We start from the raw sequence: 576,716 nt of genomic DNA on the forward strand, positions 1-576,716 counted from the left end.
CAATTTGTAATATGGTCTGGCAGGCCCCCTAAGGATTAAACGTAAAGTTATCATATGGTCCAGCAATTCCACTCCTAGGTATATACTCAAGAGAACGGAGCACACAGATCTACACAAACATTTTGCGTGGATGTTCACAGCAGCATTTCTCAGAATAGTTCAAAGGTGGGAACAACCCATACATCTATGAGTGGATGAAAGGATAACAAAGTATGGTCTATCCATACAATAGAGTGTCATGTGGTCATAAAAAGGAATGAAGTGATCCTGGAGTCCTGGGATCAAGTTCCACTTTGGTCTCCCTGCGTGGATCCTGCTTCTCTCTCTGCCTATGTCTCTGCCTCTCTCTGTGTGTCTCTCATGAATAAATAAATAAAATCTTAAAAAAAAAGGAATGAGTACTAACACATCCTACCCCGATGAACCTTGAAACACTACCCTAAGTGAAAGAAGCCATTTGCCAAACACCACATATTTTGTGATTCTATTTACATGAAATGAACAGATTAAGCAAACATATAGAGGTAGAAAGTAGATTAGTGGTTGCCTAGAGCTGGGGGTATTGGGGGAAATGGGAGTGACTGCTAATGCATACAAGTTTGTTATATTTTGTGGTGATAAAACTTTAAAAGAGGGACGCCTGGGTGGCTCAGTGGTTGAGCATCTGCTTTTGGCCCAGGGCGTGATCCTGGAGTCCTGGGATGGATTCCCACATTGGGCTCCCTGCATGGAGCCTGCTTCTCCCTCTGCCTGTGTCTCTGCCTCTCTCTCTGTGTCTCTCATGAATAAATAAATAAAATCGTTAAAAATAAAATAAAATAAAACTTAAAAAAATGGAATATGGTGATGGTTGTACCACAGTGAGTGCACATAAAAGCCACTAAATTATATATTTAAATGGGGAGACTGTATGATCTGCATGTAAACTCTATCTCAATAAAGTGTGACAAAAAGACAAAAAAGAATATGCTAGAGACCAAACGTGGTCCACATTTTCCCAATTATTTACTTGTGGGTCCTTCCCAGAAGACATTTGCCAGCTCCGGTTCGAGTCCTACGCCTCTTAGCTTGCATTGAAGGAGGCTGTGACCCGGAGAGGGCAGAGTGTGATGACCTGCCCACGCTCCCCAGCTTCTAGAGCCCACCTCTCATTCTCTATGCCACCCCTGGTTAACACAAAAGAACTCCAAAGGGAACAGTCCATTCCCTTGGATATTCAGAGTTGAAACCCCAAAGCCCTGTTGCTAAGGGTTTCCCAATCTGAAGTAACTGTCTTGGTTAGCCTTAAGGAAGTGAGAAACTTTCTTTTCCCATCAGATGTTCCCAGTGGGGCCTAGCTCTGTGCTACTTGGGGTTTAACAGCACCATTGATTTGTTTTGCCAAAGCCTATACTTCTAATACCCGGCAGTACTGACAAATCGCTTTGGTAGAAGAAACCCCTAGAAAGTGTGCTAAATAAGTCTGTGTAGCCTTTATCATAAAACATTTAGAGTAAATTTTAATCACAGATTTGGAGCAGAGGCTGAAAGGTGCACATGAGCCTCTTGCCATGAAAATAGCCCTGCTGTAATGCTTCCCTTTGCTCTAGGGAATGCTTGTGAGCAGTCCCTTCGTGCCTGCTCCTCTGTTTCTAGTCTTGCATTAAGCGCTTTTGGGGTTGTGCTCCCCCGAATTAAACTGTGATCTCTTTCGGGGGGGGGGGGCGGGAGTATGTACTTCAGTCTATACCACGTGTGATAACATACTGAGGATGTAGCTGTCCTAACCAGGAGTACACCCTTCACAGCACACTTTTTTATTTTTATTTTATTTTTTAAAAAGAATTTATTTATTCATGAGAGACACAGAGAGAGAGAGAGGCAGAGACACAGGCAGAGGGAGAAGCAGGCTCCACGCAGAGAGCCTGACGCGGGACTCGATCCCGGGACTCCAGGATCACGCCCTGGGCCAAGGGCAGGCGCCAAACTGCTGAGCCACCCAGGGATTTCCCAACAGCACACTTTTTTTTAAAAAAAGATTTTTTTTCATTTATTTGAGAGAGAGAGAGAGAGAGAGAGAGAGAGCACAAGTGGGTGGAGGGGCAGAGGGACAAGCAGACTCTCCGGTGAGCAGGGAGCCCGATGATGATGATAATGGTGATGGTGGTGATGGTGCGTGGCTCTTGGGACTGAAGGCTGGGGCAGCCCCTGGGGCCCTGGAGTGTTGGAAGGGCACTCCCATAGCCACTCCCATAGCCATAAGGTGACCCCAGGTCAAAACAGGAAATGTGCTCTTGATGCTCTTTCTAGCTTTGGGGTCAATCCGGCCTAAGGGGATGCTGGCTATGTGGCCTCCTCCTCCTTTACCCTTTCCCCTTTTCCTCATGAGGTTTCCAGTGGAAAATGAGGCAAATGGCACTTGGGCTAATTTTCGTAGATTTTGTTTCTCAGTTTTTGTTTTTGAGGTAAAGGAGATTGCGGACTCAGATCCACTTCTTCGCAGCTGAGGCAGCTGGGAGAGAAGGCAGGTCCGGGTGGAGGTAAGGCCAAATGCCAGGACTCCTGGGATGTGGCTGGGCACCTGGCGCAACGTTGGAGATTAGGGCACGTGGAGCGGGAGCCACCTCAAACCGCAGTATAACGCCCCAGACACCACACTTGAAATGGTCATCTCCCAGCTTTTGGTCCCATTTTCCAGCCCATTTCTGGAGACAGTTGAGCTATTTGTTTGGAGATTCTTCAGTGAAGTTGATGAGCCGCTCTCTTTCCAGGAGTGCTGGAAAATGCCAAGAAACTTCATGGATCATTTCGCTGCTCCCTATTCTCTCTCGGGTCATTTTTGGCTTTCGTCCCAGGCCTCCTCTGGTAGCCAACTCCCTCATTCCAGCAATCATTTCTTTGCAGGAGTTTGCTTCTAACCTTTCAGCGTGTGTCCCAAATATTTAGTGATGGACTCAATCCAGTAGGATGATTTTTTTTCTCTTAACTCATTTAGATTACTTAGGAGACATGAACGCTGTAAGCTGAATAAACACTACAGTCGTCTCGCTAGGTCCCTCCTGGCTGGAAGCTCCGTGATGTGGCAGTTCCCAGGGTCCCTTCCGTTCTCTCTCTCACCTTTCTTGCTGCCCCAAGGACACATGGGATTTAACCATCCAGCCCCACAGGCGGGGGGGGGGGCTTCCTTGTGGTGAGCCAGCCAACGATGCCCCTTGAGCAATCAAACCATTTTGTTTCCTTCAGGTTTATTCTGGGGTGGGACACCTGCCATTGATGATCTGACCCTGTCGCCTGGCTTAGCTGTCCAGGGTTGGAAAGGGCTGGTTTCCCTCTGGAGCGTAGCAGGGCTGAGGGCTGGCACAGGCTAAAGCTGCATCCGGCTCCTTGGCACTGTTTACTACTTGCTATTTTGAGACTTTCCTCCCATGGAAATGTCGCATGGCCCCAGTGCTAGAAAGAAGTGTGAGAAGAGATCCGTGCGAGGGAAACATTTTGAATGTGTTGACACGGTATGTTTATCTTCTAAGTCTCTCTTGGTTGGTGTCTGCCCATGCAAACAGGGGAGAAGTGGAGGTCCCTGGAGATGACATTACCAGACTCTTTCAGGGCCACAGAAAAAGAAAGAAAGAAAAATAACAGAAGGAGGGAGGGAAGGAAGGAAGAGAAAAAAGAAAACTACTTGGTCCCCCTTTCCTTTTTTTAAAACAATTTTATTTTATTTTTAAGATTTATTTATTCATTCATGAGAGACAGAGAGAGGCAGAGACACAGGCAGGGGGAGAAGCAGGCTCCATGCAGGGAGCCTGATGTGAGTGAGACTCAACCCTGGGACCCTGGGATCACGTCCTGAGCCAAAGGCAGATGCTCAACCACTGAGCCATCCAGGCGCCCCGATGATTTTATTTTTTATTTACTCATTTTTTATTTTTTTTACTTATTTTTTAAAAAAGATTTTATTTATTTATTCATGAGACACACACACACACACACACACAGAGGCAGAGACATAGGCAGAGGGAGAAGCTGGCTCCATGCAGGGAGCCTGATGTGGGACTCAATCCCAGGACGGGGATCATGCCCTGAGCCAAAGGCAGACACTTAACCACTGAGCCACCCAGGCGTCCTGATTTTTTTTAAAGTAGCCTCAGTACCCAGCATGGGGCTTGAACTCACAACCTCAACATAAAGAGCAGCCCGCTCTACTGACTGAGCCAGCTGGGCGCCCCATGGTCCCCTTTACAGTCCAAGAGAACATGCGTCTTTTGCCTAAATTAGATGTGGAACCTCTGTCCCTCTCCTCGGCACTTGGTCTGTGTGTGTGGAAACAGCCCCAGCGGAGCCCCGTCTGCCTAGTGGTTATGACCGTCAAAGCTCCTTTTGACTCAGGAATCACATCCTGTCTCTGAAAGATACACAGTTTATTCACACGGCCCTGCCTGCTGTCAGAGGGGAAAGCCACATCCAGGATTTGCTGACCCAAGACCCACTCCAGCCAGCACTGGAGACAGGATGGGGAGCCATGGGCGGCAAATCACCCAGGGTGCCCATGCAACCCCCAGGAAAAATAAAAAGCACAGGAAGAGCAGGAAGAAGACATTTAGTCTAACTCTCCCATCTTCGGAGGCTCTTGCTCATCCCCAACGCTTCCTGGCTTCTCCCTGAGTGGCCCTAGGTGTCTCCCTGCAGCCTGCGTTGTTCCCACGTGGGATCCGCTGCCCTGCCTCCCATAAGCTATCCCATATGGTGCCCCCTCTGTTCTCACGGTGCTGGGTTTTACAACTTCCCATGGACTTGGAATGTCTTTTTCTTTTTCTTTTTTCTTTTTTTTTTCTCAATGGGCTCTTTGGGGATTTGCACCTCCTGCTAATACACAAATGATGCTCTTAGTTGCATCATGTCCATTCCTAATTTTGCAAACCCTTGGCCAGGGACTCTCCCCTGGAAGGACAGCCAGAGGAGGGCAGGAAGGAATCTACACAGAGTCTGGCTCCCCAGGCCAAGCTCTCAGAAGGAGTCCAAATTCCGAGACTTTGATTCTGATGTGTCAGAGCAACACAGAAATGCCCCACCACAGCTAAGAATGTTCAGGACCCACCTGGTAGTCTGGTCTTGCAGGAGCGAGGCCCAGCCTGTCTTCTGGAACGGAAGAGAGTCAGGAGAAAGCACGTGGCTCGAAGAAAGGAACCACAGAAGCTTCCAAAGGTTGATGTTCAAATGGAGTTTCCGTGGCAGGCCTTACCCTCCTTCTTTAGAACAGGGAACCCCGGGCTTGGCTCTCCGCTGCCATGCGTTGGATGCTCGCACCTCACACAACTTCAATCTTGCTTTTCCATTAAGCCAGTGTTAAAAATATGGAGAGCCTTGGGTTGCCTGAGTGGCTCAGTGGTTGAGCATCTGCCTTTGGCTCAGGTCGTGATCCTGGGGCCCTGGGATCAAGTCCTGCATCGGGCTCCTCTTGGGGAGCCTGCTTCTCCCTCTGCCTGTGTCTCTGCTTCTCTCTGTGACTCTAATGAATAAATAAAAAAATATATGGAGAGCCTCACCATTGCATTCCCATCCATGCCGGACTAATGTACCCTGGTAGAAAGCAGTGGTTTTACTGCACTATTAGAATCACCTGGGGAGCTGTTAAACCCTACTCAGGTCCAGCTCCCGCCCCCACAGGACCTGGCTTTGATTGGCCCTGGGGGGGGGGGCTGAGGGTTGTGAGGTGTTAGAGCTCCCTAGGTGATTCTAATGTGTAGCCAAAGTTAAGGACCACTAATGTAAATGAAAAAAACATGGCCTTTGAGTTGGTCAGGATTAGGTTCCAGTCCTGGTTCTTCCCCTTGAGAACAGTGGACTCTCTTGAGCCTCACTTTCCTTATCTGTAAACCAGAGATAATAATCTCACCTCTACACAGGGAATGAGGTAATATATGCAAAGCACTTAACAATGCCTGGCACACAAGAGTCACTTAATAAATGCCACTCTTCCCAACGTACACATGCTATCTGGTAAACCATTAAGTGTCAGCGGTTGGTAGAAATGGTCCCTGTTTAATTTTCTTCCAGATCGAAATACAGTGGGTAGAAAAAAAGCCAATGTGGAAGAACATTTAGCTCAAGGCCCCACATTTAGCCCTGGGCCTTGCAGCCCAGAAGAATCTAATGGCATCTTCACTTGGTGACCAGAACTTGGATTGTGGGGCACAAAGTACTGTGCAGTTTACAAAGATTCAGTTGTACAAAAACCAGATGAGGGAGACACAGTTGGACAGCTATGAAAAAGACCTGGCACGGTGGGGGGGGGCTGGGGACAGTGAGCTAACCACATGTTACATAAGGGCAAAGGGTACCACGTGACTGCTAAAACAGCCAACGCAATCTGATGACACCCAGAGGAAGGAGCCAAGTAGCCCATTGTGCCCCTGCACTGGCCAGGCAGTCCCCTTCAGAGGGTGGTGCCTGCCTCTGGGCATCATTATCAGAGGGACTTTGATGAGTCCAGGGGAGGCAGATGGGGATGGTGAGTGGAGAACAGTTGAAGGATCCAGGGCTTGTGAGAGGTGGCATTGATGGGCATTAAGTCTTTTTCGAGTAGAAGGATTTGGCTTCTTGTGTGTTGAACCAGAGGGCAGAACTGAAACCAGTGGGTGATAATCACCAGCGCTTTCAGCTTATCACTGGGTGCCAGGTCCAAGGAGATCACTTTGGCAATTCTAGAAGACTATGATTCTAGAAGGATGCTACTTTTTAAAAATTCCCCTTTCATGTGAACAACCCATGACCTAGTGGAAGCTCTGTCACAGAACCAGTGATGGATCCTGGACAAGTCACTTCATCTCTCTCTCTGAGATTTAGCAAAATGATGTTGGGTCGGGACGCCTGGGTGGCTCAGTGGTTGACAGTCTGACTTTGGCTCAGATCGTGATCCTGGGGTCCTGGTATGGAGTCCTGCATTGGGCTGCCTCTCTCTCTGTCTCTCATGAAGAAAGAAATAAAATTTTTAAAAAAAATGACGTTGGGTCCACTGATATCAAAGGACTCTCACAGCAAACATTTCTTGAGCATCCGTTATGTGCTAATCACTATACTTGGCTTTGCCACCTAGGACATTGCAGTCCTTATTCACAGCACTTACTCTTGGTCACATTCACTTTGGTGTCCCCAGGTCATACCACTCTAAGCTCCGGTGCTGGGATCGAACTGAAAGAAGACTCCATAGGGTTTTTATAGCAGGACAATGGGCGAGTGAGGAACCTTGCCTATATGGTTGGATAAAGTTGGTGATAATTAAATCCAGATTTACTCCCAAGAAAGATAAGTACCACTTAGATGAGGACTTTTTAAGAAACATCAATATAAGCAGCTTTTCGATATAAGATTTGTGGATCAAAAGCATTTTCTACACATGTGTATGGGTATATATGTAGGCATATGGCAGGCTTCAGGAACCTCTGGTTCTGTGCCTAATTACATCCAGCCCTGGGAAAGTTCAGTCAAAAGTTTGCGAATCTGTGGGAGGGAGACAGGTTAGACTGGGCTTCCTAGTGAATTGCCAAGTACTTTGGGGCAACCGCAAAATACTTTCTGGAATAATCAGGCTTGAGGGGCCCTCGTGGTAAGACAAACCTGAAGTTGGCCTGGATGTCTCTCTTGCTCTGGATCGGCAGAGCGGAGAGGCCAACCCAGAGGGAGCGCAGGGTCAGCTCGTGGTCGGGGGCACTTAAGCCATCCTGCCTCCGAACCATCGCTGGGAACCTCTGCTGCTTTCTGAGGTCCCCCTCCGCGCTGGGAGCTGGCAGCTCCGAGGGGAACAGATACATAGCCCAGGCTTTAGCTTTCTCCTTCCAGCTGAGGGAATCCAGGCACGGGCCACTGCGGTTGGCCACTGTGTCCCTGTGCCTTGGTTGACCCAGGCAAGCTCCTGCCAGGCACCTCATCGCTCTGTGGTACCTGTGGGCCCGAGCCTTCCCGCTCTGACTACACCGTGGCTCTTGGTTGCCCGGACTCAGTCTGGTGGGATCTGGGGCTTCTGCTTTCCTCCCTAAATACAGGTTCATCATGTAACTTCGTGCCTGAATAAACGATGTCAGGGCTTTCCACAAAAGTCTGCAATGTAGGCTGCCTGTGCTCTGATGGACTTGCTCCTGACCTCGGAATCTGGAGCCTCAGCTTGAGTCTCAGATTGAGACTTCCAGCCTCAGCTGAAGCATTAACCAGCAGCGGGTCTTTGGCCAAATCACTTCCCTTCTCTGGGCCTCAGTTTCCCCCTCTATAAAATTAAAGAGTTGGCCTGGGATGCCTGGGTAGCTCAGTGGTTGAGCATCTGCCTTCGGCTCATGTCATGCTCCCAGGGTTCTGGGATCGAGTCCCGAACTGGGCTCTCTGCAGGGAGCCTGCTTCTCTCTCTGCCTATGTCTCTGCTTCTCGATGTGCCTCTTATGAATAAATAAATAAAATCTTTAAAAAAAAATAAAGGGTCGGCCTGGCTAAGAACTTGATCTTCTCCATCTCATTTTCTTTCCCTGGTTATATCTATCTCTTGTTTCTGTGTTACCTGTCTACCTTTCTATCTGCCAGTTTCTTTTTCTCAGTAGCCTGCTGCCAACCCCTGCCTCCCTTCCCCCTTTTATCTTTTGCTTTTTTTAAAGTCATTTGTATGCCCAGCATGGGACTCAAACTCATGACCCCACAATCAAGAGTCACATCCTCCACTGACTGAGCCAGTCAGCCCCCTACCTTTATCTTTTTTCAACCATTTTATTTATCTATCATCTATCTATCTATCATCTATCTATCTATCATCTATCATCTATTTTTAAAGATTTCATTTATTTTTTTATGAGAGACACAGAGAGAGACAGAACCACAGGCAGAGGGAGAAGCAGGCTCCATGCAGGGAGCCTGATGTGGGACTTGATCCTGGGTCTCCAGGATCACACCCTGGGCTGAAGGCAGCGCTAAACCACTGAGCCACCTGGGCTGCCCTTTCAACCATTTTAAAAAAGATTTCCATTTATTTATTTTATTTGGGAGAGAGAGAAAGCAAGAGCAAGGGGAGGGGCAGGTGGAGAGGGAGAGAGAGAATCTCAAGCAAACTCCCAGCTGAGTGCAGAGCCTGACATAGGGCTCGATCTCATGACCTAAGCTGACACCAAGAGTCAGACACTTGACCGACTGAGCCACTTAGGTGCCCCATTTTTCCAATCATTTTCTTTTTTTAAAAGATTTTTTAAAAAATATTTTATTTATCTATTCATGAGAGACACAGAGAAAGAGGCAGAGACATAGGTAGAGGGAGAAGCAGGCTCCCTGCATGGAGCCTGATGTGGGACTCCGTCCCAGGACCCGGAGATCATAACCTGAGACAAAGGCAGACACTCAACTACTGAGCAACCCAGGCACCCCTCCAATCATTTTCTATCTTATTTTTCCCTCCCAGCTGTCTTCCTTTCTGCACCCCTATTCTCACTCTTTTCTAGGCACCAGAAGAACAAAGCATATCTATAAAATAGAACATGTGTATTATCAAGCATTATGGTCCACTTTCTTAATTACCTGTTCTGGGTTGCTTGACGGTAGAAACAGGGCCTCAACACCTTCCTCTTCTCCTTAAGAAGTGGCCACTGCAAACAGAGCTCGCTTTTGATGACTGTGGGTGACCTACAATTGACATTTGTTTTGTGGGTCAGTGGCCACCATGGAGGAGAGGTTCACTGCCCTTGGCTGTGGCATCTGACCCACTTGGTTAGCCCAGGCTGTCAGCAGGGCATTACTAAAAATAGCTGGCCTGGGTGGGGGCATCTTATGTGTAGCTCGAGACTTGAGTCTGCCAGTTGAGGAGGGAACGCCTCACTGGCTATATAAAGCCCCGACCTTAAACACATTTCAGCCTTCAGTTTTCTCCAGGACAGGACTCCTTCTGCAATGACCAAAGTACCAGACTGCCCTGAATCACTGAAATTGGAACGGAAGTGCACTTGGACTTGATGAAAGAAATCAACTCTCAGATGTTTTTAAAAAGATGTTCATCAGTCTGAGACATAAGTGGTTGTACTTAGAGCAGGGAGCACGTCCTGGCTAAGCACCAAGTCCTGGGTGGCTCCAGGCTGGAGACCTGCCTTCTGAGGCCCCTCCACATGTCTAGTCACTTCCTTGCTGGTCTCCCCTGCTTTTTCCACAGAGAGTTTAAAGGTCAACCTTCACCCATCTAGTTGAAACTATTGCAATTCTAGATTTAATGGGGTGGGAATTAATGAAGCTTGACCCTGTACATTTGGATTTCTTTTTTTTAAGATTTCATTTATTTATTCATGAGAGACACAGAGAGAGAAGCAGCGATAGAGGCAGAGGGAGAAGCAGGCTCCCTGTGGGGAGCCCGATGAGGGATTTGATCCCAGGACTCTGGGATCACGCCCTGAGCCAAAGGCAGATGCTCAACCACTGAGCCATCTGGCGCTCCAGTACACTTGCAACTTGAATTGCAACCTGATTACTCCTACATACACCCTTTTTTCTCTTTCTGTTCCCTACCCTTTGAGGTTTGCTGCAGCAGGGCGTTCCTTCTACCCTAAAGGAATTGTGTATTCTCTTTTTTTTTATTTGAGAGAGAGAGAGAGAGTGGGAGAAATCATGAGCAGGAGAAGGGGCAGAGGGAGAAGCAGACTCTCTGCTGAGCAGGGAGCCTGACACAGGGTTGGATCCCAGGACCCTTGAGATCATGACCTGAGCTGAAATCGAGAGTTGGTTACTTAATCGACTGAGCCACCCATGCGTCCTGGAACTGTGCACTCTTGCATTTATTGTACTCAATAAAGCTCACCAGCTCTTTCCACTCTAGTGTCTGCTACATCTACAAATGTCACCTTAGCATCCGCTGAAAATGTATTAGCTCCTCAGTCACATGACCTCAGAATACAGTCAGCAGTGGAGTCTACCGAGGGGAGCACGAGTAACTCCAGTTTCCCAATCTGATAGGACCTTGTGATGTATAAACTCATCACATGTACACTGAAGATTCGTGCAGCTCTTAGGTGCAAATTTTACCTCAAAGAAAGAAAAACAAATGCATCGTACACTCTAGTTAATTATGTGAATGCTAAGCATTCAGGAGTACGGTGTACTTACGTCTGCAGCTCATTTTGAAATAAACTCCCAAAATAAGACTGATTGATGGCTGGATTGAGGGATGGGCAAATGGATACAATGTAATATAAAGCAAATACAGCAAAATGTTAACTGAAAATAAAGCTGCCACTTGGGTGGGTTAAAGCCTCATACCCATGGCACTTCTCCATGTTACCAGTCCTTTCAGGCACTGAGCGATGAGTTCCCCAAACCAAGTGAGAAGACATTAGGTCCTCGTGAGGCCTCCTCAGACAGCTGGCAGAGTACCTCTTTGCTTCCCAGAGTCTGAGAAAGCCAGACTTTGTCAAAGCCAGTGGTCCAGTGCATTGGACATAAGTTGAGAGACTCGGGCAAAGCCAGCTACTCTTTCTAGTCTTCTCCTGACCCAATTGCCGAAAGTGCATCGGAGGTCTGGCTCCTCTGGAACTCACTCCCTGCCACCTGCCTGACCTCAGGACACCAATGGCTAGGAGCGAAATTACCTGCTATTCCCCAGATCCTATTTTGTCATGCTTTTCCAGAAACATGGTTTAGGATAGCCTTGATCTGATTGTGCCAGAACTGATCCCAACACGACACTGATGACACAGTGGCAGTTACCTCTGTTTCTTAATGCCCTCTTCTCTCAGTTGTGCCCTTTTCCTCGACTCTATTCTGGGTCCTGTTCCAAAGGCTCTGAGATCCTTAATAGCTACAGTCACTTGACATTCATCCCTCATCTCAGTGACTGCTGTTCAAGTAGTCAACAAACAGGTTTTGGGCACCTACTGTATGCCAGGCAGTAAAGAAGGTGCTAGAGGAGAAGGAGAAATGCTGACATGGATAAGCATCAACATGCTTGCACCCTTGAGTTGCACTCAACCTAGTAGTAGTTCTATGCAAAGTGTGCATCAGAATAAGACTGCACTAGCCACCCTCCCAGACTTACCTCTCACCCCTCCCAAGGCTTCCACTACCACCAAGATGGCTTCTTTTGAATCTGCATCACCATCTTGCAAGTGTCTTCTGAGACCCCTAGTGTTTCCAACTGCCTTCTCAATGTCTTCTGGATGTTCCACAGGTGGCCCAGACACAACCAAACTCAGAATTTTCTTTCTGAAGCTCGCTCCTTCTGTGTCCTCTAGCTCAGATCACAATCTCTTTTGAGACACACGTTCACATTTCACCTCTTCACTGTACCTTTCCCTGACTCCTGCAGATAGGTTTATTGACTGCCTCCTAGGTGTTTCCATTGCTTTTATATAAACCTCTATCCATAGCATATACCACGCTGTCTGGTCATTTTTTCTTAACATGCTCCCCCCTCTGCCTGGTATTATGAGCTCCTTCAGGGCAGGACCTGTATATTTTATCGTTATCATACTCTCATGCCTAATATTGCATGGTTTGTAATAGGAGCTGAGTGTGTGCGAGCCGAACTAAGTGGAATTGAGTGACTAACTCCATCCAGGGAAGTTCAATAAAGCTTCGCAGAGGAGATTATATTTATACTGGATCTTGAAGAATATGTATTTGTCAGTTGTGGGAGTGGGACACGAAGGGAACAGGGAGACAGAACAAGAATATGAGCATAGGGCAGAGGGCAATGAAGAATACATGTTCTTGGCATGGCAGGGAGTTTAGTGCAGGTGAAGGAACAATAAACGAATCTGGAAGAATCAGTATGGGCCCAATCACAAACGATCTTTAAAACTTGCCTATGAGTTTACTTGTTTATTTATTTTTAAAAAAATTTTATTTTTAAGTTGTCTCTACCCCCAATATGGGGCTCAAACTCACAACCCCGAGATCAAGAGTCCCATGCTCTGCTGACTGAGCCAGCCAGGTGCCCTAATACTTGCCTATGAGTTTAGATGTTTATTTAATTTTATATTTTAAGAAAGATTTTATTTATTTATTCATGAGAGACACACATAGAGAGGCAGAGACATAGGCAGAGGGAGAAGCAGGCTCCCTGGGGGGAACCCGATGCAGGACTCAATCCCAGAAATCTGAGATCATGCTCTGAGGCAAAGGCAGATGGTCAACCACTAAGCCACCCAGGCATTCCAAGTTTAGGTCTTTAGCCTATATGTGTAGTCAAAGGAGAACCATTGAAGAGTTTTGTTTTCTTTCTTTCTTTTTTTTTTAAATGGGCACAACATGAAGCTGTGCTTTTGGAAGTTTACCCTGCTGTCAGTGTAGAGAATAGATTTCGCAGCTAGGGGAGAATGGAGGCAGGGAGACCAATTAGGAGACTCTCCTCCTAGTCTAGGTGAGAGATAATGAAGTCATGGACAAGGGAAGAGGCAGTAGGCATGAAGAGAAGTGAAATTGAAACCAGAAATAGAGTTCCCCCCACGTCTCATACCTAACCTAGGAAGCAAATTTCATACGGGTCAACTACTCAGTCGAATTGAAAATATTTTATGAGCATGCTCTATTCAAGTAGTTTATTACCTAGAGTGCTAGGCCAGAAAACAATTCAGTGTTCCAAGACTTTGTTTAGCATATTTGGAAACATCCATAAAGTAGAATATGTAGGCTGTTGTTACTGATTAGAAATTTGGAATGAGGAGCCAAAGAAGACTCCAGGGTGTTGGGGCCGTGTGACTGAGCAGAAGAGGAGTAGGTTTGGAATGGTGGGAGAAGGATGAGTGCTGTCTGGGCATGTTGAGTATGTGAGGTGCTGTGAGACACCCAAGTGGAGACATTGGGGAGGCAGCTGGATATATGGGCGGGGAGCCCAGGAAAGGGATCTGGGCTGAAGACGAAGATCCAGGAGTTGCCAACTTGGAGACGGAGGTGAAACCATGGAGCAGATGAGATCACCCAAAGACAGTGTGTGAAGTGAAAACAAACAAAGCACTTCGGTTAGAACCCTAGGGAAGATCAAATCTGAGGGGTGGGCAGACAAAACAGAAGGAACCCATGAAGGAGTCTAAGAAGAAGAGGACTAAGAAGCAGGGGGGAGGAGGAGCAAGACAGCCCAAGGAGAAACACCACAAAACAAGAGAGAAGACACACGAAGACATCTGTATCTCCAAAAAGGATACAAATGGCCAACATGCACATGGAAAGATGCTTGACATCATGAGTCATTAGAGAAATGCAAATTAAAACCACAATGAGGTACCCCTTCACACCCACTAGGATGGCTACAATTTAAAAAAAAAGAAAACTAAAGGGGAGCCTGGCTGGCTCAGTTGGTAGAGCATTCGACTCTTGATCTTGGGGTTTGAGCCCCATGTTGGGGAGGTTGATGGTACTTAAAATTAAAAAAAAAAACTTTATAAAAAAAAAGGAAAATAACAAGTCTTGGCAAAGGTGTGGAGAAATTGGAACCCTCATATGTTGCCAGTAGGATGTTAAATTGCCCAGCCACTATGGCAAACAGTTTGGTAGTTCCACAATAAATTAAACATAGAATCACCATATAATCTACCAATTCTTCTCCTAGATATATACTCATATTCATTCTTCATACTGAAGAAACACTTACATTCAAATGTTCATAGCAGCAGTGTTCACAATCACCAAAAGATGGAAACAAGCCAGATGCCCATCAACTGATGAATGGTTGGGCAAAATCTTAAACCCATACAATGGGCTATTATTTAGCCATAACAAGGAATGAAATACTGTTCCATGCCACTACATGGGTGAACTCTGAAAACATTATGGCTAACTTAAATAAGTCAGATGCCAAAGACCACATGTAATAATTCCATGTACATGAAATATCCAGTATAGGCAAAATTATAGAGACAAGAAGCAGATTATTATGTTGGCTAAGTGAGGGAGGCAGAGCCCAACGAGGAGGGACTACTAATAGGTAGGTGGCTTCTTTTCAGGTCTATGAAAACGTTCTGGAATTAGATAATGGTGATTGTTGCACAATATGGTCAATATACTAAAACCACTGAAGAGTTTAAATATTATGACATATGAATGGTACCTGTTATAAATAAAGCTGTTAACTGAAAAAAAGAATGGTGCCTTGATTGTATTGTGTGAGTAGGTGGATGGTGGTGTCATTCACCAGGACGGAATAGATGGTGGGGCAGTTGCAAGTAAATGTATTCATTTAACAGGTCAAGTTTGAGGTGCCTCTTAGACCTAAGTGGAGGAAAAAAGAAAGAAGTCTAAGTTCTCTCTTCTGAGGTGCCAGGAAGAATCTGGTGGGGACCCTGACTGCTTAGCATGGGTGGGAGAAGAATGGGTTAGGGTGGTGTTTGCCTGGAGCAGCTGGAGTCCCAGGTGGTGGTTAGGATGGATGTGAGGTTATGAAGTAGGGGGCCTTGGCATGAGTCCTCTTGGATCCAGGTCCATTTTTACATGAGGTCTACATACATACTTGGTCCTCTGGTCACTCTAGGGGCATTCCCAACAGTCTCTGGCTCTTGAGAAGGGTCGGGATAGGTCAGATGGGGAGGGCTGGGACAAGGATGTTTTGGTTTTCTTGTTGCCCACCACCAGTAAGTGATGGCATTCCCCAGTCATGGCTGTGGAGTCTTCCTTAACACAAGCACCATTATGCGTCTTGGGTGATTGTCCTTCCTTAGCACAGCAGACATATATATCTTCCTTCTGTGTAACCCAGACTCGAGTCTCTGTCTATAATGGCCAGATGCATATGTAGCACCAGCTACCACACAGTCAAGGTTTTGAATAGTGTCCCCCATAACCTTTTATGGAAGGACAGTGATGGTGGCCTATCTCAACAGGGCCTGCGACCTCAGCAAGAGCACCCCTCTGGATTGTGGATGTCTAGTTCCCAATCACAGGGCTAAGGCAAATAGAAAAGGAACACCTTGCACGTTGGTTGGTGTTAGAACCTGAATTGGGTGAGACCAGTAAAGCACCTGGTGTAACACAGCTCAGTCAAGGGGATTCAGGGGCCTCCAGAACAGCAACATCTGCACTGAACCTGGCAGAGGGAGAGTAAGGTCTGAATCAGGGTAAGAGACAGGAATTCAGAAAGGTGGGGACCTTTTTGGAACCAGAGTGATGACAGGATAAAGTGGCAGGAGAAGCTAGATCTGGGCTGGAGACAGTGGCACAGGGCCCACAGCTCACTGGTGCTGGGTGCTGGCAAAGCGGAGCAAGATCTGGTTGGTATGCTTAAAAGTTCACAGCCAAACACAGAGTTTACTTAAAAAAATAAGTAAATAAATAAAGGGACACCTGGCTGGCTCTTAATTCTGGGATCGTGGCTTAGTTGGGGGGTAGTGATGACTTAAAACAAAGTTCCCAATCAGGTGTAGGCCCAGAGCAACTTCCGTGGGAGATTGAAAAGCACAAGGGCTTGTTAAGCCTGGGTGCCTTTGGACATCCAGGTGGAGATGGGCAGAGGAGGTGCTTAGAGAGAAAGGGACCAGAGCTAGAAATAGAATGTGGGCAAGCCCTGGCATGGAGCTGGTCACAGGCACCATGGGAGAGGATGAGCTCACCAGGGAGAGGGCACAGAGAAGATAAAGAGCCCAGGTCTGAACTGTGGGAGGCTTCCATACTTTAGGGCTGGCCAAGAAAAGGGAGCAAGAGGAGTGGCCAGAGCAGCAAGAGGAGGGAGGGAGGTGTAGTCAGCAGTGACAAAGTGGTCTAGGGGGTCTAGGATGAGTGAAAAGAGGTTTTTTCATGGGCAAAATGGGAAATTGTCTGTGCTCTTGATTCAGAGGGCAGGCGGGAGTCAGTGGAGGGAAGCCAGCTTTCCTGCCTGCCCACCTGCCTTCCTTCCTTCTTTCCTTCCTTCCTTTTCTCTTTTTCTTTCCTTCCCTCCAAGACAGATATTTGTTGTTCTTTATTTTTTGTAATCTTTTTATTATGAAATAAAACTCAGATACAGAACAACACAGAAAACAAACGCATGGCTCAGTGAGTTACTACAATACGAGTGCTCCTGTAACCACCACCCAGGACCCAGAATGGGACTCTGCCAGCCACCCCAGCAGTCCTTACGTCCCATCTCCATCACAGCTCCTCCCGACCCGCAAATGCAACCCCTGGAATCATCCTTCCTACAGAGGCAGAGTCTCCACTTCCCCGAGCACTAACTTCCTGCCGGGGTGTCTTTGCACCATGTACTATTCTCCCCATTTTACAGATGCAGATATTGAACTTCAGACAAGAGTGGACACACATCCAAGATCACAGGGGTGGAAGCCGGGACTGTAACCCCGGGATACCTAACTTCCAATCCTGTGCTTTCTTCCTCCACCCCTACCAGGTGCTGCCCATCCCAGGTGAGCGCTAAATATTGTCCTGTGCCCGAGGCTGCCCGGCTTCGTGAGGTTAGCAGTTGGCCCAGAACTAAATCCAGCCGCCACACGGGTGGAGGTGGCGAGAAGCAGGAAAGCTGGAGCATCCGATCCTCACTAGCACAGAGGCTCTCTGATGTTGATTCCTGCCCTGGGGTCTGAGGGAAGCTTTGCTGAATCCTTTAGAGAGAGGGAAAGCAACTTGTCACACGCAGGCACGTGCATGCGGGCACGCACACACACACACACACAGGCGCGCGCCCTCCCCCCCACAGTGGGGCAGGGAGGGGGGGTGGTGGTGGATCATCCACACATTCGTAACTGTCTTTATTTGCTCCTCGTCACCTGATGCTAACATCCTTCCATTACCCAATGGGAAAATAAACAGTGAATGGCCACACCAGTTAAACTGTTTAATTACGTAGGTTGGGAAGAATGACATTTGTGTACATTCCCCAAAGACATGGATTAAAGAAATGACCTTTCCCTTGGTGCGAAACTAATTTGTTGTGTATCAGAGCTCTGATTGCTTCGGTTGGGCCAGGCATTTTGTTGCTCCACTGTTTATGTCTAAGACTGCAGATGGGGCTTAACAAAGCCCCATCTTAGGCTGGTCTGATTTGTATATTAGCGTTTTCTAAAACATCCCCATCTCCCCATCTGAAATATATTTCCAAAGACGTGTGTCTTTCTGTAGCCAGTCCCCGGACTTTGTGGATTTGTTCAAATGTAAATGCATCTGCAAACATCAAAGGAATAAGAAAAATGACCTTTACTGTGAGTCACGGAGAGACACACACAAAAATGCCCATAGATCCACAACTATTCGAAAGACGGAAGAATATCATTTATGGGGCCGGTGCTCTTTTTATAATTAAAACACATCTGGAACCAGAAAAAGAAATCACAGAACTAAATGTCAGGTGTCACATTGTGAGAGCTTTATTAATGACTAATTAGTAAACTTCATTAATTCTTAATTAACTTCATTATAATGTTTCTCCCGGGTAGTATTAAGGCTCCGTCAGTTAAACCATGGCCAGATTGAGATTGTACTCTTCTTCGGTGTCATCTGGAAATGTATTGCCGGATACTTCCATAGGAGTTGAAATGCTTGAAGCATTTAAAAAATGCATGTACCAACTCAACTTCTCTCTATTTATTTAAGCTCCGGGGAACTTTGGGCTGAGGCTGCTTTCTTGAGTGCAGAAAAATCAGTTAAAGTTGGTTATGTTCACGAGGGAAAAAAAAAATCTATTGCCAAGGTGCACACCCTTGAATTTTAAAGGAAACATGGTGTTACAGGCTGCCCAGTCTCCAAGTTCCAAGAGGAGAGCTCATGGTCATTGAACATAATGTGCCTCTGAAGCCTCAGTGGGTCCCCTGGCCGCCACCGAAGACACGAACGCTGAGATCTTCAGTGCTCTGCTTGGGGGGCTGGAGTTTGGAGTTTTTGTGGGTGGGGGGTAAAGGGCAAAAACCACCCAATAAAATGTATCACATGCGACATTTATTATTTATTTATTTATTTATTTTTACATGCGGCATTTAAAGAGAGAAAAGCTCTGATAGATTTGGAAGAGGCTGTAGCAGTGGATTTCTAGTGAAATAAGATCAGCTGTTTATTTTCAAAAGGATCCGACTCTGAACAAATACGCTCTATTTGATTAACGGCAACTTTCTTAGACAACAAAAATCACTAGCTATGTAAACATGCCAGGAGCTGTTCATCTGCTTCTACCAGGAACCCCCTTACCTCAGCTTAGGGGAATGCCAGTAAGTTGTTACCAAAAAATTCTGCTGGCTTCGTAGGCTCTGCTCGCTTGCTGCCCCCCCCCCATGTGAGCCCCCTTTACCCACCCATCTCCCCAGGACACAGCAATGGCCCATGGTGGCCCCTCTTTTTAAAAAAAAAAAAGATTTTTTAAAATTTATTTATTCATGACACTGAGAGAGAGAGACAGAGAGAGACACAGAGAGAGACAGGCAGAGGGAGAAGCAGGCTCCATGCAGGGAGCCTGAGGTGGGACCCGATCCCGGGGCTCCACCATGGTGGCCCCTCTTGCCATGTCTAGTCAGGAGCTGGACGGATCCAGGCCTCGTCCTATTTCTTCTCTTCACCCTCAAAACCCTGACGTCCCCTTTTGGACGATGACTTCAGAGCAAATCCATTGACCTGCAACGAGTTCCTTGGGAGAGTCTCGAAACTCGACCTTCTGGATACTCTTCTCCAGGGTTGAGCTGGAGCGGCACAGAGTAGTTTTGTTTTCCCACACATTCCTGGCCAAGTCCATTTTCTCTCTGAGGACTGCTTCAGCTTCATTATTTTTGGCTGGCTACAGAAAACACAAATCCACCTTTTCGTTATATTGGCTCCCAGCTGCTCCGCTGCATTTATATTTTCCACGATAAACCAGCACCATTGGTACCGTGAATTTGGTAGCTATAAAAACACACAAGGAAGGTGCAAATTTGGTCATGTTTTATTCAAATAGGTCTGCTCCAAGGCTCCCTTTTCTCATCTCTGAGGCCGGGCTGGCATTTTTCGGAGTTACAAATTGTTCAGACACAGAACTCTGCTTTGAGCATTGGTGACTTAATGGACAGCATCCATTACTCGAGAGAGCCAAAGACCAGGAAGAAATGTTCCCCCTAATATTTGAAGATTGTGGACTTCTGACAGTATGATGAATATGAAAAGCATTGGAGATTGTTAAACAGAGTTTCATGTTGAAATAAAAAACTCACACAGTTTGATAGACTCACGTGACAGTTTTTCCCCTTGGTTCTACAGGGCATGATAACCAAGCCTAAATGATCCATAGTTCATGGAAATGGCAGTGACTAGTCAGATTTCTATACTATCATCATAAGTATTCTGGGAAGAAAATTCTGGAAGGGGAGGGGAAGGAGAGTTTGTTGTCTTTAGCCATTTCCTCTGGAGGAGGCCAGTTGTTGCTGTGATGACATCCTACACCAGCCTTCTAGCAGAAGAACTGAATCTGGAGATGCCCCTGTCAGGTCGAGGGCTTGTGGCATTTTGAACCAAGTGATCCCAGGACCCTGGGGTCATTTGCAATCCAAGGGGACCAGTAGCCCATCAATAGGAACTTCTGGAATGCCCGCCAGGGGGGTGAGACTGTCCAGTGCACAGATCCTGCTGGGTTAGTCGTCTGGAGATCCTCCAAGGGGACTCAAAAGAGCTTTTTGTTCCACTCACTGTTTGCTTTTCTTTTCCTCTTTCTAGCTAGGTTGAACATGAGATCTGGAAAAATCCTTTTCCATTGTTTTGCTCCATCCTGACCTCCCAGGGTTGCATGATACAAGGAGGTAGATTAGGCTGAGAGTGACAACTTAAGCAGCAGTCCCCAACCTTGGCTGTGCATGGGGATCACCTGGGACACATTGAAAACACACTGCTATCTGGGTGTCATCCCCAGAGATTCTGATCTAATCAGTCTAGGTTGCAACTTGTGTGTTGGGATTTTTTTTAAAAAAGATTTTGTTTATTCATGAGAGACACACAGAGAGGCAGAGAGAGAAGCAGGCTCCATGTGAGGAGCCTGATGTGGGACTCAATCACGGGACTCCAGGATCACATCCTGAGCCAAAGGCAGATGCTCAACCACTGAGCCACTCAGGTGTCCCTGTGTTGGGAATCTTTAAAAGCTCCCTCAGATGCTACCAGGATGCAACCAAGGCCAGGAGGGAAAGTTTGCATTTAAAAAGTAAATGTGGGTGGGGGATCCCTGGGTGGCTCAGTGGTTTAGCTCCTGCCTTCGGCCCAAGGCATGATCCTGGAGATCTGGGATCAAGTCCTATGTCGGGCTCCCTGCATGGAGCCTGCTTCTCCCTCTGCCTATGTCTCTGTGTGTCTCATGAATAAATAGATAAAATCTTAAAAAAAAAGTAAATGTAGACAAACTACTTTTGGGTTATTACTTTCTGAACCACCTGCCAGGAAGACTTTGGAAGCATCAGAAGAAGGTCCCCATCAGGTGATGCCTGCCTATGAGTCTGCTCGGAGAATTCAGTCCTGTCACAAAGCACTTTGCCACTCTTGTGTTTCCGGTAGGTTCTAAATTTGTGTGACTTGGGAACCCTGGGTGGCTCAGCGGGTTTAGCGCCGCCTTCAGCCCAGGGCCTGATCCTAGAGACCCGGGATTGAGTCCCACATCAGGCTTCTGCATGGAGCCTGCTTCTCCCTCTGCTTGTGTCTCTGCCTCTCTCTCTCTCTGTCTCTCATGAATAAATAAATAAAAAATCTTTAAAAAAAATTGTGTGACTTGAGATAAAGTAATCCATTTTCTTAATGGCGTTCCATAAGGTTCCTGGACCCTTAAATCTCACCCTAAAGAACCAAGGCCTTTGTTGGCTCTGTTGGTCTCTTGTCTTTGGTATGTCCCTAGGGGTCGAGTGAGGTCCCTAACCCGGAAGGAGTCCTGCTTGACGTTCAGATGCATCTCTCCTCTATCAGTTTCCTGTGGCTGCTGCAACAAATTACTATAAACTTGGTGCCTTAAAAACCACAGAAATTTCTCCTTTCACAGTTCTGGAGTCCGGAAGTCCCAAATCTGTGTCACTTGTCCAAAACCACAGTGCTGTCAGGGCTGTGCTACCCTGGAGTCTCTCAGGAAGAGCCCTTTCTTAGCCTCTTTCAGCTTCTGGCAGCAGCCAGGGTTCCTTGGCTTGCATCCACAGCCCTCCAATCTCTGCCCCTGTAGCAGGTCACATTGCCTCCTCCTCTGCTGTGGCCTGTTAAATCTCACTGAACTCCCTCTTTTAAGGACACTTGTAATTGCATTTAGAGGCCATCCTGATAATCTGGGATAATCTCCTTATTTCAAAAACCTTCATTTAATCACACCTGTAAAGTCCATATTTACATATGAGGAAATATCCACAGGTCTGGCAATTAGGATGTCATAATCTTTCAAGGGGCCTGATTTCAGCCTGCCTTACCTCCAAAGAGCAAGAACGGGTGTTGTTGAGAGGGTGAGCTGGTGCTGTCAGAGGAGCAAATTCCAAAGAGGTTGTTAAAACCTGGGTAAGGAGATAGGGTACCCAGCTGGATGGAAGTCTGAGGGCTAGAGAGCCTGAAGACCAACAAGTTTTGTCTAGACGATTCTGCAAAGAGTTGGGAGATGGGGATTATACGGTTTGTAGGGGGGGGGGGGAAGCAATGCCTATGACTAGGTTGGTGCCTGTTTCCAGCACATGCTTTCATAGGCCTCAGAGGAGGGCCCTGAGAAGAATCAGCCTCTTTGGAGCAGGCCTGGTATCCATGGCCCCTGGCCCTGAGCATGTCCAGGCTTCTTCTTCTATTTTTTTTTTTTAATGTCCAGGCTTCTAGTGCAGCCTCTCGAAGACCAGTCAATGGCAGTGAGGTAGGAAAGACTTGGGTCATGATGATTTAGAGGCCTGTTGGACCCCAACCCTTTAGTTTTTACTGGAAGGTTTCTCTCTTTGTAGCAAAGAAGATGGAATCGGTATCAAACATTCTGTGGATGAGCTCCTGGGTGGCTCAGTTGGTTGAGTAGTGTGTGCCTTCAGCTCAGGTCATGGTGCTGGGGTCCTGGGATCGAGCCCCACATCGGGCTCCCTGCTCAGTGAGGAGTCTGCTTCTCCCTCTCCCTCTCTCCTTCCCCCAGTGCATACTCTCTCAAATAAATAAAATATTTAAAAAAACCCACACATTCTGTGGAAACATTTTATACTTTTTGACTTTATTATGCTTCTAGTGACCCTATAAAGCACTGGGGAATATTGGCCCAAAAAGGATTTTTCTTTAATCTTGGCTCTCTCTTGTAGCCATGAGTGTATGTTTTTAAAGGCCAGATATTAATATCACCTTTAATTTATTATCACTTCCAAACCACCAGAAAGATAAGGCAGCACCTATTCCATGAAATCACAAAATTCATGGCAACATCCAAGGCAAAAACCTAACAGTTCAAAGAGCTACTGGTCCATGTTCCTGGCTCTGGCCTCCTCTCAGAAGAGAGGGAAGACTGAGTGCTTCAGAATGCCAGCTTTTCAGTGCTCCAGGTGGGGCTTTGTCGGAGACATTCAACCAAGGTCTTTTATTTTGAAAACTTGGAGTCATAGACACCACTTGCCATACACGCAGCTGGCAGCTCACCCATGGATTTACCCACCCGCCCAATTTCCCTGGGCAGAGCACGAGGAAGAGGAAGGCCCACTTTGGGAAGGAAGAGTCTCTTCCATATTTGGCAGTTGCACTTGCAGACCAGGAGCTGGGGCCTGTAGAGGCTGTTCCCTGCGGTCTGATTTCCCACAAGGCTGATGCCACGGGGCATCCACAAAACCAGTAAACCCTGCATTCACTGAACCACACAGGTTCGGGTCCATGGCAGAGAGATGCAGACAACGTGAAAGTTAGAAGAGACAGAGATTACCCAGTTCAAACCTGCAAACTGATGGCCCGTCAGGCAGAATCAACCATGCACATGACTGGTTTGCCCCAGAGATCATTTTAAAACTTGGGATTGGTTGCCCAATGTTTAAAATCCATAGGTTTGGGCAGCCTGGGTAGCTCAGCGGTTTAGTGCCGCCTTCAGCCCAGGGTGTGATCCTGGAGACCCGCATTGGGCTCCCTACATGGAGCCTGCTTCTCCCTCTGCCTGTGTCTCTGTCTCTCTCTCTCTCTCTCTCTGTGTGTGTGTGTGTCTCTCATGAATAAATAAATGAAATCTTTGAAAAAAAATCCATAGGTTTTACTTCTTGTCAAAAATCAGGATCTGGCCACTGCAGGTCCTCTTTTGATAACAGCGAGCTGGGGCCGGTACCCATCTTTCCCCTTAGGTGAGGCACATTGTCTCCCATTCATAATAGCCATTCCCGAGCCCAGCCTCCTTCATGCATTTACATGACATGCCAAACCCCAGTGGACGTTTGAGTTTGCAAGCGCTGCCATGGTTTAAACCACCCACTACCACGACATGGGGCTGAGACTTGTACAGTACCAGGGATACTGACTGAGGCAACCTGTCCTTATGGGTGATGCCTATTTCCTAGGAGTGCGGCAGAGTGTAAAGAATGTGAACTTGGGGATCCCTGGGTGGCGCAGCGGTTTGGCGCCTGCCTTTGGCCCAGGGCGCGATCCTGGAGACCCAGGATCGAGTCCCACGTCGGGCTCCCAGTGCATGGAGCCTGCTTCTCCCTCTGCCTGTGTCTCTGCCTCTCTCTCTCTCTGTGACTATCATAAATAAATAAAAATTAAAAAAAAAGAATGTGAACTTGGAGATGGAGAGCTTCTGTTTAAAACCTGGCTCCACCACTTAGCCTCATGTGGCTTTTTTTTTTTAAAAGATTTTATTTATTTATTTGACAGAGAGGGAGCAGAAGCAAGGGGAGCAGCAGGCAGAGGGAGGGGGAAGCAGGCTCCCCACCAAGAAGGAAACCTGATGCGGGACTCCATCCCAGGACCCCGGGATCATGACCCAAGCCAAAGGCAGACACTTAACCGACTGAGTCACCCAGGAGCGCCTCATTGTATGGCTTTGACCCAACAAATTCCCCCGTGTGTAAAATGAGCAAAACCAGAGCACATATGACATGAGATGAGAGAGGTGACAACATGTGGCATGGGCACTTAGCAGGTGCTCATAACTCTAATTGTCTTCACCCATCCCTCTCTCCACTGTACCGAGCAGCCTCTCCAGATGGCCCTGACAAAGAATGGAGGCCTTGCACTATCACCAAGGATGCCTCAACAGCCATGAGAGCTTTTATTATTATAGCTTTTTATTTATTTTTTTTTAATTTATTTACGATAGTCATACAGAGAGAGAGAGAGGCAGAGACACAGGCAGAGGGAGAAGCAGGCTCCATGCACCGGGAGCCTGACGTGGGATTCGATCCCGGATCTCCAGGATCGCGCCCTGGGCCAAGGGCAGGCGCCAAACCGCTGCGCCACCCAGGGATCCCTATTATAGCTTTATTGAGGTATATTTTACATACCATAAATTTTACCCATTTCAAGTGTACAGTAACAAAACTTTTAACACATTCAGTGCTGTGCAATCATTGCCACTGTCTAATTTTATAAAATTTTGGGGGCACCTGGGTGGCTCAGCCAGTTGAGTGTCTGACTCTTGGTTTCAGCTCAGGTCATGATCCTGGGGTTCTGGGATCAAGCCCCACATCAGGACTCCATACTCAGCGGGGAGTCTGCTAGGGGATTCTCTCTCCCTCTTCCTCTGTCCCTTCTTCTGTGCTCTCTCTCTCTCTCTCTAAAATAGTAAATAAATCTTTAAAATTTTCAACATCCCCAAAGGAAAACTACACCCATCAGCCGTCACTCCCCATTCCCCCCTCCCACCCCCTAGTCTCAGGTAAACACTAATTTGCTTTCAGGCTCTACTGATTATCCTTGTCCTGGGCATTTCATTAAAATGGGAATCATATAATCCATGGCCTTTTGTGACTGGTTTCTTTTACTTCACATCATGTTCTCAAGGTCTCATCCAAGTTAGAGTATGTATCAGTACTTTTATGGCTGAATAACATTCCATCACATGCTACACGACTTTGGTTACCCATTTATCTGTTGCCATTTACCCAGTGATGGGCCTTTGGGCTGTTCCCACCTTTTGGGTATTGTGAATGATGTTGCAGTGAACATGGGTGAACAAGTACCTGTTTGAGTCCCTCGTTTTAATTATATATATATATATATAATATATCGTTTTAATTATATATATATAATATATACACAGGAGTGGAATTGTTGAGTTATAGATTACCTCTCTGTTTAACATTTTGAGGAAAGGCCAGACTGTTTTCTAAAACAGCTGCACAACTCTCTGCTCCCATCAGCAATGCAAAGGAGTTTTCATTTCTTCACATACTTTCCACCTCTTGTTATTCTTTTTTTTAAAAGATTTTATTTATTTATTCATAGAGACACAGCTAGAGAGAGAGGCAGAGACACAGGCAGAGGGAGAAGCAGGCACCCTGCAGGGAGCCCGACTGGGACTCGATTCCAGGTCTCCAGGATCACGCCCTGGGCTGCAGGCAGCGCTAAACCGCTGTGCCGCCGGGGCTGCCCTCTTGTTATTCTTTTAAAAAAAATTATAGTCATCCCAGTAGGTGTGAAGCGGTATCTCAGTGCAGTTTTGATATGCGCTTCCCTAAGGGTTCATGGTGGCGTTGAGCATCTTTTAAAGCACTCATTGGCCTTTGTCTATCTTTGGAGAAATGTCTATTAGATCCTTTGCCCAATTTTTAAATTGTGTTGCCTTTTTATTGAGTTGTAAATATTCTTCATATATTTCAGATATATATCTGATACATATGGATTGAAAATATATTTTCCCATTCTGTAGGTTGCCTTTTCATTTTCTTGGTGGTGTCCTTTGAAACACAAACATTTAAATTTGATGCTATCCAATATTTTTACTTTTCCTTTTTTTTTGCATGTACTTTTAGTGTTGTATCTAAGTAACCATTGCCAAAGCCAATGTCATAAAGATTCACCCTCATGTTTTCTTCTACGAATTTTATAGTTTTAGCTCTCACATTTAAGTCCTTGATCCATTTTGGGTTTATTTTTGTATATGGTATGAGGTAGGGGTTCAACTTCATTTTTTTGCATGTGAACATTCAGTTTTGCCGGCACCATTTGTTGAAGAGACTATTCTTTCCCCCATTGAATGGTCTTGGCACCCTTGTCAAAAATCAACTAACCATTGGGACGTCTGAGTGGCTCTGTTGGTTAAGCATCCAACTCTTGGTTTTGGCTCTTGATTTCGGCATTGTAGAATCAAACCCTGCATCAGGCTCTATGCTCAGTGGGGAGTCTGCTTGAGATTCTCTTTTTCTTCTGCTTTTCTCCCTGCTCATGTTCACACACACACACTCTCTCTCTCTAAAATAAATAAATAAAAATTTTTAAAAAATCAACTGACTATAGATAGGTTCATTCTGGACTCTCAATTTTATCCCATTGATCTATATGTCAATCTAATTCCAGTATCATACTCTCTTGATAACTGTTGCTTTGTAGTATATTTTGAAATGGGAAGTGTCATTGCCAACTTTGTTCTTCTTTTTCAATATTGTTACAGCAATTATGTATCCTTTGCATTTCCATATGAATTTTAAGATCAGGTTGTCAATTTCTGCCCAAAAAACCTAGCTAGGGGCAGCCCCAGTGGCGCAGCGGTTTAGCGCCGCCTGCAGCCTGGGGTGTGATCTTGGAGACCCAGGATCGAGTCCCATATCGGGCTCCCTGCATGGAGCCTGCTTCTCCCTCTGCCTGTGTCTCTGCCTCTCTCTTCGCTCTCTCTGAATGAATAAATAAATAAATCTTTAAAAAAAAAAAAAAAACCTAGCTAGGATTTTGATAGGAATTGTGTTGGGTCTGTACTTTTGATCTTTACTCCCTTGTGCTTTTTCAATAGCAACAGGCCCTGCTAGCCTCCCTATCAGGTAGCAGGTACTATGATAGCCAGAGTTTGTTGAAGCCAAAGTTTGCTCATTACTTGAATTTCATATTAGACCCAAGATGCATTGCTCACTACAGAGGCCATGGGCCACCTGTGGCTACTGAACACTTGAAATGTTGCTAGTCCAAATTGAGATGTGCTGTATATTGAAAGACATGACTGATTTCAAAGATTTATTTTTTAAAAGATTTAATTTATTTATTCATGAAAGATGCACAGAAAGAGGCAGAGACATAGGCAGAGGGAGAAGCAGACTCCCCACAGGGAGCCCGATGTGGGACTCAATCTCAGGACCCCAGGATCATGACCTGAGCCAAAGGTAGATGCTTAACCACTGAGGCACCCAGGTGCCCTGATTTCAAAGATTTAAAACAAAAATTGAAAATATTTCAGGGACCGCCTGGGTGGCTCAGTGGTTGAACATTTGCCTTTGGCCCAGGGTGTGATCCTGAGGTTCCAGGATCGAGTCCTGCATTGGGCTCCCTTCATGGAGCCTGCTTCTCCCTCTGCCTATGTCTCTGCCTCTCTCTCTGTGTGTCTCTCATGAATAAATAAATAAAATTTAAAAATTATTTCATAAATAATACTAATATTGATTACACATTGAAATGATAATATTTTAGATATGTTAGTTCAAATAAAATATGCTATTGAAATTATTTTCACCTGTTTATTTCTACTGTTTTAATGTGGCTACTGGAAAATTTTAAATAGCTGTGTGTTTGTATTATATTTCTATTGGTCATTACTGGTCTAGGGATTTTTAAAAAGTTTTTATTTATTTAAGTAATCTCCACACCCAAGGAGGGGCTTGAACTCACAATCCTCAGATCAGGAGTCACATGCTCCTTTAAATGATCCAGCCAGGTGCTCCTGGTCTAGGGATTGTTAATATGGAGTTAGTGTAGCAGAACCATGGAGTGAGGTTTAGGATTTCATGGAATCCCCTGAACATCTGTGCAAAATCTTGTGTGCATGGATGTGCATTAGTTATTTGTTGCTGTGTAACAAATGATCCCCAAATTTAGCACCTAAAAAACCCAAATATCACAAGCTCTATGTGTTAGGAATCCAGGTGTGGCTTAGTTGGTGCTGTGTTCATCTGAGAGCTTTCTAAACATGGATCTGCTTCTACTCATGTCACTGTTGGCAGGTCTCAGTTCTTTGCTAGCTATTGACCAGAGACCTTAGTTGTTTGTCATGTGACTCTCTCCGCAGTGCAGCTTACAAGGTGGCAGCTGGCTTCCTCAGAGTGAGTGAGCAAAAGAGCAAGAGACTGAATAAGCAAGATGGAGGCCATGGTCTTTTATTGTTATTGTGGAAAAATATAGATAAAGAAGCCATAGTCTTTTTGTAACCTTATCCCCTCATTTTTGCTGCAATGAAACAAGTCACTAAGTCTAGCTTATACTCAAGGGGAAAGGATTACTTAAGGATGTGAATACCAAGAAAATATTGGGAGTCGTCATAGAGGTTGCCTATCACAGTGTATCTGTGTGGTTTTTTTTTTTTCTGGAAAGATCAAAGCTTTTATATAATTCTCAAAAAAATCTCAGGCCACCCTTCAATTTCTCCCCTCCTATTCCCAAGAAGGTTTAAGAATTAGTTTGGAGGGAACTAAAATGGAGGTTTTGACTAAGGAAGAGATTTTCTTCCAAAATTTCTGGGCTCAATGCAAGATCTAACGACTCTGTCATATTTTTTAAAATGTAAGGAGAGGGAACACATAAGATAAAAATTCAATGTACACTGAAGTGAAATGATCACAAGGTTTGTTTTCTCACAATTTATATAGTTTTCCCCCAGGCCCATTAGAGTCTCTGAGCTACTAATGTTCTGTGTTCCCACCGATGGTATTCATGTCTCAGGAAAGATAAATGGTTCCATGGTTTTCTGTGACAGTAGAGTTGAGATGCAAATATAGGTCTCTCTAGTCCAGATGGTCCTCTTCTCTAGAGGAGCTCAGTTTCTCCCCATAATCTCTCAGTCAGGGTTCTCTATACTCAAAGAGACACTAGGGTGGAATGGTGCACTGAAGCCTAGCTTGAGCCAAGTCCTTGGGGTGCCACCACTTAGCATTGCTGGAGTTATGGTTCCAATCTTATTAGCTCCTACTGTAGGGAGGGTATTAGTTTCTCCTCACTTATGCCTTCTTGCCTTTGTCAACGTCTCCCCTAGGTTTTAAAATCAAGTGTGTGAACCTCTCCTAAAGCTGAGGTTTCCAGAGAAGGGTCTTAGCCAAACCTCAGTGATGGGGGTGGATAAAAGGGAATGCCCAGCCTCTTTTTTTCTGCCAGCAAGTAAAGTGAAAGCATTAAATTGGGCCAGATATTCTATTATTCTTGGAAAATTGTTTCTGGAACCAGCACTTGAATTCTTTCTCCCTATAATGAAGGACAGAGCAGACATGTGAGAAGCAGGTCTCCAGATATGTGCATTACTAAGTTCCCAGGGGCAGAGGCAAGAGCCTGTACTTGAGTCATTGTAGAAGAAAGAGACCATGCCATTTAAGTAAATGTGTTTTCTTTCCCTTGGCCCTTGAAATGAATCTCCATCTGTTTCTCTAAGGAAAATTCATGTCTTTTAGGACTCCTAGGAAATGCTTATTCCAATAGGTTCCCTGTTGACTGCTCTAGTACTTGTCTTCCAGTCTCCAGGCAATTTAAAGATTCTGCAAGGTAATTATTGGTCTGATTTTTGTCACCAGCACTGGTGACAGGAGAGGGTAGAGATAAGAAACCAGGGACTCTGATATGGAGAGAGTTCCAAATTCTGGCCTGGCAGATGCTGTCTTGTTTCTGATCCTGCACATGGGCTAGAACCAGGTGAACCTTGGACTGAGAGCCAAGAGGCCCTAGGCTCTAGAATCATCCCAATGTCCCTCATTTACCCTGGGACCTTACTTTCTCCATCTATTGGCTGAGGGGACAGGGCTAGTTGACTTCAAGGGCCTGTTTGCTCTGCCCCTGGATGATTTCCACCTCTTTCTGGATGCAGCATGCAGAATAGCACATGCCAAGAGTGAGGAAACCCACCCTCTGGGCCTTGGGCTAGCAGCAGCAGGAAGTTCTGCCAGTGCCCTGTGTGAGTGAGAGGCATAAACCCAGCTACTCCCAGACCCTGGCCAGCCTTACTGGATCCCAGGTCCTGGCAACCCCCCATCCAATACCTTTACCATCCAAAGCAGCCACCCTGATGAACAATAGACAAGCTGTGTGGGGGCTCAGGCAGGAAATCCACACTCCCTGAGAGCTCAGACGGGGCCATCAAATTCATTTCCCTTTGAAAATCAGCACCTTGGAGTAAGTATGCCCTTAATCATCTAACCGATCCTTTTTTTCCACCCTCTCTCCCAAATCTCAGTTGTTATAAGAATGTTCAGTGGGTTTGGAATTATTACAAATAAAAAAATGCCAGAAGATTTTTGGATAAGAAACACTAAGCTCTGCAGCTTCCGGAGAACTCAGAGAGGAAGAATGTGGACAGCACTGGAAACCAGTCCTGGCCGGCTGCCTGCTCAGAAGCTTCCAGTTGCATCTGGACTCCTGAGAACATTACGGATGGCACCTCTGAGGATCTCAGCAACTGAAGAAGTTGGGCTTAGCTGCTCTGACATGCCATTTAGATCTGAGGGCCAAAAAGTAAGGTGGGACCCTCGGAAGATCTAGGGGCTGAGCCACATCTGCTTGCTGGCTCCATCCCACCTGGGAATCCAGACTTCTAGAAGGGCCTGGGCCAGATCGTGTGAGAAGGCCTGTGACTCACTGTGTTTCAAAGCACAGACCAGGCTGAAAGGTGTTTTCTCAAGCAATAGGAGCAAGGCCTGTGGCTTATAGACTAGGAAGGGGAGACGTGCATCAACACAGCCAAGCCCAAACACAAGGAGAAAGGAACCACCGAGAAGCTTCCCTGTGCAAGCTTTAGGCTCCTGCTGGCAAGGGGGTGTCGGATGTGGGTATGTGAGCGGGTGGACTTCCTGCCTCACTGCTGGGAAAAGTCACTCTGTAACTCAAGCTCTCGATAGGATTAATTGGGTGGACAGGCCTGGCAGGGCCTTGGAGAACATGAGTACCTTTTTCCTTAGGTCTGTGGCCAGCTCAAAGCACAGGCTTCAGCTGTTCTGGTCAACTCTTGGGAAGTCTAAGCTTCCCTCACAGTTTGGCTATATATAACCTGATCTTTAGACACTCCTCATTCCGTTCCCCAGCTCCTGCTGGGCTGTAACCAATACTCATCTTTATAACAGGCACTCTCAGAAACCTAGTCTATGACTAACAGTTGATTGGTGACATCAGTTGGATTTGGCTATCTCGTGGGGGTGGCTGTAATGGGTGGGATCCCGTTGGGCCTCACCTGCCCTAGCAAAGGGATGAAACAAAAGTGACCATTAAGAGAGGTGTTGGAAGACAACTGAAAATGAATCATGATGCAAAAGATGGGGGGACTGGATTCCTATCACATTGATAAGACTTTAAAAAGGCTATTCCAGAAGAAGTAAGTGATGAGACAAGACAGATTAATAACCATTTTTTCCCCAGTGGTCATGTGGGCTATTGGTGTTGGCCGACAATTATCAATGATGCTCCCTTCCAAGGAACATTGATTCTTGGCTTCCAGTGGTCAACTCTTAGTATCCATCTCCATCTGGTTCTTCAAGTTGACCTCCCAGCTTCAAGTGTGAAATGCTTGGAAGAGCGTGACAAGAAAGGAGTTTGGAAGTCTTCAGCCTTTTTTTGTGATGTCTCTGAGAGATTCTTCTGATGTGAGGACCATTGCCCATTTGAGGCTGAGGAGACTCCTCACCAGACAGAGTCTTGTGTCATGTCAGGTGGTGCTGGATAGGTACAAAGGTCCCAGAGAGCTGAGGCTTCCTGCTCTGCAGGAGAAGCTTTCATCATATCGAAAATTTGATATTTGTTCTTTCAAATCCTCTAGTGGATGTATCTAACCATTGCAAATGCTGTCCTGTCCATCCCCTCATGCGAGCCTCAGGACAAGTCCAAGCAGGCAGTACAGGACTTAAGAACATAATATATAATGGTTTCTCCCAGTTTTATTGAGATACAAGTGACCTATAGCATTATATAAGTTTCAAATGCATACCATGATGATGTAATACACGTATAGATTGTCAAATGATTATCATGAGAAGTTTATTAACATCCATCATGTCATATGGCTACAAACATTTTTTTCCTTGTGATGAGACTCTAATGTTCTTTTCTTTTTTTTTTAAAGATTTATGTATTTATTTTAGAGAGAGCATACATGCAAGTGGGGGAAGGGGCAGAGGGAGAGGGGGAGAGAGAGAATCCTCAAGCAGGCCCCACACTCAGCACAAAGTCTGACATGGGGCTTGATCCCAGGACCTGGGGAGCATGACCTGAGCCAAAGGCAGATGCATAACCGAATGAACCACCCAGTCACCCTTGTCATGTTCTTATTGCTACTTTGACTGATCTGATGATGGGCAGTGAGAAGATACTGACTACAACTTCCACATTTTTCTAAGGTTTTCTCAGAACTCATGTGAGGGGTCCATGCGGGAGAACCATAGATTTTCTGTGGTCAGGGGGCCATAGGTCTAAATGTGTGTCTGAAATCACAGGAACTGGGACCATTGACACTAGAAAGAACAATTTTGATGACGAGAAACTACCAAAGTTTATCAGGATTTCAAGAACTGAGAGAATGAGAACCTACCGATAGAAAGAAGACTTTGTGTGGATCCCTGGGTGGCTCAGCGGTTTGGCGCCGGACTTTGGCCCAGGGCATGTTCCTGGAGTCCCGGGATCGAGTCCCACGTCGGGCTCCCTGCGTGGAGCCTGCTTCTCCCTCTGCCTGTGTCTCTGCCTCTCTCTCTCTATGTCTATCATGAATAAATAAATAAAATCTTTAAAAAAAGAAAAAAAAAGAAAGAAGACTTTGTGGTGGTCAATTTGGGACAGATCCCAGTTTGTTAGGAGCTGCAGCAGCAGAACTCCCCGCGGCGGCTAGCCCAAGGCCCAGAGGGGGTTTTCCCCAAACCTGTGTTATATTCATGATAATACAAGGACAACTTTTAACGAGGGGCTTTGGGGCTGAAAAAGTTGTAATGTGGCAAACTCTTTAGAATCCAACAGATTTGGCAAAAAAAAAAAAAGTGCCCTTTGCTTTCTGTATGTATTCATACACAGTTTACTAATATTCCCAGAATTAAAATCTGGCCAGATATGCTGAATAAAACATCTTGGGAAAGCACTGACTGTTTATTTCATGGTTTAGGACTCTGATCCCTCTGAATACGGAGTTAGGACATTTGCTTAGAGGTTTAGACAGTCCGGGGCTGTTACAAACAGCTCTATTCCTGCTCTTGTTCCTAGACAACACTTTGTTCCTGTTGTGTCTTTGCAACTGTAGCCGTATACAAGGTCTAGAAAATTGTGAGAGAATAAAACTCTCCGGTTGGTAAAATGGCAGCAAACAGTATGATACCAGTCTAAAGGAAACAAGACTAGGGTTACTAATGAGCGCTTTAGCGGCATAGGTCAAACCTGAGAATTCTGGACAGATTTCACATTTGAGTGGTGCTTGGTGGCCATCGACATTCTTGCCACGAATTTCAGTGGTATGGCCTTGTGTAAGGGGTGGACTTGGTGCTGTGTGGGATTCCGGACTGAATGATATTCTTTTTAAGTGAACATGGGGCTTGAACTCATGACCCTGAGATCAAGACCTGAGCTGAGATCAAGAGTTGGGTGTTTGACCAAATGAGTCACCCAGGTGCTCCATGAAGACACATTCTTATTTGGAATTCCATGTGCTCCAGAAGCTTCTCCTATCACAGAGGTGGTGTCAGGGAGGCTATGTGGGAAGGGTGAAACTTTTTTAGATTTACCAGAAGGGTGAAACAGCGTTACCATCTATTGACAATGAAGTGGACGTAATCATCCATGTGAATTGTAAAACATAAGTTGGGCTTCTATTCTGCAACAGGAAAAAAATTCAAATCCATTTGCATAAAGAGGGCAGAGGAAACCCACCTCTATTAAATCCAAGTAATCTGTGCCCTCTCCTCCTCCGTGTATGTTGTCTTGCTCTGCGTACCTTTGTGTATTTGGGGTAAAGTTTCCAAATCCTCAATTGTGGAAGCTCATCAGTTTGTGGTCTCTCTGACCCCTGCAGAGAGAGACTTTTCCTCTCTGGTGAGACAGCATTTATTTAGTGCCTTCGCTAAGACAAAACTGTGGGCAGGAAATTCATCTCAGGTACAAAATGAAGATTACCACGGGACTGGAAGTATTTTCAGAGACAGAACATGTCCTCCCTGCCTCATTAGCAAATTCGGTCCGTTCTGTGGCCATTTTCCTGAACATTCTGGCTTGGGGGCTGACTGAGGAGAGCTGCCCCCTCTGCCCCCCCCCCCCCAGAGAACAGCACAAAGGGGGTTACCTCATTCCACTGTGGGAGTTTTATCTGCTCCTGGAAGGTTCAGTGTAGGCCTATGTCTAGACTGATTACAAAAGCACCAACAAAACAAAATAAATACCTAACATCTTACAGAAAAGGCACGAAACCAAACAGTATGAGTGCGAAGAACAATGCCTCTGTTGTGACAAGGAGTCTTCATGAGGATGATGGAATTCCCGCACCCCAGGTTCCAATTTGTAAGGGCAACATTAAACGTCTTGAAGCAGGCCCTGGCTTGAACGCATTCATTTGGAAAGGCAATGTGTTTTGTTAGATAAGAGATTTTTTTTTTTAACCGCCACGAGAATCAAAATGAAGATTAGCACAATGCAGTCTGTCCATATGTGCACAGATTTCGGAAAACAGCCTTGACTCTAGCTCACCGATGTAACCATCTGTGAGTTCTGCTTTTTCAAGGGGATGCCGTATATATAAGGTGATGGAGAGGACTCTGAGTTTGTCCTGACTTGGCACCTACCCTGCTGTGTAACCTTATGCATGTCTCTTAGCCTCTCTGGGCCTCAGTTGCTACATCTGTAAAATGAAGGCATTGGAGTATTGCAGTGAGTTCAAGACTTCAGTTATATATAAATATAATGATTTCATTGCCTAATGGTGCTGGAAACTGGGGATTGTTTCATCCCGAAAGAAAGCTATAATTATCATCTGTCTGAAAGAGCTCTTAAATATGCTGTCTTGAACTGAAGCTCCAGTTAAGTGACTGTCACTTGGGAATTGCCTCCAAAATGCTAAATCGAGACATAACTAGGTGGTAAATGTGCCACATAATTGAAGGCCTCTTTGCTTGGCCAATAGTTCCAGGTAGCCTGAGGTACAACACTTGGCTCGTTTGTTTATTTTCTCAACATGTATGAGTGCCTACTAGATGTTAGGCCCTGGAGAGATGTTTCTCCTGGAATCCTGTGCCTTCTTCCTTCCTCCATCTTCCTGTCCCTCTCTTCCTTCGTTGACTTTGGTTTTGTTTGTGCATCAGGTACAAAGGGTTGAGTTACAGATAGTGCTCAGTTCGTGGTATATGGTCAGAGTTGGTCCAGACAAGCCCCCTCTTTGTTTGACTCATTCATTATTCCTTTGTATGCCCAAAGCCCACACCTGCGCAAAGGCAATCATTTTAATGGAGTCAGTGTATATGCCTCAGTGTGCATGTGTTTTTGCCAAATGTGTGTCTGCCATGAATATATTTTAATTCCTTTCTTTTTTCTTTTTAAAAAGATTTTATTTATTTATTCATTCATGAGAGACACATAGAGAGAGGCAGAGACACAGGGAGAGAAGCGAGCTCCCTGTGGGGAGCCTGATGTGGGACACGATCCCTGAACTCCAGGCTCAGGCCCTGAGCCAAAAGCAGAGCTTAACCACTGAGCCATCCAGGCATCCCTATCTTAATTCCTTTCAATGGTGAGATGCTATCTAGTCCATTCGGTTTCTTGCTTTTTTTTTTTTTCTCATACTATGATGTTAAGAAGTATCCACACTACTGGGTGTATGTATTGTCCATTGCTTCTAACCACTGCGTAACACCCCATGAACCCTCCACATTATGCCTCTCCCCTCTCTGAGACAGGCACCCTGGTGTCCTGCATGGGCCAACAACGAATAGCTGTGGGTGTGGTCCTCTATGGACTCATGTCATGCTGCTCTGTCTGAGACACTCTTCCCCCTTTGTAATCTGGACAATTTTGAAACTTCCTTCAAGTCATCTTCTCTGCTTCCTTCAAAGACTGGACAGTTTATATCCTTTTATATCCTTTTTAAAAAGATTTTATTTATGTATTCATGAGAGACACAGAGAGAGAGGCAGAGACACAGGCAGAGGGAGAAGCAGGCTCCATGCAGGGAGCCTGATGCGGGACTTGATGCCAGGATCCCAGGATTATGCCCTGGGCCGAAGGCAGATGCTCAACCACTGAGCCACTCAGGGATCCCCTAGACAGTTTATGTCCTCTCTTCTACACTTTTCTCAAGGGTTATACCCCTGACCTACTGACTTCTGCTCTCCCATGCATCACATACACTTATAGTGTTTATTTATTTATTCATGAGAGACACAGAGAGAGAGGCAGAGAGGTACCCCTTATTATAGTCCTTATAGTGTACAGTGATTTCCTTTTTTAAAGCTTTTTAAAAATAAATGTTTTTAGGGACCCCTGGGTGGCTCAGCAGTTGAGCATCTGCCTTTGGCTCAGGGTGTGACCCTGGGGTCCTGGGATCAAGTCCTGCATCAGGCTCCTGACAGGGAGCCTGCTTCTACCTCTGCCTATGTCTCTGCCTCTCTCTCTGTATCTCTCATGAATAAATAAATAAAATCTTTTAAAAAATTAAAACTTGTATTTATTTATTTGAGTGAGAGAGCAAAAGGGGAGGGGGGCACAGAGAGAGGGAGAAGCAGACTCCTTGCTGAGCAAAGAGCCTGATGCAGGGCTCAATCCCAGGACCCTGAGATCATGACCTGAGCCGAACGCAGATGCTTAGCTGCCTGGGCCAGTCAGGAGCCCCAAGATTTTATTTTTAAAGTATTCTCTATACCTAATGTGGGGGTCAAACTCACAGCCCCCAGATCAAGAGTCACATGCTTCACCAACCGAGCCAGCCAGGTGCCCCCTATACCATGATTTCTTGTCTATCTCCTTCAATAGATATGAATGAAACTCACATGCTACAGGGTCTGGCACAAAGATTTGCTCAATAAATGCTTATATAAGGAATACTGGATTCATCAAACACTTATTAAACACCAATTGTATGCTAGCGTCGTATTCTATTTTCAATGTGAATCATTTCAAGTCAACATCTTTATTTCTAAATCTATAAAGGTGAATGAAAAGCAATGGGCTTGCAGCAGCCCGGGTGGCTCAGCGGTTTAGCGCCTGCCTTCAGCCCAGGGTCTGATCCTGGAGACCCGGGATCGAGTCCCACGTCGGGCTCCCTGCATGGAGCCTGCTTCTCCCTCTGCCTATGTCTCTGCCTCTCTCTGTGTCTCTCATGAATAAATAAATAAATCTTTAAAGAAAAGCAATGGGCTTATTTTGTTGGTTCACTTAGCAGACCTGTATCCAGACCAGTGCTATGTCCTTCCAAGAGGTACAGTGTCTTCAAATTTTCTAGAACTTTTCTTTAGAGAAAAAACCCTCCCTAGCCCATAGCACATCCTTTGGAATCTTCTCAGGGAGGTCTTTGTTTCCTGAAGGCAGATTTGATTTTTTGGAAACAGCTAAAAGCCACTTGGCAGCAAATCTCATGAATGAGGTGGGTGATGAAGCTGAAGAACATTATTTTTGGTTCCAGACAAGGTGTGACTATAAAGAAATGAGGCTAATTTTTGTATATGATACATAAACTGGCTCGAGAGCAATTTCAAAAGAAGACTTTCAAACATGTTGTGGCCTTGGCAAGAAAAAATTTCTCCACCCTAGTACACACACACACATACACTACACAAACACACACACTCTGTCTCTCTGTCTCTCTGTCTCTCTGTCTCTCTCTCTCTCTCTCTCTCTCTCTCACACACACACACACACGGTGTACTGTCTGCCCCAAAAAGAGACAAGTAAAATCAAAAGCCCTTGGAATTCAGTTCTAAAAAATCAGCTACGCAAATATGGGATAGAAGAGACCTGGCTTGGCAGCCATTCTTGCAAAAACATCTAGGGGTCTTGCAAAAACATCAACCTATCATTCATGCAGCATGTATGGTGGCTTCGAAGCAAGCGTCCAAGTTCTAGGACTGCTCGGGTGGAGGGCTTGGGCTTCTGTGGAAACATAAGCACTCAGGCTCCGTGCCGCTCCGGCTCCAGTGGCACCGCGGGCTCAGCTACGAGCAGCCAGCATACGAGGACCCCTGACTCGCTGGAGCAAGGAGCAGGGCTGAAAGGGCTGAAAGGGCTGTTTAGAACAAGAAAACAGATCCAGAAGAGGCAAGCGACTGTGCTTGAAAACTATTGTTGAAGAACACCTGTGTGCACAGTGCTGTTAGCTTTATCCCCTGTTGGCCATTCTGGATGAGCCAGGACCTGGAGCTGAAAATTCTAGGAAGGCAGAGTTAGCCTTAACCTAATATGGACTGATTCATATTTTTTAATTTAGATTTTTATTTACTCATGAGAGACACACAGAGAGAGATAGAGACACAGGCAGAGGGAGAAGCAGGCTCCCCATGGGGAGCCCAATGTGGGACTCAATCCCAGGACCCCAGGTTCGTGACCTGAGCCAAAGGCAGATGCATAACTGCTGAGCCACCCAGGTGCCTCTGGACTGATTCATATTACAGAATTATATGTTGGGTATGATCTCATGTGTGTGAATATACACAGAAAAAGAAAGCCTAGAAGGATAGAAATACAATATTTAATGGTAAATATCTTGGGGGATGGAATTATGGCATAAATGTCATGTTTACAACTTTATATGATGCTCTCTTAGAATTTTTATTACCCAGGATGCCTGGGTGGCTCAGTGGTTGAGCATCTGACTTCAGCTCAGGGCGTGATCCTGGGATCCAGGATTGAGTCCCACATCAGGCTTCTTGGAAGGAGCCTGTTTCTCCCTCTGTGTCTTTGCCTCTGTCTCTCTCTCTCATGAATAAATTAATAAAATCTTTAAAAAAAGAATTTTTAGGGATCCCTGGGTGGCGCAGCGGTTTAGCGCCTGCCTTTGGCCCAGGGCGCAATCCTGGAGACCCGGGATCAAATCCCACGTTGGGCTCCCGGTGCATGAAGCCTGCTTTTCCCTCTGCCTATGTCTCTGCCTCTCTCTCTGTGTGTGTGACTATCATAAATAAAAAAATTTTAAAAAAAGAATTTTTATTACCTATATGTATTTCTTTTGAATAGAATAAATCTGCTAAGAATTAAAGGTGTCCAGCAACCAAATAGGCTGCTCTGTAACCCAATGAGAGCCCTGCCTCAGGCAGTTATCAAAGATCACGAGATGAGCCAGCAGGTCTTTACCAGAGTTGATCTGATGAAGTTCACACGTGCATTCAATGAGGAGGAGTCCTGGAAGCTTCCAACAAGATGGGACAACTTCCCAGTTGTCAGGCCTATTCTAAGGACAAAATAGCCTTCTAACCATAATTCCCATGTAGGAAGTTGAAATCAAAGGATAGAATAAACAGTTCAAAAATGAAAAGCCACCAACTAGCTGTGAAACTGGATTCTGAAGTAGAGGAATTAAAAATATAGAAGGGCAGGGAAAGGCATGGATGGAAAGGAGAAAGAGACAGGAATCTCAGTAAAATGAAATGTCAATAAAAGATGGCAGAGTCGGGGCACCTGGGTGGCTCAGTGGTTGAGCATCTGCCTTCGGCTCAGGGTGTGATCCCGGGGTCCTGGGATCCAGTTCCAAATTGGGCTCCCCATGGGGAGCCTGCTTCTCCCTCTGCCTGTGTCTCTGCCTGTCTATGTCCCTCATGAATAAATAAATATAATCTTTTTTTAAAAAAAGATGGCAGAGTATCCATGGCTTGTATGTGGGTATGGTTATCCACTTAAATCCCAACCATTTAGCTGAAGCCCGCAGGCCATAGATATCCCAGAAGAGCTGTCTTCTGCCCCACCACTCAGCCTTGATGGACCCAAGCTGGGACACAGTGTACCAACACAGCAGACACACTGGCTGACTCGAGCCATGTTCTGGGCACTGAAGTGTGTCAAATATGACTTCAGGCTGGAGAAGTCCTGAGAAGCATACAGGAGCCGCACATTCATGACCCCAGTGCCAGGCAAGACAATGATGCTACAAAATTGGAGTAACAAAGAAGCTAGGCATCCTGTTCTGACTCTTCCCTTTATTTTTAAGATTTTTAAAATTTATTTGACAGAGAGAGAGAGAGCACAAGCAGGGGAGCAGTGGGCAGATGTAGAAGGAGAAGCAGGCCCCCTGCGGATGTGGGGCTTGATCCCAAGACAGACACTTAAACAACTGAGCCACCCAGGCATCCCTGATTCTCCACTTTATAAGAGGGAGCTTGCTTGAGATTCTCTCTCTCCCTCTCCTTCTGCCCCTCCCCGTTCCCTCTCGAAAAATAAAATATAAAATAAAATAACAAAATAAAATAATGTAAAAAAAAACAAAATAAAATAATGTAAGATAAAATGATAATAATATTTATTATTTTTTTCCAAAGAAATCCATGCAAAGGGAAAGAGACAAAATCTAAAAAATAAAAAGTAAAAGCTGATAATTAATCCCTTTCGCCTCCTGGAGAGGAAGAACAGACTTTAGAATAGTCCTGTCCTGCCTGCAGGCATAAAACCTGGTCTCGGAACCACAAATTATTTTTGCCACATTAAATAAAAACCTTCCTGCAGAATGACAGGGACGATTATGAGGTGAGAAGCCAGCTCTAGCTCCTTTTTCCTGGCCTGGTGCTGTTGTAATACCACCCTCCGGGGCCCAGGAGCAAACCTTTCCAGTATTTATGTTTCCTGAATCCAAGAACAAAGATTCGTACAAATCCCATTCAAACACAGAAATAATGATGGTTTGAAAAACAAAGATAATTCCCTCTCCAGTCTTTGCAAGCGCTACAAATCACTGAAATCGTATTAACAAATGAGACTGATAGTAGTCTTCAATGAAAGCAAGGGAAGGAAGGACATGCTAAACCAAACGTTTCCAATTTGTGCTTGTGAAAACTTCTGCAAAGGATGAAAATAAATATTGGAGACCTGTGGTCCGCAGGAGACCCTGACGGAAGTATGTTGGTGACAGCAGGAGGCAGGAATGATAACTTGTGAGAAATTGCACCTCCTGCATCCCGTGGCCATCGGGCAGAAACTGGAGATCCTGGCTGGGACCACCTTCTAGAATCAAAGGGGATTCTCTGGTCCCTTCCTGACCTTTGTTCATGTTCCTTCACTGTGGCTCACCCTTTCTTTCTCATACTCATTCAGCCTCCCCTGTTCCTGTCCTCAGGTGGGAGTCGAGTTCCTGCTCATTAGAATCAGTAATATTCCTGATGGAAAAAAAAAATCATGTTTCTGTGGCCCTGACCTGGCACATGAGCAATAACGTGAGGCATTGTAACAACAACAGGTTGGTTATTCCTGGGGTTATTTGGCAGCACAGTAACCAAATATCAGCACTGATGCCATTATTGTTGTGATGTTGCATGTGTAAAAACCAGATTTAAGTGAGAATACTGGCCTACAATTGAGAAAGAGTTGGTACTGAGTGTCGGTGCCAAATCTTCCGCTCCGGGGGAACAGGGATCAAATCTGTCTTGTTTTCTACTGCCTCCAGCATCTGGTACAGTACCGGAGCACAACAGGTACACAAAGTCTTGGAAACAAGTATCCAAGAAGCCCACCTGCAGCCCAGAGTGAACACAGGGGCTTTCTACAGATCATGGCTTTCCTGATGCCCGCCTTTGCAGCCTGACCCAAGGCAACCACTGGCCCTGCCGTGTGGCAGTACCTGGAGAAGGGTGACAGGTGACAAGCCTGAGACAGTAGCAGAGAAGCTTGGGGAGTTTTTCTTCGCACAATTACTATTTCTCGGGCCCATGTCTCTGGGCTGGCCGTGGTGGGGAGGAAGGTTGGTCCAAAGGTAATTGCATGATGGTCCATGACCCACACGGAGGCTTTCTCTTTGGGCAAAGTGTTTGCGGCCAAGGGAAATTCGTAAGGAGAGATAGGGGAACTTCCTGAGATACCTTTGGTTCATAGGCAAGAATACTGTAACTCAAGATTTCTACTTGGAGATTCTGCATTGGGAGAGTGTTGAGAGGGGTGGCTTTGACTGGGGTTGGGGCCAGGATTGATACCCCACCAATGGGCGGGCAGGTAGATAGGGTTGAAGGACCTCATTGACGCCTGATGGGATTTTTCCCATACTGACCAGGAAGCTAGGTGAGGGGGAAGAAAAGCACTGCATGGTCACCATAAACGAGGGCTTACAAAAAAGACCCAGTGCACTTTTATTTGAATATTTATTATTTTTTTTCCAAAGAAATCCATGCAAAGGGAAAGAGACAAAGAGAGAGGGAAAGAGAAAGAGACATGGTAACCATGTTCTAGCAACCAAACATAGGAAAATAATTTGGCACAACTTGAGTTTTTTTTTTTCTTTGCAAAAAGACAATCTACACTACCACTATTTACCTTCCTCAAAGACACCATTGATTTTCGAAAACATAACACACGGTTAGTCTTCTACTTAATGGCTGGAGGAGGTATTCAAGATAAAAAAATAGAAAAAAATAAGAAGGTGGCTCCTTTACAGAGGAAGGCCACAGGGTGCTGATGGGCAGCACGGCGGCTGCGCGCTGGGAAGTCAGTGCGCCAGGAAGAAAAAGCACGCCACGGAGACTGCCAAGCTGGTAAGGGCCTTCAGGGGTGAATGGCCGTTCCCGAGGTTGTGAGAGGCTGCTATCTCATTGTCCTTCTGGTTCACGTGCTGCTTGCTTCCAGGAGCATCATCCACATCCAGATCATAAGCCAGTTCTGCCAAAAGAAAAGGAGACTTTGAAATTCACGAGTACCAACAGCATCAGCGTCCACCCGTCGTGGCTCCTGCACTGGTCTGGACCTCTGGGACGCCCCAGGGTTCTTTGAAAGGCAGGCCACTAGGAGATGAGAAGGAGCCAGGGCTGTAGGGGCGGGGGGTCCCACCAGTGGAAGGAGATGGCCAGAGGAGCTCCTTCCCGAGGTCACACCCACAGGGAGAGCTGGCTGTTCCCTCATCCCCTTTGGCTCCACCCACACCCAGGGTGCAGGTGGGGAGCTCTGCAACATCCCCCCCCCCAAGGTGGTGCTTGAAGGTCACTTTCACCAGATCTCGCTGGTATTAAAATGTAAGGTGCTGGGTGGGTGACTCTGTGTGTGCTTCTGTCTGTATGTGAGTCAGTGGGGTGGGCGATGCTGTAGGGGGTACCCCCAGTGTGCTATTCCTCCAGATTTTCTCCTGGAGACGTCGCTTGAATCAGAGTTGAGGGTAGGATAGTTTGCCATTGAAAGTTGTTTTATTTTTCCCAAATATTTCTTCTACGATCTATGTCATCTTTTCATCCCCCACCCTGCCCTTACACACACACACACACACACACACACACACACACACCCCAACATCGATCAAATGCATAGGATTTAAACTGATCCCAAGCCAAAACCAAGGAGAGGCTGTGCGGGGTGAGGGCTTTCCTTCATTGATCACCCACCATTTATGAGATACGGTTATGATTCTGAAAAGAAATTGGGGTGTTGGCGCTGCCCTTGAACATCTCTCAGAAGGCAAATCTGAGTAGATAGCAATTTGTCAGGAAATTCAAGACGGTCAGCCCTGGCATGGAGGTCAGCCTCCTTCAGCTTTGTTTTTCCAGATTTAGAACTTGGATCGACTCCCTTGGCTTTTCTAGAATCAGTCGCCAATGTTTCTATTTCAATAGCTTGGGAAGGTGATGTGATGTGAGTGCCCTCACCAGCCAACTGTCCTGCGGCCAGTGGAGCCGGAAAGATCCCTTGGAGACACTGAGATACAAAGCAACAGGCATAGAGGAATGACTGGGATTCTATAGAGGGAAGGAAGGAAGGGGAAGGAAGGGCTCCTCTTACAAGGGATGAAACACTCAGTAAGTCACAGGAAGAAAGTGTGAGGACCCAGCTGGCCAGGCTGCACACAGAGCAGGGCCCAGGACCAGGGCTACTCCAAGGCTGGCAATGCTTAGAGCAGGCAGCAAGGTCAAGGTGATCAAAACCAGGGGGATCACACAGATTGCAATGCTCCTTTTCCAAACAGGCTGCTGTAGTTTCTACTGCCCTCAGCAATGATGAGAGAACCAAAGTTACTGGGCCCTCACTGGAAAGATTGTAGGAAGCATAAGATGATATATCAAGGTTTCTTTATTTTTATTTTTTTAAATATTTTATTTATTTGTTCATGAGAGACACAGAGACACAGAGAGAGGCAGAGACACAGGTAGAGGGAGAAGCAGGCTCCATGCACGGAGCCCGACGTGGGACTCGATCCCTGGTCTCCAGGACCACACCCTGGGCCGAAGGCAGACGCTAAACCACTGAGCCACCCAGGCTGCCCTCAAGGTTTCTTTAAATAATTGCACATTTTCTATGTCTTAGTTTACTAATAACATTTCTTAATGCATGACAGCTCATACCCTTTGCCTTTGTATCTGATGGGGATTAAGGTTTTTCCTCTTCATTTGAAGATATATTTTACTGAATCCTTTGTCATATTAAATACAAATAACGTTTCTATTTTGTGATTAACTATAATTAGTTTTCATTGCTGTACAAAGAAATCATGTTTTCACTTTTTAAAAAAGATTTTATTTATTTATTCATGAGACACACAGAGAGAGAGGCAGAGACACAGGCAGAGGGAGAAGCAGGCTCCACGCAGGAAGCCTGATGTGGGACTCGATCCCAGGACTCCAGGGTCATCCCCTGAGCTGAATGCAGATGCCTAACCGCTGAGCCACCGAGGTGTCCAATTTCTTCACTTTTAATATCTATGAATCTGACTACATTTTGTTTTTCTAAAGCTGAGAAATTTTTTCTCCCAGAGTGCCAAGAAGAATTCAAATCAAATTTTTCCAGAGAACCCTCTTACCCAGGGAAAAGCGACTTGGCCAAATATAATTTGGATTTCCTCTCCCCTAAAAATAAATACATGCAAAGCAAATAAAAAGAAGACAAGAACAAACAGCAGCGGTCTATTTGGAAGTCAGACCTCTTTCTCTGAAAGGTGAACTATGCAGAGGACACAAGAGAAGGCCGAGGTCAGCACAGGCGCAGGTCACGATCGGATTTCACCCAAGTTGAGAACACATATGGCTCTAGCTGTTGAAACCCCAGCCTTGAGTCTCAAGGCAACTTCTCCACTTAAATGCACAGGAGTATTTTTAGGATTGACCTGAATGAGTGAACTCTTAGCTTTGCTTTCAGATTCCTTTTCCGGATATTCCCCTTGCCCAACCTCAAGATGAAACAATATCTATTCATGTTACCACTCAGCCCCTGTGCTATTTATCTTGCTCCTCAAATAATCCGCAAACACTGGACAGTTTCATGTACTAGAGCAGTTGTCATAAATTTAGCAGATACTAAGCCCAGAAGTTTCAAATCTTTTTTGCCACCAAAGACCTCTTTTGTTATTTCTGTCTCTTGGACCCTATGTTTGGAAACTATAAGAACGTCAAGTTACTGAGTCCTCATTGTGGGCCAGGCACTGTGCTAAGCTCTTTATATACATTATCTCATTTAATTTAACCTTCTTAATAATGTTGCAAGGTAGGCATTACAATTCCCATTTTACTGATGAGGAAGCTCTAACCCAGGTTCCTTTTTGGCACATATTTGCACAGCTGGTAAGTGACAGAGGAGCTGTTTGAATGCATGTCTGACTCTGAACTTCGCTTGAAGCTCTACTGTCTCTTGAACAACTTTGTCTATCAAATACACTGTAGTGATTGAGTAGTGATGGACTTTTTTCTTGAAAGACAAAACCCCACCTTGATCAGTAAAATACATACTGCCAAAGAAACTCAAGAGCATGAGAAAACACTTTCAGTGTTTCCACATGAAAGTGATCACATACTTGACTGAGTAGCCTTATTAAGCTTTGTGAAAGTCTGAAAAGAGCTCCGAGTTTGGGGACCAAGAATGGAAACTATGTCCTTTCCATTTCCTGGAAGAAATAAGCAATGATGGCCAAGGCTATTAGATACCCCAAACACAAAGCTGGTCCGAGTTTTCTACCTGCAAAGGGCCCCCAGAAATACTCAGAATAATACCTTCCTGTGCTCTCAAAGCCGGGACCAACGGTTTCCTGAGGCTCCTCCACTTAAGAGCAGCAACCCTATGGCTGGGCTTCTTTGGCGTACATTGATGGGAATCCCAGCAAAGACACACTCTGGGCCTGGGCCACCATCATGGAGATTAGAGACAAAGGGGACAGCTTAGCCTGACAATGAAGCATTATGAGATACACAGGACATAGGGTTTTGGTCAAAGATAAATGTGGATATTCCTGGACAGGGTAAATACAACCCAGTTGAATTCAACAAATTAATGGTAGCCTACAATGTCCCAAGCATTGAGCTGGAAGGCTGGAGAAAGACTTAGTGCCTGTCTTCAGGAATCCCACACTCTGGCAAGGAAAACAGACCAATAGATACTCGGCAGAACGGAGTAAGGCTCAGATAAAGGCATGAGCCAAACACCATGGGGAGAGAAAAATTCCAAACAGAAGGCTCTGGGAAGACTTCTCTGAACAACTGGGATATAATCTACACCATGGGGGGGACCATCGCAGAGCTGAATGAGATGGTCATTCATTTCAGTTAGAGTGTTCAGCTTGAGCAAAATCATCAATATCAGAGGGCATGATCAGTAGGAGCAAGTAGCCTCTATGATGGCAGGGGACATAGGGTATACACTGTTGTTGTTGTTGTGTGTGTGTGTGTGTGTAGTTGCATGGTGGGTGGTAAAAGGTAAGGCAGGAAGGACAAGTTAAGGCCAAGTCATGGTGCATTGGGAATGCTAAGACTTTATTGTGTGGGCAACAGGGAGCCATTGGAGGTTTTAAAGTAAGAAACTCACACAATCTGACTGGTGTTTTTTAGAGAGATCATTGTTAACAGTTTGGAGGACAGCCCTAAGTGGGAGAGACTTATCAGACATCTTGTCTTAGAAAAAAACAAGAAGCCTGTGGGAACAGTATCTGGGGATCAGCCAGTAACAAATATAAATTTTTTAAAAAAACCTACAAAGGAGCTAAATGTACACCAAACCAAAACCTTCTCATTTTGCTACAAACCAGATCTATTATGGGAATCACCCTAAACCATTCTCTTCTAAATCATTCATATTTTTATGTTTATCAGTGATTTTCCAGAATGTATCTCTGCTGTATTAGGTATATACTGTAAAATACACATAAATTGTTTCTGCCTTGCAGTTGTTAGTGAGAGCCTTCTAGACCAGCAAAGAGATTTTCTTTCTTCTTAAAAATATTTTTATTTACTTATTCATGAGAGACACACAGAGAGAGGCAGAGACATAGGCAGAGGAAGAAACAGGCTCCTCACAGGGAGCCCGATGTGGCACTTGATCCCAGGACCTCGGGATCACACCTTGAGTAGAAGGCAGAAACTCAACCACTGAGCCACTCAGGCATCCCAGCAAGGAGATTTTCTTTTCTTTTCTTTTCTTTTTTTTTAGCAAGGAGATTTTCATGTGAAATCCAAAAATCAGTTTCTATTTGTAATCAGTTTGCCTATACCCAGAGGGTAGACACAACAATCTGTACTAATTATACACTCAGTTCTGACTCTCATTTTCCCTCCTTAGTGCTGCAGATCAGATACTCTCTCTTTTTTACTATTTATTTTTTTCACATAAGAATACTCATTTTTTATTTTAAAGATTTTATTTATTTATTTATTTATTTATTTATTTATTTATTTGAGAGAGAGAGAGAGAGAAAGAGCATGAACAGGGAGAGGGGCAGAGGGAGAAGGAGAAGCAGCTCCCCCCCAGCAGGGAGCCTGATGTGGGGCTGGATCCTAGGACTCTGGGATCATGACCTGAGCCAAAGGCAGATGCTTAACTGACTGAGCTACCCAGGTGCTCTTAGAACACTTAAGATTGGGGCATTTTTATTTTATGTACAATGAGTTGGCATTAAGGTAGGTATCTTGGAAGGATATCAAGGAGTTTACTTAATTCAACTTAATGAAGCCCATTTCCTTTGCATACACACACTGGTGACGCATATTGAGGCTGCATTTCTGGATCAGATCATGCCAGTTTGAGCAGGCATGGCACAAATAAGAACCCTGGCTGAATTTCCCCAGGTGGCTCTACCAGAGCAGCTGGTGGCCCATCTTGCTCTCTCGGATGCTGAGGCAAAAAAGGCTATTTTTTTTAAAAATTATGTAAACTCTACACCCACCAAGGGGCTCAAACTCACAACCCAGAGATCAAGATTCCATGGTCCATGACTGAGCTGGCTGGGCACTCCTAGATAATCCCTTTATTTTTTTATTTTTTTAAAATTTATTTATGATAGTCACACACACACACACAGAGAGAGAGAGAGAGAGAGAGAGAGAGAGAGAGGCAGAGACATAGGCAGAGGGAGAAGCAGGCTCCATGCACCGGGAGCCCGACGTGGGATTTGATCCCAGGTCTCCAGGATCGCGCCCTGGGCCAAAGGCAGGCGCTAAACCGCTGCGCCACCCAGGGATCCCCTAGATAATCCCTTTAAAATAATCATCAGTCATCAAGATCTGCACTTTGTGTTGAAGTTTTTCTGAGTTGGGCAAAGTACTCTGTGGGGAACCCTCCAGCCTTAGTTATTCAGAGTCACTCAGTGGAGTTCCCAGGGAAGGCTGTCCCACACTGAGAGTCTGGACCCCTGGGCTCCAGGCCCAGCTCAGCCACTGTCGGACTATTTCACCTTGGGCAAGTCATTTCCCTCTACTCTGGACATCTGTCTCTCCATCTGCCCATATCTGGGCATTGGACTGGATGAACCCTATGTGTCCTTCTAGTTTTATTTCTCTGAGATTCCCAGGCTCTCGGGGCCTAGTGAGGGAAAGTCTGCTATGAGCCATAATCTTCCCTCTACTCACAGTAGCCAAGGGCCTGTCCCCAGCAGAACCTCCATAAGCAAGTAGGGGCAATCAGCTGCTTCTCCTGGGCTGTGAATTCTTCTGGTGATGGTCATCAGCCACCAAGTTCTGAATCCCCTTTCTTCTTGAGCTGATCTAGTCCAGGATAAGAGATGCTAGCAACAAATAAATCTGTGCTGGACTGTTCTGATTGCCTTTAAATCTGGGCATGATATCTTGCACTGAAGCCGGGCACACAAAGCTTTGGGAAAGAAGTTACTGGATTCAGGGTGCGTCAAGCAGGCAGGTATGGACAACCAGAGAAGATGTGTCAGTCAGTGAGACAGGCCTGTGGGCCTTTCCAAAGCCACTGGGGTCTTTGGCACATAATAGGATGCAGATGTTTGCCCTCTGATGGCATGGGCATCCAGGGAAGCAGTGCGCTGCAATAGGGGCCTTGCCCACTCCAGCAGGCAGAGCTCCCGGGACAGCCTGAAAGGAGAGCTGGTATCAAAATGCCAGGGGAGAGAATGCTGCTGTTGAGCCAAGCACGGGGGTTTCTTCCTTGCTAAGCCTGCTCCAGCAGATGGCTTCAATCCGGCCCTAATATAGCAACCGAGCAATACCGCTATCTCTGTGTTTTGCGTTTGCTGTGTACAGTTGGCTCCCAAGACATGAATATGTGAAACCTTCAGTACATTGCTTGGCAGACCCCAGAGGCTGAAAGTGGGGAAATCTCTGGAGGAATCATGTGCATTGCACCACTGCTCACTCTGCTGCCCGTTCCCACAGACGCCCGGGGCGCTGCCGTTCACTTCGGAATCCCAAACAGATCTGGGTTGCCTTGCCTGCCCCGTCCACAACACCCTCCTCCTGCCACATCAACCTCCACTCCTTTGTGAACTTTCAGGTGTGAAATGACTACTTGGACTTGAAAGCAGAAGAAAGGGGCTTTCGCTAATGACCCTGGGGTCTCTGGGAGTCTATATTTTCTTCTTCATAGATCAGATGAGGGGAAGCTGGCACACTTGGGGCCTCTGGTTTCTAATTGGTCTGGTGGGACTCCTTTTAGAATGGGGCCATTTCACATTGTGCCTTCTTGACAAACAAGTGAGCTGCCAACTTTGCAGACTGTAAATTCTGGGAACTACCCAATGGCCTCTCCCAGAAGACGGCTGGGCAATGAGATGCCCACTTCATTTCTTATAACCAAGTTCAGCCACAAACACCCTCTGGGTTGTTGAAAAGCTATGGTGGATTTCCCCATTAGGTGAGGTGTGGCCTCTCCTTATAGGTCCTCTGTTTTCAGGTTGGAGTATGTGTCTCTTCAGGTTATCCTGCAGTGGGTACATAAGGCCATGGTATGCTTTTTTTCCCTAAAGATCTAGGGGAGAAAGCACAGCATTTTATACTAAAACATCCAAGGCTGATGATGGGGTAGAAATGCACTATTTGTAAACTCATTTAAGACTTGATAAAATATTTCACATTTACTAGGACTTTCAGATTCTGTCTCAGATCCTCAGGAGCAGGTGTTCACTCTCACTCCTTACTGACGTACAGGGTACTTCGGTAGGAAGGTCTTAAAAGCATTGGTAGGATCCTTGGGTCATCTGAGCTTGGTATACTACTCAAAGGTGGACACTCTGACTCACATGCTCCTAGTTACTGACTTAAGGGATGCTTTTCTATGACGACTTCCTTGTTGAGAGGAGAACATCACAAGAACTGCCCTTACCAGGGACTCAGACTGCTTAGTTTACTAATACAAAATGGTGTGGCGCCTGGGTGGCTTGATCAGTCAAATGTCTGACTTCAGCTCAGATCATGATCTTGGGTTGGTGGGATTGAGCCCTGCAGTGAGTCTGTTTCTTCCTCTCCCTCTGTCCCTCCCCCTCCTTGTGTGCACACATACTTTCTCTCTCTCTGAAATAAATAAATCTGTTTTTTAAAAAAGAAAACTAATACAAAATGGTTTCCAGGGGATTCGATCATGACTAATGCTTCACTGCTACATTCAGCCATTTAGAAAGGAACAAGCAAAAATATCACTCGATTCCTTTGGAAATTAAATCATTTTACTATAGAATCTTATTGTAACATGGGCCACTACTATACTTATTTAGGTACATCATGAGTCAAGTCATGTTCCCAGAAACAGAACAACTGTGTCCTAGAAACCCTGACAGCACGAGAGGGTGGTGTGGGCGCTGGCCCTCCTCCACCAGCCCCAGAATTATCACCACCTTCCACACAAGTGTCTCGACTACTACTCTCATGTCTACAGATCCTTCTCACCCAAGGCTGCTTGACAGCTCCATAGGAATCACACCTCATCATAGCCTTCACTTCCCACAGGAGAAATTACCTCATCCCGTGGGACAGAGAGAAGATTGAGATGAGAACAGGCTTAGAGAAGACGAGGAAAGAGAACATGGTAGAGAGGGGAGGGCTAGCATGGTCCAGTGTCTATGGAGAGGTCAGGCAAAGTAAGGAAGTGAGAAGCAGCTATTGAAAGGGTCAACCAGATGGTTATAGGAGATTGTTGAGAGAGGTTCAGTAGGGCAGTTGGGTGAAAAAACAGACAGTATTGAGTTGAGGAGAAAGCAGGAACTGATATGGGTTTATTGAGTCCTGATCAGCCTTTGGAGAAGCTTGAGAGTGAGTGAAATGAAGCACTGTCACCCTGACTATTCCCCACAATGCCTAATAAGTATGTACAACCTCGCCTCCTCAGTGTGCCAACTCAGGATGGCCTTTGGAAATGCTGTTTTCTTGTTATTCTTGATACACTGACAACCTGTACTAGACCCTCAGATACTTGTATACCAATGTTGATAGCAGATTATTCACAATGGCCAAAGGATTGAAGCAACCCAAGTGTTCACCAATGGATGAATGGAAAAACAAAATGTGGTACATTTATGTAATGGGATATTATTCAGCCATAGAAAGGAACATGATACTGATGCATGCCACAGTTTGTATAAAACTTGAAAACATGATGCTGAGTGAAAGAAGCGAGACACAAAATACCACATAGTATATGACTCCATTATATGAAATACACAGAATAGGCAAATTGTGGAAATCGTGGTCATAGTTGCATAACATTTTGAATGTAATTAACATCACCAAATTGTACACTTAATGGTTTATTTTTTAAAGATTTTATTTATTCATTCATGAGAGACACAGAGAGAGTCAGAGACATAGGCAGAGGGAGAAGCAGGCTTCCTGTGGGGAGCCTGATGTGGAACTCGATCTCAGGACCCCGGGATCATGACCTGAACCGAAAGCAGATGCTCAACCACTGAGCCACCCAGGTGCCCCCACTTAATGGTTTAGATGGCAGGTTTTACATAATATATATTTTAGGACAATGAAAAAAAAACTACAGAATCCAAAAGATAATGGAATCTGGGGCACATTCCAGTTCCAAAAGGGTCTGTACTCTACTCTAGACTTTGCAGAGGGGTGTGTGAGCATACCCCATACCAAAGTATCCACCCCCAAATGGCACTCCTTCAGTACTTTTCAAGTCAAGTTGTCCAAAGGAATTAAAATGAATGGATATTTAGACACTACCCTATAATGGCAGATGTGGGTCCTCAATGGGGAATGGCAGAAGAGGGCATTTTTAAAAGAATTTATTTATTCATGAAGGACACATAGAGAAAGAGGCAGAGACACAGGTAGGGGGAGAAGCAGGCTCCATGCAGGGAGCCCGACGTGGAACTCGATCCCGGCTCTCCAGGATCATGCCCTGGGCTGAAGGTGACGCTAAACCACTGAGCCACCCAGGGATCCCCTAGAGGGCAGTTTTTGTTAAGGATTTTCTTTGGAGGCTAAATATTTTAAGAGAAATGTTTATACAGTCTCAGGAAACAACACTTATTTTTGTGGCTCACAGATATGATGCTAAATTGAAACCACAGTTAAAAAAAATCAATTGAAGGATACACTCTGTCTTCATTACTTTAATAGAAATTTAATGGTTTAGATCCACAGAGCTCTATTTATAATATAAATTTCAGGCATGATGCCACTACAGAGGGGTGCATCACAGGGCTTCAAGGATATAGAAGGAAAACACAAAAGGTCACTTATCGTAGCCAAACCCAATTGCTGGAGAGGTGTCAGCAAAGTGAGGGAGGCGCCTTCTAGTCCTTTAGAGCCCCGGCTCCAAGATGCTCAGTGAAAAGCACTGCGATGGCATTTGGGGCAAGGTTTTAGATACATTGGATGGGAAAACCCAAAGTTTGGTCATCTTCCATTTTTTAAAAATATTTTATTTATTTGATAGAGACTAAGCGCACAAGTAGGGGGAGGCAGAGGGAGAGGGAAAAAGCAGGCCCCCTATGGAGCAGAGAGCCAGATGTGGGCCTCAATCCCAGGACCCCAGGATCATGACCTGAGCTGAAGACAGGTGCTTAACTGATTGAGCCTCCCAGGAAGCTCAGTCATCTTCAATTTCTAAGAAACTATGGTGAACCTTACCAACAAACACACCTGATAATTAAAATGTTTGCAATGTCCTGGCAATGCCCACAGCAAAGAAAATTATTAGTAGTACAATAGTCAGTAGGTCAAAATGGCTCAACTCCCTGAAAACACTCGGCCAGGCCATGAGAACACTGCAGGCCAGGAATCAACAGCAGGCAGGTGTCCTCATAAATGAAAGATGAAAAAATCCTCCTTAAGTTGCTCCATCTGAATTTCTTCCTTAAGAACTCTTCAGTTGTGAAATGCGTCTGTCATCATCAATGGGATTTGGGGACTTGAGATTACTTTCCCTTCAATTTATTTGGAAGAACACACTGTCATCCTGGCTCTATCTTCCTACCTTCCCATCTTTGGATCTGGAATGTCAGGAAGTCCCCATGTTCTCACGTTCACCCAGGCACTTGTGACCATCTTTCTCACTTTCCTTCAGCTCCACTCCCTTTCCCAACACCCTGTAGTCCTCAGCATCCCAGCTCAATGAGATACCCACTCCTCTCCAGGAAGCAGGACTGTCCTATTCTGTGGCAGCAGAAACAAGATCACACTGTCTTCCTAAATCATAGGTTGAATCACATCTGTCTCTTCCTCAAAATCCTTTGATGGTTCCCTACTGGTTGTGGAATCAAGTCCTATTTCCTTAGCAGAGCATTCAGGAGCTTCTCCTCATATTGTCTTGCTTTCTAGTTTCCACCGCTCATACATTTCTCCAAGTATCAAATACTGTAGTCATACCATTCCGTTCATTATTGGCTGGAGAAGGCAAGTTCTTTGAAGTTCCCATGTCTTCTTCCATGCTGTTCCCTCAGCCTGGGATGGTCTGTCTCTCTCTCTCTGGTCTCAACTTCCATGATACCTCTTCCAGGAAGCCTTCCCATCTCATCCCAGCCCCATTTTTTTTTTAAAAAGATTTTATTTATTTATTCATGAGACACACACACACACACACACACACAGAGAGAAAGAGAGAGAGAGAGAGGCAGAGACATAGGCAGAGGGAGAAACAGGCTCCACGCAGGAAGCCTGATGTGGGACTCGATCCCGGGACTCCAGAATCATGCCCCGGGCTAAAGGCAGGCACCAAACCGCTGAGCCACCTAGGGATCCTTGCCAGCCTAAATTAATGACTTACCTCTCTGGCTCTTCATTGGATTGTACTTCTAGTATAGCATTCATTAATACTAATCAAAACCACAATGAGATACCTCCTCACACCAGTGAGAATGGGGAACATTAACAAGGCAGGAAACAACAAATGTTGGAGAGGATATGGAGAAAGGGGAACCCTCTTGCACTGTTGGTGGGAATGTGAACTGGTGCAGCCACTCTGGAAAACTGTGTGGAGGTTCCTCAAAGAGTTAAAAATAGACCTGCCCTACGACCCAGCAATTGCACTGCTGGGGATTTACCCCAAAGATACAGATGCAGTGAAATGCAGGGACACCTGCACCCCGATGCTTATAGCAGCAATGTCCACAATAGCCAAACTGTGGAAGGAGCCTCGGTGTCCTTCGAAAGATGAATGGATAAAGAAGATGTGGTCTGTGTATACAATGGAATATTCCTCAGCCATTAGAAACGACAAATACCCACCATTTGCTTCAATGTGGATGGAACTGGAGGGTATTATGCTGAGTGAAATAAGTCAATCGGAGGAAGGACAAACATTATATGGTCTCATTCATTTGGGGAATGTAAAAAATAGTGAAAGGGATTTTGGGGAAAGGAGAGAAAATTAGTGAAAACATCAGAGAGGGTGACAAAACATGAGAGACTCCTAATTCTGGGAAATGAACTAGGGGTAGTGGATGGGGAGGTGGGCAGGGAGATGGGGTGACTGGGTGATGGGCACTGAGGGGGAACTTGATGGGATGAGCACTGGGTGTTATACTATATGTTGGCAAATTGAACTCTAATAAAAAAATCTGAATTTGCTAAAAAAAAATAGTATAGCATTCATTTCAATCTGTCTCATAGGAGAGTTAGTATTCTCACGTTCCTGTCCTCAGCTAACTATAAGCTCCATCCACGTGAGAAATGAGTTCTATTCCTCTCTGGGGCTGCCACACAGTACCTGGCTAGCACGGACGCTTACAAACATGCTTGTTGACTGACTGAACAAACACATCCTCCTCAGTCTACCGAGAGTGTACAGCTGCAGGGCTTCTTCCTTAGCAGATACCCTTCCTGAAGAGTCTCTCCTCACGACCCAATGGTTTCCCTGGGAGCAAGAGTCCCAGTAAGCTATGATGAAGACAAGACAGAGGCAGGGCCAGCGCCTGGGTGGCCCTGGAAGCAAATGGCAGGGCCTGATCCCTGCCCTTTAAACTCGAGGCCCTTAAAAAAAAAATAAAAAAATAAAATAAACTCGAGGCCCTTCTGACAACAGCCAGTTCTCATCAGCCCCAGCATCGGGTCCCTGTGCTCAGGGTGGATGGCATCTACAAAGATTATTTTCTCACTCCCTTTTGCTGCCTGGAACTTGATGCCTTGCTATGTAAGCAGCTGACACATGCATGGCATTCCACGGGCCATGCCGGGCAGGAAAACAGGTTTTCTGGTGAGCAGCTTCCATTTATTTCTTATTCGGAAACTTCGCGAATGGGTTCCCATACCTTTGACCCGTGCTTCTGGCCTTCAATCCACCCTCCCCGGGTCATGCCCTGCCCTTTACTTCACCACCAGCTCCCAGCCCCAAGCCCCTGGGGCTGCTGGTGATTGAGATTTGGGCACCTGGCCGTGCGACATCAAAATACAGCTTAATGAAGTCCCTTGCCCAGGTGCAATAGGACAAAGCCATGGGCCTTTAGTTCCCATTCTGACACTGGTCAGCACCAGCTCCCCTTGGGTCGGGTGGCTGCCAGGAAAATGCAGTTATGAGCCGGCATGCGAATAAATACAATGCCTTAACCTAAAAGTTCTGTGTTTTCATTCTTTTCCCCTTTCCACTTCTCTATTCACTCCTTTTTTCTCTTGCCGTTGCTCTTTAAACTCATTTCCTATATCCAATTATCCTCCCCTCTGCTGTCTAGGTCCGCGCTCTACTAAGCATTCTCTCCTGTCTCCACTGTGATGTTTTCCATATCCATAGGCAAGGGGCAAGGCTGGAATCCTCTGATGGATTTTGAATCTAAGGATGCTTTTCCATCTCTTCCCACTTTGATTTGAACCTCTCACCAGGGTTCTATTTGTTTTAAAAGTGGTTCTAGCAGTCCCTTCCTCAATCTTCCATTCTCATACAGATTGCCACTCTGCATCATTTCCCCGGGTCCTGCCTGATTCTGCCCTCAGCCCTGCACCCGGTCATCTCCCCTCTGTAATTTCCCTTCTCTTTCGATCTCAGATTATTCTCATTCCATAGCCATGCCATTTTATTTTTATTTGACTTTAAGTCATCCCTACACCCAATGTGGGGCTCGAACTCATGACCCCAAGATCAAGAGTCACAGGCTCCACCAGCTGAGCCAGCTGGGCACCTTGCCAAGCCAGTTTAGTTACTGCTATTTTGTGGCCTTGTCTTTCTCTTAAGGGGAAAACTATTTGGACTTAAATAAAGAACTTTCTAATAATTAGTGCAATCTGAAAATTGCACAGGCTACTCTTAAACAGTGAGCTCTACATATGGAGGTGGTCCCAGAGACTTCAGACAGCCATTTGGTGTAGATACTGGTAAAGGGGGTCAAACATAGAATGAGAGTGAAGGTAAATAGCATCTGATGACCCTTCCAACCCTAAGATTCTAGGTTTTCATTTAGGTCCTTAGAGGTCTCATGGCAGGGATAAAGGGTGAAGGGACAGGGTTAAAGTGACCTTTGCATTCCTCCCTTTAACACAGATACTATGTGGAGAGGAATCTAAAGAGACTGCTTTGGAGGCTCTCTCAAAGAAAGGGATGGTGTCTTTTGGAGACCACGACTTGCTTAGAGAGGAAGGCTTTAAGTTTGCCAAGGAAGGGCGGCCTGGGTGGCTCAGCGGTTTAGCGCACCTGCCTTTGGCCCAGGTCGTGATCCTGGAGACCCGGGATTGAGTCCCATGTCGGGCTCCCTGCATGGGGCCTGCTTCTCTCTCTGCTTGTGTCTCTACCTCTTTCTCTGCATCTCTCTGTGTTTCTCATGGATAAATAAATAAAATCTTAAAAAAAAAAGTTTGCCAAGGAATTATCAACCAACGCATCATTTTAAGGGATTAACTACTGACCTGCCTAAAATGGGGAAAGAGAACCACACTGTCTGTCCAGCCTATGAGCGTAGGGCCTAAGTCTCAGAAATGATGCAACTATTTATTAGGCAGCATGAAATATGCATATAAGAGGACACTGCCTACACAGAAGATGGAGCAATGAATTCAGGAATTGTTTACTTTGAATTTTCCCCCTACCAATATTCAACAATTAGCAGTGATTTGCAGGTGGTAGCCATCTTGCTCAACACAGCCACACAATCCACACAAGCCACTCAAGATCCATATGAAGAAAAAAAGAGGCATCAGATGGAGGAAATCCATTTGGGGAACATGATTAGAACATGAGTTGGAAGGCCCCAAGTGGAAGGCAACTGAGGAAAAAAAGCTGGATGATCCTCATACAAATAGCTCTGTGGGCATTAGAACAAAGTAGGCAAGTCCAGAGGGAGGCCAGGAAAGGTACATGGATGCCAAGTGATCCCACAGCTATAAAGATGTAGAAAGGAAAAGGGAAAAGTCTACTACAAAGAGTGGCATTCAGATCACTAAGGAGAAGTAGAAAAAGCAGCAGGAAGATATTAAAGCAAAATAAAAAGAAGATGCCACTAGCAAGAAATGAGTACTTTAATTAAATAGAGTCAAGGGCAGCCCCGGTTCCTTATAATGAAGAAGGGGCAGGAATTTTCGGTATTGTCTTTACCTATCTACGGAATACATCAAAGGTGCCCACTAAACAAGACAAATGCACCGCATTATTGGCCAAATGACACGAAGAAGGAAAGTGTCTGAGAAGGACTTGGTGTCATGCTATAAGCATAGCAGTGGCATCTTCAGGATGGGGATTAAGGAAGGCCCTTGACCCCATGAGCACAAGCGGACGGTGTTGAATCACTCAACTGGACACCTGAAGCTCCTCTTACACTGGCTGTTCACTACACTGGAAGTAAAATAAAGACTTAAAAAAAAGAGGAGAAAATAGGTGATGGCATGTCCAAGCAAACGGGCCTTGCATGGCCAATAGAGAAACCATGTTTAAACACATCAAAATGCAACCACCACTACCAACAAAAGATGGAAACTGGGGCCTTAGAGCCTGGCACCCTAACCTTCTGGAAACCTCTGCTGAAAAAATAATGGAAATAAACCCAGCAGCTCCTTTGCCATTATCCGAAGGAAAACAGAGACGAAGGTGGTAATCTTCGTTGCTTGGTGAAAAGCAAATCAAACACTAAGTAGTTTCTGCTATGGCAAGACGGTGGGAGAGAATCAGGATGTGGCATCCGTAATCTCCTGTGATTCCTGTCATTTTATTTCATGGGGGCTTTCCCAGCCAATGAGGAAGAAGAGATTAGACGGGGAAAGTTCCCCTGGAGTCACAGCCTGCCCCAAACTAAATTCAGATGCATTGTTTTCGTTTTTGTTACATTTTTACCTTTTCAACAGCTTTATTGAGGTATGATTTAAATACCATACAGCACCCATTTCAAGTAAATTTCCAGGATACAGTTCAGTGATTTTCAGTGAATGTAAGGAGGTATGCAACCATCATCATAATTCAATTTCTGAGCATTTTCATCAGCCCAATACCCAATAAGATCCTTCACGTAAACCCTCAAGGTCTAAATCTTCAATGGAATCTTTTTCCTTTGAGCTCTCTTGGAGCATCCCATACTGCTGGCCACTCTCCGTTTTGAAGTTTGGCCTCCCTGTATTTTCTGACACTACTCCCTGAAGTCCCTCCTGTACCTCTGGAACCATTCTCAGATTTCTCTGAGAATCCCTGAAGCTGTTTTTCTTTACAGATGGATGTGTTCTCATCTCTTCCTTGGCCCTCCACTCTTCTCACTTTGAGTCTTCTTGAATGTTCTCTTCAGTGCCCCTGGTTTTAGCTATCATTGAGGATTCCCAAATCTCTCTTGCTCAGACATCTCCCTGGAGATCTAACTGCTCCCTGGCCATTTCTACCTGGATGGCTCTCAGGCAACTCAGATCCAACAAGCCACAAACAATGCAGCATTTCTAGTCCTTTAAGTGCCGCCCCCCATCCTGTCCACCCCCTTCCCATCCCCTGACCCCTTCCCCGCCTGGTTTGGTGATTGCTTCTTACTGGCCATCCAGTTGCCCAAGCACTTGCAGGACTCCCTAGATTCCTCCTCCTTTTTCTCCCTCTGTGTCTAATTAATGATCACATCCGGTAAAGTCTGGGTCCTTACTATTTTGTGAATTCCTCTCCTTTCCATTGGGACTGCTTAGATTATGCTCTCATTACCTCTCACCTGGACTAGCAGCCTCCCTGTTTTGTCCTCATGCAAACTATCCTCCGCACAGTTGATAGGGTCCTTTTATTTTGTTAATTTTTAAACTACTCAACACATGAATGCATTCTTGAAGCTAAAGGTTCAAACAACACCTGAGTATATACAGCAACAAAGAAAGCCTCCTCTTTCCACTTTTCCCCCTTCCACAACTCCCCAGGGGTAATTACTGGTAAATAAAGAAAATACTGGTACTTTTCGATGCATATGCATATGCTACAATCTCTCCAAAATCTCTGTATATTAATACATGTAGAACGGTCCAATTCTTTTAATCACTGCAAGAATTTCATAGTATGAATATCACCATTAGCTATTTCCCCACCGAGAGCACTGCTTTGCTCCTTACTCTTTCCTGGCCCAAACAAGGCTGCAGTGAACATCCTCCAACACACACTTTTGGATACATGGCGTATTTCTCCAAGGTTTATTCCTAGGATAAAACTGGCCTGTAAGAATGGAGGTTGCCTGGGAGCTAGCTTGTAGGGCAGTAGGACAGAAGAAGGTGAGGAATACTGGCTGGAGAAGATTTGAGAGAAAGGAGATGAATGTATTTTTTTTGTTGTTGTTAAAAAGATGACGTAGAGGTTCTCAAGACATAGGATGGTATTAGGAAATCTTTAGGGAAAAATCATCTTAGAATGTTATCACCTTAATGAAATAGCTATTTTAAAAAACCAATTCATTTAAAACAAACTATGCCTTTCTAAGCTATGCCAAGTCTGGCTGTGCACACGTGTCATAAAGATAAGCTGGCAGTCCAGTGGCCCACTGCTGAATGTGAATTGGCAATAGAGCATACTCATGAAAGCCAGTATTACACTAAACCACAGACCTTGGATTATGGGGCAAATCCTAGCACATAAACTTCACTATGGTCCTTGGTTGTACCCATTTTACTGTTGTTTTTCATTTTTATTTTCACAATTTTAGGGGGTGGTGGTGGTGAGAAAATTTCTCAGAGCAGAGAATCCTAATCAGTAAGGGCTGGAAAACAAGTCTTTTGAGGGAGTGCTAAAGTTAATGTCTAGTGACATTTGATTCACTTCCAAAAGTGGTCCCAAGATCCAGTTGGCCAAGAACTGTCAGTGTCGGCAATAAGCTCATTGCTCAGCCGGCAGGTCCACAACCACGTTGGCAACAAAGCAACAACGCAAAGGGGAAATTGAGCAAACTGTAATTAGGTATGCAATTTGTGAGAAAGCAATTTGTGAATGGGATTAGCACGATTAAAGATGCATTCTCCTTTGTCAAATATTAGTCGGAAAGTCTATCCACTGGAAAAAAGACAGTCTCTTCAATAAATGGTGCTGGGAAAATTGGACATCCACATGCAGAAGAATGAAACTAGAGCATTCTCTTACACCATACACAAAGATAAACTTAAAATAGATGAAGATCTAAATGTGAGACAAGATTCCATCAAAATCCTAGAGGAGAACACAGGCAACACCCTTTTTGAACTTGGCCACAGTAACTTCTTGCAAGATACATCCACGAAGGCAAGAGAAACAAAAGCAAAAATGAATTATTGGGACTTCATCAAGATAAAAAGCTTCTGCACAGCAAAAGAAACAATCAATAAAACTAAAAGACAACCTACAGAATGGGAGAAGATATTTGCAAATGACCTATCAGATAAAGGGCTAGTATCCAAGATCTATAAAGAACTTATAGGGAAGCCGGAGTGGCTCAGTGGTTTAGTACCGCCTTCAGCCCGGGGTGTGGTCCTGGAGACCTGGGATCCAGTCCCACATCAGGCTCCCTGCATGGAGCCTGCTTCTCCCTCAGCCTGTGTCTCTGCCTCTCTCTCCTTCTGTGTCTCTCATGAATAAATAAAAAATATTTTTTAAAAAAAGAACTTATTAAACTCAACAGCAAAGAAAAAAACAATCCAATCATGAAATGGGCAAAAGACATGAACAGAAATCTCACAGAGGAAGACATAGACATGGCCAACAAGCACATGAGAAAATGCTCCGCATCACTGGCCATCAGGGAAATACAAATCAAAACCACAATGAGGGTGATCCCTGGGTGGCTCAGAGGTTTGGCACCTGCCTTTGGCCCAGGGCACGGTCCTGGAGTCCCAGGATCCAGTCCCCCGTCGGGCTCCTACATGGAGCCTGCTTCTCCCTCTGCCTGTGTCTCTGCTTCTCTATCTCTCTATGTCTATCATGAATAAATAAATAACATCTTAAAAAAAACACAATGAGATACCACCTCACACCAGTGAGAATGGGGAAAATTAACAAGGCAGGAAACAACAAATGTTTGAGAGGATGTGGAGAAAGGGGAACCCTCTTGCACTGTTGGTAGGAATGTGAACTTGTGCAGCCACTCTGGAAAACTGTGTGGAGGTTCCTCAAAGAGTTAAAAATAGACCTGCCCTACAACCCAGCAATTGCACTGCTGGGGATTTACCCCAAAGATACAGATGCAATGAAATGCCGGGACACCTGTACCCCAATGTTTGTAGCAGCAATGTCCATAGTAGCCAAACTGTGGAAGGAGTCTTGGTGTCCACTGAAAGATGAATGGATAAAGAGGATGTGGTTTATGTATACAATGGAATATTACTCAGCCATTAGAAACGATGAATACCCACCATTTGCTTCGACATGGATGGACCTGGAGGGTATTATGCTTAGTGAAATAAGTCAATCGGAGAAGGACAAACATTATATGTTCTCATTCATTTGGGGAATATAAATAATAGTGAAAGGGAATATAAGGGAAGGGAGAAGAAATGTGTGGGAAATATCAGAAAGGGAGATAGAACATAAAGACTCCTAACTCTGGGAAAGGAACTAGGGGTGGTGGAAGGGGAGGAGGGCGGGGGGTGGGGGTGAGTGGGTAACGGGCACTGAGGGGGGCACTTGACGGGATGAGCACTGGGTGTTATTCTGTATGTTGGTAAATTGAACACCAATAAAAAATAAATTTATTAAAAAAGTAAATAAATAAATAAAATAAAATAAAATCTTAAAAAAATAAAAATAAAAAACCTATTATGTTACATGAAAATCAATATTTGGTTTATGCAATAAAATTTATGATTCTAAAATATTAGAAAAAGGGCTGACTTACGGTATGAACTTTATTTTTTCTCAAAGGCAATTATTTACCTTGTTTGTGTTTTTTACAAACATGGATTTTTTTCCTTATCTTCATTAGTATTACCTGTATTGCCCAATTTAGTTCAATATTGAATTTTTGTATTGTTTCTTATTCATTTCTTCAAGATATTAAATTCAATAAATTATTTTTAAAAAGAGGCATTCTCCTTAAATAGACATTGTTTTCTTCAATTGATTTGTTCTGATCAGGTCTCCCTGCATCCTGCAGAAATTTCATTGTCTGTTCCATTTCTCTGCTGAGAGATGAGAGGAAGTACATAGAGTTGCTCTGGTCACTAGGATTTTCTCCCAAATGGAAGAAGTATAAACAGAGGTGCCATTAGAGACAGATTACAGCTTGGGTCACCTCGGGGGGAGAAATCTGAAGCCCCCTTTTTGACTAACAACAAGGTAAATTAATCCTTGAATCTTTCTCCTTAGCAGTGGGCCTGAGCCCAGGTTTAGGAGGCCCCCTTTCAACGTGATTTTTGTTGGTTTCACCTTTGTGGAAAGGAAGGGTTCAAACGGATCCAATTCTGGCTCCTCATCTTTGTAACCACTCCCTGAGTCCTTCTAAGACAGTTTGGTTTATTTATTTATTTATGTTTTAAGATTTTATTTATTTAATAGAGAGAGAGAGAAAGAGCACAAGTGGGGAGGCAGAGGCAGAGGGAGACAGAGAAGCAGACTCCCCACTGAGCAAGGAGCCGAATGCATTGGGGGCTCCAGATCAGGACCTGAGCTGAAGGCAGGTGCTTAACCTTCTGAGCCCCCCAGGCACCCCTAAAACAGTTTGGTTTAAATGTGTTTTCATGAATAACCCCTTGAAGCATATGTGTGGCCACAGTGGCCACAGTGGCCGCCACAGGGGAATGGGAGGGTTTGTGTTAAGTCTGCTTGGGTCAATGTCAGGCATTAATGAAACGCTTGGGGAGTGCTACTAAATTTAATTGGTGTACTGGGCACCAGACAGGCCCGCGGAGACAGGAGAAGACGCGGAGCCTGCCCTCTAAGAGCTCTCTGTGCTGTTGGGAGGATGGAATGGTTGTAGAAAAAACCTTGTATCCAGGATGCCTGGGTGGCTCAGCTGGTGAAGCGTCTGCCTTTGGCTCAGGTCATGGTCCCTGGGTTCTGGGATTGAGCCCCATGTCGGGGCTCCCTGCTCAGCGGGGAGCCTGCTTCTCCCTCCCTCTGCCTCCGCCTCCCCACTCATGCTCTCTCTCTCTAATAAATAAAATCTTAAAAAAAAAAAACCCTGGTATCCAAGTTAGAAGGGGATGAGCGAGGAGCACCCCAGGAGAGGCATAAACCAAGCACTATGGCAACTTGGAGCGAGGGGGAGAGCGTGTTGAAGGTCATGAGAGGGGGGCCCTTGGGGAGGCCTGATCCACAGCCCTTTGCTGCTCAGCCTGTAAGTGGAGAACACTGTTATCACTACTAGGGTCCTACCGCTTCTCAAGCGAACGAAGATGTATAATGTGACTTTCACATCTTCACGCGCTCAAAAGCATGGCATGTTTGCTGTCCTAGACCTTTCTCTGAAGAAATGTTGCCATGGAACCCAAGTAGATCTCTCATGCTTTCGCACTACCTCTTTATGTCCACCCTTCCACGCTCCAGCCATCTGTCTGTGTCTCCTGCCTTTATTGTTTGGGGACCCGAAGTATTCAGGAAAGGATCCTGAGCTTTGGTCCTTGTCTCTGGCTGGCAGGGAGTCCAAGTCAGTCACCTGGGGCCTGAGGGGCAGAGGGCATTGGGTGCGGGCCATGCCCCCTTACCTGCAGGGTCACTGTCGCGGTGCTGGGGTGACTGCCAGCATCCGCCTAGCTGGTGTTTGGTGCATCTGAGTACAGACGTGGCGAGGTGCAGCTGCTCTTCAAATGAAATCCTAAATCCTTTCAAACACTCGGCAATCTTTCTCCTTTCTCAGCTTGCGAGGCTCTGAAGGTTTCCCTCTGTACATATTTCCAGCAGGATGTGAGATGCCGGTTAGTCAGGTGAGATTTAGGAGAATGTCTTTTAAATGTGGACTCCTTTAAAACGGAGTTCCTTTTCCTCGGGGGTTTTTGCCATTAACTAGCTGTCAGTTTATTTGCACATTTTATGAATGGCAGGGTGAATGTATTCCCACTTAAAAAAAGACAGACAGACTTTGATGGGTTACTTGGTCAGTCCCAAGAATTGAAATGAACACAGTCAAGAGCCAGACAGAGATAGTCAAAGAGGTCAGATGCCATGAGATAAGAAAGTGACAAATCCTATGTTTCGGATTCTCATTCCTGCTTAAAGAAAGATATAAGAATTTACTTTGACAATGTCGGACAGGTCTGACTGAGGAAGAAAAGACACATACTCCTTCCCAAAGAGTTTTTGACTGAGGGACACTACGGTGCTAGCCATGATCACTTTTCAACTCCCCCACCCTTCCATCGCCTATTTTAAAATCCACTCACCTTGGGTGAGAAACATGTCCAGTCCTGGTACTGTAGTTATGGGAAGGTTTCATCTAGTAGCTTGGTAAACAGAGGCTATCAGCTTGAATTACTGAAATTAGCAAGGCTAATGCCATGTCACTATTCAAAACTGTGCCAATTTGGAATTTCTTAATGGCCTCAGGAGAGGGAGTCTTTCTACATCCTACAATCTCTCTCCATTCTTACCTAAATTCCTTCTCATAGATGTTATGAATGGCCTGTTTTGTAGCCAACACAAACTTTGTCCAGTAAAATAATGTAAGGAACTCAGAATGAAAAGAGATTAGCCGTTCCTGGCTCCTGTGATTTTAAGGCAGAAATAACTTTGGCTTCTACTGATTCATAGACAAAGCTTGAAATGCAAAGCATGCTCAACTCTAGATTCAGCATGAAAAGGACCTTAAAATATGCCCAAGTGCAAGTAATGGACTTATTAAAGGGAAGAAAAGAGCTACTTTCACACACTCCCAAGCTCTTTCGTTTTGTTATATCAGTAATCTTGCTTAAGAATTTCATTCTATTTACATTTCTTCTCCCTTGAAATATCCTCGGGACTCATATGGCATCAAATATTGAAGCTTGTAAGACATTAATTTCTTTATGTTAATTAAGGGGAAGGAATGCAAAGTGGACCAGGGCTAGAACTCGGAGCCCCTCCGACGATTTCAATAGGAATTAAAAATCAGTTCTGTGGTTTTAATTGAACACCTAATCATTTATCATCACAGACATTTGAGCAAGCCAAGTTCAAGTATCTTCTTTGGACTATTTTTGGCAGTGTTCCAGAACAAGTGCATTTCCCATTAGGGAGTTCAGTTTATATTTGATGACAGGATTCATATGGCATCAAACACTGAAGCCTGTTAAGACCTTAGTGTGGAAGGCTTTCAAGCCACAGTTCAGACAGCACAGAGCTCTAAAATATACACAGGCACATACACACCAAGGCTTTCTGTTTCAACTTTAAGAGAACTCAAAAAGAATGAAAATCATGCCTGAGAAACTTTGAGGCATCTTGGGATATTTATGGGAAATCAAACAGGCAAAGGAGTCATGAGAACCTTTCCAAGCAGCATTTAAGTGAGGAGGCAGCCTGGTTCAGTTCCCCCGCAGAGGTAGTAGGTTCTGGTCTCGATTATCCCAAGATCAAGAATAAATTCACTCATAGTGAACATAGTAAAGTAGGACTTAGATGGAATTTGCATGGGCAGGTCTGTTTTGATTAGACACCAGTTTGTTTTCACCAGATTAGTTAGAACCCCAGAAACACTGTGGGGATGTTAGGATTCTGAAAAAGCAGCGTGAGCCACTTAGTGTCTTAGGTTCCTAACTCTCTACCTCCCACCTCCATCACCTGCCAGCTATGTGACCACAGCCCTTTAAATCTGAGCTTTTGTTTGCTAATCTGCAAAATGGGTACAATACTACAGCCCTTAGGGCTGTAGTAGGAATTGAGAGATACTGCACATATCCCCATGGGGGAGAAGGGAGACCGAGGAGAGGGAAATGGTCAGGAAGAGGCAGAGAATAGAAGGACAACTGAAGTCTGTCTGTCTCTGTCTCTGAAGAGGAGTGGGGAAGAATTCTGTAAGGCTGAGTTTGGGTGTATTTAAACTTTATTTAGGAACCAATAAATGAAGCTGGGCTATGAGATTCCAAAACCCTTGGTGGGGGGTGGAGGAGGTAAGCTGGTGATCCAATGCTATAAACACAAGACAAAAGAGCTGTTTTGTTGAATTCAACTTTCTTTTTCAGAAAGTCAGTCCAACTGATTTGCGTCCAGATGGACCAAGTTTCAATATGCACAGTTGCTTGTACTTAGCATGAAAGACATTAAAAGCATTCTTGCGGGCAGCCCGGGTGGCTCAGGGGTTTGGTGCCGCCTTAGGCCCCAGGGCGTGATCCTGGAGACCCAGATAGAGTCCCTCATCGGGCTCCCTGCATGGAGCCTACTTCTCCCTCTGCCTGTGTCTCTGCCTCTCTCTCTCTCTCTCTCTCTCTCTCTCTGTGTGTGTGTGTGTGTCTCTCATGAATGAATAAATTTTAAAAAATCTTAAAAAAAAACATTCTTGCAGGGGTGCCTGGATGGCACAGTCGGTTGAGCATCCGACTCTTGGTTTTGGCTCAGGTTGTGATCTCGGGGTTGTGAGGTTGAGCCCCATGTTAGGCTCTGCAGTGTGGAGTCTGCTTGAGTTTCTCTCTCTCCTTCCCTCTGCTCCTTTCCTCCATGCTTCCTCGCTCTGTCTCTCTCTGGAATAAATAAATAAATCTTTAAAAAAAAAGTCTTGCAAATTCTGCTCAAATTAGAAAATAAAGAGCCAGTTAAAAGTCATAATTAAAACCAGAGATATGAAATTTTTAAAAAAGATTTTATTTATTTATTCATGAGAGACACAGAGTGAGAGGCCGAGACACAGGCAGAGGGAGAAGCAGGCTCCTCGAGGGGAGCCCAATGTGGGACTTGATCCTGGGACTCCAGGACCATGCCCTGAGCCAAAGGCAGACACTCAACCACTGAACCACCCAGGTGTCCCTCAATCTTATGACCCCAAGATCAAGAGTCACATGCTCTACTGGCTGAGCCAGCCTGGTACCCCAAATTGAAATATTTTCTTTTTAATTTTTTTTTTTAATTTATGATAGTCACAGAGGGGGGGGGCAGAGACACAGGCAGAGGAAGAAGCAGGCTCCATGCACCGGAAGCCCGATGTGGGATTCGATCCCGGGTCTCCAGGATCACGCCCTGGGCCAAAGGCAGGCGCCAAACCGCTGTGCCACCCAGGGATCCCGAAATATTTTCTTATATAAAGTTCCAGCAAGTATTTTCAAATGCCATATCCTACATTTTCAGATATAAATCAAGTTTATATAGTCTTTATAGCTTCATTACTGATAAAAAATGACAACCAGCACATTAGGCATTTTTGAAATAAAGTTCGAATGCTTGCGTTTTCCTTTTGAGGTGGTTTGGTCTACTTGGCTCTTCATTTTCATTTTCTTTTTTTTAAAGATTTATTTATTTACTTATTCATGAGAGACACAGAAAGAGAGTCAGAGACATAGGCAGAGGGAGAAGCAGGTTCCCTACAGAGAGCCCAATGTGGAACTCGACCCTAGGATCCAGGATCACACCCTGAGCCAAAGGTAGACACTCAACCACTGAGCCACCCAGGTATCCCAGCTCTTCATTTTCTGACAGTGTCCCTAAATTTGATTCCTCCATAGCCAGGACCCAGGTCCAGGCATTGGTGAGTCTTTTATTTAGCCATACTCAACTCAACTTCTTATTTCCACTGTGCATACCCAGACTATTTCTAAAGATGAGGTGCTCCTCTGCCCTCTGTCGGAGGCAGGGGTAGGACTCTGGCCAACCATTCCCCACTGCCAGGCTGCTTCTAGAAGTACTCTGGAGAAGAGCGTGCTGGAGAGGTTAGATCAACTCCAAACTATGAATGTATAGCTTTAGTAGAGAAGTTAAGGAGATGAGAGGGATTGCAGCATCAGGTCCAGGATTTGGGCCCACCCAACAATGACCTGCCATGGTTAGTTTGGTTTGGGTCCTTTTATCAACCTTGAACTCTGCTATCTGCTCATCAGCTTCTTTTTTTTTTTTTTTAAAGATTTTATTTATTTATTCATGAGAGACACACAGAGAGAGAAAGAGAGAGAGAGAGAGAGAGAGAGAGAGAGAGAGAGAGAGAGAGAGAGAGACACAGGGAGAAGCAGCCTCCATGCAGGGAGCCCGACGTGGGACTCGATCCCCGGTCTCCAGGATCACGTCCTGGACCGTAGGCAGGCGCTCAACCACTGAGCCATCCAGGGATCCCCTGCTCATCAGCTTCTTAGGAGAGATGGGTCCACAGAAGTGACCGGGATCTGTACGCACCAAGAAATTTGATAGCCTCATTCGCATTAATGCTTCTACCTGGGATGAGATTGAGAAGACAAATATATCTTTACTCCCCTCTTCATCTTACGTGCCCTGTAGTCCTTCCTTTTTTTTTTTTTTTTCCGGAGTCCTTCCTTATCCTTTGAAGCAATTTGTTGACTTCATGCTACCTCCTAGCTGATCAGGGTAAACTTCCTGGGCTGGCACTGCCCAATCAGTACCCACTTCAGTATCTCAACATGTCTCTCTCGGTCATCAAAGAGTAACAGTCTCAAGCCCCATTTCTGCAGAGCCCTGTGTTTTGTTTAAGTGGCAATAGATGGTCAGGAGCAAATCAGAGAATCTCATCCCTTTCTGGTGATTCATACCATGCACACTCTGGGAGTATAAAGTAGACCTGAGAGGGAAGTAGTGTGTTTAGTGGTAAAAGTCCTAGACGGGGAGATGGAAAACATAGCTGTCAATACTGGCTCTGCTACATTATCGACTCTGATTTTGGTCAAGTTACCTAACTTCTCTGAGCCCTAGTTCAGAGTTATATGCCTCATAAATTTAAGCATTCCATGAAAAGGTGGACAGGGATGGGAGAGTCCCAGTCTCCCTAGGCCCTCAAGGTGCAAAAGGCCTTTCGAAATCATAGGTACTTAATTATGCATGTCAGTGGTCTCAAGCTACAGGGAACTTTAACTCTGGTATCAATTTTAAACTTTCTAAAGCAACAATTTACAGGTTCTTTTTTCTCTCAATGCTTTGTTTCACAAATCCAGTACAAATATGCTAGTAACACAAACCACAAGAAGAATGGAGGATGAACAATCAATAAAACCACTATGAAAATATCAGGCAGATGCTCTTCTTTCAACTGGTTCAAAGTTGCTAAGTCTTCATGCTGGTGTCTCCTTTTTAAACAAATATGTTGCTGCAGATGGTTTATATCCTTTCCATTAAACTGTGGGATTTCACATGTATGGGAGGTGCTAGGCAAAGATGCAGAAACTGTCACATCTTTAATACCCCAGGATAGTATAGTCAGGCTTGCCAACACCTACTGCCCCATGTTTTTCCCAGCTAGACCCCATTTTCTGCTCCAGACTCCCCACAGTAGCCTCGTAGGGAACAAATAAAAACATACCTTGGGAGTTGTCACATCTCTGCTCTAAAGTCCCCAGGGCCTCACGGCTGTTCATAGGATTAAATCCAAACTCTTTGATTCCTTTGTATCTTTCTTCCCCCTAAAGAGTGGGGGCTGCCACATCTAGCCTCCTGATCCTCATAGTGTCTAGCACGGTGCTAGGCACAAAGGAGGGGCTCAGTAAAAATCTGTGAGTTGAGCTGAAATACCTGGCTGAACTGAATTCCCTCTCTGAGCACCTTCTCTTCATGCCTTGTGCCTTTCCAAGTTAGTGGAGATGAGGAAAGCTTCCTGAGCCACCAGTAAGGTCTTGGCACTCACTCAATTAACCAGGGAGGAACTTGGGAAGCTTTGAAGGTCACTACTACCACTAGTTAAATGGCCCATCCCCAAGAGACTTGTAACTCTGGCTCTCTGAACAGACTTATGCTTTGTGGTAGAGCTGAGCCATGAAATGATTTGAAGTAAGAAGGAAAAAGAATTCCTGAGAGTTTCAGGAAGACAGTGACCTGAATGCAAATCCAAGCTCTACCCCTTCCCAACAGGAAGACATTGGGAAAGTCACTTTACTTCTCTTAGCCCTGGTTTTGTCATCTCTGAAGTGGGCATAATTACCTGCCCCTTAAGGCTGCTGAGGGCATTAAATGACAGCATTGATGTAAAGTCCCCCACATGAGACCTGGTATCAGTGATGTCTCAGTAAATACCTGTTGATCAAAATTGGAAGAGTGACTGTGTACTTTTTCCAAAAAAGCAGGCCCAGAACTGGACTAAGCCATAAAGCTTCCTTTTAACCACAATTGAGCTTTACATGTAGAGCTTACCAGACTCCATCCTAACTACCCCCTACCACCCAAAGTGTGCACTGTTGGCTGGCCCAGTAGATTCTTCTGAAGGCTACCAATTTTTTGGATGATACTATGTCTTCTAGAAAGAGGGATGGGCCATTTGTTTAGAGTGCCGATGCCGGAAGAGGGAGTGATGGATTTAGGTGTATAGCTCACGAACTGTCACCTACTTCCAGACTCCAACAGAATGGCTCCTCCTAAGGAGAGGACACATGAGCCCTGACCTATACACAGGCACTTCTGTTAACAGCACGTGGCACGAGGGCTTGTTTTGGCTTTTCAATTTTTAATGATGATGATAATAATAATAAACTCCCAACATGGTGGTGATATAGAAGTTATACATGTACTGGTACCACCACTTGTCTCCCCGTCCTTCTAAAATCTTCAGCTATGCCACAACTAACCTAAGAAACCTACTAAGACCACATGGCATATCAAATTAAACGTAACATATGTGTATGGCTGCAGGTGCCCCATGCAAGTAGAATATTCACCAACCGGCTTATGTTGGTGAAGGTGAGCACAGTCTAGGCCAAAACATGGTCTCAGTTCTCTGCCTCTTACAGAGTGGGCCGTATCTCCTCAATTTCACCTCCCCCCTTACAATCAGACACACAGAGCCCAAGGAGGCAATACCACTGTACCCTGTGATTTAGCTCAATTCTGGCATCTAGGCCAGAAAAAGAGATTTGTTCAAGCCAATGAATGAGTAACAAAAACAAAAACCTTACAGTATGACCAGATGCCAGTTGCTCCCAAGTAGAGACAGGTAAGATAGAATAAAATTTAAAAGGGAATCTTTCCCTTTTACTTCCTTTCCAACTTCAGTGACTCCTGAGCAGGAATTGTCTTTGAGTCAGAAAGGCAGAGGAAGGTCAATGAGTATTTACCCAACATTTCTCCTACACTGATGTCAACAGAAACTGTAAGAAAAGCATTCTTGTCAGGCAAGTACGTTCCATTTGGTCAAATACTTTGTGAATGTCTATTGTGCATCAGGCCATGGATGGAACGCTGAATTTCCCAGGCAAACCCTGTCTCTCCTGTTCCAGTGTGATCATGAGAAGAGGATGGGTATGTCACCATGGCACAGTGTTGCATATCCAGTCTGTCTCACCCACCAGACCTTTCCCATGGCTCCAAGAAAAGAGAAATGACATATACTAAATACTACGAACACTTAAAAATTGTGGTCAAATGTCTGGGTGTGGTCAAATCACAACACACCGGGACAGCATCTTGCAATTCTGAGAACACAGTGAAGAGTTGAGCATTTTGCCACGGGAAGGACCAAACTCACATTTGCCTTGGCAGTCAGACCAGTGGTCCATAGCAGAGCCCTTCCAGTTAGTTGCTTTTCTTATAGTTGAGTTCCCTGACTTATGTTTGGATTGATCCTTGCCTTTGTCTCCTGAAAATGTGGTCAAAGGTATTGACCAGTGTCCCTGGCACTGGAGATTCTTTCCGCTTTCCCCTAGGAGGATTTAAGGAAATAATGAAATGCAGCTTAATTGAAAGTCTGCTTAGAATTCAACACACTCCAAGTATCTGCCAAAAAGGGATTGCAGAGAGGCCCAAATCCAACAAATGAAAACTAGGACCCTTTTATAACACGTTTTCCTCTTGACTTTACGGGGCACTTGGGAAAAAACCAAAGCATTTCCTATTCATTTACACATAAAACAATTCATGATCTTTTGAATGTACACAAAACTTTATGGAATCTTTCAAAGAGATTGTGAGAGAAGAGGAAGTCATACTGGCCAATGATAAACAAACTACCAAACCAGTTGAAATTGGTTCAAAGTGTAAGAATGCAAAACTCTGAATGAATTCAGTCCTTAGGCAAAGGATGAGCTCCAAGCCCTACACAGAAGAACAAATGCTCAGACAATAACCAGAAGGCTAAAATGAGACACTCAGTATCCCATTTTCATTGCTCAGCCTGATCCCCAACTTAGGAAGATAGAAAGCTGCTATAGTCCACAAAGGGCAGCTCCCTTTTATAGCCTAACAAGGAAGCCACTGGAAGGCAAGTGACAGACATAACGGATCACCTCCCAGATGGCTGGAAAGCCTGTCCTCCCTCTCTGCCACATTCCCATCACTAAATGGGTGCCTATTCACTGCACAAACATTCAAAGTACCCACTCTGAGCCAGGCACAACACTCAGTGCCGAGAGTACAAAGTTGAACAAGACGTGGTCCCTGCCCTTGAGGATAGCTACAATTGACAGAGCATCTACTGTGTGGGTTCTTAGATACACAGTATCATTTAATCTTTCTAAGAATCCTTTTTTTAAATTAAAGATTATTGGGCAGCCCTGGTGGCGCAGCGGTTTGGCGCCGCCTGCAACCTGGGGTGTGATCCTGGAGACCAGGGATCGAGTCCCACATCGTGCTCCCTGCGTGGAGCCTGCTTCTCCCTCTGTGTCTCTGCCACTCTCTCTGTGCCTATGAATAAATAAAATCTTTTAAATAAATAAATAAAATAGGATCTATTTATTTATTTATTTATTTATTTATTTAAGAGAGAGAGCATGCCAGTGAGAAAGAGTATGAGCAGGGGTGTGGGGGGGGGAAGGGGAGGGGGAGAAGGAGAAGCAGACCCTCTGCTGAGCAGGGAACTCAACTTGGAGCTCAATCCCCGGACCTGAACAGAAGGTAGCCACTGAGCCACTCAGGTACCCCAATAATCCTTCTAAGAATCTTATGAGCCAGGTAATATTATGTACACTTTATAAATAGAGGACCTGAAATTCAGAGAATATTCTTATCCAAAGCTACAAAATTCATAAGTGGCTATGTATGGTCTTATCTACTGTCACGCTGCCTCACTCAGGTGAGAAACAAAGTTTTGAGGAGGGAGTGATCACTTTCACATTGGGTGGGGGTGTTTTAAGACCATGGAAAACTCTCAGGCTCCCTGCTCAGCGGGAAGTCTGCTTTTCCCTCTGCCCCTCTACCCTTCTCATGCTCTCTTTCTTTCTCAAATAAATACATTAAAAAAAAAAAGATCATGGAAGACTTCATAGAGGAAGAAGCATTTAAATTGGGGCTGGAAAGCATGAGTAGGTTTGGATATATGGAGGCTAAGGGGAAGGAGTAAGTGGAAGGAGAGACCTAAGTATTCCAGATAGAGAAGAAAAATGGCATATATATGAGCATGGAGGCATGAAATATGGAAAACACTTAAGAAACAATTTGGCTGGACTGTGTGAGAAGCAAGGGATGAGACTGAAAAGACTGAGTGGGTGAAATTGCAAAAGGCATGAAAAAATGATTAACAGATGAAGAAATGAATGAACAAGCTAAAGCAGCTGTTAGGTACAGATGAGTTTTTAACCTTGGAACCACAATCCTTTCAAAGCTGCCATGTCTCTGCTTTTTTTCCCATCTCCAGACAATAAGGAAGATTTCAGAGCCAAGAATGAGATGCTGGTGTGTGTGTGTGTGTGTACGTGTGTGTGTGTGTGTGTGTGTGTGTGTGTGTGTCTGATATTCGGAAACCATGATCCCAGTAGTTCCTGGAAGCTGGGGACAAGAGCTGCCTTTCCATATAGGACAGTCCATGGCCATGCACCTTGTTCATCATCATCACATCACCATTGATGGGAGCTTTAATTGAACTAAAGATATAACTTTAATTACAATAGCCTTGAAACACCATTCCATAAATTCTTCTCCAACCAGAAAAGTTTTATTTTTCTGAGCAAAACAATCATTTGGGAATTAAATGTTGTATTTCAAATCACTCTGTGCTGGATGGATGTTGGTATCCATTTTATGGTTAAATGTGAGACACATGTGGCCATAAACACCTATCCATGTAGTATCCCTAAAGATATAGACAGTAAGCTCTTAAAAGCCATCTCCATATTGCATAATAAGTATTAGCAGATGGAAGTTATTTCTAGATTACATAAATTTTTGTTATGCTAGATACATCATTTGTACAAAAAAGAGAACATATTAAAACAGAGGTATTAATGAATATAATATGAAATGGGCACATCTGCGAATGACTCAGAATGAGTCGAACAAAACAATTCTCTTAAAGGCATCCATTCTCCAAACTGCCAGGAGAATTAGGCCCCATTGAGTTTTGGATTCCATCTTTTCTCAGCATGAGATAGATTCCTTGCCTTTACTAGTTTGATTTACTGAAAGATAATTAGATGTACAGTCTAGGTCCGAGAGCCTGGTCTTTGGCCCCATGACCAAATGTCTAAAGTGATTCACCATTCTATGTTGGTCCTTGGCCATCTTTATATTGTTGTAGCCAGTGTACCCAATTTTATTACTTAGAGACAGGATATTCCATGGCTGGATTTTAAGAGCATTCATATAAGAACTGAAAAAAAAATCTCATAAGAAATGGTTCTCCTGTGTTTCAATCTTAAACTTACCTACTGTGAAAGTCTGTGATTTTATTATTGCATAGCTTTATAAACTTATACATATGTGTATGGCATAAGCACGAGAATTAGAATCATGAAAAGAGATCACATTTTTTTTTCTTTTTGTCTTGAAACCCACATCCTGGTTGATCATAATATTTTTATTTCTTTGATGTTTATTTGCATAACCTTATAAATCTACAAGTGAGAATGGTTTCACTGACAAAAGGCAATATTGAACACCATTTAACATAGGAAATTAGTTCCAGAACTTATATTTTGAAGAATAGCCAGCTTTAAAAAAAATGACATATATGGTACCAATGGACAATTTAAGCATCATACTTGACTTCATCCAGCTACTCATACTCATTTACTCTATGCATTTTACTCTATGCATTTAGATTGGCTACTTTTTTCAGGTATTCTGATAGCTATTTTTTATAGCTGATCTGATTTGATCATCAAGGAGGCTTAAAACTGAGTAAAGTGTAGGTCTCATACTTACTGAGTCCCTATGGTTTCAGTAACAGGCTAACAAACCACCATGTTCAGATATTCAAAATTCCCTTTCTTTGGTCCTGGCTGACATCAGTAGCCTCAGCCTGGAAGGGATGGCTGAAGGCCAGAAAGCTAGAGACTATTTCGGATAGACCACAAAATGAAAAATCTCCTTGTAGATAATTAAGTGCTGCCTCTACAGTTCTTTTTTTTTTTGCCACTATAATTTTTTAAAGATTTTTTTTATTCATGAGAGACACACAGAGAGAGGCAGAGATATAGACAGAGGGAGAAGCAGGCTCCACGTGGAAAGCCTGATGCAGAACTCGATCCCAGGACCTTTGGTTCATGACCTGAGCCAAAGACAGATGCTCAGCTACTGAGCCACCCAGGTACCCTGGCTCTTAGTTCTAAAAGGCAGAAGAATTGAAGTGGAAAGAAGACTGCCTGTAGGTATGTTTTCAATCCTAAAATCAAACGGTAATTGTGAATCACATGCCCTCTTCAGAAGGACATGAAAGAAGGATCATTGACTGAATCTTGTTCTAAACCATGAACTTGGAATGCCTTGGTGGCTCAGAGGTTGAGCATCTGTCTTTTGCTCAGGGCATGATCCTGGAGTCCCGGGATCAAGTCCCACATCAGGCTCCCCATGAAGAGCCTGACTCTTCTTCCTCTGCCTATGTCTCTGCCTCTCTCTGTCTCTCATGAATAAATTAATAAAATGTTTAAAAAAACCATGAAGTTGAAGCTAAGAAGATACTTTACATCTTCATAACAGCCCTGCAGATAAAATGGACCAGTTCACAGCAGAATATACAATCTTTTTAAGTGTATATGGGACATTCTCCAGTATAGACTATATACTAGGCTGTAAACTAAACTTCGGTAAATTTAAAAGGAAGGAATCCCGGCAGCCCGGGTGGCTTAGCGGTTTAGCGCCGCCTTCAGCCCAGTGTGTGATCCTGGAGACCCAGGATCGAGTCCCATGTCGGGCTCCCTCTGCCTGTGTTTCTGCCTCTCTCTCTCTCTGTCTCTCATGAATAAATAAATAAAATCTTAAAAAATAAAAAGGATGGAATCCATGCAAAGTATGTTTGCCAATCACAATGGAGTGAAATTAGACATCAATAGCAGAAAGTTATTTGGGAAATTCACCAATATGTTGAAATTACACAACACATTCCTAACAAATCTGGATCAAAAAAGAAATCACAAGGAAAATTAGAAAATACTTTGAGATAAATGAGTATGAAGATACAACATGCTGAAACTTATGATATTCAGGGAAAGTAGTGCCTAAAAGGAAATTTATGGCCATAATCACCTACATTAAATAAGAAAAACGGTTTCAAATCAATAACCCAGTTTTCTACTTTAAGACCTAGGAAAAGGAGGAGTAAATTAAACACAAAGTAACCCGAGGGAAGGAAACAATAAAGATTAGAGGTAAAATTAATGAAACAGAGAACAGAAAAATAACAGAGAAAATCAACAAAACCAAAAGTTGGTTCTTTGAAAAGATAAAAAACACTGACCACCATTTAGCCAGACTGAACAAGGGAAACAGAGAAGATTCAAATTACTAAAATCAGGAATAAAGAAAGGACATAACAACTGACCTTACAGAAGTAATTTTTTTTAAAAGATTACAAAGGGGGCAGCCCTGGTGGCTCAGCGGTTTAGCGCCGCCTTCAGCCCAGGGCCTGATCCTGGAGACCCAGGATTGAGTCCTGTGTTGGGCTCCCTGCGTGGAGCCTGCTTCTCCCTCTGCCTGTGTCTCTGCCTCTCTCCCTGTCTCTCATGAATAAATAAATAAAATCTTTAAAAATAAATAAATAAAAATAAAATATTACAAAGGGAATATTAGGAACAATCATAAATCAACAAAGTAGATGACCTAGATGAAATGGACAAATTCCTAGAAATATACAAACTATCAAAACTGACTTAAGAAATAGAAAATTTGAATAGACAAAGCCCAGGTCCAGATGGCTTCATTCTACCAAATGATGAAATAAGAATTAACAGCAATACTTCACAACTCTTTCAAAAATGAGATGAGGAGGAAACACTTCCAACTTATTCTAAGAGACCTGCATTACCATGGTACCAAAGCTAGGCAAAGATATCACAAAACAAAAAACCACTACAGACCAATATCCTTTATAAATACTAATGTAAAAGTTAGCAACAAAATAGAAGCAAAACAAATCCAGCAACATGTATAATGGACTATACACCATGACTAAGTGGAATTTACCCCAAGAATGCAAGATTGGTTTACCATAAAAAATACAGACAATATAAAATCCCTGTTAAAAGAATAAAGAAAAACCCCATATGATTATTTCAATACATATAGAAAAAACATTTGACAAGATTCAACATTATTTCATGATAAAAACACTTAATGATCTAGAAATAGAGGGGAACTTCCTCAAACTGATAAACCCACAACAAACCCAGAGCAAACATTATACTTAAAGTGAATGCATGAAAGCTTTCCCTATAAGATCAGAAAAAAAGAAGGATGCCAGCTATTGCTTCTTCTATTCAACATTGAGCTAGAGGTTATAGCCCGTGTAATCAGGCCAGAAAAATAAAAGGCATCCAGGTTGAAAAGGAAGACGTGAAATTGTCTTTATTTATAGATGACATAATCCAGTGTGTATAAAATTATGAGGCAATCATTAAAAAACTATTAGAATGGGCAGTCTGGGTGGCTCAGCCGTTTAGCGTCACCTTCAGCCCAGGGCGTGATCCTGGGGACCCGGAATCAGGTCCCATGTCAGGCTCTCTGTGTGGAGCCTGCTTCTCCCTCTGCCTGTGTCTCTGTCTCTCTCTCTTTCTGGTCTCTCATGAATAAATAAATAAAATCTTAAAAAAAACTATTAAAGCTGTGATGCCTGGGTGGCTCAGTGGTTGAGCATCTGCCTTTGGCTCAGGTCATGATCCCAGGGTCCTGGGATCGAGTCCCACATCAGGCTCCCCACAGGGAGCCTGTTTCTCCCTCTGCCTATCTCTCTGCCTCTCTCTGTGTGTCCCTTATGAATAAATAAATAAATCTTGGGATCCCTGGGTGGCGCAGCGGTTTGGCGCTTGCCTTTGGCCCAGGGCGCGATCCTGGAGACCCGGGGTCGAGTCCCACGTCGGGCTCCCGGTGCATGGAGCCTGCTTCTCCCTCTGCCTGTGTCTCTGCCTCTCTCTCTCTCTCACTGTGTGACTATCATAAATAAATAAAAATTAAAAAAAATTAAAAAAATAAATCTTTAAAAAACACTATTAGAACTAATAAATGAGTTTGACAAGGAAGCAGAAATTAAAAAATCAATTGTATCTCTATACAAAAGCTTACAAAGCACAATCTGAAAATAATTCCATCTATAATATTATCAAAAAGAATCAAATACATGAAAATAAATTTAGTACTAGAATTATAAAACCTATACTTTGAATACTATAAAACACTGTGGAAAGAAATTAAAGAAGACCTAAATAAATGGAAACTTACCCTACTGGACTGGAAGATTTAATATTGTTAAGATGTCAACAACCCCAAATTGAACTACAATTTGCAGGAAATGACAACCTGATCTTAAAATTCATGTGGAAATTCAAAAGTCCCATAATAGTTAAAGCAGTCTTGAAGAAGGAGAACAGAGTTGAAGGCCTCACACTTCCCCATTTAAAAACCTAGTACATACCTACACTAATCAAGACCGTGTGGAAATGGCATAAGTATATGCAAATAGAATAGAATCATGAGTCTAGAAATAAAATCTCACATTTGTAATCAATTGGTTTTTGACAGAGTACAAAGACCATTCAATAGAGAAAAAATAATCCTTTCAACAAATGGTGCTGGCATAACTGGGGAATGCAGAGAAATGAATTTGGACCCCTACCTTAACCATATGCAAAAATTAACTAAAATGGATCAAAGATGTAAATATCAGAACCAAAACTATAAACTCCTAGAATAAGACATAGATGTAAAACTTCCTGACGTTGGATTAGGCAATGATTTCTTAGATATGACACCAAAAAGTACAAATAACAAAAGAAAAATAAATTGGACATTATGAAAATTAAAAACTTTTGTGCTTCAAAGAATACCATCAAAAAAGTGAAAACATAACTCATGAATGGGAGAATACACTTGCAAGTTATATATCTTATAAAGGTATTGTACCTAGAATATAAAAAACACTTTAACAGTGAAAAGAAAAAGAACTAAAAATGGCAAAGGAACCAAACAGATAGTTCTCCAAACAAATATACCAATGGCCAATAAACACATGAAAAGATGTTCAACATCATTAGTTATCAGGGAAATGCAAATCCAAACCACAAGATAGACACCATGTCATACCCACTAGGTCGCTATAGTCAAAATAGGTAATGACAAATGTTTTTTTTAAGATTTTACTTATTCATTTATGAGAGACACAGAGAGAGGTAGAGACATAAGCAGAGGGAGAAGCAGGTTCCCTGTGAGGAGCCTGATGTGGGCCTCGATCCTAGGACCCCAGGACCACAACCTGAGCCAAAGGCAGATGCTCAGCCCGTGAGCCACCCAGGCACCCCAGGTAATGACAAATGTTGAAGAGGTTGTGGATGTAGACAAACTAGAATACTCACTGCTGGTAATAATGTAAAATAGTGTAGCCACTTTGTAAAAAAGTCTGGCAGTTCTCAAAATATTGAATAGAGTTATGTCGGGATGCAGCAGTGCCATTCCTACCTACATCCAGGAGCAAGGAAAACATGTCCACACAAAATCTTAATCATAGCAGTATTATTTACAATAGTCGAAAGGTGGGAACGATCCAAATTTCTATCAATTGATGAATGGCTAAGTCAAGTGTGATCTGTTCATACAATGGAATATTATTTGGCAATGAGAAGAAATGAACTAATGATATAAGCTTCGATGTGAATGAATCTTGAAAATGTTAAACTAAGTGAGGGAAGCCAGTCATAAAGGACCACATATAATTCCACTTATATGAAATTTCAAGAATAGGTAAATCCACAAAGACAGAAAGCATATTAGTGCTTACCTAGAGTTAGGGGGCGGTCAGGGGTAGGGACACATGGCTAAGGAATATGGGTTTCTTTTAAAAGTGTAGACATGGGGCAGCCCAGGTGGCTCAGCGGTTTGGCACCATCTTCAGGCCAGGGTGTGATCCTGGAGTCCCGGGATCGAGTCCCACATTGGGCTCCCTGCTTCTCCCTCTGCCTGTGTCTCTGCCTCTCGCTCTCCCTGTGTCCCTCATGAATAAATAAATAAAATCTTAAAAAAAAATAAAAGTGTAGACATGTTTCTGTAATTGACTGTGGTATAGTTGCACAATTCTGTGAATACACTAAAACCCACAGAAATCTACACTTAAAATGGTTGAAATGTATAGTTATGTGAATTATATATATTTTGAAAAGATTTTGTTTATTTGAAAGAGATCAAAAAAAAAAGAGATAGCAAGCCAGTGAGCACAAGTGGGGGGAGGGACAAAGGGAGAAGCAGGCTCTCTGCTGAGCGGTGAGCCCGATGTGGGGCTTGATCCCAAGATACTGGGATCATGACCTGAGCACAAGGCAGACGCTTAACTGACTGAACCACCCAGGTGCCTGTGAATTATATTTTAATAAAGCTGTTACTAAATGAAAGGACCAGTTCATCAGCTCATATTTAAAATGAGGTTCCAGGGGCACCTGGCTGGCTCAGTCACAAGAGCGTGCAACTCTTGATCTTGGGGTCACGAGACTGAGCCCCGTGTTGAGTGTAGAGATTACTAAAACAATAAATTTATCAATTAAAATAAATAAAATGAGATTCCATAGAGACCTGTATTGATAAAACATTCTTTACACAGAGGAAATTATCAATTCTCACTGGCCACATTATATGAACCAAAGATAACCGCTGGTGCAAGTTGGTTAGACCTGTTGGTCATTTCTTACTGGATTTTTCTGTGAACAAATTTATACTTTTTAAGCTAAGGTTGTAGATTTTTTAAAACCGACCTCTTCTTTATGGAACGTCTCCAATCTTTGGCTTGCCAGCAAAGCTGACTATGAGTTTTGTATGTCTTGGTCTAAGGAAAGAGGAGTAAATACTAGAACAGATCTGTTTTATGTTTTTACAAAAGTCCAGGATAATCAAATTAATTTAGTCATATCACCCCACGCACTCCGTTTGCCTTCTTATCTTTACCTTCTCTGTGGGGAGAATGAGAGTAATGAGGCTCCAGGGTTGGCCAGCAGAGCATAGCATGGTTGGAACGACCAGTTTTAGGCCCTTAGTGCTGAATGCTGGTCATTACCCTTTTGTTGACCTCAGCACTGGCTAGAGCAGAGTCTGTGGGTCTCTGTGGGCTGCTGAATGAAAGGCTTCCATGGCACAGATAAGGCTTTCTTCCATGAGATAGAAAGAGAGGTGGCATAGCAGAGGCTACTATTGATAGTTTTGTGGCTTTTGGAGCCAAAAAGGCATGAGTTTGACTCAGCTCAACCACTTATTAGTTGTGTGACCTTGAGGCATTTACTTAATCTCTCTGAACTTCATTTTCCCCATCTGTAAAATGGGGGTTATGGTATCACAAACCTTTCCTAGGGTGCTGTAGAGATAAATGTGGTAATACTTAGGCCAATATTAGCATGGAGAGATGTTCTGTTTCTGACTACTACTATTATTGTTGTTACTATTGCTGCCAGAATAAGATTCACTCCCACATTCATTGGGAATCTCTGTAACATGCAATTCTCGAGCATACCAAAGACCTACAAGAAGCCAGGCTCACTCACAAGCACACAATTTAAAATTTAGAGTTGGTCTTCAGGGATAATGAATAATTCTAAATGTATTATTTTAGCTGGGGCACTGGGACCAAGAAGAGAGCATGGGCCCTTTACCCTGGCTGCCTGCTCAGTCTCCCAGAACCAAGATTATGCAGGTTTCCAAAGCTACCTTCAGGATAAGCTGTCCAAACCAACTGCCGCCCCAGCAAATGATAGACTAGGATGTACTTAGGCCAGATGGTCATGGAGCGCAAGAATGCACTGCGGATCAATAATTATAGCTCTCAAGTGGAGCAGAGGAGTGAATTACTTGAACACCATGTGCTCTTCAGCCCCTCCTTTTTGGGCTCAGGCTGAGGCACCCAGAGGAATTATGATTCATGAGAAAGATATGGGGAATCTATATGTACACACAGAGAGGGAGGAAAGGGGTGCCTGGCTGGCTCAATTGGTACAGCGTGTGACTCTTGATTTCAGGGTCATGAGTTTGAGCCCCATGTTGGGCAAAGAGCTTACATTAAAACATAAAAGGATTGGAGAGGGAGGGAGGGAGGGAGGGAGGGAGGGAGGGAGAAAGAGAAAATTATCCCGGTATTTCAACTTAACTGGGTTGAGCACTGTTATTTTAGCCCTTCTGCATGCCACTTCACCCCCAAAAGGCTGGAGAGGCTCTAATCTATCATTGCTGAGGTTATTCTAATTCTGAGCATCAAATCCATGGGAAAAGTTAAAGGTCACCAACAAATGTTTGTCAGCTATATGTGTTGGCCCATTGAACAAGGCGATCGTGGAAGTGCGCTTTGTTATCAGAAAGATCTGGGCTCCGATTCTAGCTCTGACTATCTGTTGACCTTGGGCAAGTTACATAACCCTCTGAGCCTCAGTTTTCTCTTCTATAAGAGCTGACATTAAAGCTGACCTTGTAGGATTATAAGAAGGGTTTAATCAGATGATGAATTTGAAACCTATTTGTAAATCACAATCAGCTAGTTGGTGGTGGTGATGGTTGCTGTATACAGAATAGTGGATATAAGTGTTCAGGGAAAGAAAGAGAGTCATGGAAGGCTGAGGTCATCAAGAATGACCTTTGTAGAGGAGGTGGGTCTTGAAGTATTGGGAGGCATTAGGGCTGGAGAACAGAGGACACTGCCGGCAGATGTAATGGTCTGAGCAAAAGTAAAGAGGTGGTAATGAGACTGACATGTTCAGGCAAAAGATGCACATTTATAGCTCATTTATAGCTATGAAAATTTCCAGAGGACACTGTGGGATCATTAGCAAATCCATGGTCTCATGGTCTGAGTTCAGGGTTAATAGGCAGCATGGCCTGGGGGGCCTGAAATCCCAGGCAGCATAGTCCTTACTGTGACTTGACTCCAATGCTGAGCTGCATGCACAGGCTGCAGGGCATGGACATTTGTGACTTCCTGGCTAAGGTGTCTAACTCCTGGGAGTGCCTGCCACTGTGACCCTGACATGGCCCAGAGAGCAAGAGAGAAGATGTAAAGCTAACAAGAAAATAAGAACTCATCCTTTAGCCACTGAAATAGCATGTTCCTTAAAGCAACTGGATTCCTGATTGAAACACTCCAACGGGGGATGAGGAAGTGCTTTGGAAAGTACAAAGTGATTAAATTAAGCAAATCTATACATTCACAGACACACACAGACACACACACATAATTAGCATAATTATCAAAATAAGAAAAGGTTCATCGCTGGAAAAGAACAGCACAATGTGACGTATTCTCTTAAAATTCAATACTCCTCTAACCTTGCCCTTTTAATTTTACAAATGCTGGATGTGTTTTATGTTTGAAAATTCATTTGGAAACCATTGAGGTCATCATTTGGATAGGCTTGTTTTAATTCATATTCCCCCTGATGTTTGCCCTTGTGAGAACAGACATGGTGAAGGCAGGATGGATTTATACACATTGTGGTGGGCCTTTTCCAAGAATAATAAATCCTTTGGTTTCCAAAACATTTAAGATGAACTGATATACCCTACATGGGGACCTGGTTGGCTCTATCCATATTCATCCAAATGACTCAGTGATGTTTTCAGCTTTCCTTGCCCTCATGTTGTCTCTCAGTGCCCTTGATTTTGTTAGCTTTTCAATATTTTATGCCTCTCTGTGCAGTTTATTTATCTGCAAAACAGAAATAATAATGGTACCTACCTCACAGTGTTGTTGGGAGGATAACATTAATTGCTCCATGTCAAATGCTTAAAACAGTGCCTGGTACAGAGTAAGCACTCAAAAAGTGAGCCATTATTATCCTGCTAAACCTATCACGCTCTCTCTCTGAATGGCATTCTGGCATCTGCCCATTTGCCCAAGGTGGAAACACCAACCTTGCCCTTGACTACTCTTACTTCCTCATCCTGCCACATCTGAATGATCAGGCTGTTGATTCTTCTTTTTAAGATTTGTTTGTTTGTTTATTTATTTATTTATGAGACACACACAGAGAGAGAGAATCAGAGATGTAGGCAGAGGGAGAAGCAGGCTCCCTACAGAGAGCCTGATGTGGGACTTGATCCCAGAATCTGGGATCACGCCCTGAGCTGAAGGCAGATGCTTAACCACTGAACCAGCCAGGCATCCCTGTTGATTCTTCTTAAAGATTTCTTCCTCATGAAGATTTCCAAAATGCAATTCTGACCAAGTAATAATTCTCCCATAACTTGTACTCTCTCATACTCCCAACTTACACACACACACACACACACACACACACACACACACACACACACACAACAGAGTAGCCAACCAGAGTGCCACCTTCCACGTCTTGTCAGCATTCCCTGCAGTGTTATGTTGAGAAGAATTACGAGGTCACATCTGGGCCCTGTGCAGTGGGGTGCCATGATTGATGATCAATGTCTGCCATAGGAGGAGTGGTGGCTGGGGAGGCCGATGAGCCATATGTTGTCAATTTATAGACCCTGCCACAGGATCAAGGCCAGGCTCTTTAACAAGGCATAGAAGGCTCTCATAATCTGACCCCTCACCAATCTTCCAGCCTTACCTCTTGTCCCTGTCTGCTCTGGCCACACCGAACTGCATACTGTTCCCAGAACCCTCATGTTCTTTCTCACCTCCACGTCTTATCACATACTATCCTCTTAGTATGCAATGCTCCCCTCTTTCCACCTGACTCCTACACACTGTTTAAGACTCAGCTTACTTTCTCACCACCCCAGTCTGGGTGCGAAGCTTTTGCTTTGTCCTTCCACAGCTCCTGGTGCACGTTGCAATCAGTGTTTAACCACATCACATTATAATTATCTGGTTAGGTGTCTGTCGTCCCTGCCTCCCTTCACTGCTCCCCAACCAGCCCAGGAACGTCCATGGGCAGGTGCTGTGCTTGTTCATTTTTGTATGGCCAGAGTCACACAACCAAAACTTACCAAGCACCAGTCATGTGTCAGTTCTGGGAACTGCCTGACTTCAAACTGATAAATGCTAGAATGGGTATTAACACAGCAGTCTCTTTGGGGCAAGACTTCACTGAGGAGGAAGCTATATCTGAACGAAGTTTTAAAGGTACAGAAAGGGAAACAATTACAGGCTAATGGACCAGTGTGTGGAGCATTAACAACAGCCACCAGTTATTGGAACCCACTAATGGTGTAGGCCGTGGGCTGAGTGCTTTATGGATACTACGAAGACAAAGACTTATAAAGGCCCAGGTAAGCTTAAAGAGCAGAGTGGAAAGTTCAGGAACAGTGAGAATTTCAAGGTTGTTGGAACACAGGATGGGGCAAGGGTTAGTGGGAGCCAAGGTTAAAGAAATGAATTGGGGCTAGATTGAGAAAGGCTGGGCTGACAGATCTGGCTTCATTACCCCTCATTCATGCTCGGAATCCAGGGAGAGCCAGGAGAATGCCCGTCAGATTGCAAGATGGCTAGTAGTCAGTGGGAAGGCTACCACCTCTCTTTGAAGGCAAGCAGACTAATTTTCATTCCTTAAGCCAAACTTGGTTCTAAATGCCTGTGGGGTGCTAAAAATACTGGTTGAGGCTAAAGTATGACTTGTGTAATCAGGGTCAGGGAGTCCTAGAACAGAAATGCACATGATTTCCACGGATGCTGTCTAAATCATTACCACTGACCCAAACAAATCCATCCGTCCTGCTCTACCGTTCCACATGAAGTGGCGTGTGGGGAGAAGGAAAGCTAGAAAAAAAAAACTAAATGGAGAGAAAAATTCATGGTTCCACGCTCCAAACAGCCTAAGTCAGAAAGATATTAGTGCAGAAAGGTGCAATTTCTGGATGCTGAAATGAGGAAGAACTCATGGGCCCGCAGACACAAAGTCCCCAAGTTCCTTGTCATTACTGACTTAGCCTTTCAGGGCTGTGTGTCATAGACCGGTTCAGAACCCTACAGAAGCAGAGCGTGGACACTCCTAAGTGCCACTGCATACTTGTATAGAAAATCTCTGGGGTGTCTGGGGGACTCGGTTGAGCGTTTGCCTTCAGCTCAGGTCATGATCCCGGGGTCTTGGGATTGAGCCCCAGGTCAGGTTCCTTGCTTAGGCGGGATTCTGCTTCTCCCTCTGCCTCTGCCCCTTCCCCAACTTGTGTACTCACTCTCTCAAATAAATAAATAAAATCTAAAAAAAGAAAAAGAAAGAAAGAAAACCTCTGATTCCCTGATCGAACCACATTTTGGGAGAACCTCATTCCTTGGACCTCTAGCAATTGGTGCTATATGTGAGTATGAGTAATATGTTGCCTCCCCACACAAACAAGAAAGAAATGTTGAAAAGGAGAGTGGGGGTGTGTTCCAAATTTAGCTTTCCTTCCAACCTCTGCCCATATGGTCGGTGGTTAAAAAAGTGATTACCAAGCCAACAAAATGTAACCTGATATTAGGAGTTCCAGTCTAACTCTGAGAAACCAGGGTTAATACCAGCATGTGGTATTCATTGGTCATAATGCTGCCTGATATGGGGAGACTGGACGCTGAAAGCAGTCCTCACCCCAGGGCTCCACAACCTGGCCTACAAGACTCCCATCTTGTGCAATGGGACTGATGAGATTTCCAGGGGTTAAGTAGAGAGATTTCAGTGAGAGCCCATCAACCTCAACAGGGAATGAGGGGTTTTGAGAAAAAAGTTTATGGATCTGGTTAACAGCTTCCAAATTAGGAAGTCAGAGTAACTGAAAATGAGGGGCTCTTGTATTTTCTAGCATAACTTAGGAAGAGAGAAACTTTCCCTCACTCGTAGGTGGACAAAGCTATCGAATTAAGCCTAGATAAGGATGATGAAGGAAGGAAAACAAATCTTCCAAAGTACCCCTGCAAGCTATACTGGTAAATGTTTCACAAATGGCTCTAAAAGAAAAGCATGCATGTCAGATCAATTTTTGATGGAATGTAGGATGTGGAACACACAATGTCCAAATAATAAAAAATAGACAATACTCATTATAAATTCTGTATAGCTAATTGATTCTCACAGAATCCTTCCATCAATTTTTGCCAGGCTCTTATATCAGTAGCCCAACCAGGGTGGTGACTGACAGGTAAGTGTAGTTCCTACAAGAACACTGGCTGATACAGATTTACATTAAGGAACAAAAATGAATCAACAAAGATATATGTCAGAATCTCATTCCTCCATCAATGATGGCAGTGACTTCTCTGCTAGATTGGATAACAGTTTTTGAATACTGAAGAATGGACTCTCAATGTTTTGTGTCCCTCACAATGTAATGGCTATGGAACAAACACGATTTCAAGTTTAATCCACACTGCTAAAGTCTTCCTATCACTTCCTTAAGTCTAGAGTCTAGACAGTCAAAACAATAAATCAAGCCCTGATTTATAGTTTTTGCTGCTTTCTGTGGAGTAAATATTTCCAACACAGTCAATATTAAGCTACTGATGTGATGCATCCGGAGACATAGCAGCACACCACTGCCCTCACCCCCCATTTCAACTACTGCTTTTGGGTCTGTTCCACCATTGGCTCCAACAGGAAGGGGAGACAAGGCAGAGACACAGACAGCAGGCTACTCCTCCCTTCTCAGAGTGGGGTCTGCTGCTCTCCTATTTTTTTTTGCCAATCTGTGAGGAGACAAGCACAGAAATTGAAAGTAAGCTTAGTGATATTTTTTTTAAAAATTATTTATTTATTTATTCATGAGAGACACAGAGAGAGAGTCAGAGACATAGGCAGAGGGAGAATCAGGCTCCCTGCAGGAAACCTGATGTGGGACTCAATCCCAGGATCCTAGGATCACGACCTGAGCCAAAGGCAGACGCTCAACCACTGAGTCACCCAGGTGCCCCAGCACTTAATGATTTTTATAGCAATTTGACAGAGAGATTTTTTAGGTTCATTGAGTCTCCTAATTAAAAACTGTGGCTTATATTCTGTAGGCCTTTTTGTGATTTCTTTTTTGTAGTAGTTCAATTTTATTACATTTTACAAAACTATCGGTCCATGACAGGTTCAGGAGGAACAAATCTCCCCACCCCCGCCACCTCCCAGTCCTTCAGTCCAGATAACTTAAGATATACTGGTCTATTCTGTGAAGCCAGGGTCAGAAGGGACAGAGTGGTGTGGGAGAAGGGCATCGCCCAGACAACCTTGGTATTGACCATCCCACCATTCAGGCTAACCATTCAGAGCTGAAGGAGGGGCTGTAGCCCCGTTTGCTTTTCTAACAAGGGGGCAGGAAGGCTATAAGCCTGTAAATAATTGGGGAGAAATGAGAATTGGGGTTCTAGAGCCTGTGAATGACAGATAGGATGTTGAAAGGAGCTACTTCCTGGAAAAATCTCTGTCATTACTAAGGATCCATTTGTGTAGGAAAATAATTGCAGAAAATCATAATTGGTGATGTGTGCTCAAATACGACCAGAGAGTAACTTCTCCATTTCTCTTTCCTCCCCCCAGCCAAAAAATTGCCTCACTGGTTTGTTCTACCATCTTGGTTCTCTTTTGCTCTATGTGCGTGATTGAATCATCATAAACCACAGCATCTCAGAGCCATTCAGGACCATGGAAATCAAGAGCCCTGCTCACTATCTGACATCCTACTCCACCCTCACCCAGCCAATCTTTCTGATAGATGGTTATGTAATCTCTAGTCAAATATCTCCAAAGTCAGAAAGCTGATTGTTCCCTAGAGCAATCCATGCCACTGAGAAATAGCTTGAAGGGTTAGAAAGTTCCCCTTTTGTCAGTGAAAACATATCTCCTGGTACATGCCATGTATTGGTTCCAGAACTACCTTCATCTTCTACACGCAAGACCTCAAAATATTAGATGACAACATTCACACTCCCTAATTCTTTTCTTGCATAGACTAAACATCACTACTTCTCACTATCTTTCCACTAACCCTGTTTGCAGATTCTTCACCATCCTGCTCACTCTCCTCAAGAGGTACTCTAGGCTCCATGATGTGTCACACAGCATGTCCTGTCCACTTCACAGGAGCCCCTACTCCTGTATTGACTGGAGCTGGGATCACCTGTATCTTTGCTCACAATTTCAGCTGCTAGAAGTCAAAGGCTACTTTGAGGAAGCTAATTAAAGAAGCAGTGAGGTTAAAACCTACCAAATATTAGGCAAAAGGAAGCAAATGCTGAAAAGTAAACATAGCATATGGATAAACGAAATATTTATTGAACACCTACTAAGTAACAATGACAAGGCAAGGCGGGGGAGGGTTACAGGGGTTGGTGACCAAGAGCTGATTAGGTGTATACATACAATGAAAAAGACTTGCTTTCTACCCTCCATGGAGCTCATTGTTAGTCCAGGACAGTACTTTGTTCTGAAACCCATCCCGAAGTTGCTAATGAAATTGCTCCCCACTCTGGCATAGACTCTTCTCCGACACCAGAATTTATAGAATAGCCTCTATTGATTTTTATTTATCTGGTAATTATATTATGGCTTAAGATCACCAAATGAGCTACAAATTAAGAGATTCTGTCTGCAGTGGTCTCCCATTGTCACCTTAAAGGCTTACTTACCCTCACCCATACCCATTAGGATTGTTTAGAAAAAAATCAAAGGGAAGTTTTTTTTTAAAAAATTCCGTAAGGGGATCCCTGGGTGGCGCAGCGGTTTGGCGCCTGCCTTTGGCCCGGGGCGCGATCCTGGAGACCCGGGATCGAATCCCACGTCAGGCTCCCGGTGCATGGAGCCTGCTTCTCCCTCTGCCTGTGTCTCTGCCTCTCTCTCTCTCTCTCTCTCTCTCTCTCTCTCTCTCTCTCATAAATTAATAAAAAAAATTAAAAAAAAAGATTCTCTCTCAAAAATTCCGTAAGTATATTTAGAAATGTTAAGAACCATAAGTGCCATGGATCATCATTACTGGATCATTAAACATTCCATAGCCAGGTATGTACGTAGGCAGATACTATAACAAGCTTTCCTTTCAAAAAAACTAACCAGGGGATCCCTGGGTGGCGCAGCGGTTTGGCGCCTGCCTTTGGCCCAGGGCGCGATCCTGGAGACCCGGGATCGAATCCCACGTCGGGCTCCCGGTGCATGGAGCCTGCTTCTCCCTCTGCCTGTGTCTCTGCCTCTCTCTCTCTCTCTGTGTAACTATTAAAAAAAAAAAGAATTAAAAAAAAAAAACTAACCAAACAGGAAAAAAGGAAAACAACCAAATAAAAACTTGCCAGTAACTTCATTCCTACTGAAGCAAACTGGAAATCTCCTTGCACCTGACCCAGGCAACTAAGGGGGAGAAAAAGATAGTTGGCTACACCTTTTTGCCATATTAACCAAAGTTCAAGGACAGCACGGTCTGAATTGGATACAGAGACCTGAGGATGTGTGTGCATGTGTGTGTGGATGTGTGTGCATGTGTATGCATAGTTTCAGGGGTTTCATGGAAGGTCAGCAATCGCAAAGCATCTGGTGGCTTTGAGTCCCTCCTCCTGTCAGGAGAGGACGTCAGGCTGGTTTCCTAACTCATCTCTATGTGTGGCCACTGGGACTGGTGGCACCTGACACCTTTGGTCTCTGTCTTGCTCTGCAGGGTCATGATCCCTTGTTATACTGGGCTCCTCTGATGTGACTCATGCAAGAGATCATTGCACAAGTTTCATTAAATGTCACATCTTTCTCTCTTTCTGAGATGGTATTTCTCCTTGAAGGGGAACACTTCCCAGTCGATGGTGTACACCTCTGCTTTTCCAGATCCCTTGTGGATGTTATATTCCAGGAAAGGTTTCAGCTCAGCTAGAGGCTTTGGGCTTGCCACCTTCCTGCTGGTTCTTCTTTCAATTTTCTACCAACTGAGTGTTGTATCTCTCCTTCCCATTCCCTTCTATCACACTAGATTACCACAATTTGGGTGAGGCTGTCACTAAGTTGGCCAACATGGCTTCATCCAGAGAAAATCAATCTCACCATTTAGGCAGATTCATATATTCAACAGTTTCCTTTTAATTTGAAACTGATCATGAGCTGTAATATAATGGCCACAGATTGTTTGCACTCCCCTCTAACATTCCCCTAATTTTTAGAGTTTCGTGGAATGTCCACCAGCAAGTGTAACTATCATAGAGTTACCCTTGATGAAAGCCTCACAGTCCAATAGCTCAGGCAGGAAAGTATCACAGGGCAGTAGGCCTAGAAAAGTGAACCCCTGAATATCTCACAAATAACACACTCCTTAAAGCATCTCAAGTTATGGTAACTTTATGGAAAGTTTTTAACCTTCTCTTACTCTCATCTATCACCAGCTTACCTGTATTCATTCCCTAGGCGATGTTAAAGCATGCAGAAGGGGCTTTTCTGGGTACACTTATTGAACTGGGCATATAATATCACTCACTGTTACAGCTCACATCAAAATCCATCTCTGTGAGCCATGAAAACTGCACAAAGCTCTGAGCTGAGATGGGATTGGCTGTCTTGTCAATGTATTAGTAAGAACCACCTTGTCTGTATCCGTGTGAAGAGTGCTATGATACTAAGCTTTGCTTCCTTCAGCTTCCATATGGCATTTGTTCTTGAAAAGATCAAGGCATGAGGGATCCCTGGGTGGTGCAGCGGTTTGGCGCCTGCCTTTGGCCCGGGGCGCGATCCTGGAGACCCGGGATCGAGTCCGATGTCGGGCTCCCGGTGCATGGAGCCTGCTTCTCTCTCTCTCTCTGTGACTATCATAAATAAATAAATTTAAAAAAATTAAAAAAAAAAGATCAAGGCATGAAAGCAGATTTCTTAGAGCTAAGAGCAAGATAGAATGGGGAAGAAAAATCACAGGCCCTTTCTTGACCTTCCCCAACTCATCCACCCTTGCTCTCACTGTCCCACTAACACCAAAGAAAACAAAACATAACTAGCTGTGATTCTTTCAAGATGTAGGTGACTACCACTGTTGTGACTGTGGTTACTTGCACCACTCAGCAGACATATTTGTCATTGTTGAAATGCCTTCTCACTGGTCTGGAAACAAGTTAATGAGTAACTGAAAAGGCCATCTTGGGGATGGAGAAGGAGCATATTATAATGAAAATAGTTGGCCAGAACATTGGGGACTTAATTTCTAATTTTAGCTACAGGCTTTTGGCAACTATAACTTATAACCCAATGGTACTAAACAGTATTAACAATATTACCCTAAATGAGAAACTGCTTTACAGTTTATAAAGTACTTTTATATCCTTTATCACCTGTGTTTCATTCAACTTTTGAAGTTGGCAAGTCTGGAAATTTTTAAAAATGATGTATTTATTTATTTGAGAGAGAGAAAGCAAGAGGGTGTATGAGTTGGGGGAGGGGCAGAGGGCGAGAGAGAATCTCAAGCAGACTCCCCGCTGAGTGCAGAGCCCAATGTGGGGCTCAATCTCAGGACCTGAGATCATGACCTGAGCCAAAATCAAGAGTTGAATATTCAACAGATGGAGCCACTCAGGGGCCCCTGCAGGTCAGGAAATATTTTATCATTTTTTCAGAGGAGGAAACTGAGTCTCAGAGGAGCTGAGTGACTCTGTCCAAGGCCACAAGACTGTGTGTTTGACTCTGTAGATGAAATGCTCTTCCTTCCTTGAATGTCTCAAGTGTCAGCAGCCTGAAGTAGAAAGGTATCGTGTTCATCCATCACACGGGCTCCACCTCACAGTGAACAGCATGAGGTCCTCTTAACTGGGGTCACATGTTTGAGGGACTGACATCACAAGAAAGAAGGTAGGAGGGAGTCACTACAAGATGCTGCTTGGGAACTCCAGGAGCAGGTTACTTAGAGAGAAGCAAAGGGTGCAGAGGAAGTAAGATTGTCAAACTATAGAATACATTTTGGGAAAACTGCCATAATTTACTCCTAGACTTATGACCAGTATGGTGGTATAAATAGATATATTACTGTGTCCATATGTATTTTGATCTCTGAACAGGACTCAACAATTTTCCCATTAAAAAAAAAACCCAAGACATGTTATTCCTCTACAAACTTTCTACTGATGCTTAGGTCTGCAATGTGATTTGTTCTAAAACGTTCTAATCTTGCAGATGTCACCCGTGAGAAAAGGCCCATTATAAAGTTCCTCCGTTTTTTTTTTTATTTATGATAGTCATACACAGAGAGAGAGAGAGAGAGAGAGGGAGGCAGAGACACAGGCAGAGGGATAAGCAGGCTCCATGCACCGGGAGCCCGACGTGGGACTCGATCCCGGGTCTCCAGGATCACACCCTGGGCCAAAGGCAGGCGCCAAACCGCTGCACCACCCAGGGATCCCCTCCTCCGTTGGTTTTATCCTTCTCACCAAACCAACCCATTAAAGAATTTCATCAGACAATGTGGCTACCGGCCCACGTTATGAAGGTCTGACTCGACAACTCAAAAGAGCTAAGCCGTCCAAGTGTCCTTCCCCTTCCGTATGTGTGCAGGCTTGCAAAGGTCAGAATATAAGGTTACACTTGAGGCACTAAGAAAATGAATGAAGATCACCGGCCTAAAAAAAACATGTTCTAAATAATTTTTTTTAGTTGTTCTTTTGCCTCCAGATGGTAAAGGAACAGTGAGGAGGAAATATTGAGTGTGGAGACCCATGGGGCCCACAGCTGTGAGTCCTGATGCCCCCCTCCAGCACTGCTGGGGCAGAGCAGACAGCTGCTTCTCCTCCTGACACCTGGACTCGACTGCGCAGGATGGCAAGAGGGACCTGCCCTGGCCCAACTTCACCTCACCCCTGACTCCCAGCCAGCCAGGGATCCAGTGGCAGCTTTTCTCTTTGTGGTCCCCATACTGACAGAGTGAAACTGAAAGTTTCTTGAGGGTGAAGAGTACCACAAGAAACATCTGTTTAAATGGGGAAGAAACACCCATTTGGTTTTAATATTGGTACAAATTGGGGATCCCTGGGTGGCTCAGCGGTTTGGCGCCTGCCTTTGGCCCAGGGCGCAATCCTGGAGTCCTGGGATCGAGTCCCACATCAGGCTCCCGGCAAGGAGCCTGCTTCTCCCTCCTCCTGTGTCTCTGCCTCTCTCTCTCTCTCTCTCTCTCTCTCTCTCTCTCTCTCTCTGTCTATCGTAAATAAATAAATAAATCTTTAAAAAAAATATTGGTTCAAGTTGTAAGCCCAATATGTGCTTCATGAAGCTACCTCCTCAGCTCGCCACCAACCAGCTGGAGCCACTGTCCTCCCATGTGGCAACCAGCAATGTGTTTATCTTCTACAGCCTGTTCCCACTTTCTTCATCCAAGGAACTAGGCTTCCACAGCATCTGTGATCACTTCCCCTTGTCTTTGACACAGCTTGAGTTAATATTGTCTTCTTCCTTTTTTTTTCTTTTTGGATTTTATTTATTTATTTATGAGAGACACAGAGAGAGAGAGGCAGAGACACAGAGGGAGAAGCAGGCTCCCCATGGGGAGCCCGATGCAGGACTTGATCCTAGGACCTCGGGATCATGACCTGAGCCGAAGGCAGATGCTCAGCCCCTGAGCCACCCAGATGCCCCATATTTTATTTTTCTGACTTGCAGTGATAGAGACCTTAGGCTCACCAGATTATTCAGGCTATACCCACAGAATAGTGCAAGCTAGAGCAAGAACAAGTCCAGGGAGGCGGGGGTGAGGGAGTGGTAACAGGTATCTCTGAGATGGGTGTTTCTTACTGGGTTGCTTTGTGAGCCTGTTTCAATTGTGTTTCCAAGAGCAGGTGTGTGTGCGTGCATGTGTGCGTGTGCGGGCATGCACCTATATGAGTACAGGCACATGTGTGCGTGGTTTTCTATGTGGGTGAGAGTCAGGACTTGGCGGAGAGGGGCAGATGCTTAAGATGCTTAGTCATCATGTCTTGGCTAGGGACACCTGGCCAGAGCTTGCAAAGCTTCTCAGGAATCAGCCACAGCCAAAGCGCCGGGAGTAGCCAGGTTCCCAAACAGCGTACAATAAGAGCTTTGACAAGGCGGGTAACTGGGAACGATGCTGATGGCAGCCGGGCAACGAGACGGTCCATTTATTGCACCAGCTCCACCGCGGATGGTCTGTCTTTGGGAGGGAGTCTGAACACGGTGTTCAGTGCAAAAGCATTTTCTAACTCATGGGCTAAATTCTATCTTTGCAGAAAATATGTGCCGAGCTAGGGATGCTGAGAAAGCCAAAGAGCTTCAGAGGGTTGGGATTAATAATAGCAGTCCCCCAATTGTCATAAATATCTGTAGAACTCAACAGGTTGTAAAGCACTTTTACACTCATTGTCACCTTTGTTTTCCACCACTCATTGAGGTTGGGAAGGATATGTATCCCCCACATTACAGCTGAAGAAACTGAGGCTCAGAGCACTACATAACCTGCTAAAGGTCTCACTGTGAGTAAATGTGCTAGAATGGAACCCAAGTGTCTTAATCTATCCTATGGGTGACCGGGCCTCATGCCTCTTTTGTACTTTCTGCAACACTTGGCTCATTGTGGGCCAGCTTAGTGGCTTCTTAGATGCTTCAAGTTTGAAACCTAAATGCCATAAGTGCTCAGTTGGAAGGCGGTAAGGGTTGCAAACACATCACCTAGAGATCTTGTTAACCTGACCTATGATTCAGTAGGTCTCGAGGTGGGCCCTGAGAGTCTGTATTTCTAGCAACTCCCAGATGATACAGACATTACTGGTCCACGGGTCCCACCTGGAGTAGCAAGAGGTACTGAGGATACTGCTGAATGTTGGTTACCTGGTCTTAAACTAATACAACAAGCTAATTCTAAGCTACATCTGCAGGCTCTTTGAACTTCCAGAGGTCAGCAGTAGCAGTAACAGACCAGTTGTTGTACTAGTAGGTAGCATTTTTTGAGTGCTTACCAGGTGCTAGGCACCTTGCCAAATGCTTTGAATGGATGATTTCACTATTATTATGATGATGTTATTGAACTGCCACAATCTTATGTAACAGAGAAAAACAAAGGGAAACCTACAAGGTCAGAAGAAAACTCTAAAGATGATGTCCCCCAGACTCCAATAAGCACCCTGTCAGGGACTAAAGCCAAATCAATGAACATGATTACAGATTGCCAGCACTAGAATGGCCCATGAGGATTGGGCATTCTCTTGGTTTTGCAAATGGAGACACTGACTTTCCAAAGGAGGAAGGGGCTTGCCCTAGGACACATGGGAGTTAGAAGCAAAGTCAGGAATAGAGGTGTCCTGCAAGAAGTGAGCCAGGGCAGCCAGCCAGTAGGACCACTCATTGGTTATGGTGTAAAAGGTCTGTTCTGGGACAAGAGGGAGATAAAAGAGGGTCTGAACCTCCTCTGAGCCTGGTGGTTTTTTTTGTTTTTTTGTTTTTTATTTTTTATTCCCAAGTTGTGTTTTGGAGGAAAAAATGTGGAAGTTCTAAGTGAGATGGCAGTAAACGCACATGGTGTTCCAAGTCTGGTTGACTAAGTGGATGTTGATGAATCACTGGGACCAGATGGCATCTACCCAGATTTGGGGTAAAATTGTGTAACAGCTGACCAAAGTATATAGCCTGCCGTTCCAAAGAGCTATTGTGCCGCGAGCCTGGCAGATTGCCAACAAGTCTCCTCTCCATGAGAAGCATTTCAAAGGAGACTGAAGGAGCTCCAGGCCAGTAGGATCACTGAACATGTTACACAAGTGTAACCTATTGGGAGTAAGGCATCATTTTTCCTGTAAATTAAATTACCCACCATTTGTGTAGGTGTTTTACAGTTTACAAAGCACTTAGGGTTAATCATGCCTAACTAATTGACCAGAATTCTTTGAGAGGCTAAATGTGCTAGTGGACAAAGGGAAACCAGTGAATATAATCTATTTAGGTTTTGAAAAGGCCCTTGACAGGGTCCCCTACCAAACACTGCTGAAAAAAGTTAAGTCACCATGGCATCGTGGAGTGGTGTTTTGCAATGGACCAGGAAGTGGCTTATAGGCAGAAAAGTGAGAGGAGGGCTAGGCAGGGACAGTTTTGGAGAAGTATGAAAAGTGGTGTGTCCCAAGGATTAATGCTGGAGCAAGTTAATATTTTGGTGAATCATCTGGGCAACCTTTAGATGACTGGAAGCTTTTCTGGATAGCGAAGAGCAGAACAGATTTCAGCCTTTTTACAAAAGTCTAGATGAGCAGAGAAGGAAGAATCAGAGTAGAGTTATTCAAAGAGTAGTCTCTGAAATCTCACTGTGTGGTTCTGAATCCTGACTCTACCCTTAGTGACTGCACAACCTTAAGCAAATTACCTTTTCCAGCATTAGTTTTCTCATCTGTAATGTGGGAATAGTAACAACCCCTTGTTCACAGTGAAAATGATATGAGACAATGCAAGCAAAGTTCCAGCACAGCACTCGTAGTATTGGTTAATGTCCAGTGAACATTGGCTTATATTATTTTTACTGATTATAAGCTGCCAGCCTCTGAGTGATCACATTATGCCCTAGGAATGGAACTTGGGAGCCACGGTAGACTATTTCTTGAAAGCATTGGCAAAATTTGTGGTAGTAATTCAGAGAGGATGGGGATGCGTGTGAAAGATTTCATTCCAGGAAACTAACAATTATGGAGCACTGAATATGTGCTAGTACCAGGCTAGATGCTTTACAAACTTTCCCCCTTAATGTAATCCTGCAATAGTCCTGTGAAGTTGGGATATTGATCCCCATTTGATGGACAAGGGAGTGAAGACTCAGGAGGAAGAGAGCCAGAATGCAAATGCAAGTTTGCTCTACCCCCAAAGCTATTTTGTTCACTTTATCACACTTAAAATGCAAATTTAACATTTTGATTCCAGGACAGTTAACATACAGTGGAGGGATGGGTGTAATTTAGGAAAGGACAGAAGAGTGGGATCTAATATGGAAATAAATGCGGGCAATGGTATGAAGATAGAAACAAGGGCAGTATGTTTATGCTTCCTTTTAAAGTTACCCCATTGTCAGTTTTCATAAGACTCCCAAGATTGCATTGCTTTTCATAACTGAGAAGAACCAAGGAAATATCTAATGGGAAACAGGGCCACCTGATTTGGTCTGACTGTTTAAGACAATAAAAAATAAAAACAGGAAGTTACCCTTTTAATCTACTTAGGTCCGGAGATGGGAGGAAAAGAGGGGTACCTGAAAACTTTTTTTTTCTAGAGTATAGTATTTCTTTGCAAAGTTGATGGCATTGTAGGTTGTGGGGACTTTCAGAAAGTTACAGAGAGCAGAGTCAACTGGTGTTGAATCCACAAGCATAGCTATTTTGGCTTGGATGCCAGCTGGCTCACACACACACCTGCAAGGAAGCGGAGCTGGTTCCTCACTTTCATCGTGCCATCCCCAGAGCCCCCGATGCACTCGTCTTCATCGTCGCCACAGTCGCCACTTTCAAGCCCCTCCTCATCAAGGTTTTTATCCAGAACTCTACCTTTGGGCACAGACATGGTTCTCAGGAGCTGAAAGAAAGGACCAGAAATGTAGCAGTATGTTAAGATTTCTCAGGGAGGTCTGAAACTGTCTTACAAACAGGAGGCATTGAAAACTGCTGAATGAACTGCATAGAAGCTTTTAAAAACCATTTTCAAATGTAGATAAGTGTAAACTGCTTATATTCTTTTTTAAAAAATTTATTTATTTGAGAGAAAGCTGGGGGGAGGGGCAGAGGGAGAGAGAGGAGGAAGAGTCCCAAGCAGATTCTGCGCTGAGCATAGAGCCAGATGGGCATCGATCTCATGACCCTGAGATCACTACCTGGCTGAAATCAAGAATTGGTCACTTAACTGACTGAGCCACCCAGGTGCCCCATATTCTTTTTTAAAAAAATATTTATTTGTTTGTTTGTTTATTTATTTTAGCAGGGAAGGGCAGAGGGAGTGGGAAAGGGAGAGAACCTCAAACAGACTCTGTGCTAAGCCCAGAGCCCAAAGTGGGGCTGGATCCCATGACACTGAGATCACTATGACCTGAGCTGCAACTAGCCAACTGAGCCACCCAGGTGCCCCAGCTGCTTATATTCTTTAGAATTTTATACTTCTAGAACATTCCATAGCATCTGACATGATTCCCTACTCCTTCATGCTACTCCCACCACCCAGTAGCTAGTGTCTACTGCATTAGACCTTCTATACCATGTTTTTTAAGTTCCTTAAAGCCTCCATGGTAGGAGAACTCACTGATGAGAAGCTTAAGATGTGACAAAGCATATTTATAGGCTGGGAGGACACCAAGATCAGGAAAGAGCCCTACAGAAGCCTCCTACAATTATATTTCCATTATATTACAACAAATGCTTCCCACCAGATGAAGAGATTACCAATGGCATTTTACACACATTTTATTCTATTTTATTAAAGATTTATTTATTTATTCATGAGGGACACAGAGAGAGGCAGAGGGAGAAGCAGACTCCTCTCAGGGAGCCCGATGTGGGACTCGATCCTGGATCCCAGGATCACACCCTGAGCGGAAGGCAGATGCTCAACCGCTGAGCCACCCAGGCGTCCCAAGCTGCCCAGGCATCCCTACACACATTTTAAATTTATTTATTTATTTATCTATTTATTTATTTATTTATGATAGTCACAGCGAGAGAGAGAGAGAGAGAGAGAGAGAGAGAGAGAGAGGCAGAGACATAGGCAGAGGGAGAAGCAGGCTCCATGCACCGGGAGCCCGATGTGGGATTCGATCCCGGGCCTCCAGGATCGCGCCCTGGGCCAAAGGCAGGCGCCAAACCGCTGCGCCACCCAGGGATCCCCCTACACACATTTTAAATACACACTTACAATTAATTGCCAATGTACCACGCCTTGGTCACTAGAAAAACTTTATTTTTATTTATTTTTTTTTAAATATTTTTTTTAAATTTTTATTTATTTATGATAGTCACACAGAATGAGAGAGAGAGAGGCAGAGACACAGGCAGAAGGAGAAGTAGGCTCCATGCACCGGGAGCCCGACGTGGGATTCGATCCCGGGTCTCCAGGATCGCGCCCTGGGCCAAAGACAGGCGCTAAACCGCTGCGCCACCCAGGGATCCCTCAACTCCTTTTTAAAGATTTTATTTATTTATTCATGAGAGACACAGACAGAGGGGCAGAGATACAGGCAGAGGGAGAAGCAGACTCTCTGTGGGGAGCCTGATGCGGAACTCAATCCCAGGACTCCAGGATCACAACCTAAGCCAAAGGTAGATGCTCAACCACTGAGCCACCCTGTGCCCTAGTCAATGCCTTTATAATTTGATGGTGACTCTCACCTCCTCCAATTTCTCCACTGACCCGGAAGCCCAACCCACAGCACAAATCATCTCTGAGGGCGGCTCTTAGGCCCCATTTTACTTTTCCTTGCATCTCTCACCAAGGCTGTATTCCAGGGTCCTCTATTCCTGCCCCACCACTCATTTTCAGTCCTAAAAGTCAGGCCCACCTCATACTTATACAAATATTGGCCAAAAAAGATGCTGGATCTACCAAAAGTGAGATTTTGGTGATTGCACGAGAGGTATCCAGAAAAAATGCATATACAGACATATCCTGGTTTCTGTGGTTTCTATTATCCATGTTCATTGTCACTGCAAAGTATACTTTTATGTTATCCACTTGTGATTTAACTCCTACATCAAGATCTACTTGGAACAAGCTAGATAAAGAGAAATGGGACTATGGGTTTTTTTTTTTTTTTTGAGCAAAGAAAGGAAAGTCCAACAACCTCTAATGGTGTGGGAGAAGCCAAGCCACCTACCGTCTCCTACTCTAGCACCATCTCTATCCTCCTGCTCTAATGCATCCCTTCTCTGACCCTCCCTATCCCAACTTATCCTACACATCTAAATGTACAATATAGATGCATAGGCTAGGATAAGCTAGCCTAATGATTCTCAAATTTTTGGTCTCAGGGCCCCTTTACACTCATATTCAAAATCCAAGAGAACTTCTGTTTATACAAGAAGTTGTTTATATCTATTGACATTTACCATCTTAGAAATTATAACTGAGAAATATAAAAAATACTTAATAACTTGTTTACACTTAACCATAATAAAGCCATGATGTGTTAACATAAATAACATTTTCTAATGAAAAAGAAATATATTTTCCACTGATATAAAATAGTTAGAAGGAAGGGTGGCATTGTTATACATTTTTGCAAATCTCATTAAAGTCCAGGTTAATATGGTAGCTGGATCATCATATATGCTTCTCCATCCAATCTGTTGTTATATGTTGTTTTGATTTAAATATTTGTACAGAATCTAGTGTCTCACAGATATGTAGTAGGAAAAGAGGGAAGTATCTTAGATAGCCTTTTCAGATAACTGTGGATATTTTTTGGTGACACTTCATAAAAACTCAGTAAGTGGGGAAAGTTAGTTGCAATGTCGAATATGATACCACATGAATAACTTTTCATGTTCTGTTACATTAAAACTCATTGGTGTGCTCTGAACTTTGAATGGACATTTTAGCCATTTTATATCATCATGCATGGTCATCCAAAAATACTGGTTCACTGAGCTATACAGGTCTTCTGAATGTCAATGTCTTTCATTATATGATACATTAAAAAATCACATCCATTCATTATATCACCTCCAACCTAATTAGAAAATGTCTAAGTGTTGGGAAGCTCGCAAGCTCATGGTGGCAGATACAAGTGTTTCAAAATTTTTCTCTTTAAAGTTTAAATTTTGGGATCCCTGGGTGGCGCAGCGGTTTGGCGCCTGCCTTTGGCCCAGGGCACGATCCTGGAGACCCGGGATCGAATCCCACGTCGGGCTCCCGGTGCATGGAGCCTGCTTCTCCCTCTGCCTGTGTCTCTGCCTCTCTCCCTCTCTCTCTCTGTGACTATCATAAATAAATAAAAATTTAAAAAAAATTAAAAAAAAGAAAGTTTAAATTTTAGGGCAGCCCCGGTGGCGCAGCGGTTCAGCGCCGCCTGCAGCCCGGGGTTTGATCCTGGGGACCCTGGATCAAGTCCCACATCAGGCTCCCTGCATGGAGCCTGCTTCTCCCTCTGCCTGTGCCTCTGCCTCTCTCTCTCTCTCTCTCTCTCTCTCTGTCTCTATGAATAAATAAATAAAATCATTTTAAAAAAAGAAAGTTTAAATTTTATCACTGGCAACAAATACTATCAGTTTTTCTTTTTTTTTTTGTTTTTTTTTTTTCAGTTTTTCCTTTAACTGATGGGCTCTCTTTATTCCTCTCAAAGAAAATGTCTAGCAAATACTTGAGTCTGAATAACCATAGTTTGTCAGTCATTATTTCAAATAAAAATGGCATTGCATGAAAATGAGGCCAGTTTAGCTCATAGCTTAAATAATCTTACAAGTGCTTTTCCTTGAGATGTATGTCTACACGGTTTCCAGCAGAAATACTGTAAGTGTACTTCACATTTCATTACACAGAATATTTTTTTAAGATTTATTTATTTATTTTAGATATAGAGGGAGAGAGAGCCCAAGTTGGGGGGGGGTTGAGGGAGAGGGAGAGAGAATCTCAGGAAGACTTCATGCATAGCATGGAGCCCTATGCAAGGCTTGATCCCAGAACTCTGAGATCATGACCTGAGCCAAAACCAAGAGACAGACACTTAACTGATGATGCCATCCAGGCGCCCCATACACACAGAATAGTTTTTAAAAGGATGCTCAGGAGTTATAGTTTAATAAACTAATCATTTTTACTGTTTTGGCCATAACTTTTTAAAAAAGTAATCTCTACACCCAACGTGGGGCTCAAACTCACGACCTCAAGATTAAGACTTGCATTCTCTACTGCCTGAGCCAGCCAGGAACCCAGCCATGATAATTCTTTTTTTTTTTAATAATTCTTTTTTTTAATGGCCAGTCACGATATTCTTAAGTGAAACTTTTATTCTCTTGCAACTATATGGCAGTGAAGAATACAATGACTGCTGGTACAGTTTGCAGTCACTGCTTTGATTCATACTGTGTTGCTGACAGTCGTACTCACCATTGCTTTTGCACCACTGGTGCAAATATCAACACAGTGAAAAAGGCAAACCAACACCCTGGTACTGTTGTGCAAGTAATTTTGACCTTGTGGGTCATTAGGTTTCATGGATTCCCAGGGTCCATACACCATTCTTCGAACACTGCTAATCTAGGCTATAATATCACTTCAGTTTGACCAAATATAATTTTCCATTATTTTGTATGAGAAAACTGCTATTGACATAAGCATTTTTAGGTTAATTTTCAAAAGTACATCCTTCATATATGTCATGATTACCTGAATAAGAACTGTTCACATAAGGGGAGCTGGCGGTTAGATATAGACAACTTACTATTTCTCAAGCATGTCTCCTATCTGTTCCTGTCATTAGTCTCATCAGCAAATATTAATTGAGCACCCAGTATGAGTTGTTTTCATTGCTGTCTACTGAAAGCACTCCATCCTTTCAAGCCAAGTTTAAATGCTGCTTCCTTAATAAAGCCTTCCTGGCTCTCACAGATGGTCATATGGTTCTCCTTTCCCTTCTTCCACCAGCACTTCCTTCATCTGTACCTCCTAAATAGCACTTTATAGATGCAACCTGGTATTATTTACGTGTACATGTGACTTTGCTCTACCACTAGACTGTGAGCTGTCCAGGGGCTGAGTCTTATTTATCTTTGAACCTCATTGCATTTAAGGTAGTGTCTGGCACACGGCAGATACTTAGTAAATGTGCTATTGAGTGGAAGCAAAATATAGTGGCATGGTATCTTTAATTCTTTCCTTTTTTTAAAAAAAAGATTTTATTTATTTATTCATGAGAGATACACAGAGAGAGGAAGAGACATAGGCAGAGGGAGAAGCAGGCTCCCTGCAGGGAGCCCAATGCAGGGCTCAATCCCAGGATCCTGGGATCACGACCTGAGACAAAGGCAGATGCTCAACCACTGAGCCACCCAGGTGCCCCTATTTAATTCTTATAAAGCTACTTCCACAGCCTCATTAAAATGAGAAAGCCAAAGCACAGATTAACTATAGAAGAACCTGTGAATGAATAGCCAAACCCTTTTGGACAACTGTGACTAAGATCTATGGTTAATCTCTGAGAGACCATTTTCCAAACTCCAGTACGATGCCCCAGTATTCCCTGGTTGTTCAATTTTTTAAAATACAATTAAAAAAAACCTTTAAAATTTTGCCAATGAGATTACTTCTTTAGTTTTAAATGGCTCCCATTTTGGAGACAGTTTCAACATTGAAGGATTATAGTGTATGTTGGAACCATTTTACACTGACATCTGCTGATGAGCCTAACCCACCCACACACCTTGACAATACAAGTCCAAACCCAGAAAACTATTGTTAAGGCAAAAGTCCTAAAGAAGAGTCTGAAGCTCCAGAGTGTTGAAGGAAGGGTCATGTGTTAGAGATGAGGAACTGCCAGTGAGAACTGTGGATTGAGTACAGCTTGGAATTTGGCACAGAAATCCAATTGGCTAATTGCAATTCACAATGTTGACCTCCTTGTTCCTTCTCTCACACTTTACAGTGTCTTCCACACTGAACACTCACTTTATAAAAAGAAAGTTATGAGAACCTTGCACACAAATCAGTTAACTTTAGGTGCCTGAGACTTTTGATTAATTGTTTGCCATTTCAAAGGACACTATTCTCAATTAGCAATGATCGTTCCTTGGATAAACCACATTGGGTATGATACTGCCACTGTGCAAAGGTAAAAGGACACTATTATGTTAGCTTTTTATTTTTTTAAAAAAAATTGTATTTATTTGATATATATATAGAGAGAGAAAGAGAGAGAATGAGAACAAGTGGTGGTGGTGGGGTTAGAGGGAGATGGAGAAGCAGACTCCCCACTGAGCAGAGAGCCTGATGCAGGACCTGATCATGACCTGAGCCAAAGACAGACACTTAACTGACTGAGCCCCCCATGCATCCCTCTGTTAGCTTTTTAAAAGCCAGGGCTCCGAATAATGATTATCAATGTAAACTTATCTTCTTGAAACACAGGTCTGATTATTTTATTTTACTCCACTGCTCCCATAATCATTTCATAAGCCTGACATTTCTGCTACTCATTGCTTGGCAGGCCTTAGCAGGGGGAAGCATACAGGCATTTTTCATAGCCAGCTTTTTTTTTTTTTTACAGCTCCTACCCTCCTTGTAACTCGAGTTGAGCCACATAAGACCATCACATTTGCTTAAATATACGAGCAATTTTGATTTTATGATCTACTATTTGAATTATGTAAGTATCAATATAACATAGAAAGGTGAAAGGAAAGAGAAATAAGGAAAGATTCCCAATTCCCAAACCCTAATAAACAACATTTGTGTTTTCAAAGGTAAGGCTTCTTTGTAATGCCTTTCTTTTTACATAGGTGAATTTGGATTTTAGAATCAGACTGACTTGGGTTAGAATCCTGGTTTTTCCCCTTCGTTGGCTTTTCTCCCCACTTACTAACTTCACTGCTTATTATCCCTAAACCTCAGTGTCTTCATCTGTAAAATGCGGGGAATTATGCCCACCTCACAGAATTGTTGTGATGCTTTAAACTTGATAAAACATGTACAAGGTGCCTGTAAGGAATCTGCTGAAATTCACTTAACTATGCTCCAATACTTAATATTGACACCACTTCTCGTTCTTTTGTTCTTATAAATAAAGATGTAGCATGAGGAGCATTCACATTACTCTTTCCATATTCTGGATTATTTCCTTAGTTTCCCATTAGTAGGATTATCAGGTCAAAGGGAATATACATTTTTTAGGGGTGCCTGCCTAGCTCAGTGGGTAGAACAGGCAACTCTTGATGTCATGGTCATGAGTTTAAGACCTGTGTTGGGAGTAGAGATTACTTTAAAAAATTAAATATTTTCTCTCATCCCATAGGCTGCCTCTAAGCTTTGTTGATTGTTTCCTTCATTGTGCAGAAGCTTTTTATTTTGAGAATATTATGCTGGGTGAAATGGGTCGGCTAGAGAAAGACAAATACTATATGATTTCAGTCATGTGTAGAATTTAAAAAACAAAACAAACAAGCAAAGGGAAAAAGGAGAGAGGGGGAGGCAAACCAAGAAACAGACACTTAACTATGGAGAACAGACTGTTATCAGAGGGGATGTGGTTGGGGGTCTGGGTTAAATAGGTGATGGGGATTAAGCAGGGCACTTGTGATGAGCACCAGGTGTGGTATGGAAGTATTGAATCACTATATTGTACACCTGAAACTAATATTATACTGTACATCAACTGACTGGAATGTAAATAAAAACTTTAAAAAAAGTAAAAAAAGTAAACATTAAGAAAATGAGTACATACATTTTTATGCACCATGGGAGTGAGTCTTCAATGTCTGTAAGAATCACCTAGGATGCTTGTTAAAAACTCAGGCTCCCGGGCCCCATCCAAGGAGCTGCTTATCTAGTAGGCCTGAGGTAGAGCACAGATCTGCATTTTTAACTAGATCTGTCCCCCACCATCTTGCCATGAGTGAATCACAGTTCACACATTAAGAGAGGCTGCTCCAAGTGTCCCTCCACTTCCCAGAAACCCTCTGAAATCACATTTGTTAGAGTCACCTCAGCCTCATGTGTGTCCGAGTCCTTAATACGTGCTCTTCAAACCATTTTTCTTTAAAAAGTAAATTCAATCTGATGATTTCCTTTTTGCTTAAGTATGGACATCGTGACCTTTTGTCTTTGGAGTTAATGAAAATACCCTTGTGTAAAGGTGAGTGACTGTTTGATTAGAAAGTGGAATATTTAAAGTTAGCTTTAGAACAGGTACCCAGGGCTGTGTGATAAGAGGAACCAAAAAGCTTGGAATAATTAGTTAAGAAAATTAGAACCACAGTGTAGAGAGAGAGAAAAAAAATGGCTTCCTAGAATATAGTAATTTCGTGTTCTTAAAAACCATAACCAGGATAACAATGAACACCGTGGCATGGGATGATATGATTTGGCCAAAGTTCTTTTCGTGCCTGGTTGGCAGGAGAACTAAGATCAAAGAACATACTTGTTGTTCTTAGGGGGATCAAATATGCTGAAATTAGACCAGTGAAAGCAGCAACTCTTGATCTGTCTATATGGTATAAATAACATGCCTCTTGAAATTATCTTGATTACAAAGATATGAACCTTATCAGCCACACATTGTGTTAGGGCTTAACATATGTTCTCTCACAGAATCCTCGAATCCTCACTGCCAATTTGTGTAACAAGGAAGATTGCCATCCCTATCTTCCATGTCAAGGGAGGACACTGAGGCTCAGAGAGAGGACATGGCTTGACTGAGTCACTGGTCAAGTGACTGGTCGAGTAGGTGATGGAGGCCTCATTAAAAAGAAGGGCTTCTGGGGTGCCAAGCTGGCTCAGCCAGGGGAGTGTGCAACACAGTCTCGGGGCTGTGAGTCTGAGCCCCACATTGTGTCATAGAGATTACTTTAAAAACAAACACACACACAAATAAAAATTTTAAATAAATAAAAACAAAGGCTTCTGCTTCCAAGCCCAGAGCTCTTTAAGAAAAACATGCTGTGCTAAGGAAAGACATCAGCTAAGGGGTCCTTCATTTCACATGTTTGTCATCTCCACTACCTTTACCTGAGATGGTTTCCAGTTCAATCCCACCTTCTCAGATGCTATAGCCACAAACAAGAACTTGATGGGAGAGCCCTTTGGTATTGGGTGGGAGACCTGGGGAGAGGAGCAATAATGGCATGGGATGCCTCCCACTTGTTTTTCCCAGCCTTGCCATCTACTGTGCCTTAAATAACCAAACCATCTCATCATAAACAGGTTTGTTTTGAAAAGCTTCAGACAGCTGGTTAGAATAGAATGAAAAATTCCATTACTGTTGTAACATGGTAAGAGTTTTCTTGACTTTAAGCTCTTTAGCTTTTTAAAAATAAAGGATAAGAAACAAAATAGAGAACTGCAACTATGGGGCTTGGTACATAGTTTGAGGCTTTAGCTGGACTTGTCTCCTTGGGCCACTTACATACCTCTCTCTGGGCGGTTTTTCAATATCTGGAATCCAGGTTACATTTTAAAGCTATTAAGCTGGGCTTACAAAACTGTTTTTGAACTATTTGGATGCTCAGCTTTATACAACCTGCAAGGAACGCTTTGGGGGCCCGGGTTTCCATGTCTACAGCAATGTAAACACATGCTTTACTGTTTGCATTTGAGTAGCATAAGCTAATGGGAAACAAATGCAGTGATCTCAATGAATCCCAGCTTTTCTGGAATGCCATTATTATTTATACGTTGTGCACATCCACAAGACTTAGGGCACGTGACCCCTGCTTTGCGTGCACACTTTCTTTGAACAAATGCACCAAACCACAGCCACAACTAATTGGAAACAATTGCAACTCCACACATTTGAGATGAAGCCAGAACCCAAACATGGAGGGCTAGAATTAATGGCTATATCTGCATTTCACACATTGGAGAGGCAATAAAGTATAGCAGTTAAAGCGTGTGAGCTTTGGAATCTGACCAGCATGGATTTGAATCTCTACTCGGCCTACTTACTAGCTGTGTTACTTTGGGCAAGTTATTTAATCTCTCAGAGCTTCTGTTTCCTTACCTGTCAAACAGAGGATAATGCTACTCGCTCACCTTTCATAGTCTTGGGTAACCTTCTGTCATAGAACTTGCAACAATTTGTAAGTATTAATTCCCCTGTTGCACCTCCAGTACTCTAACAGAAGGGATAATGGTCTGTTTTGATCACCACTGTGTATAGAGCACAGTGTCTGGTACCAAGCGGATGCTTGATAAATATTCATTAAATAGATGAGTGAACAAATAAATAGATGACTGTGTGTGAGGTGTTTCGCACATTGCTTGGCAAGGTAACAAGTTCTCGAACATGTTAACTCTGCTGCTCAAGATAATGATGATCTTGAAGAGGAAGCAGAGGAGGAGGGGAAGGAGCAGCAGTAGCATCCACAGAAGCAGACATGAACAACTTATTAAAAATGCCTTGGAAGGCAAAACAAGTAACACTCCATGGCCAGACACAGAGGTACCAGAAAGAAGGCTGGGGGGAAGTTTTTTAAGAGTCTGAGGAAACCCTTCTATATGAGCACTGCATGCTACATGATTGTGCCACAAATGAGGAAACCCATCTGGAGGTTCCCTGTAAGATAAGGGTCTGTGCATGAAGGGTGCATGCAGAGATGTTAGCGATGAAGAGCAAGGGGACCTGTTAGAAGCTGTGCTTCCATATGGAATCAGTAAGAAGGCCACCCACACCCAGCTATGCTCTTGTCTGGGCACTCCTTCCACGTCTGCCTCTTACAGCACACCCTTTCTCTACCACTTCCAGCTCCCCCAATTTTTACTTTATGTTTGTTAACGTGGCAGTGAAACTTGTGCAAATAAGTCCTCCCAATTAAATAAATGTCTAGCTAGTAGAACAAATCAGGATGTGAAAGAAGCAAACTTGAGATAGAACAAAAACCATTTTGGTGGGGCTCCCTCTCCATGGTAGAAATAAATGGTTCTCTGCAAGTTTTAGGAAGGTGTCCACAGCTTTAAAATAAAAAATTTAGGATAAAAAAATTTAGGATAATATTACCAATACCTTAGACCTGTAGAGAGTTTTTTTTTTCCCCAAGAGGAAGTATAGCATGGTAGTTAAAAGCTCATAATTTAGATGCAGAAAACTTGGATTTAAATGCAGACTCTCTCATTTACTAGCTTTGTTGCTATAAACAAGTTGTTCTTTAACTCCTCAAAGCCTTATGTTCCTCATCTATAAAGTGGGTGTAATAATACCTGTACCCATCTCCCACAGTGCATTGCTGTGGGGATTAAATGAGGTAATCCATGTGAAGCCTTCAGCTAAGCATCTAGCACACAGTAAGTGTTCACACAGTGGGTATATATTGAACCTATATATTTCTAAAATCTGAATCTCTAAAGGGGATGAATTCTGAGTTATTGGTATTAGTTGACATTCAGGTACAGCCTGGGTAGAGTGCGTTCGTGGAACACTGTAGGCCCTCAAAAACTCTTAATGTGTCATTGCAATCAGCATTTTATTATTTTTCTAATTAAAAGGACTTCCATATCTGTTTTCTCAGTTGATCCATCCAGGACCCCCTGAGGCAGCAAGGCAAGTATTATTAGCTTCATTTTACAAATCAAGGAATTGTTGTGGAGAGAGATGTGAAACAAGGTAGCCATTCTTAGCATGACAGCTGTTTAAGGATAGCTGCTGTGAGGTTCCCAGGGTTTGGAGTGGGGTCAGAGATGAGAGCTTCTGTACTCCATCATTAACTGGGAAGGGGCATAGTCCTGGGACTCAGTGCCTGAGGGATGGTAGGTACTCAGGAAATGCTTGGTAACTGAAAGAATAAATAAGCCAATGGGTTAAAAGAATAAATAAGCAATTGACTCCCCAACTTAGGATCTCTCCCAATCTCCATCTCTGCAACCCTGGTCTGATCTGCCATTACTATTGCTCTGGTGCAGAAATAGCTGGTTCCTGCCAGGGTCCCTTGGGTACCTTGAGGCTAGACAGATGTACAGATAGACACACTGACTGACTACCAGCATTCACTTTACGAGGGCAACCTTGAAAAGCAGGTCCCACAGTCTGCTCCAGTCGAGGGAGCCTCCTCTTCTGATAGAGCGAGGTGAAGTCAGGGGTGCCCAGCTAGCTCAGTCATGAAACAGAGGATTCTTCATCACAGGGTCATGAATTTGAGCCCCACAGTGGGCATGGAGCCTACTTTTTAAAAAGTGGGGTGAAGTCAAAGAGGAAGGCAGAAAATTGATCTTCTAAGGCAAATGAACCAACTAACCCAAAGGGATGTGGCCAACCAAAGCACTAAAGTGGCCAGATGGGGTTCCCGAGGCCACCCAGTGAGCCTCTTCCAATCCTGGGTGGATATTCTGTTTGCTAGATTTGTCAGCTGATGTTCTTCCTTTAAGATCTCTGGCCTTAAGAAACTGAATTTCAGTTTAAGGGGCCCAAAGTCCCACAAACAACAGTTCCAGTTATAAGGCTGGAGCCAAGGCTGGCCTACCCTGGAGAAGGGGGCCAGCTCAGGCAGCCCTGCCAGTTGTGGCAGCAGAATGCAGATGTAGTAGGGTGTCCCTGCAGGCCACCAAGCCTACCTTGCCTCTGAAAGCATCTGACTGTGGTGACTGCCACTGTTGAAGAAGAATGACTTGTCTTAATGTCAGTTTTAAAATCACTGTGAAAAGCCACAAGGACAAAAGAGAACTGTGTCTGTAAGGAAAACTTACTTGGAAGACATCTGTGAACCCCCACAGCACTGCCTGGTTTCCAGAGGAACTGCCTCAGCCAGATGAGGGCCATGACAGAGGGCAAGGGGCCCAGAGTAAGGCTGTACCAAGATATTACGTATTTCCTCAGGGAACTGAGGTTACAGAGGCATGGTCAGAGCTTTTACTATTGTCCTAGTGTATGAATCTGATTCATTCAAAATAGACCTCTTGTGGTTATACTTTGGGGAAATGAAAATTCTTGCCTCTAAAAATAACCTCTGTGTATGAACCACAGTTAGCCATGTCATCAGGCACGGTGCTTGAAGAATCAACCTCAATGATGGGAGAATGATAGTTCACTATTCTTCTGAGAGGCCTCTGGCCCACCGAGGATCACTGAGGTACCTCTAGTTGTCCTGTCAAAGCTTTCTTCCTTTAAAGATGAGGTGTAGATCAGGATTCAAAAATAGATTTTCCATGAAAATGATTTGCCTACACCAATATACTATTTGAAAAATAGGAGTTTTAAAAGAGGTTTCAGATAATGAAGGCTAACTTGTATCATTCTGAAGTATAATAGATGAACTGGTACATCTGGTATAAATAAATTAGCTGGGACTTGATGAACAACTAGATTCTCAGTTTCTCATTATTATTTCCTCGGAGGTCAGAGAGCTTCAAACCTTTTCTTTTCCAAGTTTGAGGCTACAGAATCTTAAGAGGGAAATGGATGCCCACAGGAAACATGGGTAAAATTATAATATTCATATTTATTTTTATTATTTTTTTAAAGATTTTATTTATTTATTCATGAGAGACCCAGAGAGAAAGAGAGGCAGAGACACAGGCAGAGGGAGAAGCAGGCTCCATGCAGGGAGCCCGACGTGGGAATCCATCCCAGGTCTCCAGGATCACGCCCTGGGCTGAAGGCAGGCGCTAATAAACTGCTGAGCCACCCGGACTGCTCAATATTCATATTTAATTGCATACTTTGAAAGGTTGAAATGGAAGAAGAAGAATGGTGCTCTTGTATACTTTATAGCCTTACTTCTTGAGTGAAAATTAATTTAAGAAATGCTTGGGTAAGTGTCACCTGGGTGGCTCAGTGGTTGAGCATCTGACTTTGGCTCAGGTCATGAACCCAGGGTCCTGGGATTGAGTCCTGCATCAGGCTCCCCATGGAGAGCCTACTTCTCCCTCTGCGTATGCCTCTGCCTCTCTCTCTCTCTCTGTGTCTTTCTTAAATAAATAAATAAAATCTTTAAAAAAGGAGAAATATTTATGCAATATGAAGAGAAAATCTTAAAAAAAAAAAAAAGAAAAGAAAAGAGGGCAGCCCGGGTGGCTCAGCAGTTTAGCGCCACCTTCAACCCAGGCCTGATCCTGGAGACCTGGGATCGAGTCCCATATCAGGCTCCCTGCATAGAGCCTGCTTCTCCCTCTGCCTGTGTCTCTGCCTCTCTGCCCCTCTCTCTCTCGTCTCTTATGAATAAATAAAATCTTAAAAAAAAAGAAAAGAAAAAAATGCTTGGGGGGGTCCCTCGGTGGCTCAGTTGGTTAATTAAGCATTTGCCTTTGGCTCAGGTCATGATCTCAGGGTCTGCTTCTCCCTCTCCCTCTGCCTCCTCCCCACTACTCATGCTTTCTCTCTGTCTCTCTCAAATAAATAATAAATAAAATCTTTAAAAATAAAAAGAAATGCTTGGGTAATTCTTTCAAATATGAAAATATGGGATGTGTTCGAAAACAGTGCTTCATTGGGTAAACACAGCAGTAGAGATGCCAGAACATGGGGGTGGGGGTGGGGTGCCTGGGTGGCTCAGTCGGTTAAGTGTCTGCCTGCAGCTCAGGTCATGATCCCTGGGTCCTGAGATTAAGCCCCATGCAGGGTTCCCTGCATCTCCCTCTGCCTGTAGTTCACCCTGTTTGCATACTCTTTCTCTCAAATAAATAAATAAAATCTTAAAAAAAATAAAGATGCTAGATGCTAGAACAATTGGCTCTTTCTAGATCCACCACGTATAGGTTTTGTAACACTTTGGTTACATAAGATGAGTAAAGCATTGAAATTTATGAGGGCCATCGACAACCCTAGTTCCACACTGCAGCTACCAAATGATTAAGTACTTCCTTATCGTGGTGTAGTTTTCCTTTTTGTACCTCGAGTAGTTTGAATGGAGTGGTCAATCAGTGGATGAAGAAATGTGAAAATGGCAATAGTAAAAGAATTTAAGCCCTATCTTTTGATAATCATTTAGAATTCAGTTTGTTTAATTATTTTTTTAGAGAGAGAGAGAGAGAAGCATGGGCAAGAGGGGCAGAGAGAGGGAGAGAGAATTGTAAGCTGGCTTCATGTCTAGCACAGACACAGGGCTCCATTTCATGACTCTGAGACCACAACCTGAGCTGATATCAAGAATTAGATATCCCCAACCAACTGAGACACCCAGGTACCCCTAGGATATGGCTTTAAAGGAAATCACTGAACGTTGTAGTTCAACTCAAGCTTGGCCATTAATACTTTGAATATATTCACAACCTTGTTGGAATCCCATAGTTGGTGAAATACTCCTTTAATTTTTAAAGGTTTTATTTATTTATTCCTGAGAGACACAGAGAGGCAGAGACATAGGCAGAGGGAGAAGCGGACTCCCTGTGGGACTCCAGGATCATGCCCAGAGCCAAAGGCAAATGCTCAACCACTGAGCCACCTAGGTGTCCCAGTGAGATGCTCTTTTAAGAAAAATCACGGTCATTTTACATTTACTTATTATTGATATTTGTGATTCCAACATCAGTAGTTAAAGATCATTCTCCCAAAGTGAGCTAAGGCTATTCTATATTCAGAAATTCTAGTTACAGAATTTTCGCTGGGTTGATTATATACACTTACAAAATAATTTCTACTTAGCATTTGGCTAAACTACCCTTCAAATCCATCCTTTATCCCAAGTAAAGCACTCACTAATTCAGTGAGTCTGTATACTTGCCATTTAGTAGCATATCTTAATTTCATTTCTCTGAAAAAAAAAAAGCACAAGAGTTGGAGTCTAGCAAAGATAGTTGTTTCCATTCCCATCTGAGTCTCTCTCATCATTGTTTCTTCTTGAATTCCAAACCCCATCAAGTATTTCTCCTACTGGCTCTGTCCAGGAATGCATTCCTCAGGCCTCTTGTTTTTCCTAAGAAGCTTATTAGAATTTAACCACAAGGTCTGGAAAGAGTATCACAGAACCGAGTCCAGCTAATTTGTACTCAGTGTTGGGTAGGGCTTGATCTTGTGCTATTTTGGCAAGGTGTATGTTGGTAAGGATTATGGAAAATTATTTTCTCTGTTGGTTCTCCTTGGTACATGGGGTACATACATTCTGCTTGCTCCTAGGACTGAAGTGCTTGGCTGGCTGTCTTACCTGGACTCTTTCCCTTTCCCACAAAACTATTGGGTGATGATAGTAGTGACAGAGTTGTAGAAATAGGAGACTATACGTATGGGAGAGAAAATGGACAGCTTATAACAGACTGTTGCCAATATACATTTATGGTTCCATATTTCTTTGTTTCTTTTCACTGAGCTCAGTAGGTAAGAACATCTTGACTGGTTAGCATGGGCTTCTCCATTATCCTCTAGGATTCCTTTTAATCATAGTTGGGTAATATTTTGTTACATCAACAATTGTTTCTCTCTCCTACAATGTCTAACCTCTTTTTATAGACTAGGTAATAGGCATACATTCTGAATGTCATGGTGCTTCAACATACTTCTGGATACAGCCATGGTAATTTTCATCTTTGAAGAGATCAACTTGTATGTCCTAGCTAGATACAACAAGGAAGGAGATGGTTGGGCTGCAGAGAACTTACCTCCTACAGAATGGTGTCCTGTATGATAAATGGAGGTATTAGATGTATTGAGGACCTAGAAGTGCTCACCATTATATTCAGCATATTACTAAGGGATTTAGGTCATATACTTGGAATGGTGAGTTAGAAAGGGCCTGAGAGAGGATATACTCCAATGGCCCCATTTTACAAATGAACACAGCAAGCCCACGGAGGCAGTAGTTGGTAGAACTTTTCAACCACATCAGTGCTGCAAGTAACACTAGCTTTCTGTCTAATCCTTGGGGATATCATAGGAGAATCAGTTGGGGCAGGTACAATAAGAAAGAGGCAAAAGGACTTGAGAGTTGCAAAATGCCTTTAGGTCCAGGAAGGGGGCAATGCAGTTCTCCCTGGGTCCTTAGCCAGACCCAGTCAAATCACAGGCTAGGAAGAGGACAACATGGTCCCTGGGTCCCTGGGAGCATGTGGCAGCCAACTTCTAGGCTGGCATGGATAAGTGGTAGTAATAGAACATGGAGCTTGCCTTCAAGAAATATATAGTCCATGGGGCAGCCTGGGTGGCTCAGCAGTTTAGCGCTGCCTTTGGCCCAGGGCCTGATCCTGGAGACCCGGGATCGAGTCCCGCATGGGGCTCCCTGCATGGAGCATGCTTCTCCCTCTGCCTCTCTCTGTCTTTAATGAATAAATAAATAAAAATCTTAAAAAAGGAAAAAAATAGTCCATAAAGGTTCCTTTCTAGAAGGTGTGGGAAAGTAGGGAATAATACCTTCCAAAGTCCTCATCTCATCCAGTTAAAAAAATTTTTTTAGAGTGAGCATGTGTGTGCAAGCAAGGGGTGGGAAGTGGCAAAGGGAGAGAGATTGAGACTATTAAGCAGGCTCCATGCCCAGTGTGGAACCTGATGTGGGGCTCGATCTCATGACCCTGAGATCCTGACCTGAGGCAAAGTCAACAGCCGGACACTTAACTGACTGAGCCACCCAGACACCCCATTTTCATCTACTCTTGATTAAGTGGATAAGTCAACCTACCAAACTATAGGTATTTCCTTTTCTCCCATTCATCTCTTCCTGTCTATTCACAAGTAATTCCAGTTGAAAACATCTCAGAGAAACTTAATCATACTGAAATCCTTGTATTTGCATTCAATTAAACATAATTCCATTTTGTTTCCTATTCTTTTATACACATTTAAACATTTGATTGATTTTGTTAAATCAAATGGTGGATTCCTAAGTTATGGTGGCTTTCAACTAAATCAAAACTTCAAATATGTTGCTGTCCCAAAGATTAAATTTGGTGGGCTGGTTATAATTTATACATCTTTAAATAGCAACCATATTTAAGGACTATCCTGACATTTCAGATGGTGGACATCTTGTGTTTTCATGTTTCCAGAAAGAGTCAAGAACATATACAGTGTAACCATTGGTAAAGTTGTATGTAATGATTCCACAAGCTTGAAGTAAATTCCAGCATTACCATCTGTGAGTTGACAGTGCAGAGACCTTCTGCTGTAAATGCACCACCCACAATACCAGGGACTAAGTGCCCAACAAATTCACAAACTTAGGTACTCACGTTTATGCAGATACCTTTATTAATGGAAAGCAAATATATAACTGTCTTAATAAGTAATATAAAAACTGGAAGGCTACAGGGGTGTGCAGGGGGCTGCTGTTACTGCTAACCAGTCCTCCTTTACAAAACATGTTCCTGCTCTACCCTATCCCAGCTTGACTTCTGTTTCTTATTCTAGGTATACCAGCCAGAAATGAGACCTGCTTCCTCCCATCAACTCAACTGGGAAAGTAGTTCCTTCACATTTGTCATTAAGCCAATATCTTCTTTATATAGGCCAAACCTGTACACTTAGAAACATTACTTGCTTTTAGAGAAGCATTCTTTTTCACTGTATTGCTTTGTGAAATTGTGCTTTCCTGCTGTATATTAAATAATTATCCAAGTCTATTATTTCTCACACTTCTGTGTTGAAAGTCAGAGACAATGAGATCCATGAAAGCAGTGAGAAATGTAACTCATCATGTACAAGTAATGCTCAATAAGATTAACAGCCAATTTCCCAACAGAAACCAAGAAGCCCAGAAGGCTGTGGGATAACACACTCAAAACACTGAAAGAAAAAACTGTCAATGAAGAATTCTATATCTGGCAAAAGTGTCCTTCCAAAAATGAAGGAGAAATTAAGACATTCCCAGATAAACAAAAGCTGAGAGAGCTTGTCACTCTTAGATATGCCCTTCAAGAAATGCTAAAAGGAGTCCTTTAGGCTGAAATGAAACAACACTAGACAATAACCCAAAGTCACAGGGAAAAAAATAAAGAACATCAGTAAAGATAACTCCATAAATATTATTATGTTTTGTTCAGCAAATACTTTCTCCTATTGGTTTTATTTTATTTTATTTTTTAAAATATTTTATTTATTTATTCATGAGAAACACAGAGAGAGAGAGAGAGGTGAAGACAGGCAGAGGGAGAGCAGGCTCAATGCCGGGAGCCCGACACAGGACTCGATCCCGGGACTCCAGGATGGCGCTCTGGGCCAAAGGCAGGTGCTAAACCACTGAGCCACCATGGATCCCCCTCCTATTGGTTTTAAAGGACAACTGCATAAAGCAATAATTATAAATATGTGTGGATGAACTTATAACGTATAAGATGTAAACTGTATGACAATAACATCACATAGGGGAAAGAAAACAAAGTTACGTAGTATTGATGTTTTATATACTAATGAAATTAAATTGGTATTAATCCAAACTAGATTGCTATAAATTAAGATGTTAATTATAACTCAGAGGGCAACCACTAAGAAAATTACTTTAAAAACATAAAAAAATGAAAAGGGAATTAAATGATAAACTAGAAATACCTATATAACAGAAGTAGGTAGTAATGGAGGAATAGAGGGAAAAAAGAAACACAGACATATAGAAAACAAATAGCAAAACGACAGATGTAAATCCTATCATATCAGTAATGACATTAAGTGTAAATGGATTAAATTCCCCAATCTAAGGGCAGAGATCTAATTATATGCTGCCTATAAGAGCTACACTTTACATTCAAAGACAAAAATAGGTTCAAAGTAAAAAGATGGAAAATATATACCATGCAAACAGTAGCTGAAAATGAGCTAGAGTGGCTATACTAATATCAGACAAAATATAGTTTAAGACAATTGTTACTATAGACAAATAAGACCATTTAAAAAATGATTAAGGGTCAATACACCAATAATTTACAATTATAAATGTATATGTATCTAACAACAAAGCTTGAAAACACATGAAGCAAGATGGATAGAATTGAAAGGAAAAACATGCAATTTATAAACAATAACTGGAGACTTCAATACCCCAATTTCAATAATAGAACAACTAGACAGAAGATCAACAGGAAATAAAAGACTGGTACTGGGGAAACTGGATATGCAAATGAAAAATAATCATTTTGGATCCCTACCTCATACCATATACAAAAATCAACTCAAAGTGGACCAAAGGCCAAAATTAAGAGCTAAAAACTATAACACTCCCAGAAGAAAATATAGGAGTAAATCTTTGTGAACCTGAGTGAAGCAAAAACATAAGTGACAAAAGAAAAAAAATGGATAAATTGGTAGTTCTTCAATAAATTAAATTACTATATATAACTTAATAAAGTTACATATATAATATACATATACAGATAAAATTACATATATTATGTGTAGATATAAACATAAAATTACCATATGACCCTGCAATTCCATTACTAGGTATAGACCAAAAAGAATTGAAACCAAGGACTCTATACTTGTTCACCAATGTTTATAGCAACATTATTCACAATAGCCAAAAGGTAGAAACAACCCAAATGCCCGTCAATAGATGAATGGGTAAACAGAATATGGTATATACCCACACAATGGGCTATTATTCAGCCATAAAAAGAAATGAATTGTTGATGTCTACTACACCATGGACCTGGAAAACATTACACAAAGCTAGTCACAAAGGACCACATTTTATATGACACCATTGATATAAAATTTTCATAATAGAGAAATCCAGGGCCTCTTGGGTGGCACAGTCAGTTAAGTGCCCGACTCTTGGTTTCGGCTCAGGTCATGGTCTCAAGGTTATGGGGTTGAGCCCCACGTGGGGCTCTCTTTCCCGCTCCCTCCACCCTTCCACCCCTGCCCTTAGGCACCCACTCTCTCTCTAAAATAAATAAATCTTAAAAGAAAAGAAAAGAACAGACAAATCAATGGAAACAATGTAGATCTCTGGTTGCCAGGGGCTTGGGGGAAGGGGGATGGGGGAGTTGACTGCTAATGGGTATGGGTTTCTTTTTGAGGTGATGAAAATGTTCTGGAAATAGACAGTGGTGATGGTCGCATGATTTGCTCAATATACTAATAACCACTAAATTATACATGTTAATATGGTGAGTTTTATGGTATGTGTGTTTTATCTCAATAAAAAGAAGTTAAAAAAGAGAACCAACCAATCGGGAAGAATTTGCAACCTCTAATTAATTAATTAATTAATTGATCGATTAATGAGAGACACACAGAGAGAGAGAAGCTGAGACACAGGCAGAGGGAGAAGCAGGCTCCATGCAGGGAGCCCAATGCGGGACTCGATCCCGGGACTCCAGGATCACACCCTGGGCTGAAGGCAGGCGCTAACCACTGAGCCATCCAGGGATCCCCATCAACCTCAAATTTAGAACTAAACTTCCCATTGTTGGCATTAAAGTGGTCACTGAAAAATTCTACTCTTTATAGACATGACTTGTCCACTCATGTGTAAAGATATTTTCTTAAGATGATCTAAAGGGAGAACCTTTGTTTTTCTATTTTAACTTGCCTAAAAACTATTATACCAGCATATTAAATATCCTACTACACCAAAGTCTCAGTGGTCTTAATCTTCCAGAAAACCCTCTCATGGATTTGCCTCCAGTACTCATTCAGATGATGAGAAAGTGAGTCATGTAAGGAAAAATAATGTAGCTAGCTCTGAAATAACAAGAATCTGTAGAGTTTCAGCACATGAAGAAGTACTGGCAAAAAAGGAGTTCAGTAAATAGTTCTCATTTGGCTAAATTCTTGACGTAGAAAATCAAAATGATCCCTAAGCCATGAATAATATATTGGAAGGTTAAGGTTTCCTGGGGGAGTTAAAATCACTCCTACTGTTAATAGGAATAGGGGCTGTGTCAATGACTCTCTGGATACTGAGTGGGAAACTTGGCATATGAAGTGGCTATATTTCCGAAATTTCCATATTTCCAGCTTCATTTAACAAAAGAAATATTACTATCCAATGCTTTTGGAACACAGCCACACCCTTTCCTTTAAACAGGTTATGCTTGTTCTGTCTGATAAGTACAAATTCAACACGGGCCTACTTGTAAACAGGGTTAGGTGGGGTACCTGGGTGGCTCAGTGCTTGAGCATCTGCCTTTAGTTCAGGTTATGATCCCAGGGTCCTAGGATCGAGTTCTCTGCCTATGTCTCTGACTCTCTCTCTGTGTTTCTCATGAATAAATAAAATATTTAAAAAAAATAAACGTGGTTAGATGATTCACAGGTTTATGTGTTCCAATCCACAGGTATCTTAGGACACTACGTGTAATATTTTGGAGCTTATTTAAAAAAAAACAGAATAAAGGCAAATTCCAAACAGATCCCAAATATATAAAGAAGACAAATGATTCTGTGGGCAATCTATGGGAAAATGCAGAATGCCTCTGTGGGCCCTGAGTAAACATGATGCCCTGGAGTACAATGCTTACTGCAAGAACTGCAGTTACCAAGTTAGTAATTCTCTTTATGAAAGAGCCTGCTCTCCTAGGCTTCCTCTTTGCATCGTTGCACCTTTTTGACACTAGTCGATCCATCCAGGAGCCTGGAGTCTAGGACAGAAGGAAAATATAGCTAAACCAGTTTGACTTTTAGTGTTCATGGTTTAGGCATTTTAACAATCTTTAAATCCACCCTTATTTTTGTTATTGTCATTGCTGTTTATAATCTTGCCATTGAGAGGCTGTTGTATAGATAATGTTCAGCTATCCTAAAATAACTAAACTCTACCTATCTCAATATCTGCAACAGTTGATGGCTTCTCCCGAGCGACTGGTGAAAGGAACATGTTCCTATTCTAACTATTCTAATGTACTAAGAACCCCTGAGGATAACTATGAGATAAACTGGAGGGCTGACATCAGAACTGTCACCCTAATTGGTTAATTGGTGGTGGCTTTAAAACTGGTTAATGGCGTATGGCCTTAAATACACAAACACCAATATGCTAATTAGCAAGTAAAAGTGAACATTGCCCTCTTTTTTCTTAAACAACATAGTTATACCTCTGTTACTAGCCAACCTTTCCTAGCAAGTCAACTATTTCCTGCTTTTAATTTAGCTACATGGTCTATGTGCCACTTGCAAACAGGATATCTCATACAGAGTTTCTATAAAGCCAGATAATTCACAATAATAATTCCCTTCAGAACTGAAATAAATCTGCTATGGGCATCCACACAAATCAAAGCCACCAAGTAATTCCAGTGGATATATGTGACCTAATTGCTATATGTTTACACATAAAACAAAATGTCACATTATAGTTGACTGTACATTCTTATATGCTGTGAACACTGATTTATTTCAGGTCTTATGTTTCATGCTTAGCCTACAAATTGTATTACCTAAGAGAAATTGTATTCTGGCATTTCAAATAAAACCCCTGTTATTCATTCATCTAATAAATTATAAACAAATCTGACCTGGAGTCAGAGCTATATTGGGCCCCCACAGATCTGTATTTTGGAAAGAACACTAGAGAAGCAGTCAAGTGTTCTCAGCTCTGCCACTCTGGTCTTGGGGGAAATCTCTGTTCCTCTTTGGGCCTTGATATCCCCACATTTCCAAGCAGGGAGTTGGGCTGCATGAGTTTGAAGTCTTTCCTAGCTCTGACAGGTCCATGATTTTTTGAGATTGCTAAGGAGAGGAAAGGGGAAATTATTTTGGAATGATTCTTTGTGCAAGTTGAGTTATTTGGTTTTTTTTTTTTTGATGGCAGTGTAAGGAAACCTGATCCTAATTTCAGCTTCAGCACAGTAAGGAATAATTGCTAATCAAATGTTAATAAAATGCTTACAGGCTTTAGGTCTGGAAAAGTCATTTTAAACACTTAGAAAAACAATCGGGAATGTCAGCTGTTTTTTCACCTGCTCCTAGAGGAAATTCTTGGCTTTTAACCATGACATCCTCCTTCAACTCAACTATAATACATTTAAATCTACTGGCAACCTCTCGTGTTGAATTACATGTGAAGATATTCAACCCAGAGAATTATCTTTCCCTTGACCTGAATTCTGTCCATCCAAAGTTTCTAGCACTGCATTCAAGTTCCTGATTGGAAATGCCTGCTATCTGTACTGGAATGACGAGATGCCTTAATGAAATCATGAAACTTTATAATCAGATACTGAAGATTATTCCTTCTAAGAACAGTTTCTAAATTTGAGGGACTCCTCTCTCAGTCGTCAAAATGGGGGGCTGGCCTTGCAAGTAGGCAGAATAGTTGGCTGTTGACAAGCAGAGATCTAAGAGGTGCTGGGTGGCTCTGTGCCCCCAACTCTTTTACATCTTAGGAACTTTCAGGGCTTGCCATTCTGTATCTAGTAACACATTCCTTTGGGATAAACACTGATCACCCCTAGTATCTGCTTGAAATAAAATCTCTAGTGGAGAGGTAAGATGGTAAATCACCAAAGGCTTTATAGTAATATTTCCTAAGGTATATTTCTTAATACACTTCCCCAGTTCCATAAAACTTTGGAAAAAGAGATCCATGGTCACATTAAGTTGGGAAAACACATTATGTTACTCTCTTCTTGGACAGTCATAATGTACATTAGCATATTAAAGGTTCTGAGAAGTCCTGCTGTAAACAAACTAATTTTGTTTAATCCACGGCTTCCTGACTTGAGCATATGGAATGCTTTTGAAAGAAGTATTAAAACTGTGGTAAAATACACATAACATAAAAATTTACCATCTTAACCATTTTTAAATGAATAGTTCAACAGTGTTATACATATAAACACTGTTGTGCAACCAATCTCCAGAACATTTTCATCTTGCAGAACTGAAACTCTGTCCCCATTAAACAAATTCCCCATTCCTGCTCCCCTCAGCCCTGGCAACCACTCTACTTTCTCTTCTATGAATTTGGCTATTCTAGGTATCTCATGTAAGTAGAATCATACAGTATTTGCCCTTTTGTGACTGGCTTATTTCAATTAGCAGAATGTCAGGAAGGTTTAGCCATGTTGTAGCAAGTGACAAGATTTCATTCTAGGCTGAATAATATTCCATTGCGTATATAGACCACATTTTGTTTATCCACTCATCCACTGATGAACACATGGGCTGCTTCCACCTTTTGGCTATTATAAATAAATGGGTGTACAAATGTCTCTTTGAGATTCTGCATTCAATGCTTTTGGATCTGTACCCAGAAATGGCATTGCTGTATCATATGTTCATTTTATTTTTAATTTTTTGAAAAACCACCGCAGTGTTTTCCACAGTGGTTGCACCATTTTATATACCTGCCAACAGTGCACAAGGATTCCAATTTCTCCATATTCATGCCAACATTTGTTATTTTCTGTGGATTTTTTAATAGTAGCCATACAAATAGGTGTTATCTATTATGGTTTTGATTTTCATTTCCCTGATAATCAGTGATTTTAAGTATCTTTTCATATACTTGTTGGAGGAATTCTTTAAAAAAAATCACACCAGGGATGCCTGAGTGGCTCAGTGGTTGAGTGTCTGCCTTCAGCTCAGGGTGTGATCCCGAAGTCCTGGGATCGAATTCCACATCAGGCTCCCTGCAAGGAGCCTGCTTCTCCTTCGGCCTATGTCTCTGCCTTTCTCTCTGTGTCTCTCGTGAATAAATAAATAAAATCTTTTTAAAAAATCACACCAATAATCTGATACTAATGGTGTACTTACTATATGTTGGTTAATTGAATTAAAAAATTACACCAGTGAAAAATTCTGAGGAACATACTGCCAGGGCAAATGAGTGATAATGATTGCTTTTTAGGATAGAGGAGTTTTAATTGGTTTCTTTAGAGAACAGTTAACACTGATTATTTTAAAAGCAATACAATATATAGTAAGCACATGTCCAATCAATGGTTATTTCTGGGTAGTAAGATTTGGACTGGATTAACTTATTTTTGTTTATCTGTTATTTCTAAATATCTACAATGAAGCTGTACTACATAATTTTAGAAGTTTAATATACTGATGCTAAACAGTTAGAGCTCCAGCACTGTGCTAGTTGCTTTGGCCACAGCACTTGGCTTCCCATGATCATTTCCTTCTCACAATTCTTATTGTTCTTGTGCTCAATTTAGCAGTTTCTTAGGTTCTGCCTTATATTATTTTCTAATTGTTCTCTATGTGTAACTATTTAACTGCTTTGTTACTTGTGAGCTCTTCAGGGGAAGGGACTGTGTTTTATATTTCTCTTGCATGCCCCAGTAATAATAACCATATTTTCCAACCCCAACCAAGGCATATCATCTAACAAAGGATGTGTATGTGTGTGTGTGTGTGTGTGTATGTGTGTAGGCATGCTGTATCTGAGTATGTGAGGTAGTTTGGGAATCTTTGTGTGGATATTACAATACTGAAAATTGGGTGCATTTGCATTGATTCATGAGTCTAAATAGACAAAATGTTTAAAAAACATGCCCTTGACTAACACAGAACTGTTACCCACCACCCTATACAATGAAACAGTCTTAAAACCTTGGGGGCCACTCAATATAATAAATTTAAAAATAATTTCTCCAGTAACAAATACATCAGTATTCTCATTTCTCCATTCAATATTGTGTTACAATATTTTGATCCTGCAAGTCAGCATTTTGTCAACTGAACATTGTTTGGTTGGTTCTATATAAACTGATTTGCTCCTAAAATAATCTCCAATCAGACTATGCCATCTCATCTATTAGATTTCCTTCTCTCAACAGATGTTCTGAGTCCTCATTGTTTCTAGATTACAATCAGGCTGTCCATAATACAGAGACCCAGACATCTGGGCCAAGGGTAAATGGGCAAAACCATTCAATCAGGTAATGGAGGAAATGCTTCCGGAAAGTTTGTCCAGCAGCCATTCCCACGTGTGATATCCTGAAGGTGCTGTGCTGGTCTGGGCTTTGCTGGAGTTCTGACACACAAAACCAAAGTGGACCTTGAAGTATGGCTGCCTGTTATAGTGGAAAGAGTAGAGGATTGGGAGCCAGAGCTGGGGTCAAAACTCAGCTCTATTTGGCGGAGGCCCTATACCCCAGTTCTCCCAGTCTCTCAAGCGTCCCTGAATAGGTTCATGTTGACCCTCTGTGAAATCAACCTGGATGCTATGCAACTCCCGCGGTTCTTTTGTCTTTAGGCGGTTTCTTTCCTTTTGCCTTTTAAAAAATACCTGTAATTGCTAATCAGGGCTCTTTTCCTCCTCGGAGGCGGAGAGCCCCTTTGCGCAAACGTTCAATAAACCCTCTTGCTAATTGCAAAAAAAAACAAAAAACAAAAACAAAAACAAAAAACAAAAAACAAACAAACAAAAAAAAACTCAGCTCTACCAGTTAACCAACTGATTACACTTGTACATGTCATTTCCCAGTCAGGGTCTGCCCTATGAAAAGCAGATAATTAAAAGTAGTACCTCCTGGGGCACCTGGGTGGCTCAGGGTTTGAGCATCTGCTTTTGGCTCAGATTGTGATCCCGGCGGCATCCTGGGATCAAGTCCTGCATCAGGTTCCCCGCAGGGAGCCTGCTTCTCCCTCTGCCTATATCTCTGCCTTTCTCTGTGTGTCTCTCATGAATAAATAAAATCTTTAAAAAATAAATAAAAGTAGTACCTCCTAGAGCCGCTGTGAAGAGTCCATGAGATGATATACACATGATAGCACTTTGTAACATCCCAGGAAAAGCAATTTAAGGTAATTGACCTTTGCCCTGGAGCACAGAAACTCTAGTTCCACTAAGATTATCCATGTTCTCAGAGATTCTGCTTAGGCCAGGAAATTACTATAGGCTACCTCAGTCATTTATTTATTCAAATCAAAGCAAATAACACCCCCCCCACCATGAAACAACTGCAAAAAGAAACAAAAGCTAATTAACATGTAGAAGGGAGGAGTGTGAAAATTTCCTAGCATAGTCACATTCTTTCTACTTCCCTTTTACTATTTACACTATAAAATATCCACGTAAACTGATTTGAATAGGCACTTCACCAAAGAAGATATCCAAGTGGCTAAGATGCACGTGAACAAATGCTCACCCTTGTGACTCACCAGAGATGGTGAGACACCACTACATACCCACTAGAAAGTCTATACTCAAAGAATGACATCAAGTGTTGAATAGGATGTGGATAAACTAGGACCCTCACACATTACCAGTGGGAATATAAAAATGGTACAACCACTTTGGAAAACAGTAAGTTCTCAAAAAGCTCAACATACATATATCATGTGACTCAACCATTATATTCCTAAGTATCTATCCAAAAGAAATGAAAAATATGTCTACATAAGGACTTGCATGTGAAAATGCATAGCAGCATTGTTCATAGTAGTCCAAATCTAGAAACAGTCCAAATATCCATCACCTGGTAAATGGATAAACAAAATGTGGTCATCCAGACATTGATATGCTACTTGGCAATAAAGAGCAATGAAGTCCTGCTCCATGCCACTACATACATGAACTTCAACAACATTATGCTAAGTGAAAGAAGACAGACACAAGAGACCATCTTGTATAGTTCCATTGGTATGAAATATTCAGAAGAGGAAAAATCTGTAGGGACAGGAAGTAGTTAAGTGTTTGCCTGGGGCTGGGGATGGGAAGTGGCTGCAAACAGGCATGGTGGACCTTGTTGGGGTGATGAAAATGTTCCAAATTAGGTTGAGGTATTGATTGCACAATTGTATAAATTTACTAAAAACTCTTGGGATCGTAGGTATGTTTATAATGGGTGAATATTATGACTTGTAAGTTATATCTCAATAAAATTTAGGTTAAATATATCTTTGCAGAAAGGGAGAAATTATGTTAGTCAATGTGACAAGGGAGGAACTCAAGCTAGGATGAGCATGCCTGACCTTAAAGTGAAAACCCAAGAGGAAGCTAGTTATCTTAAAGTCAGCAATATTTTGCCCAACTCCTTCCTTAGCCTACCTAGTTTTCAGCCACCATAATCGTGCCATTGGTCAGGAGACACATTAACTCCATGAAAGTTCAAGGTGACACTTTTTTTAAATTTTTTTTATTTTTTATTTATTTATGATAGTCACAGAGAGAGAGAAAGAGAGAGAGAGGCAGAGACATAGGCAGAGGGAGAAGCAGGCTCCATGCACCGGGAGCCCGATGTGGGATTCGATCCCGGGTCTCCAGGATCGCGCCCTGGGCCAAAGGCAGGCGCCAAACCGCTGCGCCATCCAGGGATCCCTCAAGGTGACACTTTTTAAAACTCAGTCACGACTCTTGTGCTATCTCTTTCTATCTCCGTGTCTCTCACTTTTCTCCACATAAGCTTTATTTTGCCTTGTCCCCTAGGAAATGTGTTTCAGCATATACTCCTTTCTTCTACAGTACGCATAAGCTCTTTTCTCTACCTCTCACCTAATTCCATGGTCATGACTGCTGTAGCTAATATTTAAAAGCAATAAATTCATATTGGAACAGACAGAGCCCATCAGATGTGTAAACTACTTTGTAGAACTGGTCATTTCCAACTTGGAAATGGATGTAAACTACTACTGTTTATCCAATAACACAGGAGTGAACAGAAAATGAAAATGCTCCAGCGAGGCAGTACTTATTTGAGCTATTCTGTGAGGCCTAGAGGCCTCTGGGACAGGGCCAAAGGCCCAATAAGCCAAACAGAATCTTTGACACTGTAGCGACAACTTAGAGCATGTCTATTTTAGAAAGGTTTCTATTTTCTTGAAGATTTTATTTATTTGAGAGAGAGTAAGCGAGAGAGAGAGAGAGAGAGAGAGTGAGAGAGAGCGCACAAATTGGGCGGAGAGGCAGAGGGAGAGAGAGAGAAGCATAATTTCTGCTGAGTAGGCAGCCTGATGCAGGACTCGATCCCAGGTCTCTGGGATCATGACCCAAGCCACAGGCAGACATTTAACTGACTAAGCCACCTAGGCACCCAGGTTTCTATTTTTTTTTTAAACAGTTAAGTTTAAAGTTCTGGTCCTAACCTAGAGGTGTCAGAAAAGACTGGGCTTTCCAGAATCCCTCTACATTTTAGTAACTCAATGTTTAAAATGTACCTAGGAGGTATGCCAGATCCATGCTTCTTCCATCAAACCATAACCAACACCCTCATTGAGCTATGGTATGTGCAAAGGGTAAAGAATTTGAAGTCAGAAGACCTGGATTCCCATCTCTTTTTTCCTCCACTCACTAGAAGTGAGACCGTGGATCTCCAAACATCACTAAAATCCTTAGTTCCCTATGCTGTAAAATTGGAATAATAGACTGGCCTCACAGGGCTATGAGAATTAAATGTGTTTGTGTACATAAAGAGCTCTTCACAAACTGTGGAGACCCCCCAAAATGGAAGCTATCAACTTGCTGGAAAATCCCACAATTCCTTAGATGTTATTCTGAACCCACAGGGCACCCCCAAAATGACTTTCAAAAAACATTCTATTTTCATTTCCCTATTGATAAGGGGTCTTGTTGAACCCTGGCCTATCTGGCCTTGCATCTGGTCACTGCCAACTCTGCCATCCGCATTAACAGTTATTCTGAACAGCATTTGGAACTGTTTCTTCCACTTCCACTTCCTGGCTCACAAAAGAAAAAAATGCTGTTGAGCCAACATTTCTATAGCACCACTCTTCCCAAAGGGTTTCCCCATGCATTCCCCACTGGGCGAAACGCAAGTGCTATTTAATAGCACAGAGTGACACTATCCAACAGCCTGAGACAGGATGTGAGAGGCAAGACTGGACGCAGCTGAGAGGAGGAGGGAAGCCAGTGTCAACAGATGCAATTACCAGATGTGAATTTGGGCCACAGAGGTCAGGGCAGACACCCCTTTAAGAAATACTATGGGATCTTCAATGCCCAAAAGTCATTGCAACCTTGGCATCACATCTTACTCAAGATGGACTTGCCTGAAGCCCTGACCCTTTGCTATTCCCTGTTTTGAGGAAGGGGAGGTGACTTGCATGCTCTCACTAACAGATCTCCCCCTCACTATTCAGAAGGTAGGCTCTCCATAAAATCCACTTCAGAATGAGAACTTGGCATGCTTTGGGGTGATTTGAAGGGATGATGGCTGGGTAACTATACTTAGGGTGGTGAAAGCACTGAATAATGTGTAGACTTGTCCAATCACCACGTTGTACACCTGAAACAAACATCACATTGTAGGTCAATGCCCCTCTAATAATGAAAGTTGTAAAAATAAATAAATAAAGGGGTCGTGGCTGGAGTGGATGTGGACAAAAGCCCCAATTTCACACTCCTTCTTCATGTGGCTGCTTTTCTTCCCCCTGACCACGGTGAGAAGGGCAATTGTACTGCAGTCCCACACAAACTTGGAATGTGCCGATTGTCCTTATTTTGTTCTCACTTTGATACTTATTTCCTTTCCAATACAAGACAGGTGCACTGGTCCTTGTGGTATAGGGGAATGGAAATGAACTGGGAAGAGGGCTTTAAAAGGCAGCAGATGCTTTAACCAACCAGATCCAAAGGGAGAATAAGGAAGTTCACTCTTTGTAAACCACGCTGTCCCCAGGGCTTCTCCCCAGGGCTTCTCCACAAGGCTTCTCCACAAGGCCAGCCATGGGGATTACATAATGGTGTCCAGAAAGGAACCCTATTGGGGGCAACATTAATTCACCTGAGGATTGTCTTCCAAGCCTATGGAATTCTTAGAGGTAAAATAATAAAGATGTATAAGTGCTTGGCATTCAAAATGAGTCATTACTAAATTATTTTAATTAAATCTATTTTTAGTACTGTTGGAGGTGTCAAATATCTATGTGTTCATACATGATGAAAAGGGGTTTTATCCCCCAGGGAGTCTATATGTGGGTCAGGTAAACTTCCTCTTCTCACACCTTTACAAAAACCAAGGGAGAACTTGGCCTGCTTGCTTATTCCAGTTTGTACTCTGAGGTGTTACTTTCAAAATGCAAACAGGTCCTTTATTCATGATAAAGTAGGAGGAAAAAAGCCAATCACCCGGAATTTATGATCAGTTAATTTTCTCATTCTCTAACCTAAAAATGAATTGCTTGTTCCTTTGCTTGACAACTTTTTCTCCTCTGTCCCCTTTCTTCCCAACCACTAGTGTTGATGAATAAAGTCTTTTTGTGGTTTGTGGCAGTGTTTGTCTAGGAAGGGTATGACATTTGAATGCAGAGGGAGAAGCATACCAAGGCTCCAGGTTGACCTCAAAAACCAATCACCAATAATATATCATGTGCTTTCTGCATCTACTCTTTAGCTCATGCCCATGCATCTTGTATCATACAATACATAGGTGGTTCTGTTTTTCCAGAACAGATATATTTATTTATTTTGATTGGTATCTTTTTAGTTTATTAGAGAGAGTGAGAACGTGAGCATGTAGAGTGGGGCAGGGGCAGAGGGAGGGGGGAGGAGGAGAGAGAGAGAGAGACTCTTAAGCAGGCTCCACAGCCAGTGCAGAGTCCACTGAGGGCCTCTTTTTTTTTTTAAAGATTTTATTTAGGGGATCCCTGGGTGGCTCAATAGTTTAGCACCTGCCTTTGGCACAGGGCATGGTCCCGGAGTCCTGGGATCGAGTCCCATGTTGGGCTCTCTACATGGAGCCTGCTTCTCCCTCTGCCTATATCTCTGCCTCCCTCTCTCTCTGTGTGTGTCTTTCATGAATAAGTAAATAAAATCTCTAAAAAAATAAAAGATTTTATTTATTTATTCATGAGAGACACACAGAGAGAGGCAGCAACATAGGCAGAGAGAGAAGCAGGCTCCCCAAGAGGAGCCTGATGTGGGATTAGATTCTGGATCCTGGGATCACACAGTGAGCTGAAGGCAGATGCTCAACTGCTGAGCCGCCCAGGCATCCCTCGCTGCAGGGCTCTATCTCACAACCCTGAGATCATAACCTGAACTGAAATCAAGAGTTGGATGCTTAACCAACTGAGCCACCCAGGTGCCCCCTTCCAGTGTAGATGTAAATGAATGCCTTGCCTCATAATTTAATTGTGGACCCCCAAAGAGCAGAGGCTGGGCTCTAATATTGTTCCCAAAAGACCTGATTCCAAGGTCTTTTAATACTGATACTGTTCTGAATTTTTAAAAAATATTTTTATTTATTTATTCATGAGAGAGAAAGAGAGGCAGAGACACAGGCAGAGGGAGAAGCAGGGTCCCTGAGGGAAGCCTGATGTGGAACTCGATCCCGGGTCTCCAGGATTAGGCCCTGGGCTGAAGGCTAGACACTTAACCACTTAGCCACCTAGGTATCCCTACTGTTCTGAATTTCTAACAAATTCTCTTGTCTAGACTTTTCTCTTGGGCTCCTAACTCAAATTCATAACCATCCATGGTATACCACCCTGACTCCCACAGTTCTCTGCACACAACTTCACTAATCTTCTCCAAATCTACCTTGCAGTTTCACCCTCCACCCTCACTATGCTTTTCCCACACTGTTCTCTTAACCTTGAGCAATCTCTTCTGTTAAAATTCTGTTTATCCTCCAGAAATCATCTCACATGTCATTTCATTCACAAATTCTTCCCCAATCCCTTTGGCCAAATCTAATTGTTGTATCTGTGTGCCCACAACATTTGTTTGGACCTGTCTTAAAATCCCAATTACATTCTGCCCCGTATTGTAATTATTTGAGGCTATATCTTTCTCCTCTATGAGTCCAAAGCCTTTTTGAGGGTAGAACTGTATCGGATTAATTTTGAGGCCTCTCCAGGTTCCCAGGGCCTAGCCAAGAGCCTGGTACTCAGCGGCTGAATAAACAATGAATGTATTTAGAATAGAAGCTCAAGTACTACACATTGATTTATTGAACTATGTGTGTGTCTTCTAGCTGTTAATCAAGGAGCCTGGCATAGACCATAAACCCAAAACAGAGCACAGAATATCTGTGTCTGGATAACTCCCCAAATTTTCAAATGTCAAAATTTTGGAAATTTGTTTAAATTCTTTTGCTTGCACAGAACCTTTGTAGGCCTGCCAGTTAATAGAAAAAGAAAAACCAAATCACTGAGTTACCTCCAAGAGTTTCAGCCACAAAACATAGAAACTTCTTTTTGGTCAGAATGTTAGTACATAGATTACTTTTTGCTTTTCTCAACACCATCACACCCCAAACAAACACTTCTTTTCCGAGAGCCTGCCTTTCAAGGGTCCCAATTACAGGAACTTCCTCTGAAGTGCAGTCTGATGACGCCCGCCCCACCCCAGCCTATCAGAAGCTGGGTTTGGGGTCTCCCTGCAAGATGCTTTTGACTTGTCCACTGGAAGCTCCAAATAAATGTCCTAAAATCCTTTCTAGAAAAAAAAATGTGGTAAAATGCCTTGGCACATACTCCCGGGATAGTAACTAAACATGTTTGCCAATGTTTCCAGTGTCAGGCCCCATAAGTCAATGGGATGTGAGGTGTTGATTTGTGGTGGGTTTTTTTTTCTTTCTGAGTTCTAGACATCTTGGAATCTATGCCATTGATATTCCAACATGCGAGCTATTCTCGTGACTAACATAGACAGAATTACCTGCTGCTACATTCCAGGTGTGTTTATACATTTCCCTGTCTAACCTGCTTCCTGCCTCCAGCTGCCTCGGTTGTGAGGGACATGGGGATATTCCCCCCTCCCCTTGCCTGAATTTTTCTCTAACAACTGTGATGTCAAATGCAATTATTTGTGGAGGAATCTGCTGTGTGTATGGATGAAAGGGACACATGCAAATCCTCAACAAGAAAGGGAAATAACAGCTATGGGGAAATGTCCCGAAAGCATGCTGCTCAGGCCTGCTCTGGCCAACTCTGTCCAAGGCCCCCTGTGCAGATATTAACAAGCTGAACACAATATGACTTTAGGAATGCAAAAAAGAAAAAAAAAACTGTTTAACAGTTGAAAAATCTCCTCCTCAATCTGAGGTCAGCCCAGCTAATAAAAAAGCTTCAAAAACTTCTGAAAAACCATGAATAAGCCCCAGATGTTCCTGTTCTCAGCTGAACTTTCCAGCAAGTTATTTTATACCCTCTATTTTTCACAAGTAGAACTCTTGCAATCTCTGGTGCCTTCCTATCTCTTTCCAAAGAAAATTGCCTCCAGTCAAATTCCTTCTCCCATCCACAGTAACTAATTGTCCATACTGTTATTCATCCCTTTTCTGAAGAAGAATGAAACTGGCAAGACCCCTGGGTGCAAGGTTGGGGACCTTTTTTCTGTTGAGGGCCAGTGACCCACTAACAGGGGGAAAAAAACCCACGGGGGCCACACGCAAATCAGAAGCCGCTTGATTTAGTCTGGTTTGTGTTTGTTTTTGTGGAAGAGATATACAATCTTCACATCACCTCCTTTCAATAAGTAAATAAAAACATAAATACGAACAGGGAAAGGGAAACTGCATTCAATAGAAATAATGAAAAACGCAAAATACTCCAGGTCTAGGTGACAATGAGTCTGGGGAATGAAATGGTTAAAACAAAACAAAGATGTTGGGGAGGAGGTAGGGGGGGCAGGCAGGGGAAAAAAGGTAAGCAACAGAAAGAGGCCAGGGGACAGTGAAAGAGGAAAGGAGGGGGGCACCTGGGTGGCTCAGTGGTTGAGTGCCTTTGGCTCAGGGCTTGATCCTGGGGTCCTGGAATCGATTTCTGCATCGGGCTCCTCAAAGGAAGCCTGCTTCTCCCTCTGCCTGTGTCTCTGCCTCTCTGTCTCTCATGAATAAATAAATAAAATCTTTAAAAATAAATAAAATAGCAGAAGAAAGAAAAAGAAAGAAAGAAAGAAAAAGAAAGAAGAAAGAAAAGAAAGAAAGAAAGAAAGAAAGAAAGAAGAAAGAAAGAAAGAAAGAAAGAAAAGAAAGAAAGAAAGAAAAAAGAAGGAAGGAAGGAGGAAGACAGAGATGGAGAGAAAGGAGAAGGGGGTGATGATGGATGGAAGGTCTGGCAACTCCCTTTAGTAAGCTAGTTGTAACAGCGCATCGTACTCCTGGTGTTCCCTTTACTGGGGGCATTGGAGGAAGTTGTCACTGCCCTTTGAAAACCTTATTAGCTTTCTAGCAGTTTAGGAAAAGTCCTTTCTGTGCTGAGAAACAGCTGGTCTGCTTTGATTTTCAAACTTCAAAGCCATTTTTTTGAAATAAAGGTTATTTTCTCCAGAACGTCTGAAGGTTTTACATGTGTGTAAAGGAATGACTGGAAGTCTCTGACGTTGCAAAGCTGTCAGATGGCCTTATCTTTGGTCTTTGAGAGATTAGGGCTGCCTTCTTTCATAGGGCCTGAATATTACATTCGGAATCGCCATTTATTGTGTTGATTTGAGGGTTTTGCCCCCCCCACCCCAAATCAAACTCAGTTTGGGATCTCATGGGGTCCTGGTGGTGTAGACAATATAAAGTGGAGACCGTGTACATATTGCTCAGTGAAGATAAGACAGACTGGAATTCGCAGCTATTTAATGATTAGGCTCCTCCCATCAAAAGCGGGACTTCTAATGTTTACATCATCTAGCAACCCCCCAAGAGAGAAGTTGATTTTAAACTGCAGCAATGATTTTATTTTTATTTTATTTTTTAAAGGTTTTATTTATTTATTTATGACACACACACACACACACACACACACACACATACACACACACACAAATGTAGAGACATAGGCAGAGGGAGAAGCAGGCTCCGCACAGGGAACCCAATGTGGGACTCAATCCCAGGACTCCAGGATCACACCCTGAGCTGAAAGCAGACACTCAACCACTGAGCCACCCAGGCGTCCCTGCAGTGCTGATTTTAGAGCCACTGTACCTTATTCCCAGAGTATTTGGGATTACATTCTGCTGATGGTCTATTAAAGAAGAGAAAATGGAAAAGGAAAACGTTCTGAGGAGGGGAAATAAAATAATGAAGGGTGGAGAACCAGGCAAAGCCATCTGATGGCAGACTAAAATCACTGGCCTCTTGAGTCAGAAAAGATGAAGGATAACGGGGAAAATCAGAGCGGTGCATGCAACTTCCGGCTGCAGTAACCACAAACTCATGTCCTAGAACACTGGAATTAGGGGGGTACCCCCTTGAACTTGAAAGAGATGATTTTAGGTTGGATGAAGGGAGGCCCTACTTTGAATATCAAACACTAAACTTAAGGAATTCATTTCCCTCAGGGGTAGGGCAGGCGAAAAGTAGAAATAGATGCCAAAATGTTTGGGCCAATTTGTGAATGACAGACTAATACTGGGTTATTCTGGGAAGCTTAGAAGCTTGGGGCCACTTCTAACTGTGCCCATGTGTCTTGGCGTGCCTGTTGGCAAGGGGTCCTGGGTGAGGTGGGCCACAAGGCCACATGCCTTTGGGACCATTTCTCTGAAGGTCTTTGGTGCTGCTCGCACAATTGAGTTGATGGCCTCTGAGGCTGAAACATTGGGTCAGTGTGCGCAGGTCAGGGGGCCGCCAGGCCAGATGGTTCTCATGCTACCTCCTCTCTGGGCATGGGGTATTTCTGAGGTGGCCAGCAAAGGTGGAGATGGGGATGGTGAAAGAACTTTGACTTGGTCCAGGGTGGTTTCAGTCTTGCATTTGTCCTCATCAGATTCAAAATGTTTGTTTTAAATCAAAATAGATGCATTGCTTTTTCTGATTTAAAAATAATGTTTTAAATATTTATTTGAGATAGAATGTGTGTGCAAGTGTCAATGTGAGGAGAGGCAGAGAGAAAAATCTCAATCTCAAGCCCTGCTGAGTGCAGAGCTTGGGGTATCAACGGGGTGGAGGGGCTGTCAATCTCATGACCCTGAGATCACAACCTGAGCCAAAATCAAGAGTTGTATGCTTAACCGACTGAGCCACCCGGGTATCCCTAAAAATAATATTTTAAAGCATGGGGGCAAAGTGCAGAGAGGTAAAAAAAAATGAAAACTACCATAGTATTGCTAATATTTTGGTATATATTCTTACAGACTCTTTTCCCCATGCATATGTATATATGTGTGCCTGTTATGGTAAAAATTGGATTGTACTTTAATACTGTCTCATAAGTTGCTTTTTCACTTAACAGTATATGATGGATATCTTTCCCTGCACAATAGTATTTAAAAATATTTTTAGGGGCTCCTGGTTGGATCAGTCAGTAGAGCGTGACTCAATCTCAGATCTGTGAGTTCGAGCCCCATGTTGGATGTAGAGATTACTTAAAAATAAAATCTTAAAAAATATTTTTAAATGGCTCTAGATTATTCCATTATATGGAAATGACATAGTTCACATAATAGATTTACTGATGGATATCTGGGTTGCTTTTAATTCTTTGCAATGGCCAACAACACCACTGAAATATCCTTATATGTAGTTTCTTGGTGGATTGTCATACTCTTTCCTTAGAAGAAATTGCTAGAGGTAGAGCTGCTAGCTCTAGGCTGCTGCAAGTGACCTCCTAGATAAAAAGACTTGTCTTAATGGTTCTTCTTCCCTCAATAGACAAGAATAAAGATCATGGAATTTATAGTAAGGTCAACGTTTTTGTTACAACCTGAGTGTCAGGTTCTTCATCTATAAAAGAGAATATTCGTGATAGCTAGCTCACAGGATGGTAGTGAGAAATAAACGTGGCAATGTCAATAAAAGGGCCTCATAAACTCTAAAACTAAATGCAGAGATTCTTATTTTCTTTCACTATTTTTATATTCCGCAAGTGAATGAGACCATATAATGTTTGTCCTTCTCCGACTGACTTAACTTCACTCAGCATAATACCCTCCAGTTCCCTCCACGTCGAAGCAAATGATGGGTATTCGTCATTTCTAATGGCTGAGGAATATTGCATTGTATACACAGACCACATCTTCTTTATCCATTCATCTTTCGATGGACACCGAGGCTCCTTCCACAGTTTGGCTATTGTGGACATTGCTGCTAGAAACATCGGGGTGCAGGTGTCCCGGCGTTTCATTGCATCTGAATCTTTGGGGTAAATCCCAGCAGTGCAATTGCTGGGTTGTAAGGCAGATCTATTTTTAACTCTTTGAGGAACCTCCACACAGTTTTCCAGAGTGGCTGCACCAGTTCACATTCCCACCAACAGTGCAAGAGGGTTCCCCTTTCTCCACATCCTCTCTAACCTTTGTGGTTTCCTGTCTTGTTAATTTTCCCCATTCTCACTGGTGTGAGGTGGTATCTCATTGTGGTTTTGATTCATATTTCCCTGATGGCCAGTGATGCGGAGCATTTTCCCATTTTCTCATGTGCCATGTCTATGTCTTCCTCTGTGAAATTTCTGTTCATGTCTTTTGTCTTACTCTCTTATTAACATCTTTATGTTAAGAGGCGGTTGCAGTGGGTTAAGTCTCCTAGATGTCCCCTAGATAGAGAGGGACCCCCCAAATCCCTGAGGGCTCACCATCATCCAGAATAACACTTCTGAGTCCCCAGACTGGAATCAACCACCTGCAGGGGCAGGGGGAGGGGTGGTCCTTCAACCTAGCAGATGTCACGCTGCCACATACCTAGATGGCATTTGACTCTCCGATTTTTGTGCTATGTGGCATTCACCTGGTGATTGTTTGCCATTGTCTGCTGCACTGGGGAGGAAAGTTTATCGTGTTCTCTTCCTCGTTTGGCCCTCTATAAATACACCCAGTTTGCGTGGGCCTGAATTGAACGCTTTGGCAAGAAACCAACTTTCTCAGGAAGAAAGAGATCAGTTGCATTACAACACAACTTGCGAATTCCTTTCCAAACTTCTGGTGTTTTTGCTTTGAAAAAAAAGTGCTGCTGTTCATCTTCACTAGCCAAAAGCATTTATAGATTATGGATTTTTTTTTAATCTAGAAGGGAGCATATAACAAGCATGGTGCCTTTTATTTGATGTTTCAAAACACCCTGTGGAGTACCGGCACTCAGCAAGTACTCGATAAATGCTGCTTGGCCTTGATCACTGTCTTTCTCCAGGTCATTTTTTTTTTTTACTACTTTCCATTAAAGACAGAATCGCTAAGGGCACAGGGGGAAAAAAACCAACGTATAGGGGAAATTCCTAAATTCAGTGGAAGATGAGAGTGGGTGGATAGGAAGAAAGGAGGTGAAGAGTTGTGGGGAAGAGGTGCCTCTCCCTCAGAGGGTGGGAGGTAAGTAAGGCAGGGACTTAAAAGGTGGGGGCAGCAAGTATTTTTGTGGCAGAGACAGAAGTTACACAAATGGATCAACAGAAAGCAAAATATAAGTCCTGTCAGAGATAGAAACCATTAGAAGACATGAGAGGCCGAGGGCAGTCAGTGTCTCATTGATTTTTCTAGTCTCCATTCCCAAAGGGGGAATTGATAGTGAAGTCAGACAGGTCTGCACTAGCTTAGTGGCACAGGGGTGGCAAAGGATCTCAGGCAAATAATGTTACAAAGAATGAGCACTTGCTGATTGGCTACAGGAAATGGAGTTCAGAGCTAGAGAGGTGACAACTCAGAATAAGTGGCATATAGTTGATCTAAAGGAATATGCTGGAGGTAGACCAGATGAGAGACCCATCTGCCCTTCCTCATAAAGATTGTTTTCTGGGGGAAGCATGAGAAGTCTATGTAAAACAGGGGATATGGTGCTAAAGATTTTGGTTAATTTATTCACTTTTATAACCCACAAATCATAAAGTTTCCTAACATCTAGCTGCCTAAGACTGAGGCATGAGTCACTGCAGGACTTCAGGACCCAGGAAAACTGGAGTCTAGAAATAAAACAGGCACATGGATTACAGTTTTATCTCAGCTCTTCCAACTTCAACAAGCTGAGCTTTGAAAGACAAAATTGGTCTTCCATTCTCACCTTAATACCATATTTTACAGGACAGAATAGGCATAGTATGAGAGAGCAGGCCATGGCCTGTGGTCTTCATCAATAATAATTCCACTAGAAGAGAGCCACAGCATAGCCACCAGCTGAAGGTCAGACAAGGGAGACAGAACAAGTAGAGAGAGGGGTGCCTAGGTGGCTCAGTGGTTGAGTGTCTGCTTCAGCTCAGGTCATGATCCCAGGGTCCTGGTATTGAGCCCCACGTCAGGCTCCCTGCTCAGTGAGGAGTTTGCTTCTCCTTCACCCTCCCCCTGTTCATGCTGTCTCTCTCTTTCTACCAAGTAAATCATTTTTTTTTAAAGAATAGGTTAAAAAAAAAAGAACAAGTAAAGAGGTCATGGATTTTCTAGGTTCTATTAAGGTGAGCCCCTGCCACATAATGGAATAAGGACTCATGAAGAAGACATGTCCCATTCCACCATGTTTCTCAAGAAGGTGAAGGAAGACAGGATATCTTAAATGTTCTTACCACAAAAAAGAAATGGTGGTTATGTGATATGACAGAGGTGTTAGCTAATGCTAGGGTGGTATTTTTTTTAAAGATTTTATTTATTTATTCATAGACACAGAGAAAGAGAAACAGAGATACAGACAGAGGGAGAAGCAGGCTCCATGCAGGGAGCCCGATGTGGGACTTGATCCTGGGTCTCCAGGATCACACCCCAGGCTTCAGGCGGCGCCAAACTGCTCTGCCACCGGGGCTAGGGTGGTATTGTATCACAATGCTTAAGTGTATCAAATCAAACGTTGTACAGCTTAAGCTTTCATAATGTTACATACCAATTGTATCAATAAGCCTGGAAAAAATAAATAAGATAGTTTTTAAAGTCAAGGCAGAAGTATTCTGGTTAACTCTTGGCAGACTTGAAATATTCTGTATATACTCTGAAGATACAATCCCAATGTAATATTTTATAATTGTTTTAATGGTGAAAAGAAACCCCCTCCCCCATTCTCTGGCTTTTGCTCTATACACACACATACGTTTTCTCCCCAATACACATCCGTGCCACAGGCAAAATACATTTATGTTTTCACAACATGCCTTAGAATCTCAGCACATTACTACATCAACCCTCAGTCCAAACTCTCATTAAATCTCATTAACTCAAAAGTCCCAAACCTCATCTAAATCAAGGGCTGCTGAGATGCTGAGGATCCATTCTGGATCAAAATTTCCCTTCACCTGTGTACTCTGAAACCAGGAAACGAGTAATCTACCTCCCAAATACAATGGTTGCACAGGCGTAGGATTGCAGTTAGAGGGAGAATGTCTCCCTAAACTGGAGGAAGGCAGCCAAGTCACAAATTGGAACAGAATCCTTCCCAGATTCATGAAACAGTTATTGGTTGCCTGCTATGTGCTAGGCACTGTTCTAGAAGAAGAAACGGTGATGAGTGGGGTAGACAAGACGCTACCCTTGCAGAAACGCTGTAAACAAGCTTCTACGCTGTCTGAACAAGACACCTCGGCTGCCTTCTTAGCACCTACTCTGACTAGCGAGGGCCTAGGAGTGGTGCATGGGGAGAAAAAGCAGTGCCGGGTGCCAGGCAGCCAGTCTTGGTAAAAGGTCAGGCCCGCTCGTTGTCAGCATATGCTTGAGTAACATTAACAAGCAGGGTCCTATATAGAAAGTATAGAAAGTTCTTGGAGACCATTCTAGGGAAACAGCACTGACTCGAAGTAGCTGCCAGAATTAGAAAAAAACACAGGAGTTGATAACAAATGGGAAAATGTGTTTTAAGAAGGTTGGAGAAGGCGAATAGTCACTGCTTCCCTTGGGTTCCCCCACTCCTCTTTGTGAGGCTGTCACGAAACACAGTCATCTCTCCAGCACATCTAAGCACCCACAGTGGCAGCTGAAGAAAAACACTATAATCTCTCTCAATCTTTCTCACAGTTTTGGTAATTTTTGAGGCTTCAGTGAGCGGATGGATGGCACTCAACATTCAACAGCCAAGGAGCCACTTTTAATTGGAATCCTGACTAAAAAAAGTGTGTAACAAATTGATTAAAAAGTAATAGTTAACACATTCATCAGGGGATCTAAATACTTCATTGTGAGAACTTCTACCGAAGGTTCAATGAGGGACAAATCTCTGGAGGTACTAGAATTTTCTTTTAATTTTCTACTGTGGGGCCCGGATACGGTATTGGTCTGCTTTGCAACTCCATGCTACCTTCTTGTCTGAGACCCAAACCCCTGCAAGCAACAGCCCTTCCTGTGTCCTGGTTAATGACCCAAAGATGGTCGGCCTGACTTTAGGGATAGAGCACTTCACAGCCTCTAATCTGTTCCACCAGGCACTAGAAAGGTAGGTCAATGAATTTTCATAACAAGCCTAACTTCTCTGCTCCACAAACCCTACAAGCTGAAATGGACTCCTTGCCTCCAATTTCTCATCTCCAAACCTCCCTCCATGTTCCTGGCAGAGTTAATATCACAAAACACCAATCTGCCCAGGCCCCTCTCTTGCTCCAATCCCTTCACTGGCTCTCCACCGCTAACAGAGTAAAGTTCAGACTCTTCTGGACTAAGACTACTCACTGATACACTTTCATGTCTTTGTACCACTTCTCATTCCACATTCCTCTGCCAGCAAGATCCTTTCTTCCCACCGCTCTCTGTCAAAATTCTCCTCGTCTTTCAAAGCCTGGCTTAAAGGCTATCTATTTTTGAAGTCTTGTCTAATTCCCATAGTAGGAATTAATCCTCCCCTTCTCAGGGCTACCATAGTCCTTGGTTTCGATTTCTCTCATGACACTTATGCTAGGCCTTGGTTTATAGTTATGTAGGTATGTTTTCATCCTCCTCCTTGAAAGCAAGTATTGGATTTAAGTCATCTAGATCATTGTCCACAGCCCTTGCCCCTAGTGCTCGGCACACAGAGTTGCTCAATATTGAACAAATGAATGCAAATGGTAATGTACATGTATATGTGATGATAAGCATGTACGGGGAGATTCTCTAGGTCTTTATCAATGGAACCCACCAAACTTGACACTATATACAACATGGACATTCAATAACTGCTAAATAAATAGTGAGGAGATTTTAGATATAGTACATAAATTATATATCATATATGTGTATTATATTTTATTTTGTTTCTTGTCTGATGAATATCAATTTGAAAAGGAATCATAGACTTAGTCATGGTTTAGGGGTGGCTGGGTGGCTCAGTTGGAGAAGGGTACAACTCTTGATCTCGAGGTTGTGAGTTTGAGCCCCACATTGGGTGTTGAAAGGACTTAAATAAATAAAGCTTAAAAAAAAAGTAGTAGTCATGACTTAAGTGACTTCCAGGAACAACAGACAAGAACAAAAGCCATTCAGCCAAGTAGAGGCTCAGAGATGAGCTCCATCTCTGCTTTTTATAATGAAACTGGCAGCTTTAATAATTTGTACCATGGGTTATCAGATTGTATTTATTTATTTTAAAGATTTTATTTATTCATTCATCAGAGACAGAGAGAGAGAGAGAGAGAGAGAGAGACAGAGAGACAGAGAGGCAGAGACACTGGCAGAGAGAGAAGCAGGCTCACCACAGGAGCCTGATGTGGGACTCCATCCTGGACCCCGGGATCAGGCCCAGAGCCAAAGGCAGGTGCCCAACTGCCAAGCCACCCAGGCATCCCTCAGATGGCATTTATTGATCAACCAATTGGCTACATAATAGCTCAAGGAAAGGTACTCCCTAAAAAAGAAATCAGCAATATGGAAATTGCTCCACCCAGGGATACTCTCATCCTCTATTTGGGTCTGGCGAACAAGAGGCTACAGTGCCACTGCGTTCTGATTGGAGATCCTTCAAACTGCCTTCAAAAATCCATATGCAGCTATAACGGACTGCCTCTAGCTTGGCTTCATCTTTTGTATTAGCTCATTAATGAGTCTGGATTCCTTCCCCATTTTCCATGGTATCCCAGGCAGGGACAAAGGCTCAGACAGCAGGGGGCAACTTTCCTTTTGCCCAGACAATAAGTGGTTGCTGGTCCCAGCCTGTGGCTAACAAATTCCAAAGTTCTTTGATGGTAGAGCCCATGGACTGGGTCTTATCTGCCTTAGGCTCTGCAGCGGCAAAACAGAGCTTTGGGAATTGGGGCCTAGGCAGTGTTCCTGGCATCTGTGACATCACCCCAACAGCTGAAAGTGATGGTGTCTCAAGAAAGCTCAGTAGTCCCAAACCCTGTGAATTCTTTCTGCTCTGTCGGCATGTGAAATACACACACATTCACGAACATATTATATGCCACTCAAAATCATTCTAAATACCTCCTGTGAGACATCTGCCAATAAGGATATCATGTCAGCCGGGTTTTAAATATAGGAACCTCTCACCATCTTCAACCAGAGAGCAAAATGCAAAAGGAATGCAGATTAACTTGCCCTGACTTTATAGCTCTGAAGTATCTTCACTTGATACCATCCTTCCATGAAAGGTCCCAGTGGGGCTGAAGATAAAATGGGACTTCTGGATCATGTGGTAAGATCTCTGAGCTGTACTCTAAGGGCAGACTGCCTATTTATAGGTCCTCCACTTTAGGGCAGAGTTCAAACTTGGGAAAATCTGAAGAACTTGATTTAAACACACATTCCTTCTCGTGTGTGTGTGTGTGTGTGTGTATATACATATATATATATTTTAAAAAATTTATCATCTTCATTTTCCATTCAGTTACTTTGAGCCAAACTAAACTTTAAATAGTTCAAAAATCTGTCGAAGGTTGGCTAGATACATTTTTCCAAGAATCTTTAGGATTTAGATTATTATATTTAGAACTTTAAATCATTTAAGTAACAATCTAAACTAGAAAAGTTGTAGTCTTTCCATTCCAGAAACTGATAAACTGAGGCACAGAGAATCACACAAAAACTCACTCCCTTTATGGACTATCTTTTATGGTAAGTCTTCATACTATCATAATACAAACAAAAAGAGTACCTACGATGTATTGAGTGCTACTATCTCTAACTCTTGTACCCCAACCCTTCAAGATAGATCACAGTATACCCATTTCACAGATTAGGAATGTTGAGTACCAGGAAGTTAAATAATTTGGCCTAAATCTAGGCAACCACAAAGTAACATACCTGAGATGTGAATGGAGATCTATCTTTGGTTCTAAAGTCTTTGTACTTTACCCAAACTAGATGACACAGCGCCATGGCTCTCAAGTTTTTCACCATGACTCTAAATCACACACCAATAGGATTTAACTAAAGCAGGTAGTACTGGTTTAACAAAAACTCAGGTGGAGCAGTGGACACTATAATCCCAAAACAGTCCTTTTGAATCTTTAAACAGAATAGAGACTATTTTACCAGCCACTCATTTCCATGCCCCTCCATCACCTGCCCCAACATACACGTACATATATGTCCCCCTTCGCCCCACCAATAATGGCCACAACGTCAAAAGAGCTGCTAAGTGATCACTATATTTGAGAGATATATTCTGTGGGCCAGTGAAGGTTTCATTGCTCCTTATTGCTATTTCCACCATAATTAAAAACACAGATGTCTACTAAGCTGGGTTTCCCCCATCGTGCTTATGCAGTCACGTTTCTGAATCTATATGTAATACTTTGTTTGCATTTATCCTCATTACATTTCACTTTGCTAGTTTTCTCTGCCATTCCAGCCCACTGAGATATTTTTGGATCCTGATTGTGCTATCTGTGTATTAGCTAACCCCACGTAGCTTCATGCCATTACTAGATATTAAAATTATCTCTTCTCTGTCTTCAGTTAAGTCACTGGTAAAACTTTAGGCAATATGTGCCAAGTACAAAGCCAACAACTAAAATCCTCTTTCCAAGCTGACAGTGCTATGTTAAGAAAATATTCTTCAGAAATGATGGTTAATTAGCTATACATTTACCGAACTATATGATTACTGAGCCAACATTACTTGTCAGCTGTTTAAAAAGGATCCTAGGAATCTCGGTCAAACACCTTGCTGAAATGTGGGTATGCCATGTCTGTGTCATTCCCTGATCTAGTAAAATTAGACACATATACACACACAGAAGGGGAAATGGCTTGATTTGTTTTGAGTGAACCCGCAGTGGCTCCTAGGAATCATCACAGTGGCTTCTAAAAGCTCATGCTCGCCAAGAATCTAGTCTAGAATTTTGCTAAGATGTGATACCAGGATCCCTGATTTGTGGTTTTCACAATTCAATATCCACCCCTCCCTTTTTTTTAAGAGAATGAGAGAAAGAGGGAGAGAGCGAGCAAGTACAGAGGAGGGGCAGAGGGAACGGGAGACAGAAAAAATTTTAAGCAGGTTCTATGACATGGAGCCTGACGCAGGACTCGATCTCATGATCCCGAGATCATGACCTAAGCTGAAATCAAGAGTCAGATGCTTAACAGACTGAGCCACCCAGATGCTCCTCTCCCTCTTGTTAAAGGTAAGGTTAAAAAATCAGGTCTCTCTCCAGTCTTTTGGCTCCTCTTCTGTTTATTATGATGACTCAAAATTTGCTAACAGTGATACCATGATAATAACCAGAAGACTCCTCAGTGCCCTGGGATATAAATGATGTGAACTTGGGCCTCATTATGTAGGACACACTACAATAGTAATTCTCTTAGCTTTTTTTGGTCTTGTCAACTGCTTGCCCATAATACAGAACAGATTTTACTGTGAAAAGTGATGTCCTAGCAGAATATGGACTATGAAGGAAATAATACCCAGATCAACTAATTAAACAAATAAGATTATACTTTAACCCTATTAGGAAACTATCTGATAAGTTCCAGTGCATATTAATAATAATGCAATTTTTATTTGACATTAATTAGAAATCTCCACTTAACAGTTGTTATGCAAAATCACTGTAGTTGCCATCTAAGATAAGCATACAGTTAGGGATACAGATTTGACCGCCCCCCTCTTATTATGATTTTACATTTTACTAAGCACTGGCCCTGAGCCCACATAGAATATGGAACATCCCAGGTTATGTGTCAAATACATTTACAGCACAGGTTCAGGTCTCAAATAACCACAGCCACACACAGGACTGAGGCCAAACGTTTGGTGGAACCAATTAACAAAGGACTGCCATCCAGGGACAAAAGTCTCTGATGTGTATAGACAAGCTAGTCTTATTCCCATTGGATTTTGTCAGAATCCTAATGACATGGGCAAGGAAAACTGAGATGTGTTGGTCTTCACCAAGTCATTCACACTCTCCCTTGTGGTCCCCATTTTAACCCGCAGTTTGTTTTAGGAGGTGGCTAATGGGGACTGTGACTGCCTTGCTTGTTGTAGATACTTAGTAGATCTGTTGCATGAATACTCAATGAAAAAATGGTTCATATGGGATTAAATCTAAATGTCAGCTTCAAGGTCACCCCTTAGATTTTTATTGTGTTAGCAGTAGGAACCCTTTGTTTAAGGGAAATCTTACTCAGAAGACGGATATGTAAAGCAGATTTTAAAAATGGAGCTGCTCTGGTTAAAATAGGAATGGGGGACTCAGAACAACCCCCACAGCACGTCTCCCACATCTCTACTCCCGGTGGAACACAATCTGAATACACTGCCTGAGCTAACTGGCACAGAAGCCCACTGACTAATATAATGCTAATTTAGCCATTCTGGAAGGAGGGAGGAGGTACTAAGATAAACTATTACAGGGTGCCCAGGAAGGTGGAGGAGCTGAGATCCAGAGCACAGGAGGGAAAGGATGACTGGCCTTGAACGTGGCCAGAGCCTGAGGCAGACTCGGGGGTGTGGGTGGGTAGGTGAGTGGGTATAAGGCCACGAGCAACAGGTCCCGCTGACTCAGACTGCTCTGGGTTCAGCGATCCAAACAGACACCCCCACCCCAAACAGTGGGGGTGTCTGTTGTCATGGTGTCTGTTGTCTGGTGTCACGGAATGTCACCCCCCTCCATGACATTCAGTCAACAACTGCTCCATGGCTTCAGGGAGGTAATGGCCCCAAGGTGTACTCGTGGTGACCAAACACTGGTTAATATCCATAGCCAGAGATAAATAATTAGCAAGTTCATGTCTCATGCTGTTCTGCTTTTGGTTCCAAAGATGAACTGCTTAAGTATGGGCTTCTGCCATGATCAGGAGTACTGTAGAGGAACATGTGCCTGTACATTTGCCAGCATGTTTGGCGTGACACGGGAGACTTTGGAAGCAGAGTGATGGCACTGCAAAATACTAATGTGTTCATTTCCCAGTCTCAGTTTTGCCATTTTTCTGGCAGTATGACTCTGGACACGTCATGTCTCTCTCCTGGCTTTAATTTCTTCATCTGTAAAATCAGAGCATTGGACCCTAGGACCTACAGGCCCCTGCTAACTACAACCCTCCACTTATGTAACTCTGCCCTTTAACATAAAAACTGGTTTCATAGCAAATATGAGGAGTGCCTTAAACTGAATCTAAATCAGAAATGAGCAGGAAAGGTTGAGTCCTTTGAATAAATTGATCAACAAAACATTGTATATATACAGTGTCTATACATGATACTATGTTAGGTGCCATAGGAAATGGAATTATATGCATCATCTCAGAATTAAGAAGCTGACAGTCCAGGGGCAAGATACATATTCATAAATCTATCTAGGTAAAAAGTTACCTCTGAATTTCTCCAATAGTATTTGAACCTATATTTACTGATACATTGCATACAGTGAAGGTTTATCCGGTAGAGAGCAACCATTTGTAACTATTTATTTTAAAAAATATGTTGCAGTGATGCCTGGGTGGCTCAGTCTGTTAAGGGTCTGCCTTAGGCTCAGGTCATGATCTCAGGATTCTGGGTTCAAAACAACAGGCTCCCTACTCAGCAGGGAGTCTGCTTCTCCTTCTCCCTCTGCCCCTCCCCTGCTCATGCTCTGTCTCTCTCTCTCTCTAATAAATAAACAAATCTTTTAAAAAATGTGCTGCATTTGACCAGTAGGTAAATGTGCATAGAATATGAGACCTAATGGATTTCGAGGATATTTTGGAAATATATCTCTAACTTTGTAAATCTGGTCACCTTTATAGTTTGATAGAATTTTCTTGTCATATGTAGGGCTCATCTTTCCATAGCTGATATGTCCAATGCTTCTTTTTTTTTAAAAAAAAAAATTTTATGTATTTATTTAAGAGAGAGACAGCAAGCAGGAGTGGGGGGAGGGACAGGCAGACTCCCTGGTGAGCACAGAGCCTGCCTGGGGGCTTGATTCCAGGACCCCGAAATCATGACCTGAGCTGAAGTCAGATGCTTAACTGACTGAGCCACCCTGGTGCCTCCTATTTTTAGAGAATTTTATTTACTTATTTGAGAGAGAGGGAGTGAGAGCAGGGAGGATGGAGAGAGAGGCACAAGCAGACTCTATGCTAAGTGTGGAACCTGACATGGGGCTTGATCCTGGGACCTTGAGATCATGACCTGGGCTGAAACCCAGAGTCAGACACTCAACCAACGAAGCCACCCAGGCGCCCCTGTCACGTCCAATACTTCTAACTACAACACTCATAAGAATACAATACTGCAGTGAAAAAATATACTGTATTTCCTTTCATTACTAAGTCGAGATTACCACAACACTGCTACCAATAACATTTTGGCCCGCCACTCCTGACTCATCTTCCGTTTTTGAGTAATTTCATTTCATATGCAAGGACTAAAATACATGACCCAATTTAAGTACCTTTAATCCTGTATATTCTAAATATAGCAAATAGTTCATTTTCAAGAAATTTAATATGAAATACTGGGGAATTCTTGGTGCAGTGTTATTAAACTGTACATAGTAATTAAGATATCAAAAACACATGCTCCCCAAAGCCACTAGACATTGTAATCATTTTTCAGGCTATTAAGCAAAATGACAGAAGATTTTTTAATGATAAATGTGTTTTGGAATGCATAGGCTAATTCCCTTTTACTTCATGAAATAATGTTTAGCTCCACAGAGTCTAGGTCTGATATTTAAAGACCAACTCACATTGTCCTTTTGTAACTCAGAAGTCATTCTTTGTCTCTTGTTAACATGCCATTGTAGATACTCTGTCTTTCACACACACACACACATACACACACACACACACATTCCAGTTCCAGATGGAAACGGCCATTCCTAAAGTTCTGCCACACTATTTGTATGTGAAGAAGTGTGACAGACACTGGGACATAATTCCATTTGGAAGGGCCTTTTATTTAAATTTGCCTCTCAAAAGGTCTTTCCTTTTATTTTGAAATTTTAGATCAATGTTGGCTTTTCTAGCAACCATCAGATGGGGCCAGTGTTTTATGACTCTCACTGGTTTTATTGTGGGAAGACTCTGAAAAAAGTTCTTCAGAGTGTTTTCTATCATGCCTGAGATTCACTTCCAGATTTTTTTTTAATTTTATAAATTAATTTTTATTGGTGTTCAATTTACCAACATACAGAATAACACCCAGTGCTCATCCCGTCAAGTGTACCCCTCAGTGCCCGTCACCCATTCACCCCCACCCCCCACCCTCCTCCCCCTCCACCACCCCTAGTTCATTTCCCAGAGTTAGAAGTGTTTATGTTCTGTCTCCCTTTCTGATATTTCTCACACATTTCTTCTCCCTTCCCTTATATTCCCTTTCACTATTATTCATATTCCCCAAATGAATGAGAACATACACTGTTTGTCCTTCTCCGGTTACTGTGGCCAAGTTAAAAAAGGGTGTTGCCTGAGTTCTCCTCTGGGATTTTGATGGAATCTTGTCTCACATTTAGATCTTTCATCTATTTTGGGTTTATCTTTGTGTATGGTGCAAGAGAGTGGTCCAGTTTCATTCTTCTGCATGTGGATGTCCAATTTTCCCAGCACCATTTATTGAAGAGACTGTCTTTCTTCCAGTGGATCGTCTTTCCTCCTTTATCGTATATTAGTTAACCATAATGTTCAGGGTCCACTTCTGGGTTCTCTGTTCTGTTCCATTGATCTATATGTCTGTTTTTGTGCCAGTACCACACTGTCTTGATGAACACAGCTTTGTAGTACAACCTGAAATCTGGCATTGTGATGCCCCCAGATATGGTTTTCTTTTTTAAAATTCCCCTGGCTGTTCGGGGTCTTTTCTGATTCCACACAAATCTTAAAATAATTTGTTCTAAGTCTCTGAAGAAAGTCCATGGTATTTTGATAGGGATTGCATTATACGTGTAAATTGCCCTGGGTAACATTGACATTTTCACAATATTAATTCTGCCAATCCATGAGCATGGAATATTTTTCCATCTCTTTGTGTCTTCCTCAATTTCTTTCAGAAGTGTTCTGTAGTTTTTAGGGTATATTTTGAGAACCATTTGAATGGTAAATGGTTCTCCAACCTTTTATTTTCAGGTTGTAGGTGTCCTTCTGTCTAAAATGAGTCTCTTGTAGACAGCAAATAGATGGGTCCTGTTTTTTTATCCAGTCTGAAACTCTGCGCCTTTTGATGGGGTCATTAAGCCCATTCACGTTCAGAGTTACTTGAACTTCTTCTTAAAGGGGAGTTTTAAGAGTCCCCCTTAAAATTTCTTGCAGAGCTGGTTTGGAGGTCACATATTCTTTCAGTTCCTGCCTGTCTTGGAAGCTCTTTATCTCTCCTTCCATTTTGAATGAGAGCCTTGCTGGATAAAGTATTCTTGGTTGCATGTTCTTCTCATTTAGGACCCTGAATATATCCTGCCAGCCCTTTCTGGCCTGCCAGGTCTCTGTGGAGAGGTCTGCTGTTACCCTAATATTCCTCCCCATGAAAGTCAGGGACTTCTTGTCTCTTGCTGCTTTAAGGATCTTCTCTTTATCTTTGGAATTTGCAAGCTTCACTATTAGATGTCGAGGTGTTGAACGGTTTTTATTGATTTTAGGGGGGGATCTCTCTATTTCCTGGATCTGAATGCCTGTTTCCCTTCCCAGATTGGGAAAGTTTTCAGCTAGGATTTGTTCAAATACATATTCTGGCCCTCTGTCCCTTTCGGCGCCCTCGGGAACCCCAATTAAACGTAGGTTTTTCTTCCTTAGACTGTCATTTATTTGCCTTAATCTGTCTTCATGGTCCCTTAATTGATTGTCTCTTTTTTCCTCAGTTTCCCTCTTTGCCATTAACTTGTCTTCTATGTCACTCACTCGTTCTTCCACCTCGTTAACCCTCGTCGTTAGGACTTCTAGTTTGGATTGCATCTCATTCAATTGATTTTTAAACCACATGCTAAGGAATGTCCTGGGAACTTCTCTGACACTTAACAACTTTACTAATTAACTTATTAAAAATTTTAACTTTCTATTTCAAAAGCCAGTGTCTTTTCATGATACCGGAGTCTTCTGTCAGGCATCTTACAAATACTTTTCAAGTGTTTACGGAAGGGGATGGAAATGGAGATACCCCACTGGCTGCTTTACATTTTGAATTTTTCTTTGACCATCTGTCATCTTATGAACTTGAGAGAGCTAATAGAAAGTTTGTCCAGTGTGTATGACTCAAAGCCATATCACAAAGTATTTCAGTGTCCACACTATATGGCATGGTGGCTGGTTTTCTAAGAATTTTCTAATTGATGTTTAGTAAATAATGCACTTATTCTTTCTTTGCTGATGATTTCAGAGCTTCAACCATAGAAATGACTATATTAGGGACTTGGAAGTTGTCAGACAAATTAAGCAGTTTCTGCTCCTTGTACTTCTGCATATCTTTTATATCTAGATCTTGCTAACCAGAGCAAGGTGGGCCGTGGCTGTAAAGAAGTGGAAGGAAAGATGCAGTCTGAGATCAGTGACCCTGGATCCTAGGTCCAGGCCCACCACTCACCATCTGTAGGTCACTTGGCCTTCTGGTGTCCTCAGTTTTTTCATCTGGTAAACAGAAGTAATAGATGCCTGCTTCTTAGAACCATGGTGAATATCAGCTTATCTAATGTACACGAAAGACCTCCACAAAGAGAATTGAGCTATGCAATTATTTGGCAGAATTAATATCATTCACATGGAGTCACGTGGCTAACACAATCTGAAGCCAGGTCACCTAACTGGCCTCGGAGGAGGGAAAGTTTAGGGGTGATAAATGTAAAAGTGTTTTTATCATTTAATGTTTTCATAGCCTACTGGGAACAAGACAGGAGGACAGAAGATTTGGGGGTGGGGTAGGGAAGGGCAAGTTGAAGTTCCATCTGCCCAGGCTGGAAGACTGGTGGGAAGGGAACAAACTCTGAAAAGATGAGAGGTTACAAAGTAGAAAGAGGTGACCTGGGAACAGGGTGTTTTAAAAAGAGTGGCAGAGCAGAGAATAAAGTCACAAGACTTGTTCACAAGAGGGTGCTGGGTTAAAGGCTGACCTTGAGCCACAAATCATGGAATCACGCAGCTGGAAGGAATCTTAAGAGGCCACCTCGTCCACTCCCCCACCATTCAGCAGGACATTTCAACCACCCTGAACAGATGAGACTTTATCCGCCTCTGAATGAAAAGCCCTGACACCGAATGGGCAGGTATTGACTGCTCGGGCTTTTAGCTGTTTACAACAGGCAAGAAAACCATTCTTGGAATCTCATTTGAACCAGAACTGAAATTGGGGAAAAATCATAAGCCTCGAGACTTTCCTGGGGAAGGATAACAGGCAGCAGTTTAGGGATCGCCAAATCCGCACTAACAACACAGCTAGCAAGTCTTGAAGATAGAGAAAATGTCACTAGTGGAACTGGGTTAGAGGGCAGATGGCCCAGAGTATCATCTGGGTAAGAACGGATTGTCATCATTCTTGGTATCTGGGGGGGTCTTCTCTCTATGCAGGAGCCTCAGAGCAGAACACTTAACAAAAACAAAACTTGTGTATGGGTTTTTTTTTTTTTTAAGCAATATGGTCTAGCAAATTTCAGAACTGACGCTGAGGGCTTAGGGGAGTTCAATTGCTCTGTGAACACCCGACAATAAATCCTCACACAAATTAGAAACTGAAAAGGAAGTAAAAAGGTCCTCATTTCCAATCGTGGGAATGTTACACATGAACTCTGGCTTGGAAGGAGGAGGGGAGGCTGTTCCACACCTGCAGGCCTTCCCAGGAAAGGGGCCCAGGGCCTGACCCTGAACCCATACCCTCAAGGTTACACCACGGGACCAGCAATATGGAAATAATGTTACTTTAGTCCCTTGGTGAGGATATCGTTTCCAGTGCGATCCACGGCAACCTGGAAGGAGGCAGCTGAGAAGTTCCACAGAAGAAAGTGAAGAGTTATTTTGGGAAGTGCTCATAAACGGCTCCAGCTTTGGTCCATCGGGACGGACACACGTGGCCATACACGCAGAGACGGAGAGAAGCCAGTAGCTCTGCATTTACAGGTGTGTACATTGGAGCATCCTACTGCAGCTTAGTAGCTGCAGCCCCAAGCAAGGGGCCCAGGAAAATGGCATTACACTCGTGGATGCGCCACTCACTCACTTACAGGCGAGCTTGGGCAAGTTAACTTGATTCTCTCTACCGCCAACCCCCACCCTCCCACCTCCCCCCACCACCTCTCTCCAATCCCTAAAACTTTAGGTCAATTTAGTCAGGCATTCAGTGAATCCAGATGTTTGGCAGCATACAGGAAACAACATCTGGATGATTGATCGAATTTTTCAAGTGAACTCACTGGATGTTTTGGCAACATGCCCACTCAGCATTCAATGGCTTTCTGCCTCAGTTTCCCTGGTTATAAAAAAAGGGACAGCCATTATTTTTTATCCCTTACCCTGCAGGGGTCAGTAAGGGCTAAATAACGTCCAAAGGTAATGATGAGTTCTTAAAAAGAATGATTCTGCGACAGTGCTATATCTCACACCGTTTTCCGGTTGAATATTTTTCCAATATAACCAGTGAGACTTTTAGAACGTGAAATCGATTTGAAATATGGTTAAGTGCTATACAAATATGACACATCATCATCTTCTTCTTCCATCATTATCATCACTGTAACATTCTTCTTTGACTTTCTTAAAATGTCTCACTTTCCGATTGAATCACAGCCAAAGTAAGAATTTTATTGAAGGTCTGAGGGAAAAAAAAAATGTGTTTTGGCCATGTAAAGCAAGACAGATGAGAAAAAGAAGTCAATGTGGGTGTTTCGAGCCCAAGCAATTTTAACAGCTCTGCTTAAACAGGTAAAACTGGTCTATCAATGAGAATTAATTGGTTGCTCAATGGTATTTGTAAGGGAACCAAAAATGTTCACATACACATTTCATGGCAGAGGTAGGAGAAAGAAATTGTAATGGTACCCTTTTCAACTCTCATAATATATACCTCCCTACCTATGAAGCAGTTTCAGCTTTTGCGAGTGGAAGTCAAAGGAAGGAAACAATATGGGAGAGCAAAGAAGAGACACATCAAAGGGATCTACAACCACACAAAATTGGGGGAGTAGATTCGACAGACTGGCAGAAAGTACTGGAATAATGCTCCCTTTCAAATTTAAGTTCTGCCTACTGAGGAAATCCTGAATTATAATCATCTTAACTGCCATTTATTGTCTGTTGGGCAAACACAATTATATATATTGGTGTATGTATGTATATAAAAATACAGAATACATAAAGTACATTGTATATGTAATTATATGTAAGCTTTCTATAATGGGGGCCTAGATAAAATTTCTAGTCCTCACAGGAACTTTGTAAGAGGGATTTTGATATGTCTCTATAGTACAGACAAGAAAACTAAAGGTCAGATCCAATGACTTGCTTAAAGTTATATACCTAGTGAAAGCTGCAGCAGAATTCAGATCCGTCTGGATCCAAAGCCCATGTCCTTCCCACTGTCCCACATGGTCTCCCATGGTATTAATATCAAACACTCAACATCCTTGCTAAAAGGCTGTATTTTTAGTGACCACTGGATCACTTGGAAGCCCACATCTGATACAACATTCCTTTTCCCCAGTGGGGGTCCATCCAAAGGCCTTTGACTTCTCTTTAGGACTGCTACTCCCTTGCTTTGTCTTTACCTACTCACTGTTTTTGGCAGCTCTTAGCACTTGCCCCCTCTGCCATCCTTCTTCCCATCACCTGGCCCACCTGAGGCCTACGCAACCCAGCCAAAACTGATGAGCAGCAACTTTCCTCTGGCTCTTCATCACAGGCTGCCTTCTATCTTAAAGTACATTCTATGCTTGTGCTTCCCCTCCAAGGAAGCTATGAAGACAGAGGGTTAGACTTCTTGTGGCTCCCAAAGTCCCTGGCTCCTGGCCCCTGGCCCCTGGCTGAGCACACAGTAGGTGTTCTTTCAGATCCATTGATCAAAGAGATCTGTTGACAGTCCTCTTCTTTTAGGATGGGGCATGTGGACTGAGCCTGAGGGTTTGACCTCACTAGTGTGTGGGTGGGGGGGAGGCAGGGAGGGGAGGGAGTGGTGTCTAACCAGTTGAGCGGACCCCCCCCCCATAGATTTGGTTAGAGATAATTTAGAAATCATTCAGAGGGCAACAGGCTGCTTTTGTCCACAGGTGAAGCATATCATGCCCTCAGTTCAGTCATTAAGTGGTTTATATCATGTTCTGAACCCTTCAGAGATGCATTTTGAAGTAATCATACTATATCTACCCAGGGTTTATAGAGCCTCATGAGGGTGGGAGTTCACAGAAAGAAGGACCTTTGAGGCAAATACCACCATTATCACGTGCTTGGCAGCACTAACAACTATTTATTAAGTGCTCCTTGATTGCAGAGCACTTTATTAGGCACTGGAGGAGTCACACCCAAGTGCGTTGTAAATACTTTCACAAAGCCATTTGCAGTGAAATATACCACTATCAGAAAGCTCTTCCAAGCATTTTCTAAGAACCACAAAAATGTCACTGCTAACCTTCCTATTAAAAAATAAAGCCATGCCAATGTCTTCATCCAGAAACTTCTGCCCTTGCATAAGGATTTTAGTTGTGTTAAGTTCTTTCTAAGCTACAAATAGAAGTCAGTGTTGCCAGGGCCCTCCCACCCATGGATCATGGAGCAGGAACACTGTCACTGTGGTATACGGTGGCACTTTTGGTGGCATTTTTTTATTGTGGCCACAAAGCAATCACAAGCAGATGGTACAACTAACTTCTATTTGTGTCTTAGTTACTAAACTTCTCATGAGAGGAAAAACTCTGTGTACAGGTCAAGGGAATCTGTGGGTGTCTTTGTGCATGGTAGTGAGTCAGAAGTTGGCAAGGGTGCAGTGAAGTTGGTCTTCTAGTATCTTCCTGGTGTCAGTGAAAGCTGATACATGTCCCCATTGGAAAGCAATTTGGAAGCATGCATTAAAACACTCATATCCTTTAACCTGCTAACACCAATATCTTAAGAAAGTGATCTAAGATCAAGCAAAGGCATCATGCATGAAGAGGTAGCTTTATTTATGATAGTAAAAAAAAATCTGAAGCAATCTGAGTGTCCAGCAAAAGCAAGCTGATTAATTATGATGAATGCTTAAAGAAATCTTAGCCATAAAAATGATTAATATGAAGATTTGTGACATGAAAAAGTGTTTCCAATATAGTATTAATTTTAAGAGCTATAAATCACTTGTGTAGTTCCAATTATGTAACAAGTCTGTGTGAGTGTGGTTTTCTGGACAAATATTAGAAAAGAACAGCTAAAAATGAAAACAGCTAGAGTAGTGGGATTGTGAGAAATATTTTCCCCTCTATTTTCCAAGCTTTAATATTAAAATATTATTTTTATGATTTAAAAGTTGGGCGAAGGGGTGCCTGGTTGCCTTAGTCAGAAAAGTGTGCAACTCTTGATCTCAGAGTCATGGGTTTAAGCCCCATGTTCCGTGTAGAGATTATTAAAAAAGCAAAACAAAACAAAACAAAACAAAACAAAAAAAAAAACACAAAACAAAAACAACAAAATAAAAATGAGGTGGAAAACAAGGATCAGAAGTCCTTTTTAACAAAGAGAATATTTTTTGAATATTTATGTATTTGTTTTAGACACACACACACACACACACACACACACACCATGAGTGTGGGGAGGGACAGAGAGAGGGAGGATAGAGAAACTCTCCAGCAGACTCCTGCCAAGAATGGAGCCTGACTCAGGACTTGATCTCACAACCCTGAGATCATGACCTGAGCAGAAATCACGAGTCAGACACTTACCTAACTGAGCCTCCCAGGCGCTCCAACAGAAAAAATCTTTGAAGAAAATGAAGAATGGCTGCCTCTCCATGAGCCCGAGACCACAAATAGAACAGTAGACATTATCCTTCCCTCATTTTCCCCCCATTTCCATTTTTGTTTGATATACCACTTACCTGGTTAATGTGCTTCAGTTTGTCAATAATCTGACTGACCACTGGCTCAGGGCCCTTCATTTTCAGCTCATGGAGGTTGAACTGATTTTTCATGCCATTCCTTGCTGCCTTCTGGCTGTATCTGGAAAGGGGAAGGTAAGGAAAATGTTTGTCACAGGAGGGTCCCAAGCAAAACAAAAGCTGACTGACTGTACTTGGCACCAATGGTCAAGCAGACCCCAAGCTCTCTTCAGCCTTTAAAACTATGGGATGGTCCAATGGTGTGAAAGTAAACTACTCTAGATAGAGTCTATTTGCAATCGAGAACATTCAACATCTTTTTTTTTTTTTCCAAAGAGTGGAGGATACAACAATGACCAAGAGAGACAAAGTCTCCTCCCTTGCTGTGTTCTGGATGGATCTAGTGTGGCATCTAGAAGAGTAAGAGCTGATGGCAACTCAGAGTGATGAGAGCTACATTAAAGGAGGTCCCGGATCTTAGGGGTCTATGCAAAAGGGACCTTAACTCTGAGTGTGCTTTCTACTCACTGGAAAAAAGAAAGATGCTTGCGTGTTCTTGACCTCTTCCTTCTCCTCCACTTCCTCCTCCCACCATTTCCTGTAGGCCTTAGAGTTGGGTTTCTTTTCAGGAGGCATTCCAAGCCATGTGAAATATAAACTTGCCCTCACCTTATGCACTTTTCTCCCCATCCCCTCACCCCCCGTTAAAATAGGATAGTCGGGTTAAGGGCAAATTCATATTTCTTTTATTTTCATTTTTAATTACAAAAATAATTATGTTCATTGTAAACAATTTAAACAGTACGGAAATAAAGCATAAAGTAAAAGTTCTCCCATCATTCTATCCTTTCAAGAGAGAAGCATGGCTGACAGTTCTTCCAGGGGTTTCTGCACACTTGTACTAACACATAATTTTAACCCAAATTGGAAGCATACTATTTATGCTGATTTGCAATGTTTTATCACTTAATGTATATCTTAGACATATTTCCACGTTGGAAGATAAATAACTGTCTTGTCCTTATTCTTCTGTATGGCTGGCTATGTCATAATTTATTTAGCCAATCCCTGATGAACAATTGAATTATTCCTAATAATTAGTTAATATAAACAATGCTACAAGGAACATTCTTGTATACCAATCTTTGCACATTTGCACGAATAGCTATAAAGGATCATTTCTCAGAATTTAATCACTTATTTCTTTTTCTCTTTTTTTATTTATTTTTATTTTTTTAAAACATTTGATTTATTTTTTTAAGATTTATTTATTTATTCATTCAGAGAGAGCGAGAGAGAGGCAGAGACACAGGCAGAGGGAGAAGCAGGCTCCATGCAGGAATCCTGACGTGGGACTCGATTCCAGGTCCCCAGGATCACACCCCGGGCTGCAGGCAGTGCTAAACGGCTGCGCCACCGGGGCTGCCCTCTCTCTTTTTTTTTAAAGATTTTATTTATTTATTCATGAGAGACACACACACACAGAGAGAGAAAGACAGAGTCAGAGGGAGAAACAGGCCCCCCGCAGGGAACCTGATGTGGGACTCTATCCCAGATCCCAGGATCACGCTCTGAGCCAAAGGCAGACGCTCAACCGCTGAACCACCCAGCCACCCCCATATTTCTTTTTTTTTAAGATTTTATTTATTTATGCATTTGAGACAGAGAGAGAGCAGGGGGTGGAGGGATGGGGGAACAGCAGAGGGAGAGGGAGAAGGAGAAGCAGACTCCCTGCCGAGCAGGGAGCCTGCCACAGGGCTCAATCCCAGGCCTCGAGATCATGACCTGAGCCAAAATCAAGAGTCAGATGCTCAACTGACTGAGCCACCCGCGCACCCCTCACTTCATATTTCTAATCCCAAATTATGACATGCGATAAATAATTAATACTACCATATTTTTGCATAGCACCATACAAAGCAGTTTCTTATCATTCAGCCTACTTGAGCTTCTCAATCACATTGTGATGGATACAGCAGACATTTTTATTATTCATAACTGAAAATTCCACAACTTCAGAAGATATGCTCTGGTTTTGTTAGGCATTCCCTTCCATGATATAATGTATCTGCTGATATTAAGGACATGCTTTGAAAAAGATATGTGGTAGCAGAGGAGATCAGGAAATCTAGTTCTGACTTTCATAATTAAAAGTCATCTTATAAAGGAAAATACTTTTTAAATAATCCCTACACTCAACATGGGGCTTGAACTCATGACCCCGAGATCAAGAGTCAGGCGCTCCACTGACTGAGCCAGGCAGGCACCCCATGAAAAGGAAGTAGTAAAGAACATTTGATTGCATTTCTTCTGAAATGATAGCCTAACATATTCAGCTTATTTAACTTTGAAGATGAGGGAATACACAGATCACCAAGCATCAAAAACCAATTGCCTTTGGGGCTATATTAAAGAAATGCAAAGCAGTATTCTTTATTTAATGTCTTGTGCCAATCAGCTTATTAGCCTCCTCTTTTATGTTCATATAATGCTGTTTAAATTCCATCTCCCTCCTGATGATACCAGCAACTTCATCATGTCTTTCTTTGCACCTACTGATGCCTGAAGCAGAGACCCTATTCACAGATAAAGAGGTAAGGCTTATTATAAATCTTCTGAAATGAACTTCAGGAATGTGTTCCCAGAGACATTTCCATGGGTTTATTCATCTTGAAGCTCACTGGTCACTTCTATGCCTGCTCCTACAAAACAAACGTCTTCCTGAAGTTTATGATCCTCATTGGAATAGTGTAAAGACATCTGCCAACATAGCGATTTTGCCCTATACTCCGTCTTCCAAATCACCTATAAGTATTAAATCAAATTAGTCCCACAGCTGATCCCTTGTGGCCCTACTATATTTTTTTCTGCCATTTGGAAAAGTGTCCCTTTCGCTCTATTTTTTCGCTTCTTATCTCCAAGCCACGGATCAGGAGCCAGGACAAAACACTGCTCTCCAATCCCATGGTGACTCAATTTTTTAAAAACAGCTTTGGGTTGAAAAGCTTGCCAAACTTTTTGAAAGTTGAAATACCATCCACTGTTCCACTCTATACATGTGCTATTTAAATCCTCAAAGGACTTTAGTAAATTAAGCATGGTTTCTGGTTACAGAAGTGTTAGGAAGAGCTGGCCTGTGGCTTCGACCTAAAACTTGCCTTTATTTTATGTATTCCACAAAGCAATAACCAAAAGTACTGATCCAACTGATTCCCATGGCTGCTAAAATTTCATGGCACTGTTTTAAAACTCAGTGTTCTTGTACTCTCCCTTTAGGTGTCTCAATACCTTCCCCATGCCCCTGATCTTTTTTGTTTCCCACCTCTCTGCTCTGTTCTCCTTAGCCAGACAGAATACAGAATGGGACCTTAAAAGCCATGAGTGCTAAATGGAATATTATGCAGACATGAAAAGGATGAAGTCAATCTATATGCATTGACATGAAGCCAAATCCAAGATACACAGTTGCAGATACAAGCAGTGCTTGAGAACGTACAGTGTGATTCCATTTGGGGTAAAAATGGTTCTGCATATGCACAACTCTCCTGTACTTTATATATGTTCAGACAGACACAGAAAAATTTTAAGAAATGGTAATAGCTCACTCTGGTGAGCAAGAAGAGATGTTGGGGAACTCTATCTTTTTTTAAGATTTTTTAAAAATATATTTTATTTATTTATTCATGAGAGACACAGAAAAAGAGAGAGGCAGAGACACAAGCAGAGAGAGAAGCAGGCTCCACGCAGGGAGCCTGACGTGGAACTAGATCCCGGGTCTCCAGGATCACGCCCTGGACTGAAGGTAGTTCTAAACCACTGAGCCACCTGGGCTTCCCTAAGATTTTATTTATTTATTCATGAGAGGCACAGAGAGAGAGAGGTCGAGAAGTAGGCTCCTGACATTGGGGAAACTCTTAATTTTATGTTCTCCCATATCTTGTAAATTTTTAAAAGATTTTATTAATTTATTTGAAGTGGGGAGAGAGAGAGAGAGAGAGCATGAATGGGGGGAGGGGCAGAGGAAAGAGAGAAGCAGACTTCTTGCTGAGCCAGGAGCCTGACGTGGGGCTCGATCCCAGGACCCTGAGATCATGACCTGAGCCGAAGGTAGATGCTTAACCGAGCCCCCCAGGTGCCTCAATTTTTAAATCTTTATAATAATTTAATATTTAATGAGTGAAGTTTTATAGAATAGTTAATTTTCTTAAAGGCAAAAGAGAAAACCAAAGGAAAGAAAAGACAAATTAAAAGCAGGACTAACTCCTATACATATGTCAGGGCTGATGGGAAATCCTTCTTGGTAAGAGTTATGGTGGCCATCACTAACAGCCTAGCTTAATGGTGTTTTATGACAGAATGCAATAGACACAATCACCCTGGATCACCTTCACACCTCAGATGCTTATTATCAGGTCACAAACTCTGCTTCATGAGGTTAAACACAGCCTATATGTTTCATACTCTTCAGTAAGGTGACTCCAACTTGCCCATTTCAAAGAGCATATCAGGGGATCCCTGGGTGGCTCAGCAGTTTGGCGGTTTGGCACCACCTTTGGCCTAGGGCGTGACCTTGGAGACCGGAGATCGAGTCCCACATAAGGCTCCCTGCATGGAGCCTGCTTCTCCCTCTGCCTGTGTCTCTCCCTCTTTCTCTCTCTCTCTCTGTGTCTCTCATGAATAAATAAATAAAATATTTTTAAAAAAAAGAGCATATCAGTGAGGCTGTGATTATGAATGCACATTTTTATGAGCACCTTCTCTCAAAAGGAGGTAAGTAAGTTATTCAAGGTCTTCCTCGCCTTCCCTGTAGGTTGCCTAAAGCCCTTTCCTGAAAGCAACTGAGGGCCTCCTCGAACCACCCTGATGCATCCTGACCTGTGGCCCTTGTGTATAATGGTGTTGTGGGGAGTGGCCACGAGTTGCTTGTGCTCCTCTTATGTACATTTCATTCGCCAGCCCATAAAATCTGTGAGATCTTTGAAGGCAGAGGCTTGGTTAGTTCTCTTTTGTACTACCCAGAGAACCTTGTGGTACTTACAATAACAAGAGCTGTCAGTATTGAGTGTTTCTCTGTACCAGATACTGTTTAAAGCACTAAGGAAAAAAACGAAAACAAAAACCACCATACAGCATTTCATGGACTCCTCCGAACCTCCCAATGAGATAGGCACTATTATTATCAGCCCCTTTTTTAACAGATGAGGAAATAAGCACAGAGAAGTCAAGTCACTTGCCCAAGATCACACAGCTAGTTGATAGCAAAGCTGGGGTTAGAAATTTTGTGAGTCTATTTCTAGCTACCTGTGTTCTTTTTTTTTAAGATTTTATTTTTGTCATCTCTACACCCCACCTGGGGCTCAAACTCACAACCCTGAGATCAAGAGTCACATGTTCCATCCACTGAGCCAGTGAGGTGCCCCTAGCTGCCTCTGTTCTGAACTGCTACACTGCTATTGCTTCCTTAAGAAATCGTCCATGCCGTCTAGGTATTTGCCAGTTCCTCACCACACTGCTCCACTATGTGAGGTGACTCATAAGGTCCCTGTAGTGGTCACCAAACTCAGCACAGCACACCCAACGGCAGTTCTCACCTACTCTGCAGATTCCTGGGCTTGCCCTCTGAAACCTCCAGGTGAGAGTCCTGTGTGTGGAGTTTCTTCTCCCAAACACAGATCCAATAGTACTGCTATTAGGTGAAATATTTGCTTTCTTGGGAAATATGGTACTAGGGTCAGAGGAATCAATAATCCACCGCGACCACAACCACCACGCCATTAGACAAGCACCAAAGGCGATTTGAAATCTCTAAGGACAATAGGAGGGAGAATGAACACAGGAGAATGTTGTGTCTAATGCCTCTCTGCCTTGTCACCTTGGCTATAGCAATGTGGCAGATGTGATGTGCCCCCAGGGAATTTTATGTAACATGCATGCTCTGGGCTTTAAGCCCAGAGGGACTCAGTTAGGGGTGTCTCTGTAGCTTTTGCATTAATTAATTCAGCTCTCTCTATGCCACTGGCATGTATGGTGCATGAGAGGCTCTGAATGAGGACGAGCCATCACAGCACGACCCTCATCCACAGACTGGCCAGAGCATCAGGAATGTGGACACTGCTGGCCATGGAGGATATTAATGACGAGTTATCTACTTAGCGACAGTCACCTCTAATTAGATTAATTGTCCTCTCTCAGGAATTCTGCTTCTTTCTTAAAGCTTTGACATGGTTCTGGCAATGAACACTGGCCAGTGGAGGAGAGAAAACGAATAGAGAGAAGTTCCTATCTCTGGAATCTCAGGTTTTCTTAACTGGACATATGATGTGTGACCTAAGAAGCGGCATCTTTAAGTATTATGTGCGGTGTCTTTGCCTTTGCCCATCCACTTTGGTATCTGCTTAGCACAAAAATGAATGCCATAATGCCAAGAAACCCCTATTTGTGAAGTGAAAAGGGGGACATGCTTCTGTTCAGGCAGATTGGTCAAGGATGGGGGAGGAGGGGGGTACCGGTGCAAAAGCCATAAAGAGAAAAGGAACCTAATTAAAACAGGACATCTGGGCATGCTTGTCTTGGGACAGTTGAAGCAAAGAGAGCACTTGTAGAAGAGGAATAGAGTCAAACAAGCGTAAAATGGGCAATCTTTTCTTCCCATTTCTGTGCCGGCCAAGGCAGTAATGGTGTAGTGGAAAGAAATCAATGAATTCAAATGTAGAAATTGCTGGAAACGGAAGCACCCTTAAGAGATCATCTTGTCCAATCCACTCGGTAGGAGAAGAAACTGAGACCCAGAGAGGGGCTTATCTAACAGCACAAGTTGTTAGTATCACAATCCCCCCCCCTTTTAGAAGAAATTCCATTCTTTAAAAGGTCCCTTAAATGCACACTGCTGATTTCAAACATTGCTAAGCATGGTTACAAGGTAGGGAGGCTGCTAGAGAGTTCACTTTCCTTCTTCCGTTGGGCATTAGAATGATGGCAAGTATTTGAGAGTAAGTCTTAGAAGGGCTAACGCCCCCCTCACCCCCAAATATGTGATTTTACAAAAGTTTAATTTGCTGCCAGGTTATACGGAGAGCTGCAAGTAAGTTACAGAGCTCACATTCTCAGAGCGCCATCTTATGGAAATGCTGCAGTATTGCATGGAGCCCCTGATTTATCAGCTCGGTTCTTTGAAAAGTGCTCCAGCCACAGTAATCACTGTGGAAAAAATGGGATAATTGAAAGAGTATAAATAGCTTTAAAAACAAACTAGAACACAGGGTAGAAAAACCGTCTTGTTAAGAGGCCTAGAAAAAATGTTCTTCTTTCTATCCAAGAGGCAGTCTCAATTTACATAAATGAACAGAAAAATAAAGCAAAGGTGAAAATAGTTGAGTCTGGTAAATGCATTTAATAAAGATAGCAACAATTTGCTTATTTATTTATACACATGTTTAAAGGAAAATGCTTTCCGTATTTGTCAGCACAACAGTACCACCTGAAAGCAAATTTCAACCAGGAGAGTGCCAGAAACATATATCCCACCATACTCCAAGAAGCCCCTCTGTTCCCAAACAACGGCCTTTCAGAAGCTAATTACCAATACATTTCAACAGACAGGAAGCAAAAGCTAGAGAAAAAACTAGAGAGATGGAAATCCATTTCTATCTCATTTAGTGGGCATTAGCTATACAAGGGAATATTTGTATTAGAATCTGTTTTTTTTTTTTTTACCTAGTTTCAGAGCTCCCTGTGAGGTGAGGGGGGGGACTAAAAGATCAGTCTTGGAATATACTCAAGAAGTCATTTAAACCTAAAGAAGCCAAGAATATTTTCCAGATGGCGAGGAAAGCGTGAGAAGTTGAAAATCACCCGCCATAGGGAGAAGAGTCTGGCTGTGGGGAGCAGCCCCCCACAGAGAAGGGAATGCAGAGAGCAAAGGCGGATGGATGCTGGCATCCCCTGAACGTTTGTCTAAGGAAGCAAACTCTGCAGAGGAACCTGGAGGTAAGGAGAGAGAAAAGTCAATAAGGAAGCCAAAGTGAGATCAATGGCCAGGCAGAGCCCAGGGTGTGGGAAGGCTCAGTGAGAAGTGCCTTCTGGGCTTTGCGCCCAACCACTGGCAGTTTGGATGCCAGGCCAGGGCGGGAGGTACTGGCTAAGGGTTCTCCTGTTGGGGGGGGTGACCTTGAGGTAGGACATATCAAGAAAGAGAGGACTTTGACCCAGATTCACTCTTACAAAGCCAGAATGAAATATGTAATTCAGAAGCCCAGGAACCGGAGGTGGGGCTGGAACAGAACACCATGTACAGTAGAGATTTATTATTCAATCACCCCAAACTCATTTATCAACTCCTTCTGGACCAGAGAACTAGCCCAGAAAACCAGATGTTTTCTTGTCCTGTGGGAGTCAAGCCAAAAGGAAATGATCTTTACCTGTTTTTCAGTTAGTCATTTTTTTTGTTAGATTTTAACTCATGGGAATGAATATCATAGTTGGAAAAAACCCTCGAATCATTTAGTCCCATGCCCTTCTCTTACAGATTGGCAGACTGGGGCCCAGAAGAGGCCAAGCATCACTGCTGGTGTGACCTACACGGAACCTGGAACTCTTTCCCAAACAGAAGAGCCAAGGGAGGAGTTGGAGGACAGATCACATACATCAACAACACATGCCCACATTGCAGCGAAGCAAGTGAAGTTCAGAATAGTGATCAGTAAGTAGTTTTAGGAGATGAAATTCAGCTTAGTGTACGCAATTTCCCAAGACAACGAATACATGACACCCTTTAGAAGAGCGGAGCCATGCCGTGGAAAGAGGCACCAGCCTTGTAGTCAAGACACAGGTTCACAAGCTGGTTTCCACCATGTACTGTGTGCCTTTTGACAAATAATGAAACCTCAGTGGGCTTGAGTTTCATCTGTAAAATGGGAATGATACCCCGTGCCTTGTTTTGAGCATGGACAGCCTGAATGCTGGTAACTTGGGATAACATAGGCCATGTGCTTTTAAAACAGTGCCCAGCACCTCGAGATGTCAGCAGCTATTGTCACATAAGTGCACAGACGTGCAGTTGGGTGTGTCATAAATGTGATTCAGAACGGATTTCCGGAGGGACGATGAAGACACTTGTAATGAGTAGTCAGGGGAAGCTTCAAATCCACTCACCCCCATGCTGAAGAGACCTGGCAGAATGGAGGAGTCTCAGTTGTCTATGCCACAGCTCAAGTCCAAGTCCAAGCAGGGGTACCAATGGTGGAGGATTGGGGAAGAATGAGCATAGGCCAAAAGCACCCAAAGCTCCCCTTCATATTGTGATTCAGCATGACAGGTGTGCAGCTAAGTGTGTGGCCCTGGCTAAAGGGAGCCCTTGGGCAGAGATGTCCTCTCATGAAGCTACTAGGGGACAGGGCCTCTGGGGGGAGGGGGGAGGGAGAGACAGACAGGACTTCAAATGGTTCAAAATGAATTGTCATCTGCTGAAGGACAAATCATTTCCCGAGGCCCGGGGCAGTGAGCAACTTGGGATGTCAAAAGCCTGATCCACTCACCTGTCTCAAACCCCCCTCCACATTTCACATCCCTCCTCTCTGTGATCCCAAATTGTCTGCTCCACTTGGCTGAGGTGTCACAAGTCATGAATTAGATGGCTCCTAAAAACACCCACATGCTTTTCCAGATCGCTCTCTCTCTTGAGAACACTGCTTCGTCTGTCTCAGGTCCCCACAGGGCCCATGACAAACATCCACTCTTCAGTGCAGTGCTTGGCAAAATGAAGACTAGACCCTCAAAGTCAACCTACATTCACCCTTCACTAGCCAGTTTGAGGCCAGGCATGTCTGAGTTAGGGGAAAGGGTAAACTTCTCTTCTTTCCTCGTGTGGTGCCACGAGCAAATGTAGTAACAGGAAAGCCTCCTTGGGTGGCTCTGGATGCCCCACTGAACTTTATTACCCACCAAAGATTCTGATGGAGGACATACTGTGTTCACATGAGTAGGTACTGCCGACACACCTGACAGGAAAGCTTGCCATTCCTGCCTCTGTCACACTGTCAGGTCCTCTTGTCTGAGCCATACTTGTGTATACGGGCCTCAAAGCCTTCCATGTGCAGGATCAGGCCTACCAGGTTCCTGAGCCAGTGGTGACACAGGCAGGAAGGGGATCACTTCATTGACTGGCCCATCATTAGTCTTGCTCCTCAAAACCAGTCTTTCTTGTTTGGGGAGCTAACCTCAGATGTTCCATCATGACTTCCTCTTGCCAGCTAGGTTTCCCTGGGCTGTGCAACCCCAACTCTGTCCTGCTTTCCTTGTTTGTGTTCATCTCTGAGTCTGTCTTCTGCTTCACCCTATGCCTGGCATATAGTAGGCAGTCAATAAATGTCTGTTGAACTGAACTGAGACTGAATGCCTCAACCAAAGCTCAGCTTGTATGATGGAGACTCTAACCTACTCTGCCCAGCTCTTGTCAGCTGCTTCCCCTCAGGGGCCTCCCCCAAACCCCAAATCTGCAGCCACTGCTTGAGAATCTTGCCTTACACTGGGCTTGTCTGAACCTGGCCAGGAAAACCGGCCACTGTGTCCCACCCCCTAGATGGCACCATTTGGAAACCAGTGCCTACCTGGAGAAAGGCAGGGTTCCTTTCCTATGCCCCAGAGAATATCATTATTCAGGTGGTGGGTCACTTCCCACCTGGGCCAGCCAGACAGGTGAGTTCCCATAGCCCAAGTGCCACTTCTTCTGGCCTCTGTCCCACCCCCAATGACCAGTCAATGGATGCCCACAACAGGCCCATCCATCACACACACCTGTTAGCAAAATCAATTCTCCTAAGAGTATAAACTTTATCCCACCTCTGAGTCTGAATTAATGCAATTTTACTGCTGTGAAAACACATCTTCTGACATACCTGTGATGTTATTTACTGGTCAGGGGTACCTGAGTGTCTAAGCTGGTTAAGCATCTGCCTTTGGCTCAGGTCATGGTCTTGGGGTCCTGGGATCCAGTCCTGGGTTGGACTCCCTGCTCAGCAGGGAGTCTGCTTCTCCCTCTGCCCCTATCCCTACTCATGCTCTCTCTCTTTCTCCTCTCTCTCCAATACATAAATTATTTAAAAATCTTTAAAATATATTTACTATTGTCAAAGCAATGAATGACTTTGAAAGAGTTTCTGGGGCACCTGGCTGGCTTGGTCAATAGAGCATGAGACTCTTGATCTCGGGGTCATGAGTTTGAACCCCATACTGGGTGTAGAGATTACTTTTATTTTTTTGAAGATTTTATTTATTCATTTGAGACAGAGAAAGAGAGAAAGCGAGCCAGAACAAGCAGGGGTGGGGAGGTTAGAGGGACAGGGAGAAGCAGACTCCTTGCTGAGCAGGGAACAAGACATAGGACTCCATCCCAGCACTCTGGGATCATGACCTGAGCTAACTAAAGGCAGCCACTTAACTGACTGAACCACTCAGGTGCCCCTAGAGATCGCTTAAAAAAAAAAGTTTCAAATGTGACAAAGATTCTAGATTCTCAGTTCTAGGGGTCAGAGAAAGGATTTGCCATCTTTCATCAATAACAGAATGCAAGTGCTGTCTACTTGACACTTCCCTATTAAGCATCTATGTAGCCCCGGGCTCAGCCACAGAACCCTGGTAGTTAGAGGTCCCGAATTTTCCAACGTTCTGGCCCACTAATCTCTAATCTGAACTTCTTCGACCTGATCCTGCTTTTGGCTTTGGCAAACCTATTCCTCAGAAAATGAAATATTTGACTAGTGACTGTGTTGGATTCCCCAGCAAATCTGTGCCTGAGAGTATGCAGCTCTACCTACACACACTCCAACCTCCATGATGACACCCAGGATGCTGGCGGAGGGTGCTGCTGGGAGGTCGCAGGAACCCCCAAGGTGATTCTGTGTCAGACTTGCCCAAGGACACTGAAAAGCCTTGTCTGCAGAGAGTGGAATGGCTACATCTGCCATCTTCTTCCCTTAAAAAGCATTCCCAGACCCCCCGAATCCAGGCTACAGGCAGAGCCCTGAGGTGGCAGAGGAAGCACAGTCCACAAGTATGCTTGGTGGGAGCCAGTGGCGTTGGTGGACATGGGCAGAGAAACCAGACCAGAACCACCTAGCACAGGGAAAGGGGCCTACTGTTTGCCAGTGTCTGACTATCAGAACAGCTGTGCCTTCGGCAGATCCGAGCCGGGCTCTGCTGCTCTTTGGTTGCCAGCGATAAAATAAAACCAAACAATCACAGAGGAAGGGAAAGGTAAACCAAAGTGTAAACCACCTCCACCCTGTCTGCCCCCACAGCTGCAGGTTCCCCCAGCTCCTCGACTATTTGCACCTGCTCTCCTGCTGGAACAAGTGGCCCATTGTGTGAGGCTGTGTGTGTGGAGGTGCCAAGCAAACAAGAGGTGACTCTTCTGACCATAAAGTAGATGGCATTCCAGGAAAACTTTACTAAGCCAAATAAAAGTGACTGTAAAGCACTTGGTGAAATATAAAATTGCTACATAAATACTTAATAAAAGCTCACAGCAATGCACACAAGGACAACTGGGTCAAAACTCAGCCTAGCTCTCTAGCCCGGAGTGTCTCAGAGAGAGTGAAGATGGTCTCCCTCCTGCTGGTTTGCTTAGCCACTTTGTATTCCTCTGTTCTTACCTGCCCTTCAGCCCTGAGCACTTCTCTAGATGTAGCTCTCCCCTTGCTGATATATCTCTGTGGTTAGAGGGCTTCTAATTTCAATTCCAGGTGGTTGTGTCAAATATCATTTGGAGCAACAGACACTGAATTCCATTTCTTTTGCCTCAGAAGCCCCTTTGGGGTTATGTGGTGCTATGGGGGAGACATTTTCTTTAAGGTTTAATTTTATGAATTTCACCTCAAACTCTCCAATATCAGAAACTCAGAACAACTCTGACAACATCTCAAACAGCCAATCCACCTGCTCCCCTAAGCCCCACAGATATCTGGAGGAGTCAAAGGAAGAGTTCATTGCCATCCTAAGGAGAGTGATTATACCCTGGGGGTCCCTTTGAAGCACTTTCACTTTGGTCTGTTTGGGAAGCCATCAGGGAAAGAACTGGAAAGTCCCAGGCGTCAAGGTGGCTTTATGGCATTCCTCCTCCTTTCGGACTCCCTCCCCCTCAAATATCCTTGTCATAGGATCTTATGGCTTCTTAGAGCTGGAAAGAGCTTCCAAGGTCATTTTGTCCAACTCCTTCATTTTATAAATAAAAGAAAAAGCTGAAGGGCAGTGACTTGTCCAAAGTTGTGCAGCGGTTCATGGTAGACCTAGGACCCAGGCTGGGCATCCAGCCTAGGGCTAAGAGGGTCTTTTCTTACACGGGCTCCAGAACTCCATAGGGGATACTTATGCAACATATATAAGCTTAGATGCCTAAAACAGCTAATTAAGCATACAACTATTAATGTATGATCATGAAAACGTAACCAGGCAATGACTCTATAATAGGTGCCATGTGTGTAGAGGAGATTGAGTGGAGGGTTAGCCTTGGAGGCAGGTGATGGTCATCAGCTTTCTCCCAGGGGATGACACCTTACAGCCTTGAGTGGATCTGAAAGCAGAGAAGCCCAGTAAGAAGCAGGAATGGTACTCCTACATTAGCTGGCTTGGACCGGGGCAAGACCAAGAAAAGGACAGGATTTAGCAGCACAAGCCAGGGAAAAGCTGGACAGAACACCCATTCCAGGTGGACTAGAGGGCAAAGCAAGCCTAGGTGAGGATTTCCAGTGAAAGCAGAAAGAAGGTAGGATGCTTTGGTCCCATGAAGGAGAGAGGCCAAGCACTGGATAGGCAAGGCAGTGTCATGGACAGAGAGGCACACACTACCTGAGTCTGGATCTCACCTCCCTAGTGCTGTAGCTTTGGGTTAGTTACTTAACCTCATCAGTAATCATAATGTCCAGCTCAAAAGGCTACTGTGAGATAACTCAGTTCATGCATACAAGGTGTGTAGCCCAGTGCCTGGCACATGGGAAGCACCATAGACATTCTAGCTATTATCATTAACCACCTCTGCTGTTTCAGTCCTACTTGAATTTTTGCTACAGCCTTAGATAGGATTGGGGACGGGCATGTGATCAACATGTCTCAGGGAGGAAATGGTAAGAGAAGTTCAAAAGTGAAGGCAGAAAAACCAACAGAATGGGTGAGCTGTGGTTCCCCCAGCCCGCCTTTATCCCTCCAATGGAAACCCCCTATGAGTGCATGCTTAGTGGCTGCTAGAAGCACAGGGGCCAGTAGATGACCAACTGTCTCACTTTGTATAGGACAGAGGACTCAGAACCTTCTGTGCCCCAAAAGAGAAGTCTCATGCAAACTGGGACAAGTTGATCCCTGTAGAGGCCACGGAGTGTTTGCTCTTTGGGACTACTATTTATTACAGCTGGAGTGCAGAACACTGCTGCCAGATGCCATCTACTGGCATTTGGAAAAGCTGGGGTACTCAGAAGCCATATGTAGTGATTTAAAAAGACTTTATTATTTTAGAGTGAGGGAGAGAGAAAGAGAGAGAGCACATACAGAGAGAGGGGCAGGGGGAGAATCTCAAGCAGATTCTGTGCCAAGAGTGAAGCCCAACGTGGGGCTTGATCTCACGACTCTGAGATCATGACCTGAGCTGAAATCAAGAGTCAGATGCTTAGCTAACTGAGCCACCTGGGTGCCTCATGTGTGGTGATTTTTAATGGGACTTTCCTCATATCTGTGGGGGAGGGGGAAGCCCTTCTTAAATAAATGGATTTTACCAGGGGAACGGTAGCCAATTTGGGGATGATGGTCTTTAGCAGGACCTTCACCCTGTAATAGGGTCATTATCACTGATTCTTATTTGTTTGCTTTGATTCTCTGAAGCAAGCTATCTTTCTCCAAGTCCTATTCCCAGTGCTATTATTACATGTGTTTGAAAGTAATAAGACTACATTTATTTTAAAATGGTCTGTCACTTAGACTTCATTAATTTAAACAGATGCTACCAATCCCTCAAAGTGTTTCTTTATCCAGGGCCAACCAGTTTCTTCAGCACCATGGACTGACTTGTTTACAAATATAATCTGTGGATGGGTGGATTTGCTTAAAGAAAAAAATTAAAAAGTAATATTTCTGGCAAGATGCATAGAGAGATACACAGGAATCTGCTGAAGCATTTGTAAAGAGAGCCCAGTAGTGCTGTGTTCATTAGCCAAAACTCTGTTCCATTTATTCAGGGCAGAACTTCCCTCCATATCTGGTCTACTTTTCTACATCAATACCTAGTAAATGCAGGGCACTTCATAATTTTCAAAGATATTTCAATTGCATTTTTGTACTGGAGGCTCATAGCAACCTTGTGGAGATAGTAAGGAGGAGGCATTAATTTCACCATTTCACAGGAGAAGACAAAACACAAGAGAGTTGAAGCAACCCACCCACCCACCGACTGCACGGTGATCCCACGGGGAAGCCAGAACTGGTACTCAGGTTTGTTTAGCCCCAAGTATGTTCTTCGGTTCACCCATTGAATTCAATAAACATGTTTGGAGAGGTTACTGTATGGCAGGGCCAACTAAGCATGGAGATATGCAGGTAGAAAGAGCTGGCAGAAAATGGCAGACGTATGAAAGCTCCAAAAACGGGGTAACTGGGGCCATGCTAGAGGAGTACCCAGGTGCTGAGGGGTCCTGAACCCAGACTTGGGCATGAAGGAGGAGGATCCAGCCTCTTCAGGAGAGATGCCATTGAGTTAAGGATAAGTAGGAGTAAGCCAGTTCAACAGCCCTTTTTCTGGCCCCTTCTAGAATGGTCCTTGTCTTAGTCCTATCTAGTAGTATTTGGAGATTAAGTTTTCAACCTGAGTTCTTGTGTAGCACAACCCCTCTAACATGTCCCTCCAATCCAAAGCTGGTGCACCCCAACCTTGGGTGAGGACAGCTTAGTTTGGCTCCTGTAGAACAGAGATTCATCCCAGCTCTGGGCCCAAAGCTATGCAAATGAGTGGCTCAAACCAGGCCAGAGTTCATGGTTTGGGTAGTTTTTAAGAACATCTGATATGGGGATCACTAAAATATGAGAGGGCAAAGAGTAGGAAGCCCCAGTGACACTGGAGCCACCAATTAAAAGGTTTCCTTCACGGGGGAAATGAAATTTCACTATAAAGGCGACAAACTCAAGGATCAAAGCCACACTCACATAAAAGAATGAAATTCATTGGCTTGAGAAATTGGGAAATCACAATTGATTTTAATGATCTCTCCTTTTCTGCTAAGGTTAAGCCAAGGGTGACAGAAAAGACATTAGAGCCTTGGGCAACTTGAACTGACCTGCAACTAGACCCGTCCTGGTTTCTAATGTAAGTAATTGAGGAAGATTCCCTGTGTTGATCACGATTAAGAAATCCTAGGAGAGAAAAAAAAAAGAAATCCTAGGAGAAGCTCTTTAAGCCATATTTGCTATAAAACACAATGTGAAGGGAGGAAAGCCAGCCCAGAACATATCCTTAGATGAAATACCTTTCACTTGATCCCCAGTGGACTAGAATGCCCACCAAGTAGGACCAAAGATGGAGTTTGTTTTGTTTTGTTTTTGCAGAAAGGAGAGGAAGTAAGTTAAAAATGAGAGGGAGTGGGTAAAGCTGTCTTCCTGAAGAATTAAGAAATGGGTCATTGAAGAGAGTGAAAATCAGGCCTACCTCCATCTATCTTCCAGTGAAGAATTGCAAGGGCCTTTTTATAGGCTTCTTTTATTGAACAACAGAAATAGTGGCTACCTATTTCTTACGGGCCTACTGTGTTCAGGCACCATACTTGCTATCTCTTTGAATCCTCTCAATAATCTGCTAAGGTAGAAATGATCAACTCTATTGTACAGATGGGGAACAGTGACTCAGGGAAGAGAAAGAGCTGGTGCATACTACAACAGAAATCAAACCCAGGCTTGCTGATTCCAAAGTTATGCACTTATACACGACTACGTCAGGTCTTATGATTGCCATGCAATGTTGAAATTTGCCTCTGTGTGCTTTTTGCTAACCTCCAATGGTTTGGCTGTATGTCTATCAGTAAAAGTCAGTGGAAAATCAAATAATATTTTGCCTTTGCATAAGTATATGAGGAAAGGACAAAACATGGAGAGCTGAGCTTCTTTCAAAGAGGCCAATAGGAGCTCATATGCTGGGGGAAGAACTGAGGCCAGAGGTGGTAAAGAAGTAGCACCTGCTAGTCACTTTGTGGCCTGCAGGGGGGAAGAATCACTACCACCATGACAGTCACAATGTTGAAGGAGCCAGAGGGGTCTAAGAGCAGGCCCATTGATGGGAGGCTCCAAAGTGAGGCTTTCCTGACAGACCTTTCTCTGTTCTTCACACCACCAAGTCTCAAAAGTCTGTTTTCTTTGATACTTAGTGACTATCAGCAGTATGAACATGTTTGATCAGCTACCCCATTCAATAGTTTGCTTCCAAAAGACTTGTAGATATTTCCCCCAGATCCAGTTTACTTTTACAGGAAGAATGGCCTACACTTCTTCACCCTTGCTCTGGACATTTACCTGGCCTGCCCAACCAACTATAATGATGTGATAACATAGCAAGGCTATCATTTATTCAGTGCCTGCATGCCACAACAGATCTTTGCAACAATGCTGCAGAGTAAGTATCATCCTCATCTTACAAATCTGCTACCAGAACTTGATGTCTAATGACTGGCCTAAAGCACACAGTGTCTGAACCAAGATTAAAATCTCCATCTGATGGAACTAGAGGGTATTATGCTAAGCAAAATAAGTCAATCAGAGAAAGACAATTATCATATGATTTCACTTATATGTGGAATTTAAGAAACAAAACAGAGGATCATAGAGGAAGGGAGGGAAAAATAAAGTAAGATGAAATCAGAGAGAGAAACAAACCATAAGAAACTCTTAACTCTAGGAAGCAAAGTGAGGCTCCCTGGAGGGGGAGGTTGGTGGGGGGATGGGGTAACTGGGTGATGGGCATGAAGGAGGGCATGTGATAGAATGAGCACTGGGTGTTGTATGCAACTGATGAATTACTGAACTTCACCTCTGAAACTAATAATACACTGTATGCTAATTCACTGAATTTAAATTTAAAAAATAAATAACATCTCCATCTGTATCATTCTAAAGACTGCTCTCTTCCCAAGATGCACCAGTCACCTGCCTCATGTTTGCTAACCTCTCAGGGTCTTCTTACTATAATCCTCAGCCTGCACCACAGAAGATCAACTGGCTGAGAACCAACAACTTGTAGACCACAATGCCCTATGCCCTCAAGGCTTTTCCCAAAGAAGGTGTAAAAGAATGTTTTGAGGACTGGTGGCACCCATATAATCACTCTACGATCTCCCAATGCACTTGCTTTGAGGGAAGCAATAATATTTAAAGAGCATAGAAGTTGTAGTTGTAGTATGTTGATTTTTAAAGAAAAAACACTTGAAAGCATTTTAAAAAAGATTTTATCTATTCATTTGAGACAGCATAAGAAGGGAAGAGGGTTAGAGGGAGAGGGAGAAGCAGACCCCCTGCCCCACTGAGCAGGGAGCCTGATGTAGGACTTGATCCCAGGACCCTGAGATCACAACCCAAGCCAAAGGCAGATGTCCAACTGACTGAGCCACCCAGATGCCCCTAAGTTAAAATTTATTAAAAGCAGTTATAGTCCTTCATGGAGACATCTCCTAAGCCTTCTGGGCTGAAAGAGCTCTGGTGCATTGAGTCATGATAAAAAGAGGAAAGAGGAGACAAGCTTTACCCACCATTAGAATCACATTTCAAAGGGAGGTTGTGAGGTGTTACTCATCTGTTAAGGATATGGATATTCAAAGACTGGCCTTGAAGGCTCCCAAATACCCTCCATATAATGAAATGATCCAATTTGGCACAGGAGGGGCTGGCATAAGTACGAATTGGACACAATCTGTTTATAGTAATAAGCCATGAGCCTTCAACAGGTGGTGACAGACATCAATATTGAGCCATGAAAACATCTCCTGCTACTTCAGACATGACAGTAGTAAAGTACAGCCTATCTCAAATGTGGCACATCATATTAAGCTGTCAGTCAGTGGGATAAGCTGGGTTTTTCTCACTCAATTCTGAAGGTAAAGCTACTGTATGCAACACCATAATCTTAAGGGATAAATGTCACGTACTGCCATAGAGTAGGTCCTGAAAAATACCTGTCACTAAACACTACTTTTGAGATAAAGCTCTGATGAGAAAATATGCCAGTCTAAGCTCTTAGAGGGATTATTACATGGGGGTACACTCCAAACTTATCTGTCTCACCTTACCAGGATTAAAAAAAATCTTTAGCTGCCATATTTCCCACTATGCCAAATTAAGTCATTTTCTACAGGATCCATTTTTTTCCTCCCAAGCCTCTCCACAAACAATCTTGACTTACCTGAAGTAAAGTAGAAGATATAAACTGCCAGACGAGCACGCAGTAGGTAGCTTAGTCCCTTTATTCTAAGGGCACGCACTTAGGTGAACACGGTAGTTCCCCAAGTCAGAAAGAGTCAAGTGTCATGTTCCTGCTTCCGGGAAAACTAAAGCAGCAATGAAATCCAAAAATGTCTCAGGGGGAACTAAGAACTGTAGTGCTAGGCATTGATAAGAGCAATATTCTCCCCTCTTGCCAGCTTTTTGCAAGCAGAGCTTCCTGTGGGTTAGGGGCCAAGTGAAGAAATAACTGCAAAAAGAAAGAGCTGGGATGCTGAAGACATTACTTCAGCTTCCAACTCTCAAACCATCCTGACAGGGGCTGCTAAGAAGTGCCACTGAACCTTGGCTTCAGTGTGACCTTAGTCTGGCTTGTATCTACACAGACTAGGAATTGAATGACTTTAGGATCTGACTCAAGGCCTTTGAATATTATATCTGCTATCCATTGTTGTTTACTTTCTTTCCTGTGTCCCTTTCCTCCTGGCTCTGTGTTCTGTCATGTATACACATCCCCACTGGTGCTTCTGTTGGCTATCCCACATTTAAAGTTGTCTGGGGGTACCCGGCTGGCTCGGTTGGCAGAGTGTGTGACTCTGCATCTCAGGCTTGTGGGTTCAAGCCCCACAGTGGGTGTAGGGATGACTTAAAAAGAAAATCTTGTTCAAAAAATAATGTTCTATGTACATGGCCTTAAGCCATTTAGAGAAAAGCCACCAGAGAAACCTCAAAAACAAACAAGCAAAGCCCAAATAACATATAACCTATTTTAGTATGAGGGCATGTGAGCTATAGACAAGCAACTGCTGTATATCACTGGCCTGTTCAATGTGATTGCAGTGAGCTGTGCATGTGTTTTTGTGTGTCTGTCCATGTATACACTGTGGCATATAGGTCTCATCTTCCCCTAATTCCTTCGCCATCAAACCAAAGGTTCTGAAGTTCTTCCCATTTTGTTCTGCACAGCAGTGAAAGACTTGTTAGCGCTAGAAACTGGTCCCTCACTATCGAAGTTCTCAAAACATAGTGTTCTTAAAATAAGTGCATTATGAAAACAATCAACTATTCTCCCTCACCTTTCCTAGATTGTAGGGGCAAAATAAGCCATTTTCTTGCTCTCATTTTTGAGATTATTTTTTTAAGTCATCTCTACACCCAGTGTGGGGCTCAAACCCACAACCCTGAGATTAGGAATCACACACTCCACCAACTGGGCCACCAAGCCCTCCTGTTGCTCTCATTTTTATTTTTTTTCTTTTTTTTTAATTTTTTATTTATTTATTTACGATAGTCATACAGAGAGAGAGAGAGGCAGAGACACAGGCGGAGGGAGAAGCAGGCTCCATGCACCGGGAGCCCGACGTGGGATTCGATCCTGGGTCTCCAGGATCACGCCCTGGGCCAAAGGCAGGCGCCAAACCACTGCGCCACCCAGGGATCCCTCATTTTTAAATTTACATTGCATTATGTCAGGAATTGGGTATCAAGTGACCTTGTGTTCACTCCCACTGGTTGATATACCATGGTCTATACCTCCAACCCAGCAGAAGAGAGAAAAATTGTCTCCTTCTCTTTCTTTTCTGCAATATCCGATAGGTCTTGAGACAAGAGCAAACCTCCTCAAGAACTAAGATCATTGCTTTGCATATTTCCTGCTTCTGACTTTCAAACTAAGCAGAGAAATTCTGAAGAGGCATTATGAACATTGGAAGACATGTGTGATTGGGGGGAAATAAAGGAGAATTCATGGTGGGAGGGATGTGTAGATATAATTTCTCAGGTGAAAGGGGAGGTACGATCACATAGGAGGAAGAGGAGTCACCTTCAGTGAGTTCATTCTCTAGTGCCAGGAATCTCATGCACTCCACTCAGAGTCCCAGAGTCATCCTGACAAAATACCAAATGGATATCCTGATTCATAATGGGCAGAAGTGACTAAGTAGAGGGGTGCCTGCGTGGCTCAGCAGTTGAGCATCTGCCTTTGGCTCAGGTCGTGATCCCGCGGTCCTGGGATCAAGTCCTGCATCGGACTCCCCACAGGGAGCCTGCTTCTCCCTCTGCCAATATCTCTGCCTCTCACAAATAAATAAATAAAAATGTTTTTAAAGAAGCAGCAGCAGCAGTAGCAGCAGTGGTGGCAGCTAAGTAGAACTGCCGAGCAGCTAACAGCAGTATTCTGGAGCTGACATCTGGATCCAGGCCCAACCAGCCTAGCAACATGACAAGGAACAAGACCAGCCAGGACTGAGTCATAAAGGGAGCTAAAGCATTGTGCCACAAAGTACAAGCCCTTGTATATACAGAACCAATAAGCTTCAAAGTCACCAGGGAAGCATCAAACCCTATGGGAGGTGTGCCGAGTGTAGGAGAGGCTAGTTGGCCATACACATGGGGCCTAGAACAAAGACTCAGGAGAACTGCAAAGGGGTATAAGGAGCAGGAGACGTGAGGGAAAGGCTAGCCTTTAGGTTGTGGTCAAAGATGTTGGGGGCTGGAAGGCCTGGAGGTTTGGCTGTCCTGTTCTTAAGGTTAAGGGGGAAACACACAGAATCCAGGGGTGGTGGGTGGGGCCTGACAGAGCAGTAGTTGCTCAGGGCTCAGGTGAACACGGGTAGAAAACTGATGAATGGGTAAACAAAATGTGCTACATCTAGACAATGAAATATTATTTGGCCATAAAAAGGAGCGAAGTACTGATCCATGCTACAACTTGGATGAACCTTAAAAACATTATGCTAAAAACAAAACAAAACAAAACAAAAAACAACAAAAACCCCATTTTGCTAAGTCAATGAGTCTATTTATATTGGACATCCAGCATAGGTAAATCTATAGATAGAGACAGGAAGCAGATTCTCAGTTGCCAGAGGCTGGGGGAGGCAGGTAAGTGGGGAATGACTGCTAATGAGTACAAGATCTCTTTTTGGAGACATGTAAAAGTCTTAAAACTAGACAGGGGTGGTGATTATATAATACCACAAATGTGCAAAATGCCACTAAATTATATACCTTAGAATGGTTGATCTTCTGTTATGTGAATTTCACCTCAATAACACACACACGCCTGATATGGATAAGTAGAGCCTCTGCTTTTCTTCTTTGATGCCTCTGAAGGGAAGTCTCCCTGGACTTGTGGGGAAGGACACTGGCTGATTATTTCTCCTTTCTCCTCATTAAATTGTAAACTCCTCAGCCGGGTCAGGCACTGGATTCTACTTATCACTCTGCCCCATTGGGCCCAGTATATAAGAAGTGCTCAGTCTTTGTTGAATGAACTTGAATTATCAGATGCCAAATGTCAAGAGGAGATAGCACTTTTTTTCTAACTAGCAGTTTTTGCACATGTATAAATTTAAGTAGTTCCTGTTACATTAACTTAAAGATAAACATGACTTGACAGTAAAATGGGGCTTAACTTCCAGATGGTATCAAACCATCCAGAAGAAGAATGAAAATTTTAGTCCCTGATCCATATGTTTGGCCTAACAGTCCTGAAAGAGGGGTATAAGGAGGGGGTATGGGGATGTATTCACTAAACTGCTCACTCTACATACAGGTATCTTCAGCACCAGTGCAGGCAAAACCTGTTTAGCTGTTGATAAGCCCAGTGTTAATTTACTCCATGAGATCCTTTATGTTTCTCTTGCTCTCAGGAATGCCCTAATTGAAATTCTCTGTAGTTCCACAAAGGTAAAAGATGGAGGATCTTCCTTCCGCCTTTGGCAACTGTAGGAAATCTTTGCCTGTAGGATACATGGGAGCTCAGATGAAAGAGTGTGCCTCACAGGAGCCAACTTCATTAATTCTAAGATTTCTCAGCTAAATTCCGGAGACAATGTTTATCTCAAGCCAAGATGGCCAGTAGGGTTGGAGTGGGGAGGTCAGAAGGACAAATGATAGGCTTATGTGGTACTCCCTCAGACTAGATCCATGAAAACATTCTCTTCATTCATATTTCAATTGATGGGTTTCATAAGAGCTAACAATTGAATGGATGTGAAATACGACCATATTTAGAGAGGCAATGACTTGTCAAACTCTTGAAAAGTTGAGTGGTCTGTATGTACTTTCATAGAGGAAGGGTATAAATGGCTCTGACAACCCACCTATCATGGATATTGATCCATGTTTTCCTTAGCATCAATATTTTCCTTTTAATCAGGTGTCTCCACTGACAAGTTTTGTTTCCTTTTGGGATCCTTGATTTTCTTAAGTTTTCTTGACTAAAAGTAAAATATTGGAAAAGAATACAAACCCAACCTATAAAGATAACAAGGTTACACCTGATTTGACAATATGAAGTGACAACTGTTACTTAAGACTGAATGAAGGGATCCCTGGGTGGCGCAGCGGTTTGGCGCCTGCCTTTGGCCCAGGGCGCGATCCTGGAGACCCAGGATCGAATCCCACGTCGGGCTCCCGATGCATGGAGCCTGCTTCTCCCTCTGCCTGTGTCTCTGCCTCTCTGTCTCTGTGACTATCATAAATTAAAATAAAAATAAAAAAATAAAAAATAAAAAAAAGACTGAATGAAATGAGAAATTCAATGAAAAGCTCTGGAAAGAGATTTTACTATAGATGAGATGTGCAGTGTGAAGCTAATCTTTACAAATGGTACAAGTCGAGGGCACACATGCCCTCAGGCTACAGAACTGCATATTATTAAATGTATATTTCTGAGTAATTTTTTAAAAAGTCTGGGTTGACACTATTCCCTAGGCCCATCATCACATTAGGTCAGTAATTTAAGTATAGGTTAATTATAACCTGAGGTTACAAACCAAGGAAGAGTTGCTTCCTGGATTACAGTACCCTTATACCATCTACAAATATGTTGTTTCCTTCCTTCCTTCCTTCCTTCCTCCCTTCCTTCCTTCCTTCCTTCCTTCCTTCCCTTTCTCCCTCCCTGGATAGCACATATCAACAATAAAAGCTGTTTTAAAACAATGGATTTTTCAGGAATAGAATTATGGGTTTGAAATAATAGCTTTTCTCTATACTATACCATTCATTTTATTTTATTATTTTGTTTGATACCCTGAGATCTTTAAAGCCAGCAAATTAAACAAAAAAACTTCAGTTAGGGCAGCCCCGGTGGCTCAGTGGTTTAGTGCCATCTTCAGCCCAGGGTGTGATCCTGGAGACCTAGGGGCTGCTTAAAACAGATTAATATTCAGGAATTGTTCTTTTTTTTTTTTTTTTTTACCATATTAGCATCACAGTGGGTAAGTCACTGGGATGGTTTCTCATGAAGCTCATGCAAGAACCACATATTTGACCTGTGGGCATTTTCTTCTTTAAGGATTATATTGTTTATACCTGTTTTACAGCATCTGCTTTTTATAAAGCCAAATACCAACTGCTTTTCTCTGACAATTTTTAAAAAATGTCATAACAGTTAAGTACATTTTCATGATTCTACTTAGAACCTGATGAGATATTAGGATAATAAATATATACTATTTCTCCAGAGTGGAGTGGATTCACGAGGCCATTAATCCCTGTAGCCTGATTCACATTTGCTGGAGAGAAGTCTATCTTCATGCAAGTTCAATGCCTCATCCCATTAGCACCTCGTTCTCACTGTCCCAGGTCAGTAAAACAACTTAGTTGAGAAACAAGCTGTTTTCTGGCATGTGGTTTGCCTTGTGTGGGGAAAAGAAGGGGTTGAGGGTGAAGAAAGAGAAGAAACATGAACTGAGGTTCCAGTATATTCCAGTTGGTTACAGATTTGATGTTTATGACCTCACCTAATAGTGGCAACAACACAGTGAGATGCCTTTCCCTTACAAAAGAGGGCCTTGGGACTTTCTATATTAAGAGACCCACCCAAGGCCCCACGGTGTAAGTAGCAGAACTGGGATGCAAACCCAAGTTTACCTGGCTCCAAAGCCTTCCTCTGGTCCATTACATTACATTGCTAGTTCATTCCATTGGGCATCATGATTAATTATCCCATGACGTGATGTTGGTTCCCACTAGACTGCAAGCTCCTCAAAGCAGGCAACTTGCCTGCTTCACCTGTCTTCACCCTCATATCCCTGGCACCTAGCATGGTGCCTAACCTATAGTATCTCAAAACATAAAAGTATGAATGAATGAATGAACCAGTAAGAAAAAAAAAAAACCCACAGCCTGCCAAAGCTAGAAGGGTTCTAATCCAACCATCTTTCTTTTTTAAGTGGGGAAACCATGGCCCAGAGAGATTAAGTCACTTGCCCTAGGCAACTCATTAGGAAAAGGTTCAGAAATCAGGTTCAAGTATCTTCTATATTTTCCTCGACAAGACGCTGCCACTTGGACAAATAGTTTCAGAAGCCTGTTCATCAACTCCCCATGGTTTCCTAAGCTTTCTACCCTCCTGATTTCATTACTTAATCCCAAAATATGCCTTGTACATGCGAAGCAATGGAGGTTAGGAGTGCCATCAGCCCACTAGAATGAAAGCTCTAGGGACGCCTAGGTAGCTCAGCAGTTGAGCATCTGCCTTTGGCTCAGGGGATCAAGTCCTGTATCAGGCTCCCTGGGAGGAGCCTGCTTCTCCCTCTGCCTGTGTCTCTGCCTCTCTCTGTGTGTCTCTCATGAATAAATAAATAAAATCTTTAAAGAAATCTCTGGGAGGAGAGGAAATTTTGCCTGTTTTCTTCACTTCAACATGACCGGCACTTAGAAGGTGCTCAGTAAGTATTTGCTGAATGAGTGAATATATATTATTTCCTTTTCAGTGACGAGAAAATTCTTCACAGATGACAAATGTTAGTGAATATTATACTAACACTCAATGATCAACCATTTCAGCAACAGTGCTCAGTGAAATGGTACTCCTCTTTCCCTCCCCATTCTTCTTTCCTCTATCTTCATCTATAAAATAGGGGAAAATAATGGCATTTACTTCCGAGGATTGATGTAAGGATAAAAAGAGTTAATATAGGCAAGCCCTTAGCACGGTGCTTAATACGTAGTTAACTCTCACTAATTGATGGCTATTAGTGTGTGTATATGATTTCTGCAAACCAATAAATAAATAAGGGTCCACATAATAGGGAGATGGAAGAAGCCAAAGACAAACAAAAGAGCTGTTTTATGCTCTACATCTTGTAAAATGTCCCTGAATACATATTTCTCAACATGCTTCTAACTTTGTAAATTCTGTAAGGGCTATGGGTTATATAGGTAGCATCTGGCATGTCACAGATGCTCACATGTACATTTCTTCTAGAGTTTTTCTTGTGAAATTAATGAAGGCAGAGAAAAGGTATGACTAACCTTGAGATGAACATACAATGAGTATTTCTTAGACACTGCTATAGTTAACATTCAAAAAAAGATTACCTCTCCACGAGTTCTTGTCCATTCCAGCAAAGAGTGTCGTTTTCAGCCACAGGGCTATGGCTGCAGACATAGCCAGGCAAAGCACTGTAGAAGCTGATGAAAGATTTCAACTTCTGAATTAGTTCCCTGAAAGAAAAGGAAAGCATCTGTGCATCAGAGGCAAGTAAACCCAGTATGAGAAAAGTTTAATTTCCTTATCAGCATGACAGAAAGGCTCTGCCAGGCTGATTAGAGCAATAAATGATTTTAAAAGACATTCTTGGCTACAAGGCCACAATTTAGTTTAAAAAAAATCAATAAAATGATATAGAAAAAAAAAGTTGCTTGCCATATAAGGTGCTGCTCCTATCAGAAGGATGATTTAATTCCAACATTCATTTTCTTACACGTTCAGCTTCCATTTGTTGTTCAGAATGCTGTTACCTACATTCTCAAAGGTGCTGATTACAAGGCACACTGGAGCACGACGTATCTTTTGGTTTCTGGGCATAACTGAGTGCATTGATTGTAATTTACAATGCTATTACCCTAGAGACGGCCTCTTTCCATATAGGCTTGGGCTAATAGTTGCAGATCAGAATTACAGGGTGCTCAGAGCATTGTACGCTCTAGGAAATTCTCCTGACAATATAGTCAGAGAAACTCACATCTGCTAGAAGAGGAAGGTTTCATTGTTCTTTGTCTGTATATTGTGGTAACTATGGGGTGGGGGTGGAGGCAGGAGGGAGTGGATCCTAGTATATTTTATTATTTATTTGCTTTGGCTTTCATGCTACAATAAGACAAATGTGTGTGTGTGTGTGCATGAGAAAAAGAGAGAGACAGAGACAGAGAGAAGAGAGCAAGCAAATAAATATATGCAAAGATGTATAAACACACACACATAAATACCCAGCAAAATTTCTGGCCTATTATCTTGTTTCAGATGCACATGGATACACAAAATAAGACACCAGAGACCAGAGAAAAGTGGATATGCTCTTAAGGAAATATTAAAATATCTATACAATAGATGTCCAATGGTAAACAAGTAAAAATAAAATACTCTTTATTTTTCTAAAGCAATGTTCCTGGTACGAAGGAAGTTAAAGTGTTCTTTATAACCAAGTCTATCTTAACTCTCTACTAAGTTTTTGGAGACTCCCGCCAGGGAATTTGCTGGCAGTGGAGTAATTATTCAATACTGTCTCCAGGCTAAGAATGGACTGGCCTGATATATAGGCCTCTGGAGGAGCCAGAGGCCTGAATCTCATTTGGACACTGGTGGGAGTCCTGAGCCCAGAAAAGCCTTCTGGGGGTTGTTTTCAGATCTGGCCAAAAGAGGAAGAGTGGTAGAAATTATTTTCTTGCATTTTTCCATTTTATTACCATAAAACGATTCATTTCAACTGATGATCTAGAAGGAGGAGAGCATTTACAATACTCAGCACATCTTCACAAAGGCTCGGGTCACAGTAAAGCCAGGGTGATGGACATAACAACTCAAGAAAGGTTATCAGGATATATATAACTCCCGATACCCCAACAGTTGCTTCCTGCCATGCTCAGACCCCCTTGCAGCCTACTCCTGGTGGCTGAGCTTTGTCAACCTCCAAAGTGAAGAGGCTCAATACAGGGCTCTGAAAATAAAAGTCAACATTATAGTTTCTAACAGAAAAAAGATGGGTTCAATTAACGCTAATAGGAGAGATGCTCTGTTTTACAAAGTAATAATACAGTTCCCAAGAGTGGATACTGAAAGAGTAAAGGCTGAGACTAAGTAATTCCCCCCACTCCATGAAGAAATAGAATATGGCCATTAGTCTATGGGAGACGACGGCCTGCTCTTTAATGAAAGACTTTCCCTTAGGCCTCCTCCTACCTCCAAACTCGCTCTAAGATAGCACATGGCAAGAAAAATTGAACTCATGGCAAAGCTTTCCAATTGGCTTCCCTAGAAGTTAAAAAAGCCAAAAAAAAAAAAAACCCACTCAGAACTTCTCCCAGCCCCTGAACCCTTGCAGTTTTCTTAGCTAATCATAAAGATCACTGGCAAGTTGGAGAAGATTCAGAGAGGGTCCATCTAAACATCAAGGGGATCAGAGGATAAGGGGCTGTTGCAAACACAAGACTTCCTACTTTTGCATGGAAGGATATTACTTGGTGGGGTCAAGATAAACGTCTACAAAAACCACAAAGAATGCAAATAAGGTGAGCATGGTCTGGGACATCAAATTCTAGAACTCAGGGGAATCTCTTTGAAACTTGAGGAAGGTAACTTGGGGACAAAAGGCCATCCTATGTCATAGACTACTCATTCCTGCCACGGGATATACAGGATGGACCCCAGAAGAGACTATGCTTTTTGATTAATTATTTTGAATTCAGAACACAGTTTCATTCAGCAGCCATGCTATAATGATGATTGGATTCTCAGCACAGCCCCTGAAAACCTATTAGGAGTCGTAGGTAAGAGCACTGATTTGGAGTCTGATCTAAATAAGCGTCAAATGCTAGGTACTTCCCTCACTTACTTGGCGGGGAAAACTTAGGCAGATTCTATACTCATCTGGGCCTAGCTTTCTTGACTGTAAAATGAAGCTAATGACAGGTCGCTATGATGATTGAGACAATGCATGTAAAGTGTTCAGCATAGTCCCTGGCACAAAGTAATCCCCTCATAACATTAATTGTTGTCAATATTACCATTATTATAAGCCAGTAGAATATGAATATTTAATGAAATATATCTGATATTCTAGGGCAGCCCGGGTGGCTCAGTGGTTTGGTGCTGCCTTTGGCCCAGGACATGATCCTGGAGTCCCAGGATCGAGTCCCATGTCAGGCTCCCTGCATGGAGCCTGCTTCTTCCTCTGCCTGTGTCTCTGCCGCCCCCCTCTGTCTCTCATGAATAAATAAATAAAATCTTTAAAAAAAAGAAATATATATGATATTCCAGATAGTATGCAATATAATTAAGATTCTTTTCAAGTTCCAGGTAACTATTTTCTACATACAAGATGGATAGATCCTTTATCTTTTGAGGTGTATATTAATAAGCACAACTATGTTCTCTCCCCATGTATTTTTCCTGGTATTCTTTTTCAAAGACTAGCTAGCTACTGGGCTGGGTAAACTCCTGGACTAATCTGGTAGAACAGTTTGAATGGCCTTTTTTTTTAAAGATTTTATTTATTTATTCATAGAGACACAGAGAAAGAGAGAGAGGCAGAGAGAGAAGCAGGCTCCATGCAGAGAGCCTGACATGGGACTGGATCCAGGGTCTCCAGAATCACACCCTGGGCTGCAGGCGGTGCTAAACCGCTGTGCCACCGGGGCTGCCCTGGTAGAGCAGTTTGAATGGCCTTTGCCTGGTAAGATGGTAGTGGCCTTCAAAGGGATTGTGAGAAAGAATCAGATGTGGAAGGCCAAGATGAAGTCCAGTTAAACATCAGCTAGTCATCAGGGAAATGCAAATCAAAACCAGAGTGAGATACCACTTCATACCCAGTAGGATGATTATAATAAAAAAAAGACAAAAAAATGAAAAAGACAACAACAAGTGTTGCTGAAGATGTGGAGAAATTGGAACCCTCACATTGCTGGATGGGAATGCAAAATGGTACAGCTGCTGTGGAAAACAGTTCGATTTGGTGACTATATTCACAAAGTATAGAAGTTACCATATGACCCAGCAATTCTACTCCTAGGTATACATACCAAAGAATTATAAATGAGCACTCAAAGAAGTGCATGTATATGCATGTTCAAAGCAATACTATTCACAAAAGCTAGAAGGTGGACTAAGACAGAAGTCCATCAGCTGATGAATGGATAAACAAAAACACAGTCCATATAATGGAATATTATTTGGCCTTATATAGGAATAGAGTATTCACACATGTTGCAATATGGGTGAACCTTGAAAACATTATGCTACGTGAAAGAAGCCAATCACAGAAGACCACATGTTATATGATTACATTTATGTGAAATGTCCAGAATAGGCAAATCTATATAAAGAATAAAGAGATTAGTGGTTGCTTAGGGCTTGGGGGGGCAGAAAGGAGGGTTGAGGGGTGATAGTTAAAGGGCACTTTAACTTGAGGTGATGAAATGGGACTTCTTCTTGAGGTGATGAAAATGTTCTGACATTGATTGTGGTGGCAGTTGCACAACTCTGTGCATGCTAAAAACAGTTGAATTCTATCCTGTAAATGGATGAACTGTTCTACCAGCTGTATTGAGATGTAACCCCAAAAAAGCATAGGGAAGAGGTGAGTTAGGTCTCAGAGGAAGAGAAGCTTGTCCACTAGGAAGAGGGATGCCCCTTGGAGCAATGGATGGAGACAATCAAGAGGGCCAGATGTGGCTGGATGTGAATTACAAGCATCGGTGAGGAGAGAGAAAAGAAATCTGCAAGAGCTGTAAATAATAATTAAAATCTATTTCTTCCTTCATCTTTTAAAATAAGGTCTGTTGGTTTTCTTACAAGAGATAATCACAGTTAATATTTGGATATACTTCCTTCTAGACTCGTCTCTCCCATAACCTTTTATGTTTATTTCTCTAAAAGCCATTCTTCTTGAAACGCAGGTACACAGAGTTCTTTTTGGTTTTGAGAGTGTATTATTCCCATTGGAATCCATGGTGCATTTGATTAGAAAAGAACTTGAGAATAATGAAACAAATGCAGGTTCTCAAATAACTCTCTGGGCCTTTCGGGGTGAGGCAGTCCCCTCCTCCCTGGAGGACAGAGAGCAGGGGTCCAGCACATGCGGCAAACTGGCCAAGACCTATGAGTCCTCCAGTGTGGAGTGGTGTAGGGCTGCTGCTACAGGGTGGGCCATGCCTTCATGCCAAACCTACCTCCAGCAGGAAAAGAGCCCTTGGATTCCAAGAGAAACCTGGATTTTTGAAAATAAATCCAGACACACTATTTTGCAGGCTAGAAGAAAGCTTTTCGAAGCTGTTGGAGAGTTAATGAGCTTTTCAAAAGAGCAACAACAGGTGATAATGTCCTCTGACACTGCTGCCCTGAGGAGCAGCAGAGTGTGACAGGAGCAGTTTACCTCCTCCCGAGTTTACGGGGCCCCCTCTCAGCTCCCCTCTTCTTTGTCACTCACTCCTAAACCCCTTCTGACCCTGGAAGGAATGGTCTTTTGCTTTTATCCTTGCTTTAAATAAAGCCTTCTATCCCTCTGCTTATATAATTTTAAAAGGAGGTGAGGGGAATATTTCCATTTCTCTCTTTAAAGAAGGGTACCTGAAACAAAATTAGGTGACATATTAATTACCCATGTATGACTCAGTCCAGATTTCTTTTCTTTGTACTAGTAGCCCATAACAGACAACAAAAGAACCTCCACCCATGAACTAAGGCAGTCTGCTCAACTGAATTGTCTGGGGGGGGGCGTGGAGGGGTAGAATGTTTGGACAATTAGTTGCCCGGGATGGGAAAAACAACTTGATTAAAGGAAAGGTTCTTTGATTCCAACTCCACTTTCTTCTACTACGTGCATGCCAAACATACCACTTGACATATAAATAGTAGAGCCTAGGGCTCTCACTTAGGTCAAACCCAACACTTGCTTACAGCGGTCTGCTGGGGGGTGGGGGGAAGCCTCTGCATAGAGCATTCTATTCAATGTGTTAAGTGTGGAACTAAAGACAGGGCCCCTTTGCATGCACGAGCCATTTTGAAATATTGCAGCTGGGTGCACATGATCTTCCCTGGCGGGCTCCCATGTCTGCAAGAGGAGCGCCCCCTTCTTGGGTCGTGGGGGAGGGGACTCCCTCAGTTTTCTTGCAGCGATTTGCTTGGGTAGGCATCAAAGCAGCACTAATTGGGAACCACTACAAGTAAAAACAGCCTTTCATCCCCAACTGCAGATCCTGAACTTTTCTCCTTTATCATTAAGGTTCTTTTTTGTTCTTAATATAAAGTAATAGGAGCTCATTATTTAAAAAAAAAATTGAAAACCCAGAAAAGCAAATAAGTGAAAATAATTATCATCGGAATGACACAGGATCATGTTTCATTCTGCGGCAGAGAAACTTTCACAGTCTGACCCCAAATTGTAATTTTCTACTCGTTCTAAAGATGAGCCCATACTTTTTTCTCATGATGTTCCCTTTGCCTGGAACACCCTTCTTTCCTTCCTCCATCTTTTGAATTTCTAGTCTTCCACCAAGGCCTGGACCAAGAGTTACCTTCTCCCAGAAGCCTTTTTTGACTTTTGCAGGAGAGCTAACTTCCCCAGCTATGGTGCTGCCAACCTTTTGGATGCAGCTCTGCTATGACAATTTTGCACCTGGTGTATGAAAATTGTTTATTTGTGTGTGCCTCCCCCTAACTAGGCCAGCAGCTCCTCCTATTCATCAGAGCTTAATCCGTACACAATGCTCAGCATATAGATGGTGTTGACAAATGTTGAAAGAAGTAGAGTCCCATTTAGGGCAGAATGACTTGTACCAGACCCGAAACTCGTTGATTCACTCAGGACATACTTTGTTGTTTTGTTCAGAGGGTGGAAGGCACCACTGAGCTTACAAAGCTGCCTGGCCAAACCAGAGCCGCAGTCTGAGAGGGAGTGGGAGTAAGCATTGATTTTGGACCAGGGAGCTGAGATCAGCTTTTGTTCTTTTCTTTCTAGGTCATTTACTAGTGTCACCTAATCCATTGCCCCTTCAGACCAAGTCAGGGGGGAGGAGAGGAGGGGCAGTGCAGGAAGGGGAGGGTGGAATACACAGATGCAATTTCACAGGGGTGGAGGGACTATGTGACTTTCTCGCACAATAGCGGATGGACCAGCAGCTCAGGACAGAGAAGAGAGGCAGAATAGATGATTCAACTGAGATTTGGGGCTTAGAAAAAGGACAGCTATTCCTCAAGTGTTTCACCAAACTTTATGGGGGTGCATGAATGACACAGTAAACAGCATCATATGGGAAGTGGTAAAAGAGACATTGAAGAGGGCAAAGGAGGGAGAGGCTGACATCTGAGAAGTGTTGAAGATATTAGAGCTGGCAAGGACTATGGAAATCGCAAGGCTTCTATTCTGATTGCTACTTGTGCATCTTGTCCCACCCTGTTTTAAATCTGATGACAGATATGTTCAATATTTCTACCTTAACAGAACACCGAATCCCATGCACAGGCCACCAGTTGAGTATTAAATCGCCTTTAAATTGAACTAAGCTATTTCTAAGATTAGTTGTGTGTTGCAAACTACCCAGTTGGGGGCAGACAAAACAAACAGATGACTTCTGAATGCTACCAAAGGAATCCTGCATTTCTTTGTGTGTTGTTATTTTAATAAGGGAAAGGGCTTTTCAACTCATAATCAGATTCAGACAGCTTGCTCACAATCTCCACAGACTGAACACTACAATAGGGTTCCTTTCCAATTATCATATTTTTAACCGCAGAGCATGAAGCTTGGGCATGGGTGTGAGAGGTGCTGGAGGCACATATATTTTTCTGGACAGTGTGAAATGCTGTGCACAACATACCGAGAAATTTATAGAGGTACTAACTCTGTGCCAAAACAAGCCCTCCTAATAACATAAAATTGCAGGGGCCAGGGCATTGACCAAGAGATCATCTTAATCCCCAAGTTTCCACTCTCCCTAAGAGGGTTTACAATGCCTATTGGAGGGAGTTAAATGAAATCAGATACTCTCCTGTTGTTTTGCTTTCTTATCCTGCAAGAGAATTCAGGAAGAATGGCTCCAATTCGGACTCTAATGCTTCAGTTTGCAAAAGAGATGAGAAGCATCACGGGGTGAGCTCGTGTTCCCAACACCCAAAGGAGCTGTGCCTCACCGCCACTTACTCGAGCCTACAGGCTATGTAGTTTTCTTACTATCTTTTCTTTTATTTTGGGCTTAGCAACGCATTCAAAAATTGATCTACACAAAGGGCCAAATCTGGGTGCCCAGCCATTCATCAATTTTTCCCCCACAGAAATCAACACCATAGAGTCCTCCCTGGTAAGGCGATAGGAAATGGGTCCCACAGAGCCCAAGACAGAGGCGGTGGCAGCAGGACCTTAATAAAGTAGGACCTCCTACTTACTTACTTACTCATAAATGTGTCTAGGTTGGCAGGGTAGCCTCAAATGGGACTGGGTTGGTGTGTTTAGTTTGAATGAGCTCTGCATGTGATTCTGTTACAGATTCATACATCACTTCCTCCGTGAAGGCCTGCTCCCTGGGCAGAGGCTCTCTGTTCCTGTAGGCCTCCTCTAGGGACAGACTCTGGATACTCTTTTGCACTTATAAAACGGTTTTGGAATTATGTTGCATTTAAGACTATTTCCACATTAGACTGCTTTGAAGAGTTGAGATTGTGTCTTGATTTTTGATGCCCAGGACGCATTCTGGCACATAATAGGTATTATATCCTAAATTTCTGCTGAGTTGAACAAAGCAATATATAAAAAATACATATTGTTGTATAATGTTATATAAATATATTACATTTATAATATAGAAATGTAATTTATAATTTAAAAATTCCATTTGTTAATTTTATTTTTAAGTTTTTCTTAAGATTTTATTTTTAAGTAATCTCTGCACCCAAGGTGGGGCTCTTACTCACAATTCCAAGATTAAGAGTTGCATGCTCCACTGACTGATCCAGCTGGGTACTCCTCTTATTAATTTAAGCTAATAATTATATAGTATATTTATATTTTTTAATGTTATTTATAAATAATATAATTATGAATTATATATAATTATAAGTACTATAATTACAAATGAATATTGATTTATTAGTAATTAATTGCATAATATATTCTTTATTATTAATATATAGTAGGTTATATTATAATAATACAATATAAATATATATTGTTCACTGCAGTCCCATTTGCAAGGAGCTTCTCCTAGTTAAAGATCAATGACTGAGGTTAATTTCTCAGATGGTTTGGGCAAAGCATAAAAGCAATGGAGAACAACAGATAAAAAAAAGTCAGGGGTTAAAGAAAGTCTGAAGAAATAACCAAACTTTGTCTTCCCAGAATGACAAAAGGCAGGAAACCACAAATGGAGAGGATGCAGAGAAAAGGGAACCCTCTTACACTGTTGGTGGGAATGTGAACTGGTGCAGCCACCCCGGAAAACTGTGTGGAGGTTCCTCAAAGAGTTAAAAATAGACCTGCCCTATGACCCAGCAATTGCACTGCTGGGGATTTACCTCAAAGATACAGATGCAATGAAACGCCGGGACACCTGCACCCCGATGTTTCTAGCAGCAATGTCCACAATAGCCCAACTGTGGAAGGAGCCTCGGTGTCCATCGAAAGATGAATGGATAAAGAAGGTGTGGTCTATGTATACAATGGAATATTACTCAGCCATTAGAAACGACAAATACCCACCATTTGCTTCAATGTGGATGGAACTGGAGGGTATTATGCTGAGTGAAGTAAGTCAATCGGAGAAGGACAAACATTATATGGTCTCATTCATTTGGGGAATATAAATAATAGTGAAAGGGAATATAAGGGAAGGGAGAAGAAATGGGTAGGAAATATCAGAAAGAGAGACAGAATATGGAAGACTCCTAACTCTGGGAAACGAACTAGGGGTGGTGGAAGGGGAGGAGGGTGGGGGGTGGGGGTGACTGGGTGGCGGGCACTGAGGGGGGCACTTGACGGGATGAGCACTGGGTGTTATTCTGTATGTTGGCAAATTGAACACCAATAAAAAATAAATTTATTATTAAAAAAAAGAATGATAAAAACTTCCCAAAGATCCCTTATACTATAGAAAAATGGTTCTCAAATTCTTTGGTGCCAGGACCCCTGTGGCAGTTTGTAAATATGTCCACAAATTCTTTGATACTCCTTCCTTCAGGAGGTGGAATTTAATTTCCCTCCCCTTGAGTGTGGACTAGAATTGGTAACTCACTTCTAACAAACTGATATCAGAATTGACAGTACATCACTTCCCAGACATGGCCAGAATAGACATCACAGCTCTCACCTTCATGTATTCTGGGGAAGCCAGCAGCCATGTTGTGGGGACACTCACGAGGTCCAAGTAGTGAGGAAATGAGGCCTCCTTTCCACAACTAGTACAAACTTGCTAAGTGAACCACCTCAGAAGTAGATCCTCTAACCCAGTCAACATTTCATATGGCTCCAGCCCCAGAAACTGACTGAAATTTCCTTAGAGACTGACAACCATCCAGCTAATCTGTTCCTGAATTCCTGACAGAAACTGTAAAATAATAAATGTTGGTTGTTCTAAATCCCTGTGTTTTGAGGTAATTTGTCACGTAGCAGTGTATAACTAATACAACCCATGTATTGAGGGCTCCAAAGAGCTTTTGTTTGTACAATATGTATCTTTTGATAATTATTGCCTTAGAAATTAAAAATCAGGGAAAATGTTTAATTTTAAATTAATAATGAGCCATTATATGATAACATAAATAATACTTTTATGAAAAAAATAGTGAGAGAGTGATATTGTTTTTACATTTTTACAAAATATCTTTAGCCTGGCTTAATAGGAGATGGCTAAATTCTCCCATTGGCTTCTGCATTCAATCTATTGCAATGTGTATTTTGGTTGAAGTATATGAATAAAACCCAGGTTCACGTGGATATGTAGTTAGCAAAAGGAGCGTGTCACAGACTCCCTGAAAGGGTCTCTGGGACTTTCTGGGTCCTTGAATCACACTTTAAAACTGTTGTTACAGGGAAACTAGAAATTCATTTGGTTGGAAGTCAACAGAAGAGAAGAAAATGGGATTTTCTGAAATGCTTCTTTGGAGAACTCTCTCTCTCAAGCAGCCTTACTGCCTTCTCTTACTCCAAACTGGATCATATATGACTAAGAATTATCACTTCAAAACCTCCTATAGTAAATAGTTATGAATGGAATAATTTAGCCTACATCTGAGATGTTGCTTATTTCATCTCTTAATTTTCCATCTGTAGGCCAATCTCTCCCAATTCCTTCAAAGTCATCAAGAAGCAGAACTCATGTCTAGCTATTCCTGAGCCAGTGGCAGGGCTGGTGACATATGCAGTCCTTTTGGGAAGGCAGTTCTCCTAGATTTGTGTTGGGATTCCTATCCAATGTCTACCTCTTATTTGTAACCATGAAGTTAGGACAGAGAGGGAGGGCATCTGGGTGAGGAGAGAAAGAATGAAGAGAATTAGAAACAAACTTTAATTTAGTCCCTTGACTGCTGTCTTAAGAGACAGAAACTGAACTCTTCATTTTATTTATTTTTTTTTTGTAATTTTATATACTTACAAGAGTGTATAGAATGTGCAATATGTGTGTGTGTGTGTGTGTGTGTGTGTGTCTTGCCAGTTTCTCTCTGGTGAACTTGACCTGGACTCACTGTTAATAATGGGAAAGTCACAAATGAAGCCATAATATTGTGAGACCAGATCATAAGCAGAAAGCTTTTTGTTTAATCAATAAATATCTTGAATAGAGAAGTTCATTCCACCCTGTGTTGCTGTGCTGGATATTTACACATGGTAACTTTACATTTAAATATAGCTTAGGTATAATGCACTATCTTTTTTTGTTAACATTGACAAATGGTAGAATTTAATTAATCAAACTCTACTCAGTAGAACGAAATAATATGTATTTAAGAAGCTTCATTCCAAAGGTTTTTGACCTTAAAATACAATTGCTAATTGTATGGTGAAATAGAGAAAAAAACAAAAACCGAAAAATCCTGCTCACCTTCTTCGGCTAGATAAGGTTTCTTCATGTTCTACATGAGCAACTTTTAATACCTTCTTGTCAATAAACAGATCTTCAGGATAATAAGCAGATCTATATTGGCGTTGTTGAGAATGGGCACATAACTTGCCAATCTGAAAAAGAAATGTAATATAATTATATGATACTTTCACAGATATGATAGTAGAAACAAATTCTGAAATGCACTTCAATTTCTTCCCCAATTTCTTTTTAAAAGAGCAGAAAGAAGCTATTATTGGAGTCAAAAAGGGTGATAAGCTTTTAAGGCAAAGAGCCATCTGTGGAAGAGAAGGCTGAAGGCTGTGGCCCTGGGACTCCGAGCACAGCCTATTCAAAGGTTTCCTGAGATGAAAAATGCTTTTTTCTCTATAGTGAAATGTACATTTGCAAGGACCCTCTACACAGGACTTATGCTATTGATATCTGTCAATGGTACTTGGTGTTTATACGTATGAAAAAGTTCCCAAATGGGGATTACAAAGTTTAGGAAGGACCAGTGCAGGAAGTGAGGGGGTGTGAGAAATGTGGAGAGTAGCCTGTTAAGAGAAAGAGCAGCCTCCCACACAGTTTTGTTATAAGACCCAAAGTAGAATATTCTGAAAAATGTCGGTGTAGTTGCTCACTGAATTTCCTAAAAACGCCCAAGGGGAAGAAAAGGCAGGGTAACTAATTAATAGCCATTGTTGTCAGCTATGAATCACGTATCATGGAATAAGGCCAGGACAGAGAGTACTACGGAACACAGGTGCTCGAGAAAGTCTACCTTCTCCCCTCCCTTGCTCTTTCTCTCTCTCTCCATTCAGAAATATATCTTTTCTTTTTCCTTACTCCTTTTTTTCCCTTTCTTCCTTTTTCTATACATTCAGAAGTACTGTCCGTTTACAAGCACTTATTGGATGCCTCCACTGAAAGCTTAGTTCTCATACACTCACAGAGCAATGATTAAAAGATGGCATCGGCTTTCTTTCTCAATTCTAAATGATCTGGTTCGATTATTTGTAGATTTCCCCCCCCTTTTTTTTTGCTTTCAGACAAAAGCCTAAAATGAACTTCTAGATAAAGAAGTATGTATTCACATGTCTCCCTTATGCCAGACACTAAGCTAAATGTTATCATCTCCATTTTATAGGTGAAGAAACTGAGGTTTGGGGAAGTTAAGTTACTTGCCTAGGGCAAATAGGCAGTGGATTCATCATCTGACTTCAAAGCTTCTACAATATCACCTCCCTAGAAGATGATGCTTAATTCCCAGTTGCCTGTACTCTCTCTTTTTATTTTTTAAAAGATTTTATTTATTCATTCACAAGAGACAGAGAGAGAGAGAGAGAGAGAGAGAGAGGCAGAGGGAGAATAAGGTTCCCCATAAGGAGCCCAATGCAGGACTCGATCCCTGATCCCAGGATCATTCCCTGAGCCAAAGGCAGACGCTCAACCACTGAGCCACCCAGGTGTCTCCTCTCTCTTTTTTAAAAAAGAAATTCCCAGTCCTCGGGGGGCACCTGGATGGCTTAGTTGGTTGAGCGTCTGCCTTCAGCTCAGGTTGTGATCTCGGGGTCCTGGGATGGAGCCCTGCATCCAGCTCCCTGCTCAGTGGGGAGTCTGTTTCTCCCTATGCCTCTCCCTCTGCTTGTGCACGCTCTCTCTCTCTCTGTGTCAAATAAATAAATGGAAACTTAAAAAAAAAGAAAGAAATTCCCAGTCCTCAAAATAGCCAAGGTGAATATATAGATTGTACACATTAGGAAAAATATTAGAAATATCTGGTGAAAATGGAGGTTATATCTTTGTTACTTTTGTACCTCCATGGAATTCAGACTGAATGTTGCACACTATTAGGCACTCAGTAAAGGCAAATTAATTGAAATGAATTGAAAGAAACTCCTAGTATGAGGTCTGGCATGCCATTCTACTGACAGACCACGGGCTGCGTGCAGTGATCGTTTCTGGATTTCTCAAGATGGCCCTGATAACATTTACAAAACTAAGCTATCTATGTCTTTATAAAAGCAAAAATGGCATTTGGTTTGTAGAGCTTTGGAAAGTTTTCCATATATAGATAAATTCTTGAGTTAGAAAAAAAAATCTGAAGTAGCAGCATTATCTCCACTGGTGAAAGACAGCACCTGTAGTCTGATATTCAGACCAGCTATTCTCAATAGTAATATCTTAATGGGAATGAAACAAAGGTTACAGACACCTTGAAATACTCTATTTGGCTATGGAATGAATGATATGGAATTTTGCAGATGTGTTTATGAAATGCTATTGATTTGAGCTGATATTAATTTGAAATGAAGAATCTGTATTCGAGGCACCTGGATATCTCAGTTGTTGAGCATCTGTCTTTGGCTCAGGGTGTGATCCCAGAGCTCTGAGATCGAGTCCTGCATTGGGCGGGGGGGGGGGACAAGTCCCTCGTAGGGAGCCTGCTTCTTCCTCTGCCTATGTCTCTGCCTCTCTCTCTCTCTCTGTGTGTCTCTCATGAATAAATAAATAAAATCTAAAAAAAAACGAATCTGTATTCTCTGAGTTCACTCCAATTGGTAGCAGTCTGGTTGGGTGCTTTAGTGAGGGGGCTGCCTGGCTGGACTGGGGAATTCAGTTCCAATCCCTTAAAGTTTACAAGGCAGATAAGAATAATTAAGGACAGACCACACATCCCAAAATTATGTTCATAGACATATACATGTTTATTTGGTCACACAGCTGGTGAATGTTTGGGGAACAAAGCCATGATCCTCGCTCCACAAATTGTGAGAATCTATTTCACCAGGATCAAATAATTCTTTGCACATTCAGGAGCATGGAACACACTCTCTTGACTGACACCTGTTCCAGGACCAGCACCAAAATCAAAATCTTTCACACATCTTTCATAGTAGCGTGTCTACTCACAAGCCGCAGCTCTGAAAGTTGCCTCCCCATTGAAAGTCTGCCCTTTGAATCTGTGAATGCTAATTGGGCCACAGCAAGACTTGAAAGTTTCCAACCCCTCTCCCACCCTACTGGAAATGGGGTGCAGCCGAGGCAAAAGTAGGAAGGTTAAGAACAAATGAGAATGTAGCCAGTGTGACCTTTCTTCCCAAGCCACCCAATGTGGCATTATTGGGCAGACTTCCCAAGGCTCCATGTGGGGTAAGGGGCAAACAATGGTGTCCTGCCAACGCCCCAACCCCCCCATCTGAAATCTGCCACATCTTATCAGACAGGCTGTATTTTCTTCCACAAATCTACCATGAAGCAAATTCTTCTCATATACAAAGCATTTGTCAAATGTAGACCCCTCCCCCTTGGGGCTCTTCTCTCCACATCTTTCATCTCCACCCTGCATGAGCTGTAGGTGAATATTATAAGCTCATTTTGAGAGGTGGCCACAAAAAGAAAATATAATTTACAAAGAAACGCAGCATTCACATGAAAGAGGTCCTTTCAGTGTCACACTTGGGCAACATCAGGTGATGCCTTGGAAACCTGGGTCTCACTCTATGGCTGTATTTGTGAAAGAAGCGCCAGCTTCTCAAGAGGCATTTTAGGACTCCATATCCTGCCCAGGAGTTTTAGGCTCTTAAATAAGAAGTGCAATCCAATTTCCTTTCACTGACTAATGTACCTGGTCAAGGATGCCGCTATCTTGAAATTTAGTTAGTGGGAGTGGATTTATTAGATAGGTGAGTGTCTCTATCAATAGACCTGGAATAGAAAACTCCTTCATTTTCCATGAACTGTGATTCCTAATGGTGCCTTTATTCATGTGCCAGAAGCTGTGGCAGGGAAAGCAATAGTGCTCTGAAGTGTTACAAGACTTGAAACAGGGATCTCTGGGTGGCGCAGCGGTTTGGCGCCTGCCTTTGGCCCAGGGCGCGATCCTGGAGACCCGGGATCGAATCCCACATCGGGCTCCCGGTGCATGGAGCCTGCTTCTCCCTCTGCCTGTGTCTCTGCCTCTCTCTCTCTGTGACTATCATAAATAAATAAATAAAAATTTTAAAAAAAAAAGACTTGAAACATAAGAAGGCAGGGCCTTGGGCTGCCTGGGTGGCATATTCAGCTGGGTACCTGACTCTTGGTTTCAGTTCAGGTCACTATCTTGGGGTTGTGAGATCGAGCCCTGCATTGGACTCAGCAGTGGAGTCTGTTTGGGATTCTCTCTCCCTCTCCCTCTGCCCCTCCCTACCATACTCACTCTCTCTCTGTCAAATAAATAAATCTTTTTTAAAAAAGAAAAAAAGAAGGGCTTCTGACCATATCTAGGTCATCTTAGTAACCCTAAGACCATTCTTTCCTAAGCAGGGTCCAGAACACTGGCCTAGTACATGCATGAGGAGAATATACCACTAGGGCCCAGCAAGGTATGGTGAAGAGCTCAGCTGACTGGGTCTCAAGAGATCTGGCCTACAACCCCCCTTCTACCGGTTACCCATAACAAGACTTCATTTTGACCTGGTCCCACAGCTTCACTCCACCTGTCACTTGGGTCTCATGCAAAAAAGGAAGATACAATATGCAAAGTGTCATATTTGACTCTAACCTCCTCTGAAAAAAGTGAAAATGACTTCTTTTTTTAAATATATTTTTTAAAGATTTTTTTATTTATTTGAGACAGAGAGAGAGAGAGAGAGAGAGGCAGGCAGAGGGAGAAGCAGACTCCATGCAGGGAGCCTGACATGGGACTTGGTCCTGGGTCTCTAGGATCACGCCCTGGGCTGAAGGCAGCGCTAAACCGCTAAGCCACTGGGGATGCCCTAAAAAAAATTTATTTGAGAGAGAGAGAGAGAGAGAGAGAGAGAGAGAGAGTGAGAAAGAAGAAGCAGAGGCAGAGGGACAAGCAGATTCCCCGCTGAGCACAGAGCCCAACATGGAGTTCTTTCCCATGAACCCCAGTATCATGACCTGAGATAAAATCAAGAGCTGGACTTTTACCCAACTGAGCCACTCAGGTGTCCCAGAAAATGACTTCTCAAGTAGAATATATTACCAAAGATTTTGAAACCATGAAAAACTTTGGTTTGATGCAATTCACACAGGCATCCCATAACTGACATGTCAAGAAATGCAGATACCCCATTGGTTAAAATATAACTATACTGATTCTCAGGCCTCATTTACTGTTGGTTCTGGAAAACCCCAGGTAACAAAAACCTCAGACTTGATCTCTCCCTCTGAGTGAGCAGAGAAAGTCTATATTGTAAGTTTCTCCATAATACCAATATTTCACATTTGTAACCTAATACCTCACTCCAGTCTCGTGTCTTGGCAATAATTCTACAACCATTCTCTGTTCTCAATAGTGAGTTCTACAACAACCCTCTGAGGCATACAGACCTGGTGCTGTTGACCTCATTTTAGAGATAAGGAAACTGAGGCTCACAATGATTAAGGAACTGAAGCAAAGTCACAATGGTAGTAGATGGCAGAGTTAGGACTTGAACCCAGATCTGCCCAATTCCAAAACCTAAGTTGTATGTTTTTTTTAAGATTTTATATATTTATTCATGAGAGACACAGTGAGAGAGGCAGAGATGTAGGCAGAGGGAGAAGCAGGCTCCTTGCAGGAAGCTGGATGTGGGACTAGATCCTGGGAATCTGGGATTATGCCCTGAGCTGAAGGCAGACGCTCAACCACTGAGCCACCTAGGCATCCCCCTAAGTCTATTTTTTAAAGATTTTATTTTTAAGTAATCTCTACATACAATGTAGGGCTCTAACTTACGACCCTGAGATCAAGAGGATCATGCTCCACCGACTGAGCCAACCATGTGCCCTGAGTTTTTTATTCTTTTTCCCCTATGCCATAGATTTCTGTCTAGATGATAGGCTCTGGGGCTTCCCAGTACTGAGTGTGGCCCTGCTCTGTAGTCCCGTGGACATCCTATCCATAACTGGAGAAGATGAGGGATTATGAGGAATTAAAAAATATACTTGAAAGATGGGCTAGTCATGAAAGATAACCTGAAAACTGACGTCCAATTTTAACCTAAGTTTCAGGCAGCATTCCTAATGGAGTGACTTAAACTCTTTGGACTGCCAGATAGGAGTCGATTAGTAATCACACTGGACGTCCAGTTCTGCGGGACAGGTGGTTCCCAAGTGTGTTCAGCCTGCAGCTTGCTGCTTGCAGTATATGCCTGGACCCTGACTGCCTGCTGAACAAAGTCAGATTCTTGGGCTGGCTAAAGATTGGTAATTCCTACAATTTAAACCCAGTCTAGTCTGATGTCTGGCCCGAGTATGCTCTTTATAGCTTCCCCCAAATGGAGATTCCACGCTGATCCTATGTCTACAAAAATGCAACAGGTTTAAGCCTTTAGCTCTAATAGCCTAAGAGATGAGAAACTGGGGACAGAGGGTGATCAGTACATCTCCTTTTCTCTCAAGAGCTCCAAGACTTGAAGTCTCTTTAGGGATCTCTGCAGTTTTGTTTAATTATGGAATAACTTTTCTGCTGAAATCCAGCTGATCATTGTGGTCCCAAAGAGTGTTTTTCAGAGAACCGTTGCTAAATAATTGCTGTAAATTTCATTTTTTGTCACCAATGGATTCATCAGAACTCCAAGGAAAGAAAAAGAAATACTTCCTCTATGGTTATGCAATTTAAATACCAACTCTGATCCCGTGGTCTACTCTGGAGGAGTATTACCTGTGGCATTTGTTTTAGGATACCCTGGGGCTTGGGGATGGGGTGGGATGGGAATTCCGTAGGTTTCCAGCTGAAATAAAATAATGAACTTCAGTTCATTCTGTTGAATTGTCTATTATGCTGTCGTTCAATTTCATTTAATTAAATCTTAAAGTTTTAAAATAAAACATACATTGAAATTATGTGATATACAACATAAACTTTTTAATAGTAGTAACCATGCCCATTTAACAATTCTACAGGTATAATAAAAATGCTAATATATGTTAATGTTTAGTCTGTGGTTAATGTTTTGTCTTGTTAATTTCCCCAGGGCTTTTATTACTGATTTAAATCTGCCACACTACTCAACTGATTGCACTGCTTCCACAAACTGCATGAAAGTAGCTCAAATGAATACTGATTAACAGAAATGAACAAACATTTGGCTGGGCAAACCATTCTTATTATATGCTTGTAATCATTACATACATTTTCTTACAATGAGATGGGCATGGCAGGCATTTTCCACTCATTTTTCCTACAAAAAATATGCATATGAGCATTAAATTAATTTATAACCTTGTACTTCAGGAAGCACATCATTATTAATTAACTATTGATTGATCTGGATATAGAGCACAGAGGATAATGAACAGACCTGGTGACAATGTGTTTTTTTTTTTCTGCCACAGACGTTTTGCTGTGACTCATCATTAATTGCTTGACTGTTAAAATAAAAGCCGCTAATAAATCGTAACACATTATGAATCGTGCAATTTTAGGAAATCAGGTGTCACTATGTGAATCTTCCATTCAAGTCCTCTCTTTAAATAAATAAATTGAGATCCAAAAAAGGGGGAACTTATCCTGCAGATCAGTCTGCTGCTCAGTGGAACTATAGCATTATACTATAGTGAAAAGAACACAATTTGGAGACCTGGATTCTAGTCCCATTCTCTTCTTGTTTCATGACCCACACAAGTCCTTTAATTTCCTTCAAATTCAACTTTCTTGTCTGCAAAATGGAAACAACCACACTGCCTGCTATGCCTAGCAGCTATATGAGGATCAAATAAACTGGTGGATGGAAGTGCAAAGCCTCCCACATCCCAACAGAAATCTGACTCATGCATTCTGTAAGTGGGGACTGCTTACCTTCTGCAGCCTGCCTTGCATGTTAGAATCTTGGCTCCGCTGGTCAAGTACATTGCTAGCTCTAAGTCGTACTTGGAGAGTTCTTTAACTGGGGCTTTTTGGAAGGCAGCAAAAGGGTTTGATGAGATTGGCTCCCCACTCTGAACAGGAACCACACTGAGTTTGCGCATAACACAGTCTCTCATCTCTGCTTTGGGATACCTCGAATATCTCCTTCGGTTCTTCAGGGCTCCAATTACTGATACATGCAAAGAATCTTTGCTGGTTACCCAGTATTTCTAACCTCAATGGCGATGAATGCTTGGGGGATGGGAGACAGGTTTTCAATACCCTTTTGTGGAAGAGACTTGCTTTTACTAACTTATATTTGCCACAAGTGGATTCTGAGCTGAAAATAGAATCCTTTGTGCGTGTGACTAACACCTCTTATGACATACTAACCCCTTCCCAGGACCAGGAGCCCAGGGCAGTGTTGCTTAATCATGTATGGCCAATATGGCCAATATGAGCAATATGGCGGGGGTTAAAAGAGACCTTCATGTAGCCAAAACATTCAATACTGAATTCAGATACCACTCCTCCAAATGTACTCCTCTGCTTGAGTTCCCCATCCCAGTGGAAAGGAATAATAGGATCACCTATCTCCTCAGTTTATGAGCAGGAAAATAGATGAATAAAATCTCCATGTGCATTTGACTTGTTTTTCCAGTACCTGAAGGCCAAGTTTGGATTCCCTTAGTGTCTGGTGTGGTTACTAGCCAACATGGCTATTGACTACTTGAAATATGTCTAGCCTGAGTTGTGATGTGCTGGGTCTTGAAGATTTAGTATGAAAAAAGAATGTGAAATGTCTTATTAGCAACTTTTATATTAATTATATGATGAAATGATAATCTGAATAAATTCAGTTAAACATATTAAAATTTCATCCATTTTCTTTTCCCTCTCTCTCACAGCCATTTAAGCCTTGGTTTTTTTCTGTCTTATAAATAACTTTCAACCCTGTGAGCTTTTCTTCATCCTGAGGTCTAGGATACCATTAACTGTAATAGAACAGTGCTTCTCAAGCTTTTATATGTATACAAATCCTCTGGGAGTCTTATTCATGTAGACTCATATACAATACATCTAGGGTGAGTTCTGAGATGAGCAGCAAGGCACCAGTGCAGTGGTTCTCAAAGTGTGGCCCCAAAATGAGTAGTATCAGTATCAACTAGGAACTTACAAATGCAAATTTTAAGGCCCAGTCATAGACCTACTGAACCAGAAAGGTGGGGAGTGGGGTCCAGCCATCTGTTTTAACAAGCCCTCCAGGGTATTCTGATATACACACAGATTGGAAGCCACTGCCACACAGATCATCCCAACATCCTCTTAATTAGTCTCCCAAGCTCCAGTTTTGACCCTCCCACCCGATTTATCCCCTCTAACTGTAGTTCTCTGAGACCCTTTAAGGAAGTTCTAGAGGTCAAACCTATTTCCATAATAATACTAAGACTTTATTTGCCCTTTCCACTCTTATTCCCTCAGAAATACATAAAGGCATTTTCCAGAGGCTACATAATGTATAATAAAATCATTGCTCTGGAATATGTGTTTGTGTATTCTAAAAGTTTCTAAGATCCCTGGTTTAGGGTATAAATATATGCACTTGTCAGAGGTTAATTCATTCTGAGTACTTAGTGCTCCCACTGGCTACTTAGGTGACGCTTACTATAATCTTTGTAATCTCTTTCTCATTTAATAAATTGTTATTTTGAAAGCTAGAAGTTTTGTGTCTACATGAAAACATAAGAAGTAAATGCCCTTTGGAGTGGATGGGTGGCTCACGTGGTTAAGTGTCGGATTCTTGGTTTCCACTCAGGTCTTGATCTCAGGGTCATGAGATTGGGCCCCACCTCGAGGTCCATTCTCAGCGTAGAGTCTGCTTGAGATTCTTTCTCCCTCTCCCTGAAGGTCCTGCTTGTGCATGCTCTCTCTCAAAATAAATACATAAATATTTTTTTAAAAAAGAAGTAATGCACTTTGTAGTCTCATTTGTAATATTTAGAAATATTTTTTGAAAGATCATCTAATTTTTAAGGTTAATTATTGTATTATTGAAGATTTTATATGTCTTATATAATAATATTTATTTAAGCATATTTACAGCATATTTTTCTGATATTTAAAGATGGATGCTTGGCTTCAAAAAGCAAGACTTGCTCAATCCCTGAATGTCTAGGTCTAAAGATGCTAAAAGGTGGTCACAGAGTTCTCTGAATCATAGAAAGGTGGAACCTACACAGTAGATTGCAACCATAATTAAGAAACAAGAATATGACAAAAAGCTATCATTCCTTGGCCTAATAGACACTAATAAATTTATCTTACTATGTCTGATGCCACCGAACATTTCAGAAGAGTATTATACTGTGACCTAAGGTATAGAGTCATCTTGAAATTAATCATTCAGAGATTAAAGAAAAAGGAATTAAATATTTAAAAGTAGATGTTGTGAGCTGTGTAAAAGTCAAAATTGTTTGTTACAGTTTTTCCAGAATAGAAATGGAAAAGCCATGAAAGCATTGTGTGGTGTATTGTATTATAGTAGATGAGGAAACACACACAACAGTGGAGAAATCAACAAACATTGCAGAGTTGGAAAGACTATCCAATGGGGATATTATTGAAAACAATCTCTTCAAAAAATTGTGTTGGGAAAACTGGACAGCTTACATGCAAAAGAATGAAACTGAACCACTTTCTTATACCATACACAAAAATAAACTCAAAATGGGTTAAAGACCTAAATGTGAGACCTGAAACCATAAAAATCCTAGAGGAGAACACAGGCAGTAACCTTTTTGACATTGGTGGTAGCAGCTTCTTTCTAGATATGTCTCCTGAGACAAGAGAAACAAAAATCAGAAATGAACTATTGGGACTACATCAAAATAAAAAGCTTCTGCATAGCCAAGGAAACAATCAACAAAACCTATGGAATGGGAGAAGTTAACTGCAAGCGACATGTCTGATAAAGGGTTAGTATTCAAAATATATAAGGAATTTATCAAACTCAACACCCAAGAAACAAATAATCAAATTAAAAAATGGACAGAAGACACAAATAGACATTTTTCCAAAAAAAACATATAGATGGCTAACAGACACATGAAAAGATGCTCAGCATTGCTGATCATCAGAGAAATGCAAATCAAAATTACAATGAGATATCACCTCACACCTGTCAGAATGTCTAAAATCAACAACACAAGAAATGACAGGTGTTGGTGAGGATGTGGAGAAAGGAGAATCCTCTTGCACTGTTGGTGGGAATGCAAGCTGGTGCAGACACTCTGAAAAACGGTATGGAGGCTCATCAAAAAGTTAAAAATACAACTACCCTATGATCCAGCAATTGCTCTTTTAGGTATTTACCCAAATAATACAGAAATACAAATTCAAAGGGATACATGAACTCAGATGTTTATAGCAGCATAATCTCCAGTAGCCAAATTATGGAAACGGCCCAAATGTCCATCAACTGATGAATGGGTAAAGAAGATGTGGCATATAGATACAATGGAATATTAGTCATCAAAAAGAACAAAATATTGCTATTTGCAATGATGTACATGGAGCTAGAGAACAATATGCTAAGCGAAATAAGTCAGAGAAAGGCAAATACCATATGATCTCACTCATATGTGGAATTTAAGAAACAAAATAAATGAACAAAGGAACAAAACGAGAGAGAGACAAACCAAGGAATAAACTCTTAACTATAGAGAACAAACTGCTGGTTATCAGAGGAGATGTGGGGGATAGGTGAAATGGGTGATGGGGATTAAAAAGGACACTTGTGGTGATGTGCACCAGGTGGTGTATGGAAGTGTTGAATCAATATACTGTACACCTGAAACTAATATTACACTGCATGTTAACTAACTGGAATTTAAATAAAAACTTAAAAAAAGAATTGGTGATGTTTCTGAAAAAACAACATTATAAAGATGTCATTGCCAAATGTCTACTGGATAAAGAGTCAGTAGGGGAAATCATGCCACCTTCCAATGAAAGAAATTAACTCATCAAATTAAATATTTAGCTGCAAACATAAAGATGGGGGGTTAATATCACCTCAGTGGAACTGCTTTTGCCTTTCAAATAGACAAATCTACAGACATGAGCCGGACTTGCTGTTTTGCTTATGTTTATCCAGTATTAGCACCAACTAATCATTGAAGAAGATCTATGAGTGAGAGCTTTGGGAGAGAAACATGAGTAGTGCTGGAATATTCCCAGTGTTGTTTTTTTTTTTAATTCTTTTTTTTTAAATTTTTATTTATTTATGATAGTCACACAGGGAGAGAGAGGCAGAAACACAGGCAGAGGGAGAAGCAGGCTCCATGCACCGGGAGCCTGACGTGGGATTCGATCCCGGGTTTCCAGGATCGCGCCCTGGGCCAAAGGCAGGCGCCAAACCGCTGCGCCACCCAGGGATCCCCGGAATATTCCCAGTGTTGAATGACATTGTTGAAATGCATGGTTTATCCTCAAGTAAATGTGAGGACATTTACACTGACGCTACAAAAGCAATGGCATCTGAGTCAGGGGAGTGGCACTAAACTCTGATGGTAATCATTTTATTTTTCACTGCTAAGCACTCTCAATTTTTAAAAAAATATTGTTTCAGGGGTGCCTGGGTGGCTCAGTCATTTGGGAATCCAACTCTTGGTTTTGGCCCAGGTTATGATCTCAGAGTTATGGGATCAAGCCCCACATCAGGGTCTGTCCGCATTCATCACAGAATCTGCTTGTCCCTCTCCCTCTGTCCTCCCCCTACTCTTTCTCTCTCTGTCTCTCTAAAATAAATAAATAAAATCTTGTAAAAAATAAAATAAAGTTGAAAAATGCAGTTTCATTTAAGAAAGAACTTGAAGCAGTACAAAATAATTTTAGTAAATCTTGACCCTTGATGACATCTTTTTTTTTTTGATGACATCTTTTTTAACATTACGTGTGATGAAATGGAAAGTCTACATAAAGTATTTCTGTTATATAATAAAGTATGATGATCATCTAGAGGAAAAGCCCATGCAGGACTGAGTTGAGATAACTAGGCATTTTTTTCATGAAACATTATTTTTATATAAAAGACTGACAAACTAATGTTATTCACACATGAGTATTTGGCAGACATTTTCTTTAAAGGGAACAAAGTGAGTCTATTACTTCAAGAAAAATAACCGACACTGTTTGTATCCAATGATAAAATTTGCACTATCAGCCTTTCCAGTTCCAGATATAAGGAGCTTGGAAGTTGCCACTACGTCCTCATAACAAGAAGTTAAACAGACTGAAAAATCCATTCTTCTTGGATCCATAAGAGAAGGGCAGACAGAGGGACAGACAGTAAATCCCCATCACCAAGACTAGAGAGTTAGACAGGCAAATACAGGGAGTCGGAGCTCACCAAAGCATAGAGTCAGAAGCAAAAGTCACCCTGAGACCCAGTGCTGGGGTAGGAAAACTGGAATTGTAATTGACAAACTGCTGGAAGCTGAGTGCAGAAAACTCTGAGAGTTAAAATCTCCAGGGAGACCCCGTCATAAGGGGACCTCCACAATATTATGAAATTTACCTTCAGTTTTAGAAAGAAAGAAAGAAAGAAAGAAAGAAAGAAAGAAAGAAAGAAAGAAAGAAAGAAAGAAGAAGAAGAAAGGAAGGAAGGAAGGAAGGAAGGAAGGAAGGAAGGAAGGAAGAAAGAAAGAAAGAAAGAAAGAAAGAAAGAAAGAAAGAAAGAAAGAAAGAAAGAAAGAAATTAATTAATTTACCTTCAGGAGCCTGACTAGATTCCCACAGTAAATACCAGAGGAAAAAAAATCCCTCAGGCTTCCAGCAAGCAGAGGTGAAAAGGAACCATTTTGAAAGACACCAGGGCACTCTGTTCTCAACAAGTCCTTCTCTAAGAAGAAACTAGTTAGCCAAAGCCCAATCTGTTGGGGTATTATCAGAGCCTAACTTACTTGGGGAAGGAGCATACCCAAATCTAGCCCACTCTAGCCATCCTGCACCACCTAATGGGGGATTAAAAAAACCTGAGAAACACCTGTGAAGTTCATGGTCCAGAGGCATAGGCTCACTAAAAAAACAAGACTTAATCACAGAATTATAGAATGCCTCTCCTCACCCTATGCCTTACCACCACATTACTAAAAGCCTACTTACAGCAATTCCTTTTAACAAGTACATCATGTCCAGCTATCAAGAAAATAATTACAAAGCATACCAAAAGGCAAGAAGCACAATTTGAATAGATAGAGCAAACATCAAAACTAGACATGTCAAAGATGTTGGAATTACCAGACTGGGAATTTAAAACAACTATGATTTATTAGTAATTGGTAAAGTAAATAGCATGCAAGAAAAGACTGGCAATATAAGCAGAGAGATGAAAATCCTGAGAAGGAACCAAAAGGAATGCTAATGAGAAAAAAAAAACAGAAATGAAGAATGGTTTTGACAGGATAATTAGTAGACTGGACACAGCTGATGAAAGAATCTCTAAGCTAGAGGATGTAGCAATAGAATCCTCAAAGATCAAAAGGCAGGGGCACCTGGGTGGCTCAGTCAGTTAAGCCTCAGACTCTTAGTTTTGGCTCAGGTCATGATCTCAGGGTAGTAAGTATGGAGTCTGCTTAAGATTCTTTCCCCTCACTCTTTCTCCCTCCCTCTGCTCCTCCTCCTTCCCATGCATGCACACATACTCTCTAAAATAAATAAATAAAATCTTTAAAACAAAACAAAAAGCAAAGAGAAGACAGAACAGCACACAATAGAATATCCAAGGACTATGGGACAACCACAAAACATGTAACATGCATAATGGGAATACCAGAAGGAGAAGAAAAGAAAGAAAGAAAGAAAGAAAGAAAGAAAGAAAGAAAGAAAGAAAGAAAGAAAGAAAGAAAGAAAGAAAGAAAGAAAGAAAGAAAGAAAAGAGAGAGAGAATATTTGAAAATATAATGACTGAGAATTTCCCCAAATTAATGTCAGACACCAAACCACAGATCCAAGAAGCCTAGAGACCATCAAGCAGGATAAATGTAAAACAAAGGAAAACAAACAAACAAACAAAAAACCAAACTACACCTAGGCATACCACCTTCAAATTACAGGAAATCAAAGATAAAAAGTACTGAAAGAAGTCAGAGGAGAACAAAAACACCTTACCTATACAGGAACAAAGATAAGAATTACATCTAGCTTTTCTTCAGAAACCATGCCAGCAAGACCTGAGTGGAGTAAAATATTTAAAGTATTGAGAGAAAAATGTCACCAACCTAGAATTCTGTGCCCTGAAAAATTAACCTTTAAAGGTGTAGAGGAATGCATATCAAAATCACAATTAGATATCACCTCATACCTATTAGAATGGCAAGTATCAAAAGACAAAGATAACAAGTGTTGGCAAGGATGTGGAATATAGGGAACCCTCGTAGACTGTTGGTGGGAATGTGAACTGGTGCAGCTACTGTGGAAAACAGTATGGAGGCTCCTCAAAAAGCAAAATAGAGAACTACCATATGATCTAGCAGTTCCACTTCTGAGTATTTGTCTGAAGAAAATGAAAAACTAATTCAAAGAAATATATACATCTCTGTGTTCACAGCAGCATTATATACAATAGCCAAGATATGGAAGAAACCTAAGTGTAACTTTGTAGTGTATATAAATGAATCACTATGTTGTACACCTGAAACTATTATAATATTGTATGTCAACTACACTTCAATTAAAAAATACAGTGGAGAAATATTTTCTCAAACAAAAATTAAGGGAATTTGTGGCTAGTAAACCTGCCTTGTATGAAATGTGAAAGAAAGTTCTATAGCAAGATGGAAAATAATATACATCAGAAACCCAGATCTCCATAAAGAAAAAGAAGAGCATTGAAGAGAGAATAAGTTAAGGCAAAACAAAAATAGACTTTTTCTTAACTGATATAACAGATAAAAGTTTGTTCAATATGCTAATAGCAACAATGTGCTTGATTATCTATGCTAATGTATATATCTTATGCATATGCCATTATATATGCTGATATATAAATGAAATGAATGTGAATAATACAAGAGATAGGAGAAAGGAATTGGAATTATTTTGGTATTATAAGGAATTTACACTATTCATTAAGTGTATAGTGTTATCTGAAAGTGGACCTGGATTATTTGTAGATGTATACTGTAAACTCTAGGCCAACCACTAAAAAACATTTTAAAAGGAACTAAAACTGATATACTAAGAAAGGAAAAAAATGGAATCATATACAAAACTAAATTAAAACCACGAAAGGCAGAAAAATTGTGAAAGACAAAAATGGGAACAAAGAGCAAGGGCAACAAATTGAAAACACAGTAAAAATATGGTAGATATTAATCCAAGTATATAAATAATCACTTTGAATATCAATAGTCTAAATGTTTCAATTAAAAGACAAAGATTGTCAAAGTGGATCAAAGAACATGATTTAACAGTATATGTTTTCTTTCTTTTTTTTTTTTTTTTTTCAGTATATGTTTTCTACAAGAAATCTAGTTTATGTTTTCTACAGGAAATCCAGTTTTATTTTATTTATTTAATAGAGACAGAGAGAGAGAGAGGCAGAGACACAGGCAGAGGGAGAAGCAGGCTCCATGCAGGGAGCCTGATGTGGGACTTGATCCCGGGTCTCCAGGATTATGCCCTGGGCTGAACGCTAAGCTACTGGGGCTGCCCAAGAAACCTAGTTTAAACATAAAGATGCATAAAGATTAAAAGTAAATGGACAGGAAAAATATATCATGCTAACACTAATCAAAAGATAACAGGAGTTGACTACATTAATTGCAGACAGAGCCGACTTCAAAGTAAGAAAAGCTATCAGGGATAAAGAAAGGCATTACATAATGATACAGAAGATATAATAGTTCTCAACATGTGCCTAACAATAGGGCATCAAATTGTATGAGGCAAAACCCAATAAAGTCTTCCAGGAGAAATGGATAAATCCACCATCATACTTGAAGACTTCAACACCCCTCTTTCAGAAATGAACAAATCCAATAGGCAGAAAAATCAGTAAGGACATATTAGAACTTTACAACACCATCAATCAGCTGGATATAATTGATATCTGCAGACTCTTTCATCTAACAACAGCAGACAACACATTCTTCTCAAGCTTACATTCACCAAAATAGACCATAATCTAGGCCATAAACACAACAAACTTGAAAGAAATCACACAATGTTTGTTCCTATGCCACAGTGAAATGAAACTAGAAATCAGCAATAGAAATATAACTAGAAGTTACTGTGGCCAAGTTCAAAAAGGGTGTTGCCTGTGTAACTTCTTGCAAGATTCATCCATGAAGGCAAGAGAAATAAAAGCAAAAATGAACTATTGGGACTTCATCAAGATAAGAAGCTTTTGCACAGCAAAAGATACCGTCAACAAAACTCAAAGACAATCTACAGAATGGGAGAAGATATTTGCAAATGACCTATCAGGTAAAGAGCTAGTTTCCAAGATCTATAAAGAACTTATTAAACTCAACAGCAAAGAAACAAACAATCCAATCATGAAATGGGCAAAAGACATGAACAGAAATCTCACAGAGGAAGACATAGACATGGCCAACAAGCATGTGAGAAAATGCTCTTCATCACTTGCCATCAGGGAAATACACATCAAAACTGCAATGAGATACCACCTCACACCAGTGAGAATGGGGAAAATTAACAAAGCAGGAAACCACAAATGTTGGAGAGGATGCGGAGAAAAGGGAACCCTCTTGCACTGTTGGTGGGAATGTGAACTGGTACAGCCACACCGGAAAACTGTGTGGAGGTTCCTCAAAGAGTTAAAAATAGACCTGCCCTATGACCCAGCAATTGCACTGTTGGGGATTTACCCCAAAGATTCAGATGCAATGAAACGCCGGGACACCTGCACCCCGATGTTTCTAGCAGCAATGTCCACAATAGCCCAACTGTGGAAGGAGCCTTGGTGTCCATCGAAAGATGAATGGATAAAGAAGGTGTGGTTCATGTATACAATGGAATATTGCTCAGCCATTAGAAACGACAAATACCCACCATTTGCTTCGACGTGGATGGAACTGGAGGGTATTATGCTGAGTGAAATAAGTCAATTGGAGACGGACAAACATATGGTCTCATTCATTTGGGGAATATAAAAAATAGCGAAAGGGAATAAAGGGGAAAGGAGAAAAAATGAGTGGGAAATATCAGAAAGGGAAATGGAACATGAAAGACTCCTAACTCTGGGAAGCGAACTGGGGGTGGTGGAAGGGGAGGTGGGTGGGGGGTGGGGGTGACTGGGTGATGGGCACTGAGGTGGGCACTTGACAGGATGAGCACTGAGTGTTATTCTATATGTTGGCAAATTGAACACCAAAAAAATTAAATTTATATTTAAAAAAAGATAACTAGAAAATCACATAATACTTGGAGATTAGACCAGATGCTCTAACTCATGTGGGTTAAAGAAAATTAAATGAAAATAAAAATACAAGTATTAAAATCTGTAGGATGCAGTGAAGGTACTGCTTAGAGAGAAAATTATAGTATTGAATGCATATATTAAAAAAGAAGAGGGGCACCTGGGTGGCTCAGTGGTTGAGTATCTGCCTTGCCTCAGGTTGTGATCCCAGAGTCTGGTGATTGAGTCCCACATCAGTCCCCCAGGTTCTCCCTCTGCCTATGTCTCTGCCTCTCTGTCTCTCATGAATAAATAAATAAAATCTTTAAAAAACAAAAATAAAAAAGAAGAAAGTTCCAAAATTAATAATCTAAGTTTTCACCTTAGGGAACTAGAAAAAGAAGAGCAAATTAAATTCCAAGTAAGCAGAAGAAAATAAATAAAAACAAATTAGAGCAGAAATCAGTGAAATTGAAAACAGGAAATTAATAAAGAAAATCAACAAAACCAGAAGCTAGTTCTTTGGAAGGATCAATAACATCCATAAGCCTTTAGCCAGGCTAAGAGAAAAGACACAAATTATTAACATCAGAAATGAAAGGGGACATCACTACAGATCCCATGGAAATTGAAATGAAACCCACTTAGGAATTCCCATAGGAATATTATAGACAACCCTATGTCCAGAGATTTGATAACCTAGGTAAATGGACGAATTCCTTAGGAGAAATAATCTGGGGGATCCCTGGATGGCTCAGCGGTTTAGCGCCTGCCTTTGGCCCAGAGTGCGATTCTGGAGTCCCGGGATCGAGTCCTAGGTATGGAGCCTGCTTCTCCCTCCTCCTGTGTCTCTGCCTCTCTCTCTCTCTCTATGTCTATCATAAATAAACAAATAAATAAATAAATAAATAAATAAATAAATAAATCTTTTCTAAAAAAGGGAGAAATAATCTGCCATAACTCACACAAGAAAAAAATAGATGATTAGAATAGGCCTGTATCTATTAAAGAAACTGAATCAATAATTAATATCCTTCTAAAACAGAATCAGGCCCAGATGGGTTAACTGGTGAATTCTATTAAATATTTAAGAAAGAAATTATACCAATTCTCTACAATCTCTTTCAACAAATTTGGGGCACCTAGGTGGCTCTGTTGATTTTGCTTTCAACTCTTGATTTAGGCTCAGGTCATGACCTCAGGGTTGTGAGATCAAGCCCCATGTCAGGCTCTGTGCTCAGTAGGCAGTTTGCTAAGATTCTCTCCCTCTTACTCTCCCTCCTTGTTTCTCCTCCAACTCAAAGAAATCACACAATGTTTGTTCACATGCCACAGATAAATAAATCTTCTTTAAAATGTATTTATTCATTTAACATTTTATTTATTTATTCATTAGAGACAAAGAGAGAGAAGCAGAGATATAGGCAGAGGGAGAAGCAGGTTCCCAGCAAGGAGCCTGATGCAGGACTCGATCCCAGACCCTCGGGATCACACCCTGAGCCAAAGCCAGATGCTCAACTGCTGAACCACCCAGGCATCCCAATAAATAAATCTTTTAAAAAATAATTTAAAAAATAAATTTAAAACTTTCTCACCATCAAGCAAAAATTATAATTTGGGAAAACATATATTTTACTATGAACTTGACAGACTCCCAATACTTAAAGGCTTTTCTAATGAGAATGTAGTGACATTAATGTATATGATATTTTGATGCTGTGCAATGAAGTATTAATCTTTGGCAGATCTGCCTTAGTGAACCAATTTTTTCAAATGACTAATGCAGTATGATACAAAAATCACACAATAGCTAAAGATCCACTCAAAGTGCAAGAAAGATTTTATTGTAACAGAAAATAAAAAGTTAAGTGATATGGTTTCAGATTCCATATTGCAACTAACTTTTAAGAAACTATCACTTGTCAAATTTTTTGTAGTATCAGAGAAAAATAGCCTTAATTATGTGGAAAGTGTATTAAGACACTTTTTTCTCAATTGTATATCTGTGTGAGGCCAAATTTTCATCAATCTAACCAGATTGAGTGCAGAAGCCTATATGAGAATCCAGCTGTCTGCTATTAAGTCAGAAATTAAAGAGGTTTGCAAAATGTAAAACAATGCCACTCATTCCACTAAAATAGTTTGTTTTGGAAAACACATCTATTTTCTTAGAAAAAAATACATGTGAATGCATGATGACTTTATTGTTTTTATTAATTTTAAATAAAACAGTATTTAAAACCCTCAGTTTTAACTTCTGATATGATAAATAACAATAGATATAATTCACATAAACAAGTCTCTTTAGGGCTTCTAAAATTTTTAATTTTTATAATTTTAAGAGTCCTGACACCAAAACATCTGGTCTACACCAGCACCCAGAATAATCTGAAAATAATAACTTGTAAGTAAATTATAAACAAATTAAGTTAGTTATAATTAAGAAAATGTTATTTATTAATAATAATTTATTAATTCTCCAGTTACTATGTGTTCTAAGTGCTGGAGTCACAGCAAAGATAATGTTATTGCTCAGCCTAAAACTCCTCAATGGCTTCTCATATCCCTTAGGATAAAATACGTGTCTTAACTTCACTTACAAGATCCTTGATGATCTTGTTCCTGTGAAACTCCTAGCTTCATGTCATTCTTCTTCCATAATATTCTATACTCTGTTCCTTCATAGCATTGTGAGCCTTTATACATGCTCTGCCTTCTGTGTAGAAACTATCCCCTTGCTTTCACTTCCTTCCAGAAGTCTTTCCTTTTTCCCCAAGCCCATTCTAGAATCCCATTCTAGAATCTCCTACCGTCCTCTGCACTTCTGTTATCATGGCACTTATCACACTGCATTGTAATTGCATCTTTTAACCTCTGCCTTCCTCCACAAGAGTGTAAGCTTTGTGAGGACACAAAAGCAGTCTTTTTTAAAAAATGGTTTTATTTCTTTTTTTTAAATGGTTTTATCTCTTAATTTTGAGAGCAAGAGCACGTGCGTGTGAGAAGGAGGGGAGGGGCAGAGGGAGAGGGAGAGGGAAAATCTCAAGCAAACTCCCTGCAGAGCCCAACATGGGGCTTGATCTCATGTCCCTGAGATCACCACCTGAGCTGAAATCAAGGGTCAGATGCTTAATGGACTGAGCCACCCAAGTGACCCCAGACAAAAGCAGTCCTGCTCACTGTTGTATTTCCAGTCTTTAGCAAAGCTCTCCACTTGTTAGGTGATTAATAAATGCTTATTTTTGAATGAAAGGCAATAAAATGCTACACAGCATATGTATTAATATATTAATAATAGGACATTAGCAAAAATTTCAGAGTAAGAACTTGGGAAAATTCTCTGTTCCACAAAAGCAGTGAGAAAAACTGGCAAAAAGGGTCAGAATCAACTTGTCATAGCTCTGGAAATCAACAAAAGGATTACCGCAATCTAAAGGGGCATTTATTCAAGAAAAAGCCGGAGTTTGGATTAGAAAAGTCAGCCTCCCATGAGGCCGAGATTAGCCTGACATGAGAATTAGACAAAGACAGTATAAGAAAAGAAAATGACATACAGACAAATATCACTTATGAAGACAGACCCAAAAATCAGAATACTAACAAGCTGGATCTATAAACATATCCTGAATTTGAACCCCTATTTCATACCACATACAAAAATTAACTCAAAATGGATCAAGATCTGAATTTAAGTGCTAAAACCATAAAACTCCCGGGAAAAGAAAAGAAAAAAAACAAGTATAAAGTTTTGTGACCTTGGATTTATTTGGCAATGGCACCAAAAGCACAAGCAATAAAAAAAAAAAAGAGGTGAATTCCACTTCGTAAAAATTCAAGCCCTTCCACACTTTGAAGGACACTATTAAGAATCTGAAAAGACAACCTATGGAATGGGAGATAATATTTTCAAATCATGTATCTGATGAGGGTTTAGTATTGTAAATATCTAAAGAACTCTTATAACTCAACAATAAAATAATGTTAGTAAGCGAACATAATCATAATCACATATACATGGATGTAGTCTGATGAACCTCTTTATAGTTTGTCACTTATTGGATACTGACTAATATGAACCTATACTTCATTCCTCATAGCTTGTAGCTATTCATGTGTCTGCTTCCTATTCATTATATACAATGAAGATTGAGTCTGATTTAAGGTATAGTTGCTGGGAATGCACAGTGTAAGAAACCAGGGCTGACTACCATGTGATATTACATGCCACCCTATCATAGAATCCCAAATCAATACAACAATGTCCCTGGGGTCCCAATTTACAAGACGACCCAGTGCACAAGCTACCACCACACAGCATGGGATATCAGGAGAGCCCAATTTTGGAGCTTATTTTACTTGCTGCTATTATTGCAGTTGTTAAATTCTGACAAGCTGAAGGAGTACTAGATGAGTGAAAAGGAAAAATATATTAGAGTGCAACATACATCATTTTCAGCCTTCATTTCTCACACAAACATTAAAAAGCACTGTATTTAACCATTCACCATTCCTGTAATTGTACAGGAAGCTGTGTGCCTGCTAGGCAGCGGCAGTGTTCAAGACTGTTCTGAATGGAACGTCAGGCAAACCCATCAGCCTCAGTCTGTCTACATAAAGACATAGTCTCTGACCGATACCTTGGGTCTCTGGTGATTACCCTGCACTGTAGACAGACCTCTGCTGATTGGTTTTAGCTAGAGTTATAATCAGAATGGCTCAGAAACACTTTTGAGATGCATTTTGAAAAGGACATGATTGAAAGGAGAGAAAAAAAACAGGTGAATTGAGAAGAGTTGTGACCCTGGGCAGAAATAGCACAGAGGCTGGTCTTATGCATTTCTTCTGTAACAGCAGCACTGGATAGGGCTTTCATTCCAACCCTTTGTGTCTCTACATGTTATTTTCACCCTCTTCTCGGATTTCCTCTTTGGCCCAGTTCCTTGAACACCAGCCATACTTTTGTCCACCCTGGACTCACTTATCTCTTTGCCTATTCTATTGATGAGGCGACACCACTAGGGCAGCTTGTGATTATCTTCCCCAGTATTCACACAGCTCCAGCCACAAAACTCGGGACATCATCTAAAACTGGATTCACGGGATCCCTGGGTAGCGCAGCGGTTTAGCGCCTGCCTTTGGCCCGGGGCGTGATCCTGGAGACCCGGGATCGAGTCCCACGTCGGGCTCCCGGTGCATGGAGCCTGCTTCTCCCTCTGCCTGTGTCTCTGCCCACCCCCTCTCTGTGTGTGTGACTATCATAAATAAATAAAAATTAAAAAAAAAAATAAAACTGGATTCACTCTGCTGCCATATGCTTAGATTCACAGACACATGGATAGCAGAGCTGGCCAGGCCTGTGAGGTCAGTCTATTGTGGGCAGGGAGTGGAGGCCCGTAGAAGGGCAGGGACTCACCTGCAGCCTACTTCTGGAAGTGCTGGGTGCACTCAGGTAATTCCACCTTAGCTGGCTTTCACCCTCTGTGAGCAGATTTCAGAAGCTTCCCTGGGACATGGTACATTCTAAACTCAAACAGCAATGTTATCTTGAGGAGTTGCTGGTTGGTGTTATCCATGCTCCTCTAGCCCACCCTTAGTGTGAATAAGTGAGAGAGAGCTATTCTAATGCTTAATAAATAATCCAAGAATTGAGGATATTTCAGACTAGCTTCATGAAATACATATGGAAGGCAATCTCAGAACTAACATTTTGGTTGGGTGTAGCCCTTTACTCTTTACAAAGTACGTGTCCATGTTATATTATCACATAGGAGCTCTGGAAACCAGCCCCAGGAAGTAAGATAGTATGGCCTATTTTTCCGAAGTGAGGTTCCAAGAGGTGAAGGGATTGCCTAAAGCCACACCATTTGTAGAAGACAAGGTTTCAAAGCCAGGACCCACAACTCCAAACCCTAATGTGTTTATCTATAGTCTCTACTTGAGGAAGCCCCCATGGAGTAACTGAGGATCAAAGATTTAGAATCTTTGAAGGTGACTTAAGAATCTGTGGTCTTTCAGATGCCAGAAAAAGCAACAAATCACAAGGAAAAAAGCCCTGGCCAACTGTTTTCTCTATTTCCCCCTTAACAACGAGCCATCTCAAGTAACACCCATATTGCACCAATCTCCTGTTGCACTTGGGGGTTAAAAAGTGAGGCCCTATTATTATTTATGCTGAAGTGTAACGAGAACTTTACTTGAAATTAATCTTGGAAGCCCCAGATTTGGACTTTAAAAGTCAGCTCTTCTTCTTTCTGAGTCACTGAATCACGGATATAAACATCTAGCACTGTGGTCCCAGCCTGGCCACTGGGATTTCATGTCCCCAGGGAGGTCTCTTCTCTTCTCTGGGCCTCAATTTCCCCACCATGAAACAAACAGGGAGACAGGGGCTGGATTAAGTCTCTAAGAGCAGGCCTGGAGAGGTAATTTCCCTTGGAATGTAGAGGATGTCTCTTTCTTTCCCTATCATTCATTCGGTCATTTTGTCTTTGGAGGTACTGCAGTGACCATAAGAAAGGATGACCTGGGACAGGAACTTTGTTCTCTGTACCATGATCTTTTAATCAGCTTCATGATTTAGCAGAATGACGTGACAAAACAATGAAAAATAGCTTGGGGGGGCCACACATGGGGCTCCTGAGAGGTACCATCTGGTGAGGCAGGCTGTAACCTGCCAGGAGAGCACAATCCTCAGGCAGCTGGGGCTCACGGAAGGTTTGAGGGTCAGGCCACAGAGTCTCCTCCTGGTTTCAAATGCCATTTTCTGGTGCCCAGAATATCATAAATAGAAATAATCTCAAAGTGAAAAAGAGAAAAAAGAAGTGTAACAAACTGATAATGGGGAATATGGTGTGGGTACATTGGCCTTAACACTAATTTTATACAAATGAAATGGATCTGCATGTTATTTGTATCATGCAATTAATTTCAAAAACAGGAAAAAAGTTAAAATGAGCAGAAAAAAAAAGAAGAAAGAAATCATTTCAGCTCTGCTACTAACTCACCTTGGACAAGTCATTTAGCTTCTGTGTAACACAAGAGAATTGGCAAAGTAAGTTTGTTCCAGGGAGGAAAGGGGCTTTCAGCAAAAATTCCTGTCATCACATTGGATTCTTCCCATCCCACGTGGGGATGGTGTGTGTGCAATTGGAGGCTTCCCTTACAAACCATGGGTAGAGGCAATAATGCTGGCTCCCCAGCCTGCATGGCAGCTGCACAAACCATTTGGACTGGGGACACCTAAAACATCTTGTTCCACTTGAAGAAAAATCAAATTACTTCATTCTGGAGTCGATTTACAGGGAGTGCAAGTGGTGGGCCTCAAAGACAGAAGGCCAGAGGAGGGCAGGTGTGATAAAGAAATGAATAACTGCCAATATGACCAAAGAAGAGAGGGAGGAAAAGCAACACTTGGCTACACATAGCTGGTGATCATAATTCTCCCAGCTCTTCCAAAGAGTTAGCTCCCTGCCTTTTAGCGGAAGGGAAAGAAACAAAAGAATGAGACTCTCACCCTTTACAACAGGATACAGGTACTACTGTTAGTAACACTGTCCCGGAGGACGGGCAGGCTCAGATCCTGTGGGTCCCATGGAGTCATGGAAAAAGACAGGATGATGATTAGCTCTTCTGTATTGACTTTCTTTTAGCAACTTTTGATTAACTGACAAATCAGCGGGCCTCTTGCTAGTGTCAAGAAATCATACATATCTAGAGTCAGAGACAGGGAGCAAGACTGGACATAGGAGGCTCTATCTGCTCAGTTTTATTAAAAACTCATGCTTGGTGCTAAGATAGATCACAAAATATTGCTTTTCTAATAAAGGCAATCTCTTCATTCTGTTTTGCTTCTCGAGGTTTTTTGCTAACATACAAAATAGTATCTGACTCGCGTCTTGCCATCCTGCCAGAGCTAATAACATACATGAATCAGAAATGGATTGTCTGGATCCAAACATTGGCAGCTGGGCAACAAAGGAACACACCAGAATTCAGTTTCCAGCTCCTCTGCAAAGGGCCTCTGGGCAGGTCTCCCTTAGGACATTGCCTCAGGTGGCAACTCCAAGACAGGTGACCTGGATTAATGAGCCAACAGGCATTTAAAAAGCAAATAATCAAATAATTCTAATAAAAACACAGAAAGTGGAATGATTATATGGAGTTAGCATTCATTTGTCCAGATCACTGCATATTAACATTCCTTATACAAATAGCTGAAGAGTGAGCCAAACTATGAGGAACTCCCTGGAGTCTTTCTGCTGTCACCTAATCATTCACTTTCTTAGTTACCCATCTATCTGATGCGTCAACTCTCCCATCTCTCTCTACTGTCCTAACTCTTGATCCTCAGTGCTCAAATATTCCTTCTCCCCACCTGCTTCCATGCTTACAAACCTTTGTTTACTCTTTAATGAGGACTTAACTTGAAATGCAACCTCCAAAGGAACCACTTCCTATCTGGGTGGTCATGTACATCGTCCACTGGACAAGCTAGGGCATCCGAGAACTCCCTCCAGATCTAGCTTCCCTCTATCTAATTTGCGACTCAGTGTACTGACGCTCTGACCAGCATGCCAGCCTTTGTATTTGCTCTCAGGTTACAGGCTTGGCAATGTGGTACCAGAGGCAGGGTGCTTGACCTGAGCCCCCAAAACGTGGACATTTGGTCCCAGGTCTCTTCTTTTCAGAGGGAAAGAACATTTTTGTATGTGATGTGACTTCTCTAAGCCCCAGCCTCCTCATCCGTAGAATGGGGATGATAAGTCCCACTTTGTGTGCTTCTGGTGACAGTTAAATGAAAGAATGTATTTGAAGTGCCTCGCATAGAGCCTGGTACATAAAAGTGGCTCAATAAAACACTTCCATTTTCCCCATCCTTACTGCATGCCCACTCTCTTGTTCCATCCCCTTAATCTTTCTTAAAATCTAAAATGTGATACAGGGTGCTTTTTTTTTTTAACATACTTCATGCGCTTCCTTTTAAAAAAAACAGATATTGTATTTATTTAGTTGAGAGAAGGAGCACTAGAGAGCGAGCACGAGCAGGAGGAGGGGCAGAGGGAGAGGGAGAGACAGACTCCCTGCTCAGCAGGGCATCCAGGGTGGTGCTTAATCCCAGGACCCTGAGATCATGACCTGAGCCAAAGTCAGATGCTCAACAAACTGAGCCACCTGGGTGCCCCATGCTCCTCCTCTTGACTCTTTCATACCCTAGTTATCTCCAGCCTCCTGTTCTCCTCTATATGCATCTCTCCTCCTTAATCTGGTTCTCTGCCTCCTCCCTGGCCCAAGAATGTAATCCGACTAAATAGCCTCCAAGGGTCTCAGGCACCACACTGCCTCCGCCATAGTCTGAGGTCCTTCTCGGTCAACCAAATGCTGTAACATCTCCCTCATAAACAGGTTAGATAAAATGAGAGCGCATCATACAGGAGGTTATCTTGTAGGAAATTCTTAAGGACATTTTACTTTGTCCTGGATTTTTCTCCGATGGGGAGAAAATGCATGAAAAATAGTTAAAGGAAAGACATTTGTCATTTCAATGAAAATCTCTGGAAAGCAAATACTTATTACTACAATCTAGATGAAGCCTTGGCCTTTTGATTAAAAACATGAAACTGACATATGGTACCTTCCCATCTCCAGAGAAACAAGCCTTCTAGGTTCTATTTATTTGCTTCTGAAAGTTTTATTGAGTTTCCACTTTTGAGTCCTGCAACCTGTCCTGGAGGCAAGAGGAAGGAGCAAGGCTTGCTCCAGCCCCCTCTCCACCTTTCCACCCCCACTGCATGCAAACAGCCACACTTCCCTGCCAGTGGCCTCCGTGGCAATGTCGATTCCTTTGGCTTCACTTCTTCAGTTAGAGCTTGGCCTCCAGAGATAAAACACCTTGTGGCAGGATTTCCCTCAAAAGGAAACTGCAATCTGTTGTCCCCAATACATTTTTCTTGAAGAAGAAGAATAAAAAAGTAAGAAGAGAAGGGAAAGAGTGAAAGGGGAGGAGGAGGAGATGAAGGAACAGGAGAATTTGGACAGAGAACATAGTTCCCTCTTAGGATATATTTGTTTTAAATGAGAGCCAGAAGTCATTACATGAATCTCTACTGTTCCAGAGTTTACTGTTCCCGCTAACTTGAAGTCCAACAAACCAGCCTAGAGGCCTCAGCATCATGTCCACCCAGGCCGGTTGGTTCAGTACCACCATTAGCAATGTTCTCCAAAAACAAAGACTGGCTATAGCTTGACTTTCTGAGCTATGTATCCAATTTGAGACAGTAAGTACATTTTACTCTGGAATCTAGTAATTAATTATCTGTATGCAATTTATTAGTGAATACAGCCTGAGCAAGGAAGGGCAATATGCTGGGAAGCTGTGCATTAGCTTTTCTACCAGTGACTTCAACGAAGGCTTTTTTTTTTTAAATTACTACTCATAAAACTCAAGTAAAAAAATTATTAATGATGTTCAGGTCTCTTAATTAGTTCTACATTCCCCTAATAGGAGTCTAAAAGCAAGGATACAATTTTATAGAAAGCGGTTTCTTTAGAAACAGGATCAATTCCCCTCCCCACCAAACCCTTCTGTTTTTTCTTTTCTGGAAATAATCCAGGCCCTCCCAGACTTACAAGCTCTTTTTTTTAATTTTTTTTAAAATTTTTATTTATTTATGATAGTCACACAGAATGAGAGAGAGAGGCAGAGACACAGGCAGAGGGAGAAGCAGGCTCCATGCACCGGAAGCCCGACGTGGGATTCGATCCCGGATCTCCAGGATCGTGCCCTGGGCCAAAGGCAGGCGCTAAACCGCTGCGCCACCCCGGGATCCCAGACTTACAAGCTCTTGTTTCCAAACCTCCCATATACGCAGGTGGCTGGTCCAGCACGGGAGGCCTGACCTCTCCAGCCACGATGTTGCCTTCTTGCTGCTGGAGCCAACTACGGGGGTGGCTCAGGGAATGGCAGTATAAGAGCCCTTTCTTCTAGGGTTAATGCAAGGTCTCAGGATCTGGGTGGCACAGTACTGCCGAAGACAGAGGTCTAGGCCATAGGATGAATTCTGGAAGTAAGAAAGACCCTCTTGCCTCCATTATTCCTTAGTCTTCACCTAAGCCCCAAGCTTCTGCGGTTCCTTGCCACCTGTTGTGTGCTTCCCACAAACACTGCCTTCACCTCTTCAGTGGTTAGAAGAGGCTTCATTCAGGTAGAAGTCATCTAGGACACTTACCCTGATCTCTCCAGGCTAGGTTACATACCCTCTTAATCTGTATCCTCCAGATGTCTACACACTGGTCGTCTCTCTTTATATGACTGTATCCTTCACTAGACGATTAACGCTTTTGAGGGCAGGTACTAGATTTTTTACATCTTTTTTTCTTAAATAATTTATTTACTTGAGAAAGAGAGAGAGAGAGAGAGCACAGGAGCACAAGTGAAGGGGGGAAAGGCAAAGGGAGAGGGAGAAGCAGACTCCCTGCTGAGCAGAAAGCCTGAAGTGGAGCTGGATCCCAGGACCCTGAGGTCATGACCAGAGTCGAAAGCAAACACTTAACTGAGCCACCCAGGCACCCCCTGTTTTACATCTTTTTATTCATATCACATGATCTAGTGCAGAACATGTCTAAAGTATTCAACAAATACTCATTGAGTATATGGATGAAACTGTGACCTTAGTAATAATTGGCTACTGCCACTGAATCAGGCAAGCATTTGCTCCTGAAAGAAATTTTATCAAATGAAGTTAGTTCTCTGAAATTAACCAGGTAACAAAAGAAGCTTCATACACATTATCAAACATTTAAGATATAATATTCAAATATTCTTTTCTACCCATATATTAAAGCATTAGTTTAATTAACACTGACACTTTGAAAGTCCTAGAAATAATCAGGATCATTAGTGTCAGCCTGACAAAGGTATGAAGAAAGTTTCTGTAATTTGGCCCAAACTGCTTTTACAAGATTGTCTGGAAATAAATAGCTCACTGTGAAATTTATGAATCGCTTTATATATTAATCAACAGTACAGTGGTACTCTAACAAGGTTAAAAGTGTTCTCTGATTTCCATTATAAAGATAATTTCAATCAAGCAGACTAACAGTCTCCCGGTGTAGGTCATTCTATAATTCAATTGTACTAATGACTATGGCGTGCATGCAAACAAGAGAATAAAACAGGCTAAGACCAAACCGAGGGGGGGGAAATGCTTTATAGAAAGAAAAAACAATGATTTGCATCTTGCATTTTCAATGACCTTTGTAGTACTCATCTGCAAATGAAATAGAATCATTTCTCATGGCCCAACAGATACCTTTTGTTCCTGCCCATCAATTTTATGTAAATTATATATGTTGACCTTTAATTGGCTATAACAGGGGCACATTCTGAGCAACACTTTCATATTGATTTGCTTGGACTTGTGCAAGAGTCTAAGCAGGGAGAAACAAAACTGAGTGTCTATTCGCTATTTCTGTAGAGAGCCACACTTCAGAGGTTTTCCTGGCCTCGATTACATATTTATATTTGATTGTTTCTGCATAAAGAATTTCTCAGGTAATGTGTAAAAAACACAGATCAAAAAAATACCTTGGCAAGAAATTTCATCTTCTGCCTATTTTATTTCTCTTCTTCACATAAAAATGCTCATAATTGTGCATTGAAATCCAGACTAATTATGCATATTGTGATTTCTAGAGATCCTACAATCAAAAAGCAAGGAAAATCAAGGAGCATCTTAGATGCCAGTTTGAATCTTTTAGGTAGAAGAAGATAGAGTAAGTCTAAAAGCAAACCTTAGAAGCATAGTCACTATGTCACATTAAAAAGATGGATGGTACAGCAGAAGAATACTGGCCTGTTTGTCAGAAGCCATAGGTTTTACCCTGGTTTGACATTAATTGGCTTATCTTCAGCAAATCCTTTGCCTCAAGTCATATGCCTGAGTGTTCTTGGCTTCAAAGTGAGGAGACCAGACTAGGTCTCTGAGGGTCATTCCAAATGTAGCATTCTGGCTAAATGTCAAGCAAAAAAAAAATGATTAAAAAAAAACTATATTACCTACAGGACCAAGTAAAAAGAAGAGACCAAGAAAGTGAGACATTCTCCAGAATCAGAGATGGAGAGGCTTTGACAACAGAAACAAAGCTCTAACCCAAGGCCAGTGTTTCCACTTAGGATGTTTTGAAGAGCAGTCCAGTAAGAGGAGGTTGTGTTATGGGAGGATACTGCCTGTGGCACTGCTGACAGGAGGACTCCAGTTGACAAAAATGCCATGAGGCCCAATCGCAAGAATGAAGTTCCAGGTTGTTATAGTCTTCTTTTATGGGCATGTGCATGTGCTAAGCTGGACTATTTGTCTACATTTCTACACTTAACTGTTTCACTTTCCCCTCTAAGTTGATTTTTCATTTGGCCAATTAGCTAAACAGCAAAGCAAACATCTTGAAGTATTTATGGATTTTTTCTTTGATCTCAGAACTTGCAGATGTTACAACAGGCAGCCATATCGCCTTTGCTTGGTTTGCTATGCTTTTAACCCTCACTGTTCTCCATTGCTGGCTTATCTGCCACATTCTACCAACTAAATCTCCCCATTCTGACTTGAAATGATAAAACAAGGAGATATCTGCCCTATGTTAAGGCTTTCCAGCTGCCAGGCTGATAGATTTGTTTCCTTTTTTTTTTTTTTTTATCCAGTAGCCTATTCCATTCTGCAGAGTAAGGCTTCCCAAATAGATGCCTTTACTTGCTGCTTTTGAAAGCTGGACATGGCCTTGGAAATTGCATTCAATGAGTGTTTCCTTCTTCCTCTTCTACTGTCAGTCTGAAATCCAAGGCCAGGACCCAGGAGAGTCAGCTGGGGTGGGTGTGAGGTAGAGGTTCTGGCTAATACTCTCAGCAGGGAAATCCAGATGCTGTATTAAGAGAAGGGAATAAAGGAAAGGAAGGAGAAACAGACAGATAATTTAGATCTACCCACAAAATCAGGCCAAATGTTTTAGGGACCCAGATAAAGGTCTAGAAACCACAAGCTCAGGGACCTGATCCCAGAATCTGGGCAAGAAGAAAGGAACATCTGGGCAAAGTCTGAATGGCAGGCTGTGGGATTTGCCAAAAGAGAACTTAAATCCTAAGCCACTTCTGTCAAAGCCAGAGAGTAACAGGTGGAAAGCAAGTTAAGGAAATGGATGAGAGCAGAGGGCATGCATAACTTTACAAGTCAGAGTCCTCAATTGGACTGTCTTAAGCCAACAGGGTAAGGCATGGAATTGAGTGGTAAGAAAACCTAAGAATTGGATGAGCAAGTGGTAATTCTTCCTGAAAGACCAAAGGTAAGGTGAAAATAAGGAATTTTCAAGTAACAAGAAACCTTTCATCATCCTTATGATGAGTCTAATCAGACAAAATGATAAAATGAGACATTGGGGTAGACATACACCTGACTCCATTCATCTCACCACCTCCTAATCTCTAACCAAAAAAAAAAAATACACTGTTCAGGAGGCAGAGGTCTCTGGAGGGCCTGACTCATCTAAACTGGCATGTGAAATGGCTCAAATTTCTCCAGTTTCTGTAGCTTTGCCCTTCCTTGGTCCTCTGGTTCAGTCTTTTGGAGGTGATCCACCCCAGGCTGCTGGTATCAAAAGTTCACATGTCAAACCTGAAAGAGCTTTTAAATTTCTACCCTGTATTTTCTTTCTTTTTTTTTACCCTGTATTTTCTATAGATATAAAAAACTACTATCATTAACTGAAATATTAACTAGTTCCCACAAATTAGTTTTTGATTGCCTGAAAATGTGCTCTGGATGGGCAGTTATGTATTAGACCACACACACTTTGTTTCGAGTTATTTCCTTTTGCTTGTGGTACTTCTCAGCAGGGCAGATAGAAGGGCAGTTAGTTATATTTGTAGAAAGTGGCTTTCCTGGGAAGGGACTGGCATTGTCAGTACTGCAGGGAAATTCAGATACACTTGACAGCAGTGCCCTATGAATTTCTTCCCAAAGGGGAGGTTGGAACTGCAGAGCCCAATCTATATCACATGGCTATTGAGCATATGAAATATGACTAGCCCAAGTTGTAATGAAAAAAATATAAAATATCCCATTAACAATTTAAAAAATATTGATCACATGTCAAAATGCCAATTTTTAACATACTGGGTGAAATAAAAATATTAATTTCACCTATTTCTTCCTACTTTTTAAATGTGTTTTTTTTTAAGTTTCATTTATTTATTTCAGAGAGAACAACTGAGTGAGTACATGGAGAGGCAGAGGGACAGGATCTTCAAGCAGACTAGCAAACTCCCTGCTGAGTACAGAGTCCAGCCTGGGCTTAATCCCACAAACCAAAAACAAAATAAAATCCTTTAAAGAAAATGGCAGATGTAAATTTTACCGTATCAGTACAGATCTTCCTCAACTTGTGATGGTGTTATATCTTGATAAACCTATCATAAGTTTAAAATACATTAAGTAAAAAATGCATTGAATGCACCTAACCTACCAAACATCCCAGCTTAGCCAACCCTACCTTAAATGTGCTCATAACACTTACATCAGCCTATAGTTGGGCAAAATAATCAAACACAAAGCCTATTTTATAGTCAAGTGTTGAATATCTCATGTAATTTATTGAATACAGCACTTTTTAAAGAGATTTGATTTATTTATTCATGAGAGACACAGAGAGAGTCAGAGACACATGCAGAGGGAGAAGCAAGCTCCTCACAGGGAGCCCACTGCAGGGCTCAATCCCTAGACCAGGATCATGCCCTGAGCCGAAGGCAGACACTCAACCACTGAGCCACCCAGGCGTCCCCTGAATACAGCACTTAAAGTGAAAAATGGAATGGTTGTATGGGAAGAGAATGGTTGTCAGTGTTTCAGTTATTTGCCATGATCCTGTGGCTGACTAGGAGCTCACTGCCATTGTCCAGAATCATAAGCATATCACACATATTGCTAGCCCAGGAAAAGAGCAAAATTCAAAATCTGAAGTGAGGTTTCTACTGACTGCACTGTTCACTGTTGCACCATAATAAAGTTGAAAGATCTTAAGTCAAACCATCTTAAGTCAGACATTACCTGTAATTAAATATAAATGGATTAGACACTCCAGTCAAAAGAGAAATTGTCAGGGGCAGCCTGGGTGGTTCAGCGGTTTAGCTCTGCCTTCAGCCCAGGGCGTGATCCTGGAGACCCAGGATCAAGTCCCACATTGGGCTCCCTGCATGGAGCCTGCTTCTCCCTCTGCCTATGTCTCTGCCTCTTTCTGTCTCTCTCTGTCTTTCATGAATAAATAAATAAAATATTTTAAAAAAAGAGAAATTGTCAGATTAGATTAAAAAATATACAACTATATACTATCTACAGGAGACATATTTTAGATTCAAAGATACAAACAGATTGAAAGTAAAAGAATTGAAAAAGATATACCACGCAAATAGTAAGCATAAGAAAGCCAAAGTGGCTATACTAATATCAGAAAATAATAAATACTAGATAAAAAATATTATTAAAGATAAAGAAGACCATTTTATACTGATAAAAGGGTCTGTCCATCAGAAAGAAACATTTACAAACATACGCATCTAACAATAAAGCCCCAAAATACATGAAGCAAAAACTGGTAATATTGGAGGGAGAAATAAATAATTCAGCAATAATAGTTGGAAATTTTAATATCCCACTTTTAACAGTGGATAAAAAACTAGACAGAACATCAACAAGGAGACAGAAAACTTAAACAACACTATAAACAAAAAGACCTAACAAACATCTGCAGAATACTGCACCCTATGACAACAAAATACACATTCCCTCAACTGCATGTGGAATATTCTCCAGGACAGATCATATGCTAGGTCATAAACAAATTTCAATAAGTGAATAAGGATTGAAATCATACCAAGTATATTTTCCTATGACTATGGAAATAAGAAACCAATAACAGAAAGAAAATTAGGAAATCTACATATATATGGAAATTAAACCACACACTCCTAAGTAACCACATATGGGGAAATTAAACAATACACTGGTAAGTATGTAGTCTCTAAGTATGGAACGCCTGAGTGGCTCCACAGTTGAGCGCGTTTGCCTTTGGCTCAGGGAGGGATCTGGAGTTCCGGGATCAAGTCCCACATCGGGCTCCCTGTATGGAGCCTGCTTCTCCCTCTGCCTATGTCTCTGCCTCTCTCTTTCCTCTTTCTTTGTCTCTCATGAATAAATAAATAAAAATCTTTAAAAAAAGACTCTAAGTATGAAAGGGTCAAATAAGAAATCATAAGGAATATGATAAAATACTTTGATATTAATGACAGCAAAAATATATACCAGCACATATGGGATGCAGCTAAAGCAGCACATGAAGGGAAATTTATAGTTGTAAACAATTATTTTGAAAAAAAAAAGAAAAGAAAGATAGATTCAAATCAATAGCATAAACTGTCACCTTATGACACTGGAAAAAAAAAGAGCACATTAAAAATAAACCAAGAAGAAGGAAGACAATAGTATATTACAACAGAAATTAGTGGAATCAAGAATAGAAAAAGAATAAAGAAAATCAACAAAATCAAAAGTCGGTTCTATGAAAATGTCTACAAGATTAACTTTTAGTTACACTGACCAAGACTAAAAAAAAAAAAAGACTCACATTATTTTAATTAGGAATGAAAGAAGAGATATTACTAGCAGCCTTATATAAATCAAAAGGGTTTTAAGGGAATACTAAAAAAGTATATGACAACAAATCATATAACATACACAAAATGGACGAATTCCTAAAATGACAAAAGTACCTTAACTTGACTCAAAAAGAAATAGAAAATATGAATTAACTTAAAACAGATTGAATTAGCAATTTAAATCTTCCCAAAAAGAAAAACCTAGGATCAGATGGCCCTACTGGCAAATTCTACTGAACACTTAAAGAATAATTAATGCTAATCCTTATCTAACTCTTCCAAAAAACAGAGGAAGGAACACATCTCAACTCATTCTATAAGGCTAATATCAACGCTGATACTTAAACCAGACAAAGACTATAAGAAAACTACAGACCAGTATCACTTATGAAGATCAATACAAAGATCCTCAACAAAATACTAGCAAACTGAATCCAGCAACATAGAAAAAAGATCATGATCATGACCAAGTGAGCTTTATCCCAGGAATACAAGAGTAGATTAACATCTAGTAATAAATATAGTTATTATATTAATAGAATAAAGAACACATACAAAATCAGGAGAAATAAACTAGATGCAGAAGAGGAATTTGATAAAATCCAGCATACTTTAATAAGAAAAATATTCAATCAACAAGGAATACAAGGAAACTTCCTCAACTTAATAAAGGGCATTTATGAAAAACCCACAGCTAACACTATATTTAATGGGGAAAGAAGATTTTTCCTCTAAGTTTGGGGAAAGGACAGAGATGTCCATTCTTGCCATTTCTGTTCAACATTGTACTGGAGGTTCAAGCCAGAGTAATGAGGCAAGAAAGAAAGACAGCAAGAGGAAGAAAAATTGAATGAATGAATGAATGAATGAATGGAGGGAGGGAGGGGAAAGGAAAGGAAAAGAAATAATAGGCATCCAGATTGGAAAAGAATAAAACCATCTGTATTTACAGATGGTATGATCTTGTATACAGAAAACACCAAGGACTAAACAGAACAAAACAAAACAAAACTATTAAAAATAATACCAATAATGGAAATAATACCAATAAATGGAAATGAAATGAGTGGGAAAAATCAGAGAGGGTGACAGAACATGAGAGACTCCTAACTCTGGGAAACGAACAAGGGGTAGTGGAAGGGGAGGTGGGCGGGGGGATGGGGTGACTGGGTGACAGGCACTGAAGGGGGCACTTGACGGGATGAGCACTGGGTGTTATAGTATATGTTGGCAAATCGAACTCCAATAAAAATACATAAAAATACAGAAAAAATAAAGAAATAAACCTAAAAAATAAAAAAATAAAACCAATAAATGAGTTCAGTAGTGTTACCAGGTACAACGTCAATATACAAAAACCAAATTGTATTTCTATACTCAAGTAATGAACTATGCAAAAATTAAACTAATAATACAATTCCATTTACAATAACAGAACTATGATATTAGGAATAAATTTAACAAAATAAGGGCAAAGCTCTGAAAGCTACAAAACAACAATGAAAAAAATGAAAGAAGACCTAAATAAATGTAAAGACATTCCATATTCATAGATCAGAAGACTTAATGTTGTTAAGACAAAAGTCCCCCCAAACGATCTACAGATTCAATGCAATCCTTATCAAAATGCCAGCTGAGTTCTTTGTAGAAATTAACAAGTTGCTTGTGAAATTGAAATGGAATTGCAAGGTATTCCATATAGCCAAAACAATCTGAAAGATAACAAAGTAGGAAGATTTCACACTTCACAGTTTTGTAATTTACTACAAAGTAACAGTAATCAAAACAGCATGGTACTGGCATAATGAGAAACATATAGTTTGATGAAATAGAATTGAGAGTGCAGAAGTAAACCCATACATTTATGGTCAATTCACAAAAGTGCCAGGACCATCCAATGGGGAAAGAACACTACTGTTTTCAACAAATGAAGCTGGGACAACTGGGTATCCACAAGCAAAAGAATCAAGTTGCAGGGATGCCTGGGTGGCTCAGAGGTTGGGCATCTGCCTTTGGCTCAGGGCCTGATCTTGGATTCCTGGGATTGAGTCTCACATTGGGCTCCTTGCATGGAGCCTGCTTCTCCTCCCTCTGCCTGTGTCTCTACCTCTCTTTCTGTGTCTCTCGTGAATAAATAAAAAAATCTTAAAAAATAAAAAGGATCAAGTTGCACCTCTATCTCACATCAACCATATAAAATTAACTCAAAATTGATTATAGACCTATGTGTAAGAGCTAAATCTATAAAAATTCTTTTTTTATTTAATTTTTTTATGATAGTCACACACACACACACAGAGAGAGAGAGAGAGAGAGAGAGAGAGAGAGAGGCAGAGACACAGGCAGAGGGAGAAGCAGGCTCCATGCACCGGGAGCCTGACGTGGGATTCGATCCCGGGTCTCCAGGATCGCGCCCTGGGCCAAAGGCAGGCGCCAAACCGCTGCGCCACCCAGGGATATAAAAATTCTTAGAAGAAACCATAGGTGTAAATCTTCATGAGTTTGAATTAGACAATGGTCTCTTAGATATGTCCTATACAGAAAAATAGATAAATTAGACTTCATCGAAATCATAAACATTCATGTTTTAAGGAACTTTATCAGGAAACTGAAAGGCACTCCACCACATAGAAGAAAATATCTGTAAATCACATATCTGATAAAGATCTAGATTCTATATATATAAATAATGCTTACAACTCAACAATGAAGTGACAAGTAACCTGATTAAAAATTTAGGAAAGGATCTCAATAGACCTTTCACTAAAGAAGAGATACATCTCTAGCCAATAAGCACATGAAAATTACTCAAAATCGCTGGTCATCAGAGAAACACAAATTGAAACTGCAATGAGATACCTCTTCAAACCCACTAGGATGGGTTTTTTAATCCATAAACCAAAAAAGATAGATAATAGCAATTGCTGGTGAGGATATGTAAAAATCGGAACCCTTCTATATTGGTGGTGGGAAAATAAAATGGTCCAGCTGGTTTGGAAAAGAGTTTGGCAATTCCTCAAAAGGTGAAACATAGAGTTAGCATATAACCCAAAGTTCCATTCTTAGTTATATTTCCAAGAGAAAGAAAATATATATCCACACAAAGGGTTGTGTATGAATGATTATAGCAGCACTATGAATAATAACCAAGAAATGGAAACAATTCAAATTTCCATCAACTGAAAATGGGTAAACAAAATGTGGTCTATCCATATAATGGAATATTATTCAGCCATAAAAAGCAATGAAGTGCTCATACATGCTACTACAACATGGATGAACTTTGAAAACATCATGTTAAGTGAAAGAGGCTGAACACAAAAAGCCATATATTGTAGGATTCCATTTATACGAAATGTTTGGAATAGGCAAATCTGTAGAGAGAGAACGTAAATTATCAGTTGCCGGGGCAGGGGAATGGGGAATGGGAAGTGACAGATAACTAGTATAGAGCTTCTTCTGGAATGCTAAAACTGTTCTAATACTGATTTGGGTGATGGACGCACAGCTTCATGAATGTACTAAAAACCATTGAATCGTATACTTTAAATGGGTAAATTGGTGAACGTATTCTATGTGAATTCTATCTCAATAAAGCTGTTTTTTTTTAAATTTTTTAAAATTTTTATTTATTTATGATAGTCACAGAGAGAGAAAGAGAGAGAGGCAGAGACACAGGCAGAGGGAGAAGCAGGCTCCATGCACCGGGAGCCTGACGTGGGATTCGATCCCGGGTCTCCAGGATCGCGCCCTGGGCCAAAGGCAGGCGCCAAACCGCTGCGCCACCTAGGGATCCCAATACTCCTTTTAAAAAAGAAGTAATGAGGTGGAATTTACCACTGACCCAAAGGGAACAAAGATTTAAGTTGATTTAAAAATAAAAGATGAAAAAAAAAACAAAAAAAAAACACAAAAAAAATAAAAATAAAATAAAAATAAAAGATGCTGGGCACCCCGGGTCTCCAGGATCGCGCCCTGGGCCAAAGGCAGGCGCCAAACCGCTGCGCCACCCAGGGATCCCAATACTCCTTTTAAAAAAGAAGTAATGAGGTGGAATTTACCACTGACCCAAAGGGAACAAAGATTTAAGTTGATTTAAAAATAAAAGATGAAAAAAAAAAACAAAAAAAAAAATAAAATAAAAATAAAAGATGCTGGGCACCCCGGGTGGCTCAGTGGTTTAGCGCTGCCTTCGGCCCAGGGTGTGATCCTGGAGACCCAGGATCGAGTCCCACGTCAGGCTCCCTGCCTGGAGCCTGCTTCTCCCTCTGCCTGTGTCTCTGCCTCTCTCTCTCTCTCTCTCTCTCTGTGTGTGTGTGTGTGTGTCTCATGAATAAATAAATAAAATCTTTAAAATAAATAAATAAATAAATAAATAAATAAATAAATAAATAAATAAATAAATCTCCAGACTCGAAGGGATGAGCACTGGGTGTTATACAATATGCTGGCAAAGCGAACTTCAATAAAACAAAATAAAATAGAAAAGAAAAAATAAATAAAAATAAAAGATGCTCCAGACAATGGGATATTATTCAGTATTAGGAAAAAGAAAACATGAAAAGACATGGAGAAACCTTGAAATGCATATTACTTAGTGAAAGGAGCTTTTTAGATTGGCTCCTTTCACTAAGTAATTAGGATTTTTAGGGCAGTGAAACTATTCTATATGATATTATAATGCCTAACTATACATTTGTCAATAGAATTTACAACACCGGGATCCCTGGGTGGCGCAGCGGTTTGGCGCCTGCCTTTGACCCAGGGCGCGATCCTGGAGACCCGGGATCGAATCCCACGTCGGGCTCCCGGTGCATGGAGCCTGCTTCTCCCTCTGCCTGTGTCTCTGCCTCTCTCTCTCTCTCTCTGTGTGTGACTGTCATAAATAAATAAAAATTAAAAAAAAAAAAGAATTTACAACACCAAGAGTGATCCCTAATATAAACCACAGACTTTGGGTGATAATAATGTGTCAATGAAGGTTCACTGACTTTAACAAATGTATCACTCTGGTGCTGGATGCTGATACTAGGGGAGGCTGGGGATATGTAGGGGCAGGAGGTCTATGGGAACTTGGTACTTTCTACTCAGTTTTGCTATGAACCTGAAAGTGCTCTAAAAATAGTCTATTGTTTAAAAAGAGAAAGCAAAAAAAAATAATAATAAATTTACTTTTTTGTATACTCCTGATTTTGTGGGTAGAGATTTGTGCTCTCTGTATTCTTGATGGTTCTTCATTATCCCAAGGATAAACTCCATTCCCCTTTAGCTTGATTTAAGAGAAGAGTGAAACACCTATGCTATGTAAGAAATTGCTTACTAGGGGATAGGGGGAGAGGGATGGTGGCCTCGTACACTGAAACTGATGCTTGACTTAAGAAACTGGCAAGTAAATCATAGTTGAGGTATGTTGTATTTTTCTGTATTTTTAAGATTTCCTTAAGTCCTACACCAAACACAGGGCTCAGACTCACAACGCCAAGGTCCAGAGTCACATGCTCTACCACCTGAGCCAGAGAAGTGCCCCTGTATTTTTTTGTATTTAAAAAAATTTGGCATTTGTGACTTATTTGTATTGTGCTAGCCTTACTGGGGCAATGATTATATTAAGCAAAAATTGCAGAGGACACGTACGGAGAAAAAAAAAACTTCTCCAAATGGTCTGGTTTACTTTCCATCTCCTTTCACTTCCCCAAACTCCCTTCTCTTCCTCCTCTTTCCTTCCAACAAAAGAAATATATGATAACCCAACTCCAGGGATCAGAAAGGTAGCCACCTATCATTATAAAGGGGGGGAAGAGACTCTGAATAGGCAAGATGGGTAAGAACAGACAAGGAAATTTAGGGATTTAATAAAAGGACATATCTTAAGCAAGGGGATATCATTATATTATCCCAAAAATATGTAATAGATATCTGTTCATTTTTATATCAGCCTAAATTTAATAATCATTTAACAGTGGTACTCAGTAAAAGCAATTTAGCATTATCCTGCACAATACACACTCAAAAACAAAGGAGCTATAAACACAGCTTGAGTCTTCCCTCCCCTCACAAGGATTTCAGCACTAAACCCGAGCAAAAGAAGACAAATGCTCAAAATCCCCATCAGGAATCGAGATAGATCACACTGCCCTTTCTTCCTGCATCTTCTATGAAGCCCACTGAGAGCAGCTAGAAAACTTGTGTGTTCCACTTGTCCTGCCTGGCTGGGAATCAAGTCACCTGAACATCTGGGGGAACATGATTTTCAGTGGCCAAGTTGGGCAAATGCAAGCAGAGGCTTTATAGCCATACAGGCCAGACAAACCTGTTTCAAGGACTCACCAAGGTTTGAACACAAAGACTGGTAAGTAGGAACTTCAAGTCTTTAGGATGAATGTGGGTACCTGGATGAGCAGCCTCAGTTGAAACAGCCATCCTAACATTAGGCAAAGAATTCAGAAAATCTGCTGCAACCCAACTGGTGTAGTTTCTTGAAATGGCTTGCTGATAATTGTGTTGCCCACCCCAGGCACAGGGTTTTTCCCACAGGGGCTTGGTAAATATTTATCAGTGTTGGTGCTGCTAATGAGAGGACTACAAAGATGAACAGCCCCATGAGAGGGAATACCTAGAAAGAAAAGGCCACTTGGTCTCGTGGCATATGAGATGGATCATATTACACGTCAGACTTGACAGTGCTACTGTGTGCAAGGCATTACTGCCAATTTTCATAGTGGTTCTCAGAGGTTGGCTTTTAAAAAAATATTTTATTTACTTATTTATTTGAGAGCAAGATAGAAGAGGGGGAGAGGGAGAGGGAGAGAGAGAATCTCAAGCAGATTGTACACTGAGTGTGGAGCCCAACGCAGGGCTCGATCTCACGACTCCAAGATCATGACCTGAGCCAAAATCAAAAGCTTAACCAACTGAGCCACCCAGGCACCCCTAGAGGTTGGCACTTTTATCTCCATTCTATAGATGAAGCAACTAAGATTCAAGGAGATGATGCACTATGCCCAGGGTCACTAAGATAAGGAATGGCTGAGCAGAGATTTACATCTTAACCCCTGAAGCCAGCATTCTTTCTACTATACAACCTTTTCTTACTCTGCTCTTTGCAACACCAAGCTGACCCATTCCTGTGCAGGGTATTGATTCAGCTTTCCATCTCAAAAGCTTAGCTCTTAGAAATCCCTTATAGTGCTATTAAAAATGGATGTTTGTTGTAATTTATTATTCCTGGTACCTCGAAGACTCTTTGGTCAATGATAACCAGAGCCGAGACAATTCTGAATGGGGCTTTTCATAGCAGAGCAGTTTGAGTTATGCATTAATTTTTTTCAATTAATGGATTACAGATTCAGAAGAAATGGTTGGGGAGGAAACAGACTTTAAAACTTGATAAACACAGACATGTGAGGGAAATGCTTCCACCAGTGTGTCTTCTTTCACTCTCTGTGATCTGGGGTTGTTAACATCCTTTTCATACTTGAAGGAGATATAACATGTATTCTATACTTTCTTTCTGTCAAGTTTGATTATGGCAATTTATCACAATTATTGCTTTATTTTTAATCGGAGTAAGGACAGTAATTGAGTGTCTTCTTTTGTCTAGAGTATTTTATATCTAGAAAACTTGTGAAGAGGCTGTTCAAAGGGGATTTAAAGTGTACATAATTATAAGTAAATCTGCTAGAAGGTTGCTACAGTGAAGAAACCCATTAATTAAGAATTTGTTAAGGTGAATGGGACCATTGAGCAAATCAGAAACACAGCTATCACAGAATCCTTCCATGTTTGGAAAGAGATCATTGCAGGATTTTAATGCATGATAAGAAAACCATAGTGCTTAGTGTTTTTCACTATTCTTTAGATTTCTGATCTGAAAGGGGGGAAACATGGGCGCCATATATTTTTAAAGTATATTTTCAACCTAAGCTCATCAAGAATGGATTTTTTTTTTAATGGACTAGCCATTGATCCTGGGGGGAAGTCTGAGCTCCAAGCAGATTTAGAAAAATCTCATTAGGATTAACACAAGTATGAGGAAGAGCAGAGAAGAAAAGCTAAGTCCATTGGAAGTTTCCATGCTATACTTAAGGCCACATGGAGGAAAGAGGACGAGCAAGAACTGAGTGAGCAGGCAGGAATGCGAGACCCTCAGTCACTTCCTGGCTCTCATCCTGCCTCATGTCCACTGATTCAGCTCTCACCCACCTGCAGAGGGAGCCAAGCTTTGTCTATACAGTCTGAGACTGGGTCTGGCCCCAGGGCAAGAGATGAGCCTCAGAGGCCCAAGCAGAGGAGAGCCTGTGGAAGCAGCCTTGTGACTGGCACCTACTTTCAGGTCTCCCTGCCTCTATTCTTTCTCCTGGAAAATGGCACTAAGTGAGAATTCCTTCCTCACCAGGGCTGTCGTCTGCAGTAAATGAGTCAGTTTGTGGAAAGAGCTTAGAACCGTGTGTGGCACACAGCAAGCACTTTGTGATCACAGCTCATCATTCCGATCTTCTTTGCTGCACAGATTAACTCACTTCTCCAAGGCCACTTCCTATGGCAGCACAAGGTGGAGACCCTACATCATGATTTGGATTCCTGGGCTGATGCTGTGGCTGCCATCCCAGCATAGCAGGTGATCTCAGGAGCATGAAAAGGTCCCATGTACACCTAAATATTTCCTCCTTTCACCTGTGCCATAGGGACGAAAATCTCCATCCTTTGTAACCTTTTGAAGTGTTTTCTGATGATGTATTTGTTAAGTGAAGTGGGTTTGCTTCTCTGGAGAGGGAATGCATTAGAGAATCAGCAGAATCAGAAATGGGCTGCCCGGGATGAGGGCACCATGATTAACCATAATTTTCAACCAACTACGAGGCCTAAATGAACAAGACATGGAGCAAGGTATGATTGTGAAGGAGAGGCACAAGGGGGAGCCTTAGAACAGAGGCTGGCCAGAGGTGGAGGCTGGGCGGCCAGAAAAAAAGTCCAAAACGTCTTTCTGAAGAGTTTAGAGGAAATCCTTCACCAACAACTATGCTCTTTGGTTTCATCCCATGAACCTGAACCCCAAACTTCAATCCGATTATTCATAATTTTCCAGAAGCATGCGAGAAATCCACACCCAGAACTCAGAAATATGTGTATGTTGATGAATGGATTTCCATGCCAAATCAATGAGCTCTCATTTATGAGATTTTGTGATAAAAATAATTCAGAGTGTGGGCTTAAGTTAAAAAAAAAACAGAGTTCATCTATTAACTACATAAGAATACCAAGAGCGACTTTCAAAAATCATACATACAATTTTTAAAAATTTTTTTCTTTAAAAAAGAAAGCACATTAACTTCAAGCAGTGCTTTGGCTGCATATTTTATGAGGTTTATTTGTACTGCGTATCTTTGATGGGCTCTATTTGTGGCTGAAAGTACAAACATACTGATTACAATCACTCTTTCCTACGTTTAGGAACAAAATTAATTATCTGCAAAAAGCAGCAAGGCTCAGATAGATTCTCAGTGAGTAAATGATAATAGACAGTGCCCAAATATAATGACTCCGTTTCCTACTTTATCTGTTTTAGGCATTCTGAGTGGAATGAAAAAGGGAAAAATTAATTCACTTTCTGAATATTCTTCAGAAAGGATTTGAATTGGGTAATAAGTAGGCACCATCAACCCTCCCATACCCCCTGCCCCTGAATGAAATATGAAAGCACCCTTGCTGTTTTATGCACTTCCCAAAGGGACTTTTTTTTGGTCTTCTAGCTTCTAGCATTGCTTTTGTTTCTGTTTTACTTTATATAGTAATTTATTTGAATGACATGGTTAATATTTATACAAGTAGTGTTTTACTAGCTGTTTTATAATGTGCTTATTCATTGTTGTATTTGAAATGCTTTATATATTAATTCCACAGTTTTTTATTCTATGAAATCTTTTTTTTACAATGTTATTGAGGCATATTTTTGGATTCGTACGATTCTCCCATGTCAAGTGTAAAATTTAATGATTTTTATTGAATTGACTAAGTTGTGCCACTGTTGCCACAAACCTGTTTTAGAACATTCCATCACCCCAATAAGATCCTTCATACCCATTCCAGCATTGCTTTGGAGAAGTCTGATGAATTCAGAATCCCAGCCCCCAAAGGGACATTTTAAAAGGACACTAAGACTCTTTACTTTCTAGTAAAAGAGATCATAAGGGAAGGAGGGAAACTGAGTGGGGAAAAATTAGGAAGATAAACCATGAGAGTCTGCTAACTCTGGGAAACAAACAAAGGGTTACAGAAGGGGAGGAGGATGGGGGGATGGGGCATTAAGGAGGGTATGTGATGAGATGAGCACTGGGTGTTATACTATATGGTGGCAAACTGAATTTAAGTAAAATCTAAAAAAAAAAAAAGAAATCTGTACTTTCACCAAAACAAAGGTTGTCTCACTCTATTAGCATTCTCCCCCATAAGGAAAGGAGTAGTAAACCGTGAGCCCCTGTCCATGCCAAGTATCAGCACTCAGAAAATTGTGGCGGCTGCTAATCATGAAGTTTTGTATGTTATCTTACAAAAAGCTGCAACGTGCTAGAGGAAATCTGCCCCAAATCCACCCCTCCCCAGCTTGCCCATTTTGTGAAACACTTGATTACAGCAAATCATAACCTTCCCCACCGGAGGAAAGTGCTGTGCCACAGCATAACCTCATTTAAAAACCCTTCTGTGCTGTTCTAAATATGTTTTCAATTTTCCAGGGTGGGGTGGGGAGACAGTGCTGGTAGAAAGCATTTGTTGTTGGAGACCTGAGCAAGGTAGCTGGATGCCCAGGAAGGAGGGGGTTGGGGAGGAAGCCAAGGTTACCAGAGGTGCTATCTATCACACTGCAGTTGCCAAGAGTAACCTTATTCCTAGTGGGGAGATGGGAATTACACTGTGTACATGATTCCATGTTTTCTGAGGGGCTTCAGCCGTGCAATGGAGAAGCAAGTGAGAGCAAGTGAGCATCTGGGGGCTTTTCTGCCCTTACCAGGTATGAGGTTGCTCTCACTGTACTGATTCCCTGGCCACTCGACACAGAAAAGGCATTTTTGGACTACCCTCACTGTCAATGCCAGCAGCACAAAGATTCTCTGAATATCAGGTCACGGGATGATCTCTGTGGACTTCTGCACACTTGGGCAAATATGCCCAACTTTCTAACCTTTTTGAATTCACTCTGAGGACAAAATCAGTCCTCTGCATAACTCCTAGGATGCTATAACCACCATAGATGTGCAATAAAAGAGAAAACTCTACTTGGCTAAGCCACTTAGCAATACAAGACTCACGACCTCAGAGCCTGAACAAGCCAAAAAAGAAATGACGGCATGGACAGCAGAAGGGAGAGAGCAGTAGAGTAGTTGCTGAAGACCCAAAGCAGTACCATTTACTCCAAATGAGAAGCAATGATCAAGTGCCCCTTTCATACTTCCTTCTTTTTAATAAATATTTATTTATTTATTCATGAGAGACACAGAAAGAGAGGCAGAGATACAGGCAGAGGGAGAAGCAGGGTCCCTGATAGGAGACGTATGTGGCACTCGATCTCAGGACCCTGGGATCATGATCTGAGCTGAAGGCAGACACTCAACCACTGAGCCACCCAGGTGCCCTCATACTTTCTTTTGCCATATTTTGTCTGTGGGTGCCTTCTGCTCCCCTCCAACAGGTGGCATATAGCCCTACCTTTTGGCCAGTCGGCCAGGGCTGAGCCCAGTTGTCTTCCATAACTTCTCATTTCTTTGCCTGGTCCTTCCAAAACATCGTGAACTTGAGAGGTTCTTGCAGCCATTCGGGTTTGGGGGACCTTGTGTGGCTAGAATTTTCCATGGGTCTCTTGTGTTTCTGCATGTCACATAAACGGAGGCAGTTTTTCTCCAGGCTCTTTGTCAAGTACTTTTGTTTTGTTTTGTTTTCCAAATATTTTATTTATTTATTTGAGAGAGAGAGTGTGTGTATGTGCACAAGCAGGAGGAGGGGCAGAGGGAGAAGGAGAAGCAGACTCCTTGCTGAGCAGGGAGCCCAATGCAGGACTGGATCCCAGAACCCTGGGACCATGACCTGAGCCGAAGGCAGATGCCTAACCGCCTGAGCCACCCAAGTGCCTCTTTCAAGTATCTTTGAATAGTGGCCAGCCTTGGAAGACAGAAACAGTGCCTCCCTTCAGAGGTAAGAGCAGGCAGCCTCCCTATCTAGTATCAAAGATTTGAGTTCCTGAGGCCAAAGGCTCTGCTCCTGTAATGCAACTCACTGTGTGTGCATCATCTGGCCCTCTTTGCCTTATCCCATTGGAATCAGGGCTCGGGGATCTGGGACAGATGTTGATACTCTGGCAATGACCACTGCTGTGAGAAATAAACTGTCCTTCATCTCTGAGCCAGGGAGTCTCATGTCTTTAACCAGCATCCATGAAACCGTGTGGCCAACAAAACTTGTTAGCTTGCAATCAGGGTAAAAATCTCTGATCTTTCAGTTTTGAGGACATGTTCTTGCTACATCAGTCCACAGACCGTAGGAAGGAAAAAAATTTCTTTAAAAGGTTCAGAACATAAAGAACAACTGGTAATCACGCTGCCACTTCTTGCCAAGGTAAAGGTGAATAATTCTAGATTTCTGAAGGGCTCACCTAATTTCCTAATATGAGCCATAATATATATAATTTCAGAATGAAGCATTTAAAAATGCTTCCCCTGTGTGACCACTGTTTGAAACACGCCCAGAAATTAACATTTAGTGCCTAAAAGTGGTGCCAATTTTTCCTTTGTATGCTTCTTTTCAATAAATAGGCAATCTGTGTTTAAAAACTACATATCTCCCCCCATGGAAACCACTAAGGCTATTTTTATTGTGAGTGAAGAAAGAGTGACAGCCTAGGCCAGACCAGGTGGCTCAGTGGTTTAGCAGTGCCTTCAGCCCAGGGTGTGATCCTGGAGACCCAGGATCGAGACCCACATTGGGCTCCCTCCATGGAGCCTGCTTCTCCCTCTGCCTGTGTCTCTGCCTCTCTCTCTCTTTCTCTCTCCTCTCTCTCTCTCTGTCTCTCGTGAATAAATAAGTAAAATATTTTTTAAAAATACAATTCTATTAAAAAAAAAAGAATGGCAGCCTATAGGCATTTTTGTCTTTCTAGAAATGGACCTCATGCAAATAAAGTTGCTCACCACAGTTCTAGATGCTGACCTGCAGACACTAATTACGTAGTGAGTCATTTACTTGTTTTTATCAGTCTGAAATCACTTTGTACTGAAAACAGCTTGTGTGAATTCAGACAAGGTATGTCTAATCTGAGACTAAAAAATGAAAGTCCAGAGTGATAGCATGAGGAGAGAAACCCTGACATTCTGACACCTGAGAAATAACTTCAGCCTTCAAAGCAGAGACAAAGGGAAGGCTCATCTTGGAAATTCTGATGAGTTACAGTCACTCACACAGCAAAATAGAAGAATTTGATAGAGTGAATTATTGTTGAGGATCAACAAAGAATCTTCCCCAGAGCTTTCCAGCACATATAAATACTGACTGTAACGGAGGTATCTTCAGAAATTCTAGCAAAAGAAATGGATGTACTTGGATACCAGAATAGGTTAGGTTCTCGGTATACAATGTTGCTGTGGAGGAAACTCCATAATGGAGACCCAGATGTACCACGAAGCAGTGTCAAAGGCAAATGCATGAAAAACCATATGTTGGTCTAACGGGCAGATTCCAAACATTGCCACAGGGAGGTGAGCCATCCCTCACCACTGGCACTGCCCATATAAATTCTAGGCAAAGTCATTTCACTGCGTGACTGGCTCTTTCATCACCTACACGGACATTCCTTCTTCCCCCTAGAAACTATGCAATGCCTTTAAGTGTCATGAACACTAAAAATCTCATGCCTTTTGCTACTTCATTGGGAAATACTGCAGTGAGAGTCTCTGAGGAGGGAGAATGAATTGAAAAAACCTGATCGTGCAACTAGAAAAACAGCAGAGAGTAAGACAGGATATTAAATAAGATGGTAAAAACCTAGTTAGCCTGTGTTCAGGGGAGGAAGATTCTGATGAAGATCAAGGTGAAGTATTTGAGAGAGCAATAGAGTAATGGTTAAAATCATGAGCTCTGGGGATGCTGGGGTGGCTCAGTGGTTGAGTATCTGCCTTCGGCTCAGGTCGTGATCCCAGGGTCCTGGGATTGAGTCCCACATTGGGCTCCCCACAGGGAGCCTGCTTCTCCCTCTGCCTGTGTCTCTGCCTCTCTCTCTGTTTCTCATGAATAAATAAATAAAATCTTTAAAAAAAATCATGAGCTTTGGAGTCCCAACAGATCTCTGTGTTATCTCTGTGACCTGCTAGCCACATGACCCCTGAGAGCAGCAACAGAGTCATGGTCATCTTTCCACCACTCCTGGCAGCTCCCAGGGTCTAGGGCCTCCATAATTGGGTGCTTGTTAATGTTTCCTGAAATGAGTCCTATTTCAGGTCATGCTAAAATAAATATCACAGTGAGGAAAGGCAGGGAGCAGGAGTGGTGGTAGGAAAGGTTGCAATTTTGTCCAACGTTCAGTGGAGCATATAACAAGCCAAGGTAATGAACTCGTGGGAGAGGAAGCACTCGCTAATGCCGAAAAATTCTGAGCTGAATCAATAAAGAAAGTACAGGAGTACAAATGGAAAACTGAAAGTGCAAACAGCCATGTGACGATATATGAGCAATAACTATAGGGGGTACAGAAAGTAAATGAAATCAGAGAGACTTTTGCAAAACTTTCTGGGAGAGCAGTAAATATCCAAAATGCTGATTATGAATCATTTAATCAATGGATATGAAATCCACAATGGTTTATGTCTATGATACATATAGCAGTATGTGGTAATGACAATCAGAATGGTTTCAGAATAAAACCAATTGCACTTTTAAATTTTTTTTTAATTTTTATTTATTTATGATAGTCACAGAGAGACAGAGAGAGAGAGGCAGAGACATAGGCAGAGGGAGAAGCAGGTTCCATGCACCAGGAGCCTGACGTGGGATTCGATCCAGGGTCTCCAGAATCGAGGCCTGGGCCAAAGGCAAGCGCCAAACCGCTGCGCCACCCAGGGATTCCCCCACCAATTGCACTTTTAAAAGAAGGCTGTGTCGGGATCCCTGGGTGGCGCAGCAGTTTGGAGCCTGCCTTTGGCCCAGGGCACGATCCTGGAGACCCGGGATCGAATCCCACGTCAGGCTCCCGGTGCATGGAGCCTGCTTCTCCCCCTCTGCCTGTGTCTCTGCCTCTCTCTCTCTCTGTGACTATCATAAATAAATAAAAAATAATAATAATAAATAAAATGTTTAAAAAAAATAAAAAAAATAAAAGAAGGCTGTGGCACTTGGCAACATGGGTGTGGTGCAACAACAATGTTGAAAATATGGGCATCTGAGTGGCTCAGTGGTTGAGCATTGGCTTTTGGCTCAGGTCGTGATCCCAGGGTCCTGGGATCGAGTTCTCATTGGGCTCCCTGCAGGGAGCCTGCTTCTCCCTCTGCCCATGTCTCTGCCTCTCTATGTCTCTCATGAATAAATAAATAAAACCTTAAAAAAACAATGTTGAAAATATCTGTACTGATAACTGTATATATCTGTATTTGCTTCAGGGCATAAGATGTGGAATTCAATAATGTGCTGATAAGTTTAACTGTGATGCTCTCACCCAAATACTATTAAAAACCTGCTTAGTACTCACTTGGGGGCATGATATTTAACCTAATTCACAAATGTAGATAGAGTCAAGATAGATCCATTTACAGTCCCATCATTTAAATGTTTTTGGATGTTTCAGTACAACCTTTCTGTCTCCTTACCTTTCTTTCCTCCCTCTTCTTTCTCAATCTCTGTGTCTCCGTCTCTCTCTCTCTCTCTCACACACACACACATATTTCACACAATGTTTTATTCCCCTCTTTGGACTAAAATGACAGGAAACGTCCTGGCACTTAAAAGTAAGTTTAAGAACTCATAGTCAAAAAACAAAACAAAACAAAACAACAACAAAAAACAAAAACAAAAACAAAACAAAACTCATTGTCCATGCGGCACTTAGAAAAACATCATAGAAAGCGTACTGGACCAGGTTGAGGCAAGTATCTACCAAGTGCCTCAAACTGCCAGGTTCTTTGAACCTATCATTTCAATTAATCTCCATGTATCAACCCCATGTTACAGATGAGGAATCTGAGGTCCCAGCTTTGCCATTAACTGTCATTTGTCATTAACTGTCCCAATCTGTGGGCCTTATCTTATTTTCCAGACAGGGTGGCTGGATTTGTTCCCAAAGGAGTATAAGAATTAATTGGGGCACTTTTATTTTATTTAAGATTTTATTTATTTATTCATGAGAGACACACAGAGAGAGAGAGAGAGAGAGAGAGAGAGGCAGAGGCAGAGACAGAGGGAGAAGCAGACTCCATGCAGGGAGCCCCACGTGGGACTCAATCCTGGGTCTCCAGGATCATGCCTTGGACCGAAGGCGGTGCTAACCCACTGAGCCACCGGGGCTGCCCTGAGAGCACTTTTAAAATGACAAAGTCTATGACTAATTCTCCAGCCTCTCCACAGACCTATGGTATCAGAATCTCCAGGGGTAGGCTCCAGGAATCTGCTTAACAAGTTCCCTTCTGCAGGTGACAATGACAATGAGCCAAGTTTGGGAACCAGATGCTTACCACCTCCAGAAATGCTGCCAATGAGAACACCCCAGACATTCACTGACATGCCTTTGCTCAGCAGTTAGAAGTGAAAACTATCTTAGGGAAAATGAAAGCACTCACAGGCCATCTTTATAAAACTTCACCAGTGCCCCATTCACTGAGAAGACCAAAATGTCCTTTATAATCCAGGAGAGATGGTGGCCACCAAAACAACTGAGCACAGTACCTGTATGGCAGACCTCACGGCACAGCTTACAGCCAGCTAACAAGGCTATCCCAAAAGAACTCAGGAAGGGCATATTTTCAAAGAGGTCTCTCACCACAACTTAACCTCAAACAGGATGGACTGGCAAGATTTTGCATTTTATCACAACAGGAAGGTGAGGGTGCCACAGCAGAACCTCATTAATGCTCTAGTTTTAAATCAGCTTTTGCTCTGGGGCATTCTGCGGGTTTGTTAACATGAATAGACTTCTGCAGTCTACCCAACCCTTACTTCCCCTCACCCCCCATAAATGGCCCAGCCCCTTTCTGGCCCGTAAGAGTATGGGCTGGATCACACCTGGCCAATGATTCCCCTACCCCCACCATTTGGGATATATTACTTAGAGTTGGTGGTCATAAAACAGTAACAAGGCAGAGTTTACATATGCTTTCTGTTCTAGTTCGGGCATTCCCTGTAGAAGGCAGACTTCACGCTCTCATAACCAGCTGGGAGCTGGGAGCAATCAGGCCCTTAATGGCCAAAACAGAAAGGGACTGCATCACTGAGCACCTCTTGACAGCCAAGGCTTTTCTTCTTGAATGATAATGACATGAAATGTACTCCCCGTGCATGCAATGCATTTGTGTCCATGCGCACGCGTGCATACAGACATACACGCATGCGCGCACATACGCACCTAAAATATGGCAGGTCTGGCACCCTGAATTAACTATCCAATTTAAGTTCATGATGTCTTTGCAAGATCCTAATGGAGCTTTTAGAATGAAAAGTCTGGGAGCACCTGGGTGGCTCAATGATTGAGCATTTGCCTTTGGTTCAGGTTGTGGTCCTGGGGTCCTAGGATTGAGTACTGCATCAGGCTCCCCACAGGGAGCCTGCTTCTCCCTCTGCCTATGTCTGTGTCTCTCGTGAATAAATAAAAAATAAAAATATTTATTTATTTTTTAAAAAGATTTTATATATTTATTCACTAGAGACAGAGAGAGAGAGAGAGAGAGAGAGAGAGAGAGAGAGAGAGAGAGAGAAGCAAGCTCCATGCAGGGAGCCTGATGTGGGACTCGATCCCGGGTCTCCAGGATCAAGCCTTGGGCCAAAGGTGTCGCTAAACCACTAAGCTACCCAGGCTGCCCCAAAATAAAATCTTTTTTAAAAAAATGAAAAGTCTGGAGAATCTAGTTGGAGACACCCTGGCGTGGTAGACAGAGGAACACTAGATTGAAGCAGCAGAAGACCTTCGATTCTAGTCCTATTGGCTCTTCCATTAATTGTATAACTTTGGGCAAGCCTGCCTGAACTTTGTTTCTTCATTTGTAAATCAATGGGATTGGACTAGCTCGTCTCTCATGGCCCTTCCAACATTCATATTATGGTGAAACGTTCACTACAGTGAAATTTATTCAGTTACACATCTGTCAACTAGACTGACCTTTTTAAGACCTAAGAACTATGTCGTGGGTAACTAAGAAGACCCAGCACCTGGCAGAGTGCCATGAACAAGGCAGATGCTTAATAAATGTTTATTAAATAAACCTTTACACCTAGAGCTCCATCAAAACAGTGCACTTAACTCCTTACCAGTTCCCCACCCTCTTTTTTGTGTTTAGGACCACTAGAGGAGAATGTGTTTTCAAGATTCATTATGTTGCCATGAAGCGACCAGTATCAGAGGCAACCTTTAAACATTCCCATACCCTATCTTTAGCACTGTCTCCTCATTTTTCCTCTTATTAAAGGCATTTCCGGACAGCCCCGGTGGTGCAGCGGTTTAGCGCCGCCTGCAGCCCAGGGCGTGATCCTGGAGACCCTGGATGAGTCCCACGTCAGGCTCTCTGTATGATACCTGCTTCTCCCTCTGCTTGTGTCTCTGCCTCTCTGTCTCTATGAATAAATAAATAAAATCTTAAAAAAAATAAAATAAGACATTTCCACACCGCTGGCACCCTTGCTTTGTGTCTGACACATAGAGGGCCTTCAATCACTATCAGGTGGGTGAACTTACAAACATTCTGACTTCTAATTTTTCTAATTCTGTGAGATTTACTTTTGTAGAAGGCCCCAGAATTTGGCCTCAAATTATAAAGCAATCAAGGGAATAATTAGCCGCTGAAGAATACTATCGTTAGATAGGACATTTCTGTTCATTTTACTATAAAATATTTTCTCAGTAAATGTGTTTTAAATGGGTAACATTGTGAATGGGGCAATTAGAGCAGCTCCGTGAGTAGCCATGCTGCGGCTTGCACCATTTCCGTCCTCCTTCCTAGTTTAATTCACCAAAGAAACCAATTACCCCTATCGCTTTGTATTTCCTGAGTTTAAAGGCCGACTAAATGGCCCAATCTGCCCTCCACATTCTGTGTAAGCAATGGCTCAGAGTACACAGCGGTTGTGCTGTGTAAAAGCTAAGATCCTGTGTCAAACCAAGCCAGCCCAGCCTGGGTTGGAATCCCAGGTCCTCCCACCTCCACTTAACAGCTTTGAGAGCTTGGGCAAGGTACTTAACCTCTTTAAGCTTCATTCCCCCTGTGTAAAACAAGGACAATATTACAACCTATCTTGTGGATTACTGTGAAATAATATTATGTGAACTGGCCAGCAGAGCACCTGGAATGTGGTTGGAGTTCAACAACACCTGTATATTATAGAATTTTGCCACCTCCTGCTACAAAGCTGTCAGCATTTGGGGATCGTTTGTGACCACTTTCGTGGGATCTGCTGGCAGCCCTTAGCCATGTGTTCTGCTCTGCATCAGATAGGCGGTGTCTTCTGTGGTTCAGAATGTTTGCACTCTAGCTTGGCAGGTACAATGTGGCTGAAACAAAGCCAACTGCTGCCCCACTTACAGAACTGTCCTGCCCCCATCACAAAGCCCATCAGGGTCAGATGGGTATAACCAAAGCTGCGAAAACAATCAGTGGAAAATGTGGATGCTTTGCCTCCCCTATGTTCTTGTGTAGGTTGAGTTGGTGGATTCTGGCTGGGCCTTTTGTGTTTAAAATCACTACTCAAAAGGGTAATGTGATATACACGATGAAAGGCATGAGAGTGAAATCAGAATTAGAAAAATTGGTGATAACTTCATTAAAGGGAAACCTGATCAATTTCTGAATCCTGGCTCTTCCACTAACTAGAGCTGGGTGCCCTGGGGTGGGTTATAGTTTCACTGAGCTTCAGATTCCTCATTTATGAAATGGGGATAATTACACCCACCTCACAGGGTTGTCATGAGGATTACAACGACAAACAACAATGGGAATGATAGCTAATATTTACTCAGGACTTACCATGGACCAAGCACATGCTAAATGCTTTAGCATATGTCATTCCCCATGAAAAATATATTCTTTTTATCCTTCTTTTATGAATCAGCAATATGAAGTTCATGAGGATAAGATGATTCACCCAACGTCCCATAGCAGGAAACTAAGTAGAACTAAAGTTCAAGCCAGGCATTATAACTCTGTAGCCTGTGGTCTTTTTTTTTTTTAAGATTTACTTATTTACCTTAAAGAGAGTGTGCACAAAGAGGGGGAGGGCAAAGGGAGAGAATCTCAAGCAGACTGCCTGCTGAGTGCAGAGCCCAACACAGGGCTCAATCCCATGACCCATGAGATCATGAGCTGAGCTGAAATCAAGTCAGATGCTTAACCAACTGAGCCACTCAGGTGCCTGATTCATAGTCTGTGGTTTTTTTGTTTTGTTTTGTTTTTTCATAGTCTGTGGTTTTAATGTGCGCCTAGCTCTGTGAGATCATTCAGTCCCTCAATCATCTCTGCCTACCCCCTGGTCTTCCCCTCACTTTTCTCCCATTAGCACCTGATGCTGGCCAGGCTACCCCATTCCAATGGAACCGAATTCCTCAGAAAGCTGTAGATTGGTACTCACCGTGGTGGTCAGCTTTCCACCATTCTTCTGGACATACTGAATAGAGTCGTGGATCGTCGAAAAGAGACCAAGCAGTACATTCTCCATGTCGTAGATTCTGTACATGCCATTCACCAGTTCTTCCAGAGACAGAATGTATTCTCTCCAGTACTTGTCAATCTCCACCACACCTGCCATACAGCCTTGCATGACCACATTGCAGTAGCCCCCACAAGGCTTAACCATCATCAGTCCCTGGCAGTAAGAGCAGTACCACATTCTGGTCAGCATTCGGCCACAGTCTTTACTGAACTTTAGGTGATCAGTTGTGTTGATCACCTCAATTCCGAGATTCAGGGCCTGGAGGAATATCCTGGTGACTTGCAGTGACTTGGAAACCTGGGTCATAATAAGCTTGGGGAAACTCCCAAATACTTTCAGGTCACGCCTTGCCCCTCGGAGGCACTCATTGATGTCTAAGGCTGACTCCGGCAGGCCGGGGTTCATGAGCTGGGTGTAGATGACTGGAAAGAGGCTGTCAAACAACTCATTGACCATGTCGTCCACATTGATATCCGAACCCAGGATATAGAGAGACACGTCAGTGAAAAATTCGCCCACAAACTCAAAAGCTTGTGGGGTCAGGCTCGGGTAGTTGTTCTTGAACATGGTGTTGGTGTAGTTCTTAGCATGGCGAACGACAATTTCAAAGGCCTCTGTAAAATAAAAGATACAGAAATGCCCACAAATTAAAGCATGAAAACCCAGGGTGCAATTGAATTTGAGGTTTCTCTATTGCTGTGGTGATTAAAGTCCCATTTGCCTTAAATAATTGACTCATATTCATTTCTGGCATTGCCTCTACTCCTGCAGTTGTTTGCTCCTATAAATCAATTTTCCTTTCTGAGCTTGTAAGTCTAAACCCTGATGTGCACATAAATTCTTAAACACACAAATTGTATTTCAAATGACAAAAGCCAGGATTCGGTTAACATTTCGGCCTCTTGTGAAAATATTGATTAAAAATTGGCTAAATGAGAAGTTATTTCTCTTTTTCTCATTGATTTATTCAGTTAAAAAGAAAATATATTTCAAGACATTTAATTTTTTGACAGAGATAAATATTTGACAACAAACCATACACTACCATATAAACTCACATAACAATTTAAGCCTGTTCAGCCCTGGAGGAGAGGCAAGTTCTTAGCTGAGACTAAAAGCTATCATGAATTTAATCATTTTTGGTAGATTTTCTCAAGATAACTTTAAAGAGAGCTATCTGACAGATTGCCAGACCTGGAAATGGAATATATCCCCAAAATGGGTATCTGGATGGGAAAAAAAAAAACAATCCATGCACTTATCAATATATTTGATATTGCAAATTAACACCTCTGGTATTTGTAAGCTGAACATCTGGAAGGATAACTGTTAAGCTTCCTTGGTAAAATTTGGCTTCCACATGGCTTGGAAGCCTTATCTACTCTACAGAGACTATGAATTCAAAATTACATCTGCTGCCCCTACCCCTTGGCATAAGGCCCAATTAGTGTCATTGGTTTGAAAAAGAATGTAGTAATGTCATTATCTCATTTTCTCCAAACTGAAACACTCCAGATACAAATTATCCCAAATAATCAGAGTTCCACATTTATATGAGGGAAGAGAAAACAACCATAATGATATGTTTCTCAAGAAACAAGACAGTTTAAAAACAAACAAAAATAACCAAGTTTTCTGAGACATTTAAAATTAACTTAGTACTTTCTCTCATTTCCTTCCAAAGTGCAAAGGTCCATGACAGATGTAATCTAAATGATGCCAATTCATGAGCCTTGAAAAATCAAATTATTACTACTTTCAGACTACTAGAGAGACTATATTCCACCAGCTCCTTGGGATCGCTTAGTCCAATATCACAGTCATCTGTGGCAGAAGTGAGCTCTAGGTTGTACCACCACCATCTGCACCAGATCCCTCACAAGGTAGAATACGTTTGCTAGATTCTTCCCTTGGGTTTATGACATGCCCAGCAATGGTGAGCAGATGTCAGTGTTATTCTACTGGGCTTCCAAGCTCACTCAATAAAGTTAATCTTCATTTCTGTCAACTGCTATGTGCTCATTTGTTTGTTTTATTCTGTTTAGAACATTAAGCAATTCCTAGAAAAGTTATCTATTTGATAGGAATTTCTTCCTAACCCCACAGGCTATTGTATTCTCAACCCATGAATCTAAAGGTTGAATGAGGCCACAAGGCCAAAAGATCATCCAGCTCAATACAAACGACCAGTCAATGAATTCTTTAAAATCATCAGAAATGTAGGGATTTAAAACTATCCATTCATTTTAACTTTAGCTACCAGTCATTTATTATATACTAGGCTCTGTGCTAGGTGATAAGGGTATATAAGTGCTGGGCAGATGGAGATAAATGACATACCATCCCATCTTAAAAGTACTCATGAGCTATATGGTTTGGTGTTTACAAAGCATTTCCGAGAATATCATGCTATCTACATTTTACAATCTTCTGAATTTGATATTGTGATCCCCATTTTCTAGTTGATGGAATTGATGCTCAGCAGAGTTGAAGCACTTTCCCAGGGTCACATAACTGCAAAGTAGAAGCAGTCAGCTCAGACTAGTGTCTCCCAGCAATGGTTACACTCTAGCTGCCCTCAGCCCTAGAGCCAATACACACATCCTCAAAAATCTTTGTAGAAAGTTAAGTTCTTTTAAAAGCTCATTATTTTCCCATTGGCTTCTCCTCGCCAGATGGAAATGTATTAGAAGAAATTGCAGCCCAAAGACCAACAAAGCAGAATCGTACTTCTACCTTTGCCTTGGGGCAGGCACAAAGTAAGGGAAGGAGGACTGCTACCCTCAAATGAATTCTCTATAAGGCAAACTTCTTCCTTATCCCACAGCATGTGTCCTCTAACCTGCAAGATATATGACAGGGAAGTTCCATAGACTGTACTGCCATAACCTTGTTTTTTTTTTTTTTTAAAGTTTCTGTTACTAGCACCGCTGGATCAATAGCAAAAGAAAATTGCAAAAGATCATGAACTCTTCTACTGGAAAAATAACAACCATGCATATTGCAGGGGGAAAGGGCTCTGGGTCACATATAACCTCAAGCTCACACATGCCCCTGCTCTATCACAGCTCGGAATCCACTTAGCACATCTCGGGATTTTGCCCAGCCCCCTTACTTCTACATTACAGGACAACTGACCGAACAGTAACTGCGCGAGCAAAGGCTCCTTGGGGACTTAAAGGAACCAGCACAAGGTGAAAAGTGATGCTCAGCTTGAGGCCTGCAACTGGAGATTTCATGAAATGAAGGCAAGGGCTAGAATTACTGCAAGGAAGTTCAGTCCATTGATTTTTTTTTTTTTGTGGGGGGAGGAGGAGTCAGAAAATAATGTATACTGAAGCTAGATGAGGGTATTCTCTGTCTCTTTCCTGGAAAGAAGTCAAGAGTTATGTCCAGGAAGAATTGGAACAATGTAAAAATCAGAGCTATAAAGAAAAATTGGGCACTAAACAAAAAATATTATTTTAAAATATATAATAAGATAAATGATATAAATAGATCTAATAAAACTTTGTTAATATACATCTCAATATACCTAGGCTTCTAGATTTGTAAATGTCCCCATCACTATCCTGGTCGCCTCCATCTGGACACACAATAGTGTTGTCAACATCCTCCTTAAATTATGGTGCTCAAAAGGGGACATAATTCTCCAGATGTAGCTTGATAGTGAATTTTGCAATCAAGCTTTATTATGTCTCTTTAAATGGTTCAACGACTTCTACTAAGCAACCTTCCAACCTCTGGACACATAGCCTTCTACTGTAGCAAGATGACCATTTTTAGGATTTGCTAATGATACTGTATTCAGACCTAGACAGAAAGAAATGCGTTTTCATGAGCCTTTTCAGCAGAAGGCTACGTACTTTCAAAAAAGGAGATTATAATCATGGTTGGAAGAGAGGAATGAATGAGCCACTGAATTCCCTTTAGGCCCTTAAGAAGAAGGTTCTTTTTTCAAGGTACTTTCTCCCCATATCATAATAATGGCAAATACTTAATAAAAACTTCTAAAATTCCTAGATCGATGCCATATAATAAATTGGACTCAAAATAGTCCCCATTTTCAAGCACAGGTACTTTAATGGAAAAGGGAAAGTAACAATTACCCGGCACCTGCAACGTATGTGCCAGGATCTATGATAAGTGTGCTCACGTATGTCCTCTCATTTAGCTTTAACATAGCCATACATATTTGGAATTGTTTTTATTTGGTGAGGAAACTGAGGCTCAGACAGGTTAAATGACTGTGCAAGGTACTATCATAATTAAATGCCAGGACCTGAATTTGAATGAAGGTCAGTCTAACACCAAGACCCTTATTAATCTTACAATATGCATCACACTTGAAAACTGTACATTGGGAGACTTCTGGTCTTGGCTCCAATAGGTAGAGAGCTTAGAATTCATTGTTCCCATCTTCCAAGACCAGACAATAGCAGAAAAAACTGAAAATCAACAATTCTTCTTAGGCCTATCAGGTAACTGAGATCACAGGGCAAACTGCCACCCTGAAATATGGGAAGATGGGCAAACAGAATCACAGGTGTGACCAGCTTACCTGGAACTGAAGCTACCAGAGCCATAAACTAGTAAGAACACTAAAAGGGCAATTTTGGCAAATTGACAGAGGCTAAATGTGGACTAGGGATCCCTGGGTGGCTCAGCGGTTTAGCGCCTGCCTTTGGCCCAGGGCACGATCCTGGAGACTCGGGATCGAATTCCACGTCAGGCTCCCGGTGCATGGAGCCTACTTCTCCCTCTGCCTATGTCTCTGCCTCTCTCTCTCTCTCTCTATCATAAATAAATAAAAATTAAAAAAAATAAATGTGGACTAACTTGAGGCCTAAAAGCTCCTGGGCCACCAGTATTATGAACCATCCCCCACCACACACACACACACACACACACACACCCATGGGATTTACCTCCAGGAAACATTCAGAGTTCTCATGGTGAAGATCTAAGAAAAGTCTTCTTGTTTTACAGGCAGGGGGAGGGAGGAAGTAATAATTTAGGAATCTACCGTGAGCATTCTCCATAACAAATACCTTTTCTCCAAAGGACATAATTTTACCAAAGCCTAATATACCTGGTAGAAGGGCAATTATAGAAGTCTATCCCCCTCTGGGTCTCCTGCTCTAAAGGGAGAAAACAAAAGCTAAGAAGAACTTAGGAAGGTCACAGACCAAGAATTTAGACTCACTGAAAGCTTAAGATTAATCATAAGATTATAGATGACTTCTACTCCTATAATTTACTACCAGAAAGACAAAGACCCTATTTAAGAAGGAGTTATTAGGGAAACCCCAAAACAACTGGTGAGGAAAAAATAAAACAAGGAAACTACAGAAAACTAAAGCTTCTGGCACTTACAGCTACAGCAAACATCAAATAGCCCAGCTCCATAAAAATTCACACTAAAAGTGTAATTACCTTAGTTCCTATTACCCTATGTCAAGCCTTACTTTCAACAATCACAAGCCATGCTAAAAGATAAGAAAAACAGTCTGAAGAGACAAAGCCATGATCAGAACCATAATGAGATATGGCACAGATTTTGGAAATATCAGACAGGAATTTAAAATATCAGACAGGGAATTTAAAATATTATCAACATGTTAAGGGCTGTAATGAAATAAGTGAACAACATACAAGAACAGATTGAGTACTGTAAATATGAAAGGGAAAATGTCAGAACTATCAAAAGGAAATGTTAGAAATCAAAACAACAAACAGAAATGAATCAGTGAGCTTAAAGAAATGTCAATGGAAAGTTCCCAAACCAAAATAGGATGAGAAAAAAAAAAGAATACCTAAGAGCTGTGAGTCAAATTTAAAACATGTAGAATATGTGTCATTGTAATTCCAGAAGGAGAAGAGAGAACAGCACAGAAGAAATATTTGAGGTAGTAATGGCCAAGAATTTCACAAAATTCATTATAGACACCATCTAAAGTTGCAGGAAGCTCAGAGAACCACAAACAGGTTGAGGATCAAAATATCTACTCCTAGGTGTATCATAGTCAAACTGCAGAATACCAAAAAGAAAGAGAAAATCTTTTAAGAAGCCACAGGAAGAAAAAGTCATCTTACTTATAGAGGAACAACCATAAGAATTATATCAAACACCTCATCAGAAACCATACAAGCAAAAAAGAAAGGGAAATGGGGTGCCTAGGTAGCTCAGTCGGTCAAACATCTGACTCTTGATTTCAGCTCAGATCATGATCTCATAGTCATAAGACTGAGCCCCATGTTGGGCTCTGCACTGGGCAGGAAGCCTACCTAAAATTCTCTCTCACCTTGGCCCCTCTCTCACCCTGCACACTCTATCTCTTAAAAAGAGAGGGAAGTGAAATATTTGTGTTGAAAGAAAAAAAATTGACCAATGTAGAATGGTTTCCTGCAAAAATTTTATTAAAAAGAGAAGGAAAAATACAGACCTCAGAGAAACAAAAACTGAAAAAAATTGAAATAGTAGATCTGCCTTGCATAAAATGTTAAAAGCAACTCCTCAGGAAAATCATATAGGTCAGAAAATTGGGTAAGGAAAGGAAGAGCATCAGAGAAGGAATGGCAAAATAAAACATTTTATTTTTCTTTAAAAAAACAGATCTAACAGATAACTGTTCAAAGCAATAAGAGCAACAATGTATTTGGTGACTATAGGATGTGGATGGAACAGGAGAGAGGAATTGGGAATACTCTGTTATAAAGTACCTGCACTACCAGTAACACAATATAGTGTTATTTGAAAGTGGACTTAAAATAGTTTTAAAATGTATATTGCAAACTTTATGGAAACTGCTAAAAATTTTTTTAATTTTTATTTATTTATGATAGTCACAGAGAGAGAAAGAGAGAGAGGCAGAGACATAGGCAGAGGGAGAAGCAGGCTCCATGCACCGGGAGCCCGACGTGGGATTCGATCCCGGATCTCCAGGATCGCGCCCTGGGCCAAAGGCAGGCGCCAAACCGCTGCGCCACCCAGGGATCCCGGAAACTGCTAAAATTTTTCAAAAAGATGTATAATTGATATGCTACAGGAGGAGAAAAAATGGAATCATAAAGAATGTTTAGTTAAAACCAGAGAAGGCAGAAAAAGAAGGTTAAAAACATCCACAACAAAGAAATGCAAAATAGAAAGCAGTTACAAATATGGTGGATACTAATCCAATTACATTGCTAATCACTTTAAATGTCAATTGTTAAAATACAGAAAGTAGGGGCACCTGACTGGTTCAGTTGGTAGAGCATGCAACTCTTGATTTCGGGGTTGTAAGTTTGAGCCCTACATTAGGTGTAGAGATTACTTAAACATAAAATCTTTAAATATACAAAGTAAAAAATAGAGATTATTAGAGTAAATATAAAAACAAGACTCAACTATAGATTGTTTACAGAAAAAATATATTGAATATAGAGATACAGATAAAGGGATAAAGACATACCATGCTAACACTAAGAAAAAACTAGAAGAGCTAAATTAATTTCAGACTAAGCACACTTTGGAAGAAGGAAAACTATCAGGGATAAAGGGATCAATTCTCCAAGAAGATATAATCCTTAATGTATATGCACCTAACAACAAAGCACCAAAAATATGTGAAGGGAAAACTGATAGAAGTATAAAGAGAAATATACAACATCAACATTCCTCTAACAATAATTAACAAATCCATCAGGCACATAATTAGCAAGGATATAGTTGAATAGCACCATCAATCAAATAGATCTCATTGACATTTATAGGAAACTTCATCCATCTACAGCAGGATATACATTCTTCTCAAGCTCTCATGGAACATTCACCAAGATAGACCACATTCTGGGCCGTGAAATACATCTTAACCCATTTAAAAACATAGAAAACATACAAAGAATATTTTTAGACCACATAGATTTAATTATGAATCAATAACAGAAAGATAATAAGACAATATCCAATCATTTGCAAGTTAAACAACACACATGGGAAAAGAAGTCTTAAGAGAAATTTTAAAATATTTTTAACTAAATGAAAATGACAATACAACTGACTGAAATTGGGATGCCATAAAAAAGAATGAAATCTTGCCATTTGCAACAACATGGATGGAGCTAGAGAGTCTAATACTAAGCAAAGTAAGCCAGAGAAAGATGAATATCATATGATTTCACTCATATTGGAATTTAAGAAACAAAACCAATGAGCAAAGGGAAAGAGAAAGAGAAAGATAGACCAAGAAACAGACTCTGAAAAATACAGAACAAACTGATGGTTACCAGAGGGGAGATTGGTTGGGAGTTGGATGAACGGAGTTATGTATAGAATTGTTGAATTACTATACTGTACACCTGAAACTAATATAATGCTGTATGTTACCTATCCTTGAATTAGAATTTAAAAACTAAATAAAAAAAAGAAAAAAGAAATTAGTGGGATACCGTAAAATAAGTGCTTAGAGGGAAATTTATAGTATTGAATACATATATTAGAAAGGAAAAAAAGATCTCAACACAATAAGATTTCACCAAAGGAAAGCAGAGAAAGAAGAGGAATATAAACCTAAAGCAAGCAGAAGAAAATAAATATACAAACTAGAACAGAAATCAATGAAATTGAAAACAGAAAATCAATAGAGAAATAGAGCACTGGGTGGCTTAGTTAAGTGTCCAACTCTTGACTTCAGCTCAGGTCATGATCTCAGGGTCATGAGATCGAGCCTCGAGTCAGGCTCCATGCTAAGCAAGGAGTATATCTGAGATTCTCTGCCTCTCCCTCTCCCTTTCCCTCTGTACCTCTCCCTGCTTGTTTGCGTGTGGTCTCTCTCTCAGATAAATAAATACATCTTTAAAAAAAGAAAATCAATAGAGAAATCCAATTAAACCAAAAGCTAGTTCTTTGAAAAGATCAATGAAATTTCAAAACATCTAGCTAGGCTAATGAGAGAGAGAGAGAGAGAGAGAGAGAGAGAACACAACTTATTAATATGAGAAATGAAAGAGGAGTCATTACTACTAATGCCATGGGTATTAAAAGAATAATACATGAATATTATGAACTCTATGACCATAGCCTTGATAAAACTGATGAAATACATCAGTTTCTTGAAAGATAAAACTTCCAACACTTACACAAAGAGAGAGTGATCATCTAAATTGGCCTGTATTTCTTAAAGAAATTGAGTGATTAAGTAACAACCTTCCAAAAGGAAAGCACCAGGTCCAGATGGTTTCACAGGTGAATTCTTTTTCTTAAAAAAGATTTTTTTTTCATGAGAGACACAGAGAGAGAGTAAGAGACATAGGCAGAGGGAGAAGCAGGCTCCCTGTGGGGAGCCTGATTCGGGGCTCGATCCCAGGACCCCAGGATCCCAGTATCATGATCCTAGCCAAAGGCAGATGCTCAACCACTGAGCGACCCAGGTGCCCCTCACAGGTGAATTCTATAAAACATTTAAGGAGAAAAGGGTACCAATTCTCTACAATGCCTTCCAGAAAACAGAAGCAGAGAGAACATTTCCTAACTCATTCTATGAGGCCATCATTACCCTAATACCAAAACTGGATAAAGACATTTCAAGAAAGAAAAACTATAGACCAATATCATTCATGAACATAAATGTAAAAATCACAAAATATTAGCAAATTAAATCCAGGAATATATAAAAAGAATCATACACCATGACCAAGTGGGATTTATTTCAGATATGCAAGTCTGGCTTAACATTCAAAAATCAATATAATCCATTATATCAACAGGCTAAAAAAGAAAAATCACATGACCATATCAATAGGTGCAGAAAAGACATTTGCCAAAATCCAACACCATCTATGATAAAAGCCATCAGTAAATGAGAAAGAGAGGAGGGATTTTCTCCACTTGATAAAGTATACCCACAAAAGATTACAGCTAACTTTGTAATTAAGTTAGAAGTAATCAGCTTCTAACTTAGGGTGAGAAGCTAGAGGCTTTGCCAGTAAGATCATGGGCAAGGCAAGGATTTTCCTCTCAGTACTTTTGTTCAACATTGTACTTAGAGTCCTAGCCAATGCAACAAGACAAGGAAATATAAGGCATACAGATTGGAAGGGAGAAATAAACTTTTTTTTTGTTCACAAATGACATGACTACCTATGTAGAAAAATCCCAAAGAATCGACAAAAAATTCTCTGTGAAGTAATAAACAATTAAAGCAAGGCTGCAGGATACAAATTTAATATACAAAAGTCAATTTTTCCCTATATATCAATAATAATTAACTGGTATTTCAAATTGAAAATACAATACCATTTACATAAGCACCCAAAAAATGTGATGCTGCTTAGGTATAATACTAACAAAATATGTATAAAAACAAAGGGAGAGATCCTCCATGTTTAGAGATAGAAAGACTCAGTATTATGAAGGAGTCAATCTTTCCCAACATGATCTATAGATTCAATGGAATCCCAATCAAAATCTCTGCAAGTTATATTGTGGATATCAATACCAAAGTTTATATGGAAAGGCAAAAGACCCAGAATAGCCCTCATGACACTAAAGAATAACAAAATCGAAGGACTGGCACTACCCGACTTCAAGAACGCCTATAAAGTTACAGTAATAAAGACAGCATAGTATTGGCAAAAGAATAAAGAAATAGATCAATGGAACAGAATACAGAGCCCAGAAAAAGACTCACAGAAAGGACAAAGGTGATTCAATGGAAAAAGGACAGTCTTTTTTCAACAACCGATTCTGAAACAACTGGATATCCATATGCAAAAAAAAATAAATCTAGATTTGGACCTTGTATCTTTCACAAAAATTAATTCACAATGGATTGTAGACCTAAATGTAAAATGCAAAACTATAAAAATTCTAGAAAATAACATGCAAGAAGATCTTGATCGTTTTGGGTTTAGCAATAAGGTTTTAGATACAACATCAAAAGTTCAACCCATGAAATAAAAAATTGGTAACTTGGACTTTATCAAAAGCAAAAACATGTGTTCTGTGATGTTAAGAGAATGGAGAGAAACACATCTGTTAGGAGAAAGAGAAAACAAGCTTCAGACTGAGAAAAAAAATTGCACAATATAGCTGATAAAGGACTTGTATCCAAAATATACAAAGAACTCTTAAAATTCAACAAGAAAATAAAAAACCCAATGGACCAAAAGATCTGGATAGATCGATGTCTCACCAGGGAAGCTATGCATATGGCAAATAAGCCTGAGAAAATATGCTTAATGTCATATGTCATTAGGGAATTACAAATTAAAACAGCAATGAGATACCACTACACGACTATAAGAATGGCTAAAATTCATCACACTGATAATACCAAATGCTGATGAACATGCAGAGCAACACTGCTGGTGGGAATGCCAAATAGTATGGCCACTCTGGAAGATAGTTTGGCAGTTTCTTTAAAAAAAAAAACAAAAAAACGTTGTATTTATTTATTCATGAGAGACAGAGAGGCAGAGACATAGGCAGAGGGAGAAGCAGGTTCCCCAAGAGGGAGCCTGATGTGGGTCTCAATCCCAGGACCCCAGGATCACTACCTGAGCCAAAGGCAGATGCTCAACCACTGAGCCACCCAGGTGCCCCAGTTTGGCAGCTTCTTATAAAACTAAGTATACTGTTATCACGTGATCCAGCATTTGTGCTCCTAGATAGTTACCCAGGTGAATAGTTTAAAACTGACATTCACATAAAAACCTGCACATGAATGTTTATAGCTGCTTTATTAATAATTGCCCCAAACTGGAAGCTAGCAAGACATCCTTCAATAGGATAAATGAAAAGTGGTATATTTATGCAATGAGATACTATTTAGTGATAAAAAGAGCTGAGAAATCAAGCCATGGAAAGACAGGAAGGAGCCTCAGGCGTCTAAATCAAAGAAGTAAGTCTTAACAGGCTTTAAATGATTCCAACCATTTGATATTCTGGAAAAGGCGAGACTAGGGAGACCCTAAAAAAAATCAGCAGCTGCCAGGGTTTTAGGGGTAGAGAAGGAGAGCAGGGTGAATAGGTGAAGTAGGGGAATTTATGGGGGTGAAACAGTTCTGTATGATATTCTAATGGAGTTTACAAGACATAATACATTTCTTAAAACCCACAGAACTGTGCAACACAAAGAGTAAATCTTTATTGTGAATTATGTACTTTGGCTAATAATAATGTACTGATATTGGCTCATTAATTACAATAACTGTACTCCACTAATGCTAAAAATGGTAATAACATAAGAAACTGTGTGCAGGGGAGAGGGAGCAAACAGTGACTCTGTACTGTCTGCCTGGTTTTTGCTTAAATCTAAAACTGCTCTAAAAAGTAGATATTAACTTTTTAATGAGAAAAACTGGACCTTGGAAATTAGTCCTTGATGTAGCTAGTGACTAGAACCACTGGAAAGTGTTAACTCACTCTATCTTTTCTCCCTTGATCTGCTTTGACATTTCTTTTGCGAGTTAGGGAGTTTCAGCATACAATAGATGCCATATGGCATCAATGTGATTTTAATTGGAAAAACCACCAGAAAAAGTTAATGGACCAAAACATCCAAATAGGCAACACATTCTAGTGTTATTTTTGAATGCTGAATAATTTTTTAAAAAATCAGCCACATAAAAATGGCAAGTTTAGGTTGTAAGAAAAGCCCCCATGTATTCTAGAATAGTTCACAGAGAAGATACTCAAAGGGTTGCTCCAACTTCTGTTGAATTTTCCTGGCATTTTATATTCTACATTAACTAGAATTGACCAAGCTTAGAAATAAGTTGCTATTAAACATAAGCCACCTATTTGTGCAGGCCCATAACCAGACTGTAAAAGGATGTAGCATTTCTTTTTAACTTTCACATGCAAGGCTTCTAAATACCAAAGTACATCGATTAGAAGTAAACAAATGAGTGGGAAAAAAACGAAAATAATGTATTTTTCAACGGATATTACATATCCTTTCATAGATAGACAGAAACATAGATACATACATATATATAGATTTTCCCCCAAAGGCTATCACAGACCAGGGAAGACAATTAAAATGATTCATTTGAAGAATCCTCAGAAATGAGAAATGAATATCCTTAACTACTAAAAAGTACGTGGCTCTGCAACAGTTCGCTACCCCTTTGCTCCATTAACCCAATTAATTCTTGTCATTTACCCTTCACTAGCTTGTCTGAAAAATGATTTTATTTTAACCTCCTAGACACTGTGATTCATGCATCCAATAATTTTTCGCATTTGTTGCCAGAACACAGAGACAAAACTTATGGTCCACCTCTACTAGACATAATCAACCTCATGCATCTGTCTCCTAACCTTCGTCCTGGCTCCACCATCCTTTTCCCCTTTGCCCGATGTTTCCTATGCATTTCGGTTGCAGTGTATCCTGCTTTTATTAATGTGCACCTTTGGAGAGCTGTTTAAATTCTTTTGGGGACAAGGTAGGGTGTAAATCAATGGGTAGGTAGATAAATAATGAGAAGGAGAGAAAGATGACCTATACCTACCACTTCAAGACAAAGTATCACTTCAACAATGTATTCTCATGAGTTTGAGTAGCAACTAAAGAAATGTCTGTGTTCATAAATGGCCAGACGCTTGTCAGGGACTCATTAGTAGCCCAATGCTGTCTTCACCAGCAGTTGTCAGGGCCCAAGGTTGAATGGGCACGCATGGTCCTTCCAAATTCCTGTCTCTTTTTACCCTTCAGCTATCTCTTTAAAATTGTGGTCAAATGTATTTAACAACTTTAAAAATTAAGTAGGTGCTAATAAGACTGGCTTAATCACAGCTCAGAAGACATATGTCTGTCTTTACACTGGATTCAAAAACAAGCCACCCTTGAGAAATCAGAAAGGTGGAAACAAGAATGTAGGAGAACTCCAGACCTTTTGTCTCACAGAAATCACTGGGGATTAGGAATCCACTTTACTGGGAACATGCCAAGAATAACTCTGGTCCTTACAGGAGAATATTGCTGTCCAGCATTTTTCATGCTTGACCATACCTTGCCCTACCATCTTGATGTGTTAGTTCTAAGACATGATCCTTAGTCTTTTTTCATTCTTCACTATCTCTCAGGCTTTCACTTGAATGAGCCAACTCTTGGTTGGTTAGAAAATATTCTTACTTCTCTCTAAGGTTCCCATGATGAGAAGTAACACCTACCAAAAGAGGCATTGGGATCACATTCTTAGATCTTGCAGTTCACTTTTTTCCCCCAATGGTAAGAAACACATTAATTTATTAATATGTTTTAGGTAAATAAAAATCATACAATAGTTATATATGTTGATTATGAAATACAATCTTAATTCACACACTTTAAATGTAAAAACAAATTCAGGTTAACATATTAGAAATAAGGATACTACTCTCTTATTAAAAATGAAGAAATGGACATTTATCTAAATCAATAATAATTGCTTTGACATTGGTAAAATAGAACATGTTTATTTGAGTATAGTCATCTATACCACATCTTCTTTATCCATTCATCTATTGATGGACACCGAGGCTCCTTCCACAGTTTGGCTATTATGGACATTGCTGCTATAAACATCGGGGCACAGGTGTCCTGGCATTTCACTGCATCTGTATCTTTGGGGTAAATCCCCAGCAGTGCAATTGCTGTGTCTTAGGGCAGATCTATTTTTACCTCTTTGAGGAACCTCCACACAGTTTTCCAGAGTGGCTGTACCAGTTCACATTCCCACCAACAGGGCAAGAGGGTTCTCCTTTCTCCACATCCTCTCCAACATTTGTTGTTTCCTGTCTTGTTAATTTTCACCCTTCTCACTGGTGTGAGGTGGTATCTCATTGTGGTTTTGATTTGTATTTCCCTGATGGCCAGTGATGCGGAGCATTTTCTCATGTGCTTGTTGGCCATGTCTATGTTTTCTTTGGTGAAATTTCTGTTCATGTCTTTTGCCCATTTCATGATTGGATTGTTTGTTTCTTTGCTGTTGACGTTAATAAGTTCTTTATAGATCTTGGATACTAGCCCTTTATCTGATAGGTCATTTGCAAATATCTTCTCCCATTCTGTAGGTTGTGTTTTAGTTTTGTTGATTGTTTCTTTGGCTGTGCAGAAGCTTCTTATCTTGATGAAGTCCCAATAGTTCATTTTTGCTTTTGTTTCTCTTGCCTTCATGGATGCATCTTGTAAGAAGTTGCTATGGCCAAGTTCAGAAAGGGTGTTGCCTGTGTTCTCCTCTAGGAGTTTGATGGAATCTTGTCTCACATTTAGATCTTTCATCCATTTTGAGTTTATCTTTGTGTATGGTGTAAGAGAATGGTCCAGTTTCATTCTTCTGCATGTGGTTGTCCTATTTTCCCAGCACCATTTATTGAAGAGACTGTCCTTTTCCCAGTGGATAGTCATCCCTACTTTGTCAAATATTATTTGACCATAAATGCAGTTCACTTTTTACAAAAGAAAGCCAGATAGTATCCAAGGAAGGGAAGTTCTACAGCTTCTCTTGGAATCCATAATGAATAGTTAAAAAGCCCCCTGGGCTCACCAAATCATTCCACTAATTAAAATTTTTTCTTTAAAAAAAAAAAGGTCCTTCCCTGAAGAATTTATGGGGATGGGACATGGGTGACTCCAGACAGTCATGAGAAGAATGGCTTATGTCTTAGCTAGACTGAAAAATCATGAAGACATTCTAGGTCTGGTTACTGTCTTCTCAACTTGCGAAATCTTCTTTTTATAGCGTGTGACCATAATTCCATGAATCAAGGCTAAAAAGTTTCTTCTCTGAACCACCTACTATTCATAACCATAGCTTAGGAAAATAAAAATAGGCATTGAAGACATACTAAATGCTAGATATTGCTCCATAAAGAGGGAATGGGCTTCATTTCAAGGTTCCAATGCAAACATTCTGTTAGTGTCTTTATCTAATAAAATCCTGTATTTCTTTTCAATATACCTTCAGCTATCAAAAAATTGAAAAAGAGCACAACAATTAGGGGGTCTTTTATGTTGTCAGGACAATTAATGTGTTCCTTTGACCCATTCTTTCTCTTGTCTGTTCTTCTTTCCTCCTTTAACCACTTAGACACTAAATGAATATCCTAAGAAAGGTTAACTCTCAGTAGTTTATGCAACCACTGTTATTGGAAAGAACTGTGTTGGTAACCTGTTATTAAAGATTTACATGGAACTTTGTATTTCCATAAGTGCTTTACAGCCAAAGCTTCAGTGATTACAAAAGCACCAGACTCCTCTTCCCCATGGTAACTAGAAGATGTGTTGCCATCCTTCCTCATTAATGAGAATTACCTGATCCAAGTCGACTTGAAATTCCTACACACTCCATCCCAAGGCCTTATTCATTCATATACCCAATAAGTACTCACTGAGCACACTTTATAACAACTTTCTTTTTTTAAGATTCTATTTATTTATTCATGAGAGAGAAAGAGAGAGAGAGAGAGAGAGAGAGAGGCAGAGACACAGGCAGAGGGAGAAGCAGGCTCCATGCTGGGAGCCCGATGTGGAACTCAATCCCGGGACTCCAGGATCACACCCTGAGTTGAAGGCAGGTGCCTAACTGCTGAGCCACCCAGGTGTCCCTGTAACAACTTTCTTTTCACTTTTTACACATAGAGAGACATGCAACTACTATCTACTCTCTTCTGAAAGATAAAGTAAATCTTGGCTAAGAGATCCCAAGCCCCAAGGGTTGAGCTATTGCTTCTCCTGCTGAACCATAATATAGTCTCTTAAGATGTGTGTCCAACCCAACCTTCAATTTGTTTGGGACTTAAATTACTACAGGCCCCTGACATTATGGGAAGTCAATAATATTAGCCTCTTGCTAGAAAACTATTTAAAGACCACTTCTGAGGCATCTTAGCTGTATCATTAGATTGATTTCACTCATATAAAACTAAATTTTTTCCATTTAATATGTACTGAACACAATCTGCCAGACTGTGAATAAAACATGCAAACAAAATAGTCCTTATGCCCTAGAGGCTTGCAATAAGCAGTTATGATAAAGTACTGGATGGCCTATTTCCTTTGAAAAGCATAAAATACCTTATAGATGTGAAAGTATATTTTGTCCCAAAAATCTGTTATGTCCTAAGTATATACATTGTATACATGGCAACACAAGCACCATAACTGAAGTGTTTCATGTCATTTCAGAGTTTCAAATTTTGTATTCTCATTTAATTCTTCTTATCTATCACTGGAAGTAAATGTGAATGTATGTATGGGGGTGGGGTGGGGTGTACACAGTCATGCATGTGCCCAAACAGTAGTTAAGGGAAATACTATTATAACAACTTCACAGGAAAAGAGTCTGAAGCTAAGATTAGCTCTAAGGCATACAGCTACATGGTAGTTGGTGGCAGCAACAAAACACAGGACTCCTATCTGTGCAATGTTTTTTCCATTATATCCATTTCCTTCTAAGGACTATACTACATAGCACTTAAAGATTGGCTTTAGGTATAATAAGAACTAACATCCATGCAGCATTTACCTCTGCCAGGCAGTATCTCAAGTGTTTTGTGTGAATTAATTCACGTGTTATCAGAACCATCCTATGAGGTGAGTATACTATTGTCTCCATTTTACAGATGTGAAAACTGAGACACAGGGAAGTCGAGCAACTTGCCAAAGTTTATATCTCAGATAAGCAGAAAAGCCAAGATGTGAATTCAAACAGTCTGACCTCAGAGCTTACCCATTAAAAACACTATGCAATAACACCTCGAGGTATGGGTAGCTTCTCTCTCTCTCTTTTTTCCTTTTTCTTTTCTTATTGGCTCAACTCTTAAAAACAAAACAAAACAAAAACAAAAAGCACCCTTCCTATTTTAGTTGTTGGGCTTCACTGGGTTTACTGGACATTTCAGGAAAATAACTCCATAGCCTGGGTAAAATGTGAGGAATAAGGCCAAAGTCTGAATGATTCCAACTCCTTACCAAGAACGGTAATTCCCCAGAAGCACACTGCCTGTGATGCCTTATGGCTATGATAAAATGGAAATTATAAGAAAATACGGGAAAAAGGTCAATCCTGTGCATTTCCTAGGGATTATTGATATGGGGATCCAATCTCAAAGCTCTCGGCACTAATCATCAAACTATGGTATTTAACTGAAAAGCTAGCCTTTGCAAAAAGGCCAGGCCCTCCCCTAAGCCACAGTTCCTTCCAAGTGCTACTAGCAGGTGAGACTCGAGGGCCAGCATCATGGCAGTTTGTTGGGACTCAGTCTCCTGCAGGTGAGCTCAGCACATGAAACCCAGGGAAGTGAAGGCCAAGGGACTCATGGAGGCCGGCTTGATTAACCTGGGCAAAGAGCTGCTCAGGTGCATTCAACGGGCCATGGCAGCAGGCAGGTGTCACTGTAGCGACCACAGTCAAGGTCAGTGGCACGTGGCAAGGGGTAGAACACTGGCTCAGGCCAACCACGTGGCCTTCCCCTGACCTTGTCAAAAGGAATAAACATTTTACTTTCAGTAAGTGGCTCTTGTAGTCTATCAACTTCATAAAATGATTTTTGCCCTCCCCTTAGAATGGAGTCATGGGCCTTTGTGTCTGGCAGGGAACTCTGTGAGGGGATGGGGCAGGAGCAGGGGTGAATCTCTTGTTTGGAGCCTGACAGAACCAGACAGCTGGCAGCAAAATGGCAGCATCCCTCAAAAGGTGGCCCTGGTGAAGCTGGGCAGAGCAGTCCCATTCCCCTCCCTTTGCTCATGGGGCCATCAAGGCAGCACAGCGGCCACTAGGATCTACGATTCTGACTTGACTACTGGAAAGTCTGAAGAATGCTGGATGCTCCTCAAAAAGTCAAAAATGTTCACATGCACAAGAGGACATCCTTCCCAATTTACAGCATACCTCATGTAAGGAATTCTCCCTCCTTAGTAAAGGTGACTCTGTGAATTGGCTCAGGAATTGAGCTTTTCTTCCTTCTTCGGGCAGGTGTCTGACAGTCCCTCCCTGGCATTGCCTTTCTTTGGTCTCAGAAGAAAATTATTGCTACGTCTCCAAAAATACAGTGCATACAAACTGGAATACTGTCTGTGACGTCTCTCCTCCTTCATACCCCATATTACATCCTTCTCCACCTTGGTTTTTAAGATATTTATTTATTTAAGAGAGAAAGCAGGTAGGCAAGTGTGAGCAAGGAGAGGGAGGAGGGAGGAGAGAATCTAGAACTAACCCTGCCCTGGGTGTGGAGCCAGATGTGGGGCTCCATCCCACAACCCTGAGATCAGGACCTGAGCTGAAACCAAGAATCAGACTCCGCTGACTGAACCACCCAGGTGCCCCACTCCACCTTGGTTTTTAGATGAAGAACCAATTTTTACTGACATCTAGAATGGTGAGATGCAGTTGAAAACCTATGAGGCAAGCCATCTAATCTCTCTAGGCCTGGACAGATTATTAATTGGTACCTATTTGCACCAAACCAGCTACATTTTGAGGCTGGTCTGCGTCCTGAATTCTGGTCTGCAGCAATTACTGGGGGCTTCAGCAGCTAGCTGAACAGCTTAAAACCCTAGTGCAAATTCTGAGATATGGGTTAGAGAAACACCTATTTTATTGAAAACTCAATTCATTGGGTTTTTTGAAAATATTTTATTTATTCATGAGAGACACAGAGAGACAGAGACATAGGCAGAGGGAGAAGCAACTCCCTGTGGGGACCCTGATGTGGGACTCGATCCCAGGGCCCCAGGATCATGACCTGAGCCGAAGGCAGACGTTCAACCACTGAGCCACCCAGGCACCCCTTGATTGGATTTTTAAATGGACATTTCTTAAGACATAACTACAGAAAGCATATTCGGCAGCTCCTTGTAGCTGAATGCCACACATTCAAGAGTGACAGAGGAGTGACACCATGGGCCACACGTGCTGTCTGTATTGTATTATAAAGCAATCACATGTGATGTTAATGACTAAGGATGAGGTGGCCTGATGGAATTTGACCTTCCAAACAATTGTGAACAGATGATTATTTTAATAAAATGTGGGAATGGGTTTAACAGGAAGTTATCAAAATGGAGAGCCAGTGATTGAAATAATCCTAAAATTATAACCTGGAAGAAAATAGGGTGTGGGCAGAAGGACAAGCCACCATTCCCACAAATATAAATGCCTGATTCAGCTTCCCATTCTGCACTGGCTGGGGACCTCTGGCAGCCTTCATATTGTAATGTATGAGAGAATCCCATGTCCCAAGCTACAAACAGGAAGCAAGGCACTCAATGCTATCTCAGTTACTTGCAGCATCAGAGACATGGACACATTTTGCTGCCAAGTTTCTAACGAACTGCAAGCCTTTATTTGCAGAGGTCTCAAGCCCATGATTTTAGAATTCTCCTTGGTGAACCTCCAGCAGCCCTTGCTACTATGCTCCATTGCCGCTCTCAATGAGGGGCAACAACCGACACAGTATCTTCCCCACCTTTCTCATCTTCTTTCTCATAGCTTCCAGGAGTTCTACCCTCAGGAGGTCACAGAGGATTTCCTTCCCTTTAACTGTTCCATCTCTCATGCTCAGAAACTCAACTTAATATGTAAATCTGGGAGGGAATGGGGAGGGGGGGACATTGGGGTGAATCAATGGAAGATAGGACAAGGGACCCAGATTAATGGACAAGGAACCATGTAAACTCACATGGTTCAATCCTTGGGAAGGGAACATCTGTGGGAATGGAAAACCATCTGTTGGCCAGGCCAGCCCCATTTCTGTCTGCTTCTGGTACACTAACATTTTCTGGGTTCAAAAAAACAGCGCCTAAATCACTAAAGGGCCTGGGCATTATTTTAAAATAATGCTTGGAGTGATGTGATATCTAAGGTGGCTTTCTGCCAGGAGGACCTCTGCCACAGTGTTACATTCAAGAGAGCTTATTTTAAACAGGCATTTAAAAAATGAGCCATTGCCATAATTTGGCCATGTGCCTGGAAAAAGCTGATTTTGAGATTGGGCATTTTAAAGAAAATCTCTAAAATGTAAGTTACAGTCACTTTCCCTAATGAGTCTTCCTCATCCTGTTGCTTACCACTTGCTTTAAACATGTCTGGGGGCCCTCTTTCAGGCCTGGGGGGCAGCCCCGATTTCTGTGCAAAGGAAGACAGCACAATTGCACTGTGTCTTCCTCCACTGACCTAACTGGCCTCAGCCAAGCTACAAATTCCAGCTTGTGGGGTGGAGAACAGTGGAGTTGACATCACTGAAAATTCTACCCATTTCAAGAAAGGGAGACAAAGGGAAACCCCTCAAAATGTTACTGTTCTGGTTGGGTACCTGCCTTTGGCTCAGGGTGTGATCCTGGGATCCAAGGATCGAGCACTGCATCAGGCTTCCTGTGGGTCCTACTTCTCCCTTTGCCTGTGTCTCTCCCTCTCTCTCTCTGTGTGTCTCTCATGAATAAATAAATATTTTTTAAGTTACTGTTCCAGTTTGAGACATGTGCCACAAACAGATGAATTAAAATTCGATTTTTTTATTGAAGTTTGATTCGCCAACACATAGTATAACACTCAGTGCTCATTCCATCAAGTGCCTGTCACCCAGTTACCCCTTCCCCCTGCCCGCCTCCCCTTCCACTATCCTTTGTTCATTTTCCAGAGTTAGGAGTCTCAAAAAAAATTCGATTTTGTCACTTTCCAAAATCTACCTGTGGAAGTCACTAAGGGCAATGCGCCGGCCCAGAAGGACTGAACCCAAATGACAGGGGTGGATTGTTTTCTATTATTCTATTGGCTCTAAATTCTTCGGGCAGGGGTCCTGATACACCATGATGTCAATGGCTCATTGGAATATTGATATAAATGATGTTCAAATAGCCCCCCATAATTGGCTCAAAATTAGCTGGCCCCATTCCTGTGCTAGGTCTTTAAGCTTTTCAGAACCATCTGGGTTTGAGTCTTTACTATAGAACAAGCTACCAATACTCATATGCTGGCAAGTTATAACACAGCTCTTTTCTCTGTGTCCCCTTCCTCTTCTCTTCCCATGTTCAATTTCAGTGTCCTTTCTATGTGCCTCTCAAAGAAGGCCACGGGAGGTCAGTGAACATTGCTGTTAAAAGAAGAAACAAAAGAAACGTCTGCCGTTTCCCAATGCTTGTTGAAGTCAAAGCACAATGGTATACAGTACGTCGTATTTAGCCCAAGGGGCTATGTGGGTCAGCTCACACACGAGCCTGCCAACTTGTTTCCACGAGATGAGCCAGGCCAGATGAAAATGTAAATTTATCTGAGCAGACATATGTCAGTATTGATCATAAGGATAGGTGCTGGTGGGTCCTGCCAGGGCCTACCTACACCAACAAAGCTCTGCCACTGACAAGCAACCCAGTGAACATGCTCACTGCGATTGGTCCCAACCTAGTTGGAACTGTGTCTCTGTCATTAGCCCAATATGGCTGATGTTACCATCATATCCCATCCCCCCATAAATGCTATGTGCCCCCTTTTCTTTCAGTGAAGTTTAAGAATGCCGCAGCATCCCTGGGGCCAGTGCTGACATTGACAACCCAGGTGGAGTACCATTGGTTATTGTGATGATGGCAGACCGGGTCTCTGATAACTCAGTGACAACTAACATCTGTACACATGGCACAGTCATTTGGACAAGGTACTATTCTAAGCCCTTTATGTTTATTACTTCACTTAACCCCCATACCACCTTATGCAATGGGGTATTCTTCTTCTTCTTCCCATTTTACAGATGAGAAAACTGAGGTTCAGAGAGCAGAAGTAACTTGCCTGCAGCCACACAGCAAGCAGGTGGTACAGAGAGAATTCAAAGTGAAGTCTATCTGGTTCCAAAGCCCAAGCTCTTCAGTGCCTCTCTCCAATGCCCAGTGTGGGAGTCTAGCATGTTTCCTTGGAGAAGGAGAGGGGACGGTAGTTTGAAATGGCATATTCACCATTACCAATATTTCAATCAACATAAAAAGAGAGCACAAAATTTTTATTTTTATTCTGCCAAATTTCTGACAGAAACAGAGGGAGCTAGTTGGCTGGAGGATGCTGGAAGGCTGGCTTCTCGGAAACCTCATGAAGTTCAAGTCAAGTATATATTTTGCTTAGGGGTGGATTCACGTTGAGCGAGATCACAGAGGGCAATCTCTAAAATTAAAAATTAAAAAAAAATGCCCAGCGTTTGGGGAATCAAAACTCAAGTTTGACAATGATCCAGATTGATAGAATCCATACTTTCAAGCCCTCCAAAGACTGCTGAATTAAAGCTGAATGCCAGTGTACCACTTTATAATGACAAACAGAATTCATGAAGGCACAGATCCTTACACAATCTCCCTACTGGCAAACAAAATGGGAAGCCAAATTATAATCTGAAACTTGCTTAATAAACATGGGATCGACATTGACTGGAGTTATAAGATTGGAATGCATAATAACGGCATCATGTTAAAATGTATCTCTATAAATAGGATCCCACAATACCACAGTCTAACAATAGCCAATGCTTAAGAAGGGATTGCTATGTGCCAGGCACTGTGCGAAATACAGAAATTATCTCCTTTTATCCTCACAAAGGCCCTATGTGGTAAGCACCATTGTTAAAACCCCCCACGTTACAGACGGAGACAGGTTTTGAAAGGTGTGGCCACTTGCCCAAGGTCAAAAAGCTGAGGAGTGGGAGGCATGAGATGGGAACTCTACTCTGTCGGGTATGGGAACCCCCTCACGAACCGCTCTGTTCTGTTGCCTCTGTGCCTAGTTCAGTGCTGTAAAGGCAGTCTCTCTCTCCCTGGGCAGAGGGGGGTTGATCAGGGCTGTGGATCTTTGTGACTGTCTCCTTTTCATCTGCTTTCCTGACCAACAGCACCACCCCCGCCCCCACTCCCTGACTGACACATTCTTTCTTCAAGCGTGTTAACAACACTGTCAATCAGGCCACTGTCTGGTCTTTTATCCCTAGGATCCCCTCAATCTGTCTCTGTCTTTCAGTCCTGCTCTCTCTCTCTTTTGGAAATTTAAAACATAAAATTCAAAGAAGCAAAATAATAACCACCCATCTTCCCGCCAATTATTACCAATAATAGTCAACCTTTGCACACTTTGCTTCCTGTCTTTTTTCCTACGTTTATGCTTTACAAAATCCTACAAAGAAATACGTGACTACATTATTCTTTCATGGGAATGGGAATCTGCATAGCTTTGCATTCAATCATGACTTGTTGATTCTCCAGCTTGACTCTTAGGGAGCAATTTCAGTTCCAGGATTTTTAGTAGCTTCTGTGTGCTAACTACACATTTCCAGACATGGTGAGCTTGGTATAAACAAACAGGCAGATAAGACCGGGCCACCTTACTAGCACTGGAGCTCAAGAGCATGCACTTTGTCTAGCTTGCCCAGCTCTTAATGGTCAAAATAAATCCATTTCCGCATAAAAGACTGTAAAAATTGTTATTGTGCAGGGGTCAATGACTATACAATCTTTCCCCAATGAAGCAAAAGGATTTGTATATTGACAAGAAAATTACAGGAGCGGACATAAACGATTAACTACGTGGGTGACTTTGGCAAAATTGAGAGCACCACTTTGCAAAAGAGATACCTTGGAAACAGAAAAGTAAGCTATTAACTGGCCACCTCTGAACATTTCTGAAAATTATAGACATTAATTCATGATAGCTGATAACTACCACATTTAGTATATATTTATTTCAAAACAAAAATTAAACCAGGCAGGCTTATGGGCTTAAAGGAAGACACATGCCCAGAACTATTTTTAGGGGTTATCTATGGAAAGAATAAGACCACAGAATTAATGTAAAATAAAAAGCCTCCCAGAAAGGGAAAAAATGTGGTGTGCCTGGCAAATATCAACAAGTGAGCACAGTGAACAATGGTCAAAGGCATCTTTTCTGTCAAATCAAAGAAGCCCTTTTAGTCTGTGATACATTAAACTTCCAGAGTTGTAATTACGGAGTTATTTTTATAGTTTATCTACTCTAAATATATCTTTCTAATAATATATATGGCAGAAAACTGAGGCGATATTATAAACTAAATTCATTGCTATTTCTGACAAAACACTGTCTCCAGCAATCTCTTGACAAAGATTATAGGGCATCAACCAAATGACTGGCTCCCCCTTCTGGTTTTCCCAGAGATGGCATGAAACATTCCTCAAGCCTCAGCCCTGCACAGACCCCTTCTCAGGCACCGCTTGGCCCATCCCTGCTACACAGAGATCCACAGAGTGTCCTACTGCTAGCACTGAAGACATCAACCATGTGATGCCCATGTTCTTCTAGGCTTTCAATTGAAGGAGCAAAACGTACCTGTATGGTCATTGCTCTGTGTGGAAAACTATCAAGCTAAGAGCGTCTCCTTTATATTTAGCTACTAATACCCAAAGCCCTTCACAGTTGTTCCTTACTGTACATTATCAAATCTCTCTGGGTCATCTGAGCTGGGTATCCTGGACTCCTTCAGATCAACCTCCATCTTCTGCTCATACTGTCTGGCCATTATCCCTTTCTAGTTAGAAGCATTCCTCTCAGCCCTTGCAAGTGATAGTCCAAAGATCAGAAGGATAATGGGCCAGGTGCATCTCTAATATCTTCTGACCTAAGAGACATTTCTGTTCTAATCACAGCCCATGCACCTGCTCTCCTCCTCTTCTACCAATGAGTGTCCTAAAAAATCGGTGCAGAAAGTTGACAGTCACAGCCTTTCTGTACTCATGCACGGACCATCAGTCATTCCAAGGTCTTATTTTTATTCTCCTGGTCTCAACTCATCCTCCCTTCTCTGTTGGTCTCCACTCTCCCTCATCCATGACTTATGTGAATGGCAAATCTTAACCAATTCCTGTAAGGTAGCCTTCTGTTCCTATCTATGCCTGCCTGCCTGCTCCAGACCTTTGGAACCAAATTCTTGCCCCCAAATGGTGACCTCACAGTGCTCACCTTCCCTTCCCAGGTTAGGATCCTGAACCCCGACTCCAGCACACCTGCTGGACCCACAACCTTGCCAACATCTTCCAGTTGGGCCTGATGCCCAGAAGTCTGAGATCAAAACACAAAAGCTTGGCATGAAAACATTAATATAAGCTTCCTCTTATTGATTCTGCTTATTTTCATCTATTGCCTAGATTCTAAATCTTTGATATTAGAATTATACATGTTTAAACCTGAAAGGGATCTTACAAATCCTCAGTAACTCCTAGACATTACTGGTCTGCAAACCTCTGAGGTCAAAATCTCCTGGGTTTCCTGGTATACGTACGGCAACCTAGGCCCTACCACAGACCTATACATTTTTTTCTATGCACTGGTCCCAAGAATCTACATTTTAACAAGCTCCCCAGCCATGTTGGATTAAGAGTTAGATCTGAACATGCTGATTATCAAAGCCTGTCATCTCACAGATGAGGAAACTGAGAGATCACAAGCTAAAATCCAGGTCCCATGAGTCCCAGACTTTTGTTCATTCATCATAGCACTTTCTTTCCTGCTGGGAGAACTACTTTGGAACTATCTTGTGTAAGGGCGTTATAAAGTCCATTTGCAATAGAAAGCTTGTTTTATGAAGAACACAGTGGATTATCTGTTAAACTCTCTCAAAAACCCTCCTTTGGAAAGGTTTGTACACTTCCAGAAGGCAGCCATCTTGTGGTGACATGTATTAACTGCTTCAGATTTATGATTTTTCCCTGTGCCCCCCTCCCCCAAAATTCACATGAGTTCTAAACAGGAGAGACTGTTGAGCTTCAGCAATGTGTTGGAACATGAGAGAATTATACTGGGATGATTACTTGAGCTATCTGAACTACCTGCTACCCTTTCTTTTTGAAGACCATATACGATGCAAGGCAAGGAGCCAACAGCAAAATGGGAAAGAAACTATGACAAAGAAAGAACTAATACATCCTTGCCCCTCAGCCAGCCCCCCCTTTGGTTGCTTATTCTTGAGCTATAAATTACATACAACCACCAGAACAAATTCACACAAATCATTTTTTCCATTACAGATACATATTTTTGAAACAAAGTGGGTAATGGACCCTTAGCAATTGACATTAATTGAAACAGCAGTGTGATTTTTAGATAATATAAGCAACAGAGAATTTAAGATAATAATCAAGTGCTTTTTGGCCAGGGCAAGATGAACATAAAACCTATGACAGCAATTAGCATTATCTCTCACTTGGTAAAAACGTAAAAGGTCACTTCAAACTCGGTTAAATATAGTAGCCAAAGACATGAAAGACACAGTCGACTGGAAATACTGGGTTGTCTTCTTGATGTGGGGTGGCCTGGCTGCTTCCGAGAGCTTGGTTTGAATATAATAACAAAACAGGGCCTGTGGGTGATTCAAGAAATAGCAGATGGGGCTCTGAAGAGTTATAATAATAATGTGACAAAGGCTCTGGACTTATATATATATATATATATACACATGATCAGAGAAAACATGAAAAGTATTTGGGTGGGAGTTTCACCAGCTCTAAATGTAATGTGAAACTGTGGAAACACTTGTGTGGCAATTGTCTATGAAACCACATGGCCTTAAAGCCTAGAAGTCTGTGCTGTGCCTGGAGTGGTAGGATTAAGAAATCTCAATGGTCTCTGCTTTTCAATACATTAGTATTTTGTTCACTCAGAAGGAAGGAACAATCATACAAACTTCCAATTCAGTGAAAAAGAATCAACAGCCTACCTATTGGTCTCTCTCTTGGGCGCTCCCACAGTAGACTGCATATACAGCCCATACAGAGTTATACATGCTGTTGTGTAATTGACAGTCTAGGCTTATAAATTCACCTCCTCAGCACGAGTACTCTGAGGCAAGGCTTGTGTGTCTCATTCATCTTAACTCCAGCACCTAGATAGGCTCTGGGTCTACAGAAGACTCTCCATGTACATTTGCTAAATGAATAGGTATGGGCAGATGAATGAAAGAGAAGTTGAAGGACCCTGACTGGCCATCGTGGATGGTTCACACAGTGCCACATGAATGCTGAAAAATGAAAACTTTAGTTAATCCATCAATTGGTTTGTTGACATGACACCAAACTAGCAACCTGCTTGTTTTTTTCTCCCTCCAATACCAAGGCATTTCAGGTTATGTTGCCACTCAACCAGAACTGAAAGACATAAAACATTTTAGTTGGCTGCACGAGACTTGGAAAACTCACATATATTTTGTCTTCAGTTTTACTCCTTAGGAAATGGTCTGCAACTGTGCGTGGTATTTTGAAAAAAGTCTTTATTATCAAAGGAAACCACAAGGACTTTATTAACATTATTTCATTAATCTTCAAAAGATAGCTGTAAGGCAATGGCAAATTTTACTGACGAGGAAACAATTACAAAGGAGGCTGAGCGACTCGCTTCGAGTTATTAAGTTAATTACTGACTCAGTTGACATTTGACACTGTTGACAACCTCCTTCCTAAATTGCTTTCCCTTGACCTCCATGACACTAAACTATTCTCACTCTTTCCTTTCTCTTAGGAATTTAACTTTGTTTGCAGAAGAATGAATTTAACATTAAATCCATTCATCTGTATCATTGCAAATTATCTTTATCAATATTCCTATACATGTGTAGCTAGGTTTACATACTTTGTGATATTCTTTCTAATGTACTGAGGCAACTGCAGCATAGTAGTTGAAAACATGAACTCTGCAGCCAGAATCCATCCTTTCAAAGCATGGCTCTGCTACACTCTGGATGTGTGACCTTGAGTCAGTCACTTAATCTTTCTCTACTTTGTATTCTCTACCTGTAAAATCAGAATGATGATAGTACCTTGCCTCAGAAGGTTGTTCTGAAGGTTACAGAGTAAAAAAAAAAAAATGAAATGCTTAGAACAGTGCCTGGCATATAATAAGCAATCCATGTTAGCTATTACTAATAACATTATTTCATTATTTCATTTCATTATTTTCAACTAGCTATGTAATGCTCTGTGGTATTAATACATCATAGCTTACTTAACCAATTTCATCTTGCATGATTTTAGGGGAGTTCATAGAAATATGGAAAATCAGAAACAAGAGGTAGATCACATCCATCATCTTTGTTACTTGCTGGTGTTTCCTCAAACTCCTTTACTGGTTCATCTTCCTCCCTCTCCCACTCCATCCTAGCCCCCTCTTTTTTTTAAATAAATTTATTTTTTATTGGCATTCAATTTGCCAACATACAGAATAACACCCAGTGCTAATACCGTCAAGTGCCCCCCTAAGTGCCCGCCACCCAGTCACCCCCACCCCCTACTCTCCTCCCCTTCCACCACCCTTGTTCATTTCCAGAGTTAGGAGTCTTCCATGTTCTGTCTCCCTTTCTGATATTTCCTACCCATTTCTTCTCCCTTCCCCTCTATTCCCTTTCACTATTATTTATATTCCCCAAATGAATGAGACCATATAATGTTTGTCCTTCTCCAATTGACTTATTTCACTCCACATAATACCCTCCAGTTCCATCCACATTGAAGCAAATGGCGGGTATTTGTCATTTCTAATGACTAGCCCCCTCTTTATCCCACCTCCCAGGCCATTGTTACAACCCCAGCCCAAGCACTCCACACCTCATAATTTTTTTAATGGGGCCCATGTAGGATGCATGGTGAACTAATAAAGCCCCCACCAAAGTGAAGTAACGTGGTGTTAGATCACAACACACCTAGCAACGTCTTGCACATGGCAGTTTTCTATAAATGCCATATGGATAGATGAAATGGGATGGTTACAGGGACTAGAGAGGAGGCTGGAATCAGACTGGGGCCAAGGTGGGAAGGGACCTAGATGCCATGCCACAGAGTTGAGGTTTGATCTTATGAGCTATGGAGAGGCACTACCTTTTTTTCTGAGTTATGAAAGTGGGAAAGAGAAAAAGAGAATGCTATTTGGAAGCCAGGAAAGCAACTTGTAGCTTCCTAACTGTTCAATAGTAAAGTTCATTTCTCTTTAGCCTTAAGAAATAGTTTTAATTATATTAAACATTGAAACTGCCCAACACTTTCAGAGCATCTCTTTGCTTTCTTGTCCCTCCCCAAGGAGGCTTTTATTAAACAGTCAAATATTTGCATTTGTAGTTTATTTATTTTTTGTAGTTTGTTTTAATAACAGATTCTGCTTTTCTAGTAGAGCATTTAGCTGTACCTCAATTTAAATGCCTTTGTGTCTTATAACATTTAAGAGAAACAATTTGTGTGTCCATGATTGCCCTGCCTGAAAGACAGGTAGTTGCTGGTGGCCTGGGAGGCCTGGACCTGAGCTAATTGTGAGTTCTAGCTAGTCAGTTTCACAATAATTACCCAGCTCTGAAAGCAATCTCTATGGGAACATGTAATTACCTACCAACTTGCTTTGACAACACTGGAACTGCAGTCTCAGTGACAGCCACCCTCCAGAAATGTGGTCCTTAGCCTCAGAATGAAGCAGGTTCTACTGCTAATAGTCTAGAAGGAGATCGATGGGTACCATCACCACCTTGATCAAACCCCTCACAGTCTACTTGGGCTGTTGACACCCCACAGGGAAGGTAAACAATGAACTCCAGTACCTGGATGAAAACTTCCCTAAAAGGCTCCAAAGGATTTCTGTTTTAGTATCATTATAGTACGGCCATAGTGAATAGCAACTCATTAGGGATCTTTCTCCATAATGGCTTATTCCAAATATTTATTTTTCTCATATCTCAAGCCTTGTGAAATTACAATGCTCTCACTGACTTATTGAAAATTATTGCAGAAATGATGTTCTTGGTATGAAAGATATTGTATTTCCTCCCCGGTTACAGCCTTACATTTTGTTTCTTTTTAATTCTGGAGCTTTTATTATTTTTCTCTCCAAATCGATCCTCGGCATGTATAAAGGTAGCTCTCTATTTTTTTCCAACTGCCTCACTGATGGAAAGTTCTCTGGCAATCTAGCCTAGAAGGAAATCTCTCTCAGTCTCATTTCTTTCCCTTCAGGAATAAACCCACTGGCCTGCCTCATCCACAAAAATGTAATGGGAATGCTTCCCTGCCACATTAGTCGGTCTTGACGCGGGAAGAGTGAAAGGCCAGGCCAGATGGCGATGGTCACAGCTGGCCAGCTCCACTGCCAGGATCAGAGGGGCCAGAGCTGGGCCAGGTGTCACAGCTCAGAATGAGGCAACGGGGGACTCCATGAAATGACTTTAAGGCCAGGCTGACAGGAGACCAATAAAGCACTTTTTTTTTTTTTTTTTTTTTTTTTTTTACAAACTGAGAGAATGATTTGCACCACTATCTTTACCGGCTGGCTTCTTCTGTTTGAGAAGGCAGCTCTGGATCTTTTGCCGCTGTGATACACCCAAGTAGCCTACTCTTCAGAACCCCTCAGAAGAGGCTGATGAAGTGGAAGCTAGGGGTGAACATGCCCTGGGAAGGTGGAGAAGAGGCGAGTAGGAAGCAGGGGAACAGGATGACTCTGGGAAGAGGCAATAGCGCAAAGCTCCTCTTTCTGTTTAGCCTCCACCCCTGCATACAGGGAGCACGTACTCTGTGCCAGACACTTGAACGCATGGTTCCACAAGCCCACAAGAGAATCAGGGATGATTCTTGTCCTAAGGCATTTCCTGCCTGGTGTGAAATCCAACCTCTACTATGCCCTGAATGGCTTATTTAGGGTTCCTGGGGGCTTTAATCTTCCCGGTACTTCTGAGAACAGAAATTCATAATTCCTTTTGAGTCAGAAGCACCATCATTTGCAAAGACCTCTGTGAATCATACGAACCCATGATTCATCAGTGAGCCCATTCCCAAAATAGCAATCGCTCTGAGAAGAGACAGCCCTAAATGCTACCAGAGGGATCCTACTTATGGATGACCCCAGATATTCCCTTCCATCTTCTCTGTGGGAGACAGGGTATTAGCTCAAAGCCCCTGGCCCGGCACCAAAGCCCCATCATGGCTAATCAGGTACTCGGTGAGCTTGCATTCTCTGCAAGAAGCTGGGACCTTTGCCGTAATTACTACCACTTGCTAAATTTCATCTCTATGGAAAGTATAATAAAAAGGTGGCTATCTGTCTGAGGAGCACTTGTTAGAGTAATCAAGCTTGAAATGGTGATAGAAATGTAAATCTGAGGCTCCATTTCATGAACAGAAGAAAATGGGGAGCCCAGCAGAGCAGGCCAGCTCCCTTGGGAAGCCCTTGGTGCTCACCTTTTTTAATTCACAGAAATACTGCACCCTCTCAGTTTATCTCTTTACATGTTCTATTCCATATGCCTGTCTCTAGCATCTCTCTCTCTCCTCCCCCTCTTTTTCTTCTTCTTTCCCCCACTTCCTCCTCTCTCTCCTCCCCTCACACTCTACTATACCATGGAAGCCCTGGTCAGGCTTACCTAAGCAGCTTCTGTTCATCTATGGCTGCCTGAGGGACTATGCACACCCATTCCGAAGTCAAACACAAATGAATTTTGGATCATCTACTCTATCAGGTTACCTATGCTTCTGCTTCCTTCCATTAGCACTGACAACCAAGAGATGACCAAAGAGATTTGGACCAGATGCCTATCATATGGACTTTCTGTGCCTAGTTCCCATGGTAACAGAGCTCTATGGCAAGAATAGGTGCCACATCTATGCAAACAGACTGCTAAAGCTTTCAACTGGTGAGCAAGAAAGCAAGTTAGCAGAGGCTGGCCCTGAGAGTTTATGAGGCTGCCAGAGGCCAGCAGACACCAAAGAGGCAGGCAGTAGAAGGGAAACAGACAAGCTTGAGCCACCACAGCAGACACCCGGTGAAGAAAGTGCTCATGGAACAGGCATCCCAGAGCTCAGCATGGTCAGGAAAGCCTAAGCAGATAGAGGTCCAAGCTGCAGATCACGGGCCTGGAAGTGCTGGGACCACACAGCAAGCCTAGGTGCAACCTCCCCTTCCTGATCTGAGCTTCTGGACTGCATTTTTAAGAGCTATATGATATCTGTTAGCATTCCAAGAACGTAGGCTGCATTTCAGGTAGTGTGAAGCAATTCTAGACCACAGAGTGGACTCACAAAGCTTTCCGGGGTCCCTCAAGATGGGTTGCAAAGCTGTGTTTTATAAGGCCTGGAGCCATGGGCCAGCAAGTCTCGAGTATCCTGGGGTGGGTTTACCTTGTTTTCAAGTTCTTATGAACACAAATGAGTTTTCTTTTCACTTCTCAATGTTGGCCTGCAACTGAGCAAGAGGCCTTTTCAACACAGGAACACTTCATTATTTCACCTAGCTGGCAGAAGGCCTCTTTGGGCTCAGAGGCAAATGCTCTTGTTCTCTAGCACAGTCTAGAGGGGGACAGACCCTGAGGAGGTCTTTGAAGAGATGTTGACCAGAGGGAGCTCTTCATTCTCCTCTTTTCTCCCTCATGATGTACCCTCCAGAGTCAAGTGAACACCCAGACACACCCCAAAGGCATAGAGAGATTATTTTCAAAAGGGCCACACTACCTCCATTAACGTGGATACCCAAGAGCTGACTGTAAGCATTTGGATCCTTGGAAAAACAAACCTAAGTTTTATAAACACCTGGGCCTTGTTTTAAGTGAGAGGGGGGCATGATATTGGTTTGTATGACACCAACATTAGGGTTTTTAGGACACATTAAACAGTATCGCAAGTCAGAGCAGATTGGATTCATTAATGGAATTGGACCGCCTCTCTAAACATCAGAGCAACATTTTAGTAACAAGAAACCTTACTTCCTCCCCTTAGTTGAGCTGGAAAATTAATGTAGTGTGCTTCTGAAGAAACACATAATGAACATGATGAATTTTCATCATCTTGCTGTAAAGTGATTCTTTATGTTCTTATTCCAAATTTACAGCAAGTAAATTTAACGTTCTAAAGCTGCTGAGCCTTTTTAAGATCTCACTATCAATTTGTGGGGGCACTTTGAGTGATTCTGCCCTGGAATTGATTAGTGCTTTCTGAAAAATGCACGTGTAGCAAATTGCCGCACTTCAAGATAAATCAAGTATTTGGGGGAGTTACACTTTATTCACATTCCTTCTAAGGAAAAACAAAACAAAACAAACAACCCAGCCCTTACCTGAGTATCCTGCAGAGAGGTAGGGATGCAAACTGGTTCTGTGGCTTTCATAGGAAATTTGTAATCAGGGAGTTAAAAATCTCCATCAGTAACTAGAAGCCCATGCTGACCAGCTCCTGGGCCAAGCTGATCTCAAAGACACCCATTGTTTAGTCAAAATTCATAGGCCATGAGTGGCATCCCAGAGTACCGTGAGCCCCCAAGGATATGGATGCTCTAAGCAGATGTTAAATTTCCTTTTTTGAAAAAACTGAGATGTAATTTACATATCATAAAATTCACCTCTTTACAGTGTATAATTTAGTGGTTTCTTATGCACAAAGATGCTCAACCATCAGCACTTCCTGGTTCTGGAGCAGTTTGATCACCCCAAAAAAGAGACCCTATACACATTAACAGTCACTCCCCATTCTCCACTCCTCTATTCCAGGTGGGGAAGCTGCTCCTCTACTTTCTGCAGCTATGGATTTGCCAATTCTGGACAATCATTCCTTGTTGCATAAGGGCTGTAGTTTTTATTTTGTAGATGCAGACAGCTGCTACCAGCACTGCTTGAGCACAGATCTTCCCACCAGCTGTGATTCTCTCTTCCTCCTTTGGTTGGGAAAGTGAGGGGGTTGGGGGTAGGTAGTCTTTTTTGTTTGTCAGAGACAGGGTAGGCTTAAATATTTCTTTTTTTTTTTTGGCTTAAATATTTCAAAGCCTGTTCCAGCCTGTTTGCCAAAAGTAGTACAGCTAAGTAGACTCCAGAGTCAGGTAAACGAAGTCCAAACCACAGTGCTATCACTTTATATGGATTACAGGCTATGTGACTAGGGGCACATTACATGACCTCTCTGAGCCTTAGTTTCTCACCTCCAGAAGGTAAATGGTAGTACCAACTTCATGGGATTTATTTTGAGGACTAAATGAGATATAGATAGATAGATAATAGATAGATATAAATATAAATGGATAGCTTGGTACCACACCAGGCAGTAGTAAGATTTCAAAAAAAGATATCTAAAATTAAATGCCTATTGTGTACCTGGTACTGGTTTTTGCATTTGTTGGTTGCTTACTTAATGCAAGTGCACATCATCCAAAGGAGAGATGGGATTCTGAATATAAGAATTGGCAATGCCTCTGAAAGATATGATGTAATAAGATGACATGATGTCTGATCAAGTATGTGAGATTGATATCACAACAATAAACACTAGCCCCAGATTAATTTCTTGACAGGCAAGGCAAGTTGACATTCTCAGGAAATTAAAATTCAGCATGTTCTTTCTGCAAATACTATAGTCCATGAAAATCAATATGTTTTACCCTGACTATATGGCAGTCGGTTTCTCCAGTAATATAGCAATAGCTATTCATGCACAGTATAATATGAAATCTATAGATCAATAAGCTCTTTGATTTATAAAAAGTTACAACAAGTCGCCAGGGAGAAGAGATCTAGAAAAGATAAATGTCTCTCATCAAAAGGCTACTTTAAACATAATCCTGTCAAATAAAGAATACATATTTTATATAGTATGTATGAAAACCCAATAGGATTTTAAAACACAATCAAGCATCTATTTTCACTAATAAAAAGTTCAAAGTTACATGTTTTATAACAGTGCACACAGGCTGGTGAATGGACAAAAACAAAGGAATTACCATAGGAATCTACCTGTAGTGGTTATTTAACTCCTTTCTCATGTTTTATGGATAACAACTTAGCACTTAGTACTGTTTATACCAATAGAAAATAATCACAAAATAGTGGGATCCCAGCAGAATTCCATTTCTATAGGATTTCCTATAGTCTTAAAAAATTAGGGCCATTCAAATCCCTCGGAGATTTTCACTCTCCGAGCCTCATAAAAATCACACTCAGGAAGAGCAGACAGGAGCCTCCAACACTGACCAAAAGAAATCAGGAATCTGATATAATCGTGGATCATTAACCTGATATTGCAACGTATACACTTTTCTCTCTCACTCATCAGCAACAGCCATGTAGAGGGAGCACTCCTGGACTTCCCAAGGATCCCATGGCAAAGTCCATGACCATAAGAGACAATGATTAACTTTTTGGATTTTTTTTTCCCACCACATTGTGGATGCTCTTTGTTCCAATAGTTAGGCTTTGGTTCTAGACAGGAGAAACACTGGACAAGTGGCAAAGAACCTCTAGGAATCCAATTTGCATTCCAGTACAAAGGAAATTTAAACAGGGTGGACTAAATGGAGAAGTGGTAGGTGCCTAAAGCCCCAGGCTGTAGTCAAGTAGTGGTGAATCTGTCCTCTGCTCAACAACTCCTATCCTATCCTATCCCATCCCATCCCATCCCATCCCATCCCATCCCATCCCATCCCATCCCATCCCAAGTCAGCTGATTGGGCTGGTCCCACCTCTTTCACTAACTGTATGATCTCAAGAAGTAGCTTTAATCTTCCGGGCCTCTGTGCCCACAAAGTGTGGAGATGGAACCAGATGCTCTCTCTATGAATCCTATGATTCAATTCCAAGACCCTTGGCCACTCTCTGTTTTATTATCATCAGGACTTGGAATGCAGAAGATAGAACAGACCCACTCGGGCAGCCCTGGTGGCGCAGCGGTTTAGCGCCGCCTGCAGCCCAGGGTTTGATCCTGGGGACCCTGGATCGAGTCCCATGTCGGGCTCCCTGCATGGAGCCTGCTTCTCCCTCTGCCTGTGCCTCTGCCTCTCTCTGTGTCTCTATGGATAAATAAATAAAATATTTAAAAAAAAAAAAAGAACAGACCCACTCACAAAGAGACCTTCATTCCGTAAGTCAGTGATTTAGGCTTTCATTACTATTTTTCCAGGTACTGTGTTAGCCCCTGGCGGTCAAAGAGGACTATGTCTCTGCCCTCAAAGATTTTTGATGAGATATACACATAAGATCCAGAAGTATCTGCAACAGTCCAAGGGAAATTCCACTAGCTTCCCAGGTAAAGAGATCTAGCAATCAAAGGGAGGGCACGAGAAAAATGTAGGGAAAAAAAACTCTGCTCCTGGTCTCTACGTCAAGACCTAGAAAGTGGGCAGAAGTAAAAGTCGAATTTAGGGATCTCTTTGGAGCCTTGGAGAAGGCCCCAAGGGACTCAGTTGTGGGGTTAGGCATTTCTCACTCTTACCAGTTCTCCAGTGCTCAGTGACAAATTCCTTCTTCTCGGGTGGGACTCAGCCTCATTATTTCACCTCTGATACAAGAGCTACACCACCTTCACCTACTCAAGAGTTTTCTCCAGTTTTGCCTTCCTATCCCCCACCTCACATCACAGCCACTTCTTGCTCTGTGCACATCGACTGGTAGAAAAGCATACAGTAAGGGTCAAATGCTACTTTGGGCTGCCATCAGCTACGTATATGATGTAGACAAATTGCTTTTGATGCCAAGCCTCAAGGTGGATTTTTCTTCCTCCTCATCATAATACTACCTCCTCACTTTTGTACAGATTCCAGAGAACACTAAAGAGGCAGATACTGAGGGTCAGAGAGGAGAAGTGACTTGCCCATGGCTACACAGCCTACAAAGACAAAAATCCTTAGGCGTTCCAAAGAGTGTGTACATGACAATAATGAAGGATGTCCCCAGGGAAGGGCCAATGGAGCAGGCAGCTACCATGAGGATTCACAGCAGAAGCCTCCCTTTGACAAATTTACAATGGTCTGAGATTTGGCTGTCAACTTTGTCCATTCAGAAATCTGATTTTGCCAGGGTCCTAGGTGCTCATCCAATTCAATCTTAAAAAAAAAAAAAAAAGCAGCTCCAAAGAGGTGCACCTGGCTGGCTCATTCAGTTGAGTGTGCAACTCTTGATCTCAGGGTTGTGAGTTTGAGCCCCACAATGGATATAGAACTTACTTAAAAAGAATCTTTCTTTTAAAAAGCTCACAAGAAAGTGGCATAATCAATTAGAATGCCTGAGTGCTGACTTATAATGTGAATTATTACTATTAGGAGGATGAGATTCTCACATTCTCTGGTCACGCTCTCTACAGACAAGCTACATGAAAAGGATGAATTATAATCAGGAGGTTGATGGGTGAGCCTGGAATCATTATCAGGTGAGTTAGTGAAAGCATGTAAAATTTCAGTGGCATCAGGTGTCCACAATGAAGACAAAGCTGCCATTGGAAGTGGCCCTTTGACACGCACGGCCTTAGAGCTGGACGGGCTCTGCTGTATTACTCTCTTCAGCCTCTGTCCTCATTGACATATTCTTTAACGATGTTAATACCTCCCGGTGACATCTCTCTGTTTTGATCTATTGCATCTTGTTTAAAGTTTAATTATCAGAGAACAACCTACTTCCAGAGTCTTCAGGGGACATCTGTCACCTGCATGGACTACCAACCGAGACCAGGTTTTCTGATTCTGAGTCTGCAATGCTTTCAACTATCTTGCTGCCTCACCACCAAAGGGGGAGGATCCCATATCCTTCGCAGGAGAAAAATGAGACAAACATGCTTTGAAAGTATCGTGCTGATATAAGCTATCATCTTTTTTTTTAGCTATCATCCTTTTAAATCAGCACACATGGATCCTTTTGCCATCCTTCAACTTTACCAAATACAATGGTAAACAAGAGCAGAGAGTACTTAGTGAAGAATTTCCAAGCGTGTGCGTGTGTGTGTGTGGGGGGAATTCTCAGCTGAAAATGTTGGGGGGACTCTTCGTTAACTACTGTTTTTATTTAAGCTCCCCCAGGCTATTACTTATTTTCCCAAAAGTGCTGATGCAAGACATACAATGAAATGAGGTCAATGAGTGCAGGGTCCTCCCGGCCCTGGCAAGGCCGGGAGAAGGCCAGCGCACAATTAGTTGCTAGCAGATAAATGAGTCAATTGGCTGGAAGACGTGGAATAAGTAAAGATCCACAGAGAGAGAGACTGGCTGATTTTTCGAGGGAGAAAGAGGAAGAGGGGGAGAGAGAATAGGAATGAATCTGAGAGCCCCGAGAAAGAAATACATGTAGCAAAGAGGTCCTGGATATCAGCAATCACGAGAGTCAGAGAATATCTTCCCCTCCCACCAACCACATGGAACATTTCGCTCCCTGGGAAGAGGAGGTGATCATTTCCTCAGGAGATTGATTACACTCACACAGGCCATACTAAAAGTTGACCTCAGATTATACTCATCATATTTCACTTCAAACTCTCATTTTTTGATTGTCACATGTGTGAGTCGGTGGTAGGGGAGAAAAAGGGTATGTTATTATAGAAGATGAAATATACTTATCTTTCAAAAGGACATATTTTCTGCTAGAAATTTCTGCACTTTAAAAAATGCCCATTAAAAACACAAAAAACAAAAAAGACCATTTTCCTTTGGTAGTAGAAAAACCAGAGGGAAATAAAGGCCAAACCAGTCACCTACTATATCCCTACCACATACCTACTGGCATGTTCCAAGTCATGTCCGTAATTACGCTGTCAGATATGACACCATATCTATATCTGATAATAGATTTGAGAGAGATGAAAATCAGGCCTTAAAGGTCAACTAGAAAAATCCTCCCACCCAATCTTAGAACCATTATGTAAAAAGAAATGAGAAAAAAAGAGACATTCTTCTGATGCCAGATCCTAGGCCAAACCAAATAGTATAGATAGCTCAATGAAAGGAACAGGAGTCAGGAGGTAAGAACAGAGAGGGCAGAGGGCATGTTGGAAAGTGTGTGGGGGGCAGGCTCTCCACAAAGGCAACCATCTCCTCTGTCTCTCCTAAGGGATTGCACTGCCATGTGGATGAGGGTTCCAGTTCATTAGTGCTTTGACCCTGTCTCTGAATCTGATGACCTTTGAGCATCACCCCACCACTTTGTGAATAATAAAGACCTTCCTTCCACTGAGTTCTCTGACTTGGTTCCTTTCAAAGCCAGCCAAGACAGCCCTCCCTACCAACATGGAATCCAGGAAAATACAAGGGGCAGCCATTGTGCTGGGCAGGGCTGGGGAGGTAGGGGGAGAAACAGCAAGTGACCCAATTCTGCAGCTCCCCTGGAAACCCATCCTCTGAGGTACAAAGGCCACCCAACGGTCAACTAGCCAGTGCCAGGTGCTGCAGAATTCCAATGCCATACTGGAGCAATCAGCGTGCCATTCATGTGGGTAACCACCTCTTCCATGTAAAAGATACCTGTCAGACCCAAACATTGAGACAACGGGCCTCTTCACAGCAGGGCAGTCACCTTGTGTGTCTCTTCCTGGCCCAGGGCCTGGCCGTCTACCTGATATAGAGAAGAAGCTCAATGATCTTTTTTTCTTTTCTGTTATTTTACATAGCTATAGCTCATAGAGAACAACGCTGGCTTTGGAATCAGGAAGCATGTATTCTACTGGTACCTCCACCCCTAAAGCAGTTGTGAGTATTTCAAACAGTCTCTCCCCTCTCCCACCTCAGCTCCCTCAGCCCATTCCAAATGACTCATTTCCTTGCCACGCTATCTGTCCCCACCACCCACACCCCTCTTGACCTCTGCCCTGCTTTACTTTTTCTTCATAGCTCCTACCAGAAAATTGAAATTGCCCTTTTCATTCACTCCTTCATCTCTCCATCTATCCATTTGTTCATTCATTGTTGCCTCATTTGCTGGCTCCTTGCCCTCCGTCCCCAGCCCCACCAACAGACTTTCAAGTTTGTTAAGGTAGGGATTTTCCCTTGTCACTACATCTTTTTTGCTGCTGTATCCCAAGCTACAGAGCACAGGGCCTTGCACATGGTAGGTGCTGATAAATATTGTGCAGCCCAGGTGGTGCAGTGGTTTAGCGCCGCCTGCAGCCCAGGATGTGATCCTGGAGTCCCGGGATCGAGTCCCACATCAGGCTCCCTGCATGATGCCTGCTTCTCCCTCTGCCTGTCTCTGCCTCTCTCTGTGTGTGTGTGTCTCTATGAATAAATAAATAAAATCTTTTTAAAAAATCTGTCTAATTCAGGGCACCTGGGTAGCTAGTGGTTAAGCATCTGCCTTCAGCTCAGGTCGTGATCCCAGGGTCCTGGGACCGAGCCCCATGTCGGGCTCCCCACAGGGAGCCTACTTCTCCTCTGCCTATGCCTCTGCCTCTCTCTCTATGTTCTCTCATGAAAAAATAAAGAAAATCTTTTAAAAATCTGTCCAATTAAAAATTAAAGGCATAGTAGATGCTCAATAAACATGTGTCAACCGAGACTGAAGGTGGCGAAATGGAGGTCCTTCCCAGGGCTGAGTCTACGGCCCACGGCACCACTCAATGGCCCTCCACACTAACCAATCCAGATGAAGATCTGCCACCAATACCCACTCCCTGGCTGCCACCAAGTGCTAAAGTGAGAGCTCAAGTCTTCATCTCCCCCTGGCTCCCAGAGTTCAGAACTCAGGCTCCTGCGCACCTCTCTGGGCTGGACACCGGAGGGCAGTATACCCACACTTACTGCTTCCCTCCAGCAGAGGGCCAGAGGTAGGGGGAATCCAAGTTCCAGATAAATGGCAGGACTGGGGTGTCAAATTGGCATGTCAGAACGGCGCCTCACTGCCCCCTGATGTGAGGAGCTGCCGACTGTAGGACAAAGGGTTCTGTAAAGACTTCATTCAAAATTTGTAACATGGAAATCAAATGTGAACAACAGACCCCAAAACCATCTGTTCTTGCCAAAGCCAGGACAGACTCCATGGCCAGCTGCCAGAAGTGTCCTGGGTTGTTCTATACACACTAGGGGAGAGAGCCACGTTTCATTGTAACAAAAGGGCCGTTATGCAAAGGGCTGCCAAACACAATCTTCCTTTTGATGGATGCTCTTTAACTAGAATAATATAATAAAATGATAATGATAATCTTTTGGTTTATGATTATCCCGAGTTATCACAAAAAAAAAAAAAAGCCAACTCCTGGCATCAAAGGAAACTGACCTTACAAGCTAACTATTTGCCTCTCCAAGAAATTTATCATTGTAACCTGGTGAAAATGCATTTTAATTAAAACGCAGTACCGGTTATAATAAGTTGGGGAGTTTTAAAAAGGGGTATAATTAACTCCAAAAATGGAACACTCTGCTGCATTAAATATGTGCATGAAAATATAAAGAAAAATATATTACACTCAACATGTATGGGCATATGCACAATTTCTATTAAGAAGTTTAAGGGCTTAATGGCAATCCAAAAACCCTTCAATATGTGAATTTCTATTGTGATGGCATATTCTGTTTCTTTGGAATTCTTAGCTGCTAGGATATATAAAAATTTAATTTTAACCAAAACTTCTCGTGAAGTAAAAGGTTTGATGCCCCTAATAAATATACTTCAAGTCTCATATCTGAATGGGTTTTCCTCATATTTTTTCCTAAGTCACCAAACTCAGAATATCCTAACTCTGCACCCTGGGTACATCCTTTTATGGACTCCAATCTGACATACGACCCCTCAGGCTGCAACTGTGGGCTGCTCACAATACTGTTGGCCTATATACTTGTGTGGAAAATGAACAACGTCTAGCTTCAGAACCAGATCATTGCCTTGGACCTCTGAGAGGCTTTTGTATGGTATTTCTTCTATAAACCTGCGTAGCCTCCCTGTAAGCCTTTGATGAATTAAAGTGTTCATTTGGAACTAGATAAGCTTAGCAGGCTTGTCCCTGCAAGTTCCTGTTAATAAAGTTGAGTGTTTCAACACTCAGCAGGTGAGAAAGAAAGAGCTGGTCCATCCTGTATGTACTGTCAGAGGTGATCACTTTCAGTTAGCTACCTGATAAGCGCCAGCAAATGTATCCCTTTTAGCATCATTTAAACCAAGCTAATAGGAGAGGCACCCCCTCCATCTGCACACAAGACAGCAGAATGAAAGAAAAAAATAAACAAACAGCTCTACACACATTTAAACAGCTCCACCAAAGATGCAGAAAGGCAAAGCCTCTAAGCACTTGTTTCTCCCTTTAAATAAGACAGCGCAGAAAGCTGGTTCCATTCAGGGCCTTTAATACCCAAGTGCCCTAGATTCGCTTCACCTGGACAGGGTGTGGACCCCAGGAAGTAATGCTTGGTATCTGGCCAGTGTTAACTTCTTATCATTTCCACAGGGGCTTTAGTTTTTAATCAAGAGAACAGGAAGTAAGCTGAAAGCAATAAAACACAGACCAGAGCAGGGCCCGTGAATTCCAGGATAAAAACGTAAGTGCTTGAGACTGTCCCTAAGCACAAAGGAGGCCTCGTCATTTGCTAAGAAGGAATGGAAGGAGTAGACGGCTAAGTATAGTTTTTTGAGACTATATGAAGTCTACACCAGGGTCAGCCACCTTCTTAGCCTTGAAGGCCGGTAGATGGGGGGTGGGGGACCACGGTGGACCACATGCGCCTCTTCATTTTCTCTACTCCTTCCTTCCACTGCCTGTCTGGCTTTCTCCCGTTCTATTCCTCCTCCTGCTTCCACTCATTGTCTGTTCCCTCTCCACCGTCTGGAAAAGAAAGACCACAAACCTGAATCGGGGTCAAAGACCTGCCTCCACAGTGGCCTCAGGCATCCCAGAGCCTAAATGTACCTGATCTGCACTGTCGATACTCTTCCCCTATGATAAAACGTTGGTTACTGAGTGGCTGAAGATGCTAATAGCCTCCAAGTCTAGTTTAGGAATGATTTTTTTTTAAGATTTTATTTATTTGAGAGAGAGATTATGAGCAGGGAGGAGGGGAGGGGTAGAGGGTGAAGCAGATTCTCCGTGGAACAGGGAGCCTGATGCAGGGCTCGATCCTACGATCTTGGGATAGTGATCTGAGCAGAAGGCAGACGCTTAACCACCTGAGCCACCCAGGTGCCCTAGTTTAGGTAAGATTTAAAAATCTATCTGGTGTATAGTAAGTAGAACAGATTCCAAGAGGTAAAAGCAATGACTCTATTGGCTCCAATGGTACATATTACATACCTCCACTTGAATCTGTCATGATATATTAAAAATACCTATTATTCCATTTATCTTCCCCACTGGACTGTGAACCCCTAGAGGCTAAGAACTGTATCTCTCGTCTTTATGTCTTGGTATTTACCTCAGAGTCTGACACAGAAGGGTCCATTTTATAAGTGTTTCACTGAACCAAGCCCTGTATCAACAGTCAACAAAATGGTGGCTTTGGCCTAGACTATGCCAACTGCAGAGAATCTCATGTGTGGATCATAGGACTTTTCCCAAACTTAGTAGTTAAGATACATATGGCTACTCCAGCCAGAAAACCGACATAATCAAAAGTAGCAAGGAACATTTAAAAAGCTGTTAAATTCCTCAGGAACAATGTCCTTTGGAAAGACTATCCTTTATGTGCCTGTCAGGGACCATGTCCTTCCCTTGTGGTAATTCATATAAAGCGGTCATAGCCATGAAGCACTACAAAGGCAGAGTCTGCTTGTGCTTTGCCAGGATTAGACACTAAATAAATGGATAAGGGTCACACATGGTCCCAATTCCAAATTCATGTTGCAATGCCTGGTCAAAGTGGGGTGAGGCAAAAGAAAATTTTCAGCTTCTATTCTGAACAACCTGGCTTAGGTCCGATAAGATAGATTGTCAAGAAAACTATCCAGGGAAGCACAATTTTTCATTCAAATCTTCAAAAAGGAAAAACCAATAAAACAAGTTTACTATCTATGTGTATCTAAATACTTAGGGACTGAAAATCTGTTTTTAAGAGGTTATATTATAAGTCATATAAATTATCTTGACACTTTAAAATGCACATTATGTGCTAGAATATTCCTCTACTTCCCTAAACAGCTACCACATGAAAAATGGGGGGCTAGCCCTTTCATAAGCATCTAGAATCAGCAATCATCATCTATAGAGTACACGGACTCAAGTACATTCCATGGAGCAGAAGTCCTCATGGGCAGTGACTAGAGCCATTTTTCATAGTTTAATATTTCAGTAATTTAGATTTTTCTCTTTTCAGCTCAGAAGGCAATAAGAGCCACTTTCAACACACCAACAAAATTTTATTTCTGTATGCTAAAGTGTAGGTATAAAATCATCCCTAAGCTGATACACTTTTTAAAGGACCACAGTTTAAAAATATGACTATCATGTTACAATGACGAATCCTGAAATGTTCCTGAAGAGAAACATACTGACAATTTAGACCTTAGCTAGTTTGAAGAAATGCATGAACCGAGACAATAAATGGTTTTAAGTTAAAGCAAGGTAATTAGGAATTGAGTATACCTTATCTGAGGCTGAAAACAGAAACTACTTACAAAGGCAGCCTTCTCAAAGTCTGGAACATTCTCTATTCCTTCCAATCAGGTCAGTGCTTATTTATATATTTATTTTTAAAGATTTTATTTATTTATTCATGAGAGACACACAGAGAGAGGCTGAGACACAAGCAGGCCCCATACAGGGAGCCTGATGCAGGACTTGATCCCAGGACCCTGGGATCACTACCTGAGCCGAAGGCAGATGCTCAACCACTGAGCCTCCCAGGTGCCCCAGTTCAGTGCTTATTTAGATGAAGTTTCTCTAACATCCCACTACCTCAATTACTTGGGGAGTCACCATTCAAATAAGGATTTCGTTCTTTTTTTTTTCTTTTTTTTAGGGAAATAAGGATTTCTGAGGACAGATTTTTCCAAACTAACCAACAGCTTAAATGGTACAATTTATAAATTGTCAGAGATAACTTCTTTTCTCAGTCTTCTAGGAATCATTAACATTGCTTAGCTTTGCCTCCACAGTTAAACTCACTCAACTTCATCACCGCTATTTTCTATTTTCTGCATGACTACAGACAACCCCTCCTCAGAACTCCTCCAGGTAGGTTAGGGAAGCTCCTAGGAGGCCCAGTGCTCATGGTCAAGTCTCCCTGGGCCTCTGGTCCTGCTCTGACTTTTTACCCTGGTTGCAATAACTGGGCTTTTGGGAACTTCTCGTGATTCATATACCTGAGTTAGTTCCAGAGATCCTGGTCCATCTTGACACTCTATCTTGCCTGTGTTCCTGCCTTGGTTTCCTGGCCAGAATTGTAGTTCTTCTGGATTGCCTTGCTGCTGCTCCTTTGGGTCCTGCCCCTGAACCTTGGATTAGAAATCCAAGTCCTTAACTAGAGTCAGATGGGCTCAACTGCAATCAGATGTCCCAACTGGGCACATGTCTATCTCCCCACCTACACTGTGCACTTGAGAGCAAACACCTAGCCTTCTCATATTCACCTGTATTCCACAGACCAGAGCACAGTGCCCAGCACATAGAAAGCCTAGAGGGGATAGAATGAGTAGACATCTGAGATATTTATCACCTGCTGCCATGTTTACTTGAACCTGGTGCTGTGCCCACAAAAATAAATGTCTTCCTGTTACCTGCCCCTGGAACTTCTTCTGATTACCAGTCCACTTCCCCAAAGTCTCCTTAAAGGTGAGGGGACAAGTGCCCCAATGTTTGTGTTTAAAGTGCATAAATGATTGTTAAGTGTATTTTCTCCTATTCGTCTGGGACGCCCGAGTGGCTCAGCAGTTGAGCATCTGCCTTTGGCTCAGGTTGTGATCCCGGGGTTCCAGGATCGAGTCCCTCATTGGGCTCCCCACAGGGAGCCTGCTCCTCTCTGCCTATGTCTCTGCCTCTCTGTGTCTCTAATGAATAAATAAAAAAATATTTTTAAAAATAATAATTTCTCCTATTTGTCTTAAGCCTTCTCTCAATCCTCCCAAAGCTGTTAAGGAGAAATAACTCCTTTCCCAAAGAAGTTTCCTGATGTCTCCAATAGACAAATCTTTCCTCAGTACAGTAAGTTTGTTAAAACATCAAGCACAGAAAGGTCAATTTTAAATTCAACTGGAGCTCGGTAACATATTAAGATTTTATCCTTCATTTTAGGTGTATCTAGCTAAAACAATAGAGCAAATCAGCTTCCCTTCTCTGAAAGATCAGACTGTGATCTGATGAAAAGAGGTGCTCATCAGACAGATGGTATGATGACAGTGTTCATGAGGGAGGAGAGCCTGATCTATGCATCTACAGACTAGTTAACTCAGATGGGCCCAGGTGGTAGATGCCCACAAGATGAATGGGGCCCCTCGGCCCAACACTACCGCCTCCTTTTGGATGCCTTCGTACTCAAATTTTCCCCCTTTATATGTTATAGACCAACTTCACAGCAATAAAAAAAAATATTTCCACCTTAATTGATGCTGGCAAGAGAGGAAGGAGCAGGGCTCACTCCTCCTACAGCCACCACCTAAACTACTAGATATTGAGCACGGGTACTTGACCCCCATGGGATAGAGGATGAACATGCCTGTTTAGGGAGCTTAGCAGATCCAGCTAGCTTGTTTATTTACCTTTTATGAACAGAACACAGAAACCATCTGACTGCTTATGCCTCATGCATGGAATAATATGCAAGAATGAGTTTTGTAAACAGCACGGTTCAAACGTTGCTTTTGTTGCTACTACTTCTGCTACGATAAACACCTCATTTCAGAAAAAGAACCCCCAAAAAACACACAAGAAAATCCACCTGAAATATGCATCCCTTTGAGGGGCACCTGGGTGGCTCAGTGGTTGAGCATCTGCCTTCAGCTCAGGTCGTGATCCCGGGGTCCTGGGATCGAGTCCCACATCAGGCTCCCTGTGGGAAGCCTGCTTCTCCCTCTGCCTATGTCTCTGCCTCTCTCTGTGTGTCTCTCATAAATAAATTAAAAAAAATAAAATCTTTTTCAAAAATGCATTCCTTTGAATATTGCCCTTTGCCTGCTATCTTTTGGAAGGCAAATAGTTCTTGCCAGGGAAAGCCATTAAGTCCTCTAAACTTGGGAAGCCATTAAGTCCTCTAAACTTGGGAAGCCATTAAGTCCTCTAAACTTGGGAATGGGTTTATGTGAAGTTCTCACACTGGGTTAGAGCAGGGGGTGGCATGGTGAAGACAGAAGAATACAAAAAAGGGGCACTGGATATTTCTTTTGCACCTCGGGTTTACACTTGTTAAAGTGATATGGGACTTCTCATAATTTGTGGGGCCGGGCACAAAATGAAAACGCGGGATGGCTTGCTCAAAACTTACTAAGATTCTCAAGTGGGCAATGGCAGAGCAGTAAACCAAGTGCTGGCCCACCTAAGTACAGGGCACTATATGACCACAAGGCTTAAAGTTGAGTGCAGCACGACAAAGTCATCTTCATTAGTTCCAAAAGGTCGGGGCTTGTGTCACATGCATCTTTGAGACTAAGAAGGACAGGCAGAGTCTTCCAATGGCACTTTATATAGCCCCCCCCACCCACTCCCTATCTGGAAGGATAGGCTCCAGTGCTTTCATGGTGGCCTGATGAGTCAGTGTGTCAACAACATGGAACATGGATGACTTTGGAGAGAAGCCTCAGCTATCTGACTGGTGTGGTGTGAGCCACCTAGAATGGCAGCGGCACCCTTCTGAACAGAGATGGCTTTGCACTTTCTTTGATCTGTGCTACCTCCAGTCTTTGTTTTCTTTGGACTCCCTTGGATCAACTCCCAAGGATCAACTGCCTTGGAGAAACTGAGGTGGTAAAGAGGAAAAAAAAAAGAACCAAATTCAGTCCTTGGAACAGACACCAATACTGATACTGTCATGGGACCAGAAGGCCACTGTGCTTTATCTCACCTCCCCCACCATCTCAGTTCCTCCGAGCCAAAGAACTTTACTGAATGTACTGCAGAAATGTTCATTCTCCTAACACAGAGAATAGGCAATACTGTTAAGACATCGGACCAACCCAGGTATTAGGGATTACAAGTCAGGGATTTCTGTGAACTTGAACAAAAAATTCCAAGTCCCACTCTTGATCTGACTTCATTCTCTGCATTGTAACGATCAAGCAAGCACAACTCTGAAATATGGTTATGAGGGTATCTGGAGACAGGCAGTAAGTTGAAGAGTACTGCCAATCTGGCCTTTGGGGGTTCATTTTGTTCTGAAATCTTTTTTGGTGGTCATTTACTTTTTTAAAAAAGAAATAAACAAAGAAAAATCACATGCTGATGGCTTTGCAAATAATAGAGTGGGCTGCAGATTCAGAAAGCAAAAGCAGAAAATGTCCTGAGCGCATTCTGTATAGTCCATAGAGAGAACTCCCTAATGAGAGCTGTGCACAGTGGGAAGGTCTGGCGTGATAACAAAACAGGGCCAGCAGTCTGCTTGGAATTTAACAAAATTAAAAAGCATCCTCAAAGAAGAAAGAAGACTACCCGCGTCCGAGAGGAGAGCTCCAAAGGCAGACTAGAGCCTACCTCTTCGTCTAGGGGAAGTGTTCCATGGCCATTTCATGGGAGAGGTAAGCCTTTTGTTTAAGTCCATCTATGTGTCTATTCCCAAGAGTGTGCACCACACCATGGGCCTCACTGCTTTCATCTGAAGCATACTCATGCAGGACATCTTCCCTTACCAGCAACTAGCTGAATAAACAAGCATCTCCCCAGTAAGTGAACTAGGAGATCTGAGCGTTACTGATCAAGGTTAGTCAGAGAGGAAGAATTGATCAATGAGTCCTGAACTTTCTTGTGAGGAACACCTCACAAGAAAAAAAGGTGGCAACAGAGTTCACCAAGGGGGTTTCTTTTTATTCAAAGAGAAATGTCTACCACCAAGTGCTTTTCATCTTAAGCAGACATAGAAATTAGATAGCTAGGTGGTCCAGTCTTCAGCTCGTGCAGAGATGCGCTTTGAAATACATTCTTTGCTTTTTGTCAGATTCCACTGAGAGTATTCTAAGCAATGGAGCTGTGTTGTTGCTGTATCCTCTCCTGCTTTGGTCAATGGAGGTTTGTGGGTCTAATGTTACACCAAGATATGCTTGCTAACATGCGTTTTTACATGCATCTTTCTGCGTAGGGATCTGGAAAATCCATATAAAGTCTAGTGCAATTGTATAAAATCTTGCAAGAAAAAAATAAAAACCTTTCTTTCCCTCCCTCTTGGGAAAGAAATAGCAAGTGTGGTTGTCAAAAACTGACAGCAAAGCTGGCATTAACTTAACAAACAGTCATCTTTGGTAGCTTTGACTACATCTAAGTCATCTCCTAAAGCTTTCATTCCAAGGGATTTTAATTAAAAGGTCAAGAACACTAAAATACAATACAGCATGTATTAGCACATCTCGGTTAAACAAAGAACACTTAGAAATACATTTTGTCAAGGCTGTAAAGATTCTTTATACCTCAGGCTCTCTGATGAACTTCACTAATAGGTCTCTTAAGCTTTTGTTTTTTTATGTGTTGTCTCCATGAAGTCTACATTTTCAGTTTAATTGCACATGAATGAATTAACCATCTTGGTGTGTGTGTGTGCGTGTGCATGTGCACGCACGCACTCGCTTCAAGCAGAGAATGCAACAAAGAAACAGAAACTGGTCCTAGAGAGAAAAAAAAACCAGCACCTGCTGATATCTCCATCTCTGTTGGCCATTCCCAACACACTTAATTATAAATTCTAACACTCTTAATCATAAATCCCAAGCCCTATAACCCCTTCCCCGATGTGAGAGTCAATACAAACAGAAAACACAGATGAATAATTAACTTGCTTAAGTTCTGGACACAAACAGCATTTCATGGGATCATGTGTTCTATATCTTAAATATTATATATAAAATGAGCACATTGCTAAGAGCAAATACCCTCTATCATTGAAAGAGAAGTCAAGAAACTCTAGTTTACACACACACACAGATACACACATCCGCCCCTTTATCAGTTCATAAAAAGTTAACAGCATCTTGCAAGGAGGCATTATATTCAAAACAACATACCATATTAAGAACCAGCTGTGTGACAGTCCAGCCTGCAAAAGTCTCGTATGGGTTGTGTGGTTCTTAACACCGTGCTTCCTAATATTCCCCCATGGACAAACTAGTAATGATGATGATCCCATGCCTGCAGATTTGCAAAACTAGTTTCAAAGGCCACACACATATATTCTCTTATCCATCACCCTTTCTCTTCCGGATTCTATAGCAGGGCTGAATGGCAAGGACCCTTGGCTGTGACCATTCCAAAGCCTTGGTTTCCAGTGATTATTGGTGATACTAAACCTACCCTACCCCTCTATCTCACAGGACTATTGTGAGAAACAGATGATACCTATAAAACAGTTCTGAAAACTCGCTCCCAAATAAGCAACAATAATACCTTATCGATATAAACGATCCATATGTTCCACACTAGTGACTGATCAATCATTCAGAAACCTTTCCAAGTTTCCCATCTAGTGAGAATTCCTGCCAAGGAACAGGGAACATGTCTGGCTCCACTGGGAAACCTCTAGTCTGTGGATTCCTTCTAACCTTTTTGGGGCCTATAAGAGCCACTGCTTCCTCTAGCCTTCAATTTGATTGGACTGGCCATAAGTGTACCTAAAAGGAATGGGGCTCTCTTCTCCTAATGTATAGTCAAATGAGAAAATCCTTGATGGTTCCAAAGGTTTCAAATGAGAAACATCTGATTTAGGAAGACTGCGTGCCCTGGGATTACACTTAGAGCTGGAGATAACCCTTAGAGGAAACTATCAAAAAGTCAACCTCAAATATGACCCACCATCTGTACCTGTTCAAAGACTTTTTTTCTTGAAATCCAGATATGATTTTCATATCTTAAGGGCTCTATTTTTAAAAAATAAAACCGTATATTTAGTGTGGAAGCCATGAATAATTGCTACATATACTCTCTTTATTTAAATAATAAAATTAGCCTACTATTCTAGTTTTGTTCTAAATTATTACTCTTTATGAGACTTTGGAAAATATGCAAAAATTACCCATTCAAATTCTGGGTTAAGTTCAATAAAATGATTTCCTTTCCTTTAAAAAGATAAACAAATCAAATCCAGGATTGCAGGGGAAATGGCCCCACTGTCTCTGGAGTTTCCATAAATATTTCCTTAAAATATATTTCTAAAACTTGCTTTGCTTTGGAAACTACCCTCTTTTGAAATGACAGGAGAAGAATCTTTCACATTTTATGATCCCCTTTGGAGCCAACAAAGCAACAGCCAAATCCTGAGTTGATGGATGAGCCAATGAACTAACCTGGCTGCAAATCAGAATGGCCTGGGGAGCTTGTTAAATAAAAGGGAAAAACAAAATAAAACAACAACAACAAAGAAAACCAGGCCCCATCCAAGAACCTCCCAGGGCAGGACCAAGAAATCTGCATTTTTAAAAAAAAGATTTTATTCATTCATTCATGAGAGACACAGAGAGAGAGGCAGAGACACAGGCAGAGGGAGAAGCAGGCTCCATGCAAGGGAACCCGATGTGGGACTCGATCCCAGGACCCCAGGATCACGCCCCGGGCCAAAGGCAGGCAGGCACTAAACCGCTGAGCCACCCAGGGATCCCCAAAATCTGCATTTTTAACCAGTCCCAAAACACCTGTAGCTGGCCACCCCATCCTCAGGTATCAACCCTGCTCTCTTTCAACTCTCTCCAGGCCTGACCTTTCTCTGACAAGCCCTCCAAGTGTCTCAAGGGCACCTCAATTGCATTGAGGCCAAAATGCCGAATCTATCTCTTTTTCTGCTCCAATTTGCTCCTCCTTTAAGTCTAATTTTAGATTGTTTTTCTTAAATTTTTTTTAAATTGAGGTAAAATTGGTATATGACATTATATTAATTTCAGGCATGCAACACAATAATCTGATATTTGTATACACTACAAAGCGATCCGATCACCACAAGAAGTCTAGTTACCATCTGTCACCATACAATGGACTCCCTTAACCCTCTTCACCCATCTCCCAGTCCTCCCTCTGATAATCACCAATCTGTTCTCCATGTCTATGAGTTTTGTTTTGTTTTGTTCATTTTTTAGATTCCATCTATAAGTGAAATCATACAGTATTTGTCTTTCTCTGTCTGACTTACTTCACTTAGCATAATACCCTTTAGGTCCACCCATGTTGTCACAAATGGCAAGATTTCCTCCTTCTTTTACGACCAAGCAGTATTCTATCATGTGTATGTATGTCCATGCGTGTGTGTACCACATATACTTTATCCATTCATCCACAGATGGACCCAGGTTGCTCCCTATCTTGGCTATCATAAAAAAATGCTGCAGTAAACATAGGGGTACATGTATCTTTTTGAATTAGTGTTTTGATTTTCTTTGGATAAATACCCAATTGTAGAATAGCTGTATCATATTATAAGTCTATTTTTAATTTTTTGAGACACCTGTATATTGCTTTCCAGAGTGGCTGCACCAATTTCCATTCTCACCAACAGTGCATGAGGGTTCCCTTTTCTCTACATCCTCACCAACACTTGCTATTTCTTCTCTTTTGATTTTAGCCATTCTAAGAGGTGTGAGGTGATATCTCAATGTGGTTCTGATTTCATTTCCCTAATGATTAGTGATGTTGAACATCTTTTCATGGATCTGTTGGCCATCTGGATATCTTCTATGAAAAAATTTATATCCTCTGCCCATTTTTAATAGGATTGTTTTGCTTTTTGCTATTGAGTGCTTCACCTATTTTGGATATTAACACCCTATGAAATATATGATTTCTAAGTATTTTCTTCCATTTAGTAGGTTGCTTTTTCATTTTGTTGATGGTTTCCTTTGTTGTGCACTGGCTTTTTAGTTTGATGTAATCAACTAACAAATTTATATTTGGTGTCATATCCAAAAATTCAACACTATAACCAAGGAGCTTATTGCCTATGTTTTATTCCAGGAGTTTTATGATTTCATTCTAATCCATTTTAAGTTTCTCAGGATTGCTTTGACTATTTGGGGTCTTTGAGGGTTCCATATACATTTTTTTTTATGATAGTCACAGAGAGAGAGAGAGAGAGAGAGAGAGAGAGAGAGAGAGAGGCAGAGACATAGGCAGAGGGAGAAGCAGGCTCCATGCACCGGGAGCCCGATGTGGGATTCGATCCAGGGTCTCCAGGATCGTGCCCTGGGCTAAAGGCAGGCGCCAAACCGCTGCGCCACCCAGGGATCCCATCCATACACATTTTTAAAAAGTTTGTCTCAGTGCTATGAAAAATCGAATTTTGGAATTTTGATAGGGATTGAATTGAACCTGTAGATTGCTTTGAGTAGTGTGGACATTTTAACAATATTAATTCTTCTAAACCATGAGCATGAAATATCTTTCCATTTATTTGTATCTTCTTCCATTTTTTTTCAAATTTTAAAAATATTTTATTTATTTATTTACGAGAGAGAGAGAGAGAGAGAGAGAGAGAGAGAGAGAGAGAGAGAGAAACAGACACACACAGAGAGAGAAGCAGGTTCCATGCAGGGAGCCTGATGTGGGACTCGATCCCGGGTCTCCAGGATCACACCCTGGGCTGATGGCGGCGCTAAACCGCTGAGCCACCTAGGCTGCCCTTCAATTTCTTTCATTAATAATGTCTTACAGTTTTCAGTGTAAAAGTCTTTTACTTCCTTAATTAAATTTACTACTATGTATTCTCTCTCTCTCTCTCGATCCCAATGCAGGGCTTGAATTCACGACTCTGAATCAAGACCTGAGCTGAAATCAAGAGTCAGATGCTTAACTGACTAAGCCACCCATGTGCCCCATCTCTTTTTGATGCAATTGTAAACAGGACTGCTTTCTTAATTTTTGATAGTTTGTTTGTTATTAAGGTGTAGAAATTCAACAGATTTCAACATGTTGATTTTGTGTCCTGAAACTTTAATGAGTTCATTTATTCTAACAGGTTTTTTTGGTGGAGTCTTTAGAGTTTTCTGTACATAATATCATGTCATTGGGATCCCTGGGTGGCGCAGCGGTTTGGCGCCTGCCTTTGGCCCAGGGTGCGATCCCACGTCAGGCTCCCGGTGCATGGAGCCTACTTCTCCCTCTGCCTATGTCTCTGCCTCTCTCTCTCTGTGTGTGACTATCATAAATAAATAAAAATTAAAAAGAAATAATATCATGTCATCTGCAAATAATGAGTTTTACTTCTTTCTTTCCAATTTGGAAGGCTTTTATTTCTTTTTCTTGCCTAAATTCTATGGCTAGGATTTCCAATACTTCGTTGAATAAAAGTGGCTATGATGGACATCCTTATCATACTGTTGAATTTAGAAGAAAAGCTTTCAGTTTTTCACCATTGAGTATGATGTTAGCTATGGAGTTTGTTATACATGGCCTTTATTATGATGATGTTTGTTCCCTCTATATACAATTCACTGAGTGTTTTTATCATAAAAGGATTTGGATGTTGTCAAATGCTCTTGCTGCTTCTGTTGAGATGATCATATGATTTTTATCTCGTTTTTATTTTGTTAATGTGGGGTATCACACTGACTAATTTGTGTATGTTGAACCATCTTTGCATCTCCCTGGAATATATCCAGCTCAATCATGGTGTATGATCTTTTAATGTATTGTTGAGTTTGGTTTGCTAACATTTTGTTAAGGATGTTTGCGCTGTTATTCATTAGGGATATTGGCCTGGATATTTTCTTTTTTGTGTGATGTCCTTGCCTGGTTTTGAAATCAGGGTAATGCTGGCCTAATAAAATGAGGTTGGAAGCATTCTTTCCTCTTCATTTTTTGGAAGACTTTGAGAAGGATAGGTAGTAAATATTATTTGAATGTTTGGTATAATTCACAACTGTAGACGTCTCATCCTAGACTTTTGTTTGTTGGGAGTTTTTTGACTACTAATTTAATCTCCTTGTTAGTAATTGGTCTATTCAGATTTTCTATTTTTTTTTTCATAATTCAATCTTGGAAGATTGTATGTTTCTAGAAATTTATCCATGTCTTCGAGGGTGTCTAATTTGGTAACTGTTAATAGTGGTCTGTTAAATCCTTATGGTAAGTTGTAACTTCTCTTTCATTTTATTATTTTATTTATTTGAGCCTTCTCTTTTTTTCATGGTGAATCTTGCCAAAGGTTTGCCAGTTTTGTTTGTCCTTTCAAAGAACCAGCTCTTACTTTCATTGTTCTTTTCTATTGATTTTTTTAGCCTCTATTTCATTTATTTCCTGTGATCTTTATTATTTCCTTCCTTCTAACTTTGGACTTCATTTTTTTTCTAGTCCCTTTAGGTGTAAAGTTAAAAATTGTTTAAGATTTTTCTTGTTTCTTGAGGTTGGCATGTATCCCTATGAACTTCTCTTTTAATATATTTTTGCTGCATCCCATAGACTTTGGATTGTTTTATTTCCATTTTCATTTGTCTAATTTTTTTTTTAAATTTCTCCTTTGATTTCTTCATTGACCCACCGGTTATCTGGTAGCATGATGTTTAATCTCTACATATTTGTGATTTTTCTAGTTTTCATCTTGTAATTAGTTTCTAGTTTCATACCACTGTGGTCAGAAAAGATACATGATCTGATTTCAATCTTAAATTTATCAAGACTTATTTTATGGCCTATAAGTGATCTATCCTAGAGGATACACCATGTGCACTTGAGAAGAATGTGTACTCTGCAGCTCTTGGATGGAATGTTCTGTATATATCTATTATGTCCACATGGTCTAATGTGCCCTTTAAGGCCAATCTTTCTTTATTGATTTCCTGTCTGGAAGATCTATCCACCAATGTAAGTGGGGTGTTAAGATCACCTACTATTATTGTATTGTCAATTTCTCCCTTTAGGTCTGTTAATATTTGCTTTATATATTTAGGTATTCCCTATGTTAGATGCATAAATATTTACAAATGGTATATCCTCTTGATGGATTGATACCTTTAACATTATGTAATGCTCTTTGAATCTTGTTACAGTCTCTGTTTTAAAGTCCATTTTGTCTGATATAAGCAAAGCTTTCTTTTCATTTCCAGTTGCATGGAACATCTTTTTCCATCCCTTCACTTTGGTTTATATGTTTCCTTAGATCTGAAGTGATTCTCTTTTAGATAATGTATAGATGAGTCTTGTTTTTTAATCCATTCAGCCACTCCACGTCTTTTGATTGGAGAATTCAGCCCATTTACATATCAACTAATTATTGATAGGTAGGTATTTATTGCCATTTTGTTCATTATTTTCTGGCTCTTGTTGTAATTTCTTTGTATCCTTTATTCTTCTCTTGCTCTCTTCCCTTGTGGTTTAATGACTTTCTTTAGCATTATAATTAGACTCCTCTCTCATTATCTTTTGGGTCTCTACATTTGACCCTTGAAAAATGCAGGGGTTAGGGATGATGACCCTCTACATGTTAAAAATTCACATATAACTTTTGACTCTCCCCAAATTTAACTACTGACAGCCTACTGTTGACTGGAAACCTTACTAATAACATAAACTGTCAATCAATACATATTTTGTATATGTACTACATACTGTGTTCTTATAATAACCTAGAGAAAATATATTATTAAAATCATAAGGAAGAGAAAACACATTTACAACAATGTATTGTATTTATATTTTAAAAATCTGTGCATAAAGGGGCCCATGCAGTTCATACAAACCCGTGTTGTTCAAGGGTCAACCATACTTCAGGTTTCTGCTTTGTGGTTTACCATAAAGATCACATATAACAGCCTATATGTATAATAGTTTATTTTAAGGTAATAGCCACTTAAATTTAAATGCATTCTAGAACTTCCACATTTTTATCACCCCTTTATGTTTTTGATGTCATATTTTATATCTTTTTATTTTGTGTATCCCTTAATTAATTATATATGGTAGTTATAGTTAATTTTACTATTGTCTTTTAACCTTCATACTAGCCTTATAACCAGTTAATCCATGACCTTTACTATGTATCCTCCTTTTGCACTGATATTTGCACTTCTATGTTTTCTTGTTATGAATTTGTGCCATTTTTTTCAGCTTAAATAAGTCCCTTTAACATTGCTCATAAGGCCAGTTTAGTGATGGTGAACTTCTTTAGCTCTTGCTTGCCTGGAAAACTAGCCCTCCTTAATTGTGAATGATAGCATGGCTGGGTAGGATACTCTTAGTTGGAAGTTTCTTCCTTTTAGCACTTTGAATATATTATGCTACTCTCTTCTGGCCTACAGAGTTTCTGCTAAAAAGCAGTCTTGTGGCAGTTCTCTTATATATAACAAGTTGATTTTCCTCTTGCTGCTTTTAAGATTCTTTCTTGATCTTTAACTTTTGATTTTTTTTATAAATTTTTTATTTATTTATGATAGTCACAGAGAGAGAGAGAGAGAGAGAGGCAGAGACACAGGCAGAGGGAGAAGCAGGCTCCATGCACCGGGAGCCCAACGTGGGATTCGATCCCGGGTCTCCAGGATCGCGCCCCAGGCCAAAGGCAGGCGCCAAACCGCTGCGCCACCCAGGGATCCCCTAACTTTTGATATTTTAATTATAATGTGTCTTGGTGTGAATCACTTGGGTTCACTTTATTTGGAGCTCTCTGTGCTTCCTGGACTTGGGTGCCTGTTTCCTTCCCCAGGTTAAGGAATTTTTCAACTATTATTTCTTCAAATAAATTTTTGGTCCCCTGTTTCTTTCTCTCTTTTCCTTCTGGGACCTCTTCAAAGTAAATGTTATTCTGCTTGATGCTGTCCCATAGGTCTCTTAAGCCCTCTTCACCTTTTGAAATTCCTTTTTTCTTTTTGCTATTCTGTTTGGGTAACTTCCACTCCTCTCTCTTCCAGGTCAGTGATCCTTTCTCCTGCTTCATTTAGTCTGTTATTGAATCCCTTTAGTGTAGTTTTCAGTTCAATTATTGTATTCCTCAGCTCCATGGTTTCTGTTTGGTACTTTCTTATACTTTCTATCTCTTTGTTGATGTTTTCCCTGTATTCATCCATTCTCCCGAGTTCAGTGAACATGTTTATGACCATCATTTTGAGCTATCAGGTAGATTACTTATCTCCATTTAAGGGATTTTTCTGAGGTTTTCTTTTATTCTTTCTCTTAGAACTCAATCCTCTATTTCCTCATTTGGCTTGACTCTCTATTTGTTCCTATGTATTAAGTGAAACTGCTACCCCTCCCAGTCTTAAGGTCCCTCTCCTACTCAAGGCTACTCCTTTATCATTCAACATTGCCCTAGCTCTCACTTGAATCTCAAACCTTTGTGATTGTCTAGGTAGCCTGATTTATTATTTTTTAAAAGTTCCTATTTAAATTCCAGTTAGTTAACATACAATGTAATATTAGTTCAGATGTACAATTCAGTGATTCAACATTTCCATACAACACCCAATACTCATCAAAATAAGTGCCCTCCTTAATCCCCATCGCCTATTTAACCCACCTCTCCCACTCACCTCCCTTCTGGTAACCATCAGTTTGTTCTCCATAGTAAATAGTCTGTTCCTTGGTTTGTCTCTCTCTCTTTTATTCCCTCTTTGATCATTTGTTTTGTTTCTTGAATTCCACATATGAGTGAAATCCTATGGTATTTGTCTTTCTCTGACCAACTTATTTTGCTTAGCATTTTACACTCTAGCTCCATCCATGTCATTCATTGCAAATGTCAAGATCTCATTCTTTCTTATGGCTGAGTAATATTCCATTGAATATAGATATAATACATCTTCTTTATCTATTCATCAATCCATGGACACTTGGGCTGTTTCATAATTTGGATATTATAGCTAATGCTGCTCTAAACATGAGGGTGCATGTATCCCTTTGAATTAGTATTTCTGTACTCTGGGTAAATACCTAGAAGTGCAATAGCTGGATCACAGGGTAGTTCTATTTTTATCTTTTTGAGGGCCCTCCATATTATTTCCCAGAGTGGCTGCACCAGCTTGCATTTCCACTAACAGCGCAAGAGGGTTTCCCTTTCTCCACATCCTTGCCCACACCTGTTGTTTCTTGTGTTGTTGATTTTAGCCATTCTGACAGGTGTGAGGTGATAGCTCATTGTAGTTTTGATTTGCATTTCTCTGATGATCTGAGGATCATTGCTGATCATCTTTTCATGTGTCTGTTGGCCATCTGTATGTCTTTTATGGGAAAACCCTATTTGTGTCTTCTGTCCATTTTTTAATTGGATTATTTGGGTTTTAGGTATTGAGTTTGGTAAGTTCTTTCTAGACTTTATACACTAACCATTTATCAGAGATGTCATTTGCAAATATTTTCTCCCATTTCGCAGGTTGCCTTATAGCTTTGTTGATTATTTCCTTTGCTACACAGAAACTTATTTTGATATAGTCCCAGTACTTTAGTTTTGCTTTTGTTTCCCTTGCCTCAGGAAACAAACATATCTAGATGGAAGTTGCGACAGTCGATGTCAAATAAGTCACTGCCTGTGCTCTCTTCTAGGATTTGTATGGTTTCAGGTCTCACATTTAGGTCTTTAATCCATTTTGAATTTATTTTTGTGTGTGTTGTATGAAACTGGTTCAGTTTTCCCAACACCATCTGTTGCAGAGACCGTCTTTTTCCCATTGGATATTCTTCCCCCCCCCATTGGATATTCTGTTCTGCTTTGTCAAAGATTAATCGGCCATATAATTGTGTATTCATTTCTGGGTCTGTTTCATTTCATATTCTGTTTCATTGATTTATGTGTCTATTTTTGTGCCAGTACCATACTGTTTTGATTACTGCAGCTTTGTGATATAACTTGAAGTCTAGAATTGTGATGCCTCTAGTTTTGCTTTTCTTTTTCAAGACTGCTTTGGGGTCTTTTGTGATTCCATACAAATTTTAGGACTCTTTGTTCTAGCTTTGTGAAAAATTCTATTGCTATTTTGCTAGGGATTGCATTAAATGTGTCAGCCTGATTTATTCTTTATAGGTCCCAATTGTTGAGGGTGTGCCAAGACCAGTCAGTGTTCTAAAGGTAGTGATCTCAGTCAGCACCTGTTTGGGCTGATTGAAAGCCAGATCCTCAGGCAGCAGATTTAACATATGTAAATATATACAGTCCCGCAGGACCACAACTGGAGAGCCTGCCAACCACCAGACCAGATCTAGAGGTGTCCCCTGGGGTGACAGCTGCAAGAACTGGAGCTTCAGACAAATGTATAATCTCTTTTCTGGGAAGTGTCTGTGAGCTTACAGTGAGGCCAAGGAAAGGCACAAAGATGGTGTCTTCCTGCCTACAATCCTTGAGAGCATCCTCTGTAGCCTCTAGATGTGTAACAAACCTGAGGCCTATCTCTCAGGTTGAAGCTCTAGGACAAGTCATTGTGTCTTTTCATAGGCACACTTGAAGTGTGTTTCAGCCTGCTGTCTATGCAGTGCCCTGGGTATGGAAGCCTGCTCTGAATCATCTTTCTTATTATTACAGTCCCGTGGGGCCCAGGAACACAAAACCCTCTGGCTACTAGAAATTGGCAATTGAGAGGCATCTCCTAGGTGGACTGTGCTCACCTGCTAGCTTTAGTGAGGCTGTTGTAGAATACTGATGGGGCACATACGCAGTTTTAATGATGCAGGAAAAGAGTGCTGTGGTGGGGCATGCCTTGGGCTTTCGTCAGGCCTGGGATGATCACTGGGCAGGGTACATACCTATGGATGTAGTGATTTAGGAGATCAGTGGAGACAGGACATGCCTGTGGCTTAAATGAGGCCATGTCCACATGCACACATCTGCACTAGCAAGTTGGAGAATGCAAAAATGATACATCCAGTGCCTTTGTCCACAAAGAAAGTCCCAGCTGCTCTCTGACCCACTGGCAGGCACTTGAAGGTTACAAAGTGAATCTCCTTCACATATAATTCTATCACCTCTCATACTGCTGCCTTTGCACTGGGTCACTGGATGGGTGAATCTATGCATGAGCCCCTCAAAAGGAGTATGTGAGATTCCCCACAGCCCCACAGGGCCCCTGGATATAAACTTTGAGGGTTTCCAAAGCCAGATGTTTTTGAGGCCTCATCTCTGCAGTACCCATTCCAAGGTTAGGGTGCCCAATATGGGAAACAAACCTCTCGCTCCTTAGGGAGAAGCTCCAGACCTCTGGAGTAGCTCCCTGTTGTGTGTCACGATACCGGGGAGGGGGTTTTGGCAAGACCTTGTCTCTGCCTCTCCTCCATATCTTTTTTTTTAAAGATTTTATTTATTCATGAGAGACACACATGGAGAGAGGCAGAGACATGGGCAGAGGGAGAAGCAGGCTCCCTGCAAGGAGCCTGATGTGAGACTTGATCCCAGACCCCAGAATCACACCCTGAGCCAAAGGCAGATGCTTAACCACTGAGCCACCAGGCATCCCAACTGCCTCTTCTCTCTATCTTAACGTAGTCCTTTTATCCCTTGTTGGAGGCAGCTATTCAGTTAGTTTTCACCCCTTTTTCAGGGAGAATTATTCCACATGTAGCTGTAGATTTGGGGTGTCCACAGAAGGAGGGGAGTTCAGGGTCCTCCTGTGTCACCGTCTTGGATGACCTTTCCCACAAAAGGTTGCTTTTCTTCATGTAAAAAACAGACTTGGACCAAGATCCCTTCCATTCCTATGAGCTAGAATTCTAACTTGTTCCCAACCTTATACCTTAATCTTCCTTTAAAAATGATTTTTAAAAGCTAACAATTAAAAAAAAATCTGTGATAAGCCTTTACCAGCCTGCATTTGCCATTTTTCTTCACATACATTTATTTAAAGTAATGGACCCTAAGAAATAACCTGCTTGATTTATAAAATCTAATAGGAGGATTATATTATTTGCATGCAAAGACAGAATATTAGGAGTATTTTATTAGATTGGTGCAAAGATGGAATATTACCATTACATATCAAATAGTGTCCATTTAAAATAGGTCTGATTAAACTATCAGAGAAGTATCAGGAGAGGCAAGTTCCATCATCAGTTTTTCAGAGAGATTATTTATTTACCAGATTACTCAGAAGCAGGCACACTTGGGTCACAATTGGCCCTGGAACTATGCTAAATGTATGAAAATAGAATTCAAGGGGTGCCTGGGTGGCACAATTAAGCATCCAACTCTTGGTTTTGGCTTGGGTTGTAATCTCAGGGTCTACTTGAGCTTCTCTCTCCCTCTACCTCTGCCCCTCCTGCTCTTGCTCATGTGTGCACACTCGCTTGGACTATCTGTCTCCCTCCCCCCGAGCCCTCTCTAAAATAAATAAATAAATCTTTAAAAAAAGAAAATAGAATTTAAGCTGTTCACCTTTGTTTGAATTTTTGGATCTATTATTTAGTCTGGGAAATATAACAAACACAGAAATCAGACACAGAAAGTGGTGGTGGTGGGACACCTAGGTCGCTCACTGGTTGAGCATCTGCCTTCGACCCAGAGCATGATCCCAGAGTCCCAGGATTGAGTCCCGGGATCGAGTCCCACATTGGGCTCCCCATGGGGAGCCTGCTTCTCCCTCTGCCTATGTTTCTGCCTCTCTCTCTGTGTCTCTCATGAATAAATAAATAAAATCTTTTAAAAAAAAGAAAGTGGTGGTGGGTCATCTATAGCCCATCTACGGTTCTCTCCCCACCCCTCCAACAGTTCCCTGCCCCCATCACACACTAGGAAGTAAATAGAGGTGGGTTGCCTTTCCTGGAACTCCGTCTCTCAGAGTCTCTTAGCAAAGGAGCAGAACCACTGAAAGGGAGCAGACACAGTCTAGGACTTGGGGGTAGTAAAATATAATGTCAAGTTCTTGGTTAAAGTTGGAGCCAGATGGAAGACCGTTTCTCTTCGAATGTGGTCACAAGTGAACTCTGCTTCCTTTGTGGGACCAAACACAATTCCCTATATGCAATTACAACACGAGAATGATGGCACAGTTGGAAAAAGCCCAAGCTTTGGAATCAGCCAGACCTAGGTTGGAATCCATGCTTGGGTAATGAATGCATATGACTTTGAGCAAGTTACTTACGCTCTCTGAGACTCAATTTCTGCCTTTATAAAGAAAGAATACTACCAATATTAATAATGCCTTCTAAGAGGAGTTAATGAGAAATCACATATAAAGTACAGCACAAAGCAGGGCCTGTATAAATGCTAGTTTTTATTCTTATCAGCATCATAGTTAAGTGGCTTGAGGAACTTTACATTTCTATTTTAAATTTGTATTATTTTTAAATATTAGATTGAACCACATCAAATGGCTGGTGGCTTTCTTCAGATTTAAAGAAAAGTAAAATATCAGCAATTTCATAGGGTATAACCTAAAATTTTAAAAGTACATCCTAGGAAAAGGGTACACTATGTTTAATACCTGGCTATATATAGTGAAGGCACAACTCGCTCCTTTGGAATTAAGGAAAATCAGTAATTATACAGCTGAAGGATAAGTATCTGGTGCTTAGTGCAGAATAGATAGAAAGTAACCATTAACAATATTGTCTGAGGGCTGAAGGCCAAGGCACTACAATGCCATTGGCATGAGTTGGCTATGTCCGCATGAAACAAAATTAAGTATAAGCTTGGGCCCACAGGGTTGCCCCCTACAAGAAAGGGAGAGAGCTTAATGAAAACCATGCCCACAAGAAAAGGAGAAATTTAACACACTCTGCCTTTCCTTCTTAGTCTCAAATGACAGTTTGATTTTTCAAAGTAATCCATATGTGTTGGGGAAAGAAAATGGGGGAAGGGTCATCCAATCCCAAAATAGAAATCAAAGCTTAGAATGCTTTGAAAATAGAAAAACTATTCTACAGACTTCAGGATATAAAGAAATTGAACACAAGAACACTGAGGCCACTGGGAAATATGCCTGGTCCTTATATGCTATAATATCAGAAAGTAGTAAAACTCAGAATTATTTATATTTGGAAGAAATAGTATAATGGAAAGAGACTGGGGCTTTGGAGCCAGACGAATCTACACTCCAATTCCAGTTCCACCACTCACTAGCTGTGAGAGTATGGGCAAGACTCCACACCTTCACAGGATTGTCATGAGAATTCAACGGGAATGTATTTAAAGTGCCCAGCACAGATTAAGTGTTATAAAACCAAAAAAACAACCAAATATCTGTTCTAGCTTGGCAAATTTAAAACACCACCACCTACAGTTTTGTCTATATTCCTATATATCCTGCCACACACGAAGAAGCATAACACAGAAAATGAAACTTCATACACAGTTTTAAAAATGATTCTTGGCCTCAGGTATTCCCAAATACAAACACATGTATTTACATGAAGAGATGTTCTGAATGTACTAGAAAAGTTGGGTTTAACTCTATATTTCAGGTTATTTTCTTTTTCCTGTTCACATCTTTGTTCCCTTAATTTAAAGAAGCTCAATGATACGGAGAAAACACAGAAGATGGGGAAAAATTGCAAGTATATAAGAATAGGCTAGAAAGTGAACCCCAAGTGAGAGCCAGGTAGAGAAACACCAACTATATAGAGTATGCAAGAAGAGTATGAGGTGAGACAAGGTGATAGGAAGGACCAACCAGTGCACAAGCCAATGACTTGAGGAAATAACTCAGCAGCCTATATCTATATTTACACAATTTTGTATACCTCCATCAACAAACCTTCTAATTTACAATGAAATTGTTATGTTGGAGCTCTTCTTGGTCATTTGTTAAGCTTTGCAATTTGTGAAGCCAAATGGCTAGCTTGCCTGGATATCCAGGGTTTTTTTTCTGGATGGGAGAGGATAAAGTCCCAGGATGATCAATTCACTACATAGAAAGTACCAACCAGGAAGGAAGAAAGGAAGGAAAATAGTGAGAAGGCACTAGAGGCATCCTCATATTCCATCCCTGGCCAGTCTAGGTGTGCTGAGTCGCAGCTGCCCAAATTCCCAGCCTTAGTTGATCCCTTGTGATCGAAATGTACAGTCCCTGGTTAAAAAAAAAAATGCCTGGGCTGTTACCACTGGCCACAAAACCTCCTTCTAATCAGAGTCATTAGACAAATGAAAGGAAACTCATCGGCGTGGAGAATCAATGGTGCCATCCAGCATCACCATTCAGTCAAAAAATGATTATTGAGCTATACATAAAAGGAGAGTGAGATATTGATGTCAACACTGAGGGCCTTGTATCAGTCACATCCATATTTCCATTAGGATCTGACAATATTTTTATTCTATAAGTCTTTGTTTTCATGTATTCTTAAACCCATCTGTGCATTTGCTCCATCATCTCTACCATTGGTAATGAAGTTGCTGACAACAAAGTGTATTGTGGGAGCCCATCCTCTTCGTTAATGAGGTTATCGCTACACTGCCTGTCTATCACCAGGGCAAATGAATCTCCTGTGTGAAAAGAGATGAGAGAATACACACAGAATAATGGCAGGAGGAGACAGTAAGCATTACATATATATTTAATCCCAGTTTCTGGCCCAATTTCCTTCAGCTATGTTCTGTTCAGTTTCTAACATGTCAGCTGCAGCTGAGAGTATTACTCATTCTCACCTCTTACCCAGATGCACAAGCTCAATTTCATTATTTGGGGAAAAACTTACTCTGTAGCCTTACCTTGTTGATTAGCCAATGATCACTCAAATATGGCTAGTCTGAACAGTGTGCCTCAAAATCCATTAGAGATTCACTTGATTCCACTTTTTTTTTTAAGAATGGTACTTTTGAACTTAAATGATCTAAATGTTTCTATAGTATCTAATTGGCTTAGGTTTTGTAACCTTACCATCCTAACTCAAATACAAAAATATATATATGGCAAAGACCACAATTAGTTTGTAGTAGAGGTTCAACCAGAATCAGTGCACTTGTTTAGTTGTGAGGCACTGATCTGGAGAGAAGGGAAACTAGAGAGTCTCATCTCTCAAAAGCATTGCATTGAAAAGCTATTTGTTGGACAGAAATTTTTTAAAAAGCTAGGAGAAAAAAAGGGGCTCTATGCTATATGTCCTTCCAGCTTGCTGCAGTGGTGGCAGAGGATGGGGGAGCGGGGAGTAGCTGAAAGAAGCCTGGGCTGGGAGTTAGAAGACCTGGATTAGAACCAGTCACTGTGAGTACAGAGACTGCTTTCTTTTCTAAAAGGAGTAGACCAGATGCCTTCTGAAGCAGCCTCTTTCACCTCACCATCATATCTATCTCTGTGAATAGTAACCATACATCCTGACTCACCTGCTACAGTCTCAGTTGATAACTTGTAAATCAATAAACCATTGATTATTTTTAGTACCTCCTTTCACTCTCAAAATATCCCTTTTTGGGCAATAATTTATATCATCACTCTGTGAGTCATTTTAAAACGTAAGCTTTGTACTTTGGTACACAGCTCTGGCTAATTACATATCTCTAGCTACCATACTTAAAATTACAGAGCTTCATTCCTAAAGGAAGGAAGGAAGGAAGAGAAATAGAGAATGGGAGGATGGGAGGGAGGGAGGATGAAACCAGTGAGATAAAAAACAAGTCTAAGTGAAGGAAGTGAAAAGTTGAGTCTCACAGATTTGGCTAAAGAGTATGAGAACTCTCCTACCAAAAATCAGTGAGGGTTTTTGTTTTGTTTTGTTTTGTTTTGTTTTGGAATAATTACACAGGAAATTCTCCTATATAATTTAGCTCCCATGGGGCCATTTTAGATCTCTATTGCATATCTAGAGACAGTTATTTATATTCTGCTTAATGGGTACTGATGCTGCTTCTTAAGTGTGACTCATTCCCTTTTATCATCAGACATCATTTACATACAGTATAGGTCAAGGCACAGAAGTTAAATTGAGAGAAGCAGGTCAAATTCTGAAAACTGCCCACGTTGAAGTCACAAAAATCAACGTAGCTGCTCATGTAGGCTGAAATCTGCCCTCAGGTGTCCACAAACAATTCCCAACTGACTAATCACAGAGTTTAAGGTGCTAGTTTAAACTTGTCCTGAGAATTTCAGGCTTAAATAACTTCGTTAATATTGAGGCTACTTAAAAGAAATCCTTCAACAAGGATCTAGACTTAGTTAAAATGTGTCTTTCAAAAAAGTTTTAGTTAAAAAACAAATAAGAAAAAGAGACTTTGTTGGAAATAGTGATGAAAGATTCCCAATCCTCCTTTGCTGGGATTAAAAAAAAAAAAAGACTATAGCAAGCTGTCATAAAGTTCCAAAGCCATATATATGTAAACTGATGAAATAATCCAAAATTTCAACAAACATTCATGTCGTTTGGATAAAATCCTATTGAACTTTCACTGGAATCTAAATATTTCAATTGATTTTTTTTCAAGCTAGAAACAGGTATTAGGCATATCTGATGGACTCTTGTCACTTAGAAATATTTAGATAGTTCTGGTGAAGAGGTACCTTGCAGACAGGCCTAGTCATAAAACTATTTCCCATTCAAGCCAGATCAATATAATTTTTTAAATTCCAAAGACATCTGAGAAACAAAACACTGTTAATATTTAAACTGAAATGAATATGGATCTCAATATAGTTGACTCAGGCTATGTATATGGATATACAGATGTGTCTGGAAAGCAGTGGCCATGATTTACAAAAGCCTTATAGGAAATTGGGGATGGGTGGTGGGCATGGGGGTCAAGGAGATAAAAAGAGACCTTAGATGAGATCTTCCTAGCATGACTTTGAATTGATCTTACTGCCTGCCTGGGGCCCGACTCAGGTTTTGGTAGACAATTTCTCTTATAACTGGACTCTTGTCCTCCCTTGTAACTGGACTCTAGCCCCCTCGGTATGTGCCTGCCTAATAGTTGAGCCTTCATCCTCCTTCCCCCACACCTACCAGGCAAATAACCGAACCTACTGTCTCTGAATATTTGAGCCTCCGCTTTCTTAAAATAGTCCCTCTTTGGGACACCAAAGAGAAAATAGCTCCGGGTGGCTAACATATGCAATAAGGCCCCCCATAGGCCCCTCTCTGTTGCAGTGGGCTCACGAGATTTGACTCTAGGAATTACTCACCAGACAATCCAGGAAACAATCCTTCTCAGTGCCCAGACTCTCTGGATCTCTGGATAGATGTTTATCTACCTCTGTACGTTCTAATATCATTGTCAAAGCCACTTGGTTCAGACTTATCTCCGGCTACAAGCTAAGATATTACCTGCCCCACTCTGAGGCTCAGTGAAATGAAGGAAGAGTCTCCTGAGAAGGGTTCTAAGCTGATCATTTTACCTGAGAAACTCTCTTTCAGAGAATTCGCTTGTCCACTTAAATGGCGGGTAGGAGCTCCTTGACAGAGTTTTTGACTTTATGAAACTTGCCCCCTGGGCTAAATCTGTTTAAGTTCAAGGTTTTTTCATTCTTGGCAAAGCTAGCACCTACTCCTTCTGGCCCCTAATACCAGTCCTGTAAAAAGAGAGATTTTTAGCTCCGTAGGATCTCCTGGTAGCTGCTTAGCAATGCCTCTGTTAGAGCAAAGAATGTTCAAGAAATGAGCTGTCGTAGCTCCTTAGCTAAAATGAATATCCACATCTTACTTATAAAGTTGATCACCATTCCGATAACACTGGCTGTAGCAAAGATCAATAGACCTAATTACCCTGTCCTATGTACTCTGAGGACTAATCTCTGGGGAAAGTATTATTGGTAGAAACACTATATGCAGCATTAAGTATTAATGATACTCTCAGGTTTTCTGAAAGGATAGGTGAAGTCAGGAAATAAAAAAAATAAATAAAAAAAACTTTGATTCTCTACCCAGCATTAGAAAACCAGCCTGCCTGTGAATGTCAATATCATGTCAATAATTCTGATGTGGAATGAAAGAAGTGTGGTGCACAATAACCCATTAAACAGAAGAACACCAGGTGACGTTCCTGATGAGTCTCAATAATTAGAGAGGGTTTGGAGCTAGCGGTGCACGGAGTATGCATCAGCAGATAGCCCACCAGTTAGTTAAAATTCTGGAGGACATATCAATGTTTTTTCTTCCCACTCTGCTCACTAGAATAGCCTGAGATAGAAACTTGCAAATTAATGTCAACCCAGATCTGGGCACTCGGTAGAAATGGTGGATGAGCAGCATTAGGATGCCACTCCATGATGCCCGGGTTTCTCAAGCATGGATGGCCTATACCCTACAAAAGCAACTCTCAAGCTCCAGGAGGGGATTCAATCGCCCAAATGTCAGAAACGTAATGGAGCCTAATGTGCCCTTGCGTCGAGGGATGCTGAAGAAACATCTGCAGAATGGCATCTTGCAGGCTGTTAGGGCAAACAGTGAGGTTTGGAGCATGGAAAACAGACAGCTGTGCTTTTAGGGGACATGTTCGGATGTAGAGGTCACTAGAGAAATATGTCAGTTGGCGCGGTGAGTTACCCCATGCTAAGAGAAACCAGATCAAATTTTTGGCTGGTTACCCAGGACACTCCGGGATACCTCCTCTATAATATGATTTTCAACCCACATCCTCCTTCAGCAAAGGGAGTATTTGTTTACTTGGTTTTCCCTTTTCTCTGAAGCACACATACTTTGTGGGGCTCCTTGTCAGAAACAGTTCCCCGCCCTAGAATGAAATCTGCTGATGTGGTTTCGTAAACTGAGGCTTGTCTGCTCACTAGGAGAGACAAACAGTTTCAATTAAGGACAGCACGTAAGGCTTGTTCGAGATGCTGCATTCGATCAAAGCCCAAGCAAGCCGGGGCAAAGGCAGAGTGAAGCTGGGGAAGGTCTTTGGAATAGATTCTTAGTTTGCCCAGAGTCCCGGGGTCCTGGGAGATCAAGGGACTCATGCAGCTCACCTAGCCTAGCACACTTACTCTGCCGAATATTTCTGCAAAAGAGGTACCCAAGAAGGGAGGTAGCTCTTGCAGAGCCACTCAGTTTAGCATTCGCTTCCAAGTCTCCAAATACCTGACTTCACAAAACATAAGGCAGGGCAGCACATTTTTAATAACTTCTGCCTGAGAACTGTGAGAATCTAAGAAAACGACCAAAGAAACCAACCAATATCCCAAGTAACTGCATAGTAACTAAAATCTGTTAAAAGCCATGGACCAGAGAATAATGGCAAGACCCGATCCCTGGACCATAAGGTGTCTTGATTGAATTTAGACAGAAACAAACATAAAAACATGAAATGAGCAGTGAATAAGCAGTAAACAAATGAACTGCTTCATATTTTGCAACATGATAAGCACAAACCATGCAGAGCAGCGTAATAGGTGGTACTCGTTGGACAGTGTGGACAGTTCAAAAGTACAAGGGAAATGAGAAAATAGCAAGAAACATGGGGACTGCCCCTGTCAGGGAAAGTATGGGAGCTGGGGCTGGAAGGAAGGCTCAAGGAATAGGGTCAGATACTCCAGAAGAAGCAAACAGCACGAGGTAGGAGTGAGGTATGCACCAGAAGAGCATATTGAAGAAGTAGCCTTGAAGCGGATGGGGGTAAAGGTTGGAGAGGTGACGGTCAGGACCAGTTTCTGATAGGCCTGAAAAATCAGACGGGAGATTTTCTGTGCTGTGAGGTAAACATTAGGGAGACATTTTATGTTCTTCAGTGAGAAACAGTAACTCTCTCCAGAAAACTTCCAACGTGATAGTACTCTGTCAAGTTCTTTACATGGATTCTCTTGTAGAGTCTTTGCAATAAGCCTTGCAAGTAGTACAAGCATCACTCTACTTTCAGATGGGCAAAATGAGAATCAGAAATATTGGGGTGCCTGGCTGGCTCAGTCAGTAGATCACATAACTCTTGATCTCAGGGTGGTAAGTTCAAACCCTACACTGGGTATAGAGTTTACTTTTTTAAAAAATTAAGCAACTTGACTACGGTTACATGGCACATAAAAGGAGAAATTGGGATTGTAACCCAGATATGTCTGATTCTGCTGCCCATAAACTCTGTTATTAAATATCCTGTATGCGATGAGGGTAATTTTCAAAAAATAAGTCCGGTATCATTGTAAGACAGGGAGGGTTAGGAAGCAAGGATACTGGTTAAGAATAGCCTCAATAATCCAGACAGTAAGAGGAAAGATCCCAGGAGAAGGTGGTGAAGTAAAGAACAGCAAAAGATAAATCCTAGAGGTGATGATGATGTACTAGATATATGGCGGAATGCAAAAGACAGCTTACAAAAGAGTAATGGTACTACCAAAAGGTGGGAGGAGACTGAGAAGAGCAACTAGTTTGCAGGGAGGAGGTACAAAGGTTAAATTAAGTTTCAGACATGTTGACTTTGACGGGACCATGGCAAATAACCAATGGAAAGTTCATGGTATGGACCTGAAGACACATCTCTGTTTTGTTTATGGATCCCCTACTGAAATCCGCAAACCCATTTCCCAGAAAGTACACGTGTGCACATGTAAAATTTTGCATCACATTTCAGAGGGGCAGTGACTCCCCCCAAAACCACCCAGAGAAACTTTGGCACAAAGCACAAGCAATAAAGTGAGATGTACATGTTGGAAAGTCATATTCATAGTGGGTATCGCATGACCTTCTCTTGGCTTCCAGGATCCCACCCTTCCTGGTTCCCACCTTCCTTTCTGCACACTACTTTTCCATTTCTTTGTTTGGCTCCTACTCTTTTCCCTAGCCAGTAAAATTGGGTGTTAACCAAGAATCCAGAATATTCTTGGCCCTCCTTTGTCCTCTCTACAGGCTCAGATGGTTGACTTTTATAGAGATTTTGTGAGTATCAAATGAAATAATACATACCATTTGAACAGCACAGTCAGTCCCTGGCTTATAAAAACTCTTAGCATATGGTAGCCATGATCATAACCTGAGAGCAACAGACTGAACTTTATGAGAACTCCACTGCCAGGGCAAGAGAAAAAAGAAGTTGGTTGAATGAGACAAAGAATTAGCTACCAAAGTGGTTTTGAGAAGCTTCAAAAACAAACAAAAAAGAGCAATATGAGAAAAGCTCAAGAAGAGCATAGGAAAGAAAGAGGGAGACGATGGTGAGTAGTATCATGTGCCTCAACAAGAGGAAGAGAAGAACATTGAAAGTTCCTTGAATTGTCTCAAGTTAAAATCAGGACATAAGACTCTTCTTACTATAGATGCACAGTGGTGACTCATCTCCTTTCTGACTAGGTGCCTTGCATTGACACAAGAGCACCAGTTTCTTGTGTTGGTAGTTCCATGTGCCATGGTCTAGAAGATAACTTTAACCCTGCCATCATTAGAGAATTTGGAAAATAAGCCCTCCAAAAAAATATTCACACAAGCTTAGAAAATAGTCTTCAAGCTGAAAATGCAGAAGCCAAACATCTCTCAGAAGCCAATACATTTCAGAACAACTCCTGAGTCAAGCAGGTCATGCAAACATGCCTCCAGCAGCTTTTAAATGAAATAGCATCCTCTTAGCAGGTGCCTGCCCAGCCTCTCCCAATGGGACTGCATATGCCTTTCAATATATTAATAAGCTCGGTGCTCTTACATCTGTAAATAGATTAATCAGGTCTCTTGAAAAAAAAAAGGCAGAATTTCTTCAAATTTCAAAAGGGTAAGAGATAAGTTTCCTAAGCTAAGTTTCATGGGCCACATGCCAAGAGAGGTGTAGCTCTAAGAAAGTTCCACAGCTTCTTATTCATAGCCTTTGCTTTAAAAAACAAAACAAAACAAATCTGATGACTTATAGGGATCTATTAAGTGAAAGCAGAGCTCTCCTGGTTGACTTTAAGAATGCGGGATTAAGTTCTACCAGACCTGCTTCTGAAACACTTCTGAGAAGTTAGCAGGACTCCTGCAGAAGAAAAGGCTGGTTTATTTTCCCCAGCATCTGGGTATTATCACTGGAAAATATGTGCATGGAGGAGGGAGGAGGTGGAGAATTTTTGGACCATTTCTGTAAACAAACAACTCCGTGAGTATGATGCAGAATTCCTAAAATTTGCATCTGCAAATTTGCATTTCAGATTTCTCAGAAATTATGACGCAAGTTAGCTGGCTTTTCATTCCTGCTTCCCCCCTCCTGTGATCATCCCTGATTTCAGCCGTGATTCACTAAATATTTTTTCCCATTGGAAATTATAAAATGATATCCTAGCTCATTGTTTCATTTTATATTGAGCTTCATTGGGTTTTCAGACATTTACACTGTCAGCTCTCCTTCCCTTACTGTAAAATCTTTTTTATTGACAATTCAATCATGTCAAGTTTGGAACAGGAGAGGCACTGATTTGATCAGCTATCATTGGATTTACAATATATAAATGACAGCACCATATCTGGCCCTCTTCTAAAGCAGCTGCCTTTTATCGATTTATATTCCACTAGCAAAGAAGAAAAATTGCAGCACAATGTAGTGGTATGGTCCAAGATCAATACCAATTTTTTTCTTAATGACACAAAGGCCAAGATAAGGACAGCATAAGTCAAAGTTAGACAGATCAAATTTGTCCAATATCCCTTTCAATTACCGAAGAACATGCACAAGGATGTATAACATTAAAGTAAAGGAGAATATTATTCCAAGTGGTTTAAAATTGTGACATTAAACAAGACTGAGTAGCATCCTCCCCAAGATATGGAATTGAAATGAGCTGGGAAGGGAGGACCATCTCCCCCACCCTACCCCCAGGCCCCCACCACCAGCAACTGGGCGTCTCCAGAGTTCATCTAACTACTAAGACTCTGAGCACTGATTGAGCTGTGTGATCCGAACCATGAGGACTTAAACCAGGGCTCCAGCACCAAACACCCTGAATTCCTTAGATGTTTATTGAACAACAGGTAATGAAGAGTGAAATAGCCTAGTTGCCCCCCCAGAATATAACGTTGTTACAGGAAGCCAGAAAGCAAATTACCCAAACAATTTAACAAGCTCAATAGAGAGGATAGGCCACATAAACTCTGGGCAAATTGTAAAGTTATGGCTATCTCCACTATGTCAATAAAAGACTGCCCAGTTCCTTTAAGAATCTGGCAAGATTCCTCATTCTGGCAAAAACGAAGCTGAGCCTAGGTTAAAACAGTTCTTTCTAAACCTGGTGCGCCACAACCACTGGCCCACATCATGGCACATTACGAGGAAATCAATTCATAGGAATGCTGGGCTGGAGGCTACCTTGGTGAATTTCTCTAATGACAGATTTTTTTTTTTTTAGCCTGCTACCAACACTGAAGGAGGCAGGGGTTTCTCCTCATCAAACTATGTCTCTGTTCTTGCATATCAATCACTCTCACTGCTCCTTTCCTTCTTCCACTGTGCCCTCTGCAACACAACACAAACACAGTTAGGCACTTTGGATTATACCAGTTTGGGGTGCATGTTTTGTTTGTTGTTGTTTTTGTGTTGTTGGGTTTTGTTTTTGTTTTTGTTTTTGGCCACAGATTATAAGCTCAAAACAGGTTAGGTTAATTACAGACAAACTAGAAGTGCTCAAAAAAACCACAATGAAATCTTAGGAGGACTTCTGTGAAATATGTTGTGAAGGGAATTCAAATATCTGATCAGTGGCATAAGAGACACCATTTGAATTTGTTCCAGTCCTGAGCTTCTGTTTTTAGGTAGTACTTAAGTTAGTAACAACTCAAATGTCCTATTACTAGTTAAATAAAAAAATAAAACAGTGGAAAGAGCAAGAGCCTTTGAAATCAAACTGTTTCGGTTCCAGACTAGACTCTACAACTTACTAGTAGTGTGAGCCAGGGCAAATTACTTAGCCTCTGCGCACATCAGTGGCAGGCACAATTTTAAGTGTGCTATATATAATATTTTATCCTCACAGCAATCCCATTAGGATGTTATCTCCATTTCATTAAAGATTTATTTATTTATTTTAGAGAGAGACAGAGTGGAGGGGGAGTGGCAAAGCAAGAGAGAGTCTCAAGCCGACTCAAGCTGAGCATAGAGCCCGACATGGGACTCAATCCCATGACCCTGAGATCAAGACCTGAGCCGATACAAGAGTCCAATCTTGACCAATCGTTCCACCTAGGTGCCCCTGTTATCTCCATTTTAAAGAAAAACTGGCTCAATGAGCTTGAGGAAACTTGCTCAAAGCTATATGCAGAGAGCTGTAAAGTCTAGATTCAAACCATCATCTCTATGGTTCCAAAATCTACTCTACTACTCCTATCATGCTGCAATCCTCCCAGTCCAGCCTAAACTTGAGCTATTTTCTTCACAGTCTTTCTGGTCACTGAGAAATCAAGTTTGGGCCACACAGCTAACCACAACAGAACTATATAATCTCATCTACAATGGGAGCAGCCAGTGACAACTTAGATGCTTGCTCAGGAAATGCTTAGAAATAAAATGTGGCAACCTTACTACTTCAAGCTGTGTTTGATACCAATATCATCATGATGCTATAGGTAACTAAAGAGAAGGAAGTGTCCCAGTTCTAAGGATAAAAGTGGATGTCATAACAAGAATGTACGACATAGATCTTTTACAGTCAATTTTGACTTAATTTTCCAGTAGTGCTGCTAAATGCATTTTTTCTTGTAAATTAGTGCAATATTTACTGATCATGACATCAGATGATGAGCCGTTTAGCTGTGGTAACAGAAGCAGGCAGTTCAACCTGGTGTGAAGTAATGAGAAAGAGGACGGCTTGTTCTCCATAAAACATCACACTGGGACTTTGAGTGACAGTAAACCTAGAGTAACCAGATGGGTTGTGGGGCTGGCAGATTTGGTAAGACCATATGAGTCATTAGCACAATTAGGAGGTCAGGGAGCCAAAGAGGCAAGACAGAAACAAAGAAATATACAGACATCAGAAGTCAAAGCAGGCAATAGGGTTATGTGTGTGGGTGGTGTGAATGGGGAGAAGTCCATACAAAGAAATTATTAATTAGGGCACCCAGCTTGAACCCAATACTCTCACATACTCTCTCTCACAGAAGAATAAACCAGCTGTCCTCAGCTAGCAGCAAAGAGCATAATAATATCTGGCTGGCAAGAGGTTTTGAAGGTACTGGGCAGCCTGCAGAGAGCTGAGCAAAAAAGACAGAAGACCAACTAGCTGGTAGGTGAGCAACAATGCAGCAATGTGATTATACATTCTGGCACTTGGGTGTCACACTGCCTACTCAAAGTTATGACTGAGCAAAGGTAGCCCAGGAAGTCCAATATCCAGCACATAGTAAGACCTCAACACATTTTGTCAAGTCCTGCAAGAAGGATCATACCTAAAAACCAAAGGATGAAAGTTTTCAAAAGCATACAGAGTGATCTCTCCAGCCACATGCATCTATAGCAACATTTTTGACAGAATCATTTTTTCCAACACATAATAATTGAAAACTGAGGATGAGTTAATGACCAAGGGTAACCTCCAAATAGCTTATTTTGGAAATATAAATATATACTAATTATCACCAGCTAGCAACATGTGTACTCCATTGACTAATAAGCCTTGTGACTTCCTAGGAAGGACAAAAGAATTCTGGTAAAGGCTGTAGCCAATTATTCATATTTTGAATACCTGCATAATCCTGGCATATTCTTAAATGGCCCAAATAAGTGAAGAGCAACAACATCGCAATCTTTATGTAGTCAATTTTATCTATCATTTGGGAATATTAGCACATGGAGGATAGTTCTGTTCAAATGGTAGCAGAATGGACAGTTACCTTATCCCTCTGTTGAAGCATTTCCTTCCTCGTGTCTCAGATTATGAACTTAATAAGGCAATACGGGGCTACCGAGATATACATACTTTAGAGTCAGAAGCCCTAAGACCAAGGCCTAGTTTTAGGACTTACTGGCTGAGCAACTTTCTGCGCCTCAGATCCCCCACCTACATAATAAAGGTAGTAATATCTATCTTTGCCAGTGTAGGCATTATTTATCTTTATATCCATCATGGACCTGAAAATTGTGCCAGACAAATAGTGAGCACATGCCCAGAAACATTTATTGCTTGGTGATTGATATTTCAAGAAAAGATAATGTTTTTTACCCTAGAATATTGTGTCAGCCAAAAAGATGCTCATATTAAAAAACAAATATAATAATTCAACAATTGTCAATCACACTCAAAATAATTCTGTTGAAATAGATTGTGTTGGTCTGAGTTAAGCTTCATCTTTAGATTGGCATTACTTGACCCAGTACACAGGTAACAAACAGCTTAATGGCTCGATTTTCCTTTTGGGGAGATGAAAATGTTTTAGAAGTAGATTGAGGTGGTAGGTATACAACATTGTAAGTGTACTGTCACTAAATTATTCACTTAATCTTTTTAGATAATTCTTTTTTAAAAATATTTTATTTATTTATTTGAGAGTGAGAGAGAGCACAAGAAGAGCAGGGGCAAAGAGAGAGGGAAAAGGAGACTCCCCGCTGTGCAGGGAACCTGACACAGGGCTCAATCCCAGGACCCCGAGATCACAACAGGAGCTGAAGGCAGATGCTTTTTGGACTGAGACACCCAGGTGTCCCTGAATTATTCACTTTAAAATGGTTTATTTTTTGGTATGTGAATTTCACCTCAATTTTAAAAATGAAGGAGAAATTAGAGACATTGCTAGATAAACAAACATAGGGAATCCATCATTAGCAGAAGAGCATTTAAAGAATTACTAAAGGAAATCCCTCAGGGCAAAATGAAAGGACACTAGGCAGTGACTTCAATCTACATAAAGAAATAAAGAACTTGGGCAGCCCTGGTGGCTCAGTGGTTTGGCGCTGACTTCGGCCCAGGGTGTGATCCTGGAGACAGGGGATCGAGTCCCATGTCGGGCTCCCTGCATGGACCCTGCTTCTCCCTCTGCCTGTGTCTCTGCCTCTCTCTCTCTCTCTCAAGGATAGATAAATAAAATCTTAAAAAAAAGAAATAAAGAATACCATTAGAGGTAACTACATAGGTAAATATAAGTAAAAGAGATCATAAATGTATTTTTTGTTTATAATTCTTCTTTTCCCCTACCTAACAAAAGACAGCATCAAGCAAAATTGTAAATCTGTGTTTATGGAAACACAATGGATAAATATGTAACTTGTAACAATAACAACATAAAGGAGAGAGAGAAACAGATCAAAGTTTTTATATATTATTTTTAATTGGAACTAGATTGTCATGAATTAAGAAGTTAATAGCAATCCCAAGGACAAGCACTAAGACAATAACTAAAAACTATATAACAAAAGAAATGACAAGGAAATTAAAATGGCACAGGAAAATATATCTATTTAAAACAAATGAAAGCAGAAATAAAAAATAGTGGAACAAGAAAACATAAATCATAAAAACAAATAGCAAAATGACTGGTGTAAATCCTACCTTATCAATAATCACATCAATGGGAATTTATTAAGCCCCTAAGTAAAAGGCAGACATTGTTGGAGTAGATATAAAAACATGATCCAACTATATATTGTCTATAAGAGATACACTTTAGATTCAATTTTCAATAAATGTGTTGAAAGTAAAAGGATGGAAAAAGATATAGGTTTAACATGTGCACAGTAACCAAAAGAGAGCTGGAATGGCTATACTAATATCAGACAAAATAGTTACTGGAGACAAAGTACATTTTATAATGGTAAAGGGTCTATATGTTGGCAAATGAAACTCCAATAAAAATATATACAAAAAATATAATGGTAAAGGCTTAATCAATCAAGAAGATACAATAATCATAAATGTATCTGAATCTAGTAACAGAGCCCTAAAATACATGGAGGAAAAAGTGACGGAATTAAAGAAACAGACAATTCAACAATAGAGATTTCAATACCTCACTTTTTGTAATGTACATAATATGACTAGACAGATCAGAAAGGAAAAAGAAGACATGGACGACACTGTAAACCAACTAGGCCTAATGGACATTTATAGAATGCTCCTTCCAGAAACAGCAGAATGCACATTCTTCTCAAGTATTCACGGAACATTCTCTAGGATGGATAAAAATTCAATCATAAAATAATTATAAATAAATTTAAAAGAACTGAAGTGATACAAAGAATTTTCTGACCATATTGGGGTGAAATTAGAAATCAATAACAGAAGGAAATTTGGAGAATCCACAAATATGTCAAAATTAAAAATAAAAGGATATAAAATAATACACCATGCAAACACTAATCAAAAGAAAACTGGAGGGACGGGCTGGCAGGCTCAGTCAAAAGAGCATGCAACTCTTAACCTCAAGGTCATGAGTTCAAACTCCACATTGGGTGTAGAGGTTAATAAAAAAAATATTTTTTTAAGTTTTTATTATTATTTTTATTTTTATTTTTAGATTTTATTTATTTATTTATGAGAAACAGAGAGAGAGGCAGAGACAGAGGCAGAGGGAGAAGCAGTCTCCATGCAGGGAGCCTGATGTGGGACTCGATCCCAGGACTCCAAGATCATGCCCTTAGCCAAAGGCAGATGCTCAACCGGTGAGCCACCCAGGCGTCCCCCCCAAAAAAAACTTAAAAAGAAAACTGGGGGGATCCCTGGGTGGTGCAGCGGTTTGGCGCCTGCCTTTGGCCCAGGGCGCGATCCTGGAGACACAGGATCGAATCCCACGTCAGGCTCCCGGTGCATGGAGCCTGCTTCTCCCTCTGCCTATGTCTCTGCCTCTCTCTCTCTCTCTGTGTGTGACTATCATAAAATAAAAAAAATTTAAAAAAAAGAAAAAAAAAGAAAACTGGGGGGCACATGGGTGGCACAGTCAGTTAAGCATCCAACTCTTGGTTTTGGCTCAGGTCATGATCTCAGGGCTGTGAGATTGAGCCACACGGTGGGCTCTGCACTCAGCACAGAGTCTCCTTGAGATTCTCTCTCCATTTCCCTCTGCCCACACCCTCCCTCAAATAAATAGATAAATCTTAAAAAAAAAACTGGAGTGACTGTATTAACATTAGAAAAAGTAGAGTATGGGGGATCCCTGGGTGGCTCAGCGGTTTAGCGCCTGCCTTCAGCCCAGGGCGCGATCCTCAAGTCCCAGGATCGAGTCCCACGTTGGGCTCCCAGCATGGAGCCTGCCTCTCCCTCCTCCTGTGTCTCTGCCTCTCTTTCTCTCTATGTCTATCATAAATAAATAAATAAATCTTTAAAAAAAAAAAAGAAAAGAAAAAGTAGAGTATGAAGCAAAAAGAACCATCAGAGATAAAGAGGGACATTATATAATGATAAAAGGGCCAACTCATTAAGAAAGAAAACTAATCTTAAATGTGTATATAACCAATAACAGGGCTTCAATATACATGAAAATTCAACATAGGAAAAATGTCAATTGCCTCCAAATTGAATTAATATGATTCCATCCAAAATCCATGTAAGATCTTTGTGCACACAGACAAGGGGATCCTAAAATTCCTATGAAAACCCAAGACTACACAGACCAGGTCCTGAAACGCCGGGACACCTGCACCCCGATGTTTATAGCAGCAATGTCCACAATAGCCAAACTGTGGAAGGAGCCTCGGTGTCCAACGAAAGATTAATGAATAAAGAAGATGTGGTCTATGTATACAATGGAATATTACTCAGCCATTAGAAATGACAAATACCCACCATTTACTTCGACATGGATGGAACTGGAGGGTATTATGCTGAGTGAAATAAGTCAATCGGAGAAGGACAAACATTATATGGTCTCATTCATTGGGAGAATATAAAAAATAGTGAAAGGGAATAAAGGGGAAAGGAGAAAAAATGAGTGGGAAATATCAGAAAGAGACAGAACATGAGAGACTCCTAACTCTGGGAAACGAACTAGGGGTGGTGGGAGGGGAGGAGGGTGGGGGTGGGGGTGACTGGGTGACGGGCACTGAGGTGGGCACTTGACGGGATGAGCACTGAGTATTATTCTATATGTTGGCAAATTGAACACCAAAAAAATAAATTTATTAAAAAAAGAAAAAGAAAACCCAAGACTCAGAATAACCGAAAATAAAAAAAAAATTGAAGAAGAAAACTGGAGGAATCACAATACCCAATTTTTTAAAGATTTTATTTTTTTAAGTAATCTCTACACCCAACATGGGGCTTGAACTCAAAACCCCAAGATCAAGGCTCTCATGCTATACTGACTGAGCCAGGCAGGTGCCCACAGCACTCAAGTTTAAGTCTTACTATAAAAAGTCCAGTATTCACAACAGAAGACAGTGTAGTGTTGGGATAGATCTATGGAATAAAATGAAAGTCCAGAAATGGATGTACAAAGAAGCACCTGGGTAGCTCAGTCAATTGAGTGTCTGACTCCTGACTTGGTTTGGGACATGGTCTCAGGGTTGTGGGATTGAGTCCCAATCAGGGTTCACATTGGGCATATAGCCTGCTTGAGATTATCTCCCTCCTTTTCCTCTGCCCCTTCCCCTGCTAGCTCTCTCTCTCTCTCTCTCGCTCTCTCTCGCTCTCTCTCTCTCTCTCATAAAAACAAAGAAATAGATCCACACCCATAAGACCAACTGAGTTTTGACAAATGTTCAAAGGCAATTCAATGGAGCCAAATCGTCTTTTCAATAGTGGTGCTGGAATAATTAGAAACATGAATGGAAAAATAATGAACCTCTTCCCAAAAACACCTTATAGAGAAATCAACTAAAAACTGATTATGGATCTAAACATAAATTGTAAAACCATAAAATTTTTGGGAAAAAATGGGAGAAATTTTTTGACCTGGCTTAGGCAAAGAGTTCTTTTACATGACACCAAAAGCACAATCTATTATAGGAAAAAAGATGATTTTGAGTAATTCATCATAATTAAAGGTTTTGCTCTGAGAAAGACATCTTGAAAGAGAACAAAAAGACAGGATACTGACTGGAAGAAAATTATCTGCAAATCACATGTTCTACAAAGGACTTGTATTCACAATACATAAAGAGCTCTCAAGTAAGATCTCCAAGAGCACTATGCTGAGAGAAAAAAGCCAATCTCCAAATGTTATTGTATGATTCCATTCATATGATATTCTCAAAGTTTTGAAATTATAGCAATAGAAAACAGGTCAGTAGTTACTACAGGTTACAGTTGAGGGAGGAGTGTGACTGCTGAAGGATAGCATAAGGGTGGTTATTCGTGGTGATGAAACATTTCTGTATCCTGACTTTCATGATGTATACTCAAATCCATACATGCAATAAAATTTTGTAGAACACATGAAATAAGTGAAGTCCTAATTTACTCTATGCCTGAGTTGATAGTATTATGTCAATGTCAATTTCCTGGTCTTAACAATGTACTCTGGTTACATAAGATATTATCATCAGGGGAATCTAAGTGAAAGGCACATGGGAATTCTCTGTACTCTTTTTCAATTTCTTGTGATTCTTAAACTATTTCTAAATAAAATATTATACTAAAGAAACTTAACAGTATGAAAACAAGCAATCCAATTTAAAAATGGGCAAAATACTTGAACACTTTGCTAAAGAGAATACAAAAATGGCCCATAAAAACATGAAAAAATATTTAACATCATTAGCCACTGGAGGAAAGCAAAATTAAAGCTACTGCTGAGATACCATTATACACCTACTAAAATGGCTAAAATAAATATTGCTGACAATGCAAAGTGCTGACAAGAACTCGAAGCATTGGAAAACCATGCGGTGGTTCTGATAAAGTTAAACATATACTTACCATATGATCCAGAAATGCTACCTCTTGGCATTTATCGAAGAGAAATGAAAACTTGTGGAACGTACGTTAACACAAAAAAACCTATATTCAGTTGTATATAGCATCCTTATTTGTAATTTTCCCCAAACTGGAAATAATTCAAATATCCTTGAACTTGAGAATGAGAGAACAAATTATAATACATCTAGATTATGAAGCACTACTCAGTGATAAAAAGAAATGCAGGATTCACACATAACAACAACGTGGATGAATTTCAAAGGCCTTATGCTGAGTGAGAGAAGTCAGTCTCAGAAGATCACTATACCGTAAAATCTCATTTATGTGACATTCTGGAAAAGGCAAAACTACAGTGATAGTAGATCAGCACTGCCAGTAGTTAGGCTTAAGATGCTACAAAGGAGTAACATAAGGGAGTCTTTTGGAATGATCTGTCTGTATCCTCATTTCAGTGGTGGTCACATGAATTTATGCATGTGTTGATAATCACAGAACTATACCAAAAAAGTCAATTTTACTGTAGGTTAATTTATAGAATATTTTATAAAATTAACCTAATTATGCCAGTAGAAACATCATTTGGCAATCTAGAGTTTAAAAATAAGAGCACATATGGACCTAGCACTGACAAAGTATGGGCATGTTCTTTTTCTTTAATATTTATTTATTTATTTGAGAGAGCGAGAGAGTGAGTGAATGAGTGGGGGGGGCAGAGGGAGAGGAGAGAGAATCTCCAGCACACTTCCTACTGAGTACCGAGCACTACATGGGGCTTGACCCCAAGGCCCTGAGATCATGACCTGAGCCAAAATCAAGAGTCAGCCACTTAACTGAATGAGCCACCCAGGTGCCCAGTGTGGGCATGATCTAAGAGCTTCACAATAATCTTATTAGTTAAGTACTAGAATTTTCAAAATTTTACACATTGAGGTGCAACAATTTGTCTAAAATGACACAGCTGAGAACTGGTGAGGCTGGGATGAAAGCCAAGCTTCAGGTGAGGTCCAGTCTCTGCTATGAACCATCAAGCTCACCGTGCTCTATGCTGTATGCCCTGAGCTCTTTAGAAGACACTCTCTCCCCATTAATAAACCTACTTAAGGTACTTATTGACTGATATTTTCTGAAGAAAGTTCTTAAGATTTAGCAAGATAAATTCATATACCCAATTAGTCAGAAAGGGACAGAATGAGAAAGCAAAAGATCTACCGGACATAATTTACACTTCACTTTCCCACATACTCTACTGATTAACACAGGTGACTGGCTTCTTGCCATGAATTTTTTGTCCTCCTTCCATAAATCCATATGATACTTGGCTACTTAAATGTAGACAAAAATTACTCTATCATTCACAAAATTGCCAAAAGATAAGTTTGTGTTTCTTACAATAGCTGGAGAAGAGGGAGCATTTGAACTTGTTTGCTGGTATAAAAATTAATTTCTAAAGGCACACAGGGCAACGGTACTAAAAAGATTATTAATTTATGTGGTCTTGATTTGTGTTTGTTCCTACCACATTGCCTTTGCCTACATTCAGAATGGCTAATGAAAATTCACACGTGCCAAAGTGCTGAGCAAAGACGAAAGGGAAGTAAATACAAAATCTCTCCTTGGGGAAAAGAAAGAATAGATGCTACAGAGAGCCATGCTTAATTACTGTTTTTGAAACAAAACTGACCAGAAAAAAATTAATTGGGTGGTGCTGTGCAAATCCTACTGTCTCTGCAAAGTCTGATTTTACTTTTAGGGAAAAACAGGTATGTTGTTTCAGGAGGGAAACAGAGTCTACGGGTTTTAATAGTTAGGATGCCTTTGGATCATTTCCTTCTTGTATGTGTTCAAATTAAGTCTTAAAATGAAGGGATGATTTCATGAAATGAGCCTGTTTAGGGGTTAAATATTGTATAATGGCAAGAAGATACATAAGGTTTGTTGTTAAATAACCTTGGACACATCCAATGACTATCTACATTAACATATGACAACCAACTGTATGCTGTAAGGTCTACCATTTGAAAATCAGACTGTCAGTTTATATTTTAAACACACAGCTCTGCCAGTGATCAGAAAATGTGAGGGCAGAAGTGCACCAGTGACCAAAGAGGAGGAAGGAGCATCTGATTAAAATTAAGAACATGATACTTCGGTTATTCATTCAACAAACAGGCACTGAACACCTGCTAACTGCTAGGCACCACACGAAGGGCAGGAGATACAGATGTGGCTAAGACCCAGACACCACCTGCCACCAGAAGCTAGCAATTTGGTTTGGGAGATCCCAGGGCATTTTGGAAAATTTGAGTGGAGCCATGTGGTTGGAGTTTGCAGTACATACAGCAAAGGATGGGAGATCATCAAGACAGAAGCTGAAGGACTATGCAGTGAACACATACTGAAGGGCTTTGTATTCTATGCTAAGGAGTTTTACATTTTATGTATTTTGTTTAGGTACAAATAGTCCATGTTTACCGTACAATATTTTTCATTTATTTTTTTAAAGATTTTAAAAATTTATTTATTCATGAGAGACACACACACACAGAGAGAGAGAGGCAGAGATACAGGCAGAGGGAGAAACAGGTTCCATGCAGGGAGCCCGACATGGGACTCGATCCTGGGTCTCCAGGACCAAACCCTGGGCCGAAGGTGGCACCAAAGCACTGAGCTACCAGGGCTACCCTGTACAATATTTTTTTAAATACAGAAAAGCAAATGTAAAAAACAAAATCACCTATAATTCCACTACCCAAAGCTGTACATTCTATGTGTCTGTCTCTCCCGCTTTATAGATAGGTATCTTTCTCTCCATCGAGAGAAACACATGTATAGGCACATACATACATCTTTCCCCCCCACTTAAATACATACCATGAATACTCATATTAGTAAATCCTCTTCAATGATCTCTTTTTAACAGCTGCATAGGATTCCATCATATTGTAATTTCATAATTTAACCAACCCTTTATTGCTGGTTATTGTCTGTTTTTACAATTATAATAGGAGTTATTTTTGAAATGCTGTTGTGTTTGCATTCCAGGACAGCTGTTGTCCAGAAACATGGCAATTGCAATCTGCTCAAGGGTAGAATTGGTAAAAAGAAAAGGAAGAGGAGATCATTACCAAGAGATAAATATGAGGGCGCCCAGCTGACTCAGTTGGTAGAGCATGTTACTCTTGATCTCAGGGTTGTGAGTTCAAGCCCCACGTTGGATTAGATATCTTAAAAAATATTTAATAAAATAAAATAATAAAATATTTTAATAAAATAAAATATTTTAATAAAAGACATCTTAAAAATAAAATCTTAAAAAATAAAAATAAAATAAAAATAAAATCTTTTAATCAAAGAGATAAATAAGGAGAGAAGTCAAGCAGTACATGAAAAAAATGGATTCACGCAAGGTGGTTCCTAGTATAGAGAGAATAGTAAGAGGGAAGAAAGACTGTCCATGCTGTGGACCCTGGTAAGTTATTCATTCAACAAAACTTTATTGAACATCTACTCAAAATATGTGAATCAACCCAGACCCTGAATCCTAGAGTTACCTGACTGAGGTTTCCTATGCCAGCTTACATCAGTGGATGGTTCACTTGAGGCCTCTGACCCTTCAGAAAGAATCCACTAGGCATGGTAGCTAGATGATCATCTGTGTTTCCCCAGTTCTATTTCCGTATTAGATTATCAGAAAGCCAAGTACCTGGACTGTATTATCTCAGCTTCCAAAGAAATGTCTCAACTGAATTACGATTTAATATGACACTCTTACCCTTATGTAGAAGGTCGATACAGGAATCATCCATCTCAACAGGGTTGTTGCTCATTTGCAAAAATGTAGTTGGAGGTATCTGCTATAACCTATTATCTCTCACACAAGGGCCCATATAATAAGTTTCAGGATAAAATTTGTCTGGGAGAAAGAAGTATAAATATTTTTCTGCAACAACAATAAAAACTATACAAGCCAATGTATTTTCCTGTTTACTTTTTGCCGCTAGGAAATAGACTATTGGATACCTCATGGCATCCACCTTTTCTGGTTCCTTGGTTTAAAATTTTTAAAGGTTCTACATTTATATATAGGATCAGATATTTTTGAAGGTATATGGAATGAAGGAATCTTAAATACATTTGGCCACTAGAAGCTTTTTGGTAACAGTTGACCTACATGTTATGCAAAACTGGCTCAGTGGTTACCGATATCTGATTTGGGAGCTGTGAAACATGATATTTGTAGTTGATATTTTTGAGAGTGGTGTAATTAAATAGTCTCTATGTGATTAATATCTTCATGTGTGCCATTCTAGTTTGTTTTCATAACAGATAAATGTACACATGCAAGTGCTAATAATATAGCACCTCAAGACAACTAAACATCTAGGACAATCTAGAACTTCCATCTTTAATGAAAATAACCATGAGCTATTCTTTTTCTGTGCAAAAAGCAATAAAGAATTAGATGAATCAAGTTTGAAATGGTATGAAAGTGCTCTTCTCTATCTCTGATCTGGACAGAGATGACTTATAGGAAAATCGACGTAAAACTCTTCAATGGCTATCTACTGCCATTGGGATAAAGTCCAACTGCTATGGTGAGATGTTCATGCTATCTTTTTTTAAGATTTTATTTATTTATTCATGAGAGACAAAGAGGGAGAGGCAGGCAGAGACACAGGCAGAGGGAGAAGCAGGCTCCATGCAGGGAGCCCGACATGGGACTCGATCCCGGGACCGTGGGAATCACTCCCTGAGCCGAAGGCAGATGCTCAACCGCTGAGCCACCCAGGCATCCCTGTTCATGCTATCTTAAGTAAAAAAGGCAAATTACAGAACACTATGATCTCAATTTTATCACACATACAAATAAAATCCACTAAAAATGTGCACAAAATGTGTGCACTGAAATTGGTAACAGGGTCAAGAATGATTCTTTTATTAATAGATATATTCCTATTTTTCTAATATAAGCATGTGTTACTTCTGTCATCAGAAAAAAGGAATCATCCTTTCAAAAATTTTAAATATTCACATGTTCCAGAAATTAAAGAACCTCTAGAGGCATGCTGGAGATCATCTGGCATCTCTCTTTAGATTGGGTACACCTGGGCTTTGAGAAGACATGTGATATCCACAAAGTATCATAGCCAATCAATGGCAGAGCCCAGAATAGATCCAGGGCTTTACTCAGTCCAGGGCTTTGATGCCCCAGCTACCTCTCTGAGTAGAAGGCACATGACCCTCTGGCAAGGGGCTGCAGTAAGGACTTTGCCCTAGGGATTAGGCTAGCCTAGAGGATTCAAAGATGCTTTCCAACTTTAAGAGTCTATGAAATATAATCTGGCAATGCAAACTTCTCTCAGATTAGAAGTCCTAGAATCAGACGAGAGAGAAACAACTATTTTTAAGGCAAAATAATTTTTAAAGACACAGAATAATTTTTGATCCTCTGTGACTGACAGCTCTATAATTCAATATTTTTTTTGTTAATTTCAGATTGTACAGCTTGCTTATTTAAAAATAACCTTTCCATCTAAATGAAGAAAATATGGCAGATAAACAGAGATCTTTTGGCTGGCCTCCTGACCCCTTGGTCCAGAGGCTTATTAAAGGCTATGTCAGGAGATTGATTTTTCTTCAGAGACTGGGAGTTGGGCTGAGCTTCCAAATTCCAATTCTTTCCTTCCAATAAAAAGGTTTTTCCCTTTAAAAACTTTGAGCCTTTAATCTGGGGCCACATAAAGCCTCAGTCAGGTCAGTTTGTTGTTTTTGTTTTTTGTTTTTTGTTTTTTTAATGAGAGGATGGTGGTTAATCAAAGTAACACATGGTAACTTTTGGACCATAGGCTCCAATCTCCAGGCTAAAATATGGAGTCAGGTATGGAGTACAGGCTTTTTGGTTTGGGGTGATGAAGTAGCTTCAGAATGATACTCTTCCAGCAAAAACAATAATGATGGCGATGACTGGTGTGCTTTGTGCTGTCAGTGGCGACACTCAAGGGTGGATCAGGCAAAGTTCTTCAGGGGTACCTTGGCCCTTAGTCTGTGTTGGGAGACAATTCTCCGTGGATCTTTTGTGTTTCTGAACATTTTGTGAACAGAAGCATGGAGTGCCTTTGTTTGAGATATCTTTTCAAGAATGCTTGTATGGCCAACACCCTTGAAACCCAGAGATAGAATATTGCTCTGAGAGAAAGAGTAGGTTTGCTTACAGCTTTGGAAGACAGAGATGATTATAATCCAGTTGTAATAAAGACAATGTCTCTCTGGGAGCACCTGGCTGGCTCAGTCAATAGAACATGCAACTCTTGATCTTGGGGCCATGAATTTGAGCCCCACACTGGTGGCAGTTTACTCAAAAACAAAAAGATAATGTTTTTCTCTCTCTGGAGCAAAGGCCAATATGCTTACTGCCCATTATAGAAGATTCAAGCTCACTAAGCTGCGGGTCCCTGTCCTTCAGTGCAACCCACTGAGTGTGCAGATACCAAGTGGCCATCTTCACATCATCCTGTGAGTCCCAGGACTCAGACAGAGGACAAGAGCAAAAATGTTGATCCTCTGGCTAATGCTACTGCTGTGAATAAGGAACTGTTCCTCTCTGATCCAAGAGTCGTGTGCCTCCTGCCAGCATCCACGAAACCGTTTCAGGCTAACATGCTGGCTTAAGAATCAGGTGAAAATCCCAGACCCTTTGCAGTTTTTAACAATCTGTACTTCCTGGTTGGACTCCTACAAGGTCCATGGAAGGAATTAGGAGGGAAGTAAGGAACTTACAGCCTAACAGTTAAGGATTTCTCATGACTCAAGATAATCACTGTCACATAACAACTGCACATGTTTCTGACAATTGTTATCAAATATTTTAGTTGCATCTGGGGCCACAGGGTCACAAAGCCTCATCAATGCCTGATTTGGGGCTACAGTGACAAAAGATGAGGCTCAGTCCTAACTCAATATGTCTTCAAAGGCAGGTGTAGACAGAACCTCAATTGTATTCAAGGGCAGGTGTAGACAGAAGCTAAATGGCCCTGTGAAGGACCTCCTTGGTAGAATCAAAAAATCTAGTCACTGATCAGTTCTGTAGCTGGGAGAGCTTCGGCTTAATGCTGACACTAAATACCAACAAGCTTTTTTTTTTTTGACATTTTGTTCAATTTATATAGTATCACAGCTTGAAAAATAAAACATCCAGAAAAATGCATTGTTGAGGATTTGTGGCTTTTTTTTATTTTTATTTCCAGCTCATGATAAGCCATACAATATGCCAATGTATTCTTTCAGTGCAATTATACAGAAGAAATATAATGCACGACTGGAACCCTTCCTTCAGCAGTGGCCATGCTCCAAAAGCTCAGAGAAAGATGTTACTTCCACGCCAAAAAACAAATAATAATTCTTAAATGTCTACAGAAAGCCGAATGGATTTTTAGAATTACTAGATTATTGCTTTACTACTTTAAAAATTCAGTAATTACATCTTAGCTAGGGGGTTACATTATTCAAAATATGTCATTGTAATAGCCTACTTCTCTCCATCCTCAAAAATAACCCCATTTTTCATTTATAAATATTGTTATCTATGCACCTAAAGGATTCATAATTTGTTTTTTCCTGAAATAATCGGTTATACTTAGAAATCCTCATCTCCATTTTTAAAAATGAAGGGAGACGGGAGGAATGTTCCCATCTTCACCTCCACATCTAGCAAATAAGTCAAGGTTCCCTACTGTCTTTGCCTCAGAGGGTCCCAATAGTACTTATGGAAGCAGATGTTATATGAAACTCATACTGAGTACTTGAGTCTTTTTGCTCCCTGAACACATTAACTTGACATTTGGAAATATTGTATTTGAAAGTTATTATCACATGTAAATTTCTTAAATATTTCTGATAGAAAAGAGATCTGCAGGGTGTCAATAAAAACAATAGTTTAATTAATTTTTACATACAGAGAAAGGTTTCATTTCTACCTCCTCCCATATGTATTTCTGGTTATTAGCCATATTTATTTTTCAAACATAGATTCAGAAGTCTGCTGTAGTTGTCAAAGGCATTAGCAACCATTCTCACTGCTGGTTGAAACTGAAATACAGGTTTTACTAAAGTCAAAGCCATGCTAAAAGGCATAGTCTCACATAGTCCCACATCTACCCAGCTTCTGCAAAGAAAGCAGCAGAAGCCTTCTTGCCTAGTCCTGTTTAGCTCCCTTAGCTGGAGGTGGGTTGATGGGACAAGATTATTGTTTCAGTGCTATGGGAGCCAGCTTCAGCAGGCAGCTGATCTGAATCCCACATACGGTGGCAAAAGAGCAGCTATGCAAGACGAAGTTCCAGCAGGAGAAACAGGTATGGAGAGCAGCATGTTGACTGGTTGCTCAGATGGCTTCACTTGTCAGAGCCAAGTTTCTTCAGACAAAAGTCTCCACCCTCATCCCACAGCCATAAACAAACACACTACCATCAGCATCAGCTCCATCTGCTTCTCCTTTCTGGACACTGTGTGCTTGGAGGGTCTTAGTGAGAAAACAAACAAGAGATGAAGCAGAGCCTGGTTTAAGAGTGTTTTCATCTCCCAGCCCCCTAAGCATTTTTGGCTCCCCCTTGTGGGGAGAAGCTGTACTAAAGTAGACCTTGCAGGAGGACCTCAGGAGAGTCTGGGAATTCTAGGACAGTAGACTTACTTTAATTAGGTGAAAGGAATCAAGAGGGCGGTTGCGTGAAGGCAAATGAGTCATAAACGCTTTTGGGGTGATTCCCAAGTTCACAACTGATATTGGGTCCTTTGTTCCCCAATTTTGAAAGTATACATATTTGAGATATCTCAGAACACAAAACAGCCATGTCCGTCTACTGGCTAATGATGATTAGAAATGTGGCTCCAAACACTAAAGTAGAAGAAAAAAACCCAATGAGCTAAGTTCAAGAGCCTGAGATTCTAGTCCCATCTCTATCCAAGCTTACTGAATGACTTTTGGCAAATCACTTAGCTGCTTCAGTCCCTATTTCCCATAAATGGTTACAAGAGCTTTCGTAGGCACTTCACTAAGCTGTTGAGAGTTTCAAATTAGAGAGAAAACTGAACTATTAGCAGAAGCTGTAGTATCTTGTACCCAGCATATAGATTTATAGGCAGGCAACGCATATGACCTATAGTGTTCTCTCTAAATTCAATAACTCTAGGTGAAATTAGAAAAGTATGGAGCTGGCAACCATCAAGGTGAAGCTGAGTGGTGAGGAAGGGACCACAGAGAGGTCTTGAGTCAGAAAGACTTCAATCTCCACCTGAATTCATCTGTCATTCACCGTGTGATCTTGGGAGCCTGTTTCCTCATCTTTAAAATAGAGCTGAAAAGAATAGCACCAGGGCACCTGGGTGGCTCAGCAGTTGAGCGTCTGCCTTTGGCTCAGGTCATGATACCAGGATCCTGGGATCAAGTCCCACCTCAGGCTTCCTGGGGGGAGCCTGCTTCTCCCTGTACGGGGTACAAGAAGGGCAAGCTTAGACAAGAAGGTGGTCAGTTATGTTTTGAACATGGTTGGTGTGCAATGCTTTTATGGATGGCTGCCCTTAAATGACAGAGTTTAGGCTGAGATATGTGGTTGAATCCTTAGCAGGAGGCACTCACAAGGCCACCCAGGTAAAATGTGCACAGTGAGAACAGAGGAAAAAAAACAAAGATAAGCCCCTGGGGAAACATATTGAAAGAGTAGACTAGGGGTGCCTAGGTGGCTCAGTGGGTTAGGCATCTGCCTTCAGCTCAGGTCATGGTCCCAGGGTCCTGGGATTGAGTCCCACATCAGGCTCCCTGACCAGCAAGAGCCTGCTTCTCCGTCTGCCTCTGCCCCTCCCCCTGCTTCTGCATGTGCTCTCGCGCTCTCTCTCTCTCTCAAATAAATAAGATTAAAAAAAAAAAAGAATAGACTGAAGAAAGGAATGCATGAAGGAAACAAAGTAGAGGCACAGAGGTAAGGAGACAATCAAGAGAGAATGCCAGCCCAGCAAATACATAAGGAGTTTCTTGTTTTAAGATTTTATTCATCTATTCATGAGAAACACAGAAAGAGAGGCGGAGACACAGGCAGAGGGAGAAGCAGGCTCCTCACAGGGAGCCCGAAGCAGGACTCGATCCCAGGACTGGGACCATGCCCTGGGCCAAAGGCAGACGCTCAACCGCTGAGCCACCCAGGTGTCCCAACGAGTTTCTATATAGACACCAATAAGAGAAGTAGTAACTCCTGATACTTTTACTATTAGTTCTACTTTTAGTCCTCAGGAGGTTTTTCTTCATTCACTTGGTTGGTGTGGCAGCCAGGTGCCAAGGTGCCTCCCCCCAAAGATGCACACCTCTTGGTAGAGTCCCTTTGCACAATGAATCAGGCCTGGCCCTGCATGACCAATAGAATACAGCAGAAGTGATGATGTGTGAATTCCAAGTCTAAGTCAAAAAAAAAAAAAAAAAGCATGGCAGTTAGTATCTTAACACTACACGAACTGCACGGCTGTTGCCAGGAATCATTCTTTGGTTTATACATCCTTTTAGCAAGTGATGAAGCCCTAGATGATAGATCCCACAGAAGACAATCATAAGAATGCTAAAAGTGTATTCCAGATGTTTACCAAAAAAGGGAATATGACTGGCAAAATATAAATTCGAAGAAAGACAAGCTAACCATGACACTTAAGGCCAGTAGAACTTTAAAAACATGACTGGACACTCCCTGGTGAGATGGGTTGTACTTGTTCTCCATAAGAAACAGTATGAGGAGGGGGGCTCCTGGGTAGCTCAGTCAGTTAAGCGTCTACCTTCAGCTCAGGTCATGATCCTAGGGTCCTGGGATAGAGCCCCACGTTGTCGTAGGGCTCCCTGCTCAGTGGGGAGTCTGTTTCTCCCTCTGCCCCTCACCTTGCTTGTGTGCTCTCTCTCTCTCTCAAAGAAATAAATAAAATCTTAAAAATAAAATAAAGAGTATGAGGAGACCACACTAATGATACAAACCCAGGGATGTTTGTACAGGAGCCCTAGATCAATGGGAGACTGAATGGATATTTGTGAAAACTTATTAGGAAAATCCATTTTGCTTCTAAAGAAAAAAAGAAAGAGAAAAAGAAACAGAGCTTACTCTTCATATTCAAAGGGAGGAAGACTTGTTTCCCAAAGCCCCCTTCCTCTCCCTACTTTCTCTTACCCTGATGCTTATGGAAGGAGGGGGATGACAAGCCTGGGTTACAGTTCTGACTTTATATATTTGGTCCCCTTTTTGACCACATGCCCCAACCCCTACCATGTTCAGTTCAGAAAATACGGTCATTGTAGGGAAAGGGTAAGTAAGCTAGTATGTTCGCAGTGGGAAGAAGCTTAGAAAATATGACCAATTCCAGGAATGCCTGGGTGGCTCAGGGGTTGGGCTTCTGCTTTCAGCTCAGGGTGTGATCCCAGAGTCCTAGGATCCAGCTTAGGTCTCCATTGGGCTCCCTGCATGGAGCCTGCTTCTCCCTCTGCCTGTGTCTCTGCCTCTCTCTGTATGTCTCTCATGAATAAATAAAATCTTTAAAAAAAATATGACCAATCCCAGGCCCAACCCTGAAGGTGCTGGCTCAGAAGGTAGGGAGGGTGTAGACAACAGTGGAAGGAACAGGAATACAAAAGTCCCTTTTCTTTCTCTTCTCTCACATTCCTCCTGGGCAGAAGTAGAACACAACCTTCTAAGTCCAGACAAGTGACTGTTTGTAGATGCTAATTTAGAATAGATAAGGGGCTAGTCAGGAGAAATGCAAGCACAAGCGGAGACTTAATAATGGATCACAGGAGTTGAAAGGGGAAGTCTGGCCGGGAAGTAGCTAAAAATTGGGAGAAAAGAGAGGACAAGTGTCCAACATAAAGAATGGTGAATGCATAGCTACAAACTGGTTGAGTCCTGCTGACTTAAAAGGACGAGAATTAGGTCTGGGGTACCACTGGGCCTAGTTGAGGACTGAAGGTGGGGGTGGCTCAAGGGCGCCTGGCTGGCTCAGTCAGTAGAGCATGGGACTCTCAATCTCAGAGTTTCACAACATGAGTTCAAGCCAAGTTCTCCATGCTGGGCATGGAGACTACTTTAAAAAAAGAAAGAAGAAGAAAGTGGGGGTTCAGATGGAAGCCTTTCTTCAAAGATGAAGGGAGCTTAGGATAAGTTCAGCCCTTAACAAGAACAATGGAATAAACCTAGAAAGAGAAAGCCCACTTCTCAGATACCCAGGAAATACGGTCCAAATCTGAGACCACAGCGGGTCCCGGGACCTTGGGCTCCCATAGAATTCTTTTTAGTTGAATGCCACACTCCCTAGAATTCAGAAGACTGGTTAGACGTGACCCTAGCAGAAGTCTTAAAAATATTTGTTAATGTTCATCAAAATAAAACAATAAAAAACCAGCATATTAAGCAAAACAAGTATCAGTGGTATTTGGTAAGCCAAGGCTAAAGAATGCTGTACAATTAGTTTTCATTTGCCATTGTCGGCTGCCTGCAAACTTTCCAGGTATTGATTTTAGTAAGATGCTTGTAAATTCGCTGTTCTATGTTACATGTAAAATATTAAGAGACATTTTGCTCCTTTAGCCAGACCTCCATCCAAGTGTTCTGATTTTGAGGCCCTAGATAACACTGTCTGATTTGCAACTGGGAGTGAGGAGAGATTTCTATTATCTTGATCCGAAATTCTTGAGACAGTGGGGCTCAAGTACAGAGATACAAGTCTGCATAGGGTATCATTTTGGTCAAGGGAATTCAGACTTTATGGAAGGATTACTGTATATTTCACAACAAGAGTGAAATGAACAAAACGTATGGCCTCACGTGCAAAGCGAGGATTGCGTGTGAGGTTTTCTTCCTTACATGCAAATAAGTATTTGAAATTTGTATCCCAGGTGTTATTTCTGAAGTATTTGAAAGTTTACTCTCTTAAGCAGTTTAAAAGCTCCTTCAGGCAATCTTGTTTACAAATTAACAGAATTCTGAATTAATTAGGTCCAACCCCTTTCTTTTTAAATAACTTCAAATACAGGCTAACTGTAACACATACGGAAATAATTCTCCTCTCACCCCAATGATACAGTGGACCTCAAAGACATAACTTTTCTTTTGGAAGCTACTGCAGAATTCTTGCCAGAGAGTCACTTTCCAATGGCACCATTCTAAAGTGAATGACGAATACTCTATTCACCTCCTTTATACATGACATGGCTAACAAAAATACGTATTTGTTTTCTCCACTACTCTTTCCATATTTCTCTCCAAAGACTTGAGGGGATGCCTTGGTTTTGCAGTCATCATAAATTTATTATCCTGAACTTATGACCCAGTCTGGATGAGAACCAGAACGATATCCAACATGAAAAGGTGGAACTCACTCCATTCTGCAAAACTGCCTTCTTTCAGAAATCCTGAAAAACGGTTCCTTTTATTTTCTTTACATTGTTTTCCTATGTATCACCCGAACATTTTATTTTTCTAGTTCAGCCAGCCCTAATAAATACGTACTATATTGCTTTCTATGCCTATGAGTTACAGATCAATAATTCTAAGATTTGATATCATAAAATTCAATATCATTTTATCAAACAAAACTTCATCACCTAAACTAGCTTTGCTTATAGAGCCCATTGTAAAGCTTCCATTACCTGAACTACTCCTTATGCGAACTAATAGATAACAGAATGATTTTTTTTGAGACTGATACCTTAAATGTGCTTTATCTGGAAATTTCTAGTATGTATAGTGAAGAAAAACCCAAGGTTACCTAATTTAGGTGGATTTATAGAATCAAAATTATGTTTACATACATAGATATAGATATATAGATATATATACATACATATGTATGTGTGTGTATACACACATACACTGAGTGTATGCATATGAGACAAGAAAAAGACAACAAACATTCAGCAAGGCAAAACCCATAAAATGTTTCAAGATGAAATGATGTAATTACACATGATACCACATACAGGGCCCTTCTCTACAGTTTGCCATCTGCAGCAGGAATATTTTTATTTCTCTCACCAAAGGGGATATTTTATCCTCTCTTACATCAGAGTGGGTATAGATACCTTTAAAAACAACTCTTAAAAAGCAGATTCCTGCTTGATGATTTATTTCTTTACCATAATTTTCATTATCTAGGAAGGCTATCTCATCATATGAGTTGTGGATTTCATATGCTCTCAATTTCGGATACCACCGTGCATGTACTCAGTGAAAGCAGAAATCCAACTGTCTATGTAACAGTTAAATAAATGGAACAAGTTGGCTTAAATTAAAACAATTTTCGGAGGCTTTTCCATTGCCTATTTTCCATGACAGTCCTCCAGCTCAGGGACTTTCAAATCTGAAAGAAAGCTCCTTTACAACCATATGCATAGGCATATATCTACAAACAGGAAATTTTTCTTCAGTCATGCTCAAACACAAGAATGAACTGCTTTCCAAACAGGAATGAGTTAATCCTCAGGGCTTTGCCCACTTACAGAGAAAAGCACAACGCAAAGTACCTGACTTGTTGCCCACGAGTCACAATCAGCATGAATATTTTGTGCTTATTTCTCTGCTGCCTGCTTCTATTAATGCACAAAAGAATTGGCCATAAGAAAGGAAATTCGTATTAAAACTACCAGTCAGAAGAGATAAACAGCTATTTCCAGAGACACATCTGATTATTTTTTTCTTGAAAACAGAAGCACAAATTAAGATAAGAAAATCAATGCTGCCACTTTGATGAAGGAAGAGAGGGGTGTCATTTCAAATACATGAAATGATGGAAAAAGGGAAGGGACATAGTTTCTGTATTTCTTACACAAGGTCAGTCAGTATGGATACAAACAAAGGTGGAAAGAGATATAGCCAATAATTATTATAGAAATATTTGTGGCAGCCTAGAATTCAAAATTAATTCAGATTCGAGCTTATTCTGGAGTCTACTAACACTTCATGGCCACAGATTCTCTGCTTGTTTGTTGGAGGGGTGGAGAAATATGGAGTGGTAGGGGGCTGGTAACAGAAGAGATCAGAGCCAAGGGGGGGGGTCAAGGAACAAACAGAAGAATTTGTTACCTTAAAAAAAATCCATCATAACCCTGCTTCCTAAAAGATTCTATGGTATTCCTCCCATAGAGCTCACAGATGGAGAAGGGTAATGGACTGGAAGATGAACCAGGAGATACACAATCTTCACATAAACCAACTGAAGTGGCCATACCAAACAAAAAGCAGCATTGAAGCATGCACACTGATAGACTGCAAGAATATCAATGCTGATGACATTCCCAGAGGAAACTGAAATCAATTGGAAACAGACAAGAACTCCAGCATTTCCAGTGACACTGATGAATTTGCTCATGAAAGTAATTAAAATTGTAAGGTTCGAAGACACACCCTTCCTTTATGGTATAGAGTCCCTATAAGGACCATGCAGTCCCATTACCAGCAAAATACACAACAGTGTTGTAGGGGAAGGAGGGATGATATGTTGCAGCACTTAGCACAGTGACTGATCTGCTCTCTAAATGCCTGTGGGAGGGAGGGGGGTGGGAGAGAGGAAGGAAAGATACATAGAACATAGAGGTTTCAAGAAAAAGATCATCAAAAGGTTGGGGAGTGAGGTTTGTGAGTAAAGGTAATGACAGTGGAATTACCTAAGCTTAGATAAAATGGAAGAAAACATTTAATAAGTCTTCCAGAATATTATACACCTGGCTGATCTCCAACTCTACTGAAGACAGAATAAGATGAAATAGCATTTAAGTGAGTTAGGTGAAATATAAAGAGGACTTCTTGTCAAATACTTGAACAGATCGCTGAGGGAAACTGAAGATATTTTTAAATGTATTCTCACCTAACCAAGATAAACTAGGCTGGACAACAGACTAAATGAGTTCACTGAAGTCTGACATGGCTATGAAAGCTTTCTGAGCAATTCTAGTAAGAACTCTAAGATTCAAAGACAGATTTTATGGAGACCATGGAGGCACACGTTTTTCCCAATCACTGTACTTAATGTCCATCCTTCTCTGTCAACATATAATATTAACGTGTCCATAACTTGCCATAACTTTCTAATAAGGATTAATACCAGCATTTAGCTCAAGAGGTAGCCATTTCTATTTCATTGGCCTCTTGTTTTTCCTCTTTCTTTTTTTAAAAAGATTTTATTTATTCACGAGGGAGAGAGGCAGAGACACAGGCAGAGGGAGAAGCAGGCTCCATGCAGGGAGCCGGACGTGGAACTCGATCCCGGAACTCCAGGATCACACCCTGGGCTGAAGGCAGTGCTAAACCACTGAGCCATCTGGGCTGCCCTCCCTTGTCTTTCTTTCTTTTCTTTCTTTTCTTTTCCTTTCTTTCTTTCTTTCTTTCTTTCTTTCTCTCTCTCTCTCTCTCTCTCTCTCTCTCTCTCTCTCTCTCTCTCTCGTAAGCTTCCCTCAACCACTGTCAAATCTTTTCCATCTGGCAAAAAAGTAAGAGAAAAATCTCATTTCCCGTGCCCAGCCTGCCTGATCCTTGCTGGAGATAGGGCCCACTTAACTGTCACCTGATCCTCCTCACCTGATCTCCCTATTCCCATTCAACTGTACTCTCCTCCACTCCTAAACCTGTATGGCTCCGCCTTTACCTCTTTTACCATATTTGACATATTCCACCTTGAATTATCATTGGGCTGTGTCTTTTCTTTCTTACCAGACTAGAAGTATCCTTGAGGGCAGAGATGCTGCTGGCTGACCCATCTGTAGATCCCTATGATTCTGGGGAAACTGCCTGGGTAGTCATATTTAATCAGCCATCTCTTGGGTTTAAGGATAATGTTACTTAATCAATAGTTCATGGACAAGAATTTACCCAATTCTCTATTTCTCTCATTTCCAGTCTAGATTATTGTGCAAAATACTACAATGGATGAAATCAATAACCCGGGCAGCCTGGGTGGCTCAGTGGTTTAGCACCACCTTCAGCCCAGGGCCTGATCCTGGAGACCTGGGATCGAGACCCACGTTGGGCTCCCTGCATGGAGCCTGATTCTCCCTCTGCCTGTGTGTGTGTGTGTGTGTGTGTGTGTCATAAATAAATAGATAAAATCTTTAAAAAAAAAGAAATCAATAACCTTTATTTTAAGCCCTGAGATTATAAATTTAAACCCTAAGTTTCTAAAATTCTTCTTCACTGGATTTGCTCATCTTTACAGTTTGACTCATGTGGTTTGTTGTTGTTGTTTTAAATAAAGCTGGCTGAGCTCTTCCTTACAGCTTAAGATGGAAAGCAAGTTCCAATTTTCCTGTTCAAACCTGGCAAATTCACAGGATTCTCATTAGCTTCTCCACAGTAACTTATAAAATGGCTTCAAGAGTGAAGGTTCAGACCTTCACACAATTATCAGGACCTCGAAAGCCTGGAAAGTATCCTGAAGAATGAGAAGAAATCACCGCTGCCCAGTTTCTCGGGGGGATGGAGAACAATGGCTAATAACATTCTGCCGAACAGAAACATGGTAATTACTCAGTAATCCTTGCTATGACAGCTGCTAGCTCCAGTCAAAAACTTCGGACATTGGTACAAAAAACTGCCACCTCAGCCTGTGGGCTCAGAATCACACAAGTTCCATTTCATAGGTAGCCCAGCAATCATGCGATTGCAAGTACGTGTAAAATGGATGTATTTGTTGAGTTCACCTCTTTTCACCAATGGCAATTCCTCACTTGGCCTGGGAGCCCAAGAACATACATTAGGCGAGAACAGTCTTCATCTAATCCACCTTCCTCTTTCCTTAGGCACAATTCCCAATTAGGAATGAAACAGTGATAATACTCAGGACGAAATATGAACTCTCATTTGTCTACATGAGCTATTCCGAAAGTCCAACCTGGAAGATTCTACCCCTCATTTATAGTCTGCTATTCTCAAGAAAGACCTTTACTCTGGCCCCCATGAATACCTGTTCAAAACAGTTCTCAAATGTGACTTCTAATTTTGCTAATGCCTTACAAAGGTCCTTGCTAAATAAAATCCCATAGTGCACATCACTCCAATTACAGCACTAAAGACTTTTTCTTCATATGTGCTTCAAAATCAGCGGATTACTTAGCTTTTTAGATACTGCACCACTCTCCTGCCCTCTTGGTAAACCAGTTAATATCTTGGTCCATCTACTTCCCTTCTTCCTTCCCAGTGCACTATAGTGGAGAGTGCATGGGTTTTTTACAATCAATCTTGCTTTCTCAATTGAAAATCTATGTTCTTAAATCTTACTACTCTCTCTGAAGTGAGCCTTATCTCTTCCAATTATTTCACACTATTACCCTAAAATCTTTCTCCTCTACTGATTCATTTCAATGACATTAATACAAATTCTCCTTTTCTCTTCCTGTTGTTTTCTCCTTCCCCTACCCTGCTTCATCCTTATTTACATGCAAATCCATGATGAGATCAACTGTACTGTTTCCTTTTCTGCTTATATCCCTGCAGATTGGCATGATTCTTCATTGTTTCTGCTGTAATCCAACTCTGAGTACCTTTCAGCAAATTTCAGTGTCATGTATCTCCTTAAGATTTCTAAATTGGGGATCCCTGGGTGGCGCAGCGGTTTAGCGCCTGCCTTTGGCCCAGGGCGCGATCCTGGAGACCCGGGATCGAATCCCACGTCGGGCTCCCGGTGCATGGAGCCTGCTTCTCCCTCTGCCTGTGTCTCTGCCTGCCTCTCTCTCTCTCTCTCTCTCTCTCTCTCTCTGTGACTATCATAAAGAAATAAAAATTAAAAAAAAAGATTTCTAAATTGCTCATATCAATTGGGCTTAAAAGCATAGCTAGAAGAACATTCAAACATTAGGGATAACTTCTTGACCATGAGAGAGACTTAGACAATGGAACAGACTGAAAAGAAAGAAAAAAATAGATAAAATATATCTATCTTTAGAAATCTTTTCGAATAGGATGAAAAACCATCACTCACATATGATTTAGGTGTTGAGATACCTAAGCAGCAGGATGATCTAACCAGCTTATTTATGTCCCTTCCAGGCCTAAGATCTCACAATATAGTCATCTAACTGCATTTCTCAAATTTTTCTAAGAAAGCTTTAGATTCTTGTAGAAAGATGATAAAATTCATTAAGGCAAAACCAAGTCAAGACATACCAAATGACCCAATATTTTATTCAGTTTGAGTTCTTCTTGGGAACAGATGAAATTTGTAATTTAATAAGGCCTTTGAGGGGTGGAGGGGTGAGACAGACCCGTCTTCCTGCCTTCCCTTAAAGCTGGTGCCAGGCTGCTTCCAGAAAGGAGGACGGGAATAATTAGAAAATTTATTGAGTCTGGAGCATTGTTTAACCAGCTAGGTGCAATCAACTGCTGTGGATATTAACTCTGCTTTTGAGAACACATAGCTGAAATGAAATACTTTGAAGATCTGCACAAGATTTCCTCACTGTTGAAAAAATAAATACATCTTAAACTTTAAAAAATCCTAGCAAGCAACTGATCACTTCTAATTAACCGCCCATTGGGTCCGAGAGTCTAAAAAAATGGAATCTTACCAGTCAAGAGATGAGCAGCATGCTGAGATAGGGATGGTGGAGCTGGTGAGAAGTTTGGTGGAGCCAAGAGAGAAGCAAAGGTGTGTGGGGGAGGGGGGAGGGGTGGGCTCAAGGTGGCCAGATTTCCCATAACTGCACAGAGGCATTTTTTTCTTTCAACAATCAGGCAAGATGATGTATGTATAGCTTTGGTACTTTCAAATACTGCTATATTCTTTCATTAAGATAATCTATGTCACATAAACAAGCAGATCCAAAAGGCTAAAATTATCACGGAAATTTAGGGAAAAGTCTCAAAATAAGAAGGTATTTGGCATATCATTAATATTTAGTGAAAGTGACATTTAATTTTTTAATTCTTAATAAAAGCATTCTTCTGCTTCATTCTTTTTAATGCTAGTGACCTCCTCCTACTGTATCGTGACAGGCAGCATAGAGCATCAGGAAAACCCAAGGAAAAGTAGAGGTTTTGAAATCAGACAAAAATTTGGAATCCAGCACTACCACTTCAGAACTGTGTGACTCTGGGCAGGTCTGGTAACATCTTGCATTTCTCTCATCTGTGAAATCATTTCCTTCTACCCATTATCTCCTTCCCCTGGCCTCCTTGGTTTCCCCTTATCTCCTCTATTTCCTTCATATTCTCTTCCCCAGCCTGTTGTCACTTCTCTACAATAGTTATTCTTCCCCTTTCCAAGTACAGCCTTACTTATGGCAAAAGCCTAGCAACTAGCAGAAATTATTGGGAGTGATTCAGTGCCTAAAAAATTTATAGGACTGGAAAGATTTCCAGATGCTTAGAGTCTGAATGCCAAAACATAACAGCACAGCTTTGGTAATCAACATGATATCCTTCATGAACAAACACTGAGAATCTAGATGCATCAAGTATCATGCTAGATACTGGGGTTACAGAGGTGAGGACTCAGTCCCTGTCCTCAAAGAGCTGTCTATTGGAGAGACATAGAAACAAATAACTGTAGTGCCATGTACTGCTATGGGGCCTGGGGATGGCATAGGATGGTAGTCAAGGAAGGTCTCACAGAAAAAGACACTCATTCCAGACCTAGCTCTGCTCTTATATGAGATGTACCACATTGGCCAAGTCAGTTCACCTCTTTGAACTTATCAGAAAAATGAACAATCTCCACATGTCCTTGTGGCCTTAATGCTCTATAACACTTCACCAAACAGGAAAGTGTAGGGAAATAGCTCCAGATACCACATTTTTTTTATCCCCCAATTTCTTCTTATCCATTCATCTTTTCTTGCAGCCATTGGTTATCCCTACTTGCTTGGCTTTTTTTTTTTCTTAAAGATTTTATTTGTTCAAGTCATCTCTACACTCAACATGGGGCTCAAACTCACAAGCCCAAGATCAAGAGTCACACATTCTACCAACTGAACCAGCCAGGTGCCCCTCTACTTGCTTTGCTTTTGACTCTCCTCTGTCATGGTGCTGCTGTGCAAATGGATGTGATATCACAGCTGCAAAAGGGCTCCTTTCAGAAAAAAAAAAGTTCCCTTGTATGAAAGGATCAGTTTCTTTGTTGTTCCTCATAATGAGATGATCAGTTGAGTCCTGAGCAATAGTTTCTAAATTTTAACTCCAGGGATTCTTTTTTCACATGTCAAGACTTCAGAAACTATTTTAGTAACTTCACATTGACCCTCACCAAAGCTCCACCTCCATATCCATTTAACAAACATATATTAAGGCTTTCTCTGTGTCAGGCATTAGGCTGGGGGCTATGGGAGATGCAGAAATGATTAAGACATGGGCCCGGTTGTCAGGGAGTTTATGATTTATTTAGCGGCTGTGGCACTGAGCCCAGCGCTATATAAAACATATTAGCAAGGCAATCTTTGTTCTGTCACAACTGGAGCCATGAGTCCTCAACATGTATATGTGGTTTTGACTAGAAGTTGTGCATTCAGTAGGCGATGAAAGCCACATGTCAAAAGCTGAGCTGCTTTTCAAAAAGTTCAACCCCATTAGTAATCAAAGAAATGAAAGTTAAAACAATGAGATTCCATCATTCTCCTGGAAAACTGGCAAAGCTGTAAAGAGATAAAATGCAATGACAAGGAGTGTGGTGAGCTGGGTACTCTCATATATTGTCAGTAGAAATGGTAAATAGACTCCAGTGCATCCATAATAAATTATGGTACAGCCACATGAGCAAATTCTATGCAACCATTAAAAATAATGTTTTCAAGACTATTTAAAAGTGTAGTCAACTACTAATAATGCAATATGAAGCGAAAATAGCAAATATCAAACTGTATATGCAGCATAATCACATTTGGTTAAAACAATGTATGTTTCTTTGTGAATGCATGGGGGGGGAACAGGAGGTAAAAGGAAATATACTGGAATGTTAACAATAATTGTCACTGGGTAATATGATTCGAAGTGATTTTACTGCTCTTTTTAATGCTTCTGTGAATTTTCCACACTTCCTGCAACAATGCTGCTTTCTAGCAACAGAAAGGTATTACAATGAATTAGAAACAGAGGAACACACACTAAAATGTTAATAGCAATCTTCTTTGGATAGCAGTAGGGTAGTATGAGCTTTATGTTCTTCTTTCATGTTTTCCATGTTGGTAAAAATTTTCTACACTGCACATGTAACTAACTTTATAGGGCTTAAAACGCAAACTCAATGAAGAATGACGGGCTGCCAGACGAGTTAGCATGTGTTACTTAAATGAGTGAGTTCTACTGCCACACAGCTTTACAATACTTTCAGGCTCTAGCTCCATTTATGCTCTGGGTCACGTCACTTAACTCATGTTGTGCTTTAGGAAATCAATAATTTATCACATGTTTTGAAGGGATACCATGATGGTGAGTGTGAGAACACTGGTGATACACTTTGAACACAGGAAACAAAGATATACAGCAAGGAGTAATGGATATTTTAATCATCTACTGTATAATGTTTGTGTTTGGATCGCCCTTAGCAATCCACCAAGCACATAAACTTCCTTCCCTTAATCCTCCTTCCTCTGTCCTATTCTTCTGCTTCTCTGGCTCCCTTTTCCTCTATCTCTTGCTTGTACCACAAATATTTTTATATCATGTTAAATTGATTATGAATGAATCATGAATTTGATTAACCAGTTTCTCTTAGATCAATAAAAGTTTGTTTTATTAACTTGGATATGAAATTTACAGAACTATTTTTAAATTATCATTCTTTGCCTGCTGCTAGACAGAGCTATCTATATAGATTTTACATGTTAGAAACACTCAAGGGGCACCTGGATGGCTCAGTTGGTTAAGCATCTGCCTTTGGCTCAGGTCATGATCCCAGGGTCCTAGGATCGAGCCCCATATCAGGCTCCTTGCTCAGCGGGGAGTCATCTTCTCTTACTCCCTCTGTCCCTGCTCCCCTACCCTGACTCGTGCCCTCTCTCTCTCAAATAAATAAAAATCCTTAAAACAAAAAGAAAATACTGAAATGTTAATGTAATCTCCCCTTTCACCCTATGAATTCAGCCTCAAAAGCTAGGAGTTCGAGAGTCCTGGTCTCAGGGTGAGGGGAAAGTTGGGTTCTATTTTGTCCTCCCCACCAACCCACAATGTGATCTTGGATAACTCATATGCCCTTCCTGGGCCAGTTTCCTCAATTTTAAGATGAAAGGAACAGCCTGGATTCCCTAGAAGGCCCAGATGACAGATATGAAAGCATCCTGGCAAATGGGGAAGCATCACATACAAAAGAACCACCTCCATGGTCACCTACGTAGAACAGCACCAGGCACAAACCAGAGGCTCAAAATATGACAACATAATTGGAATGACACACTCCAGCAAAGGAAACCATATCCCAAGTTAGCAAATAATCTTTTACTGGCAAGTACAGTCCACTAAGCCTTTTGGCAATTATTCCTGAACAATAAAGCTGTCAGCCCTTGTTTTAAAAAGTCCTTATAGATAAAGGGATAAAAAGGGGAGAAGGGAGCTATTCTTGTTATAAGAATGGGTTAGCAGAGCTGGGGAGATATTTTGGCCTGCCAGATAATATTCTTAGATGGGATGGTAGACGGGAGATCATACTGTTATCAAGATGAACAGATATCTGGGTACAGAGAGCAGGGCTTATGTACAGAGGCTAAAAAGTGGAACAATGGACAATTCAGGAAAGGGGGCCACTGAGGGGGTACACTGCCAGTATCCAGAAGAAATTCCCAGCAATCACCAATCTTCCGGGACCTGTCCCATTGAACATCAAATAGACATTCTTGCCGCCACACCACCTCTTGCACTTACCCTTAGGACCTCTGCTAGCACATGGTGTGCCTTGGTGCAGAGCAGAAAGGGGTCCCTTCTGGCACAAAAAGGTGCCCCCCTCTGGGCCATCCAGCTGGAAAAAGGATGGATGGATTGCCAAAGGTGTCCTTTCTGAGTGAACCAACTGGAGGAAAAAGAATTGGTTGACAAGCAGTAGCCCGACTGCATTACAGTCATCACGTGCACCCTGTCAGCCTGGCATCTGCCATACTCTGAGATGCCAATGGCGCATGTTCCCTTGCCCTCTTGCTCAACCCCCTCCACTCCTGGCTCCAGCATTATTAGTCCAGGGCCAGGTTAATTTCCGACTAATTGCTGTGCACTCCCACCTTCACCCACCTCACCCCAATCACTGCTCCAGGGCTACCATGTTCTACCTCCCCTTCTTGTACTTTTAGATCAGGACCAGATTTACCTCTGAGAAATGGAAAATTAAAGGTTTCAGTTGGTTTCTTAATGAACACAATGTCATTTTGGAATATGGGAACCAAAATGAGTCTCACTGGTGAGGGAGATAATATTCCAAAAGCGGGTTCTGTGCAACAATTTGTCCCATTAACTACTCCTTGGAAAATAAGTCTTTTGGTCTAGTAACTTTAGGAAACCCTATGCACCATATCTCTTGGAGATGAGACTCATACACAAGTAAATGACAGCTCTGTTTCACCTACCATCTCCCAAACTTACTAACAATAGAACTCTGCTCAGAAGCCCTCATCTTCTTCCATTCCATGCTTCAAGGCTTCATTCCTGGGACCCTTTGCAATGACACAGGCCTTTTGCTCTCCCTGGCTAGCCTTCCTGTAGAGGATTTCTGAAGGCAGAGCTCGTGGGGCCTAAGGGGGCATTCCTGGAGACTAGCAATCCTAGACAAATTCCCTGGCTCCAAGTCTCCCTGGGAATCCCCTCAGGAGGCCCAGGTGCACACCTACGTGAAAGAAAGCTATTGTGGAGTTGATGTGCTGATGTGCTCTGCCAGGGACCCCAGGGCCCCATCCGGGTGAGCGTGGGAGGAGACCAAGGGAAAAGCATGTCCACCTGCTTCAGGTGGCCCTGAATACTGTTAGCAAACAAGATCTGGGACTTTGGAAGGAAAGAGCGCATGTCTGTGCAGGTTTCAGGTCCCTGACAAGGAGAACATTTTGAGAGAGATTTCCAGACGCGCTCACCACCCACCATAGACGTCTGTGTCACGACTGTCAGTTTGCAAACCACTATCGGCATTACGTCACTGGACCCTTGGCAATCCCATGAATCAAAAAAGGAAAGATAATTCCAAGTATAGATGTGAATCGCCGAGGCTTTCATCCATATGGTAGCCTAGGTAATAGTTTAAATCCTCATTAACAACCCTATAAGGGTAAGTGCCGTTGTTAGCTCCCTTTATTCCAGATTTTGAAACTGAGGCTCAGAGTGCTCACTTTGTAACAGTCATGAGGCTACGTACCAGGAATACAAAGGAGAGGCAGGCAGATGAAGTCCTCTCCTGAAAGTATTCACAGCCTAATGAGGGAGGCAGCAAATAAGCAGCGCTCAGAGAGCTGTGAAAAACCACCACAGCAGTTAAAAGTCGTGCTAACAGCTAGCACTTAATGAGTGCTTACTATGTGCCAGGCTCCATGCTTAAATGCTTTGCATACATTATCTTTTTTAACCTGAAAACGTGCCTACAAGGAAACTTCTGTCACTCTTCTCATTCTAAAAATGAGGAAACCAGGCCTGACAAAGACGGACTAGTCTAAAGTTGATCACCTAGAAAAGCCTAGAACCGGGATCCTAACCCAAGTCAATCTGATAATAGATGTGCTGTTAACTACAAAGTTAATTATAGAGGGTCCTATGGAATCAACATTGACAGCATCTTCAGCTTCGTATTCCAGCACACATGGCGAGTCTTCTTTTTTAAAAAGTTGATTGGAATATTCATTGTAACCCAGTTGGGAGAAGACTTTATTTGTATAGGCACAAAACTGCAGAGGCTTAAATTTTTAGTTATAGATAATCTTATCACAGCAAGTGACTAATCTACATCTAGTCTGGTTAATTGGGGTAATTCGGAGCTGTTGGGCTCTTAAAAACAAAGGAGTTGTGACAGCGATGGTTTAATTTAAATGACAAGAATGAAACCAGCCTGCTTGGTTAGGCATATATGAAACTTGGATTGTAAGAGCTAGACTCTGACCAGTGACTATGTAGTTTCAACTTTGGGTTCTTGTTTCTACCACATTAGCAACCCCAAAGTTCAATCGGGTAAAGTTTGGTTATGTCTTCTGTACAAATGTAAATGGGGACTGGGTCATAGAAGATACTACGTATATTTGGAAATGCTTAAAGATTTGTATTTCCCTGATGGCAAGTGATGCAGAGCATTTTCTCATGTGCATGTTGGCCATGTCTATGTCTTCCTCTGTGAGATTTCTGTTCATGTCTTTTGCCCATTTCATGATTGGATTGTTTGTTTCTTTGGTGCTGAATTTAATAAGTTTTTTATAGATCTTGAAAACTAGCCCTTTATCTGATACGTCATTTGCAAAACCACAATGAGATACCACCTCACACCAGTGAGAATGGGGAAAATTAACAAGGCAGGAAACCACAAATGTTGGAGAGGATGAGGAGAAAAGGGAACCCTCTTCCACTGTTGGTGGGAATGTGAAATGGTGCAGCTACTCTGGAAAACTGTGTGGAGGTTCCTCAAAGAGTTAAAAATAGATCTGCCCTACGACCCAGCAATTGCACTGCTGGGGATTTACCCCGAAGATACAGATGCAGTGAAACACCGGGACACCTGCACCCCGATGTTTCTAGCAGCAATGTCCACAATAGCCAAACTGTGGAAGGAGCCTCGGTGTCCATCAAAAGATGACTGGATAAAGAAGATGTGGTTTATGTATACAATGGAATATTACTCAGCCATTAGAAATGACAAATACCCACCATTTGCTTCAACGTGGATGGAACTGGAGGGTATTATGCTAAGTGAAATAAGTCAATCGGAGAAGGACAAACATTATATGTTCTCATTCATTTGAGGAATATAAATAATAGAGAAAGGGAATAGAAGGGAAGGGAAAAGAAGCGTGTGGGAAATATCAGAAAGGGAGACAGAACATAAAGACTCCTAACTCTGGGAAACGATCTAGGGGTGGTGGAAGGGGAGGAGGGCGGGTGGTGGGGGTGAATGGGTGACAGGCACTGAGGGGAGCACTTGACGAGATGAGCACTGGGTGTTATTCTGCATGTTGGCAAATTGATAAATTTGCCAATAAAAAATAAATTTATTATAAAAAAATAAAAAGAGAACAGCTGGAATGCTAAAAAAAAAAAGGAAATGCTTAAAGAAATTGAAGAGGAAGAGCCCAAATTCATAAAATAGTTTTCAGCTCTTTAAACCAAACCCATGAATTATACTTGCATGTAAATATACACTTGTGTTGCCTCTCTATTGGCTAGAATATTTGTCTTTTAGGAAAATGGGATTTTTTTAGGTCACTCCATAACTGAGGGGTTCTACTTTTTACCCTACCGTTGAAGAATAGGTCACTGATTTAATAAGTCACACATGTGTCTTCCTGTCTAAGCAGCAACTGCCAAACATCATCTCCACCAGGCTCCTCCCATAGTAGAAATACAGTCATTCCTAGATGACAGCACAAAGATGCATTGACATGTGATGGCCAACCAACAGACCACATAACAAAGGTAAAACCAGCAACCCTCACCTCTATAAGGTGCTAAGTCATAAATCACACCTGTCACACTTCCTTCTTTTCTTTAAAAAAAAAATCCCAACCATATTAATCACAGAAGAGACAGAAGCTATCCTACCGCTTCCTAGGCTTTCACATGTGGTCATGCCTTGCACAATTCTAGAAGGTGCTTTTCACATGGACTACGATGTGAATGTGCAAAGTACAACATACACAACCGACATAGCAGCCTACTGCCTCTCCCCACCCCACCTCCATTCCCCCCAAAACATGGCTTTGGTGGATTTGATTTTTGCATACTGGAAATGCTTTTGTTCATACAGCTCTTGGCACCAAACATTGGCTCTGCTTAGCAACACTAGGAAAGCACAAGAGATACCCACTCACTTCTTAGCACTGCTTTTCTCATGTCAATTCTAAGAACATTCTGTAACATTTTCATCTTTTATTAGACATTAATGAAAACAATAAGCAAAGCTGGGTCAATAGTAATTGGTCTCATGTAGAAAATGACAGCTAGTCAATTATTTTTGATAAGCCCCTAGAAACAGCAAATAAAACATCTGTGCAATAACCCCTTGTCAATAGAATAGTCATAAATCTGGGTCTCAATACTCTGACCAATGCTTTAAGGAAACAAAATATATATTCTCTTTAAGCATAGTAAGAGAAGAATTTTAGAATGATGCCATCTCTCTAGATAAGAATGAATATTTTGCTCATTTTGAAAGGTTCTTCTTGACTCCACTGGGCAACAGCAACAGTTTTAAAATTGCATTTCTGGCAGGCAGTGAATAAATGGATGCAAACATCTCCTATTCAGGCAGAGAAGGGGGTCGCCCAAGTGATGGGGTTTGAAGAGTACTGGGGGTGCTCCACAACGAATAGATGCCATTGTGTATGTTTCATCCCTTTGTATTAAGGGAACTGAACCACCGCCACCAGCCTCACCACACACACACACACACACACACACACACGCACCCCTAGTTAACATGGAAACACTCCTAAGAGAACGCATTAAGCCTCTCTGATTACTGACACATTTCCCTCCACACAGACAGTATCTGGAAGAACAAGGGATAGCCAACTGACTTTACCCAGAGAGAAAGGAGGGGAGGGCCATAGATTCAAACCTCGATCACAGGGTATTTTCTTGAAAAGGGGTGGCAGGGCAGTAGTGTTGGGGCAGGAGACAGAAGACACTTGGGGTAGCACTTTCACAGCATGGGCACCTGGGGAGGGGGAAGGAAAACGGGCAAAAGATGAAGAAAAGGTTCAAGGCCATGAAACCTGAATTGCACTCACTTCACGGTTTGGACTAACGCCGTTCCTGATTTCATTTCACAGGGATTGACTCTGAAGAAATTTCCCATAATAGAATTAGGAAAGTAGGCTATTATTTGGTATGTGTTTCTGGAAGGCTCACATTAGCTGACCATAGCTCCTGAGAATTTATACCAAATTTGTTCCCCAGCTGTTGGCATCTCACGCTGGTGGGGAGATATGGACAGCTGCAAGACCCATGGCCTCTGCAGGCCACCTGGCCCCGATCGCTGCTCGGCCCCATCCCTAATCTCTGTGAATGGGCAACACTCACATCTCCGGCAGCCTGGTATACCCTGAAACCAAGTGTAACTGACAGATTGGCTACATGGCCCGATTTGAAAATATTTTTTTCTTGGGAGTGTAATCCTGAAGTTTTGGTGAAAATTTATGGGGAAATGTGTTACAATTTACCAACATGTGATTTGACTTTTTGTTGTTGTTGAAAATTTGTATTCATGAAGCAAGAAAATATCTTATTCAAATAAGAGTGTGAAACACAACTCTCAAACTGTGAATGAAACTAAAATAACTGGTGTTAATTTTGGATCTTCTTTCATTCTCAAAGTCCCTTGCATTTAAATGGCTTATGGAAACATACCTGGTGTTTTACACAGATTACAGTTTGCCACTGGGAAAAAGCATGTCCCTGCTCCTCTGGTGTTCAAAATGTGATGGGTGTACAATGAATTTCCTCTTAGACACTAGTACATTGTGGGATATCATTTTCTGTTTTTTCATTTAACATGCCCAGCTGTTGCCCTCTTCCTTCAATAAAATTCAATTACAGTTATCTGTGGGATGTCTTTTTATTTATATCTACCCCCAAAAATATATTCTAATGTTAATGTTTTCCCCCTCTATAAGTTAAAAATTCAAACCTGTCACAGGAAGTCTAACTTCTAAAATGGATAACAGAGGCGCCTGAGGGGCTCAGTGGGTTGAGCGTCCTACTCTTGATTTCGGCTCAGGTCATGACCTCAGAGTCGTGAGATGGAGCCCTATACACAGCCTACTTAAGATTCTCATGCTCCCTCTCCCCTTGCCCCTCCCCCCACCTCGTCTTTCTTTCTCTCTCCCTCTTTAAGAAAAATAAATAAATAAAAAATAACAATAAAAATAAAATGGATAAATTACACTGTGTGATCTGGGTATTGAGAAGCAAGGAGTCTTATTTTTTTTTACACATACACAAACAAAACAATGTAATTAAGGTTACACTACTGCAGATGGTGTTTTGCAAAATAAATTACTTTTTGAAACTTTTCACCAAAAAAGATGCATATAAATATTGTCATTTCATGTTAGAAAGTCACAAGCAATCCTCTCCATGGGATACTTACTCTATAATGAGCTGTGCATGTTCTTACTGAGTCAAACAGGAGGGAAAAAAGGCGAGAAGCCTTTCACACAGGAAAATGCACTCATAGAAGGGGAAATCCATTTGGGTTTTGGTTGCTGCAATAGAAGCCTATGTAAAGTTTGCTTACATTAAAATGTGCAGGCAGGTGTAAATCAGTTGATTCTGTTGTCTCAATAACATGGAGTGCCTTTTTCATCTTTTTTTACATGTGGTAATTGGTAAGTAACTAGGATAATAGTTAGAAATTCTGAAGCCCACATCTAATTAAGCCCTGGTGCCATTTTGGTAGTAAATCTCCAACACAATTAGGAGGGCCAGGCAATTCACTGTATTGTATCCCAACAAGCTCAACCAAGCCACTTCACATGGCCCCGGGGACTCTGGGCCTCACTGGATTCAGTAGACAATGCTAGGGGGGGAAGTCTGAGGGCATTTCAGATCCACTCACATAGTTCTGTAAAGTAACTATTACTTGTCGTGCAAATTTTGAGGGCTAAGCAGTAGCCAGCTACTGAGATTACTAAAGGTATATAGACAATTTAAATATGAAAAATGGAAAGAAAAATACACCAGTAGATGAAGCATTTCCAGACACAATCATCTGAGGCTATTTTTCTGCCTTCCTCTATGTGAGCAATAAGAAGAGAAAGAAAATGATACTTAAATTGAGAGAAACTAAAGAGAAATGACCTCATGTTCCATTAACCAAAATCAATACCTTATATATGTATGCAAATGCAAGTTTCAACAGTGTACCCATATGCAAATTGTAAATATGAACCAGCATCCCTTTTAGTGCACAATTGAGCATGAGCATGAGGTCTCTATTTATTTAGATTTTCAGTAAATTGCATGCCTTAATCTCTGTGTTATGGGAAATGGTCCCCTTCACCTCCTTCAGAAGTTACCTATGGCAGCTATTAATGCCCACAAGCAATGCAGTGACCCTGGCAGTGCATAATTCCACAGTGCATATTTAATTTTGAAGGTGAAAAATGAGACACACTCCCCTTATAACACTTATTTTTATGACTCCCCTAATTCTTTGAAATTTATTATTTTCACTAAAAGCACCCAGAAGGTAATTGAAATGGATTTTCCAGATACATTTCTAGATTATTTTAACCTACGGTAACATGGTAACTCATTCATAACATTCTTAGCAAATACAGGAAATAGAATTTCCCTGATCAAAAAAAAAAAATCCCAACTAACCCACCACTTTGATATTCTTCAAAAAAAAAAAAAAAAAAAAACTAAGGTCATTTTCAAAGACCTTCTGTTTTTCTTTGGAGATCAAGTTATGGCCCCAAAAGCAGTAACCCACCGCAACCGGAAAAAGGAATGGGTAAATAAGAGATGGAAGGGGCCCTCTGGGAAAGAACCAATCGCTCTCTCTTTCAGGCTCCTGGACTAGGCATTTGGTACCTGAATAAAATCATTGACTCTAAGATTCTCTTGTGGTTTGAAACGCCTGAGCAGCTCCCAGGAAGGAGTGTGTGTTACTCTCACTGTCAGGTCCAGCAATGAGTCTTTGCTGAATCAGATATTAAATTGTTGGCTTGCTGTGTCCAGAAAATAAATGGCTGAAAGAGAATACATAATGGTTTTCAGAGCAAAGAGAATATTAGCTAAAATTGCAGCTGGGAAATGAGAAAGACACATGAACAAGTCACCACTAGCACAGACTCAAATGGGGCCTCTGGAATCACAGATAGAATAGTCATTGGTGGGATGCCTGGGTGGCTCAGTGGTTGAGTGTCTGCTTTTGGCTCAGGTCGTGATCCTGGGGTCCTGGGGTCGAGTCCCACATCAGGCACAGGGGGCCTGCTTCTCCCTCTGCCTATATCTGCCTCGCTCTCTCTGTCTCTCATGAATAAATAAATAAAATCTTTAAAAAAAAGAGAATAGTCATTGGTGTCTAGCCTTCCTGCCTAGACAGGCAGCTCCCGGAGGGCAGGCCACCATCTTAAAACTCCCCTCTATTACTATAACAGTAGTGCTCAAAAACCACTTGCGGAATCAGTGGGAGAAAGGGCAGACCATAACCTACATACTTATTCATTCAGTCAAAATTTCATATGTAGTCTATGGGCAAAGCCCTGCAACAGATGCTGTGGAAGAGACAAAGAGCAAGTTCCGGTATCTGCCCTCAAGGAGCTTGGACTCAAAATGGAAAGGTAAGCCATGTTCCAATTGTCTATTAAAATACAAGATAACAACAAAACAACATATACAAGTTACTACATAACAGGCCCCTTTATGGAGATACAAATAAAGTCTAAAGTGAGAGGAAAAGAAGACCTCCAAGAAGCTGCCATTCGAACAGGGCACCCTCTTCTGGGCTCTCTCTAGATCCAAATCAAGCTTCGATTTCTTTTCAATGGGGCCTAGGTGCCGGCTTCCTCCCTTTTCTCCTCTACTGCCAACATTGATTCTTTGACTCAGGTTTTCTCTTGGGCCTGCTGCCAAGCAGAACACAGCTATATAGTGCCCCCCCCAAATCTCCATCTGTATCTACTTAAGCCCAGAAACCCTTTTGAGGTTTTGTAAAGACTTTTACAGCTAATAACTATAGGGGAACAGACAAAGTTTAATAACACACACGGAGAAGTCCTAAGAAGCCTAAAAAGCCTCCAGAAACAGCTATCACAGATCCTAAGAGAAATGGAGATGAGATTAGGCCTGATTTCCCTAGTTACTTTCACTGAGCTCTAGAGCCTTCCAGTACTCAGCATCACCCACCTTTCTTTGTCCCTGTTGCCAACCTTTTCTTCCACACACCGAAAACCTGAGGAAGAAATGTAATGGTAGGAAACTGGGTGTCTCTGGAGGCAAGCATGACAGGACTCTACATCTCTGAAAATGGAAGCTAGATTTAATAGCTTTTTGTGTCACTCACATGAATAATCATCTTAGATCAGATGCATGGTGCCTAGCAAGAACTAATGAGTTTTGGAAGGAATGCCTTGCAAAATCAACCCTGGTACATAATAGGAAATGTCACAATTATAACTTCATTCAAAGTGCACACAGAATCTAACGTTAACAGATGTTTCCCTGCATCTTTCTCTATGTTCTACATTAAGTCACACCTGTTGGGGTTCAGTGAACACAGGCAACTGTAAGAATGATAGAAAAGAATATTGACACAAACCATGGCAACACAAACACATTGCAAGCTTGAATGGCACAGCCTGTTTTAATAACTAGCACAGAATAGTAACATGAACTTTCCAAAGGGTGGGGAAGAGGAGTGACTTTTTGCAGGGGTTCTAAGAGTCCTCAGCAACTACAGAAATCACTACTTTCTGTTTCATATGGCTTCAATGAGTTCACACACATGGATGTTCAACTCTGATTTTTTAGTGATGACGTGCCAGTCATCACTCAAACAGCAGTAAGTTAGGGTGGAGGGAATCCTCTTTTTTTTCAAGCCACATCTGGAAGGACAATTGATTTCATTTGTTTCAAAGGGAATGAATGGTAGAAAAATGTATAATTTAAGTCATTACTTTTCTTATTCTGAATATCCAGTGTTCTTGGTAGTCTCGAAGATTCCTTGCCATGTAACTTCTCTCTCTCCTCAATCTGCCAATCCCCAAATCATTAACTTTTTCTCTATTCCTGTCCCCAATTTCAGGAATTTCTCTGGGAACACTTGAAATTTTCCCACTTTGATGGTATAAACTCATCATATAGCTGAGCCCTGGTTATGTTTAACCATATCATGGATGTTTATTTTTATCTTCCTGACTACCTGCCATTTCAACCAAACTCAACCTTTCCCATTTCCCACTCTTCCCAAATTTCCCATGTCCCAAACCCACTGCTGTCCTCTTCACTCCTAGCAAATGGCACTTCTCTTTACTCAGTAAAATGAAGTCATGAGACATGATCTCCATCTCTTCACCTAATCTCTTTTCCTTCCCTCTTTCAAGCTACCATACTTTCCTCCCCCCCTAAATAAATTAAAAGAGGAATCAACTACTTCCTCAGCTCCAATGTGGCCTTCATACCTATCACTCTGATGAAATTTGGTCCTCAAATGTCACCAATAACCTCAGCGTTGCTGAACCTGACAGCCACCTTATCCTTTTCTACCTCTCTGTAGTATTTGACACTGTTCCTTCTTCAACCTCTCTGCTTTCCATGCTAGCATCCTCTGGTACTCCAGTGTACTCTGATTCTCTGACTACCCCTCTGCTGGATCTTTTCCTCAAAACTCTTTGGCAAATCTCCCAACTTCCATGACTTCAATTCTGATGCCTTATGTAGATAACTCCTGGATTTCTCTGTGAGTCTTAACATGCCTCTGAAGCTCTAGGTCTGTATTTCTGACTCCTCTTGGACATCTCCCCATAGGTGGGTGACCTCTATCACAAACTCAAGATGACCAAAGGCATCATTTTCCCTCCTGTAGTGACTGACTCACAATCCTTACCACTTCAACTGACTTCTCTACTTTTACTCATGGCATCCCCATGTTTATTCCCGGTTATTAATAGCTCTGAAAGTCAAACATTTTTCATTCCTTCCTCTTGTTTGCCCTCATCCATCCAGTCACCAAACCTATCAGTTCTCATGTTCTGGACATTTCTCACACCCACCTCCAGCTTTCCTCTACCTCCACTGCTACTGCCCTTATTAAGATCATCATCTCACACCTGCTATATGACAGGCATTGCACTCAGTGTTTTACATATCTCACATAGCAAGCACACAATAAATCTTGATCCAATATAACATCTTTTTCCTACAAGTGATGCTAAACAAATATTGGCAACAGACATTATAAATTGGCACTCCCAAAAGAATTTCCCTTTAAAAACATAGAAGCCTTGAATAAAAAATTTGAGGCAAGAGATCATATACTTTTAACCACATACAGAGTTGGATGAAAGAAGCTATTAGGTAATATAAGGTGGCAGTTCCCCATCCTCAAGTGGTACAACTGTACAGTATGCAATAAGAAGAACCATATTACCTAACATCAACTACAAAAAACATACAATAGCAAAAATGGTGCTGATACATTTGGTCCCTCCCAAAGGGACCTACAAGGATGCCAAACAGAACAGAAGTATGGTCCTTAAACTGGTTTCCATCCTGTTTAATTCCCAAAGAATTTAAAGATACCAGGTTACATCTTATGTTAAATGTCTCCAAGCACACCAAGCAACATTCTCCTCAAAGGCTTAAGGAAAATGACAGGAAGGAAAAATGCCATGTTTTGTTCTAAGTGCCCATAAATCCCATGTATTTTTTTTCCTCTGAGTTTCAGATAATTCTCCTTTGGTATATAAATGTCAAAGGGATGTTAATAGATACAAATGTAGCTTCTTGCAGGACAAAGCCAGTTCTATATGGCTACAGAAACGCCTCTGTGAGCATCTTGATGTCACTAAAACATTAAATATTAAAGACATATTCCTGTTTTTGTTAGTATAATTCAGGGTCCTTTGGAACTCAAACTATTCATGCAACAAACAGTGCCAGAGTTGAGGGGGGAGAGAAAGCAATGAAAATACTAGAATGATTTCTCCTTCTACCCACCTGTCTTTTCTTCATTTGTGTTATTACCTTGGAAACTTCTGATGGCACCTTGAGAGAGATAAAGAAGGAGGGAAAGGGAGATGAGAAGAGGGAAGGAAGGAAGATGCAGATGCTATTTGTAAGTCTCCATAACTTAAGGAAACCTGGCAACTTCAACTGAGCATTTGCCTCCTGGCTTCAAAGTCAGCCTCTTTTTCCTTTCAGTCCCAGTTTTGCTGTTTGGTCTTAACTCCTGTTGCTCTAAGAGGCTCCTAGTGACACTGATTTCTACCATCCCTGAGAGGAATAGCATCAATGCTGGAAGAAACCTGCCTTACCTAAATGCCCCGGGGCCGCCAGGGCATTGACTACTCTGGCTCCTGTCATGTCTCCAAATCACAGATGGTAAAACCATCCCTTCTGAATGATAAGTGTCTCCTTCTCTTAGTGCCAACTGCCACAATGGCTAACATGTTTAAAAGGCACCCACAGGAGATCCCTGGGTGGCTCAGTGGTTTAGTGCCTGCCTTTGGTCCAGGGAGTCCCGGGATAGAGTCCCGCATCAGGTTCCTTGCATGGAGCCTCCTTCTCCCTCTGCCTATGTCTCTGCCTCTCTCTCTCTCTGTGTGTGTCTCTCATGAATAAATAAATAAAAATCTTTAAAAATAAAAATAAAAGGCACCCACAGAAAGAACTTAGAAGTCTTTCCTTTCCATTATGTTTCCTGGTATAGACTGTCTTTCCAAAATAGGTACTGTGTGGTGCCTAATAAAATACTGAATTTGCTAAGTTTTTTTTAATTTTTTTTATTTATTTATGATAGCTACAGAGAGAGAGAGAGAGAGAGAGAGAGGCAGAGACACAGGCAGAGGGAGAAGCAGGCTCCATACACCGGGAGCCCGACGTGGGATTCGATCCCGGGTCTCCAGGATCACGCCCTGGGCCAAAGGCAGGCGCCAAACCGCTGCGCCACCCAGGGATCCCTGAATTTGCTAAGTTTTTATACCCTCATAAAGTAGCCCTAGTGAAAGTCATCGTTAGGGCAGGGACTGCACAGGTAACAGACGGCTGGAACCTCAACCACACAGTCTTCTAAACTTCGGCTAACAGGCCCTGGCAGGATGCCAGCCTGGTTTACTACAAAAGTAAAATGCAAGGCTAATGACTTTAAACACGATGCCTGGCATTAACACTACCCTTTGGCATTCTTGTGCCAATGAACCAGCCTCACAGACAACTCTGCAGGCTTGCAGGCAGGGCAGCCAACAAAAAGGGCAGGCAGTCCTATGCCAGTCCTACTGTATATATCTCCCCCCAAGCCCAAAGAATGTTGCTGAAATAAAAATTATCCATACAGTATTCAAATGAACAAAATGATGCCCCGGGGGATAAGCAAGATGCTTTTTTTCACCTGGGTTACAACATCATCTTCTGGGCTCCATGGGTGACAAGACAGAAAAAAGCCTGAGAAAGTTAGCAGATACCTTCAGGGGGGTGGAGGAGCTGCTCTATGAACACAGATTATAGACCACAGGCACTCCAGGCTGAATAGATGCAGGTTGAGAAGGGATATAATCAGTCTGTCAAATAATAATGGATATTGACGAGGTGAAGTGAACTCATTCACTAAATCCTAATACAGTAGAGATAAGAAAGACTTCTGAAACTAAACAAAGACAAGCTTAAAACAGAGTCAAATGGGCGGTGGAGTGGGAAGTGGCTGGTTTAAATATATGGAACTCATTACATTATTCAAACCAAGAGGTGCTAATGGCTTCCCAAAAACAGAGTTTACATACATTCATAAGATTTAAATCCACAATGGCTTACTGAATGAGCATGATTTCAAAATAGACCCTGATCTTTAGGCACAGATGCTCGGAAAGCATAAAAATGATCCAGTTCTAATTAGGATACTTAAGAAAAGCTCCCAAGGTTTACCTGGGATCCAGTTTGTATCCTCAAAAAACCACTAAATCACAATCATCTATTTATGGACATATCCTTTTTTGTTGGAAAATAAGATTCTCATTGCTTTTTCAAAAATAATTTTACAAACCTCTCATTTCGTGTTCCATAGCCATCTGCCCCCCCTCCCCCCCCCACCACAGCCACCCTGCCAATCTTTTGCAATTGCATTTTGGGAGTGTATAAACCATCCAATTTCTTTATCTCAGAGAAAGCTTTTTTCCCCCTATCTGTGTGAGCTTTTCACTTTGGTTTGACCAATAACATCCTGAACATTAAAGGCCATGTTATCTTGGTTTTGCTTCAACCTCTTTATTTCATGCAATCTTTTAAAGATTTGCTGATGCCATGGAACCCCAATCCTTCCATTTTCTGTATATATTTCTTTCCCTATAGTTCCCTACACACAATTATCCTACTTTTCCTTTGTAAGTCCCCTGGTTGTGGTCCCTTCTTATTTCTTGAGGACAAACTAAGAGAAAATAGTCATGAGCTGCAGAACAAAATATTTCAGTTAGACTTGCCAGTGAGACTTAGCATGATGCCTATGTAAGTAATATGTTGGGCAACAGGCGATGTTTTTATTCTTTACCCAGCATGGAGCAGGTTGCAGGAAATTAGGCCAGCCTCTCAGCAGCTCAAGTCAGATCTTTACAGTAAGACTTCATTATTTAGTTTGAAAGTGAATTTTAAAAACAGACTCACCCATAGTCAAGTGTAAGTATAAACAGACTTTCCAAGTCACATATAAATGAGTTATTCATCATCTGCCATTTGCAATCGCCCATACTCCTGGTTACCTGCCATTAATTCAAAACATCACAAAATTCACCTTAGAATACTGATTTGAAAGCGAAGTTCTATGATCTTGCTTTTATTTTTTTTATTTATTTATGATAGTCACAGAGAGAGAGAGAGAGAGAGAGAGAGAGAGGCGCAGAGACATAGGCAGAGGGAGAAGCAGGCTCCATGCACCGGGAGCCCGATGTGGGATTCGATCCTGGGTCTCCAGGATCGCGCCCTGGGCCAAAGGCAGGCGCCAAACCGCTGCGCCACCCAGGGATCCCCCTGATCTTGCTTTTAAAAGAACATGACAGATGAAGGCAGTAGCCAAAAGAGAACAAGAAAAAAACAGATAATGTGTCAAGGACAGATTCTGGGCCATTCCCTGGCTAGTGGTATATCTCATATGAAGGGCTCATAATAGGAGATCATGTGATCAATGAATGTTCCTTCCAAATATCTAGAAATCCATGCTACATCATTTCACAAGGAAGTAGTAAGTTTGAAATCACACAGCTGCTCAGCTTGATCCAATGAGATGTTAACCACTCTGGCAACATTTTCTAATCCACAGCTCTCTTTTCCAACTGGTCTCATTGGGTGGCCCACATGATATATGCAAAGACTAAAAAGGGGGCTGTTTAAAGCAGGACACCCTGAAGGGTTATTTTACAATGCCACATGTTGTACAGATTAACTCAAGATATTGTTCTTTGGGTGTTGCTTTAAATTAGACACGTGTTTTAAAATATTTATTCATATTTATTGAGTTCCAGGCATATAGCCCTAGAAAACAGCTGGGAGATGGAATGAGGGTATTTTGTCCCCTGCCTGCCTTTTCAACTTTCTCTTCTGCTATGCTATTCCCTTTAAGGAACCTTCTGTTCCTGGGGCATCTGGGTGGCTCAGTTGGTTGAGCGTCCAACTCTTGGTTTTGGCTTAGGTCATGATCTCGAGCTCCACATGGGGCTCCATGCTCAGCAGGGAGTCTGCTTGGGATTCTCTCTCTCACTCTTCCTATCCCCCTCCCTCTGCTCACTCATTCACTCTCTCTCTCTCTCTCTCTCTCTCTCTCTCTCAAGTAAATAAATCTTTTTTAAAAAGGAACCTTTTATTCCAGCCCAAACAGTTTATTTGGCACCGAGCAAGTTCATGTTTCCTGCCTCAAAGATTTTGCTCAGGCCATTATATTTACTTACAATGGATGTCACAGTCTCTCATATCCTTTTATCAATAGCCTCTCCATAATTGGAACTTAGCTCAAAAAGGGATGGTATGTGCATGGTGTCTTTGTCAACTTGACTGTAAATCCCCTGAGAGTAGAAACTGCATCTTACATATCACCCCATAGTACCTAGCACAGTGCTTGGCACTTTGTACATGTTCAATAAACACTTGTAGACTGAATGGACTCATCAATCAATATCTGCCTCCAGATGCTTACCATAACATGAACATTTTTGAGAATCTAACTTCAGCAGACTCATATATTCAAAATGAGTTCTTGCTGTCTGAGAACAGGGACCTACACTATTACGACTGTTAAGAATACTGTATTGATGGCAGCCCGGGTGGCTCAGTGGTTTAGCACCACTTTCAGCCCAGGGCGTGATCCTGAAGACCGGGGATTGAGTCCCACGTCAGGCTCCTGACATGTAGCTTGCTTCTCCCTCTGCCTGTGTTTGCCTCTCTTTCTGTGTCTCTCATGAATAAATAAATATAGTCTTAAAAAATAGGAATACTGTAGTGTATTTTTGAAAGGTGCTAAGAGAGTATATTTTAAAACTTCTCACCACACACACAAACATACATACACACACACTGCCATGTGAGGTGATGTATGTGTTACCTAACCTTATTGTGGTAATCATTTTACAATATGTACATATATCAAACCATTATGTCATACATCTTAAACCACACAATGTTATTATGTCTATTATATCTCAATAAAGCTGGGGAAAACAGTCACTTCCTGAAACATGGGAGAACTGTTACATTCAGATATATTATTAGGCTATTTAGATCTTTATTACTAGAGCCATTAAGATTTGCCATCTACCCCAAAGGTTGTTCAATCAACACAAAAGAATTGAAGAATATTAACCATATTTTTGGCAATTAAGATAACATGATCACAATTCCTAGCCATCTTTATTTTTTTTGTCAAATACAACAAAATTCCTATTAGATACACTCCTGTTTCATTAAGATAATATGATTTGAAATAAAAATTACAAGGGCCTAAAACAATACAAATAATGTCTTTGGTTGGAAAACCAAAGACATTATCAAGATTCAAAAAGAAGACTTCTACCAACATGCTCTTAACCCCAGAAGCAATGGTACCAACTAAACACTTGGGGTGAGGAGGGTGAGGGGACTCCCAGGGTTAGATGATGCTAGAGAAAACAATCTCAAATAAGATAAAGCCTAATCCTGGCTTTCAGAATCTGAATGTTTTACTTCCAATTTATGTGCCATCTACCCAAGAATCCAGAAGCTAAACAATGTTATCACACTGATTCTCTAAAGCAAAGAGCAAGAAAAGCCTTCAGCACAGCCCTGATATGGCTCCCTGATGACCTAGAAGTTGTGAATGGGCCCTCCTCAGACAAAGGTTATGTTCTAAGAATTAAGGCTGTGCTATGGGAAAGAAATGAAGACTACTAAATGTGGTTTGTCCCTTGACGTTTTGTTTTGTTTTGTTTTGTTGCGGTGGTGAGGGGGGGAGATGTTTGCTTTACTTCCTACATTTGCTTTGGTTATATTCCAATTAAAGAGACCATCTTTAATTGCTATATGCTATCCCATTCTGGAGTCTTGAGATAAAAATTGTGGGTTTTTTCTCCTTCTTCCAAAAATGAATGTCAATAAAAGTCTCAATTTATTTTGTAGAGGTGAAGGGTTACTTATTATGGTTTGAGATATCAGATTTAATCCTGACAGAAGTAATCTTTTCAATGTCCTGGTGTTGGGCTGGAAAGATTATTACTTAACAAAGAATAATACTGTAAACCAGCTTTTGGTGACCAAAACAGAACAACAAAATCACTTTAGGCTATTATTTCTCAGTTGGATATTTTAGGTGTAAGTCAGAAAACATACTGAAAATATAAGAGAATGCCTTTGGGAGGTGAGCCATGCATTTATGTGTAGTCCTCACTATATATCAAATTCCAAACACATTAGAGTTTGTAAATAATAATACAAGTAAATTTATTTTAAGGCCATGGCTACATTAAGTTTCCCTTGATGAATACAGTTAAATCACAATAGATCTGTCACAGAGATTACTACAACATTGCTAGAGTGGAAAGAATATAGAACTGTCAGAAAACCAAAGGCGAAATGATAGTAGTCATGTGACCTTGGGCAAGCCTGGAATCTCTCTAGACCTGAGTTTTTAGACCTTTAGTTTTAGTTTTTTAGACCTAGAGTTTTTGCATCTATAAAATAGGGATAATACCAACTATTCTCTACTCACACTGCTGGTGGAGCTGAACAGAAACAACTTTTCAAAAGGTAACTTTGAGACCATATTAAAGAATTTTTACATCTTCATTTGTGTTTTTTGACCCAGTAATCATGTAATTTTAAGATTTTACCCTGATGAAAGAATCAGAAACTCACCCAAATATTTATGTACCAGAATGTTAATCACAGCAAAAGCCAGAAACAATCTAAACAGATGATCAAGTCCATATAAATTACTCTGTATCCATACAACAGAAACTATGCGGCCATAAAATTGAGGTTTTAGAAAAATACTTAATGAATTAGAATATTCATAATAAGTGAGTAGAGTGGGAAAAGTGGGTTTCAAAGGAGTGCATATAATATAATGCAAACTGTAATACAGACACACACATGCAAAGAAAAAAGACTAGAGGAAAATATACCAAAATATTAACCACTGAACCACTGCTACCATTGAATGAAATTACAGATGATTCTTATGGTCTTTTTATACACTCTGCCTTTTCAAACTTTCTTTAAAAAAAACATGCATTGCATTTGTAATCAGAAAAAAGAATTTTAAGTAACATTTCCTCTCTACCTCCATTTTGGAAATGATATGAGATATTTGTGAAAGTATATTTGTAAACTCTAAAATAATGTTACAAGAGTAAGATCATATGATTATTGTTAGAGAAGTCCAAGTCCTCAACATTATAGACAAAAAATTAAATAATTCAAGTCTGGAGGAGAGACCCCCAAAAAGGCATTTCTGGAAAGAACTGGACTGCGAAAGTTCAATTCTGTTGGCCTCAATTTACTTTTCCATACTCAAAATGTGCTTCTTATGTTTTCTTCTCTTTTTAAACATAATACCTGATAAAATGGGTCAGAATCTGTTGAAAACTCCTTGGGGTTATTTTAGCTGGACAACATCCTGGTTTTGTAAGGTGAGAAAGGATGTGCCATTGCATTGCCCAGTAAGATACACAGCTAGAATGTCCACATGGTTGGAGGAGTCAAGTCAGAGAGCAGTATACAAATGAGGACACAGTACCTTTATCTGTCCCTCACTGACAAGGCTCCCAGTCCATAAGACAAACTTCAAATTTATAAACTGCTAGAGAAGAGAGCACTGGATGGGCAGCTGGGCAGCTCAATCAGTAGAGCACAAGTCTCTTGATCTCAGGGTCATGAGTTTGGGCCCTATGTTGGATGCACAGCTTACATAAAATAAAATAAAATAAAATAAAATAAAATAAAATAAAATAAAATAAAATAAAATGTGTTCACTGGATCACTATGGCTTAGTTGGAATGAGTAAACTTCAGAGAAAAAGGACAGAATACATCCATGGAGACACTTTAAATCTGAGACATCAGTAAATTATTTGCATAGGGTTAAGTGCTTTGCCTTTCCATTCCCTCTCCCATTCTGGGTGATAAGAAAATTTACCCAAATTTCCATCCATTGCTTTTCAAGGGTTTATTTTTTAGTTCATATATAAAATCCAAGCTTCTTCAGAGCACAGTTAGGGTGCTTGATGATGCCTAACACACTCCAAATGCAAAAATCAAACAACTCAGTGATCAGCTCTATAACATCTAAATGAAAATTCAAAAATCAGTGATATTGAGAGGTCAATCAGTCTGATGATCAACTGAGAAAGTTGGTGAATGAAAACAATAAGGGCAATCCAATGAATAGATCTATATTAAAAAAAGAATGCAATCCTTATTAGAATCATTATCTTCTGAATCATCAATTGCTACCTTGCTTCACTTAAAGACTCTTCAGTTTTTCATAGTTTAAACTGTGTTTAGTCATCAACCATTGCCTTTAAAGAGAATTTTTCTCTACAATCCCCTAAAACTGAATATAAAAGTAAGAGAGAAAGCAGGACAATTCCACTCAGAGAAAGTGACATAAGAGGAGGACAAAAATCCAATGATGCTTCTACCCCAGTGTTTATGGCCACATATCTGAGAGAAAGAAAATAAACACAACTTTTACGAGCACAGTAGCTGACTTTGAGGCAAATGGTAATCTGACCCTCGTATGATAGAAAATCAGGTCAGGTCCTGGAGGAGAAATTAGATATCCTGATGGAAGCTAGCAGTGAATGATCTCCTCTTCTACTTAACAGATGCTATTAAATAATTTTTCACTCACTCAAGCTCAACAACGTTCACTTGAACTTTCAACAACCTATTGAGTTGAAAACAAAATACTGATGTTAACTGTACGACCACAGCCAGTTTCTCAGAAATGTGAAACTACCCTGGCCAGTCACCAACCGCACTGGGCCACATAGTCTCCCCCATCTTCCACAGGAAAGATCCAGGCCTACGGGCAGCATCTTATTGCTTTCCGCTCCACACACTGAATAGATTACAACAATAACAACCTTCCCTGTTTGAATACTGCCTTTTAAAAATCGAAAAAACCAATCCACGTTGATGTTTGCCTCACCACCCTGCCTGCTTTGCTGATTCAATCTACATTTGATAACAAGGAAAAATTACATAATGTGATTCCCCTATGGGCCAAGACTGGTTGTTTTTCCAGGAAATTGTGAATGAGATATGTCCAGAGATCAGAAAAAAAAAAGTCAGGAAGACCATGAAAACAACCCAAAGTACTACATACAACAGGAATGTGTTGCAACTTCTATCACCACTGACGGTAATGCTGAAATGAAATTATCTTGAATAACTCAAGGTACTGGCCTCACTCTGAACCATAGGCATCACCCTGAACTGTAGCACTGATCCCGAGATTTATTCCAAAGAAGGAATATCAGCTTTCCAGTTACGTGTATCTTGACTTGATCTAAATCAACAGGCTTCTAAACATCCCCAACTGTTTGGGAAAACTTAGCAAAGTTACTTGTTTTTTAAAGTCATTAACCAATTTGCAATCACTTGAGAACCTTTCTGCCCTGAGATATTTCAAGAAAGACAAGTTTGTTAATCATTTGGTCATGCTGCAATTCAATATCTGCAGCGGATTCAATCCTTAAGCCCCCTCAAATCCTAAAATACCTTCCTGAATCCCTCCCAGTATTGCAAAGGGCTTTTCCTGTTCTTGCTGTGCACCAACAATCCCCACTAGTATTATGTGCACAAGCACCATTTGTCGCTGACACTCATCTAGAGACACAGACAGACATGCTCCACTGGAGGACCGATTTCCAGAGACAAGAGATACTTTAAATGAGAAAAACAATCTACCCTGCAAGCCCTAATTGCCTGTGTGCTGTGCATGAGTTGAAAGAGAGAGGGAGGAAGGGGCTGGGGGAAGGCAGCAAATGGATTTTAATCTATAGAGTCAAACTTAATACGGGCAGCATTTTATTTTCAAATGTAAATCCTTTCCATTAAATTTAATTTATCTAATTGTTAATGAATTAGGAGACACTTTTAGCAAGCAAGTCATCTACTAATTGGATACTAATGAAAACTCCTTAGCTGCTTGTTTTCATGTTGATCATCAGGTATGATTCACTGGTGTGAACTACAACCAAAGCCTCTGGTGAGGGAAATTGTACTTTCTCTTGGTCACTCTGCTACCTGGATCCTCAAAGAGTAAAGTGAAGGGCTAAGTTCTTTTTTTCCTCCCTCAAAGATCAGGGGTAGTGTTTGCTGCAAACCATAAAGCAACATAAAACATTTACATCAAAGGGCAAGATCACCCAGTATCAAAAAAAAAATCACACACACACACACACAAAAACAAACAAACAATACCACTCCAAAAACCAAACAAAAAGCCAGGACTGTAGAAACTCAATATGCCACTGCTTACTGATGCAAGAGTAGAAGAAACTCTTCTACAAGTCATTAGCTGAGGCTTCTAGAGATGGGCCAGTTTTCAATGTAAAGTCTGAAACTAGGCTGGAAAATCTAGCGATGCTTTAGAACCGTCTTCACAGGATGCCAGAGGCCCTCTCCCCACTCCCTGCTCTGTGCTCCCCACTCCCACCCAGACCCCTCCTCCTTTATCCCTTTCTCCTAGGCAAAGGGATGTAGCCAGAGGCAGGGCTTCTTCCTGTGGAATGTATGGCCAATTATGTGTGAGTCCTTAAAGCACTCTGGGCTCCTTTCCTCTGGGGGCCAAAGCTTCAAATGAGGGCCCCCCTCCCCTACCATGAATCCAGCGATAACCATCTTACAATCCATTCTCTTTCCTCTATAAACACAACCCAATGACCTGCTTCCTTTCGTAACTGGTGCCAGACCCTGAGTTGATTTCATCTGCCACCTTTCCTAATCCCTAGCTTGACCTGGGTAACAACCATTTAAATCTGGACCTTGACTGAAATGGTTTCTAGGTGCTATTGAGCAAAACAGCCCTTACATCCTGCTTGGATTTGCCTATTTTTGCTCCAGAAAGACACTTGGGTGTGTACACCTTGGGTATGAAACAACTGGTCTGATGAGCCATCCTCCCCACCCCCCACCCCCACGCATAATGAAAGAAAAATGATTTTGTTTGATTTCCATTTAAATGGCCACCAGATATTTTAAATAACAGTTCATGGCTTAGCTGCCCTTTGAATTAACAAGGAGTTGCCCTTGGGGTACCAGTCAGCAACCTGTATTGTGCCCTCCAACTCTGCTCCCAACATAAGCAAAGTTACAGACCAAGTCTCTGCTTACAGAGAATTAACAATCTGGCTCTGCCATTAACTCACCATGTGACTTTGGGCAAGTTGTGCAAACAGGAAGGGAATGATATAGAGGACAGGGTTGAAATGGGAATATGTCCTGTTCAGAGGCAGAACAGCATGGTGGAAGAGGGTCTATCCAACTCCTTGAGAGCCTCATTTCCAATCTGATTCCTGGTAGGTCAGAGAACTCCAAATAGATTTGTCCACAGTTACTCCCACTTTCCCTACTCCTCATAACCTAAGATCATATCCTTCTGCTAAAACAGAGCCCTAGGTCCAGCAAAATGTCTCAAACTGAGACCTCATTTGCTTACTTAAAGATAGGTTCTGGGGTGCCAGTGTGGCTCAGTTGGTTAAGCGTCTGACTCTTGATTTCGGCTCAGGTCATGATCTCAGGGTTGTAAGATCGAGGCCCACATCAGGCTCTGGACTCAGTGCAGAGTCTGCTTGAGATTCTTTCCCCACCATAAAATAAATAAATAAAATCTTTTTTAAAAAAAGATAGGTTCAGAACTTTCCTCCAAATGCCTTCACTGTTTCACATAAGTCTAGAAATATGTCTTATACAAACATATATATGTGTATGTGTGTATATATATGTCTATATGCATATACATACATATGAATACATGTATTAATGCCCTTCCTTAACCATCTTTTAAACAAATTTTAAAACCTGCAAGAGGTTAAGAATACCTTTATTCTTCCTGTGCTTTTATTATCAGACTTTCAATGCTTATAGATCCCACTTGCATTGCTTTCCAATACAATTATGGCAGACAGTTATAGAGGTATTCACTTAAAAATACCACCACTCTGGAATCAGCAAAATACCTCATTTTGTACAATTTTCACTACCCCTTCATTTCTGTGTGTATTTATGGTACCCAACTAGCATGGTCAAATCAGAACTCTGGGTACTGTGGTAGGCATTTATTTAAGTGAGGTTCTAATACAATGTGGTCACTATTGCCTTGCTGCCATTAAGTAGAATTGTACGTGCACTACATACAAGAATGTATATGTCCTGAAAGGACACGGCGACATAAAGCCAGGTTTTGTAAAATAGAATTTAATGTGAAGGACAAGAGCATGAAAGAGAGGGCAATCAAGCTGAAGAAATCTTTTAAGCGACTATACAGGGATCTAAATTAAAAGCAGATTGGATACGTTCTGGAATCTAGGCACTCAAATTCTGAATACTAGCAAGTATACTTATAACGTACTCTTCTCTCAGTACCCTGCTCCTCTCTTAATTTGTATTCGAGTTTAGCTTTCATTACTGAATTTCATTTGTCCTGAGGAAATGCTGTTTTCCAACACTGCAAACATAATATACTAACGGTTTCAGGTATGTGCTGCCTGAGTTGTTAAATCCCGTTAAACGATTAAAGTAAGGCTGTCTCCTACTTTCTGGCTCTGTGTCAAAGATATATTAAATGGTCTTTTAAATTTTTTAATTATTTAGTTCCTGAAATCACATTACACAACCCTTATGTAATAATTAACCTGTGGCTTTCAAGTTATTAGTGAGCCTTTATTATGGTAATGATGGCCCACTCATAGATGAAGTTCATTAAGCCTCGGGTCCAGAGCTCACTGAGATCCCAGAGTCAAGAAAAGTTTCCACGTGCTGGTGCTCATCTAAAGGACTACATCATGAGAGAGAGAAAGAGAGATGAAGCATAAGTATCAAAGTTCCACTAGCAAAAATATACAGCTACTAACTTCGTTTAGCGATTGCCATAAGAAGTTTTCATTTTGGTGCCTCAAGAATACTGTTATGATTGCCTAGCAGTTTTTTTTCTGTGAGCAAGTTGTCTTCACTTCCCAGAGTCTCATTCCTCTAGAGTGCAACAAGCCCCTGGGTCTTCAAAAGATTAAAACGAATAGAAAGAAAAAGGCACAGCTAGCTCACTTGTCAGAAGTCTCCTTAGCCAATCATCAAAGCGAAGCCTAGCTTTGGGTGGTGATATTAGCGGATGGATGGCCATGATGCACAAGCACCATGCTAGTCCTTCGCACATATTCTTTTATTTCATCCTCATAGCTACCCCTTGAGACAGCTGTTATTTGTTCCATTATATGAATTAGGAAACTGGGACACGGAGATTAAGCAATTTGCCCCAGATTACACAGCCTACAGATCCCCCTGGTCTGAGTGCAAGGCCCTTGCTACAATGTTGTAATCATGTATCTGTCAAGAAAACCCAGGCACATTAACAGGCATTTTCCTGAATGATAATTCTAAGTCATTTGTATGGAAACACACAAATGTCAAAGCTAGCATCTGTCATTCCCTCAGAAGCCCAATCAATGTTCAACAAAAACTACAATCTGAGAAAATTCACCTGAAAGTACAGCAGAGATGCACTGTTCACTGATCATGTCGAATTAGGAAAGGCACCTATCAAAGTTGAAATTTTGTTCCCACCTAAATTGGGCGCTTTCTAGTATTTTTAGTTTACTCTGAAAACATTAGCCTGCCACTTTACTGTACTAACAGGTGTCATGTTAGTCTATCATCAAATATGAACCAGACAGGGGCACCTAGGTGGCTCAGTTGGCTAAGCAACTGCCTTCAGCTCAGGTCATGATCCCAGGGACCTGGAATAGAGCCCCACATTGGGCTCCCTGCTCAGTGGGCAGCCTGCTTCTCCCTCTTCTACCTGCTGCTCCCCCTACTTATATTCTCTCTCTCTCTCTCTCTCTGAAATAAATAAATAAAATCTTAAAGGGATCCCTGGGTGGCGCAGTGGTTTGGCGCCTGCCTTTGGCCCAGGGCGCGATCCTGGAGACCCGGGATCGAATCCCACGTCGGGCTCCCGGTGCATGGAGCCTGCTTCTCCCTCTGCCTGTGTCTCTGCCTCTCTCTCTCTCTCACTGTGTGCCTATCATAAATAAATTTAAAAAATTAAAAAAAATATTTAAAAAATATGAACCAGGCATTTTAGCTAGTAATATTTCCCCTTTGTCTACCAAGATGACATTATCACAGCACTAAATATTTTATTCTTGCAAACATGTCATTTGACTATACTTCCAAGCTTCCCCTTCCCCAAGACATTTGACTACACATCACCTGTCACTTTGGAAAGCTTGTTTCTGGTGATTCTGGCAGTACCTAACCCAATATAACAATTCACTGCAGCAGCAGGTCATTTGTCATAGAGTCCTTACATGTAGTTTCCCCAATAGTCCCTCTTTATGAGCAAAAGAACATTCCTCTCTTAGGTTAACAGGCTCACAAATTTTACTGGGAAACATGATTTGAATTTCCCTTCTAGCCCATCAGGTGTCCAGAAAGGTAGAGAATGATCAGAATATAATCAAAGAAAAGTTATCTCCAGCAGCAATAATGTCGATTCCTCTCCCTCTAACCCAAATCCTCAGTCAGAGCTGAATACTGTACTTTACCCAGAGTCCTGACAAGTTTTGTCATCAAGTTTATAAGCCTCCAGGAGCCTAAAAGCGGCAAGTTAGAGAAGTGGTGTGCACTAAGAAATTCCTGGTAGTCTGTCAGGAATTCATAGAAAACCCCACAAGCATCTCATGTGAAAAACCCAGTCTGTTAAGATTGAGATATGCATTCAATTGTTACTAAAGGCCAAAGACTGAGAAGAAAAAAGGAAGACAAGACCTTAGATGACTATACATATATATGGTTTCACAACTGCTAATCACAGGCTTTGTTGGGTGTGAGTACTTTATGTCTCTGCATGTTTTGTTTTGTTACATGCTAACACCATATTTCATCATCATGCTATAAAATACCCTTAAAGCCTATATATGGGGCACCCAGCTGGCTCAGTCAGTGGGACATGTGACTCTCGACCTCAGGGTTGTGAGTTCAAGCCCCATGTCAGGTGTAGAAATCACTTAAAAATAAAAATCCTATATCTTTATAAAATTTTTTAAAAGACTATATTTAAAAATTGAGGTTTTAGCAATTTTAACAATCTGTTTTAGGCAAAAATTAGGAATGGGGAAAAATAACAGGAATTCTCTCCATTTTCCTCTTTTTTTAAGATTTTATTTATTTATTCATGAGAGACAGGGAGAGAGGCAGAGACACAAGGCAGAGGGAGAAGCAGGCTCCATGCAGGGAGCCCAACATGGGACTCGACCCGGGTCTCTAGGATCACACCCTGGGCCGAAGGTGGTGCTAAACCACTGAGCCACCCAGGCTGCCCTCCACTTTCCTCTTTAAATTCCTTTGCATACTCATTAAAACTATAAAAGTTCACTGGACTCTTACAATGTAAATATGGTACGTGCATTGCAAGGGTTAGGTTATTTCATTTAATCAGTGCATCAACCCTATGAAATAGAGATTATCGTCCCCATTGTATGGATGAGAAAACTGAGGCTCACAGAGCCTCAATCTCATCAGAGATTAGAACTCATTGGTCTGGCTGCAGACTCAGAAATCTTAACCTCCTACACTATATCCTGCCCTCAAAAGTAACTCAAAGTATGTCCCAGAGGAACTGTACATATTCCAGTTGGACTAAATTGACTTCATCTCCAAACAGGCAGTCAGAATGGTCATATGCCAACACACAAGTGAATATGACTCTTTGTGACTGAATTTTAGCAATGGGCTTGATGTGACAAGCCAGGCAGAGCAACTGAACAAGTTTGTGTGTACTGATGCAGCCTAAGGCAAGACTAGCCTATTATTAGAATACACAAATCTAATTTATGATGTAAATGGAACACAGATTTAAATTTCCTTCACACAACAATGGCATGGAATGTAGTAACACTTTCTGAAAGAGTTTACACCATGCTGATAACCAATGCTTAATGAGCTTCTTTTCTCCAGACTCAAGACCTTTATGTTACTGTCATCCAGTTAACCATCTCATTTTTCCCTACTTGAATAGCTCTGTCCTCTTACAAAGACCCATCACTATGTAAAAGGGGCAGTATAATTAATTTTTTCAGTGAAAGCCTAGTTCTTGCTCTCAAACATCCTGCAGTTCAGGAAATGTCAAAATGTCAGACCATGGAGGCGGAAATAAACTCTACATTCCACTTCTGATCACTTCCTGTAGGAAAAGAAGAGCTAGACATTCCAGTGAGAAAGCAGACGTGCACAGGACCACTCCAAAACAGTGACTCAATGTCTTTCTTATCTGATAAAATATGTCATTATCAGTACATTGTAATCTATTTGGAGTTGAAACATAACACCCTAGTGCTACCTTTAGGATTCTGTCACATCTCCAGAAACTGGTGTATATATATCTGTGGGGCCACAATACATCACTCCCGTACTCTCGTTTGGATTGTTTTTAATAATAACATGAATTTTTAATTTCCTCATTGCAAAATACACGTACACTACACCATGTCTAGCACATACTAGGTACTCAAATAATTATGGGATAATTTTAGAAAAATTAGAAAATACAGATAAAAAAGAAAAAAAAACCCTGTAATCCCACCATCTAGAGAGAACTATGGTTTTCTGTCACCTATGATCCTACCCTATTTCTATGCATATTAAATACACTTTGTATAAAAACGGGATACTTTATGTACTATTTTGTCCCTTGACAATAAATTGTCAGCATTCTACATCATCATTATAAATTCTTTTACACCATTTTATGAGCTGTACAATATTCCATCATATAGATGTCTCACCAGTAAACCAAGTCCTTAATGTTAGAGACACAGGTATTTCCAGTTTTTCACTTTTATAATGTCATAACCCATATCCAAATTCTTTACCCACCTAGTTGGGCATTTCCTCAGGATAAATTCCTGGGCTCCAGGGTTGCAAAAATTGGAAACAACTCAAACACTCATCAATTAATGAGTGGATAAATATAATGTGGACTATCCATCCAATGGAATACAATTCAGCCATGAAAAGGAACAGACTTCTGATTCATGCCACAACATAGATAAACCTTGAAAACATCATGCTAAGTGAAAAAAAGCCAGACATGAAAGGACAAGGACTGTATGGTTCCATTTACACAAAATGTCCAGAATAGGCAAATCCACAAAGATAAAAGGTAGAATAGTGGCTGCCAGGGGCTAAGGGAGCTAGGGCATGGGGAGTGACTGCTAATGAGTATAGAGTTTCTTTTGAGGGTAATGAAAATATTCTGGAATTAGACAATGGTGATGACTGTACAACTATGTGAATATACCAAAAACCACTGAATTGTACACTTTATTTTTTTAAATTTTTTTTAATTGTACACTTTAAAAGATGATTTGTGGTATGTCAATTATATCTCAATAAAGCTACTGTTAAAAAATTCTGAGGCATGTTTGGTTGGCCAAAAGTTAAGCAAAAATCTTAAGCTTTGGATGTAAAATTATTTCATAAAATGAACTTAAAATAATTTTGCTTCAAGAATGTTCCTTTTAAAAATTTATTTATTTATTTATTTATTTATTTATTTATTTATTTATTTATTTATTTGACAGAGAGAGCACAAGCAGGAGAAGCAGCACACAGAGGGAGAGAGAGAAGCAGACTCCCTGCTGAGCTGGGAGCCTGAGGATGCAGGGCTGGATCCCAGGACCCTAGAACCATGACACCACCCAGGTATCCCACTTCAAGAATGTTCTGAATGCTATGCAATACCCAGTGAGAGAACCCAGATAATTTAGTTGGGAAGTACCTAGATGGAGACTTTTTAACCTTGACAAAAAAAAATGTTAGTATCATGAACACCTGTGGCTTTATTATTTATATGTTACAAAATCCAGAAAGGAGAGAATGCCTTTTTGAAGAACACACCCACCCCCCCCCACACACACACACAATTTTCTAACATAAAAGTACACTACAGCTTCCAATAGGTACCTACAGTGTCATCGTTCAAAATGTCAGATGGGGGTCATGACGGAAATGGCAAAGGGACACAGTCCCTGCCTGTGAAGGTCTTCTCATCTAAGACAAATTATATTCTTTTTCAGCTTCCCTTTACTGCCCCAAAACATCATTTTCCTTCCTGAGCAGAATTTCAAAACAAAACAAAACAAACTACAAGCAAAGCCTTCAGTGTATATCTTATTTTCCTCTTGATGCCCTCTTCATTTCAAATGCTGTCATGAACTCATTTCTGCTCCTTCACTTCTCCTCTCTGGTATGCTGTTCCCATTGGCGCCTCATAAGTGGTTCAAGCCAAAAGACCCATCATTGCTCAGCAGCGAGGGCAAGTCTGAGCCACAAGTCAAATACCTTTCTGAGACCTTTAACCTTGTTGAATGGGGTGAGAGAGTGATGAAAGCCATTCTGCATAGCAGGAAGGTCTAATGTCACAGCTTACAATCTGTCCAAACAGGATGCTGGGATTTTTTTTCCACTAAATGGTGATCAGGGTAGCTCAAAAGCAGTATTCCTATGGTAACACCCTCAAGCCTCCCCACACCAAAAGAGAGAGGAGGTCAGGCTAGAAAGGGGGCAGAAACTTGGTCTGACAAACTGCCTTCAAAGGCTGCCTCTTGGAATCTGTGGGGAGAACTTTACAAGCCTCAGAAAGGAACAAGTGAAGGTAAACAGGCAGTGTCCACACAAGTAGCTGGTCAGCAAAACCTTTGCCAGCAGGGTACAGATTAGGTTAAGCAAAAGCCACAGTGACACACCAGCCAAAAGCAACCAAAGATTTATATGCATCTTTAATGACTTTATTAGGTGCTAGCCCAAATATTTCACAGGGCCCCATCTTTCAGAGAGCCATCAGTATCTTCTTCAGCATCCAATGAAATTATAGTTCTGAAGTGACTATCTCTTCTCATGGTTTCTAAAGCCATAACGTGGGGAAACAGATTGCATTTTTCCATAAGGTTTGGCCTGTTTAGCCCTCTAATATGACCTTCGCTCTATTTTTATGAGGCCTCATCCAAAGTACTTTATTTTTAAAAAATGGGAATTATACAATCAGCCAATAAGGTGATGAGAGGCAAGTTCTCAGCTCCTAGACCTAGCGGCATCTTGTAGGGAAGACATTTTACTCCCCAAATGAGTTCACCCTCAGGTAGCTTGAGAAGGCTGTGAAGAACACCCACTATCTAACCATATCAAGTGATAGCAATGATGAAATTTTTGTTGGGGAGCAAAGTCCTCATCTGTCCATTGTCCCTTCTTCAGGGTATCTCCTTGAGAACATACTAGGTCTGATTTAAAAAAAAAAAAAAGAGTCGGGGATCCCTGGGTGGTGCAGCGGTTTGGTGCCTGCTTTGGCCCAGGGCACGATCCTGGAGATCCGGGATCGAGTCCCACGTCGGGCTCCCGGTGCATGGAGCCTGCTTCTCCCTCTGCCTGTGTCTCTGCCTCTCTCTCTCTCTCTCTCTCTGTGACTATCATAAATAAATAAAAAAATAAATTAATTAATTAAAAAAAGAGTCTTGACGAATACCCACCATTGCTTCAACATGGATGGAACTGGAGAGTATTATGCTGAGTAAAATAAGTCAATTGGAGAAGGACAATCACTATATGGTTTCACTCATACAGGGAATATAAAAATAGCGAAAGGGATTATAGGGGAAAGGAGAGAAAATGAATGGGAAAAAATAGAGAGGGTGACAAAATATGAGTGACTCCTAACTCTAGGAAACGAACAAGGGGTAGTGGAAGGGGAGGTGGGTGGAGGGGATGGGGTGACTGGATGATGGGCACTGAGGGGGGCACTTGATGGGATAAGCACCAAGTGTATGTTGGCAAACTGAATTCCATTAAAAAATATATTAAAAATTTTTTGACCTTTTAGTTTTACAATGTATGTCCATGGACCCCAGCTTGAACGTTAGAGCTACAAATACTTACCTATAGAATTAGCTGAGACATCTTTTGCGAGGTGCCTCCTCTTGCCTCATGAGGAAACAAGAGAAGTTTGAAATTGTCCTCTTTCACTTTTCTGTAAAAACATTTCCTCTACACAATGCATGAAACTCTTGCCAGACTTTGCAGTCATGTTTGTGCTGCCTTACATAAGTGTAACTCTGAGAATGCCTACCTCCCATGAAAATCATGTGTTTTCCCTCTTCTATATTGGTATGGAAGGGTCTTTGGTCAATGGGACTGTTTTAATTCTCTCACAATGACAAGCATTGTTAGTGGGGGAGGTAGAGTGGGGAAAAGCATAGAAACCTCCAAAGCAAATGGGAATGCTATAGAAACGGGAGACAATTTCATACACCTGATCTAGGGACCAGAAGCATCTCTTGGTTATGTACATTTTTTTTATTTATTTATGATAATCACACACACAGAGAGAGAGGCAGAGACATAGGCAGAGGGAGAAGCAGGCTCCCTGCACCGGGAACCCGACGTGGGATTCGATCCCGGGTCTCCAGGATCGCGCCCTGGGCCAAAGGCAGGCGCTAAACTGCTGCGCCACCCAGGGATCCCGGTTACGTACATTTTCACTCAATCAGTTGACCAACGAACATTTTCTGAGAACCTTCTGTGATCAGGCCCTACGTTAGTTGCTGAGGATACAAGTAAGACACGGTGTGGGCCCTGGAAGTGTTCTGTGTACTGGAGGCATCCAGTACAGATCATGGGATCCCTACAGGTCAGCTCCAGAAAATAGAGTCCAACTTCCATTCAAAGAAACTGACTTTGATGTGGTCTATGTATACAATGGAATATTACTCAGCCATTAGAAATGACAAATACCCACCATTTGCTTCGATTTGGATGGAACTAGAGGGTATTATGCTGAGTGAAGTAAGTCAATCAGAGAAGGACAAACATTATATGGTCTCATTCATTTGGGGAATATAAAAAATAGTGAAAGGGAATAAAGGGAAAGGAGAGAAAATGAGTGGGAAATATCAGTGAGGGTGACAGAACATGAGAGACTCCTAACTCTGGGAAATGAACAAGGGGTAGTGGAAAGGGAGGTGGGTGGGGGGTTGGGGTGACTGGGTGATGGGCACTGAGGGGGACACTTGGCGGGATGAGCACTGGGTGTTATGCTATATGTTGGCAAATTGAACTCCAATAAAAAAAAAAACTTAAAAAAAAAGAAAAAAAGAAACTGACTTTGAACCTCAACTCTGTAATGGGGCCTGGCAGTGGGAATTTGGCTACCTCCTTGAGGTAGCCCATTCTCCATGATTTGAAGAGCTTAGATCACTGAGAAGATCACCTGGTTTGAGAACACTGTTTCTGCCTAGAGCTCCTCCATTAATCCCGGTTTGCCCCTCCCACATCAAAACCACACACAAAAAAATAGTTTAATTCTACTTTGACTTGAGAAAACTCCACGTTTTTGATAACAGGCAGCATGCCTCCCTGAAACTCTAATCCCCCAAGTTAAAAATTTTCAGTTCTTTCAACTTCTTCTATAGTGTGCTTCGGAGTCTCCCTGGCCTTCCTTATTAAAGAAGTCTCAGGTAGCAGCATATAGAGGTGCTACATAGAGAGTTAGTGTCTAAGGCCTGATGACAATTTACAAACCTATCTTGATGGAGAAAAAGGGATGCAGATAACAGGGTCCCAATTTGTGGTCTTCATCATCAAGTATAAGTGGAATTAATAATTCACAACCTGCTAATGCACAGCAAATCATATAAGAGCTTCAGCTTTAGAAACATCTTGAAACTGAACATATGCTCCCATGTAGTGCCTAAGCGTGAATGAAAGCAATCTGGATATCCACCACAATCAATCAGGCTTCCTGACTGCTAAAGACATCCTCACTTGTAAGAAAAGTTTCTGTCCTTTCTATGTTTCTGCACTCTTGGACACAGCAGTCTCTCCCAAAACTTTTTTTTAAGATTTTATTTGTTTATTTGAGAGAGAGAGAGTGAAAGAGGGAGAGAGCACAAGCAGGGGGAGTGGCAGGCAGAGGGAGAAGGAGAAGCAGGCTCCCCAGTAAGCATGGAGCCCGACACCAGGCTTGATCTCAGAACCCAGGATCATGACCTGAGTCAAAGGCAAATGATTAACTGACTGAGCCACCCAGGCACCCCCATCCCACAACTTTTCACTCTATAAAATACAAAACAAAACAAAAAACAAACTTCCAGTTCCAATTCATAAAGACTCAAAAGCCAACTGTCCCATGAATTTAGGGCCAAATTCTTTAGGACAAAGAATCACAGTGCTCCTCTAGTCTAACCTGTTCACAGATGGAGGAAACTGAGCCCTAGGAAAGGGAAACTGACTTGTAAGTGACAGAGACCTGGCTAGAAGTCAAGCTTCATTACCATTCTCTCTTTTCCATCAAAATGCCTCAAAGTTACAAAGAAAAAAAGTCTGCGAGAAACATAATTCACTAATAGTGGTATCTATAAAAAGGTTCCTGGTGACCAGAGTTGTATTCAGGAGTTTGTATCTTCCTCATCCACCAGCATCCCCACTGCTTTCCTCTTTCCAGCCTTTTTTTTAAACGATTTATTTATTTATTTATCTGAGAGAGAGAAAGAGAATGAGCAGAGGGGAGGAGCAGAGGCAGAGGGAGAAGTTGACTCCCCACTGAGCATGGAGCCCAACGTGGGGCTGGATCCCAGGACCCAGGATCATGACCTGAGCCGAAGGCAGACGCTTAACTGACTGAGCCACCCGACGCCCCCTCCTCTTTCCAGCTTTTAACCCGAGTCCAATACTATTCCTTCCTTTTAATGACTTTAATGATTAGGATGATATTGATGGTCTATTCTGTCCAAGTTCTTGCTTGCTTTACAAACTGATTTTTATTCTAGAAGATTCAACTTCTGGCACTCTCTCTGCCTCTCAGTCATCCGGCTTATAGCAGCAGTCAGAGAAGGAAGGTTTTCCATCAGGTTTTGGCACATTAAAAGAGAACTCATAGCCTGAACAAGGGAGGGATGAAGGAGTCTGTCTAAATATGCTCTCCGGGATGGTGCCGGAAACCCTGAGGCAAGCAAAATAACTAGGCTTGTCTTTGGAAGCCTCACATCCCTTTAGCCTCGAATAAACCTTGACACCCAAGTAGGAGTATCAGGCAACCACACTGGCCATTTATATCTCCGGGTGGCTGCAAAAAAGAACAAGAGAGTTTCCTAATCCGGACACTGACACGCTAAATTGTAGCCTCCCGTTTGTAACCAATGAGTATTCACAAGGACAGGTGGGTAATGGAGGATGAACATTCCCTCCCAGCATTTTTAATTAACTGGTTGTTGGATTTATTGGTCAGCTCAGTGGGAAATCAGAACCTACTACTTGGGGGCTATTTTTATAGCCTTCTGGAGTTGGGTTGCCTTAGTACAGACACCTGGCACCATTCCTAGAAGTGGCTGGATCTGTATTTTTCCCTTTTAAACAGCAACCAGTGAGTAGATTTGAGCATTCCAGGCATCTGGCTAGTAATCCGATATAATAAAGGTGCCCCTTTGCCTTCCTCCTCTGGTAATAGAGCACATACGCCACCAGTTTATCCCTTCACATCCAGCAGCAGGTCAGAGGCGAAGGGAGTGTGGTTAAAACACAAAATAAGCTCTGTAAAACCTGGGAAACAAGGGGCTGTATCCATCATCAATACATTTATAAGCTATAAAACCTGAATAAGTAGTCTCTGAATAAACAACAGTTAATCTTATCAACTCTAAATTCCTCAAATCAGAATTGCAGCTCATTTCCTCTTTGCCTTCAGATGAAGCACTGCTTAGGATAAAAGAGAGCCTTCTGCCATCGGAGATCTTTTTACAGCACACATTAACAATTTCTATGCAGATATTTGGGTGGCAAATTGTAACCCAATACCTATTTTGCAATAAAACTACCACAGCATTAAATTGACATAATAGAGACAGAAATTCTATTCAGTCGAGTTTGGGTCATGCAGGCACTCATTTTAATGTGGGAGATGAATTAAGCTCATCCTTGGGAAATCCAAGGGTAATGACCGAAACACAATGTGATTGAGCTAATTATCAACCAGGTGTGCTTTAAGGAGTTGATGGTTCAATTTATTACTGCTAAGTGCATAAGCCTGTTTTGGGGAGGAGTTTATGAGAGCAGGTCAGACACTGCAACTTCTCAGAGGGCAAAAGACAACATTTCTGCAGATCTGGCATTATGTTGGGCCAGCCTAAATCCTGCCCAACCACCAAGGCCAGCTCAAGAACCGGGCAACTTTCCCCTACTGCACAAAGCCCCAGGGAGCTGACCATCCCCTGTGCTCTGCCAGCAGTTGCTGTCCATAAGCAATTGGCCTATGCTGCCTTGAAACAAGAGTAAACTTCTCATTTATACACGTCTGGTCTTCTCAGCTAAGTAAACTGCTCAAAAGCACACACATGGTTTGTTTTCTTGTGGGTTTTTTTTTTTTTAATCCTGCATGATGTTTGACCTTGTTAAGTATTTGCAGATTGAAGTCATCTTGGATAAAAGGCAACTTTTTAAATACTTATGCATTGCTGTATGGGTCTCTCTTATATTTGTAGGTGAAGTTCTGTATATGAAACATAAACCACTTAATGGCTCTAGTTTTGATAATGAACATGAGTCTCATACAGTGTGGGACACGGTGCTGGGTGTGCACTGATTTCATTATATTCCCAAACAACATCAGCCTGTTACCCAACAGAGCCCTACTTCTGAGAGGCCACATCTCCCTTCTTATGGCCATCCCTCATTCCTTCTTCTACTGTCTCTTACTAGTCCTTCTACTCACACGTCTCCTCTTTCTCCTCCTTGTTCCAGAACCTTGGGAGCCTGACATTCACAGCCACTACCAACCAAATCCAGAGCCTGTCTCTTGGTTGTCAAAGTGAATCTTCCTCAAACTGCTCATCATCAGTCTTCTACAGTGACTCCCACTCCACTAGACTGTAAGATACTAGAGAACAGGGACTGAGTCTGAACCATCATCTACATAAATGCTACTACCCCCCACCCTCCACTATCACTCAACCCAGAAGCCACATTTTAACTGGATTCCAGGATTCCAGGTTTCCCACCAGCCATTGGAGGATCCCAATTCTCTAGGTGGCTGTTAAACAAGTGGTCTGACTGGTATTCTAGTGGTTATTAAGTTCCACTTAAACTAAAGTATAGGAGCAGAACACACATATGCCAATTGACCTATAGTAGCTAATGCCAAGTATTCAAGCAGGCATTCTCCTAGCAGAGACTTCTTTGTTTTTTTGGCACAGGGGAACTTCAGTATTTGAATGTTGAATTTGCATTGAGAAGATAACAATCAGTCAAATATTTATTGATTGCCTGGTATATACCAGGCCCTGTGCATAAAATTTGTGAGGAAAAAAAATGGATGTGTTTTCAATAAAGAAGTGTAATCAAGCGGTGGTAGCAAAGAGGAGCAACTTGACACACTTTTTCTTAAGAGTCAGAGGCCAGGGATCCCTGGGTGGCGCAGCGGTTTGGCGCCTGCCTTTGGCCCAGGGCGCGATCCTGGAGACCCGGGATCGAATCCCACGTCGGGCTCCCGGTGCATGGAGCCTGCTTCTCCCTCTGCCTGTGTCTCTGCCTTTCTCTCTCTCTGTGTGACTATCATAAATAAATAAAAATTTAAAAAAAAAAGAGTCAGAGGCCATCCAGGCAGACTAGCTGTGGTGCCTGAGGGAACACCAGATGTACAATACCTCACTCCATCCGTGAGATCTTGGGATTCAACAAAACAAAGGTACAAGGCTTCATCTTCTCTGATCCTTTTTACCAACCTATGTCTTCCTAGTTAACTAAAATAAATTTCCTTCTCAAATGGTCCTCCAACAGAATGACAAGGGTGGGGGTGAGGGCACGGCAGGGACTAAGGTCAGGATAGGAGATCTTACCTAGGACTGGTTTAAAGGTTCTCCAAGGAAACCATTTGCTGAAATTTTCTGTCATGGAGATCCCTCTTCTCATCCACAGTCCAAATTATCCTGGCTACTTGGTGGTAGTAGAGTCACTGCCACTGAGCAAAGCTGGCTTCCAAACAAGCTCCAGCTAGGCCAGAGTTGACGAAAAGCAAACTACTACTACCAAAAGGCCCACCAAGCAAAACCCAGAAGGAATCTTGGAACTTGTTCACAAAGTAGGATTATTTTTTGTATCGTCCATATCTCTTTCCTTGGAAGACTCTGTTGTTAAATTGCTCATAAAGATGATCATATAGGTTTTCCAGGAGTTTTGGGTTGAATCAAATAAATGATTATACTTCTAGATAATCCAATAACATACCACTAGAAAAATCCACCGAAAGAATCATTTCTATTATAGATGTATTTAAAGGCATCCAAAATGCTGCCTTCTAATTCAGAAATTATAAGTCAAATAATCCTAATTTTTTGAAAGAGGTTATAACAAAACTGCTCAGAACACATTAACCTAAGTGAATTTTTTACACCAAATACTTAATATTAGAGTTTTCTGTTTAATTTGGAAACGTTTTCAAAGACAAGCACCAATTGTTTTTAATTTCACCAATTTGCTCATTACACACACACACACACACACTTTTAATTTGTTTCTAGATATTTTTGAGTTAAGGTTATATATCTGAAAAGAAAACAAAAAGTAATTCCTTTTTTTTCCAGAAAACAAATTTGAGGTATATGTTTTGAAGAAAGCCATTACCCCTAGGGGTGCCTGGGTGGCTCAGTCAGTTAAGTGTGGAGCTCTTGACTACAACTCAGGTCATAATCTCAGGGTGGTGAGATGGAGCCCCTCCTGTGCCTCCTCAATTAGCAGGGAGGCTGCTTGAGATTCTCCCCCTCCCCCTCCCCCTGCATGCTCTCTCTCTAAAATAAATAACTACATTTTTAAAAAATAAGAGAAAAAGAAAACCCTACCCCTAGAATGTAAAAAATGTCTTTCCTCACTGGAAATATAACTGATAGAGCAAAAGACTCTCTAGGTTTCCAGAGCTGGCTGTGTGACCTAAGGAAGTCACATAGACTCTCTGAGTGTCAGGTGCGCTAGAACTGTGCCTAGCAAAGAATACCATTGAACTTTACAGGGGGTTGGGCCAGAAGATATACAAGGTCTTTCCATTTCTAAAAATCATGCATGAAGATGCCATCCAAACAGGTTCCAAAGAACCTATTTCTAAATATCTTACATTAACCCAGTATTGGAGCCCTCACTATTTTCTTAGGTAACAGAAACTACAGTGATACTTCAAATAAGCCTTTCTGACAATGAAGACAGTTTTATTTTAAAAAGGACATTTTAAGATACTCCATTGCTGTTATTTTTCCTTCTTTTTTTCTATGGTTCCAACACTTTCCAAAATGCAAATATATTACTTTCGTTCTCAGAAAAAAATAATTGTCTCCATCTTGGCATGTGGGTTTAGAGATGTAAGATAGTAGTAAGGGGTATTTTCTTTTTTTTTTTTAATTATAAGAATTATAAATCTGCTCTCTGGTCCTCAATTCCAAGATGAAAACAAAAAGAAAGAAGGAATAACCGGTGTGCCACAAAAGGCTGCAGCCACGTACAGCCTATCTGTGGCATCAAGTGCATCCATTGCTTACCCAAGGTCAAAGCCATTAAGAAATTGGTTACTGGCACCACAGTAGAGGCTACCGCCACCAGGGACATTCCCAAAATGAGTGTCTTTGATGCCTATGTGTGCCCAAGCTGTCTGAGACTATATTACTGAGCAAGCTGCGCCATTCACAGCAAGGTAGTCCAGAATCATGCCGTGAAGCATGAAAGGATCCTTCACCCCCACCCCAATTTAGACTAGCAAGTATTTTTTTTAAAGATTTTATTTATTTATTCATGAGAGACATAGAGAAAGAGAGACAGAGACACAGGCAGAGAGAGGGAGAAGCAGGCTTCATGCAGGAAGCCCAACATGGGACTTGATCCTGGGTCTCCAAGATCACAACCTGCACTGAAGGCAGTGCTAAACCGCTGAGCCACCCAGGCTGCTCTAGACTAGCAAGTATTGCCCCAGCACCTCCACCAAAGCCCATGTAAGCTGCTAAATCCTTAAGGACTGAAGAAAAACTATTCTCTGGAAAAAATAAAATAGATATTATACTTTTTAAAAAAGAATTATACATCTGCATTATAGAAATTTTAGAATATACAATAGGAAGAAACTACCTGTGATTCCACCACCCCAAAAAAATCTCCATTAATATTCTAGTAATTTCCTAATATTATTTTTCTCTATGTGTATTACATATAGTCAACTGAGATCAGGTATGTTGCTTGATGTTTTATTTTACATATATATCATTTCATGGGCATTTTTCACTATCAATAAAAATCTTTGAAAACACCATTTTTAATGGTTTTATCATGCTGTGCTCCATACAACCATTGGCAATTGTTCACTATTATAAACAATGTTGCACTGAACTTCCTTTTTGTTCTCATCTCTGTTACTGAACTTGGTATCTCTTTTGTAGCAAGTCATTGGCAGAGAAGGAAAGGGCCACACTGTGGGGAGCCAATAGGGGGCTGACTCTTATAATTTCCACCCCACCCTTCCCCTCCCCTCCTTACTTGCCTTTCTGGTGCTCAGTCTTCTTCACTGTCCTAATTTTCTGGCTCTGGATTCTGATTAGCCCCGATCCTGACACACTGAGCACAAGTGACTGATGAGAGAAACAGACACACACAAGACTGCAGCTGGAACAGCAAGGAAGGCACCAATGACCTGGCCCACAGGCTACCTGCTCTCTGGGTGGCACTGGACACTAGACAAGCAGTGACTGGTGTTCCTGGCCTGGCTTTGGATGGCAAAGGGACCACAAGATCTCCATCCCCCTAGACTCTGAGAACTTAAGCAACAGCTGTGCCAGTACTAAGGAACAAATCCCCAAAGTAATCTAAAGGACAGAAGTACAGCTGAAGTGTTTTGATCCAGTGCTATAACCTTAAAATAAACATTAACATTCTCATCTATATCCAGCTTAGGTCTTCTGATATGCATATCTGACGTTATTTTAACTGGTATTTAAGGAGAGCTTAGTACCAATCCCTCTTCTCTCCTAACTTGTTTTTTTTTTCTTTGACATTTCTTGTATAATTTTCTCCTTTGGTCTCAAACTGTGCAACAATAAAGTGTGTCACTGGACCACATACATCTTGTTAATAAAAGAAGTATTCTAAAAAAAAAGAATTATTCTATAAAACATGATCTCCACTTCCAGAGCATCACAAACTAACTGGGAAATAAAAAAGGAAAATACATGAAAGGCTAGAGAATGATAAAAGTGCTGAGACCACTGTCAGGCCAGCTCGAGAAGGAGAGGAGGAGGCAAGTCTTAGCTGTGAAAACAGAGAGTCCTTAGCTACCCAGAGAGAGACAGGGAAGATGTTCCCAAGACCAGGAAAGCCACTGAGGAGGAAATGCGCCGCCACCAATAATCTTTCTAGCATATCTACCCCCACAGACTCAAATGTTGCTGAGAAGGCAGGAGCAAGTTAAGGCAAAATATGCAGGCTACATTACTGGCTCAAGTCTAGTTAAGCACTAAAGGCTTTAAGAACTGCACTATAGACGTAGGACTCAGATACTTCAAAAAAAAAAAAAAAAAACCTAAGCCCTTGACGAAATATCACTAAATAAGCAGCCATAAAAGAGAGAAACTAACAAACAACACTGGGGCCTAGATTTGTATAAAAACAAAAATAAAGAAAAATAGCCTTTCCTGAAAGAAAGTTGACATCTAAGTGCAAATGGCCTCAAGGGTACCTTTCATTTGCTTTCTGGCCATTTGTACATGACCTTACGCACACAGTAAGGAAGGCAAATTTACCACATCATCTTCACCCCATGGGGTACCATCTGCTCCTTTCAAAATAAAAATAAATTTTTCCCCTGTTCTCACCAAGCACCAATATTTTACATGTTTAACTATCAGCAGACACTTAATCTTAACAAGAACTCCATTTCATTGAAAAGTGAGGACAATGGAAAGAGTATATCTTTTTCCTGAAATCCGCCAACATGTTTTGGACATACTGGGGAAGGGGGGCATTCATAAAATGCCCTGCCATAAATCACTCCAGTAGAATTCTTTCTGAATATTCTCTATCTAAATGGAGATCAAAGACCCACTGGCTATCCCCCACTGAAATAATCTACAGGTTCCAATGGAGTTATCTGCAGGCAAATGATCAAGCTATTAACACTTGCCAGACCAGTGAGACTATAAAGTGAACTGTGGTCGAGGTGAAAGGAGCTTTGAAGTACACGGCTTTCTTTCAAGTTATCCAGATCCCCATGTAAGAATACTCATCCCAGGGAAATCACACCTTCAGGTTATCAGATGAAAAATCTCTTGTCTGCATCAACCAGCCTAGGACATCTTCAAAGAAAATGCATATCGAATCCATTCTCAAAGATTCTCCATTCTTTGGCTTTGTAGAAATGCCAATCCAATGCTGTATGAACTTTTTCATTTAGCAGAGATTTGGGGTAAAAAAAAAAAAAACAACAAGGGACTGGACCAGTTCTGAAGAACAGTTTGCTTCCCATTGAGACAGAAATAAGGTGATACAAGAAAAGATGAAGGAAATATTTAAAATAAAAGAGAAGAAAACACAGGAGAGGGGAGACAAAAAGGACAAAATAAATATGTAAAGAAGAGAAATCGTTACTAAATTAACCTTCATCCCCATTATCCTTAACATGCATTATACACGACAACAGGAGAAAGTTAATTCCAAAGAAATAGATATACACGTTAAGTAGAACTAGAGTTGCAAAAAGCAAGATCACTAAATGTTAACACATGTAAAAATTCCACTTTCTTCAAATCTAGATGGTCTTCAAACATTCTGAACATTCTCAATGAAACCAGATCTGTTATGTACTCCTGGTAGAGTGCTGATCTGCCCCAATATCACAAACAAAACAGAACCATTAAGTTTTCTGTGGTCAGCAGTGTCTTTTTTATGAGTGGAATTAGGAAAATAATAATAACTCAAGGCCCTAGAATCCCTGCCATCACTAGAAAAAGATGAGAGGACAGGCTACTTTAATATGTAGTCCACAACGAAGTTTGCATCAAACATGCCTGTGAATAGGAACACTGCATGCGAAACTAAACAATGGATATTGGGGAAACTACTAGTAATTTTGATAGAAGGAGAAAATTGAACTGGATTGAATATCTAGAGTCATGGGTTAGTGCAAGTTACTTGTAATAGATGCATTTTTACAACATACAGAGGTCTGACAGCTTGAACTTTGATACATCTGAGCAATATCTAAATATCCCTCAGTACAGGTTTTGATTTAACAAGATAATACCTGATATCCAGGTTCTTCCAGTATCCATCAAGACATTCAATCTTACCCATTAGCTTTCCATCTATCATTTGTCCCTCCTCACCTCCAGGAGCCAGTCATTCAAGACTTTATTAAGTGCCTGCTACCTTCAAGGCCCTTTTTCATCTCCCTTTGCAAAAGGTACCTGGCTCTCTAGAATCTGGGATGCTGACCTTTTTTCTTTTGAAGAATTGATCATCTTTCATTTGAGAAGTTCATTAACATACCCTTGATCTAAAGTTGTTCATGATGTGCAGTTATATATATATATGTGTGTGTGTGTTTTATATGTGTTATATATATATATATGTGTGTGTTTATATATGTCATTAAAGTGAATTAAAATGAATTTAATTTAGAATGAAAATCAATTTTGCTCTGAAGTTGTTTGGGTTTGTCTTTTCCACACAATTTTAGAATGCCTGCAATAAACTGGTGATACACAGCGGGGGGCTGAAGACCTAAACTCTACAGGTGTATTCCTAGACCTAACAGGGCACACCATAAACTGTCTTCAATGTAAAAACACTTTTTAAAGAAAAATCTAGAGAATGCTAAAAAGGAGACTAAATGCAAAAATAATTGATCTTCTCACAGTGAAAAACAGCCAATGTTGACATTTTGGTATGAGGCTTCCCAGGATTTTTCTACACACAGGTTTAGATTTATTTATTTTCGCTCAGTTATATCATACTATATATACATAGCTGTGTGTCCTGTGAAAACTACAATCTATAATGGCTTTGTAACATTCTATTGAATGAACATATCATAGTTTATACAACCATTCACTCCTCTATTATTAAATATTTTGTTGTTTCCAATCTTTTTGTTATCAGAAAACACCTCTGTTCGTAAGGCTTTCTTTTTCTGTATTCAGGATGGCTTTCATAGAACAAAGTCCCAGAAGTAGACTATTGGCTCTAACCATGAATATTTTCAGGCCTTTGATAATACATATTGCCAAAATGCTGCTCCAAAAGGGTTGTACCAGAAATGCATGAGGGTGTCCACTTAACTAAATCCTCACTGGCAACAGATTTTTTTTAAGATACTCTTTTCCTAATCTCTGTGTTTAAAAAAATGTTATATCATTGTTTTCATTTGCATCTCCTTGATATTGGTGCCTGAACTTTAACTCATTTTTTAAAACACCTTTCTCTCCAAAAGGAGCATTTAAGATTTCTGTTAAAGTAGACACATAAATCTAATATCAGGTCCTACAAGAGGGCAAAATAAAATGAGAAGGAAAAAAAAATTACCCACTCCAAAGCTTTTAGCAATTTTTAAAGTTCCTTTTCTGTCCTTTTATTTAATGACTCTAGATGCCAGGCACTACAGTTTTTCATCAGCTTTCCCCAAGACCCTCACATGTGGAAATTCTACTCACTCATTCTCTAAACGTTGCTGAGGCCCCACCTGTCTCAAGCATGGTACTAGGCCCCACAGATGTCACAGGGAACACAGAGCCCCTGCCCTACTCTAACAAAGCCCGAGCCTAGGAAGACGTGAGGGTTGTCCAGAGTGTAAGAATTCATAACAAGTGAACCTAATCAAGACTTGAAGGGTCAAAACTGAGGCCTAGTGGCACCTGGCTACCTCAGTTGGTAGAGCATGCAACTCTTAATCTCCAGGTCATGAGTTCAAGCCCCACATTGGGCATGGAGCCTATTTAAAAAATGAAATAAAATAATCTGAGGTCTGAAGCAAAAGCTAAATCTCCTCAGTTCTTTCTTTCAACCATTTCTCATGTGATATCATTTCAGATCCACCCTGGTCACTATCTTCTGGATGTACTCAACCTTGTCAACGTTCCTAAAATGTGGTGACTATACTTGAACATAATACTCCAGATGTGGTCTGATCAGCACACATGCTTCTAATACAGCCTAAAATTGTTTTGCTTTAAAAAAAATAAGCTACACCACATTGTTGGCTCATATTAAACTTGTGATCAACTAAATCCCCAAGAACTTTTTACATAAACTGCTGCCAAGTCACATCTCTCATATCCTGTACATATGCAATTTTTTAAACCTAAATTCGAGACTTTACATCTATCACTGTTAAATTTCATCTTGTAGGTTCTGACCTAGAGTTCCTACAAGTTGAGGTCATTTTAAATCTGGATTCTGTCATCCTATATATTAAACTACGCCACCCAGCTCTATATTATCTGCAAAGTGGAAAGCCAGGCTTTGTGATCAATTATGATTAAGAATTTGCTCCTTTTAGGGCAGGGGCCATGATCTGTTCAACTCTGTTTTCTTCACAGTGCTAAGAAGTAGGATGCCTTCTACATTGTAGGTGCTCGGTCCTTGTTAAATGAATGAACACCCAGGTACAGCCAAAAAAACTTCCCTGGCCCTTAACTAAAAACATCTTCTGCCAGGATGACACTGAATCAGTTGCTCAACCAGCTGTGAATTTGCCTAATTACTAGTTATGCAGTCAAATTTCACAATCTTATGCACAAGGATATTACAGAAGACTCTCAAATGTTTTGCTAAAAACCAGACATCCTATATTTATATTTGACATTCTGGCGTGGTTGTTCTGATGCAGACACTGTGATCGCAGCCATGACAAAAACGGACTCCTGGAAGCTGTTTATCACTTCCTTCCCTGACGCTTCTTCCTTACCCTGAGTATAGGAGACTTTGACTTTCCATTTCCTTCACTATGAATATCTGAATATGTGTTCCTTTATTGCATTACGGTTTTCATCTTTCAAAGGCAAATTTTAAAAATAATTTTACATTAAAACTGCATTGAGAAAGTGAAAATTTCATACATTTATAATCAGAAAAAATAGACATATTTCTAAGTTTGTTAGATTTTGAAAGAGGACAAACCCTTAAAAGAGCCCTATTCCCTCAAAACATGATATTGACGTTCTATACTTTTGAAAAGAGTGGAAACCTATTACTTTCCTATAGTATATTACATGGAGTATTAATGAGACAACTGACAGTCACAGATTCAAGGATTCCCAGTAGAGCCTACATCTGGGACAATGAGACCATACTGTTGACCCAAATATCATTCCCTCCTCTGTTCCTGTCCCTTGGAAGCTTGAAATCAGAGATTTTAAGAAACAACTAGTCAAGAAATAAAAGAATTCTCAGAGAATGAGCAGATAATGTGCCCAGAATGATTAATGGCCTTTCAAAGATGAGCAAGTGTGGAGAATACATGACTCCTGGCGACGTGGGCTTTGCCGGCCAGATGGTGCCTGACCCCCGCATCCCATTCCTCATCCCTTCTCTGAGCTTCACTCTATCCATGACACCCATTTTATTCTTGACCCCCCCACACACTCCCACCTCATCCCCAAGGCTGAGGGATGAAGTGAAGCTGAGGATGGGGTGAGGCTGTTTTGCACATTACTTGGTAAGTTTTAAAAAAAAAGTAGCTGAATATTTTATTAGTCTGTTTTGTGGGGCATTGCAGAAGTGCCCTCTCCCCATGTTAAAAATGTTCTCATCAAAAAGTTCCCAGCATCAAAATAGCTGATCAAAGCAAGCATGTCAAAAAGCCATATAACAAAAAAAAAAAGGCCATATAACCACCTATATGATAGAATGAAACCAAAGTAACTAGGAGTTAGAAGACTTGAGTAGCAGTTCCAACTTCCACCAATTGTCTGGCAGACCTTGGGAAATTCTGTTTCTAATGTGAGCCCATCTTCTTTGCAACTGGAAAGTGTACACTACCTGATCTTCATAGTTGCTTCTCCAACTATGCCTCTCAGACTACTTGTTACTGTTGTTAAACTATTTCATTTGTAACTACCTTGCCTTTCAGCATGCTGGGTTAAGGACCATGTCTCATGCTTCCACAGAAGACATCACAATCTGAGCACATAGTAGGTACTTAGGACCATTTCTTGATTGAATTCATTTCCCATGAGCTAGACTGGCTACATTTTGGCTTCTATTCAATAACTTTACTCAGAGGAGCATAGGACATCACAGGTCACCTTGGCTGCTAGTCAGACTCTAACCAGCATCAGACCAAATTCTTTTGCTTATAAGGCATAAGAATTGCAGGGATGGCCCAAGAAAATATCCAGCCTCCCAGGGAATCTGATGCAGGTCCTCCATGACCCACTGTGACCAGAGGGAATGATGCTTCCAAGTGACCTTTTTTCAACTTTACCTCCTCCCTGCCGCCCTCGACCTAATTGATATCTGCTAAATTAAAGGTGAAAAATGCTCTCTATATTATAGTCCAAGAAGTAAAAGAAGCGTCCTGCTGAGATACTGTTAATATCTTACATTTCAGAATAAAGGTTTTTCCCAAAACATAAGCATTTCTCTTTTTTTAACATAAGCATTTCAGTGATTTTTTTTTTCAAATAAGATTCTACCACCATCAAACTTTTCTTTATGCTAACCACCATAGGGAACATGTATTTAAAAACTCAGAGCTATTTAATCTTCATTTTGCCAAAGGAACAAATTCATTCTGCAAATCTTAATTGAACGCCAAGTACATGCTAGGTGCTATGCTAGCTGCAGACAAAATACATAAGTACGCAGTACACATAGGACATCTTTTCACATTAATTCACCGAGATATAGGTTAAAACCCTAGAAAACACATCAGCTTTCTATCTTCTTCTCATGCCAGTGATTAAATGCCCAGCTCTTCTGATTAGAAAAAAAAAATATGTTCTAATTTCCTTATTAAGAAGATAATTCACCAAAGGCTAATCTGAATATGTTTATCCGTCGAAACCATGCTGCCATCCTAGTCAAGCCTGACTGAAGAGTGGTGTCATCCCTGTTTTGGGCTCCCACGCCTTACTAATAGAAAAAAGTGAAGTACTGAACAGATAACCGAAATTTCTCAGTGGGTCTATACTTTCTTTTAGCCTCAATTCACAAGAACGGCATATACCTGAACTTCTGACCTTTTGTCCTGCTCCCATTGAAAATGATGGCAGCGATGGCCGATTGCCGCCTTTAAAAAATGAAATGGTCACAAAGACGCTAGCAGAGTAAAAACAGCCCAAGTAAAGCATTTGGTTCGGCATGTGGGGAATCCTCAATGAGATGCCAGTGCCCGATGGTCTCCTGTTACCGTCCTTCAAGACGCAGAGTTTCTCAATTCTCTCATTCTTAAGTTGTATCAGGTTTAAAAATTTTCACATTAGGCAAATACGCCACACAGAGAAGAAAGCTGACCCTCACAAATGGGCATCTGGGCCTTCCCTAAAAATCTGTGAAAGTGGTTTCAAACTAACTGTCTCAACACATTGGTATGTTCGTATCAGCTGTGAATATGTGCTTTGCGTCAGCTGTTACTAATACTGAACTACCAACATTTGTAAGTAATCTTCTTTAAAAAATAGTGAATTGAAAGTTGCTCTTATACTGTAGAAATACCATCGCTAAATCACTCACATTCCAATAGGCTTTCTGGTCCAAGAGACAGGAAGGGGCGGGACCAGGGTTACCAGGGTGCGCTGGGAACTGCGCAGAACCTCAGCTGGCCCCGCCTATGGGAGGGCCCGCGTGGGAAGAGCAGAGCGGTTCCTGGGGATTGGCTAACGCACCACCAGAGCCTCTGATCAGTCTTAACTCTGGGCAACCCAGAGCACGCTGCATGTGGAAGTTACCAGACTCAGCTCTCGTGATGGGCGGGAATTGCTCCTCTGAAAGATAGCTTCAATTTCAATTTTCAAGACCTGAGTTTGTAATGAGTTGGGCTTGGGGGGTGTTGAAAGGATTGGTTTTATTGGAGGAGGGAGGGCATTATTCCAAAGCAATTACCTGCCTGATTTTCAACTCTCTGGGCTGCAAGTGATATAATGGAAAGTGGGCGAGTCACATTACCTTAAAGTGAGAAGGGGTTTGGTGTTTGGAGCCAGAGAAGAAGACATTCTCTTTTGGACCTGCTGAGTTTTGGTTGATGGTAGGATATCTGAATGGAAAAATACAACCGTATATAACTTAATCTGAGCTGGTTTCCTCTTAGGTAAAATAGGCTTGAGACTCTCTGCCTTGAAGAGTGTTGTAAGAATTGGAGATGATGTATATAAAGTACACGGCACAAGGCCTGACTCCACAAGAGGGCTTTAATTACATTAGTCCATAAGACATGCAGAACTGGGGCATAGGTACGAAGTAAAAACTGCAGAGTTCATTACACTGAGGTGGCAAGCAGAAGCCATGCAAATGAATAAAGAGAGGAGAGTATTAAAGACATCCCTCAGGAGAACAGTTACTTGGGGATGGAAGAGGAAGCTGTGTCATCAAAAAAGGAGAGAAAGAATGCCCAGACAGGTAGGAGGAAAACAGATCTATGTAGTGTCCCAATTCATGCAAGGAGAAACGTTCAAGGGTGAGAAAGAGAAATAAGCCACAATGAATTCAGTGAAAAGTCCGTTGCTGGTAATCTGCAGGAGAGCAATTGTAGTAAAGAGGCAGTGGCAGAAGCCAGATTACAAGGTGTTTCAGAATGAGTGGTAAAGAAATGGAGCCAGCAGATGTAAACCACTCACTTGAGAAGAGAAAGTCAATAATCTCTCAGTCTGACAGCTGGACTTGGTCAGACATGCAAGAACAGACTTTAGCCATAAAGACTTAAATGTGGGATTTTAATATGGAATTTCTGATGGCTGCAGGTATAGAGGGGCCTCCCAAGGGAAAAACACATTCCTCCTAAAACTAAATATGGCTTTCATAAACTCAACAAAGAGAGGCCAACCTTGGTTGTTTCTTAAATCTCCATGGCTTCAATATAATGCCACTCAATTCTAGGGACTGAAGAGAGGGGAAAGAAACAGAATGAAAAATTTAAGAATGTACAAAGATTGGTGAAGAGCCTTCTCTGTTTGGTGGCCTCCCTACAGAGCTTTTGTTCTCAAAATTCCCAGACTCTCCAAGAGTCTTAAAGGAGAGTAACTCAATCAAGCCTCCTCAGGTTAAAGGGGAGAGGGGGAAAAAAAGCCTGTCTATTAACTCCAAACCAATCACCTCCTGCTTCCCTTGTATTACACAAAGTCCCTAGTGACTTTGTCTTCAGTGAGTAAATAAATAACCCCCCTAGAAGCAGAATAGTTTTCTGACAAAGCTGGTAGGGTCCACAAAGCTGATTAGGGCTTGTTTATTTGAAAGTTTCAAATAAAAGGCATTTCAACTGGTCAGGAATGTTTGAGGACTATTAAGATGTGACAGGATTCACTAGGGTAAACATGTCCTGCCTCAGGCTTCTTGGAGCCCCTAATCCCTATAACAAGCAAGGTCCTAAATAAGAGAAATAATAATACTAGCTACATTATTGAGCAAGAGTGTACCATGTGCCCTTTACGTGCATTGTGTCATTTAATCCTCACAATAGTGCTGGGAGGTTAGATATCATTAACCCCAGGGATGCGGAGCTCCTGGGCTAAACCTGGCGCCAAAGGACCTCCCAGGTTTTGCTAGCATAAATGTCCCAGACCTATATCCTGGCCATCAACTTGTATTTTCTTGTCCTAGCTCTGCTTCGACTGCTTGGTTTTCAACCAGCTAAACATAAATAAACTTCCCTCTAGTTTGTCCCCTCTCTATCTTACAGGTTTTGGAAATAAGTTCAAATCCCGGCTGTCCTGTCTGAGCTGTTCAGCCTTAGGCAAAATGGCTTCCTCAAAGGGGCAAAAATGGTAGCTTCCAATGTTATTTGTAAAGACTGAGATACTAGTACAGAGCGTAGCAGAGTAAATCATCAAAAATGTTACTTTTTAAAAATGTGGACATTGATTCAATGTTTCCCTTGCTCAAGTAAGATTGTTCCTTTTTTATAGTAATATATATTTACTATAAACAATTTTTACAATATATATATTGCTCTAAAGTCTTTGAAAAAATCCAGAAAAATGTAAAGAGAAATAGAAATGGAACACCTGGGTTAAGCATCTGCCTTCAGCTCAGGGCGTGATCCTGGAGTCCCGGGAATCCTGGAGTCCCGGGATCGAGTCCCACATTGGGCTCGCTGCATGGAGCCTGCTTCTCCCTCTGCCTATCTCTCTGCCTCTCTCTGTGTGTCTCTTATGAATAAATAAATAAAATATTTTTTAAAAAATGAGCTGTTATCTTACCATCCAAAAAAAAAAAAACCCAGATATTGTAGCACAGATGTATATGTGTTGATCAAAATGGAAGGGATAGTTTCATACCCTGTTACTTATAAAACTTTAACATTATATCATGATCATTTCTTCGATCATGAAATATTCTTTGAAAACATCATTGCTGGTAGCTTTATAATATTCTAGTCTATGGACATATCATACTGATTTAATAGACACAACACTGATTAAACACAGCAACTGCCTTTTAACCAAAGTCTTCGGTAGCCTGATCCAGAGGACTCTTCCAATGAAAATTCCAAGGAAAAGAGACTTTCTGTTTCCCTTAAATTACATTTTGTGTTTGGCCACCATCCTTCTAGCTGCCTCTGTTGGGGCTTATTGGCTTTAGTGTTGCCTGTCAATGTCTAAGCAGAAACTGTGAAAGTTAGACTTTTGGGCCGACGTCCTAAGAAACCACCAGCTTGAAAAGATGTAACATGTACATTCAACCATAGCTACCTAATAATGAAATGCGTATCAGAATATTTTAACAAGCCACATTACCACGCATTTTATGACATCAGAGGAGCATTCTTGAACCAGAGGACTGATTCTTGTTAAGATATCCAAGATGGATTGGTTAGCTATATTGTGCTACAGCCAGACAACAGAATATTGCAGAGCCACTAAAATCATGTTGACATCTATGTAATAATACATAGGAAAATGTTCACAGCCTATCGTTAGGTTGTTTAAAAAGCAGAGTATAAAATGGCATATATATTATAAGCCTTGTTTGAAAAAAAAATGTGTGTGTGTGTGTGTGTGTGTGTGAATGAGTGTATCTACAGTCTACTAAAAAGGCTATTAACCAAGCTGTTAAGAGTGGTTATCTCTGGTCTTAGTATCATGAGGGAATTGTTTTCTTCTTTATCGTCTCTATATTTTTAAACTTTCCACTGTTAATAGGCATTATGCCACTAAATGATCTTTAATTTAAAAAAAATTGTTCATTCTCCTACCTCCTAAACCCCTATGGTGTGTGCTGCCATTCCCTATGTAATCTGGCTTCTTAAGACTTCATCGTATCAGCAACAAGAACCCTGGTGGAGCCGTAGAACACTGGAATTAGAGTGGAAGCTCTGAACTGAAAACTAAATTCTACTGTGTCCTAGCACTATGCCCATAGGCCAATTCATCTCTCTGAGCCACAGCCCTCATCTCTAAAACAGGGAATGATATCACAATGATATCATGCCTCACAAGGTGGCTGTGAGTTTCAATGAGACCGGGCAGGTGCAGGCGCCCATTCCCACGCCCCGTACACTGGAAGTCAGTTAAACCTACTTCTTTTTTTTTTAATTTTTAAAAATCTATTTATGATAGGCACACAGTGAGAGAGAGAGGGAGAGAGAGAGAGAGAGAGGCAGAGACACAGGCAGAGGGAGAAGCAGGCTCCATGCACCGGGAGCCCGACGTGGGATTCGATCCCGGGTCTCCAGGATTGCGCCCTGGGCCAAAGGCAGGCGCCAAACCGCTGCGCCACCCAGGGATCCCTAAACCTACTTCTAATACCTTTCTCAGCAGGACAGAAAGTGCGAAGCGACCGTCATTTTAATTATTCAGTTCCTCCTCTATATTTCTCTTTTCATTCAATGTGTTCTCACATGCTCAGGCTGTAGTGTGAGAAAGAGGTCACAAGTAGGAGTGATGCCATCGAGAGTGTAAATACCTGAGAGGAGGGGTCAGGCAAGAACCCGAGTAGCGTGGTCTTTGCATTGAGAACCAACTAGAGAGGCTGGATCACAAGCCGAATCTAAATGAATACAGGGGATTACCCCTGCCTACTCTGAGCATGGCTGAAACCCAAAAAGGAAGAAAAACTCAAATTTAAATATCCAATTTAAAGGGTCCAGTGTTAATGCAGTCATGGTCGTCAGAGGCACACATCTGACTGAAGCTTGGGGGTGGGGATCGGGGAGATGGGTTTACAAGGGTGATTAATGAATGGTCCTAAGTGAGGGTGAAAGGAAACCCTTGTTGGGTTCATAACAGAAGAAAAGGGCTAGATGGTCAATGCTAATTATGTTCTTGTTTGCTATATGACCTTAGGAGAGCAAATCTGTCTTGGATTGTGTTAATGAGCACCTAAAGCTAAAGGATCTGTCCTGTGCATTTGATTACTGCCATTGGTTCTTCCAAAAGTGGTGTCATATTTGTCCTGCAGAGAAAAAGGGAAGGCATTTTCAAGTGCAACAACAGTAATAATTATTAATAATAATAAAACCTCCAACCCTTCCTCTTCCTTTTCCCCCATCCCTCTCTTGAATACAGCTGGTTTATCATTCTGTAACTCACAATTTCCAAAAAATAAGCTGAAAAATGTGATGGTATTAAATATGAATAACCATCTGCTCCATCTCTTTGAGGAGAGCTGGAGCTCCAAACTCCAAATATAGCACACCAAAAAAGCCCGCCCTCTGGCATACTTAAGCCAAGGGTTCTTCTTTCAGCCTACACACTCAAAACTTTTAAAAGGCAGGTGAAAAAGTGAGCTCCTCAGCCAAAATTCTCACTTTTTAAGGTCCACAATTTTGTCTAACATTCAGAATTGCATGCGGGGTTAGAAATTGTACACTTGGTACATCTTTTTCAAAAAAAAATCACAGAAATAAAAAAACTGCTAGAAGTCTCAAAACATCAGATAACATGATTGGTTTTATTCCTTTATGACTCCACCTGACCAAGAGAGGAATGAATGGGCTTTGGGAAGCTCTTATTTCTCCAGCTGCTTTTGTGCAGAATAATATACTTTCATAATGAAATGTAAGATTATAAATTGCCAAATTGATTTTGCATCAGTGGTAAAAAGTTATAAGTGACTAAGTGTCCTAAGGTGACCTAGTATGTTATAGAAAATGTGAAACCATAGTATACTGACAGTTTCATTGGTTTAGCAAGAGTTCATATCACTCGGCTGAAATGCATCATTGGTCTCTTTGTCATTACATCTTATTGCAGCTTTAAAAATAAAGTAGATGACAATCTTGTGAAATATTTCCTTTACTGAATCAGGTTCCTGTCCTTGACTTTATTGCAATGCCTACCTTTCCAAAGCAATGTTTACAAACTGCTTCTGTCTTTTAATATATTTTGAATAGTGAAATTTATTTCTTGACTTGATGCCTTCGAGCCAGGAGATGGAAAAACACTAGTGTACAGTCCGGGTGAGGAACACCAAAAACAGATGGCATCAAGGAGTTAAGTACCAGAGTGGATGGCACCTTGACATTTATTGCTGTCTAGTGCAAACCAGAATATATAATTTGACTCTTTTACAGCATTAGGAGGGCAATTTAAATGCGTTAGGACTTGAACTATCAAAAGATTCTGTCTCCTGTCTCCAGATGTAATTACAAGACAAGACTATTAAAGCAGTCTTATAAATACAAATCTGAGACTGTGAAGGGCGACAGAAGCGGAAAGAACCACCTACCCAATGGTGGCAGCTTGTTTTCTAACAGAGCGGCCCCTGTGCAGAATGGGAGACCAGCTTGCTGGTCAGGATGCTCTCCTATAGAACTGCAGGTGTTGAGCAAGGTCCCTGAGTTCAACTGCCACCCAATACAGTGAGCTAGGAGCAAAACTGACATTTCCACTGCCAAGAACATTCTAGGCCCTTTTCCCTCCCTGTACTACTGCAAGCTTTTCAGATTTCAGTCATTAGTCTTGTTTATTGAGAAGCTACTTACTATGCATGAGAATGCATACTGCTAGGCAATGGAGCATTCTAGTCAACCCAGCCCATGCCAGGTTGGTGTTCTCCAAACCTCACTAGGTAGAACTCCCGAAATGGCAGCTTTCACTTGTTTTCCCAACACCCTTCTTTCAATGATATTGTGTGTATGTGTAAATATCAAAAGGAATCAAATTTTTGTCTATTAAACTCACAATATTTCTGGAAATTAAAGAGACTCTCCAGTTACCTATCAATGCAATACGTTCCTTGAAAAGATCACGTCCTAGGTAGCTACCGTGTGAAGGAATTATATACAAAAATGGTGAAAGAATGAGGGAAGAGGGGACTAAGCCTGGCCATATAGAATCCCAGGAGGAAGTGGGACAGACACCTGGGTGGCTCAGCAGTTAAGCGCCTGCCTTCAGCTCAGGGTGTGATCCTGGAGTCCCAGGTTCGAGTCCCACATCGGGCTCCCTGCATGAAGCCTGCTTCTCCTTCTGCCTGTCTCTCTCTCTCTCTCTCTCTCTCTCTCTCTCTCTCTCTCATGAATAAACAAATAAAATCCTAAAAAAAAAAAAAGAATCACAGGGGGAAGCCGAGATTCTCAGCAGGGGGCCAGGTGAGAGGAAGTGCATGGGGAAGAAGGACTCAGGATTGATTAGGATGCAATGAGATGGGCATTTACATGCTGCTCCTGGGCGTATAAATGGGTAAAACCTACTGGAGGGTGATGTGACACTAGGTATATCAAGATCTTTTTAAAAGCTTATATCCTCTGATGTGGTCATTTTACTTTCATGTCTCCACTCCCAAGGAAATGTCAGAAATGAGCACAAAGATATATGAACACATGTGTCCACTGCAACATTATTTATGCCAGCATCAATCTGGAAACAACCTAAATGTACTTTGTTAATAAGTTGATTCAGTACACTATGCAGATTAACAATTCTACTTAGGTGAACTTTTACTGGTATGTGAAAGAGCATGTATATTGTTAAAGGGTAGAGTTCAAAACTGTGTATGTGAGAGGTGCCTGGGTGGCTCAGTGGGTTTAGCAGCCCACTCTTGGTTTGGTTTCAGCTTGGTTGGGTCCGCAATCTCAGGGTCCTGGGATCCAGCCCAGCATTGGGCTCCCTGCTCAGTGGGGAGTCTGCTAATCCCTCTCCCTCTCCCTATGCTCCTTCCCTCACTCATTCACATGCTCACTCTCTCTCTTAAATAAAAAGAAAAAACTGTATATGTGATAAAGTATCATAATCTACCCCTCCCAATCCTGTGTATTTTCAAAACATCTAGAGTGTAGTGAAATAAAAAAAACACAGCTAATCACTGTTGAATGTAAGAGTTTGGCCACTTAAAAAAGCACCTTTTTATTCTGAAATCATTTTAGATTTATAGAAGAGTTACAAAGCTTGGAGTGCCTGGCTGGCTCTGTTGGTAAAATGCGCAACTCTTGATCTCAGGGGTGAGTTCAAACCCCATGTTGGTGTAGAGATTGCTTAAAAATAAAATAAAAAAAAAAACACCAAAGCTAGTTTCACCAAGCTCCCCCTCATATTAACATCTTACCTAACCATGGACCATTTGTCAAAATTAAAATATTAACAGTACAATACAATTAGTTAAATTACAGCCTTTGTTTGGATTTCTCCAGGTCTTCTGCTATGTCATCTGTTGCTGGCTCTAATTCAGGATACCACATTGCATGTACTTGTCCACTTAGTTTTAACAAGCTATTCCACATTTTTTTGCCTTGCCTGAGACTCAGGAAATGTCTATTCATTTCATCAGGCTTTCTTTTAGCTTCATCTATTTCTATAAGAAGAGCCATGAAAATACAGAGAAAATGCCATTTTAGAATAAGTCAAAATATTCTCTTTTCCTGATTTTCACATGAATTTACTTGTCTCAGAATTCTTCTTACAGACCTTTCCATTTCTCTATCCCATGGTCCCTGGTTCCCAGTCAGCGGGATTCATGCTCCCCTAACAGGCCCCCGCTGGCTGGACAGCACCATCTCAGGCAAGGGACAAGAACAAGTACTAAACCAAATGGAACAGAACATTGAGGTGAGGAGCTGCTATTAGTAACCCCAATTAGGCTGGAACCTCCTCCAGATAGAGATGATTCACTCAACAAGCTTTTCCTTGGTATATATGCATAAAAACATCTTTAGTATCATGTGTGTGATCTCCTTGTGGTGCAGACAGGGTGAGTAACAACAAAAAGTCACTGAGTTACTAGGTGGCAGGGCAGTGATTGAAACCCCAGTTCCTGCATGGCTCTGAAGTCAAATATCTTAATGGTTCTATCACTGAGCCTTCTTGAGACACCCTCAGTAAATGGTTGAGCCAAATCATTCCGATTCTAGCTCTCCAACCCTGATTCCTCCAACCTTGAGTTGGGATCTGACCCAGCCCTGGTTCTAGCTTGACCCTTATGGCTATGTGCCTTCCCTCCTCTTGTACTAAACCTTGGCCTTGGGTAGCCCGGTGGCTGAGCGGTTTAGCGCCGCCTTCAGCCCAGGGCGTGATCCTGGAGACCCGGGATGGAGTCCCATGTCGGGCTCCCTGCGTGGAGCCTGCTTCTCCCTCTGCCTGTGTCTCTGCCCACCCCTCTGTGTGTGTGTGTGTGTGTCTCCCATGAATAAATAAATAAATAAATAAATAAATAAATAAATAAAACAAAACCTTGGCCTTACCTACCCTGATGTGTTGGGATATAGAGCAACCCAGTTGACCCCTCCATAAGGAGCCATAGCCGTGTTCTGTTAAGACTTCTTGGATATGCATGCCTCCCCTGGTTGGGGCCACCCTGCCTCTTCCCTGACAATGAGGAGACTTGGTGTACTTTGCTTGGCCAGCCAGTCTGGCCATTAAGCAGTTCTAGACCTGCTCCTGGGCCTCTGCTGCCCTCTAGCAGTTACCAGCCACTCTGCCCCATCCAGAACACAAGACTAGCCTTACCTTTGGATCCGCTGTACAGTACCAGTTGGCTTGGTAACCTTAGAGCCAGGCAAAGGGAGGTCTGGCTAAAACAGCCTGGCTCCCCTGGGAGAGACACTTGGCAGCAAGTAATTCAAGGGAAATGACTTTCTCATCTTCCTTAAAAAAAAAAAAAAAAAAAGGCTTGGGCAGCCCAGGTGGCTCAGCGGTTTAGTGGCACCTTCAGCCCAGGGCCTGATCCTGGAGACCTGGGATCGAGTCCCACATCGGGCTCCCTGCATGGAGCCTGCTTCTCCCTCTGCCTGTGTCTCTGCCTCTCTCTCTCTCTCTCTCTCTCTCATAAATAAAATATTTTTTAAAAAGGCTAGAGGGACAGGAGGAAGACAGCCTCGTCCTACTCTTTTTCTTTATATTGAGAATCTCTCAAGAGATGCTGCTCCCAAAATGGCACCATGGAAGACATGGGGGGATCCTAGACTAGTGTGTTGCAGCTTACAAAGGAGTTCCCCAGCTCAGGCTGAAGGATGGAGGAGATAGCAAGCCCTGGAGCCTTAGGGGAATGGATATGTCGGTGAGTTGGCCCAGTGGATACTTTCTAAACTCTAGTCACTACAGGAGTGACCTCAGGAACTACCAGCTGTGCACAGGTGGCAGAAGCCTTTGATGACTGGTTTCCTCTTCCCTAGAGTCATTTAGCAGCAGGAGGGGGTACAGGGTGGAGGGAGCAGCTGTTTATTCTCATGACACTTCTCATTGCTGAAGACAGCTCTTTGATTGATCCCCGTTCAGAAGATCTAGCTTGTTCTCTGGGGACAGAAACTGGGGATAGATGGGTTGTGCAATTCCTCTGGGTCACACTGTGGATCCTCAGAAGAAAAAAAAACAACTTTCCCCAGTTATGTCTGTTCCTTGGGGTGAAAGGGGGTAACCACAGAGGCACCACCACACCTGCCTACCTTTTCCTCTGACCCTCCTAAAGACTGTGAACAGAAGCTCACACTATTTGCTTGGCTCTCACTACAACACTATGAGATTCTTCTATCATTCATTTGAAGGACAGGGAAAGTGGAGGTCTAGGAGCAGAAGTCTCTTGCCAAGGTCACAGAGAGGCAGAACCAGGATTCGAATTCAAAGAGCCATTAGGATTAAAAACAGACTTCAGAAAAGAAGACTGACAATCCCCGCCCAAGCATCCCTTGCCAACACACACACACACACACACACACACACACACACACACACCATGCCAGTGATTGTTTATCTTTTCCAGCAAAGAGCAATTTAATCTCCTTTTAGGAAACAAAATCTGACCCATTTAGTCAGGGAGAGGAGACAGGCTGAGAATAGACAAGCAAGCGAAAGTAAAAAAATCAAACTTCCTGAAAACAGGAAGTCGAGAAAGCAGACTGGGATCTCTGATCAGAGATACAGGACACGGGCCATCTCAGGCACTGCTCCCCATCTATGAGATGCTCCAAGGCAAGAGTTTAAGAAAAATCATCTAAATCATATCATCTCTAGAACTCCAGCCCATCCTGAAATAGGGGGTAGGACTTAATCTGATGACCGGGAAGGCAGAGAAAAGAAATTATTGCCTCTTCCCCTCTAGCCTTCCCTGAATTCCAGCATTAGTCAAGGTTGGGAATCTAACACAGAAGAGGGGAAACTAGAAGAATCCCAAGGACGAGGGCTGTGCAACAGCCAGCAGGTCAAAAGCCTGGGGACCACCCTGAACAGCATGGGAACAACTGGAACTCAACAGCTGGTTGGGCCAAGGCTTCCCAGCCCTAGGCTCGGCAGTGACCCAAGCCTGCTGTTTATTTGCATTGCAAGAGCATATCACCCTCAAGCTGGATCTTCCAAGGATGATAATATCAGCTCCCACTTAATTATGAAAGAGGAAGAATCCACATAAGCAGATGACCCTAGGTCTTCCTTTACTGCCACAGGTAGAATTTCAGTGCCAATTGACACTGACAAATGCCACGTCTTGGGAGGGGGTAGGGAATAACAGGGTCCTGAGATGCTCTGCTTGGTCACCCTCTGTCCTGTAAACCACCCAAGAACACTGTTTTTTAAAAGAGAGAAATCACCTTGAAGTTCTGATGATTCTAAATTTGGGGATCACTGTCAGACACCAGTGGGTTTTACATGGCATTTACATATGAAGCCATTCTTTTTTTTTTTTTTATGATAGTCACAGAGAGAGAGAGAGAGAGAGAGAGGCAGAGACACAGGCAGAGGGAGAAGCAGGCTCCATGCACCGGGAGCCCGACGTGGGATTCGATCCCGGGTCTCCAGGATCGCGCCCTGGGCCAAAGGCAGGCGCCAAACCGCTGCGCCACCCAGGGATCCCCCATATGAAGCCATTCTTAATGAAAAATATATTCTATACTTTTTAGCATAACACTGGCTAAAAAATATTCCACTATGTGTGCTGGTACACGGATGCAATTGAAATTCCAGTTGCTTTTCGAAAATGCTGGACATTTTTGAAGCTATTTCCTACCAATGAGTTTATCTTACACTATATTGTAAGATAGAACCCAACTGGCCACTTTAAATGACTCTAGAAGGCAATTGTATATCAAAATTCTCCATAATGGATTTTTAAAAATTGTTAAAGAAACTAATCAATCCTCAAATCATTTTAAAGTAAAAATGATTCACTCATAACTATAAGCTAGTGTGGCCCCTGCTCCCACTCCAGAAGACATGACCATGAATAACTCCAATTCACCCCCAATTCTGAAAGTGCTAATTACCTCCAGGGATGCTACATGGGCAGCTGAAAAGCCGGATGACCACAAGCAATTAGCCAATCAATTTGGCTCAAAATCGCCCACAACACAATTGGCAGAAAGCCATACATGGGGTGTAAATAGTAGTCACCTATTTGAGAGGAAACAAAAGGTTTTAGCCTCCTACACTACATTAATAACCTGCCATGGTGCTCAAAATTACCACCATTCTAATCACATGTTGGGATTTAGGCCATGCTCCCAAAGCAAATAGATTACTCATTGTCAAAAACACATTAGCCCATTAGCACCCATTACCATACTAAGCAGCTATCACCTAGGAAAACTGAGGGCAGGGTTCTGAGGGAACAGAGGGAGGAGAAAGTCAGCCCAGCATGGGGAAAGGTGACAAAGAGAGGGGGATTTGTGGAAACAGAGGTATGGGGGAGGTGGCAGGGTGAACAAAACCAAAGCCCTTCTGATTCCCATATTTCTTAAAGGAGAAGAGAAAGGTGGCTGTCACAAGTAATAATCTCACCAGTCTAACATCAATTCCAAGCAAGAGTTCAGAACACATCATCAAGCAGAAGATTTGTGAGCATTTCAAAAAAAAAGAAGCAATCATAAGAAGCTGGCTTAGTTTTATAAGAACAAGTCATGCCAGACTAACCTCATTTCCCTTTATGATGGGAGCATCGGGTTGAAAAACCAAAGGAATACAGTGGACACATAGCCTCTGGATTTCAAGAAGGCCTAGAGCAGAGTGAGCAGTCATGTCCAAGATTGGCTGCTCTGAATTGTAAAGAATGCCACTGGCTGATTCTTTCACTGCTGTGATGGCAGTCCCCAAAGGTACTAATCAATAGATTAACGTCAATCTGAAAGGAAGTCTCTGATGGGGAACCTTCATGATTTGCTCTCCTCAGCATTTTTATCAATGACTAGAATCATGGCATAAGCGGGACACTGATCTAGTTTACAAATTACATGAAGCTGGAAGGAACAGTGAGCCCATTTTGAAATCCGCATGATCTCAACAGGCTAGAAGCTTGGCTCAAATTTATTAAGATGTCCTATTCATGTAAGACCAACACTCCGAACACGAGAAGAAGGCTGGTGACAACAGGTTGGGGAATTTTGCCCTGACTGTAAGTTCGACATGGACCGACTCAATAGAGAGTATCTCAGGTTGACTGCCTCGCTAAAAGTATAGCACATAGACTGCTGGCAGAGATCACTACCTAGTGCTCTGTATTGCACAATTCTGGGTGCCAAAATTTAGGGGGATCATCATGTAGTCGAAGCTTATCCACATGAGAGCAACCAGGACGGTGAAAGAGTTACAAGGAGATTGATTCGAGTCCAACAGCCATAAGAACTAGCAATTAAAGCTGACCAAAAATTAAATGAGCTGCCTTGTGAGGGGGTGGATTTTTCACCAGAAGCAGTTTTCACTCCAAGACCAAATGATCGCTCTCTCGGAATATGCTGTACAGAGGCGTCACACAGAGGTAGGAGGGTTGCATTCAATGACCTGTAAAGCTCCCCGACAACTCTGAGATACTGTGACATTATGGGCCCACCTTCCCAATTTATAGAACTGGAAAAGGACATAGAAACAAAGCCAAACCACTGGGTAGTGAATTACCACATGAAAAGGAATATTCCGAACCAGGCAGGGCAACTGGGGGAAGTAGGAGACAATCCCACTCCTTTCTTTCTCCAAACTCCTTAGCTGTAGGGGTCTTGTTTGCATGGATAGCTTGGGAGTTTAAATAAACTTCACTTGGGTGGCTGAGATGTTTGCAATGAGGATGGGGGTGAACAGAGTGTAAACAACTTATTTCCCTGCCTTCTGTGAAAACAGGATTTGATGTTTTTCTATAGAGAGAATGATTTATATGGACAGGGCCAAAAAAACAAACGATGACCTAACCCACTTTAAAAGGATTATTTGTGAAATCATAATTGAAACCCAATCTACAGAAAAGCATTTCTTTTATGGGTCCTTAATTAAGACATAAAAATAACACAAAGCCATGTCCATAGACAGACTGACCTACATTTTTGAGGAATACATCTGAATACCACTACATGCATATCCGAAAGTGCCCAGCAGTGTCTAGCATACAGCAGTTGCTCACTAAACAGCTATGACAGAAACAGAAAAATCATGTTTTTGAGGCATCAAATCAAAAAATGCCCTCCAAATTCGGGCCTGCAGTATGACAGCAGCATCTAGGTCTTATGCTGAGGCAGAGTAACAGAGCAGAGCCAAGAGCTTGGTGTTCCTTGGCTTCTGGTATGCTGAAAAGGAGCACAATTTCCTAGGTGGATTGTACAGGGTCAGTCCCCTGGTGTGATCCAGTAGGAGGCTTCCCCAGTGAGCTCTGGAAAATACTGGCTCTCTCTGCATGGCGGGAGGCAGCAGAGAGCAGGCAATACTGGCCTACTGCCCCTGGAAAACTAGCCCTGGACAAAGCGTTCCAACTTCTAGGAGCTTCTGCTCCAGGCACAGCCTTTCAGGTGCATGGAAAGGTGTGAATAAAGATATTCCCTTCAGCACAGTGTGGAATAGAGAAGAGAAAAAGAAAGCACACACCTCACTGGCGTGCCCATAGGGGAATGGACAGGTGGGAATACTATGCAGTTATTTTACAAAAGGGCAAAGTCTTCAAGTATGTGTTTTGAAAGATGCCAAAGACCTATGAAGTGAAAAAAGTATGTTGGCAAAACAGTGTGGTCCATTTATGGGGGGGGCATATATGATTTAATAATCATATTAAATTATATATAATATATGTGTAATTGATATATATGATTATGATTTAATAATATTAAACTATATATAATTTTATACATATATGTATATATACATATGTATATATGATATATATGATAGATACATATGATATATGATTATGATTTAATAATCATATTAAATTATATATATATAATTTCTTTTTATACATTAAGTATGCCTAACTACTGTATGCATTTTCCTACATCAGAAAAATAATAAAATTTTCTGAGGGATCCCTGGGTGGTGCAGCGGTTTAGCGCCTGCCTTTGGCCCAGGGCGCGATCCTGGAGACCCGGGATCGAATCCCACGTCGGGCTCCCAGTGCATGGAGCCTGCTTCTCCCTCTGCCTATGTCTCTGCCTCTCTCTTTCTCTCTCTGTGTGACTATCATAAATAAATAAAAATTCAAAAAAAAATTTAAAAAAATTTTTTCTGAAAAAGGAAGAAATCCCTACTCTCTCCCTCAGCTTTCATGGGAGCGCCTTGCTGAAGGAGTCCAGCCGGGCCTGCTTAGCTTCCCCCCCCCCACTCTACCCAAGCAAAGGCATTGATTTCCCCTCCTCTCGCTTGGGGTGCTGGGGTTGGAGAGGAGACTGGTTCTCAAGTTAGTACATAGCCCTACATGGAAGGATAGTTTATAAATAAGCGATTTTCTCATAAGGTCAAAACCCTAGCAAAACCCTCGCAAAAGCCTTCTCATGAGAAAGAGCCCATGGCTCACTTGTAAATTTACATAACGCACCTACCAAAGTGCTTGACATTGTCAAGGAAATACTTCCTATGGAGAAAACCTGGCACTTGAGGCAAACAGGAACTCAGGAAAATGAAGGTGTGGATTCATATAAGCCTTCAGGCAATAAAACCTTGATACACATGGCCTTTTCTATCAAATCCTCCCAGACCACATGCATGCATGTGTACTCGTACACACACACACACACACACACACACACACACACAGAGTTTAGGAAAAGAAAAACAAGTGACATTGAGTAAGAGGATTCAGGCACCAAAGCACCCCAGGAAATCACTGTGAGCTCCTCTTTGGTTAGTCACCAAACAATTTCTATGGTATAAAAAGAATACTTTAGGAAAGAAAGGTTAATGTGCAAAATCACCTCCTGGACTCCAGGGTCTCTCATCAGCACAAGGGTGGGAGCTAGCTCACAGAACTAGTCCAGCTGCTCACCAGCAGGAGACTCCAGGCTGGAGGTGAATTTGCCCTCCAGGGGACATGGGACAATGTGTGATGATATTTTGGGTTATCGTGATGTGGGAGAGGGGGAGGTAAAGGCCAGATATGCCCCTAAACATTCTACAAAACACAGGACAGCCCCTCACCCCAACCCTGGGGATGAAGAACTATCCAGGTCCAAATGTAAATAATGCCAAGGTTAAGAAACTCTGCTCTTGGCAAGTGACTTCACGTCACTGTCCTCAGTTTTCTGACCTGGAAAAAATAGCAACCATGTGTCTCATGGAAGTAAAAATGCTTTAAAGGGTTTAGCTTTGTGTAAATGTAGGATTATCTGATCCTGGGGGTCATTTTAGTACCTCAAGCCTATTGTGCCTGAGAACTGCTCATTTTCAGCTTCAAAACTGGCTAATTATATTCAATTTAAACATTTTTGTAAAAATCCAAGTTGTTTTTTTTTAATCCAAGTTGTTTTTAAAGTAATTTAGGAAAGAGCCATAGAAGGAGGGTACCTGGTGAAGGTAGCACCTGAGGTAAAAGACACCATGGAACCACCAGCTGAGACCAGGTTCTCAAGTAAGTGTATCTGGGGTTCAAACCCTAGATCAGGCAGGTCATGGCTTTATGATTGCCAGCAAGCACGGTATCTGTAAGCATGAACTGAACCAAACATCTGTAAAACATGTTATCAATAGCACCTGCTTCCTATGGTTGTCGTGAGGATTCAAAGAGTTAATGCATATAATGAGCTGAGAACGGTACTTGGTGGATGGTAAATGCTTATTAGATACTGGCTGGTATTCTATTTTTAATGAAGCACACCAAAGGAGCACAGAGGAGGGGAACATAATCCAGCGGAGAAGGTGATTAGGGAAGGTTTCCTGAAGAAATGGTACCTGAGTTACTTCATAAAAACTGGAAAGAGGAGGGGTGCTTGGGTGGCTCAGTCCGTTAAGCATCCCACTCTTGATTTCAGCTTAGGTCATGATCTAAGGGTTGTAGGATCGAGCCCAATGTTGGGCTCCATACTGAGTATGGAGCCTGCTGAAGATTCCCTCTCCCTCTGCCTCTCCCCCACTCGCTCACTTGGTCTCTGTCTCGAAAGTAAAGAAAGAAAGAAAGAAAGAAAGAAAGAAAGAAAGAAAGAAAGAAAGAAAGAAAGAAAGAAAGAAAGAAAGAAAGAAAGAAATGCCTGGGTGGCTCTGTCTGTGGTTGAGCATCTGCCTTCAGCTCAGGGTGTGATCCTGGAGTTCCGGGATCAAGTCCCACATCGGGCTCCCTACATGGAGCCTGCTTCTCCCTCTGCTTGTGTCTCTGCCTCTCTCTTTCTGTGTCTCTCATGAACAAATAAATAAAATCTTAAAAAAAAAAAAAAAAAGGCTGGGCAGCCCTGTGACCCAGCAGCTTAGCACCACCTTCAGCCCAGGGCATGATCCTAGAGACCCGGGATAGAGTCCCACATCAGGCTCCCTGCATGGAGCCTGCTTCTCTCTCTGCCTGTGTCTCTACCTCTCTGTGTGTGTGTGTGTGTGTGTGTGTGTGTGTCTCACATGAATAAATAAATAAAATCTTTTTTTAAAAAGGCTGATGGGCCCTAGAAGAAAAGCATAGAACTGGAGGTAGGGAAACAGTTGGAAGCAGTTAAAAAGGCCAGGCTAGAGTTGATGGTTGAAACCAGGGCAGGAGTTTCAAAGTTGGAGAAGAGGTATAACCGAGAGGACTTGGCCATGACTGGCTGTGGGAAAAATCAGGAAAGGGTGGGCTGATGGTAATACTTAAGCAAACTGCTTACCCTCTCTGAGCTTCAGTTTTCCCCACTCATAAAATGGAGTAATACCGTCTACTTAACAGGATTACTGTGAGAATAAAATCAGTTTTATTCTCAAACCCCTAGCATAATGACACGTAGTAAAAAATAAACAGACACTCTATTATTGTAATTCTTATTAACAATAATTACAATAACCCTGGAAGGGGCCCCTAGATAACAGCTAGCCCAAGAGGCTCCTGATCAGAAAGAGACTTCCCCAATGTTACACTATTCGCTTAGCATGGGAGCCATGAATGAAAGCTCAATTTTCTCCCTCTTGTTGTTCCTAACCGCTCCCCCATTGTACTCTTCTCAATGATTGGCTGGAGGATGCTCCCCTCTCAAAGATTAAGGTGAGGGATGCCTGGGCAGCTCATTGGTTGAGTATCTGCCTTGGCTCAGGTCGTGATCCTGGGGTCCTGGGATCAAGTCCCACATCAGGCTACCTGCAGGGAGCCTGCTTCTCCCTCTACCTATGTCTCTGCCTCTCTCTGTGTGTCTCTCATGAATAAATACATAAAATTTAAAAAAAGATTAAGGTGAGATACCCATATTGTCAGCAGTCTTCCCCCACAGTGAGCAATGGATTCTAAAACAGTCTGGTGGATCACTTCCTCCTACTCACTGTACTTAATCTGATAGCTTCACTTTCGCCTCTCTTTATTAAAATGGAGAGCTTGGCGTACATAACCAAGTAAATCAACCTTGCTATTTTTGCAGATGTTGGGATTTTAACTGTATCACTTCCCAAGAGAAGGAAATGGTATACAGTCACTTCATTATCATCAGAACAAACACAGCTGGGCTCTGACATGGTGCCACTCCTCTAATGCTCTGCTGGGCTACAGCTCCACTCAGGCTATTCGATTTCTTTAAAGGATATTTACGGCACTCAGTTAACAAATACATGAGTAAAGCTTCTAATTCTGCAGATCAAGCCCCAGCCCCCCTTGAAAGCAATATAGGTAAGGATAGAATAACCATATTTGGGAAAGGAGATGGGAGATGATATCTAAAACAATAGTTCTTCCCTCAAGCCAAGCAAGTATCTGGGTGGTAACAGAGTATGCCAACGGTCAGTACCCAAATGGATACTATTAACATCTGGGAATCCTGACATTAGTGTGGTTAAAATAACTAAGACTATTTATTTGAGTCCATTAAATAATAAATTCCAATCTATCTGTTCAGACCAGGATTCTCTGTAGAAGCAGATTAAAGCTGAATGGAATTTTAGAGATTAGCTAGCTTTGTGGTTCTCAGCTATTTGGGGATGAGAGGGGCATAGACCCCTTTATGGATCTGATTTAAGCTACGTGCTCTCTCCAGGAAAGAAGCCACAAATACCAAAAGATTTACATCCAATAACAGGGGTTTCAAGGACCCACTGCAACCCATCCATGGACCCCAGATAAAGCTGATGTGCTAGTCTACTCACCTCTTTGGAAAAAGAAACTGTGCTTTAGAAAGGTTAATTTGCCCAAACTCCATTAAGAAATTACCCCTATATTTTAAGATGTGAATTACACATAATGACCCTAATTGGTAATAGCCCCTTACATAAGTGTGTGTTTAGTGCTGTTTGGTGTAATATGCAATTTTATTTTTATTTTTTTAAGATTTTTTGAATAATCTCTGCACCCAACATGGGGCTCGAACTCACAACCCCACGATCTAGAGTCACACACTCTTTCTACCGACTGAGCCAGCCAGGCACTGAACTAGTAGGGTAGAGATACAGAGAGAGACTCAAACCAGACCCTGGATGGGCTTGCAGTCCACTGAAGGGGACAGACACCCTCCCCCCCCCAGCCCCTTCCCATCCAAAGTACATTATTTCTAGTTTGGTCAGTCCAAGGGCAGAGGGAGGTAGCATGGAGCTGGAGGTAGGTGGGACAGAGCAGCATGGCAGGAAGACCTAGCCTAACTGGCAGGTTTGGGAAAGGATCCAGGGGGTTCAGAGGCCTTACTGCCCTCTGAGCAGTGCTAGAGAACAACCACGCTGGAGCTGTAATCTACATATTCTGATTCCAAGGCTAGCACCTCTCCATGGGCTGAGCTTCCCAAGGTCTTTGCAGTTCGAAGACACTGGAAAAAATCATTCTTGAGAGCACAGCTTCCAAAACGTCCGAATAAAACTACCTAGCACTTCACTTCCCAATAAATGTCACTCTCAGTTAGTAGATGCTCAATACATGCAAATTTGCTGTAGCACATGAAACTTAATTAGCCACAACTCAACTTAAACATGAGACAATTCATGAAGCCCACATGAAGCGGTGCCTTCCTACCGGTGACGATGTTACTTCATTCAGATGTTCTCTCTCTACACTTATAAATTTTCTAATCTTGCTTTCTTTGTGTTCTGCTTTGGCCCTATGTATTTATCTCTTTTCTTTCCTGCTATGCTGGTAAGTAGGGCCTCTGAATGGCTTGGTAAAAAAAGAAATAAAAAGGAAACAAAAGTGATTCTCAGAGAGACCATACAACTTATTGTAAGGACAAAGGCACACTTCTCCTGCAGCTTCACTGTCTGTACTAAAGATATGTGGAAAAAAAGAGTAAGAAGTGTGCAGTGGGGGCTGGTGATAACCACTTGAACTGACAGAGAAGGCTGTTGGGGAAAGCTAGATTTTACAGGTTTTTCTTCCTGTCCTCTTCTCTCACTCACCTCCCCAATGCCAGCCATTCCATCCCCATATAGGTCCTCAGCATATTTAAAGCAAGATGGATTATGTCCCTTTGCAGAGTCTCTGGAGCTATACTGTTAGCGTTGTATTTAATATAATCTGCAGTGTTCGTGTTTTCTTTGAATATTGTTCCTTTTTCTGTTGAATGTGATTTTCACTTTGTTCAATCCTTGAATTGTTTTAAAAGATTTTATTTTTTAAGTAATCTGTACGTCCAACTTGGCTCAAACCCCATGACCCCGAAATTAAGAGTTGCATGCTCTACCAACCAAGTCAGCTAGGCACCCCTGAATCCTTTAATTTTTAAATGGCCTCTGAAGAACAAAATCTGCTGGGTAATATATCAGGGTATAACATAAGGCAGAGAAGAGTTTTGATTTCTAAAACTGACTTCCACATAATTTTTCAGGATCAGTATCTGTCCTATCAAGTCAGGCCTACCTAGGGAGGGCATAAATAATAGCACTAAATTTAATTATAATAATGAAAACCCTCACATTTGTATGACAACTAAAGCATTATCTGATTTGGGTTTCAATAACAACTTGAGATTTAAACAAGATGAAGACCATCCCCATTTTACAGATGAAGAAAACGAGGCTCAGACAGGTTAAGTGGTTAGTTCAAGGTCACAGAGCTTCCATATGACAGAAACAGGATAAGAAATCAAAGGTAAAAGTTTTTCACACATGCTTAAGCCCCTAAGATAAAAAATATCACAGCTCTCTCACCTTGACTTAAAAGTGCTAACAACGGCTTGTGAAAAATGAAAAGCCTTGAAGGAAGGCAGAATAAAAATCTGAGAGACAATCACTGATCTTTTATCTTCCAGACTTCAAGCCAAATCAAGTTCTTCAAAGAAAACCCAATAAAGCCCAGACATTTTCATCATAACAAAATAAATAATTCAGTCAGGCTTTAGAGGACTCCTGCATTATGATTGGCTATTTGATATATTTGTGACTTAGCCGCCACTAAACTGATTAAAGCTAACCTCGTTGATGCAGTTATGTCGACAGAGACTTTGACACTGACAGTTATGAATGGAAAGTGTAAATAACTATAAATAACTTGGAGCTTCCACATTTATTCCTAATGGAGGATTTAGCACTTCCAAAAGTCAAACTCCTGATAGGCTAAAAATTACAGCCTTTGGTCTGTCTGGCGCCAAAGAACAGTTGAGATTCATCACCTCTCCTCTCTTTAGGAAGCTATCCACAGAGCCTTGGGTTCTTCTAGGCAGACAGGCAAGTTTGATTTTAAAAAATTTTTAAATTAAAAAATAAAACACAATCCTCATACTCTTTGAGCTGCAAGCAGCTGTAGAAATTATCTGGCCTAACCTCACATTTTATATATGAGAAAACTGAAGCCCAGAAAAATGAAATTAATTGTGTAAGGTCATCCAGTGAGTCACGGTGGAGTCAGAGCTACAGGCCATATCTTCTTACTCCCAGTCCAAGAACCTTGTCACTAGACCACACAACAGGGAAAACCTCCACCCAGCAGATGCACACGTCCTCTCTCTCTCCCTGCTTCTGTCTCTCTCTCTCCTCCCGTCTCTGTGTGCCCCCCCTATCTTTCTCTCACGCATGCACACACAACATCGATTCTGAATTACAATGGACCTATAGAGATAATTGAAACCATATTCTCTGTGCTGAATTACTATTGGTCTCAACAGAAACAGATTGGAGGAGGACTCTCACATGTGAAATTATATGCAATTTTTCAGTTTAAGTCCATCTCATGATCACAAATTAATGCCCTATTTGAAGGCACACCCGAAAATAACTAAAGGAAACATGCGCACACTCTCTGGTTTATCACTAGCACTGCTTCTAACGTGTGCAGACTCCATTTTTGTTATAAAATTTACATGTGTGTGTTTGGATATGTGCAGAGAAAAAGTAGGAGACCTATTTTGACTATGGTCATCTCTGACGGTTAAGATTCTGGGTGATTATTTTGTTTTATATTTATCAGTATTTACTAATTTATCTTCCAAAATTAACACCTATTCTTTGTGTAGTACAGTGTCAGCAGGATAACAGAAAAGGGATTATATTTGAAATGTTATAGTAAAATATTCACATATTAACCTCTTGGTATTTTTCAGGCTTCAAAATAACTTTATAACATAAACTCATGGTCAACTAAGTTTATAATATAAAACTTGTTCAATTAGAACTTCCCTCCTGGGAAACTAAAAGTTTGATCCTGATAATCATCCCCTATCCATGTGTATATTTGGCCTGCAGAATAGGTAGGCCAATTTATTAAGTTACTGTCCCCAGATGGACTCTCATTCCAATTCCAGAGAAGCTAGATCAACAAATAGGAGGTTTTCCTGGAACATTCTCACTAATCTGAATTGATGAAGGAAAGGATAAGGTAAATTAGTGAAGTATGATTTACAACTACTTTCCAAGAATAACAAACAGCAGCTAACATTTATTGAGCACTTGCTATGTACCAGGCATTCTAAGTTAAGTTTCACATGGGTCGTATCATTTCTTTCTCACAACCATGTATGGTTAGGTAGGCATTATTGTCTTTGTTTTATTTTTTTAAGATTTATTTATTTGAGTGAGAGAGAGAGAGAATGAGCAGGGAAGAGGGGCAGAGGAAGAGAGGGAAACAGAAACTCAAGCAGACCCTGTTCTAAGCACAGAGCCCGACATGGGGCTCGGTCTCACAACCCTGAGATCACGACCAGAGCTGAAATCAAGACTCGACACTTAACCAACAGAACCACCCAGGTGCCCCTATTGTCCCTGTTTTAGAGATAAGGAAACTGAGGTTTAGACAGGTTAAGCGCACCTCCTCTGGGTTACAAGATTCCAGCTTAAGTCAATTTATTCCAGGATCTATTTTCTTAAACACGACACTACCACTTATTATTTTTCCATACCTGGAGTAATTCAAACTTGCTAATAAAGTATTTCCAAGTAGAGGTTCTAGCAGGCTTGCTTTAATAAGCAAAGCTCATTGTAATTAGCTAATTAATGGACTTGCTCAAGTCCTTTGAGCAGTTAAACATGGCTTCCTGCAAATCTTATAGACACTATTAATTTGTTTATCAGATTGTTTCTTCATAAATGGGATGAAAGCAAACTTCCATCCAAGTCAAATTATCACAATATTCAAATTAACAGAGCCAGAGTTAATGAGAGTTCACTCTAGATCATTAATTTTTGCAAAATATTTACCTCCTGCCTTGACTTTACTTCTGCCATTTCAGCATTTATGGCCTGTATATCTAATGTACAAACATATGTTTGCACTATTATGGTTTTCCCATAAAGGGCTTCAAAATAAGACGAGAAAGGCCAATCGTGGTCCTACTTAGTTGTGAGACATTTCTAACATAGTCTCTGAGGAGCAGGGCTTTCATAATTTGTTAAAAAGCCTAGTCTGATGCCAAGAAAATATACGATAAAAAAAAAGCACTCAAGTTGGCCTATGTAATGAATACTTCCATTCAATGTTCTTAAACAGTTCTCTCTCTTTTTAAAAAATATTTTATTTATTTATTCATGAGAATACAGAGAGAGAGAGAGAGAGAGAGAGAGGGAGAGGGAGAGAGAGAGAGAGAGAGAGAGAGAGAGAGAGAGAGAGAGGCAGAGACACAGGCAGGGGGAGAAGCAGGCTCCATGCAGGGAGCCTGACGTGGGACTCGATTCCAGGTCTCCAGGATCACACCTTTGGCCGAAGGCAGCACTAAACCACTGAGCCACCCGGGCTGCCCAGTTCTCTCTTTTTTTAAAGTGAGCTCTGCATCATGGGGCTTGAACTCACAACCCCAAGATGGAAAGTTGCATGCTTTACAGACTGAGCCAGCCAGGTACCCCAGTCCTCCACCCTTCTTAAGCAAATTTCAATGTTCCAAAATTTTGGTGCTTGAATTAGTGCCACTCCACCCCACTCCCCAAAAACAAATAAGCATAATTAGGCTGCTTTGGTCTAGCCAGCCTCAATGTCTCTTGTAAATCATAGAGCTAAAGTTTCTTACCAGTTACCAACTCCTAATCTTGATTCATTTGGGTCCCCAGCCCAAACCTTCCCCTGTCTCCATTCCCACACTAGAGAAAGTAAGAACAGTGTCACCAACTTCTGACTTGGAAAATGCATGAAAATATAATCATTGCATGCAAAGCATAGTGAAATCCCTTGAGGAAGATAGCAGTGTATACAAACCAGAACTTATTACATCTTGAAAATACTGAGTAGTTCTATTACTATCTTAATATGTCTAGGAGAATATGGGTAGATGCCAAGAATTAGAGTTTAAGGGGTCTGGTTCAGTGTTCCCCTAAATGGGTTTCATCAGCAAGGAAGTGACAGACCCACATGTCCCTCTAATATTGTGGTGCCCACATTTTAACTAGGCCAAGAAAGAGAGGCCCTGTGTGGTATGGCTAACTACTTATGGGAATAATTTCGCCTTACTACTAGAGCAAATTTATTTCAGTTCCAGATATCACTTTCGCCATTAACTTGGGAGACCAAAGGAGCATAACCGGTTTCCTTTCATCCCTGTCAAACTCAGCAAGTTTCTCAGGAAGCAAATACTATTTAAATCATTTTCATAATTCCAAAATGCCTGTAACACAAGTCCATGGTCTAATTATGCCACTTAAATTTGTTGAAGATGTTTGGGGTTTTCTTTTTTTAATTTCAATAACGACAGAGCCCAAGGGTTTAAAGCCCTAATAATCTAATAAACTTTGCTAAGTGAACATTGTAACAGATACGCCTGGATGGGATTTTGTAAATACCAGACAATTTCCCCTGATCTTTATCAGGGAAAAGAAGTCTAAATCTTTGGCAGGAAGAAATTAAATGTAGTGCAAAATAATAACATCTGGCCAGATTGTGTTTGTCAGTGTATCAGCCCCTTTCCATGTCAGGCTGGAAAGTACTAAAATGAAATCTGAAGTGTGTGTGTGTGTGTGTGTGTGTGTGTGTGTGTGTGTGTGTGTGTGTGATTCTTTGTGAGGCTGCCCTCCTGACTGCCACAAAATAGTCAGGGAACAGTTAACCCACACTAGTATGTCCCTACAGAGAACTGTTTCACATCAGTGGAGTTTGCAGCCTGTTGCCAAATAAAATTGGGGGGCCATTCTTGGGGTCTTTTGTTTATTTCTCCATTACTGTTCAGATCCCAACAGCACTTTCCATTTTTCAAACTATGATCATGATCATTTCTAAGGGTGGGGAGGGGCACAGCGAGATGGAGAGAGAGAATCCCAAGCAGGCTCCATGCCCAGCCATGGAGTTTGACACAGGGCTCGACGTGGGGCTCCATCTCACAAGCCGTGATCACAACCCAAGCCAAAATCAAGAGTTGGGTGCTTAACCAACTGAGCCACCCGGGCGTCCTGATCATGATCATTTTTATGAGTTTTTTTAAAGATTTCATTTTATTTATTTATTCATGAGAGACACAGGCAGAGGGAGAAGCAGCTCTATGCAGGGAGCCCAACATGGGACTCGATCCCGGGACCAAGATCACACCTTAAGTCGAAGGCAGAAGCTCAACCACTGAGCCACCCAGGTGTCCCTTTTTATGAGTTGTTAAGGCTTATTTTTATCTTCTAACTCCAAGGAAGACAATGTGGTTCTAGGAAAAAAGCAATGACTTTGAAGTTAGAAACTTAAAGCTGCCACTTACTGGTTATGTGGTCTAAGGTGAATTGCTTAATGGCTCTGAACTCCAGTTTTCATTTCTTGTGAAATTGCAATAATCATACCTAGCAGTACTGTTACTGTTATCAAGATTAATCAAACCTAGCATGTAGTAGACTTCCAGTAAAATAACCTTACTTCTCCTTCATGGAAGTGTCTCAGATAAGTTCAAATGTCTAACCTCATCAACTTTCCAGAGGCCTCTGACATTCAAGAAGGCTTAAGTTATGAGAGCATACACTATCTTCCCTCCTATCAAAACAAAAACAAAACCCCTCAAGTTTTGAAATAACACGTGTATCATGTAAGCATCTTCTCCTACCATAAGCCATCTCAACCATCTGTCAGAGCTTGCCAGAAAGAACATACTCTGTTTTTCTACTAATGATTACTTTGATGCATGAGATACTTTAATTGTTTTTCTTGCCGCTCTGATTTTTTTTTAATCTGGCATTTAGAGAGGGAGAATTATGGTCATCTCATGGCTTAAAAAAAAGTTTTCCCAATAAACAACTCTCTCCAGAATGTTTACCACAAAACTGTGCTAAACCACTGATTTATCTGATAGGCCAGTGTATCTGTTTCAAATATTAATTGCTAGAAAGAGTACTGTTTTTCTAGTCCCCAAGGAATAGGAGTGTGGACAGAAGGCTTTTGGGTTTTCCCCCACCTCCTACTCTGTTGGACAGAAACAGACACTTTGGCCTCACTGAATGGGTTTCGTTAGCTACCCTTCAAGGGCGGGGACATGTGGAAGTAAACACACATACTACATCAAAGAATAGTTCCAGAGCCCATTTTCCCAGCTGGGAAGGTGGGATGGATGCCCAGAATCCATGCTCCAGGCAGGGATTGGTGGCAGGCAACATTTCGCCACCCTTTGAGCACCTCTCCAACTACCAGAGCACAGACTCCAGTGTACTTTTAGATCAAGACTACTTCCTACTATGTGACCAGAAAAGCCTCAGATACCAGGGAAGGAGAGGCAATGCTGTTCTCAGTAAACATGAACTTATTCAGATTACTGGTCAGTATCCGGGTGTAGCTGAATAACAAAAATAATCCTTTAAACTTTGAAAGCATTTTCATATACATTACCTCTTCTGATCCTTAAAAGCTCTGGCACGTTGGCAGGTCAGGTATTACCTTGCACATACAAAAACAAATTCAGACACTAAATTACTTACCAATTTTCACATAGCTAGTGTCGGAAAATAAAATAGAAAACATCTTTGATAATGCCAAGGCTGTTACCAATCAGTAAATAATCAAAGCATATATTGGAAACCAAAGAAAGACATTGACACAGTTGACTGAAGGTGTTTTGAAACACCCCCCAAAATGAAAAATCAAATAAACAAATCAGTAAATGCAATTCATAATACATAAAATGGTTAGCAACCAGAATATACAATGAGCTCTTTAAATCAATAAGAAAAGGGCACCTCAATAAAAAAAAATGAATAGCTAAGTTTTTCAATGATAAAAGAAAATAACAAAACTCACAAAATTAAAAGTACATATGACCATCAAACTTCCCTAGTAACCAAAGAGTACTATTTTTCACCCAAAGTGGGGTTACTATAAAATGGCAAATGCTCAGGCAAATAGACATTCATATATTTCTAGTGAGTGTGAAAATAGCTACAACTTTTTGGAAGTCAAATAATCAATAAATGTGAGAAACCTTAGAAACTCTATAGCCTCTAACTCAGCAATCCCAGTTCCAAGAATTTATCCAGAGGAAATAATTAAGTATGTGCATAAATATTCAGTCACATGAACACTATTTATGTCACTACAGTTTACTGAAAGTAACCTGAATTTCTAACAATTTGAGAAGGTTGTATGAATAACATATGAGATGGACCACATGACTAAGTACTATGTGGCCTCTAAATACTATACTTCGACTGTATTACAGAAATACATTATTGACACAGAAAGAAGGCTATATCACGTGAAAAAGCAATATAATCCATTTTTGAAAAATATATACATGACCTATATATGTATAATACTGAACCAAAGTATGCAAGATTATACACCAAAATGTTAATATAACTATCCTTTGGGAGCTAACATGTAGGTCATTCTATTTTCCAGTTTTTTTTGGGGGGGGGGTCTTTTCATTTTCTCTAACGTACATGTACAGTAGTCCTCCCTCCTTATCCATAGGGATACATTCCAAGACATTTTGTGGGCGCCTAAAGCATGGATATGACTAAACCTTAGACGGACTCTGTTTTTCCCTATACATAGAATCCTATGATAGAGTTTCCTTTATAAATTAGGCACAGGAAGAGATTAACAACAGTAACTAATCATAAAATAGAACAATGACAACAAACTGTAAGAAAAGTTACATGAATGTGGTCTCTTTCTCAAAACATTTTATTGTCCTATACTCACCCTTCTTCTTCCCATGACGAGGTGAGACAGTAAGATGTCTACATAACTAGATGAAATGAGGTGGATGACATGGGCAGGATGCCACGGTGTTAGGCCACTACTGTCCTGCTGACAGCAAAGGGGGATCATCTGATCCCAGACTATGGTTTACCTTGGGCAACCAAAACCGTGGAAAGTAAAACTGCAAATTGGGGTTTGTAGTACTCATTTATGTTGTCAAAACTTATTTTTTAAAAAGAGAGTATCCTGAAAGAAAGTTTGCTCTCTTACTTTTACGTGCCCCTTGTAATCAGGAATGATGCATGAGAGCATATTTAGAGAAGCTGACAGGTATCACAATTCTCATGACTCTTGGTCACCAAATGTAAATCTATGGCTCTGAGCCTTGTGCACAGTGCTGTGTGAAGAGCCTAGATCAGACTGGAAGAAAAGACAACCAGCAAGTCAGAGACTGGTGAGGCCATAGGAAGAGGCAGCAGCTCAAGATATGCGTAAGATATTTCATCTCAAAATGGAAATCTTCAACCTATTGTCTACACTCATAAGATCTTATATCTGAGTAGAGTTCAAAACCTAAAAATAGGGGTGCTTGGGTGGCTCAGTTAGTTAGGTGCCCAACTCTCAATTTCAGCTCAGGTCATGATCTCAGGGTCATAAGATTGAGCCCCACATTGGGTTTTGTGCTGGGCACGGAGCTTGCTTGGGAGTCTCTCTCCTTCTCCCTCTGCCCCTCCCTCCACATTCAGCTTGCTCTCTGTCTCTCTAAATTATCAAACCTAAAAAAAAAAATGCTGCAGGCAATAGGTCGTATTTTTTCCTATTTGGTCATAGTGGTACTTGCTAGAGAGGAAGCAGAAGAGCTGGAAATCTGTTTCTGTTAGCGCTACATATTTTAATCATGTATATGTGTAGATGCGTGTGTGCCTGTGTGTGTGTGTGTGTGTTCAAACATTTACTCTTTAATATCTCACCTGAGGATATAGCAGTGAGGTAGAATACAGGTAAGCCCTACCCTCGGAGAGATCATTCTCCAGGAAAGGAGACCCATGTTAACAAAATATCCATACATGTGTCATTATGAACTTGGTAAGCATTAAAAAGGAAAAACACAGGATCCCAGGAGAGTGAATACAGTAGAACCTGGTCTCATCCAATAATTACATTCCAGTTAATTAGGTCCAGTACTAATGCTAAAGAACTTCAACCAAAAGAGGGATCATATACATCCTAGTTTCATTTAATCATTTTTTAAAAGATTTTATTTATTTATTTATTTATGAGAGAGAGAGAGAGGCAGAGACACAGGCAGATGGGAAGCAGGCTCCATGCAGGGAACCCGACGTGGGACTTGATCCCAGGTCCCCAGGATCACACCCTGTGCTAAAGGTGGCGCTAAACTGCTGAGCCACCAGGGCTGCCCTCATTAATTTTGTTCTCCCACCCCCCCTGACGTAACCCAGTGAAATCAGAGTCTGCCATTGCTGGTTAGATCATAAGACTACATTAACTCGTTCAGACCACTAGGGGACCATTTAGAAAGTGCATACTATTTAGTCTTAAATACACACACACACATACACACACACACACACACACACACACACACCAGAGAAAAAGGAAGAAAACACATTGAAATATGATAAGCGGTCTTTTTCTGAATGATAGGATTAGGAGTGGGTATACTGGAACATTTTTACGTGAATAACTACATTAAAGCATAGGAAAGCATCTTTTAAAAAGTATGCATGCCAGATATGTGGCCATCAATACTGCAAAGCGAAGATATTCCACCTCGTCTACAGTTATGCTGACAAACATACACCAGAGAATAGCAAAACCAATGGCCACTGTGCATTTGATTCCTACAGACGAGCATCAGGCTGAGCTCTTCATAGTCCTCCTCTGATTTAACCCTGCTTTATTAATGGCTCCAAGAGAAGTGACTTGCTCCAAGAGAAGCCACAAAGAGAGGACTTAGCAGAGCTGGGACTTTGACTCCAGCCTGCCCGAAGCCAGAGCACATGTCTGTCACACCATGCCCCTCTGCATGTCTCCTAGGCACCTGGCCCTTTCAGGGAGGTGGGGGATGGCTGAGATGCTACAAGCCTAGCCAGGGAGGCCAGTAAGACTGGTATCTGGTAAGCAATTAATAATGTTCAAATTTTACTTTAATTGAGAAAAAGATGTGCACTGATTTACCTAACTCCCTCACCTGCCCTTCTCTTTGATCAAGAGCCATGTCTGTCTGGGGAATTCATACTGACAATCTCCTCCAAGAACCTCTTACCCTTTAGTTGGAATTAATCTCCAACCTCCCACTCCCATACAGAGGCGGGTTTCCTGTGAAGCTAATGAAACCTAAGCTGCAGGAACCCACACTTGCAAGCCTCCACCTGGAAGAGGCACGGCATTTTGTAGTTTTCATTTTGTCTTCTTTTTCTTAAAAAGGGCCCCCAGATTGGATAAGCTTTGGGCCCCACCAAACTTGAATCTACCCTTACTCATCTCAGAAAACTGTGAACCATTTCTCACAGCATTTCTCTTAGGATGCTTTGTACCTGAGTTATGTATAAAAGTTTTGGTTTCTAGAAATTGAAGGTAAGCAGGAAGTACTCTTTCTTTGAATCTCCCACAATGCCTGCCTCCAGACATGCTAGGTACTTGTTCAGCAAATGTGTTTTAATTAAATACAACAGAATTCCCTTGCAAGAAAGCAGGGTTAAATTGGGGAGGTGACCTATGACTGTGAAACAAAATACACAGAGGCAATATATAACATAAAAGGGCCCAGGCTCTGGAACTGGACTTCCCAGGTTCAATTCCTGCCCCTGCCATTTATTGGCTGACATGAGACAAATCACAGAAATCTCTCTAAAACCCCACATCCTCAGAGTAAAAACGAGGCTAATCATAGTATCAACCTCAGAGGACTGTCGTAAGATCAATGAGACAATGCCAGTAGGACACTTTGAAAGAGGAGACTTTCCATTCATCTCCCACTGACTTAGCACATGTTCAGAGAGGAGGTCTGATTCTTGGCCCAAGCCCTCAACTTCTTCTTCTCCACAGCTACCCCACTTGTCCTACCTATCCCCAGCGAGACTCACTCAAACCTGGATCAAATGACTACAGAGCCTGCCCTCTTAATCATCACACTCTGTAGCTGGACTGGGTAGCAAAGGCATGAAACTTAGTCCCACCTTTACTGATAGTCTAGGTGTGAGCTGATGGCGCCTGGAACTCAAATCAGAGACGAGGCCAGTGGCATCATTATGCATTCAATGTGACCACTGAGACTCAGGGAGGGCAGAGGGGAAGGGGGTGCAGGGAAGAAGATGTGAGGTAAACATGAAGGAAGAAACGAGACCTGGGGACTGACTGTAAGCCAGGATGAGGAAAAAAGGAGGGGTACAAGGGCACACCTCAGCCCCTGGAAGCCTCTCACAGTCAACAGGAGGAAAGGTGTTTTTAATTTCTATGTTACCACTTCCAGATTAAAGGAAAATCATTTCTACCTCCACTCTACTGACAGGAGAATTCAAATCTCTCAAACATATGCTTCATTACTTCAATACCAGGTACTGCAACTCAGTGAGCAGAAAGAGGAGGAGGAACATATGTTTTCAGAAAGTAAACAAATCCCAGTGGGGGGAAGGGCGGAGAATAGTCACTGGAGGCAAAAGTGGTATTTTTCCTGGAAGCTTCTGGAGGGCAGGGACAATGTCCTTTAATTTGCTTCGTTGGGCCCACTAGTGAGAAGGTGGGCAGGAGCATGGCAGCCAGAGCCCTACTGCGTCAAGCAGCACAGGCTAGGGTAAAGAGTTAATCTGTATAATCTCCTCACCTCATGTTGGCCCCAGAACAGTCTCCACCCGCACACTGAGTCATTTTTCTAAGCTCTTTTTATTAAACAGTTTTCAGCCTAATGACTGATTTTCTAAATCAATAAGAGGGCACAGTAAAGGTTTACAACTCCCCCAGCCTCTGGCTCTGTGAAGGCCACAGAATTTTGAAACTGCATTGAATCCAGGAGTTCTAAGTTTAAAACCAAAAGGACTTTAAACACCCAGCTTCCAATTGTTTTTCCGATGGCACTAATAATTAAAGAGTCGCATTTTTAAAGACTTTGTAACCAAAATGTCTCTTGAAGTAAGCGCCATAAAAGTACCCTAATTAAAGCCAGCATCTTCTGGGCTCTGATGAGAAATTCACCCTTTTATAATGGGATTACTAGAGCTTTGCTGTACAGATGAGTGGTTTGATTAATAATTTACATTTTTGAGGATATATAACCTCACTCATGGTCATGGTTTGCGTTCCTAAAATTCTTCTATCCAGTTTAATGTTATTGCGTTTAGCCCTGGTAAATGAATTAAGTCCTGATTAGACATCAATGTAATTATTCCCTCCCCGTACGTTATTTTCAAAGAAGGAAGGGATCTGACAGAAATGGCCGGTGGTCTGAGTCAGGGACTTGGTGGGGCTCAGCCTGCCCGGAGCTGGAGAACTGTCAGACCAGTCAAGGGGAAAAATTGTGAAATGGAGAAAAATTGCTCGGTGCTCGCTTAAAACCCCCACAACATTATAAAAACTAAATTAACAAATGATTGAATCTCAAAAACATGTTTATCAACATTCGAGCAATTATTTAGTCACATATTAACTGTGAAGGAAAAGAAAAGCTTTGCTTGAATAATGTCCCTAAACAGTTATTTCAAGCAGAAATGACTGGAGAAATTGCTCCGAGCTGATGGAAAAGGGTGTTCTAACCAAGGTCAATTTTATTTAGGGGGAGTGGGAGAGACAGGAATCTGACAGGGAAAAAAAATAAAAAGTCTAAGAACTGCCAAGAGCAGATGGAAATGGGGAACAAAGGAGTGAAGAAACAGCAGCACAGAAACACTGTCCCCACCACCCCCACTGTCCCCCACCATGCAGACATCATGTTCATCTCCTCTGTAGAAAGCAGGTAGAAGCAAGCCGTCCAACGCTACCATGATAACGTGGGCCAGACGATGCAATTAAAATATGGCCTGAAAAACACATGTATGGCCCAAATATAACAAACCCTTCCCCATATAGCCACTTGTTTGTGTGTAAACTATACCAGCTAGGGGCCCAAAGAGAAGCTTTGGGAAGCTGGAAAAAAGGCTTGCTCCTGGCAGTATTGACATTTCGAACAGTACAGCTTCACATCCAAGAATGTACCAAAAAAAAAAAAAAACTTTTTCAAAGGCTACCTTACCTGAGTGCTCTCTCACCTGTGCACTGAAGCTGTTTTGAGTATCATCTGTAGGTGGCAAAAGTGGGTGAACTACATCGTGACCTCCAGCTCTATCTAGACTAATGTCTATAATGGTAATGTGCCATTTATCTGGCACCACCTGGGGTAAAGCAGAGCACATAAATGAGCTGTCTAGATAATAATGCATAACTACTGTGCCTTACGGTTTTCAAGATGCTTTCACATACATTTTCACATACATCTCTACCCTAAGAGATAAACAGGACCATAATTATCATACCCATTGTGTGGATAACAAGACTGAGGCTAATGGAGTCTCAATGGCCACCCAAAGTCATAAAGCTCACCAATGCAGAACTAGCATCAGAACTTCAATGATCTGACTCCAAGGCCAGTGTTTCTTCCATTGCCTTTCAGCTCCCCACAATATGTTTTAGCCACTTACAATGAAAATGTTAAGGAAAATAAAAATGGCGAAATACTCTGATCTTTTCTTATTGATTCACAGCCATCACTATGGTCACTGGTTGTTGGACCTACTATAACATAGAGGCTACTGAGGCATGTAGGATGGACCCCTCCACTAAATGCTCTCCAGACTGTCCATTCAGTAAGCTCCTGAGTCCACTTGTATGTCTTCCCCCCCTTACTGTCACTCATAACTTCTTGCTGCTTATATGTACCTCCCCCTCTGACATTCTTCCATAACCCTTCCACCCAACTCCTTATCTATCACTGGCTAGAAAACTAAAAAAAATCAAGCTGGTAAAGATCACACATAAACTTAGAACAGTAGTAGACACTGAATGAGGACCTGAGGAGCTCTCGACTACTTAAGCAGGAGCTCCATGGCATTTCAGGAGCACAGAGAGGTCTTCCACTTGACCACTATATTTCTCCCCTCTGAAGAAGCCAGTTCAAGTTGTGGGTTGTGCAACTTCCAGAAAAGCTGAAGAGTCTGCTCTTCCTCAAAGTCAGTGACACCTTGGGGAAGACTGGAATCCTCCAAAATTCAGAAAAAAAAAACCCTCAGCATACCCCCCAAATACTTCCTGATGGGACGGGAAGTTAGAATGGCATTCTGCAAGGAAAACAGAACTCCAGGCTTGAGGCTTGAAGGTGTAGTGGTGGTGGAGAGAGGATGAAAAATACAGAATTCGATCCCAGTTTTCTGCTCAAGGACCACAAATCCTACAACTTCCTAATTTTGTTTCATCTCAAGCACACCAAGAACAAGGAAGACCGTGTCACATGATGCCTTAGAAGAAGCTGTGGCATCAATGAGTTTCCTCATTGGAGATAATTACAGTAGAACCTCAGAGAGCTGCTGGGAAAATTCAATGAGGGAATTATGTAAAAGAAAGCATCATATAGTAGGCACTTACTTAATAAATTACCATTAGTATTATTATCATCGTAATCATTATTAGGTCGGGGAGAAGAAAAAGAGAAAAGAAAATCTTTTGGCAGAGGTTTTCAAAAAGAATTAATTAAGCAGAAACAAAAAACGATTATGCTGCCCCATTTTACTAAGCACATCCAAGTAAATTAAATTTAGGAAACTAGGCAATGCAAAGACTTAAAATAAAGAACAACTTTTTTTTAATGCTTCAATCATTATCAAAACAACATTAGCAAGAGAGCACTCCAACTACTGTAGCAAAGGGCCCCGGGCTCATTTATGAGGGCAAAGGCTTCTTGCAAATGAAGACATAAAATCCAAATCAAGGCAGTAAGGATTGCTCGTGGAAGTGTGCACATGATTGCAGAAAGCATTCACAGCTTAAATACCTCCAGTCTAGACCTAGTGAAGGGATCCTAAAGAGATCGTGGATATAGGCCAATATCAACATGAGCCTTCTTCAACTTCATGTGGTAGAGAAAAGAGCTTGCATCAAATTTCATGAGTGAAGTATGGGAGTAATGATCTGGTCTACCAGAATCTTGGGGAAGGAGTATATGTTAAGGAAAAAATAACTGTGCCCTCCCTAGTTCAGTTCATCAGAATAATAAGTAAGGGGGAAAGGGGGCTGCTGTCTTGTTCTAAGCAATCAAGAATACAACATCTTGCCTATGTTCACAATTTGAGAAATAATATATATTTGTGTGTGTGTGTGTGTGTGTGTGAGAGAGAGAGAGAGAGAGAGAGAGACTGGGGATACAACTAGTACGTGCTGCCCCACACTTTCCAGCCTCTGTTCACATGACTACGGTTCACCCTCCACACTAAGCCGATCAAAATCTGGTCAGAACTTGCTTTCTTCTAGTCTTGTGTTGCTCCAGGCCTAGGAAACAGTATGCAAAAACACAGGACTGGGCAGAAGTGGGAATGCTTGACACCCAAGGCCCTCAGATGGGCAGCCATGTCAGCTACTCTGCATGCTGGACTAGCAGTGACATCATTATCCTGCCCACCTCCAGCCAGCCCACAATGGTACAATAACATTTGTGGGTCTGGTCATTCTAAGAATGAAACAAATCACAGACACTCCATTCTGAAGAGCACCTGACACCCTGAAGAGTAAGATTCGGCTTTCTGCTTCAACCCAATTCTCATGTCCCATCCCTTCTTACCACCCTACTTTCAGCCAGCAGATTAGCTCCAAAACCAATCTAAGAGGTACATGAATGGTACATGTATTTTTAAAATCAGCTTAAATTATTCATTCTATTGCCAAATTGTTAGTCTCGACAAACTCTTCACAAGAGTCTGACTGCATAAATAAGTGAACAAATACTTCACACTTATATACTGTACTTCATATAATCAAGCCAACATCCCCTGAGGCTTTGACCCAAGAAACTATTATGAATGTATGCTTTATTAGCTAATTTGAGTAATTTTCTTAGTTAATTCTAAGATTCTCCTTGTAATACACAAAATAAGTTGTAATCAACCTACCTTACAATTCAGAGAGGTTAATCTTTATCAAGGTGCCATAAACCTAAAAATTTAGAATGTCAAGTCATCAGAAGTGTTATTTTTCTATCTGACTCCAATTCTCTGTAAAGCAAGAAAAAGGTAGCTGATATCCTGTGCCTCAAGAAATACAGAAGAAAGCCCCAATATCTGTAATTAATTTCCCCTCCCAGGGGTGCCTGGGCTCAGTTGTTAAGTGTCTGCCTTCAGCTCAGGTCATGCCTCTCTAGGTAATGGGATCAAACCCTGCATCGGGCTCCCTCCTCAGCAGGGAGTCTGCTTCGCCCTCTGCCTCTGAGTGCTCTTTCTCTCTCTCAATCTCTCTCTCTCATAAATAAATAAATAAATAAATAAATAAATAAATAAATAAATAAATAAAATCTTTAAAAAATAATAACACCCAGGAGGTAGCATATACAAGTAAGTATAGACTCTAAGAGCTGGGCCTCCTGGGTTCAAATCCTGCTCTCACCATTTATTAGTTGTGTGCCCTCAGGCAAGTTACTTAACCACTATGTGCCTTGGCTTCTCATCTGTTAAATGGGGATACCAATCATAAGGCTTACTTCATGGGGTTAGTGTGAAGATTAAAAGAATACATACATATAAAACACTTATAAGAGTACCTAGCACATGGTGCCACAGAAGTACTTGCTCTCACTACTCTGACGGTGGCTATCATCATCATTCCTAGCTGAGTCTTTGAATCAAGGGAGGTACTCTCTCCATCCTGCTGAGATATGCCTACAACTTAGCAAAGAGACATGGAATTTCTGACCCATTCTGGCAATGCCACAGCAGCTTCTTTTATGGCTACCCACAGGTATAGTAAGAACAGAGACTCACAAAGAAACAAGAGGTAACCACTCACACAAATGAGAAAATATAGGGCTATCGAGCCAAACTCCCCATCCCTATGGAAATGGTCCCCGTGGTCAGAAGGAGTTCATGCACATTCCACAAGCATCTAACCCATGCCTGGGGAAAACTGGTATTTAAGTAAACTCTTTTTGTTTCTTAAACAAGTCTTAAGGCTCGGTGAGAGAAGATATATCATTTGCCCTCTCTGTGGGGTATTTGTAGCTTTTGCACACAGGTAATCTGAACATCCTTGGATGATGATTTTTGATGATGCTCACCTCTCCAAAGAGTGAAACTCAGCTTCTCTAAAAACTGTGTTTTTCCTGCAACAGAATCTCTCAGTGGGAGGTTTCTCTAACAAGCATTAGTGCTGGCATGGTAATTTGTGAATTATGCTTTAGCATCTGAAAGCCCAGTGCCCAAAGGAATGATGCCATGGAGAAGCACATCTAGAGTGATTCCCAGAACTCACCTTGGAAGACTGCGGCATTCTGGATAATCAGGAACTTCAGCTCCATGCTTGCAGACTGAAGCAGCTGTTCTATATTCAACCGTGCTGTCAGCTGGTATTTCTCTTCCATCTTTCTTGAGCAGCACGTTGGGCCCTTGGGGAGACACACTTGCAAATCTGATCCTGAAACAAATAAGTTTTTCATAGTTCCATAATCACGATGTCACACACACACACGAAGTGAACAAGGCAAAAAAGGCATTTTAAAAAAATACAGTAAAATCTTGATTACTTGAAATGAGTGTTTATCTTAACTAATCCCTGCTTTCTCCCAATTATCCTGATGCCTGCTTCTTTTCAAATAACCATTTGAATTAATTGCCTAGGTTTGACTCATAAATTCTGCATAAAATAATTTATAGCACCATGTAGATGTCATTGAACACCAATATTTAATTTGTCCATTAAAGATTAATCTTTGCTCTGACGATTTATTTTTCTTGATTATAATTTATGAATGAGAGCACAACCAAGAAGCAATTTTCAAAACTCCAGTTATGATTTCCTAATGAAATGTAGGTCTGCCAACCCAATGTGGCTTTTTGGGATAAATGATTAAAACAATATCATATCAAAGCTCTGCAGTCGTTGTTAACTAAAGGTCTGGGGTAAGATTTACAGAGGAAACATCCAGAGGACAGTATTAACATTCAGATAACCATCAAAATCCCTACAACTACAATATCCTAACTGTATCCAAATTCCAAATGCTGACCTCTGAACTCCTGAGCTACTTCCTTACTACCTCACTTACGATGCGTAGTGCTTTTTTATTTTTGTAGCTCCATAAAATTAGCCAAATGAATAATCTCCTTGCTTATTCCAAAATTAGGGAATCAGAACCTCTTCTCAGTCCTCATCCAATGTGACCTTTTGCAGCATCCCTCACAGTCAACCGATCTCCCCTTCTTAAAAAGGCTCTCCTCCTCTCTTGTCTTGGTGAACCTACCCACCCACCCCCCAACACACACACACACACACACCTACTGCTATGGCCACTCTTGTTTGCCTTTTCATGTTTCCTCTTCTTCTATCACTTTAATGTCATTGATTTTCCCCTACATTCTACATCTCCCCCCACTCATGATCTCATCGATACCCATGTGACTACTGAACTCCCTAACCCAACCCTCACCTCTCTCCTGAGCTCCAAAACTCCATATCTGCAACCACTCCATGGGCATCTCAAATTCAGCATACCCAAAACTGAACTCAATGTATCTCTCTCACACACACACACAGTTCCATCTCTTGTGTTCTATGTCTCAGTTAATGATCGTCATCTGCCAAGTTTGCCAGTGATTGAAACCTTTGTCATTCTCAGCTCTTCACTAGTGACACAACACATTTCTGCAACTGTAGAAGTCATCAGCATATGAATGAAAATTGAAGCCAGTAGAACAGATGAGAGTTGTTCAACAGATATTTTATTGGGCACCTACCATGTGCCAAGCACTGTGGATACAGCAGATATATAGTAGATATATAGAGTCACAAATATACGAGTATATATATATATAGTATATATGTACAGTTTGTGTATATAGTGTGTGTATACATACAATAAACTACACACACACATATAGTCAAGTAATGATAAGTACTACAGAGAAAGCAGGACTAAGGAAGGAAGGAAAAACCAACTGTGAGATATATATATCTGTGCTACCACAGGGATGAACCCCAAAAACATTATGCTAAGTGACAGAAGCCACATCAAAAAAATTATATATTCTGTGGTTCTATTTATATAAAAGTCTACCAAATGAAAATTAACCTATAGTGATGGAAAGCAGTTCAGTGGTTGTTGGGGAGGGAACACAGGGCAGGGATGGGGCAGGAGTGAGGAAATTTGGCAGAGTGATGGATATATTCATAATTTTTGTTGCAGTGATTTGTCTCATGGCCATACATGTGTCAAGATTATCACATTATACCTTTAAAATATGTACCTTATTGTATGTTAATTATACCTCAATAAAGCTGCTAATTTTTTTTAACATTTAAAAACCAAAGGGAGATAGGGTAGGTGGTGGTGGCAGTAACAATTCTATTTATATAGTGTAGTCAGAAAAGGCTTCTTTCCGGGATGCCTGGGTGGCTCAGCAGTTGAGCATCTGCCTTTGGCTCAGGGCGTGATCCCAGAGTTCAGGGATCAAGTCTCACATTGGGCTCCCTGAGAGGAGACTGCTTCTCCCTCTGCCTATGTCTCTGCCTTCTCTCTGTGTCTCTCATGAATAAATAATTTTTTTAAAAAAGGCTTCTTTCTTAAGGTAACATCTGAGGAGAGATGAAGGAAATGACGGGGAGTACCATGATTTTATATCTTCCACCGACACTAGCAAATATTAGGGTTCAATGAATATTAAGTCCAATCTTCCTTCTCTTCTGGAACTCCCATTGTACTCAGACTCTCCCTCCAATCTCATTTTTTGAGATCCCTCTGCGGTGGCCATGAAAACACACATCTCAGATCTATTGTGCTATGTGTGACTGATGAACGGCCCCTGCTGCTGCACTCTGAACTCACCACCATGTTGTACCCAGGCCACAGTCTGCAGGGGCTGCCCCAGCTGATGATGGAGCATAACAAAGATGCTAAGTCCTGCAAAACACAGGACTTCCCTGACAGGGATTTGGACTCAAGGACTCCCCATTGACCTTGACAAAATGTCCTTAAAACTGTACTGCAATCAAAGATTCTTCCCACTCTCCCTTTCTTCTCTCCCTCTCTCCTCCACAGGGTCAGACCTGCACCACAGTGTGAGGGTTCTTCCAGCATCCTTCAGCTCCCTGCTCATTTTCCTTTACAGAGGTTTTCCCTAAGAAGTCCCTTATGCATCTGGTGCCATATTGGCATCTGCTTCTCAGAAGACTCAATCGGACTCATCTTCTATGTCCAAATGTGGCACTAAGTGGTGGAGGTACCTCTTCGAACAAGAGAGACATGGTCCTTACCCACAGAGAGAGAGCGCACGGTCTAAAGGGGTTAACAGAGATAAAAACCTAATGCATAAGAAGTGAGTGTAATAAAGCAACATAGTTAGCCAGGATGACAAAATGTATATATGGGGTAGAAGGAAGACTCTCCCAAAGTCCTGGAAGGTTCTTGGCAAAGTAAAAGTCCATAATAAATATCAAGTCTACTGAAGTAAGGCTAGCAAGCATATGCAGACATTCTAGACATCTTTGCAACAACTAAAGTTTTAAAATATGGGGGGGGTATGCGGTGAGAGACTAGTCCTAAGTGACCAGAAAAATTTATTTTTATTACATCTTATTTCCCTAGGAATTCCAGTTAATCATGACCTTAATATATGTGTCCAAGTTTTATTTTCTTAATTTAGGAATGAAATTCATCAAGTGTTGCCTTACATGACATCACTGTTGGGAGTCCAGGGTATGGCCTTCGAGCTCTCCCTTCCCCTTCCTCAAGGGAGCTGCTGACAAAAGTAGTAAACGGAAAGCACGGACAATACATATCACCAAACCGAATCCAGCACTGCAATTTATAGCACTGGATGGAAAGGTGATATTTAATGTGTCAAAATACAATTTGGGGTCTGGAGACACAGAGTTCAGATTTATCTCCTATAAATGTCAATCTCATATACAAGCCTTAAACTGATTTTAAATACAGTCCAAGCTTAAAGGCTTTATGGTTATCTTCTGAAAAAACAAAACAGAGTGCATTCTAGCTCACTGTGTTCTTTCTACTTGAGGTTACAAAATATAATGCTATTCTAGGAGTAGTAACTGATGCAGTTTACTAGACCATGAAGGGGAAGAGACCCCTTCGGGAAGACTGGCTAATCCAGATTTAAACAAGGTTGGTGCAGACACATGTATAGATAGGAAAATCCTGCAGAGCAGATACTTGCCATATACCAAGTTCCTGTCCATTTAGCAATGTCTTTTTATTTTCTTGGTCAATTGATGCCTAAGTCATGTGTGTTTAAAATATCTTCATTTGAATACATTCTTAGAATTAAATGTTATAAATAAAATCCTCTGTGTTTCTACATTTCCACCGTTGAGGACTTCCAGTTCTTAGGAATGGTAGGGTTTATTTAGCAGGGTGGGTGTTGATAGTGTTCCTATTGCCACCAGCTCTAGCCAGTGGGAATCATAAAATAATGGGGTTCAGATCTTCCCTCTGTGAAGTGCTGTGAGTTGTTAGATATTAGAAGGTAACAAATTACCACTCAGTGCGCCTGCAGAAACCCAGGACCACCTTGTTGAATTACCATGACACCGGTTTGGTTTGCCTTTGACATGATCATTTATAAAGTAACTTAGAGCTTGCCTAGTGTGCCCCTTCCCTGGGTTGGTCAAATCTTATCCTGGTAAAACCTCCCCCAAGAATTAGCTGAGCCAAAAGTCTTGAATAAAACATCAAATGAGAATTGGGGGAAAATATGTCAGACATCATGAAGAAATGTATAAGTTATATCCAGATATAAGAAATGTACATGTAGCAATGTTTGTCCTCCCTCCCAGTTACCACTGCCTGATTAATCAATAAACCAGTACAACTGATCGGGAGGCTAAGAGTTAGCCATATATTTGAGGAAACAAAACATATATAAACTGAGATGAATTCAGAATTTCCAAGCCAGGAAGGAAAGAAATAGACACCAACGGGAAAAACATTTTAAGTAAATTTCATGTAACTCAAAGGCAGCTTAAAATAAGCTCCAGCACAAGAGAACATAAGGAACAAAGTGGGCCAGGAGAGCTAGACATGCCTAAATGAAATGACAATAATGAAAGATAACCGTTTCAGTGCAGGAACAGGTGCATGAAAGAAACAAAGCAGAACACCAAAACCAAAAGAAATAGAGAATAGAACTGAGAGAGGAATCCTCGGCGATGAAACAAAGAATTACTCTGGAAACCAAATCTCAAGTGGGATGAATAAAAAGTAACCAAGGCAAATGACTAAGTAGGTACACAGAGAACTGTTACATACTTGTCTGAATCAAAGCAGAAAGGCCAATTCAAGAAATCAGATGCAACCTACAAAAGACATAGTAAATGGCATAGCATTCTTTCAAGAATGTCAGGAACAAAAGAAGGTTAAGGGGGAAATAACGCCTTTATTAGACAGAAAGGAAAAGTGATTGTTGGCCACACTCATCAGAGAGGCACTCATATTTTGTATATAAAAATGGGATGCAGCTGGGAAATGGGAATAGAGACAAGCAATATAGTGGGGGATGGAGATGAGAAGGCTCCGCAATTGACTATTCAAATGAGCCAGAAAGGTTCAAGTCTTTGGAGCTCAATAACTTTGCATTCCCAGATGCTAAAAAAAAATTAACTGAAGTCATTACTGGGCTGCTAGTTCTCATTTATTTTGAAGGATTAAAAAAGTTCCTTCATACTATAATCCCCTCTCCTAGAATTTTCCGTTCCTGAAGAGGAGAGAATGACATCCATCTCCTTGGGATGCCGGGTCGATCCCATTCAGCCCTGTGCATATATATGGAATTAATGAGGGCTGCAGACCCAGAACACTGGTGAAAAACTTTGTGCCTCTCTAGTCTAAAACAAGGGAGTGGAGACAGATGACCCTGAAAATGTTACATCCATGTGCCTAACTTTGATCTTGGGAAAATATCTTAAAATACCACAAAAATCCATTTCCAAACATCTTGAAGATACACAAGTAGATGTTTCACTTGAAGGAACTATCAAGTAATTTATTTCTAACTATTTTGAGGCCATGTCTTCCTTGCACACTGGGTCCAGTTCTGGGTCCTACTGAAAAGGGAGTTTGAGTTATACAGCTTTCTTCTGGAAGATTATTCCCACGTGTACCCAAGCTGGGCACCCTTACCCTGCTGCTTCCCCTTCCAGAGGCTAGGCCATAGGTGTACCACAGAAGGCTCTTTCCTGATGTGTACTCTTGCATCAGGAGAGGTCTTAGGCTTGGCCACCTGTTACCTTGCACTCTTGACCAGTACTTGCTCTCTTTTGGCTCCACTCAAGAACTTGCAGTCATAAGCTCACACACTCACTCAGAGATCCCATTCCAGGCATAAGCCTTGTCCCTAATTGGAAGAGGACAGCAAACGATGTGGTATGGGTCTGTCAAAATACGCCTGTTCTATTGGATTTTATTCCAAATCAGAAAGTATTAATGGCCTGGAGGTCAGCATCGCGGCAGGTACTAGTAGGCTGGAAAGATCAAAAGCAGTATGGCCCCCTTGTCAAGTGGCTTATGATATAGTCCTACCCCACCATTTGCTAGCTGTGCAAACAAGGGTAGGTTATTTAAGTGCCACATGATTTTCTGTCCCTATCTCTAAAAGGGGATTATCAATAATGCTTAACCTTCCAGAGTAATTGCAAGGATTGAGGGAGACGATGCAGGTAAAGTGCTTAGCCTTCTTGGCACAATATTATGTTAAGGAACATTAAAATTACAAATACAAAACCCACACTAAGAGACCGGATTGTCACACAAAAACAGCTAGAGGACGGTAAAAGTTGGTATATTGTCAGCTGACAAAATATGCAGTATCTTTTCTGAGGCAATGGAAATGGTCTCTATTTTCACTGGCATAGTGGTTCTGTGGGTATATAATTTGTTTTTTTTAAAGATTTTTAATTTATTTATTCATGATAGTCACAGAGAGAGAGAGTCAGAGACACAGGCAGAGGGAGAAGCAGGCTCCATGCACCGGGAGCCCGACGTGGGACTCGATCCCGGGTCTCCAGGATCGCGCCCTGGGCCAAAGGCAGGCGCTAAACCGCTGCGCCACCCAGGGATCCCCTGTGGGTAAATGATTTGTAAAACCTCATTGAATTTTTCACTCAAAACGGGTGTGTTTTATTTTTTGTAAATTATCTCCATCAGGTTGATTTTTAAAACATGTCCTATGAACAACATTTGCTAGATAAATGCATATTCACCAGAGACTCTAGAAGCCAAACGAAACTTCCAGAGGAGGTGGGGCTTGAGCTAGAAGGGAAGGATCTGGAGAGGCCAAGGGGGTACAATGTATTTGGCACCAGCAACGGAGTAGGTCAAGACTAACCTGCCTGGAGAGAAGCTGGAATCTGGGGTGCCGCTAGCTTCTCAGGGTACAGTGTGAAGGGTCTTGAGCACAGACAAAAGCCTGTAGGCTTGACACCATAGGCAGTAAAGGCCTACCGTTGGTTCTCAAGCAAAAGCATAATGCGAGGAGAAGTGCTGCGTAGGAGGGATGGAATCTTACAGCCTGAAATTGGGAATGGACTAAATAACCCCCTCAAGGTCACTTCCAACCCACCCGTTCTCTAATTACCTTTATTGTGTTCTATATGTTGGTTATTTTACTCAGCTGCAATTTTACTAATGACAATAAATTGTCAAAAATCCCATCATACAACACAATAAAGAACAGAAGAAATATTAATGTAAACCTTGCTCCTTATTCTTTCCTAAGAGCAGATAAAGCATACTCAAACAGCAACAGAAGAGGAGGAATCTTCAGGGCTCAGTAATAATGAAAATTGAAATATTTTATATATATGATATGATATATGATATCATTTTGACATATCATATCATATGATTTGACATATTTCATTGCCAAGGTCTGCTTTATGGACAGCAGATTATTTTTTTGCTAACAAAGGTACATTGTGCTAAAAAAATAATGATGTAATATCACCATGAAAGTAATATTTAGCAAAAGAAGGAATGATATCCCAAACTGGTTGCTTCATGACTCATAGGGAAAATAATAGATGACTATTAAAGTATCAAAGTATTAACTGCAGGTAGCTCTACTAATGAAGAAAAAATGATCACTTTTAAAAGGTATTTTTTTTAAAGGGAGGACAAGTCAATTTGCCATCCAAAAATATTAACTAATTTCCTTAGCATATAATAGTGACTCACTATTAGAAGGGTGCATTTTCCCCTAATTAATCATTATCTAAATCAAACCTTACATGCTCATTAATTTCTCACTAATCAAGATAGGAATACAGATGAAAGAAATGACTGCATTTGAAACCGGTGGGGAAAGTGATGATTGCTAGTGGAAGAAATCATCTTCAGGAACCCAGCTGAACATTATCCTTCTGTTATTTAGCCTGAAAGAACATGACCTTGCAGAGGGCGCACCTGGGTATCACGAGCTCAGACTTTAAATCAAAGATCATGCCTGGGGCCACCACAGACTCTGCCTCTGTAAAAGGCAGGCCAGAATGTCGCTACCACACTGGAGTACTGGGAGTTTAAAGCAACCCTGGAGATAAGCCATTCTCTAAGCCTGAGAATTAAAGAATGAATTACCTTTATCTCTACTGCCAACTGTCAATTAACTGTGTATCATTTCACGCCCGGTAAAAGTTGAATCCCGAGACCGCTACACTCTCCCACGAACAGGTTCTTTCTGAACCCCCTTCCTAACAGGCAGTCAACATGTGCTCTGGGAATACAAATTCACTGATCACACTCAGCCTGCCAAAGTGGTGAACGATTCATTCATCCAACACTTCCTGAATGCCTACTTTGTGCCAGGGCCTGTACCCAACCTGAAGAGCACAACAATGAACAGGACACAGTCCCCATCCAGGAAGTGGACTTCCAAACTCACTAAAAACCTCTAGGTCATACTAGACACCTTACCCTCATCCCCTGCAGCCCAATGCCACTAGTTCTACTCTGTAAATGTCCCTCATCATCCTGCCTCTTCTCCCTTGGACAGCCATGTCTTTCTGTCTCTATGCTCTCCTCTACCCGAGCCCCAGAGAGATACTGCTAGGGTACATATCTGATCACATCATTCTCCTTCTTCAAAACTCTTCAAGAAAATGGAGCAAGGGGGCGCCTAGGTGGCTCAGTTGGTTAAGCAACCGACCCTTGATTTCGTCTCAAGTCATGATCTCAGTGTTGTGAGACTGAGCCCCAAGTGAGGCTCCGTGCTCACCCGGGAGTCAGCTTAGGATTCTCTCTCCCTCCCATCCTCCCCACCCCCACCCCCGCTCTCTCTCTCTCTCTTAAAGAGAATGGAGCAAAGACACAGGGGTGTAAAGATGGGTGGCATGGCCAGGCACTGCCAAGGAACCTGGTGAGGCTATAGGACAAAGTGAGCTGTGGGTGTGGCTGGGGCTAGATGCAGAGGATCTATGGGAATCCTGCCACAAGATGATCTCCACATATCTTTGGCTTTTGTTTGTTATCTTTACAGTGTTTTTTCCCAGCTTTACTGAGGTATAATGACTCCTACTTATCTTTGGACTGGACTCTCCCAGGAGCGAGTGCTCATGGGAGCAGAAAGAGATGTACTCCACGAGCTTTCTGTCCTCTGAATTCCCACAGCACTCTGCATCCTTTATGAAGACACTTCTCACTCTGACTTGCATCACAGCTACATCTGCATGGCTTATCTCCACCAGATTTAAGTTCCCTGATGCAAAGACCCTGGACTGACTCATCTCTGTATCTCCAGGGGCCCAAAGAGGTTTGGGCTTGATGCCTTCCCCTTTGACCTGGAACCAATGCCAGAACCTCAAGAGAGCCCAGTTCTAAAGGAACTAGGTCAGATTAATTGATGCTACTACAGCAGCTTTTAGAAGAGCAGTATTCCAGGGAAAATGAAGAAAGAGTCCTCAGAGCCCAACATAAAGATCCCTCTCTCTCTCTCTCGCTCTCTCTCCCTCTCTCTCTGTCTCACACACACACTTTCTTTAGATGCGGGGGAAAAATCCTAATAAAAACAAAATTGAGTTGCAGAACAATGCCATTTGGGATAAAAAAATCTTTTAGTTTAGAATTTTGCCAGAGGGACTAAACTAAGGCAATTTCCCTGTCTCCCTGAGTCACTCTTTCACTAATTGTTATTCTCCTCAGATAAATAGCTAAGATCCCATCTTTCAGGAGATGTATAATTTTTATTTTTCAGATACAATCTTTAAATATGCAGACCTGAAGTATAGCTGAGAATTTCAACACCCTAGCCTCAATCAGAGTGCCAGGCCCTTTCCCCTGTGTGTGAAATCACACCTTGGGGGAGGCGGGGGGAAGAACCCTTCCCTACCAAGGCTAATGTGTTCTTACCTGCTCTGCTACCAAATGAGCAGTGTGACTTAACCAAATACCTTCTCAAATCCAGGCCTCACTAGCTGGCCTCTCAGGTCATTTCAGAGCTAACAATCTAAGTTCCCCAACTGAAGGCCCATCGATAGTCACTGAGCCCATTCTAAGCTGGGTATTGGAAGGACGCCAGAAAAGCAAAGTTTTTGCTTCTGCCCTTCTAGAAGGCTCTGTCAGTAGCACTTGGCTCTACATGAACATGCATATGGGGCCAAGGCAAAGGCCAACAACTCAGCCTTACAGTGCTTCACTGCATGTCATAACCACGTTCCCTCTTACACGACCCTTTGTCTTCAGAGGCTAACTAATGGCAGGGAGCTTCCTGATGGGATGGTACACAGTGGCAAAGGGAAGACCTGTGAAACCAGACAGACCAGGGTGTGAAACCCACTTAATGACAGTGTGATCATAGGCAAGTTATTTCACCTCTGAGCCTCAGTTTCCTCATCTGTAAAATGGGGACAGTAACACCTACCTCTCGATGTGGTTCTGAGGATTACTTATTTCATGTGTCCCAAAAAATGGCTCCATTTCTGGCCTCCCCATTTCACTCTTGATATTCCTGTCCCTTGAGGGCTCTTCCCCTAGCTTTAGCTCTTTAAAACCTCCTCATTCATAAAGTGTCTCTTTCATCACATATGCCTTCTCTGCCCCAGCTACCCTCCCCACCAAATAAATCCCAAGAGCTGTCAACTCAGAATCCACAGCACACTTTGTATCTCTAACACTGCATTTTGCAATCTAGGTATCATAGTCATTGGTATATGAGTGGTGTTCCTACTACTAAATGTAAGTTTCTGGAGGCAGGGACTATATCTTGGCCATCTTTGTATTACCTGACATAAATGGACCATATGTTGGTCCTTCTATGAGAAGCAAGTGTGGCAGTGTTTCTTCAGGGAGTGTCTCAACTATGACAACTACCTTTTTATCACTTTGCATGCAAGTTGTCCATGAAACTCGGTATACCTGAACCTAAAACAGCAGTGTTTGGGTTTGCAGCTGTTTCTGGCTTCCAAAGCTCCCTGCAGCTGATATTTCAGCAAACCACGAAGACTCGGTAGAAAGCTACAGTAGATTAAAAACATACCATCACCTTGATCCTACGAAAAGTTTCTTCAGGTGGGTAATGAGCAACAGTTGCCTCCCCATAGCTAAAGAGTCTAGAAAACATATATTCTTTAAGATTTTATTTATTTATTCATGAGAGACACACACAGAGAGGCAGAGACATAGGCAGAACAGAGAAGCAGGCTTCCCTCGGGGAACCCGATTTGGGACTTGATCCCTGGACCCAAGATCATACCCTGAGCTGAAGGCAGATGCTCAACCACTGAGCTACCCAGGCATCCCCAGAAAACATATGTTTTTTAAGAAAAAGCAAACTCAACAGGAGTCATGAGTTAAGACATCAAGCCTAAGGTGACTACTATGGTAGCCTATTCCACTTCAAGGCTATTTTTTTTGGGGGGGGGGATTTTATTTTTAAGCAATCTTTATGCCTAGCGTAGGGCTCAAGCTCACAACCCCGAGATCAAGAGTTCCCTCCAGAACTCTTACTTCTGATCCAGAGTGACCTGGGTAAGTCGTTTCGCTCCCCCAGATCCTTGATTTAGCCATTTGGAAATGGATTGAGCAGCAGTTGCTACTCATATTCCTCTCAGGAAACACCCTGAAATTTTACAACCAACTTTCAGCTTCCCTAAAGCAAATTCTCCTTAGAGTGAAGAGCTCTGGTGAATTGGTATAAAGAGGCCCAGAAAGCTCTCTTCTGCAGTGGGTTGAATGGTGTCCCTCCAAAAGATATGCCCATGCCCTAAAGCTCCAGAACCTGTGAATGTGACCTTATTTGGAAAAAGAATCTTGCATGTGTAATTAAATGAAAGATCTCAAGATGCTGTCATCCTGGATTAATCAGGTGGGCCCTAAATCTGATGACAAGTGTCCTTACAAGAGACACAGAAAAGAGAAGGCCGTGTGAAGACAGAGGCAGATGCTAGAGGGATGCAGCCCACAAGCCAAGGAAGGCCAGAAGCCACCAGAAGCTGGCAGAGGCAGGGAAGGATCCTCCACTAGAGCCTGATGGAGAGAATGTGGCCCTGCTGACACCTTGATTTTGAACTTCTGGCTTCCAGAACTGCGAGATACTAAACTTCAGGTGTTTTAAGCCACCAAATTTGAGGCAATTTGTTACGGTAGCCCTAGGCAATGAATACCTGCCCCTTCCCTGTACTCCCACCTACAAGTATCTGCCTAGCAGTGTCGAAATATTTCACCATGGCTGAGTTTGTCCTCTGATTAGGCAATGTACTCAGGTTTTGTCTTGAAGTGCAACACTCCTTGAGTCGTGTCCTTAGAACTCAAGGCTAAAGGGTTTATTTGGGATTTTCATCAAGCAGGGGAAAAAAGGAAATGGACAGGCGACCCAAAATACCCAGATGGGGGTGAGAGGAAATGTCAAAAAGAAAGGAGAGATTTTAAAAATAAGAGACCCAAACCAAACTTTATCTAGGGTCAGCCCTGAAAGAGTCATAAATGTAGCTTGAACAACAAAAGTCCCACGTTGTAAGAATGAGGACACTTTACAGAAGTGAAAAATCCTAAACTTGCCTCAGTCGTTGGCCCATATTTCAGAAAGTCTGATAAGAGGGTGCTCGGACCGTGGCTCAGTCGGTTAAGCATCTGACTCTTGATTTTGGCTCGGGTCATGATCTCAGGGTCTTGGGATCGAGCCCTGAGTCAGGCTTTGTGCTGGGGTGTGGAGCCTACTGAAGATTCTCTCTCTCTCTCCCTCCCCATTTGCCCTTCCCTGCCCTGTGCTCTTGCTCTTTCTCACTCTCTCAAAATCTTAAAAAGTGTGCTCAGAGCGATCCAAATGCCTCCTTCTCCCTGTTCAAATGCATTCATTTTCTTAGGCTTCACAAACGAGGCATATTCTGGATGCATGAAGCAATGTTTTCAAGCGACTAGCAAGTAGTCACAAACAGAGCCTGGCAACGATGGAAAATGCCTATCTACCTGGGCCCCCAGCCCAGCCCAAGCATTTGGTTGGCGTCTCCCTCCACATCACACCCACCCTAGTCTTCGGCATTCGTGGAGGTGCTGCTTAACCAGCTGCCAAGCAAATCTCTCCGGCGCCCAATTGCCCTTACTGTTAAGATGCTTCTCCCAGCTCTAATGGCTAACCTAAATTTCAGTTTCAAGCCATTGCACCTTGTAATTACATTCTCAGCCACTGTAAATAATCTGTGCCCTCTATTTTATCATTCCTCTTTCCCGCTGATAGGAACCTGTGGAAAAGGGAGTTGGTGGCCTTGTTAGTACAACACATGCACTGCACCTGAGCAAAATGCAACCGCAAGAAAATCACTCACTCACTCTTGATCTCTGTGGGAGAAGCAATGTTATTGATCTTTGCTACCCTTCAGCTGATCTGCGTGTCTACACTGACATGCTCTAGTGCTGTGGCATTTATGCCATCTTGGGGAATAGCTGTGTAAATGCTCCGGTAATTTTATACATCTTCAACATACTGTTGTTTTAGAACTTGAGTATGTGAAGGACTGGGAAGGACAGATTTTCCTCCTCCTACCCCCACCGTCATGTAATAGGAATCAAAATCCTCACTAATTGGCCCTCCTCCTGCATCTCACTGAAGTCTAGACTTTGGTGGCAACCCCTTTCTGGGGAAGAGATTTAATGAAGGAGAAAGTGCATGGGAGGGGTGTTGGCAAGCAAACCACTGCAGAGCAGCTATAAGAAGCCTGGAGACACAAGGGACTCCTGGTAAAACTGAGATTGAAAGCTAAAGGATATTGTTTGTCTGTCTCTCTCTCACACACACATGCATGTGTGCACACATGTTGGTGAGCCCTCTTTACCCTGAACCAAACGTCTCCCCCCAAACGAGGAAAATCTAAGTTATTAATGCAACACCTAAAAGACTTCCATGACGCTCACTAGTGACTTTTTTCCTCCTTGCTTTCTTCGGGAGCTGTGAAAAACAAAAATAAATTACCCAAACAAGTGATTTGGGGATTTCTCTTCCATTCCCATGATTTCACTGAAAAATTCAGAAATTGTTAGTAGTCCCTTCATTCTTCTGTCCACCCATGGGTGATGCAGAGACAGAGCTCCACAAAGCCCAGTGTGGGTTCCAAGATGCAGTGTCAGGAGGGCTCGACATCAAGCTAAATGAACCACACCTGGATCCGGGGGTCTCCCTGTTGGCTGCCAGTCTTAGATGACCCACTTCAGAAAACTGCCAGCTCTCAAGACCACAGTGGTCTGGTTCAGGAGTATCTGCCTCATTTAATTTACTTTTTTTTTTAAGGGAGAAGTGCAATCAGAAAGGAAATGTGACAAAGGAACTAGGGAGCCAATTAGGTCCCAAGCCGTGCTGGGTTCAAGGTACCTGATGCTACAGTCAGCTGGGACGGTGATGGAGACAGGTTGATGCAATCACTGAGGCAGTTCATCTCCTGGATGATGACCTTCACTGAACAGGAAAATCATATGCCCATGATCCCAGGCTGCAGAGCTCCCTCAGGACACAGCATTCCCACAGATTCAAGCCAAGGCTCCCCCTCTGCCCTCCTTCTTCCCCTCAACAGATATGGAGACCACCTCCACGCTGGTCCTCATCTTCTACCTGCCTGCCTCCCCCCACCAAGGGAAGAGAGAGTGGACTGTTTGACTTCGAATCCCCAGCATCTTGTACATACTACTGGGTTCTCAGAACTGCTTTCGGGAAAATTTCCAGAAATGCCAGGCCCTTCATAAGAGTACTGATTAGGAACATGGCTCTGGAACCAGGCCGGGTCTAATTTATTTCAGAAAAATATTTGACCTTGGCCAACTTGCTAAACCTCTCTAAGCCTCAGTCTTCTCATCTGTAAAATGGGGGAAATCATGCTACCCACCTGGTAGTGCTGTGGTAAGGATTAAATGGGATGTTGCCCATAAAGAGCTTAGCACAGCACCCTGGCTCAATAAATCTTAATGATTATTAGCACCGCCCCCACCACAGGTGCTCAATAAAAACTCACTGAATTGAAGTCACACCAGTGGGAATGACTAGCAGATGTGAAGGCGGCCTGGGCTTTTTTTTTTTTTTAAGGTCTTTTCCCACCTCACTCTGCCCCAGATGACCTCTGAGATTTTCTTTTTCTCCTTTTTTCTTTCTTTCTTTCTTTCTTTCTTTCTTTCTTTCTTTCTTTCTTTCTTTCTTTTTTTTTTATTAAAAGGATCGATAGGGGATAGTTAGGCCCCACTTTTACTGATCTTCAGTTTTTCATTCAGGGCAGAAAACCAAGTCTGGCAAAGTCAGGAAGATAATTTTCTGAGAAATATGACAAGGCTATTAAAAACTCTAAATGAAAGTTGTGTAATGAGCATGAATCTGAATACATTTAAATTTCCTCTAGATCCGGTAACTCCACCAACACCCTTACATATATTTTTTTAAGTGTGCTTTTGAGGACTGTGAGGAGACCAAGGCCCTAAAAGATAGCAGGATCTTTCTAAGGATGGGGGTGGGTAGGGGACGCACAATTGTCATGAAAATTAACCCCTGAAAATGCATGGGATTTTATTACCAAACGGATGCCTGAGGAGATTACTAGATTTTTAGGGTCTTTACTATCAAGAGAGCAACCTGCATGCCTGAAATAATTAAGAAGAGACTCAATTATCTAGTAACTGAAATTTCAAACCACCCTGCTTACCTAAATGAGAAAAGCTGCTTAGACTAAAGCGTCATTACTTCTATTTAGACAAGCCTTAGCAAAGATATACAAGGAGCTAAAGAATGGGACCCCACATTCTTCCCTAAGCCACAACAATGCCTGTTTATGTAAATAGGATTTTCAATAACAGGACGGAATCTGGAAAAAAATGTTTTCATTATTGACTCTGAAAAAAATGCAAATGCAGAAGATGAAAGTCAAGGGGCTTTCAGTATAATGGGCACTGAATACCCTAAAATATTTATTCTATGTGAGTCTGATCCTAGAGTCTAAGTGGTTCTAACAAGTAGGCAAGGACTCTTTCTCCTGGAAAACGTCTGAGTTCGATATGAGGAGGCACAAATTACTCTGACTCCATGGCAAGTAGAGTGCGTTATTTATTCAAAAACTCAGTTTAAGAAGAAATAAAAGTAGTAGTAGATATCTATTTACGTTTATTTGGCAGCCCCTTCCAAAGCTGGGCCAAAACATAAATATCCTTGCCTCCATCGTCACCATCTGACAATCAAACACCCCCACATGACCATAACAACCTCCAGGCGCAAACTAAAAGCTCATTAAAGCCTATATGGAGGCTATTTATAGAAGAACTAAACAAAGAAGGAACAGACTATTAGCGAAATTAATTAGACTGTTCATACTTTTGACAACTATTGCTATTTGTTGGAACTCAAGTGTCCAGCTCCTTCACTGACAGGTATTGATAACTACAAAGATACCACATAGCCAGAGTTTTCAACTGCGCCTGTGGTTTTTGGGTTCAAGAACTTGGGTTTTGACCTATACTCTGTATATCAGCCTTCTTGTTGCTGTTTAGGCAGCTGATAAGAGGCAGAAATCCTTCTTGCTCATTAAGCCATTAGCTGCTGTTAAGCAAAGGGCTGGGGCTTGTAGAGAGGGGGGTGTTCAGTGGCCCAGAGGAATGTGCTGGACTCCACATATAAAGCCAGCCCCGATTTGGGGTTAAGAATTTAACCTTAAAAGGCTGACAAGTCATAAATTTGCCTGAGGTTCATATATATGTGTGACTTTCACAGTTTATATTTCCTAGCCAGGACTCAAAGTCAAAACATGCCCCTGATTAATGAATGGTACTAATTGTTATTCCTGACTTGAGAACATTAGTCTTTATCCAAAATATTTTCTTTAAAAACACACAATCTCATACCTAAAACTCTCTGGCTTAGGGGAATTTGGACAACCAGTTAGAAAAAAATAGGAAGAGGAGCCTAATGTTATCTGTTTCTTGGTGCTACCATTTTGGTAGTCAAGATTGACTCAAATGCTTCCATTTCATTGTGTCCATCAAGCAAAGTGCAAAGGAATGTCCTCCAAATCTAAACATCTGAGATAAAGCAACCATCTGTGACTCTACACAAAAACTAAGTGGGGGCAAAGGCAGGGGTGGGGGGTGAAAAGGCTGAAGTATCTCCACGCACATTTTGTCTAACTTATCTTGTTAAATATTTATACATAGGTGCATAACCTAACAGACTTGGCCAAGCTTGGAAGAGATAATAGACACAGGACAAACAAAAGAGCCCCATAAGTGTAAAGACGAAGAAAAAAAATACCAAGGAATAGTCCAACTGGAAGACGCTCTTTAACCCGAAGTCAAATTTGAAACTGGGACAATAAAATCCTACAAGTGACACAATGTCCTGAAATGTGATCACTTCATCAGGGAAAAGCAAGCTACATTTGGTGAGCCTACAAACTAGGTGTCAATTCCACCTCACATTAGCAGTGTTTTAAAAGGGCTCCCTGATCTTCGAAAAAGGAAAGGCAGCTCAGTGGAAGACAAGAGATTTCTAAGAACAAAGATGCAATTTGCATTCATTGAGAATTATGACAAAGTGAGAGAGAATGTAAACCACATAGCAATGATCTGAGATACTCCAGTCAGATATATTTAGCCTTGTGCTATCTGTACAGAAACCCTTTTAAATACTCAGAGTTCTTAGAAAGTGGAATGTAAATTCATCGGTGCATATTTTAGAGCTCCGCATTTCCAAACTAACTCGGGAATCAAATTTCGAAATATCCCCAGGAGAAGTAACCAGGTACCCAAACCAAATATGCGGGCAAAAAAGGAAAGGCTGTTTTCTCTCCAGAATCACTGAGGGCAAGCGGATGTGGAGGAGGCAGAGGAAGGGGGGGGGGGGAAGCAGGAGCTATAGGAAAAGGAAACACAACTTAAAAACTAAAATACAGAGGAAAATAGAAAACATTCTACTCATCCACTTTTTTAGGGAACAAGAAACACAAAACCATTCAATAAATATAACAAACCATAAAACACCTTCTGTTCTAAATTATACCCAGTTGAGAGAGAGCGTGAGGGTAGAAAGGAGGAAGGCGAAAAGGGAAGATGTGGGGAGCAGTCCAGTAGATAATGGGCCTGTGGCCCCCGTAGCTTTGGAGCTTTTCTGAGCCCCAGAAGGGCAGCAATGGGTGCGCTCAGAATATCCACCAGTCCCCTTAGCTATGGGGGTCCTGGTAACTCTGGGCTACTTCTTATCACTCTACTCTATGAAATAAATGGCAATGGGCTTTTTGGAGAAGTCTACCGGAATTGTTATCTCATACATCTCATTGCCACCAAGACCTAGCTTGAAAATAAAGCCTGAATGATTGACTAAATGCTGGTTCCAACTCCTTCAAGCTTTGTGAATGAGGCAACCTTACTCTCTCAAAGAACAAAGAAAAGGCAATCTGACAGCTTTTGAAGGCCAAAAGAACCTTCAGGCAACGTTATTAAATTGACCCACAGCACTGAAGTTTCAAAGGCAAGAAATGACTTCGGTTTTAGAAATTAACACTTGTATAAAAACCTTCAGAATTCCGTGGGGGGAAATAAACCTTTATTTCAGAAATAAACTTTGAAGTTTGAAAACAAAGCAGAAAATCGGTTTCTGGAAACAGAAGGGACTACTGGAAACACTGAGCAGTTCTTCCATGGCTCTCTGAATAGCTTCACAAGTTCCACTCTGACTTCTGGGGATGGCCAGAGAAGGTACACCCCCCAATGCCAGTAAAAAAAAAAAAAAGTGGGAAATCATTAAGTCTCCAAGATAAGAGCAACATGGTCCCCTAACATACTTGCCTCTGGCTGCGTTAAATTAAGCCACGGCATGGTTAAGAGGTTCTCACCATCTAAGAGAGCAAAGATTGTTTTCCAAACTAGTCCCGAGGATATTAGCCACCCTACAGGCTCAGTGCAGTCCCTTCATTCCACACTCCCCTCCCTTCTTCTCCCCCACTCTCTGAATCTCTCTTACCCCTTCTGCCCCCCAATACATTTCTTCTGTATAGATCTACCAGGCCACATCAATGAATGAACAGCCAACCATAGCACGCATGCTAGAAATCAAAAGAACATTGATCCATTATGTGCAAGATCTATTATGTACCCTCCCCTAAGTCCTGCAGGGTTTTCACCCTCAAGGAGCTTACATTTGGAAGCAGCCCTTCTCAAGCTTTAACGGGCATACAAATCAATGGGGGGATCTTGTTTAAAATCACAGACCTGATTCAGTAGGTCTGGGATGGGGCCTGATATTCTGCATTTCTTGCAAACTCTCAGGTTGCAAGATGTTGATGCTACCAGTGCATAGGCCACACCTTAAGGAGCAAGCATCTAGGAAGGAGATAAAGTCAAGTACATAAATAACTAGAAGAGCAAGAGAGAACCAAGGCCGTAGAAGTACAGTGAAACCAGGGTTCAAAGGGAACTAGTCTCAGGGACCCATGATATGGCTTGGGCAGGAGATGGCACGGCACTGCCACCTTGAAGCGTGGCTAGGATGGGAGCGGGTGCTAATGGAAGGCAGAAAGTCGGGTGGTCGCTAGACAAAGGTTTGGAAGCAGACAGCTACAGGGTCCTTTTAATGACACCATCTGTGGCCTGTTGGGCTTCAACAGAGGGCGCACATGTCCAGGAGGTAAGAGTCAAAGAGGAGACTTGCAGGACTGAGCCATCTAGTATGGCTGTGAGAGGTGGACAAAGAGAAGTCCAAGACCATTTTGCGGTTCCAGGTGTGAGTACAGGAGCTGCTATCACCACGAATGCAGAATGTTGGACAGGGGCAGGTTTGTGCAGACAGGAAGAAAAATGCACTGATTTTTGGCTCCATTGAAAGGGAAGCCCTGGCAGGACATCTGGATGGAGACGTTCAGCAGAGTGACTGGCAGATATGGAGTCGGACAGCCAGAAAGAGGTCAGGCTGGAGAGGCAGAGATGGGTGTCATTTGAATGGCGAAGATAATGGAGTCATGGGAATGGGTGTGGGAATGAGCCAAGAGAGAACAGAAGGGGCAAAGGACAAATATAATGGGACACTTGCATCTAAGAAAGGGCAGGAGGAAGAAGGCAAACGAGCAGAGACAGAATCAGCTTCAGAGTAGGAGAGAAGCCCAGAGTGAAAAATGTCACAAAGTCAAAGGAGTGGGGGAAAGTTAAGTCAAAGGCCCTTCTACCCAGACCATCTTTCTTCCCCAGAAGCCAGTGAGTATACTGGAAAGAGCAGTGAGCTATTGAGTGAGACAAATCTGGAGGCAGATTCTCACTCCTTTTATACAAGGTCAGGGAAAGTAAACCTTTCCCAGCCTCAGTCTCTTCATCTGTAAAATGGAGATGACCCCATCGCCCTCTCTGATTTGCTGTGGAGATTAAATGAGATGAAATATAAAGCCACTGTCACATAGTAGGCACTCAGTAAATGGTAGTTTCTGTGTTCTTCCCTTGGGGCCCTTCCATACTATTCCATTAACCTGAAAGTGGCCTCAAAAAATCTACCAGAGGGGATTCCTGGGTGGCGCAGCGGTTTGGTGCCTACCTTTGGCCCAGGGCGCAATCCTGGAGACCTGGGATCGAATCCCACATCGGGCTCCCTGCATGGAGCCTGCTTCTCCCTCTGCCTGTGTCTCTGCCTCTCTCTCTCTCTCTCTCTCTCTCTCTCTCTCTCTCTCTCCTCTCTCTCTCTCTGTGTGTGTGACTATCATGAATAAATAAATAAAATCTTTTAAAAAAAATCTACCAGAGAACAAGGGGTTTTCAGTTTACACTGAATGAAAGTACCGATGAAGGCAACCTCTTGAACAATAGGGAAATTAAAGAAACTCTTCATGCCAGAGAAACACAAAATTAGACCACCCTTTCCCCCCACCCCAACCAAAAAAAAAAAATCTCCATATACACTTAAGAAAAGATCAGCCCAATTACACAAGTATGCCTAGTATTTGCTTGGAACCACATGTTTCAGAGACCAGCCAGCAGGGCCCAGTCTGAAATGGAACAGAGACCAGAGCTCCTAAAGCTACACACCGCTACAGCTTTCATGCTCCAAAGTGGGAGGCTGATCCCCACTGGGGGCTGGGTGTGCATAGGGGTCTCTATGTTGCAATCAGGCAGGTCAGCAGAACTCAGAAGCTATGGACACTTTATGAGTGGCTGCATTCATTTGTCTGTACATAAGATATATGAAAGCAAGGCTTTCATGACACAAATGTAAGGTATGATTGTGCAAGACCACCCACTGCTAAAAGTAACAACGGCTTTCAGTTTAAATAGCATGCAAAATTATTAATTACTGCTATCAAAAATAACAGAAATCCAATCCCTTGCTTCAAATGTACTTCTCCACATTCCCCCCACCCCTCTGTGTGTGTGTGTGTGTGTGTGTTTAGTAGTGCATTATCTTATTTGCAAAATCTTGGACCATGACATCTACTCATACTTTCTCTTAATCAAGAGAATTCTTGAAGTCTGGCACTTTTTTTTGAAATCACCAGATGTTGGCAAAATGCATTTTAAGATGTGTCACATGCAAAAGCCTGGAAAATATCATCCACACCCATGACTTCCAACTTGAGCCTATATGCTGATGAGTCCCAACTATGCTTCTTCTGAACTCCAGAAGTGTATCCGCTATTTCCCAGTGATCTCATCCATTCCTGGAGTTTTGGTTACCACCGAGATATGCTGTTAACATCCAAGTATGTATCCCCAGCCCTGATTTCTCTCTCCTCTACCATACAAAATACAACCTCAACTACCTAGCAGACATTTCTACCTCAATGATCAAAAAACCCCTCAAACTCAACCCCTTCAAAATCAAACTCATTATTTCACCCCTTAAAAATATGTTCTTCCTGGGGCACCCGGCTGGCTCAGTTGGTAGAGCATGGGACTCCAGACCTCAAGGTTGTAAGTTTGAGCCCTTGCATCAGAGGTAGAGTTTACTTAAAATATATATGTTCCTCCTATATTTCACTCATTTGGTCAATAAATATTTACTGAGCACCTATTATGTGCCATAGCCCCACCCCCCAGAAAACCCAGAAGTTCTAGACTCTCCCTTCTGTCTTCCTATCCAGTCACCAAGTCATACCTGATCTGCTCCCTCTAGTCTCTCAACCTGATCTTTTACTCCCCATTTACTGCCCTGCTTTTTTTTTCACCTGTGTTACTAAAACTCCCTGCCAGTCATTCTCCATACTGAATACCATCTTCTCTTCTTAAAATGTTCTCATGGCTCTTCATCATCCTTGGATACAGCCCAAGGAAATTCCTAGAATTTCCTGCCTACTTTTCTAGTTCATCTTTACCCTCCACACAGCTGTTCTCCAACCTATCCAAACTAGTCCAACAAATGCGTCATTTTTGTCTCTATGTGCCTTTACATGACAGTCTACTTAAGGCAACTAGGTACCCCTCCTCCATAGCTCAATGACCCCCCAGATCCCTACATGGTGCCCGGCTCCATGGCAGTTCTCATGGTGCTGTCTTGATATCCATGGTTTTCCTTATCTGGCTCCCTCCCAAGGCAGTGATTGTATCTTATTCATCAGCTCCTAGCTCAGTACCTGGCATAGAATCAGTGCTCAATGAATGTTGGCTGAAGTAGAGAATGAATGAAAAACTTTTAAATATTTATGCAGAGATGGCATATAAAGTTCATTATTAGTAGGTTCCTTTCCTGAGAATTTCCATCTGTTTTCCAAAACAACTAAATGTGGTCCTCAATACAATCACTCTGTGAAAGCTTACTTGGAAACTGCCTCTTGGGTCACATTCTCATTGCTATGGAGCTCAACATGCAATGCGGCCAGTGCTGAAAGTCATTCTCCAAAATGAGCCAAATTCACAGTATGGGTTGACCATCACTGCTTTAAATGAGGATCACATCTCCGTACTTAGGAAAATGATGGAACTTAATAAATGAGCTCTATGATATCAGTGACAATTCACTCTGCAACAATTTGGGTCCAATCCAACTGAAAATGGTTTACTTGAGCTCTGAGAAGCTGTACCCCCTAGCTCTTCCCAGCATGAGTTAGGCTTATTCTCTAGGTTATTAAGGATGTACAGATATAGGGATATTATATGCATCCATGTATAAGTGTACAAATGTGCGTGTGTGTATATGTGTGTGTGTGTTGGAACCAAGCAGGCCGGTGGAACTCAGAATCTACAGACACTTTGAGTGGCTGCATTGTCTGTACATAAGATATATGAAAGCCAGGCTTTCATGACACAAATGTAAGGTATGATTGTGCAAGACTACTCACTATTAAGAGTAATAATTAACAACTTTCTTTTTTAAACATTTTATTTATTTATTCATGAGAGACACACAGAGAGAGAGGCAGAGACAGAGACAGAGGCAGAGGCAAAGGCAGAGGGAGAAGTAGGCTCCATGTGGGAGCCCAATGTGGGACTCGATCCTGGAACCCCAGGATCATGGCCTGAGCTGAAGGCAGATGCTCAACCACTCAGCCACTCAGGTGCCCCAGTTAACAACTTTCAAATAGTTTAAACAACACATAATTATAAATTGTTCCTATCAAAATAATAGAAATATAGAATATTTACATATAAACTATGAATATAACACGTGTGTGTATATGAATACATATAAAACACATCCAAACACCACATCTATTTTTTTAAATAGGCTCTATGCCCAACTTGGGGCTTGGACAATGACCCCAAGACTAAGAGTCACACACTTTACCAACTGAGCCAACCAGGTGCCTCCCCAAGCACCAGGTTTAGAGAAAGATCTATGGTGGGAGGTAGGATTGGCGCCTGGGTAGTGCCGTTGGTTAAGCATCTGACTCTTGGTTTCAGCTCATGTCCTGATCTCAAGGTCGTGGGTTCGAACCCCATGTCAAACCCCACATCAGGCTCTGCACTCAGCCTGGAGTCTGCTTAAGATTCTCAGGCAGCCTGGGTGGTTCAGCAGTTTAGCGCCACCTTTAGTCCAGGGCGTGATCCTGGAGACCCGGGATCGAGTCCCATGTCGGGCTCCCCGCATGGAGCCTGCTTCTCCCTCTGCCTGTGTCTCTGCCTCTCTTTCTCTCTCTGTGTCTCTCATGAGTAAATAAATGATATCTTTTTTTTAAAAAGATTCTCTCTCCCTCTCTCCACTTCTCTCTCTTTCTCTCAAACAAATAAAAAAAATCTTAGAGAAACCTGTAGGTGAAAATTTCTCTCTACTTATCACTTCCTCCCCAGACTCCAGGTTTAAAAGAGGGGCAACAAGGCTCCAAGGGCCACAAAGAACAAATAAATGGTCTTCGCCTCCACCACCTCATCCTCAGTCCCTACTACGAGTCAACTTAGACAATGATGCATCCAGGGACTCGGTCATTCTCTAGATGTATGCCATCCTAGGATCTCATTCAATAATGGTCAAGTCCTGTAGACTGTGTATTTAGGTGTTTAGTCTTACCTTCATTCCAACCTTTATCAAATAACTCTATGCAAGGCACTTTATTCACCACTCGAGGATATCTTGCTGAATCAAATACAGCTTCTGCATTCAACAGTTTTAAGGTCTGGCAGAGGCTATGAATAAATGTTACTTCAAAAAACATGGATACTGGGATGCCTGGGTGGCTCAATGGTGGAGCCTCTGCCTTCGGCTCAGGGCATGATCCTGGGATCCAGGATTAAGTCCCACATCAGGCTTCCTGCAAGGAAGCTTCTCCCTCTGCCTGTCTCTGCCTTTCTCTCTGAGTGTCTCTCATGAATAAATAAATTTATTTTAAAAAACATGGATACTAAGTAAGAAGAAGTATAGATAGAGTATTTCTGGGATCCAAATGCACTTGGGGCATACCTCCATATTTTCTATACATATCCAGGCTTCCAGATTCAAATGTTTTCCCATCCTTTCAGTCCATTGTCTGTTAGTGAACTTTCTCGTGCATACCAGAGTAAGGGCTTTGAATGTCCTCCTTGTATCTGTTGCTCTAACCCTTCCTCTCTTCCCCACATTTCCCTCAGGTTCAACCATCCAAACCAAAACTGGACAAAGAGCAATGGAGTATTCCAGGATGCTGATACATACCAAAGGTACCAGAATCTAGAGTTTGGGAGAGAAGGAGCAGAACCATAATTAAGGAGGAAAGGATGCAAGCACAATTCTGATATTACTTTCACATGAATATCATCTCTTTCTTTTTTACCCTGTTTCCTAGTTGGACCTCTAGCTGAGAGAACTCCCAATGGGTCATCCCTAGCCAACTAGTTGAGTTTTCCCAGCTGACTTTAAAAGTTTGCCCCAGGGATGCCTGGCAGACTCAAAAAGGCCTGGGTGGCTCAGCGGTTGAGCATCTGCCTTCGGCTCAGGGCATGATCCTGGAGTGCTGGGATGGAGTCCCACATTGGGCTCCCCACAGGGAGCCTGCTTCTCCCTCTGCATCTGTCTCTGCCTCTCTGTGTCTATCTCTCATGAATAAATAAATAAAATCTTTAAAAAAAATAAAATAAATAAAAGTTTGCCCCAATGCATACAGAAATTAAGAGACTTCTCATGAGGCCCTTTATCCCACTCCAATAAAATTTTCATGACTGAATAACCACTTTGGATTATGTCCTTTTAAATGTACATTTATGAAGCTTCATGTCATAGGCAAGAAGCACCAACATCAAAGAAAAACTTACATACACTCAATGTATGTTTCTGTAACTGACACCAAGTTGCATTATTTTTGAAACCTAAATGCCACAGATCTGTAAAGTAAAAGTATGCATTTATGTATATGCAGGTAGATTTAATTTATCTATAAACTTCTTAGAATAGCCTTGTAAACAAGCACAGAATACTTACCTCTTGGTAATATTTGGCTAGTCTACTTCTTTTGGGGAATTATAGTGCAGCCGCATGAATTAAACCAGTCCTTTGTCACTTACCTATAGACAACAAATGGATGTTTGACCCAAAAAAATAGCGATTTTTTTTAGAAACCTTAATATATTAGTAAAAGTGAGTCAACTACTTAAATATTGGCTATATGGAGATTTTATGTTTATAATACATTTCTGCTTCCATTCATCCACAGAATCTACAAATATTTATTGAGTACCTATTTGTACTATGCTTCTTGTTAGACATGGTAGATACAAAGATGAAGATCACAAGCTAGTAGGGCAGATATAGAGGATTATGGACACGTATCTTAAAGATGCCATACTCAGGATTCCTAATTTTCTAAGTCATAAACTTATTTCCAGAAGGCAGACTCAAAAAGGCCAATTAAAATTGTAGTCTAGAATTCTGCCTCATTCTGGATTTTTAAGAAATAAATGCATGCTATGTTGTGGAAATTCTGAAAAACACAGGACATTCTCAAAATCTTCATTTCTGAGAAATGTACATCATCCAACTTTCAAGTGGATGGATGGAATACAGTGAGTGGAGGTCTCTTCTATGATGGCTTTAACTTCTCTGTCCCTTCTTCTTGCCACTTTCACTTGTGTTTTCTCTCCCTTCCTATCAATTCTTTATCAATATAAGCCTATTAAGCATACTTCAAAGAGCTTAGTAGATTTACTAATCCAGCATATAAATACAATTTCAGCTACTGGAAGTAATTAACTGTTTGGAACATCAGCAATGCATGTTGGTCCTAATGCTGACTCCTTTTTACTCATGAGAAAAAACACAAACTCTCAAATAAAGCTTTATCCAGCTATACACAGATAGGCAAAAAGTGAAAATGCCTTTCTTGGTAATCACTCTGGATTCATTTTTGTTTAAAAATGGCAGACAAGTATATCTAATAATTAGCACTTGGACAAGTGATGTTGAATCAGCCTAATGTGAAGTGCAAAACTCAATCTTCTTTACTTTGTATATTCAACAAAGTCTTCAAGTGAGACTGCAGTGCTCCAGTGAGGGCTTTCTCCTCACTCGTAGCATTGCAAATGCACGTTTTCTCTGCTGGTGTGCCTACTTCACCTCACTTTCTTTTTTTTAAGATTTTATTTATTTATTCATGAGAGACACACACAGGGCAGGGAGAGAGAGAGAGAGAGAGAGAGAGAGAGAGAGAGAGAGAGAGGCAGAGACCCAGGTAGAGACCCAGGCAGAGGGAGAAGCAGGCTCCATGCAGGGAGCCTGACCTGGGACTGGATCCCGGGTCTCCAGGATCACGCCCTGGGCCAAAGATGGCGCTAAACCACTGAGCCACCTGGGCTGCCCTTCACCTCACTTTCTGACTCGCATTCTCTCTGTCATTCTATCTCTGAAGGTAAATTCCCATTACCTTATGCTGTCTCTAAAGCCAGTCGGGGGCCCCTGCTTTAGATTCTATTCTCTGATGTTCATTTCTTAATGGAGTGCTGGGGATCCTGTTTCAAGCCAGACAAATTGGTAAATATGGGCCGACCGAGTGGGGGGTTTTTCTGCCCACACTTTCCATTAGCCTTGAGATTACCCAAAACATCAAACCCCTTTGCAAGCTTGGCTAGGGCTGAATAGATGTTGGCTCCTGGTATGGTCTCTTGGATTGAGCCTATGCACAAATTCTCATCCCAGATTACCGATATGTGTGAGGTACTCCAGCAGGCCCATGCATGTGTTACAGCTCAACTCTCAAATACAGTAATATCAACATGAGCGAGAAAGGTCTAGCTGACATTAAATCAAAGAGAGTTTGATTTGAGATGTCTTACAATTTATGTGCTATAATAATTGTTGATCTGTAATGATACTACACCAGTCATAACAATGTTGCTGATTTCGATTTGTTTTTTGGGTACTCGACATTAATCAGCCCTTCCTGATGGTAAGAGTCATCAGCTAACTGAGGAAAGACTGAATCTGGCTCCAGTCAAAATAGATGTAGCCTGAAAAGTTGGTCCACATACCCCAACAGTGTACCAGAACAAATTGGACTCAGGCTTTTAAAATAAGTAAGATGACATAGAGCTTAGGGAAAGTATCTGCAAGTTCATAGAGAATACATAATGATCTAGAAATTCTATCATCGTCAATAATTTACTAAAAGCGCTACGGTGCCCTTGGTATTGTACTCAACACTGCATCAAATGCAGTGCTTTCCCTTTAAGAAGCTTCTAATCTAAAACATACAAATAACCATATGCAGAAAAAAGCGAGAGATCAGAGTAAAGGAAGCATTCACAAAAATGTACAAATTCAGCATGCCAGAACTTTTCAGTTGAGCAATATGATCCCTAGTGAAATTCTTTCCAAATGATGTATCGTGTGCACAAGTTATAAGTGATTATCTTCAATTTTCTTAGAAATGAGTAATAAGATACCTCTTAAGACCCATGCTTTTGTATATGCATCAAACAATAAAGTTGGCGTGGTCATTGATAGCTGCCATTTAAGGAGAAAATATATTTTCTGTCTTGTCTTGTAGCACATAAACCCAGGCCTCTTTATTCCCAGGTTGCTAATAAGCAGCCTTTTTCTAGGCTACAGTGAACAGCAAACATTGCAACTCTGAAGATGAAAGTGGCAGCATGCTCAGAAATATTGCATCAAAATATTAGATGCAATCTACCAGCCCATAAGGAAAAAAAAAAAAACATTGCTAAACTGACACCATCTGTGTCACCTAGCATGCCTCAGAATCATCTCATGCATGCCTCTCCGAATGCCTGGGCCCAATTTGCTCCGTGAATTAAGAAAACTCTAAGATGGCGGCCCTATTAAGAGCTGCCGTCCTATCTCCCACTTCATCTCTTCAGTTCTTTTCCCTTGCCAGGCTGGCTATTGTGACCATTTCAGCCAATTTCCTGGAGGTATTTTCTAGCCCTTTTCACCCTATTTAATCCTACAAGTTTCCTGAGAAGCCTGTTTACTCGTAGGCTCCCCCACAAGACTGTGAGCGCCTTGACAAAAGGGGCTGTGTCTTACCCCTTCCAGAACCTAAGGCGGGGGCGGCCAAGGAGCTCCAGGCTTAGGCTTGTCGCAGGCCCAGGGGCTCCACCGACCACCAGCCCATCCCTTTGATCGGACCCACTGTCAGGGTTCGCCTGAGATATCTGTCCAGACCACGTTCATTCAAGAGAGTTCTCCCAACTGTCCCAAGTTAGCTTAGGACACTAACGACTCTGTCAAAATTTGAGCAAATCACCTGCTCGCCCCAATGGCTGGTACAGTCTCAGGAGAGAGAAAATCCTCCCACACCCCGCTTCAGGGCCGCTAGAACTGCTTCAAACTAATTGGGGAGCCACAGCTGGCAACCCAGATACAGTTGCTAGGTCTCACGCTTTAAAACAACAACGACGACAGATACCAAACTCTCTCTTTGTTTCAAGAACACTAGTTTTTATTTTTACGTTGTTTCATCTATTTTGAGACATTCCAAGTCGATCTTGGCTCTTCAGGGTTGCCTTTTACCCATACGTGAGTTTGGCCTTCTGGATTGGTTCCTGCACTTTCCAGGGCCCTCTAAGGCCAGATTCCTCAATCTTTGGGGAGTTGCAACACTACCACGGTTTGTTTGATTTTCTCATTCTTGTCTGTCCCCTTCACCCCCCCCCACACACACACACAAAAGCGGTGTATGGCATTCATAAAGTGAATTACACTTGATTTTTGTTTAGAGGAATTTTTTTTCAAACTTCTGTAACATTCCCTTGAGACAATTGGAAACATCATTGTCTGATTACTAGCTCACTTTCCTTGACTAAAATTGTATCCATTCTTGATTGCGCCTGTGGGTAGGTTAAGCAAAACAAAATAAACATCCAGACTTATGAGCTCATTGGCTTTTTTCTGAATTTTTCTAAATTAAATAAGGGCAAAAGAGCTGCACAGAAAGTCAGTTATATGGATTTTTCTGCCAAATGCTAACTCTGTGTGCCTGGTTTCCATCTGTGGTGCTTTCCAAGTTACAAATCCTTAAAAAGAGAGAGAAAGAGAGGGAGAGAGGTATGAAAAGATCTATGGATTGGGGGAACATGCTATTTAGAATTGCTATCCCGTGCCTTTGAACGCTCTAAAAGAAATGGGAACATGAGATTGTAAGGCTTTAGATCAGCTTTGTGGAAGTCTGGTGTAGCCCTTCAGCACCAGTGATTTATTTTTTAGGCTGGCTGATTTCAAATGCCATTTAGTCTCATCCATATTAGCATAAGAAATGTACCTTATCCACTCCAACCCAATTCTGCTAATGGCCAAAGTTAGCAGTCAATCCCAAATGCTCCCCCTAAGTGAGATAGGACATTCTGGGGATTTCTCCTTACTATGACCAAATAGCATTTCATCTGGGACAAAGAGAGCTTTAATGCAGTTAATACAGTGAAGCGGGCAAACTGAACATGGCTTAAAATATAGATGGGGGAAAAAAGTCAAACAGTCATCTTGATGGTTCATAACTACCAAATAATTTGCAGCTCTCTTTCAATTTCCAACCACTGAATGACAGCAGCAAATGACACATTTGTTCACTTTGAAATGATGCACTTGCCATTGTATTTAGTCGGCCATTATCATCTCTGAAATACTGATGAGCTCTTTCCACATGGACATTAGGATTTTCCCCGTTTGCCATTCTACAGTGATCACAGTTGCCCAAGTGAAATTCTGGACACATGGTTTTCCCGGAAAGACAAGAGTACTGTAAATCTGCACCCCCTCCCCCCCGTTGCCCCATCGGCCCCCGGAGAAAACCCAGGGTATCTGGTAGCCACCTGGGTGTCACCCTATTTGCAGTCAGAAGAGGGCTGCATGTAGAAGGTGCTAGTCACCACACAGGGTCATGAAATAGAAGTGAAGGAGGAAAGTTGGGTTTACATGAAGACCCTTGGCAAGTGATTTTGCCCACAGAGCTTGGGAAATACTGTAGGGAAAGGAAAAAGCCCCACTAGGCATTCCTGTTCTCTGCAGCATGGCCATCCTCAGGCAGGGAGCAAGGGAGCTTGCAGGGAGGGAGCCCAGGCCAAATCTCTTACACGCAGTGTGTGGGCCCTCCCAATACTTGTATACAGATGCTGCAAAGAGGCAGGCAGCCAGAGAGCTGGGGAGGAGAAGGGAGGGCCAGCACCAGCAGAGTGTGTGTACAGGGAGGGGGTTGCTAAATGAGTAACGGTGGGTTCCTTCTGGTCTTTTTTCTTCTTTTGAGCACAACCTTTACTCCCTGGCTTCGCATCAGTCAAATATGGCCCCAACCCCAACCCTGGATCCATTCATCTTGTGGGGACTCACCCTGTGAGGACCAATTTTTACATTATCAACAAAAGCGAGTTCTCTGGCCTCCGCAATCTAATTACCATGGCACTTGGTGGGGAAAGAGGTCTGCCTGTTGTTTCAGCTCTGTGGAACTGATTCATAGGTTGCCCCTTACGCTCCCGCACACGCCCACGTGGTGCGTTATTAACACTTAACAGTGGAAGAGGTAGTTCTCCCCTCCCAGAAAGCGAAATCCTGCAATGGCAATATTTAACATATGCGCAAATGCATTTCCGTCGCCAAAAGGGGTGACCAATTACCTTTGCAACCAAACAGCAGGCTCGCTAGGCTCTTTTCATCCACCTAAAGAAAAGGCTGAGGGCTGAGGGCGCGCTGGCTGCCTAGGTAACCTCCCGCTAGTGAACGCTCGCTGGCAGCGCCCACAGGGCGCGCATCGCCTTCACAACTTGGTCCAACCATCAGGCCCGCCTCTCTGACTTGTTGAGAGCCACCAGCCAAGTTTTGAGGAGGGCTGCTCCCCGATCCCTGCCAAGCGCGGGAGGCGCACCTCGCCGGAGGCGAAAAGACCCCAGAGGCGAAAAGACCCACAGACGGCCGCTTCAGCAGAGTGCACCTCCGACAAATGAACCTGTTTGAAACCAACTCTTTTTGCCCGCATTGTCAGTGTAGCAACTTGTCCTAATTGGATTCTAAGGCAGGCTTTTAGGAGTCCAACCGCGGGACAGTCAATCACACGGGGCCATTAATATTCATCTGTTGACAGCGGCAGCCCTCAGCTAAGGTTAAAATATGTCCTTACAACACGATCTGATTGTGCAGAACAAAAGGCAGGCGTTCAGAAACTTTCCTCCACCTAAAATCATCTCCCCTTCGGGGTCCAGGCTGTCAAGAAGGCAGATGAATTTGAGAAGGGGAGGAGTTAAATCATCTTTGGACTCCTGCTCCCCGGCCAGCAGCACCGTTTTCGAAGCAATTTTGCCAACCTAGATAAGGGACGCATGTTTTGAAGGGAAAGGTTCGATCCTCCCCATCTTGGGGACCTTCCTACTCAAAAGTTTGCCCCAGCGTATGTCTACCTGACACTGCGGATTCGGAGATCTGTCCCCAACTTTGCCTGCACTTGGGCCCGCGAGCCCCGGGAACCCAGACTGCGGGAAGGAGGGCGTGGGGGCAGGTTGGAGAGAGAATGGCCGGAGCCGCGATCCAGCTTAGGCTGAAATGCTGGCACGTCCGTGCAGGCGAGGGTGGCAAATGCCCGAGGCGCCGGCTCAGCTGCAGGGCGCCAGTTCTGAGACCCGGGGAAGCAGCTCGCACCTTCCCACCCTCCCCCCAAAAATGGGCGCTCGCGAGAAGGCCATCCCTGCCGTTCCTCCCACCCGCATCTTCTCTGACAGAAGAGCGAGCTGGGGGGATGTGGACACGGTCCACACGCACCCTCCCGCCCTCCCCCGGTAGACCTGGCCGGCCCCGGGCGCACCGACCACTCCCAGGTGCCCAGTGGCGGGGCGCACCACCGCGGCCCAGCGAGGCCAGCGCGCTTGGGGTACGGTCGCCACGCACCCCCCGGCTCTCCGCCGGGCGCAGGGGACGCGCGCGGGGACGTCTCCTCACCTGGCACGGGGGTTTCGGGCACCCACTTGAGTCCGGGCTGCAGTCTCTGGAAGAAGGAGCGGACCTGGTGACAGGTGGCGTCCGGCGGCGGCGGCGGGGGCTGCGCCTGTCCCGGGCAGTCCAGGCTGAGCAGCATCGCCAGCACCAAGCACGCGGTGCGCACGGTCCCCGCCATCCTGCTTCGTGGGCAGCGAGGAGAGCGCGGGAGAGTGGCAGCGGGGGCGAGAGCAGTCCCGAGACTCGGCACAGCTGGCAGCGGCCCTGAGGAGCGGGAGACGTGCCGCTACCGAGCCGCGGCAAAAGTTTCCTCGCAGCTACCTGGGCGCAGGGCGAGGGCGGGAACAGCTCGGCGGCTCGGGCGGGGCGGGGCCGGCGGGCGGGGCGGGGCGGGGCGACCGGGGACCGGGCGGGGCGGGGCGAGGCCAAGCGCTCGGCCAGGAGGCGGCGGCCACCGAGCGGCGGCGAGCCTGCGGGTGCGGGGCGCGGGGCTGCGGGGCTGCGGGGCCGGCTGGGGCACGCGGCGCGGGGGCCGGGCGGGGGCGGCGGGGAGGAGAGCGGCGAGCGCGTGCGGTGGCTCCTGGCGGCCCAGCCCAGCTGCCCGCTCGCCGCCGCTCTACCCAGGGCGCTCTGGCATAACTACTGCAGAGGGGCTGCGGGCTCCGGCGCGCTGATTGGCTTCCCAGCAGCCGTCCCCTCTGACTGGCTCTGGGAGAAGTTCCCCAGCCTCACTCCTCCTTCCCGCCGCTCATTGGCCTACAGCCGGCAGGGCTTTTCCCTTTAGGATTTTTGCAATCTCTCCATCCTTTCTCGGGGTGCGTGGGGCTCCCTGGCCTCGGGGCCCCTCTCCGCTCCGCCGCACGCCTCCTCCCAGCCCGGTGCAGCTCGCCCCTGGCCACCGGAGCCACCCGAAGTCTTCCTCCTCCGCACAAAATGTACCCTCCTCTTTTTGCTCTCCGAGGAGCTTTCCTCTAACCGTTTTCCCAACGCGGCAGCCCCGGCCGGGTTCGCAAATCCAACCTACGAATAGTCTAATAGTCGTATTCAGGGGCAGCTGGGGACTGCCGGGGCGGGGGGGGGGGGTGTGCAGTTCACAGCCTGCCTCATCTCTGACTCCTGTACTTAAAAATTTACAAGCCCGTGGGATTTGCTACGTTTGATTCCAAAGAGCCTCACAAAGTCAGAGAAAGCACCTGATCCCAGCATGTTAAAAGAATCTGTCTCCTGCAACATAGCCCCCGGTGACCCTTCTTGAAGCAAAACATTACTGGTGACAACAAAATAACCTGGGGCTTAGCGCCAGCCTAACTCATTAGAAAATCATGGGACACAGCAAATTCGTGGAGCCAGAGCTAGCCTGCTTCGTAGATGGAGTCGAAGTCTGCTTGAACTGTCTCCTAGACCCAAATACCCATATCTCCTGCTTAAATCTCTCCATTAGAATTCCAGCTCTTGGAAAATGAAATACCTCTCAAAGGAGGAATGCATTTAGTCCTTACCTATGTGTTCCTAGGTGGGGACCTTTAACTCCCCCATTCCTGTTTGTGACCCACCACCCCTCACATCTTAGCACAGTGCCTTGCACACAGTAGGAACTCAAAGTTACTTGTAAAACGACATGATTTAACTTCAGTGTGAATTAGTTTATCATCTGATTGTGTTGTTTCTGATCTAGGTAAGAGTAAGTTTTGATAAGGGAAAAAAAGGAGAGCCTCCACACCATTAATTTTCCTGAGAGTGCCCAGGCCAGGGGAGAGGAAGTCATGTGCCAGAGCTTGTGGGCTGAGAAAAGAGGTAAAAGAAGGGTAGGTTGCTGAGGAGCTTGCTCATTCATTCCTTCGTTCATTTGGTAATCAATATTTGAACTCCTACTATGCACTGACACATGAGATGCAAACAGACAATGGGGAGCCAAAGATTAATCCTTGGTGCCTAACTTCAAAGAGCTACAAGTCTAATGGAGAAAACCACCAAACAGAATATGTTAACATGGCATATGGTCAGCCATAAGACAGAAGCAAAGACAACATTCTAAGGGCTGAGAGAAGGTCAGAGAAGGCTTCCCAGAAGAGATGGTGCCAGTAGGAATTGAGGTCAGAAAAGAAGATGGTGAGGAATGTGCCAAGGGAAAAGAAGCAGCACAAATGGAGACTGAGCAAGGAGAGCCTGGGCCATTGGCCGGCTGGAGGGTGGGAAGTACAAGCAACAGCTCAGGGTGGGGATGGGGGGTGCAGAGCAGGTCAGAAGAGTTCATGCGGCCTGCGGTGAGCAAGCCAGGGCCAGATGATGCAGTCTTGAAGCCAGGCCAAGGAGCCTGGGGAACCACTTAAGGAAATGTTAAGTGGAGAGGTGACATGATCACATTTGCCTGAGGAAAAGATCTCTCCAGCAACTTTGTGGATTGTGGAGAATGGCTTGGAGAAAAAAAAGGATTGGAAGCAAGTTAAAATACGCTGTGAAAATCATCCAGACAAGCAGTGATAAAGGCCCAGGGCAGAGGAGATTTGGAAGGGGGAAAAAAAACTAGCAGTGGTATTTGGGAGTATATTGAAAAAGGCATAGCGACCTGGTGGATGTGGGGGCTGGGAGAGGAGTCAAGGATGGAGGGCTCATTCATTCTTTTTTCAACAAACATTTGAGGGCCGCCTATGTATCTGGCATTCTTCTCCTACTTCATAATTTTGCCTGGGGCTAGGCCTGCGCCTGCATTGAACATTTGACAAATGACATATCCACTTTAAAAGAAACACCAATTAAGAGTCATAATTTGGCTGGTGAGTTTGATATGTTCCACCTGTGGAGCCCTGTGACCAAAGGGCAGATTGGAAGGCAAGCATTGATTGAATTTCATGACCTCGCAGAGGAAGACATGACCTCCCATAAATTCATGATCTTCCAGAGCTCATGCAACTAACTACAAAGGCAACAGTTGTTTTCAACTACTGGGTATTGAGTACCTTGAAATGAAGGACTGTGACCTATTTTTAATATAAACTTTTATATGCAATACGCTCTGTATGAGCCAGCGCAGTGCTTCCCAAAGGGAAGTGTGTGAATCCCTCGGTGATATGTGGGCCAGTGAGGTTTTGGGGTTTTATTTTAATCAATATTTATTTTAAAGTGGACTAGAAAAAAAATATACATATATGTATGTAGTTCACCCAACCCATGATTTCATTAGGACAAACCTAAGAAGACAATGTTGGCACAAGTTGCTTTTAATAAAAATGTGAGCTGGCTTGAAGAAACACAGGAGAGTATTGGGAATATGATGATATAGCAAAATTTGTGGGGTTCTATGTGAATGACTAGGATTCAGGCTAGGTCATAGGCAAACTGGCCCTGGGGTTTGATGCAATATGTCTTTGGCCTTAAAGCATCTGCTCCTCCTCCAAGCAGCTTCTTCAAGGCTTTAAGCCAACCTAAGGGAGGAGTTGAATAAAAGGTGCAAGGCTTAAGAAGTGGTTCCATTTTTATAAGGGCCTCTTAAAGACTTTCTGGCCTTCTAGCCCCCAAGCGACAGCTCTGGCTGCAGAATTTCAGGCACTGTCCAGACCCTGAGGAAGAACAGGCTTTGGGGCAGGAACGCCTGCAGAAACAGCACGGGTGGCTGTGGATCCAGTACGCTCTGCCTATCCGGTGACACAGAATGTTAACTGACAAACATCTGGTTCCTTTACCGAATTATAAAATGTGTTGCGTTATATGCTCTCTACAGCCCAGATGAGTGACTATGAATTAAGATTGGGTTTTCTTTTTTCTCTTTTGCATAAACAACCATCATACCCTTCAAGGCTCCCTTGCTCGAGTTAGGAGTCAGGCCAATGACTCATTCTTACTCTTCAGCCTGTAGAGACAAAGAGAAACAATCAGTGGAGGGAAACACAAAAGGATGTGCTGATTGAGCCGGTGTTCACGTTCTACGATTCATGGGTCTGTGCTTTCAGGCCCCACTGGAAGCATTTAGATGACACCATTGGGCCCCATTTTCCTCTTTGGACCTCAGAAGAACTTTCCTTCACCTTTCGTTCCTAGTCTCCAGTTTGCAAGAATTCGAGAATTCCCAGCTGTAGCCAGCAGCTATTATCTTGCTGTAGCTGGGAGGAGAGTCTAGTTCCATGGCTCCAAAGGCAGCATAAATCAACGTTTCTGGGAGAGAGTTAAGAAAGGGTGTTCAGCAGCTGCCGCCATGGGAGGAGCTCATACACAGCCGTGCATATGGCCACACACGCACACATGGTTTGTCTTGGGCCCGGTTCCCTTTGCCCACCCCCAGATGATGCCCACCTCTCCCCACCCCCCTCAGGTGCACAGTGTCTTCTCTTCGCCCTACCCTCAGAACCTGCTTTCAGTGAAGAAACTTTCAAACTCATCTGCCTACAGTCTATCTGGCTGATAGGATATAATGGGGCTGCCCACCCAGGGTACGGCTATTTTAACAGGGATCAAAGCTTTAAACCAAAGGAACAGAGCTCTCCAAACTGTGGAATTCCAGGCATTCGCCAGTGGGAAGGGAGTGTTTAAACTGAGGGGCAATGAGGCCTTTTTTGGTGCACCTGAAATCACATCATGTAGACAGTTGCTTATATGTTGGACCGCTGCTGCTCACAGTCAACACCTCCCTAGCCACACCTCTGCACTCTATGGCACACAGCCACTTTGTCTCCCCTTCCCTTGCAGTGTATGACTCCTTTGTGGGGCAGAGAGGAGGGGAGGCGCCAGGCACACTGATCCCAATTCTCCCAAATGTATAAGCTATGATCAGAGAATGAATTATGGTCCTTTGGGAAAGAGTGTTCATTCATTCATCCTAGCCAGCAGGCCAGTGCAATGTAAATGGTAACTTTGTAAGTTGAAAGACTTAAAGCCATTTTGAAAATTGCATAATAATCCCAGGCAGAATTTGGCTCCGTGTGTATGGAAAATTAATAGGGTCGGCTGAGATGCTTGCATTATGAGTTGTGGATGGATAGCCTCTCCTCAGACCGGGAACTATGCTTTGCCCTCACTAAATCCACAAAATATACTGAGGTTCTTGTAAGCTAGAGTTCAAGACTTGAAAAACAAAACTATTGAAATTTTTTTTGTGACATCATGTTGATTACTACAATAAAAAATTATTCTGTTCTGTCTTTGTATGAGGGATATTGATCTAGATTCCTAACATATTTCTTCATACCCCTAGTCCATTGATTTTTTTTTTGATCAGGCAGATATACTATGTCTATCTGTATCTAACATTTTGCCTCTTGCATAGGATATTTGGTTTTCTAAAAAATTTAAGGGGCCTGAAGTTTGGTGGTTGAGACTATGGTAGCATTAAATCTAAAGGCTAGTGATGCCTGAGGCACGGCTTTATGTGCCACATGGCAATTCACACATACTTTGTTTTGCTTTGAATTATTGTGGCCCAAAAAACACAGTGGTTCAGGTAATGTAATATATTTATTTTGATGTATGGTGTATAGAACCTCTAAGTAATTTTACTATGTTTTTTCTGGGTCTTTATGCTCTGGAGCCTAGGTCTCCAATAGGTCAACAGGGGAGCTCCAACAGTTTGCCTCCATCAGGGTTCTTTTTCATCCTCAGAGCTCCTTGAATTCCAAGCAATTTGGGGGAAGGAAAATTGACAGCTACCACCACAGATAGCAGCTCACACTTTCTAAAGCACTTCTTCCATCCCACTTCCCAAACCCCATCCATGGGCTTAAGTCTTGCGAAATTTCAAAAGAAGTATCTTTCCAGAAAAGGCCATTCCCAACCCACCCCTAACTCTGTCGTTATCACAAAGGCCACCCATGAGGAACTGTGTTCCTGAGCAGCAGTGTGGCTGGGGCCTGCAGCCAAAGGAAGAGGAGAGTATAACCAGACCATTCTATCTATATATTCTACCATCTAAGCCCAGCATCTGCCATACTTGCTGCACCAACACCTGGAGGGACCACTACACTTGCCACATTGTACAGCAAATGTATGTTTCCCACCATTGTCTCCACCATGACTTGTAAGCTTTGGATGAGCATGAGCTCTTCTCATGATTCTATTTCCTCTAGTACAGCACTACTCAAAGTGTGGTCTGTGTACCTGTGCTGGTCCCTGCACCATTTGCTGCAGGTCCATGACAAGTTTAAGTACAAAAAGTGAGAGTAATGGGCAGCCCCGGTGGCTCAGCGGTTTAGTGCCACCTTCAGCCTGGGGTGTGATCCTGGAGACCCGGGATCGAGTCCCACGTCGGGTTCCCTGCATGAAGCCTGCTCTTTTCTCTCTCTCTCTCTCTCTCTCTCTCTCTCTCTCTCTCTCTCTCCCATGAATAAATAAATAAAATCTTTTTTTAAAAAGGAGAGTAAGCATTTAGAAAACGTTATGGCATTTTGATACTGTGACCCCATCTAAGCACATGATGAATTGGCCTCACTGCTGAATCTCATAATTGTTTAAAAATGGTCTTGTATTTTGGTTTTATTTTTAGTTTTTCTTAGTCATCCATTGTTCTTGTATTTTCCCAAAGTGTTTTATGTGTCAGATAGAAAATAAAAATAATAATATAAAATAAATGATTCCTTTACTACAGCCTGAGAAGCCTTGCCCTAGAATGTGAACAGTGTCATGGTAGTCACTTAGTAAACATTAAAAAAAAAAAAACCCCATGATGTGTTTCCTTACAAAAATAAATTCCCACCTTCCCTACTTATAGAGAGTTCTTGTTAAAATCACAATACAGGGCAGCCCCGGTGGCTCAGTGGTTTGGCGCGGCCTTTAGTTCGAGGCCTGATCCTGGAGACCCGGGATAAAGTCCCACGTCGGGCTCCCTGCATGGAGCCTGCTTCTCCCTCTGCCTGTGTCTCTGCCTCTCCCTCTCTCTCTGTGTGTGTCTCTCATGAATAAATAAATAAAATATTTTTTAAAAAATCACAATACGTAAAAACTTTCTGATAATACATAGCCCATCTGAAGATAAATTTCTAACTAAAAGATTTCTCCTACAAAAATTTCCCCATAGGAACATTCTTCTTTGGCTCACTTTTATTCAGCAATACTCAGAAGAGAGTAAATATGGTTTCCATGAGATTTTGCATCTCAGTAGATCTTGGTGCAAATTGTAAAACAGAAGTTGAACTCCATAGCTTTCGTATTTTATTTTACCAATTATCACCACCCCCCCAGGTTTTATATCTTGTTTTTCTATAGTAAATGAAGGAGATGCTAACCTGTGTACCAAAACATATCTCCTTAGAGCAAGATGATAAGATCCAGAGGGAAGTACTGCTTCCTTGGAATGCCTTCATCTCATTCATCCTTACAACATGTCAGAAGCATGGCAAGTCTCCCCTGCCATAAATAAATTGCATGTCATTACTCAGAAGATTTAAGCTCTGTTGGATGTCTCCAGTCCTCCTCTAACTCCTGTTAAACTTATGGTTAATACCATATGGTTTGTTAGCAACTTTTTGTCTGCTATTGTTCTGAAATTGTTTCATGGAGGAGTATCCTGTCTTCCCAAATAGACTGGAATAATTGAAGGAACATAGGACTAGCAGTCAAAAGAGCTGGTTTCTAATTCTTGTTCTCCCACTCTGAGCATTGTAACCCTGGATCAGTAGCTTAACATCTCTCTCTCTGAATCCATAGCCCCCTTAACTTTCAACTGAGAAAGATGGTCTATATACTCTCTAAGATTCCTTCTAGCTTTGATAGTCTGTGTCTCTGTTGACTGTGAACTCCCTGAAGGAAGGAATCTTATATTTCTATACCCCTCTTCTAGAACAGTGCCTAGAGCATAGCAGGCACCCAAAACATATGTGTAGAATCGAAGGCTGAACACAGCCCTCATATCACACCCCTCGGCAATGGCCCTACGGCAGACGCTTGAGAAATATTTGTTGATTCATTGTTGCTCTTCTTAATCAAAGTACTGCGTACAACATTTAGAATCTAATTTTTCTCCTAACGAGCAGCCCAGGAATGCTTGTTGTAAGCAATATTGCAAGAGTGGAGATATACACAGACATATTTCTGTCATATTTTCTTTATCTCCAGAAATCTCAGTCAGAGACTTTTAGAATTAAGTCACTAAAATTTTTAAATAATTGAGGCTTTGGGGCAGCCCCAGTGGCGCAGCGGTTTAGCGCCGCCTGCAGACCAGGGCGTGATCCTGGTGACCCTGGATAGAGTCCCACGTCAGGCTCTCTGTATGATGCCTGCTTCTTCTTCTGCCTGTGTCTCTGCCTCTCCCTCTCTCTGTCTCTATGAATAAATAAATAAAATCTTTTTAAAAAAATTTAAAAAATTATGGGGATCCCTGGGTGGCGCAGCGGTTTGGCGCCTGCCTTTGGCCCAGGGCGCGATCCTGGAGACCCGGGATCGAGTCCCACATCGGGCTCCCGGTGCATGGAGCCTGCTTCTCCCTCTGCCTGTGTCTCTGCCTCTCTCTCTCTCTCTCTCTGACTATCATAAATTTAAAAAAAATTTAAAAAATTAAAAAAAAAATAATTGAGGCTTTGGGGCAGCCCTGGTGGCTCAGCGGTTTAGCGCCGCCTACAGACCAGGGCGTGATCCTGGAGACCCGGAATTGAGTCCCACGTCGGGCTCCCTGCGTGGAGCCTGCTTCTCCCTCTGCCTGTGTCTCTGCCTCTCTCTCTATGTCTCTCATGAATAAATAAATAAATAAAATCTTTAAAAAAATAATTGAGGCTTTGAGGTTGACTCTTTTAGTGTGTAAAGTACTAGAGGTAAGAGACCAAGTCTTGCTGCATGGGTGTCTAACAGGTTACTATATTATCTGGAAATGATGGTGGTAAACTTTTAAGAGGGTTTATTAGTTTTTCCCTTTCAAAAAACCTGTGTCAGTCCTTTCTATGGAAATCTTTCTGAACTGTATTGTATATTTCCCTGCTTGCTTTATTAAAAACAAAGTATATGAAATGTAATCCATTCTTACTGCTCTGTTTTCTCATATTTAACTTTTGTATTATATTGTGAATATACAGAAATGGTGATATATTGGAGCTGAATCGGTACTGGACCTATGACACATCAAAACTTGCTTTCTTAATAACAATGACAACAAAAATCTCCTGTAAAGATTTGTTTCTTCCTCTTTAATGTATTCTATAGAATGTGTAGAGCCACGCCTTCCTGCATTAGTCTGCTTTGTACAAATTGTAATTCTGGAATGAAAGGCCCTTTCTGGGCTGTTCATTTGGTGTTAATACTAGTAACTAGTAACTTCAACCTTCCGGTCAGTTTCAACCTACTTTTTAGTTTACTTGCTTTAACTGATGTTGCAACGCGAGGATCACAAGAGTCCCTGCAGTGTGGTGGAATGAATGTGGGTTCTGGAGGCCAATAGTCCTGAGTCCAAATTCCAGGTCTGTTACTTACTAGCTGGGTGACCTTAGGCCAGCTGCCCTACCTGGCCGAGCCTTCACTTACAAAATAAGGATTAAAGGGGCGCCTGGGTGGCTCAGTTGGTTGGGTGTTCAGATTGTGATCTTGGGGGCAGCCCAGGTGGCTCAGTGGTTTAGCACCGTCTTCGGCCCAGGGCATGACCCTGGAGACCCAGGATCGAGTCCCACGTCAGGCTCCCTGCATGGAGCCTGCTTCTTCCTCTGCCTGCGTCTCTGCCTCTCTCTGTGTGTGTCTCTCATGAATAAATAAATAAAATCTTAAAAAAAAAAAGAAAGCTTGACTTCTTTTTTATGACCAACAGTTATCGAACAGTCACTATGTTCTAAGCACTGTTGATACAGCAATTAGGGCAAAATTCTTACCCTTGTGGTCCTTGTCCAGGTTTGTTTTTACTCACCAGATGATCAGGCCTAACTGAGATCTTGCATTTTTAGCTGTGAGTTCACTGCCAGGTTTGCCACAGTGCCAGCTTCGGGGCATGCCAGATTATCAAGATTTTACAGGATTCGAAAGTTTGAGGGGGTCATATGCTCTCAGAGGGTCTCCTTTAACTACACAGTGTTGGCTCCAGCTCAACCCTCCTGCAGCCTCCCTTAAAACAGATCCATGTGGAGGGTAGGAGAGCTGAACGGTGCTCAGTGATGGCTAGGCTCCAGCAAGAGACCTGCCACAGGCCCAGGAATTCTCAGACATCGATTTGCCTTTCCATTTCCCAGGGCTTAACCTCTGTCGTTTGGCCTCCCCAATTACAATTACATTTCCAGACCCTTTTTTTTTTGGCCTTACCCTCAATTCCCAGCCTTTGTAATGGCTCGTATTTCCTGGATGTAACTACAGGAGCTCAAATTCACTTCTGAAAAAAAGCTCTCAAACTTGAGCTTGCAGCCAGATCTACCCCAGTTTTAAACTTCACAGTCATATTCACATATACCATTTCTCATTTACTGCTGTACAGAAATATCACGCTGTATTTACTTTTCTTTTTTTTTTCTGCTCGATACTAGGCAACGAATTGACTCTTCTTCAGAGGAAAAAGGCCAATGATTTCTTGACAACTGGAAACAATGCCAGGCTCCCGGCTGATAGTCTATACGTGGAAGGAAAACATTTATCCCACATGTGGAAGGGAAAGTTCGTCTTCCTCAGTGCAACTGCTCCTATGGCAAAAAGGTCATTTAATCACATGCCGGCAGCTAGACAAGATGATAATATAAAGCAGGATTCTTTGTGCTATTAAACCATCTGGGCTTTATCAGATGCCCCTACAACACTCAAGGATGGGAAACCCTGAGACAATTAAAGAGAAAAATCAAAGAATGAAGGATGGATTTGCCTATCATCCCTTTGTCTCTACTCATGGAAACAGTGTAGTTCTTGACTCTGAGATGAGCAGATCAACAGAGGATCTTTCCGTGAGCAGTTGTGTTTACACCTGAAGCAGCCATGATTCTGAAATCCAGGGAGAAGATCTATCTCACTTTAGTTTTGCTGCAAACAGGACCTGCACTATTAGTGATGTACCTTTCACACATTGCAGCATCACTGATATTAACAGAACTCACTAATCTCGTTACAGATTCTTCAAACTCAGGCAATATATCCATTCATGCCATTTTTTCTTTCTTAGAATTTGATCTTTTGGGGTGCTAACATCTAAGAAACGGGGATTAAAGTGGTGGTACCATGTTAGGGCAATCTGGGGGACTGACAACACACCTCTGGATATGAAAAAAAAAAGGGCCTGGCTTCCAGGACTGCCTCAATCATCCCAGTTAACGTGTCTTTTTTCCAAATCTCTTACATTTGTTTAAGAATTCATGCTTCTCACAGAGGGCTTCCCCATACCATATCCAGATTGTTCTTCCCAATAGCCCCATGAGACAGACCAGACACACAAGTCTTATCACTCTCATAACATTAATGAGAAAACCTCCGAGATCCGAAAACATAACGTGATGATCCCAAGATCACACAGCATATCAGCCACGGAGCCGGGACCATCACCCAAATCATATCCTTCCATTTCTTAAAAAAATAAAATAAAAACTCCCAACAAGCCATGTGGCAGTGGTTTAAAACTGAAATGTCATAGGCAAAAACTTTTGAATGTTATCCAGATGTCTTTGAAAGGCTCGGGGGAATCAATACTCACCTTCAAAAGCCAGGCATGAAAAATGGCATGTTATGAAAAACAATGCCAATTTAGAATTTCCTAGATGAGAGAGAAAAGATGGGGACCCTATAGACTGGGCCAGGTTTCGGAACATTTCTTGTGCTGTTTGCTTTACTGCAAACAATGACCTTTGTACAAGATAGGAAAGGTACAACGTTGGCCATGGAAAAGTGCGTTTGTGTCATAAAATTCAGTCTTAATATTTGGGGGAGGGGGCGCGGGAAATGTGGAAGATGTTTTGGAAATCACCCTGCAGTTGGATTTTATTTTATTTATTTATTTTATTTTATTTTATTTTATTTTATTTTATTTTATTTTGCAGTTGGATTTTAAATGTTGGGAGAACCTTTTCCAACTCATACGTGGAAAAACCTCAAGTGGTTCTGGGAAAGTCTGGTTCTGCTCTACTTTCATCCTTGTTATCAGGAAGGTAAACGAAGAAATCCAAGGAAGTCCGAACTGAAGTAGCCTTTGAAAGCATCTGAATGCCACTTTCTCAGGCCAGTGGAATTGGACAGCTAACTATGGAGTCTATCGGTGATACAAAACTCAGAATTTCTCCAAACGTAGTGGTGATGCCCAGAGAGGTAGAGCTACTTACATTCATTACAGGAAATCCGAAGCTTCCCTGAGGAAAAATGGTTCCACGGGTCAGAGTCAGGCCTCATGCTGGGAATCAGGGGGTGCGGGTCTAACCCGAGCCCTCTTTCCCCTACCTTGCCTTGGCAGATGGAGAGGAGCACGGAATCCCTCAAAGGACAGCTCCCCACAGGAAGGAAAAGTTAGCCTAAGAGGGGGCTAAACCTATGAGGCTGACTTGCCAGAATCCCTCCACGGGCCACCCAAGCAGTGAAGAAATTCATGGAGAGAAAGAAAGAAAGACCCACAGCCGTGAGCAGAGCCAGCTGGGAGGGATGTTATTACTTTATTTCTGTTTTCTTAACTATGTGTGTGTGCGTGTGTGCGCGCGCGCGTGCATGTGCATGCGTGCGTGTGGAGGATTGATTGCAGAAAATGTCTGAATCCACGGCCCTCAAGATGGAAACTTTTGTTGATATAATTTCTCCTAACTTTCCTACACCTTCTTTCCCTTCCACTCCATTTCCCCAGTGGCTATCAAGAGCTGTATATATCTGACCACAAAACATCCAGTCAGTTCAAGTCAAAAATGCAGCCAGCCATCTGGATTGACTCAAACTCTGTCTACACACACCAATTGGCTTGGGGGTAAAAAAATGTAATTCAGTGGAACAACTGGTTATTTTTAAAACAACGAGTTGAATTCAGACAACCATCCAATTAGTTGATTTCAAAATGCCTGTTTGGCGACATGAAAAGGGTTTTTTTTTTTTTTCCAAAGGGCCTTATGTGTGCATAAACAACCTGAACGCTATTAAATTGACGAGCTATTTTAGAATCAAGTAGATAAGGCTAAAGCGGCTGGCCTCTGTTTATAAAGGGAAAACCTGTTAGGGTAGCAGTCCATCAAGCACTCCAGAGGGTGACACCTTCTGTTGCAAAGATGAAGACTGTCACTCGACAGTGGTGTAGCCATACTCCTCTCTGTGGGGCAAGCACCTCATTCCCTTTTTGCAGAAACCTCCCGTGTGCCCTTCTTCCTGGACGTGCCACGCCAGCCATAAGGCTGCAGGTTCTCATAGACTCACAGAGGCCAATGGGCTTGTGTCAGCCCTCACCACATGACATTCCCTAATGCACACTAAGACCTTAACTCCATCCTCTCTTGCCTTTCGCCTGGTTGCAGCCTCACTGCATAAAACCCAAGGAAGCCTCCTCTGAGCCTTTTGACCCACTTCAGTGTGAGTTGGGTCCATGGAAACGGCACAGCTCTATCCTTCTGAGCTTTTCTCTCCCCCCACCAGCCCCAAAATGTGAAAGATCTTTTCCTGTGTCACGTTGCTAAGAAATGATTTAAGCAAAGAAAGGGGGGGGGGAGTCTCCTCCTGAAGAGAATTTTATTTGCACTCCCCATGCTTTGTCATAAAGGGCATTGAACCGTGTTAATCATATAAGAAGTTTTAGAGAAGCTCTCTTTTTCACATTAGGCTTAAAACATCACCCCTGAGGTGGTGCTGATGGCTCCCTTAGAAAAGATTTCTTTGACATCTAAGACACAAAGGACTTCAGCAAACGCTCAGAGTTAAATGAGTAGTGCTAAGTGCTGACTCTCCATCCCCAGTGACAAGCATTTACTAAGTGAAACTTTTGTTACTGCAAATGTCTTACTTGGGTGTGTCTTAATCCTGAATGTCATAGAGGTTTTGTTTTAGTGTGTGTGTGTGTGTGTGTGTGTGTGTGTGTGCTCACGCACGCATGAGTGTGTGTGTGCGCGCACGCCTGCGTGCGCACTCGCGTATGTGTTTAAACATTTATTTTATCAGAAAGGATCCTCACAATGGAAGCATTCATGGCCATCTCTGTGGCCGAGTCTTTAGGTTTAAGACTGACTAAGCAGCCCCAGGTAGAAGTGTTTGCACAGCTACAGAAGGATAGAAACCCAGTCCCCCCACCCCCCTCCGGAGTTGGAAGGGGCCCCATTAAGCCAGTGCTTGCCTTCAGGCATCCAAGCCACAGGAATAGCCATCCTTTCTTTAAGATCTCCAAGGACAAAAACTCCACACGTAGATCTTTTGTTACCAAAAAATGTGAACTGTAGAACATATTTACAAGGGAAGAATATTATAATCCATATTTAAATAATTTCCTTGCCTCAATATTTGCTTTCCCAAGTTTTAAAAAAATGAATAAACAGCAAAATGTCCTTTTCCCTTGGGGGGAAAAATCCTTTCAATAGAAGCATTTCTCCTCTTTTGGAGGATCCACATGAGACATTTCTCTCAGGAAATCATACCAGAAACTGTTAGGTCTCTATTAAAAAAATAAAAAAATAAAAAAATAAAAAAAAGCAGGTCTGCCTTTATCTTATGGAGGCTCCGAATCAAGACAGGGGTTTCTGGGGATTTTTTTTTCCTTTGGCGGTGAGAAAGTTCACAGCCAAATTTGTTGTCAATAAACGGGGCCCAATCCCAGCTTTGCCCTGCTTTCCTTCTCTTACCTTCTCTTCATCCCAACGTCTTAACGTGGTTGTATTTTTTTTGTTGTGGTTTCTGGGCTTTTGGGCCGGTTTGTTTTGATGTCTGTAAGTAGTTTAGTGACACAATTAAGAGGAGCAGAGGCCCCTATGCTTGGATCCCAGCTCTGCCCTTTCCTAGCTTAACTTCCCAGAGTTTCAGTTTCCCAGTCTGTAAAATGGAGGGAGCAATAGCTGTTCTCGAATCATGGGGGTCGTTGTCAGCATTAAATGAGAAAATACGTGTATGATACCAAGCTGACAGTAGCATTTTGGTTATTTTAATAGTACAAATTTGCTATTGCCTGGAATCATTTCGGGAGCAAGCAGGGCAAAAAAAAAAATTGTTTATTCTCCCAATCAAATCTTCCATCTTTTTAAAAAATATTTTATTTATTTATTCATGAGAGACACACAGAGAGGGGCAGAGACATAGGCAGAGGGAGAAGCAGGCTCCCCACAGGGAGCCCGATGTGGGACTGGATCCCAGGACCCTGGGATCACAACCTGAGCCAAAGGCAGATGCTCAACCACTAAGCCACCCAGGCGTTCCAGATTTTCTGTCTTTTATTTCCCTTTTCTCCTTTCTTTTGTATGACTTGTCTTCCAAGTGAAATCATTTGTTGCTGTTTTCACACTTTGCCGGTACTCCTTCCACATCACACGACAGTGCTTCCCAAACTTGCTTGATCGTAAGTATCAACAGAAGCACTTATTACAAATACAAATTCCTACTCTTTAGACACCTAAAATTATCTTATAAACAAACAGTCCAAGATCAGATGTTTCTGGGACTGAAGACATTGGATGTGATCATCAGCTTTTTCAACAACACACACCACGTTGTCTCTGCTTTTCACCATGACTCTAATCACAAACTTCCAAGCTTGTTTCCTATGCAGTGAGTGTCCCTCTAACATTTTCATTTTGTTCCCTTGTTTTTCCTTCAGTGACTTTTTACACTACTTTTTTTAAAAAGATTTTATTTATTTATTTATTTATTCATAAGAGACAGAGAGAGAGAGGCAGAGACATAGGCAGAGGGAGAAGCAGGCTCCATGCAGGGAGCCTGATGTGGGACTCGATCCCAGGACCCCAGGATCACTCCCTGGGCCGAAGGCAGGAGCTAAACCGCTGAGGCACCCAGGGATCCCTTTACACTACTTCTTATTCCTTGACTTCCCACCCAGCCCCTTGCGTGAGGCTACGTGTGTCCAGTTCCTGGTGCTCCCTTCTTTGTAAGAGCATGTCCTCCAGCATGCCTCACCCCGACACTCCTTTGGGTGGGGTACATATCAGAGCTCAAATTGTCAGCCCCTCTGCCGTATCTTTTTGCCACTGCAAGCATATTGCCATTAACCAACAGTTACTCAGAAACCATTCCAACCCCTTCTTCAGGACAAAAACATCTGCAGCCTTTTTAAAAATTTTATTGGCCTGCTTGATGGCTCTAGGACACAGTGAAGAAGGAGCCCCACCCTCCACAAGGCTCTTCCTCCTGCTGGGGAAGCCATACATAGTTGAGAGACCAAAAAGTCCAAAAACTAAAAAAGATTTTATCCGCCTTCCTCTGTTTTCCATGGATGAATGCCAAATCCCTCATACTTAAACTTTTCCCCCCTTCCTTTATTTTGCCTGCCAGTTTTCCTTTGAATGAATGAATAAATTGTCCATCCCTCTGAATTTTCTCAATAATGTACCTCTGGAGCTCATTGCAGTGTTTAATCACCTTGGTAATAGAAAGAAAAAAATAAGGAAGGAAGGAAGGAAGGAAGGAAGGAAGGAAGGAAGGGAAAAGAAAGCAAGACAAAGTTGGAAGGAAGGGAAGAAGGAAGGAAGGAAAGTCTCACCTACTAAAATGCTAAAATATCTCTTGCTTTATCTTAAGACTGGTTCAGCTGTGTCCCCTTGTTGCATGTACGTTGCTAGGATAGTACGAGTATTTTCGAGATGAATTCTCTGCCAAAAGATCTTGCCACTGAGTCATCACCATCCTCATCCTTTCTCAAAACGTGAGCAAGTCTCAGCAGCACTTCATTCACATTAGTAAACACTACCTAAGGAAAGAAAGAATAGGCTTCAAGAACATGCATCCTTGTTGCAAATAAAGTTTACGGGATACCTACTCGGGGCACAGCACTGTGTTAGCCCCAGAGATAGAGAAAAGTGCTTACGTTCAGGCACATATGCACACACATGTCCTCCCATGTGTTATAGCCAGAGAAGGGGTACAAACTAGAAGGATTACTGGAATTCCAGGGAGGGCTCAATTCTCCCCCAAGGGCCTAGGATAGTCACAAAAGGTACTCCAAGCCCTGAAGAAAGGGTAGCAGAGAGCCTGATGGAATTAATGTGGACAAAGACCAGGAAACAGGAATGAAAATAGTTTCATCCGTTTGAGGGGTGGGAAACAATTAGACCATTTGCCGAGCTGCAGATAGTTTGTGTAGACTGGAAGACAAGTGGAAGATTATAATGGAACGGTGGACCTTAGTCAGCTCTAAGAGGGCCTTGAATACTGGGCTAATTAGCATAGCCTTATCCAGTAAGCAAGAAGGAGCACCACCCTCACAAATAAAAGAAAACAGGAGACCACTGAAGCTTTTTGGGTATCTTCAAGGTAAGAAGCAGGGACAATGATTATGAGAATTTTGTGAAATGTCTTGAGTTTTTATCACTGTTCCATATCCATATCTCCATATCTGTGACTTTATTAGTACCTGGTGGTCTCAATGCCATCTGGGAAGACAGCAAGAAAAGGAGAGCTGGAGAGCTTAGGCTTTGGGGTAACCCCCAAAGGCCAGACAGAGGCAAAATGGACCCTCAGAAATGGACCAAGTGGTGGTGGATTCAAAAGGAGGAAGACAGACCAGGAAAATCACTGGCACTCACAGAAGAGAGAAGAAACATGGCCTATTTGGAGTCAGCAGGGAATTGCAAAATGCCTTTGAGGGCTTCACTGTGTGAGGAACTCTAGACATTTCCCTACCGGCTCCACTTTTCCAGCAGTGTCTCTCATGCTACTTTGGAGGAGGGGAACTTAACAGGCCCTGTTAAATGAATACACCACCTTGTGAACCCCAGAGGGCCCTGAGACTATTCTGTACATACAGTTGACCCTTGACCAACACAGGGGGTGATGGGTGAACACCCCGCACGCAGTAGAAAATCCACATGTAACTTTTGACTTCCCAAAAACTTACCTACTATTGACCAGAAGTCTTACCAGTAACATTGTCAATTAACACATATTTTGTATGTTGTATGTATTCTATACTCTTTTCTTACAATACAGTAAACTAGGAAAAAATACTATGTCAAAATTACTTTTAAAAATCGTATGGAAGAGAAAATACATTTATAGTACTGTGCTGTATTTATTGGGGAAAAAAAACTCCATATATGAGTAGACCCACGCTTTTGAAACCAGTGTTGTTCAAGGGCCAACCTGGTTGAACCAACTAGGATTGACTGAGAACCAGACAATATGTAGGTTGATTTCTTGAGCCCCTTAATTCGAAGGTGGTACTTGGGCAATAGTGACTCCCATCTCCTCACTCAAATTTGAGGCAAAAGTGAAAAAAACAACAAAATTCTTTTCAGCCAAGAGTTGATTATGTCCTGCTAAGATAAGAGTTGATCTGAAGGTGCCTGGGTGGCTCAGACAGTTAAGTGTCACCCAGCCCAGGTCATGATCCCAGGGTCCTGGAATCCAGCTCCGAGTTGGGCTCTTTGCTCAGCAGGGAGGCTGCTTCTCCCTCTCCCTCTCCCTGCCTCCCACTCGTTCTCTCTCTCTCTCTCTCTCTCATAAATAATCTTTAAAAAAAAGAAGAAATTATCTGCAATCCTCTAAATTCAATCTGGCTTCAGTATTGTGAATGGGTGTCTGTCTGTCCAGGACCACTTGGGAAAGGCTTCTGTCTCTAATGATCTTCGTTTCTAGCTGAGCTGCTCTAAGTCCTAAATTCACCCCTGTCTCCCTTTGCAAGCAGGAGATTGCCAGTGTTTAGCTGATAGGGCACAAAGTGATTGAGAAAGACCCTGTTGCCTTCTTTCATCCACTCTGCCCCGTAGCCAAGCATTCAGGAAATATTGCTCTCTTCACTGGCTTATAACCACATCCATGAGCATTTGGTATGAGCCACATATTAGATAATAGTATTTGCTGAACAGGTGAACGAATGAATGCCAGGCACTATCCTAGGTTCTGGGCATCTACCAGTCAGGAAGACAATAGAGAGAAATCCCCACTTTTATAGAGATTACATTACAGTGACAGGAAAGAAGAAACCATAAAGTTCCAAGTTATGTCAGACATGGCCCCGAGCACATGGGAACCAGTCAATATATTTATGGTGAAAAGAGAGCCTCTAATATAATAATGCATCTAGTTTATGTTTCTCCTCCTCCTTGGTCTCATTAAACAACACCAATTATCCTCAAAAAGTTAGAAAAGGAATTACCATATGATCCAGCAATTCCATTCCTAGGTATATGCCCAAGAGAATTGAAAGCAAAAGCTTGAACATGTGTATGCCAACGTCCACAGCAGCATTTTTTGCAACAGCCAAACATTGAAAACAACTCTAGTGTCCATCAACAGATGAATGAACAAAGTTTGGGATATGCATACAAAGGGAATATTATTCTGCCTTTAAAAGGACAGAAATTCTGACCTATGCCACAACATGTATAAAGCTTGGAGACATTATACTAAATGGAATAAGCTAGTCACGAAAAGACTATACAGTATGATTCCACTTAAACGAGGTATCTATAGTGGTGAAATTCGTAGAGACAGAAGGTAGAATGATCAGTTGCTGGGGGCTGGGGGGAGGGAGGAACGGAGAGTTACTATATAATGGGTATAGAGTTTCAGTTTTGCAAGATGAAAAGGCTCTAGAGATATGTTGCACAACAATGTGAATATACTTAATGTTATAGACCTTACACACTTCAAAATGGTTATGACGCTAAATTTCCTGATATGTGTATTTAAAATGATGATGTATGTAATTAAAAATTGTTTTAAACACTTATTGAACACTCTTTTGTGAGAATTGTACAAAGATTAACAAACACGAACCCTTTGCTGGAGTTTACATTGTAATACAGACCCTTCATGATGTGGCCAGGCGTGTCAAGGCCACACAGGCAAGAGAACACAAACATTCAACCCAGATATGGAGAGGCAGCTGAATATTTACATTACCTAACAGAGCAAAGGTGAGTGCATTTGGGGATGGAAGGAGGGCAGGCTGTCCACACCGTGTGATTTGCCTGGATGCTGCTCCTGATCCATTTCTCAAAAATATGTCAATGAATGCCATTGCCTGTCATACACTACAAAATTATAGTCCTTTCTTTCAAATCTTGAAGGATTAGGATTTTCCACAATTCCTTATGGTAAGTAGGCAAATAATCCAGGAAGAAACAAGAATGGTTTTGAGCTAACAGGTTGCTCCTTGTTTTACAGGACTCCAGGATGAGAGGGGAAGAAGTGAGGAAGGAAAGGAGACGGGTGGGCAACCAAAGTCAACTTCCCATCTTCACAACCAAGTGCGGGAGATGGGGGCATTGGGGGGGGCACAAAAGATATTGATGTGGCAAGTCCACATGCAGACGGGTTTACAGGGGCTGTCTTCCCCCCAAGTAATCGAGAGCAAAGGAGAACCATTTCCAAACATTTACACTGACCAGCCTCCAGAGGTAGTGATCTTCATTATGCCCGAAGTACTCCAGTGGAGGCTGCGGTGGGGATGGGGATATTTTTCCCAACTCCATATTCTATGTATCTCTCAACAGAGGCAGCTGTGTGGACCTCCTTTACCCCACCAGGATAGCCACACCTCAATCACTCAGGTGCCACCAACTGTGTGGGGAAGATTCTAGAGAGGGATCTCTTTACACTTTCCATGAAGAAAGGGTCTGTTGGGCAGGATTCTTTAAACCACATCACAAATGCATTTTCATCTCCTTAAAGGAGCAAATTGTTTTTAAGGGCTTCAGCACATTGTTTATGAGTCAATGGAAACTGCTAGTAACAAATGGGTCTTATCTATTCACGAAAGCAAGTCTCTGAGGATCTCTCTTGGGAACCACTGTGAGCAGTTAGTTTGAGTTATTGTACACATAGACTTCAGCTAATAAAAGGGCATGTTTTAAAACATTCCAGAATTCCAACCTGTCACTAATTCAGATTGGTCTGCCTGCCCCCACCCCCATTAGTCCAAATAGATGAGATTTTGCTGAGGCAGATTTTCAAGTCGTTTGCAAATGGTAAAGGAAAAGGGGGGATTTCACCCCCTCTCCTTCTCTTAATTTGAGGCACATTGTTTGACATCTCACTACTGGGATAGGTAGGTGACAATTTCTCCCAACTTGTTGTCTACCTTGGTTCCCATTAGCAAGTTGCATTACAAGAAGCATGGGCCCTGGCTTTCCAGACTAGTGCCAAACAGCTTTGTTTTTTGTAGAATGACTCTCTTTCGGTTCCATGCAAGTCATTATTAAGCTAATGCAAAATTAAATTACCTTTAATTCATTTGTAAATGAAAAGCACAAATGTTCATCACTGGCATAACTTTAGCAGTATCATAGGAGATGCTCTGGCCAATCACTCTCTTCCAAACATCCCTGTGGATTGCAATACTTGTAAAGTGCTATTTTTGAATAGTGTTTTCCAAGATCAACAAGCTATAAACCACAGAGTCAAAAAAAGTTAGCCATAAGCTGTTTAATATATAAGGGACATGCAGGAAAACAATGTTTTGATGTATATTTAGGGTTTTTTGGTCAGCTAAAGAGGACTTCAGCTCTACAGTCCATAGAAGGTTCCAGGCTGTATGCAGTCACTGAAGTTTCCAGGAGGATGTGGAATCCGGCTTAGGAGCTTCAAATAGGTCTTTGGTTTTCCATATATATGTCGATTGATTGTTGTGTTTGCTTCCTGTATCATAGGAACTGTGACTTGCTGATGGGAAAGCATTTTGAGAGCCAAGGGAATAAAAAAGGAATGGAGATGCTGCCCTGGTTCTGATTCTAGGCAGTAGAAAGGGGGCATCGAGACAGTGGTGATTTGAGCTCACCTGACTGGCATCAGATAAGAAATGTGACTGACTGATGGTCTGTGGGGAAGAGAAGTTTGGTTCTGAGGGGAAGGTATTCTGGACTGGGCTTTGCAGCCCAGATACTTTATCATAGCTCACCTCCCAGCATGCACCTCGTGAAACAGGCTTTAAAAGCTTACGAGGCAGGCAGCTTATAACAACAAAGGGATTCCCCTTCCAAGAAGCTTCCAGTCTGAGATGACACATGTAGGACAGAAATGTTCCACTGTTAAGTAACCAGATATATGCATTAACCAAGGGATAGAAAAGCACAAGCATTTTCCCCTGAAAGGCAAAGTCAATGATTTTGAGATGCACGATCTTAAAAGACTTCAAAACCCATTTTCGAAGTACAAGTAGATGCAAGCCAATAGAAGAGAGCTAAAGTAAATGCAAGATCAACGATATTGTGGCCAAAGAGCAGAATCTTAGGGAGGCACTGTTCTTATTTAAAGGATTCTTTTTGTTCGTGCAATTGAAATCCGTCACCACTTCCATGAAGTTCTTCCTGTCCTTGGCTCTTTCCCTGGCTACGACATGGGCCACTCTTTGCTTGGGGTCTCACTCTGTGAGACCATGGTGGAACGAGACCAGGATGCTCCACATCATGCCACCCCTGACAACTTCCCGGGTTTCTGGTTTCACATCTGTGTCCTCACTAGCCTTCAAGTACTTTGAGGGCAACATCTTATTGTTTTGTGGGTCTCTATCACCCTAGCTTAGCACCTGGCACATAGTAGGTGCTCAATAAATCTTTTTGAATGAATGATATCCCATAATGCCCTGTGGTGAAGAGAGCGCCCACTAGACAAATGTTCCTGTTAGAGTTATGTCAAGCCAATTTAGGGCCCTGCAGAAGAAAGAGAACTGTAAATTCCCAGCTCCTAAATCAAAGGTTGAAAGCTTGCTCCTCCCTAGCCATAGCTCCTTGATATGGCTCCTCATTAATAATCTGTTACATCCTCAAAAGGGGTCATTTTAAGGTAACCCAGCAGAGCTCCCATGACCTACTGACCTGGTTGTATCACCAAAAAGGAGCTAGCTTTGGGTCAAAGGATGGCAGAATACTTTGCTGCAATTCACATATTACCCAGAAAACTTTGGCTTCCTGGAATTCATAATAAAAATTCCAAATCCCCAGCAATAACTTCCCAACCCCACATTTCTTGCTAACACAGCAGAGTAACACTTGGATTCTATGCCAGGCCTCCTGACCTTTTGTTAATTGCAAAATAAACAGATCTCCAGTTTAGAGGGGCCTTCTCCTTTTATGGGCTCCCTGCAGTGGAGGCACTGCTTGGAGGGTATTTATTTCTGCCATATTTGCTTTCCAACACTTGTTCAGAGGAGGCAGGTGTCTGGGAATGGAGGGAATAGGGATCAGAATAAGAGGAAAGAAGCAGGTGCCCTGACATCCTGAATGAAGCACCCAGCTTAGTCTTTAGAAGAGGCTGAGGCCCTAGGAGGATGTGTGCAAAGGAAATTTTATTTTTAAAAATTTCAACAAATATTTCTAAGCCCCTACTCTTGTGCTAACCCTGCCCTCAAATCACTCACTGTCAGGTAGAGGAAACGGATCTGTTAAAAAATGATAAGCACCATTATGGAAGCATGGAGCAAAAGCTGGGAAAGCCCAGAGGATAGATAACTGTTCGCCACTGGCTGATGCTAGTGATTGGCATAGATATATGATAGGGAAGGGCTGCAGTAGCATCATGAAGATGTGGCCACGGGTCATGGGTCTCCTACATTTTGTGAGTTCCAAAACTTAATCTTTCTTAAATATTATTTATTTATTCATGAGAGACACTGAGAGAGAGGCAGAGACACAGGCAGAGGGAGAAGCAGGCTCCCTATGGGAAGACCTATGTGGGACTCAATCCCAGGACCCCAGGATCACACCCTGAGCTGAAGGCAAACGCTCAACCACTGAGCCACCTAGGCATCCCCCAAAACTTGATCTTATGTGCTGCTTGTTCTACCTCCAAGAGATCGACCCATGATAAACCAGAAAGATATATACCAGTATGGGTATAAGCTAAATTTTATTCACTGTGTATTTACTATATGCCAAGAAGTGTTCTAAGGGCTTGACATGAGTTATCTCATTTAATACTCATAGCAACACTACGAGGAAAGGACTATTGCCACCTTCATTTTTAAAATAGAGACTCAGAAAGGTTCTAACTTGCCCACGCCAGTCAAGTGAAGATTCTTATAAAAGTCTGTCTGAGTCAAATGCGCATGTTCTCAACCCCTACACACATAGTCACTCATTTTATCATGAAAAAGTGAGCTGTCAGCTACTGTGTGCATTCCCTCCCCAAAAAGAAAATGATGGAAACCGAGTTAAGTCCTAAGGATTGTTTGCTAAGTGTCAAAACCAGAACTAGGAGCCCAAGAAATATCCTACATGCAAGAATAGTTATGAGTCCTCAAGCCTAGTGAATTAGACTCCTTTACTCCGGCTCGAGAGATCCCAGACTTGAAGTGATCAGCCAGGTCACTCTCTCCTGCCGAAACCCCCATGCTTAGGTCAAACTCAGCACTGCCACTTTTTTTGTCCTTATATACTCATATTTGGGCCCTGTTCTAAGCGTCAGTCAGTGACTAGGGTCTTAGATACTATCCTTGTCCAATTTCTTCCAGCTTTCAGAAGAAAGCTGCTCTTTCTAAATCCCACTTGCTGCCCTAGGGCTGCTCCACTTGCCAGACTGACCCTCCTAAAACTCCTTATGGCCAGAATTGTGCCTGAATTACCTATTCCCTTTGGACTACCCAGCTATCCTCACCAAGTTCATTAATTTATTCATTTAACTAGCCTTAATGAGTGCCTACCATGTGCTAAGCACAGTGCTAGGGGCCTGAAGGACAAAAAGGAGGGATGTCTTATGCTACTATGATGCAGATGTCACTCCGGGCTTAGGATATAGTTCAAAAACAACCAAGGCTGGGACACCTGGGTGGCTCAGTGGTTGAGCGTCTGCCTTTGGCTCAGGGCATGATCCTGAAATCCTGGGATCGAGTCACACATCAGGCTTCCTGCAGGGAGCCTGCTTCTCCCTCTCCCTCTGCCTATGTCTCTGCCTCTCTCTGTGTGTCTCTCATGAATAAATAAAGTCTTAAAAAAAAAAAGGACCAAGGTTTATCAGTTAAGGTCTGGGCAGGAAACAGATGGCACCCTCAAACTGAGTGATCTGGGGGAGAATTCATAAGGGGGCTATTTACAAAGGTGTGGGTAGAGAGTGGGAACCTCACAAGAGATGGGGTCAGACCTGGGAGATGAGTAACAGTGGAGAGCTGTTACCCACCTACAGCCAAGGAGAGGGAACAGTATGCAGAGTGTGCTTTATGGACGCTGTGGCCTTCAGTAGAGAGAGGCAGCTGCTGCCAGTCCTCAGCCCATCAAGAGAGAGCATGGGGAATAAACACCCCAGCTTCACTCTCCTCCCACCCTCCAATCCCCGATTGGTGCCAAACACAACCAGAAGTCAGGAGGCAAGGGAGCCCACGAATGCAATCCATATGGGTCAGGCTCCCATCACACAGAGCAGGGTGAAGAGCAGATCTGGACATCCAGTAACACTATGCAACTGGATTATTTCCTCCCTAGCCCCAATCTGCTCCACTTGTGATTCCTTCCACTTCCCCCTCCTCCTTATTCCATATTGCCAAAGATCCCAATTCTTGTATTGGCACGTGAGCCATCCCAGTCTTTACATTGTGAGCTTTTCCAAAGACTCCATGACGATTTAATGACAAAACCAGATCACAGGCCTGAAGCCCTCTTTCTTTCCACCTCATTCTCCATAAGACAGTGAAGTGCTAATATGATGATGATGATGGTAATGATGATAACAGCTGCCATTTTTTTTAACTCTCATTATGTGCCAGGAACTATGGTGCTTAACATAGAATGCCTCACTTTGAAAATAGTGTGCCTTCCCTAGGTGTCTAATCTTGGGCAGGAAAAAAACCTGGCTTCCAGTGGACAAGTGAGAATAAAGACCAACTTCTTACCTTTACAGATAGCAGAACATTTTTATGGGTTCCATTTCCATTCTGCCTCTGTCACCCTTGAATTGCTGTGTACCAGATGCAAAGAGGATGTAGTTAACACATTCTAATTATGGGCTCTAGGAAAAAAGCTGCTTTTATGGAATGCACTCCCGCTGCCACTTTGGCTTCTGTTGCAGAGGCTGCTGAGTGTGCTAAATGCTCTCCAAATGCCCAAGGGGCACCCTCAAGATTTGAACATGCAAACAGAGGAGCTTAATTATGGATCCTGAGAACCAGAATGATTCCGTTTACAGCCTTAAAGTCCTGAAAGGCAATGTAAGTGTTTAGGGTAAAACTCAAACAGCACCTAAGGGTCATGGCAGTTTCATCAATGATTTAACATCCATGCAGTACAGTTCCCCCAAAAGTTATAGAATCTGTAAAGGAAGCCAACATCTCTACTTGCCAGACCTGAAGGGGGAGGGGTGTAGAGTGAAAGACAGTAAACAGAAGCCCAGCAGGGGCAGGCTCACGGGCACTCGCGAACACAAGTTCATGCAGAGCAACTTACCTTTGTTTGCCAAATATTTACCCAATAGTATGTAATCTACATCAGGTCAGGGATTTTTGTCCACACCTCCACCCACCCATTGCAGTATCTCTAGCGCCCAGCATGGTGCCTGATGTGTAGTAGATGCTCAATAAATATTTGTTAAATGGAGAAATGAATAGGGGCGCCTGGCTGGCTCAGTCGGAAAGAGCAGGTGACTCTTGATCTTGGGGTCATGAGTGTGAGCCTCATGTTGGGTACAGAGATTACTTAAATAAATAAAACTCTTAAAAAATGAAGAAATGAACAAAATGGGGGTGGAGGGGAGGTTTCCTCTGCTGCCCAAAGACTCCTTAATAATCTCTGAGGTTATCTCAGTTGGAAATTTCTCTGGGCATCAGGAAGATACTATCCCTCTCATTCTCTCATATACTGGAATATACTACTTTACCCTTTCCATAGCGTTTTCCCAATCATGGTCAAAATAAGTCTTTTCCGAGCATGAGTTCAGCCCAAAGTTACTCAAATAAGTCGGATGAGTATGGTTATGTATGTGCATATCTTAGTGTTGTAGTTGAGTCTGAGAGAGTCCTAGGAAAGAGATAACAGGCCCAAACCTCACTTGACACACAGTGCCAAAGTTAGTTAACTGTTTCAGCACTAGTGAGCTTTTCATTATTCAATTGCTGCCCCAGCTCCAGAGATGTGGGGCAACTGACAAGATGGGTAATGAGCTCTCATTTTCTTTATACAAAGTCAATTAAGGAAGTGGGTGGTCTCCGCTTATTTTGTAGCTTATTCAGATCAGTAACCTTCTTCCTTGCAGATAGTCTTTCCTATGGCTGGGGAGTCAGGGCAAGAAGTAGTTTGGCTGCATTTATGCTCTGTGTATTGCTCAGGGGAAGGACATGCCTGTTACACCAAGGATTTGCAAGGTGGTCAATTTGCTGCAAGCAAATCAAATCAGACTCAGAAGCACTCTGACTTTCTAATACATTTTATTTCCAGCCCCTTAACTGAGATTCCCCAAGGTGGTCTACTTAGACTAACTAGATTTCAGTCAAACGTGTATAACCTGCTAGATTTGTAAGTTCCTTGAGGCAACTTACAAATACACTGCCAGGTCCTCAGTGTCTAGCTCAGTATCTGGCACATAGTAGGTAACCAATAAAATATTGGTGGATAAATGAAGGAGTCTTTTCAAGTACAACTTCTAATCAATTGACTGGCCCAACATCACAGTAAATATTTTAGGCATCTCCCTAAAGAAAGACCGGTGGTGAGGCTGATGACAAACAACAACTTCTATTCTTTTTTTTTTTTTTGGATCTGAGCAGTCATTTGTTTGGATCAGGTGGTCATTTGTTCATGTATTCAAATATTTATTGGAACCACGTACCATGTGCCAAGTACAGGGGATGCATATTTGAATAAATTGTGTTGTCTGCTGTCAAGGAGTTCAGTCTCTCCAGGGAACAGATAATGAAATAACTGTAGTGCTATCTAATAACTACCATGAGAAGGGAGGTACTGAAGGCCACAGGAGCACGAAGGAGGGACATCTGATTTAGACTGAGAGGTCAGGAAAGGTTTCCCAGAAGAGGCAAGGATTAAATCGAGTTTTGTAGGGCAAGTGGGAGTTAGCCAGATGAGAAAGAAAGAGAAAGGCATTCCAGCCACGTTTTAGGCACAGACCAGCGAAACCAACCTAAGGCTTCTAGGGAACTATAGGCAGCTGATACACTTACTATTGATATTTAGTGTCGGGTAATTCCTTGTTGTGAGAAGCTGTCCTGTGCATTGCAGATTGTTTAGCAAATAGGATCCCTGGGTTCTACTCATTTAGTGCTGGTAGCACCTCACTCCCTTGAGCTGTGACAACCACAAATGTCTGTAGACATTGCCAGATGTTCTCTGGGGGTGGGGTGTAAAGTCACCCCCAGTTGAGAAACAGTGCCAAAGGTATGTGTGAGGAAGTGATAGAAGATGAGGTTGGAAAGCCAGGCAGGGGTCCAGGTCATGGAAGTCATGAGCACTGTGATAAGAAGTTTGGACTTTATCCTGAAGATCACAAAAAGCCCCTGAAAGATTTCAAGCAAGAGGATAATATGCTCAAATGTGTGTTAAGACTATCACTCTGGCAGCAGTGTTGAGTGTAAATTTGAAAGGGATCTGTGGCGAGACTGGAAGCAGGGTGATGAGTTGGGAGACTTGAAATAATCTAGAACAGAAGTGACAAGAGCCAGTGTTATAGCAACGGCAGTGAGAATGGAGAGAATAAGGAAGATTTGAGAGATATTAAGGGTCAAATTCTTAACATTTAGTGATTTAGGGATATTGGGGGGATGAAGGAAAAGATGTGATTCCTTTTTTTTTTTTATTTACTTATGATAGTCACAGAGAGAGAGAGAGAGAGAGGCGCAGAGACACAGGCAGAGGGAGAAGCAGGCTCCATGCACCGGGAGCCCGACGTGGGATTCGATCCCGGGACTCCAGGATCGCGCCCTGGGCCAAAGGCAGGCGCCAAACCGCTGCGCCACCCAGGGATCCCAAGATGTGATTCCTAAGTTTCTACTTTCAATAATAAGACAAATTTTGGGGCCATTGATAGACAAAAGGAACATAGGAAGAGAGTCAGGTTTGGGGAGAACCAGACACTTATTTCATTATTGGCATGTTGACTTTGAGTTACCATGGGATATTCAAGTGCAAATGTTCAGAAGGGAATTTGTTACACTGGTCGGCATTAAGCAGGGAGTTATGGGATCCACTAGGGTAGAGGGGTCCTGAAAAGGAGCTATGTGACAGCCTGTCATCTACAGAACATTTGCTACTAAACTGCGCCAGAGCCTTCTCTCATCTTCATTCTTTTAATAAACATTCACTATATGCCAGACCCTAGACTGGGTACCAGGGATACAAAGAAAAGTAAGATAGAGCTCCTGCTTTCCACGTTCTCATGCTCCATCCTGGGAGACAGATGAAGCAACACGCAATGGTAGCAGTCTGATGAGTGCTGGGATGGATGTGTGCAGAGGGCCGGGAGTACAAGGCAGGAGGGGCATCTACTGGAGTGAGCAGAGGGGGAAAGGCAGAGCAAATACACTGGTGGAGGCAACAAGACAGAGAGGTGGAGAACTGCCACGGCGCTGAGAATGCCCCTTGCTAGCTTCCAGCTACATCAGTGTTTCTCAACCTCGGCATCACCGATAGCGTAGACTGGATCATTCTCTGTTGGGAGGGCTGTCCTGTGCCTTGTAAGATGTTGAACAGCATCCTTGGCCTCTATTCACTAGATATCAGGAGCAACCTCTCCTGACTTGTGGCAATCAAAAATATCTCTAGACGTTGCCTCATGTCTCCTGCTGGGGCAAAATCAGCCCAGTTGAGAATCCCTGAACTTCACAGAGCATAATTTGATCGAGGACCTGAGGTGCTGTGTCCATCATGGAGTGTGCACAGAGCTGCACTTCCCACACCAGCTGCTTCTGGCCAAGGGACTCTGCATAGCAGAGGCCCGACGGCAGGCCTGCTGTGGGGAGATGTAGGACTCCACTGATAGCAGACTTCAGCTCAAAGGCTAGTCAAAGGGCTTCCTGAACCTTTCTTTGACTGCATGGCAATCTAGCACGTTCTTACTCAGACTTTTTCCCTCTCTCTTTGCATCTCAGCCTCCTCCAGCAGCGCCCCCCTCCCAGTTTCTCTTGCACCCCTAGTGAAATCCTTTGACATTTAATCCCATCTTGGCTTCAGCTTCTCAGACAACCCAGACTAACAGAAGAAGTCAGACTCTGAAGTCAGAAATATCTGGGTTTGGGGCACCTGGGTGGCTCAGTGGGTTAAGCATCTGACTTTGGCTCAGGTCATGATCCCAGGATCCTGGGATCCAGCCCCATATCAGGCTGCCTGCTCAGTGGAGAGTCTGCTTCTCCCTCTCCCTAGGCACCTCCCTCTTCCCCTGCTTGTACTCGCTCTTTCTCTCTCTCACTCTCACTCTCTCTCTTTCAATGGATAAATAAAATCTTTAAAAAAAAAGGAGAGAGAAATAGCTGAGTTCAAATTCTGGCTCCTCTTACAAGCTGCATGGCCTTGAGTAAATTCCCATACTTCTCTGAGCCTCTGGAACATAGAATGGAGGTAACAGTATGCACCTCAGATGGTTTCTATGAGGATTGAATGAACTACTGCCTCTAACGTATTTAGCATGGTGCTGGATACCACGAAAGCTCAGTAAGTGCTGCCTCTGAGTAAAGGATGGCTATTTGGAGACAGGTGTTCTGAGCACACTGTGCAGCACCATGCACAGACGTGATGGCCGCAGATGGCACAGGAGGGTGGGGAGTGGTGGGAATGTGGTGGGCAAGTCAGTCTTGCCGCAACACAGTGTAAAGCAGGCAGTGACCAGAGGTGTTGTGAGAGGGAGGCAGGTCTCGACAGAACAATTCCAATCCCTTCAACCTTTTTAATTCAAGTTAAATTCTCCAAGCCTTTCATCATCTCCTCTGAGCCTTCTTCAAGTTCACTACATCTGCCTTTAAGCTAAAAACCCAAACCTTCACACAAACTCCATCAAAATTCCTCATTCAAAGGGTCTGGCTAGTTGGGAGAGACTAAAGGGTTTACTGCCTCCCAGTCCCTCTGCTCAGGATTCCAATTTACGCAGCCCTGAATGGGGATTACTTGGAGGGAAAAAGATCTAATCGCTACTTGGCCCTTGCCCTGAAAACTCTTTCATTCAATCCAAAAACATTAACAGGGACCATTTTTCCCCTAAGGAGAGTTAATCATTATCCCAACCTCCTCCTCTCTAGTCTCCCCTCCCCCCGCATGCACACCCGCGGGAGCTCTCTCTCTCTCTCCCTGTCTCTCTCTCTCTCACACACACAGGAATCATCCAGACATGTCCATGAGCATGAGGACTGAAAGCTGAGCAATAATGTGGCCAGTGCGTGGACGTTCTGCCAGCCAAAGACTTGAACTCAGATCCCAGCCCCAACATTAGGCAGCTGTACAATCCTACTGCGAGTTAGTCTCTGAGCCTCCATTTCCAATAAATCATAATGTGGATGAAAAAGCACTTTGAAAAATAAAAAGTACAGGACAAGTCAGTTTTATTCAATTGTGTCAGGTCAGAGGTTCAAAACTATCTCTCCAATGCCCTTCAGAATGTTCTGTGCTTTTCTGGACATCCTTACCCAGGTAAGAGATGTGAAGAAATCCAGCTGGTCTTATGAATAGGAAGAGAAAAAGCTTCTCTGAGGGAGAAAGTGTAAGCAAAATAGGACTGGTGATGCCAAGCTCTGGAGTGGGCTCCTCATTCATTCATCTTTGCAAGACTGAAATTTTTCTCCCTCTTTCCTAAACCCACTCTCATCCATTCTTACTTTCTCTACTTTACTTGACTTAGGAATTCATCCCTTACATCACTCTCTGTATTTTTGTCTACTTGTCTCCTTTTTTTAAAAAAATTTTATTTATTTATGATAGTCACAGAGAGAGAGAGAGAGAGAGGCAGAGACATAGGCAGAGGGAGAAGCAGGCTCCATGCACCGGGAGCCCAACGTGGGATTCGATCCCAGGTCTCCAGGATCGTGCCCTGGGCCAAAGGCAGGCGCCAAACCGCTGCGCCACCCAGGGATCCCTGTCTACTTGTCTCCTGTCTTTCATCCTTCCTATGAATGTAAGCTCCACCATAACAGTTTCTTCCTTTGGGTTTTGGGTTTGGGTTTTTTTGCTATTAAATTCATTGATAGATCCCCCAGAACTGTGCACAATGTCTGGTATATAGCACACTCAATAAATCTCTGAACAGGGACACCTGGGTAGCTCAGTCAGTTAAGCATCTGCCTTTGGCTCGGGCAATGATCCTAGCGTCCTAGGATTGAGCCCTGAATGGAGCTCCCTGTTCAGCAGGGAGCCTACTTCCCCCTCTTATGCTCCCCATGCTTGTACATTCTCTACCTGTCAAATAAATAAATAAAATGTTTTTAAAAAGAGAAAAATCTCTCAATGAATGGATAGATGAATAGATAGTGAAGCACTGGGCATGAGCAAGTGCTTCCTAGCTGGGCTCCTAACCTCCCATCTCTCCAATCCTGTATGCACCTCCCTCTCAGGCTTTACCTGATGGTGGTGAAGAGTAAGAGGATGTCACTTGGAAGAGGTGGTAAAAGAGCATGAGCTCCACCCTCAGGAGTGGAAGAGTAATAGTGAGGGGGCTTTTAAACCTCTAGAACCATCTGAAAAATGTATTTGGAATTATAAACACAGATAAGACTTTCCCAAAGTGTCTCCCGTGGAAAACTAATCCTACAAATGCTTTTCAACAAAAGGGTTCCATGATCAACAAAGTTTGAGAAACACTGCATGATTAATTCTATAGTTGGGGCACTGACAGATTCACAGTGTGTATTAGCATATTAAAGGCTCTTGAATGTCAGATAGTAAAGAAACAAGCTTAATTATAGAACACTTTTATCATATAATACCTGCAGAAAATATTTTAGGAAATAATCATAAGAAAGTTATCAGATTTCTAGAAGCCTTAAATCACTTTTCCAGATTTGTTTTTTGTCTTCTGCCTATTTCCATTTAATTATCACCAGGAAAACCCTTAAGGCAAACAAAAACAAAAACAAAACCCTTAATGCGAAATGGAGCTTTCTTTTTTTTTTTTTAAAGTAATCTTTACATCCAATGTGGGGCTCAAATGCATGACCCCTCCCCAGATCAAGGGTCACATGCTCTACTGACTGAACCAGCCAGGCATCCCCAAAATGGAGGTTTAAAGGGAAAGGAGCCTGAGTGTCCAACAGGAGCTACCAAAATTAGGGTGAGGAGAAGGCCTGGAGAGACGGGCCTAGACAGAGAGAAACTCAACTAGAAAAATCAGCTAGTGGAATCTGTGAAAAAGGGAAAAAGCAAGCTTTTTATGAATCACTCTCTCAATGACCATAATCAGTCTTTCTCTTCCCGCACTCCACTGAAATTGCACTTACCAATGGACTCCTTACTGCAAAACCCAATGGGCACTTTGCTGTCATTAGCTCTCAGATGTATGTGACACAGTCAACCTTGCCTTGTTCTTGAAACATTCTGTTCGTTTGGCTTCTACAATGCCATATCCTCCTGGTTTGGGTTCTACTATCTGGCTCCTCATATCTATCAGTCTTTAAATAGTGAGGTACAAGGCTATGTCCTGGGCCTGCTTCTCTTCTCACTTGGCACATCACCCTGAGCACTCCCATGTACCCTCATGGCTTCAAACATCATATATAGGATGATAACTCCCCATATGTGTATTTATCTTTTTTAAAGTAAGCTCTATGCTCACCATGGGGCTTGAACTCACAACCCTGAGATCAAGAGTTGCATACTCTACCAACTAAGCCAGCCGGGTGCCCCCCCCAAATATTTATTTCTAGTGTGGTCTATCTTTTTGGTTTTCAAACTTTAATAAACAGCTTATTCCTCAGCATTTAAACTTGAACTTACACTTAAGATGCCCAAATCTGAATTTGTCCTCTTGCCACGATCTCAGAAAAAGCATCACCCAGCTGCCCAAGTGAGATCCCGAGAATCAACCTCCTTCTCCGCATTCAGTCAACCAGCAAGTACTGTCAGTGAATTCTCCTAAACATTTCTGAAATCCATCCACTTCCCTTCATCCGCATTGCTACTGCCATTCTCACTTCAGGCCCCCAAGCCCAGACCAACTCCTTGCAGAACTCACAGCCTCTGTCTGATCTTGTCACTCCCCACTAATCCATTTGGTCACATGGCAACAAGAATGCAATCAATATCTTCCAACACAGATCTGATCTTATCACCTTTGCTTAAAACACTTCAAAGGGACCTGAATCAAAAATTAAAACTCTTTTGCATCGTTTCCAAGGCCCTTCGCAATCAGATCTTGTTTTCACATACAGTGTAATGGTCGGAACGAGGAGCAAGACGGGCTGGGTTCAAATCCCAGGTTTACCACTTTCAGTAGCTATGTAACTGAGCATGTGAACCTCCCTGTGTCTGAGTTTTCGCACCTGTAAAATGAGGTAATTGTGGTTATATCTCTTCTAGGGTTGTTTAGAATATTTTGTCAATCCGTGCAATGTATTCAAACAGTGCCCTCTAAATGTTAGCTTTGAGTAGTCATATGATCTTTCTAACCTTGTCTCTTGCCACTCTTTCTCCATCTCTCTATCCTCTGGCCATAGCATGTCTTTTTAGTTTCTACAGCATGATTCATTCTGTATTTTTTAAGTGTACATTTCAGTGCCCTCTTATATATTCACATAATTGTGCACTTATCACCACACTCAATTTCAGAACATTTTCATTATTCCAAAAAGAAACCCCATGTCCCTTATTCACCACCCTCCCAACCCCCTTCCCAGCTGTCCCAGCGCTAGGCAACCACTAATCAATCCTCTTTCTGTCTCCATGGATTTCCATATTCTGGACTTTCCATGGACATAGAATCATACAATATTTGTTATTTTATGACAAGCTTCTCTCACTGAGCATCACACCTTCACGGTTCCTCCATGTGGCAGCAGGTGTAAATATTTCATTCCTTTTTATGACCACACTATGTCCTCTTCTATTGCCTGACCTTTGTTCATGGTAGCCCTCTGTCGGTAACACATGGCTTCTCTCTGCCCTGGCTCGCATGGGTAACTCCCACTCAGGCTTCAGCTCTCTGATTTAGATGGAATGACCAGATTTCCTCCTGGAAGCCTTCGATAACAGCTTCCTCCCATCTACCGTCCTTCTCCAGTCTGGATTGGGTAAGCCTCCTAGGTGCTTCCCTGGTTGCTTGTCTTTTTCAATGTCTCTCTCCCAGACTGCCAGTTCAATGAGGGTAATGTATGTAGACTGCCCATACACCGCACCTAGCAGAATATGGGTCACATAGTAAGTACTTGATTGCTTTGTTGAATTAATGAAATGGTAACATGAGGGGATGGCCCAGAACAGAAGGAGGCTCCATTGGTGGCAGGGCAAGGGGAGGTTTGCTAATGTGCTACCAGACTAAACTTCCTAACTCTGCTTTCTTCAAGCCCGATGTCCTCCAGCAAGATACTGGGCTTCATGTTTTCCTCTACAAAATGAAGGGCTCGCCTGAATAATCCCTACAATCTCTTTTAGCTCTGACACTGATTGCTTACAAGTATAAGTTTAATTAGTCCTATAATTATTAAGGAGAGCCAGAAGGATGCCAAATGCATTAAAAATACATTTCTCCCAAATTAATGCAAAATGGCACTGTACAAATAGTACTTTTTTTCCCTTATAGCATTAGTAATATAGCATTTACTGGGGTCAAATAAACAAAAAATTAAAATGATGTCTTACATTAGAATGGACAAGGGAGGGATACAGCCTCCATCAACTAGAAGCTTCTGAATCCTCTTTTATAATCAGTTCTATCTTGACACTTGATTGAAATATTAGCAGTAAGTGCCTCTGCATTTATCAGCATTTAAAGACCTGAATTAATTTCCCAACATTGGCCTGGCTTGGTAAGATGGAATGGAAAGTAGGAGGCACCCCTCTCTCAGAGAAGTACTTCCCCGTACCATCAGCCTGGCCCACCCTATTTTGAGTGAACTTGCTGTTAATGAACACCACTCTGGCTCCTTTTAGGTCTGGACTGTTCTCCATTAGAGCAACTGGAGCCAAAAGTAGACAAAAGCAAGAACGACAATGATTTAAATCACAGCATAGGGATCCCTGGGTGGCGCAGCGGTTTGGCGCCTGCCTTTGGCCCAGGGCGCGATCCTGGAGACACAGGATCGAATCCCACGTCAGGCTCCCGGTGCATGGAGCCTGCTTCTCCCTCTGCCTATGTCTCTGCCTCTCTCTCTCTCTCTGTGACTATCATAAATAAATTAAAAAATTTAAAAAAAATAAAAATAAAAATAAATAAATCACAGCATAGTCTCTACATGTATACCACTCTAAGTGTATATGATACTCAATAATAATACTCCCACTTATGAAACATAGTATTGACCCTTTATATATGTCATCTCATATCATATTCACAACAATCCTATAGGATAAGTATTATCATTTTATTATTATTATTATTATTATTATTATTATTATCCTCATTTTACAAATGAGGAAACTGACCCAGACAGGTGGAACAATCATCCAAAGTCATGCATCTAGTAAGCAGCAGGGCCAGGTTTAAAACCAGGCCTTTCTGAACACAGAGGCATGACTCATGATAATACAGGACATGTACCTCCCATTATTCATATTCATTTACAAATCTTGCTCTCCCACTGTGCTCTGAGTTCCCTCTAGGGAGCTATAGGACCTAGCATAATGCTTGGCACACAGGTTCATTCATCCCCTCAGAACTGATCAATTGAGTGTGTACTGTAAGCTAAACACTAGTTAAAGGCACTTGAACGTACAGCAGTGAACAAGGCAGTGAGCTCTCTGGCCTAGTGGAGCTTCCATTCAGGTGAAGGAGACAGACCAGCAAACAAATAAGATTTCCTATGAAGAAAATGAAGCAAGAAAATGTGATTAAGAGTAGCTCGGAGTGGGGTTCTGGCAGGGTTTTGTGAGGCTCAGGTGGTCAGGGAAGGCCTCTCTAAGCAGGTGACAGTTCATTGGAGCTGAGACCTAACTTAAGAGAAAGAGCCAGCCATGAGAAGAGCCAGAAGAAGCGTGCTTCCGGCAGAGGGCCAAGGATGTACAATGGCCAGGAGTTGGGAAAGAGTTTGGCACATTTGAGGGTGGAAAGAGGGCTAGTGTGGGTGAGGCACAGGGAGCAGAGGGGCGGGTGGTATTTGGCAGATCTCACAGGGATTGTAGCCATTGGGCACCTCCTATTGTCTCTACACTTACCATTGGTACTGCTGCCCCCTACTGATCTGTAATAGGAGCCAGGGTGCAAGAAACAAGTGTTTGAAGGGGGGATATTCAGAGGCAGGATCTCTGGGCTGGGGAAGGAAAGTACAGGCTTACTCTTCTCCCTGGGATACCTTTCTTTGTCCCCTACTTCCATTTTGTCCTCCTCCTCCTCCTCCACACATATCTCTAAAACCATTTAAGCATGCAAGCCATCTCCTTCAACTCCTCCTGGGACTGTGAGACAGCCAGTCAGTGCCTTGAGTCTCTCATGTGAAAACCCTTGAGTCAGATAAGAGGAGGGAGTGACGGTGACAGTGGCAGTATACATGTCCCAGCTTGAGGTCAAAGCTCAAAGACTTCTTCTGTCTGACCCCTGGAGGGAGTCAGGCAATTTCAGCTTGGCTAAAACCGAGGTCCAGAGAGCTGAACTTCCTCACTACTGTGGTGAGCAGGAAGGAAAACAAGACCCAAAAAAAGCAAACACCAGGGAACAAGAATCACAAGCACACACCCCCCACCACTACCATCACCTTCCAGCAGCAGCAGCGGCAGACAGGCTGGTGGAGGGCTTACACAGAAAATCTGCACAGGTTCCCCAGCACAGTAGAATCTCTTCTCTCCTGAAAGCTGGGTTCAACACTCCTTACTCCTTACTGCCCCACTGTGGAGAAACGCTTTGGGGAAAGTGTTAAAGTGCAACAGAAAAACATTAGTAGCCATACTCTGCTTTCTGGCTTTGTTGGGGTCCTGGCAGTCCCCACTCTCCGTTCCCTCCTAGTCTCTAGCTCAGAGAAAGGGGCTTTTGACAGATGTCCAGCATCATCACCTTCACCTCTCACCATTAACATTTAAGGCCAATAAACTAAACTAAACATTGAGCTTAACATTTTAGAAAAACAGCAAAAAAAAAAATGCACAGGAAAATAGGAGGAAGGAAATAATAAAGATAAAAGCAGAAATAAATAAATTAGAGGATGTAAAAACAGTGGAATTAATAAATAAATTCAAGAGCTGGTAACTTGAAAGGGCTAATAAAATAGCTAAACCTCTGGCAAACCTATGTGAGAAAAACACACATAAAATTACAAATGAGAAAGGAGGTATAACAACCAGTATAACAACCAGTATAAACGTTTTTTTTAATTGTAAGGACATTCTATGCGCAATTGCATGCTAATAGATTTTAAAAATATAATGCAATGGATGCTTTTTTCCCAACAAAAATACAAAATATTCAAATTCATACTACAAGTAGAAAATGTGAATAAATTAATAACTGAGGAGTAAATTGAGAAACTGTCACACCAGGTCCCCTAAACCTAATGATAAATAGTTTCAAATCTTCAAGGAAGAAAACAGGAAAGGTCAAGATGTACATAATTCATTCTGTGAAACAAATATGGTCCTGATCCCAAAACCCGCTAAAGATAAAGCTCAAAAATCAAGGACCAATATAAACTCCAAATATAAATGGACCAATATAAAATCTTTAGGTAATCCATAAGCAAACATAATTTAGCAAAGCTTGGAAGGAACAAAATATAGTCACAAAGGATTGATCCTAGGAAAGCAATAGGTCAAGTCTAAGGCAGTCTATTAGTATAATCCTATCTATGGGTTAAATCAGCGCTTCCCAACTTTTCAGGGCACACATAGAAAATGAAAATATGGGGATGGGCCACTGAAGCATGCAGATGAGGCTGCTCCGAGCTGGAGAAGTGGAGAAGGCATTTCAGGCTATCCCAAGCCTACTGGCTACCCTGAGAGTTGAAGGGATAGATATATTGGTATGGCTATTACCAAGAGTGCTATTCAGTATTTATCAAGTACTAAGGCACAGAAATTGACCAATCAGAACGTGCAAGCAACGCTGGGTAGTAACATTAGATCAGGGTCCTGGTGGCTGCATGCTGTACCAGGTATTACCCCTTTAGTTGGTGGATTCTCAGGTGGTCTGAGGGGGAGGTCTCGGGTGATAGGTGGGTCAAGGAGGGAACACTCAGGGTGCTCAGGGCAGTAGTGATTTACTATGGAAGTATTTTAATATTTTAAATGGTCTAACTGAGTATACACCAGCTGGACAACAGCTCTAGCTGCAACCCAGACCAAAAAGTCAGGTGCAACATTTGGGAAGCTCTGGGCTAAGCCATACTTCAAGACTGTTTTAGTATTTATCACACCGCATTGTAATGGTTGGCATCTTGTCCTTCTTTTATTTTTTATTGAAGTATAGTTGATCCGGGATATTCCATTGGTTTCAAGTGTACAACATAGTGATTTGGCAAGTCTATACATTATGCTGTGCTCACCACAAGTGTAGCTGCCATCTGTCACCATGCAACACTGTTACAATGCTGTTGATTATCTTGTCCTTCTTCTGACTAGTCTGTGGAGCTATCCATGTTTGTCTTCCTAGCATCCCTGCAAAGTATCTGGCATATAGTAAATGTTTGCCAGATGGGTCAAGAATCATTTTGAAGAGATATCCAAAAGAGCAAATCATAACATTTAATACCTATTATGTCAAATTAATACCGTGAGGCTAAGGGATAAGGATATGCATGAAAATGACAAGGAAAACATAATAAAGAACATCTCTGGGGCAGCCCGGTGGCTCAGCGGTTTAGCGCCGCCTTCAGCCCAGGGCCTGATCCTGGAAACCTGGGATTGAGTCCCGCGTCGGGCTCCCTGCATGGAGTCTGCTTCTCCCTCTGCCTATGTCTGCCTTTCTCTCTCTCTCTTTCTCTCTCTCTCTCTCTCTCTCATGAATAAATAAATTAAATAAATAAATAAAATCTTTTTTAAAAAAAAGAACATCTCTGTTAAACATGAGGCAAAATAATATTCACCAAAATATTACCAGCATTTCTTTTTCATTTGTCTATTTGTTGTTGCTTTTGTTTGTTTGTTTGTTTGTTTTTTAAAGATTTTATTTATTTATTCATGATAGAGAGAGAGAGAGAGAGGCAGAGACACAGGCAGAGGGAGAAGCAGTTTCCATGCCGGAAGCCCGACGCAGGACTTGATTCCAGGACTCCAGGATCGCGCCCTGGACCAAAGGCAGGTGCCAAACCGCTGAGCCACCCAGGGATCCCCATGCTTTTGTTTTTTAAGTAAGCTCTATGCCCAACATGGGGCTCGAACTTATGACCCCAAAATCAAGAGTCATATGCTCTACTGACTGAGCCAGCCAGGGGCTCCCTATATCATTTATGTTTTTATGCTTCTTATTATAATTTTCAAATGATTTTTAAGTCACCTCTACACCCAACATGGGGTTCAACCCTACAATTCCAAGACCAAGAGTCGCAAGCTCCACCAGCTGAACCAGCCAGGTGCCCCAGCATTTCTCTTTTTAAAAAACAATCAAATAAAGATATCTTCTATCGTTTTTAATATTGTTTTAGAACTTCTGGTCAATAAGATACAAAAAAGAGATAAGGTATAAATACCAGATAAATTATTATGGAAAATGCAAAATATAAAGAACTTAAGAATAAACACAAGTTAGGTTACCCATATAAAGAAAACTACAATACTATGGGAAGATATAACAAAAAAGCCCCCACCATCAACCATATATGTTTTTTGTATGTACACCTATACTATTGTGTTACATTCTAATATTGTTGTCAAGTTATGGCTGTAGGGAAAGGTCACAGTCCTATGAGCAAAGGATGAATGGAATCCCCCTGGAACACTGGGGTTCCAGATTAGCAAACATTTGAGCAAAAAGACAAGAATGTGAAACTAAGAAGACAGGTCTTGGGTATGTCAGGAAATGAACCACTTGTCTTTCTCCAATCCTAGTGCTCTTGGGTTCAGATATCAGAGGATTCAGAAGTTCTTATCTTATGCTCCTGGGTGGTAAGTTGGTAAGATGGTACCCACCTTGGGATGGAAATAAATGAGGACCAAGAATAAGATGGTGCTCTGAAAAGCAAGCCTTATATTGTAAAGTACAATGATCTGGTTTCATATTATTTTCTGTTTCTTTATCTGCTGTTATTCCCTAGTCTTTAGACAGTCTTATTCAATATTCCAGCTTTACCTCAACTACACTAGAAGGTACTCAGGAAAGGTGAATGTGTCTACATTTAGGCCAAATTGCTGATGGAAGAGCAGGACCTCTTTTTTCATAGGCGGATAGAAGCGAGGTTGTCAGTAATTATGAATAATTGAGTGCTTGAGTTAGGCACTGCTTTACATACATTATCTCATTCAACTCTCTCAGCAAACTGATGAGGTAGGCACTTTTATTAACCCCAATTTACAGGTGAGAACACTGAAACTCAGAGAAGTGTAGTGCTGTGTCCAAAATTATACAGGAAGGAAAATGGCAGAGATAGAACAGAAATATGGCTCTGTCCAAACTCCCAGTTCCATGCTTTCAGCTACTACCTACTCCAAGAGATCCCTAAGGAAAGACAATTCTCAAGGACAAGAGTTGAGGGTCTAGGCTTAATTTAATTAACTAAGGTAGAACGTTTTTTTAGGAGACATAAAAGATGAATTCAATAAAGAGAATACATGCCATGTTCATAGATGAATAATATTGTAAGAATAAAAATTCTCCTGGAATTGATTTGTTTTTTTTAGCACCATATTCCAGAGGAAAAGTAACTTCAGAGACACAGAGAATATAGGTTACTTATGAAAGGAAAATCTTTGGGTATTTTTTATTACTAGGTTTTTCTTGATATCCTTAAAAGAGATATCTCAAAGTACACCAGGGATGTCTTCTCCAAACCCTATCCAAAGTATAAAGAGTTCTATAGCTCTAGTTTCTCCTTTGGTAGCTTCATACTAGAGCTCATCAGAACAGTGGGAGGCCCTGGTACTTGGCTCTGTTAGTGCCCTCACTCACACTCAGCTCCCTAACAGTGAGGAATGTAGTCAAAAGACCCTTGTGTGTTTTGATTCTTTTCTTCCATCTTTTCTCAAGACTTTCTTTTCTCAATACTCATTTCTCCCTTTTTCTAATCATTTCTAAGATTCCCACAGTGGTTTGTTTGGGGCTTTGTTTTTGCTTTTTGTTTTGTCTTGTTTTGTTTCGTTTGCTTGATAAGCCTGTTGCTTTTATACTGATGGATGCCACAGAAGCTCATTAAATCACCCCAAGACAGTCATCCCCTGCATACTCTGGGCTTCTGTGAGGATGGGAGGGGTTCACAAATGAAACATAGAGCATTGAAAGCATGGGCCAAACCAGTGATCATGGATTTAATCCTAAAACCGGCTTGGAAATACAGAAGTCCAACCATTCCCCATGGGGCAATCTGGGAAAAAAGAAGCAAAAATAGACCTCAAAAAGGAACCCCAAGGGACCCAAAGTATCCCACATCACAAAATAAATCCTCACACATGAAACACAGAATAATAATAACTACAACAAAAGAAAAAAATGGCCTTGGGATGATGTCAAAATCCTACTCTAGTGATGCCTGGGTGGTTCAGTGGTTGAGTGTCTGCCTTCAGCTCAAGTCATGATCCTGGGTTCTTGGGATCGAGTCCTGCCTCAGGTTCCCCGCAGGGAGCCTGCTTCTCCCTCTGCCTGTGTCTCTGCCTCTCTCATGAATAAATAAAATCTTAAAAAATAAAAATAAATAAGAATAAAATCCTGCTCTAGCTCTTTTCACACAGCTTGAGAAAGATCATGTAGTAATGGCCAAGAGCATGGACTCAACACCAGACTGTCTAGACTAGAATCCAGGCTTTGCTACTTCCTACCTGGGTAACTTTGGATAAATTACTTTACCTCTCTGTACCTTGGTTTTCTTATTTGTAAAATGGGGGAATAATAGTAACTACCTCATAGAGTTGCTGTGGGGATTAGATGAGATAATGTGTGCAAGATGGCTGATACACTGTTTGCAATTATTATATACGAATAAACTCAGCCTCCTCTGCTAGAACCCCAGATACTCCTTCCATTTGTTTCTGCACTGATCCTATTGTTTATCCTTCTGCCACAGGCAGTTTTACTACTGAGTCCCTCCTCTCTTTTCTTCTTCTTTGACTTTTCTTATTGACTCTTCAAACACCCCCTCCCTGCAAAATGCCCTTTAGCAAGCTGCTGTTAAGGCACCAGAGTGTCTGGGCTCAGTACCCTTACCAATCCCAAGACCCAAGGTTGCTTTCTCTTGCAGAAGTTCCAGCTCTATTAATGAAAAATAGTCAAATCCAGGGCATGGGGTTTGTCCTGTGGAGACTTTCTGGGGTAAGATAACAGCTGTTCTAACCACAAGTGGTGTTTCTGAGAACTCTAAAGCACTCAGAATAGACCCAAGTCAAAAGTAATTCTTTTGGGCCACTGAGCATGCCCCAATGAATTTATAGGTTAAGTGTACCTTCATCGCTAACTGGAGCATGTCTGCAAATCCTCATTTGCCTTACTGTGTACTTCTTTGCCATCTTCTTGCAGCCTTCCCATGTCCTCATGCCAGCCATCACTGCATACGGATGCCATCTGTTCTTCAAGCCCCTTCCATAAAGGCTTTTAATAATTTTCCTTTACATTTTGCCCTTTGTTTTCAACTCTAAGCCAGTAAAAATAGCCAATCAAGAATATCAGACTAGGGGCACCTGGCTGACTCAGTTGGTAGAGTACGTGACTCTTGATTTCAGGGTCATGAGTTTGAGCCCCACATGGGGCATGGAGATTACTTTAAAAAAGAAATTTAAAGAAATAAATACTGAAAATCAACTTAATTAGAAGTAAACAGAAATTAGAAGAGAACATGTATTATATCATTGGAAATATGTATTTTAGGAAAAGAAATTTAAAAAGAAATTATAAACTTTGATTTCACTGTTTAAACAACTTCTGTACAATAAAATTGAAAATCCTTTTGATAACCTACAAAGCTCTATATAATCTAGATCGCTGATTCCTCTCTGACTTCACCTCCTCCTCTGCTCACTCTGCCCCAACTACCCTGGGCTCCCTGAACATACCATGCACAATTTTTCTTCTGGGCCTTTGCACTTGCTGTTTTCCTCTGTCTGGAATGCCCAGGCATTCTAGCTCTGTTTCATTGTAATTTCCTAACCTCTGCTTGGGTCTTTGCACTGGCTTCATCCTCAGGCAGCTGCCCCTCATTGTTGCAAACTGGTTGCCAGACCAAGGAGACTATATGCTTCTTCTTGAATATATTAAGAGAGACAGCCTGCTGCCTTTTATAAGCATGGAAAGAAGTCCTGAGCTTCATGATGATTGGGCCATCGCCAAACCAATTTCTGTGGCCAGGAGAATACCATATGCTGAATATTTTAGGCTGGGGTTACCTCGACCAGATACTATGGCAAAGGGGATGGATCACTCAGATTGGCTGAGACGAATGAGGGCTCACACTTGGAGGTGGTGGTAGGTTCAATTCCACACATATCAGATGGTTGCTAGGGAGAGAACTCCAATGTCCACTGCAGAAAGCAATTTAGATATACCTATCAGAAACCTTTAACGTAGTGATGATATTTATTCTAAGGAATAAATGAAGAAAAGCTACGTGCCTCAATATTTACTTTATCTCTGTGTTATATGAATAGTGAATAATGAATTAATGAATAACCTTTAGAAGCAAACAGAGTAAGAACTTAAATGCCCAACTACTGAGAAATACTTAAAGATGTTACATTATGTGAATCAATATTCAATAAAATATTATGTAACTATTAAGAGTAAAAATTATGATTATGTAATGATATAAGGAGAGATATAAACACTGTTGCTTTATATACGCATATAACATAATAAAAAATCTCAATACAGACTTCTGTGTATACTAATGTTGGAATGGTACATGAAAAGATGAAAACAGTCATGTTTAGGTAGGAGAATTAAGGGTGATTTTTCCCTTGTAAGATTGCCTTTAATTTTGTCTCTCTACTTAATTTTAAAATCAAAGAGAGGCAATCTGAAGACAACCAACAAATTCCTGGGAAGTATGTGTGTTCTAATGATAAAATCAGACTCCAGGTTAAGCCAATGGCTCCATCAAACCCTGGGCAAAGCTGGTCTTCAGCATGCTGGGCTCTCCTCATAATCAGAGCCTCCCCTTCCTTTTCCCACTTTTGCATCCCCTCCTCCCCTGATCCACTGATCATTATGTTTCCTAGAATCTCCAGGCATTGTCAAAAAGATCTTAGAAACTCATTTACACTGAGGTTCCCTGGTGGGAGGGCTTACAGAGTGGGGGTGCCAATGCTTTACTCAAAGAAATATGTAGATGAAAATGGATGATTAGGTCCAGCTCAATTTTGGAGTGGAAAAGAAGAGTCCATTTTGGAGATGGAAGAGAAGAGGCCTTCCAGTACCTGTCATGTGTCAGTTATTTGAATATTGATGTATTATCCAAATATTATTGTTACCATTTTGAAATATCTAATTACTAAGCTCAAAACACAGTGGGAGAGTTATATATGAATAAAAGTTACAGACTAGAAAAAGAGATGAAGCCTATATACAAACAACCATAATAAAATGATGAAAATAAGAACCATAAGTGGGATTAAATGATATAGGAACTCAAAAGCAGAAGATTATTTCTAGCTGGTGATATTAGGAGAGGTTTCATGGAGGAGGTTACACAGTTTCTATGGCTTGAAGAAAGAAAGATTTTAGTATGCATAGAAAGGGGAAGAAGGCAAGAGCAGCAAAAGCAAATATAAACTATTAGGACTACGTCAAACTAAAAAGCTTTTGCACAGCAAAGGAAATGAGTGAAACGAAAACACAACCCGCGGAATGGAAGAAGGTATTTGCAAATCATATGATTGAAAAGGGGTTAACAAAAAAAAAAAGAAAAGAAAAGGGGTTAATATGCAAAATATACAAAGAACTCATACAACTCAACACCCAACAACACAAACAATATGGCTAGAAAATGGGCAGATCTGAATAGACATTTTTCCAAAGAAGACATCCAGATGGCCAACAGACACATGGAAAGATGTTCAACATCACTAATTATCAAAGGGAGTCCTGCCTCAGGACTGCAAATCAAAACTGCAATGAGATATCACCTCGCACCTGTCAGAATGGCTAGTATAAAAAGACAAGAAATAACAGTGTTGGTGAAGATCTGGAGAAATACTTATGAAATGGAAGTGGAGAAATAATTATGAAATACTCTCTTCATGCACTATTAGAGTAAATGCACTATTAGAGTAAAATGGTGCAGCCATTTTAGAAACCAGAATGGAGGTTCCTCAAAAAATTAAATATAGAAATACCATACGATCCAGTAATTCCACTTCAGAATATTTACCCAAAGAAAACAAAAATACTAATTCAAAAAGATATATGCACCCCCATGTTCATTGCAGCATTATTTATAAAAGACAAGATACAGAAGCAACCTATGTGTCCATTGATAAGATGAATGGATAAAGAAGATGTGGTATATATGCACAATGGAATATTACTCAACCACAGAAAAGAATGAAATCTTGTCATTTATGGCAACATGGATGGACCTAGAAGGTATTATGCTAAGTGATATAAATCAGAGAACGACAAATACCATATGATTTCACTTACATGTGGAATCTAAAAACCAAACAAACTGGAGCACCTGGGTGGCTCAGTCAGTTAAGTCACTCTGGTCTCGGCTAGGGTCATGATCTCAGGGTTGTGAGATTAAGTCCCGCACGGGACTCCTTGGTCAGTGCAGAGTGTGCTTGGGAGTCTCTCTGTCTTCCTCTGCCCCTCCCCCTGCTCATGCTTTCTTTCTTTCTCTCTCTCTCTCTCAAATAAATAAAATATTTTTAAAAATAAAGAAATAAAGTTAAAAAACAAAACAAACAAAAAATGGAAACAGACTCATATATAGAACAAACTGGTAGTTGCTGGTTGGGGTCATGGGGATAGGCCAGATAGATGAAGGAGATTAAGAGGTACAAATTTCTCATTATAAAATAAATAAGTCACGGAGATCTAAAGCACAACAGAGGGAATACAGTCAATAATACGGTAGTAATTTTGTATGGTGACCGGTGATAACTGTGGTGAGCATTTCATAATGTATATAAATGTTGAATTACTATGTTGTACACCTGAAACTAGAATAATCTATGTTGACTATGCTTCAATTAAAAATAAATGAATTAACTTTAAAAAAAGGAAGGGAGGGATCCCTGGGTGGCTCAGTGGTTTCGCGCCTGCCTTTGGCCCAGGGCGCGATCCTGGAGTCCCGGAATCGAGCCCCACGTCGGGCTCCCGGAAATGGAGCCTGCTTCTCCCTCTGCCTGTGTCTCTGCCTCTCTCTCTCTCTCTCTCTCTCTCATAAATAAATAAATAAATAAATAAATAAATAAATAAATAAATAAAAATAAATCTTAAAAAAAGAAAGGGAAAAGAGATTCCAGGCAGGGTACCTTATGGGAAAATGCACTGAGGTGTACATAAGAATAGCAAGTACTGGGGATCCCTGGGTGGCTCAGTGGTTTAGCGCCTGCCTTCGGCTGAAGGCATGATCCTGGAGTCCCGGGATCGAGTCCCACATCTGGCTTCCTGTATGGAGCCTGCTTCTCCCTCTGCCTGTGTCTCTGCCTCTCTCTCTCTCTCTCTCTCTCTCTCTCTCATGAATAAATAAATAAAATCTTTTAAAAAAAGGAGAGAATAGCAAGTACTATCTTTCTTACTGAAGGTGGCGCTAAACCGCTGAGCCCCCCAGGCTGCCCAAGTACTGTCTTTCAGTGAATCTTGAGCCACCAGTGACTGTAAGATACATTGTTATTTTATTTTTTAAAAGATTTTTAATTTTTAAGTCATCTCTACACCCAATGTAGGGCTCGAACTCACAACCCCAAGATAAGGAGTTGCACCCTCCACCTACTGAGCCAGCCAGGCACCCCTTTCTACTTTTTCTTTTTTAAAAAGATTTTTGTCATTGTTATCTTATACAACACTAAGAAAAGATAAACACTGCCAACCAAACAATAACTCAGTAGTTTCTTTTCATTTGGAATTTTTATTCTAGGTTACCGAAGGAGCTCTTTTAGACTTAGGTATAGACAAAACAAAATAAAATAGTTGTAATATTCCTAAAGCTTCTTCATGGTGAGTGAGGAAGGGGCCAGGTGATGCAGGACTGTGCAGACAATGTTAAGAATCTGGGCCTTTACAAGGCAGTTCATACTGGGAAATGTTTTCACCAGTAAAATACTGGTGGACCACTCTGATCTTGCTTCTCCTGGGATGACCATTATCCTTCACCCCTGAACTCTTCCTTCATAATCTTCATGGATTACCCTCACAAGAGTAATTCTTAGAGAATGGGTTTCCCTTTTCTTCTGAAAAGTGAAGGACCAAAATACCACAAAGTCAAGAAGCAGAAATGGGGCCATATATATTATCAAATCATATTATTGAAGGATACCTAAAATAAACCACAAATAAACTAAATTCTATTTATGCCGCAATAACTTAGGGGAAAAAATGAACACAGGTTCTGGCCTACTCTGTAATTATTAATAACCAGATGCTCATAATTGAGAGATCCTGCAGTTGCATTGCAAAATAAAACCTCCAGCAATATAGAAAGATCAAGAAAACCATTTTATCATCCAAATTGCTATTCAAAAGGCATAATATTAGCATAGGAAGGCAAGAAGAGAACTATTTGAATTTCACAAAATGTATACATACAATCTATACATCAGAAATGCTTTCAAAGGTTATTATATAGTCCCTTCTCCAAAATATATGCAATATATTTTGCATATTATAGTTATCAAATATTGCTCAAATTAATGTACCTAACAGTTTTATTTTGTGAAAACAGTCTGTCATTTTATCTTAATTTTTTTCATTAAAAAATTTTTTTGTATATTTTTTATTGGAGTTAGATTTGCCATCATATAGAATAACACCCAGTGCTCATCCCATCAAGTGCTACATAGATGAAGGAGCAGCCTCATAATATTGAAAATGCAATTTAGCAATTTAACAAGGACACCAACAATCTTTTGAAAATGACCAGCTTTTAAATGAGTAATATAACTTACCTGTCATACTAAACAAATAATACACTAATACCTAATAGTTTCTCTTACTACTGAGTTTAAAATCACAGATTATCAAGGTGCCTGGGTGGCTCAGTCGGTTAAGCCTTTGCCTTCGGCTCAGGTCATGATCCCCAGATGGAGCCCTGCAATGGGCTCCCCACTCAGCAGAGAATCTGCTTTTCTTTCTCCCTCTGCTCCTCCCCTACTCACGTGTGCTCTCAACTCTTAGAAGTATGAGTTACAGAAAGATTTAAAAAAAATAGGGGTGCCTGGGTGGCTCAGTCGGTTGAACATCTGCCTTTGATTTGATCATGATCCCGGGTCCTGGGATCCAGCCCTCCGTCAGACTCCCTGCTCAGTGGGGAGCTTGCCTCTCTCTTTCTTCTGCCCCTACCCCCTGCTCATACTTCTCGCTATCTCTCTCTCAAATAAATAAATAAAATCTAAAAAAATTTTAAAATAAAATAAAATAAAATCACAAATTATTTTTGTATCCAGACTTTTAATTTAAAATTCCAAGATTTTTTATAGTATACTAAGTAGGTGTGGCTTCTTGAAATATGCAAATATTAATCATTGTCATGACAAATTACCACCACAATATTATCACTGTAAAGAAATGTATTATAGGATTTTGCAAAGGACTATGGAAAGTAATAGATTAAAAGTGAGGACAGAAGTTATATTAAAATGTACTCACCTTCAATTTTTAGGATTATGATTACATCTATGATTAATCTATATAGAGAATATTCAACATAATACAATATTAAATATGCTGTCACCATCTCACAGACTGACTACAAGGCAAATTAAAGTGTCATGAAGTCATCCTGCTAACCTTCAGGCTAGTGCTTCTCAGACTCTAATGTACATGCCAAACACCTGCAGATCTTGTCAAAATGCAGATTCTGATTCAGTAAGTCTCCATGGGACCCATGAATCTGCATTTTTAACAAGTTCCCAGGTGGCACTTGTGCTACTGACCGCAATTTGAGTAGCAAGGCTTGAGGCTGCAAAAAAAAAAAAACAAAAAACAAAAAACAAAACCTTTATATTCTGCAGGAAACTTTATGACAAATATGTTTTTAGTTCCCACTTCTTTCATTCACACTTCCAACATGTTCAACAAAAAGTGAAAATATTTCCTCTGGATAAAAATGCTCCCTGTTCACATTGCTACATAGTAGATGTTGGCATTAGGGACCTTAGCCTCCTACCAAACACAGAGAAAATAATTAATAAAAACCTGTTGGCTGACTGACTTTTTAAAATAACAGCTTTATTGAGACATAATTCACATAGCATAGAATTAACCTTTTGTAGTGTATAGTCCAGTGGTTTTCAGTATACTCACAGAGTTGTGCAGCCGTCACCGCACTCTAATTTTAGAACATATTCATCACTCTAAAAAAGAGACCCGGTACCCATTACCGACCACTCTCCATCTCGCCCTAACCCCTCTAGCGCTAGGCAACTACCAACCTACTCTCTGTCTCTATGGATTTGCCTGTTCTGAATACGTGATCTTTTGTGACTGGCTTCTTTCACTTCGCATAATGCTTTCAAGGTCTGGCAGTGTTACAGCAGTGTATTAGTACTTCATTCCTCTCGTGCTGATTATATTCCATTGTATGCATATGTAACGTTTTGTTTATCCATTCATCAGTTGATGGACATTTGAGTTGTTTCCATTTTTTGGCTTTTACGAATAATCCTACTGTGGACATTTGTGTATAAGTCTTTGGGTGGGCGTATGTTTCAATTCTCAGGGGTATATAGTGGGGGGCGGGAGGGGGGCAGTCACATGTTAACTCTATGTTTAAATGTTTGAGGAGACCTAATCTGTTTTCCAGAGTGCCTGCACCATTTTACATTTCCAGCAGCAATATACAAGGGGTCTAATTTCTCCATATCCTGGACAACACTTGTTGTTGCTGTTGTTGTTGTTGTTGTTACTACCCTAGTGGATGGGAAGTGGTGTCATTGTGGTTTTCATCAGATAGTTAATAATAATGCTGGGCATCTCTTTATGTGCTTATTGACCATTTGTATATCTGATTATTTATTATTTTTATTTATTTTTATTTATTTTTTTGTATAATTTTTATTGGAGTTCGACTTGCCAACATATAGCATAACATCCTGTAAAGTGCCCCCCTCAGTGCCCATCACCCAGTCACCCCAACTCTCCACCCACCTCCCTTTCTGCCACCCCTTGTTCGTTTCCCAGAGTTAGGTGTCTCTCATGTTTGTCACCCTCACTGATATTTTCACTCATTTTCTCTCCTTTCCCTTTACTCCCTTTCACTACTTTTTATATTCCCCAAATGAATGAGACCATATAATGTTTGTCCTTCTCCGATTGACTTACTTCACTCAGCATAATACCCTCCAGTTCCATCCACGTTGAAGCAAATGGTGGGTATTTGTCATTTATAATGGCTGAGTAATATTCCATTGTATACATAGACCACATCTTCTTTATCCATTCATCTTTCTTTTTTTTAATTTTTATTTATTTATGATAGTCAGAGAGAGAGAGAGAGAGAGAGAGAGAGAGAGGCAGAGACACAGGCAGAGGGAGAAGCAGGTTCCATGCACCGGGAGCCCGACGTGGGATTCGATCCCGGGTCTCCAGGATCGTGCCCTGGGCCAAAGGCAGGCGCCAAACCGCTGCGCCACCCAAGGATCCCTCCATTCATCTTTCGATGGACACCGAGGCTCCTTCCACAGTTTGGTGATTGTGGACATTGCTGCTATAAACATTGGGGTGCAGGTGTCCCAGCGTTTCACTGCATCTGTATCTTTGAGGTAAATTTATGAAGCATTTACCACATGCCAGGTCATTTTCATTCATTGTCTCATTTCAACTTCTCAACAGCCATAAGAAAAAAGTATGATTTTTAAAAACAGCTCTTTAAAGGTATAATTGACATACAATAAACTGCACATTTAAAGTGTAAATTTGAAGAGCTTAGACATATGTATACGCCCCATGAAACCATTACCATAATCAAGATAATTAACATATCCATCATCTCTAAAAGTTTTCTTACTCTGCTTTGTTATCCCTCCTTTCTGACCCTTCCCATCCCCCCTGCCAAGCAACCACTGATCTGGTATCTGTCATTATAGATTAGTATGCATTTTCTAGAGTTTTATATAAATATAATTAAATGGCATATACTCTGTTTCGTCTGGCTTCTTTCACTCAGTACAATGATTTTGGGATTTATCCAAGCACTTACATGTATCAACAGTTCATTCTTTTTTTTTTTAAACAGCTTCATTGAGATATAATTCACTACCATATACTTCACCCTTTTCAAGGGTACAATTCAATGATTTTGGTATATCACATTATTCACTTTTAAATTGTGGCATAATATATGTAACAAAATTTGCCATCTTAGTACATTTTTATGTTGCTGAGTAGTATTCTATTGTATGGATCTACCATAGTTTATCCATTCAGACAGGTAATATTATATTTGTGCTCACTTTACAAATAAGGCACAGGGAAGCACGGAGAGAAGTTAGCTGTGATTGTCCTAAATCATAGGCAAATAAATAAAAGAGCTGGGATTCAAACCCAAGTCTGTCCAATACCAGAGGGTTTTTTGTTTTATTTTATTTATTTATTTATTTATTTGAGAGAGAGAGAGAGAGAGAGAGACCGAGCATGAGTAGGAGGGAGGAGGCAGGGAGAGGGGGAGAAGCAGATACCCTGCTGAGTGGGGAGCCTGACATAGTGCTCAGTCCCAGTACCCTGAGATCATGACCTGAGTCAAAGGCAGCCACTCAATCTACTGAGCCACCCAGGTGCCCCAATATCAGAGTTTATGCTCTTCATCATTGTTACACTGTCTTTCCAAACTGAAAAAACCAAGCTGTAGTCTAAATCAAATGTGTGCGGTCCCCATGGCCAACAACATATCAGTTCTTGTCACAGTGTAGCATTGGATCATGGTTCTCCTCCCCTAATAATCTAAAAGATCCTTTAACAGACACAAAAGGTAAAGTAAAAGCCCTTGTCAGTATAAGCCACAAACACTAAGGTGACTATACTGTAAACAGCAGGCAGGGTTCCAGAATCAAGGATCAGACATGAGTCCAAGGAGCTAGATATTAAGCATGACCAAACTGGTTAGTGTCAGAGAGGTGAGCTTTGCATAATCATCAGGAAAATAAACTGCCCTCCTCAGGCTTGTGCAAAGGATTAATTGAATGCAAACTTGGAGAAGTAAAGGTCTTTTGGGATGCCTGGGTGGCTCAGCGGTTGGGTGGCTGCCTTTGGCTCAGGTTGTGATCCCAGGATCCGGGATCGAGTCCTGCACTGGGCTCTTTGCGGGAAGCCTGCTTCTCCCTCTGCCTATGTTTCTGCCTCTCACTCTGTCTCTCATGAATAAATAAATAAATCTTTAAAAAAAGAGAAAAAAGTCTTTGTGTGATAGTAGTTCAATTGGAACAAGTACCCAAAAGAGTTACTTCAGCTCTCAAGGGAGTTGATTCACCCACCCCATAGTAGCACCTCAGATTGGGGGAGACACTAAGACATACTCTCCGCTTTTTCCTAGAAAGAAGTGTGAAGATTAATGCACTAAACTACCTTCATAGGATCATAGGACATAAAGGCTGCCATGGGAGAAGGCAGGGGTGGCCTCATCTCTATTATCACTAATTCAGGAAAAGAGGAAATGAGGTGTAGTACAAATAGAAAGGCATTGCTTGACAATATTATAAACCATTGTAATATAAGCTGTCAAAGGAGGCTGTGGAATCTTCTTCCCTGGAACTTATTAAGAGCAAGAGAGATACCCACTTGGAATACAGCCAGGAGAGTCAGAGGAAGACAGCCACTTAGAGACATACGGAGAGGAACTAACCGTGGTCTGCCGCAAGGGCTGACTGCAGTCAACCAACTGGATCGCAGCCAGTTGCACAGGCTAACCAGCCCAATAGACTGTAGGGATTGCTTTACCCCCCCCCCACCATGTGGCTAGATAGTCCCAATGAGTAGTTCTTAGAGAACTGGACTCTGTGTTTCTACTTAATTTCATCTACTTCTTTCTTCTGTAAGAACATGGCCACACCAGGGCCACTGATATAACATCTGGAAACCAGAATATGATTTAGTTTAAGCCTCCAGGACCTTTGGTTTGAAAATACATATTAGACACAGAAATAGCAACTGATATTTCAGTATATGTGCTGCCGAAGCGAGCACAGCAACTGATATTTCAAAAAACAAACCTGAAACACATGGATCCTGATCATTATAGGCAGTAGCCATCAAAATTAGGAGGGGGCTGATAGAATAGGGTACAGCTCAAGACAAAGGAATCTTAATTCCTGACCACAGCTCTAAGATCATCTACAAGGGTCTGATTCCAATCTCTATAGGCCTCCTCTACTCACAGCTGGAACATCAATTTGATCCCAGCTGGGGGTTCAACACTCACTCTAGCAGAGTTTTAAGAAGCTCCACCCTAACATCCTAAGCCTCAACGTCAATTTGCTACAAGTCCGGTGCTTGTGGCCCAGTTTTTTAAAAACTGGAATTCCGGGCAGCCCGGGTGGCTCATTGGTTTCGTGCTGCCTTTGGCCCAGGGCCTGATCCTGAAGACCTGGGATCGAGTCCTGCATCAAGCTCCCTACATGGAGCCTTCTTTTCCCTCTGCCTGTGTCTCTGCCTCTTTCTCTCATTAATAAATAAAGAAAATCTTAATAAAAATAAAAACTGGAATTCCTTCCCCACTCTGTCCCTCCCACCTTTTCTTCCTCTGTCTCAGCCCTCCCTCCTTCTTCCCCATCACCCAGCAATTCCACTCTCAGGTTTTTACCCAAGAGAGATGAAATCATATGTCTTTAAAACGATTGGACTATCAATGTTCATAGCAATTTTATTTTTATTTTTTAAAAGATTTTCTATTTTTGGAGTTTTAAATTTTTTTTATATGTTTATTTTTGGAAGTAAACTCTACACCCAATGTGGGGCTCAAATTCATGACTCTGACATGCTCTACCAACTGAGCCAGTCAGGTTCCCCTGAGACCTGATTTTTAATAGCTAAAAAACTAAAAACAGCCCAAGTGTCCATCAACAGAAGAACTGAGAAACTGTGGTACATCCATACAGTGGAATACTACTCAACAAAGAAAAGGAATTAAGAACTGCTATATGCAACAACATAGATGAATTACAAAAACCTGCTGAGTGAGAGAAGCTAGACACAAAACAATACATACTACAATGATTCCATTTATATGAAATTCTAGAACAGGAGAAATCAATGGTGGAGAAATCAGAATAGCAGTTGCATCTGGGCATGTTATGGGTTGAATTATGTCTCCCCAAAAGATACAATGAAGTTCCAATCCTCAGTACCTGTGAATATGACCTTATCTGGAAATAGAGTCTTTGCAAATAAAATGAAATTTAAATAATGTCATTAGAATGGGTCATAATCCAATAGGACTGGTGTCCTTATAAACGAGAGACAGACACACCCAAGGAGAACACCATGTGATCAGAGAAACAGGGACTGGAGTGATGTCTATAAGTCAAGGAACACCAAAGATTGCAAGTAACACCCAAAGCTAAAAGAAAGAAATGGAACAGATTCTTTCCCTAGAGCCTTCAGAGGGAGCATGGGCCTGCTAACACCTTGATTTTAGACTTCTAGCCTCCAGAACTGTGACAGAATACGTTTCTGTGGTATTAAGCAATCCAGTTTGTAATAATTTGTTACAGTAGCCCTGGGAAAGTAATACAGGATGGGTGGAGTGGGGCTTGGCTAGAAAGAACCTTAGGGGACTCTGGAGGGTAAAGGAAATGTTCTATATTTTGCTAGAGGTTTGGGTTACACGGATGTATACACATGCCACAACTCTCTAATAGTGTACTTGAGATTTGTGCATGTTACTGTATATAAAGTTTACCTCAAAAACAAAAAGTACCATAAATAAACACTGAATTCTAGTTAATGTTATGCATGCTGAAGCATTTAGGGGTGAAGTGTACTGATGTCTGTGACTTACTTTAATTGGTGGGTGGAAGGATGGACAGACGTGTGATAAAGCAAATAGAGCAAAATGTCAACTGCTACAGAATCTGGGTGGTGAGCATTTGGTGCTGGCTCTACACTTCTTTTCGCTTTCTTATGTGTTTGGAAGTTTTCATAATAAAACAACAGAGAGGAAACAAACTCAGCTTGCTGTGTGAAAGCATCTTCGAAACCGGTTCCTTAGCCTACCATACCTCTGCTCCTTCCAACCAGACCAGAAATTCACGGGAGCCGCCACTGCCTCAGAAACATTTTACAGTTGAGAAAATTGAGTCACAAGGTAGTTCTGTCTGTGACTTGCCCAAGGTCACACTGCTAGTAGTGGGGCTGAGGCCATTTTGATTCCTCAACATGCCAAAGCTGGGATCACCCTGCCCTAGTCGTCATTGTATACCCAGTACCCTAGCACAGCACTGGTATCTGGCATGTGGTAGAAGCACGAAATGAATGAAAGGCAGCAAAGCTGTGCTTTTTCTACACTTCACACACCCTGTCCTGAGGTCCAGGCCCTGCTTGTGCCCCGGTCCTGGTCACTGGAACTATGCCTCTTCCCTGAGCTTAAGCCCTCACTCTGGTGTCCCACCTAGTACGGCTCCCTCTCTGCGGACGAAGATCTTATTCCCCTCCAGACTATGGTACCTGTTAACAATTTCCTACTCTCCACGGTAGACAGTCAGCCTACCTTGACTTCTCATGTTATCTACCCTATTCCTCCCTGCAACAGTAACCCAGCTGGCTAGCAGCACCTCCCACCGCTTTTGGCACACATACTGACCCCTCCTTCGCCTAACACTGTATGGCCTATTGTAGTCACGCTTTGCCTGATGGTCTGGCCTTTGCAATGGAAAGAAAAACAGAAATGGGGAAAAAAAGCCTTTACATCAAACCCTTCCAAATGCCACCTGCTTCCTGGTTGTCTCTGGCTTTATCTGATCCCAATGTGATCAGAGACTCACAACCCTGGCAAAGTGCCAGACTGCCCCAGACTGAGCCGCAGCCTACTCTTCTAGGAACTGAGACAACCTCCTGAGCCTGAAGAGAATAGGAGGGAAGCAGAGAGGGAAGAAAAGGAGAGAACACAACAAAAATGACTCCTTCATCTTCAAACTGTAGGGCAATATGTGAGAGTGCAGGTGTGGAATAGAAACTACATTTTTTAGAGGGAACAAAACACCAAAATCACTAACCCAGCATTTGGGGGAGGGGACAGAGGCAAATAGAATGCAAAATGGGACATAAAATGGGAAGAGATCAACAACAGTTGTCAGCACAAAGCACCTGAGGCCCATGAAGGAGAAGCTAGAGAGAAACGTCCAGACTTCTTATTTTTCATCAACTTGTTGTATCCTTCTAAGCTGTACTGAGACTCAGTGGGTACCTTATATAGAAACTGTTTCTGAAAATCCTTCTCTGGTCCCCAGGCTCTTTCAAATGAATGCCTACATTCACAGACATGTTATAAACTATATATACAAATATATGAATATATATAAATAAATGTGTATATGTGTATATATTACTGACACAGTTTGCATGTGGCCTGCAGGTGGCCAGCCTGACTGAAGTGGAGAGAGGGCCCAGGAAGGCAACCCCTCCAATTGGAACTGCCTCACCAATCAAAGATAATTCCGCAAAAGAATTCTTTTCACTTCAATTCACTTCAGATGAAATTAGCCAGTGACTAACACAAGATTGAGCATAATGAGTCCCTTTACCTTAGATAGGCATACAGCAGAATGAACGATGTCTCCTGCACTCCATACCCCAACTCTGGAAAATCTCTTGAACTTAGCAGCACTGGTGATTACAATTAGTCTCTTAATATATAACAACCTTGTTTGTATTCATATCAACTTAATTGTAATAGTCTACAAAAACTTTGTTCTCATAAAACTGCATTCACTCACCCTTCCTTTGTGCTTTACATCTTTACACATTAAGAGCCCATGAACACATATTTATAATTACTGCTTTTTTGCCACTGTCTTTTAAATCAGATAGGAGAAAAACACATTACACGGAAAGATACATAGATACTGTCTTTTATGTTTATCTACGGAGCTAACTTGACTGAGGCTCTTTATTTCTTCATGTGGATTCAAGTTACGGTCTAGTGTCCTTTCGTGTCAACCTGAAGAATGCCCTTTAGTATTATTGGGAGGCAGGTCTGTTAGTGAAGAATTCTTTGTTTTTATTCATTTGGGGATGTCTTAATTGCTTCTTCTTTTATGGAGTATAGTTTTGATGTATTTAGAATTCTTGGTTGACAGACTCATTCTTCCAGCACTTTTTAAAAGAGATTTTATTTATTTATTCATAGAGATGCAGAGAGAGAGAGAGGCAGAGACACAGGCAGAGGGAGAAGCAGGCTCCATGCAGGGAGCCCCACACAGGACTCGATCCCGGGACTCCAGGATCACGCCCTGGGCTGCAGGTGGCGCTAAACCGCTGAGCCACCAGGGCTGCCCTCTTCCAGCACTTTGAATAGGTCATGCCACTGCCTTCATACAGGTAATATGCCTCCATGGTCTCTGATGATAAGTCACTGCTAATCTTATCAGGGATCCCTTACTATGTTTGGATCACTTTTCTCAATCTGTCTGCAATATTCTCACTTTATCTTTCAACGGTTTGACTCTGATGTGTCTAGGTGCAGATCTCTTTGAGTTTAATCAATTAGAGTTTGTTGAGCTTGTTGGGTGTGCAAATTAATCCTTTTCATCAAATTTTGCAAGGTTTTTGGCCCTTATTTCTTCCAATATTCTTCCTGCTTTTTGCTCTCTTCTCTTCTGGGACTTTCATGCACATGTTGGTACATTTGGTGGTATCCCACAGGTCTCTGAGGCTCTGATTATTTTTCATTCTTTTTTCTTTCTGTTCCTTAGACCAGATCATTTCAATTGACTATCTCCAAGTTCTCTGATCAAATATCCTGTTGAGCCCTCTAGTGAATGTTTCATTTCAGTTAGTGTCTTTTTCAACTCCAGAATTTGTTTCTTTTCTCTTTTTTACTTTATTTATTTTTTAGGTAATCTTTACACCCAAAGTGGGGCTCAAACTCATGATCCTGAGGTCAAGAGTTGCATGCTCTACAGACTGAGCTAGCCAGATGCCTCCATATGGTTCTATTTTAATGAATCAAAGTATATTTGATACACAACATTACCCTCATTTCAGGTGTATAACATTGTGATTCAACAACTCTGTATGTTTTGTGTGCTCATAAGTGTAGCTACCATCTGTCACCATACAACACTATTGCAACACCATAGAATATATTCCCTATGTTATGCCTTTCATCCCCATGACTTATTCATTCTGTGGATAGAATAAGTATCTCCCACTTGCCTTCACCCATTTTGCCCATCCCCCAACTTCCCTTCATCTGGCAACAATCAGTTCGTTCTCTGTATTTATAGATCTGTTTCTGCTATTTATTTGTTCATTTGTTTTGTGTTTTCAGATTCTTCATATAAGTGAAATCATTTGGTATTTGTCTTTGTCTGATTTATTTCATCTAACATAATACCCTCTAGGTCCATCCATGTTGTCATAAATGGCAAGATCTCATTCTCTTTTTCCATTTGGTTCTTTTTATAATTTCTATCTCTTGATTAATGTGCTCTATTTAATGATACATCATTCTTTTTAAAAAGATTTTATTTATTTATTCATAGAGACACAGAGAAAGAGAGAGAGAGAGAGAGAGAGAGAGCAGAGAGAGAAGCAGGCTCCATGTAGAGAGCCTGGCGTGGGACTCGATCCAGGGTCTCCAGGATCACACCCTGGGCTGTAGGCAGTGCTAAACTGCTGCGCCACCCGGGCTGCCCATGAGACATCATTCTTATACTTTCTTTTAGTTCTTCTGATATATTTTACTCTAGTTCTTTGAACATAGTATAAGCGACTGAGTTAAAATATTTGTCTAGTGGGATCCCTGGGTGGCACAGCGGTTTGGCGCCTGCCTTTGGCCCAGGGCGCGATCCTGGAGACCCGGGATCGAATCCCACATCGGGCTCCCGGTGCATGGAGCCTGCTTCTCCCTCTGCCTGTGTCTCTGCCTCTCTCTCTCTCTCTCTCTCTGTGACTATCATAAATAAATAAAAAAATTTAAAAAATATATTTGTCTAGTAAGTCTAATGTCTGGGCTTCCTCAGCGACAGTTTCTGTTTATTGCTTATTATCCTATGTGCGGACCATAGTTTCTCATTTCTTTGCTTATCTTGTAATATTTTGCTGAAAACTGGACATTTTAAGTAATACAATATAAAAACTTTGGAAATCAAATTCTTTCTGCTCCCCAGAGGAAGTTGTTATTGCTGTCTTTTGTAATTTTTGTGGCTTGTTTAGTGATTTTCCTGAAGTAATTCTATAAAGTCTGTATTCTTTGTCATGTGTAACCATTAAAAATCTCTGCTTAGTCGGCTTAGTAGTCAGTTATCCATTGAACAGGAATTTCTTTAAAATTCTGAAACCAATAAGTCTAACAATCTTTGCTGAGGGGCTCTGTATGCGTGTTAGGGCCCATGTTCAATGCTGCAGCAAGCAATTTAAAACTTTACCTTACTGTTCACTTTCTGCTTTTGCAGAGCCTCAAGTCAACCAGTGGTGAGAGTTTAGGGCCTTCTCAGGTCCTTCCTGAGTATGTGAACAACTCTGAGGTTGCACACGGCCTTCTAGATTCCCAGGAATACATCAGACAGCTTTTCAAAACCTCTATGAACATCTCATTCCCTAGCTTTATTTTAAGGGTTTTGGTTAACTTGTTGTTTTCTACAACTGCTATCACTTCCCTAGACAGCCAGGAAGTTAAACAATTGCCTTACAAATTGCTTTTGACAAATGCCTCATGGGGAAAAGTTTTTCACACTAAGTAAGCTCTGAGTCAGGTCAAGTGCAGACACACTTGCAAGTGGGGTCTTCCAGGGAGCCACCAGACAGATTTACTCTTGGGAAATGAGTCTTTGAAAGCCCTCTATACTGGTTTTGCTCCCTCTGTTAGCTGCCAAGATGAGAAGGTTGGCTGTTGTTTTTCAAGGCTACCAGGGAGCTCAAGAGTAGGGGATGAGAACGGGATGAAAGCAAGTCAAGAAGCCACAAAGCACACTGCTCTCACCTAGCCAGGTATTTTTTTCTTACAGAAACACTCCCTGATTGCTGCAAATATTTGGTTAATTTCCAAAGTTCTGAAAAAGTTAATTCTTTTTTTTAAAAGATTCTATTTATTTATTCATGAGAGACACACAGAGAGAGAAGCAGAGACATAGGCAGAGAGAGAAGCAGGCTTCACGATGGAGCCCGATGTGGGATTCAATCCTGGGACTCCAGGATCATGCCCTGGGCTGAAGGCAGGTGCTCCAACCACTGAGCCACCTAGGCATCCCTGAAAAAGTTAATTCTGACATTTTTTCCCAGCACTGGGAAATGAAATGAAAATTCTTTCATTTTATTATGTGTACCAATCTCTCCTATACTCCCTTGTTTTTTTTTCTACACAGATTTTTAAAAATCCTCTTTTCCCCATCCCCCACCTACCTCCTCTCTGGTAACCATCAGTTTGTTCTCCATAGATAAGAGTCTGTTTCTTGGTTGGCTCCTCTTTTTTTTCCCTTTGCTCATCTGTTCTGTTTCTTAAATTCCACATATGAGTGGGATCATATGGTATTAGTTTTTCTCTGACTGACTTATTTCACTTAGCAACATACTCTCTAGCTCTATCCATGTTGTTGCAAATGGCAGGATTTCATTCTTTTTATGGCTGAATAATATTCCTTTGTATGTGTGGGTGTGTACCACATCTGACATTTTTTGACAGTTTTCTTATTCCTTGATGCAGGGACATTTCAGAGGTCCTCACTCTGCTATTTTCACTGGTATCACTCTCTCAAGGATCACCTTTGGACCTTTTTTCCACACATTCTTTTTGTGGGACATAAACTGGATGACAGAAACTATCATGGCCATTGTGAACTCAAGGCATCTAGTTTTATAAACAGGCTACCAGCAATGTTCTCAAAACATCAGAGTCATGCATATATCTGAAGGATAGGACCAGAGGCAGAAAGCAGCAATGACCAGTGAAGAAAAATCTAGTGTAAACAGGGCGGGTTCTTTTTTCACCAACATTTCTCAAATATTGCAGACTGATAAGCAGAGGTACCCACTTGAGTCTGTCCTCTAAATTTATATCTAAGTAGCCTTCCAATGCCAAAAGGGAAAGGATCTGTCATGATCCATTTACCTTAAAATGACCATCCCATTTTTTTTTCCTTTTTAATACAAACTTCTGGAAAAATGGAAAAGTTAATAGTAGTTCCTCTTCAACCTCTGTAAAGGCAGAAATACAGTTGCTCAGACTCAACCTATCAAAAAGGGAAGAGACTTGGTGCTGTGAACTGAATTACACACCCCCTGAATTCATGTGTTGAATCAGTAACCCCTCAATGTAGACTTATTTGGATACAATGCCTTTAAAGAAGTAATTAGGGTTAAATAAGATCATGAGGTTGGGGCCCCAATCCAATAGGACTGGTGTCCTTATAAGAAGAGGAAAACACATCAGGAGTACATGCACATAAAGGAAAGGTCATGTGAGGACACAGAGAGAAGATGGTCCATCTGCCAGCCAAGGAGGGAGGCCTCAGGAGAAACCAAACCTGCTGACACTGATCTGGGACTCATGGCCTGCAGTATTGAGAGAAAAGAAATTTGTATTTTTTAAGCCACCCTGTCTGTTGCACTTTGTTACGGCAGCTCTAGTACAAGCAGTAGCCTTGATGGGATCCTGAAACAGAAATATATTAGGGAAAAATCAATGAAATCCAAATAAAGTATGAAGTTAATAGTACTGTATCCTTTTTGATTCATTATGACAAATGGACTGTAACAATGTAAGATGTTTACAACAGCGGAAACTGGGTGTGAGCTACAGAGCAGTGCCCTGTGCTTTCTTTGCAACGTCTCTGTGCATCTGAAACTATTTTAGAATTAAAAGTTTATTTTAGCAAAAACTGAGAAAGGAGAGGTACCCAAAGCCCCCAGGGGCAGGGCAGCAGAGGTTCTAGACTTCCCAGGCAATACTCCTGTTGCCTCTACCACTACTTCCTCAACCATTTCCTCTACCACTACTTCCTCTCTCTAGACATATGCCAGAGCCCCCCTAGCTCTCCTCTTGGGCTGCCTTCCAGCATGTGAAGCAAAGTGTGGGTCACCCCCACTCCGGCCCCCTTGAAGCCCACTGCATGGGTGTTTCTTTCAGAAATGGATTATGCTGAAGGAAGATGGAAAATCTAGAAAATCGGATGGTGTTTCCAGCCCCCAAGCTGGGCTTCTTTTCAGCCTCTCATGGGGAGAGGAAACAAGGTTGCCAAAACTCACAAGCCCAGGGCAGTAGAGGCCTCTGAAGGAGAGGAGGGTGTTAACCGGGAAAATACACAGCCTAGCTTCTCTCTTGCCCCCAAATCAACAGAGATAGTATCACTCTTTGGGTACCTGTCCCCCCAGAATCTCCTTCCGTGAACCTTTCATTCTACCACTTAAGGCAAGCTTCCAAGCTTCAGCCAGGCCCAATCCCCATCTCTGTAGATGCTCCTCGAGTGTGACCAGAGAACAGCACTGGAAAAGGGGGCCATCAGGAACTCCCAGCCCCGAGTGCCATAATCGAGCAATAGGATGGGATCCACAGCGTGAGGAGCCCCGGAAGGAGCTCGTGTGAATACGGCTGCTCAGCCTTCACCCCTTCTCTGCCCTATCATGGAATACTGCCAGAGGCCCCCGCCAAGGACTCCCACTTCTTCTCCCTTTGGACTAACTCCGATGCCGACAAGCAAGTCTGGGGCCTCTGTTGATCTGTTCTTGTTATGAGCCACCTGGCACTCTCCCCCTGAACAGCAAGATGGGGAGAAGACATCAGTCACCACGAGCACCTGGCCTGTATAGAGCCACGAACACCTCAGTACAGGTGAAATGAGAAAGGGAATCTACAGGAGCCTGAGGCACAGGGCAGCACTGACCTGTGAAGCCGGAGCTGCTGTGAACAGGCCAGTGAAGTCACCTGTTCCTTTGTCCCTGCTGCTTTTACTGTGGAGAAAGCTGTTAACTTGTGTCTTGTTTAGGTGCTACCGGACAGCCCTCCGCAGGTCCCCTTCCATTCCTGCAAGGGAAGCAAAGGTCATTCAGGACCTGTTCCTCATATAGTCTTTCCCTTGGGAAGTAGATAAAGCTGGAAGAGGAAAGACATTCAGGAACTGTAGTCCTTTATCTTTAGAAAGCTCCATCACTCCCAACAGCGTAGAACAAACAAGATTTTAGGCATGGCAGGAGAGAAGCAGGTGAAAATTTTGGCCTTTACAGGTCATTTTCTAGACAGCTGTAAAGAAAAGACCAGTAGCAGTAAGACTCAGATTGGCATCAAAGTCCATGTGGCCATCCTGATAAGGGGCCTGGAACACAGAACTGCCTCCTAGGCATGAGCTTCAAGGGGCAGGCCAGGCCGACTGGAATCCTAACCAGGAAGGAAGAATGAACACTTGGGTTTGCCTAACAAAGCACAACGGGAAGCCATCTCCTGGGTGAGGTGAACTTTGGAGCAGCAAAGGCCAATTGAGCAGTGAACCCCCAGCCAAGGCCTAGGCCTTCCTAACTGCCCCCAACTGATGCCTGGGCCATGTGCTCTCCCCTGGGGATGGGCAGGAGTCAGGTCCCCTTGCTTTTTACACACCCCACGTGGTACAGAGAGCTATTTACCACAGCATTCTGCTGGAAAGAAAGTGGATGGTGTGAAGTCTGAAGGAATAGCATCTTATAACTAACAAAAGAAAATGTGAATTGAAGCGTAATTACCAATTCACAATGCCATAGCAGTTTCTAGATGCTATACTTAGCAGAAGCCCACAGTCCCTTCTTTGTAATTATTTGTATGCATCATCCAGACCTTCAAACTATCTGTATTATCCACAATTATTAACTCGGCTCATCTACACGTTCTGTTTCCCAGGAGGTGAAAAAACCTCTCCTGATACTTAGTTTATGAATTCTGGGGAATCTGACTGGAGGAGATGTGGAAAAGCAAACAATTGGTAAGGCATATAATTATCTCTTTCAAAGGAAACATTCACCTCCAGCTGGCCTACTTGTGTGGGTTCTAATGCCTGAAAAGAGAATTAATTAACCCAAGCAGGTCTCCAGTGCTTGCATGTCCTCCTTCAAACCTATTTACAAACCTGCTTAGAAATGCTGGGCTTTTGCAAGCAGAGAGTTCACTTAGAAATACAGTTGCACATGGAATTCTTTGAAAATGTAAAAGGAAATTCTGAACAGGAATAACTTGACATTTGATTCTGGAACAATGGTAAAATGTCAACATCTGCCATGAAAATATAGAACCATAAAATAATGAAAAGGGCCCTTTCAGTTTTTAAAACTGTAGCACTGTTTGGGTTTGGATTTTACAAAGCTGTGTAGTATCACTTTGCTTCAACAAACTTACATTAAGTAATATTATTTAAGCAATTGATATAATAGGCATACGGTAGATTTTTAATTTTATTGGAACATAGTAGTAGCCTCATCCTGTGAGAGCTGTGGTCCATCCAGGCCAGAAGTCTATTTTTTCCATGCACCAAAAGCTAGGTTGTTTGACAGCCTATCATCCTCTATTTAGTGATCTTTTTAAAGATCTGGAGCGTGAAACATCCCAAATTCTGTTAAAAATCCATTTTAATGTTATCACTTATAATTATACTTAAACCTCTTTAAAACTTATTTACAATAAGAACCTGTACCAGCTCAGGAGTGGCTAATTAATCCTTGAGTTGGCTGCCTGTTGTGTAAAGTAGCACCTCCATCATTTCTTTCTGTTTTAAACTTTTTTAATTGTGTTTTTTTTTTTTAAAGAGTGCACAACAGGGGCACCTGGGTGGCTCAGTTTGTTGAGCATCCATCCAACTCTTGATTTCAGCTCAGGTCATGATCTCAGGGTCCTGGGATGGAGCCCTCTCCCTGTGTTAGGCTCCCCACTCAGCGGGGAATATGCTTGTCTCCCTCTCTCTCTGACCTTCCCTCCTCCCCTTCCTCTCCCTCTGCCCCCCAACTCGTGCACAAGTTACACACACACACTCTCTCTCTCTAAAATAAATAAATATTTTTAAAAACCCACAACATAAAATTTACTATCTCAACCCTAAGTGCACTGTTCAGCAGCATTAAGTATATTCACATTGTTGTGCAATCAACCTCCAGAACTTTTTCATCTTGCAAAACTGAAATTCTATTCCCCATTCCAACCCCTCTGCCCCTGGCAATCACCCTTCTACTTTGTTTTTTGTGAATTTGGCAATATTAGATACCTCCTATAGGTGGAGTCATGCTGCACACGTTTGTCTTCTTGTGACTAGCTTATTTTCACTTGGCATAATGACCTCAGAGTTCTCATGTGCAGCATGTGACAGGAATTCCTTCCTTTTTTTTAAAAAAAATAAGTTTATTATTTTAATTCCAGTAGAGTTAACATACAGTGTTATATTAGTTTCAGGTGTACAATATAGTGATTCAATGATTTCCTTCCTTTTTAAGGCTGAATAATAGTCCACTATATGTATAGACCGTATTTTTATTTTTATTTTTATTTTTTTTAAATTTTTATTTATTTATGATAGTCACAGAGAGAGAAAGAGAGAGAGAGAGAGAGAGGCAGAGACACAGGCAGAGGGAGAAGCAGGCTCCATGCACCGGGAGCCCGATGTGGGATTCGATCCCCGGTCTCCAGGATCACGCCCTGGGCCAAAGGCAGGCGCCAAACCGCCGCGCCACCCAGGGATCCCTAGACCGTATTTTTAAAAATTGGTTTACCGATTGATGGACCTTTGTGTTGCTTTTGCTTCTGAGCTATTGTGAACAATGCTGCTATGACCATGAGCATGCAAATAATTCTGCAAGATCCTGCTTTCATTTTTCTTTTCTTTTCTGTTTTTTTTAAAGATTTTATTTATTTATTCATGAGAGACACACACACACACACACACACAGAGAGAGAGAGAGAGAGAGAGAGAGAGAGAGGCAGAGACATAGGCAGAGGGAGAAGCAGGCTCTATTCACGGAGCCCGATGTGAGACTCAATCCCGGGACTCCAGGATCACGCCCTGGGCTGAAGGCAGGCGTTAAACCACTGAGCCACCCAGGGATCCCCTGCTTTCATTTTTCTGGGTCTATACCCAGGTGTGGGATTGCTGGGTCTTATAGTAAGTCTATTTTTAATTTTTTGAGGAACTACTGTATCACTTTCAATGACAGTCGTACCATTTTATATTCCCACCAACAGTGCACAAAGGTCTCAATTTCTCTGTATCTTTGTCAGTGCATGTTATTTTCTGGGGTTTTTTGATAGTGGCCAACCTGATAGATGTGAGGTGATATCTCATTGTGCTTTTGATTTGCATTTCCCTGATAGTGAGTGATGTTGAGCACCTTTTTATATATATCTTGGCCATTTGTATATTTTCTTTGGAAAAATGGCTCTTCAGAACCTTTGCCTGTTTTTTAACCAGGTTATTTGGGTGCTTTTGTTATTGAGTTGTAGGAGTTCCTTATACATTTTGGATATTAATCCTTTATCATATGTATAGCCTGCAAATATTTTTCTCCTGATCCATAGGTTCTTTTATTTTGTTGATTGTTTTATTTGTTCTACAAATCTTTTTAGTTTTACATAGTCCCACTTGTCTATTTATGCAAGACATAATAGCTTATTGGCTGTGCTTTTGGTGTAATATCCAAGAAACCATTGCCAAGATCAATGTCAAGAAGGTTTTCCCCTATTTTTTTCTTCTGGGAGTTCTACAATTTCAAGTCTTATTTAAGTCTTTGATCTGTTTTTAGTTGGGCTTTGTGTATTGTGTAAGACAAGGGTCCAATTTCATTCTTTTGCATGTGGATATCCAGTTTTCCTAGCATTGCTTGTTGAAGAGACTGTCCTTTCCTCATTGAATGATCTTGGCAGACTTGCTGGAGATCAGTTGACTATATATGCATGGCTTTCTGGGATCTCTATTCTCTTCCATTGTTCTACATGTCTGGTTTTTTTAATATGTCTGTTTTTATGCCAGTACCATATTGTTTTGACCACTATCACTTGATAATATATTTTGAAATCAGGAAATATGATGTTTCCAGCTTTGTTCTTCTTGCTGAAAATTGCTTTGGTTATTTAGAGGTTTTGTGGTTCCATATGAATTTTAGGATTGTTTTTCTATTTTTGCAAAAAAAAAAATGATAATGGGAGGGGCGCCTGGGTGGCTCAGTCCATTAAGTATCTGACTTCAGCTCAGGTCATGATCTCAGGGTCCTGGGATCAAGCCCTGCATCAGACTCCATGCTCAGTGGAGAGTCTGCTTGTCTCCTTCCCTCTATCACTGCCCCTCCCCCTGCTCGTGCTCTGTCTCTGTCTCTCTCTCTCTCAAATAAATAAAATCTTAAAAAAATGATAATGGGATTGGATACATTGAATCTCTAGATCATTTTGGGTAGTATGGATATTTTAACAACTAATATTTCTGATCCATGAACATAGGAAAACTTTCCATTTTTTAATGTCTGCTTTAATTTCTTTTTTTTAAAGATTTATTTATTTTGAGAGAGAGACAGAGCACGCAAGCAGGAGGGAGGGAGAGAGAGAATCTCCAGCAGACTCCTCACTGATCATAGAGCCCAACACAGGGTTCAATCTCATGTATCATGACCGAGATCATGACCTGAATTGAAACCAAGAGTCAGACACTCAATTGAATGAGCCATCCAGGTGCCCCTGCTTTAATTTCTTTCATCAGGGGTGCCTGGGTGGCTCAGCGGTTTGGTGCCTGCCTTTGGCCCAGAGCATGATCCTGGAGTCCCAGGATCGAGTCCCACATCGGGCTCCCTGCATGGAGCTTGCTTCTCCCTCTGCCTATGTCTCTGCCTCTCTCTGTGTCTCTCATGAATAAATAAAATCTTTTAAAAAATTATTTCATCAGTGTTTAGCTTTATTAATGAATAATATTCCATTGTATGGATATACCATATTTTGTTTATTCACTCATCAGTTGGTAGACATTTGAGTTGGTCCACTTTTTGGCTATTATGAATAATTCTGCTATGAAAATCCATGTACAAGCTTTTGTTTGGATGACTTTCAATTCAATGTTTTTTTTAAAGATTTTATTTTTTTTATTTTGTTAAATGTATTTATTCAGAGAGAGGGGGTGGGCAGAGGGAGAAGCAGGCTCCATGCAGGGAGCCTGACGCGGACCTGATCCTCGGTCTCCAGGATCACGCCCCAAGCCAAAGGCAGGCACCAAACCGCTGAGCCACCCAGGGATCCCCTCAATTCAATGTTTTAAGTATATTTACAAGGTTGTACAATCATCACACTTCCTGATTCCAGAACATTTTTACTCCTTGGAAAGAAATCTCACACCCATGCAATCGCTGTCTAATCTTTACTCCTTCCTCTAGATTCTGGCAACCACTATTCTATTCTCTGTCTCCATAGATTTGCCTATTCTAGACATTTCATATAAGTGGAATCATACAATAGTTGTCCTTTTGTGTCTGGCTTCTTTTAATTAGCAGAATGTTTTCAAGGTTCCTCCATGCTGCAGCATGTGTAAGAATTTCGTTTTTATAGCTGAATAATATTCCATTGTATAAATATATAACATTTAGTTTATCTATTCATCAGTTGATGGACATTTGGGTTGGTTCCACTTTTTAGCTTTTATGAATAATGCTGCTATGAACATGTGTATGCAATGTTTTATGTGGACATATGTTTTTGATTCACTTGTGTGTTTTCAATATATGACCCAGTGATATTGCTGGGTCATATGGTCACTTTATATTTAAGTCCCTAAGAAACTTTCAGTTTTCCAGTGAAGTTGAACTTTTTATATTCCAACTAATAACGTATGAGGATTTAAATTTCTTCATGTCCTTGCCCACACTGGTCACAGTCTTTTTTATTATAACCATACCAATGAGTTGAAGTGGCATCTCATTGTGATTCTGATTTGCATTTCCACACTAAATGATGCTGAGCATGTTTTCATGTGCTTAATGACTATTTGTATGTCTCTTTTATTTCTATTCAAATCCTTTTCCCATTATATCATTGGGTCATCTACCTTTTTATTGTTGAATTGTCATTGTTCTTTATATATTTTGGATACTATGCCCTTATCAGATATATTTGCTAACATTTTCCCATTCTGTAGGTTGTCTTTCCATTTTATTGATTATATTATCAATAGCACAAAAGCCTTAAAAATTTTGTGTAGCCCAATTTATCTCCTTTTTCTCTAAAGTCTAATTCTTTTAAAATTGTGAAATTGGACCAAAAGTAAAGCAAGAGATGAGGCACACAATCTTGTTATGTTTATACTTTAAGTGCACATATGTATGTGAAGTAGTAACTCAGCAAAGAGGCCACAGAGAAAGTAAAGAAGCTGTGAACAGTGGGGGTTCAGTTTAGGGAAATGAAATCAACTGCTGGATTCCCTCTTGTAGGTGATAGCAAACAATTTAAATCACTGGCCAAAAGGTCAAGATAGCCTGGATCTTTAATTACTCTAGCATTGGTGTCTAAGGGAGTCAGTCTACAGAGTAAAGTTAGGGCAGCAAGGGTCTCCACACTGGAGTGAATAAACCTGTGAATGAAGTGAGAGTCAGCAACATGGTTTGGAGTAGTCCATCCAGTGTGGAGTAGAACTGCCATCAGCCACTCAGAATACAGAGAATGGAGGAAAGAGTTGGTGAAAGGAACAGCAGAGAAAGTCCAGGAAATGAAGGCAGAATTCTATAAGTGCAGACTGGCAAAAATGGTACAGGAAAGAGAAGAACATGAGGAATTAAAAGAATAAAGTATTTAAGGTTCATTCCCTATTTACCACTGGTGATGGCTAATTTTATGTATCAACTTGGCTGAGCAATGGGGTGGCCAGCTATTTGGTCAAACATTATTCCAGGTGTTTCTATGAGGGTGTTTTTGGCTGAGATAAATATTTAAATGAGTAGACTGTGTAAAGGAGATTGCCCTCTATACTGTGAGTGGACCTCATCCAATCAGTTGAAAACCTGAACAGAATTAAAACATTGACCCTCCCCTAAGTAAGAGAGAATTCCTCCTGTCTGACTGCTTTGAGCTGCAACATCAGCTTTTTCTGCCTTAACTCTTGAACCGAAACATTAGCTTTTTCCGGATTTCTTTTTTTTATTGATTCTTTTTTAATATAAATTTATTTTTTATTGGTGTTCAATTTGCCAACATATAGAATAACACCCAGTGCTCTTTCCGGATTTCAAGCCAATCTTCAGAGTGGAACTATATACCATTGCCTTTCCCAGCTCTTCAGCTTGCCAACTCACCCTGCAGATCTTGGGACTTGTCAACCTCCACAATCACATGAACCAATTCCTTATCTAAGAGATGTATTATAAGGAATTGGGTCATGTGATTATGGAGGCTGACGAGTCCATACATATTATATTCATGTATATACATACATATCACTGGTTCCATTTCTCTAGAGAACCCTGATCAATACTCCAGGTTCAGGGAAAGCCAGACTCCATTGGTTATGGGGAGCTCCTCAATAGCATGTTTGCTTTCAGAGTGGCTCATGCATTGGATAGGACTGAGCTTTCAAGTTTGAAAGCATTAATACATATTACAATATTGCTAAAGAGGTAAGGAATGAAAAGTTCTAATACTGAAAGATGACAAACAAGCCTATGGTCACCAGGTGGGTTTTACAGTGTATAATAATATTACTCCTTGGCCTTCATTTTCTGGCCTGAAAAGCATATGATGTTAGATATTTAGCATGCCTCATATAACAATCTCCTCTATTTGCCTGAGTTTCAAAAATGCTCTCCTCGGGATCCCTGGGTGGCGCAGCGGTTTGGCGCCTGCCTTTGGCCCAGGGCGCGATTCTGGAGACCCCGGATCGAATCCCACATCGGGCTCCCGGTGCATGGAGCCTGCTTCTCCCTCTGCCTATGTCTCTGCCTCTCTCTCTCTCTGTGACTATCATAAAAATAAATAAAAATTAAAAAAAAATGAGAACACATATTTAAAAAAAAAAATGCTCTCCTCAGGACTTTCTGTAGTTCCATCCAGTCCTTTTTAAAGTAAAGAGATCAGAACTTCTAATACTGCTTCAGGTTCAGAAATATCTTGGTTTCATTGAAAAAGAAGAAGCTATTTGGGTTTTCTCACCAGTTGACTTCTCTCTTTCTCAGCACTTTGTTGGCCTTCCCTCACTATGGTTGTCTCAGATGGGGCTGTGCTCAGAGTCGTCCTGCCTAGCCCCTCTAGTGGGGTTAACTCAACAGACAAGAACAAACAATCTGATCAAGGTGTTTGATTTTTGTTTCCTGCTTTCTCTATAATGACTCATAATCCAGATGCTCCCATGGGAGTGGGCTTTCAGAATCCTTTCATTACACCATTACTATATCATAATACTTTAAAGATGATAATAACACACTTCACCAGAGGGATGTCCATACTTCTTCATAACTTCAATATGCCTTCTACCTACTTCTTTGTCTACACTAATCAAAAATTGAAGGAAGAAAGATGGATGATGCATCATGCTGCCCTTCTTTTATGCTAATAGCTTAAGATCCTGTAATGAATTTTGTGAAATCCAAATATGGTTACCTAGGAAATCATGAGTCTCCCAGGAAGCTCCTGCTGTCTTTCCTATATATTCAGTCTTCTGTTTCCACTTATTTCAATTGAATCAATCTTTAACATGCAATGAAAATTCTCAAATATGTAGATGCTGACAGTTTTTAAGCAATTGCAGCTATGTAAAGAGGCTTTTCCATTTTTAAAAGTTGGTATTTTAAAACACATCTTAAACACAAAATTGTTTTAAAGAGAGTTACACAGTTTTCTGACAGGAGGAGAGAATGACAAATTTGTAAACAATGTTTAAGCATAGTCTCAAAAAACATCATCTATTACCCCCTTTGAATTTCATTTGTAGGCAAGAGTATACTTTTAAGAGACACGGAGGCACACAGTCTTTCTGCCTCCTGCTGGAAATCCAGAGAAATGAATTGCATTTATTTCTCAGCCTTAAAGTTGATAAGTAGAACTCTAGAGCATTATAACATCTGTTTACATTTGTTTAGAAGGAAGTAGTAAGCAATTTTTCAGTGATTTTTAATATATTTACAAGGTTGGACAGACATCCCTACTCCTAAATTCTAAAAAAATTTTCATTAAACTAAAAGAAACCCCATATATATTATCAGCCATTGCCCATTCCTCCTTTCTCTCAGACACTGGAAACCACTAATGCACTTTATGCCTCTGTGGATTTTCCCATACCGGACATTTCATGCAAAAGAACACATATGATATGTAGTCTTTCTCACTGGCTCTTTTCATGCAGCATATGATGGTTTCTGGGTACATCGATGTTGTAGAAGGCATCAGTACTTCAGCACTATTCCACTGCATAGATGCACATTCTATTTTCCCTTTTATCAGTTGGTGGGCATTTGAGTTGTTTCTCCCTCTTGGCTACTAGGAATAATGCTGCTATGAACATTTATGTACAGGCTTTTGTGAGGATATTAGTTTTCATTTCTTTTGGATATATACCTAGAAGTGGAACCAAAGGCAGACGCTTAACTGACTGAGCCACCCAGGCGTCCCTCATATATGTGATTTGCAAATATTTTCTTCTAATCTATGAGTTCTCTTGTCACTTTCTGGACGATACCCTTTGGTGTATAAATTTTAAATTTTTTTTATTTGAGAGAGAGAGGTCAAGCAGGGGGAGAAGCAGAGGGAGAGGGAGAGAGAAGCTGAAGCAGCCTCCACCCTGAGCATAGAGCCCAATGTGGGCCTCGGTCCCACAACCATGATATTCTGACCTAAACTGAAACCAAGAGTCAGATGAATAACAAACTGAGCCACCCAGGTACCTCATAAGTATTTTTTAACTTCAATGAAATCCAACTTACCTATTTTTTTCTTTGGTTGTCAGGCTTTAGGTGTCATGTCTAAGAAGTGCCTAAATTGGAGCACCTAGCTGGCTCAGTCAATGGAGCATGTGACTCTTAATCTCAGGATTATGAAATCAAGCCCCATGTTCAGTATAGAGACCTCTTAAAAATAAAAAAGTACCTAAATTGCCTAATCTAGGTCATGAGGATTTATACCTATTTTCATTCTAAGAGGGTTTTTAAAAATATTTTATTTATTTATGAGAGACACAGGCAAAGGGAGAAGCAGGCTCCATGCAGGAAGCCCAACGTGGGACTCGATCCCGGGTCTCCAGGATCACACCTTGGGCCTCAGGCGGCGCTAAACCGCTGAGCCACCAGGGCTGCCCATTCTTAGAGTTTCATAGTTTCAGGTCTTTGAACCATTTTGAATTCATTTTTTTTTTGTATATGGTGTAAGATAAGGATTTAATCTCATTGTTTTACATGCAAATATCCAATTGTCCCAGAACCTTTTGTTGAAAAGACTACTCTTTACCCTTGAATGGTTATGGCACTCTTGTTGAAAATCAATTGACCATAGATGTGAATGTTTATTTATGGACTTTCTATCCTACTCCATTGATCTATATAGGCCAGCATCACACTGTCTTGATTAATGTGGTTTAGCAGTAAGTTTTTAAATCAGGAAGTATAAAGTCTATATTCTCTGTCATTTTGATCCCTCTCATGGCTGTTAAGTTGCTGGTTTTCACTGTGCTTGTGAGCTGTTGGTTTTCAAGGCTACCACAGAGTTGGGGAGGGAGTATGGGAATAAGGGAAGTTCTAATGACACAAGTTTTACTGTTATTAGCAAATTTAAACCATTTTTCTTGAGGAAAGGCTCTCTCAATTTTTGCAAGCTTTTAGTTAATTTCTAGAGTTCTGGAGAAGTTGTTTTTGACATTTTTGGCTAGTGTTCTCATTGCCTTTTTTTTTAGAGAGAGAGAGAAAGGGAAAGCATGAGTGGGGTTGGGGGGCAGAGGGAAAGAGAATCTCAAGCAGGCTCCTTGTCCAGTGCAGGGCCTGACAAGGGGCTTAATTTCATGACCCTGAGATCATGTTCTGAGCCAAAATCCAACTGAGCCACCCAGGCGCCTCCTCATTGTTTTTATGGAAGAGAGGTTTCTCAGAGTTCCTTACTCCACCATTCTTGACATCATCAAGATCTGAGCTTTTAGCCTCCACTACTTTTGCCTCCTTTGCAACAAATGTTAGACCAACTTGTGCTTTTTCCTAGGAATTAAGTAGATGACAACTGTTGGGACTTAGGCAGCCCTGGTGGCTCAGTGGTTTAGCACTGCCTTCGGCCCAGGGTGTGATCCTGGGGACCCGGGTTTGAGTCCCACGTTGGGCTCCCTGCGTGGAGCCTGCTTCTCCCTCTGCCTGTGTCTCTGCCCCCCGCCCCCCCCCCGTGTCTCTCGTGAATAAATAAAATCTTTAAAAAAAAAAAACTGTTGGGATTTCCAGAAGATTAGGCTCTGTGAGCCAGGATCCTTGTCTTTTTATGTTTTAATGTATCTCTTATCCATGAAGCACAGTGTTAAAAAGAGAATAGCTGGGGCAGCCCGAGTGGCTCAGCAGTTTAGCGCCACCTTTGGCCCAGGGCCTGATCCTGGAGACCCAGGATCGAGTCCCGCGTCAGGCTCCCTGCATGGAGCCTGCTTCTCCCTCTGCCTTTCTCCCTCCCTCTGTCTGTCTCTCATGAATGAATGAATGAATAAATAAATAAATAAAATATTTTAAAAAAGGAGAGAATATCTGTCTCCAAATTGCTGCTGGAAAATATACGTGACAAATACCCATCATTCCTGTTATGGACTAAATGCTTGTGTTTCCCTAAAATGTTGAAACCATAATCCCAATGTGATGTTACTTGGAGCTGGAGCCTTCAGAAGTAATTAGGTGATGAAGGTGGAACCCTGATGAATGGGATAAACGTTCTTATAACAGGAGACCAGAGAGCTAGCTAGTTCTCTTTCCACCAAGTGAGGACACAGCAAGAAATCAGCTACCTACAACCAAGAAGAGGGCTCTCATCAGAACCTGACCATGCTGGCATCATAATTTCCAGCCTCCAGAATTGTGAAAAAGAAATGTTTGTTGTTTAAGTTACTTTGTCTGTGGTAATTTGCTATAGCCAACTAAGACAATTCTAAATGGAAATATCAACCTATCCAATGAAGGAAATGCTTGGTGCATTATAAAACAGTGTACTACCAGCCTCTGGTCTATTCAAGAGAAGAAGAGAATGATTAGGAAGGTAACCAATGAGTGAGGATTATTTAGAAGACTGTCATAATGCAGTGCATTTCTCTCCCCACTCTCCTGATCTTCAAACTAAAGTAAAGGGCTTCAAGGGAACTACTGTGAGCTTGATATGTATTCTCCAGAATTTGAACAACACTTGATATGTGCCTTTGAAGTTCAGAAGGCCCAAGGAGTAGTGACCGAGGTTTGCCTAAAATAATAAATTGAAAGACCAGTTGGAGTTGTCTATGACTGCCGAGCAAAGACAGTAGGTTGCAGTGGGTGTTGTCTGAACTTCGAATATTTGGTAGGACAAAAGTATGGAGTATTTACCATGTGACAGAAAGGATCCCAAGGAAGATACCCAGGCTTGACTTTTCTTGAAAGGCACCTGCTGAAAAGGTATGCATGTTAGGGCGAGGTGATCTTAATCACCAGAATCTAGGTGGGGTGTGCAGCCAGCCAGAGTTGGAAGCAGAGGGGAAGAACAGTAAGCAAAGAATAATGGTAACAGTGGCAGACACTGAGACAATGAGAGAGAAAGCTGGTAGGAATATTTCAATATTCAGTATCCTGATGATTATTTCACATTGGTTAAAAGGTATCTCTGCAAAATTCTTTGTATATACTATTTCCAAAATATTGTAGAGGACTTGGCAATATTTTCATTGGACCTGGGATGCTTCACTAAAACAAGGAACAAAGAGCCTAAATTCTTTTTTTTTTTTAAGATTGTAGGTAATGTCTACACCCAACATGGGGCTTGAACTTACAACCCCGAGATCAAGAGTCATATGCTCTACTGACTAAGCCAGCAAGCACCCCCAGAAAGCCTAAATTCTAATACCGGTTCCATCATTATGTTGTCTGGGACCTTAGCCATTTTTTGCCTCAGTTTCCTCAATATAAAACATAGATAATAGGGCAGCCCAGGTGGTTCAGCGGTTTAGCGCCGCCTTCCACCCAGGGTGTGATCCTGGTGATCCGGGATCAAGTCCCGCGTCAGGCTCCCTGCATGGAGCCTGCTTCTCCTTCTGCCTGTGTCTCTGCCTCTCTCTCTGTGTGTGTCTCTCATGGATAAATAAATAAAATCTTTTAAAAAAATGCAGATAATAGCTTCCCATCTCACATGGTTATGTGATCATGAAAGAAAATTCAGGACAATTTATGTTAAATTTCTTTGGCAAGAATTATGCAAGATTTATTCCAAATCTGTTTTGCATAATTAGTACATACTAGTAATCTAAAAGAGGGCAGAAAGCAATGAAGCTCCAGTTTGTATTCCAAGACAGGAATCTAGCCGCCCCCAATAAATGTAATGAAACAACCAATGTAAGTTATGGCCAGTGCTCACCTGGAACAAAGTGCTCACTGAGGGTGGGGATCTGAGAACTGCAGAGGTTTTGCTCTGAAACATTAAGAAATGACAGGACCAATAAATAAATTAATTAATTAAATTAAATAAATTAAAAAAAAAAGAAATGACAGGACCTACCGGGTGGAGATGTTGCATTTTAGAACACTGGATAAGTTAAAAGTATAACAAAAGTTCCCGCATTTCTCCATTCAAAGTATAGACTGAAACTCAAGGCTTGACTCTGCTAAAAGAATCTCATCTCTAGCCAGAGGAAGTAGCTCCCCACCTCCCACCCCCACACACACTCCAAATGCAAAGTCACTATACAAGAGCCCCAAAATGGGCAGCCCGGGAGGCTCAGCGGTTTAGTGCGGCCTTCAGCCCGGGGTGTAATCCTGGGGACCTGGGATTGAGTCCCATGTTGGCTTTCCTGCGTGGAGCCTGCTTCTCCATCTGCCTGTGTCTCTGCCTCTCTCTCTCTCTCTCTCTCTCTCTCTCTCTCTGTGTGTGTGTGTGTGTGTGTGTCTCATGAATAAAATAAAATCTTAAAAAAAAGAAGATCCCAAAAGACTTGCAGGAATTGGTGAGTTTATACATACCAGAAACTTAGGATGCCATACTAAGGATGATGGAGTTTGCCCATATCTTTGCTAGCTAGAGCATCAGGATATACCTCTATTGTCTCACAGATCTGATTAGCACAAATCTAGACTAGATGCTGAAACCCTAGAAATCCCCTAGCATGATGCAAAGGAAGGAATTCAAGGACTTAGTGAGAGAAATATACTAGTGTAAATTTATCATGTGTGACTTGCCTGCCTACTCCCTAAGTACATCCTCTGAAATGCCAGAGGACTATCCATTCACTAAAAACTTGAGACAAATTATTGAGTTAAGCCCAAATATCTTTTTGTTTTGTTGAAAAGAATGTGAAACTTTTGGAAGGATTAGAAGAACACAAAAAACACATATATACCCTTTAACCAAATACATCTATTATTAACATTTTACCTATTTGCTTTAACATTTGCGTGGGGCTCTTTGTGTGTGTGTGTGTGTGTGTGTGTGTGTAATATTTTCTGAATCCTTTGGGGTTGTGTTTTTTTTTTTAGTTTTTTTTTATTGGAGTTCAATTTGCCAACATATAGCATAACACCCAGTGCTCATCCCGCCAAGTGCCCCCCCTCAGTGCCCATCACCCAGTCACCCCAACCCCCCGCCCAATTTCCCTTCCACTACCCCTTGTTAATTTTCCAGAGTTATGTTTTGTCACTCTCACTGATATTTTCACTCATTTTCTCTCCTTTCCCTTTATTCCCTTTCACTAAATTTTATATTCTCCAAATGAATGAGACCATATAATGTTTGTCCTTTTCCAATTGACTTATTTCACTCACCATAATACCCTCCAGGTCCCTCCACGTTGAAGCAAATAGTGGGTCTGTCGTTTCTAATGGCTGAGTAATATTCCATTGTATACATAAACCACATCTTCTTTATCCATTCATCTTTCGATGGACACCGAGGCTCCTTCCACAGTTTGGCTATTGTGGACATTGCTGCTATAAACATCGGGGTGCAGGTGTCCCAGCGTTTCATTGCATCTGTATCTTTGGGGTAAATCCCCAGCAGTGCAATTGCCGGGTCATAGGGCAGGTCTATTTTTACCTCTTTGAGGAACCTCCACACAGTTTTCCAGAATGGCTGCACCAGTTCACATTCCCACCAACAGTGTAAGAGGGTTCCCTTTTCTCTGCATCCTCTCCAACATTTGTGGTTTCCTGCCTTGTTGATTTCCCCCATTCTCACTGGTGTGAGGTGGGATCTCATTGTGGTTTTGATTTGTATTTCCGTGATGGCCAGTGATGCGGAGCATTTTCTCATGTGCTTGCGGGCCATGTCTATGTCTCCCTCTGTGAGATTTCTGTTCATGTCTTTTGCCCATTTCATGATTGGATTGTTTGTTTCTTTACTGTTGAGTTTAATAAGTTCTTTATAGATCTTGGAAACTAGCCCTTTAACTGATACGTCATTTGCAAATATCTTCTCCCATTCTGTAGGTTGTCTTTTAGTTTTGTGGACTGTTTCTTTAGCTGTGCAGAAGCTTCTTATCTTGATGAAGTCCCAATAGTGCATTTTTGCTTTTGTTTCTCTTGCCTTCATGGATGTATCTTGTAAGAAGTTGCTGTGGCCAAGTTCAAAAAGGGTGTTGCCTGTGTTCTCTTCTAGGATTTTGATGGAATCTTGTCTCACATTTAGATCTTTCATCCATTTTGAGTTTATCTTTGTGTATGGTGCAAGAGAGTGGTCTAGTTTCATTCTTGCATGTGGATGTCCAATTTTCCCAGCACCATTTATTGAAGAAACTTTTTTCCAGTGGATAGTCTTTCCTGCTTTGTTGAATATTAGTTGACCATAACGTTGAGGGTCCACTTCTGGATTCTCTATTCTGTTCCATTGATCTATGTGTCTGTATTTGTGCCACTACCACACTGTCTTGAGGATCACAGCTTTGTAGTACAACCTGAAATTCAGCATTGTGATGCCCCCGGCTCTGGTTTTCTTTTTTAAAATTCCCCTGGCTATTCGGGGTCTTTTCTGATTCCACACAAATCTTAAGATGATTTGTTCCAACTCTCTGAAGAAAGTCCATGGTATTTTGATAGGGATTGCATGAAACGTGTAAATTGCCCTGGGTAACATTGACATTTTCACAATATTAATTCTTCCAATCCATGAGCATGGAATATTTTTCCATCTCTTTGTGTCTTCCTCAATTTCTTTCAGAAGTGTTCTGTAGTTTTTAGGGTACAGATCCTTTACCCCTTTGGTTAGGTTTATTCCTAGGTATCTTATGCTTTTGGGTGCAATTGCAAATGGGATTGACTCCTTAAGCTCTCTTTCTTTAGTCTGATTGTTAGTGTATAGAAATGCCACTGACTTCTGGGCATTGATTTTGTATCCTGCCACACTGCTGAATTGCTGTAGGAGTTCTAGCAATGTTGGGGTGGAGTCTTTTGGGTTTTCTAGGTACAGTATCATGTCATCTGCGAAGAGGGAGAGTTTGACTTCTTCTTTGCCAATTTGAATGCCTTTTATTTCTTTTTGTTGCCTGATTGCTGAGGCTGGTACTTATAGTACTATGTTGAATAGCAGTGGTGAGAGTGGGAATCCCTGTCTTGTTCCTGAACTTAGGGGAAAAGCTCCCAGTGTTTCCCCACTGAGAATGCTATTTGCTGTGGGCTTTTCGTAGATGGCTTTTAAGATGCTGAGGAATGTTCTCTCTATCCCTACACTCTGAAGAGTTTTGATCAGGAATGGATGCTGTATTTTGTCAAATGCTTTCTCTGCATCTATTGAGAGAATCATATGGTTCTTGGTTTTTCTCTTGCTGATATGATCAATCATATTGAGTGCTTTACAAGTGTTGAACCAGCCTTGCATCCCGGGAATAAATCCCACTTTGTCATGATGGATAATCTTCTTAATGTATTGTTGGATCCTATTGGCTAGTATCTTGTTGAAAATTTTTGCATCCATGTTCATCAGGGATATTGGTCTATAATTCTCCTTTTTGGTGGGATCTTTGTCTGGTTTGGGAATTAAGGTGATGCTGGCCTCATAGAATGAGATTAGAAGTGTTCCATCTCTTTCTATCTTTTCGAACAGCTTTAGTAGAATAGGTATGGTTTCTTCTTTAAACGTTTGATAGAAGTCCCCAGGGAAGCCATCTGGCCCTGGACTTTTGTGTCTTGGGAGGTTTTTGATGACTGCTTCAATTTCCTCCCTGGTTATCGGCCTGTTCACGTTTTCTATTTATTCCTGTTCCAGTTTTGGTAGTTTGTGGTTTTCCAGAAATGCGTCCATTTTTTCTAGATTGCCTAATTTATTGGCGTATAGCTGCTCATAATAAGTTTTTAAGATCGTTTGCATTTCCTTGGTATTAGTAGTGATCTCTCTCTCATTCATGATTTTATTCTTTTGTCTCTTTTTTTTAATAAGACTGGCTAATGGTTTATCTATCTTATTAATTCTTTCAAAGATCCAACTCCTGGTTTTGTTGATCTGTTCCACAGTTCTTCTGGTCTCTATTTCATTGAGTTCTGCTCGAATCTTTATTCATTCTTTTTCTGCTGGGGGTAGGATCTATTTGCTGTTTTTTCTCCAGCTCCTTTAGGTGCAAGGTTAGCTTTTGTATTTGAGTTCTTTCCAGTTTTTGAATGGATGCTTGTATTGCGATGTATTTCCCCCCAGGACTGCTTTTGTTGCATTCCAAAGATTTTGAACGGTTGTATCTTCATTCTCATTAGTTTCCATGAATCTTTTTAGTTCTTCTCTAATTTCCTGGTTGACCCTTTCATCTTTAGCAGGATGGTTCTTAACTTCCACGTGTTTGAAATCCTTCCAAACGTCTTCTTCTGATTTAGTTCTAATTTCAAAGCATTATGGTCTGAAAATATGCAGGGGACAATCCCAAACTTTTGGTATCAGTTAAGAACTGATTTGTAGGGATGCTCGAGTGGCTCACAGGTTGAGCGTCTGCCTTTCGCTCAGGGCGTGATCCTGGGATCCAAGATCGACTCCCACATCGGGCTCCCTGCATGGAGCCTACTTCTCCTTCTGCCTATGTCTCTTCCTCTCTGTGTGTGTGTGTCTCTTGTGAATAAATAAATAAAATCTTAAAAAAAATTATAAAAAAAAAACAAAAAACCTGATTTGTAACCCAGGATGTAGTCTATTCTGGAGAAAGTTCCATGTGCACTTGAGAAGAATGTGTATTCAGTTGCATTTGGATATAAAGTTCTGTAAATATCTGTGAAATCCATCTGGTCCAGTGTATCATTTAAGGCTCTTGTTTCTTTGGAGATGTTGTGCTTAGAATATCTGTCGATTGTAGAAAGCGCTATATTCAAGTCACCAAGTATAAGTGTATTATTATCTAAGTATGTCTTAACTTTGGTTATTAATTGATATACTTGGCAGCTCCCACATTTGGGGCATAAATATTCATGATTGTTAGGTGCTCTTGTTGGATAGATCCTTTATTTATTATATAATGTCCCTCTTCATCTCTTACTACAGTCTTTGGGATAAACTTTAATTTATCTGATATAAGGATGGCTACCCCTGCTTTCTTTTGAGGACCATTTGAATGGTAAATGGTTCTCCAACCTTTTATTTTCAGGCTGTAGGTGTCCTTATGTCTAAAATGAGTCTCTTGTAGACAGCAAATAGATGGGTCTTGCTTTTTTATCCAGTCTGAAACCCTGCACCTTTTGATGGGGTCATTAAGCCCATTCACATTCAGAGTTACTATTGAAAGTTATGAATTTAGTGTCATCCTGATACCTATTCAGTCCCTGTTTTTGTGGATTGTTTCCTTGGACTTCCTCTTTCTTTTACAGAGTCCCCCTTAATATTTCTTTTTTTTTCTTTTTTTTTTTTACCCCTTAATATTTCTTGCAGAGCTGGTTTGGTGGTCACATATTCTTTCAGTGTCTGCCTATCTTGGAAGCTCTTTACCTCTCCTTCTATTCTGAATGAGAGCCTTGCTGGATAAAGTATTCTTGGCTGCATGTTCTTCTCATTTAGGACCCTGAATATATCCTGCCAGCCCTTTCTGGCCTGCCAGGTCTCTGTGGAGAGGTCTGCTGTTATCCTAATGCTTCTCCCCATAAAGGTTAGGGATTTCTTGTCTTTTGTTGCTTTAAGGATCTTCTATCTTTGGAATTTTCAAGTTTCACTATTAAATGTCGAGGTGTTGAGGAGTGGGTTTTTATTGATTTTAGTGGGTATCTATCTCCTGGATCTGAATGCCTGTTTCCCTTCCCAACTTAGGGAAGTTCTCAGCTATGATTTGTTCAAATACACTTTCTGGACCTCTGTCCCTTTCAGCGCCCCCGGGAACCCCAATTAAACGTAGATTTTTCCTTCTGAGGCTGTCATTTATTTCCCTTAACCTATCCTCATGATCTTTTAATTGTTTTCCTCTTTTTTTCCTCAGTTTCCTTCCTTGCCATCAACTTATCTTCTATGTCACTCACTCGTTCTTCTACCTCATTAACCCTCGTCATTAGGACCTGTAGTTTGGACTGCATCTCATTTAATTGATTCTTAATTTCGGCCTGATTAGATCTAAATTCTGCAGTCGTGAAGTCTCTTGAATCCTTTTTTTTTCTAGAGCCACCAGTAGCTTTATAATTGTGCTTTTGAATTGGCTTTCTGACATTGAATTGTAAACCAAATTCTGTAACTCTGTGGGAGAGAGTACTGTTTCTGATTCTTTTTTGTGTGTGTGTGTTGGGTTTTTCCTTCTAGTCATTTTGCTCAGCGCAGAGTGGCCAAAAACAAGTGGTACTAGAAAAGGGAGAAAAAGAGAGGGGAAAAAAAGGGGGGGGGGGACAAACACAAAACAATAAACAAGGGGGAGTATCCTCTGATTCTATATACTGTAAATCCCTTGACTTCCCCTGGAACTTTCCAGTGCTGCTTAGTCAATAACTTGCTTTTCCCCTGTCATTCTAGCTGGTCTTCTGGGGGAGGAGCCTGCTGTGCTGATTCTCAGGTGTGTGCATCTGGGGGAGCTGCCCAGCCCCCTGCCATGTGTTCGGCTCAGTGGGAGCAGTTTGTCCTGTGAGGACCCTGCTCCCTGGCAGCGCTGCTCAGTCCAAGGCACAAGGTGACACCAGGAGGAACAACAACAGTGGTGGCAGCCAGCTCTCCAGCTCTAGAGTCAGTTCCCGCAGTAACTACTGCAGCTCCCCTTCCCCAGGGGCCTGGATGCTCTGGGGGTGGGAGGCGCCCATCTGCACAGCTCGGGCCACCCAGTGGCAGGAGCGTCCTTTCTGTCCTGTGTCCTCCCAGCCTCCGCCTGTCCCAGGGGAGCTTGGGATCTTGGGCTGTGTCCCTCAGTGCCCTGGGCTCCAGGGCCTGCACCACTGGAATTGCGCTCCCGGCTGCGCAGCCCCCTCCATGTGGAGCCACCGCCGGAGCCGGCGCCCAAGCTGCTCCCAGGGCCCCGCCGGGGCAGCTGCAGCTGTTTAGGGAGCTTGGCCCAGGCGTGTGGCACACTCTCCTCCGGGGGTAAGGTCCTCTGTTAGTGCCCCTGGGAGCCTGAGGGCATCCCTGCCCCTCCTGGGATCCTGCCTGAGATCCCGGGGAGTGCCTTTCCGCCCGGGAAGATTGGTAAAGCTCCTGCTTCTCTGGGACTGGGGTCTCCTGACCTGGGGGCACTCGCTGGGCAGCCTTAGCCGGCTCCTCGTGAGGCAACTCCCCTTTGGTTGCTTTTTTATTTACTTTTTTTCCGTCTTCCTACCTTGATAGAAGCGCAAGCTCTTCTCACTGTAGCATTCCAGCTGTTCTCTCTTTAAATCTGACTGAATTCGCAGGTTTTCAGGATGATTTGAAAGTTACGTAGGTAAGTTGGTGGGGACAGGTGACTTGGGGACCCTACTCTTCCGCCATCTTGCCCTGCCTTTCTGAACCTTTTGAAAATAAGTTGCATACTCCATGGCCCTTTCCCCCAAATTCTTCATGGTATATTTTCTCAATAGGAATATTCTCTTAGGTAACCACAGTACAGGTATGAACTTCACTGAGTTTAACACGAATACAGGGGCCCTGGTGGCTACCCACGCTGAGGTGTGGGTGCAGGAATCTCCCCGTGTGGCCCACCGTGGCCCAGGATGCTGGAAGAAGCCGGTGAGGTGCTGGAGAACATGTCAAAGGCGTTGCGTCCGCCGCTCGGTTCCGCTGTCCAACGCACGGCACGAGTTCATCCACCGCCTGCAGCAGTACGACCCGCATGGGCGGTCCAACCATGTGGTCCCGTCAGGAAAACCACCGGCTTCGGCCCAGCGGCCCCGGGCCCACCCTCACGGCCTGCGCGCCCAGCCTGACCTGCCCCCGCCCAACCGCCCAAGCCCTGGGAAGGCAGCGCTCCACACGCAGGCGCACGCCGATGCGTGCGTGCTGGACGTGCGGAGGCGTGGCTGCGTGCTTCCGGCCGCTGGGCTTCCGCGAGCAGTACCAGAAGGCCTTGCGGCGGGCGGGCGGCGCTGTGCTCGGCGTCCTGCCTCAGGCCACGGACTTTGTGTCCCAGAACATCATTCAGCAATTCATGGAGATGGGGCCCAGGGGGCTGGCCATGCAGACCGTCGTCCCCACGTCCTTCCCTGTGCATGATGAGGCCCTGCTCTCCCGTCTACATGCAGACACAGGCCAGGTCCGCTTCCAGGGCTCTGCCTCTGTTGCCAAATTACTGCTCCACCCCGCCACTGCTGGCGGGGTCCACCGCAAGTGACTGGTGGCTGATGGGGCTGGGTGGAAAGGACCTTACCACCCTCATCATCGCCATCCTTGTGGCTCACTACGACGTTTTCAGAGTGCCTCTTGGCTGTCGCACGGCTTGGACTCCACCGTCGTTGGCCTCTCCGCACTGCTAGGACTCTCTCGCCCCTTCTCCAAGCTCTACACCAACAAGCACACCCATGCAGTGTACAACTTCCTGCTCTTGGCTTCCGGAGGTGCATGTTCAACTACCAGGGAACCAAGCATTTGGTTGGAAGACAACCTGGACCACACAGATTCCAGCATACTCCAGTACAATGTGACCTTTATCCTCTGACACCATGGGCCAAGGGGACAGCCTGTATCTTTTTTTTTTTTTTGCCTGTGTCTTTTTTAAAAAAGATTTATTTGATAGAGCATGCACGTGTGCACAAGTGGGGTGGGGGGAGGGAGAGGGAGAAGCAGACTCCCCACTTACCAGGGAGCCCAATGCGGGGCTCATTCTAGGACCCCAGGATCATGACGTGAGCTGAAGGCAGCTAGCTGCTTAGCAGACTGAGCCACCTAGGTGACCCCAGGCTGTATCTTTTTTTTTTTTTTGAGATTTATCTATTTATTCATGAGAGACACACACAGAGAAGTAGGCTCCCTGCAGGGAGCTCGATGCGGGACTCGATCTCTGATCTCTCGGACTCTGAGATCACGCCCTGAGCTGGGCGTCCCCCCAGGCTATATCTTCACATGTCTAAGCCACCTTGGAAGGAGACTCTGTGGCATACCTTCCTGCCGGAGCTGGAGATAGTGGCTGCCAGTTCCAGGCCACCAGTTCCGGGAGGTGCAGTTCTCCACGGTGCACAAGATCATCATCCTGGCTGAGGACAGCTTGGCCTGGGAGCACGAGCGCTCCTCCGTTCTCTGTATACCTTCATTCACCCTGTCCCACCTGGAAATCCACCATGACAGCCAGTGCAGCAGCATCATGGACACAAGGTCTCAGGTCAGTTCTAAGACACTGACCTGCAACTGGACGCCCATCACAGAAGCCCTGACCTGAATCATTTACAACCTGACCACCTAGAGAATCCCTGACATCTGCCAGTCTTCCCAGAGCAGATGATCCAGCAGGAACAGCCGGACATGGTGATGGGCTGGCTCACCAACCAGCCCCAGGCCACCCAGCAGGTGGACAAATACTGCATGTTCCTCAGCATGCCAGAACACTATCTGAGTCACTACCTGAAGGAGGTGAAGCAACATTGCCTCAAAGCCGATAAACTGGACCCCAGGTTTGTCTTCCATAACCAACTGAAGTAAGCGATGAATGCCTGCGAGGTCAAGCCAGCCATTTTCTGCATGTTCCTGGCCATCTGCATTGTTACCTGCCTTGGGATAGCCTACACGGCAGTCCAGGTGAGCAGGCAGGGGCTCAGGTGGGAGGCAAGACCTCTGTGGGAAGGTCAGCCTGGCCAGATGAGCCCTCACCTCGCCCCATCCTGCCTAGAAGCAGGTGACCCCACAGGTGGTGCCCAGACCTTCCTTGAGGCAAGATTTGCTCCTGACCTCACTCAAATCCTCCTGCTGCCCCCAGCACTTCAACCTCCTGTTCAAAACAGTTCAGAGGCTGCTCCTGAAGGCCAAGAGGCAGTGACATGGCCACTCACCAGCAGAGAGAGCTTTCCACCTGCCACCCCTCCCTACTCCACAGCTGGCAGGAGGGCAGGGCTTCACCCCTTGCTGAGAGGCCCCAGCCCTGAATTATAGAGCTTTTCTGGGTTGCTCTTTGGGGATTCTTTCTCCTTTTTGTCTCTTGAACTCCCTTGGAGGAACATTTGGTGGACGTCCCAGGGCCAGGCCATGGGCTTGAGAACAAGCCTGCCATGAGCCCTCAGCCCTGGCAGCAACCCCATGGTCCTTAGCGCTTGTGAGCCGAGATAACGGGAAATGCCCCCAGCACAGCTTCAGCGGCCTTCCTCCTGCTGAGCAGGGACTCCTAGCTCTGTGTCTGTCCTCCACTCTGCTCCAGTCGCCATCTGGTGACTGGGATACTCTCTCCTCTTGTCTGAAGGAGGGCAGGGCCAGCCTCTGGGTCCGTGACTCTGGCCCCTCCCTCAGAAGCCTTGTGTCCCCCGACCCTGGCCAGGGCCAAGGGGAACCAGCTCAGGGTGCAACCTTGGATGTGTCTCCCCCAAGCCCCCACAGATGGCCCCAAGCCCCCACAGATGGCCGGTGCCCTGAACATGCAGCAGCCTCCCTGTCAGGCTCCTTGCACCACCCGCCCTCCCCTGTGCTCCTCACTGCCTCTGCCCTCCTACTGCATCCTGGGGAGCTTGGGCCTGTCCCCCTGGGGCCCCAAGTGCCTTCAGAATCCCTGGGGCAGGAGGCAGCCCTAGAGGAGGACCCAATGTTCCTCTGCCTCTTACCTCTGGCTCTTTGGGCCTCAGTTTCCTCATCTGTAGAGAAGAGGATATGTTCAGGGGCAGCTGGTGCTTCTGTGTCCTCGAAGGGATTCCAGCCTGGGGGTGGAAAGAGAGCATTTTCTGGAGGAGATGCAACTGACAGACCGTGGGGCTGACAGGGCTGCCTTCCCAGGACCTGGGTGGGACCTGAAGAGGAAGGTCAGGCCCTGAACCCCACAGATTGGGTGTCTCATAAGGGAGGGGTATGGAGAGACCTCAGAGAGACACAGGTGTTTCTTCTAGGGGTACTGATTCATTAGAAATATAGTCAAGGGATCCCTGGGTGGCGCAGAGGTTTGGCGCCTGCCTTTGGCCCAGGGCGCGATCCTGGAGACCCGGGATCGAGTCCCACGTCGGGCTCCCGGTGCATGGAGCCTGCTTCTCCCTCTGCCTGTGTCTCTGCCTCTCTCTCTCTGTGTGTGTGTGACTATCATAAATTAAAAAAAAAAAAAGAAATATAGTCAATTAGGTGTTTTGTGCTGGGAGGAGGGTCAGGATGAGGGATGAGGTGCTCAGGCAACTGCCTCCTCTGCCACCAGGGAAGTCTTGCCATCTTTCCTCATGTCTGCTGCCTAGCCAGGCACTCCCCACTCAGAACCCAGCTCTCTACTTGCTGGAAGGGAAAGCTCCTGGAGGACTGTGTATCTGTCTTCATCTTGGGCCTCCTGCCTTTGCCAAGCCAGACCCTCCCTGGCAGGGCTGCTGTCCCAGCCTTCCAGGCCTTCCAGGCTTTCTAGGCACCAAGCTAAGCCGGGACCCAAGAGAGGCAGACATGCAGGCCACAGGTTCTCTTTTGCCTGTCCCCCCTTCTCTGCCCCGCTGGGTGGCCTTTCTCCCCAGAGACTGTTTACTGAGTGCCCAGCTAGACGGCTCATCTCTGGGGTGTTGGTTGCAGGGACCAGCATTATCTCATCCTTCCCTCACCCTCCCTTCCCAAGGCAAGTTGTCAGGACCGCTGACTGTTAAGAGCTCAGGCTGCTTGTGGGACACAGCTGGATGATCAGAAACTAAAGCCATATCAAATAATCAAAAAAAATTAACATGAATACAGAGCTTTGATCTGATCTAATTTCTATAGTTCAATTTTGTCAATTGACCAATAATACCCTGTATAGCACATCTTCACGCTTGAGCACAAGATCCAGTCAAGGGTCACATATTGCATTTAGTTGTCACGTCTCTTTGGTCTCCTCTAGCCTGAAACATTCAGTCTTTCTTCTATAACATTGAAATTTTTGACGAATACAGTCCTTGTTTTAATGCTCCTCATTTGTAGCTTGTCTAATATTTCCTCATGTTTAAATTCGTATTATGTATTCCTGGCTAGACAACTGCATAATTGATGCCATGTCCTTCTTAGAGCATAATATTGGGAGGCACAGGATGTCTGTCTGCCCCTAAGGATGATTTAAATTTCAATCAGCCAATCAAGTTGTTTTGTGAGTTTTCCACTTCACAATTACTGTTTTTTTTCTCTAGCAACTAATAAGCAGTCTGTGGAGAGACATTTTAAGAACAGTGCAAATAGGGAAGTCCCGGTGGCCCAGTGGTTTAGCACTGCCTTCAGCCTGGGGCGTGATCCTGGAGTCCCGGGATCGAGTCCCATGTCGGGCTCCCGGCATGGAGCCTGCTTCTCCCTCTGCCTGTGTCTCTGCCTCTCTCTCTGTGTGTCTCTCATGAATAAATAAATAAAATCTTTAAAAAAGACTCATTTAAAAAAAGAACAGTGCAAATATACTGATCTTCATCAAGACTTCACCCTTTGTTTTAGCATCAGTTGATGATTTCCTGCCTAAACCAATCTTTACTATAATGGTTGGAAGATGATGATTTTTCCAACTCCAGCACTCCCTCCACATTTGATACTCAAGTCCTCTTATATTTTAAAACAGTTTTATTACCTGTTTCTCTAGGTGGGGATGCTGGTGTGATGTATTGCACTCATAATGAGCTTGCTAATATCAATGGGGGATAATTAAAGGCCTGGGATAGCAAAGGCTAGTTGGGGGCACTGACCAAACATAGACACAGTGAGGGTGACTACTAGAATCCATAGCACCCCTGTATAGTAGTTAGAAATTGTAATTCACAAGGATCTTTGACATGTAGTTGAGCAGGAGCCCTAGGACACAAATGTGTGGGCAGCCCATGAGAACCCTTCCATAACTGACAAAAATCTTGGCTTAGTGAATGGAAACCTGACTTGATCTACCATAAGGGTGAGTCATAACCTTTCACTCAATTACCAGATCTAAGTTGATTTATAAATTTAGGATCCCATAAAAGAAAGGGAGGCCAGATACCTTTAAGGAAGAACACCCCAAGTATGTATACCTTTTTCTCCTAGCTTCCCCCTTGGTGAACCTGCAGCCATTTTCCCTGGTAAAAGGCAAATACCCCAAACGTTGAAGAATAGTAAATCCTAATTCTGAGTTAAACGCTAACTTCTGATCAACTAGGACGGTATAGCTACCAGTTATACACTTAGGGTAAGAAATGACAAGATATAAGTGCAGTGTTTGACTCTTGTCGGTCTCGCCAAAGGCCCAAGGAAACCACCAAACCCAATCCAGTGGAAATATCTGCAGTTCCTGAGGCTATAAATGACTTGCATATCCTCAGGAAATAACAGAATTCCCACCTGGGCTCCTTGAGCCACAGAGGCAGGGCTTTTAAGACTATTACAGAAGAAAAGGCCAAGTAGAAACTCCTGAAGCTCCAGTTCTCTAATAATAAAGCACTCCTGCCTCCCTGGTAGATAGAATTGCAGAGATAAATGCTACCATCAATGACTTGGAAGATGTGGGAGCGATTATTGAATTCACATTTGGCTACTTGAAAAGGCAGGTGAGTGGGAAATATCAGAAAGGGAGACAGAACATGAGAGACTCCTAACTCTGGGAAACAAACTAGGGATGTGGTGGAAGGGGAGGTGGGTGAGGGTGACTGGGTGACGGGCACTGAGGGGGGCACTTGATGGGATGAGCACTGGGTATTATTCTATATGTTGACAAATTGAACACCAATAAAAAATAAATTTATAAAAAAAAAGAAAGAAAAGACAGGTGGGTCTCAAAGTGACCTTAGATTATCATAAATTATATGTCAACTGTAATTGTGGCTAGTGGTCCAAATACCTTATAAACACTTGGCAAGTAGCATTGATCCTAATGGAAGCATTTTCCCTATACATCAATCAGGATGGGGTTAGGGTGAGATGAGTGAAGTGCTCACATAAGACACAAAATTTAAGGGAATGTCAGAATGCTTAGTAATAACCAAGATAAGTAATATTTTAATGCAATATTTTATAAAACTAAAATTGATGCAAAAAATTTATGATGTACAAAACAGCAAAATTTTAAACAGAGACAAAACTAGCAATAAATAGAGAACACCAGAAGCAGAACACCACTATCTTGCCACAGTGTACATCAGCTCTTCAGCCATGTGCTACTAACTTGCAGGGAATATTAATCATCTCATCGTCCCATGAAAGATCATTATACTAGTCCACCTTCAGTGACATCGTGTTGACTGAATCTGGAGAGCAAAAATGAACAGGTACCCCAGATGCTAGAAAATAGGTAATAATTCTCCAGAAAGTACTGAGGTGCCTGCTGACACCTCAGTAAAATTTAGAGGTGGGAGGCAGGTATATCCAGTGATCTGGGACATACCAGATATCCTGTCCACTGTGAATGAAAAGTTGTTACATCATGGAGCCCCTACTATTTAATGGACTTCAGTGGGTGTTGGATGTGTTTAATGGACACATATCACACTTGATTGGTCACTTCTTTCCATTTACTGGCCTAAAAAGCTGCAACCTTCTATCTTTGAGAAGGCCCAGAGCAAGAGATGGTGCCCCCTCTAAGCCAGGCTATAGTGGGAGTGGTTCTACCCCCAGCCCTTATTATTCAGTAAACCCAGTGGTAACCAAAAACATTTCTGGCACATTGGGATTTTATGACAATGTGTGGAAAATCCATTCCAGTGAATCACAGTAGGAAGCCACTGGAGCTCTGGAACAAACCTATGTTCCTTTTAGGAAGTAACTTTGCTCTTTTAAAGCCATTTCCTGTCTTGCTTCTAGTTTTTGATCGAGATCGAATTCCTAGCATATATCTTCAAGTGACCACGTAATCCAAACTGCCTGTCATAAATTGCATGCGGAAAACTCCCTAGCTGTAAATTTAGGTGTACCCTGAAGCATTTCATCTTCAGTGGAAGCTGTGTGTTTGGAACGTGGCTTGAACAGATCTTGAAGGTAAAAGTCCTAGCATATCTCTCCCTACCATATAGGTATTGTTCCAGTGACTCACACCTACAACCTCATAGAGTGTTCAAGGCTTGTTTACAACTGACTCTGCATTATATGCCCACAACAGGCAGAAGTGAAGTATTCCAGCATTCTAACCCTCAGGGGTATCTCTGAGGGGCAATGGAGAAGTAAAATCCTCCAGTGGGCAGACCTTCAAGGAGTACTTCTGGTCCACTTTGTTTGCCTGGCCTTCAGGCCAGGATCTAGACTGGGAATTGGCAAGCATTTTTCCTAAAGGTGCAGATAGTAAGTATTTTCAGCTTTGTAGGCCACATACGATCTCTGTGGCAGCTGCTCAACACAACCCTGGCAGTGTGAAAAACAACCATAAATGGTACGTAAATATGTGGATCTGGTTGTGTTCCAATAAAACCTTATTCAGAAAACCAGGTAACAAACTAGAGATAACCTCTCATCTATACCAATTCATTGACAGAGGTTAATGGTTTGGTCAGACAGTTATGGATTTGGAAGTGAAAGTAGAGGATTGATAACAAGTTTAGCCTCTTAATTTGGGGTCCCCGGAACCCTAAGTGGCCTGAAGATAGAACAATGTAATATTATATAATAATGGTTTCCTTACTAATTGTATGTGTTTTATATATTACACTTTATTACTCTGAGAAGAGGTCCATAAACTTGACCAGACCATAAACTACCAAAGCCTTTGAAAGATGAAAATGTGAAGAACTACTTAAAATGGGTGTAGACGGTGAGAATTTGCATGTCTCAAGTAGAATGCATCCCAACAGGCCCATCGCAGAGGAATGGTACCAGCAGGCTCAGGGAGAGCAAATCCAGAAATAGTCTGTTTTCTACTTAGGGAAATTGCCACTCCATCCATAATGGAAGGGGTTTAATGTAATCAACCTGCCATAAGGTTATGGATAGTCACCTCAAAGCACAGTATTTCATGGGGAGCTCAGAATTTGTTGCTTCTACTGATAAGCTGGTTTGAAGTCCATGAGATTCACTGGCTTTATGTACATCATCTCAGAAGCAGCAGATCTCATAGATTGTTGGAAAGGCTTACCGAAAACTCAGCTATGGTACCACCTGGGAAATTAACTTCTTGCATGGTTGGGATGATGTGCTATAGGATGTGAAATCACTCTGAACCAACCAACAGCACATAAATAATGCTGTTTTCATTGTCAGAGTATACGTGAGTCTGGGGTCCAGGGGCTAGAAAAGGGTTACTGGCACCTCTTGTGGGTCATTAAGCCTAATTGACAAAAACTTTTGTTTCCCATACTTGAAACTTAAAAGTTGAGGACAGCAGTACCTATGGTAGACCTAATGAAAGAGTATAGACAAGACCACTTGAGAGCTGAGTTTGAATGAGATTACATTCTCAGGGAGTCCAAGAAATAACAGGAAGGGGGTTGGTATAAAGGAGAACTAGAGATTCCACAAGACTCGATGGAAACAAATGAAGAGAAATGCTGTGTGTGACTTACTCTGACCACACTGTGATTATTTAGACATAATAATGGCAGTTTTCTCTGTGAAATCTGTGAATTTTAGTCATATGATTGAAGGAACCATGAATTAACCATTACTTATGTTTTACAATTTATATAGCTGTTTTCATCTATTTTTGACAGTTTTACCTCTTTTAACTGTTAACATTTCTTGTGTCTCTGGGAAAGTAGATATGTGCTCCTTTATCCATGTTGTACCCACCTTTACTTTTAAGAGGAGAAGAAAAAACCTCAGTCTTCCTCCTATGTAGCTCTTTTTCTCAACTCAACTCAGTTCTGCCACTGTCTACCTGGAACTAGCATCAGATCCCAAAGGATAAAGGCTCAGTTCCAGAAGACTGCCCCCACTCTACTTCAGA

General features: G+C 41.9%; 1 protein-coding gene and 2 pseudogenes across 1 annotated transcript; 1 reads left to right on the forward strand and 2 right to left on the reverse strand.

The window, feature by feature from the left end:
* Positions 1-43,183: 43,183 nt before the first annotated feature.
* GPC3 (glypican 3) lies at positions 43,184-482,242 on the reverse strand. The gene is made up of 8 exons (XM_055337953.1): positions 481,888-482,242; positions 448,934-449,095; positions 255,147-255,841; positions 198,393-198,526; positions 186,687-186,812; positions 159,906-160,026; positions 100,727-100,886; positions 43,184-43,716 (listed from the first exon to the last, which is right to left on the reverse strand). Exons 1-8 carry the CDS (start codon positions 482,060-482,062, stop codon positions 43,547-43,549), a joined length of 1,743 nt encoding a protein of 580 aa, XP_055193928.1. The 5' UTR covers positions 482,063-482,242; the 3' UTR covers positions 43,184-43,546.
* LOC129517497 (40S ribosomal protein S29-like) lies at positions 48,951-49,115 on the reverse strand (annotated as a pseudogene).
* An 85,366-nt stretch (positions 482,243-567,608) lies between the features above and the next one.
* LOC129518092 (BOS complex subunit NCLN-like) lies at positions 567,609-569,741 on the forward strand (annotated as a pseudogene).
* Positions 569,742-576,716: the final 6,975 nt, after the last annotated feature.

Source organism: Nyctereutes procyonoides, unplaced genomic scaffold (genome assembly GCF_905146905.1).
Source record: "Nyctereutes procyonoides isolate TBG_1078 unplaced genomic scaffold, NYPRO_anot_genome, whole genome shotgun sequence".
Taxonomy (NCBI): Eukaryota; Metazoa; Chordata; class Mammalia; order Carnivora; family Canidae; genus Nyctereutes; species Nyctereutes procyonoides.

Coding starts and splice junctions, on each gene's coding strand:
- GPC3 (XM_055337953.1), bottom strand. CDS start 482,062: ATGGCGGGGACCGTGCGCACCGCGTGCTTGGTGCTGGCGATGCTGCTC. Junction 255,842..448,933: donor GAATGCCGCAGTCTTCCAAG/GTGAGTTCTGGG, acceptor TTTATTTTACAG/AGGCCTTTGAAATTGTCGTT. Junction 198,527..255,146: donor GTGGAAAGCTGACCACCACG/GTGAGTACCAAT, acceptor TTTCTTTTTCAG/ATTGGCAAGTTATGTGCCCA.